Here is a 533,777-nt window from a genome sequence, read left to right as displayed (position 1 = left end):
GAGTTGCTGCCACCTACTGGTAACCAGGCAAATTACAGGAATAGTTACATTTAACATGGTTTTATATGCCCATTTGTGGAGGACATAAGCAAAAAAATCACATCTGATGACAATATAAAGCTCTTAGGAGATAGTAGCGGGGTAGAGGCGTGTAGTAACACAACTCTGGGGTGTTACATATGGATGTTTTTGTTTCAGCATTTGCATTTGCAGCTTTATGTTTACGGAGTGTACGCTTCTCCTGTGCTGATGGATCAGGGAACGCCATGTATAACAATCATGAGCCATGGATTCCCACGAGATTATGTTGATATCCAGGGACTTGAGAGAGGCTTTCAATGTATCTTTGTATGGCTTCTTTTGCCCCCCCATGTAATCGCTTACACTTGGAAATCTCACCATAGAACATCTGTTTAGCGATGCGATGGTCTGGCATCCTTACCACGTGGTCTGCCCAGCCCATCTGGGCTTTCATCAATAAGGTGTAAACTGATGGTAAGCCTGCTCTGGAGAGGACTTCTGTATCTGGCAACTTATCCTGCCACTGGATCCTCATGATTCTACGGAGGCAAGTCATGTGAAAGTGGTTCAGCTATCTAGCATGTCTTCTGTATACTGTCCAGGTCTCACTAGCATACATCAGGGTGGTTAACACTACGGCCTGGTAGACTTTAAGCTTTGTAGCAAGGCTTATTCCACAGCGGTCCCACGCAATGGTCAGCAGTCTACCGAATGCAGAACTTGCCTTTGCAATTCTGCAGTTGACCTCAATGTCAATTGTCACTAGACAGGAGAGGGAACTGCCAAGATACGTATATTGGTCCACTGCATGCAGATTCTGTCCTTTCACTGTGATAGTAGGTTCTTGATATTGGGCATTCGGAGCTGGCTGGTACATCACTTCCGTTTTCTTTGCGTTAATGATGAGGCCAAAGTTGTCACATGCTGCTGCGAATTTGTTCATACTAGCCTGCATTTCCTGCTCTGATTCCGCATTAAGGGAACAATCGTCAGCAAAAAGAAACAAAGCACAGTCTCTTTTACCATAGTGACAGCCTGGAGTCTTCATAAGTTGAACAGTTTCCCATCGGTTCTATACCTCAGATTGATTCCCAGTAAACTGACAGCATTGCTAAAAACAATATGCTGAACAGGCACCCTTGTTTCATTCCATTTGTGACAGGGAAGGCCTCTTAAGATTCACCATTGCTCAGAACCCGAGTTGCCATACCATCATGGAATTGCCGTACCATCAGGATGAATCTGTCTGGGCATCCAAACTTCGACATAATGCGCCATAAGTAGTGTTGATCAAGCACCAAAGTGCTCAGGTGGTCTACCGAGCACCCGAGTATAATGGGAGTCAATGGGAGAACCCAAGCAATCAACCAAGCATCCCCTGCTCTGAAGAGGGGAGGGTGCCTGGTTCATAGGAAAAGGTCAGAAATTGATGGAAACACCACCGAAATGGTTTGGGAACAGCATAGGGAGAATGTCACAATGCATCTTGGACTCCCAGGTCACTGCTGGGAACCATGTTGTCCGTGTAGTATGCCACTTTTACAGACTGACAATAATACGCACAAGACCGAAAAATTGTTCAGAAACATTTTTTCCTGTATATTTACTTGTATATAAAGTGCAAGTGCTGCCAAAAATTACAAGGAAGAGGTACTCTGATACAACCTGTATATCACATAATGGAGGGCCTTATTTACATTGTGGTACAATAGTTCAGGTAGTGGGACTCCTACACTCATAAAGCCTATGTGAAAGGGCTGCCAAAAATTACCGACACATAAAGGAGGGCATCATACACACCCTTGAAAAATTATGATTGATGGCCTGCTGGTGACCCTCAAAAACATTTGGAGCAAGGGCCTGTTGATCTGACCATCTAAAAAATTAGAGGCAAGGGCCTGCTGCCGCATTGGTTACTCTAGATAACCTCTGGGCGATTGCACGTCCCCGTGACGGCGACAATCCATTCAGAGGTCTGTCCTATCAACTTTCAATGTTCTTTTCTGCGCCTACCATGGTGATCACGGGGAATCAGGGTTCGATGCCAGAGAAACGGCTACCACATCCAAGGGAGGACAGTGGCTGAAATCTGATTGGCTGTTGTCTTGCCTCTCTTTTTCCTAATTGTGAGCCACCCAGAGAGGGTGGGTCAAGTTATTAAATTGTGAGCCACCCAGAGAGGGTGGGTCAAGTTATTAAAGCACAAGCATCCAAGAAAGGCAGCAGGCGCGCAGCAATTACCCACTCCCGACTCTGGGAGGTAGTGACGATAAATAACAAGAGGCCCTGTTATTGGAATGAGTACACTTTCCGTTAACGAGGATCTATTGGAGGGCAAGACTGGTGCCAGCAGCCGACTTGCTCCCAGCCCCCACAATGTTCAACCAGTGTGCCATTATGGTGAGGATTGTGTTGACCAGACTCTTGGCTACTGAGACTGGACTTGTAGGTGAGGCCGCTTTGTTGACTCTAGGCGATCGTATGTCCCTGTGACGGCGAAAAAATCATTTAGATGTCTGCCCTATAGACTTTGGAGCAATTTTTCAACAAGGACCTTCTGGTATAGCACAGTTTTTCTTGTCCTCTCCACCAGAGAAATTAGAGATGAGAAGTTCTCTTTGTAGCAGGGGTCGAGAAGGGTGAATAACCAGTAATCCTTGTTGTCTAAAATGCGTATAAGGCTCGGGTTGTGGTAAAAAGGCAGCCTAACATAAAGTCAGCCATGTGTGCCAGAGTACCAACAGGCAAGACTTCTCTGTCGTCATCAGAAGGTGAGCTGACCCTGTAAAAGATTGTAGGTGAGTGCCTACAGGTGAGCTGACCCTATAAAACATTATATGTGAGGGCCTGCAGGTGAGCTGACCCTGTAAAAGATTGTAGGTGAGGGCCTGTAGATGAGCTGACCCTGTAAAAGATTGTAGGTGAGGGTCTGTAGGTAAGCTGACCCTGTAAAACGTTATATGTGAGGGCCTACAGATAAGCTGAACGTGTAAAAAATTTTATGTGAGGGCCTGCAAGTGAGCTGACCCTGTGAAACATTATATGTGAGGGCCTGCAGGTGAGCTGACCCTCTAAAAAATTATATGCGAGGGCCTGCAGGTGAGCTGACCCAGTAAAAAATGATACGCGAGGGTATATATGCAAGGGCATTATATGCGACGAATAAGCATGTTGATATGATGGAAGAGGGGTAGGAGGATGAGAAAAGGAAGATTTAACCATATACCCTTTTTTGTGGTGGAAGGGGTGCATGGGAATACAGTGTATTGAGTACATTAAACAACACATTTAAAGTGCCTTTGTTCATCCGCTTTCTGCTGGTGGAGTTGAGAAGTCAGGGGCAATCCAGTCAACCTGTCAGCATTTTCAGTTGACAGGCGGATACGCTTATCTATTATAATGCCACCAGCAACACCAAATACTCCAAGGCGTAGAGCGCCAGTTTGTGCCACGTGTCCAGGCAGGGGAGTGCAGCCTTAGTCCTGGAGGGCAAATCCAGTCAAGTGGCCTATTTTTAGCCCCACCCATTATTAAAAGCCCCTCCTACATATAATAGGCTACTCACAACAAACACTGTACAGCTGAAATTCTATTGTTGAGGCCTGTCTCTACACATCATACGGAGAGGGGAGGACCTGTCCTGGCTGCACTACCTGCTTCACATTATACAATAAACAGCAGGCTACAGCCAGGAAGCTCCTCCTCTCTCCTCCCTCCCCAGATCCTGCTCAGGGCTTGTGGTTCCCCCCACCATCTGCCACCCGCCGTGGCCTGCTTCCCCCTTTGGCCGTCCTCACCCAGGTCTGAATCCTCCTTCTGCACCCCATACCTCTTACATAGCACCCCATACCTCTTACATCCAGTGATTTCACCTTTGTTGTACAATCGTGGCCAAAAGTTTTGAGAATTACATAAATATTGGAAATTGGAAAAGTTGCTGCTTAAGTTTTTATAATAGCAATTTGCATATACTCCAGAATGTTATGAAGAGTGATCAGATGAATTGCATAGTCTTCTTTGCCATGAAAATTAACTTAATCACAAAAAACCTTTCCACTGCATTTCATTGCTGTCATTAAAGGACCTGCTGAGATCATTTCAGTAATCGTCTTGTTAACTCAGGTGAGAATGTTGACGAGCACAAGGCTGGAGATCATTATGTCAGGCTGATTGGGTTAAAATGGCAGACTTGACCTGTTAAAAGGAGGGTGATGCTTGAAATCATTGTTTTTCCATTGTTAACCATGGTGACCTGCAAAAAACGCGTGCATCCATCATTGCGTAGCATAAATATGGCTTCACAGGCAAGGATATTGTGGCTACTAAGATTGCACCTCAATCAACATTTTATAGGATCATCAAGAACTTCAAGGAAAGCGGTTCAATTCTTGTTAAGGCGGCTTCAGGGCGTCCAAGAAAGTCCAGCAAGCGCCAGGATCGTCTCCTAAAGAGGATTCAGCTGAGGGATCAGAGTGCTACCAGTGCAGAGCTTGCTTAGGAATGGCAGCAGGCAGGTGTGAGCGCATCTGCACGCACAGTGAGGCGAAGACTTTTGGAAGATGGCCTGGTGTCAAGAAGGGCAGCAAAGAAGCCACTTCTCTCCCAAAAAAACATCAGGGCCAGATTGATCTTCTGCAGAAAATATGGTGAATGGACTGCTGAGGACTGGGGCAAAGTCATATTCTCTGATGAAGCCTTTTTCCGATTGTTTCGGGCATCAGGAAAAAGGCTTGTCCGGAGAAGAAAAGGTGAGCGCTACCATCAGTCCTGTGTCATGCCAACAGTAAAGCATCCTGAGACCATTCATGTGTGGGGTTGCTTCTCATCCAAGGGAGTGGGCTCACTCACAATTTTGCCCAAAAACACAGCCATGAAATAAAGAATGGTACCAAAACACCCTCCAACAGCAACTTCTTCCAACAATCCAACAACAGTTTGGTGAAGAACAATGCATTTTTCAGCACGATGGAGCACCGTGCTATAAGGCAAAAGTGATAACTAAGTGGCTCGGGGACCAAAACGTTGACATTTTGGGTCCATGGCCTGGAAACTCCCCAGATCTTAATCCCATTGAGAACTTGTGGTCAATCCTCAAGAGGCGGGTGGACAAACAAAAACCCACTAATTCTGACAAACTCCAAGAAGTGATTATGAAAGAATGAGTTGCTATCAGTCAGGAATTGGCCCAGAAGTTGATTGAGAGCATGCCCAGTCGAATTGCAGAGGTCCTGAAAAAGAAGGGCCAACACTGCAAATACTGACTCTTTGCATAAATGTCATGTCATTGTCGATAAAAGCCTTTGAAACGTATGAAGTGCGTGTAATTATATTTCACTACATCACAGAAACAACTGAAACAAAGATCTAAAAGCAGTTTAGCAGCAAACTTTTTGAAAACAAATATTTGTGTCATTCTCAAAACTTTTGGCCACGACTGTAGATGTTCTCTTTTTTTATCTTCTCCATTCAGTCCAGACCGCCATGATGATTTTTCAGCCATCTCCTGTCTCTGCAGAGATTGGCAAACAGACATCGGTTTCCCACATGTCCATCATCTTCATATCTTCTGAACACCCTTTCCTGCCACCCCAATACTATACTGCAGAAACAGTCCGCTTGGAAATACTACTACTACACAGATAGTGCCCCCTTCAACAATTATTGGCACACAGTGCTCTAAAAAATAACTGTGCCTAATCCAATACAAAAGGCCCCTTTAGAGCCCCCACTTCCCCATAGTGCCCCCAAATAATGCCCCTATAGTGCCAACAGATGCCCCTTTAGAACCCCCAGATGCCCCCATCGTGCTCCTCTCCCCCATGGTGCCCCCCCATAACGTGCCAGTAAGAAATGCAACCATAGTGCCCCCCCTAAAATGGGCAAGAAATAAATGCCCCCAGAATGCCACCCCCAAAAAAATGGGGCTGTAAGAAATGCCAGCTCCCCTCATAGTGCCAGCATCCCCCGCAAAGGAAAAAAGCCAAAACACTAATGCTTACATCCATCAGCAGTGATGCAATGCAGGCCTCTTCCGGCCTGTGTCCCCCGCTGTGTGCTGCCCGGCTCAGGCGGCGCAATGATAATGACGTCATGGCGCCGCCTGAGACTGCCTCTAATACGCTGCTGGCATTGGTGCCTGCGGCCAGTCCTGAGGACAGCGATACAGATGAATATTGAGATGAGCGCTTCCACTACGGAAGCGCTCATCTCCAACTGCCTGCCGCCACCACCGCCACCGCAATTACATCCAGGGCCGCGCCGCCTGTGGTGATCGGCAGTGCGGCCCTGAGAAATAAATAAAAAAATATATATATTTGTTAAAAATACCGTTTTTTGGAGGCGGACTGGGGGGCAATTGCTTGGACACCCGGTAGTTGTAAGGCACTGAAGGATCACTGAGGACGCCGACACCGTCTGCTACGTACTCCTTCACCATCTTCCAAAACTTTTCCCTTCTTGTGAAAAGCGCCATACTGCTGAACACCTAACCCTTTGCAAGGGAGATTTCCGCAAGGGGGTCCTCTGTGGAACAGTTGTGGGACTGTGTGGTGTGGCCCACCTTCTCCCTTTTGCCACCCCACTGCCTCTACCAGCCTTTTGTGGTGCTGCAGATCCCTCCCGCTCTGTACTGCTGTCCTCGCTTGGCTTTCCGCCATCCCAGGTTGGGTCAATGACTTCATCGTCCACCACCTCCTCTTCCTCACTGATCATCCTCTTGATTTGTTGACCTAACCACAACCTCAGTGATTGACAACTGTGTATCATCCTGACACACATGATATTGCACAGATGTCACAAGTCACTGCAGACACCCTTCTATAGGAAAAGTACATAAAAGTACAGGAAAAATATACTAGTTTTCACTTATATTTTTTCTATCTCTGGCCCTATATATTATGTTGCTGCCACCACCAACATTTTTCAACTAAATAGATTGCGATCACACTCCCTACACTATTTGTCCCTTCCTAAGAGCAGCTCTCCCTAACTAATAATGAGCCGAACAAGCGCCATCGGGTGCTATATAGCACCCAATCATGTGTTCCGGCCAGCCAATCACTGTAATGCCAGTAACCAACAAGGCTACGGCATTACAGTGATGGCAGTACTTACGGACGGATTTTCATCTGACGGATTTTCTGTAACTCCTCCTGTGTGCACACAGGAGCGCACATTGTCTCCCTTCCTCCTCCTTTTCCCCAGGATGGCAGAGCAGTGCAGACTGTCAGCTGTAAGGGGCTAACCATGCTTGCACGGTTAATGTCAACCCCCCCTCAGGATGGCCGAGCAGTGTGGCACAAGTCTAGACTCTAGTCACCAAGGGACCGCTGCATGGAGGGGCTATCCATCGGGCCGCTGCTCTGCTGTGGCAGCGGCCGATACTTGAAGGGTAAACTGAGGGAAGGAGCTCCCTCCCCCATCGGGGTGCTAAACTGCTGTGGCAGCATCCCGATGGTTACCATGGCAACCGTACGCCTTCACAGGCATCCGGCTTGCCGTGGTAGCTCCTACTAAAGGCAGGAGCCTGATCAGGCTAGTGTGAATGACAATACACTGCAGTACACTATACCAGGAAAATAGGAAGGAGATCATTATATGTACTGGGCACTACTGGGTAGGAATTGAGAAGCATCATATACTGGCACTTCGGGGAAACATATTTTATATAGTTGCATGAAAAAGTATGTGAACCCTTTGGAATGATATGGATTTCTGCACAAATTGGTCATAAAATGTGATGTGATCTTCATCTAAGTCACAACAATAGACAATCACAGTCTGCCTAAACTAATAACACACACACAATTAAATGTTACCATGTTGTTATTGAACACACCATGTAAACATTCACAGTGCAGGTGGAAAAAGTATGTGAACCCTTGGATTTAATAACTGGTTGAACCTCCTTTGGCAGCAATAACTTCAACCAAACGTTTCCTGTAGTTGCAGATCAGACGTGTACAACGGTCAGGAGTAATTATTCACCATTCCTCTTTACAGAACTGTTTCAGTTCAGCAATATTCTTGGGATGTCTGGTGTGAATCGCTTTCTTGAGGTCATGCCACAGCATCTCAATCGGGTTGAGGTCAGGACTCTGACTGGGCCACTCCAGAAGGCGTATTTTCTTCTGTTTAAGCCATTCTGTTGTTGATTTACTTCTATGCTTTGGGTCATTGTCCTGTTGCAACACCCATCTTCTGTTGAGCTTCAGCTGGTGGACAGATGGCCTTAAGTTCTCCTACAAAATGTCTTGATAAACTTGGGAATTCATTTTTCCTTCGATGATAGCAATCCGCCCAGGCCCTGACGCAGTAAAGCAGCCCCAAACCATGATGCCCCCACCGCCATACTTCACAGTTGGGATGAGGTTTTGATGTTGGTGTGCTGTACCTCTTTTTCTCCACACATAGTGTTGTGTGTTTCTTCCAAACAACTCAACTTTGGTTTCATCTGTCCACAGAATATTTTGCCAGTACTGCTGTGGAACATCCAGGTGCTCTTGTGCAAACTGTAAACGTGCAGCAATGTTTTTTTGGACAGCAGTGGCTTCCTCTGTGGTATCCTCCCATGAAATCCATTCTTGTTTAGTGTTTTACGTATCGTAGATTCGCTATCAGGGATGTTAGCATATGCCAGAGACTTTTGTAAGTCTTTAGCTGACACTCTAGGATTCTTCTTCACCTCATTGAGCAGTCTGCGCTGTGCTCTTGCAGTCATCTTTACAGGGCGGCCACTCCTAGGGAGAGTAGCAGCAGTGCTGAACTTTCTCCATTTATAGACAATTTGACTTACCATGGACTGATGAACAGCAAGGCTTTTGGAGATACTTGTATAACCCTTTCCAGCTTTATGCAAGTCAACAATTCTTAATCGTAGGTCTTCTGAGAGCTCTTTTGTGCGAGGCATCATTCACATCAGGCAATGCTTCTTGTGAAAGGCAAACCCAGAACTGGTGTGTGTTTTTTATAGGGCAGCTGTAACCAACACCTCCAATCTCATCTCATTGATTGGACTCCAGTTGGCTGACACGTCACTCTAATTAGCTCTTGGAGATGTCATTAGTCTAGGGGTTCACATACTTTTTCCACCTGCACTGTGAATGTTTACATGGTGTGTTCAATAAAAACATGATAACATTTAATTCTTTGTGTGTTATTAGTTTAAGCAGACTGTGATTGTCTATTGTTGTGACTTAGATGAAGATCAGATCCCATTTTATGACCAATTTGTGCAGAAATCCATATCATTCATAAGGGTTCACATACTTTTTCTTGCAACTGTATATATACAGGGAGTGCAGAATTATTAGGCAAGTTGTATTTTTGAGGATTAATTTTATTATTGAACAACAACCATGTTCTCAATGAACCCAAAAAACTCATTAATATCAAAGCTGAATATTTTTGGAAGTAGTTTTTAGTTTGTTTTTAGTTTTAGCTTTTTTAGGGGGATATCTGTGTGTGCAGGTGACTATTACTGTACATAATTATTAGGCAACTTAACAAAAAACAAATATATACCCATTTCAATTATTTATTTTTACCAGTGAAACCAATATAACATCTCAACATTCACAAATATACATTTCTGACATTCAAAAACAAAACAAAAACAAATCAGTGACCAATATAGCCACCTTTCTTTGCAAGGACACTCAAAAGCCTGCCATCCATGGATTCTGTCAGTGTTTTGATCTGTTCACCATCAACATTGCGTGCAGCAGCAACCACAGCCTCCCAGACACTGTTCAGAGAGGTGTACTGTTTTCCCTCCTTGTAAATCTCACATTTGATGATGGACCACAGGTTCTCAATGGGGTTCAGATCAGGTGAACAAGGAGGCCATGTCATTAGATTTTCTTCTTTTATACCCTTTCTTGCCAGCCACGTTGTGGAGTACTTGGACGCGTGTGATGGAGCATTGTCCTGCATGAAAATCATGTTTTTCTTACCTTGCAGACTTCTTCCTGTACCACTGCTTGAAGAAGGTGTCTTCCAGAAACTGGCAGTAGGACTGGGAGTTGAGCTTGACTCCATCCTCAACCCAAAAAGGCCCCACAAGCTCATCTTTGATGATACCAGCCCAAACCAGTACTCCACCTCCACCTTGCTGGCATCTGAGTCGGACTGGAGCTCTCTGCCCTTTACCAATACAGCCATCTGGCCCATCGAGACTCACTCTCATTTCATCAGTCCATAAAACCTTAGAAAAATCAGTCTTGAGATATTTCTTGGCCCAGTATTGACTTTTTAGCTTGTGTGTCTTGTTCAGTGGTGGTCGTCTTTCAGCCTTTCTTACCTTGGCCATGTCTCTGAGTATTGCACACCTTGTGCTTTTGGGCACTCCAGTGATGTTGCAGCTCTGAAATATGGCCAAGCTGGTGGCAAGTGGCATCTTGGCAGCTGCACGCTTGACTTTTCTCAGTTCATGGGCAGTTTTTTTGCGCCTTGGTTTTTCCACACGCTTCTTGCGACCCTGTTGACTATTTTGAATGAAACGCTTGATCGTTCGATGATCACGCTTCAGAAGCTTTGCAATTTTAAGAGTGCTGCATCCCTCTGCAAGATATCTCACTATTTTTTGACTTTTCTGAGCCTGTCAAGTCCTTCTTTTGACCCATTTTGCCAAAGGAAAGGAAGTTGCCTAATAATTATGCACACCTGATATAGGGTGTTGATGTCATTAGACCACACCCCTTCTCATTACAGAGATGCACATCACCTAATATGCTTAATTGGTAGTAGGCTTTCGAGCCTATATAGCTTGGAGTAAGACAACATGCATAAAGAGGATGATGTGGTCAAAATACTCATTTGCCTAATAATTCTGCACGTAGTGTATATATATATACTGGCACTATGGGGGGAGCATTATATATTGGGACTAGTGGGGGGCACTACAAGGGGACATTAGAGCCACTGGGAGCATTATGGTTATATTTTTACTACTAGAGTACTGTAGGGGCATTATTATTATTTGACGCAATATTGAGGGCATTGCTAGTATCTTGGGGCCTATCTTCGGAAATATTATCACTATTGGGGCACTATTACTAATGAGGGCAGTGTGGGTGTATGGTATAGTAAGTATATTGTTTGTGGAGCACACCAGACACAGTATTAGCAGTAGCTTCAAGAGGTTCTCCAAGTTCTTTCATGTTGATGACCTCTCCTCGGGATAGGTCATTAATTTCAGATTGGCAGGGGTCCGACACCCCCGACGATCAGCAGTTTGAGGAGATGGCGTTGTCTGTGCACACGTGCCGTCTCCCTTCTCTCTTCCTACTCTGCTGCTGTATGTCTAAGGCCTCATGCACATGACCGTATGTGTTTTGCGGTCCTCAAATTTCAGATCCGAAAAAAATAATAATGATGTTCCGTATGGCATCCGTTTTATTTGCGGATCTATTGTAATAAAGCCTATCCTTGTCCGCAAACTAGAAAAAAATAGGACATGCACAATTTTTTTTGCGGACTATGGAACGGACATACTGATGCGGACAGCACATGGTGTGCTGTCTGCATTTTTTCGGACCCATTGAAATGAGGTGAAGAGTCCCAAGCCGTCATTTCTTAGTGAAAAGGGCAGTACCATCCCTGCACACACATGTAGAACAGAAGGTGGGCCAATCCTTGAGCCTGTCGGTGACTGCCAAAGTGCACAGCAGCGCCAACGTGTGGAGCTGTAACTACGGTCAGGGAGAATACATGTCCTTTATTGCCCACTGGGCGAATGTGGTTTCTGCACAGCCACACCAGCAACTTGGACAGGTCCTGTGACAATGTCCGCCTCTGCCTCCTCATCTTCCACCATGTCCTCAGCTTCCACTGCAGGGACAAGTAACAGTTCCCCTTCAGCATACCACATGTGCAGGGCTCGGCGGTGTCACGCTGTTCTGCACCTGGCTTGCCTTGGCGAACGGAGTCACACAGGGGAGCAACTGCTACATGTGATGCATCAAAAAATCTAATCCTGGCTTTCTCCCCGACAACTCAAAATCGGAACTATGGTGACCGACAACGGGAAGAACATTGTGTTGGCGCTGCATCAAGGAAGGCTGAGCCATGCGCCCTGCATGGCACACATGTTCAATCTGGTTGTCCAGCGGTTCCTGAAGTCTTCCACCCATTCTCAAGACATCCTAAAAATGGGCAGGAAACTTTGCATGCACTTCAGCCACTCATATACCACAAAGCATACCCTCCTTGAGTTGCAGCGGCAGAACGGCATCCCCCAACATAGGCTGATCTGAGACGTTTCCACCCGTTGGAATTCCACCCTCCATATGTTGGACCGACTATATATACAGAGAAAGGCCATCAATGATTTCTTGATGATGTAAGCGGATAGGAGTACTCCCCTGTGTAACTTCGATGTCAGCTACTGGCAGCTCATGCGTGACACCTGCCGTTTGCTCAGCCCCTTTAAGGACGCCACATTATTTGTCAGTCGCCAGGACTACAGGATGAACGTCGTCATTCCACTGCTTCATGTCCTGGAACAGATGGTGGTAACAATGGCTGGTCAGAGGACAGGAGACGTGGCGCCTCGATATCACGGCCACATGACCCTGTGGGGGCTGAACTGGAGGAGGAGGGGGAAAAAGACATTGGACTCCTCCTGCTGCTGCCATCTACACACTATGTCACCTTGCCACTGTCACAACCAGACATCTGAGAAGCTCTGACAGATGCCTTTCAGAACCTCCTCCTTGAGCTTTCTTTGTTTTGGTTTTCAGTTCCTCATCTCGTTAGCCTCTCTCAGCTGTCTTGTAGTTGGACTGATTGCATCCCTTTAAATTCCTCCCCATATTGCATTAGTGTGCGGTTTATACAACTTCCTGGAGTGTGTGTGCATGCTGATCCTATTTCCCAGTCTTCTACAAGATAAGTGTTGTACATTCATTTGTGATTTTATGCTTGCTGGATCCCAGGTGACCCTGACTCCCTCCGTGTCTAGTGTAGGGAGCCGGTGGTCGTGTCCCCTTACTATTGTAGGGTGTTCAGGTGTCATATAGTCGAGGTACGAGGATATGCGATCATCCACCATTGGGGTGTTCGCATAGGCTGAGCAGTCAGGGAGAGTGCCAGGTCTTATGCAGGGGTCTATCTTTTGTTCCTTAGTTTTGGATCCAGTGAGTCATATGTTCATTTTGTATTGTCTTGTTTCCTGTACACCTTCCGTGACAGCCACTCTGTGGTCTCCTCCTGCTGCTGCCATCTCCACACTATGTCACCTTGCCACTCTTTGGGATCCTGCTGCTGCCATCTGCACACTATGTCACCTTGCCACTCGCTGGCCTCCTCATACTGCTTCCATCTCCTCATTGGGACACTCTGTGGTCTCCTCATGCTGTTCCCGCCCTCCCCACTTCATGACTGGTCCACAATTTCGGCCTGGCTGACATCATCATTTATCTGACCTTTCTTCTGATCTGTCATAAGGAAGGAAAAATGAGACGCACAACGGATGCTGTCTGTGTAGCAGCTGTAAGGCCTGTATGGTCCCATTAAAATTGGCTTATGATTTGGTAGCCTGAAGCAGGAGTGGGTACAAAACACAGAAGACATGCAAATATTCCATTCACGTGTCATCTCTGTTTTAGATCCACTCCAGTTTTTTTTCTGGCATTAGCAATACTGATGGATTATTGAGCAAATGCTGACCGTGTGAAGGCGTATGCTCCACAGACAGGATCCGTTTTTAGTGAGTTATTGTTCTGCCGGATCAGGAAGGGCAAATTAATCAGTGACGTCAACACAAACTTACTGCTGACACCCTCTCCACTCTGTTGGGGGGGGGGGAGGCTCTACTTGTATAAGCGTTTAATAGAACATGTTCTGTAGACATCTATGTGGAATCAGCTGATGACGGTGTAAAAAAAGTGCGCTTCTTCTTTACACTAACATCGACCTGTAAGTATTTGTAACACTTGAGTTATTTGGTCAGTTTTGGCCCCGTGACTGTCCAAATAAGTTAAGTGTGCATTGTGATTCTAATAGTGACGCCGCTCATCTGCATGTCAGGCTGACTGACAGTATTATTTCACTACCCCAGCACACTCCCTATGCGTGTTACTGCAAGGCACAGTGTTCTACACCTATATAAAGGCTCTATGCAGCCTGGAAATAGCCTTTTTTTTATTGTGATTCGCTGCAAATATATTTGGATCGAATTGATTTTTTTTAATTCACTTATCTCTGGTACAGATTCTCTACAGCACATGGAGGTAGCAGCAGTTCTAGAGAAGTAGGCTCCACAGTCAGCTCAGTACTGGCGCAAGTACACTGCTTTGCTCCCACCTGTGCTAGTTACTAAAGTTACTAATAACTAAAACCTCAATGAAGGAGATGAGCAGCAAGTCTGTAGGTTGGCAACTGAGTGTGGCACCTATTTCTTTAGTACGCATGCATATACCGTAACTGGCTCTTCCTCCACGTACTCTAAGAGATGGGAATCTGTACACCTCAAAACTACAGACTTACTGGAACTTCATGAGGCATATTTTGGCAGGATAATGGTAAAATTGATTAACGAAACATGTTCGAAATTATTTTTAAAGCATTTGGAAAAGCTTTAAAGCCAGTTATGTGAAAGTTTAGGTACGATTAAATAAAAAAAGTAGTGATTAAACATTAAAGAAATGAAATGTCTGCTGCAGCCATTGTAAAATCAAACAAAAAAGGATACAAAAGGCTAATTTAATTTAGTGAACTAATTTTTTCTCAAATCATATATTTTTCTTATCAGGAAGAAGAATTGAAGATTAAATTGCATTACTTTTTCAGTGGCATTACTTTGAGCAAAGGAATACAGTTTTTCTTCATTTTAATCTGTGACTTTACCAGAAGACTAGAAAGAGAAACGCGTAGCTCAGCTAGTGTTTGTCCACAGTAATTCAGAATTCTCTTTTGAATGAAAGTTGACACCCATCTCTATCTTATCTTTTTTATAGCAGTCCCAAAAAGTGCACCATAATGCATTGCCGTTTAGGCTTACGATACACAGATTGATTCCCAAGCACCACTCCAATTACTCTGTGCCTGACTTGGGATGGCCTTCAATCCATGCAATCCTCAAATAAGGAAAAGTCCAAGGTATCAGAGATTTCCCTTAAAATTTCAGTATTTTATTCATGTCATCTTTGAAAAACAGCAACATTTTGGCCACAAACAACCTTTTAGTGGAAGTTTCCAGTGCTATGGGCTGTACCTTATTCCTTATTACAGTTTCAGCTTGTTTCCTTACCAGTATTTGTCCCTTTTAGCTAGACTGGAAGTGGCTTAGTCACATGACCTCTGTGGCCAATCACTGGCGGCAGCGGTTGCATGTGCTTGAATGGCATGTAACTAGCAGGGACAGCAGTGCTGGAAAGGTGTATCAGCTTATACCTGTGATATGTACCCACTGTGGAGCTAGAAAAAGAAGGTAAAATTGTCCTAAGGCAAGTGCCATGCTGTTTCTTCCAAACGTGGATGTATTGCAGTATCTTCTATTGTGCACTGAGCACCCATGGACATTGTGGAACCATACGTCTCAGGATATTCATTGAGGAGAGCAGTAGTGTCGGCTATAAGTCTTTTTACTGGATTAGTGTTGGAAAGGTGAGCCTGTAGACAGCAAAGTGTTTTTGTGTATTTTTTTTTTTATGTGGCACACTTTTCAACCAGTGGGGTTGTCAACTTCTACAGCAGACAACCCTTTCAAAAGGTAAATTTGTTTATTACTACTTTATGTACACACATGAGAGGCAGTGCTAGAATCTGTCACTCCCTTATGTTGCCCTCAGGGAGGACAGCATAAAGATGGTAACAAACCCACTATAATCTACCATAAAGTATAAAAATAAAATTTTTGGGCATCTGCGACTAGAGGGGCATTGTATGGTTACTGAAAAAGTAGCAATAAATATAGCTGCATCTCCTTACTTCAAAAATTTCTACTGCAACAAAACAGAAAAAAGGCTGGGTTTATATGATTAGGTTGTTGATACAGTGTTTGAAGCCAAAGACAGGAGTTGATTCAGAAAGAGCAGATGGCTCAGTCTTTCCTTTTATACATGTCCTCCATTTATGATATGTTCCTGGATTTGGCTAAAAAACTACATAAAATAAACCTGAATGTGGAAACGTAATCTTAAAGCGAATGTGACAGACATATTTCTGCCAGTTAAAACTAGATAGTGACACATATTTTTTTCTAATCTATTATTTTCTGATTGTAGATTTTTTTTATTTAATTTTCTGAACATGGGAGTCGCCACCTGGCCTGAGCTGTTGTTCTACATGGATGATTTAAAGTGTACCTAATCTTTTGACAAACTTTTCAGTAATCAGTAGTACATAGTATTATTCCTATTGTACACACAATTTCTGGCCATTATAGGACTTGTATCTTACATTTGTTTTAGCAGTTTCCTCCCCTGTATGCTGATTCTTTAGTTTACAGTTCTCCCAGACCTGGTGGCTGGAAACTAGCTCCCATCCACTGCACACAGAAAGTAGAAGAGAACCTCCTTTTTAACCTTCTCTTACACAGAAGCAGCCCCAGGATCACAGAGAACATCATTACAGTGAAGTACTAACTTCTGTTGATGTGAATAAAGCACTTGGGCTGATATAGAAACTTCCTATTTAGCTGCAGCAGTCTTTTTGGTATCTCTCATGTAGTCCTGTCTCACGCTTGCTCACTTCTTTTCCCCTCCCCTCTTTATAGACTTGCATGGGATAATGTAATCTCATCCATCAGTAAACAGACAGCTGCCCTGGTTTCACCAAGTCATTTTAGAGAGGAGCGGGGAGTAGATAACTATAGAACAAGGCATTTCCTCTGATAAGATATATTACAAAGTTTTGAAAGGGTGAAAAGTTAGTGACCATTTATATAATGTTATTTTTTTGATGACACATTCCTTTTAAACTTGAAACTGAAAGTGTCAGGTTTCTGGGCTACTTGCAGGCTGTAGTTATACAAAATATTTCCAAGGTAACCTTGTGTAAAGGAATACTATTTTTCTTCATGTTGATCTGTGTGACTTTACCAAAAGACTGGAAAAGATTAAAACATTCGGGGCCCGGACATTAAGGGAATTACGGTGGGGGGCAGATGTCACAAGTCAGCGGGGTATGCGGATGATGTGCTTATTATAGCCTCCAATCCTGATATCTCACTTTCCTTGTTGTCTGATATGTATGAGGAATTCCATTACTTGTTGAACTTCAAGATAAGTAATGGTCACCTCATTGCATAAAATACCTTGGCTTACAGGTGTCCACAGATCCCAAAAACTGGTTCCATCTAAATTACACACCACTGGTCAGACAGATAAAGAATATAATAGGTTCTTGGAAGATTCCATATATATCGTGGTTAGGTAGGGTAAACTTGTTGAAAATGATGATAATACCAAAACTTTCGTACGTCCTACAGACTCTACCAATTTTCCTACCAAACTCCTTTTTTGCACAAATTCGGAAAATCTTTCTAAAATACATCTGGGCGAAAGGAATGTGTAGAATAGCCTTATCTACCTTGAGCAAACCTAAACACTTCAGGGGAATAGGCTTCCCGGACATAGTAAATATGTATAAAGCAGTACAATTGACGAGGATATTAGATTGGTACAAATCCCCTCCCACCAAACTATACATACGAAAAGAACAAGAAATAGTAGGATATTCACTTACACAGGCACACATATGGGTGAGCCAGGGGAAACGACTTCCACAAGGAACACCTATCTTAACGAAAGCCCCTCTCTCCTTATGGACAGGTTCGCAATTTCCTTCTAATCTTTGGGAACATCCTTCACGGCTTCTCAGTTTGAGTAATCTATTGGGCCTGAGTAGCCCTTTCAAAACCAATGTAACAGGCAACCATAGGATATTAAATAGATGCAAGTTGGGGAACATGTTAGTGGATGGTGCTTTCCCAGAATTAAATTAATTGCAGTCTAAAATTCCACAAATTAAGATAGATCCGCTGACTTATTCTCAGCTTCTATTTAACTTAAAAAATATACCAACAAAAGGTATGACACATATGTTAGAAAGAGCTCATCATGATCTTGAGAAATTGCAACAATACCAAAACTGAATTCCACCATCCTCAAAATACTAACAAAACATCCAGGGAGGCAAATTCCCTCATATATCAATGCATGGGAAAGAAAGTTGTCTAAAGAGAATATTGTAAACATATACAATAACTCATGTTGGCCATCTAGATCAGTATGCAAGAAACTTCATACAGAGTAGTTAGTAGATGGTACAAAACTCCAGTGGTATTGAACGCCATGAACCCGCTCCTGCCCGCGTCATGTTGGAGATGCCAAAGGGAGTCAGGAAACTATTTACATATATGGTGGGATTGCTCTTTGATAAAATCATTCTGGAATAAAGTGAAAATGGTAATTGACAAAGTATGTCCAAGGTCTCCATCCTTGACACCACAACTACTATTTCTAAATCTGTTACCTGATTCTACATCTACTTTAAATATCACTCTTTGGAAACAGATGATTCTAATTGCGAAAAGTATGATACCTCTATACTGGAGACAAACCCAGGCACTTTCCGTGGCACATTAGCTGCAGAAGGTGAGTCAGGTATGAGTCAGGTAGCCAGGCTGGAGGAACTGGGATCAAACACAGGTGCAGGTATGGTCAGATATCATAGGATATGGGACCCATGGCTGAAATTTGCTAGAAGCCAGGATATTCACCAATTCATGTAGGAATGATTCGGAAGTCGATCATTCTACTAGAGTTCAGAGGACCTTTCTCGCCCACTTCCTGATATTTCCTGAGGTTTACTTATGTTTCCTTACATTTATTTTGCTTCCTTAGGTTCTGAGTCTTTTTCTGCATAAATTATTCCGTTCAATTATAATTAACACTGTGATAAGCGGGTAGACTCCTTTGTTTAGTGTCTATTAAAGGATAGTTTCTGTTTCACATGATGAGTTATATAATTTAACCCATATACCCGCTGTTTTCCATGTATGTGAAAATATGCACTTTTTGCCTTTGATGATAAAAGGCAATAAATAAATAATTACAAAAAAAAAAACATTCGGGGCCTGGGCCCCTGATGTTTTGTCCCAGGCCCCGAATGTCCTGCTTGCCAGCTAGATACAACATCCTCAAGAAGGCAATACAATTTAGTCTAATGCCTTGCAAGAGCTGAAGGACCTGTGATGACATCACAGTACATGTGATCAGTTCTTAAAGGGGTATTCCCATCTTGCCATTTCATCCTCACCTGCAGCCAGCTCTGCTGTTCGTTTCCTGCTGCTAAAGCAGGGCGGGCTTAGGCAGTTTGAGTAGAGGCCGGCCACGCCTCTTTATGACTATCACACTGAGAACTCAGTCATTGCGTGCTAGTTCATGTGGATATAATAAGTCATCAGTCTGGCAGCCTACAGTGTCTGTGAAGCCCCTCCCCCTGCTGGGGAATCATCACTGAAAGAGCTATGGTCAGTGACCTCAGTGTACAGTAACAGGTGCCTGTGATGCACAGTTTTACACACATAATCTCAGTCTTATCTTTTACAAAACCATTCTGGGCAGCAAAAACTATAATTCCATATTATACATTAGCCCAAAAGCATGTTAGCTAGTAGACTTATAATCTGTGCTTTTGAATCCTTTAAAACATGACCAACCCCACCCACCAGCACTGATGCAGATTTGTTTCCATTACAGCTGTACTACAATTGTGTATAAACCTTACACTATGTATCTGTATAGATGCATATACAGCTCAGCTACATGTGTCTTCCCCAATCCGCTAACATCAGTTTGGCTGAATGGCTTCCTATACAGCTCTGATACATCTTTATTCCCTTTCCCCACTAGAAATATGTCTGAACAGCTTCAGATACAGCTCTGCTACATCTGTCTATCTCTCAATCGCAACAGCACTGAGGCTTAAACACTGCATATACAGCTCTGCTACATCTGTCTATTTCCTTCTCCCCCAAGCACTGTCGCTAAACCGCCTCATATACAGCTCAGCTACATCTGTCTATTTATCTCTCCCCCCAGGACTGTGACTGAACCGCCTCATATACAGCTCTGCTACATCTGTCTAGTTATCTATCCCCCCAGCACTGTGGCTGAACCACCTCATATACAGCTCTGCTACATCTGTCTATTTATCTCTCCCCCAAGCACTGTGGATGAACTGCTTCAGATAGAGCTCTGCTACATCTGTCTATTTATCTCTCCCCCAAGCACTGTGGATGAACTGCTTCAGATAGAGCTCTGCTACATCTGTCTATTTATCTCTCCCCCAAGCACTGTGGCTTAACCTCCTCATATACAGCTCTGCTACATCTGTCTATTTATCTCTCCCCCCAGGACTGTGACTGAACCGCCTCATATACAGATCTGCTACATCTGTCTATTTATCTCTCCCCCAAGCACTGTGGCTGAACCGACTCATATACAGCTCTGCTACATCTGTCTATTTATCTCTCCCCCAAGCACTGTGGCTGAACCTCCTCATATACAGCTCTGCTACATCTGTCTATTTATCTCTCCCCCAAGCACTGTGGCTTAACCTCCTCATATACAGCTCTGCTACATCTGTCTATTTATCTCTCCCCCCAGGACTGTGACTGAACCGCCTCATATACAGATCTGCTACATCTGTCTAGTTATCTATCCCCCCAGCACTGTGGCTGAACCACCTCATATACAGCTCTGCTACATCTGTCTATTTATCTCTCCCCCAAGCACTGTGGATGAACTGCTTCAGATAGAGCTCTGCTACATCTGTCTATTTATCTCTCCCCCAAGCACTGTGGATGAACTGCTTCAGATAGAGCTCTGCTACATCTGTCTATTTATCTCTCCCCCCAGGACTGTGACTGAACCGCCTCATATACAGATCTGCTACATCTGTCTATTTATCTCTCCCCCCAGGACTGTGACTGAACCTCCTCATATACAGCTCTGCTACATCTGTCTATTTATCTCTCCCCCAAGCACTGTGGCTGAACCTCCTCATATACAGCTCTGCTACATCTGTCTATTTATCTCTCCCCCAAGCACTGTGGCTGAACCTCCTCATATACAGCTCTGCTACATCTGTCTATTTATCTCTCCCCCCAGGACTGTGACTGAACCGCCTCATATACAGATCTGCTACATCTGTCTATTTATCTCTCCCCCCAGCACCGTGGCTGATACGCCTCATATACAGCTCTGCTACATCTGTCTATTTATCTCTCCCCCCAGCACTGTGGCTGAACCGACTCATACACAGCCTTGCTACATCTGTCTTTCCCTCCCCCACAAGCACTGTGGCTAAACAGCTTTCAATACCACTCTGCTACATCTGCCACTAAATAAAATTGTCCTCCATTGTCCCTCCACTCTCCTCCGATCGCTCCAATGCACAACCCATCTATGCCCAGGTCGATACAGAGTCCGCGCTGCATAATTTTTTTTTCAGTATGAGATGACGGTTTGTTTGATTGGTACTATTTTGGGGGGCATATGCCTTTTTGATCACTTGGTATTACACTTTTTGTGATGTAAGGTGACAAAAAATGGCTTTTTTGGCACGTTATTTTTTTTTAATGGTGTTCACTAGGGTTGAGCGAACCCGAACTGCAAAGTTCGGGTTCGTACCGAACTTTAGGATTTTTGGACCCCGGACCCAAACATTTCAGTAAAAGTTCGGGTTCGGTGTTCGGCGCTTTCTTGGCGCTTTTTGAAAGGCTGTCAACAAGCGGTTAACTGTCTGACCTTAGAAGCCATCACAGCCATGCCTACTAATGGCATGGCTGTGACTGGCCAGTTCAGCATGTGACCCAGGCTCTATATAAGCTGGAGTCACATAGCGCTGCACGTCACTCTGCTGTTACAAGTGTAGGGAGAGGATGCTGCTGGACTGGTGACTTCAGGGAGAGAATAGGACAGAATCTAACTCAGCGATCTACAGAGAAATAGTTTTGAAACAACAACCAAGAGAGTATATATAAATCCTTGCAAATAAAATATATATTTATTGATAATTTAAAAGAGTGTACAAAACACTGTCATGATAAATAGTACGAGTATCCAAAGTTTAGGTACTGCATCTATAGCGTCCAATTACTTGTACAATCAATACACATGGGTCATAAATCAATATATAGAGGGAACATAATGTGCGTGACTAACTGAACTATCTGTGTAATACAATATAAAGTGACTAGTGCATGATGATGAACAAAATATGAAGTTTGTAAATACCTGTGTGGTGACGATATGGACGAAGGTACTGCTCCTCTGCGCGTTTCGTCGTAAATGACTTCCTCAGGAGAAATATAAATAGTTGTGTGGGTGCAGGGCACAATCATTTTACCCTGCCCTGAGCCCATTGACCAAAAAACAACAACTTTTATCTGTCTGTTAGTTAGGTGGGCGGCCATTTTATGCAAGCTCAGTGCACCAGCATTGCATCTGAGCTTTTGGGACATTGCAAATCACCATTTATTTGTGGTCAAAAGTTTTGAGAATTACATAAATATTGGAAATTGGAAAAGTTGCTGCTTAAGTTTTTATAATAGCAATTTGCATATACTCCAGAATGTTATGAAGAGTGATCAGATGAATTGCATAGTCCTTCTTTGCCATGAAAATTAACTTAATCCCAAAAAAAACTTTCCACTGCATTTAATTTCTGTCATTAAAGGACCTGCTAAGATCATTTCAGTAATCGTCTTGTTAACTCAGGGGAGAATGTTGACGAGCACAAGGCTGGAGATCATTATGTCAGGGTGATTGGGTTAAAATGGCAGACTTGACCTGTTAAAAGGAGGGTGATGCTTGAAATCATTGTTTTTCCATTGTTAACCATGGTGACCTGCAAAGAAACACGTGCAGCCATCATTGCATTGCATAAAAATGGCTTCACAGGCAAGGATATTGTGGCTACTAAGATTGCACCTCAATCAACAATTTATAGGATCATCAAGAACTTCAAGGAAAGAGGTTTAATTATTGTTAAGAAGGCTTCAGGGCATCCAAGAAAGTCCAGCAAGCGCCAGGATTGTCTCCTAAAGAGTATTCAGCTGCGGGATCGGAGTGCCACCAGTGCAGAGTTTGCTCAGGAATGGCAGCAGGCAGGTGTGAGCGCATCTGCACGCACAGTGAGGCGAAGACTTTTGGAAGATGGCCTGGTGTCAAGAAGGGCAGCAAAGAAGCCACTTCCCCCCTAAAAAAAACAGGGCCAGATTGATCTTCTGCAGAAAATATGGTGAATGGACTGCTGAGGACTGGGGCAAAGTCATATTCTCCGATGAAGCCTCTTCCCGATTGTTTGGAGCATCAGGAAAAAGGCTTGTCCGGAGAAGAAAAGGTGAGCGCTACCATCAGTCCTGTGTCATGCCAACAGTAAAGCATCCTGAGATCATTCATGTGGGGGTACCAAAACACCCTCCAACAGCGACTTATTCCAACAATCCAACAACAGTTTGGTGAAGAACAATGCATTTTCCAGCACAGTGGAGAACCGTGCCATAAGGCAAAAGTGATAACTAAGTGGCTCGGGGACCAAAACGTTGACATTTTGGGTTCATGGCCTGGAAACTCCCCAGATCTTAATCCCATTGAGAACTTGTGGTCAATCCTCAAGAGGCGGGTGGACAAACAAAAACCCACTAATTCTGACAAACCGCAAGAAGTGATTATGAAAGAATGGGTTGCTATCAGTCAGGAATTGGCCCAGAAGTTGATTGAGAGCATGCCCAGTCAAATTGCAGAGGTCCCGAATAAGAAGGGCCAACACTGCAAATACTGACTTTTTGCATAAATGTCATGTAATTGTCGATAAATGCCTTTGAAACATATGAAGTGCATGTAATTATATATTTTACTACATCACAGAAACAACTGAAACAAAGATCTAAAAGCAGTTTAGCAGCAAACTTTGTGAAAACTAATATTTGTGTCATTCTCAAAACTTTTGGCCACGACTGTACAACATCTGGATTAGTCAGTGTGCAATTTAAGCTAGAAATACAGCCATCATTTTCTGGGGTTTTAAAAACACTTTTTTTGCCAAAAAACTGTATTTCCTGATCTGCAAGTGTTAAATATATACAGCTTTCATATTCTGTTACAAAAACCCCCCACTTTTTTGGCAATCTACAACATCTGGATTAGTCAGTGTGCAATTTAAGCTAGAAATACACCCATCATTTTCTGGGGTTTTAAAAACACACTTTTTTGCAAAAAAACCCACTATTTTTAGGCCTTGCAGCATCAGCACGTGTGAAATTACAGGCTTATATACTGCTGTAAAATTCTGTTGTTAAACACTCGTTTGGGCCCAAAAAAATTTGTTGGCAGCCTTTGATGCAGATGTCATTGTGAGATACACCCTTAATACATTTGGGTTAGATTCAGAGATTTGAAATAGTGCATTTGGTGCACCAATATTGAATTCAGGCCTACAGTGGGTCAGGCCATGTGAGATACACCCTGTATATACAGGGCTTATACAAACCGGATTCCAAAAAAGTTGGGACACTATACAAATCGTGAATAAAAACTGAATGCAATGATGTGGAGATGGCAAATGTCAATATTTTATTTGTAATAGAACGTAGATGACAGATCAAACGTTTAATCCGAGTAAATGTATAATTTTAAAGGAAAAATACGTTGTCAACAAATCCCCAAAAAGTTGGGACAAGTAGCAATAAGAGGCTGGAAAAAGTAAATTTGAGCATAACGAAGAGCTGGAAGACCAATTAACACTAATTAGGTCAATTGGCAACATGATATATGAGTATAAAAAGAGCTTCTCAGAGTGGCAGTGTCTCTCAGAAGCTAAGATGGGTAGAGGATCACCAATTCCCACAATGTTGCGCAGAAAGATAGTGGAGCAATATCAGAAAGGTGTTACCCAGTGAAAAATTGCAAAGACTTTGCATCTATCATCATCAACTGTGCATAACATTATCCGAAGATTCCGAGAATCTGGAACAATCTCTGTGCGTAAGGGTCAAGGCCGTAAAACCATACTGGATGCCCGTGATCTCCGGGCCCTTTAACGACACTGCACCAGAAACAGGAATGCTACTGTAAAGGAAATCACAGAATGGGCTCAGGAATACTTCCAGAAACCATTGTCAGTGAACACAATCCACCGTGCCATCCGCCATTGCCAGCTGAAACTCTACAGTGCAAAGAAGAAGCCATTTCTAAGCAAGATCCACAAGCTCAGGCGTTTTCACTGGGCCAGGGATCATTTAAAATGGAGTGTGGCAAAATTGAAGACTGCTCTGTGGTCAGACGAGTCACGATTCGAAGTTCTTTTTGGAAATCTGGGACGCCATGTCATCCGGACCAAAGAGGACAAGGGCAACCCAAGTTGTTATCAACTCTCAGTTCAGAAGCCTGCATCTCTGATGGTATGGGGTTCCATGAGTGCGTGTGGCATGGGCAGCTTGCATGTCTGGAAAGGCACCATCAATGCAGAAAAATATATTCAGGTTCTAGAACAACATATGCTCCCATCCAGACGTCATCTCTTTCAGGGAAGACCCTGCATTTTTCAACAAGATAATGCCAGACCACATTCTGCATCAATCACAACATCATGGCTGCGTAGGAGAAGGATCCGGGTACTGAAATGGCCAGTCTGCAGTCCAGATCTTTCACCTATAGAGAACATTTGGCGCATCATAAAGAGGAAGGTGCAACAAAGAAGGCCCAAGACGATTGAACAGTTAGAGGCCTGTATTAGACAAGAATGGGAGAGCATTCCTATTTCTAAACTTGAGAAACTGGTCTCCTCGGTCCCCAGACGTCTGTTGAGTGTTGTAAGAAGAAGGGGAGATGCCACACAGTGGTGAAAATGGCCTTTTCCCAACTTTTTGGGGATTTGTTGACACCATGAAATTCTGATTCAACATATTTTTCCCTTAAAATGGTACATTTTCTCAGTTTAAACTTTTGTTCCGTGATTTATGTTCTGAATAAAATATTAGAAGTTGGCACCTCCACATCATTGCATTCAGTATTTATTCACGATTTGTATAGTGTCCCAGCTTTTTTGGAATCCGGTTTGTATTATTTCATTAATAAAACACCCCTTTTGGGGCAAAATACACAATATTTCAGGCCTTGCAGCATAAGCACGTTTGAAATTCCTGGGTTATATACTGCTGCCATATTGAGTTATTAAACAAACACCCGTTTGGGAAAAAAAGGTTTATTTGGCAGCCTTTGCTGCATATGTCATTGTGAGATACACCCTTAATACATTTGGGTTAGATTCAGATATTTGAAATACCGCCATTTGGTGCACCAATATTGAATTCAGGCCTACACTGGTTCAGACCGTATGAGATACACCCTCTACATACAGGGGTTTGATTCAGGCATTTGAAATGCAGCCATTTGAAATACCGCCATTTTGGGCAAAGAAATCTATAATTCAGGCCTACACTGGTTCAGGCCGTGTGAGATACACCCTCTACATACATGGGTTTGATTCAGGCATTTGAAATATAGCCATTTTGGGCAAAGAAATCTTTAATTCAGGCCTACACTGATTCAAGCCGTGTGAGATACACCCTCTACATACAGGGTTTTGATTCAGGCATTTGAAATACAGCCATTTTGGGCAAAAAAATCTTTAATTGAGGCCTATTCTGGTTCAGGCCGTGTGAGATACACCCTTTACATACTGTCGTTCTAGTCTACTATTAATTAAACACCCATTTAGGGCAAGATCCTAAATTCCAAAAATATAAGGAGAGCGTCAAATAAGGGACGTGGCCCAGGTCGTGGTGCTGCTGGTGGAGCTCCTGTTGCAGGGAGAGGACGTGGTCGATCTGTGCCAGCTACACGCACGAGTGAGACGCCTTCCTCAGGTGCGAGTAGGCGACAAAACCTGCAGCGGTATTTGGTCAGGCCTAATGCTGCTCTACGAATGGTGAGGCCTGAACAAGTACAGGCGATAGTAGATTGGGTTGCTGACAGTGGATCCAGTTCCTTCACATTGTCTCCCGCCCAGTCTCCTGCTGAAAGACCGCAGTTGGCAGCTGCAGCCGATGTCCATCAGTCTTTCAACTCACCCCCTTGCAAATCAGCCAAACAGTCTGAGCCCCAAGTCATGCAGCAGTCTCTTCTGCTTTTTGATGACTCTTTTAGCAAGGTTTCCCAGGGCCATCCACCTAGCCCTGCCCCAGAGGTGGAAGAGATTGAGTGCACCGATGCCCAACCACTTATCTTTCAAGATGAGTACATGGGAGGACCATCGCAGCACGTCTTGGATGATGACGAAACACAGGTGCCAACTGCTGGGGCTTTCGAAAGTGTGCAGACCGACAAGGAAGGCAGGGGTGAAGACTGGGTGGAAGATGATGTGGAGGTTGATGAGGTCCTCAACCCCACATGGAATCAAGGTCATGCGAGTGACCTATGTAGTTCAGAGGAAGAGACGGTGGTCGCACAGATCCACCAGCACAGCAGAAGAGGGAACAGGGTGCAAAAGCGGAGCGGCTGTCCTCTAGACAGTACACCTGCTACTGCCCACCGCAGCAAGGGACCGAGCACACCAAAGCCAGCTCCAAGGAATTCCCTGGCGTGGCAGTTCTTCAGACAATGTGCTGACGACAAGACACGAGTGATTTGCACGCTGTGCAATCAGAGCCTGAAGCGAGGCATAAACGTTCTCAACCTGAGCAGAACCTGCATGACCAGGCATTTAAGTGCAAAGCATAAGCTGCAGTGGAGTAGACACCTGAAAAACCAAGAAAGGTCTCTGGCTCCTCCTGCTTCCTCTTCTGCTGCAGTCTTGACCTTTTCATCTACCTCTGGAGTGACAGTGCCACCTGCCACCCCGCAAACAGAGGATCTGCCAGCAACACCAACACCTGGGTCACCAAGCATCTCCACAATGTCCCGAGGAAGCGTTCAGCTCTCCATCTCCCAAACGCAGGAAGAGGAAGTACCCACCTACCCACCCTCGATCCCTAGCCCTGAATGCCAGCATTTCTAAATTACTGGCCTTTAAAATGCTGTCATTCCGTCTGGTGGAGATGGATAGTTTTAAAGGCCTTATGGCGGTGGCTGTCCCACAGTATGTCGTGCCCAGCCGCCACTACTTTTCAAGGTGAGCCATCCCTTCCCTGCACAACCAAGTAGGGGACAAAATCAGGTGTGCACTGCGCAACGCCATCTGTGGCAAGGTGCACCTGACTACTGATTTGTGGACCACTAAGCACGGTCAGGGCCGTTATATCTCCATAACAGCACACTGGGTAAATGCAGTGGCGGCTGGGCCTGAAGCGGATAGTAGTTTGGTGCATGTCCTTCCACCACGAGGATTGCAGGGCGCTTCAGTTTGCCTCCTGTTGCTTCCTCCTCCCACTCTGCTTCCTCATCCTCTACCAGCTCCTCATCCTCTACCAGCTCCTCATCCGGTCAGCGTAACACCTTCACCACCAACTTCAGCACAGCCAGTGGTAAACGACAGCAGGCATCTGTTTGGGGGACAAACCCCACACCGGACAGGAGCTGCGGACGGGCCTTGAACAACAGACCGATGACCGGTTTGTGCCAGTCAGTCTCAAGCCCGGACTGGTGGTGTGCAATAATGGGCGAAATCTCGTAGCAGCTCTGGGACTAGCCGGTTTGACACACATCCCTTGCCTGGCGCATGTGCTGAATTTGGTGGTGCAGAAATTCCTTAAAAATTACCCCGATATGTCAGAGCTGCTGAATAAAGTGCGGGCCGTCTGTGCGCGCTTTCGGCGTTCTCACACTGCTGCTGTTCGCCTGTCAGCGCTGCAGCGTAACTTCGACCTTCCTGCTCACCGCCTCATATGCGACGTGCCCACAACGTGGAACTCCACCTTGCACATGCTGGCCAGACTGAGCAAGCAGCAGCAGACGATAGTGGAATTTCAGCTGCAGCACTCACGGGTGAGTCGCTCGGCGGACAGCACCACTTCACCACCAATGACTGGGCCTCCATGCGAGACCTGTGTTCCTTGTTGCACTGTGTCGAGTACTCCACCAACATGGCCAGTGCCGATAACGCCATTCTCAGCATTACTATCCCACTTCTATGCCTCCTTGACAAAAACGCTCCTGGCGATAATGGAAGAGGATGTGACACAGGAGGAGGAGGATGAAGAGGGATCATTTTGTAGGGTTTCCGGCCAGTCATTCCCAAGTGGCTCCGAGGGTGGGTTCCTGCACCCACAAACCCGAGGTACACAATTGTCCAGCCAGGGCACAGTTCTGGAGGATGAGGAGGTGGAGGATGAGGAGGAGGAGATAAAGGAGGCAGAACCATGTTCACAGCAGGGTGGCACCCAGAACAGCTCATGGACATCACTGGTGCGTGGATGGGGGGCTACAGAGGACACAGACGATACACCTCCCACAGAGGACAGCTTTTCGTTGCCTCTGGGCAGCCTAGCACACATGAGCGATTACATGCTGCAGTGTCTCCTCAACGACCGCCGCGTTGCCCACATTCTAACTTGTGCTGATTACTGGGTGGCCACGCTGCTGGATCCCCGTTACAAGGAATGCCGAAATGTGGAAAAGCTTTGTCAGCACACCACAACAACCAGCACCACCAGCTGATATGGAACGTCTTAGCAGGAGGCAGCATTTCACCAACATGGTGGAGCAATATGTGTGCACACGCCTACACGTACTGAATGACGGGTCTGCCCCCTTCAACTTCTGGGTCTCCAAATTAGTCACATGGCCCTAGCTTGCCCTTTACGCCTTGGAGGTGCTGGCCTGCCCTGCAGCCAGTGTATTATCTGAACGTGTGTTTAGCACTGCAGGGGGCGTCGTGACATTAGGTCACCGCCTCCTCAAACTCCTACTCCATATGGAACTCCACCTCATAAATCAAATTTTTTATTTTTATTTCCACATATTTTATTTTATATCATTTCACTACTTTGTCATTTACATTTACAGGTGAAATTCACCAATTTTGGTGTGTATAGTACCACTGCTATACCTAGTAGACCGGTTAAAATAAATAAATAAAAATAAATAAATAAATAAATTGTCAGTTACATTTTCTGGTGAAATTAACAAATTTTTGGGTGTATAGTACCACTGCTATACCTAGTAGGCCGGTTAAAAAAACCTGTCAGCTACAATTTTCTGGTGAAATTAACAAATTTTGGGGTGTATAGTACCACTGCTATACCTAGTAGACAGGTTTTAAAAAAAAAATAGGTCCGTTACATTTTTGGGTGAAATTCACCAATTTTTGGGTGTAATATACCCCTCCTCTACCTAGTTGACAGCTTAATAAATTTCAATAATTTTTCTGTTACATTCTTGGGTTGACATTATACAATTTTAGACGTGAATAAACACCTGCTATGCATAGGTGACAGGGAATAAAATGTAATATATTATTCAGTAATTAATGCGCGTCACATCCTTTCATTCAATGCTTAAACTTTAAAAAGTTGTCACACTTTTACGCTTAAATAATTTCTCCCATATTTCAACTCTATAATTTTAAATGTGAAAAAATGAATCCTCCCTTGGATGTGGTCTCTCTTTCTCACGCTCCCTCTCTGGCCTGGAACCCTGATTCCCCGCCACCCGTGATCACCATGGTAGGCGCATAAAAGAACATCAAAAGTTGATAGAGCAGATATCAAATTGGATCGTGAACATCACGGGGACGTGCGACATGGTGGGTCAGTAAGTGTGCACACGCCTACACGAACTGACTGACAGGGGTCAGCCCCTGCAACTTCTGGGTCTCCAAATTGGGCACATGGCCTGAGTTTGCCCTTTACCCCTTGAACGTGCTGGCCTGCCCTGCAGCCAGTGTATTGTCTGAACGTGTGTTTAGCATGACTGGAGGGGGTTATCACAGGTTATATTTCCCAATGTTTTGGGGTGTACCCTAATTTTAAAAATAAAATTTAAAACCAAAAAGCAGTGTAGGCTACCTCCTCCTCCAGCGGCGCTTTCACCTACACTGCTACATCCACCGCCTCCTCAACTTCCTACTCCATATGGACCTCATTCTCCTAGATCAAGATTATTTTTTATTTTTTTTACCTATTTTATGTTATTTAAAGTCATTTCCCTATGCACATTTGTTTGCAGAGTGCTTGTCATGCTCTTAAACACATTTTGATGCCATTTGCAGCCCTCTAGCCCTTTCCATGACATTTTTTAAGCCATTTTAGTGCTCAAAAGTTGACCTCAATGGGGTTTGAGTTCGGGTCAAGTTCGGGTCCCGAACTCGAACTTTTTTCTGAAATTCTGCCAAACCCGTCGAACCCGAACATCCAGGTGTCCGCTCAACTCTAGTATTCACCTGAGGGATTAGGTCATGTGATATTTTTATAGAGCAGGTCCTTACAGACGCGGTGATACCTAATATGTCTACTTGTTTTAAATTTGTTTCACTTTAGCACAATAATAGCAGTTTTGAAGTAAAAAAATTAAATAAAATTCTTAGCGTCTCTATTGTCTGAGAGTGATAGCTTGTTTATTTTTTGACTGATTGTCTTAGGTAGGGGCTCAGGTTTTCCGGGATGAGATGGCGGTTGGATTGGTACTTATTTCGGGGGCATACGCCTTTTTGATCGCTTGGTATTACACTTTTTGTGATGTAAGGTGACAAAAAATTGCTTTTTTGGCAGTTTTTTTTATGGTGTTCATCTGAGGGGTTAGGTCATGTGATATTTTTTATAGAGCAGGTTCTTACGGACACGGCGATATCTAATATGTATTCTTTTTGTTATTTATTTTACTTTAACACAATAAAAGCATTTTAGAAGAAAAAAAAAGTTTTAGTGTCTCCATAGTCTGAGAGCCAAATTTTATTTTATTTTTTTGCCGATTGTCTCATGTAGGGGCTAATTTTTTTTATTTTTTGAAATTTTAATCCGTGCTAAATGTGCTGCTATAAGAAGAAATTCTTTTTTTTTTTTTAAACTTTTTTTTCACTTTATATATATATTTTTATTTACCCAGACCCATTTGGTTCTTGAAGATCCAGTGGGTCTGATGCCTATATAATACACTACAGTACACTATATAGTGTACTGTAGTGTATTGTGACATTTAGTCAGATCAGACTTCTGCCTTTAGCAAAAGCCTGATCCGGCTAAGCTTTACCATGGCAAGCCAGAAACCTGTGAAGGCGTCTGGTTGCCATGGTAACCATCAGCCGCAGCCACAACAGAGCAGCAGGTGATGGGGGAGGGAGCTCCCTCCCTGTTAACCCCTTCCATACGCGGCTCTGTGGCAGTGAAGAAAGACGATATGCGCATGCGCGGCAGTGTGAGCATACTCGTCTGAATCGCCGGCTGCCTGGATGAGAAGGGAGTGCAGTCTGGGCAAGCGCGGCCCATAGATACGGCTGTGGAGCAGTGGCCGTATCTATAGTTTACCAGATGTAAACAATGGGGTAAGAGGGAAGGGAATATATAAAAATGGCTGCATTTTAAATAATAGAAGCAAATTACAAAAATAATATATGGCACTAGGGTAAACTTTTGACATATGATCTTGCAGATGGGAATACCCCTTTAATGCAGTAGCTGAAAAGGACCTGCAATGATGTCACCATCATGTCACCAGTGTAGGAGAGGACAGCTCAGCAGTGAAGAGAAGTCCTGGGAAGAAGCTGTGGTGAGGTCTGCTACATGAGGAGAGGTAAGTGAAGGGGTATATTACTCAGTGTGAGAGGCAGAGCAATGTTGGGAGTTGTAGTTACTTAACTGGGACTGTATATTATGACTAAAGGGAAGGAAGTCATTTACATGGGACAGTGGGGTGGATTGATGTTATTTACATGGGACTGAAAGTTGAGGGGTGATGTTATTTACATGGGAATGCATGTTGGAGGTGGCTGGGGTACAGTGATGTTATTTACATGGGACTATATGTTGAAGGCGGCTGTGGGAGGGAGTGATATTATTTACGTGGGACTGAATGTTGAGGGGTAATGTTATTTACATGGGACTGCGTGTTGGAGGTGGCTTGGAAGGAGGTGATTTTATTTATATGGGACTGTATGTTGTCTGGGGGAGAGAGTGATGCTATTTACATGGGACAGAATATTAAGGGGGCGATGCGGGGAGGGAGTGATGTTATTTACGTGGGACTGTATATTGGAGGGGCCAGGAGAGGTGGTGTGATGTTATTTACATGGGACTGTATTTTGGAGGGGGCTGTAGATAGAGAGGGATATTATTTACATGGGACTGTATATTGGAGGGGGCTGGAGAGATGGTGTGATGGTATTTACATGGGACTTTATGGCGGAGGGAGGGAAGGAAATAATGTTATTTACATGGGACTGTATGGTGGAGGGGCTGAGGAATGATAATTTCTGAGGACATTAATCTGAGGAATATAAATACTGGGGGCACTTCAGGGCAAGCATTATAACAGTAGGGGACAATATAAATACTGGGGGCACTGCAGGGGCATTATAACAGTATGGGGCTATATAAATACTGGGGCACTTCAGAGTGAACATTATAACAGTAGGGAGCATTATAAATACTGGGGGCACTGGGGGGGGGGGGGCATTTTAAATCCAGGGGACATTAGGCGTTCTTATAACTACTGGGGGCTCTATAGGAGGGACTCATAGATCTGTATTATTTCTACTAAGAGCACTATGGGGGGCTTTATTACTACTGAGGGGTCTGCAAAGAGCTATATTATCACTGGGGGAACAATAGGGGGGACTTATTTCTACTGGAGGCTCTGTAAGGGCATTATTAATACTGGAGGGCTGTTCTACTAATGGAGGCATTCTTGGGGGAGCATTATAACTGTTGTGGGGCACTGTAGGGGGCAGTATTACTAATGGGGCACTATCACTTTTGGGGACACTGTAGGGGGCAATATTACTAATGAAGGCATTCTAGAAGGGAATTACTATTGGTGGGACTATGAGGAGCACTATTACTATGGGGGGCAGTAATGTTTCTTCAGGATAGTATTTGGGGGTACAGAAAAGTGAGGAATCTAAGATGTCTGTGTGTCACACTCTGCAGAGGCGAGGCATGGCTGAGAAAAGTTGTTCCGAACCGAACAGAGGAGACGTCACCTGGGAGGCACTGGATGTTAGAGATATGTATTACTGCTGTGTAGCAAGTACAGTAAAATTTCTTCAGTTTTAGTGTTTGGGAAAGGAGGGGGGGAGGGGTCGGTTGGTCGACTTAGAGAATTGGGCCATATGCATTGGGGCTTGGGCCCCAGATCTTTTGAGACCCTAGCAACACCCCTGCTAACGCCCCTGCTAGAAAGAGAAACAGGTAGCTCAGCCAGTGTTATTCCACGGGAGTTCAGACTCTTTAATGTCTCTTGTGGAGTCCTCTCTCACTTAGCTCTAGCTCACAGGGAACAGCTTCAGTAGCAAATATTGTATTATTTCTGAGTGACTAGCCTGTAAGTTGCAGAAAAATCTTTTTAGACCCTTCATGAGCAGTCCTATAAAAATATTTGAGTTCCTTACTCATTATGCAATGTCTTTTGACATCAAGTAGCCATTATCAGAGGTAAAGACCCAGCTGAGCAGAGACTCGTGCAACTGCAATTTGGGTGCCTGATTGAGGGTACCAGATCACTTACGGACTACTTGATTGTATAGCTACTACTAGTTCACAAACACAAAACAAGAGCAGTTATTTTCCAATTGGAAATGTCCAAATTATTTCAATTGGGTTATTGTTGAGCATTTTGCTTGCTCAGCAACACACAGTACATCGCTGGCTAGTTGCTTCACTGTTCACAGATGGAACCGTATTTCTATGTTAAAGCAGTTTATACAAGAAGCCATGGAAAAAATCAGACATGATAGATGTTTCTTCTTAAATGTAAGTTATCGCACAGACAATGAAATAGAGAACAAACTGTTCTCTAATAAAATAAAACACAAGGGCTCATATTGCAGAAGTTAAGGCTTTAATTAGTGTTCTCATCACAAATGTCCTTGGAAGTGATAAAATTTAGTTTGGGAAATAAATCAAAACTTTGTTGTGTTACTTTCCCAGTATACTTCATGATTATGGCATTAATGAAGTACCTGTCAGAAGAGCAGATGATGTGATTTTGCTAGCAAATGATGTCTACGACCATGTAAAAAAATGACAAATCAAGTAATTTGGTACACTGTTGATTAGTACCAGCTATAAATTTGCCCCTCAGATTACATTACCTGAGTCACACTGTGGCAATAACTTTCGCCTGCTGTTGGGATTACAATGTGGAAACACATTTCCATTTATTTTATTAAAACATTTTGACCGTCATTGTAGTTCCTTTCTTAAGAAAAGAAAGATCACATTCATTGACTGCTGCTGAAATCAGCAAATCCCCACCCTGGTGATGTCATTACTGACCTAAAAGCTTTAAATAAAGGAGTTATGCAATGATTGAGGTAGAAAAATGTCAAATTAGACATAATATAGAACAGGGATCAACAATAGTGATGAGCAAAGCGATCTTCGGATCCTAGATCCAAAGTCGCTTTAGTCAAAACTTCATTTGAATTCTGTACGTAGATTCATCTCCTTACAGTATTCAAATGTATGGGCTCCAGAGAGTTTAAAATTGAAAACCAATTTAAAACAGGAATCCGAAGTCGGTTTTGGTACCAGCTGGTACCTCGGTACCGAAGCTGACATCGGATCCAAGTTTTAAAATGGTTTTCAAGTTGAAAAATCAAATCCCGAAGTTACTCAACAAAGTCCTGCGAGACTTCGGTGATCATGAATTTCCCTTGTCGAAGCTCATACATTTTAATGCTGTACGAAGACGGATCTCCGTACAGCATAAAAACAAAGTTTTGAGCGAAACGAATTCCGATCTAGGATCTGAAGCTCTATTCGCTCATCCCTAATCAACAACCTTCAGCACACCAGCTGCTGAGAAACTACAACTCCCAAAATGCACATTTTCTTGGCTGTTATTGTAACTCTCATAGATTTGAAAGGAGGATTCTGGGAGTTGTAGTTTCAGAACAGCTGGAGTGCCATAGGGTTGCTGATGCCTGATGTAGAACATGACAATCTCTTTCTAAGAAAGGTAGAACCAGCCCTGTACCTCACATGGATCCAGAGATCTCTCCATTCATTGCTCCCATTGCTTTGCTAGGTGTATTTCAAGCTGGCAGTTAGGAGGGTGTGCCCTTTCTCAGAGTATCTTTTCTGCTGCAGCTCTCTTCCTGTAACTGTCACTTCTGACAGTAGATATGGTTGTTGGTTGGTTGCTGCAAAGAAAGAATACTTTCAAAAATAGAAGCATTATTTATTATTTTATTAATTTACAAAATGTGAAGCAAATAAATAAAAAAATATAACTAATCAGTATTTGGTGTGACCTCCCTTTGTTTTTCTCAAAACAGCATCAATTCTTGTAGGTAGACTTGTACACAGTTTTTGAAGTAACTTGGCAGGGAGGTTGTTACAAACATCTTGGAGAACTAACCACAGATCTTCTGTGGATGTAGCCTTGCTCAAATCCTTCTCTCTCTTCATGTAATCCCAGACAGACTTGATGTTGAGATCAGTGCTCTGTTGACGCCATATCTTCACTTCCAAGACTTCTTGTGGGTCGGGGGTCATTGTGCTGCTGCAAATTTAAATTCAAACGATTAACGCTTCTATTTTTGAAAGCATTCTTACTTTGCAGCATCTTTTCCACACCTGCCTAAAACTTTTACACGGTACTGTATTTTAGCTGTGTTTTGGATTTAGAATGCAGAAGCTACTACACTTATAATTTGAAGGCTGTGTGCTTGGCTGACCTAAGAAGCTTATGTACAGTGCTGCCCATAATTATTCATACCCCTGGCAAAATTTGACTTAAAGTTACTTTTAGTCAACCAGCAAGTAATTTTTTGATGGGAAATAACATAGGTGTCTCCCAAAAGATAATAAGACGATGTACAAGAGGCATTATTGTGGAATAATTTGAGCAAAAAATACAAGATGTTCCGCACTGTGGAAAATCTCAGAGGAAGTGGTCGCAAACCAAAAGTGACACCTGTACTGGCCAGGAGGATAGTTAGAAAGGTGAAAAAGAATCCAAGGATCACCACCAAGGCCATCCTGGTGAATCTGGGCTCTGCTGGTGGCAATGTCTCAAGGCAGACAATCCAACGGAGACTGCACACTGCTGGGTTCCACTTCTCCAGATAAGGCACACAAAAGCTCGCTTAGCCTTTGCAAAAGCTCATCTGGACAAAGAAGACTTATGGCCTTCTGTGTTATGGTCAGATGAAACAAAAATTGAATTGTTTGGTCAGAATGATGTTTCCTTCATTTGGCTTAAAAAAGGAGAAGCCTTCAACCCAAAGAACACCATCCCCACTGTCAAACATGGTGGTGGGAACCTAATGCTTTGGGGGTGTTTTTCAGCCAATTGACCAGGGAACCTAATCACAGTAAACGGCACCATGAAAAAAGAGCAATACATGAGGATTCTCAACGACAACATCAGGCCGTCTGCAGAGAAACTTGGCCTTGGGCACCAGTGGACATTTCAGCATGACAATGACCCAAAACACACAGCAAAAGTGATGAAGAAATGTTTAGCAGGCAACAACATTAACGTTTTGGAGTGGCCCAGCCAGATGGCAGACTTGAATCCAATTGGGAATCTGTAGAGGGAGCTAAACATCAGGGTGATGGCAAGAAGACCATCCAACCTGAAAGATTTGGAGCTCATTGCTAAAGATGAATGGGAAAAAATACCTGTGGAGACATGCAAAAAGCTGGTCTGCAATTATAGAAAGCGTTCGATTGCTGTAATAGCCAATATAGGCTTTTCTATTGATTATTGAGAAGGGTATGAATAATTTTGGACTGGACACTTTTTGCTCAAATGTAAATAAAAGCAGAAAAATGTTTTTTCTCCCACAATAATGCCTCTTGTACATCGTCTTATTATCTTTTAGGAGAAACCTATGTCATTTCCCATAAAAAAAATTGCTTGCTGGTTGAATAAAAGTTACTTTAAGTCAAAATTTGCCAGGGGTATGAATAATTATGGGCAGCACTGTAGCTGACAGAAGGCATCTTCTTTTGTAAGAAACTAAACTTTGTAGGGCTACTTTCACACTAGCGTTTTTTGCGGATCTGTCATGGATCTTCGAAAACGCTTCTGTTACAATAATACAACCGCATGCATCAGTCATGAATGGATCCGGTTGTATTATGTCTTATATAGACGTCTTGAACACCATTGAAAGTTAATGGGAAACTGATCCGTTTTCTATTGTGCCAGATTGTGTGAGAAAAAACTGATCTGTCCCCATTGACTTACATTGTGTGCCAGGATGGATCCGTTTGGCTCCGCTTCGTCAGGCGGACAGCAAAACGCTGCAGGCAGCGTTTTGGTGTCTGCCTCCAGAGCAGAATGGTGACTGAATAGAGGCAAACTGATGCATTCTGAGTGGATCCTTATCCATTCAGAATGCATTAGGGCAAAACTGATCCGTTTTGGACCGCTGTTGAGAGCCCATGACTGATCTCACAAATGGAAAGCCAAAACGCTAGTGTGACAGCCTTAGAAAAAAACATATACTGTAAGGTTTCAGGAGCACTATCAAGGGTGTGTTTTAAAGTACAACTTATGAATAAGCATTTTCTGTCTGTGAAGAAGCATCATTTAAAGAAAAAAGACTGAGATTATCACAAAGGTCAACAGAAAGTAGAAACAAACCAATGGTAGTACCATTGAACAACTTTGAACAAACTTTGCATTACAGGGGTTGTCCGGGTTCAGAGTTAAACCCGGACATACCCATAATTTCACCCAGGCAGGTTTCTGATGTTAGCATCGGAGCATTTCATGCCCGATGCTCTTCTTTGCCCTGCACTGGATCGCAGGGCAAGCAATCTTTTATTTACAAAAACACACTGCCGGGTGGAAGGGTTCTGCCCAGCAGTGTGTTTGGTGACGTCACCGGCCCTGATGGGGGGGCTTTAGCGCTGCCCTAGCTGTTTTACAGGCTAGGGCAGCGCTAAAGCCCGCCCATCGTGCCGGTGACATCACCAGGCTCACTGCTGGGTGTAAGCCTCTGCCTGACAGCCCCATGGAAAGCTCGGTATGTCACCGGAACTCCAGAAAATGCCTTTGCCCTGCGCGATTTAGCACAGGGCAAAAGAGAGCATCGGAGCATGAACTGCTCCGATGCTCAAGTCAGGGGGCTGCCTGGGTTAAAATGGGCATATGTCCGGGTTCAGCTCTGAACCTGGACAACCCCTTAAGGGGATATTCTAGTTGTATCAAGTTATCCACTATACACAGGAATGGAAACTGAACGGTGCAGCTGGTTGATCATGCACACTGCAGCCCTATTTATCTCTATGGGAGTTTCAGGTATAGTCCAGTGCTGTAATTGACTATTTCCACAGTTCCCGTAGAGATGAATGAAGTAGCAGTGCACATGCTAACCTGCATTGGCCCCCCCATTCTCGTCATCTGTGGGGCTCCCAGTGGTAGTATCTAATAATTATATCCTATCGTATGGATAGGTGGTAACTTCCTACATCCAGGATATCACTTTAATGTATAATGCAAGTGGATATGAGAAACTTTATAAGAAATTTTGTAATATATCTTATTACAGAAAAATAATTTGCTTTCCACTTATGATTCTCCATTTCTCTCTTCCCCCGGTGTCCAACAACAAGTCACTTAATTAATGGTTCTGTTAAAAATTCTGGACAAAGAGCAGCATGCTATTAGCTGGAGTAGATTTTAGCTATAATTTACCCCAGTTTTCTGGCCTAAATTATGATAGGTTCATTGGGCCTTATGACTTTAGTCTTGTAGACAGTAGTTTGTTTCATGCAGCTGTGGGTCTTTTGTGATAGTTCCTCATGGTTTTCTGAATAACAAAAGTGGCAAACATTGCTTGCGATAAATGAGGTAACGAATAGCAGTGACATTAGAGATTATGCAAAATGTTTGTTGCAGTTTGTTTTAACTTTTTTAGTTTTAACTGGAACAAACCAATGAAATCCTCTTAAAATACAGTTGCATCCCATGAAGGCAATAGTGTTTCATATACTTTATTAGGACGTATGGCTATCAACTGTAGGTACGCCTCTTTGTACTCCACTTTGTTATTCAGTTCAGAGAGCCACAACCGACCACTGGTGGATCTAGCCCAACTGTCTCACAAAGAAATAAATTCAATCAACTCACCGCTTATTTAGGAGAAGCAACTGTAGAAATAAAGTAGCGGGTCCAGCACTTGGATCTTGAATAAAACCATAAATCTTTAATTTTAAAAAATTAAAAAGCCCAAAAATGGCACACAGCAGGACATCTCCCCATTCTAGTCAACGCATTTCGGACTGTGCTCATTCTCTATTGTGGTGACTATTAACTTCACGAGTGACATTTGCGCCAGGTTTGTTAAACATGTTGCACACCCATACTGCAATTTTTTTTTGGGGTGGGTGCCTTCTTTCTAGTGATAGGCAGGGCTATTAGTTACATGGGGTGACTGTAGGGTGAATTTAACTCCTCCCTAGCCCTGTTGGTTCTGTTGTGTTTAAAGTATTTTTAACAATAGGAGACTTTTATTTTAATAGAAGCATAATAAAGGTTACGTTTTATAGTTGGTCATTCTGTGAGAAATCTGACCACTTACATATTGGAATAACTGACTACTGTCTGGTCAGTTCAGTGATTTCTTCCTTTTTCCTTCTATAGGACACAACTTCTACTTTGCCTTTTTTAGCCTTTACATGCAGACATAATAAAGAGAACAGTTATAGCTTTGGTCCAGGTTGCTGCCATTAACTTTATTAGCTGACCTCAGTTTACAAAATACTATTATCTCAAGTGACAAATAAGCCATTGCTTAACTTTAAATGAAAAGTGGTGCAGGCGGGCTGTTTTGTTTCAGTCAATTTGTATTGACAGCAAATGGAATTAAGCAGGATGAAACCGCTAGATCAGCTTCAGAAAAGTTATATAACCTGACTTTTCGCATCTTCACGACATTGCTGAGTATCTTAAGTGGAACCTTCTTGTTGGCAGCACTTTAGGTACCCAGTCATATAACTGAGAACTCATTGTACATTAAAAGGGAAATCCACCCAAAACATTTTCTTCTGGCATGTCATTAAGGCAAGTTAGAAGATTACAGTGCAGGAGTTCAGCCCTCTATCAGAGTTTTCCATCACAAGAAACTGTTACATTAGCCAACATCCTAAATAAAAGTCCATTGAAATCAATTGAGCTTCGCTTAAAATGTTGCTGCAGAAATTTCCAGTAAATTATATCTGTGTACCTACAATATATCTCAAGATAATTTCAGGTTGGATTTCAAATTAAATGTAATGAGCAGGAAGTCACTTTGGTAGCAAGTTGTGACCGTAGGGTGGAATCATGTCCAAGCATATGAACAAATTATTATTTAGGGTCCATTCACATGTCCGTAGAATGGGTCCGCATCCGTTCCGCAAATTGCAGAATGGGTGTGGACCCATTCATTATGGAGGAATGGATGCAGACAGCACACAGTGTGCTGTCCGCATCCGCATTTCCGGAGCGCGCCCCCGATCTCCCGGTCCGCGTCTCCGAAAAAAAATAGAACATGTCCTATTCTTGTCCGCAATTGCGGACAAGAATTGGCAGTTCTATGGGGTTGCCGGCCGGGTGTATTGCGGATCCGCAATACACTACGGACGTGTGAATAGACCCTTACTGCTGACAATGTTTTCTGTAATTATGATAATGAAGCATAATGAATAGGTTGAACATTTATTACACTTTATCCATTAGTGATACATATTTTTGGGGAGCTTTACCTCTATGTCTGATTACCATGATGTAATCAGCCGGTTGTAGATTTATTTCATTGTTTCCAAAGAGCCTAACATAGAAACTTTGTGGTGACAAGATGAAAGATTGTCTGTTACCCACCTTACTATTTATGAATTGACTACAAGAAGGTTGATTTTAGGTCACTAAACCTACCTTAGCTCTACAACCAGATGGAATCTACTATTTGATTACTCAGGAGCAGATTACAGTCTGATAGTACAACATACTACTCCATGTATGCAGCTAAATTCAGCTACCCTACATGAATTTCTATAGTGAAATGGTTTGGTAGACATATGTTTTCAAAAAGCAACCACATTTCTGTTGAAATCCTTTCTATGACAATTTTTTTCCAAGGTACGTGAAGCAACAAAGCACCTATAACTCTTTAATGACTATTTATTGTCCACATTGTGATTGATAATCCATGGCTGTAACTGTACACCAAACTTCACTTTCCACCTTTTAATCCCTTTCCTCTCAGGCGTTGGATCTTATGACTTGAGATCCCAGTACGGAGGGTATCATTTTCCTTGACTTACAAAACAACATGAAATGGAAAGGAGGGCGTCCTGGGAATTGAACATAATAATACAGTAGAAGATAACTACGGTTCCCACCTGCTTCACTGATGTTACTATTGAAATTGAAGACAATTCATCATAGATTAATTGGCTTCCATTTGAATATACATTTTTCCTACTGTGTGTTCCTCAACTGCTGATCCTGAGAGTTAGAGAAGCCAGATGTGATCAGCTGATTGCCACATTGGCTTTCAGTAAAAAAGAAAAAAAAAGGTCTTCTTGAGACCTTGAGACAACCCCTGTATATCAATAAATTGTTATTTTATTTAGTCTACTGCCCCTGTTAGTTTTCTCCCCTTTAAAATGAAGCCTCTGGTCTGCCTGATGTATGTTTGATGAACAAATGAAAATGACCTGACCTGTCTCATATGTTTCTCTCCTCTATTCTATAATTTTTATTTTATTTTAGGGTATATACCTTTATGTTAAAGAGGGTTTCCAAGATTTTTTAACTGATGACCTATCATATGGATAGGTCATTAGTATCTGATTGGTGAGGGTCTGACACCCAGGACCCCCACCGATCAGCTGTTTGAGGAGGCGCTGAGGCCTTCTCGTAGCTTTGCCTAGGCCATGTAACGCCATGTTCATTTATCACATGGACTAGACTTTGCTCAGCCTCATTGAAGTGAATGGGGCTCAGCTGCGTTACCAAACATAGCTCTTGTATAATGTAGCAGTGGATAGGTCATCAGTTAAAAATTCTCAGAAAACCCCTTTAATGTTCGGAGAAGGATATGTATATATTTTTTTTCCTTAAAAAGACATGCATTTTCTATATTTTCATGCTATAGTGTATTTGTTGAACAGCTATAAAATTCTAGTAGCACCAAATAGAATATTAAAAATATACAGAGATCAGGAAAAATGCTCCTTTTTCGTAGATAGCTGTAGATATAGGGTTACGTTTATGAGCCAAGTTGCCCACTGCCCTTTCATACTACTATATTGAATACATTTACAAGATTGCCATTATTGCTATGGCTGTCACCTATTATATTTTACTGACATTCAATGTTTTTCTTGTTTGATCAATTCAAGAACATTTTGTCCTGTGCGCATTACATCAAAAACCCTTGTACAATGAGAGTTGCTATGATGTCTGAGATTGAACAATGTCTTTGACACAAAAACACGGAATAACCAAAGTCACCATACTCTTTAAAAATGTTGATTCATATTCTGCATCTGTAAGTGTATCTTATTACAATAGAAGCATGATTATAAGAAAGTGCATTTCTTCAAGGGCAGCTCAGGAGAAAACATTGCATTGAATTAAAATGAGGTAAAACCTGTCAAGTAGAAAGAAACATGCACAAACAATTTGTCAGAACAGTAGTAATACCCTACCCATATCTCTTCCCCTCATTAACTATATATACAGATACATGAACTATGTATTTGGCAGTGTAATGGATAAATACGGGTTTGGGGGATGCTAGGAGAATACTATCTACCGTGCCTACCGGAAAATTAAGTGGAGGGGGGGATAATTATAAGGGGCCTATGCAGTGGCGTCTCTAGCTTTCAAATTTTGGGGGGGCACACTGGGGGCCAGGACAAAAGTAAGGGGGGCAGCTATAACAACGATACATTTACACAAGTACGCTTAGAAATGCTGCGATACTTTACCCAATACCTAAAACCGCAATAGGGAAGAAAAACCCAATTCATTCAGATTTCAACATGTCCTAGCTGCCTGGGCATGCTGGAATTACTCAAATTTCAGCATCTACTGGCTGTGTCAGAGGCAAGTCCCCTTCTCTTTGATATGTGGATGACACTGCTATTGGGGGGATCTGTGGATGACACTGCTATGGGGGGGATCTGTGGATGACACTTATGGAGGGGGATCTGTGGATGACACTGTTATGGAGGGGGGATCTGTGGATGACACTGTTATGGAGGGGGATCTGTGGATGACACTGTTATGGAGGGGGATCTGTGGATGACACTGTTATGGAGGGGGATCTGTGGATGACACTGCTATGGAGGGGGGATCTGTGGATGACACATACCGTTTATAGCATCTTATGCTATATGTGTCATCCACAGATCCACCCCATAACAGTGTCATCCTGGGATCCACCTCCCTATAAGGCCCCATTCACACGCCCGCAATTTTGTTCCGCATTTTGCGTAACGGAATTGCAGACCCATTCATTTCTATGGGGCAGCATGATGTGCTGCCCGGATACGGAAATGCGGACCCGCACTTCCGGGTCCGCAATTTCGTTCCCGAAAAAAGTAGAACATATAGGCATATTCTATTAGTGCCGGCAATGTGCGGTCCGCAAAATGCAGAACACACATTGCCGCTGTCCGTGTTTTGCGGATCCGCAAAACACGTTACGGACGTCTGATTGGAGCCTAACCCCCATAACAGTGTCATCTACAGAGCGGCACAGATCCCCCCCCATAACAGTGTCATCTACAGATCCTTCCCCCCATAACAGTGTCATCTACAGATCCTTCCCCCCCATAACAGTGTCATCTACAGATCCTTCCCCCCCCCCATTAACAGTGTCATCTACAGATCCTTTCCCCCCCCCATAACAGTGTCATCTACAGAGTGGCACAGATCCCCCCCCCATAACAGTGGCATCTACAGAGTGGCACAGATCCCCCCCCCCCCCCCATAACAGTGTCATCTACAGATCCTTCCCCCCACAACAGTGTCATCTACAGAGTGGCACAGACCCCCCCCCCCCATAACAGTGTCATCTACAGATCCATCCCCCCATAACAGTGTCATCTACAGAGCGGCACAGATCCCCCCCTCCCCCATAGCAGTGTCATCTACAGATCATTTTCCCCCATAACAGTGTCATCTACAGACCCCCCTCCCTATAACACTATAACAGTGTCATCCACAGATTCCCCCCCCCCCCCCATAACAGTGTAATTACATCCACAGACCACAGATCTAAACAGTAAACACTGTAATCATCCAGGCTGCAGATGGTAACTTTAACTTTTAAATCAGGAGGATTCAGCGAATCAGCAGCCGCTCTCCTCTCAGAGTCAGATCTCTCTAGTTAGACAGACTTAGTAACTTAGTACCTTATTAACCACAATAGGTCAGGCTTCAGGCTGCTATCTTCGGTACTCGGTAGGGTTAGGGTAGGGCCACGGTGATGCTTCACTGCCTGGCTTGGCTTTAGGGCTTAGGCTACAAATACTTGAACTACAGGCAGTGCGCGCTCACAGTGACGTCACGCGCCTGGCCCTGAGCCGCCTAGGAGGAGGAGCAGGCACGCCGCCCGCACTGTTACCATACTACTGCGAGCGGCGTGCTGATTTCTCCACAGCAGCACAGCACTGGTCAGGTCCTGGGGACGTGTGGAGAGGTCCGGTCGGATAGAATCGTAGTTTTGAAGTACACTCTGATGACCGGTCCTCCGCCCCTGCCTGCTGCCTGCAGCACAGTACACACCAAAATGAATGGGGGCACATTTTAGTTGGGGGGGCACATGGGGGGGCACAGCTTGATGCAGGGGGGGCCGTGGCCCCCTCTGGCCCCCCCCTGGCGACGCCACTGGGCCTATGTTTCACTGTTTGGGCAGCTTAATTCCAGTGTAGGGTAATGGTAATGCTACAGCAAAGCCATTTTAAACATTTGTATGCATTCAGCAGCCATCCAGATCAGCCTATTATCCTGCATAGTTGATCCAGAGGAAGACAAAAAAAAAAAACATAAGAAGAAGCCAATTTTCCTTATTTTAGGGGGAAATTCCTTCACGACTCCAATCAGGCAATCAGAATAACTCCCTGGATCAACGACCCCTCTCTAGTACCTATAGCCTATAATATTATTAAGCTCCAGAAATACGTCCAGGCCCCTCTTGAATTCCTTTATTGTACTCACCATCACCACCTCCTCAGGCAGAGAGTTCCATAGTCTCACTGCTCTTACCGTAAATAATCCTCTTCTATGTTTGTGAACAAACCTTCTTTCCTCCAGATGCTGAGGATGTCCCCTCGTCACAGTCACAGTCCTGGGGATAAATAGATGATGGGATAGATCTCTGTACTGACCCCTGATATATTTATACATAGTTATTAGATCTTCCTTTAATTGTATTTTTCCTAAACTAAATAATCTTTGATAATCTTTCTGGGTCCTGTAGTCCAACCATTCCAGTTATTACTTTAGTTGCCCTCCTCTGTTTTCTCTCCAGCTCTGCTATGTCTGGCTTGTTCACAGGAGCCCAGAACTGTATACAGTACTCCATGTGTGGTCTGACTAGTGATTTGTAAAGTGGCAGGACTATGTTCTCATCATGTGCAGCAATAATACTAGCCTTGACACCTAGACAATCCACTTGACACTGATTGCTACAGTTAAGGCTAGTTTCACACTAGCATTTCGGAGATCCGACAGGCTGTCCTGGCAGGGAACAACCTGGCAAATCTCTCTGTATCCAGCATTTCCAGAAGCTACTTGAATGCTGTCTGGCCCCATTAGCTATAATGGGGACCAGCGGAGATCTGTCTTCAACCCGGAAAATATGCAGCGAATCGACTGGACAAATACCGCTGCTGCACAGCTGAGGATCTTATAATTGAAACACTATTTTTCTTTAGTTGATATGAGGCTCTATTCCTGACTTATGATACTTATTGTTAATATTCAAATTAGGCAAAGCGCAAATGCAAAGCGGTCACCATTGCTCTTGTTGCACCCAAACTCCACTCATGTCTCTGGCCAGCCCCTCCAATGCTGCTTTAGTTGACAGGGCCAGGCAGTGTTAAAGCAGCAAGGGAGGGGCTTGCCACAGGAATGAATGAAGCTTGGGTGGAGAGCCTTAGATCAACAAAATTAAAACAATATTTTAATCAAGTGAACCACAGCAGTGTCTATGCAAACAGCTGGATAGGGAGGTCACTGGTGACAGATTTCCTTTAAAGGTTTAACACTTTCAGATTTAACCTTTATACTATATTACCAATTTTTGGGTAACAGTTTAGGGATGGTCCCTTTTCTGTTCAAGAAGGACCATGGCCCTGACCTCAAATCCATCCAACACCATTGGTATCAAATGAGATGCTACTTGCTAAAAACACCTTAACAGCTACCATCAGTGCCTCACAGTTTTTTGGCTAAATGGACACAAATTTGTCTACTATCTTTCTGATGCAATATTAATGTCCATGATTTGGGTATGGATAAAGAATCCCAGCAACCCCTGTCTTGCTTGAAAGTAAATTCTTTTTATTCCATATTCATAAATGTCTAGTAGACGCGTTTCGGCATGTAGCCTTTGTCAGTTGATACAAAGGCTACATGCCGAAATGCATCTACTAGACATTTATGAATATGGAATAAAAAGAATTTACTTTCAAGCAAGACAGGGGTTGCTGGGATTCTTTATCTGTTCCACGTGGAGCTTTGCTTCTTCCCGCTGCAACGACGATTCTGGGAGCGAGTGCTGGCTGAATTTTCCCATGATTTTGGTATGTGATGGCCAACAAGCCCATATATAGCAGGTATAATGGTCAGATGTCCCAAAACTTTTGGTTGTATACATAGATACATTTGAAATAATAATTTTATTTCTGTATTTATATAATGCCAACATATTCCGCAGCGCTTTACAATCAGGTGGTTCATGTATAAACAGAGTCATTCCTTACGTAGCAACAAACCAGTCAACAATTAAAACAAGGTATGAGGGCTGGCCCTGCTTGCAAGAGCTTACAATGTATGAGGTCATGACATGGAAGGTAAAAAGTGCTTGTTTTTTACAATGGTCCAGCCATCTTAACACAATAGGGTAGTACATATAAAGCTGAGATAGTCACCAGCCGGTATCTGTAGTGCTTCAGAGTGCATGGGGTGTGGTGAATGGTGTTTGATGGATCAGGTTCAGAAAATGGTGTTGAAAGGGGGAGTGGGGATTAAATAAATTAATGGATGTAGTAGGCCACCTTAAAAAGATGAGTTTTTAGGGAGCGCCTAAAAGTGTGGATGTTGTGAATTAACCTAATTGTTTGGGGTAGGGCATTCCAGAGAACTGGTACAGTTCAGGAGAAGTCTTGGAGACGGGAGTGAGAGGTTCAACTTATGGTGGATGTTAGTTGTAAGTCATTGGCTGATTAAGGTGGTAGAAATAAGGGAGTAGATATAGGGGGATGCAGCACTTTGGAGAGCTTTGTGGGAGAGAATGAGCAGTTTAAATTGGATCCTGTACTGTATGGGCAACCAGGACAATGACTGGCATAGGGCGGAGGCATAGTTAGATGGATAGATAGATGAGCCTGGTTGCTGCATTCACGATAGATTGGAGAAGGCAAAGTTTAGTAAGGGGGAGGCCAACTAGTAATGAGTTACAGTAATTGAGGCAAGAAAGAAATAGGGCAACAATGAAAGTTTTTCTTGTTTCCACACTAAGAAAGGGGCCAATTCTAGAGATGTTTTTGTATTGCAATGACTGGGTGAGATATTGAATATAGGGGTTGAAGAATTGATCGGCATCAAACATAACACAGAGACTGAAGGCGTGCTGCCTAGGCAGTATGGTAGCATAGCATATATATAGACAGTTTATCAACTTCCATGGGAAATAATAGATGTTAGATTGGAGGTGGTTTGACCACTGGGACCCTTCCTGATTACTAGAGTACTAGAACTCAAAGGGACCTATGGTAACAGCCAAGTGCTTTCAGTGGTTGTCCTAGTGGCAAGCTCACTGCTAATCTAAAGTTTATCACTAATCCTAATGGCTTGAATATCCATTTAATAAATTATTTCACTCTTCATGCCTGGAGCTATGGGTTCTTCTAAGCAGCTGAGAAAATGTCTGAAAATAACAATAATTTAATCCCATAAATCTGGGATCTATTCGGTTATTTGGGAATGGTGGTGCGCTGGTCCACTGAGCAGCTTTGCTTGAACAGAGAAGCTATATCTGTTGAATAGCCTTTCTGTAACCACCTCAGTAAATGTGCTCAGGTAGATACACGTGCTCAGTCTTGCTTCTCCCTTTGCTCTGTCGGGTATGCAGAGGGATACTTTGAGTGTTGAGCTGCGAGTGGTAAAAGGGTGAGACCGCCTTACTGCAATTTCATTTGCTCAGCATTTCCTTTAAGAAGCAGAGAAGACGTTGCAGGTTCAGAAGCAGTCAGCTCACCATACCAAGGATTCCTCTGCACAATCTGGTGAAGCAGAGAAAGAAGCAAGACTGAGCATGTGTGTTCAGCTTGACACATTTACTAGAGTGGACACAGAAAGTTCATAAGAAACAGTATGTCGTGCTATTCTAACATTATTCCTGTAATATTTGGAGATATTGTTTTAAGAAAAATAACTGAAATAAAGTGGCCTCAATAGGAGGAAATGCTCAAAAACCCCAAACACTGTGGCGTGTTTATAACTGGGGGAGCAATTTCTCTGCATGTGATCCGTTGCTAACGGCAATCCCCTGCAAAAATGCTTACAATGAAGGATGTCGGCAGCGACCACATGCACCACAATGGCATCCTACACAAGATAGGTGGATGCAAATATAAAAATACATAAATCACTGCGAAAGGTGCACCACAATGTTATGCAACTGACAACACTGGCTAATCTCTCAAGCTGATGTTAAGAAGTGAGACTTTAGCCAATGTATTCCTGTCAGGAACACATCGGAGCCTATTTGCACCACCGTCAAGGTATCTCAGTGTGGCATGGGTTCCAACAACTAGACTACCTATGGCGTGGGAACATGGTTCGAGAGGTGCTAAGATACAACTTGTTACAATTGTTTTAAGTAATAAAATAGTGTATCATTTACACATTTTCTTTTGGCAAGTTGTGTAACGTAACGTGAATTTAAAAGAATTGAGAATGATCAAGCTTACACAGGCTAAGTGAATAAATATATTTACTAAGTGTGATTAAATATAAGATAACACAGTTAATTACATATTAGATAATAAAAAGTAAATAAACATCACTAGCCTAAATATGGGGTAGGGTTCCGTTTGGCCATGCTATAACACATGGCTGTCCACCATGTTATAACACCCCAGGGTGTACAAGAAATAGGGAAAATTAATACTTACATCAATTAATTAAATTTATATCGTGGCTCACCCGTATCTGCCAATATGGTAAAGGTGCACTGTTTTTGGATGAATGACCTGTTCATCCAATATAAGAGACAAATGATAAAATGTATATAAAAACAGGCACTCACCAGCTGGTATGTCTATAGTAGATAGTTTATAATCGTTAAAAATCACATATAAAACATATATAATATAATATATACCATAAAATGTTGGTAAACAATATAAATAAACAATGTATACTGAGGTCCGGGATCCAATTATATAGACAACTACATAGATGGATAGCAATAGATTACATAGAAATCAAACTGTGCAAGAATTAATAGTAAACTTGTACAATGTGGTATCCTGTGACTGTTAAATAAAGAATATATATAAGTGTTCTGTGAAAAGAATAAGATTCTCCTGTAAAAAATCCTCCTGTGAAGAATTTATGAAGAAATTATGAAGAAAACAAACTTGTGATGAAAACTTGTGAAGAAAACTTGCAGTAATTTGATATCTTCTTATGAGGTATTATATAATATAGCGTTGATATAGCAGTAAGTTTTCTTGCATAGGAACTATGTCCAATACCGCTGCTATAACAATGCAAATCCTCCAATTGCACCAGCGTGCAGAGTCCACACTCTCAGTGCTACAAGGTATAAGTTAGTTTGTAACTAGGAATCGGGTTTAGTGAATGGGGCGTCCCCCTATTCATCAACCCTCTTACCTTGCCTTCAGAGTGTAGCTCGCTTGTAAAGTTGCCGTTCCAGCACTTGCTGAGTCCTTTGTATCACTTTATACAAGATCCGATACTTTGTGTGTGCTGTTTAGTGCTCTCTGGTCTCGGCGTTCCACGTGGTATGGTTGCGTATCACCTTCCAGGAAGCACTCAGCTGGAGTTGCGTAGTCTCGCGATAACTTGGGCTAGCTTCTGTTTTGCTAGCGTCCGGACCAGCATAAAGATCTTCTAGTGACCGATAGTCAATGGATCTTAGCTCGGGTTCAGGTGGGTAGTTTATCGCTCTCAGGACCAGCAGTAAAGCGATAAACTACCCACCTGAAACCGAGCTAAGATCCATTGACTATCGGTCACTAGAAGATCTTTATGCTGGTCCGGACGCTAGCAAAACAGAAGCTAGCCCAAGTTATCGCGAGACTACGCGACTCCAGCTGAGTGCTTCCTGGAAGGTCATACGCAACCATACCACGTGGAACGCCGAGACCAGAGAGCACTAAACAGCACACACAATGTATCGGATCTTGTATAAAGTGATACAAAGGACTCAGCAAGTGCTGGAACGGCAACTTTACAAGCGAGCTACACTCTGAAGGCAAGGTAAGAGGGTTGATGAATAGGGGGACGCCCCATTCACTAAACCCGATTCCTAGTTACAAACTAACTTATACCTTGTAGCACTGAGAGTGTGGACTCTGCACGCTGGTGCAATTGGAAGATTTGCATTGTTATAGCAGCGGTATTGGACATAGTTCCTATGCAAGAAAACTTACTGCTATATCAACGCTATATTATATAATACCTCATAAGAAGATATCAAATTACTGCAAGTTTTCTTCACAAGTTTTCATCACAAGTTTGTTTTCTTCATAATTTCTTCATAAATTCTTCACAGGAGGATTTTTTACAGGAGAATCTTATTCTTTTCACAGAACACTTATATATATTCTTTATTTAACAGTCACAGGATACCACATTGTACAAGTTTACTATTAATTCTTGCACAGTTTGATTTCTATGTAATCTATTGCTATCCATCTATGTAGTTGTCTATATAATTGGATCCCGGACCTCAGTATACATTGTTTATTTATATTGTTTACCAACATTTTATGGTATATATTATATTATATATGTTTTATATGTGATTTTTAACGATTATAAACTATCTACTATAGACATACCAGCTGGTGAGTGCCTGTTTTTATATACATAATACTTACATCCACCTAGGATGAAGTTCTAGGTGGAATCCCAATTAATTATTAGTGCAGACCATAATTATTCCCATCCCCTCCTCTAGTGTGCATCACGCATGTCTCTGAGATCACTCAGGAATGTGTTTTTATCAGCACAATGGAGGATGGGTACTACATTTACAAGGCACATCATTACACAGAATGGTAATAATAAAAGGGAACAGAATTAAAGGGAGAGAACCAATCAGTACTTAAAAAATACCCTTACAATACAAGTTGTAAAACCTTTTGTTCTGTATGCCGCACACTTGACTTATCTATGTGTAACTTTTAGTTTGTAGTCTAGTCATGGTTAGCAATAAGATGGAGCAGATGGAAGGGGGTAGCACAAGACTGTAGGATGCCTTCATTTGAGCTGTAGACACAGAACTGAAGAATCATTTTAATCAAGACTATTTTGCTTAACTTTTTTTTTACTTTACTTTTTACACATTAGATCAATAAAAAAAAGTAGTGCAAAGGTGTATAATACAGTTGTTGTGAACATCTACATCATCTTTAAGTCAATGCAATTAACAGCTTTAGGAACACAGATTTATTGCAGCAGCTATAATGTGTAAATAATGTGAGAGAGCTGAGAAGCTGTTGCTTCTACAGGTAGCAGATGTTTTATAGCCTATTTCATGACTGCAATATATCACTGTCCAACTAAAAATAATGAAGTGGAAAAATTGGCAGGTGCCACATTCTCCACCTCTGTTTCTCCTGATGTCAGTTGTTTAGCTCATGCACAGAGGCTAACCGATAAACAGGAAGGGGAGATGTATGTGAAATTGTCATTTGTTTGTGTAATATGACTATAATTCTGGATCCTTTGTAGGACTGTAGACCGCAGAGCCCTCAAATGGAAAAGAATAACTGAGAGCCAAGTAGCATGCTGGTAGCTCTATCTGTGACAGAGAACTTAACTACCTAATGTTTAGAATGTACGGATACCAAACAGGTGCCTACGCCATTAGAATTTGGGGTAGCAGTATGAAAAAAGGAGTATATTCATTTAACCATGTATCCTGTAGAAATGATGTTAATAAGTGGGGGTATTTACAGAGAAATTTGATGTCTGGTCCCCTCTTCTTCAATACCACCTTCAGTGACTTATCAGTGGACCAACCCCACAATTAGTCAGTTAGACAAACACAAAAAATTAAACTGCCAAAAGAGACACACATTTTGGAAGGGATGGAGAAAATGGAAGGCAGTAGAACATGACTGCAGGATGTCTTTCTCATCCTCAGCATGGAATCAGGTCAACAAAAGAAAGAAAAGTGCGACTGAGATTGGTGAGAGAGATGGGGGATTGACCTAACCCAAAAAAATGTGAACTTTGTTTTATTTTTGGCTGTCTAGCACTGGTTTATGTCACTAGCATACACACCTTTTTAGATGGGTAAGTGCAGCGATATGGAGGATGGGAGGAGTGGTGGTGGCTATGATGGTTGTAGTAGTGCTCACCCGGGCTCTCCCTGGATTGTACAGTGAATGGAGGGTGCACCCTTTCTTCCCTCAGGATACATCAGGATGTCTTCCCTTTCAGTAGCATTCTGTTTTGTGACCAGACACAAAAAAACTGCAAGCTGTGGTTTTATGTCCGGTCATAATAATGGATCCGTCCCTGAAAACAATGTAAGTCAGTTTTTTTAGGCGCCATCACCCATTGACTTTAAATGTATTTAGTGACAGATCAGTTTTTTTCTGTTTTGATTTCACACAGCCGCATCCTAACGGAACAGATGCATCCTGATGTTCAAGATCAAAACTGATCCGTTTAATTTCAGTATTAAGATCCTCTGCCGGATCTCGGTAACGGAATTAACAATGCAAGTGTGAAAGTAGCCTAAATAGCAGCTGAAAACTGCATTATAGTGCATAATCAGGAAAACTGGATCCTGTTGATGGTGCTAGTCATGCTGACCTCAAGATATTCAAAATCCAATATGATTTCAGTAAAATATACAAATTATATACTCAGGCGACAAAGCAAAGTATATACCTAAGGTTAAACTCTCCTGGCCAGTCACCCACAATGCAGGGTCTTGAGCACAGCCTCGGTTACATTGATAGACCTGTGTTGCAGATTTCTATAGAAAGAACTAAAGAATTCAACCAGCCATACACTGTGAACAAAAAAATAAAAAAATAAACTATAGAATAAAAAATAATAATTTGCACTGCCATGTTTCAAAAGTCTCAAAATATTAAAATATAAATGTATTTATCTTCTACAGTGAACAACGTAACTGAAAAAAATCCATAAAACTGTGGCAGAATTGCATTTTTTTCCCAATTTCACCTTATTTGGATTTGTTCCAGCTCCCTACTACATTGTATGCAATATTAAATGGTGCCATTAGAATGTGCAACTTTCTAACGAGCCCTCATATGGCAATGTGAACGGAAGACAAAAAAATTTATGGATCTAAGATATCAGCGAATAAAAAATGAAAACACAAAAATGGAAAATCCCGGGGTTGAAAGGGTTAAAATCCCTAAGGACTAATGCATACGAACGTGCAAAAGATGCGGATCGGATGCGGACCAATTTACTACAATGGAGCCCAAAAGATGTGGCCAGCACGCCCAAAAAAATAGGACATGTCTTATTCGTCTCCATTTTACGGACTTCTACAGAGGGCAGGAAGTTCCGTTCCGCAAAATGTGGAACACACATTGCCGGTAAATCTGCAATTTGCCATGTGCATGAGCCCTAAAGATGGTCTAAAAAAACTGAACCAGAAATCAGTGACGAAGTGCATCAACTCTACATGAGAGAAAACAAAACATTTAGAAGTCTAACGTTTCCTCGTCACTTGACAAAAGAAGGGAGGGAAATAGAGAACAAAGTGTTCTGGAGTGTAATTATTCATTTTATGGTTAATAAACTGTAGGAAAACTTCCTGAAAAAATATCTAGGCTCCAGATAATATTATTTCAGGTTCTAAATGTAAACTGATAAATAAGGCTGCTGACAAATGGGCATTCACAGAGCAACATGGGTAGTAAATCCAAAGCACGGACGCAGCACTGGATGTCCCACAGGCATATCACTTGGCAGAACATTTTTCATTTGATCATATTTATACACTTTTGTACAAATCATAGATCCCAGACTTTTTTACCTTGTAAAACTATTTCAAATAAAAAATGTAATATTGAGCCACAGGGGGTTGTCTGAGATAACTGAAAATCTTGGACAAACCCTAAAATGGCTTAAAATAAGAAAATGTTATACTCACCCCCTGTTCTGCTGGTCTGGCTTTCCTGCCACTATTTGTTAACAAACGGCAGCAGTGACATACTGGTATACATCATGTGACTGCTGCAGTCATATACTGTCCACTGCCTCTCCCCCATCCCTCTTTTATTTTTACCTCCCTTGTCTCATATCCCGCCTCCTTTTTTCCCTATTGCATTTATTTACACTCTTTATGCAATGTGTTCTTCAGATTATAACAGTCACTTTATGTCTACAATTTTGTATGGTGTATAATTATTTGATACAAATCTTCAATAAAAAGAGATTTGTTTAAAAAATGTATTTACTGTCCACGGTAGTCTACTGTCATGTCACTGTGCATTACACCGACACTTATGTGCAGTGACATGCTCTACTGCACAATAAACAGTTATTACACCAAAAGTTCCCTAATTGAGGTCGTCCTTTGTGCGCCAAAGAAGTACCCTACTGTAAGCCAGCACACAAACCACCCACCATGCAGGTATATGGAATGTCACCGCTGCAGCCAATCACTGTCCTCAGCAATAGACTTTAAACAATTTGGTTGTAACAGAAGGAAGTTTGTTTGGCTAAGGCTACTTTCACACTAATGTTTTTCCTGGATCCGGCAGGGTTCAGCAAAAATGCTTCTGTTACTGATAATACAACCATCTGCATCTGTTATGACCAAATCCAGTTGTATTATCTTTTACATACCCAAGACAGATCCGTCATAAACTCCATTGCAAGTCAATGGGGGACGAACCAGTTTTCTATTGTGTCAGATTGTGTCAGAGAAAACTGGTCCATCCCCTTTGACTTGCATTGTGGGTCATGGCGGATCCGTCTTGCTCCGCATCCCAGGATGGGAAGCAAACCACAGCATGCTGCGGTTTGCTTTCGGGTATGAGAAAGGAACGGAATGCATTTTGGAGCACTCCGTTCTGTTCAGTTACGTTTTGTCCCCATTGACAATGAATGGGGACAAAACGCAGGCTTTTTCTTTCCGGTATTGAGACCCTATGACGGATCTCAATATCGGAAAATATTAATGCTAGTGTGAAAGTACCCTAAAGGTTGAAGTACAGTAATGGATTTTCAGGCAACAGTGAAGCATGGTGGAGGTTTCTTGCAAATTTGGGGCTGCATTTCACCAAATGGAATTGGGAATTTGGTCAGGATTAATGGTGTCCTCAAAGCTGAGAAACATAGGCAGATACTTATCCATCATGCAATACCATCAGCACAGCATCTGATTGGCTCCAAATTTATTTTGCAGCAGAACGACCCAAAACATACAGCCAGTATCATTAAGAACTATCTTAAGTGATGATATTGTCCCCACAGAGGCCTGTTCTCAACATCATTGAGTATTCCTGGGATTAGATGAAGATACAGAAGGATTTGAGCAAGGGTCCACAGAAAATCTGTGGTTAGTTCTTCAAGATGTTTGGAACAACCTCCCTGCTGAGTTCCTTCAAAAACTGTGTACAAGTCTACCTAGAAGAAATTATGCTATTTTGAAGGCAAACGGTAGTCACACTAAATACTGATTTGATTTTGATTTCTCTTTCGTTCATTCACTTTGCATTTTGGCAATAAACTATTAACGATTCTATTTTTAGTGTACGAGACCGTTTTGGCCGTCTCATAATCCAACCCCAGTGGTGACTTTTGTGCTGTTATAGTAAGGCTGGCTGTATTTATGATACTAATTACACGTATCTTGAATACATTGACTTTTTTTGTACAGATTCTGTGAAGATCTGTAAGGCTACTTTCACACTCGCGTTTGGTGTGGATCTGTCATAGATCTGCACAGATGGATCAGTTCAGATAATACAACCGTCTGCATCCGTTCAGAACGGATCCGTTTGTATTATCTGTAATATAGCCAAGACGGATCCGTCTTGAACACCATTGAAAGTCAATGGGGGAAGGATCCATTTTCTATTGTGCCAGATTTTGTCATAGAAAACAGATCCGTCCCATTGACTTACATTGTGTGTGAGGACGGATCCGTTTGGCTCAGTTTTGTCAGACGGACACCAAAACGCTGCAAGCAGTGTTTTGGTGTTCGCCTCCAAGGCGGAGTGGAGACGGGACGGAGGCAAACTGATGCATTCTGAGCGGATCCTTATCCATTCAGAATGCATTGGGGCAAAACTGATCCGTTTTGAACCAATTGTGAGATCCCTGAACGGATCTCACAAACGGAAAGCCCAAACGCCAGTGTGAAAGTAACATTAGAAAGGGCCTTCAAGGCGTGTACCATCATAACCATATCATGGAGGAGATACTGTGCTCCAAAACCCCTGCTCATGGAGCACCATTTCATAATAATGAGCAATTACAATACATTAGACGTATGGTACACGAAATTCTGTGGTACTAGTAATGATAGTAACCATTTCACACAATTACAGGTCTGGTCTTTTTCTTTGCGACTAAAGCACTACGGTTACCGCACCTAGTAATGAAACAACTAGTCAGCAGATTGCTATTGCAGAGGTAGCAAAGAAGCAAATGGATGAACTGTCCAATATTCATCATCGGCAGTGAAAAGGGTAATTACCCATCCAGTATCAGCAAGAGAGAAAAGGTTAATTATCTCATTACTACTATGAGCGGTGGCAGCAAAGGAGTTTATTTCTCTCACGAAAAGGCCAGTGATGTCTCACTTTCTTCCAAACACAAGACCCAGAGGCTGAAGCCAGAGAGCAGCAGTATCAATACAGCACTTCTCTACACCGGGGACCGCTGCACCGTGTTATCATTTACTTAATGAAAATTAAAATTCAACACTAGTAAATGTGGAATCTCAATGGACCTGTTCACCCAGTACAACTCTTATTTTCCACAGATTTCCTAATGCTGTTATCCCCAGGGGAAGCATATACACATGTACATGTGAACTCAATGGACAGCCTTGTAGTCCCTGGTCACCAGTGCCCTAAATCCAAATAATTGTATATTAATAATAATATATAAGTACAGTATATATGATTTCAATTTTAAATAAAGTTCACATGGTACATTGATATCTACATTATATTGCCACCTTGCTATTCTTTCCGTACCATACTAATACAGTGTTAAACATTTTTTATTTACACAATTATATATTTTTATGGATTTTTTTTTACCATTAGTATTACACAGGATAATGTCATACCATTTGTAAATTAAGAAACCTGGGAGTTACTATGGAGCTCTATGACCACATTAAAGCCCAAGGCTGCAGGACGAGGTGACTTAATACTCTTAATAATTTATGGTGGTGTAATGGATTGATTTTTATGATCGTCAAAGAATGACTAGAAGCATAGCAGAATATAATAGAATAATGAGGTTTCATAAATGAAATGAAATGATACTTAGCTGCAGTTACACATGAGTAGTTTTACCTCAATGAAATGGGGAACCCTGTTGTACACTGCACACTAATATACAACCATCTACTTCAATTATAACCAGTAGGTACTGGAAACTTCTTTCATCTCAGTTAATGATAACTACATAGTCATACACATATATAATGCATCCAGAAAGTCTTCAGACCCTCTCATGTTTATCACATTTTGTTATGTTGGGCCTTGCGCTAACATAAAAAATTTTTTAATTTTTTCCCATATTCTCAATATCCCAAAATGAGAAAGTGCAAACAGAATGTTCCAAATCTTTGCTAATTTATTGACAAGGAAAAGCTAAAATCTTGCATTGACATAAGTATTCAGACCCTTTACTCAGTACTTAGTTGAAGCATCTTTGGAAGTGATTACAGTCTTCAGTCTTCTTGGGTATGATGCCACATGGTTGATCACTCTACCATAAAGCCCAGATTGTTGGAGTGCTGCAGTGATGTCTGACCTTCTGTGAGCTTCTTCCATCTGCACCAGTGGCGTCTCTAGCTTTCAAATTTTGGGGGGGGGCACACTGGGGGCCAGGACAAAAGTAAGGGGGGCAGCTATAACAACGATACATTTACACAAGTACGCTTAGAAATGCTGCGATACTTTACCCAATACCTAAAACCGCAATAGGGAAGAAAAACCCCATTCATTCAGATTTCAACATGTCCTAGCTGCCTGGGCATGCTGGAATTACTCAAATTCCAGCATCTACTGGCTGTGTCAGAGGCAAGTCCCCTTCTCTTTGATCTGTGGATGACACTGCTATTGGGGGGATCTGTGGATGACACTGCTATGGGGGGGATCTGTGGATGACACTTATGGAGGGGGATCTGTGGATGACACTGTTATGGAGGGGGATCTGTGGATGACACTGTTATGGAGGGGGATCTGTGGATGACACTGTTATGGAGGGGGATCTGTGGATGACACTGCTATGGAGGGGGGATCTGTGGATGACACATACCGTTTAAAGCATCTTATGCTATATGTGTCATCCACAGATCCACCCCATAACAGTGTCATCCTGGGATCCACCTCCCTATAAGGCCCCATTCACACGTCCGCAATTTTGTTCCGCATTTTGCGTAATGGAATTGCAGACCCATTCATTTCTATGGGGCAGCATGATGTGCTGCCCGGATACGGAAATGCGGACCCGCACTTCCGGGTCCGCAATTTCGTTCCCGAAAAAAGTAGAACATATAGGCATATTCTATTAGTGCCGGCAATGTGCGGTCCGCAAAATGCAGAACACACATTGCCGCTGTCCGTGTTTTGCGGATCCGCAAAACACGTTACGGACGTCTGATTGGAGCCTAACCCCCATAACAGTGGCATCTACAGATCCTTCCCCCCCCCATAACAGTTTCATCTACAGAGCGGCACAGATCCCCCCCATAACAGTGTCATCTACAGATCCTTCCCCCCATAACAGTGTCATCTACAGATCCTTCCCCCCCATAACAGTGTCATCTACAGATCCTTCCCCCCCATAACAGTGTCATCTACAGATCCTTCCCCCCCATAACAGTGTCATCTACAGAGTGGCACAGATCCCCCCCCCCCCCACAACAGTGTCATCTACAGAGTGGCACAGACCCCCCCCCATAACAGTGTCATCTACAGATCCTTCCCCCCCATAACAGTGTCATCTACAGAGCGGCACAGATCTCCCCCATAACAGTGTCATCTACAGATCCTCCCCCCCATAACAGTGTCATCTACAGATCCTCCCCCCCATAATAGTGTCATCTACAGATCCTCCCCCCCCCCCCCAATAACAGTGTCATCTACAGATCCTTCCCCCCCCCCCCCATAACAGTGTCATCTACAGAGTGGCACAGATCCCCCCCCCCCCCCATAGCAGTGTCATCTACAGACCCCCCTCCCTATAACACTATAACAGTGTCATCCACAGATCCCCCCCCCCCCATAACAGTGTAATTACATCCACAGACCACAGATCTAAACAGTAAACACTGTAATCATCCAGGCTGCAGATGGTAACTTTAACTTTTAAATAAGGAGGATTCAGCGAATCAGCAGCCGCTCTCCTCTCAGAGTCAGATCTCTCTAGTTAGACAGACTTAGTAACTTAGTACCTTATTAACCACAATAGGTCAGGCTTCAGGCTGCTATCTTCGGTACTCGGTAGGGTTAGGGTAGGGCCACGGTGATGCTTCACTGCCTGGCTTGGCTTTAGGGCTTAGGCTACAAATACTTGAACTACAGGCAGTGCGCGCTCACAGTGACGTCACGCGCCTGGCCCGAGCCGCCTAGGAGGAGGAGCAGGCACGCCGCCCGCACTGTTACCATACTACTGCGAGCGGCGTGCTGATTTCTCCACAGCAGCACAGCACTGGTCAGGTCCTGGGGACGTGTGGAGAGGTCTGGTCGGATAGAATCGTAGTTTTGAAGTACACTCTGACGACCGGTCCTCCGGCCCTGCCTGCTGCCTGCAGCACAGTACACACCAAAATGAATGGGGGCACATTTTAGTTGGGGGGGCACATGGGGGGGCACAGCTTGATGCAGGGGGGGCCGTGGCCCCCTCTGGCCCCCCCCTGGCGACGCCACTGATCTGCACACAGAATCTTTGGAGCTTAGCCAGAGTGACCATTGGGTTCTTGGTCACCTCTCTTACCAAGAACCTTCTTCCCAATTATATGCTGTTGTTTGGTGGAGCAGCCAGCTCTAGGAAGAATCCAGGGTGTTCCAAAAGTCTTCCATTTGAGAATTTTGTGTCTTTCCAAATCATGTTCAACTGAATTTATCACAGGTGGACTCCAATCAAGGTGTAAAAATATCTCAAAGATTCTCAAGAGAAATGAAAGGCCCACAGAGCTAAAATTTCAAGTGTCATAGCAAAGGGTCTAAATACTTATGGCAATGCGAAATTTAAGTTTTTCTTTTTTAATACATTTGCAAACATTTCTAAAATTCTGTTTTCACTTTCTCATTATGGGGTATTGAGTGCAGAATGAGGGGGGGGAGAACTTGAATTTTTTTTATTTTATTTTAGCACAAGGCCACAACATAACAAAATATTAAAACAGTGTAAGGGTCTGAAGATATTCTGAACATCCTGTATACCTGTAGTACAATCAGTTAAAGGGAACCTGTCACTTCCCATATGCTGCCTCCATAGTGTAGTAGCAGACCCGCTAACTTTACAACATTAGGCACCTTTTCAGAAGTGACCTGGTAAGCTCTGCAGTGCATGCTAGTGCTAGTAGAGAAATGAGTCTGATGAAGTACACTGCCTCTGCCTTCCCTCTGACCATGACTGATAGTTTTCTTTTCTGTTGTTCATAAGAAAAAAATACTATCATCATCCAGGAGGGCAGATACAAAGGAATCATCTCTATCTCAACACTAGCACGCTGCAAAATTTGCTCGGTCTGCTATGTAAAAGTACTTAAGGTTGACACAGCAGTGACAGACCATTGAAATCAGTGGGTCTGTGACTACACTGTGCTGCGCTCAGTGAGTGCAGCATATAGGAGCTGACAATTTCCCTTTAAGAATAGGTCATTAGATAATGATGTATTGTTTTTTTTTTTTTTTTTTTTTTTTTAATAAACTTTATTTTATTTATAATACAAAGAATAAATATCAATATAGCCTTAATAGTGTTATAAATCCTAAAGTCCGTAAATTTCTAATTTGTAAGCATAATTAGTACCGATTGCATACAAATAACCATACTTATGGAAATAAAACAAATCAAATGGAGATCTCGCTTGCTAAGAGGGGAGCGGGACTCGCAGCCACACAAAGCATCTAACTTAGCATGTTAATATCCAGAAAAAGGCAAAGGTCGGGGACCCACGGTCCGGGCAGCCACCGGGGAGCGAGCACGCGCCCCGCGCGTCCTTTCCCGAATATGGGTAGAGAGAGCGGCGGGATTAACGATCTTAAATCCATTCACCTGATACTCACATTGACCATACATAGCGGGCTTATAGCGATCTTTAATCGCAGACATTTCTTAAAGCAACCTGGGGGGGTCCAGCAGTCTTCTGTCACAGTGGAGAAAAAAAGAAACAGAAAGCCACAGCATATTTTACTGCCTCTTCCCCATATATAGTTAAGATTAAAAATTTGTGCCCAGCTCATCCATACCTCACATACAGTCACACCGGTATCTCAGGTGCGAGGGGGCTCAAACAAGTATCACTCACCGGCATTTAGAGAAAATGTGGGCAGAAACACCACCAAAAACCGGCTCTGTCCCCTAATTGCACCCATACCACATATATCGTATCGCTGCCTACAGTCCAACCATATATCGAAAAGAAAGAGCCGCATTTCAGGGCGCACCCGGTCGGAATAAAAACCCGATAGTCCCAAACCCCGGGTCCCCGCCCATAAACGCGGAGTGCCTTGTTTTAACGAGAACTTTATCCCTTATACAGTGCCTGAGAGTCCCGCCGTCCTCCAGCGTTCTAGAGATGCTCCAATATTCAGATGCGATTTCACATCCTTTCCCAATTGCACTACATAAAGAAAAACCGGACTAATAAGATCATTCCCACCCACCCCACCCCCCCAACTTGCAGGAAAGGGAAAAAAAAAAAAAAAAAAAAAAAAAAAAAAAAAAAAACAAACAATTCCAAATTAATTATTTACCCGTGCCCCAATCTTCCCACAATTTACACCACTTTAGATAGGATCCTCTTTGTTTATACAAAATCCTCTCATAAATCTTCACTTTCTCGACCAGGGCCAACCAGTTGCTGCAATCTGGAGCAGAGGAGCAAAACCATAGTCTAGAGACCAAAAGCCTGGCCAAGAATATAACCTTAATCAGTAGTTGGCGTTTTATGGGCTGGTAATCAACCTCCGATAGGTCTCCCAGGACCCATATCCTGGGGGACAAAGGAACAACAATGTTAAGTTTACGAGCCAAGGTATTTTGGACCGATCTCCAATAGCTACCCACTATCGGGCAGTCCCAAAACAGATGTAGATGGTCTGCCTCGGAGTCGCCACAGCGTGGGCAGTCAGAGGAGACTCTGAGTCCTCTCCTATATAACCACATGGGTGTCACGTATATTTTGTGCAGAATGTTAAATTGTACAACTGTGTGATTGAAATTCTGTGAAACAAGTTTTAAGCTTTCCCCTATGTTTTCCCAATCTACGGGACCCACCTCTGAAAGTGTCAGTGACCAGGATTTCTGTCCTGGAGAGAGAAGACCCTCAAAAATTTTTTTCGTTAAGTGTCTATAACAGTGTGATATTTTACTTTTCATGACAGTTTTCTTAATAATTAAATCATGTAAAAATTCAGGAGTATCTATAAACAGAAGGTGACTATTCAAAGTGCTGGAAAGTGCTGACCTCAATTGAAAATATGCAAACCAAACCACCTCGGCCAAATTTACCCTTTGCCCTAACTCCATCGGGGGCAAAATTTGTCCGCCACTAACCACCTGATGTAGATACTGAACATTCTTAGTCCTCCAGTACTGGCAGCAATTCAAATCCCTTAAATTCAAAAGCTTTGAGTTATGCCATAATGGAGTGCAAATAAGTGATGCCTTAATTCCACACCAACTCCTAATAGTCCGCCAGGTCTTTATAGCCATTCTGCAAAAAGGTGTATACTCAGTCTGTATATTTAATAAATAGTCGGACTCCAATACAGTAAAGAAGTCCGTAAAACCTGAGTCTTTCACTACCCTGTTGCAGAACTGGCTATTTGTAATGATGTATTGTTTAAATCACAGTTTTTATGATAAATATATTTTTTAAGAATTCTTGGTGGTTATTTTTTTTTGTCACTATATAAAAAAAAAGATCTGCAATTTTTGCAGTGGTCACGACCTAATAATTGGTGCCACTTGCTTGTCTGTACAGATGATGTTTCAGCAGTCATCCCCTCATAGAAGTCAATGAGGTCCCATCCTTTCCATTGTGTCTTTGGCCCCATGGTGGCCTTTCCCTGTCTTCACGAATTTATTCAATAAGCAGGAAAGTCACTTCTTTATGCAGTAAATAACCATACAGTCGATGTACTGTACCTAGACTTGATCCTACACTCAGTGCAGTTACACCTCTAGCTGGAGAAACTTCACAAAGCTGTACAAACATAGAACATCTAGGCATTGGTGTAGCTATAGGGGAAGCAGGGGAAGCGGCTGCTTTGGGGCCTGGACTTAGAAGGGGCCCACCCAGGAGGAGGACTAAAAGCTTTTATTGTCAGGGCCCACTCAAATGTATTATAATATGATGGAAACGGGCAGAGTGGCTGCCAAGCCTAGTCTGAGAGAGTGATATTGACTAAGCACAGGAGTTGGGGTTGAACAAAGTCTCTGTGGGGGCGGGGGGGGGGGGGGATATTCATAAATTATTCTGTGGGGCTCAGTCATTTCTAGTTATGCCACTGCATCTAGGCATAATCAGACAAGGGCCTATCCACAACACACAATCATAGGACCGATTGCTTCCTTTGCTCTAACAATTCTTATAAAGCCTTGGAGCTCCAAGCAAAAAGATCTAAACATGAATGTGCATTGTAAAATAAAAGTACTTCATTGTGGACCACAAATAAAGCATAAATAACACGTAAACGCCAACGACTATGGGGGACATTTACTAAGACCTGCGATTTAGACGCCAATCTTAGTCCACATCCGCTGCTGCTTGATGCACCTACGTTATGTAGAGGCATCGGCCTCTACATAACTTAGGCCCTTTACCGGTGGCCATGCGACTTGCTTGAATCTACGCCAGCCCCCTGGTGTATCAGTTTTTGGCATAGATGAATCAAACACGCCTGACAGCCCGCCAACGCAGATGAAATCTGCGACAAAGGTATACCAAAAAGTGGCATACTTCCCATAATCAATGACCCCCTATGTTTTATAGTATTTTGAACATTAAAGTGAATCTTTTGATGATTAGTCAGATCTTTTTATAAGCATTAAAGATGTTGCCATCTTGTAACACATTTCCATAGACATTAATATGCCATATATACCATAGAATGTAGCATTCAGTTATTTTATATACTGAAAAATCATGCATTGATAGAAGACTAGATCCTTATCCTTTATGCCTACAAATAAAGCAAATGTTAGTAACAACTTGGGGGAATATTAGTAGGAGGCATAGCCAGCTTCCATTATTCTCTGACATTGAGGGAATATTAACACAAGGGAAATACATAAAAAAAATTAGCTCATTAAATACCCTGTAAATGTTCTTTAGCTGTAAGCCTATTTAAAGGACATTCGTCACAATAGGATAATAGGAAATGACCTGTCACATAATTAACTATATAATCCAAGCTCAGAGATCAGGAAGATATATCTGGAAGAAATCAGAGATATCAGTGTAAATCACTGCAGCCTGTAAAGTATATTAAACTGAATACTACACTGATCACAGTTACAATATGGGGCAACTTAAAGGGAACCTACAAAACGCATATTAAACCGCCAGCATTACCTTACAGATGTCTTCATCTTGTTTCTAAAGTTGCTTTTGCCTTTGCTGTCTGATGCGCCTAATCTCTGAAAAAATACTTTTATTGACCCACTGGCGGTATGTAAATGAGGGTCTTGAAGTCAAAGGGGCAGCGTCTTTTTTGCTTGAAGTCAAGCTCCCCTTTCCTGCCGTTCTGCATTTCATTGATGGCCCTTCTTGTCATGTTGGATTCCAGCCTACAATATCTCGCGCATGCGCTGTGTCCTCACCACTGTTCCCCGCAGCTGATGCAGACATGGCGTATGCGCAAGATTTCGGGGTGGAATCCAACATCCCAAGAAAACAAAGGGCCATTAGTCAAAGGTTGAGGGGTGAAAAAGGGCGCGTGGCTAGCTTGACTTCAAGTGAGAGAGCCGCAGCCCCCTTGACTTTAGGACCCTCATTTTCATACCCCCCTGCAGGGGAATAAAATTATTTTTTCAGAGATTAGGCACATCAGACAGCAAAGACAAGAGCAACTTTAGAAACAAGATGAAGATGTCTGTAAGGTAATTCTGGCGGTTTCATTTGCGTTTTGTAGGCGACAGGTTCTCTTTGACATTTATACATATGAGTAACATGGTTGTAGCTACTTACACTAGCTCAGTTTCACATTTTTGATCTTCGTCCTGTGTTTACGAGACACATATGCTCTGTCTTCACTGCGCACGCACAGCCACCTCTCCATTCACCACTATGGGACTGCCAGAAGTAGTCCAGCCAGTGCTCGGCTATTTTTGAAACTCCCATAGCTCTGAATGGAGGGTGGCCGCACTTCTGCAGGGCACTCTCCCTCCCGTTCTGGAGAGAGGAGTGGTTCTCAGACGTGGGACCCTCACCATAGCCTAGCGATATGCCATCAGCATCTGAGATGGGGCAGCCCCTTTAATTCATATTGAATTGTCTTAGTATTTTAGTCACATGTAATATTGTTAAGTAATATCCGGTGTCATGAATCTACAATTCTGTAATATCAAAAATGTTAAGTGTTTGATTCTTTGCATGTATCATAGAAATCCAGTTCAGAGCTTTTCTCAGTCTTTTACACATTTTTACAGTATTCTCACATGTGATAGCAGTGCTACACAACACAGACAATATGTCCTTGCCTAAGATTGTACTATTTATAAGAAGATCTGACACATTTTATAGTAAAATGCAGCTGCCATTTTCCACAGTGACAATATTGTAAAGTACAGCGGTGAAAGGGAACAGTGCTGCAGTAACCAGGCACTGCCAGTATACAGTACCTTGTTCCAGTGGTGGGGTGCTAGGAATCGGACCTCCGCTGATATTGATCACATATTCAAGTGATATTCTATTTTCATATACTTCTGATAAATGCCTCTGACCTAAGCCACTGATGTTACAGTGAGTGCTGAGAACTCACAAACTCCACTCTGCTACATATGTATCACATTTACTAAATACCCACAACAACCACTTGAACCAGCAGGAAGAAGCAGCAACAAAACATGGCCACAGTAATGAAAGGTGTCTGCCTGTATGAGACATTGTGCCTCCAAGGGTCAATAGTAATTAGTCGTACTTTCTTCCAATAAGATTGTAGAGGTCTCATAAATATTCATGCAGAATTACTCCCCAGAGACTTACGCTTCCACCTATGACCATAACAAACTAATGACATGAGATTGTTTAACAGACTAATCAATGAATCACTCAGCGGTATAACTCACTCTCTTCTTAAGACCGAAATCAAAATGAACGCAACGGTGAGACAAAGTATATACTTTGGAAAGCAATTAATATGTGTTTTACAAGGTTTGTAATTTACAGACTTCAGTAAACCTAATGGCCTTTTATCTTAGGGTAAGCGCCTGGTTTGTCATATTTGGTTTATTTCGATTACTGTCCTCATAAAGACCTCATAAGTAACTCTTTACTGGTTCATTTAATGTAATGTAAAGTTTTGAAGTTTTGATATGCCATGGAGACATCCAAAGTTTTGATAAGTGGCAGTCTGGGTGCTGAGACCCCACCAATTGCTAGAACAAGGAGAGAGAAATACATACCGCTTTCCCTCTTCTCACTGCAGGAAAGGGAGCAAGACAGACCCAACAGAAAGTCAATGGGACTGTCTCAATCCAGTCTCCTGCAGTGAGGAGAGGGAGTGTGATATGTGTTTCTCTCCCCTAGTTCTAGCAATTGGTGGGAGTCTCAGCACTCAGACCCCACCGAAAAAAGTCAAGTTACCAAAAGTTTTCTGAAAACTCATTGACCCTTTTAAGAAATCACTGGCTATTACTATATAACTTCTGATTTCAGCTCACTACCATACAATTGTAATCTAGCGAGCGCTCCGTACAGTATTTTATTAGAATGTATTGGCTCCGATAAGCCGAAGTTATTACTTCGCAAAGTCTCGTGAGACTTCGCGTAATAAATTCATAAATTGATTTCTACTGTGAAAAAACATTTCCCGAACTCGGGTTGGGTTCCAAGTGGGAATCTCGTGAGACTTCGCAAAGTAATAACTTCGGCTCAACGGAGCCAATACATTCTAATACTGTACGGAGTAGTACAGTATTGAAACAACGTTTTATGCAAATCGACTTTGGATGTTTCATCCAAATTCGATTTGCTCATCCCTAGTGTTTTGTGACATAACGGGCTTTGGGTGCTCTCAGGCATGGGGGTCTGGCTGCAGCTTCTGCTTCAGCACCCCTGTAGTATGATCCTGCTGGCATCTCATCATCCAGACCAGCACAAAACTATTTCATAACCCCTGCCAATTGGAAGAACTTTCCTGCTATATGGATTGCCATTAGCTGGACAACTTCTTAAAATAAATCAGCCTTGTAACCCCAAAAAGCAGCTGTTATAGAGATGAGCGAATTTGAATCAAAAGTCCTCTAATCAGCCTGAAAACTAATGTATGATACTAATGTCCCCTATGAATCAGATTTTTTTTTTGTCTTGCCGTTCTCTTTTTATTTATTTTTTATGAATTTTTTCTCTCCCTCTCTAAGCTTGTTAATGCAATGACAACCAGTGATGACCAGTTCGCAGTGTTCACCAGCGAACACATGCGATCTGCCATTTTAACTGACAAGTCCGGCGAGGCACAGGTAAGTCCTTACCTGTGCCTGTGCGCGAGCCGGTCTGAAATGAAATGCGGTCTCCGGGAGCAGGCAGTCCCGAGAACGGCCCCCGGAGGGGGCAGCGTGACACTGATATATAGGGCAGTGGGTAAACCTATGTTGATGGTGTTATCAGACTGTTTAAAACACACTGCACTGTTGCATTTGTTATGCATTTTACAATGATCTTTTTTTTTTTACAAAAGCTATGCCTTGATGGGGCAGATTCCAGATTCCAGTGGCTTGTTCTGAACAAGCGTCCAAAATTCTACCTTTTTTGGGAGCAGCAACAGTACAGTGTGGATGTGGAAAGGGTAATAGTGCCATGTGGCAGCAATAGTAGCGACAGCAGTAGCAGCACAACATGGAACAGACAAGGCAGTAGATGTGCGGCTCTGTAGGGGTGGCACTGGCAGAAATAGTAACAGCAGCAGCACAGCATGGGACACGCACACAAGCAGTAGAATAGATGTGGGTGCGGCTGTGTAGGGGGAATAATAGGAGTAGAAGTGGTGGCTGGGTAGGGCTAATGGTAGTTGCAGTAGGGAGAGTAGCAGCTACAGTGGTGGTGGCAGCAGCAGCCATACAGTACATAACATGATGGTAGGCAGACAAACAGCAGCAGTGGCATGATGGGGTCGATGATCAATAGTGATGAGCGGCAGGGGTCATATTCGAATTCGCGATATTTCACGAATATTTTGTAGAATATTCGTTGAATATTCGCAAATTCACGATTTTTTTTGTTACTCGAAAAATCGGCAAGGTAATGATTGTGTAATATGCGAATTTTCGTACTTCGAATTCAAATTTTTTACTGCAAATTTTTCAACTTACAACTATTAGACAAAGAAGATTATAGCACTCTATTAGCTAAATTGCTCTATATTCGATTTGTTTCGAATATTCGCTATATATTCTTGTTTTAGAATATTACGAATATTCGAAAAAACTAATATATAGCAATATAGTGAATATTCGAAAAAAACGAATATAGAGCAATTTAGCTAATATAGTGCTATAATCTTCTTTGTCTAATAGTTGTAATTTTTTTCTCATCTGAAGTTCAGTTTGGAAAAAAAATACTACTATAAAAAATAAGATTATAGCACTATATTAGCTAAATTGCTCTATATTCGTTTTTTCGAATATTCGCTATAACTTTGTTTTTTCGAATATTCGGAATATTCTAAAACAAGAATATATAGCAATATAGCGAATATTCGAACAAAACTAATATAGAGCAAAATTCGCAAACACTACTTCTAAAGTCACGTATATTGCAGCCTTCTTATTGGCCCACAAGCTAGAAGCAGGGAGGCATCATGTGTACTAATAAAAAATAAAAAAATCTAATAAATTTTTTTGGGGGAATATTCGAAATTACGAATATATATAACTATATTCGAAATATTTGCGAATTTTCGAAGTACCTATATTCGTGATCAACACTAATGATCAATAGCCATCGTCAGCAATGGCAGTTCTATTCATCGGCCTGAGCAGGAGGTGTGTGAACATCCTGGTTCATTTTGACAAATGTGATGTTTTGTACACTGGTGTAGGACAAGTTTGTCCGTGTGGGTGTGATGACGCCACCTGCCATGCTGAAAACCCTCTCTAAGAAGGAGGCTGGACAAGACAGTACAGCGAGAGCAAACCGCCAATTCTGGCCACTGTTTCAATCTTCCTGCTCAGAAGTCCATGAGGTCAGGGAACATGGTATGTGCTGGGAAAAGGCCAAAGTCATTTAATTAGACCATTTTTAACAATATTTTTGAAAAAAAATGGACACCTGGCCAAATATCCTACTGATGGCATAGAGAAGAATTAAATACTGTGAACTGTGCTATTACAGGCACATGGCAAAAAGTCCGGCTTCAGAAGAACTATGCCTTGGTGAAGGTACAGAGCTGCGCCACTACAGACACCTGGCAAAAACTCCAGCTTCAGAACAATTACATGTTGTTGACAGCACAGAACTACGCCACTATGGACACCTGGACAAAAGTCCGATTTATGGGATAGAGAAAAATAAAATTTTAGCAAACTATTTAATTTTGGTGTCTGCAGGGAAGTGCGCCACAATAAGCACAACTAAATTATACAACAGAAACTGCACCGCCGGCAACTTGACCAGGTACAGTGCCTTGCAAAAATATTCAACCCTCTTGACTTTTTTTGTATTTTGGTGTCTCACAACCTGGAATTAACATGGATTGTTTGAGGATTTGCATCATTAAATTTACAGGACATGCCCACAACTTTGAAGATGTTTTTTATTTATTTATTGTGAAGCAAACAACAAATAGGACAAAATAACAGAAAAATTCAATGTGCATAACTATTCATCCCCCTAAACTCAATACTTTATAGAGCCACCTTTTGCAGCAATCACAGCTCCAAGTCGCTTGGGATAAGTCTCTATGAGCTTGCCAAATCATTCCACTGGGATTTTTGCCCATTCCTCCTTGCAAAACTGCTCCAGCTCCTTCAAGTTGGATGGCTTGCGCTTGTGAACAGCAATCTTTAAGCCTGACCACAGATTTTCTATTGGATTGAGATCTGGGCTTTGACTAGGCCCTTCCAACACATTTACATGTTTCCCCTTAAACCACTCAAGTGTTGCTTTAGCAGTGTGTTTGGGGTCATTGTCCTGCTGGAAGGTGAACCTCCGTCCTAGCGTCAGAGTGGCACAGAGTGGTACAGGTTTTGCTCAAGAATATCCCCGTATTTAGCACCATCCATCTTTCCCTCAACTCTGACCAGTTTCCCAGTTCCAACTTCTGAAAAACATCCCCACAGCATGATGTTGCCACCACCATGTTTCATTGTGGGGAAGGTGTTCTTTGGGTGATGTGTTGGGTTTGCGCCAGACATAGCATTTTCTTTGATGGCCGCAAAGTTCAATTTTGTCTCCCACATGCCTTTTCGCAAACTCACAACGTGCCTTTTTGTTTTTTGCTGAAATTAATGGCTTTCTTCTGGAAACTCTGCCATAAAGCACAACTCTGTGGAGCGTACCGCTTATTGTCATCCTATGTACAGATACTCCAGTCTCTGCTGTGGAACACTGCAGGTCCTCCAGGGTTACCTTAGCTCTCTGTGCTGCCTCTCTTATTAATGCCCTCCTTGCCTGGTCCCTGAGTTTTGGTGGGCAGGCGTCTCTTGGCAGGTTTGCTGTTGTGCCATGTTCTTTCCATTTGGGTATGATAGATTTGATGGTGCTCCTCGCGATCATCAAAGATTTGGATATTTTTTTATAACCTAACCCTGACTTGCACTTCTCAACAACATTGTCCCTTACTTGTTTGGAGAGTTCCTTGGTCTTCGTGGCAGTGTTTGGTTAGTGATGCCTCTTACTTAGGTGTTGCAGCCTCTGGGACCTTTCAGAAAAAAGTGGGTATATGTAATGACAGATCATGTGACACTTAGATTACACACAGGTGGACATCATTTCACTAATTATGTGACTTCTGAAGGTAATTGGTTGCACCAGAGCTTTTTATGGGCTTCCTAACAAAGGGGGTAATTGGCACATGCCAATTTCCTGTTTTCTATTTCAAAACAATAGTTTTATTTATATTTTTTTCTCATTTCACTTCAGCAACTTAGACTATTGTGTTCTGATCCATCACATAAAATTCAGATTAACAAAACATTAAACTTCAGGTTGTAATGTAACAATATACGAAAAAAAGTCAAGGGGGATAAATACTTTTGCAAGGCACTGTAGAAGTTCAGCTTGCTCTCAACCAGATTGCTGAGCGCATAGAGTTGGCTTTTGGCCCCACATTCCATTAACGAAGACTGTCAACAGAGTTGAGGAGGAGGAATCTGAGCGGGAGAACAAGTAACTGATGAGGACAAGGATACTATACAGGTTGTGAATGTGGCCTGGATACCAGGAGGGCAGACTTGTTCTGATTGCTGGCCAGTTCTATTTTCAATTTTCGATCTTGCATAAAAAAAATGCTTTCATTAACACTGGTATATTGATGCATTGAAAATGCATTGCAAATGCAAATTAAGTAAACAGAATTTTTAGGGAAAAAAGGGGTAATTGCTCAGCAGAATGTATGCTATTGCGGTGCTGACAATAAGCCTATGAACTGTTGAAGCGTGAGGTTTTTATAAAAAACACTGTCTGGCTGTTCATACAGGAAAAAAAATGAGTTTCTTGCAGGAGTTTGTCTTGCAGAACTTGCCAGCAAGCTGTATGAACTATGCAAATTAGGCCTCATGCACACGACCGTTGTGTGCATCCGTGGCCGTTGTGCCGTTTTCCGTTTTTTTTCGCGGACCCATTGACTTTCAATGGGTCCGTGGAAAAATCGGAAAATGCACCGTTTTGCAGCCGAGGCCGTGATCCGTGTATCCTGTCCGTCAAAAAAATATGACCTGTCCTATTTTTTTGACGGACAGCGGTTCACGGACCCATTCAAGTCAATGGGTCCGTGAAAGAACACGGATGCACACAAGATTGGCATCCGTGTCCGTGATCCGTGGCCGTAGGTTGCTTTCATACAGACGGATCCGAAGATCCGTCTGCATAAAAGCTTTTTCTGATCTAAGTTTTCACTTCGTGAAAACTCATTTCCGACAGTATATTCTAAGGCCTCATGCACACGACAGTTTTTTTTCTCGGCCCGCAAAACGTGGTTCCGTTGTTCCGTGATCCGTGGCCATTTTTGCTTCCGTTGTGCTTCCGTGTGTCCGTGTTCCCGTTTTTTTTGCGGACCGTCAGAAATCTAGGAATGGTAAAAAAAATGTCATTTTAATATCTCCACCCAGGATACTGGTATAAATCAGGGGCACCTGAGTATGCATTTGTGGCCATTTTCTGTAGTCTTTCCAGAGTACAGAGGTTATTTTGGCTGCTCTCTTTGCTGTATCACCATGTCTGATTCTGAGGACGAGGTCTTGCTGCATTGGCTGGTTTCTCGGCGTTGGGGACAGCGCACTCCTTTGATGAATGAGGAACCGAGGAGAAGGCGACGATTTTGGGTCCATCCGATTGTTTCCCAACGGCACCGGAAAGGACACTTCCATACGCTATACCAAGATCTTCGCCGCCATCCGGAGAAGTTCTTTTCCTTCTGTCGGATGTCAGTGGGTACCTTTGACCGATTGCTGTCGTCTCTACGTACTGTCCTTACCTTTATGGACACCAATATGAGGCGCAGCATTACTCCGGAGGAAAGGCTCATCGTCACGTTGAGGTAAGCAGTATAGTACTTGTTAAGTTTCACCAGAAATGTGCAGTGCTTGTGTTAGGAGTAACATGTGCTCCAAAATGGCTGCTGTGAGACATGTGCTACTGTTTGCTTAAGTAGCATTTCTTTGCCCTTTTTTTCTTTTGGGGGGGGGGGGGAGTTTAATGGTTTGTTTCTTTACACATTAATCCGTGTCACATGACCTAACATTTTTTGTGTATTTTTTACCATTTGGATACAGTTCAAAACTTGTGTTCAGCTATCGTCCTCCAGACACTCCAAAAATACACTGCACTCGCCAGGCGTTTGCTAAAAATGGTGTTTAATACAGTCAGTCCGCCGTGATTCAGCAGCTGTAACCTTCCTTTCAGAGTTATTAATCTGTCAACAATTTTCATCCTATACTGTCGAGTGCCGTGGTTTTTGATAGTGTCTGAATGAAATTGGTCCCTCTGTCAGGATCTCTCTCTGCGTGCACCACCTTGGTCCAAGTCGATGTACCGGTCTGGACCCTATTTGGGATGATTGTGCTGCTGGCAACCCACGAGATTTCCAGCTATCGTCCTCATCATGCATAATGTTCACATAATTGTGCACTTGCACAGCATTTACTGCATTAAAAAGGGTCTAAACATAGTTGTTGTCACTTAGTTGTGGTAGTACTGCCCACACACAGGGCCTTGAGTGCCGACTATGGCACCCGTCCCATAGGTTCCCCACCACTAGACATATGGTGTTTTCAATCGTGGAGTGTATACAGCATTATACTAGAATCCTGAATCTGTTCTTACATGCGATTTGTTGATGACTGTTTTTTTTTTTTTCCCTTTTTCCTACAGATTCCTTGCCACTGGGAACTCTTTTGCATCCCTGCATTTTGAGTTTCTTTTAGGGACCTCAACGATCTCGAGAATTGTACGACACACTTGCCATGTCATCTGGCAGCAACTCCGAGAGACGGTGATGCCACAGCCCAAGGTGGACGATTGGCTTCGGATCGCTGAGGACTTCCAAAATTCTGCGCAGTTCTCAAACTGCATCGGGGCAATGGATGGCAAGCACATCCGTGTGAAGAAGCCGCCACACTCAGGGAGCCGTTTCTTCAATTATAAACAGTTTTTCTCGGTAGTGCTGATGGCTGTTGCTGACAGTCATTACCGGTTTATAATGGTAGATATCGGGTCCTATGGAAGCACTGCGGATGCTCGCATCTTTAGTGCTTCTAGAATGGGTGAGCGGCTTCGTGCCAACCAGCTTGCCCTGCCCGAGTCCAGAAGACTGCCCGGATATGCAGGTCCGCCGGCTCCGTTTGTCATCGTGGCGGATGAAGGGTTTGCATTGACTCCACATGTTATGCGGCCCTTCCCAAAGCGTGGTTTGGATGTCAGGAGGCGTATCTTCAACTACCGGTTGACTCGTGCCCGTCGGTATGTGGAGTGCGCTTTCGGGATACTCTCTAGCAAGTGGAGGGTGTTTCTGTCATCCATACAGATGGATCCGGAGAATGCTACCCTGGTGATTCAAGCTTGTTTTGTTCTACACAACTTCACCAGGATTCACGAGGCTTCCTCTTCTCTTGACATGGAAGATCTTCCTACGTCATCAGATTTGGGTTTGGAAAGGACCCTGCATAGACGACCTGGGACTGCAGGCATTGCAGTTCGGGAACTCTTTGCAGACTACTTTATCAGCCCAGAGGGGTCTTTGCCATGGCAGAGGGACGCTATTCGTGGCAGTTTTTGAAATCTTCTGGGCTCTTTAGTTTTTTTTATTTTCTAGCTAAATTACTAAAAATGATTGTGTTAGTTGAGTGTAGGGACTCGCAAGATAATGAGGACCCTTGACGTGGGCTTGCGGGCTGAGATTTTTTGGACATCACATATTTAAACATACATCAAACTAAATAATAATGATGTTTCTGTCTAAATGGAATTTTTCAGAAACATCTTGATATTTTGCTCTTATGGTCCAAAAAGTTTTCTAATACCTCATCTGCACAGGAACCCTAAATAAAGATCTTTATCGTCCAAATAAAGTGTGGCTTTCTGAGATACAGTGTGTGTAGCTTTGGTTTTAGAATGCATTTTAAAATGTACATGTTGTGTGTAGTGTGCAAATAAAACAATAGTCAAATTTTTTGGGACCCAAACCAAATTTTAGTCAAAATAAGGGGTCACCCAAAACACTGGCAATGCAAATAATCTTACAACACACAAATAACATAAAAATAAAGTTCTTAATATAAAACAACCCTCCCAAATTACAAATCAAGAAGGTCCCGCGTGAATGAGCCCGGTGCAAATGTGGACCGTGGCCTAACCTGGGCCTGTGTTGGGGCACCAGTTGGTAATTGGGGCTGGTAAAGGGGCTGGCCCCCAGGATGACTAGGCCCCTGAGGTGGAAGGTACTGGGGAAGGGGGGGGGGCATAAGAAGGGCCTTGGGTGGGTTGGGGTGGGAATGAATATGGCGCCGGATTTGGCTGCTGGCCTGCATTTTCAACCTGGAGTTTCAATGCATGCAATGGCCCAATGAGGTCTCCATGGTTGGGGCAAGTAAACATTTTTATGACCATGTTTAAGCAAGCCATGCAGTCTGGCTGCTCATTCGCAGGGACCTGCTGCAGTAGCGGCCCCAGTCCCCTCAACATTTTATCCTCCTTGCCATCACTCCTCCTCTGGGCCAGAAAATCGATGACTCGGGCATCAATTACTTCCCGACTCTCTGGCACAGAGGAAGAGGGAGGGACGTGGCGGCGACGTCTGGGCTGGGGGTGAACAATCCGCGGTGGACTGGATAGTGGTTGGGGGGCTTGGCTCTGGGTGGAGTCCTCGGGGTCCTCAGCCGGCGTGGGAGCAGGACTTGTGGCGGGGGAGAAAACCGCAGGGGTCTCACTCCCAGACGTCTCCGAATCAGCCGAGGGATCCAGACTGTCCACAGTTCTGAAATGGAATTACAAAAAAAAAGTACATTACATTTTGGCCTGGATTACATTTATAAATACACAGACTATATTAGTTAGAATCTGGCGTGTGTCTCCAAATTAGATACAGAGTGGTAGCATAGATCAGACATTTGATTTGAATTACTCACTACTAGCTTAGAGGTGAACAGTGCAAAATCGAAAAAAATAGTAATTTGACATGTAACGCTAGCAGAAGTCTTGTAAAGGCATAATGTTACTGAAAATGGCAAACATTGTTGGCCGTTTGGAGCTGTCCAACAACAGAAGAGGATTCAACATTCAAGGGCCGAAACCAGTGCCAACGGCATCTCGTCAGGATGTGACCCGCTACCACCATCCAAAGTATCAAGCGGAAAATAGATTCGAGTATATGATCATTTACTAAGAATGTACATGTACCAGCCCGCAATTGACCATGGTGAGAGTATTACTTTTAATCCTGCTGGTCAACCGTAGTTGGAACATCATTATAATCCATTTTCTATGGATCCGGTTTTTGGACATTTTCATTGTTTTCAGAAAGGAATCAATGTTGGCTTTGGTTCAGTACCATTTAAGCAATATAAATGACAATACCAATACCTAAGGAGTTCCATTTTCAAATACATACCAAAGTAAGGGAATCGGTCTGTATTAAACCAAAGTCGCATTGTCCCAAAACCAAAATATGAAATACATATTCGGCCCTCCTATTCCAAGAGGAGGCTTTTTGCAAGCTAGGGTAAATAGGAAACCAATCCTTGAAATAGGTTCAAACCAATCAATTGGTGTGTGACTTCTTGCGGGCAAACTTGATGATCTACTGTATGAGGAAATAATGCGTGCAGTGTGCACGTGTCATCTGCCTTCTCCTATATCTTGTTCATATTGCAAACATCTATGTCCCTAGACGGACAATAAATGTATTGTACACAAACAAAACAGAGAGGGGAGGCGCAATCTGCACACTACACGTGTCGTTTCATCAAACAGATCATAAGCGGTGGGCCCTGGATTAACCACACCCCAAAAATAATGTAGACAAACAACACCAGGCATGTACAAACTGTTGCCCACCAGCTGATGCACAACTACAACTCCCAACCGGACTGGTAAGTTTACAGCTAGTCAGCTACAGACGTGGACAAAATTGTTGGTACCCTTTGGTCAATGAAAGAAAAAGTCACAATGGTCACAGAAATAACTTTAATCTGACAAAAGTAATAATAAATTAAAATTCTATAAATGTTAACCAATGAAAGTCAGACATTGTTTTTCAACCATGCTTCAACAGAATTATGTAAAAAAATAAACTCATGAAACAGGCATGGACAAAAATGATGGTACCCCTAGAAAACACAGAACATAATGTGACCAAAGGGACATGTTAATTCAAGGTGTGTCCACTAATTAGCATCACAGGTGTCTACAACCTTGTAATCAGCCATTGGGCCTATATATATGGCTCCAGGTAATCACTGTGTTGTTTGGTGATATGGTGTGTACCACACTCGACATGGACCAGAGGAAGCAAAGGAAAGAGCTGTCTCAAGAGATCAGAAAGAAAATTATAGACAAGCATGTTAAAGGTAAAGGCTATAAGACCATCTCCAAGCAACTAGATGTTCCTGTGAGTACAGTTGCACATATTATTCATAAGTTTAAGATCCATGGGACTGTAGCCAACCTCCCTGGACGTGGCCGCAGGAGGAAAATTGATGACAAATCTAAGAGACGGATAATCCGAATGGTAACAAAAGAGCCTAGAAAGACTTCTAAAGAGATTCAAGGTGAACTTCATGCTCAAGGAACATCAGTGTCAGATCGCACCATCCGTCGTTGTTTGAGCCAAAGTGGACTACATGGGAGACGACCAAGGAGGACACCATTGTTGAAAACGAATCATAAAAAAGCAAGACTGGAATATGCCAAACTACATGTTGACAAGCCACAAAGCTTCTGGGAGAATGTCCTGTGGACAGATGAGACAAAAATCGAAGTTTTTGCCAAGGCACATCAGCTGTATGTTCACAGACGAAAAAATGAAGCATATCAAGAAAAGAACACTGTCCCTACTGTGAAACATGGAGGAGGCTCTGTTATGTTCTGGGGCTGCTTTGCTGCGTCTGGCACAGGGTGTCTTGAATCTGTGCAGGGTACAATGAAATCTCAAGACTATCAAGGAATTCTAGAGAGAAATGTACTAGCCAGTGTCAGAAAGCTTGGTCTCAGTCGCAGGTCATGGGTCTTGCAACAGGACAATGACCCAAAACACACCGCTAAAAACACCCAAGAATGGCTAAGAGGAAAAAATTGGACTATTCTAAAGTGGCCTTCTATGAGCCCTGACCTCAATCCTATTGAGCATCTTTGGAAGGAGCTGAAACATGCAGTCTGGAAAAGGCACCCTTCAAACCGGACACAACTGGAGCAGTTTGCTCATGAGGAGTGGGCCAAAATACCTGCTGAGAGGTGCAGATGTCTCATTGACAGTTACAGGAAGCGTTTGATTGCAGTGATTGCCTCAAAAGGTTGCGCAACAAAATATTAAGTTAGGGGTACCATCATTTTTGTCCATGCCTGTTTCATGAGTTTATTTTTTTACATAATTCTGTTGAAGCATGGTTGAAAAACAATGTCTGACTTTCATTGGTTAACATTTATAGAATTTTAATTTATTATTACTTTTGTCAGATTAAAGTTATTTCTGTGACCATTGTGACTTTTTCTTTCATTGACCAAAGGGTACCAACAATTTTGTCCACGTCTGTATGCTGCGAATTTGCGTTGTTATACAGCTGGATGTAGTCAGTTATGACATGGCTGCACTAGAGAAAGTATAGATCAACAATACAAGAACACAACTGGATCCTTTAAATTCTGGTTCAGTTTTACCCGTCTACATACTACCGAAAGTGTGCCCTTTCAATACATTCATAGTAAAAACAGAAAACTACTTACGGCCTCAAATCCATTACTGGCCTTAAGAACTGCAGCTGGGCAGTGTATATGTAGGCCCGTTTTTTGGAGGTTCCCTCCCCACTCCGGCCTTTGTTGGTAACCTCTCGCCGGAATTGGTCCCGGCAACTCGCCCATCTGGTTTTGGTTTGCTTGACTGTTTAAAAATGAAATGAAAGACAATTGTGAGATCTACATTTTTTGGGAAAAACTACATTTTGTCGAAAAAAAAAAAAAAAAAAAAAAAAAAAAAGGGAAAAGGAAAATGCGCAAAAGAAGCAATAATGGAAAAAGCACATGATACAGTCCAGCAGGTGTGTGGATGCAAGCCATTAGGACTAATAAACGTTACAATATGTGAAGGAGGCAACTGTAAGATGCGCAATTTCAAGGTAAAAAATAGCCAGACGTTATTATACATGAGTACTGAATGCTGCCGCAAAGGGCAGGACAGCCATTTAAATATGGAAATGGAATTTAATACACGTCTCTATAATAAGCCAGGTACAGGGCTTTCGGATAAATGAGGCGGTACAACAAAGAAAACACTATGGTGCCCTCTGGAAATTACAAACTACATATTTGGCCCACACAGAGGAAAATGACAGCACAACTACATTGCTAACACTTACCTAATTCAGCACGACCTCGGCTATCCGCTTTGGCCCATTCATGCTTGCGTAGGCTCCGGGCCACTTGTTCCCATGAGGCCTCCTTTTTAACCCGGTCGCAATACGAGTTGGCCCGGATGTCCCAAAGTTCGGGCCTCTCCTGGACCAGGGTAATCAACTTTTCAACGTTCCACCTTGGCATGGTGGCTGCTAAAATCTTGAAAAATGGCTGCCTCACCACACACCAGCTTGTCTGCACAGGAGGCTAGAAATTACCATATCCTGTGACCATATACTTCCTGTATCTATTTTTTTAAGAATTTATTGGCACAAGTTTTGGCAGACAATTTGACCATGTCAGAAGTATGAAATAAAACGGGCGCGGACACGGGCGCGGCCGCGGATGACAAACGGGTGTGCAAACGCGTTTTTCACGGCCCCATTGACTTGAATGGGCCCGTGAACCGTTGGCCGTGAAAAAAATAGGACAGGTCATATTTTTTTCACGGCCTTGAAACACGGGTCACGGGCGCGGTGTAAAAACGGTGCACAAGCCGAGTTTTCAACGGCCCCATTGAAAGTCAATGGAGCCGCAGAAAAAAACGGAAAACGGCACAACGGCCACGGGTGCACACAACGGTCGTGTGCATGAGGCCTAACACAGAAGCGTTCCCATGGTGATGGGGACGCTTCTAGTTAGAATACACTGCAAACTTTGTACAAGACTGCCCCCTGCTGCCTGGCAGCACCCGATCTCTTACAGGGGGATATGATAGCACAATTAACCCCCTCAGGTGCGGCACCTAAAGGGGTTAATTGTACTATCATATTCCCCAGTAAGAGATCAGGGCTGCCAGGCAGCAGGGGGCAGACCCCCCCCCCTCCCCAGTTTGAATATCGTTGGTGGCACAGTGTGCCTCCACCATCGCCCCCCCTCCCTCCCTCTATTGTATTAAATCGTTGGTGGCACAGTGTGCCAACCACCATCGGCCCCCCTCCCTCCCTCTATTGTATTAAATCGTTGGTGGCACAGTGTGCCAACCACCATCGGCCCCCCTCCCTCCCTCTATTGTATTAAATTGTTGGTGGCACAGTGTGCCAACCACCATCGCCCCCCCCCCTCCCTCTATAGCAGTAACATTGGTGGCAGTGTGCGGTCTCAACAGTAGAAGATTCATACTTACCTGCTTGCTGCTGCGATGTCTGTGAACGGCCGGGAGCTCCTCCTACTGGTAAGTGACAGTTCTTTAGCAATGCGCCGCACAGACCTTTCACTTACCAGTAGGAGGAGCTCCCGGCCGGACACAGACATCGCAGCAGCAAGCAGGTAAGTATGAATCTTCTACTGTTGAGACCGCACACTGCCACCAATGTTACTGCTATAGAGGGAGGGGGGGGGGGGCGATGGTGGTTGGCACACTGTGCCACCAACGATTTAATACAATAGAGGGAGGGAGGGGGGCCGATGGTGGTTGGCACACTGTGCCACCAACGATTTAATACAATAGAGGGAGGGGGGCCGGTGGTGGTTGGCACACTGTGCCACCAACGATTTAATACAATAGAGGGAGGGAGGGGGGGGCGATGGTGGGGGCACACTGTGCCACCAACGATATTCAAACTGGGGAGGGGGGGGGGGCAGCCCCCCGCTGCCTGGCAGCCCTGATCTCTTACAGGGGAATATGATAGTACAATTAACCCCTTTAGGTGCCGCACCTGAAGGGGTTAATTGTGCTATCATATCCCCCTGTAAGAGATCGGGTGCTGCCAGGCAGCAGGGGGCAGTCTTGTGCAAAGTTTGTAGTATATTCTAACCTTAAGCGTCCCCATCACCATGGAAACGCCTCTGTGTTAGAATATACTGTCGGATCTGAGGTTCACGAAGTAGCTCATATCCGACAGTATATTCTAACATAGAGGCGTTCCCATGGTGATGGGGACGCTTCAAGTTAAAATATACCATCGGATTGGAGAAAACTCCAATCCGATGGTATAAAAGAACTCCAGACTTTACATTGAAAGTCAATGGGGACGGATCCGTTTGAAATGGCACCATATTGTGTCAACATCAAACGGATCCGTCCCCATTGACTTGCATTGTAATTCAGGACGGATCCGTTTGGCTCCGCACGGCCAGGCGGACACCAAAACGACTTTTTTTTCATGTCCGTGGATCCTCCAAAAATCAAGGAAGACCCACGGACGAAAAAACGGTCACGGATCACGGACCCACGGACCCCGTTTTTGCGGACCGTGAAAAAAAACTGTCGTGTGCATGAGGCCTTACCCAAATAGATCTCCATATTCTCTCTGTCTATAGTGTCCCTAGTACTGCTGGATTACTGGCTTGTGTCTGCCCAGGGGCAGATTGGGAACTTAAAGTGGACTGGAAAAAAATACTAAAAGTGGCCGTTTTGTAGTCGCTCCAAATTGACGGAAGGCCGGGCCAACACAAGTAGGCGGGGCCAGCAATACCATATTATCAGAATAAATCCCAGCAGGCGTATTGATTTTTCTTCAATGCTTTATTGATCCATACACAGATTGATCCATACACAGGATGCGTTTTGGCCTGTCCAGCCTTCCTCAACTGCAGATTTATTCTGATTTTATAGTGGGAGCGATCCCTTCTGTGCAAGCGAATTTACAAGGTGGTGAGCTGTCTTTTTTCTATATCGAGCAATACCATATTGACTGGCCGGCCGTGAGGAGGCATCAGGTGGCCCCCTGGGTATTGGCCCACTGGGAGATTTCACTGTAAGGTAAATGGCCAGTCCACCCCTGTGTCTGCCATTGCTTTTTGGCAGACACAGCTACAACACATGCTATTGCAGCATCGTCCAGCGCACTACAAAAAAATACTAAAAGTGCCCATTTTGTAGTCGGCTCCAAATTGACTGAAGGCCGGGCCAACACAAGTAGGCGGGGCCAGCAATACCATATTGACTGGCCGGCCGTCAGAAGGCATCAGGTGGCCCCCTGGGTATCAGCCCACTGGGAGATTTCACTGTAAGTTAAATGGCCAGTCCACCCCTGTGTCTGCCATTGCTTTTTGGAAGACACAGCTACAACACATGCTTTTGCAGCATCGTCCAGCGCACTACTTGGGGTTTTCTTAAAGTACCGTATTTGTCGTGACACCAGTTGCAGTGAAGCAACAAGGGCACAGGGCCTCTTTTAGTGATATGGTAGTTGATGGTACCCAGGTGTAGGAATGCCAGAGTGGTGTAAGGTGGCCTAAATGTCCCTTAATGGTGTTGTGCGTTTAACGGTGCTCCTACCTGGATATGCTGGAACCCCAGGCTTGGCCTTCTGATACGCAGAAAAAGGGGGTAGTAGTAGGGGATGAAGAACAAATTGAGTCCAGACCTTGTGATGAAGTTGATAACAGCTTTACTTGAATAAACTTTTCTCCAAACGATTCACAGGCTTTATCTTGGTTTCCAGCAGGTTTTGGCATTGACTGTGGCAGGCAAACTCCTCTCTGCTACATCTATCGTTCTCTGGCTCTGCTGTGCTGACAGGCTGGCTATAGAACTCAGCTTCTTCTGGTGCTGCAACTTCTCTCTGTAGTCTGGTCTGCCTCCAGATTTGTTCAGGGAAAACTTCTCCTGGCTTCTGAGGGTTCCAGCGGTGGCCTCCACATGCAGCAGAGCTGAAGGTGCTCTAGATGGCTTTGCAAGGCATGTCCAACAGGGGGGGATTATTATAGAGACGGGAGACATAAGGGGTTGGGTTCTCTCTGTCTGCTGAACTGTGGCCTGGGGCCACCCGGCCACATTTACTAATCTTTGCTCAGGAGGGCCCTCATAAAAAAAAAAGACCCACATGGTGTGGTGTGGACGGGTCATTTTTACTAAGGAATATAGTTTAACCATTTAACCCCTCCATCCCTAATTTTCTTAGCATTGTGTATTAAGAATGATATTATTTTCCCTTATAACCATGTTATAAGGCAAAATATTAAAATCTACAGAATACCTAACCTAAACTTTCTCACGCGCGAGCAAAATGTATTTCACTCGTGCAGAAAAAACTGAATAACGCAACGCAAATCACATACAAAACTCACCCCACTAGCAGGTAAAATCGCACGATTTTCCACGACGCACCCGCATCCTATCCGGCCCTCACATGCGACGCCCGTGTGAAAGAGGCCTAATAGTTCAAATGCTAATGACCGCTTTCATTAAGGAAGCGGTCATTAGAATGTGTGAGGCACAGGGCAGGACTGTACTCACCTTCTCTGGTCTTCATCCGGGTCCCGCTGTGCACTGTGTCCTGATCGCGCACAGCGTCAGGACGTAGTGCATGTACTGTAGGCGTGCACTATGACCTGACGCTGTGTACTGTCAGGTCACAATACACAGTGGGACCCAGACAAAGTGATGGAGCAGTGAGTCCTGGATCCGTTGCACTGTCCGGAGCAAGTGAGGTAGGTTTATTAGTTTATGTAACGTCTGATCTGTTTGGGGGTCTGATCTGAGTCTGAGGAGTCCAATTTGAGTCTGATTCGGACTGGGGGTCCAATCTGAGGCTGATAGGGTCTGATTGGGGGTCTGTTCTGATGGGGGTCTGATTGGGGGCAGATCTGAGGCTGATGGGGGCTGGAGTATCTGATTTGGGGCGTACCTGAGGCTAATGAGGGCAGGGGGTCCCATCTGAGGCTGATTGGGGTCTGATCTGAGGCTGATAGTGTCTGATCTGAGGCTGATGGGGGCTGGGAGGTCTTATCTAAGACCAATTGGGGCTGGGAGGTCTGATCTGAGTCTGATGGTGTCTGGGGGTCTGATCTGAGGCTAATGGAGGCTGTGGGGTCTGATGGGTGTCTGAAACAGTCAGAGATTAGCAATTATTGGTGATTAGGAGTGTCTGCCATGCCAAAGGAAGAAGAAAAGAGGAAGTTAAAGATCTAGGTATGGAAATAAGAAAGAATAAAGTGATTAAAAAACTTATATCCAGAAAATGCAATTTTCTTTCCATACAAAATTACGCATCGGACTATAAGATGTCTCCCCTGGTTTAGACAATAGAAAAATAGAAATAAATATTTTCTACTTTCAACCTTCCCTGGTGGTTTAATGAAGTGGAGGGTCCCTTTATCAGGTGTTAACAACAGTTATAAAAAAAAAACAAAAAAAAACACATGCACAGATATGTATAAAAATGTAATAAAATATTTTAAGGGCAGATAGTATAATTAGTATAAATACTTCATGCTTGTAAAAGTAAAAAAAAAAAAGAATTAGAATAAAGAGCCACCCAGTGTATACCCCATAAGTACCTAGAAATGAGGAAAAACTCTCAGGGGAGGATCGCATTAACCCCTTTCCAACTGGCTTAGGTCATAAACAGCCAAAAATATAGTACATAGAATAGTCACATATACGTTATCACATAAGTGATAAAATTTGTTTATGGAAGTGTCCCTTTAAGAGACAAAGACACAAATGTTCTCCATAGAAGTCTTTGGACAGAGAAGGAAGAATGCTGCCAGAGAGAGAAAAGGGCATTTTTCTCTGATAAGATATATTAAGTGTCTTATATTTACAGTACCTGTACTATTCATTTATTTCTTGAAACAACAGTGACCATTTAAGTCATACACGATTTCAAATATGTTTTTAAGGATGGAGAAATCCCCAGATCTTTGTTCCTGGGTATGTTCTCTTTCCACCATGCACTCAGTTCCTGAAAAGGTGCTTTAAAGGGAACCTGTCACCAGTTTTATGGTGTCCTAACTAAGGGCAACATAAATAAGTGACTGATTCGCTTAGCACAATGCTGGGTCACTTTCTTTAATTGACCCAGTCAATCTGCCAACATCTTGTATTGAAAAGCTCCAGCTGATAATGATGAATCATGAATATTCATGAGCTCCTGACTCTCCCCGCCCACCTGCTGCTGAGTGACAGTTTGTTTCCATATGAATCAGCAGCGGGTGGGCAGGGGAGTGGCTATAGCTCTGAATAAAAAAACAACGCTGGACTCACTGACATCACGCTGGACTCACTGACATCACGCTGGACTCAAATCAGCTCATTAGCATGCGGCATCTTTGTGTGTATATTATGAGGTAACCATCTGTCACACCAGTAAGTGAATACATCTAAGACACCTTTTAGTAGTTAATGATTGTATATAATTAGTTAGATTATAATCAAATATCCACATGACAGGTTCCCTTTAACTTTAACAGACAGTCGCTGAAATTTGTAGAATTGAGCCATCTGGACATCTCCACAATATGATCACCTTCTTATAATAAAGTATTTGTGTCTGAGTTTCATTGGATGTATAACAAACCTATTGTTAATATGTTTCCTCAGAATTCCCACTACACTGTTTTAGCCTCCATGGTGGCAACAGGTTACATGGGTAGCTTATTACAGGCACGTTATTGTGCTTCCTTCATAATTAACACACTTACATATATACTGTGAATCTTACACCAACAAAGGCATTACATTCATTGCATACATTCTTTGGTTTGGTGTGTATTATATCACTATATGTGTTGTCTTTTTGCCTATGATGTCATTGTTTCATGGAGAAGTGATAGGCTGCATTTCTATAAACATTTATGACAGTCAGTGGCGTACATAAAAAGAAGTCCACGAGCCAGGGGCCAGTTTTTCTCCCACTTGCTTGCTAATAATGCATTTGCTTTGGAGAGAGAAGTCCTGCATGGGTTTTTGCCACCTTGCAGCAATAGCAAAGCAGATGGAGCAAATCGGGGCTATGCGCTGTACAAGAGGCCAAAACCAGCCACACAAAGTCTGCCCTACCTTTTCTGCTGTTGACACTCTATATAAACTGAGGTCGGGCTCTGACCCTTCTTTGTAACTTACATACTATGAATGCTTGGATGCATGTTTTTAATTTCATGGCCCAACACTGAAATAAAGATTTGATCATTTGACCTTGGGAGGCATAATCATTCAGCTATAAAATTAATTGGCCACCACTGAACCCCAGTAGCAGACGTCACTTCAGGATCCAGCTAGAACATTTTCCCGCTTGAATACAGAGGGCTTTTGTGCTTGGTCATATAGGACAATAAATCAGATGTTGGTGCTTCCGTCCTCTAACACACTATAACTGTTCTCATCATATCTGGTGAATAGAAAGATTGATCGATGGCTAAATGTTTCAGCTTTCTTCAGACAAAGAGACCGTCGCGCAATGTTGAAAGGATATTTTTAATCTTGTTATGCCTGAGAATGTGCCTCGCATCTGCCACTAAGTTCGTGAGCAAATTTGCAATGTTAGTTTGGGCTCTGATGCTGGATATTTGGTATGATGTAAAACAATAGAGGTGAGGTGATTCAAAGAGTCATAGAGAAAAACATCACAGAACGTGATTTGCATGATATGGCCCCAGACACAGGCAAGCACCGCATGGAAAAGTAATCAATATGTCCTTGCCCTTGTTGGATACAAGTAATTGTAGACAAGAGTATGCCTCATTTTACTGCACTGCTAAGATTACACTTGTTTTTTTGTCTCTAAAGGCGCATTTAGATGCTGTGGGGAGCAGCCGGTTGTCGGGAAGTAAGCGTTCCTTCCCTTTCCGATAATCAGCTGCTCGTTAAGTGGAGGTGAAGCTCTACATTTACATGTGCAATGAGCAGGATACGGGGTATACACGCTGATGCCAAATTATGCAATGACTGGGTCAGGTGTGGATGATAGTCTCCGTTTTGTAGTTGTTTGTGATGCCAACTGCAGCGTGCGCAGGGTACTATCCCAGAGCCCTCCCAAGGTGTTATAACTCACGTCCCAGGCTAGGAATCCCAGAGTGGTGTGATTGCATATAATGTCTCTGTATGGCGATGATAATGGTGTCAACGGTGTCTCCTACCTGGGTAAGGCTGGACTCCTGGCTCACTTGCAATAAATTGAGTGTAGTGATAGTAGGAGTAATAGAGGGATTTTGCAGCAGAAATTGATGTCCAGACCTTTGGTGAAGTTCAAACTTGTCTTTACTGAAGATGACTTTCATCCAAGTAATGTACAGCTTTGGTCTTAGGTCCCAGCAGGCTTTGGCAATGGTTGGCAGGAATGAATCTTCTGCTCTATAAATCTGGAGCTTGCAGGAAAGGACGTCTGCTTGTTAGCTCTGAAACTGTGGCAGTAATTTAGCTTCTGCACTTCTCTATATCTTCTGCTTTATAGGGACTGACTAGCTGAGGAGGAACATGGCTTCTTCTAGGTCTCTGAACTTTACTCACAGATATATGCTCAGGGAATGCTTTCGTCCTGGAACTCTGGAGGTCGTCTGCTGTCTTGTCATCCAGCTGAGGCTGCAGGGCTCAGGCTGGGGGTTGTGATCAATGTCTCAGCAGAGACAAGATCTTGGCTTTGTTCCCTATATCGGGGAGCTCCTAACACACACACCCCTAGCAGGGGGTGGGCTACACTCTGACTAACTTCCTTCTCCACCCAAGTGCAGGATGTGGGAAGAGTCCACACCTCCACAGAGTGGGAGCTAAGCTGGAATGAACCATTCCAGCTTAGATATACAAAACTGAAACTAATTCCTTACCAATCCATTGCTGCCACCTGCTGGTGAACATGGAAAATTACAAGGAAAATTGTATTTAATACAGTGTTTAGATGCACAGTTGTGAAGACATGAGCAAAATCATATCTGATGACAATGTAAAGGCTCTTAACAGATAGTAGCAGGGTAGAGGCGTGTCGTAACACAACTCTGGGGTGTTACACATGCAGTGATCACCTCCACAGTATGAGGACGAGTGATAGCTGCTGCTCATCCCCATAGAAAATCATATTCCTAGGAAGCAGAGTGTTGTTTAGACAGCAAGATCTAATGCACGGGAACAATGAATTAGGTGTCTGTATTTCAGATCTTTTTCCCAATGAAGGACCATATGCAACACCTTCACACAGACTGAGTATTGGAAATGAGTGTTTGTAGGAACATCAGGCCTTGTAAATTCTGCTTTATAAACCTTTTCTATCACAAATACTTCCATACTATAACTATTTGGTCAGCCCCCTTAACAGCCACCCACCATCTTCTGATGTTGATCCTCAGCCTGCAATAATGTTTTTGGCGTCGCTGTAGTAGAGTGGAGTTATCATCTCCCAGGGCATGCCTGCTCTACGGACAGACTGTTACAACTGACTGCTTTGGTTCTCAACATCCACTGTGCATGTACGGTAGATGTTGCTTCTTTAAAGATGGGGCCCACTCAGGAACTGAGTGGTTGCCAGATGCCTGCTGTTTTATGGGGGAAAATTTTGATTCTGGATTTTTAACCATAATCACAAATTCCCCAAGGGGAGTAAGAAGGAAGCTAAAACATAACCTTTATTTACAATAATAATAAAAAAATTAACATAGCACCACAGTCAGTAGACAAGATACATATATATTATTAAAAAAAATGAAATCGGAACAACCTTACCAAATCAGATATACCCCGAAACAGTAGGCCCAACGTGGGTTAGGGCTCAGAATGTCAGGTCAGGTACCTTGGTATAGTCGCTGGGTAATTTGGTGTACAGACACAGTAGGGAGTCAATTTTCCTAGTTATCCCTATGCAAGGGGAAGGGGCATTGCTGATGTAACCCTACCTGTCTATACTGTGTAAGGACGTCTTATTTAGAAGCCAAGTTACCACTGAGGAAGAAGTTAGACAAATAATAAGACTTCAAAACGCGTCTGGGAGGAACTTTGGCTTCATGACACCTGCATTTAGCATGCGCTGGAAGAAATTATACAGAATTATTATAAAATCAGCTGATTTAGTAGTTAGAATGATCAATATACAATTTGAAATCCCCGCTTAGCCGGCAAGCAGGGAAAAAGAGACTCTCAATTGGCCGATTCCCATCACGTGACCGACTGGAGGAGGAGTCGATAACACAAGGGACCCCGAATTCTGACGGAAAATATCGCTCACACAAGAATAAGAGGTGATACCCAACGAAATAAGGTTGGAAGCGGAGGTCAGCAAGAAAGACCCGCACTAAAGACTAAGTGTGGCAATGCTCCTTATACACATACCTTGCAGATACCGACTAAACAGTGAGTACCTCTGGAATATAATCGTGTGATATCGAATATTCGTATACCGCTGGATCGATACGATCCCTAACCGTCTAAAGATTTAATACTATAATTTTGAGAGAAAAAGCAAGATGTTACAATAATCGAAATAATATAACTAAGGAGAACTGTTCTAAAGAACTAATTGTCTTGAACTACCTCATCGACCAATGTTTTTAAGATGTCTTTTAAAAGAAGGCTGGAGACTGCAGATTTAATCGAACTTTAAGCCACAAGGTTCACCTTCAGCATTTTGTAATATTTCCCCATCAGACCTGGAGAAGCAATACTTGGGTTTTATACACCATTATCTTGCTCTAGAAATTATTTTCGGGAGGATGAGAGTATAGCAGATTCTATATAATTTTATTTAGCAACGTCCCACAATTTAAAGTGTAATATGGTTGAGCTTCATACATGTCTGTAAATAGCCTGTTTTAGGAGTACAGAATGGTCTAAATCTACGCCAGCACAGAGAGCTACAATAGATTTAGAAAGGCGGTGGATATTCTGAAGTTTCGTAGAGGCTGGCGCCAGCTAAAGGGGTATTAAGACTGCACCATTTTTCCTGTGCATATGGACACAGCATAGTACTACTTCTCTTGTATGTATGGACACAGCACAGTAACACCTCTCCTGTAAATATGGACACAGCACCACTTCTCCTGTACATATGGACACAGTACCACTTCTCCTATACATATGGACACAGCACAGTACCACTTCTCCTGTACATACACTACTCACAAAAAGTTAAGGATATTTGTCTTGTGGTGAAATTTCTAAATTAACCTAAAATACACTCTAATCTTTACAGGTGAACTTAATTTGACCTTCTCTAAACTTTTGAATGCACATGTCCAACTGTTCAATGTTTTAGTACTTTTTGCACAACTTTCTGTTGTCTAATAAGAAGCTTAACGGCAAAATTCACAACAGGTGTTTGATTCATGAATTTCCCAATAAATTTCCTGGTTCAATTAGAGTTGGTATTTAAACGGTCCTCCTCATCATGCTGTTCAAATTTTTACATAATCAGACCAAGACGACACTTAACAATTGATCAACAGTACCCTGCCATTGCGAGGCTTCAAGCAGGATGTTCTCAGACGGAAGTGGCCACTGAGCTTAGAGTGTCATCAGCAGGTTGCAACAGAGATACAGGAAGAGTCACAGAAAGCCATAGAAGTGACGGTGGCAACCCTTACCAAGAAAGGAGGAGGTGTATCAAGCAGCGCAGTTTTCCACTTTCTTGATATACAGACCAAAAAGTTGCACCTATTATTAAGCATAGTGGCCAGTGCGAACAGCAGAATTTTATGGTTTGTGTTTAAATATGGATATTGACATGGAAAATTAAAAATATCATCAAATTATTTATTTTTTATATGTGAAACGCAAAAAAACGCAATTTAATCCCTTGAGGACACAGCAATTTTTCACCTGAAGGACAGAGCCATTTTTTGCAAATCTGCCGTGTTACTTTATGTGGTAATAACTTTGGAATGCTTTTACTTATCTGAGCGATTCTGAGAAATTTGAGTAGACATATTTCACCTTTATATATAAAAAAATATCCCAAATTTACAAAAAAATGGGAAAAATTAGCAATTTTCAAAATTCCAATTTCTCTGCTTTTAAGGCAGATAGTGATACCTCATAAAATAGTTATTACTTTACATTTCCCATATACAGTATCTAATAAAAGTGAGTACACCCCTCACATTTTTGTAAATATTCCACTGGCAACAAAAGTCAGTACACCCCTAATTGAAAATGGTGAAATTGTGCCCAAAATGTCAATATTTTGTGTGACCACCATTATTTTCCAGCACTGCCCTAACTTGGGCATGGAGTTCACTAGAGCTTCACAGGTTGACACTAATATCCTCTCCCACTCCTCCATGACAACATCACAGAGCTGGTGGGTGTTAGATACCTTGCACTCCTCTACCTTCCGTTTGAGGATGCCCCACAGATGCTCAATAGGTTTTAGGTCTGGAGACACACATAATTTTATTGACATCCATGCTCTGCTTGTTTCTGAGAATGTAATGAAGGGGAGGGGCATATTCATTATCACAAAGTATAATAACGCATGAGCTGTGCAGTGGCGGATCCAGAGCCTGGTCTCGAGAGGGGCACTTCCAGATTATTTTCGGTCCGCTGCCACAAAACAATGGTGCTTATAGAACAGACTACACAGTGTAGCGGTATACTGTATATTGTGTGCCACAGTGTATGCTATATGTGTATAACATAAACATATTTCATATGAAAACTTACAATTACTTGGCCTGGCCCTTGGGGATCTCGGACACCACTTCAACACTTGGCTGGGGGACTCGGTGGAGCTGATGTTGTGTTTCATCCTAATGAGAAAGATTTCATAATAAGGATTTGGAGAAGGGGCACAGGAATAGCAGAGCAGGGAGAGGATGGTGCTGCTACTAGGGGGTCATACCATGTGGGAGTAATAAAGCCCACCATAATGCCCCCCAGTAGAAATAATTCTTCTTATAATGTGACAGTGCAAAAAATACCCCCTTGTAATGCCCCCAGTTGAGCTAATGCCCTTATAGTGCCCCCATAATGTGCTAGTATAAAATACCCCTATATAGTGTCCCCAGTAAATGCCTCCATAGTGCTCCTCTCCCCCCTTCCTCCTAGTGCCCCCCATAATGTACCTGTCACTACCAGACATCTGAGAAGCTCTGACAGATGCCTTTCAGAACCTCCTCCTTGAGCTTCCTTTGTTTTGCTTTCAGTTCCTCATCTCGTTAGCCTCTATCAGCTGTCATGTAGTTGTACTGATTGCATCCCTTTAAATTCCTCCCCATAGTGCATCAGTGTGCGGTTTATATTACTTCCTGGAGTGTGTGTGCATGCTGATCCTACTTCCCAGTCTTCTACAAGATAAGTGTTGTGCATTCATTTGTTTGCTGGATCCCAGGTGACCCGGACTCCCTCCGTATCTAGTGTAGGGAGCCGGTGGTCGTGTCCCCTCACTATTATAGGGTGTTCAGGTGTTATACAGTCGAGGTACGAGGATATGCGATCATCTACCATTGGGATTTTCGCCAGGTCTAATGCAGGGGGTCTCCCTTTTTGTTCCTTAGTTTTGGATCCCGTGTGTCGTATATTCATTTTGTGTTGTCTTGTTTCCTGTACACCTTCCGTGACAGTACCAGTATAAAATGCCCCAGTAGATGCCCTCAGTGTCCCCCATAATTTGGAAGTATAAAATACCCCTTCTTAGTGCCCCCCGTAGATGACCCCATAGTACTCCTCTCCCCCCTTCCTCATAGTACCCACCATAATGTATCCCAGTATAAAATTCTACTGTACAGAGCCCCCCATATAAAACACCTTTTTTGTGGCCTCAGTAGATGCCCCTATAGTAATTACAGCCCCCCCCCATTATGTGCTCCCTCCGCACTTGCCCCCCCCCTTGCGGATGCCCATGATCCTCAGTTTCTTTAGCAAGAAAGTGATCGTCTTGGAGGTGTGTTTGGGGCCATTTTCATGTTGGAATACTGCCCTGCGGCCCAGTTTCCGATGGGAGTGGATCATGCTCTGCTTCAGTATGACACAGTACATGTGAGGGGACACTTTCACCACCATGCTTGACTGTAGGCAAAACACACTTGTCTTTGTACTCCTCACCTGGTTGCTGCGACACATGCTTGACACCATCTGAACCAAATAAGTTTTACTTTTCATCAGATCTCAGGACATAGTTCTAGTAATCCATGTCCTTAGTCTACTTGTTTTCAGCAAACTCTTTGAGGGCTTTCTTCTGCATCATCTTTATAAGAGGCTTTCTTGGCAATGCAGACCAATTAGATGCAGTGTGCGGCGTATGGTCTGAACACTAACAGGCTGATCCCCACCCCTTTAACCACTTCAACCCCGCTAGCTGAAACCCCTTTAATGACCAGGCCACTTTTTACACTTCTGCACTACACTACTTTCACCGTTTATCGCTCGGTCATGCAACTTACCACCCAAATGAATTTTACCTCCTTTTCTTCTCACTAATAGAGCTTTCATTTGGTGGTATTTCATTGCTGCTGACATTTTTACTTTTTTTGTTATTAATCGAAATGTAACGATTTTTTTGCAAAAAAAATGACATTTTTCACTTTCAGCTGTAAAATTTTGCAAAAAAAACGACATCCATATATAAATTTTTTCGCTAAATTTATTGTTCTACATGTCTTTGATAAAAAAAAAATGTTTGGGCAAAAAAAAAATGGTTTGGGTAAAAGTTATAGCGTTTACAAACTATGGTACAAAAATGTGAATTTCCGCTTTTTGAAGCAGCTTTGACTTTCTGAGCACCTGTCATGTTTCCTGAGGTTCTACAATGCCCAAACAGTAGAAAAACCCCACAAATGACCCCATTTCGGAAAGTAGACACCCTAAGGTATTCGCTGATGGGCATAGTGAGTTCATAGAACTTTTTATTTTTTGTCACAAGTTAGCGTAAAATGATGATTTTTTTATTTTTATTCTTTTCTTACAAAGTCTCATATTCCACTAATTTGCGACAAAAAATAAAAAATTCTAGGAACTCGCCATGCCCCTCAGGGAATACCTTGGGGTGTCTTCTTTCCAAAATGGGGTCACTTGTGGCGTAGTTATACTGCCCTGGCAATTTAGGGGCCCATATGTGTGAGAAGTAGTTTGCAATCAAAATCTGTAAAAAATGACCGGTGAAATCCGAAAGGTGCACTTTGGAATATGGGTCCCTTTGCCCACCTAGGCTGCAAAAAAAGTGTCACACATCTGGTATCGCCGTACTCAGGAGAAGTTGGGGAATGTGTTTTGGGGTGTCATTTTACATATACCTATGCTGGGTGAGAGAAATATCTTGGCAAAAGACAACTTTTCCAATTTTTTTTATACGAAGTTGGCATTTGGCAAGATATTTATCTCACCCAGCATGGGTATATGTAAAATGACACCCCAAAACACATTGCCCAACTTCTCCTGAGTACGGCGATACCACATGTGTGACACTTTTTTGCAGCCAAGGTGGGCAAAGGGGCACACATTCCAAAGTGCACCTTTCGGATTTCGCAGGCCATTTTTTACACATTTTGATTGCAAAGTACTTCTCACACATTTGGGCCCCTAAATTGCCAGGGCAGTATAACTACCCCACAAGTGACCCCATTTTGGAAAGAAGACACCCCAAGGTATTCCCTGAGGGGCATGGCGAGTTCCTAGAATTTTTAGTTTTTTGTAACAAGTTAGTGGAATATGAGACTTTGTAAGAAAAAATAAAATAAAAAATAAAATATAAATCATCATTTTCCGCTAACTTGTGACAGAAAACAAAAAATTCTAGGAACTCGCCATGCCCCTCACGGAATACCTTGGGGTGTCTTCTTTCCAAAATGGGGTCACTTGTGGGGTAGTTATACTGCCCTGGCATTCTAGGGGCCCATATGTGTGCGAAGTAGTTTGAAATCAAAATGTGTAAAAAATGACCTGTGAAATCCGAAAGGTGCACTTTGGAATGTGTGCCCCTTTGCCCACCTAGGCGACAAAAAAGTGTCACACATCTGGTATCGCCGTACTCAGGAGAAGTTGGGGAATGTGTTTTGGGGTGTCATTTTACATATACCCATGCTGGGTGAGATAAATATCTTGGCAAAAGACAACTTTTCCCATTTTTTTAAACAAAGTTGGCATTTGACCAAGATATTTATCTCACCCAGCATGGGTATATGTAAAATGACACCCCAAAACACATTCCCCAACTTCTCCTGAGTACGGCGATACCAGATGTGTGACATTTTTTTGCAGCCTAGATGCGCAAAGCGGCCCAAATTCCTTTTAGGAGGGCATTTTTAGACATTTAGATCCCAGACTTCTTCTCACGCTTTCGGGCCCCTAAAAAGCCAGGGCAGTATAAATACCCCACATGTGACCCCATTTTGGAAAGAAGACACCCCAAGGTATTCAATGAGGGGCATGGAGAGTTCATAGAATGTTTTTTTTTTTGGCACAAGTTAGCGGAAATTGATTTTTTTTTTGTATTTTCTCACAAAGTCTCCCTTTCCGCTAACTTGGGACAAAAATTTCAATCTTTCATGGACTCAATATGCCCCTCACGGAATAACTTGGGGTGTCTTCTTTCCGAAATGGGGTCACTTGTGGGGTATTTATACTGCCCTGGCATTTTAGGGGCCCGAAAGCGTGAGAAGTCTGGAATATAAATGTCTAAAAACATTTTACGCATTTGGATTCCGTGAGGGGTATGGTGAGTTCATGTGAGATTTTATTTTTTGACACAAGTTAGTGGAATATGAGACTTAGTAAGAAAAAACAAACAAACAAAAAAAAAAATTCCGCTAACTTGGGCCAAAAAAAATGTCTGAATGGAGCCTTACAGGGGGTGATCAATGACAGGGGGGTGATCAGGGAGTCTATATGGGGTGATCACCCCCCCTGTCATTGATCACCCCCCTGTAAGGCTCCATTCAGACGTCTGTATGATTTTTACGGATCCACGGATACATCGATCGGATCCGCAAAACGCATACCGACGTCTGAATGGAGCCTTACAGGGGGGTGATCAATGACAGGGGGTGATCAGGGAATCTATATGGGTGATCACCCGCCTGTCATTGATCACCCCCCTGTAAGGCTGCATTCAGACGTCCGTATGCGTTTTGCGGATCCGATCCATGTATCCGTAAAAATCATACGGACATCTGAATGGAGCCTTACGGGGGGGGGGGTGATCAATGACAGGGAAGCGATCAGGAAGTCTATATGCGTGATCACCCCCCTGTAAGGCTCCATTCAGACGTCCGTATGTGTTTTGCGGATCCGATCCATGTATCCGTGGATCTGTAAAAATCATACGGACATCTGAATGGAGCCTTACAGGGGGGTGATCAATGACAGGGGGTGATCAGGGAATCCATATGGGTGATCACCCGCCTGTCATTGATCACCCCCCTGTAAGGCTCCATTCAGACGTCCGTATGCGTTTTGCGGATCCGATCCATGTATCCGTAAAAATCATAGGGACGTCTGAACGGAGCCTGACAGGGGGGTGATCAATGACAGGGGGGTGATCAGGGAGTTTATATGGGGTGATCATGGGTTCATAAGGGGTTAATAAGTGATGGGGGGGGGGGGTGTAGTGTGGTGTGACTTTACTGAGCTACCTGTGTCCTCTGGTGGTCGATCCAAACAAAAGGGACCACCAGAGGACCAGGTAGCAGGTATATTAGACGCTGTTATCAAAACAGCGTCTAATATACCCGTTAGGGGTTAAAAAAAATCACATCTCCAGCCTGCCAGCGAGCGATCGCCGCTGGCAGGCTGGAGATCCACTTGCTTACCTTCAGTTCCTGTGAGCGCGCGCGCGTTCACAGGAAATCTCGGCCCTCGCAAGATGACGCGTATATGCGTCACTCTGCGCAGGGCTGCCGCCTTCGGACCGCACATCTGCGTTAGGCGGTCCGGAGGCGGTTAACCTAAGCAGCAATGTTGGCAGCACTTGTATGTATATTTGGAAAAGACAACCTCTAGATATAATGCTGAGCACCAGCATTCCACTTTTTTGGTCGACCATGGAGAGGCCTGTTCTGAGTGGAACCTGTCTTGTTAAACCGCTGTATGGTCTTAGACACTGTGCTGCAGCTCAGTTTCAGGGTGGTGGCATTCGTATAGCCTAGGCCTTCTCTATGTAGAGAAACAATTCTTTTTTTCAGATCTTTTTTGGCAAAGTTTTTATTAATTTGAAAAACTTTACTTTTTTATCATGAAAAACACTTTAGTGACCGTCTAAAGAACGCAACAGAGCCAAATTGATGCATTATGAACGGATCCTTATCCATTCAGAATGCATTGGGACTGAACTGATCCATCTTGGGCTGCTTGCGAGAGCCCAGAAACGCCAGTGTGAAAGTAGCCTTATCTGTTGATGAAAATGATTGTATTATATTCATTTTACACATGAACTAAAAGTCATTTCAATACAGTATGTTCTAGAACAGGGATGGCCAACCCATTTAGCTATCCAGCTGTTGCAAAACTACAACTCTCAGCATGACCAGACTGCCTACAGCAGGGCATGTTGGGAATCGTAGTTTTACAACAGCTTTGAGGGCCGCAGGTTGGCCATCCCTGTTCTGGAACATACAGAACTGAAGTGCAGATTTCAGCTATTTTCCTGTATGGTGTCAGGTCCACAACTAGAAAATAATATGCTCCTCTATAAGCCCCCATTAAGGAACAGCTCTCGTGACTGGACATCTCGCGGACGTTGGTATATATAATTATGCAGGTTTATATTAGTAACCTGCTTCATTCAGTATAGAAATGCTGTGAGTGCATGCTATATCTACAGGAGGATGAAAGAGGACACAGCTAATGCACTTTTCAATAAGGCCTTCAGTCATCAGGAATGTGTTCAGTGCATGGATTTCTACTGATTGAGCTAATTCCTTCTACCTCACAAATATCTAATTTATTTTCAGTTCAGCCATCGCAGGTAAATTGTACTAGCACAAGGATTTTGTAAGAACATAATGATAAAAGACAATGCTGCCATTGCCTAGGCTACACGTATGGCCACAACCTGGAATTAACATGGATTGTTTGAGGATTTGCATAATTAAATTTACAGAACATGCCCACAACTTTGAAGATTTTTTTTTTTTTTTTTATTGTGAAGCAAACAACAAATAGGACAAAATAACAGAAAAAGTCAATGTGCATAACTATTCACCCCCCTAAACTCAATATTTTGTAGAGCCACCTTTTGCAGCAATCACAGCTCTAAGTCGCTTTGGATAAGTCTCTATGAGCTTCCCACATCTTACCACCGGGATATTTGCTCATTCCTCCTTGCAAAACGGCTCCAGCTCCTTCAAGTTGGATGGTTTGCGCTTGTGAACAGCAATCTTTAAGTCTGACCACAGATTTTCTATTGGATTGAGATCTGGGCTTTGACTAGACCATTCCAACACATTTACATCTTTCCCCTTAAACCACTCAAGTGTTGCTTTAGCAGTGTGTTTGGGGTCATTCCCATTTCACTAACTTAGACTATTGTGTTCTGATACATCACATAAAATTCAGATTAACAAAACATTGAACTTGAGGCTGTAATGTACCAAAATACAAAAAAGTCAAAGGGGGGAGGGGGAGGAGAGTTAATACTTTTTCTAGGCACTGTATATGGAGATCACAATTCAAACCATGGGTGTGAATATGGAATTGGTCACTCTTTTGCAGCTATAACAACCTTTACTCTTCTGGAAAGACTGTCCACTAGACTTTGAAGTTTGTAGAAATTTGTGGACATTCAGCCAATAGAGCATTTACGAGTTGGATGAGACGTTCTAGCTTGCAACATTCCAGAGGTGAGTGGGTTGAGATCATGGTTCTTGTGTTAGGCCACTTTACCTCCTTCACATCTCAACTCGTTTATTTGGGTCGAAGTTGTAGCTGTAATAGGGCCCTTTAGGAAAGAAGTCACGCCCTCATCATTCTCTCCTCCATATTTTTTTTTTTTTTTTTTGCGTAGGCGCTATGCATTTTGGAAGGTGGAGTTCTCCTAGCGTTCATCAATTTCTGATAGGTTCATTAGACCACTGCTTGAGAGTCCAGTGGGGTCATACCTGTAGCAATTGTAGCCAATATGTGGCAATGCATTGGGAAATCTTAGGTTCGTATTCAACCATGGATACAGATTTCATGAAGCTCCAAATACACAGTTGTTGTGCTCATATGATTAACAGAAGCAGTCAGGAACCAGAGGCATGCACATAAATCATAGGGCCCCAAATTAACATTTACTATCCTCCTACCTCCCCAAATGAATGTCCGTTAATGGGGCTTAGTTGAATCTGGGCTTTCTGTATAGCGTTTACAAACTATGGTACAAAAATGTGAATTTCCGCATTCTGAGCACCTGTCATGTTTCCTGAGGTTCTACAATGCCCAGACAGTAGAAACACCCCACAAATGACCCCATTTCGGAAAGTAGACACCCTAATCCATCAGTGGTGGCCGTGCATGCACACTATAGGAAAAAGTGCCAGCTTGTGCACACTCCTGAGGTTCGGCCGGTGCCGATTTCTATAGTGTGCAAGTGTGGCCACCACTGCTAGATTGCATTTAAGGCCTCATGCACACGTCCGTATCCAAATCTTATTCATAAAATACGGATACCTTCCTTGTGCATTCCAATTTTTTCTCATTCTCATTAAAGTTTGCGTCCACAAAAGAGACCAGAATAGGAATTGTTCTATGGAATGGGAAAAACAGATTCGCAAAAAATAAGGGTGTGCATTGCCCAGCAGGAATGAATGGGTCCGCCAGCTGTCCGCAAAAAATGCGGCTAGTACACGGATGAAAAATCCGGTCATGTGAATGAGGCCTGAAAGTGAATTTCTATAAATACTGTTTTCCTATTAGTGAACTCATTTTTTATGCAAGGGGAGAAGAAGATCATTAGATCAGGATACGTCTCATAAAAATTCAGGAAGGAGCGCACTGGTGAGACGTCCGTCTGTTCCATAAACCAAGACCATTTGAATTAATACAGGATTTCTCCTTGTACATTTGCTGTAGGGTGAATATGAATAACAGAAATGGCTCTGAAGCAATGTTAAAGAGGTCACTAGAAATGATGCATGCTAACAAAACAGTAAGGGGCAGCCCAGTGCAGCTGACAGGTTACGTCAACCACGGAGAAACTAACAGACGGAAGAAGTTTATCAGGATCCTCTGAAGTGATATATTTTTTTAAATCCCGGGCATATATTGCATGGCAATTGATTTCACGTAATGTATTAAGACAATAATTTTTTGTCAGCCCACGGACTGCTTTAGTAAAACTTGCTTTTCCCATCAAAGTACACTGCTGGGCAGTCTTTTCTTAGAACTGTGTTATGCTGTTCCTCTGGTAATACTCCTGGAAATGTATAACTAAACATAACCATTCCCATTGTCAGTAGGGCGTGTCCTACATAGTCTGACAATGTCCGCTCTCACCGGACAGTGTCAGACTGTAGGCTAACATTCAGTTTTCAATTTATTTATACATTTTCAAAAGGAATAAGATGAACAGCACCAGAGTAATCTACCCAAAGTCTATAACCGTAATAATTTTTTTTTGGTAATATGTACAAAATAAGCTGCTTGTTCTTTACATCTGTTTAGTCCTATAGCCTCATGTACACCTATGGGGGAAATTTTCTTTTATTATTGCATTATACTTATTTTGATCTAAAATAGTGTTTTAAATTGGTCTTCATTAACAATATGGAATCCTCTATTCTGTACAGAGCTGACATGCTCTACTAGCTGCCTGTGGATTTTCTGTCTTTTCCGTCATCTGAGGAGCAGACAGACTCCTTATCTCTGCTCTCTGACCATATAAACACTCATTAAAGCTTAATCATAAGAATGTGGCTTAAATAAGTGTTTATGACCTATCAGTAGTTTACAAATAAGGGTAATTAGACACAAAATGAAAGTGAACGTACTAGTCACACAGTCAGAAAAACTGTTAACCCTTTGTGACTGAACAGCTCAATATTTTTAATAAAGTCCAATTGAAAATATGATTTTTAGCCAAAAATAAGTTAAATGCAATCATAAAATAAAATAAAAATTTGACTCCAAAAAAGGTGTACATAGCCTTTAACCACCTCAGCTCCCCTAGCTTAAACCCCCTTAATGACCAGACCACTTTTTACAATTCTGCACTACACTACATTCACGGTTTATTGCTCGGTCATGCAACTTACCACCCAAATGAATTTTACCTCCTTTTCTTCTCACTAATAGAGCTTTCATTTGGTGGTATTTCATTGCTGCTGACATTTTTACTATTTTTTTTTATATTAATCGAAATTTACCGAAATTTTTGCCAAAAAATGACATTTTTCACTTTCGGTTGTAATTATTTTTTTAAATACATTTCTATATAAATTTTTCTCTAAATTTATTGTTCTACATGTCTTTGATAAAAAAAATGCAATAAGTGTACATTCATTGGTTTGGGTAAAAGTTATAGCGTTTACAAACTATGGTACAAAAATGTGAATTTCCGCATTCTGAGCACCTGTCATGTTTCCTGAGGTTCTACAATGCCCAGACAGTAGAAACACTCCACAAATGACCCCATTTCGGAAAGTAGACACCCTAAGGTATTCGCTGATGGGCATAGTGAGTTCATGGAAGTTTTTATTTTTTGTCACAAGTTAGCGGAAAATGATTTTTTATTTTATATTTTTTTTCTTACAAAGTCTCATATTCCACTAACTTGTGACAAAAAATGTAATTTTACATGAACTCACCATAGCCCTCACGTAATACCTTGGGGTGTCTTCTTTCCAAAATGGGGTCACTTGTGGGGTAGTTATACTGCCCTGGCATTTTAGGGGACCTAAAGCGTGAGAAGTAGGTTGGAATCCAAATGTGTAAAAAATGCCCTGTCAAATCGTAAAGATACTTTTTAGAATTTGGGCCCCTTTGTGCACCTAGGCTGCAAAAAAGTGTCACACATGTGGTATCGCCGTACTCAGAAGAAGTAGGGCAATGTGTTTTGGGGTGTATTTTTACATATACCCATGCTGGGTGAGAGAAATATCTCAGTCAAATGACAACTTTGTATAAAAAAAAAAAAAGGGAAAAGTTGTATTTTAGAGAGATATTTCTCTCACCCAGCATGGGTATATGTAAAAAGACACCTCAAAACACATTGCCCTACTTCTCCTGAGTACGGCGATATCACATGTGTGACACTTTTTTGCAGCCTAGATGCGCAAAGGGGCCCAAATTCCAATGAGTACCTTTTAGGAGGGCATTTTTATTTTTAGGTATTTGGATTCCAGACTTCTTCTTACGCTTTAGGGCCCCTAAAATGCCAGGGCAGTATAAATACCCCACGTGACCCCATTTTGGAAAGAAGACACCCTAAGGTATTCCGTGAGGGGCATGGCGAGTTCCTAGAATATTTTTTTTTTTTTGGCACAAGTTAGCGGAAAATGATTTTGTAAGAGAAAAAAAATAAAATAAAATTCCACTAACTTGTGCAAAAAAATAAATAAAATATATATATATTCTAGGAACTCGCCATGCCCCTCACATAATACCTTGGGGTGTCAACTTTCCAAAATGAGGTCAATTGTGGGGTATTTATACTGCCCTGGCATTTTAGGGGCCCTAAAGCGTGAGAAGTCTGGAATATAAATGTCTAAAATTTTTTACACATTTGGATTCCGTGAGGGGTATGGCGAGTTCATGTGAGATTTAATTTTTTGCCACAAGTTAGTGGAATATGAGACTTTGTAAGAAAAAACTAAAAAAAAAAAAAAAAAAAACAATTTCCGCTAACTTGTGGCACAAAAAAAAAAAATCTTCTATGAACTCGCCATGCCCCTCAAAAGTGATCTTTTGATTTTACGGTGTTTTCGCAGTGATAAGAAATATATACATTTCTGTCACTGCGGTGGGGCGGACTTAACGCAAGTGTGCGCACAAGATCAGGCGAACACTTTTTTGTAGAGCCTATAGAACATGTCCTATTCTTGTCCGCAATTGCGGACAAAAAAAAGGCATTTTCTATATAGTTCTGGCAATGTGTGGATCCGCAAAATGCGGAAAGCACATTGCCGTGTTTTACGGATCTGCGGTGTCCGTGTTTTGTGGATCCGCAAAACACATACGGACGTCTGAATGGAGCCTTACAGGGAGGTGATCAATGACAGGGGGGTGATCAGGGAGTCTATATGGGGTGATAAGGGGTTAATAAGTGACGGCGGTGGTGGTGGGGGGGGGGGGGGGTGTAGTGGTGCTTGGTGCTACTTGTTACAGAGCCTGTGTCCTCTGCTGGTCGATCCAAGCAAAAGGGACCACCAGAGGACCAGGTAGCAGGTATATCAGACGCTGTTAACAAAACAGCGTCTGATATACCTTTGAAGGGTTAAAAAAAAAAAAAAAAAAAAAAAAAAAAAAAAATCGCATTTACAGCCTGCCAGCGAATGAACAAGAAACAGTGTTAGGACTTATTCACACTTCAGTGTTCGGTCCGTGATTTCTATTAGTTATTCTGAGCCAATACCAGATACAGCTCTAAACACAGAACAGGTGTAAATCTTTCCATTATATCTTACAGTATGTCTGTGGAGGCTAACAATCACTAATGAAAATTACTGACCAAACACTGAAGTGTGAATAAGGATTTACCAGCTTTCTGTGAGAACATCCTATTTGCCTGTATAGAGTCATAAGCTTGCAAATTTTAAGAATCTATTGTGAGAAATTCACTTTTCTTAAAAGACAAAAAGGCAGTGCCACAGCCTCTTTATGTTGATAGATGTGAATAAAACATTAAGGCACCCGCAGTGCGTGTCACTGAGAGGTCCCATTATCGCTGTTTTTAAACATATTGCACATGGATGTCATCCTTGTGCTGTCTGTTTTTCTAAAACTCATTTAAATGAATGCATCAGATTTGTTGTAAAAATTGGAACCAGATAGTGCATGCTAGGAATTTCTCTGTGCAGAAAATCGCTCATCTGAACTGGTGTATTGGTCATAATTGGTCAATGTTGTCTGCGTGCTGTCCTGAGTGTAGAACGTTTCAATGAACCCTTATACTTTCAATCAAGACTCTGGAAACTAATCATAGAATAAGTTATGCACGGCTGCCCTCCATTCATTCTTATAGGAATACCGAAAATAGCCAAACTTGCTTGCACGGTGTGCCCTCCCATTTCTTTTCTATTGGAGTCCGAAAATAGAAACTCCAACAGAAATTAATGGAGAGCACGCCGCGCATGCACGGTGCACTCTCGTTCACTTTCAGGGGCCCGTTTTAGAGACGGGTCTCAGAGGTAGGACCAGCACCTATCTGACTTGCATGGTATATCGTGGAGATATGCCATCGAAGTCCCAGGTGAAAAACCCATTTAAAGATTCATGAATTTGCTTTCATTATGTAATACGACTGTCTGCGGTGTATGCTCCTATGTCCCTGATCACAAGCTAACTGCAAATAAGTACTATATTACTCAAACCTACAACCGCAAAACCAGTGATGTGTCATGTCCACCGGGTGACACATTCCAACACAAATTAAAACAATGGATGAATTTCGAATTGAGCAGCAACTGAAGGTAAAACCATGTCCATTTATTTAATGTGCATCAAATGAAACAGACTGTGATAAATTCAGTCTAACAAGAGCATATCTCCAGTTCAAGGGTCTCTTCCGTTGTAGATTAATTCTTTAAAAAAAAACAAAAAAACAAAACATGTACCAGTAATTCACTTAGAAGGTAGCGGTCTGTTTAAAGTTTATTGAAGAATGCAGGAGTTTTTTTTGTAGAAATCAAAAAATGAGAATGAAGGTATGGCCAAAACCTATCAAATTCAGTGAAAATTTGCAGTCTTTAAATAGTTGTAGTAATAAGAATGACCAATATATATTCTTTGTTACAACGCCCTCAATCTATTGGTAAAAAAAACAAAAGAAAAAAACAAAAACAAAAAACATTCAGTAAACATTCTTTCGTAAGGAACATTTCCCTTATTTCAGTGATTTCACCATTTTCCATTTGCTAAACATACCAATCAGTGGTTCTCACAATTGAAAAATAAAAGCACAAAAAAAGTTTACACTCTTTTACAGGTAAAAGATCATCTTGAATTAATCTGTATAACCTTAAGGGCATAGAATAGTCTTAGCTTCATTAACTATTACATAATTAGCTTCTTACATACAAATATGGACATATTTGGCTGTGCTTCAAAGCCTGTGTGTAAAAGTCCATGCCAAAGCTGCTCAGAATTTGAAGTCACCAGGGATGTCTTTACTGCTGCTGGGTTTGACCTGTTCGTGCAGTGAAGCCTCCTCGCAGCTTGCTGTGGCAAGGCATTTTTCTGTAGACTCATCAGCGTCTGGGTCCAAGCCTTCAGGGCACTGGAGCTTTAAGAGCTCTTCTCGGAGCTGAGCCGTATGCCGCTGTACACAAAGCACAAGGAAAAGTATGGTCAGCATGTCATTGTAATAATTTGTCTCCAGAGCCACAAAGCAGGGAAGTCACTGTGAAGGCTAAATTTGCTCTACGGTGCTCCAGGGACCTCCTGGCATCGACAGGTGATAGGACGTGCTGATCATGCAAGTGAAGATTCTAGGAATGACTTAGACAAGTCCTACATGTAAATTCACTTGAACAGCTACAAGTCTGAAGGGTTTTGCATCTGGTTGCTCAATGTAACAGACATTGATACTTACTCCAGTCCGATGGATATCCCCTATACTTCTGACATAGATATCAATGAGCTAGTGCCATTGCTTCAAACAACTTACCTTTAATGCTGCTGCATGGTGGGACATGGTCCTGCCGACACGTTTGTCACTGCTGAACTGCTGAATGTCTACTATCCAGTCTTCACACTGGGCCATGATTTCTGCTCGCTTCAAGTAAAAGTGTTTATGAATCACCTGCAACGTGGAAGAAAATACTATTAGTTCTATCTGATCACACCGTACCAAAACCTGTCAACCGATCCAACATTTCCAGCAAAGACAACGTCAAGACTAGTTATTGTCTTTCTGTAAAGGCCAAAGTCCAGTCCCACCACATGTGGGATCCCCCTAAAAGTCCAGTGCATGCAGTATAAACGGAGGAGCTTCTCACAAATCACTGAGATACATAGGTAAAACAACCATCACTTATTGGGTATACCTGCAGGATAAATGCCATTATCACTACACCTACCAGAAAAATGCCAATCCCTCGCACTCCTGAATGTATAATAAGGAAACCATAGGGACACTATAATTTCCTCTTTAGGAGCTCACAATAAAATGGGAATAGTCTGAGCAGTCGGCAGTCACCTTAGCGTCTCGTTTTGCCACCGGAGTACCAATTAAAGCTGTGGGATACTTGTTTACGGAAAGAACAGACTCTCGGCTCTTCACCCTTGACACAAACTGACGGTTCAAAGGGAAACCATGACACAAATGCTGCTATAATTAATGGCGTGCGGCTTAATTTTACGAGAAGGATAAGGGAAGAGATAAAAATGAAAATCTATTCCACTGGAAAGTGTCTCTGGCAGGAAGGCTGAAGATGGTGTCACAAAAACCATCCCATTAACCTGGGACATTGAAAAACACTGCAACCTCTGCTCCGACACACAACAGGAACATGACTGGAATAGAAAAGCTATTGAGCGAGAGGAAGGGAAACAATCTGCATCCCCAATGGCTGGAGATCATGTGTGCCGTTTCTTCTTCTTGTATTAGGCATGTCACTTCTGCTCAGGAACATATGGAAATGTACTCTCTGTTGTCAGCACCATGCTATGGATGCAGTGCATATATCTCACTACCTCCAGGTGTAAAGGAGGCACTCTTTTCTATCCTTTACGTTTTTGCTAAATCTGGAGTTCTTCCTAAAAGAAATTCCAGGTTCATACAAGTTCTCACGACAAAATGTAGTTATTAAAGGGAACCTGTCATGTTGAATATGGTGTCTAAGCAGCACGTTGTAGAGCTGAGCTGATATATATATATATATATGTACACACACACACACACACATATATATACACACATATTTGTGGGAAAAGATTTAGTAAAACTTGTCATCTATTTCAATTCCTGCTCATTCTGGGCTTTGAAGTCCAGGAAGCGGTCCTATCAGTGACTGACAGCCTTCCCTCTGTCTGTGTATACCGAGAGCTGTCAATCACTGACCGGGCCACCTCCTTGACTTCACAGCCCAGAAGGGGCAGAAAATGAAATCAATGAATTACAAGTTACACTGGATCTTTTCCCACAGAACTATATACCAGCTTTTCCTGCTGCCTACAGATTATTTTGCAATTTCATGGTGACTATTTTACGTAACCAGCTTTTGATATTCCCCGTTAGGGCGTCTGGAAGTAATGTGGTAACCCTTCACTACAAAGAGTGGAGAGCCTTGCAAAGCATAGCTCTCCGTTTTACATATATAGTCCATTGTGTGCAATGCAATGTATTTCCCATGCAGAAATGAAAGAGGAGACAAACAGGATTCCACCAGCTATCTAGATAGCAGAAGATGGGGTTGGGGTTTTGAAATGAAAATAGAATGGAATGGAATGGAATGGTATCCAGTGAGGGGACTAAAGTACACAGCCTAGATCAGGGGTGCTAAAACCTTTTTATGTCCAAGTGCCACAATCAGACTGTACTACTGTCCCAAGGGAGGAAATAAAAGTTACCAGAATATTGCAGTCTGAAACATTTATGGTGTACTGACAGTATATGATATACATTTTTGATAGCTGAGGGATCCAATTCTGGGACTCCTACATCTCAGGATAATGAGGTCCCCTCTGCACTTAAGAAGCGAGGAATAGCCACTGGCTTAGAGTCACTGTACTTTCACACAATTTAATAGAGTGCGGTGTAACTAGCACTTTTCTAAATCACTTCATTTACAAAATCTGCCTGCATCCATCAGAAAAAAAGCTGTATAGTCATGGCCACTAGGGGTCTCACTTCCACCTAATTTGCAGTCCACTAGCAGCAAAGACGGCTCTCAGGAAATGGGGGCATATCAGAACTAGCTGAAATCCTGCTTCTACACTGCTTAGAGGAGCCTCCTGTGTAGCTGTAAGGCCCCATTCACACGTCCACAAAAGGGTCCGCACCCGTTCCGCAATTTTGCAGAATGGGTGCGGACCCATTCATTCTCTATGGGCCCGGACGTAAAACGGAGAGCACATTATGTGCTCTCCGCTTCCGCGGAGCATGGCCCTGAACTTCCGGATTTCGGCCCAGAACTTCCGGTCCGCAGCTCCGCAAAAGATAGAACATGTCCTATTCTTGTCCGCAGCTGCAGACAAGAATAGGCATTTCTATAGGGTGTGCCGGCCGGGTGTGTTGCAAATCCGCAATTTGCGGGTCCGCAACACACCACGGACGTGTGAATGGACCATAAGTGTGATTTCCCCCTCCTAATCTGTTCTTTAAGCGGTGGAGCTGAAAACAAAATATAGTAGGAAGTAAAGGAAAGGACGTGACAGCAGTACAATGCTGGCAGATTTCACATAAGGGATACAACACCAGCCCCCCCCCCCCCCCCAACCCCAGCACTTCTAAGTGAAATGCATCCAGCTGTGCAGCTGAGGATGGGAATAAGTATGGCTGAAAAAGAAATTAGGGAAGCCCAAAAAATGCCCGTTCCCTTACAGTTGTGATTGTACAAAGAAGGACAGCCATTATGCAAATTACTGAAAACTCATATACGCTTTAAGTATTGGGAAGAATTGAGAATTTGGGAAACTGAAAGGTTAAGAGTCCAGTACGCCAATTACCAGCCAGCCTAATTCAGGATGATCCAGCATCCAACTTGTTTCTGGTGTGATCTCCCATGAAGTACACCAGGGGTCATCTCTAGCTGCCACAAAGGACTTAATACTGTTTCAAGTGCTCGTTGTCACTGATCTGACAGACCTGTAAATATCCGAGAAATAAACCTAGACATGTTCTCTCCTTGGCTGTATGTACTAATAAAACAGAAAGGCATGTCTGAATGTAATGCGGAGTAGTGACCCTTATAATTATTCTAGACATAAATCAGCAGAGAGACTACTTATTTTTAGATCCCTGGAATAAATGTGTGCCCTTTTCAAAGTCAGAGCTGACAAGACAAGTAAAATAGAAGGGTTATGTGATTGCGGGAAGCAGGATAAAGGGAATGAGTAAATATCTGTGAGCTCAGCCTCATCTTGTCTGTGGAGAAAGCCATAAGACTTGGCGCACTCTGCGGGGAAGAAAGAATTTACTGCTCATCATGGCCTAAATGGACTGTTGCCTTAGTATTGTGTATTAATGCAGTGCATGCGTACCCTTGAGATGACCAGGCATGTCACAATTCTATATCTGTATTTAGAATATAGATCACAGCAGGAATCTATGTTATGGGAAACGTATGTGATTTGATGTGGTAGAGCAGTGCAGACAGAAATCCGTTTCTAAGGGGATTTCCTATGGGAACAGGAATCTAATTTTCCAATCTCAGGAACAAGTAGACAGATGCTCGACGGGGCCAAATTCATAAGAAGCCAATTCATCATCCTATACTAACACAGGAGAACATGCCCATAAACTTTATACAGATGTTGTCCTTTATATGAAATCCTTGGCGTGTCTCTTAGCACATACATTCCTCCATATAATATGCACTATAGGCCTGCTTGCCTAGATAGTCTACCACATGTCCAAAAAGACATCAGTTATTTACTTTTATTATACAGCAATTAACCCACCTGTAAGAAATATGCCAAGAATCGGCCAGAAGAAAACCGCTGCGCTTGTGGATTTTGGGGTCTCCAATTTTTTGGACTTTTTTCAGGCAGAATTTCTGCAGAGGCCTTAATGTGCTAAAACAGGGGTGGCCAACCTTACATACACAAAGAGCCAAAAAACAACAACATATGACTACCAGGAGCCACAAGCTATACAATTACACACGAGTCACCGTATTTTTCGCCCTACAAGATGCACCTAGTTTTTCACAAAGAAAATCATCCGATCTGAGGTCTGCTAAAATATTTAATTTTTCATTAGAAGAGAAAAATACAATAAATATATTTTCCAGACCTCAGATCAGACTCCTAAATCAGATCCCCAATCCTAATCTGACCTACAATAAGATCCCTAAACCTCATCAGACCTCCAAATCAGACCCCCACTGCTCGGATCAGGCAACACAAATCAGACTGTGTCAGACCCCCAGTGCTCAGATTTCTCCACCGCCCCCCATGCTCAGATCTGACCCCCCATGATCATACCTGACCAACCCATGCTCAAACAAGACCCCCATGCTCAGATCTGCCCCCATGCTCAAATCGGAACCCTCATGCTCCGATCGTCCCACTCATGCTCAGATCAGACCCCATTGTCCAGATCAGGACCCCCCCCCCCCCCCCATGCTCAGATCAGAACCTCCCATGCTAAGATCAGACCCCCATGCTCAGATCAGAACCTCCCATGCTAAGATCAGACCCCCCATGCTCAGTTCTATAATTTAAAAAACATCTCTTCCCTCTCCTGATCAGGCACTGGGCACCTGCTACTCTGCAGGTCTGACACGCTCTCCACTGTGACCCGATGAGCAAGTCAGGTTATAGTGCGTGTCCCCACGTACTACGTTCTCACACTGTGTGCATCAGGATCTACTGGAGAGTGAACCGGAGCTGCAAAGTAGCAACAGTGCCCAATCAGGAAAAGAGATCTGAGCATGGGGTGGAGAGTGAGCCGGCCTGACTGCTTCCCGTCTCCACAGCTGGAGCCTCACTTGAAGAAGCAAAGAGCCGCATGTGGCTCAAGAGCCGCAGGTTGGCCACCCCTGTGCTAAAACATAACACCCCTGGAAACTACATCTTTAAAGGAATTAATATAAAGCTGCAGTGAAGCCTTTTACTGAAACAGCCTACCAGACCCTGCCTCTGGGATCCTATGATCTCATCGCAGAGGGCCCGATGGAGTAGAGAGGGAGCGCTCTTCCTCTGTAAACCCCTTACATGGCTATAGACAACAGCATTTATGGGGTTAAACCGCTGGGATCAACGCTAGAACTCATGGCCGTTGCAGCAGGCAGTCAGTTGTATGTTACAGCCGATACACGCTGCTGATGCAGGCTGCTCAGTTCCCGAACCTCTGCCATGAACGAACAGGATGGTGCAGGAACACAATACTTCCTATGCTGTATTTTTACGGCATGGTGCCATTGTGGAGTTAAAGGGGTTTTCCGGAGCATAAAGACTCCTCCTTGTGCCAACAGGCCTCAAATGATTCTGGGAATTAAGTCATTATAGAGTGGGTTCCATCTAAATGGTGTCACCTTGACATGGTGGATGGGCACAAATTAAAATATAATTGCCAAGTACCTCATATTCATGTATGTAGTGTCTATAGCATTAGAACATTTACAACCTATATATTCAACGTTTTGCAGAGTGCAGATGAATTTTGGTTTTATAGTTCTGAATGGTGACTGCCTAGAAAGAACATCAGCACATGTCCACCTATCACACCGACAGCCCACTGACGTCCCTCCTGTGATGGTGCTGCAGAAAAACCGAACAGCTGCTGCAGCGCTCCCTCCAATAACAAAGCTGGTCAAAGACTGAGGATCAGAGGAGCAAGGCATCCTGTGATCAGCTTAGGGTACTTTCACACTTGCGTCAGGACGGATCCGACAGGCTGTTCACCCTGTCTGATCCGTCCTTCCGCTATTTCGCCGTGCCGCCGCTCCGGCACAGTAAGGCAGTGCACAGCGAAAGGCCGCCGGACTAAAAGTCCTGCATGTCCGACTTTTTAGTCCGGCGGCCTCAGACCACGAACTGCGCCGCCCCGTCCCCATTATAGTCAATGGGGACGGAGCGGCGGTCCGGCAAAATAGCGGAAGGATGGATCCGACAGGGTGGACAGCCTGTCGGATCCGTCCTGCCGCAAGTGTGAAAGTACCCTTAGTCCGGTGGCCTTCCGCCGCGCACTGCCGTACTGCGCCAGAGCGCCGCCCCCGTCCCCATTATAGTCAATGGGGACAGAGCTGCGTGAATAGCCTGTCGGATCCGTCCTGCCCCAAGTATGAAAGTACCCTTAATCCTGGGAGGCCCCTCTACAAAATCGTCCACAGCAAGGAACAGCTTTTAAATTGTGCGCATTTATCAAATAATCCTGAAGTACAATATTAACCCTTTCTACACACAGTATAAAGGAAAAAACAAAAACAAAACAAAAAACACTAAAAAACAAATAAGATCTCTCCATTGGCTGACTTGATAAGGGTAAGATCATATCAATCCTGACCAGTCTCCAGATTCAGGAACACATTGTATTATTTGCTAAGGATCCTCTTCATTAGATTTTATTGGCAGTGATTAGGATGTAATTATGTATCAGGTTCACCCCACTGCTCTGAACTATTTTCCGCTAATTGTTATGCTAGTGATAAGTCATTCTCGCTCCCCATTATAGAGAAATATGCAAGCCACTAATAAGTTCAGCAGAAATTACTCCAATTAGCCAACATTTATGTTGGCGGATTATAAATCAGTCCTCATTCTTTTCCCCCTCTTTGACAAGCGGCGTGAAGTGAGAAAGTTACTACTTTCCCCTGGCTGGTCATACTGTGTCTAACAAGTTTAACGTCCCATTTTATTTTTGAACCAGGGCCGCAATATTTCATATTTCAATTTTCTTGGTCGAGCTCTTTCTTGGAAGAGGGGCAAGAAGTTATCAATTATACCTCAGGGAAGATATAAACCCGGGAATCCTGACACTCATGCACCTTTACACTCAATTAGACATGTGAAATTGCCCTGGAAAATGTATTGCTAGTGTCAAACTAACTTTGGTTGCGGCATAATTACTAACATTTATTATAGGCAGAGCCCATAAATAAAAACACAGCCCCGTTATCTTAATTAGAATCGGGAGCTAAAAGAACATGCCGTACAGCAGCTGGGGTATGCCCCTCACATGCAACAAATCTTATGTTCCCTACCACATTTACATATATTGCGTGAAGCAGCACAGAGCATACTTATTTCTTCATATTAATCTACATTACGGCTAGTCTCACACATGCTCTAAAGAATCCGGGAGAGGAACAGCCTGCCAGAGTTCTCCAGGTACGGCTGTTCACCACCCATTGACTTTAAAGGGAACCAGCAGGGATCTGGTTTCCAGACGAATCCCAGCATGTATGCCGGGGAGCAGCCTGATCCCATTATAGTCTATACCGCAGCGGTCCCCAACCGCCGTCCCGCGGCCCAGGACCTGGAAGATTGTTTGCCGAGCCGCAGAGAGGAGACGCCAGGCGCATGCACGCCCGACACACACAGAGTGGCCAGAGTCAGTGGAGAAAGAGAGGGAATCCCTCCCTCCCATGACGCGGCCGCCGCAGAGCCCAATAAAATGAACAGGCTCTGACGCTGCCCGCACCACTGCCACCAATGAATGTGTGGCTAATATTAAAGTAGGAGGGGGGACGGGGGAGGGTTAACCGCTGCGCTCTCTCAGCTAGAGTGCTTGGCGAACGGCAGCAGCGGCAGCCTCCTCCGCCTGAGTCTTGTGTTCTCCAGTCCCCAGCCATTAGTGCTCTGAAAAGCAGCTGGAGCAGGTACCCGGCCCACACCCTGCAAGATTATTAGCCTGCCTCAAAATAAGGGCAGACAAAAAACATGCATCAGGCAGCCAGCAACACTTGGGGTTAATGTGACTCATTAACCACAATGTTGCCAGTAGCCATAATTTGAGAAGATGGGGTCACCTATTATTAATCTGAGGTAGATGGTGCTATTACATTAGTACCCCCATATACCTCACATTAAAAGTAAGTGGCCCCCAAGCACCTCATCAAATAATAGGCAACATTGGGTTAACCATTAATGTGAGGTACACATGATGAGGTTACTTACTATTAATGTGAGGCACATGCAGGTCCAAAACAATGTGCCTCATTAACAGCAAGTTACTCCAGCATGTACCTGATGCCATTAACCCCATAGTTATATATTTTAATATGCACCTTGTGTTTTGTTATGCGCGTGAATCAGTCAGCTCCGACCAGCACCCCCTTAAGCCCCGCCCACCCGCAGAACCCCTCCACCCCACTCGGTCCCTGGGAAAATTGTCCTGCATGAAACTGGTCCTTGGTGAAATAAAGGTTGGGGACCACTGGTCTATAGAGTCCGGTGGGCACATAGCACTATCTGGCTATGCTGGATCTGGAGGACTCTGGCAGGATGTTGTTTTCCGGATTACTGTGCGCATTATGTGAAATTAGCCTAAACTGGGTTTCCATGCACAGATTTCCGGCCGAGCATATAGACGACAACTTGGTCGGGGCTGGCAGGTTTACACACGCAGGTAGAACCAATTCCCATTTACCCAATCTGTTATGATCGGCTCGTAAATGAAACTGTTCTGCTCCATATAACGGATCCATTTACACACTATAACCTATTGTGATTGGCAAACCACTTTTTACATGTCAGATCAGTTTCCTGGCAGAAGAAACAGATCAAATGGTCATTTTACACACACCAAGTTAGAATATTGGTCTGACTGGAGATAGATATAGGCACCCATAAGCAGGACGAGCACATTAACGTTGGTGCACAACCTGCTGCCTGGGGGCCACATTAGGACCAACGCCATTTTGTGTGACCTGCATCTGGACATAGCAAAGCCTATCGGCCTATCTGGCTGCCCACATGTACGGTAGTTTCCCTGTCAGAGAGATGAGGAGGGCACACACACAAGAGCAGGGATAATCCAATGCTAATAGTCTACCATGCAACTACTCTGGGTCCTCCATACATCAGGAAAATGGGATCTCAGTTGCTGTTTGGTACCCCAGAAAATGAGTATATAATTTAGTGGTGGCTTTCTATGGATCTAGTTCTCTCCACTGTATGGAAGTTGTGAAACTCTAGGCTCTGAGATAACAGGGACAGACAGATGCTTGCATGGCCTCCTCCTTTCCAACTAGTGGTAGTCCTGGAAGTGAAACCTACATATAGGAGATATTTATGTAACATTTTTCATATACCATAAATGTCTGATAATGTGCCTTTAAAGGCTATGGACATTCTGGGGTCTTGGTTTCATAAGAATTTAGCTTAGATGATTGTTTGGGATGTGTCAGGAGTTCAGAAATAAGAGCTACAGATCGAGTTGACAGTAGTTTAGTTGGTGGATTCAGTATGACTCAAGAGAGCCTGCTAGTCTGCAGAACCACTGAAACTGTGCATCTGCGCAAAAATGTTTTTAAGCCCAAAAAGAGTATACAAAAACAAAAAATTAACTCCCAAAATGTGTCCATAGCTTTTTAAACGGTTGTTTCACATTTTCAATTACTCGCCATCTCCGGAAGTCCCATATAGAATTGAGTGCTAGGGCACATGTTCAACCTGCCACTCCATCGGGATGGGGAAACAGGACCCCCGTTTTCAGGATCGGTGGGAGTCCCAACAGTTGGAACCCATACCAATCAATTAGTTATCCCCTATCCTGTGGATAAGGGATAACTTGAAAACTTAGCACAACCCTTAAGTCTTATCGAGGTCCTTAGGATTGGTTCAGAAAAGATTGTGCATACCTGACCTAATGTGTATGTGGCCTCCGGACTCTACCCCAACAACTTGTAAAAGTAGGAATTTCCATTGTACCGGTACTTATACAGTGCCAACAGAGTCTGTAGCGCTATACAAAGATCATCAGTCCATTCACATCATTCCCTGTTCTCAATCCAGCTCGCCAGGGAAATTTTGTTGCACCCAGGTCCTTGCGCCAGAGGGGGACCAAAGGCCCATCTGCCACATAAGACATCAGTATCATAAATTGCATACGGCAGCCTGTCACAGATTTTGAATGGGGTCCAGGAGCTTCAATGTAACGCAGGAGAAAACAAAACCATCTGAAGAAAACACACAACCTTCCTCCAGACATTGCCCTCCGTGGGAATTTCTATTTCTAAATAGCTCATAAGGCAATCCCCTAATACAATACTTAAACAAGCTCCAAACCGGAGGAAAACAATTAGCCTTTGTGATTTACTCTTTATTCGCCATCACATTCCTATAAGCTACGCACGCCTTGACTACAATGCGGTAAAGATTTATATATTGTAATTCAAATAAACTGTATTTCTGGATCTGAATCATCACTCTTCCGTCATTAGGAAAAGTCATTTTGCAGATCATTGTCTTTGACTGCACACCGGTGCATATAAAGATGTCAGCTAAGGAACTCAAGGAGACGATAAAATGTGACTGCATGTAGTAAAAGAGAAAAGAACAGCGTTCCTTTCATTCGGAATATATGAATTTTCACAAAAAAACGACAAATTTATTTGTGAAATAAAATTGTTATCCAACAGTCAAAGAATATTTCCTTTGGGAAATGTAGTGTAATTTAATGTCTGACTCGTGAAGCCTATGGTTCTGCGTTCAGCAAGATGTATTCCCATCAAATCCAGTTCACAGAGGCAGGCAGCTGGAGAGACAAGCACTTTGTAAAAGTCATTATCTGCTCGCAGTGAGCAATTGCCTTACCACCAGGCTATATCCATCTGGATTTATCTCACTCCTCCACCTTTCTAAGGGAGCGGCCGGGTGTCAGCCGCACTTGTACAAGTTATTAAGACAATCGGCAGTACAGATGGCAACAAAACAGACTGACTCGACTGCGCTGGCCTCCTCACTCCTCATTTACATGCTGACAACAGACACAGGGCGGCATTACAAGACACTACTTTGTAATCTTTTCAGCGCATCCACACCTCATTATCCGCTAAGTGCTACTGGCTCCAAATGTTCTCTTGCCGCCTCTACCACCATGAAACTACTCCGGGGAGTCAATTGCGCTGCAGAGGCTTGGGGCTATACGGGATTCGGTTCTGCTAATTCAGTCTTGATTGCGTTAACCTTTAAGGTCACGTAATACTGCAGAAGTCTATTTTTAAAGCACATTACCGCAAAGCCCATTTTATGGGTCCATAATCAGGAATCCAGGCTAAAATGGCAACAGATTTTAAAGAAAGTGTACGCTGCTTCAGGGGCCCACCTGAATGACGTACCCACAGTCCATTCATAGTTTCATATGCTAAAGCTGGCCATACAACATAGATACCCATTTTCCAACGTCCTCTTATGCATGCGTGCTGGGAGTGCTCAATGGGGAGAGGAAAAGCTACATCCACACGCCCTTTAACAATGGACACACTGCTTTTCATGGCGATTTAGCATCCACGCGTGCATCCATTTTCTGGCTGTATCCACTTTTAACGGCCATTAAAAACTGATAAATTTCATTGGCTTTTTTTTTTTTTTTTAAACATCTTAACCCTCACAGTGCCCCCACAGTATACATAATGCTCCCCATAGTGCCCCTGGACATCACATGGACCCCCCCCCATAGCACCCGCCAGTATGAATAATTTCCCCCATAGTGCCCCCTAGAATTATTAATGCCCTCCCGTATAGCAAATGCCCCCACTAGTGGCTCCCAGTACTAATAATGTTCCCATTGTCTCTGGGCAGCAGATCAGAACAGTTTTTAATGCTGAACTGAGCAGGATTGTATGTGAGGGGATCGGAGCGGACAGCTGAAGGCTGAAAGTGTTGGACCATCAGGTATCTCATGTATGGCCAGCCTTAATGACAACTAGGTACATGAGCCATTGGAAAGTTACCTCTTTAAAACATGGTGAAGGATTCCTAATTTGTTCTAGCATGGCCCACTTGACTGTGGCCTGTCGGATATTCCCATCATATTCTCTGGAGCTCTGTGTGCCACTTGGTGTTCCTCTTGATCTCTCATATCCTGGCTCATTAAAATATGGTTCAGATACAAGGATGAGGGACTGGACAGACACCAATACCTGCAAAACAAGGAAAGATCAGCTTTTACTGCAATAGTAGCAGATGGACACATGGAGGACAGTACCATACCAAGAGAATGGGAAAGATACAGACACAGACTTAAAGGGAACCTGTCATGTGGATATTTGATTATAATCTAATTATATACAATCATTAACTACTAAAAAGTGCCTTAGATGTATTCACTTACTGGTGTGACAGATGGTTACCTCACAATATACACACAGAGATGCCACATGCCGCATGCTAATGAGCTGATTTGAGTCCAGCATGATGTCAGTGAGTCCAGCGTTCTTTTAATTCAGAGCTATAGCCACTCCCCTGCCCACCTGCTGCTGATTCATATGGAAAATTATGGTCAATCAGCAGCAGGTAGGCGGGGAGAGTCAGGAGCTCATGAATATTCAGGACTCATCATTATCAGCTGGAGCATTTCAATACAAGATGTTGGCAGATTGACTGGGTCAATTAAAGAAAGTGACCCAGCATTTTGCTAAGAGAATCAGTCACTTATTTATGTTGCCCTTAGTTAGGACACCATAAAACTGGTGACAGATTCCCTTTAACATTTTAAAAATCTTATGTGCATGAATATTTTAGTAATTTTTCATGGGGGATACTTGAAATTATCTACTGTCTCATCCATCACAGCTTACATCAGCTCACCTATGACAGCAATAGGTCTGGGGAAAGGTGGCAGGTCTTCCACTGCTCTCTAGCTGGAAGGGTGTTAAAACATGTGACAATTGCTTTGCCTGACCATTTTAGGCTACTTTTACATCTGCGCTTTCCCTTTACGTTATTGAGATCGGTCACAGCATCTCAATAGAGGGGGAAAACTCTTCAGTTTTGTCCCCATTCATTGTAAGTGAGGACAAAACTGAACAGAACGGAATGCACCCCGTTCTGTTTCATTGCGTTCCCATGATGCGCACACAAGCGCGGCAAGCAGTGTGTTTGAGTGCGTCCTGGGATGCGGAGCAAGACGGATCCATCATGACTCAATGTAAGTCAATAGAGATGAATCCGTCCCCCATTGTCTTACAATGGTTTTAGAGACTGATCTGTCTTGGCTACTTTAGAGATAACGCAACCGGATCCGTTCATAACTGATGCAGGCGGTTGTATTATGACGGTTCTTGCAAAAACGCAGATGTGAAAGTAGCCTTAATAAAGTCCTGGCTCCTGCTGACAGTTCAGATGGAAGACGAGCACTTTGACCATGATGAACGGAGATGTCATTATCGCTATAGCTCAATCCAAATACTATCAAATAATAACAATGGATGCCCCACGAGACTCGTATAGAAGAGGTTTCTCCTTTTCAGACGGCAGATACATTTTGACGAGGCGACAGCAAGAATGTCCCCAACTGCCCGATTTACAGGGGACTAAGCAGACTGAAATTATGAGGTAGCGACTACTTCTCCAGCATGTTACACAAGAGTGTTGTTTCAAGGAAAACTAGAGTTTAGTGGTCCTTTAAACAGCACTGCAGACACCATCGCTGCCTGCTCAGACATGCTGGCAGAAATATGTAAAAAGTATGGGAATGCAATTCTAAGGCTACTTTCACACTCATTTGGTGCGGATCAGTCATGGATCTGCACAGACTGATCCGTTCAGATAATACAACCGTCTGCATCCGCTCAGAACGGATCCGTTTGTAGTATCTGTAATATAGCCAAGACGGATCCGTCTTGAGCACCATTGAAAGTCAATGGAGGATAGATCCGTTTTCAATTGTGCCAGATTGTGTCATAGAAAACTGATCCGTCCCATTGACTTACATTGTGTCAGAACGGATCCGTTTGGCTCAGTTTCATCAGACGGACACCAAAACTCTGCAGGCAGCGTTTTGGTGTCTGCCTCCAGAGTGGAATGGTGACTGAACGGAGCCAAACTGATGCATTCGGATCCTTAGCCATTCAGAATGCATTAGGACAAAACTGATCCGTTTTGGACCACTTGTGAGAGCCCTGAACGGATCTCACAAATGGAAAGCCAAAACGCCAGTGTAAAAGTAGCCTTACTCTGGTTTACCAAAGGATTCCATACTGGAATAAGACAGCTGAAACCATAAGCTCTTAGCCCAGACTGCTTGGGGAAGAGTATAAGTCATCGTTATGAGCAGATTGCTGGATAGACAGCTGTAGGTTCCAGCATGATAGACAAATGCTATTAAGATGAGGGAAGAGCAATGGCTGACAAATTATGCTTTTGGGCCCAATTTCTTCTGCAGCGTAAAGCATTTACACATTATAATTGATCACATTTATACTTTGTGTCCTGTTGGCTTTCACTTAGTCAGTGCATAACTAAAACATGTAAAAAATAAATAAATGTGAGAAATATACAAAAAAGTGTTATTGTGATGCTCTTTTAGAATCCACAGTAACATGGATGCTTACTATATAAGTAAAAATAATGCCTAATATGCTGGAAAAAAGTCCCTACCCCAACGCTTCTGATCCCTCGCGTTTACAGGCTACATGACTATGTGACATCTAGAGATGGCACCAGCCCGGAGGCGATACTGAAGTATGGCTATGTGCATCACCGCAGGTAGTTCTAATGATGTGCTGCTACATGATCGCGATAGCTAATCCCAGCAGCTCAGAGTAGTGTCATGTAGGTGAACCATTGGCTGCCACACTGACACAGCTTGACTTCACATAATCATTTACAGTTTGTAGGGATCAGGGGCACCAAGTAGGAGAGTTACTGAAATCGAAAAAAATAAAAATACCTGCAAAAAACTTGATGTCTGTGGATTCCATTTCTCCTCTGGTCTCCCATGCCAAGTATTAAGTATGCTTAAACAAACCTGAGGGGGGAAAATGTATGAACATTAGTTTAACACAAGCATCAAGAAGCCTGTCTGTTCTCATTTTACACAAGGATCGCCTTTAATTTATATACCGTACTTTTTGCCTTATACGGAGTCAGTGCGTCTTATAGGGTGAATACTAATGAAGCGCTCAATAGTACAGGGGGACTGGGAAGAGGTGAATGCAGCGCTCTGCGGGCACGTATCTGATGTAGGCCACAAATTTGGTGTGAACAGAGCGTAAATTTAATTAGTACACTAAGGGAGCATTCACACAACTATATCCATTTTGTGGTCCACAAACAGCGGATCCACAAAACGTGAATGCTGGCCATGCGCATGCAGCACTTTCTGCGGACCCTATTGTTCAACTGCTTATTCTTTTTTCACAAAAACGTCCAAGAATAGAACATACTGTATACTTTACGGCACGGCCAGCACACACGTGACATCCGTGTGCTGTCTACATTTTTGCAGCCATGTAGAAATCAATGTATCCACCTGCGATCCGCAAAAAATGTGATCGGACACATACCGAAACTACAGTTCTGTGAATGCTCCCTAAGGGTGGGTTTACATATAGGTTTCTGTGGTAGTTTTTTGACCCAGAAGGGAATCCGGCAGGAAGGCGAGATCTTTCCTGTTACCTGACGGGTCTGTTATAGTAGCTACTTTCATTCCCTTGTAATAATTCTTCATCCTTTCTTAGGACTCTTTGCAGTGCCATTCCTCTATTATTTCTAGTAGAAGTTATGAATGAAATGCTAGCAGTCTGCAGTAAAGGTACAGATGGGTGCTACCAGTTAGGGGTGTGGGTCTCTACACAGTCTGACACAGGCAGACTATGCAGGGACATCCCACAAATGGTAACACCCACCTAGGCCTTTATTATAGTAGGAATAATAGATGAATTGCACAACTTACAGTCATAAGAATAGATGCTCCAGAATAATTACCGTACATGGGGAATGCAAGTAGTTACTAAGGCCACATGCATATCCTAGAGGTTACTATTCTTGTCCGCGATATGGATAAGTGTTAGATTAGCAGCTGCAATAGCCTTTCTTAGCGTGCTGGAGCTGACAAAGAATGGATATAATAAACTGCAATAGCAGCAAGATTTCCAAGGAATCTATCCCTGGATAGCTGTCACCTGAACATTAACCGCCTTGCCAGCTCGATTTTTAATTGGTTTGTTAAACACTTGAAGGCCTGCTGTTATGGAGAGGCCTCGGCTACGCCGCTGCTCCCTATGGCTCGGCGCAGTCGAGGCATTTCTAAATATAGCAGAACAACGCATTTACAGTCAAAAGGTTCAACAGAAAGCCTATAGTCAGCAAGTGGGCTGCAGGTGCTATATCTGAACGGCTCAACCTAGATATATGAAGAGAATACGTGGAAAATACCAAGTTACACATCATTTGCCTTGTGCGTGTGAATGGCATGGGGGGGGAGGCTGACGGTGTGCGAAGGGAAGATTTCTGTCAGAAGCAGGAAATCTTCTTATATAACAGAGCAGAGTCACTCTCTGGTCTGCAGTGCAATGACCCTAATGAGGCATGTCACAGTGTTACGGTTTTATTATGTAATAATAGCGCCGCTACACTTCTGCCATAGATGAGCCAACAACATGGATACGGTCCAATGTGCTCATGGAAAGTTATCGAAAGACACTCACTACCATAGTGTCATATAATGTTTTTATAGCACAGGATTACTCTGATTCAATTGCGGCTCAAAGCATTACAGTAAAGATGGCGACTGTATGAATAGTGCACTGATCTCCTCATAAACAAGACCGCCTCTCAAGAGCAACAAATGGATAATAAGACAAGTCCTTTAAAGGAGTCATCGGGCCAAGAAAAAAATAAAAATAAAATAAAAGCAGCAAATGTTACAAAATAACAATACTCACCTATCTAATCCCTCACCGATCCAGCAGAGAACCTCAAGGGATCCGCCCAGTCTTTGTTTATAAGCAGCTGGCACATGACTGCTGAAGCCAATCAATGGTTTCAGTGGACACTTAAGGAGTCATTTATCAAACTAGTGTAAAGTAGTACCGGCTTAGTTGCCCATACCAACCAGATTTCACGTTTCCTTTTCCAAAGGAGCTGCGAAGAATGAAAGGTGGAATCTGATTGGTTGCTATGGGCAACTGAGCCAGTTCTACTTTACAACAGTTTGATAAATAGCCCCATTAATGTGCTACTGGCATCCCTCCCCATTATGTCAGTGGTATGGCACACGACAGCTGAGGCCAGTGACTGGCTGCTTGTAAACTGTGGGGACCTTGGAGCACCTGCGCTGGAGGAACCTGGAAATGGAAGGGTTTATTTTTTTTTCCTTTTTTAACATCATCTGCCTTGGGTTTTTATTTATATTTTTCAAAAGGTCGGATTACCCCATTTAAGGAGGCAATGGAGAACAAATGCCACCTATTTCATGACTCTGCAGCTCCAATAAACCCAATTTTTGGAACAAGTTACTTTGTAATGTAAGACACTCCTAAATCTAACGAGTGAAAGTCTTTATAACACTTTCCAAAATGAAGAGGGCCTTGTACCTTTCCATCATTGTAAAGGTTTGGATTAAACCTAACACTGTGTCCTCCCGTCGTCTCCAAATTCACAAGAGGAGGTGAATTTGGGTAATCTTGAGGAAAGTAGACATCAAATTCAAAACACCCATTTGCATATGGGGTGTCTGCTGGTCCAGTTATTAAAACCTGTGGAAAAGAAACATTACAGGGAATGCATGAGTCAACGCTGCTTTTCACATGCTATATGGATTTCTCACACAGGTTTTTAAAGGCCTTTTTCTGGTGGCTTTTTTTTGCAGTAAAAATAGCCGCTGAAGTAGGTATGGGAAATATGAAATGCAGGAAACACAAGCATTTTGTTGCGACTGATGTTTTTATAAATTAGGTGGCATATTTTTCTGCCTGGCTTCTTTTCTATGCAGCATGCTGGAGCTCTTGGCGTTTTTTCAAGTCTTTTGACATCACTTTCTCTATAGGGGAAAAACACCATGAAGAAAACGCTAGAGCCAAGACGCACAGTTTACAAAAACCACCAGAAAAAAGAGGCGAAGACAGCCGGTGGCCGTTATTCTGGTGCTTTTTTAGTGCTAAACACCGGTGCCAAATACATGTGTGGAGGGACGCATAGGCTGTTGTCCAGAGTTATGCTAAATTGTCATAAGACTGCATTGACATGGCCATGTGCAGTACATGTGACGGCCACATTCCCCAGACTGACCGCGGTGTAGTGATCTATGATGCGGTTGAGTTCCAGCCCAACTGTGGGTCTATTGCTTCATACTCAAATTATACTGTGATTAAAAGGATTGTCTCACTTCAGCAAATGGCATTAATCATGTAGAGAAAGCCGGCCTACGGGCACTTCTGGCCACCAGAGAGGCCGGTGCTTCTTCCTATACTGTGCAAGGCCACCTCTGCTGGATTACAGGATGGTCGTAACCTCTGCTCGTACCGAGCAGTGTATAATGTGATGGGAAATGAACGAAGCCAGCAAAGGAGGCAATATGGACAATCACATTAATAAGTGCCTTGTATTAACTTTCTCTACATGATAAATGCCACTTGCTGAAGTGAGACAACCCCTTTAAAAGGACAGTAGACCCACAGATGGGCTGAAACTCACAGCATCATAGATCAATATGAGCTGTGGCTGGCCAAGGAAACGTGGCCGTCACACTATGAACGCAGACCAATAGGAAAACGTAGGCATCTTTATAATCTACTTTGTGTTTAAATTTCCTTCCTATTAAGAAATCTTTGCGCCCTGTCTTCACACACAACACGGTTATGTTACTGAGAAACTAAATGCCCCAGCATGAGAAGGATCGCTCCAGAGACAAAGGGGGAGCCGTGGAGATACAGTAAGATGCGATGTGTGGCCTTCCATATGTCAGGGAAGGTAATCACCTCCTAAGTGTATGAGACTTCACAAAAGTAGGGGAGAAACACCAGTAGTCTGGTAACCCGACTGGTTTAGAGACTGGCTTACAGAGGCATTTTCACTACAGACACTACAATAGTAAGGGACGCATTTTACTGAATGTAAACCATCAGCACAAAATTTCTACAAAGAGTCGTAAAACTCTTTTCAAGTATCCCCTCTGGCATAGTCTTCCACCCAATCCAGAATTGGCATAGAAAGACAACCACATGGCAGATGGTACCGTTGCCTTGGCATCTGTATGACCTGTAGGACACCCAGTGAGTATCATGTAAGGGTCCTATTCTAAGTATTAGGACGCAAGCAAGGAATTCACTGGAGGAATCATGGTTCCAGGGCAACTGTTCCACCCAGCATGCAGATATGTATCTTCACATCCAATGTTAGACTGGGTGGAAAAGTGTGCTGAGAGGGACACTAACAGGGTCACTGTAATTTCAGGATTCTGAGTGGCCAACCATCGGATGACTAGAAGAAAAAAGCTGAGAGAACAGAAGGGGAACTGGTAAAACATTGCTGCTTCTTTGTCGTAGTGACCTGCGAGGATCAAAAAAGTCTAAGCAGTAAGTTAAAAGGGGTTGTACCATGAAAAATATTCTTCAGTTTTCGAACAAGCACCTGGATCTCAATTCTTTTATAATTGCCTGTAATAAAAATTTGGCATAACCACTGAATTATTCATTAAAATGTTTCTGTATAGCGCCACCTACAGTTTTTTTTTCTTCTTTGTCCTGCTCACTGAGAAGGCCGCACATGCTCAGTTTTATCTTTCACCTGCCTCCTGAGCTGTGATAGGGAGAGCTGAGACACACCCCCTTAGCTGCAGCAGAAAAGACACTCCCCTGAGCAGCCAGCTTGATATAAATCTATCAGAACAATTAATGGGGAGATCTCTGGATCCATGTGAGGTACAGGGCCGGTTCTAGCTTTGTTAGAAAGAGATAGTCATGTACTGTATGGTGTCCGATTTTTATTTTTTACATTAGTCATGGGACAACCCCTCTAACTATGAAGCACAGACGATGCACATTCTGAAAGCACATTTATCTATCTACAATGTCATGGATTTGACTATTACATGTGTCATAGTAGCAAGTTGCACACCGAATGCAAAACAAGGTAACCAGAGGATGTAACATGGCACTGCAGTCGCGATCCTTTGGGATACCAGAAGCATCTAGGTTACAGAATTCATGCTATAACACCCAATTAATTCACGGGGAATACATTACCTTCATGATGTCTAGCCGCTCCTCATCACATCGGACAAAGACGCTGGATGAGGATGACAGGGGTAACGATGTAGAAAGTGTCACTGCCTCCTGGGCCAGGCGTCTGGCTCGTGCTGCACTGTTTGCATCACTCGCGTTTTTCACCTGAGACATGTAGTGGTAATTCACTTTAAACATCAGCTTTCCGTCATCGTCTTCCGACACCATCTCAAAGGTATCTGAAAGAGAACGGACACAAACCGAAAGATGCAATGACCAACCTCTGAAATGTCTAATGGACTGATGAGCTGCCACCTTAAACTGAACAGTGATATAATGCTGTTCAGCTGAATTACCCATGCCCTATATATGTCACACTACATTCATAGCCAGTTATATTAGCTGTTCTCAATGCAGACATCACATAAAGCTTCCAAATAACCATGTATGTTTGTACGAGTATTCAATTCATGCAAACTACAATGATTAGTGACAGAAGTTGCCAAAACAGCGGACTATAATGTGACCTCATTTTGTCCATTAGCGGACATCCTGAAACATCGGCTTTTGAAGTGCAGTGTTAGAAAAGAGCCAGCAAGACGCTGTGTAATTGGGTCACACCACGATGTTCCCTTTGTTAGAGGATCTCCAGAGAAGCCTATGCATTCCCATTGTTGGAGAATCTCTAGGGATGTAGATGGTGGAAAAAAGAGCTATCATTTCTTTGTGAGTTTGATAGATGATAGAAGAGAGGACTAACCAACAACTCGCCTCTAAAATGTATAACTGTTCTATACTATACAAAGAGAACATGAAATGGAAGGCTGCTGTGGCCATATGACTGCTGAAGCCCAAAAAAAAGGACAAAAACCACAAGTGGTATGGAAAAAAACTAAACAAAAACAAACATGGGTAGGTTTCTATGGCTGTTTTAGTGAAAAAACTCCAGAACAAAATCATGTGTGTAGGGACCGTGAATACTGCCTCCTCTGCCTAATGACAATGATGGCTCTCCCAGCAAACAAACCAAGAGGAAATGCTGTCAAAGCTGTGGGTGGGGGCAGCAGGGTGCACAGGCTCAGCCATTAATGAAGAGTGAGGTACATGTATGTTATGTGCATGGGGCTAGCTCTACACCCAGAATCCTCATAGTAGCTCAGCTGTGACCTACAGCATGGCTAAAACCTGCCAGGATGGGAGAAAATGCTGACCATGGAGTTTTAACCCCTTTGTTAGAGAGGGGATTGGTGACTATGGCATCTAAGTGGCCTGATAGCGATGGGGTGCTAGAAACCACAGGCCTAACAAGGGTCTAACGGCCTGACATGCCTGTACAACTATTAGGCATGGTCTAATAGATTGTCTTTTAGTTTTCCATTCATCGTAATCACAATGACCCATGGAAAATGGTAAAACAGAATTTACACTGCACAGTGAACAGCAGAAAACTCAAAAAACTATTGTGAAATTGCATTTTTTCATTCTTAACAAAAATTTATAATAAATTCAATAAGCTGTAAGTACACCAAAAGGGTGCCAATAAAAAACACAGCCCTCATATAACTATGTTGATGGGAAAATAATAAAGTTATTGCTTCTGGAGTGCAACCATGAAATAAAACATTTAAAAGAAAAGTGACTGGTCCTTATGCCCAAAACTTATGCCTTAGATAGGCAGTATAGAGACCTCAAAAGGAACCTATCTCCTATACCAGTGATAGCTGGAGAGCCGCAGTTTGCCTGTCGCAAATCTACAACTCCCACCATGCCCTGCTGGAGGCGGTCTTTGCATGCTGGGAGTTGTAGTTCTGCAACAGCTGGAGAGCCGTAGTTTGCCTATCACTGCCCTATACTATGCTGCCCTCAGGGGTCAATCACTACACTATGCCAACCTCAGAGATGGAAGCAGACACACCAATAACGCCACCAATATGGCCACTTATACAGGTTATCTGTGAGACTAGTCATTTTCTTACCAAACTGAAGTTTTTTCATAACAGCAACATATTTCTCTTCCAAGGACCGTAAGACTGAGAAAGGTTTTGATTTCACACAGACCTTTTTGGAGAATTCGGCCATCTTTTTTTCTGAAGGATACAAAGGAAAATGGATCACATTACTATCCAATAGTATGCAGCAAAGTTCCATGTCTCTGCATTACCATTAGGTTTCATTATTTGCACATACAACTAAGGGTACTTTCACACTCGTGTTGTTGGATTCGGAAATCCGTATGCAAACGGATAGCATTTTTTTCAGGATCCGGCTGCATTGAAACACCGGATCCGACTCTCCGGTGTCATCCGGAAAAACGGATCCGGTATTTATTTTTATCACGTTTCTAAAAAAAAGTCTGCGCGTGCGCAGATCGAGAAACCGATTTTCCGGAACACTTGGTACCGGATCAGGCATTAATACATTTCAATGGAAATGAATGCCGGATCCGGCATTCCAACAAGTGTTCCGGAGTTTTGTCCAGAGAAAATACTGCAGCATGTTGCGGTATTTTCTGTGGCCAAATACCGTAACAGTGACTGAACTGAAGACCTGATGCATACTGAACGGAATGCTTTCCATTCAGAATGCATTAGGATAAAACAAGCTTTTTTTTTTACGGTATTGAGCCCCTGTGACGGAACTCACGACCGGAAAACTTTAATGCAAGTGTGAAAGTACCCTAAATTTAGTGAAAATAACAAAAGGCTAAACCTAGATCTTTGGAATCAAACATTTGACAAGCCTCTGTCCTGTGACCGCTCTTACCTTGATTTGCTTGGCGGAGGCTAGTGGTGGCGGCATACACTATCTCAGCTGTTCTCTGAATGTCTGGCACTAACAATGTTAGTCCTTCTGGCTCAGGATCAGACACATCTGGTTTCACTCCCGCTTTGGCCTTATCTTTCTTGGACCTGTGAGTTTTTGGGTAAAATAGAAAACAACAGATGACATCCCAGCTCTAGTAACACATGGCAGCATTTATGGTGGGAAAGGAGGGCAGCACCAGACCATTAACGAAAGCTAGATTTCCTAATTCACTCTGGAAAACACACTAATCCCACTATCTTACTCTTGCGTAGGCTAAAACTTTGTATCTTTTTTTTTTCCCTAATGGCAGATGATTGAATAATTTGTCAGATGTCAAATATCCACTGACACCACTGCCGCAGTGTGGTACCGTGGAAAAGTATGAAAATTGAAATCAGTGCCTCTGAGCCCACTAACAGCCTCTCGAAGATCTGACCAGAGAGTATGGCAATAACCGGCCACATCTCAAGACCCCCGGGTGGCATTTCAGTGGTTGCAACTACACTCTAGCTTAGATTTGATGTTAAAGGGTCATCAGCGTCATCCCTGTACAGCACATGCCCGCAAGACTTCAGTGCCAGGCGTCAGTACGTCTCCACTGCAGGGCCCCATCAGTCACTGGTGGGGGTGCAGTGTGGTGGGAGCAACATGGTGCAATAGCATCGCCCTAATTGCTCCTAAGGATCATTTGCATATTATAAAACATCCATTTTCTCAATGCAGGCACCAAGGAAGAAGGGACCAAGACCACGATGTTCAAGCGCGCATTGCGACTTAGCTGATGACAGAACCTCTAAAGTGTTGCCACTGGCTGGGGCGATGAGCTGATCCATTTTCCATTGCCATCTCCATATGCAAACAGCTGATTTTGCCAGATATTTAGGTGGCTGAGGTGGAAGCATCACACAGCGGGCTTTCAGAGGAATGGGTGCTCAAAGACAGCTCATAACACTGACATAATGCTGTCGGTGTTATACAAGACATTCCAGAACTCAATAATAAAACAAAATCAATATAATGCTATGCGACCCTGTCAGTAGGACGCGCTTCCGCAGACGCACGCTGCGAGTTCAATGTGTTGAACTTGCTCATGTGAAAGCGGCCCATGTCTGAGCAAATGCGCGTTCAGGTTGAAAGATGCCCGATCATCGTCAGAACATCTCCCAGTGTGATCAGGGATGTGCTACCGATCATCTGTAGAAGAGAATGAGGGAGGAATGACTGCAGTAGCAATTGTTCCTTTCGTTCAAAATTTGCATCGACCCGTGTAAACAGCCTGAAGATTGGGCAGTGTAATATCACCACAATATAGACTCCAATGGTAGTGTGAACAGAGCCGTAGAGTGTTCAGGGACTGCCGACAGTGCCTCTGACGGTAGTGTGACCGCAGCCTTAGATTACACTGGTACAGCTATTTCAGCGACTAAAGTGCCAGAAAAATACAAAGAATGTGAAATGCTGAAATTAAATTGCTGGTTTAGCAAACGCAGAGTTATCATATCTTCAAATCTTTGGGGTAGACGAGGAAGTCACAAATCACATCAGCATTCCGTTTTCAAATCACATAAGCAGATACATTCACTTGCCGTATGATTAGGTGTTGAACCCACGGGGACGACACAGGCAAGGTGTACGGCTGTTTCCGTGCTACCGACAATAAATCAAATTACCCGATTCCTTCGCAATCAGCTTTCCTTGTTTCCCTGCATTCAGCACATTATCGGTTTGCTGATATACGAGACTTTTGAGGCATTTTCTTAGAAATCACTGAAACTAAAACTACTGCACAAGAAGTGCTCTTAGGCAAGGTAGATGGAAGCAAACAATAGTAATGTCAGCTTTACACAAGCTGGGGCTCTTGCTGATCAATAGCACGTGCATGTTAATTGCACTATGTGGTCTTTACGAGCCATAAAAGCAAAATCTGTAGCCTGACATTTCGCTGTCCAATTTGGCATCAGTCATCATGAGGCGGTTTGAGAAAACACGCCGCAGTATATCCTCCCGTGACAAAGGGAACAACTTGGCAAAAGAGCCTTCTGGAGTAGGAATAAAAACAAATCTGATCGGGGATTAGACTAAATGAGTTAATTGGGTAACATGCCACTTTCTGTTGGCACAGCACTTTTCTTTACAAATACGTTGCACAGACTTTCATGCCAGCACGCACTTTTTCCAGCCCCTTTCTTTGTAAGCAGATAGCTGGTGCAGCAGAAAGTAGCTTACATCTGCCTCTCGAGATCAGACAAGAATTATATTTTGCCTTGGGATTTAAAAAAAAATAAACACTTTTTTTTTTTTTTGGTTTACATCTCAAAAAAATAAAATAATTTAAAAAGCCAATTTCTCTGCGCTAAAGCTGCCTCACTTGGCCCAGTGAAAACCGTTCTCTGTATACAGCAGAAAATGTATCATCTTCAAGCCTTTACAATGGGGCTCTGGTGTGATCCTTCACAACAAGCAGCAACCACAGAAAAGATGCATTTTATCTCATTTCCGTTTCCATCTGCAGCGGTATCCAGGCTTCAGTTTACAATCCTCTGCTTTTCAAGTGTTCCTTTACTTTTTGAGTATTGTTTTCCAAGTTCTTTCTAGGACATGCTTACAAACTATTTTAAAAGGCATACTCTCCTACCCAATCCGACACTGAAGGAGGAGAGGTGCAACAGTGAATGTCATGCACAAGTCAAACTAATTAATGGGACCCATGTACAATGCTCATTGGTGTCCAGACTTATTGCAGCAACTGTGCCACCCAGTTGTCTCTGAATGTCCAATGTCAGATCAGGAAGCTATATCTGTTCAACTCTTGTAACATGTACCCTCCAAAACATACCTGAACTTTCAAAAAAGGTTTGCATAAGGAACGTGCTTCATTGTACAATCATAACTGTGAAGGAACAGTTACGTTTGGCCCTCCCTAATGTTTTCTTCAGCCATATTATTCCATGTTGCAGCTGCAGAGCTAGATGCATTTCTCACACAAGCAGGGGCATCTCCCTTCTGCCAGCACTGTACTGCTGTAACAGCCTTTCCCTTACTTCCCACTGTTTGTTGTCAGTTCTAGAGCTCACATAACAGATGAGGAGGGCTAAATCACACAGGAAGCTCCTGTGATGTTCAGAGGCGGTGTATAAGCAGTTGTTTCATCAGGCTCAGGATCTCAGCTTTCTGCATCTTCTGTGTCTGTTACCAGGGACGGATCTTGCCTGACAACAGGCAGTGGACTGCAACTTAGGTGGAAGCGAGACCCCTAGTGGCCATGACTATATGGCTTTTTTCAGTTGGATGCAGGCAGAGTTTTTAGATAAAGTGATTTACAAATCTGCTAGTTACACCATTCTCTATTAAATGCAATTATGTGAAAGTACAGTGACTTTCAGTACTAATCACTAAGCAAACATCATAGCAGGTTTGACTCTTGATCTTCCAGTCCAAGTATGTATGTTCATGTCTCATCATTCTAAAGCTTTTTTCAGGCTAGCATCATCAAAATAGGTTCTCTTTTTCCTTCTGCCCTTTTAAAATACCCCACAAAAAAATATGGAAAGATCATAGCCAAAAGAAAAATCTAACTGATTAAATCAGATGCATATCATCAGTCACACAAAATAACTATTACTTGTAGTGGAATGTGGCCATAAGTGACGGTGAAGTGAAGATTCAACTGATACTTAACCTTTTTGGGTTGTTGTCTAATTAGGTCTAGTCAGTTCTTACCATCACCACTCTTGATCAAAATGGCTTTCACCAATCCCTAACCTATCAGGCTGGTCAATTTCAGTCCAGAGACTGTTACTCGTGAATATTACCCAATTATTCTTTCATTTACTTTTGGATTTCCAAACTTAAAGAGCATCTATTGGCCTGATCAACCTTAGTAAACCGGGTATACTACCTGGTAGTGGCGATCATACTGAGTGCAAAGACCCCTGTCTTGCAGCAATCTGTTGTGTCGTTTTGGAGAAATCAATACTTATTTTTTTATAATGAGGTGTTTGGAGTACCAAGTGGCAGACCTAGCTCCTCCTAGCACCGTTTTACCTCAGTCTTTCTGCCAGGGCCAGGCATCCTCACGGTTCTGATGCCTGCCTTGAAATCTCGTACATCCACTGGTGAGATTTCAATTGCTAGATTTTAAGGCCCGGCAACAGAACAGTGAGGATGCCTGGCCATGTATATCAGTGGGAAAGAATGAGTGGCCAAGGCAGAGGTGAATTGGTGCGCCAAAGGGCTAGGCCGGCCCCTTGGTGCTCAAAACACATTATTAACATAAAAAACAAAGAGTAATGATTTATCCAAAACGATGCAATGGACTGCTGCTAAACAGGGGTCGTTGCATTCAGCATGATCAACCTAGTCCTAGGCAGTATGGTTTACTACTACTAGGGTTGATCATGCTCTCTAAATAAATAACCATAAGCACTTGTATCATGGAGAGAATTACACATGCTTGAATACCAGCAGTCACTATTGGAAACTGTATATGTCTGTATTTTCTCATGATTAAAAAATAAAGTTAAAACCTTCTTACATGTTCTGCAGTCATTGTAATACTACTGCAATGTATCAGGCAGCAGTGAAGGGCCAAGAAGAGGCTAATAATTTAATCTGTTAATTTATCTTGTAGCAAACACCAACATCTGTGCCTCTTACACACAGCTACGTAAATTATAGATGCAGTCCCATAAAAATGAATGTTTGCAACCTACGGTATATATCTAAACCCCCTCAAACTGGAGACCTGTCAGCATAACTATGTGCCTAACATAAGTGCGTTACCTGACAGCACATTTACAGAGAACATTCATTGGCCATATGGTTTCCTAAGGACTACAGGATATGAACATTTCTTTGGAGACAACACAGACTACCATTTTTCATATAAAGTCATCGTCATGAGATACAAGTCTGAATTGCTTTAAAACTCTTTCTCATATTTCTAGAGGACTTTCTTTCCTTTCTGTAAGTGGGCAACAGCTCATTAAGCACCTGCATTTCCCACAATCTGCAGGCAGCATGATACAGAGCAGGAGGAGCTGAGCAGCATTCAATAACACGTGTCATTTATACATCTCTGCTTTTTCTGAGCTTAGTTGTACATGGGGGAGGTGTTATTAGTAATTGATGACATTCTCTGTGTAAATGAATATACAGAGATAACTGCACACAGGTCCGTCTCCGAGGAGGGACATACTGTATATATTAAAAACAGTTAACAGGGATTATCCAGGATTATAATATTGATGACCTACCCTTGATAGGTCATCAGTACCAGATCAGTGTGGGTCTGACCCCCCAGAAAACCCCCCCGCCAATCAACTGGTTAAAGAGAAGGTCGTGCGAGCGAGCGCAGCCTTCCTTTCATTGTTTTGTTTACCTTCTCTCCGTCAACATAGTGGTGGTGAGCAGGTGTAATTACAAGCCGTCCCATTTACTTAAAGGGGTTGTCAGGGTCCAAAGCTGAACATACCCATATTTTCACCTAGGAAGCCCCCCCTGATGTTAGCATCGGAGCATCTCATGCTCCAATGAGCAGGGCACGGGCAATTTTGTTTACAACACCACACTGGAAGACTCCGCCCGGCAGTGTGTTCGGTGACATCACCAGCTCTGATGGGCGTGCTTTAGCGCTTCCCTAGCCATTTTACTGGCTAGGGCAGCGCTAAAGCCTGCCCATCAGTGCCAGTGACATCACCAGGCTTCCTAGCAGCCCCATGGAGACCCTAGTTCGCCACTGGAACTCCTGAAAATGCCTTGGCCCTGCGCGATTTAGCGCAGGGCAAAGGAAAGTATCGGAGCATGAACTGTTCCGATGCTCAAGTCATTGGGGCTGCCTGGGTAAAAAGGAGTGAGCCGTCCCATTGAAGTGAACGGGATGGCTATTAATGGCTAACAGGTAAACAGTGAAGGGAAGGCTGCGCTCGCACAGCCTTCTCTTCAACCAGCAGATTGGTGGGGGATCCACCAATGTTGGAGCCCCCGTGATCCGATACTGATGACTTATTCTGAGGATAGGTCATCAATATTAAAACCCCAGAAAACACCTTTAGCGATAGGAAATGCCATAAGGCCAAGTTCATACACAGCAAAAGTACAAGGTATTTCCTTCCTGTTCCTATGCAACCATATGTCATACATCTGCAACGTATATTCCGTATAAAACATCTCCAAACATGTGATGTAACCCAGAGTAAATTGGAGACCTGGCAATTACAAAGCAAAGTATGCCACTTAAAATTCTTACCTACAAAACATTCACTAGTTTTAAAAGGAGCCATTACCCTCATACCTAGTAGGTGGAGTACCAAAAATGAAGCAAAAGATAAGGGCTCATGCACGCGAACGTATTTTCTTTCTGTCCGTTCCTTTTTTTTTTTTTAACCGACCACATGCGGAATTGATTTTAATTGGTCCGCAAGAAAAAAGGGAAGTTACTCCGTGCGCATTCCGTTTCCGTATGTCCGTTCCGCAAAATCATAGAACATGTCCTATTATTGTCTGCATTACGGGCAAGGATAGGACTGTTCTATTAGGGGCCAGCTGCTCGGTTCTGCAAAATCAGGAATGCACATGGACGACACCCGTTATTTTTGCGGACAGCAAAATACATACGGTCGAGTGATAAGCGGTCGAGACATAAGCCTGTGACAGAAAAACTGTGACAGAAAAAGAGCTGGAGGCTCCATGTACATCACTGGACAGGAGAATTATGGAGTATAATGTCTGATCTTGTAGGAATAAGCCTTTGGAATATCCTAAAACCAGATTAGTTGACTGCAGTGTACAACTGCAAGGAAGCCTTACCTTAATCTGTTAGTATAGGTGTCAACACAGGTCTTCATTTTTGCCAGCAAAGTCCCCACCGATGTTTGTGACTCGGACTGTTCCTCCTCTTCTTCTCCATTAACACCAGGAAGAGGAAGGAGTAAAGGTACCAGTGCAACACATGAAGCAATGGCTCGGAGCAGCTCCAGCAAGGCTCGGTACAGGGGCACATGTCTGGCCATGTCCAACACTGAAAAGAGAATAGATTGAAGATACATTTTAGTAGTAATCTAAAAGATCATAAAACAAAAGAAACAGAAATGAGCTCTGCCTCTACGACTCCTTAGAAAGAGGACTTGACACAGCATTGCTTACAGTTTACATGGGGGCATCTGTAAGACACACTGACTTAAGGGGTCATGGACAAGCAAAAGGTTTATTTTACAAGGAATACAAAACCCTAATATATAAAGTTTATAAGCATAAACATTATTAAAAGGGATTGTCCAAAATGTATCCATTACGTGCAGGCCAGGTGATAGGTGACCCACACTGATCACAACAGGTACATTACGTGTGACCAGAGTGGTGGTCGAGCATGTGCACTTCCGCTCCATTCAAAGTCTAGGGAACTGCTGAAGGTAGTCATTGCGTTGGAATGGAGCAGCAGTGTACATGCTTGATTGCCACTCCATTCAAACAGGGATCCTCGTTCTTGTGATCACTGGGGGTTCCAGCATTCAGGCTCCTGACGATCAGGCACTTGTCACCTATTCTGTGAACACGTGACAAGTTGTCATCCTGAGATATCCCCCTTTAAAAGACCAATTCTGTGTATGTAAACATTTCTGGAGGCTCTCAGGAAGTCCGTGAGAGGTGATCCTGAACTCAGGAACACTACAATCAGCCCATCCCCAGGCTGAAAGGGCAACAAAAAGTGTAATGGACTGCACAACAAATGGACAGAAGACGGACTTTGGCTTTACTGAGACACGGTTCCGAACAGAACTCAGAGTGTGGAGATGCGAAGTTCACAATACTTGAGTCCTACACTGTAGAAAATAGGTTTGGTGCATATTCACACATCCCACAAAAATTGCAACAATTCAACCCATGCTTGACAAAGGATGCCATACGGACGTCATCAGTTTTTTGCAAATGTGCAATTTGCGGACCGCAAGAGACAAACGTTCATGTGCATGTAGGCTTAGGCTATGTTCACACGGTCAGGATTTGAAGAGGATTTAGGAAAACGTAAATAAAACTCACAGGCGGTGAAAAAGTTCTGTGTTGCAGATTTTAGCATTTGCACCGTGCTCATTGTTTAGATTTTGCAGCCGATCGTGATAATGCTTCTCCCGTAATCCAATCCTTAGGGCTCTTTCACACAAATTATACGGATTGGCTCAGGATGCGTTCTGTGAAACTCGCACCATTTCGCAAGCAAGTTCAGTTAGTCTTGTCTGCGATTGCGTTCACTGTTTTCCACGCAGGTGCAATCCACTTGGATGCATTTTTCACGCACGTGAAAAACCTTAAGATCTCCTAGCAACCATCAGTGAAAAACTCATTGAATCCGGGTGCAATGCATTTTTCACTAAGGCCCCATTCACTTCAATGGGGTTAGGGCTGCGTGAAAAACGCTGAATATAGAACATGCTGCGATTCTCACACAATGCGTGAAACGGATGCGTGAAGAACGGATGCGTGAAAAAAATGTGCACAGACCCATTGAAACAAATGGGTCAGGATTCAGTGCGGGTGCTATGTGTTCAAGTCACGCATTGCACCCGCGCGGAAAACTCGCTCGTGTGAAAGAGGCCTTAACCAGTTCAAGACCGGACCATTTACCACCGTACACAGTTAGGCTAGGTCCACACGACTAAATTTAGTTGCACCAATGTTGCGCGACAATTTTTTTTAATGACAGTCTATGGTGTCGCACTGCGACATGTGACATGCTGCGACACGACAGTCCCCAAAAATCCATTTCAAATGGATTTTTCGCCGACTGTCGTGTCATGTCGCAGTGCGACACCATAAACTATCATTATAAATATTGTCGTGCGACATCAATGTCGCGCGACACATGTTGCAGTGTAGTTGTGCCCTATGTGTCGCGCGACAAATGTCGTCGTGTAGACCTAGCCTTAAGGAAGAGCTGTCACACCTCCCAACAGGTCTGTTTTTACTAAATAATTGTATACCCCATAACAATTGTGGAGCATCTTTTCTTGAAACTCTACATTGTACTGTTGCTTTGTTATTCCTCCTAGAAATGTATACATACACTGACAACTGGGAGTTACCAGTAGGGGTCGTGTCCATGCACACTGTATAATTAGAGGTGACATTGCCAAACTGTGCAGGGAAACTCCTTTCAAAAGGGGAATCGTTACAGCCAGTTATCAATAGATCATAAAATATTTCTTGGAGTAATAACAGTGGAACTGCACAACACATTTAACAAAAACAAAGAAAAAGCTTGGGAATTGTTACTGCATGGGGAATACGGATAGTTACTAAGGCTGACATGTCAGGAGAGGTGACAGGCCCTTTAACTATCCAGATAACAGCAGTTCTTCCTGTGACTGCCCTACATGCCAAGAGTAACCCCTGCCATGGTCTTTTGTCAATACCAGTCATTGCTGCCGTCAGTAATGGGGTTGGTAATTGCTAGCAGTTTGAAGTCTCCACCTAGATAGGACCTCGTGTCAGCGGCTTTTTCCATTTGCCTCAAGCTCCACAAATTACAAGTGGATACAGACAGGGAAGTAGCGGTATGCGCAGCGCGCGGTATGATTTTATTACATGCTGTTAAATGGTACACAGGCAATCAATACCACCAACATCGGTTGCTGTCATGGTACTGTAAAGGATATTTAGTTCTCCCCCTGAGAGCTCTCCTCTACGTTCTCATACCAGTACAGAAACATTACATGCATATTGATCTAAATTACTGGATATCAGGTAGACTAAAGATGTACCGTATATATATTACACACAAACTATACAAATGTGCATACATTAAATAAAAACTGTAAAAATCCTAAACGTCACATTAAATTACCACTGGAAATCTATAGCAATGTCTGTTCTTTAATAACACTTTTGGGTTACACCAAAATCGCCAGCTGTCTTGAACATTTTACTATAAAGCATTTCAATAATTTCTGCAGGGCCTCATGCACACAATCGTATGTATTTTGCAGTCAGCAAAGTGCGGATCCGCAAAATACGGGTAACATCCGTGTTGCATCTTTACTTTTTGTGGACCCATTGACTTTTTGTGGCCAAGTATAGGACATGTTCTCTTTGCGGAACGGACATATGAATATGGAAAGCACGCAAGTCTGCATCCGTATTTCGCGGATCTGCGATTTTTGGACCACAAAAAGGATATGGTCGTGTGCATGAGGCCTAATCCCATCAATCCTCAGCCATAAAGAAAACAGATTTTTGAATTCTAAAACTGGATCAGCAACCTTCGGCACTCCAGCTGCTGTGAAACTACAACTCCCAGAATGCAAACATGCTCGGCTGTTCTAACTCCCACAGAAGTGAAAGAAGCATTCTGGGAGTTGTAGTTTCTGCACAGCTGGAGTACCGGAGGTTGCTGGTTCCTGTTCTAAAAGCATTTTTCCCAAGAAATAAAATAAGTACACATTTTAAATAAGGCTACTTTCACACTGGCGTTTTGGCTTTCAGTTTCCGAGATCCGTTCAGGGCTCTCACAAGCGGTCCAAAACGGATCAGTTGGCATTCTAAATGGAAAAAGATCCGCTCAGAATGCATCAGTTTGGCTCCGTTCAGTCTCCATTCCGCTCTGGAGGCAGACACCAAATCGCTGCCTGCAGCGTTTTTCTGTCCGTACAGTGGTGTGGAGCAAGATGGATCCCCATTGACTTACATTGTGTGTCAGGACGGATCCGTTTTCTCTGACAATCTAGAAAACGGATCTGTCCCCTATTGACTTTCAATGGTGTTAAAGACGGATCCATCATGGCTATAGAAGGCATAATACAACTGGATCCGTTCATGACGGATGCATGTGGTTGTATTATGGTAACGGAAGCGTTTTTGCAGATCCATGACGCATACGCAAAAAACGCTAGCGTGAAAGTAGCTTTACCCACTCAACAGAAAGTATAGCTTGCTAAAGCCAAAACCCACTCAATAGTAGGTGGTGATCAAAGTGAATGACTTGCACTGTTTCATCCATTGGTTGATTAGGATGTGCCTCTTTTCTAATACGCAATACTCACCCATCATGACCAACCCACGTCCACCTGCTCAGGTGGACGCACCTGTTCCGTTCTTTCCTTAAACCGCCACCAGCTATATATTCTGTTTGAAGCGGTGACCGTTACATGGAGAGATCTGCGGCTAAAATGAGACACCCCTGGAGCTGCGACAGGGAGAAGAAAGCTGCTGAAGAAAGGGCAGCCTGAAGAGAATCTAGCAGAAGCATTGGAAAAATGAAAGTGGAGATCTCTGGATCCATGTGAGGTACAGGGCTGGTTCTAGCTTTGTTAAAAAGAGACTGTCATGTAGTATATAATGTATGTCTTTTTTTTTGGGGGGCATCTGTTATGGCACCACCCCTTTAACTATAGATGCTGAACTACAAAAATGGCAGCATTTTACGTCTGACCCTTAAAGCCCCTCCTCCTAAAACGGTTTTGGATTTAACAAAAAAAAAAAAAAGCAAACCTAATGGGCTGTTAAATAGATAATATTGAGCGGCACTAACTCCTTTTTTCCAACTCATTTAACAATCTGAATACAGCTTAATTGAATGAGGATGACGATCCGGCTACAAAGGGGAATGCGCAGCACATTGTGCATTAATACTGGTGCTGCTGGGTAAAAGGCACCAGGTATTTTAAAGGGATCAAACCATTTCAGCTTTGTATTCTACATAATGACGACTCCTTGACAACCCAGTCTTCTCTTCCAGCCGCTGGTATCATCCCGGAGTTAAGAAACTCATTAAGATCCCGAGTTGTGTAATAAGGCGGCTCAGCGGGGCCACTTGTGTGAGTAACACAAAGGTATAGCAGCTACAGTAGACTGTAAAACCACAGGCCAGCAGCACAGTACAATACAAAGCCTTCTCATTCCTAATTAAAAGCCTTTTAAACTTTGCACTGTAGCTATAGACACATAAAATGGATCAGGTAGTCCATCTCCTGAAGGGCTCAGCTTTTCCTCCCACCATTGCTGAATAATTCAGCGCTGCAGGCTTTCCCAGCGCTCATCGCTGTACCTTTCCAAACATATGAATGTGGTTGTGCGCGCTTCTGGCCATCATGTCACTTCTACGCGCTTTATGCTCTGCTGCATTTTAAACTCATAAGTCATGACTCGTCGTCACAGGCATTTGCCGAAGTGTGTCTAAACCATCCATGATTGTGGCTCCCAGGGGCTCAGTTAATGTCTAGTGGCAGCCACATAGGGTTTAAAAATTACAGGAGCGCTAACAAAAACACAATGCATCACAGCCCAAAAATAAAACCTGTACCTGAAGACACAGACGCACCTCTGGACATCTACATCTTGTGTTCCAAGGGTAACAAGACGCAGCAAGAGCCAAGGCTAGGGTCACATCTGTGTTCGGTAAATCCGGTAGTCTGTTCTGGCAGAGGGACCACCGGATCCCCTTTCACTAGAATGGGATCAAATCGGGTTTTCGGCTTGCATGGAAACAGGACACATCCCAGTATAGAGAAATGGGATCTGGTAGGTCCCGGTGGTGTCCGGCTATGTCAGATATAGTAATTCCGGTAGTTTGTTCCTCTGTCGGAACAGACAACCAGATTTCCAGAACGTAAAAGCGACTTGGAGAATCTTTCACAGTCTATCAGTGTCTCCTGGCAACAGACTTTGAATGCATTTGAGGTATGGGGGGGATGGGCACCAACCTCAGCTAATGGGCCATACAAACTACAACTCCCAGCATGCCAGATCATTCTTCCAACTCCGGTAGAAGTGACTAGAACATGCTGGGAGCTGTAGTTTCACACTACCTGGAGTGCTTAAGGTTGCTGACCCATCACAAAACTGCTTTTCTCCTACAATGATAATCCATTTATCTGAGGGCAGAGCAGGAACAAGGAACATTGGATACATTTGAAAACTTTTTTCTTTATTATTTCATTGCATGTATTTTTACAAAGATTTACAATTGGGGTTTATTAAAAAATTTCTGTAATTAAGCTTGTAGAGCTGGCATGTATATGCAAAATGCAGACTGCTCAATTCTGTACTTCCAGGAGGAATAACACAGTAATATCACAATGTAGTGTACTAAGATAAGGTGTTCTAGAATTGTTATTTTGCCAGAAGACCAGACTGCTCCTCTTTAATCATCGGCGTAACTAGAGTGCTATGGGCCCCATGGCAAACTTTGGATCGAGGCCCCTCTCCCACAGCCCCTAGTAGTGTTTACCACTGCCCCCAATAATGTCCCCACTAGTGCCCTGCACAGCCCCTAGTAGTGTCCCCCCATAGCCCCTAGTAGTGCCCCGCACAGCCCCTAGTAGTGTCCCCCACAGTAGCACCTGCCACAGTAATGTCCCAAGGAGTTTCCCCCACTGCCCCAGTAATGTCCCCTGTAGTGCCTCCCACAGGCCCTTGCAATGTCCCCGACTGCCCAGAGTCTTCATGTAATGGGGTCCTGCATTTTCACTGTACTTAATCCCAGGCCCCGTCAGAGCGCTCATCTCACCTGCATGATATGCACTTCTCCAGTCTCTAGGCCTCCAGCATAAGGCCCCGGCCCTGCCACACTAAAACTAGTCACAAATTAAGCAGATGGGCGGAGCCTGACTAACCCCCCACTGTGCCCGGTTGCACCCACTGCGACCAGGATAGTTACGCCCCTGTCTAATCCTTATGTGGCACCTCTCTTGTAGATAACCTAAGCTGAAATCAAAAAAAAAAAACTCCAACAAAATGAAGATAGACTTTAATAAAATGTGTCTTTAGCACCATTTGCGGTTTGTTCTTTGGACGAATGCACACGGCCGCGGAATACGGGCGTGAGCGGTCTGTGGTATCCTGGCCTGGCATCCTGCTGAGCACACGGCGTCATTGGTTGCTATACTGCCGTGTGCTTCATGCCGCCGCTGCACTACAGTAATACACTAGTATAGATCATACGAGGGTATTACTGTAGTGCAGCGGCGGCATGAAGCGCACAGGCGTCATAGCAACCAATGACTCCGTGCGTTCCTGCTGACAGCAGGATTTCAGGCCGGGTTACCACGGCGGTGTGCATTAGGCCTTTTCCTTATTTTTTTGGTCAGTCTCACTGCCGTATATCCGGTTAGAAACTGTGGCAGAAAGGGCTCACTCCCTGACCTGCAAGGCTGAAGATAATCTAGCAGAACAATTGGAGCAGTGAATGGGGAGATCTCTGGATCCATGTGAGGTACAGGGCTGGTTCTAGCTTTGTTAGAAAGGTATTTTCATTTACTATATGATGCCTGATGTTCATTTTTTACATCAATCATGGCATATTGGCATAACTCCTTTAACTCCCGTATATAGACCCATAGAAGTCAATGGTGCAATTCACACCTCTGCTTTTCCGCACGGACCTTCAAGAAACTAAGGGCTTGCACTACTTTAGTCTGGATCCGGATGCGTTCAGTAAAACTCGCACCATTTTGTAAGCAAATTCAGTAAGTTTTGTCTGCGATTGTTAAGTGTTTTTCGCGCGGGCACAATGCATTTTGATGCGTTTTTTACGCTCGTGATAAAAAACTGAAGGTTTACAATCATCCTTTCCTAGCAACCATCAGTGAAGAATCATCCGTGTGCTGTGGCCGCAACATGGACGATTTTTAATACAACCAGATATAAGCTCAAAAGTGCTGACAAGGGGGCTGCAGTATAAGCCGTCAGAGAGCTTGTCTGATTGATTTAACACAGAATAGGATCGAGCAGTCTGCATTATATTGTATTACATTCACGCCCTGCCAGCCTAATGATTTAAAAAAAAAAAAAAAAAAAAAAAAAGGTTGAAAGAACCTCCATCACACTTGGGTATAAAGCAGCTTTAAAAAGGATCGACGACTCAGGATCTCATATAGGGTTGGAGGAGGGAACTCCCTTCTATATACAGTCCCTGACTAAACGCTTAGGCTACTTTCACACTTGCGGCAGAGTGATCCGGCAAAACGTATGACAACTGATGGCATTTGTAAGGCCTCATGCACACGACCGTATTTTGCTTCCTTGTCAGTTCTGTGTTTTTTTGCGGATAGTAGCCCCCGCAGAAAAAGATAAAAAAATTGTGCATGTCCTAGTTTTTTCTAGTTTGCGGACAAGGATAGGCATTATTACAATGGATCCGCAAAAAAAAAAAAAAACACATACGGTCGTGTGCATGTAGCTTATCCTGATCAGTCTGAAAAATACATTGAAATGCCGGATCAGTCTTTCCAGTGTCATCTGGAAAAAACGGATCCGGCATTCAGGTATTTTGAATGCCGGATCCAGCATTAATACATTCCCATGGAAAAAAATGCCGGATCAGCATTCAGACAAGTCTTCAGTTTTTTTTGGCCAGAGAGAAAACCGTAGCATGCTGCAGTATTATCTCCTTCCTGATCAGTCAAAAAGACTGAACTGAAGACATCCTGAACGGAATGCTCTCCAGTTTTATACCCATGCATTCTGAATGATCAGTTCTTTTTTGGTATAGAGCCCCTAGGACGGAACTCTATGCCGGAAAAGAAAAACGCAAGTGTGAAAATACTTGCGTTTTTCTTTTCCGGCATAGAGTTCTATCCTAGGGGCTCTATACTGGAAAATAACTAATCCGTTTTATCCCCATGCATTCTCAATAGAGAGCATTCCGTTCAGGATGTCTTCAGTTCAGTCTTTTTGACTGATCAGGAAGGAGATAATACTGCAGCATGCTACGGTTTTATCTTCGGCCCAAAAAACTGAAGACTTGCCTGAATGCCGCATTTTTTTCTATAGCAATGTATTAGTGCCGGATCCGGCATTCAAAATACCAGAATGCTGAATCCGTCCTTCCGGCCTGCGCATGCGCAGACACAAAAAAAGGTGAAAAAAATAAATGCCTGATCAGTTTTGCCGGATGACACCAGAAAGACGGATCCGGCATTTCAATGCATTTTTATGACTGATCAGGCATTTTTAAGACTGATCAGGATCCTGCTCAGTCTTACAAATGCCATCAGTTGGCATACATTTTGCCAGAACTGCTTGCCGGATCTCTCTGCCGCAAGTGTGAAAGTACCCTTACTTTGTCCTAATTTCCTACAGAGCAGTATGATTACCATTTCTTAGGATTACATTTTTTTTTTATTTTGTTTTTGCATGCGCAGCCAAATATCAGTCTTTCCAAAGTTCTCCCTGATAGACTGCAAGGACAATAAGATGAATCATTGTGACAGGTCCAAATAGATTTAATGAACAGAAATAAGTAATATATAGCACAAAGATTTTACAACTGCGACGAACAGTTAGAAGTGTCTGCTGTGATTAGCTCCAATATTATAAATCATGTCACAAAGGAAATTAAACAATTCACACCATTTGCCATGTTCCGAAAGCATCTCAATTAGAAAATCAGGAATCTAGAAAGTATACGTACGCACAATATAATACAGCCCTACAAGCCGAGTTCAGATGGCTGAAAACAGTGGTACGGTATATTGTGGGGAGCTGGCAGAATGGGGGATAGGAAGGGTCCAGGTTTAGGTTGCCTAAACATGCGGCAGATTTTGTTGCAGAAAATTTCCACGGCTGAAAATCCGCTCCACTCATCTGGGGACTTGCAGAAATCCATGTGGTTGCCGCCATATCCACCCCACTCCGATTAATTTTCTGCAATAAAATATGCTGCAAGTGAAGGCCTCCTTACAGTGTAAGGTGGTGTTCACATAAGCGCTAGGGATTTCCAATCTGGTAGCAGAACGATGAAAATAACCGCTGTTCTGGATCTGCCGCATTTTGCAGAACGGAACGTCCGGCCCATAACATCCTTGTCCGTAATTATATTGCCATGGAACAGACAAATGGATGCAGACAGCACAATTGAGGATAACTGAGCCCATCAAATTTTCACTCAGGAGTCCGTCATTTTTATAGGAAATAAACGCACAGCTTTTTTTTTTTATCCCATATTTCTGACAGAATCTGGAGATGGGGCCCCCGAATGGAGCTTCTGAAGCAGACATGAGCATAGCCTTCCACACTGAGATGAAATATTCCAGATATACTTTTCACGTTTTGGACATAGCCCATTTCGCAGCCAGTAATGCGGAATTTGCAGCCCTATTAATGTTATGTTCACACAGCCTCGCTGCAGAAATGACAACCCCATACATCTGAATGGTGTTTGTGAAAATGCACTAACTACAGAGACTACCCTATTCAGAGGTACTACATGGATTTTCAGTTGCAGGTACTTCAGCATCAAATCTGCTGCATGTAAACATACCCCTAAAATCCCCACCCCCGCAAAAAATAAAATAGAAAATAATCTAGTATATGGCACAAAACATTTGACATCCATCGTGGGGGTCTCCTAGAGATAAAGATCTTTCTGCTGCAGAAGATTCCGTAATTTTATTGTTAGATTGATTACGACTAGAGGCGCTTTTACCGCACGCCTATTGAATTAACATGAAGCGCTGTGATATCTGGAATGTGGCTGGCAGAATATTAAGCAGCCTGTCTGCTGATCTCCTTGATAACCATTAATTTCTACTTCTACAGACTGTACAATGTAGACCAGCTTACAAGCACTTGTGATTATCTCTTTAGTTGGCCTTTTATTCTTCCGCTTACCATAAATATAACTTATGTTTTAGACTAATTTATCATCAATAATTACCTAATATAACGTAAATTTCACATATTTACCGTTCAGTAGTTTAGTTCCTCTGCTACCCACTGTGCTTCCTCATAAATGACCATGGCATCGACCTGTAGTTCTGAGCCTTTGTTAGGTCGAGCATGCTCAGTGTGTTCCTATAAATTCTCCAGCTAAACATCTTGTGAAACAAATTGCTGAGAAGAGGGGGCGTGACCGGACTGTATATCAGGCAGCCAATCAGTGAACACCAACACTCACAGCAGGAAAGCTAGGGATTGTGGGGATTGTAGTTTTGTGAGGGAAGATCAGGCACCATGCATGATCACACAGAAGCTAGACAAATGGATTGCAAGGTAAATTGAAGCTCTGGTTATATATATAGGTATGGGTTCTGGTTGGGTTACAGCTTGCAGCCTTAAAGGTGGATTCCCATCACATACAATGGGGGCATATTGCTAGGATATGCTCCCATTGTCGGTTAAGTGCGGGTCCCACCTCTGGGACCCGCACCTACAACGAGAACAGAGCAGGGAGAGCTGTGGCTGGAGGACCCCGGATTTTCCGTGGTCCGTCCACCATCAAGCGCTGCTCCCATAGAAGTGAATGGGAGCGCAGCACGCACGCACGCACGCACATGCGGCCCCTGCTCCCAATCATTTCTTTGGGGAAGAGGGAAATACCCGAGCCAGTGCTTGGCTATTTTTGGTGGTCCCATAGAAATAAATGGAGGGCAGCTGCGCATGCGCCCTCTGTTTATTTCCCCGCTCCGTTCTCATTGTAGGTACCCGCACCTATCAGACAATGGGGGCATATCCTAGCGATAAGCCCCCATTGTCCGAGATGGCAAAACACCTTTAATGTAGTTTCTCAAAAATTAGTCACTTTACCGGAATACCCAGTTAAGAACCAGAGGGTGTTTAAATTTAAACGCTCAGATTTATAAATCTGCCTGCATCTAGGGTTTCTACACTTTTTTTCGACATGCTTGACAAGGGGGTGGCATTTTGTCAGAATTGCAGTGGGCCTAAGAGGCGCCATTTTGGCCCACAATTCTGGCATAAAAATGTGTCTCTAAATAAGCCAACTAATAGTTGGAATACAATCTGAGAAAAATGTCCATCCCAACACCAGATTCACCATACAGCCTGAGCCCCCGTGATAAATCTTGTGCAGGTCTAGACAGCCTGTCTAAGTTTATGTTGTCTACAAGATCAGTAAATCTGGGCCAATGAGTTTAACACCCTAACCGTCCCACTTCCTGCAAGATCCCAGAGCTGAGCACTGCTGCATATACATATTGCTCAGTTTCTATATCCTGCTCTCCCAGTCTGTGCATTTTTCCCACTGTGGCCTAATATATCAGTATGTGACGACAGGCTTCTTCTGCAATGTACAGGGGCCTGGTACATTACACAGGGAAGAGGTAGCCAGTGTATGTCCTAAATGCTGGTATGTTTCCATGCAATGGTCCTCATCTCAGTGGCACGCCACAGGGAGGGATTTTTTGTTTCAATGCATAAGATTTCAAAAAATTAAATAAAAATGTGATTGCAGAAAACACGCTCCCACAATACTTTTTATTTTCTGACCTGAAAAGTACATAATGTAAACTGTAGTGAAGGTAATCTTTTTACCAATGACTGTATTTAAGAGTTATAACCTTCCTTAGGTTCCTCAGCTGTGTCACGTGACCAACACTCTGATCTCCAACTGACACAGGACAGGAAGTCAGCTACTTTTCCGTTCATTTCTATGAGACTGACATTGAGGCTCCTATAGGAATACATAGAGAAATTGGCTTCCTGACTACACACAAGATACTGTGTCAGTTGGAGTCAGAGTGTTGGTCACATGACACAGTGGTGAGAAGCATACCTTCACTACCTTGACATAAAAATGTTTGTGGGAGTTTCTTTAAAGGCTATGTACACCTCTGAGGGCAATTTTTTTAAATTATTGCACTGTACTTATTTTGAGCTAAAAATCATTGTTTTTCAACTGGTCTTTATTAACAAAATGGTGTCCTTTTTTTGTACAGAGCTGAGATGCTGTAGTAACTAGCTGTGGATTTTCAGTATTTTTCGTCATCTGAGGAGCAGACAGACAGACTCCTTATATCTGCTCTCTGACATTATAAACACTCAAAGCTCAATCCTTATCTTACTGATAATAATGGGGCTTAAATAAGTGTTTATGACCTCTTAGTAGTTTAGAGATCGAGGCTGTTAGATGACCAAAGTAAAAGTACCAGTGACAAAATTAGTTAAATGCAATCATGAACAAAAATTGCATCCAAAGGTGTACATAACCTTTAAGTGCCTAGTGACATAATTGGTCAGGTTTAAAGAGGACCCACCACCTCTCCGCACGAGTCTTTGTAAATACATGTATTTCCCAACCGGCTTTTCCTGTAACTATGATGTGCCATTGCTTCATTATTCCTTCTAGAGGTTTATGAATGAATGGCCAACAGTCTGCAACATAGGTCCTGCTGGGTGTTACCAGTTTGGGGGGGGGGGGGGGGTGTCTATGTAGTCTGACACTGACAGCAATGATTAGATAATGTCAGACTGTGCAGGGACAAATCAGTAACACTTAGCTGGACCTTTAATGCAAACGGATGGTAATTCATTCATAAACTTCTCATAGGAATAACAGCAGAATGGCACGACAGTCATAAGAAATGATGCTCAAAAACATTGGTAATGCAAGTAGATACTAAAACAGACATGACAGGTTCTCTTTAAATCAATAGCTCTGAGGAAAGGGATTTAGGGATCATTATTTCAGAAGACTTAAAGGTAGGCAGACAATGTCATAGAGCAGCAGGAAATGCTAGCAGAATGCTTGGGTGTATAGGGAAAGGAATTACCAGTAGAAAGAGGGAGGTACTCATGCCGCTCTACAGGGCACTAGTGAGACCTCATTTGGAGTATTGTGCTCAGTACTGGAGACCATATCTCCAGAAGGATATTGATACTTTGGAGAGAGTTCAGAGAAGAGCTACTAAACTGGTACATGGATTGCAGGATAAAACTTACCAGGAAAGATTAAAGGACCTTAACATGTATAGCTTGGAAGAAAGACGAGACAGAGGGGTTATGATAGAAACTTTTAAATACATAAAGGGAATCAACAAGGTAAAAGTGGAGAGAATATTTAAAAGAAGAAAAACTGCTACAAGAGGACACAGTTTTAAATTAGAGGGGCAAAGGTTTAAAAGTAATATCAGGAAGTATTACTTTACTGAGAGAGTAGTGGATGCATGGACTAGCCTTCCTGCAGAAGTGGTAGCTGCAAATACAGTGAAGGAGTTTAAGCATGCATGGGATAGGCATAATGCCATCCTTCATATAAGATAGGGCCAGGGACTATTCATAGGATTCAGTATATTGGGCAGACTAGATGGGCCAAATAGTTCTTATCTGCGGACACATTCTATGTTTCTATGTTAAACCTCCCCAACTACCACATATTTTAGATGCTATGTTCACGGGCGCTGGTTGGATGGCGCAGATTGCATTTTTTGAAGTTGCCTTCTCAGACTTTTAAAAGGTCTTTTATGTAAAAATGCAGAATCCTGGTATACCACTTTGCTGAGGTTTAATACAATAGAGTAAAATGAATATTCCTGCCTTTCACACAGAATTAGGTTACACATGGTTGACCACTTCCATACTGTGATGAGCACACTTTCACCTTAGCGGACAGTAAATTCAGATATCGTCGACAAGACAAGAAATCCCCTCAATATGAGCATATTTACTGTATACAGCATGTAGGCAATATGTTCTACTGAGGCCCATACTTGGTCAAGGTAATTAAAGAGATCAATGAGGGTGCTGCGAGTTCTCATTAGGCACCTGGAAAGAAGCTGTAAATAACATTTTCTATCCTGTCCCAAAGAAACATCAAAAGGGAAGTTTCCTTCGGATTGATTCCACATAATTTTGATTATTTTGCAGGAATATTAACAAATTGGTTTATAAAAAAAGCACATGTGCGTAAGGTGTAGAAAAAAAAACCCCCTCATTTTTGTTTGTGCTTCTAAAACCTTTATGCTTAATTTCAACTGCTCAAGTGTTGGGCAGATTATCAGGAACAAGTGTGCTCATTGGGTGAAACGGTCTTTGGTGAGTACATTTCAATTATTGTTTCTATGGAGCAGATCTGTTGCCCAGAACAAATTTGTATGAGGACGAGCAATATCAGTAGCCACCGCTTGTACTCAGGAATCCCCTCACAGTGGAGGGGATTGCTGTAAATGCAGCTCTTCACCTCCACTGAACGAGTAGATGATTGTCGGGAAGGAATGCGCCTTTAGACAATTTTTACTAATATCATATGCCAAGACAATAAAGAACTACAGTTAACAGTTTAACCCCTTCCAGACATACCCATGTAAATTTACGTCAGCGGCAAGGCATTTAAAAATGGCACCTGCTCGAGAGCGGAGTGTTTTAAACAGCAGGCACCCAATACTAATGTATGCGATCGGCGACAATGCTGATTGTACACATTTAACCCCTCGGATGCCATGGTAAAATATGACCACAGCAAATGGGAAGTTAGAGACCGGGAGCACGTGCTCCTGACTGTGTACTGGCTCCTCCTGGCAATGATCAGGGGAGCCGGATGTAGTGTGCGGCAACCTCTGTACTCAGGAATAGTACAGGGCCACTGCACATTACATCATATGGAGCCCCAGGCAAAAACGCCTGCAATATTAAAATATTTATACCATACGGCAAAATAGAAAAAGAAAAAAAAGTTTTAAAAAAAAATGTCCCCGTATAAAAATGGAAGAAAAACTATACATATGTGGTATTGCAATCGCACTGACCCAGAGAATAAAATTGGCAGAATGTTTTTTCTTTTTTTTTTTTATAATTCCACCCGATTTGGAATTTTCCTACATTTTATGCAACTGTAAATGGTGCCATTAGAAAGTACATCTTGTCCTGCAATAAAGCAAGTCCTCATACGGCTATGTGAATGAAAAAAAATAGGTTACGGCTTTGGGAGGGCTGGGAGTAAAAATGGAAAATCACCTGGTTTTGAAAGGGATAAGGGAAGAATATATCATAAACAACTAAAAACGGATTATGTACCCATGAATATCAAACCAGATTTCATAATTCTAGTTTGGCACTGCAGAAAGGTACCACTTAGAACCAAAACAGAGTTTGGTAAAAGGTTTTTAACAGTAGAAATTAATTTCTGAAGTAATTACACTAAGTTTTGCAAAGTAATAACTTTGGTTCATAGGAGCCAATACATTCTAATACTGTACGGAGCGCTCGCTCCGTACAGTATTCTAATGAAGTTTTATGCGAATCGACTTCGGATGTTTCATCCAAAGTCGATTCACTCATCCCTAGACACAACCCCAGAGAATGGACACACCCTCTAAGTTATTTTTTGGGAAATCTACTATTTGATGTGATTCTCATGTTCTACATGCATCATGGCATAACTCATTTAATGCTAGATTCTGCTGCTCCTGTGAAAAAAGTCACGCTGGATGGTGTCCCCTTCCTGGCTCACGATGGTTACAGGAAATTACAAGCCAGCTCAGACAGCATCTGATGCTTCCGTAGATGAAGCTGTGGGGAGTGCACAGTACGCTGTATGTCGCGGAGCTGACTTGTACGGACATATCCTGGCATGAGGGACGCTAGTCAACCCAGAGGGGGACTGGCCAGGACAAGTATTCAGAGAAGCAGCACCAGCTCCAGGACTCTTCGAGTATGTTCATACGTGACGGCTATATACGTTTTTAATTTTTTTTTTATATCTGCGTTATGCTGGCAGTAGAATTGAAGATAAAAAAAAAAAATATTGGACTCTTGGCGAAAGGGTATTGCAGGACCAAATATTTCAACATACACAAGCAAGGCCAAGACCATGTAATACGTGAACATTTTAAGGGATTTCTGAGTGCTATACTTTCTGACCGACAAGGCACACACATGTTCCTGGCAGTTTAGCCAATACGGCTTCTCAATCTACAAAAGGTTTAAAGTGATAATGTACTAAACTGACATGGAAAAGAGGCGTAAAGGAGAGGGCAAGTGCATGGGTCTGTGTATGCAGGCTGTGACTAGGTAATAGCGCCAACCACTGAGCCACAGTGCAGCCTGATCCATAGCTTTCAAAAACCATTACAACATGAATATTTATCAGCAAAAGTTTTATTATTTGGGTTGATGGGAAAGAAGGATACAATAACTGTGATAGGCAGACTAGCACACACACAAAGGGTATTTGTAGGGGATTTCTACATAGAGTAATAGAAATCCCCTAGGTAGCCGGCATCTAGGCCACATAACTTTTCAGATCCTGCTCGTATGATATGTCCAAGGATCACAGGTTTATGAATTACTTGAGCCAGCAAGGCAACTTCATTTTAGCAGTTTTGCTCTCCAAGGAGGAAGCAGATGCCATTTTGATGAACAGCCAGAAAAGAGAGAGATCTCTAACAAGAGTACTGCGCTCAACAATCAATCAACCTTCAATGCAACCGAATGAAAAGCATACAGAATGCAAGTTTAAAACAAAATGCTTAAAAAGGGACTAAAATATGAAACAAGTTTTCTGAACACTTCCACAGTGGGAAGTTCCCACCAATTTTTCAGTTATCATTTAGAGAACTTCATTTTCAGCGTTCAATCGTAGCATTTCCAGCCAAGACTTTCACAAACGCACATTCGCCAAGGGACAATCCTGTCCATCTTCACGTGCTCGCAATAATGCATTCTTGTCTTTTGGTTCAACAGTTTCAGTTGTGAAAATGGTAAACCTTCAAGAAGTTTTCTCGCCACTGAACGTGATGGTATAAGATTATACAACCACGTCCTGACTCTCCCCATTTCTCAGAATGAAGGAACCACCTTGATCTAAATGTAGTGACTATTACAAAGCATAGGCACTCCTATCCAGCTGCTGGGCAAGGAACAAGGGTCCAATCGGTCTCAAAATTGATAGGGACTAGCATTCCTTCACAAGATAAGGCACTTAAAAAGGAGCTTTCTGGGACACGACCTATCCTTTGGATCAATATCAACTTGGTGGGGGTGTAACTTCTGGCACCCTCAAGAACAGTTGACTGAAGAGGCCCTGGAGTTCCAGTAAGTGCCATGCCCCATTTGATCACCAGGCACACCTCGGTACATTGTGCAGTGGCTGTGACTGGTACTGTCAGCTCAGTCCCACTCAAGTGAACAGCAATGAGCGGCTATACCAGACACATGAAGAGATCACAACAATCAGCAGACTGGGTACTCACATTGCAGAAAATGTCTGCAATGCATCCCACACTACATGTCTATCTACTAAACTAGAATGCTGAAAATGTGCATAAATATCCCAATGTACACGTATACCACCCAGAAAATATATATAGATAGCTTCAATATGAAAAACAGGATTTATTCTAGGCTAGTCTGCTTTTTGATATTTAGGCGTAAGATCTTGTATTTTCTTTGTTTCTACTATGTTAAAAAAATATATAATATTTCAAGCCGATTGTGCTGCTAGGACAGGCATTATCCAATTACTTATTTAGATGGATACATGTGAGAAATGAAGCCATTTTGTGGAAAGCAAGTCAGCATATCTGTATGACCTCTCTATCGTGGGTCAGCAGTATTGCTCTAGAGTCTCAATCATTAAAGGCTTCTATGTGGCTTTAATAAAACCCAAACGGATATGGTTTCCACTTTGCTGACGGAATATCAAAATCAAAAGGACTGCATAAAAATTTCTCAGACATAAGCTCACACATGCATAAAAGCACATACACCCACTTTCTAATTTGCAGAAGGTTAGTTCAAATAATTGCTTTCCATAAACAGATGCTCGAGGGACATTGCCCTCCAGTCATCAGCATTGGTTACAGCTTGATGACGCACGCACTGTGACCCATCTGATTTGGGTGGTGAGCTTGCGAGGAGTGACTTAAAAACGAGGCAGTGCCTCCCGCTAAAACAATATGCCTGTCGTAACAAGGCATGGAAAAACAACAACAAAAAAGAATGCAAAAAAAAAGGTAGGAGCAGCTTTTCTGCTCCAGTGCTCTAATGTCACCATTTGTCACGCAGCTTTCCTGTAGAGCTTACAGGACTGGGGTTAACACTCACTCCCCTCCCCTGCTGTATGCACAAGCTACTCGCTGGAATGGTTGCAGATTTCAAATGTGCCTGGCCTGACAATGGTGCTGCTGCGCATTGTTATGCAACTCACTGTCTGGGAGGGCAGCTTGTAGCTCCTTCATTCTGCAAGTGCCAGGTGCGTGTTTAGTCAATGTCATGGATGACTACTGTAATGCAACCCAGAGCACGGCCAGTCGTCTCTACTGGGGCTAGCTGCTGAGTTATGCCATGTCCGGGATGATGCCTTGGAATTATCTGCCACTGACGCCTTCTTAGGTGTCCAGCGTGCCTGGTACTGGAAACCTCCATCCACAGCTTACGGTGCACGAACCTTCAGCAAATCCTGCTGGACCTAAAACCATGTCACCAGGAAAAGGAGGCACAAGGGGAATGTCTAACTTACGGTCTCATTATAAGAGAAAATCCTTGAATGGAAATCCATGAAAGACCAAACTACATAAGATAAGTAAAATAAACAACTTGTCAATCAGTAACCAGTGGGGGCTGCGTGCTGAAGAGAGGGGAGAACGCAACTTGGATTTGAACTGAGGACAAGCCTCTTGGAAAGCGGTTCTCACGCTGTGGATCAATACTGAGAGTAGCATCTTTTTCAGTCGCCTGGATTCATTGGATTAATGATAGACTGAGCAGCTCGTTGCCATTCATTATTGAGAAGGGAAAAGGAGAGGGACACTACATGTATACATGTGTGGTGCAGCTCTGCTGGAGGATAAATCCTTGGCTTCCCGTTGTGTGGAGGACACAGAAGCATGCCTGATGCCACTGTACTCCTGATGCAGAGTAGGGTAAGAGGCGATTATCATTTTACATTTATGCATGCCGAGAACAAGAGGATTCCCTCCACTAACTGTCAATGGGAAGGTAGAACAAAGCAAAGGCTTCAGCTTCTATTTAGCACGCTGAGCTACAGTACCCTCAGCAATGGAGACAAAGCCCTGCACACAGCCTACACCTCCCACTAGGAATCGTTATTAATGCTAGCCACTGTTAATTATTCATCATGAAATACAACGGGCATGGTCAGATGCACACAGAAAATAGTTCACAATTGCCTTTTAGGTAGCAATTGCTTCCCCCCCTCCCCCATTAACCCTCTGATGAGGCTGTATGAAATGGAGACTTCTAACATAACAATGGCTGCACATACTAAATCTCTACATGGATGCCGTTAGGAGGTTTCCATACAAAAGTAAAAATGCAGTAAATGATATTGAGGCATTACCCCACTGGATAAAATATGACTTTTTATTTTATTTTTTTGCTAGATAGTACAGTCTTTATGTCCTTTTCAGCCACATTTTAGACAAAGAAGCATTAGAATGTTAAAAGCATGACCGTGCTAACCCAATTGCCTGCAGACACATGACACTGTCAAAAATGATATTACAGAAAATATCACATTAAGCTTGTGAAACCTGTAAACTGAGGGAAAAGAAAAGGGAGGAATGTGTAGCATTATATAATTAATGGTAATTCGATTAGATTAGTAATGACAAATGTAACAATGATATGATGTGGCATCCCTCTTCTTCCTTAGCAAAAGGAACTCTCCAGCATCTTCCTCAAACCGGAGCTCTCCGGCATCTCTGGCAATTCAATTCCAAGTGTACAAATAGATTATAGAGCACTCAATTTATCAGTATGTCAATAGCCACGTCCGCTACACAGGATCTGACCATACATTAAATACAAATACACAATGGATGGCTGGATGCACATGCCTAATTTAAATACCAGGTAAATACTTTCTATGGGACTTCCAATCTGCCATTTGACTGACCTGTTGTGCCCTTATATAGCCTTAGCTCATTAGAGCTAAAATTCAACATCAGTTCTAGTTCCGTCAAAGTACACGATTTATAGAGTATTTGGTGACCACACTCCTAAGAGGGTTGCGACAAAGGTCCAAATTGGACCTTGGTTTGTCCATTACTATCAGAGAAACTTTTCTCCTCAAAACTTGTAGAACACCTGCATGAATGCCAACGGAGACACTGCGCTACAGCTAGAGAAAATAAGAATTCCCTCTCTTTCTCATCCATTTTCTTCTAGATAGTCTTTGGAGGATTGCTGAAGACATTTCTGGGAAACATGGTCACGTCTGCTATCACGGCAGCAGCAGCAGAAGTGAGGAAACAAGAGGAGAAAGAAGAGAAAGAGGAGTCCATATTAGCCATGCTGGGAATTATAGGGACTGTGCTGAACCTCTTTGTCATCGTCTTCGTCTACATTTACACCACCCTCTGATGGACTCTCTCTATGTCAGGTTGCCAGACCAGGGAGGGCGAGTCCTCAGTGATTACATAAGTAATGGCAGGGGCTAAGAAGATTAGAAAAAGAGACTCCTCAGACCAACCAATACATTCCAGTGCTAAGTGCCTAGGTGGAACGTGGACAATGGAGCGCATTTGCCAATGTAGATAGGAGTATGAGACCAAGATGAACAAAAGTCACTCATGTAAAGAGGTGCAACCGTGCATCAACTCCATACAAGCCCATGAGTGCTGTGTTACTGCCATAATCCTCAAGATACAGGAAATCTTTGTACAGTTGTGTCCATCTTATGGCATCACACTCGCTCAACAGGGAAAAACATTTAACGTCTTCTGAAAATCCATGTAAAACGTTTCTAATATATGCTTCCATTTAACCATGGCTGGATTATATATATATATATTTTTTTTTTGCAATTCATTTTCTCCCTGATTATTTTCTATTGCACCTTACTAAATTAGTCATATTCTAACCACTCTGCTTGATTTATTCCCATCAAGAACATGGCAGCCAAAAAACGGAAGAGGTCTCACCAAGCCATCAATGCTGGAGCACACAACGTGAGGCTCTGGTAGACATTGTGTAATCCAGATCATTACAAGAGAATATTCATGAGGAATATAATATATGTTGGCATTGTTGTTGAAAGAAAATGCAAGAATCAGAGGGGTTAAAACTGAACTATGTATGGCATAGAAACCGGAAACTAAGAACCACCAAGGCCTAGCTTTTTGCACATGTGTGTGTATCCGACCTAATTCAGATGCGTCACCAGTTGTGTCACATATAGCTCTGACACTACTGAAGAAATAGTCATTAAAATTATAATCAAGTACTAGTTCTAACAAAGCACCAGTTTCACTAACATGGATCATTGCTTTATATGCTCGGGAAAGAACTCACTAACAGCTGCCAGTTTGTTCTAGGTGTTACTATGCTGTTAACGTATGTGTGTCATATTTTGTACAATACAGAACTTGTAGATGTTACTTCTTGTTCAGCGAAGCTGGTGCTTTCCATGACTCACCTATGGACCACACATGTACACTATTGAAGGTGTCCTGCTAGCTGATCAGTCGAGTGGTCACAATTTCATTGCTCAAGTCAATTTCCAATACAGTGCACTCCATAAGAAAAGCCATGTATAAAATTATTACAATATGACAATGATTAATGTCAGAACAGGTCTACGAATTCAGGTTCTTTTGTGGAAATCTCTTTACAATAGTCATTTCGTACATTCACAAGACATGACCCCATGGGCCGGCCAAGAAGGCCAACAAAACAGAGGTAAAAAAGGTTCTCCATTGGGAAGGGGGAGCTCTTGTAAGAGAACAAGGCAGCCAAGCAAAAAGATGCAGAAGATCTTTTTCTCATGGTTCGTTATTGACCACAGGCTGGGAGAGGTTTAGGGCAACATCCTGACATTTAGCAATTACCAAAAGGTATTTTTAATGCAAAAAGCCAGAGATGCACATCCTATCAAATCGACATGTGCAGTTGATAGCAGCATAAGAGCTAAGCATGAGATGGTTTATCAAGCCACAAGATAAAGAGCTACTTGTACCCCTCAGGTCTAATCATCCTTAAATAGGCGATAAAATGTACCATATATACATTGCTTAGGTTTTTATAATCAAACGTGGATTTGTAAATTTCAATTTTTGATCAAATTAAACCTTAAATATTTTCAAGCAGACACCAAGTGCCCAAGTATACACCTTGCCTAGAAGCAATAACGCGTGACACATAGAAATATGAATTCACGTGACATACTACTGGTTTTTCCTAATAACAGGAGTAATATCCCACTGACAAGTTACGTTTTTGATTAAGCCATGACAATTAAGTATACTTAACCAATGGTGCGCTATGATTTTTTTTTTAGGAGATTTAAAAAGTACTATTTCTGCCTAATGATCTAGGTATGTCAACCAGCCATTTGTCACTGGGTTCATACAGGAATACAAAGTAGAAGTCTTTAAAGGGGTCCTCAAGACATTATAAAAAAAGACACGTGTTCTTCTGACTGGTGGAATAGTTTTGTTAATACTTACAGGCTGTGCGCATCTTTTCCTGTTCAGCTGCTTAGTAGTAAATGGAGCTCAACAGAAAAAGAAGTGAACATATCCGGTCGGAACCCAAGTGGAAGAGCTCACCACCCCTGTGCGCCCAACAGATAAATATTACTCAAACCATGTTTCTTCCATAGATCTAAGGAATGCTTGTATCGTTCATAATGCCCAGAGAACCCCTTATAGTACCTCGCATGAGATCTTGGCTCTATCAACATCCATAGGCATAACTAGACCATATTATGGTAGCACACTTCTTGATCTACAGGGTTTATCCCCACCTGCCATTCATATTATTATGATAAAAGTAAATGTATCAAGTACATGTGTGCTCTGCCTTTTTCACGAGTCTTAAATATGGATTGGTTTTAAGTAAAGGCTCTCCATTGGATACCGGTTGATAAGGTTCATGAGCGCAAACACCGGCTTTAGGATATGACCGCCGCAGAATTGCAGCACAAATCGCTTCCACATCATCTGTAAAAGAAAAACCACACTATGTCCATTTATGCTGCAGATTTCACCCTTTGAAATGCACAGTATCAAGCCTGCATGGAGCTCGTGGGGTTTTTCGGTGGGTTTGTGGCAAATCTCAGCATGTCCCGAGTGGATACACCATTAAGCTCTTACCCCTTTGGTTTTGAGATTTAGGTCTGTGAGCCGTATTGATGGGGTCTCCAAAGATGGTACCGGTCTGAAAGTGGGGAAACTAGTCCACGGTGAACCCAGACAGTAGTTACCTTCTCATGTGACAAAAGCATAGGTTCCATCAAGGATGATGTTCTCACATATCACTGGCAAGTGTAGGGATGTTGGCAATTTGTATAATGGAGGATTACCGTATATAGCCTGGGACACCAGGAGAACACACAGGCATAAAAGAGTGTCAAACACATACTACAAGAAGCTATAAGCATTCCAACAAGAGCCATACCTTCATTTTCTTGCGACCCTAAACAAGTGCTACAGTCCTTACATGACTATTGTCAGGTGCCACGTTTAAAAGGCAGCTTTACTGAAAAACTAACGTAACAAGGCTTCTCAAGCGGAAAAAAGACTTGTATAAAAGCAGCGTTTACACATGTCCAAACAGACAGAATGGGATAACGGAGGTATTCTGACTTACATTAACTCCAGTTAGGTATGAAAACACTCCTACTTTAAAAAAATAAATAAAATTTAAGGTCAATATACTGGCAGTTTTAGTAGTAAGTGTTGGTATAGCGCTGACAACCAGTTTTCTGATGCAGAAATGCATTGAGTAGTTGTCACTTCCCTTTCTACACTTGGCGTTTGACACAATGTACGGAATTAATGGAGGCAATAAGTACAGACCTCCGGGGGTCACTGTGGTGTGCGGTGCATCAAGAGGGGTGACGGGGGTGAAACTGGGAACAAAGACGGATTTAGCACAAAGTACTACTTTTGTGGATTTCTTTTCCATTTCATTGCTACACTAAATCAATAGTGACAGATGAAATCTAACCTCTGACTAATGTGATGACGGAACCAAGGGCAAGAGTGACTATTTCACACGGACCGTACGGAAGGCCACCGTCAGCAGTGCCAATAAAGTATCTTCTTTCTTTTATTATGCTGTCTCTCCTTTAACAAATTGAAATGATCAAAGCCTAAGAAAACGGATGAACAACGTTAAAAAAAATGTACTGTTTATGATCTTAATAAATAAACCATCTTATGTGAACTCTGGTTGGAGTTTCTTTTAGCGGCTCGAAGGAAAGTGGGGGGTTCTAATTTAGTTGGGATGTAATGGGCGCCCATCAGCATTTTACAGCGAGATTCTGCACAAGGTGAAGACTTTTTAATAGGAGGATTTCAGACTGAGGTAGATGGGATTTCATACTGGCTGAGGAGTGGGAGAGAGAACTTTAAAGGCAGTGATCCATTTTATGGATTAATGGTGCGATCTACCACATTAAATCATGGCCTGGCAGGTAGTTATAGGGAATTGAAAAAAGTAAAAAGTCTAATCTATATATCTAATATACACACACACACACACACACACACTATTCTATGGATCTATCAAATAGTCATAAACACCACTTTAAAATGGTTGACCTCCCAGTCATAAACTATGGTGAATGTGAATTGCTGTTACAAAGCAGTGAGAAATAATTTTCAAATTTCTGTAGTGATCAATGGTCAGAGACACAAGTAGCTTACAGAAGACAATAATATTTGATAAGAAAAGGGCTCAGAGGAAGAGAAATAAAAAAAAAATATATATATATATATATAAGAAAAAGAAAGCGACACTGATCTCTCGTCATGATGCTTAGCGCATGCGCACTGGTCTGTCAGGAGATAACCATTCAGCCAGTGATCGACAGACGTATCAGAAATATTGGTGGCAAAGGTGTACATAGGCTTTTTAAATTGGGCTAAGCTACAATACGCGATAATGTCACTGTGCGCTGAGAAAATCTACGTAGAGGCCTTTATTGGCCAGATCACACATGAATAGCCTGTTCTAAGAATAGGCCATCAATGTTCCTTTTTTTCCCACATGATAGTCCATCATTACCTGACTGGCAGGCGTACGGCGGTCCTGCAGTAGCCCCAACGCCGAAACTACACACCTGTCCATTGTGTAGTGGACGGGGCTGGTTACTGCAGTGCTGCTGCCACTCACTTCAATGGGCCCTATGCTGTGGTAATGATCTTTGCCCACTGTACGACATACAGAGTTTTGTGGGTCGTGGGCTTGAGCCAACGCAGAAAAGCTGGTAGGACACTCTCCACCCCAGCCTATCAGATAGTGGTGGCTTAACTTGAGGACAGACCATCATTTGTAAAGGGTTGGACAATCCCTTTCTATCTTAAAAAGAATACCATAAATTTGAATTTGCCATGGTTTTAGGTGTAATTTCTAAATACTTGGCACATCATTTGCGCGAAAAGGGTGACCAACAAGGTTATTTTCAGCAGGACAGAGCATCTGTCCTATAGGGCTACAATAATGGGTGCCACAGACAGCACAACATAAAGAACTTTCTGAATTCAGCAAATAGAGAAGCAGTAGCCCTGACCAGCTTCCTCTCTAGTTCTCTACTGGTCAGTACAGTGGAATATCAAACTAATAAATAGCTGAAATCTCTCCTGCTTTCTTTTTGAAGAGTAAGGGAAAAATTTTGAGAGGAGATTTATCAAAACCGGCGTAAAGAAAAAGTGGCTTAGATGCCCACAGCAACCGATCAGATTCCACCTTTAATTTTCCAAAGGAGCTCTGAAAAATGAAAGGACCAATCTGATTAATTGCTATTGGAAACTACGCCAGCTTTCCTTTACACCAGTTTTGATAAATCTCCCCCATATTTTTTTCTCAGTGTTTTTTTCAGCGTCTAGATTGAAATCTACAATTTCAGTCATTTACATAAAAAAAAAATGAAATCCATGGCTACCAAAAATAATTTACAGCAGCAGTAATCATTGTAAAAAGTACAACCACCTCATATCACCACTTGCATAAAATCTATAGGACAACTGGAAGAAAAAACAAGGCAGATGTCACTGGGATACTTTCAGGTGTAAGACATTAGAAGATCTCACAAAATCAGATTAAAAAGGCTTTTTGGGTGTACAATTAATGGCATATCCTCAAGATAGGTCATAAATATCTGATCGGTTAGGGGTTGAGTCTCAGCTGTTTGAAGAGGCTGGGATACTCCTTTGAGTACTGCAACCTCCACCTAGCATACCAAGCACAGTACCGTACACTGTATAGCGACTGTGCTTGGTAATGCAGCCCAGCCGTATTCTCTCAAAGGGGACTAAGCTGCAAATAGGCCGTGTGAACAACAACCTATGCCTAGGACGAGGCACTCGCCAGAGTAATCAGCACAGAGTTGGATATTCAGATATTAACAACCAATCCTTAGGATGGCTAAACTCACGGATAACCCTTTTAAGGTAATTCCAACATGTCAAACATTGCAGATTTGATGCCACAGATTTATGTGCAGCATTGTACAGTAGCATAAAAAAAGAAATGCTAAAAAGATGTTACCCATGTATTGCGGAGACGGTTCTTCCCAGAATCCGCACATGACACGCAGTGTGGATTTTAAATCTGCATCATGTCAATTTACGTTGCGGGTATCTGGTGTGGATTTCACCACAGGGAGATATCTGTGGCAGATCTCCAGTGGCCCATTGCTAATTCTGCTTGATTTCGTGCAGATGATTTCAATCGGATCTCCCGCCACTGAAAATCTGCAGCAGACTAGCCCCCTGGGGACACAGCCTGACAAAGCTAATGCCAGGTCTGAACACATGGAATCATCTGCCCAGCTGAATATTGTTGCAAAACTACATGAATACGTAAATCCAATCTGCGTCTGCTCAAATGATATGGAAATTGCATCACTAAGGTTTCGATTAACACACGATCACAAGGAAAACTAATAAGGAAACGTACCTGAGTCATTCCGCAAGTATGAGGACATCGCCGGTATTAGACAGGATTGACTTAGTAGCTCCAACAAGACAGATGGAAGTGCATTACTGTTTTGCCCTCGAATCTCGTTGGTTGGCACTTCTCCATTAACTGAACACCCAGATGGATTTATATAGCTAGCAAGAACCTGTAAAAAGAAACCGTAATAGTCACACTTCCAGCACTTATGCCCAGGGAAATCACTATTCTGAAAAATACTATGAAAAAGAATCAAATTCAAGATTCCCATTAAAATTCACTGGAATAGAAAATCAAATGACTAACAAATAGCTGAGAGAGAGAAATAAGATAACGGTTTAGCACAATGGACGCATACGGTACGTGGCTGAACATTTCCAGTAGAGGTGCAAATAAGACGATACAAGCTGAAGTACAGATATCATTTTCAGCCTTCATATTTGACAAGTCTCCAGATATTGTTCATCTCTAGTCTGTACATTGTTTCAGCTAGAATGTCATTCACCCACAAGCACATTGTAAGGGCTCATGCACACGACCCGATTTTCTTTTGTGTCAGTTAATTTTTATACATTTTTTTGCAGCCCGTATGTGGAACCATTCACTTAAATGGGTCCGCAAAAAAGGCTGAAATGACTGTTTCCGTAAGTCCGTTCTGCAAAAAAAATTGAACATGTCTTATTATTGTTCATTTTGTGGACAAAAACAGGCATTGTTTCCAAGGATCCGCAAAAAAATAAAAATATATAAAAAATAAATGCAACACGGACATCACACGATATCATCCGTTTTTTGCAGACCGCAAAATACATACGGTCGTGTGCATGAGCCCTAAGCCAAAGAAAACCAGCCAGAATCCTACTGGACATGGCTTAAAGGGGTTGTCCACTCCTTTTTACATGATAGCTTATCCTCAGGATAGGCCATTACTATCTGATTGGTGGGAGTCCAACACCCCACACTTGTTCTGCAGAGGATTCTGGAACTACACAGCTTCGTCCGCGGTGCAGCGGGTTACTGCAGCATTGTTCCCATTCACTTCAATGGCAGCAGTACCCAGCCACTGCATTATGGATGAATCTGTGCAGTTCTGGTATGGACTTTCAGCGCAGAAGTTACTGCATGTGATCAGCGGTAACATTAAAACCTCATGTCTAACGTTATGCAGGACCTCCTTGTGCTACAAAACAGCTCTGACCTATCAAGGCACTGACTCCAAGACCTCTGAAAGTGTCTGGTGTTACCTTACTGACATCCAGATAGTAGCAGCAGTCTGTTGGGACCTCCATGGATCAGAATGGTTTATCCAGCACATCCCACAGACGCTTGATCAACTGAGATCTGAAGAATCTGGAGGCCAACTTAACACCCTGAGCTCTTTGTCAGGTTCCACACACCATTCATGAACACTTTATGTAGTGTGGAAATATGCAAAATCCTGCTGAACGAGGCCACTGCTATTAGAGGGTACTATTGCCATGATGAGGTTGCAAAAATGTTTAGGCTGGTTGTACGCCTCAAAGTAACATTCATAACCGTGCCAGGAGCCAAATTTCCCCTGCAAAACATTGCTCATAGCATCACACCGGCTCTGCTGGCTTGCCTTTCCTCCCACAGTGCATCCTAGGGTCATCTCCTCTCCGGGTTAGCAAAGCACATCTAACCGGGCATTAACCTAATGTAAAAAGAAATGTGATTCATCAGTCAGGGACACCTTTTTCCACTGCACCATGGTCCTGTTCAGATGCTACGTGCCCATTATAACCCTTTTAGCGGTGGTAAGGTGTTAGAATGATCACAGGGCAGTCTGCAGCAAGCTGTGATGCAATGTGTTCTGACACCTTTATATCATCTCCAACAGCAACTTTTTTCAACAGTTTCAGCTACAGTAGCTAGTATGTGGGTTCAGATAAGATAGGCTAGCCTGTTCTCCCCACATTAATCAGGTTGCCCTTCCTTGGACTACCTTTAGTAGGTACCAACCGCTACATACCAAGAACAACCAATAACACCTGTTGTTCTGGAAATACTCTGACCCCATCAAGTAATCAATTAGCTCCTTGTCCAAGTTAGGGTCCATTCACACGTCCGCAATTGCAGACCTATTTATTTCTATGGGGCAGCACGATGTGCTGGCCGGATCCGGAATTGCGGATCTGCACTTCAGGGTCCGCAATTCCGATCCCGAAAAAAATAGAACATGTCCTATTCTTGTCCGCAAATACATTTATAATGAAGCAATATTTAAAGAGTAACTAAACCTTTATATAAACTTTTGATATGTTGTTCCTAATAAAAAAAAACTCTCTAAAATACTTTAATCAATTTTCTGTTTTTACTACAGTTTTCCCTGCCTAAAATGCTCCAGTTACTGGGCGCTTAACTCACTGACAGCTCAGCGGTGTACAGAGTACAGAGTGTATAAATGGGCCACAGCACCGCAGGGAGTACTGGCAGGAGTGCATATTGCTGTTCCTGCCCGTGCTCCCTGGAGGATTACTAACTCCTGGCATAGCACATGGATACTCTGTACCCATGTACTATGCCAGGATTAGCCGAGCGGAGCGGGCTCCTTCTGGCGCCGCAAAGCCTAAGAGCCAACATGCAGTTCTTTTAGCTTAGTGGAGTAGGTAGAAGCAGGAGCCCGCTCCGCTCGGCTAATCCTGGCATAGTACATGGGTACAGCGTATCCATGTGCTATGCCAGGAGTTAGTAATCCTCCAGGGAGCACGGGCAGGAACAGTAATATGCGCTCCTGCCAGTACTCCATGCACTGCTGCGGCCAATTTATAAAATGTGTACACTGCCGAGCTGTCAGTGAGTTTTAAGCGCACAGTGAATGGTGGGCTTTAGGCAGGGAAAAGTATTAAAAATAGAAAATTGATTAATAAAGTATATTAGAGATGGTTTTATTAGGGCATCAGGGACAACATATTAAAAGTTTATATAAAGGTTTAGTTACTCTAAGTATTTTCATTTTTTTATTCCCAGAGAACCCTTTTAATATATCCCTCCATCTCAAAAGTTGCACTGTCACATGATTATACATGTTATTTACTGTACATTAACATTATGGCTTATTTTAATTTTTCTGGTACACTGTGCCATTTGTACATAATCCTGAAGAAGATCCTGTCCTGAACATATAGTGATTCGGCAGCTTATCTTTCTGATTTTTACAGCTAATGACATATCACGGCATCGAAAACAATTACTATTTTTTCAAAGTTACTAGTCTTGGAAGTAGGTAAAAGGAATCTGTCAGCAGTTTTCACAAGCTAAACGGCTGACAGCAATAGAAGGGGCAGCGGACAGCAGCAAACACACCTTCTGTAGAGGATTCACACGAGTATAAAGTTTTATTCTGCCAGGCTCTCCTCTTGCAAGTGCACTGGATAGATGCAGAGCATCTTTGAGAAATGCTCACTTAAAGGGGTTGTCTCATCTCAGACCATGGGGGCATTTTGCTAGGATACGCGCCCATTGTCTTATAGGTGCGGGTCTCACCGCTGGGACCCGCGCCTATAGCACAAATGGAGCCGCGCAAACTGGTGGCTGGGGGACTCTGGTCCGGCCACCACCAAGTGGTCTCCCCATAGAAGTGAATGGGAGCGCACTGCGCTTGACCGGCCTTCACTCCCATTCACTTCTATGAGCCTGACGGAAATAGCTTAGCCAGCACTCGGTTATTTGCGTCAGCCCCAAAGAAAATGAATGTAGGGTGGCAGCGCATGTGCCCTTCACCACTTTCTGGGGCTCCGTTCTCGATACAGGTGTGAGGACAGGCACCTATAAGACAGACAATGGGGGCATAGCCTAGCGATATTCCCCCGTTGTCCGAGATGAGACATTGAGCTGCTTCACAACCCTTCTTCTCTGAGTGATAGCTACAGTATCCAACAAGTAGACTACTACAGCCATCACTCAGCAGAGGGGAGGGGCTGTGATGCAGCTCAATGCAGAGAGCAGGGGCGTACATAGAAATCACTGGGCCCCATAGCAAGAATCTAAATTGGGCCCCCATTCCCTTTTATAGCCTCTCCCTTTGTTCCATGAACTATTCTTGCTGCTGCGTTTTATAATTTATACCATCAGAGCCGGATTAGGTATAATAGATGCAGTGTGTCCAGATGTATAGTATATACATCAGTGTACTGTTATGTTGGGTACGAGGTATAATACATGCAGTGTGCACAGGTATATAGTATATTCCGTAGTGTACTGATATGTGAGGTACAGGGTATATGCAGTGTGTACAGGTATATAGTATGTACAGAAGTGTACTGATAAGTGAGGTACGGGTTAGAATATATGCAGTGTGTACAGGTCTATAGTATATATACAGTAGTGTAATATGTGAGGTACAAGGTATAATGGATGCAGTGTGTACAGATATATTGTATATACACATGTGAGGTACTGTATAATAGATGCAGTGTGTACAGGTATATAGTAAATACAGCAGTGTATTGACAAGCTCGTGTGAAATAGAAAAAACAATTCCGGCACCTATTTTTCTTCCCATAAAATCTTCCTCTTTATTCAATCACATCATATGCGGGACAGTATCACAAACAAACAGTTTGTGATACTGTCCCGCATATGATGTGATTGAATAAAGAGGAAGATTTTATGGGAAGAAAAATAGGTGCCGGAATTGTTTTTTCCATTTCACTTTGTCTACGCCCAGGAACTTGCTGGCTTGACTCCGTGCACACAGGATATTACACACAGAGCAGGTGAGCTGGATAACATTACCTATATTGACAAGCTTGTACCTCATATGTCAGTACACTGCTGTATATAAAATATATCTGTACACACTTCATCTATTATACCTCGTACCAGTACACTGCTGTATATACTATATATCTGTACATATTGCATCTATAATAATATATATATATATATATATATATATATATATATATATATATATATATATATATATATATATATATATATCAAAAGGGAATTCGGCGGCACCAGTACGCTGGCTCAGGTGCTATGTCCAAGGGAATGAGCTTCACCCTTAATATATATGCGGAAATGGGACAGCACTCCAAGACTTGAAAAGAATAAATATCTTTATTCACCCATGTGAAAAAATAGCAGCAACGTTTCAGCTCACAACTGATCCTTTCTCAAGCTTGATTTGTGAGCTGAAACGTTGCTGCTATTTTTTCACATGGGTGAATACAGATATTTATTCTTTTCAAGTCTTGGAGTGCTGTCCCATTTCCGCATATATATTAAGGGTGAAGCTCATTCCCTTGGACATAGCACCTGAGCCAGCGTACTGGTGCCGCCGAATTCCCTTTTGATATATATAGATATATATATATATATATATATATATATATATATATATATATATATATATATATATATATATATATATATATATATCAAAAGGGAATTCGGCGGCACCAGTACGCTGGCTCAGGTGCTATGTCCAAGGGAATGAGCTTCACCCTTAATATATATGCGGAAATGGGACAGCACTCCAAGACTTGAAAAGAATAAATATCTGTATTCACCCATGTGAAAAAATAGCAGCAACGTTTCAGCTCACAAATCAAGCTTGAGAAAGGATCAGTTGTGAGCTGAAACGTTGCTGCTATTTTTTCACATGGGTGAATAAAGATATTTATTCTTTTCAAGTCTTGGAGTGCTGTCCCATTTCCGCATATATATATATATATATATATATATATATATATATATATATATATATATATATATATATATATATATATATATATATATATATATATATATCTGTATATAGCACCGCAGCACATATGTTGGTGAAAATAGTGGATCTTTATTCACCCAGTGAATAAAAGATCCACTATTTTCACCAACGGATGTGCTGCGGTGCTTTCTATTTTTGTATTATACACCTTGGTCAGGTGATTTCATCGCTGGCACCCAATCCTCCATTACCAGGAGTGCTGCCTTGAATTATCGTTATATATATATATATATATATATATATATATATATATATATATATATATATATATATATATATATACAGACGTGGACAAAATTGTTGGTACCCTTTGGTCAATGAAAGAAAAAGTCACAATGGTCACAGAAATAACTTTAATCTGACAAAAGTAATAATAAATTAAAATTCTATAAATGTTAACCAATGAAAGTCAGACATTGTTTTTCAACCATGCTTCAACAGAATTATGTAAAAAAATAAACTCATGAAACAGGCATGGACAAAAATGATGGTACCCCTAACTTAATATTTTGTTGCGCAACCTTTTGAGGCAATCACTGCAATCAAACGCTTCCTGTAACTGTCAATGAGACATCTGCACCTCTCAGCAGGTATTTTAGGCCCACTCCTCATGAGCAAACTGCTCCAGTTGTGTCCGGTTTGAAGGGTGCCTTTTCCAGACTGCATGTTTCAGCTCCTTCCAAAGATGCTCAATAGGATTGAGGTCAGGGCTCATAGAAGGCCACTTTAGAATAGTCCAATTTTTTCCTCTTAGCCATTCTTGGGTGTTTTTAGCGGTGTGTTTTGGGTCATTGTCCTGTTGCAAGACCCATGACCTGCGACTGAGACCAAGCTTTCTGACACTGGCTAGTACATTTCTCTCTAGAATTCCTTGATAGTCTTGAGATTTCATTGTACCCTGCACAGATTCAAGACACCCTGTGCCAGACGCAGCAAAGCAGCCCCAGAACATAACAGAGCCTCCTCCATGTTTCACAGTAGGGACAGTGTTCTTTTCTTGATATGCTTCATTTTTTCGTCTGTGAACATACAGCTGATGTGCCTTGGCAAAAACTTCGATTTTTGTCTCATCTGTCCACAGGACATTCTCCCAGAAGCTTTGTGGCTTGTCAACATGTAGTTTGGCATATTCCAGTCTTGCTTTTTTATGATTCGTTTTCAACAATGGTGTCCTCCTTGGTCGTCTCCCATGTAGTCCACTTTGGCTCAAACAACGACGGATGGTGCGATCTGACACTGATGTTCCTTGAGCATGAAGTTCACCTTGAATCTCTTTAGAAGTCTTTCTAGGCTCTTTTGTTACCATTCGGATTATCCGTCTCTTAGATTTGTCATCAATTTTCCTCCTGCGGCCACGTCCAGGGAGGTTGGCTACAGTCCCATGGATCTTAAACTTATGAATAATATGTGCAACTGTACTCACAGGAACATCTAGTTGCTTGGAGATGGTCTTATAGCCTTTACCTTTAACATGCTTGTCTATAATTTTCTTTCTGATCTCTTGAGACAGCTCTTTCCTTTGCTTCCTCTGGTCCATGTCGAGTGTGGTACACACCATATCACCAAACAACACAGTGATTACCTGGAGCCATATATATAGGCCCAATGGCTGATTACAAGGTTGTAGACACCTGTGATGCTAATTAGTGGACACACCTTGAATTAACATGTCCCTTTGGTCACATTATGTTCTGTGTTTTCTAGGGGTACCATCATTTTTGTCCATGCCTGTTTCATGAGTTTATTTTTTTACATAATTCTGTTGAAGCATGGTTGAAAAACAATGTCTGACTTTCATTGGTTAACATTTATAGAATTTTAATTTATTATTACTTTTGTCAGATTAAAGTTATTTCTGTGACCATTGTGACTTTTTCTTTCATTGACCAAAGGGTACCAACAATTTTGTCCACGTCTGTATATATGTGTGTGTGTGTGTCATGCTTCACCCAGATTTCTCACCTGGGTGAAGTGTAATCCAGGGAGTGCTGTGGATGGCACTGTTATGGGGTGGGTGGGGGTCTGTGGATGGCACTGTTATGAGGTGGGGGGTCTGTGGATGGCACTGTTATGGGGTGGGTGGGGGTCTGTGGATGGCACTGTTATGGGGTGGGTGGGGGTCTGTGGATGGCACTGTTATGAGGTGGGGGGGTCTGTGGATGGCACTGTTATGAGGTGGGGGGGTCTGTGGATGGCACTGTTATGGGGTGGGGGGTCTTTTAAAAGTATTTGGGCAAAACGGCAGTTTCGGTTTCGGTCAAGGGGTATCCTGAAGTTTCGGTTTCGGACCAGAATTTTCATTTCGGTGCACCCCTAGTTACTGCTATACTCAAAATCCTGGGTTCCACTAAAAAGCATGTGATGTAAACTTCCTAAATAAAAAGTGATGTGAACTTTATATCTTCTGTGCCTACGTGAATGAACAGAACAGTTACCTTATGTTCTCTCACCAGTCTACCAAAGATGGAGCTAACCCGTCTCGGCGTGTCGCTCTCCCTACTGCGCATGCGCTGCGCGTCATGAACCCGAACCATCAGGGCGGGCTCATGTCATCACAAATTAATATGACGAGAAGTGGAGGACCTCCTGTTACCACTCCATTCCAGTACACTCTGTATGGATCAATGCGGAGCTGATTGTGAACTTCTAATACTTGCTGTTAGGGGTTGAAGGACCTTTGATGATGTCATCACAGGTCCTGGCAGATGTACCTTTCAAACCTAGCAACTACACATTTTTGGTGCAGTTCCTTTGCTAGATTCTGCAGGACCTGTGATGTTGAAGATGATGTCTTGACAGGTCCTGGCAGATGCACTGTTCTAACCTGGGAACTACACTTTACATTGTGCAGTTCCCTTACAGGACCTGTGATGACATCAAAGGTCTTTAGCTTTAGTAAGATAGACCGGAGCAATTAGGGGGCTGGGCCTCTCCTCCACTTCCGGCCCCTCTTCCTCACGGGCCCCATAGCAGCTGCGTGGTCTGCCTATATGGTAGGTATGCCACTGGCAGAGAGCAGTTCACAGTGAAGCTTTGCCTTCAGGGTGCTTGCAGTAGCAGAATAAAACTTCATATTCTTCCTATTCCTGGTGAGAAAAGCTCCACAAAAGGTATGTTTTTCCTGCCATCCCTAACCCCTACTTACTCCTGTCAGCTTTTAAGCATGGTCAGAACTGCTCAAAGACTCTCTTTAAAATGGTAACTTGAGAGCACGCTATAGTGCACAGAAACTGAGGTTGTTTTAAACCTCTATTAAAGTTTCAAATTCAGTTTGGATCAATCCATAACATCTGTCTTTAACCCCTTAAGGACCTGGGTAACTTTTGCTGGTGTTTTTTTTTTCCTCCCCACTTTCCAAGACCCATATCTTTTTTTTTTCCTTTTCCGTTCACACGGCCTCATGAGAGGTTATCTTTGTGGGACAAGTTGTATTTTTTAATGCCGCCATTTAATTCAATACATCTTGTAATGAAAAAAAAATTCCATCAGGTGAAATTTAAAAAAAATTCACGCCATGGTCTTCACATTTTGATTTTATAGCATTCACTATACCCCGAAAAAGCCATGGTAATCTTATTCTGTTGGCCTGTACAGTTTCGGCAATAGCAAATATATATAGTTTTAGGTTTAAATTTTTTATATTTTTTTGGGATCGTCATATTTAGACACCCATAACTTTTTTTCCAAGTTTTTTGTCCACAGTGAGGTCTCTAGTTTTTACTGGTATTTTTTGATCGCCTTTATTCAGTTTTTGGGGAGGGAAACAGTGACCAAAAAATGTTGAATCGCTCATTTTTGTTTTCCATTACGGCATTTACAGTGCAGGAAAATATTTTTAGATTTTAATACTTTCATGCTTTTTTTTATTGTTAAATAAAAAATTGGCAAAGGAGGGTATTTGAATATTTGTGTTTTATGTTTTTAGCCGCCATAGGAAACTTTAACATGCGATCTTCTGATAACTTATACCATACACCACAATAGAATACTACTGTATTTTAGAGGCTGCCTGTCAAGCCATGCCTCGGCTATAGCTCTGCAGGCAGCTCAGTTCTATAGGCTTGGGAGCCTTCAAAGTCACAGGAACTAATTGCAGTCTCGCGATTTCGCCTCCTCCCTAAAAGTTCAGATGCTGCGGTAGCTACTGACAATGGCATCTAAGGGGTGTTAAATGACCAGGATATGAGTTAACGCTTATCCTAGCCATTACAGCCAGATGTACTATACAGTTGGAACCTGCTGTATTTGGAGCAGGATCAGCTGATGACTCCACTCCACACACCGCTCATGCCCCACTGATTCACTACTACGTCAGGATTAGCTAAGAGTTTAAGGTCTTTGAAAAGCTTTGCCCATAATATTTTATATAGAAACAATCGCCCTCAATGGCCACTATGTAATAACCTATTTCCCATGAATTTGCAATAATAGCTGATCTCCAAGGGCTGTCGTCCTTCCATATTACTCTGTCCTAGGTGGGACAAATATACAAAGTCCTATGAAACTCTGGAAACCGCATATAACACAAGAAGAAAGCTCTGCTGCCCGACAATACGCTCAAGAATGTTTCTCAAGTTAAGACTTAAAATGCAAACAGGTCTCATATCAAAAGGAATAAAGCTCTGCGTTAACATGCATGCCAGAAACCAGAGAGAAATGGCTACACCATGAGATTAATCTCTTTAACTCAATTATATAGATCTGGATGGAAAGCAATCCAATTTCGCAATCCTTTCCCAAATCCCGCATACTGTATTTTAAAGAGATTAAAAGAATTTGTCAAGCATGAAGTTTATTGAATCTGCTTTTCCACAGACCACTGCTTTCCTTGGCTGCAGGATTGTCGGATGCTGCTACACAATATAGTTCAGCAATGAAAAGGAAAAACTCAAGTATCTCAATGCATTTTTTTCTTGCACACTTCAATAGTCCTCCTTGAGCCCCTTAGGGTTCATGCACACCAGCGTGTGTGCCCGATGTTGTGGTCGGCAAATAGTTCACAATGCACTGGTACCGGTCGAGTGCATGCTGTTTGCGGATGCGGACCCATTCACTTGAATGGGACTGTGATCCGCAAGCTACGTTCCGCACTGCAAAGAAAATAGAACATGCTCTATTTTTTTGCGGTGCGGAGGTATAGACTGAAATCCCATTGTAGTGCTTCCAATACGTGCCTCTGCTCCGTATCTTGCAGATTGCTGACCCATTCAAGTCAAGGGGTTTGCGGTCCACAATAGGGGGACGGAACATACATGCTCGTGTGCATGAGCCCTTACTATAATAATTAGAGTGAGAAACCAGAGCACTGGGACACACAACTTGGAAGTTTAAGAGCAAATAAGGCTCTCCCCCTATTTGCAGCCTAAATGGTGTATGAAGGTTTGAAAATTTTAACGTGTATATTCACACGTCTGTGGTTTTCCACGGACCATGGTGTAATGGATCTCCTTGCACCCCGACTGGGTACCTCCGTTGATGGAAGCTCCTAGTGCATCCCAAGGGCTCCAAGCACACCACGTGACAGAGCAAGCACTGCCGACCCCACAAACCGCCGCAGCTTGGTTGGGATCTCGCCCTCTTCTACCCACCCTGGACCTACGACAAAGCTTCCAGATTCCAGTGGGTGAACCTCTCTTCCTTCAGAGACAGATGCAGGAACAAGCTCTTAAAAGAGCTCAGGGATTACAGCCAGGGGAGTATACAGCATATTTATGCAGGTCTTCCAGCAACAGACACTCCCCTGGGGACCTTGTGGAAGACAGACAGTTTTTACATTAGCCAATCACATGCATTTACAGTGAGGAGTGCTATACGCTGTATACTCCCCCGGCTATAATCCCTGAGCTCTTTTAAGAGCTTGTTCCTGCATCGCTCTCTGAAGGAAGACAGGTTCACCCACTAGAACCTGGAAGCCTTGTCGCAGGTCCAGGGTCGGTAGAAGACAGCGAGATCCCAACCAAGCTACGGCGGTTCGTGGGGTCGGCAGTGCTTACGGTGTCAAGTGGAGTGCTTGGAGCCCTCGGGAAGCACTGGGAGCATCCATCGACGGAGTTATCCAGTTGGGGTGCCAGGAGATCCGTTACACATGGGTTCATGATGACACTGCAAAAGCATGCCCTATTTTTGTCCTTGAATATGGATTCTTCAGGCTCGTTATAGTTATGGGTCTGTGAAAATCACGGATGCAACATGTATGCCATCCTCGTTAAGTCTGTGGTTTTCATGGATCGTTGCTAGAATATGCTCCGAAAATTAATTTGGATTATATGGAGTGCATAAAAGGCATACATGGACCAAACATGGATTGGTCATTATTAAAGAGGACCTTTCACTTGTATAAACTATGTGAACCGAGTATGCTGCCATATAGAGCGGCGCCCGGGGAGCTCACTGCACTTACTATTATCCCCGGGCGCCGCTCCGTTCTCCCGTTATAGGCTCCGGTACCTTTGCTCCTTAAGTTATAGTAGGCGGGTCTTCCCTTGTCCTGTGGGCGTCTCCTTCTCCTAGGCTGCAGCACTGGCCAATCGCAGCGCACAGCTCACAGCCTGGGAGGTTTTGCTGCATGTGAATGGGGATATGCAATGCCCCATTCATGTGCTCTGGATGAGGTATGTCAATAGATTGGACTGCACCTAAACCCTGAATGTGTGAATACAGCCATTAGCCAGCCAAATATCTGTTCTTTCTCAAGGTTCATCCCCGAACTGCATGACTCCAAGGTTTCCCTCATTATAGAAACAGTGTCTGTATATTCAACAGTGAATTCAATTACCTGCCTGGAGAAAAATCAGAGGCGATATTTACCAGTAACAAGCAGGTCACATGCTCTTCTTCCAGCCTCTGTTTTGTCAGGGCCTGCTCAACGTCCCAGCCCGAGGCGGTAGATCCGGTGCCAAATCCAGTCCCCTTAGCCCAGTAAAGTTGCTGCTCCTCACAAGTGCCACTGTTATGTGTGCTGGAAACCTGTGACTTAAAAGAAGAAAATGAACAGTGGAACTTATGGCAAAGCATCAAAATGAAAATAAAAAGTTCAAAACCTTAAATAGGTACTATGGAACAGTCACACACGTGTGTGACATGCAGATTTAGCTGTAGATTCCGGGGCAATTCAATGCCTGGACTAATGCCAATAACAAAAAAGGCCCCAGTCCTCGCCTGAGCTATACAGCAACTCCAAACAGCTGACTGACATGGGTGCAGAGAGTCAAACTTCCACCATGGCCATATATGTGATTGAAAATGCAAGAAACTATGTGAAAACCTAAAACAATACAATGTGCATAAGCACAATCATTTCATGTCTACATACATAATCTTAAAATCCTTCCTGGAATTTGAAAAGCTGAGTACTGAATCCTATGAGTAAAGCCGGCCAAACTAAGACTGATTGGGAAGATATCCTGCCTGGCACTTAGACCAAATCTTCTCGTTTATTTCAAAGCCCAGATGGTTTTTAAAGGGATTGTTGGGGGATTGCCGTGGCTTTGCCTAATCTCACAACCGTATCATGCCAATTACCAGTTACTGAGCTGTAAGAACCCGTGGTTTAACGCATTTTAAGCTATAACTCTCACATAGTAAAAAAATAAATAAAATAAATTAACATTTACAAGTACAAATAAAAAAAACTGGCAATGAATCTGAAAGACACAGATGGGATAGCTGTGCATGGCCTTTTTCTATCCAGACAGCGGATGTGCTACTTTCTTAAGCGCGTTACTTAGTTCATTTTACGTTACTTTGTCCGTCACGGCAGGGCTTAAGGGTTTCATTCGATTTTATTAACAAACATTAATACGATTGTAATAGACAATTAGTGGAAGACTTTTCTACGTTTACAGCGCATACATCTAGAAACTTGGCCGCTACCCTCGCTGATTCTTCTTTTTGGCCTGCTTCACAAAACCAGGACGTAAAGCTAGCTCTATCAAATTGGAAATAGCTGCCAAAAATGTGTGGATGAGCCAAGTTTGAATCAACTATGTATAACCTATTCTGCTTCAGAAAATAAAGCAACTTGCTGGTGCGAGAATCCTTTGGCTTCAAGTACAATAGTTTGTGTAGATCAGAGTCAATTAAACGCCTGTGAACAGAAGCCGTACATTAGAGCCGTGTTAGGTGCAGTGAGGAAAAGAGCCTCATTTATAAATGTGCTATACAATCCTGGGCAACCCCTTTAAGGTGGCCATACACTCTTCTTCATGACTCTCCCATACCCATGCATGCTTAGCTAAGAGTGTATGTGTTGTCAATCACAGCTGAGAACACAAAAATGTGTCATGATGAAATCCAACTGCCCGAACCTTCTTTCCCCTGACATCTGCTGAAGAGTCAGGACGCACCTGTGTGCATTAAATGCTCAACCGATCTCATTGAAATAGGTGGTTCAGCAGGCCTCATGCACACGACTACGCAGATCCAAAAAAATGCGGATACCGGACGTGTGCATCCCACAATTTCTGCGGGCCCCATTGTCAAAACGACAATTCTTGTCCTCAAAATGGATTCTATTTTCTTTTTGCGGACATAAAGACATGGACAGCACACGGCGTAATGTCTACATTTTTTGCGGCACTACTGAAATAAATGAATGTAAAAAATAAATAAAATCTTGTTACAGAATAGAAAGGAGTTGTAATGTTTTATATAAATAAAGCTTAAAGGGTTTCTACCACTTGCATATCACATATTTGGTGATCAGACACTAGCGATCCGCTAGTGTCTGATGTAGCTTACAAGCTAATTATTACCTTGATCCGTTCGGCCCATACCTCAAAAAAAGCACTTATATCTTTATGCAAATGAGCCTCTAGGTGCTATGCAGGCGTTTTTCCAGCACCTAGAGGCTCCGTCTACCTTGCAGTTTGCCGCCCATCGCCTCGCTCCAGCACGCCCATCTCTTACCGTATTCGATCCTCCCCCTGCTTCAGCCTTCAGAAATCCCGCGCCTGCGCCGTTCGTCGCGGCATTCGGAGGCATTCGGCGCAGGCGCAGTCAATGTCTGACCGCTCCGTGCTCAGACATTTCCACTGCGCCTGCGCCGATGTCATCGGCGCAGGCGCAGTGGAAATGTCTGAGCACGGAGCGGTCAGACATTGACTGCGCCTGCGCCGAATGCCGCGACGAACGGCGCAGGCGCGAGATTTCGGAAGGCAGAAGCAGGGGGAGGATCGAATAGAGTTGAAGATGGGCGTGCTGGAGCGAGGCGCTGGGCGGCAAACTGCAAGGTAGACGGAGCCTCTAGGTGCTGGAAAAACGCCTGCATAGCACCTAGAGGCTCATTTGCATAAAGATATAAGTGCTTTTTTTGAGGTATGGGCCGAACAGATTAAGGTAATAATTAGCTTGTAAGCTACATCAGACACTAGCGGATCGCTAGTGTCTGATCACCAAATATGTGATATGCAAGTGGTAGAAACCCTTTAAAGTGGTAAAAGTTTATAAGTATATAAATTTTGCCAACGTTTATTGCAGAATTTAAAAATGCAAACCAGAAGAAAGAAAAAAGGGCTCTGCATCATACTCCTGTTTATAAGAGATCCTTTCTCATACTGGAACCAAATATACAGCCTCAGGAACATGAATCATGATCCTGTCTTCACAGGTGTTCTGTCCTTAGGAAAAGTTTTAATATATTACACATTCCTGGCCATAAACAAGTCACCTTTTGTAGGTACACCTACCTCTGTTTGATTGGAACTCGAATTGGGTATCCTGGGAGCATGGTGACTCAGAGCAGACAAGCAGGCAAGAATGAGATGTATAGCTCCGATTTCTAGTGCCATACGCCTCAGAAGCACGCCATCATCTGTGGTGAGGGGCATTGTGCTGAACAAGGTGCGCAAAACATGAAAAGGAAGAGTTGGTAGGACATTTGCAGATGGAGACTGTAAAATATGACCTAAAGGGGGAAAAAAAAAAAAAGAGAGTAATGACATGAAAAAAATAATTAGCTTCAAATGTATCTGCTGGCCATATTGACTATATTGGACAACAAGGGAATGACGGTAAATGGGTTGTCCCATAAAGGACATTCATATGGGTTGTCCCATAAAGGACATTCACACAGTGTTCTGCCTCGGATGACTGATGTGGTTCCGGCGAGACAAACTATATATAAAAAGTTCCTCCTTTCTCATCTGAACGGAAAGATTTTTACTTTATAGTGGAAAAAAACAAAAGCTTATAACAGGAATATCCTCCTTCCGAAATCATAAACCTACAGCGACAAAGAATATAACGGCACATTCACAGTGCTGTTCTACGTAAGAGTCATGAAAGCAGAGGTTAGATGAGCTGCGCACATTGTTCATAAGCGATACTTTAGAAATGCTATATTGCACATTAAAGAAATAATCAAATAGAGCGATTTTAAACAGATTTTGCCTCTGGGTTTAATAACCTCAAACTAAAGCAGGTCACCGGAAGGCGATGTGTAATTTGGAAACCATTGAAACCCCATGGTGCTTATATTAGCATAGAGAATTGTTCAGATATTAAATCATGAATGGATTAACTTGTGTCATTAACAGCCAGCATCCAAACACTGGTACTTACTTCCTTCCCCATCATCGGTAACTCCCAGCACCAGACGAAGTAGGCACTGTGCATGCTTCCTCTCCTTCAGCAGAACTTCAGCGTACCCCGGGAGACGGAGAAAGAGTCCAAATGCGGCAAGAGAGTGTGCAGGGATGGGAGACATGGTCTGCACGGCAGACTTGATGGGAGGGGGCTCTGCAGCAATGGTTTCTGGGGCTTCATAGACCAGCTCTCCCGATTGTTCAATGGTAACCCATTCAAACTGATCACTATCCTTTGGTTTTTCTTGCGTTGTTGAGGTAACCACAGGAGCACTGACCTTCGGAGCAAAATGATAAGTATTTTTACTATGTTACTGTATGGCCAAATCAGAGTCAACAAACTTCCACCTCACACACCATGGAGGGAATTTATTACGCCCTGCTCTTAAGAATTCTGGTTGAAAAAAAAGGGGAGACTTTTGGACTTAATTGCGCAAGCGTTTGTGACATTTTGCATTTTTATGCCATTCCCTCCAATTTTGAAAGGTGGGTGTGATTAGCTATGTTATTTAGTTCTGCTCCATATTTACCGTATCTTAAAAAGCCTCACCTTCACTCCAGGAAGGGAGTGGCGCAGAAAAAAAAAAAAAAAAAAAAAGCGGATTAGCGTTTCTAGACAAAACTGATCAGTTTGGAGCGCCGCAAGCCAATGTACAACTAAGGCTACTTTAACACTAGCAGTTTTTGTGGATCCGTCATGGATCTGCAAAAAGATTTCTGTTACAATAATACAACTGCATGCATCAGTCAAACGGATCCGGTTGTATTATGTCTTCTATAGCCATGACGGATCCGTCTTGAACTCCATTGAAAGTCAATGGGGACAGATCTGTTTTCTATTGTTCCAGATTGTGTCAGAAAACTGATCCATCCCTTTTTGCGGCTCGGGTGTGGACCCGTTCACTTCAATGGGCCCGCAAAAGATGCGGACAGAACTCTGTGTGCTGTCTGCATCCGTTGCACCGTTCCGTGGCCCCGCAAAAAAAGAAAAATAATATAGCATGTCCTATTCTTGTCCGTTTCGCGGCCAAAAATAGAAAAATAGGCATTTCTACAATGGGCCGCCCGTCCCGTAAATTGCGGAAGGCACACGGGCGGCTTCCGTTTTTTTGAGGATCCACGGTTTGCAGACCGCAAAAAAAAAATAAAAAAAATGGCACGGTCGTGTGCATGAGGCCTAACATTGTGTGTCAGGTTGGATCCATTTGGCTCTGCTTCATCAGGCGGCAGACAAGACTGCTACACAGCTGCATATATTGGAGCTATAAGTTTGGTGTGTACATCTGGAGATTTTGATGGTAGCCTACAGTGTGGTGAATTTGAATGAATTGACAGTACTATTATCTTACCTGCTGAATAACATCCGGATAAAGCATGGGAAGACGCTCAGCAATGAGGGCCAGTCCACCCATTCCTGCAAACACCTGTAATGGTGACTGGATTGGACAGGTTTCTAGGAAAGATTCATCCAAAAGAGATTCCATGCACTCATCTCCTGGGCTCAGCACTTCATCTTCTGGGCAGGCTCCAAGCAGATCGCCATGTTCTATAGTAAAACAGACAAATTATTGATAAAACTGCAAAATTCATTTGAAATAAATCAGAAAACAAATCATCAAGAGAAGTAACATTAAAAGATATATACAAGCACAAATGAATGATGGGATTAACTACTGTGCAATCGGAGGGGCCCAAGAGAAGCTAGCCAATAATGCAACCAAGGATGACCACAGCTTGTAAAACTAAGACAGTCAAATTATCAGAGTGTAACTGACCTTTTGTTTAAAGGGGTTGTCTCACTTCAGCAAAACTTCATAAAAAGCACTTACTAATGTATTGTGATATTGCCTCCTTTACTGGCTAAATTCAATTTTCCATCACATAAATACACTGCTCATTTCCAGGGGGTTACGACCACCCTGCAATCCAGCAGTGGTGGTCGTGTTTGCACACTATAGGAAAAGGGGCCAGCCTCTCTGGTGGCCAGGACCTTTACATAGGCACCTTGTATCTGCGCTGCAGCGGTCGCCGTCACCCCTGGAAACAAGCAGTGCATGATGCGATGGAAAAACTTCCCTGAAGACACTCCTTTTAAGTTTTCCAATGAGATTTTATTAATGCTGCTCATCAGAATTGATCAGTAAACGATAAAAAGCACCGAAGAAGCTGGTCACCTTTACCCCACCACTGAAAGCTACTTGAAAGATAAGGGGGAAGATTTATAAAAATTGGCATTTCTAAGACCAGTCTTGATCTAGTGCACAGCTTGAGATGCACCAAACTTATTTAAAGATGGCACAGATGTCAGACATTACATTCACCGGAAAACTGGTATTAGTGATGCTAACTCTATTAGGCTGCATGAGCACCTCCTCCTCTTGCCCACTTTTACACAAGTGGCAAGCATGGAGGAAAAAGGTGAAAAATTGTGAATTATATTTCACAAACTGGGGCTTATGCAACTTTTCTGTGCCACAATTCAGCGCAGGGGGCTTAATAAAACATCCCCAATTGTTTTTGGAAGCCAAAATTGACTGCTTCTGGTCACGTTCAATCCACAACACAAAAAGCTATACATTTGAGATGTTATTAGAAATGTATCAAGTTTGATGTGATGACAATACATGTAACTGTGGCGTTACATGACTATCATGGACGTGTCACCCATCACACAAACCACTGGCCTGAATGAGGTCACAGTGCAGCTCGCAAGGCGCCACGACTGCGAAGCCAGAATCGCAAAAAATCCAGTTGTGTTACAAGTTGCCACAACTCCAGAATTGCAAAGAATGTGAGTTGCAATGTGACCGCACTTTGGTCGTGCGACTGGTGTCAAGTCCAAGATCGCCATGTAGCTTCAAACTAAAAAAAAATAAAAAATAGGCTGCATGGCACTGTACACATCTACTGCTGTAGACAACAATTTCCAAAACATAGTATTAAAAATGCATATAAAATGTATAAATTGACCAAATCTGTCTGTATATGCCTAAATAAAAAAGGGCAAATACAACAATAACTTGCATTACAGCCTCTGATTGCAGCTGTAATTCCCCGTTACTACCATAACAAGCTGATCATGAACAGACAGCCCCAAGCAAAAAAGATAATAACATTTTGCAATTAAACTTTCCATATTTAAAACTACGAGGACACAGATGAGTAAATTTATGTATTTTTTTACAATAAATTCTTTGGGCCCTTTCACTCGGCCCTACTTGGTGCGGTTTCAAACCACAGGTATGTTAACTGAAGAGCTGCCTGACATTGAAAACAATGGGAGCCAGACACCACTGCACCGGAATTTTGGTGCAGGGTCTGTGCCAAATTCCGCCATGTGAATGGGCCCTTACTGAAGAGGATTTCATATAAATTGGGCAACTTCTTATAAAGAGGGTCAGGGACATAAGATTGGGTCAGCTTCATATTAAAGAGAACCTTTGCTTCCATTATCTCATTTACGGTCATCTAATAGTCATTAGATACGCAGTCAGGACAGTGCAGCGAGGCGCCCGGAGCGGTAAGTACAGCACTACAGTCATCTGCCCCCGCATGTTCATCATACTCTCGAGCAATTTCATAATGAAAGCGCTCCCTAGAATTTGCTTTGTAAGACTCACTGCAATTTCCCCCCACCTTTTGGAGGAAAACAGTCTATCTTAGGCCCCTTGTGGACGAGCGTGAGCGGATTAGGTCCGGTTGCGTTCAGTGAAAAATGCGCGATTTCGCAAGCAAGTTCATTCAGTTTTGTATGAGATCGCGTTTCAGTTGTTCCGTTTTTTTCCACGCAGGTACAATGCGATTTCAAGCGTTTTACACGCGCGGGAGAAAAAACCTGAAGGTTTACAAACAACATCTCTTAGCAACCATCCGTGAAAAACTCATTGTATCCGCACTTGCTTGCGGATGCGATGTGATTTTCACACAGCCACATTCACTTCTATGGGGCCAGAAAAACGCAGAATAGAGAACATGCTGTGATTTTCACGCAACGCACAAGTGATGCGTGAAAAAGGAGATTTTTGTATAACTTACCAGTAAAATCTCTTTCTCGCTCTTCATTGGGGGACACAGAGACCTTGGGTATAGCTATGTCCTCTAGGAGGCGTTGACACTAGATAAAGCTGTTAGCTCCTCCCCTGGTAGCTATACCCCCTCCAGCCTGGAGAGAGAGCTTCAGTTTGTGAGAAGCAGTAGGAGAAGCAAGCTGAGAAAAAACACAGAACACCAACCATGGCAAGGACCCAACAGGCTCAAACCATCAACTGCCACAACTGTGACCAAACAACAATACTGGGTGGGTGCTGTGTCCCCCAATGAAGAGCGAGAAAGAGATTTTACTGGTAAGTTATACAAAAATCTCCTTTTCTCGCCCATATTCATTGGGGGACACAGAGACCTTGGGACGTCCAAGAGCAGTCCACAAGGGGGGGGGGAAGAAAACACAGACCCATGGAGCCATCGCCCCTGCAGGCAACAGAAAACTGCTGCCTGCAAGACCAAGCTTCCAGAGGCGGTGCCCGCCGATGCATAAGTATGCACTTGGCAAATATTTGTGAATGAGCGGAGGAGGGCAGTAGCCGCCCCGCACAACTGCGGCTGAACCTTGAACCATCCGAGCCCAAGAGCGCTAACCCCTCTGGTGAAAGGAGCCGCAACACTGAAGGGTGGAACCCTGCCCCGGGGACAGAAGTTCAAACAAATGCAGACGTGCAATTGACACCCTGGAGGCCGCCAATGTTATGCGAGGACCCTCCGGAAAGACAAAACCAAGGCGAGCACGTACGCCGGAAGGAACTGGAGGCTGACAAATAAACAGTCAGAGCCCTGACAACGGCCAAACGACCCAACACCTGTTCCTGAGGGTGTGAAGGGGAGGTACGCAGTGATAGAAGGCCAGATTCTTCATTGAGATGAAAATCAGAGATCACCGTCGGGAGAAAGGAAGAACGGCCCCAGGGAAGCTCCTACCCCTGGCAAAACCAGGACAGGTTCAAGGGGAGAATTCCGGAGTGCTAAAAAGACCAAGGTCTGATCCCAAGGCGGTAAAAGGAGGACGGCATGGAGGAACCGTACGGCTATTCCCAGTAGGAAGGAATTGAGGACCCTGGGTGGGTCAGAGGACGCTGGAAGGCCACACAGTGCCGAACCTACCAAGCTAAGAACCAAAGCCCAAGCAAAAAACCCCGGATCCACCCCTGCTAAGGGGAAGCGCTCCACGGAAACGGAAGTGGTCCACCAATGTCCCCCCGAGCCGACCAGGTGTGACGGGAGACTGAGAAGCTGCCTGAATGAGGCATGCCCAACCGCAAGCCAGGAATCAACACATTGGATAGTCAAAGGTAGTGACGATATGAGAATCATTGACGGAAGAACTCCGTTAGCGACCGTGTATCGACGGTGTAGCAAAACCGCTTGACGGAAGCAAACAACCAAACCAAGATTAGAGAAAAACTTCTGCCTTAAGGAGGAAGAAGAGAAGGGGTGTCCCGTTCCAGGAACAAAACTCCATCAACAGACGCGACAGCACCCCCGCACATCCTGGCGTGGGGAGTCTCATAGTCTAGTCACGGAATGCGTAGCGAAAAGGCATGACTACATCGGACAGACATGCCGACACCAGTCAAGTATCGAGAGGTAGAGGTACACACCGGTAGCGCGCCCAGGACCAACGGTAGGAGTCACCTGTAGAAGGAGGAATACAGGAATACAGGAACGCCACAGGCCAACAGTCGGTCCGGAACGAGACCGAAAGAAAGAAAAAAACCACAGAACCAAAAACCCTGCATCACATAGATGAGGGGGAGTAGCAACAGAGGAACCACCAAGGTTTGCGGAATGGCCGTGAACCCCGAGCCAGAGAAGGAAGAACGGAAAGAGAAGGGGGAAGGACGAAGTCCGTTCCCCATCCGAGACTAGCAGTATACAGAAGTAGCCACCGGATGAAGCAGGGATGCCATACCCCGCCAAGGAGGAGCCTATGCAGCGTACGCCACCGAATACGGAGACAGAAGAATCCGTCAACTGACGAAGGAGCCGTACAGGAGGAGCCAGATTACGCAATGGCTACTACAGGACCCCCATACCGTAGAGGAATCCGGTAGAAGCCACGGTACCATACCGCCCCAGGGAAGGAGAGCTAACTTTAAACGCTCCACCCGGGAAGGGCGCTGAACAGGAACAACTGCCCAGCAAGCGTCAGGGTAGAACCCCTACCTGATAGAATGCCCCACTGTAGCGACTGCGAACGCTAGTACCCGCACAGGCTGAATAGGCTGCAAAGCTAAACCAGAGTGCCAACCCAAACACTTCCCACATCAGGAATGGTGGAAGAGAGTAAGGAGTCAGTGTAACACTTGGCCCGTCGGCACGCAAACCAGATATGTGCAATGGTGTACGCACCACTACTGATGCGGACAACACCGTTCCCGATTGGGACAATGGAAACCCATAGAGATGGGAGCCCCTAGGACACAAGTGGGTTTGGGCAGGAGTTATAATCCTGCCCAAAACCAGCTCCAAGGAACACAATGAGGAATAGCCACGTATGCACTGGCGGAACTCATATAGTACTAGAGTAAGTGTACCGAGCACCGTCAAGTACCGACTGTCGCCACGCCCCCAATGAAATAAGCGCAGGCACCTAGAGCCGTGGAATTGCAGAATCTGAAGATGTACAGATACTCCCCCTCTAGTGATCACTAGCGAAAGAGGGTAAGGCAAGTAGTAAGAACAATGACGCGCAACACTCCGCCTAAGGAAGGATAGTGCGACAGTCGGACCGTATCCAAACTGGTGCCACAGGCAGACACCCCACCAGAAGGGGGGTTAATATCCACGGTGAAAACTAGTGCATATGGCAATCCTGTACCCTATGGGAGAGCAATTAGCACCCGAGACAGGAGGTAATGGATACAGTACCCCTTGTGACCAGTGAGAATGGAATCGCTCCACCAATGGAAGGAGCTAATGAACACGGCAGGTACAGAACCCAGTGGAGGTACAATTCCGCCACCTACAGAAGGGGGAATGCACTGAAAATAGTGTTATTGTACCTAGTCCACCCATGGCAGGGGACAAAGTATAAAGGTGAACACCGTATCGTAGTGGTGCAACTATACCGCCTAAGGAAGGGGGTAATGCCCACGACAAGTGCCACTGGCCACCGTAGACGCAACCTAAGGAGATTGATTCGGATTCACGTCAAGGCCCGAATCAGTGATTCTCCTCACCCCCCACTTCGGGCGGACCCACTCCCGTGAGAGAGGGTGCACCCGAGCGTGACCCTGGGAGGAAGGGAGGGGGTGTGGAGATATCGAGGAGAAGTCGACCTGCTGTGGTCCGCTTGCGCGCAGGTATATGCATTAGAAAATCGCCCCTAGCAGTCGCGGACTGCGCAGTTGGGGCTTATCAACCAAACTACCTGGGGGTGGATTGGGAACAGAGGTCCCGTATACAAAAGGAACCCGCGGAAAATGATCAACCCAACAACCCTAGAGGGTGGATTGGGAATTTCCAGTCTTTTCCCCCCCACTGGAATCGCGCAGGTGGGGAATTATCAACCAAACGACCCCATGGGGTGGATTGGGAATTCCAGAGGTTCTCCACAGTATGGCTCAGGTAGAGAATATCGACCAAACGGCACCGGAGGATGGATTGGGATCCCGCAGAGATCCTTAACTGAATTGCGCAGGTGGAGAATTACGGGAATACTTCAGCTGTCCTCCTGTGAGTTGCGAAGGTGGAGAGTTATCAACCAAACGACCCCAGAGGGTGGAATGGGAATTCCAGAGGTTTTCCGCTGTATTGAGCAGGCGGAGAATTATCAACCAAACAACCCCGGAGGGTGGATTAGGAATTGTGGAGGCTCTCCGCTGTATCGAACAGGTGGAGAACTACCAACCAAACGACCCCGGAGGGTGGAATGGGAATTCCAGAGGTTCTCCACTGTATTGAGCCGGTGGGGAATTATCAACCAAACGACCCCGGAGGATGAATTGGGAATTGCGGAGGCTCTCCACTGTATTGAACAGGTGGAGAATTATCAACCAAACTACCCCGGAGGGTGGAATGGGAGTTCCAGAGGCTCTCCGCTGTATTGAGCAGGTGGAGAATCATGACCAATGACCCCGGAGGGTGGATTGGTAACTGCAGCGGTCCTCAACTGCATTGCACCGGTGGAAAGAATCAACCAAGCTTCCCCTGAGGGTGGGTTGGGAACTGTCAGAGGTCCTCCACTGGACTACGCAGGTGGAGGATTATCAACCAAACGGCCCAGAGGGCGGAGTGGGAAACTACGGTAAGAGAGGTCGTCACATGTCCGGGGCAGGACACGGGCCCATTTTTGTGCCGCACAGTCAGAGTGGACATGACTGAGGGGAGTAGGGCCTGAATGGAGGTAGACATTTATTTCCAGCTTCATTTAACCTCTTTTTTTTTTTTTTTTTTTTTTTTTTTTTTTTTAAAACTGGTCTGCCTAGCCTCAAGTGGATAAGAGGCAGGAAGGGGTTAACAGTGCAATAAGCAATTTTATTTTTCCCAGGCCATCCAACCCCTGATAATCCGGAGCTGGCCCAACAGAAGTGGCTGGCCGGAAAGGGTTAACCAATAACGACATTAGGTCCAGGGGCGGTGCTGATGGGGGCGGGGCAGCGGCAGCTAGGCGGGAAGAATTCGCGCCAGCCCGCCACCCTCCCCCTCTGAGTCGCGGCCTAGCAGGTCGCGAAACCAGGGCCTAAAGTACCGATGCACAGCCACCCCGGACCCTCCCCCTCTGTACTGAAGTCAGCCGGAGGGTGGAGGGACCCGGAGCGGAGCGCGACACACATCCCGCCTGAGAAGCCGCACCGCGGCCGGGATGACAACAGGGGAAGGAAGCCTATAGGCCCCAAGAGAAGCCGGGGCCTAAATTTGCAGCGGCGCCCGGAGGACCGGGATGTTCACCCCGCGGCCGGAATCGTGACAGCTGGAGGTCCATGTTAAGTAAGTGCCCCTCGGCGCGAGACTACCGCAAGGGGTCAGATGTCCGCGAACAGCCAGGGGCGTTAACCCTTTCGGAGCTGCGTGCGTGACGCCTGCTCCCGAAAGAGTAAATTAAAGGATACTGCAGCCAGTGGAGACGGACTGCGCCCAGTCTTTCGCCGGAGGTGCCCGGGGAGAAGATACATTAACCCTCTAAGAGCCGGAAACAGTCGGCCTAGAGGGCAAGTGAAAGGGGGACCGCGTGTCGCATGGCGCCCGCCGGATTAACCCCTTCTCTTTTAGGGGTCTTGTCATAGTTGATTAAAGCCCCCTGGCCGTTAACCATAGGGCGACCCAGACTGTCAAAGATGGAGGGAGGGGGAAGAGGTCTTCATACTCACCTAGTCCCATGTACTCACCTCTCTCATCCTCTTCTCTTCACCCTCCCGAAGTGGACCCTCAAGGTCACCTTTTCCAGCAGGGTCACCTCCTCAGCAGCTGGCACCGGAGTGGCAGGCGTCTGGTATGGCAGGAGGGTCTTCTCTTTGGCGGACCTAGGTGACCCCTTGGCTGGCGGGATGCAGGGGAGCGAGGCTGCCCTGGTCCACTTTGTCTTCTGTGGGGGAGGCAGCAGTGCGGAATCGGCACTGGCGCAACTCGACCCCGGGAGAACAGGGAGGCGAGGCGACCACTGTTGTCCCATCTGAAAAGGAAGGAAAAAAATAAAATCTTCAGGAGATCCCTGCAGAGCAGGGAGGTCTTGCCTCCTATTGACACTAGAGAAAACTGAAGCTCTCTCTCCAGGCTGGAGGGGGTATAGCTACCAGGGGAGGAGCTAACAGCTTTATCTAGTGTCAACGCCTCCTAGAGGACATAGCTATACCCAAGGTCTCTGTGTCCCCCAATGAATATGGGCGAGAAAACAACGTTCATGCACACAGACCCATTGAAATGAATGGGTCCGGATTCAGTACTCGCTCGTCTGCAAGGGACCTTATAAAAGCAACAAATATGGTAGTTCTTGAAAGGGCGCTTGGCAGCAGAAGGCATCTGTTTTGGTCCCATGTTCATATTTGCCCGCATTACTGAGAAAAATGAGTGTTTTAATATATGCAAATGAGCCTCTAGGAGCAACAGAGGGGTGGCTGTTACACCTAGAGGCTGTGCTCTCTCTGCAACTGATTGACTTCAGGAGAAGTCAGGGCAAGGCATCAGGTTTACACCGTCAGAGAGTGCAGCAGTTGCAGAGAGTAATGGCAACACCCCTGTTGCTACTGGAGGCTCATTTGCGTAAATTAAAACTTCATTTTTCTCAGTAATGAGGGCACATATGAACATGGGACCAACACAGTCACCTTGAGCTGCCAAGCGAACATACACCAGGCAGTTTCATAGGTACAAATCTGTTGACAGGTGCCCTTTAAATGCGTACCGTTGCCCAGGCATCTTCAGACGGGTCTCTATGACACATTAGAAAGCAAAAATCCATGCACAGAGGTGCACATTGACTTCGATACGCCCCAATAAACAGACTTTAAATGCTTATGGTCTGTGATGTTACACTGGAACAAACAAGTAGGGCCTGAATGTCGGTCTTTGTTTCTATTCTCAGCACAGAACAGCTATAAAATGCAGTAGTGCCGTCACTGTATTTGCTAAATTATCCTCCCCTCATAACGAAAATAATTTCTGAACTAGAGAGATGGCATTCACTCCCCTTATCTCTGCTGGGGAGGTGCCAGCTCATCAAGATGATGAGTTTTTCTAAGCTGCTCTACCCTCTCCAGACGCTTCCGATCCTACTGAAACATACAGATGTCAATGCACTAAATAAGGCTTTTACCAAGTTCTTGTGGTCTGGCAGGCGCCCTCGTATCTCTCTTTCGAAGCTTATGCTATGGAAACCAGAGGGAGGAGTAAAATTCCCGAATATAAGGGGATACAATCTAGCATGTCTCATGCGTCACGTGTCCGACTGGGTACACGACACGGATCTTTTCTCTAATAGGGAGGTGGAACAAAACCTGGTTGCCCCATGGAACTTGGTGTCGTGCCTTCACTCTAATCTGTCTGCATTGCCTGGGGATATTAAATCTTCGCTTTTATTGAGAGATACGATAGCAACCTGGAAGGCGGTTAGGAAGACTTTTAACTTGCCTCATGCAATCTCCAAATGGATGCCGTTATGGGGTCATCCGGAGTTCCCTTCCGGAACTAGTTTGAGACCTCCTGAGCTGTGGATATCTAGGGGTTTGGCTAGGGCGGAACATCTGATGCATCTGGGAGACAAACGCTGGCTGACTCCAAAAGAATTGAAGGAAAAATACGCTCTGCCGGATTCCCATTTCCTGCAAATAATGCAGATTGTGGGTTTCTGTTCACATAGATTGCGTGATTTGTCGAGGGAAGCGTCCAAAAATTCCTTCGATGAAGTCCTCGGTTTCTCCCCCCAAACGGTTTCACTCTCTAGGCTGTATAGGGCCTTCTCAGGAAATTTCACGAAGGTCAAGGCTTCCACACTTTTTAAGAAATGGGAACACATCACCATGGATGATGAGATTGGGGTTAAGATCCTGGAAGGTTGGAGTAAGGTACGCCAGTGCGTGGTAGGCGAGACTTGGCGTGAAACCTTTTTCAGGATGATGCACCGGGCAATCTATGGTTTTAACTTTCCGGCCTCTCCCCAGTTTCCGGATCGTATCACACATTGTCCCAATTGTAAGTTGGCGGCTACGGATTTCTGGCATGGCATTTGGACGTGTCCTGAGGTAGTCAAATTCTGGGCCGCTGTGATAGATTATATTAAGAAGAACTGGTCGGTGGAATTGTCTATGGAACCCCAGGCCCTGGTCTTTCATTATATCCGCCCGGTGAACCAGACTCTGATCCCGATTTTGTTGCACTCAGTCTTATTAGTAGCCAAAAGAGTCTTGCTCCAAAGATGGCTTACAGATGCCATGCCAGACATTCCTGATGTGGTCTCTGAATTGAAAGTTCTTTTGGGATTTGAAAGGATTGAAGCGTCTAGGCACAAAGAAGGTTCAGCTTCCAAATTCTTTAATAAATGGCGTACTTTTATTGCCGCGCACTTTAGTCTGCCAGAGACTAGGGAATTGGTGAAGCCCTTTCAGTATACCTCGTGGTATCTTAAAGCTTCTCTGGGTAATACCCTGGGACCCCTGGCAGTATAGTCCTGCCTCCCCCCCCCCTCCTCCCCCCTATTTCTGTCCCTCCCCCCTCTTTCCTTTCTTTTCTTTATTTCTTTCTGGTTTTTATTTGCTTTTACTTCTTTCAGAAAAATTGGAAAATGCAGTCAGATTCATGTATATTATACTCATGTTCCTCATGTAACTGTTTGTGCCCCCTGGTTTTCTCTGGAACCCATGCGGGGAAAGTGTGTGTAATGGTTGATATGTGGGTACATGACCCGTGCCTTGTTTCTTTTTGATGAATCTGCTTCAAATAAACAGAATTTAATAAAATGCAGTAGTGCCTAGTATTTAAATATATAAAAACAAAATTGCTCTATTTTATAGGGAAATTAACATGTGAACATTTGCGGGATACAGGATCCATAACTCAGCAGTCATTTTATTTGTTTTGCAGTTAAATATTTAAAAGCCTCAATGCATCAGAGAATCCCGAAGAAATAATAAGGAGCTGATCTAATAGTAATGCACTATCCACACACAATAGAGCGTAAATATCCATTTAAATCAACCACCCAGCAGGACTTTCTGCTGAGGCATTTCAGCTGTCACATACAGGAATATTACCATCTATACATATAAATATAACACTTATATACAGATCTAGCTGCATACAGTATATGTACAGTTAGGGCCATATATATTTGGACACTGACAAATTAAGTTTTTTTTATTACAGTACCTGTTTACTAAAACATTCAAGTTATAGTTATATAATGGACATGGACATAAAGTCCATTCTTTTAGCTTTCATTTGAGGGTATCCACATTAAAATTGGATGAAGGGTTTAAGGGCACTTACACACGAGCAGATGCCGTGCGGGTAATCCACTGCGTGAGAGTGCCAAGCCCTGTTTCGGACAGCGGAGACACGGAGCATTAACATGATTGATAATGCTCTTTGCCTCTGTGATCTTTTTACTACAAAATCAGTGACAACTTTATCTCACTGTGGTTTTGTAGTAAAAAGGTCACAGAGAGGCACAAAGCATTATCAATCATGTTAATACTCTGTGTCTCTGCTGTCCTGAACAGGGCTTGGCTCTCTTTCACGCAGGTGATTACCCGCACGGCATCCGCTCATGTGAAAGAGCCCTAAGAGTTTCAGTACCCTTACATGGGGCACCCTGTTTTTAAAGGGACCAAAAGTAATTGGAGAATTGCCTCAAAGGCTGTTACATTGGCAAGTGTGGGCAATTCCTTCATTATTTAGTTCTCAATTAAGCACATAAAAGGCCTGGAGTTGATTTGAGGTGTGGTGCTTGCATTTTGAAGATTTTGCTGAGAAGTAAACATGCGGTCAAAGGAGCTCTTCATGCAGGTGAAACAAGCCACCCTTCATCTGCGGAAACAGAAAAAAACCATCCGAGAAATTGCTACACTATTAGGAGTGGCAAAATCTATAGTTTGGTACATCCTGAGAAAAAAAGAAAGCACTGGTGACCTCAACCATGAAAAAAGACCTGGACGCCCATGGAAGACAACAGTGGTGGATGATGGCAGAACAGCCAACCAAGTGAACACTCTCCAGGATATAGGCATATCAATATCCAAATCTACCATATAGAGAAGACTGCATGAAAGTAAATACAGATGGTTTACTGCATGGAGCAAGCCACTCATAAGCCTCAAGAATAAGGCTAGGTTGGACTTTGCTAAAAAAAAAAAAAAAAAAAAAAAACATCTTAAAAAAACCAGCACACTTCTGGAAGAACATTCTTTGGACAGATGAAACCAAGATCAACCTCTACCAGAATAATGGAAAGAAAAAAGTATGGTGAAGGCATGGTACAGCTCATGATCCAAAGCATACCACATCATCTGTAAAACACGGCGGGGGCAGTGTGATGGCATGGGCATGCATGGCTGCCAGTGGCACTGGGTCTCTAGTGTTTATTGATGATGTGACACAGGACAGAAGCAGCCGTATGAATTCTGGGGTTTTCAGAGACATACTGCGTGCTCAAATTCAGCCAAACTGATTGTCCATCTGTATTCTGAAACGCCGACCAATGACCCAAAACATAAAGCCAAAGCAACCCAGGAGTTTATTAAAGCAAAGAAGTGGAATATTCTAGAATGGCCAAGTCAGTCACCTGTTCTGAACCCAATAGAGCATGCATTTCACCTGTTAACCCCTTAGTGACCACTAGTATGCCTTTCTACTGATGTAAACAAAGGGGGGTTTAACTAAAAAAAAAAACTTTCAGGACCCAGCCATTTTTCACTTTTCTGCCCAGGCCATTTTTAGCCAATATTTTTTGGGCAATTGTCTTTGGTAAGGGCTCATTTTTTGCGGGATGAGGCGATGGTTAGATTGGTACTATTTTGGGGGGGGGGCATACGCCTTTTTGAACGCTTGGTGTTGCACTTTTAGCACAGTTTTTATGTATTTTTGACGGTGTTCACCTGAGGGATTAGGTCATGTGATATTGTTATAGAGCCGGGTGATACCCAATAGGTCTACTTTAATTTTTTCCCTATTTATTTTTACATTTATTTTGGGAAAAGGACGCTGGATCGGCTATCAGTGACTTCTGGACCACTGCTCGATCAGCGCACCTTACATGTACATCACTGGACGTTAATTACATTACAATGGTGCATTAAAAACTATAACTTGCCCTGCAAAAAATAAGACATTGATGAAAAAACAAAAAAGTTATAGCTCTTGGAATGCAATTTTTAAAATATGTGTGTGGTCACTAAGGTGTTAAAGACTAAACTTCAGACAGAAAGGCCGACAAACAAACAGCAACAAAAAAACGCTGCAGTAAAGGCCTGGCACAGCATTACAAAGGAGGAAACGCAGCATCTGGTGATGTCCATGAGTTCAAGACTTCAGGCAGTCATTTCCAACCAAGTATTAGAAATGAATATTTTATGTACAATTATTTAATTTGTCCAATTACTTTTGAGCCCCTGAAATGAGGGGATTGCGTTTAAAAAATGCTTTAGATCCTCACATTTTTTATGCAATCATTTTATTCAACCCACTGAATTAAAGCTGAAAGTCTGAACTTCAACTGCATCTGAATTGTTAATGTACACAACAAAAATTAGAAAAATGTCGAGGGTCGCTATTCCACATTTTTTGGGATTGCCATGTCATCTTTCCTTTTTGGAGAGAGGTCCAGCAACTCCTATTGCAAACTACTAATATAAATTTCTCACTGGATCCGTACATGTTCTTACTGAACATGCCCCCAGTAGTACTAAAGAAGCACGTGTTGTGCTTGGTGTTACACATATTGTCGGCTACTAGACGCCTTATAGCTAAATATTGGAAGAGACGTGACATACCGACTAGGTTGGATCTGTTCTCCGGTATTATGGAGGTTAGACGTATGGAGTATTTATCTGCACTTATCAATGATTCTATGGATAATTTTCATAAGATATGGCAATCTTGGGACATGCTCACAGAGACAGCTGAATAGTATCCTTCCTACCACCCCTCCCAACCTTCTGTCTACCCTCTTGTGTCTTGTCCTGTCCTATGTTCATCATACTGATACTGTTTTTTTTATATTACGACTGCTTAGAAGCAGGCATTTATGGCTCAGTTTTGTACGACTTGTAATTGCTGAAACTGGAATTATTTGTTCTGTATTTCTATGGCTTATTGGAATCGTTAAAGCCTGTATATTTACCATTCGCTTGCTGTCTGGCGGATTCCATACGAAAATTTGTATGTTTCTCATATATACTTTAATAAAAATACAATTGTTAAAAAAATATAAAAAATTAGAAAAAATGTTATCTGTCCAAATATATTGAACTAACTGTGTATTTTCAGTGGACACCATAGTCATTGTTATATTAAGCTAGTGGATACTACATTGTTTTTTTGAGTATGCCGAGCGTAAAAAACAATCTTTTTTGCCATAACGGGTTGCCCCACAAAAAATATGTTCAAACCAGCATCTGGAAATGCATGTAAATAAAAATGATTCAATAACATGTATCTGTACAGCCCCAACTGCTGTCTTTTTTTTCCTCATTTCCTTGTCCGACTCACTCAGATGGCCGCACATGCTCAGTTTCATACTCCTAAGCTGTGATAGGGCGAGAGCTGCAGCAGAATGGGCGTGCCCCCCCCCCCCCCCCCGAGCTGCAGCCGAATAGGCGCCCCCCCCCCCCCGAGCTGCAGCCGAATAGGCGCGCCCCCCCCCCCCCCCCCTGAGCTGCAGCCGAATAGGCGCGCCCCCCCCCCCCCCCTGAGCTGCAGCCGAATAGGCACGCCCCCCCCCCCCTGAGCTGCAGCCGAATAGGCGCCCCCCCCCCCCCGAGCTGCAGCCGAATAGGCGCCCCCCCCTCCCCCGAGCTGCAGCCGAATAGGCGCGCCCCCCCCCCCCCCTGAGCTGCAGCCGAATAGGCACGCCCCCCCCCCCCCCCCCCCTGAGCTGCAGCAGAATAGGCACGCCCTCCTGAGCTGCAGCAGAATAGGCACTTCCTTTGAGCTGCCAGTTTGATATAACTAGCAGAGCAATGAATAGAGATCTCTCGATACATGTAAGGTACAGGTCTGGTTCTAGGTTTGTTAGAAAGATTGGCTATGTACCATACTTTTTCCATTAGTCATGGGGTAACCCTTTTAAGCAATTGACAAGACAAAAGGAAAAAAAAAAAACTAAAAAAAAAAACAACTTATGACTACAACTCTTAAGTTAAACCTTAAAAAAAGATGAGCCAACTGTTGCTTGTACATACCGTAAGCTGAAAGCATACCTTTTTCAGTATGAAGTCTCTTAAAGGAATCAGTTTTTGACAAGCTTGGATCAGAGATCACCTTGGAACCAAGTTTGACTGTTAGGTCTACCGACTGAAAACCTTGAGGGAGCTTTCTTTCATACAAGAGGGTGAGGAGCTGTGCAAGGGTCATTTCAGGGGGTAAGGGCTGACCTTAAAAAAAAAAAAAAAAAAAAGAAAAAATAATTAAAATTTAAAATGCAATTTCAACTTGTCTAACCTTCAAATACCTAAAATCCCATTAAATGATGTAAAGTAACTCTACCTGGCAGCAATTTATGGTAAAGGTGGAACACGGGGATGCTGATGGTCTTGCTTGAAGAGTCCACTCCTGAGGAAGAGCCACCTACTTTATCAGTCATTACTCTTCCTCGTCTAGATGGTGGACGTGGTGGTGTAGAGGAGACAGCCCGTTTCGACTGTGATTTTAATCCTTTGGAAGAAAAAAATAATACCAAGACATAAAACAAATATAAGATCATATCTGGGAGAACAGTGCCATTTTATTATTATGTAGTTGACTGGTAATAAACGCCTTACAAAAATAAAATAAAAAATGTGGTCTACTTATGTATAGTAGCTGTTGACAGAACCACATTTTTTGCATGAAATAAAGCATACAAAAATAGTCACACTTTTAACCGGCTTCATAAAACACAGATTTATCAAAACTGCTGCAACAACCTTTCAGAACTCAGAGATCCAAAGATCTAATCTCAGATTTCTTGTTTAAACTAGACTTGCAGCAGTCCAAGTACTAAAGGGGATATTCAGCCGTTAATATTGATGACCTATCATCAGGATAGTAGGTCATCAATATCTGATCGGTGGGGGTCCGACACCCAGCAGCCACACCGATCAGCTGTTGGCAGATGTGACATCTGCCATTCACATTATATCAGCAGTCAATGAGGATTAAATTAGAAGATCCCACTGATGTTTATTAACTATGTATGGCCATCTTAAAGGGGATGTTCACTTTTATTTTTACATTTTTTAGCACGTTAAATCAGCATTTTGAAAATCAGCATTTTGAAAGCAAAATAGGTAGTGGTCTGTCAACTGGGACCTTAACGGCCCTTATTCCCCGTTCTTAGGCCTCTTGCACACGACTGTGGTTAGGTTCCGCATCCGAGCCGTATTTTTTGCGGCTCAGGTTTGGACCTATTCACTTCAATGGGTCTGCAAAAGAGCACATCCGTTGCTCCATTCTGTGGCCCCGCAACAATTATAGACCATGTCCTATTCTTGTCCGTTTTGCGGACAAAAATAGGCATTTCTATAATGAGCCGTATGTTCCGTTCCGCAAATTGTGGAAGGCAGACGGGCGGCATCCGTGTTTTGCGTATGTGCAAGAGGCCTTAGTTGGAGAGCAGGACAAGTATGCATTACTTTTAAAGACATTAATATCCCTACACGTTCATTCATTTGGTTCTGAAGATGTTAAATGTAAAAACGACTAAGAAGAAAGATCGAACAAGGTTGAGAACAATAGCTAAACTGCGCAAGTTGCTCAAAACGAACATGCCTCATCATAAATCATGCGCATCATCCAGTAGTCCGTGCGCCTAAACAGAAATCTATGGCAGCTCGGAGCTACCAAAGATTTCTGGCTTCATTGGCGCCAGAAAACTGGTGTAAATAAAAGATACATTTGTTGTGGTTTCTGGTGATGGCAGTGGAAAAAAGTGAGTGTCGACAATTTTTAAAATGTCGCAAACATAGTTTGCAAATTTTTAACCCCTTTTTTCAGACATAATAGATGATAAATGTCCCCCATAGATATTTACCTGAAGCAACGACAACGCTGTAATTATCCTGGAATCCATTTTCCGCTTTCACCTTCTCTTTCTCCTCATGGTTTTTCTTTTCCTTGTCATCTTTCTGCTCACTAATCAACTTTGCAGTGATGCTTGGCGTGTCTAGGAAGAGAGGGAGAAAAACAAAGTCACGTTATACATCCCAGTCACAGGAAAGTAGGATGGAAGTGGATGCTAGTTAGCGACAGAGCCAATGTGCCGACGGTTTTCCTTTTTCTTCAATTACTCAATGCAGATGCTTAATTATTTTTTAATAAGTCATACAAAGAGCAGGGAGACTGTCTTATACTCCAATATCATTACACAAGGTTGTCACGTCCCTCACGTTACCTTTTCATGATAAAGTCTGAAACCCACAGGCCCAAGACTTAAAGGTTTTTTTTTTCTGTGTAAAATGTTTAAAAAAGTGGTGCAAATCTGCCATGGATGTGCTATGCAGAGCTTTGAGCAGAGAAGGCTCAGGCAGGAGCAGGAATGTGCCGTGCAGAGCTCCTGCCAGATCCCACTCCGCTAAAGCCTGACACTACACACTGGTGTACTGATGTACTATGGCAGGCTTTTAATGGGACAAGGACAGGCGGCAGCAGCAGGGTGCTCCAGGCCTGTGCTCACTGCGACACACACTGTAGAAATCAGTCTGTGCACCACCCAAACTAATTCTGAATGATTCAAACGTCGGGCACCTGTTTTAATAGGAAGAGAATAAAATCAATGAAAAATATATAACAATTTTTTTTTGGGGGGGGGGGGATTTGTAATGGCCATAAAGAAAATAGCTTGAAGGTTTAGGTACACCTTAAATGATGGAATAAAGAAGAATCTTTTATTGGACTTCATCACTGTATTGGATCTTTTTCTTTGGCTTAAGGCTATGCACACCTTTGGGGGCTTTTTTTATTTTATTAATATTGCATTGTACTCATTTTGATCTAAAAATATTTTTTAATTTGTCTTTATTTAAAAAAACTGGCTTCCTTTTTTCTGTAGAGCTGACATTCTGTACTAGCTTCCTTTGGATTTTGTCTTTTTAGTCATTTGGGGAGAGGATGGACTCCTTATCTCTGACATTATAAACACTCATTAAAGCTCAGTCCTTATCTTACTGATAGGAATGTGGCTTAAAGGGGTTGTCATACGGATATACCTCCATTTTCACCCCGGCAGCCCCCCTGACATGAGCATCGGAGGAGTTCATGCTCCGATGCTCACTCTCCATGGGGCTGCCAGGAACCCTGGTGACGTCACCGGCACTGATGGGCGGGATTTAGCGATGCCCTAGCAAGTAAAACGAATAGGGCAGCGCTAAAGCCCACCCATCAGAGTCAGTGACGTCACCGAGCACACTGCAGGGTGGAAGGGGGGCTGCCTGGGTGAAAATAAGGGTATGTCCAGCTTCAGCTCTGAACCCGGACAACCCCTTTAAATAAGTGTTTATGATCTCTTAGTAGTTTAGATATAAGGGTTACTAGATGACCGACACAAAGTGAAAGTACCAGTCACACAGCTAGAAAAACTGTTACCGCAACAGTTTGTGACAGAAGAGCGCAATATTTTTAATAAAAAATTTAAATTGGAAAAATGATATTTAGCCAAAAATAAGTAACATGAAATCATAAAAAATACCTCTGAAGGTGTACACAGCCTTTAAAGTGTTGTCTCACTTCAGCAAATGGCATTTGTCATGTAGAAAAAGTTATACAAGGCACTTAACTAATGTATTGCGATCGTCCATATTGCTTCCTTTGCTGGCTCCATTCATTTTTCCATCACATTTATACACTGCTCATTTCCATGGTTCTGACCACCCTACAATATAAGGAAAAAGCCAGCCTCTCTGGTGGCTGGGGAGTGCTTATAGTCTAGCACTTTTTCTATAGTGTCAAGTACGACCACCCCTGGTGGATTGGTGGTCATAAACAAGCAGTGTATAATGTGATGGAAAAATAAATCTAGCCAATAAAGGAAGCAATATGGACAAATCACAATACATTAGCAAGTGCCTTGTATTAACTTTCTCTACATGATAAATGCCATTGATGAAGCGAGACAACCTCTTTAAAATGTGCCAAATTCTGGAGCAAAACAAGTTAAAGGGGTCGCCGACATTTTTTAAAATGCCCGCCAGCAATTTGAGTACTGTATGCGCAGAACTGGTTTGCTCCAATTGAAGAGCTACCTATAAGGGGTGAGACCCAGGCCTCAATGCACTCTGGCACTGGCCCCGATTATCCTGTTCACAGTCGAGGACAAGTTGCTGGTGGCTCATTCGTGAAGAACTCCTTAAACCAATAGATGGTGTAACGTTAGACCAAATTTATCATACAGCATGAGCCATTTACATTTAAAATGCCTGTCAATAAGGCTATGGTCACATCTCCATCAGAGATGATCCAACTGCTTTATGTGGAGGTATATGAACGGCCAAAATCTGACATTTATGCCGGAAAGTGGACTCATCATCTCCAGACCTCATTACAGGCAATTCTCTGCTGCAACAGCCTGCTGGGAACATTTACCAAAGATGTGAATGTGGACTATAGCACGGCTTGTTATAGCATTTGAAAACAGAATGAATATGCTGTGATGTACCGTAGTTAAAGGGGTTGTCGCCCATATTCTACAGTTTTACAACCAGCTCCTGCATCTGAACAATTTTGTAATGGCATGTAATTAAAAATGTAGCATAGCCACTGAGGTATTCACTGAAATCTATCTGTATAGTGCCACCTGCTGTTTTTTTTAATTTTTATTATTTCTTTGTCCAGCTCATTGAAATGGACGCACATGCTCAGTTTCATCCATCAACTGCCTCCTGAGCTGTGATAAGGAGAGAGCTGCAGCAGAAAGGACACACTCTTGAGAAAGAACATGCCCCGAAAGCTGACAGCTTGATATAAATCTAGCACAGCAACTGGAGAAATGAATGGAGAGATCTACGGATCCATGTGAGGTACAGGACTTGTTCTGACTATGTACCATATGGTGTCTGATTTTCTTTTTTTTTTTTTTTTTTTTACAATAGTCATGGGATAACCCTTTAACGTATATATGCTACAAACTATGCAAAAAGCAGTACATAAAAGAAGTGTCAGATTTTACCAGAACAGGTACTATATGCGATCAGGTATATGACCACCAGGTTCATCTGATCTCACATGTCCCAATTACTTTATATCAGAAACTAGGAAAGATTTTGCTTTCAAAGCCAATCCTCACGTTATCCCCGAGGCCAGCCATCAAAGAGTACATCAGCAATATCTAAAATCTACACCTATGAGATAAAACTCAGCAAATGTGAGCCTAGGGGACCACTTCCAATATCTTCTGTAACTAGTGTACATGTGACGGCATCACGGACGAAGAGACAGGAGGACAGTAAGCACGCCCCTGCATGAGCAGCATGTCCGATAATCGACGCAGCAACAAGATTCAGTTATTCAAGGTTTTAAAAAGGAGAAAGCGTCATCAATGCAAGAATCATTGCTTGTAATATCTGTGCACCTAGCGGATGCTAAATCCACCGCTTACACATGGAGTCCGCGTCTATGAACACTCTGTCCTTGACTTTGCAAACGTTTTAGGAATTCAGATATTTTGGGCCAATAATCATGCTTTTCTGAACGGACTTTCCCTCACTAAGCAGCAGCAACATTGTATCGGAGAAATTTCCATGGACATGAGTGAAGGTACCTTTACACAAGCCAATTATCGTGTAAACCAGGGGTGGACAACATTTTCTAGGTGAGGGCCACATTGTCAGACTGAACCAACGTCAAGGGCAGAAAATAAAAATTAAAGAGGTATTAAAAACTGAAAGACTGTATTTTTGGCATATTGAAAACACAGTATATACCATTACTGTCTAGTTACACTTCCAGGACTCCCATCTAATGGGGGAATACATGTGAGCAGCCACAAGACATAGACATACATGTCTGTTAGCAGATGGTTGGGGGCCGCACAGAATGGTATCAAGGGCCGCAGGTTGTGCACCTCGGGTGTAAACGATCGTTAAATCAATTGTCGAGCAATAAAAGAGCAATGAATGCTAGAGCGACAACAGGCCTATTTCTCGTTGGTTCACTTGTGTTGGACGTTATCGATTTCCTACGTGTAACCAGGAATCGTTCACTGCACGCCACTACAATTCCGCTTTGTGTAAATGCAACGGGCTGCTTTACAAACAAGGGAATATGCAACCAAAATTCTGATTTTGTGAATGATAAATCGGCACATCTAAAGGGTCATTGTCGGACACTTTCACCACACCAAAAAACCATGGCCTCGTGTAAAGGTACCTGTACAGGGCAGATACAGCCATTGCTGATCGTATCACCACTCTTTGTGGAATGAAAGTCACCGTCTGAAGTAAATGGCCACCTTTAAACACTATACTCGTCTTTGCTGATGAATTTCCCAATATACCTTTATTGGGTTTAGGGTGCCATTTCCCGATACATAGCTAATTCTCCTGCGTAGCCATATAAATGATACCATTCTGGCTGTCTGAGGGGCTCATTGCATTAGGATTTATACAACTTCAACTGATCTCAAGAAACCTATACACAGCAAGTTCCCAAATTCTACGTAAAGAGGACCTGTCACCACAAAATGCAGTCCAATCTGAAAGCACCATGTTAAAGAGCAGGAGGAGCTGAGCAGATTGATATATTTTTGTGGGAAAAGATCCAGTAAAAGTGGTTCCCTTTAAGCAAAGAGCTAGAATCATATCCTGATAAAGTAAGGAGATAAAAACGGGAAGTGACGTGGACTACATAGCTGACCATAGATGTGAGAAAAATGTTGGCCGAAAAGGTGACCGACTACTTTGGATGACTTTCTTTTAGAACTCACATACACAATAACTGTGCACTGAGGGAACACAGCGCACTGGCAAGTGACAGTGGGCGTTTCGCACTACACACCTTTCCATAAAGCTTTCTAAATCAAGGTGTCAGCAAAATATATACATTCTTTAGTCATTGGCATAGTAACAAGACACGCACAATAACACAGCACAACACTTACACGAATTACAAGACTACACTATTATTATTGTCATGGTGTTTCTCCAAATGATCTATTACCGAGAGAACACAGCGCACAGGCAAGCAACAATGGTCATTTCGCACTACACACCTTTCCTCAAGGTTTCTACATGATGGTGCCGGCATGCACAAGTATATACACACTAAGTGTCATAGTAATATATGCACAATACAGGAATACACCAATATTCTTATGGCATTCATCCAAATGATCCATTAAGGGTACTTTCACACTAGCGTTATTCTTTTCTGGTATTGAAATCTGGTGTAGGGTCTCAATACCGGAAAAAAAAGCTTCAGTTTTCTCACAATGCATTCATTCTGAATGGAAAGTAATCCGTTCAGTATGCATCAGGAGGTTTTCCATTCCGTCCCTTGTACGGTATGTGACTGGACAACAATTCCGGAAGACTACCGCACTTGCCAGATCAGGCATTAATTTCCATTGAAATGTATTAATGCCAGATCTGGTACCAAGTGTTCCAGAAATTGCCACATTCATGGATCCGGTATTCCGGTCTGCGCATTCGCAGGTTTTTCTAGCTTTGAAAAAATTAAATACCGGATCAGTTATTCCGGATGATACCAGAAAGACGTATCTGGTATTTCAATTAATAAATCTAACGGACCCGTATCCGGGAAAAAAAAAAATCTGTTTGCATACGGATTTCCGAATCCGGCAGGCAGTTCAGGCTCGGGTTGGGCGATATCAAAAATATTCCCACGATAACTATATTAGGAAATTTATCGCGATAAATGCCCATTTAGAAGAAAAAAAAACACTTGGGGCCACACGGAGACATTCTACTGTATGGGGCAGCCACAAGAAGATGTTAATTGTTATACTTTTATATTTCATATTTTTAACCATTTCGGGTGTCTAACTAGTCAATTGACTTCTAGTAACACTTTCGGGGGCCAATGGAAAAACCAAAACAATTCCAACATTGATTTTTGTGTTTTATATTTTGTGCTATTCAGCATGTGACATAACTAAGGGTACTTTCACACTTGCGGCAGGACGGATCCGACAGGCTGTTCACCCTGTCGGATCCGTCCTTCCGCTATTTGGCAGTGCCACCGCTCCGTCCCCATTGACTATAAGTCCTGCATGTCCGACTTTTTAGTCCGGCGGCCTCTGACCGCGAACTGCCGTACATCATAGTCAATGGGGACGGGGCGGCAGTCCGGCGGCACGGCGAAATAGCGGAAGGACGGATCCGACAGGGTGAACAGCCTGTCGGATCCGTCCTGCCGCAAGTGTGAAAGTACCCTAAGGTATTATGGGGCTGAACGATCACATCAATACCAATAGGTATATGTTATTTATTTATTTATTTTTTACTACCTTTGTATCACATGTGTTTTTATGTCGCCCTTGATGGAGCCTTATGTGACCTTGCAACATAACAACCAATCATAGCGTTGTTTTCAATGTTTCCTCTGCTGAGATACAAATGTGAAACTGCCTGTGATTGGCTACTGCCATCAGTGCCAGGTTCACAAGCTGCTATGTACCATTACAGGGTTAATTCTGTACCAGAACGAGTGGTTTATAGTAATCTCATGTGGCGTCTCCTACTAGAAGGTGTATTGCAGGCTGTAAGCAGGAGCGTTGATGGCGCTCCTGTCCTGTCCTGCGCATCTGATTCAGATGTCTGTGGGCGGAGACTGCATTATGGGAGCCTGCGTGGAGGAGCTGGGGTAGCCGCTGCAGGCAGCAATTGGTATGGAATCATGCTGGGGTGGGTGGACGCAGGACACAGATTTTGAAGCGGTCAGCGCACATGACCGCTTCTATGACGTCACAAAATACTGCAGTAATTAGGAAACAGCGATATCGCCATATCGCTGTCTCCTAATACCGCGGTATACCGCCAACACCGGTATATTGCCCAACCCTAGTTCAGGCAACGAAACTGCCTGCCGGATTCTAACAGTGCTAGTGTCAAAGTACCCTTAGCCTGCCTTTACAGCAATAATTTATGTCAATCACTCAATTATGTTCAATACCGTTGAACCTCAGGACATCTGGATCGCTACTGTCCACCCTTTTCTATATGCTCAATGAGACGAGATGAACAATTACTTGAAGAAATAGACTTAAAATGTTCCCTAAATCAATCATAAATGCATCTAATTGTTTGTAATGTGTGTACTGGGTGCATATATTTGAGCGCACAGGAGCTATGACGTTGAATACATTAGGAAGCGCATTTAGCGTGAAACGTTTGTTGCTGCCTGCCTGTGCACTGCGCTCTCGGAAGCCTGGTTTTATGTGAACTTCAATAAAGGTATATATTGAGGATGTTCATTACTGGACTATGCAAGCTGAGCACCGTTGTAGATATCACTGGCCCAAACACGCCTCTCTGATGTGACTACGGACCCGTAGAGCACTGCTCACTATTGATGCTTCTGTTTTTTGACATTTGAAACTTAAAGGAAACGTGTCATCGACAAATTTAGTGATACATTTTTTCCTAACTGCAGATTTTATTCTGTTTCCTGACCATGATTATGGGGGCGGCCATCTAGCCTGAGCTGTTAACAGCAATTAGTAAGAAAATTGCTCGACAGCAACCCCAAGGGCCGTAGACACAATGGTCAGGAGGGGACCTCATTGAGTTCTATGGGAGTGTTTTCTGTACAGAGGCCCATTGCACAGGAAAAGAATAGATAATTTGACAATCACATATTGTGAATGGTGGATCCTATGTTATCTATACACAGAGGTGATACCGTTACAGGCAGGATTAGAATGACAGATAAGCAGATAACTGCAAGAAGTTGCTCCTATATTAGGCTTAGTGGCAAGAGCGAAAACTGAAGGATTTTTTTTTTTTGTTTAAATATAGATAGACATGGAAAATGTAAATAATCAAAAATCTTTTTTGCAAGCCCAATCTTTTATCTTACATTTTCTTTTTTTATAGTCCCTCTCTGATGTACATCGGTGGTCTGATCGTTCATACCAACGATCCAATGGACAAATGATCGGCTGCACGCCAGTCGATACTTCTTTTATGCAGATGCCCTGTGGCCATAGGCACCAGTAGTGAAATGCAGGCACTGTGCTGACAGGGATCGCCCCAGCCACCCAAGGAAAACTGGCTGAGTTTCCCAGAGCAACCAATCAGATTCCATTCTTAATTTTTCAGAGCTCCTTTGGAAAATGAAAGGTGAGATTTGATTGGTTGCTATGGGCCACTAAGCCAGTTTTTCCTTAAACCAGTTTGACAACTCTCCCTCAATACATTTTTGGGTAGGTAAATTTACAATAAAGGTCTTTCTACACCCGTCTATATCTATGTGCCTCTCTCTCCAGGTATACTGTATATGCACACATATACATACACTTTATAATACACATGGTTCTCCTCCTGACTGATGTATAGAATTAGCTCTATCCAAAGAACAGATCATAAAACTGAATGAGGATAAAATCTAAAGCAATAAACCCATTCATAACTGTAGGAAGCCCCGAGCAGCAGATACGTCTAGGGCACTTAAGAAGAGCCTTTACTGCTTTGTTAAAGCTCAACCGGAATTTAATGGCGGATACGTATTTAATATGGGGTAAAGGGTGGGTCACATGGTTCAGCCTTACAAAATGTGCTGGATGTCTGACACTGTGGGGCAGAGACCAAGCTTCACTTCCACATGATTAACTTTTATGAACGGTAATTGCTCCCGGGCAGTTACTTTACCACTGGCCTCGACATTTACATTGAAAATTCATGCCGCCTTAATAGGATTTGGTCAGTTCCGGACTTGGTACGGCAACCGAAAGCAGAGGGAATGTGCCGCTGACGTCATTATCCGAAAGAGCAAGGCAGAAATCACACGGCACTCGAAAATATGCAGAGTACAATTGGGACAGAACGGGATAGTCGCACCAGACGGATGTGCTTCAGAAATTTCTGGGACCATACGTTCCATACATCTAAATGGGGTTGTTTCTGCACACGGTACATCGATTTCTGGAACAAATCTGCTGCTGGATTGTGGCAGAGGGGTTCTCCCATTAGAAAAACCCTTGTGCACAAGCCAAATCGGGACATATGAATGGTATATAGAGGAGGATCTCTTCCCCCCCCCCCCTTACCACTCCCCTTCTATGAGCAAGGTCGGAGTGGCTCCTACCTTTGCAAGTTCTACACACACAGTATGACCAATTTTTAAGTAGTCATATTGATATTTTGAGCATGTATTAAATATCTGTAGATCTGTTCAGTACTGATGTATTTAAACTGGTGGCACCCACTACACAAGTTAGTCCCAACAAACCCCGACATGGGCTGCTAGATGGCCGCTAGCACATCCACAATATCCAGTGCTTTTATTGTAAAAACGATTTTATAGATCTGGAAATGAACCTTAGATGAGTTCTATCTCCTCCATGCTTGAGAGATGAGTCCAGCGTTCTGACTCTGAGCCCAGCACCGCCCGCATCCTCCCAATCTCCTCCTTGCTCCCTGACATTACAAAGCTAGAGTGTCGTAACCTTGCGATGCGCAAGCTAGCGCATGTGCAGTTCGTTCCTGGAGCCTGATGCCAGCACAGGGAAGGAACACTATGCCGACACTGCACATGCGCTAGCTCACGCATCGCGAGCCCTAGCTTTGCAATGTCAGGGAGCAAGGAGGAGATTTGGAGTATGCGAGGCAGTGCTGGGCTCCTTCACAATGGGCATGGCTGGGCTCAGGAAACATTTGTAACAGCACCTTGGGCTTCTTTCTTGCCTCATTTACATATCTATAAAAAAGTTTTCTTGACACAATAAAAGCACAGAGAGCTATGGGGACTGGGTATTACGGATGTGCTAGCGGCCATCTAGCAGCCCATGTACTCAGCTCTATACACAAATTCCAGGTTCCCTTTAAAGACATGTGGCCGCGATGGGATCATATTCCAATGTCAGAGCTAATTCTATAACTCCAACACACGGCCATGATAAGGCTGTGTGAATAATGCTTTATGGAAATGTGTGTGTAAAGAGCAAACTTTATATGTAAGGCTACTTTCACACTTGCGCTTGATCGGATCCGTTCTGAACGGATCCGATCATATTAATGCAGACGGAGGCTCCGTTCAGTACGGATCAGTCTGCATTAATAACTTAGAAAAATTTCTAAGTGCGCAAGATGCCTGAGCGGATCCGTTCAGACTTTCAATGTAAAGTCAATGGGGGACGGATCCGCTTGAAGATTGAGCCATATGGTGTCATCTTCAAGCAGATCCGTTCCCATTGACTTACATTGTAAGTCTGAACGGATCCGCTCGCCTCCGCACAGCCAGGCGGACAGCTGAACGCTGCTAGCAGCGTTCAGCTGTCCGCCTGGCGGCGAGCGGAGCGGAGGCTGAACGCCGCCAGACTGATGCAGTCTGAGCGGATCCGCTCCATTCAGACTGCATCAGGGCTGGACGGAGGCGTTCGGGTCCGCTCGTGAGCTCCTTCAAACGGAGCTCACGAGCGGACCGACGAACGCTAGTGTGAAAGTAGCCTACATTAAAACATTTAAAAAACAACAACATTTGTGCAATATGTGCAACTCAGGGCTCATGCAGATCAGATATGGACCAAATCACCTGTGTGCTGTCGGCATCCATAGGTCTGTTCCGCAGGATAAGGGAAATTAGTATGTCCTTGATTTTATCATCTTGGTACAAACTACCAAAAATGTTTTTTCAGCTGGTTAAAACCAAATAGCGACGCATATCCTTTTTCTCTAATCTGTTTTTATTTTCTGATGGCAGATTTTTTATTTTTTTTTTTGAAACATGATTATGGGGGCTGCCATCTTGTCTGAGCATTTGTTTTACAGCATTTAGAAAATTGCTTTACAGCAGCCACATGGACCATAAACACAATGGACATGCGGAGACATCTTGACTTTTATGGAAGAGTTTTCTAGGCATGCTCTGTGATCTGTGCAGAGAACAATGGTGGATCCTGTGTTATGTGTGTATATAGGTGTGTTATTCCAATCCTGCCTGTAATGATAAGCAGATAACTGCAGTAAAGTGATCTGTACAGACCAAGAAGTGGTGCCTTAATGGCTAGTGTGAAAACTGCATATATATATATATATATATATATATATATATATATATATATATATATATATATATATATATATATACACACACACACATATACACACACGCCGCAGCAAAAAAAAAAAATACTCAACTTGCTGTTGTAGTCACTGTCTGCCTATCACTAAACCGAAAACAAAAGAAGATGCTAAAAACACACACTAAAAAAAAAAAAAAAAAAAAAAAAAAAAAAAAATCAATAATCTTCCCCCCTTACCAGAGACCCGGTCAAGCAGCTCTGCCAGTGTGGTAGAAATAGGCAGGTGGAGGGTGCGGAACTTGTGTCCTGCTCCGTACATGGGATGTTGGATGATGTGACTTGTAGCATTGATTCTTCCCTTGTACAACTGGAAGGAAAAGAGGAGTTCCATTACTTACTACAACCAATAGACCGGTGCAGATTTTTATGGAAATAAACTGAATGAAAACTTGCATATAAATTCAAGGTCTAAATACTTCATTTGTACGTGAATGCTACCTGAATTACTGAAAAGCGATTATTGTATTCTTCCTTTGTACTGAATAAATCAGTCTTAACATGTGAAGATATAGAGAGTATCTGGTATTGGTATCTACTGCAATTCACTCACCGGCAAAGTTTTTAGGTTTAATTCTTAAGTGTACACTGCCATCTGCTGTACAGTATAGTACTAGACAGTGGGTGCGAGTTACACTAGGAGCACTTACATAAATGTCATTGTAAACTGTATGAGCACAAAGCTTGAGTTAAAATCGATTGGTCCATTTCACATATTAAACTACATCCATCTGTACGTTATGTTAACCTTTTAACAACCCATCATTTTTGCTTTATTAGCCTAACGCACCTAAAACGTGAGATGATAGAACTTTCAAGTAGGTGATAACATTTCCAGCCGTTTTGCTTCTACAGCTCCTACACAGCCTCCATGTGTCACCATGGTAACATACAATAAACAGGCCCTGTGCAGTCTGATCTTGCAGTTATATTCCCTTTTGTTTGTCCTTTGCAAAGTAGGGGACAAAAAGGAAGGAAAACTGACTGCAGGCTAAGACTACACAGGGTTTGTTTGCGGTCTGTTACCATAGGAGCTGTAGACACCAAGGGGCTCATTTATTATCCAGAAATCCATCTATATTAGGCATATTTCTGGTGCAGACTGCGGCTCAAAGGTTATTTGCGCCGCAATCAGCGACTTTACCCTGCTCACACCAGGTCTAAAAAAGTGGGTGGGGCTTGGTTGAGGAAGTGGGTGGGCCAGCAAGCCCATCTTCATCATTTTCTACACCTATTTTAGGCGTAGAAAAACGAGATTTTTGTACTACTTACTAGTAAAATCTCTTTCTCGCTCTTCATTGGGGGACAGAGAGACCATGGGTATAGCTATGTCCTCTAGGGGGCGTTGCCACTAGTAAAACCTGTTAGCTCCTCCCCTGGCAGCTATACCCCCTCCAGCCTGGAGAGAGAGTTTCAGTTTGTGAGAAGCAGTAGGAGAAGCAAGTAAACCAACGAAAAAACGTGGAACAGCAACAATGCCGAGAACCAAACCAGGTTCTAACAAGCAACAGCCACAACTGTGGCCGAACAACAATACTGGGTGGGTGTTGTGTCCCCCAATGAAGAGTGAGAAAAAGATTTTACTGGTAAGTTATACAAAAATCTCCTTTTCTCGCCCATATTCATTGGGGGACACAGAGACCATGGGATGTCTGAGAGCAGTCCACAAGGAGGGAAAACCACAGACACATGGAGCAAGCGCCCCTGCAGGCAACTAAGAACTGCCGCCTGCAAGACCATGCGGGCCAAGGCTGCGCTCGCCGACGCATAAGTATGCACCTGGCAAATTTTTTTGAATGTGTGTAAGGAGGTCAGTAGCCGCCTTGCACAACTGCGCGGCCGAAACTTGAATCCTCCGAGCCGAAGAGCGCCCACCGCTCTGGTGGAGCGAGCCGTGACACCAAAGAGCAGAACCCTACCCCGGGTGCAGTCTGCTTCAGCAATTTCAGACGTGCAATTTCCACCCTGGAAGCCACCAAAGCCTTGCGAGGACCCTCCGGAATGACAAAAAAAGAGGAGCCCGTACGCCAGAAGGAACTGGAGGCTGGCAAATAAATCGTCACAGCCCTGACAATGTCCAAATGGTGTAACTCCAGTCCCCTAGTGAAGGGGAGGGACACGGTGATGGAAGGACAATTTCTTCATTGAAATGGAAATCAGAGACCACCATCGAGAGAAGGAATGAACGGGCCGGAGGACCGCTTATCCCTGTGAAGAACCAGGAAGGTTCTCTGCGAGAGAGCACCCCAACCCGGACACCTGTCTGATGGATGTGATAGCCACAAGAAAAGAACTACATTCCAGGACCGGAGTCGGAGAGACATATCCCACAAGGGTTTAAGGGGGAATTACAGAAACCGTAACTAGTCCACCGAAGTCCCTCGAGCCAAAAAGGCTTGTGGGGAGACTGAGAAGCCGGCTGATAAACTACTAAGAAAAAAACGCCTGAATGAGGCATGTCCAACAGTAAGCCAAGGCAATACATTGGATAGGTAGAAGTAGAGACGATCTAAGAATCACCGGCGGTGAGGAGTTCCGTCAGCGACCGTGTATTGACGGTGTAGCAACGCTGCTCGACGGAAATTTCTACCAGACCAAGATGAGAGGAAAAAAAAAAAAACTCCTGCCTTGAGGAGGAAGAATAGAAGGGGTGTTCTGTTCCAGGAACGAAACTCCAGCAACGGTGGCGAGTTGTGACAGCATCCCCGCTCCGCCTGGCATGGTGAGTCTCGTAGTCTAGCCACGGAATGTGCAGTGAAAAGGCATGACTACCATCGGACTGACGTGGCAGTCAGTAGTCAAGTCTTGAGACGTAGTTGTAGATACGGGTAGGACACCCAGGACCAACGGGTAGGATTCACCTGTAGAAGGAGAATATGGAAAACGTCAGTCGGTCTGGAACGAGACTGGAAGAAAAAACCACAGAACCAATACCCTGCATCAACGTAGATGAGGGGAAGTAGTAACTTAGGCGCTAACAAGGTTTGTGGAGTGACCGTGAACCCTGAGCCAGAGAAGAAAAAAAACGGAGCAGGGCGAAACCCATTCCCCATCTGAGACTGGCACTACACAGAAGTAGCCACCGGATGAGAGTGGCGGCACCATACTCCGCCTAAGGAGGAGGCCATGCAGCGTATGCCACCGAATTCAGCGTTAGAAGAATCCGTCACCTGACGAAGGAGCTGTGCAGGAGGAGCCAGAGTATGTAATGGCTACTCCAGGACCCCCCAAACCGTAGGAGCTGCAGCGTGCCCCGCCAGCACAAACTGAGGGGGCAGACTAGAGAAATCTGATAGAAGCCATGGTACCATACGGTCTCAGGGAAGGAGAGCTAACCTTAAAACACGCCACCTGGGAAAGGCGTCGAACAGGAACAACCGCCAAGCCAGCGTCCGGGTGGAACCCCTACCTGAGGGGAATGCCCCACTGCAGCGTCTGCGAATGCTAGTACCAGCGTAAAAAACGCACTAGCGGAGAACACGCTGCAAGCCAAACCAGAGTGCCAGCACAACCACTTCCCACATCAGGAATGGTGGATAACATATTGGAACAGTGGAGGACCATGGATATAGGGGACGCTATGACACATGAGTGACGCTGGGCAACCCCCTGATGAGAGAGGTTGTCATATTCCTGCCCCAAACCGGCACCGAAGGAAAAGGACACAACGTGGAAACAGCCACAGTATCCACTGGCGGCACTGAAATACCATTAGAAGAAGAGTACAGGGCACCAGTGTGTAACGATACTCGCTACGCCCCACTTGTAGAAGAAGCTAAGGCATCTATAGTCGTGGCGTAGTTGAAGTGCAACATCCAAGATGTGTACTCATTCCCCACGGTAGTGGATCACTTGTGGAAGGGGCAATGTTGCAATTATCCCACCAAAGAAAGGGGGTAATGCTTGCGGCAAGCACTGCACTCAGTGGTAGTGCAAGTACGCCACCATGAAGGGTGGCAATGCAGTAATGCATCTAGCAGGAACCGAATCCAAGTAGAGAGAGTATGCCTCTTTCGGAAAGGGCAAGGCATATAGAGAGTCCCATATGAATACCCCACCTACGTAAGGGGGTAAGACATACAGTAAACACTGAACCAGGGATAATGCCATAGCACCACCTATGGAAGAGGCTAATGCATACAGTAAGTACTGACCCCAGTGGGAATGCAGTTCCGCCACCTACCAAAAGGGGGAACGCCTACTGCCGACACTGAAAAAGTTCTAGTGCGGTTAGACCCCAAAGGAGGGAGGTAATATCCAAGGGAGTACTGCATCCAGTAGCAGTGCAAATACTCCGCCTAAGGAAGGGGGTAATGCATACAAGTACTGCTGTCTACCTTGGACGCCATCTTGGAAGATCGCACCGGAATCACGGCAGAGACCGAACCACTGATCACCCCCCTTCGGACCAAACCTCTCCAGGGAGAGGAGGGTGCGACTGAGCGTGACCCTAGGGAGGAAGGGTGGGGGTGTGGAGGTGCCGAGGAGGAAAATATCCTGCTCTGGCCCGTTGTGTGCAGTCTTAACGCTCAGAATCTTGTCTATGGCAGTCGCAGGCTTGCCGGTGGGAGTTATCAACCAAACTACCCGGGGGTGGAATGGGAACTTCTAAAGGTTCACTCACCGGATTGCGCAGGCGGTGCTTTACCAACCAAACGACCCCGGAGGGAGATTGGGAAGTCCAGGGATCCACCATTGTAGTGCGCAGGTAGTGCATATGAACCAAACTACCCCAGAGGGAGATTGGGAAGTCAGGAGATCCACCATTGGAGTACGCAGGCGGTACTTATCAACCAAACGACCCGGGAGGGTGATTGGGAAGATCTAGAGGTCGACAGGTGGAGGATTATCAACCAGACGACCCCGGAGGATGTAATGGGAACTTCCAGAGGGTCTGTGCTGGATAGCGCAGGCAGATTTTATCAACCAGACGACCCCAGAGGGTGGAATGGGAATTTTCAGACGTTCTGCACCGGATCGCGCTGGTGGCAAATTATCAACCAAACAGCCCCGGAGGACGGATTGGGAATCCAGAGGTCCTGTACTGGAGAATTATCAACCAAACGGCCCCGGAGGACGGATTGGGAATCCAGAGGTCCTGTACTGGAGAATTATCAACCAAACAGCCCCGGAGAACGGATTGGGAATCCAGAGGTCCTGTACTGGAGTGCGCTGGAGAACTATTAACCACACGACCCAGAGGGTGGGGATTGGGAATACTTCAGCTGTCCTCCCTGGATTTGCGCAGGTGGAGGAATATCAACCAACGACCCAGGAGGGGGATTGGGAACTATGAGATGTCCTCCTTTGTCTGCTATAGGACACGGGCCCAGCCTGGTACCACACAGACAGGGTGGTCTTGCGGTGATGAGGCTGAGGAGGGCCCGTATGAATGCGCATATTTCTTCTTCTCTTTTTTTTTTTTTTTTTTTTTTAAACTTGGATGCCCAACATCAAGTGGGCAGAGACAGGAAGGGGTTAACTATATAACTTGGAGGCACCTGTACAGAGATAGACTCCTCAGAATAATCTGGTGGCTGGCCAGAAAGGGTTAAGATGTCCTGGAGAGGGCAGGGGTGGCGGGAAGGATTCGCGCCAGAGCGCACCCCCCACTCCTGTCAGGGAAGTAATTAACCCCCTAAGAGCCCTGACAACAGCGGATCACAGATAGGGGAGAGCCTCCTTCGCTCCCTTTCCTGTGTGTCCGCCGGTGCATGTTCTCGGTCTGCAGCGGGGGAGGTCGGGTCTATGCATTAGCGCATGGCGGACCGATGCTGTTGGCGCAAGAGCTCTCCTGCCGCTGAAAATATAATTTGTCACCGATTCCTCGTGGTAGCCCTGCATCGGCCGGCCACATGAACAGAGAAGCAGGCGAATGCGCCCGCCAACGGACGGGGGTTGCACCCCGCGGCCGGGAGGATGCCAGTGCGGGCCAGGCAAAGAATATCGCGGCCGTAGCACCGATGCGGTGCCGGCCGAACGTATGCTGTTAATCCCCATACGGAGCGGGTGGCAATGAGGTAGGTGCCGCAATACTGGACGGCGCCGGCCCTTATTAATCCAACGACTCCAGAGGGTGGAGGGGAGCAGGAGCCTCCTGTGCTTCCCTCTCTGCGTGTGTGCTCCGGACGGCGTATTATCCCCATGTGCCGATGTCCCTTCTTGGACAACAAGAGGAGTGAAGGGAATGACAAGAGGGGTGCTGATGGCTTGAGGGGTCCTGGAAATGGCTTCAGGACATAAGTATGCATCTGGTTGCTGAATACTATTACGACCAGGAGGGTTAACATACTCACCTAGTCCCGTGTACTCACCTCTCTTCTCTTTCCTGCCACCATCTTCACCCCTCCTCTGGTCCAGCAGGGTCACCCCTTCAGCTACTGGCACTGTAGTGGCAGGACGCTGGAAAAGGGGGGCTTGGATGGGTGACCTTGCCTGGCGGGATGCAGAGGAGCGAGGCTGCCCTGGTCCACCTTGTCTTCTGTGGGGGAGGCAGCAGTGCGGGTGACCGTCACTGGCGCAACTCAACCCCGGGAGAACAGGGAGGCGGGGCGTCCATTGTTTTCCCATATGAAAAAGGAAAAAAATAAACTAAAATAAAAAATCTTCAGGAGATCCCTGGGGAGGCCTTGCCTCCTATTGACACTAGAAAAAACTGAAGCTCTCTCTCCAGGCTGGAGGGGGTATAGCTGCCAGGGGAGGAGCTAACAGCTTTTACTAGTGTCAACACCTCCTAGAGGACATAGCTATACCCATGGTCTCTGTGTCCCCCAATGAATATGGGCAAGAAATGGTCTAAATGTAAGCCAGCAGGGAGGCTGGCTTACATTTAGAATGGCGCTTGATGCGCCAAAGTTAAGCAGAGGCCAGGGCCTCTTCACAACTTCGGCGGATCAACCGCCAGATATAGGGGGTTATTAAGACCAGCGTCTAAAACCTAAACTATGCTTGGTTGTAGAAGGCTGATTTTTATACAGCTTCTATTCAAGTCAGAGGGGGCTGAATGCGATTCTGTACAGAGAGGACCCCCTAGTAATGGCCACAGGCAGCCGAGATCTGTGGAGTGTTGGAAAGCAGAATATCCGTAAGCCGTATATTGAGGAAAGGAGAACTAGCTTTATAAAATATATTGGGAATATAATTCAAGACATTTATGCAAGGAGTTTGAATAGGAAAGCAAATGTGAAAAGGTAGGAACACCTTTGGACCATAATCACACATGCAATTTTTGTTGCAGTTTTATGAGCCAAAGCCAGAAATCTATCAGATAGGAATGGGACATACAGAAGGCTACTTCTTACAGGATTTGGCTATAAAAAAAATAAAAAAAAGCTGCAAAAACTGTATGTATGACTCCCGCCCTATTGATTTTAAATAACATAAGATAAAAGCAACTAATCTTAAAAGGGATCATTCAGAAATTTAGTGTTGATGACCTTAAGCTAGGCCATCAATGTCTGATTGCCAGGGACCTGACATGCCGCCAATCAGCTGATTCCGAGTAGCTCCAGTGCCAGAACTACACAGATCCGTCCGTTGTGCAGTGGATGCACTGGTTACTACAGTGCTACTCCGACTGAAGTAAATGGGAGCAGCGTGGCAGTAACCAGCTCAGACCACTACACAATGGACGGATCTGTGTAGTTCTGGTGTCAGAGCTACCCTGAAAGAGCTGATCAGAGGGCATGAACGGAGTCGGACCCACAATGATTAGATATTGATGGCCTAACCTGAGGATAGGAAATCAATGATAAAATCTTGGACAACCCCTTTAAGGCAAGACCGAATACACAACATGGTCTAGACAGACCCATTAAAATATCACTTTGGGTGGTTCTATGGGAAAAAATAATAATTGAGCTGGCAGACAAGTAAGGCTACTTTCACACTGGCGTTTTGGCTTTCCGGTTGAGATCCGTTCAGGGCTCTCACAAGCGGTCCAAAACGGATCAGTTTTGCCCTTAATGCATTCTGAATAGATAAGGATCCGCTCAAAATGCATCAGTTTGGCTCCGTTCCGCCTTCATTTCGCTTTGGAGGCGGACAACAAAACGCTGCCTGCAGCGTTTTGGTGTCCGTCTGACGGGACTGAGCCAAACGGATCTGTCCTGGCACACAATGTAAGTCAATGGGGACAGATCTGTTTTCACTGACAATAGAAAACGGATCCGTCCCCCATTGACTTTAAATGGTGTTCAAGACGGATCCGTTTTGACTATCTTAAAGATAATACAAATGGATCAGTTCTGAACAGATGCATGCGGTTGTATTATCTGAACGGATGCGTCTGTGCAGATCCATGACGGACCTGCACCAAACACGAGTGTGAAAGTAGCCTTAGGGGAAACACGTATAAGAATACCAAAACATAGAAAACCCAGAAAATATCAGTGACCTCCCTGGTACCTACAGTGAAGACACTACTGCCAGGACTACCTACCGGGCAGGGAGACTGAAGGAACATGGTAACTTTTTCATCTTCCAACATCAATTGCAGGAAGAGTCTTCTAATGAAGCCAGAGATGTTTCCAGACGCTGGGAGATTCCCACGCTGTGGAGAAGATTGGAAAAGCTCGCAGAGAACCTGAAAACACAAGCGGAGAGGGATCACTGGAGTGCTACTGATCTAACAGTGCTGTACGGTTTTTCACAGTAAGAAAACTTAAAGGGAACCTGTCACCGGGATTTTGGGTATAGAGCTGAGAACATGGGTTGCTAGATGGCCGCTAGCACATCCGCAATACCCAGACCCAATAGCTCTGTGTGCTTTTATTGTGTAAAAAACCCGATTTGATACAAATGCTAATTAACATAAAAGAGTCATATCTTACTTGTGTGACCAGAGAAGAGTCATATTTTCAAGCTCTGACTCATCTCAGGTTAATTTGCATATGTTACAAATCGTTTTTTCCATACACAATAAAAGCACACAGAGCTATGGGGACTGGGTATTGTGCATGTGCTAGTGGCACACTCATATGGCAGCCCCTAGGAGAAACTTTCTAGAGCTGTGTCTAAAGGGGCTACTATACTAAGAAGAAAACAAGGGCCATCAAATGCTCGCCAAGAACAAGTGTAGAGCACTGAGATGAGGCCTCTACCAAACTCTGCAGGCACGGTAGCCCATGCTTCTCGGACTAGTAAGCACGAAAAAAATCAACGTAATGCAAGTTAGGAGGTACTGTACAGTTACAAATCACTGCAAAAAAATGCACCAAAATGATACGCAACTGACAATACTAGCTAATTCCTTTTGGTAACATTTTGCACCTGGTAGCTTCTGTGTCACATGGTCGGTTGTGGGTGCAGGGTCACAGCTTTATCCTACCTCACAATGCACTGGTGATACCACTATGGAGGCATGTGAGAGCCTGGCTGTGAGCTGGTTTCTAGCATTGTTCAGACCCTGTTCACATACCACGGGCAGTTTAGTGGTAGGACCCCATGCTTGCTGAGACACCGTGACGTGGTGCATGAGGGGCTCCGATATGTTCCTGACTGGAAGATATTGGCAAAGTTCTCAGCTTTTAACATCGGCCTGAGGAATTAGCTAGTATTGTCCGTTGCGTATTATTTTGGTGCATTTTTTGCTGTAATTTGTGTATGTTTATTTTTTCATCTGCACAATATATCATTTTGTGTAAGATGTCCTTGTGGTGCATGCGGTCCACTCCGGCATCCTCCATTGCACGCATTTTTTTACTGGGGATTGCCGTTGTCTGCGGACCGCATGCGGAGGAATTGCTCCCCCGGTTATAGACACGCTACAGTGTCTGGGTTTGGAGCATTTCCACCCTTTTAGGCCACTTTTTTCAGTAAGTTTAGGTACTGTACAGTACACACAAATATAATATGGGCACATATTTAAATGCTTTGTCTGGACCATGGGTAAAACATAAGGCCCCATTCACACGACCGTATTTTTGGTCCATATTTCAATCTGCATTTTTTTCAATTGGATGCGAACCCATTCATTTTACTGGGGCCGAAAAAAATGCCTGCATCCATATTTCAATTCCGCAGCCCTGCAAAAAAGATAGAACATGTCATATTCTTGTCCGTTTTGCGGTCAAGAATAGGAATTTTTACAATGGGGTCTGCAAAAAGTGCTGAATGCACACCGGACCGCATATGTATTCTGTGGATCCGCAATTTGTGGACCGCAAAATGGATACAGTTGTGAAAAAAATGTCCCCTAAGGGTACTTGCACAAGTTGCGGATTATAAATGTTTTTTCCAGATGGATTCCCGTGTGGTAAAACTGCAGCGTAATACAGTACCAGCAAAGTGTATGGGAATAGACAATTGTCACGTAAATTCGGTTTATGGATTACACCCTTTTCTGAAACTGGGAGGGAGAATACATTTTTTTTACCCTAAGGCTATGTTCATATTCTGGCAGAAGAACACTATCGGAGTTAACCATATTGGCATAGCCGGATACTGCCTCACACCGCCGCATCCCTATTGACTATAATAGGATCCAGCAACTTTCTGGCATAAATGGTGGCTTCTGCCCTGACAAATACAGCTGCTTGCATCGGAAAACTGCTAAAACCTATTATAGTCAATGGGGATCCGGTGATAGGAGGCAGTATCCGGCTATGCCAACATGGTGAAAGCCGCTTCTCTGTTCCTCTGCTGTAACAGACTGCTGCTGTTTGCACCAAAGGTGTGAACATTTCCTAAATAAGATATCATACAGTTGAGCCCTTGAGTTTTGCATTAAACTCCAGTTACTTGACATTCAACATTAAAATACAGGGATGCATTAACAGAATTTGCAGTGAGCGTTTTGGCATATGCGCCAGAACATATACGTGTGTAATGTACACATACACCTACATTTACCTGATTGGTGAATCAGGCCACTATATGTCATAGTTGACTGCGGCATACTTTGCCTAAACACAGGAGGTTATGGGTTGTGTTAGTCACCGTATGTGTCTACAGTGGCAAACGTCATGAGCATCTGATGACACATACCTCCATCGTACACTGCAAACACAGTATGAATGCACCCAAATAATAACACAGAACAGAGAGAGAGAGAGAGAGAGAGAGAAACCTTTGGACCATGTTCTCATACCTGTGCCATTAAACGCTGGTTATTTGGATGACAAGATATGCACTGCAAGAAAAAGGCCACGGTTGCATTTTCCACAGCGGTTCTTTGCTGAGTGGTGAGACCATTTCCTGCAGCGGAGTTCAGTAAAGTGCACCTGGAATTGGTCTGCTGGGAACCATTTACATGACCCGTCGAGCTGGCACCAGAATGACAAAGTAGAAACAAAAGTGCTGTCCAAAGAGGGTTAACTTCCGATCCTCCGAGCCAGTCCTTCATAACATGGCTATTGCCAACTTCAGTCAGAAACCTGAGAATAGGTGCCACCAAGTCTGCCGTCACCGGCATCCTACTAAAGTGCTGAGATGAGTGCTGCCGTCGGAGTCTCTCCTGCGTGGCATCCGCAGAGGCTGCAGCAAAGTCTGAATTAGATATGTGACTGAAGCAAAAATTAACTAGGCTCCTAACAAGGAGAGAGGGTAAACCAGAGTCCAGCAGTTGCTTGATGGCTTCTGGCGACTGTGACGAAGCAGCAAGCGTGGCCAGGTGAGACTCTGTCAGTGCAAGAGGTGCTTGTGCATTTTTAGAGTCGTCTGTCAGAGCAGCATTAAGGTCTTGCTTTTTGCTATCATCTGTAATGGACAGTCTGTGCTGGCTTTGTATTGGAGGAGGGGTGATTCCCATCCAACCCATGAGCAAAGAAAAGTAACTCGGGTGGATGTGACACATTGAGCAAAGCAGTCCATCAACGGCCTTTTTTAAGACCATGTTGCAAGGTAAAGACATGGACCATTTATACAGGGACCTGAAAAGAAATGACATTATTCGATAGCGTATCTCATAAGTGATTAAGAAATCTAAAGTCCAACTAAAGCTACCATGAAAATTCAAAGTAAATGCAAAGTCAGAGAAAAGTGTCTATCCCTGCACCAGACTGATCATTCAACTGTGAGAAGTCTGATGCAGGTCTGGACAGCATGACTAAGCTTACGCCATCTTTAGGATTAGTAAATCTTCTAGCCAACTGCATGTAATTATACCTTTCGTTTAGCAATCTGGTTTCACACTGGAGAAAATGTATGCTTAATCCATATGCAAATGAGCAGTTAAGTGCACTGAGGGCAGGCCAAAACTTGCTCCACCTGCTTCCTTTGCCAGCACCTCCCTTCTCCCTCATTGACAGAGCCAGGTTCTTGCATAGCCGTGTGATAAAAACATACTTTTATTAGAACAGATCCCCAATTTATCAGGATAATAGCCTTGATGATGGGGACTTCTAAACCGCAGGATCAGAAAGGGAAGTACTTACTCAAATAGATCTCTGTTGAGCAAACCAGGCAGGTCATATTCCACAGGAAGCTCATAACTATGCCACAAAATGGCCGCCACACAGTGCAAATGAGAAGGAGATGGCATCAGAAGACCAAACTCTCTTGGTGAATTGTTTGAAGGATTGAAAGTGCTACGCCCATTTCTTTTCAATGAAGCCACCCTCGCAGAATCACTCACCCACTTCAACAGAGCTTGTATTCTAAAGTCATAAAAAGTAAAAAAAAATATATAATTATTTCAGAAAATGCAAACCACTATCATTCTCCAATCAAAAATTAAATACTTATTCTCTGTAAAATATTTCTGATGATGGTGTCTCACAATGTATGTATGTATGTATGTATACATACACACAAATTGGAACCCCCCCCCCCAGAAAGCTTGACATAACCAGGAGTACTCCATACCTATCCTTGGTTCCAGGGTCCTGGGTAGTCCCTAACTGGTAGAGAATATCTATCGTGGAATCCGAGGACAAACCATTAAGCCTTCCAAATAGCAGAGGGCTATTTAAGTCTGTGAAATAAAAAATAAATAAATAAAGGAATCATTTTTATTTCTTAGAACATTTCTTAAAGCATTGTGGATTGGGCAGGAACATACCTGCAGGGTCACTGCCAGATGCAGCACAATTGCGCAGAAGGATGTCAATGAGGCGAAGCCCTATCCTGGTAGACTGAAGTCCGATCTTAACCAGGACTGCCTCAATGTTGGGAGAATGCATGCCACAGTACGGAGACATCAGTAAGGCAGCGCATGTCTGTAACAGATTGGCTGTGGGCGCTGCTGCGCTTGCCATCATTGCTTCCAGTTCACTGATATGAGTGAGGCAATGATGTAGAAGTCTTAACCAGCCAATACTACAAGAGAAAAAAAAAAATCATGTTTATTAAATCTTGTTTTGGTCACTAAGCCTGATAATCAAAATAATAATACAAGACTTCCTGTTCTGTACATACAACTTTCCAGCAGTCATCTCATAATGATTAGAGGCAGAATAACAAAGACAAATATCACTTTTGTATAGATAACACAGAATCCACCATTCATAATAGGCGATATCAGAACTCATCTACTCCCACCTGACCTCTGAACAGGTCACAGAGCATGCCTAGAAAAATAACCCATAAAAGTCAATTCCCTACTGTCCACTGTGCCTATGTGGCTGCTCTCATAGAGCAAAGTCTTGAGATATTTGAGGTCTGGTTACCAATGTGAAAACTGCAGAATTTTAGGATTTTTTTTATTTATATAGAGACAGTAGTGCCATGGCCTTCTCTCAGCTTTCCCTAAACCATGTGACGTCACGTTCATTGGTCACATGGCCTAGGTGCAGCTCAGTCCCATTGAAGTGAATGGGGCTGGGCTGTGATACCAAGCACAGCTGCTATACAATGTACGGTGCTGTACTTGGTTTGCAGAGAGAAGGCCGTGGCGCTACTGTGCCTTCTCAAACAGCTGATCTGCCGGGTGTCGGACCCCATGAATAAGATACTGGTAACCTATCCAGAGGACAGGTCATCAGTATAAAATTCCTGGAAAAAACAATCAATAGGGTTATAATAAGTACATTTTTTATGTGATTGTGAAAATCTAGGAAAATGTGCAAGATCTCTCAAAAGGGTACATGGTAAAATTTGATGCAATTAGACCCCTTTTTTTTCTAACCCCACCTTATCACTGGGGTACTTTTAAGTATGTATTTTGGACTAAACAGAGCGTCTAAAACACAAGTACCTTTTTAGGCACCGTTTCTGAAAGTATTCTGATCCATTCTGCTTAATAAATCTCCAACATTTTTAATTATTTTCTTTGTTGAACTGCAATGTTGGCAGAACATAAAATATACTAGGAAAAAAAAAAAGGGCCAAATTGCTCCAGCTACTCCATAATACAATACTGGGCTTCATTACTTTAAAAACATACAGTAAAATTTACATTGAAGCCATTTTATATTATTGTGTCTTTTACTGCTGTATAGCAAGGCATTTTGGTGGTCCTTTAATTCCTTGTAATCTAGTTGGTTAGTGATGCCTGATACCTGCCATTCCTGAAGTATAAAGTAACTGGATATGTGTGATGACCTTCAGGTGGTCTAGGAGGGGACAGGAGACAAGAAAACTTCTAGCTATGAAACAAAGAGCTCAGCTCCATTGAAGATATCCATGTGTGTTGCCATCATCACCTCCCTTTGTATCATATGGGCGTCAGACGGGAGCCATGTTGGGCACAAGTTGATGGTTTACCATAGTTTAGTAAACTTTTATGCACAAGTCTATTTTTCCACAAAATCTCAGAATTCACGATAATACAACAGCCACGTTACCTTGTTTTAGACACTTGATCCTCAGAAGGAAGGAACGGGTTGTTAACAGTTGCTGATGAAGTGTTTCCAAAAGCAGTCAGGCCCAGCAGTTTAATTTGCGATAGTCCAAGAGTGCTGGCATCTCGAGGGCGGTGGAGGCGAAGGCAGACAGCAGACGCTACCTCTGCTTTCACAAGCTGAATTTTGATGTATGTCAGTCCACTAGTCATGAGCGGTGTGGACAGTGGCAGCATGTTGACTCCATCAGCACTTATTTCCACAGAGACGGAAGATGGGCAAGCTAACATGACAAAATCAAGCATAAAATTGTCAAAAGATTTATTTTTGCTTTAACTTTGAATATTATATCGCAATTACACAGCTACTTACTGGCAAGGGATGCAAGGTGAGGCTGAATATGGATCTCCTTCAAAAGCACAGCTGCTGGCAGGTGAATAGTGAGATCACACCAAGCTTCCTCTGGCAAAAAGATATAAGACCAGGCAGCAGACCGTGCCCTCCGGTGTGGGGGGGTGGCTTGTAAAAGAACTTCTGCAGGCTGGGCAGTTGGACTACTTGATGTGATTGTACCTGCCAGAACATACATTGAGAAATCATTGAACCAATAAGGTTAGTATTCAGAAGCATAAAGGGTATGGGAGGGGAGATTTATCAAACTGGCTTAGTTGCCCAAAACAATCAATCAGATGGATCCTTTTTTTTTCCTAAAGAGCTCTGAAAAATGATAGGTAGAATCTTGTTGGTTGATAACACATCCACTGGCACCCGTTTACACAGGCTGATGTCCACTGAACGTAGGAGGAACAATTGCTACCTCAGTTGTTTCTCCTTGAAATTCCAAGAAGGCTTTGGAATAGACGCGCATCTTTAATTTAATTTACTCAGCAAATTAGCATTTTCAAAAAATTTATAAACAGGCTTTCTGTGCCTAAAATTGTACTTTAAATAAAAACACAGAAAGAAAAGTGGCACAACTACATACCAAGAGGAGCGAAGTTGTGGATTCCCTCTGCATTATCAGGCTCGGAAGCGAGCACCCTCGCTTTCAAACTGCTGTCTGAGGTTTTGCTGGGGCCAGAGTCAAGAAACTTCATGATTGTAGACACCATGCTTCTGGCAGTGTTAACAATTGCTCTTGTGCTTGTCACCATGTTATTGCAGATGAGTTGAACACCCCCTAAGAAGAGCACACAGATATGATAGTAAGCACATTTACCTTTAGGGTCCATTCACACGTCCTGTTTTTTTTTTCATCCTGAAAAACGGTCCGTTTTTTGCGGATCCGTTGTTCCTGAAAATGTTTCCGTATGTCATCCGTTTTTTGCGGATCCGCAAAAAACGGGAACATGTATACATTTCAATAATCAAATAAAGTTGTTTGGATTTCTTTGAAAAAAAATTGAAAAAAATAAAAATAAAAATTTGTTATGTGTTTCCAGGAACGGAATCCGCAAAAAACGGATGACATACGGAATGACATCCGAATGTCATCCGTTTTTTGCGGATCCATTGACTTTGTATTGTACCAGGATCCGATTTTTCAGGACAAGAATAGGACATGTTTTATATTTAAACGGACATGCGGAACGGAACAACGGAAACGGACAGCACACATTGTGCTGTCCGATTTTTTCCAGGACCCATTGAAAATGAATGGGTCCAGATCTGGTCCTGATCTGTTCCTGAAAAAACGGAACAGATCAGGAAAGAAAAAACGGACGTGTGAATGGACCCTTACTGTCCTCACACAAGATACAAAAACACAACATGGCCAGAAAAGCCACTCTACATAAGCAAAGACTTAGGACATTAGCCCCACTGTTCTCTGGATAGATGAGCGGTTCTGAGGGGCTGGACCTCCACTGTTCATAAAGATAAGCCTTAACATTACCAGATGAAAATGCTTTACATACTAACAACGACTACTCACATCTGCGTCTATTTTATAGAGGCAAATACCTGATTGTGTTGCATCCAAGTTCAGGCCAAGTCTCCTTATTTATTAATTACACAATTGGTTTAGCTCACAGGATCCTCTAAAACTGAGTCCCCTTGTTTATTCTCTGTGCTCAAATTATTTTTTATGTCCACAAAAAAGGGCAACTTTTTATTTTTGTTATTTAAAAAAAAAAATGTTATGCAACGGTTTGGTAGAACGCAGTTGTCATCCCTGTTCTGTCTATGGTTTTTTAGAGATCCACTATTGTGCTGAGCCAGTCTTATGTATAGTGGGATGCGAAAGTTTGGGCAACCTTGTTAATCGTCATGATTTTCCTGTATAAATCGTTGGTTGTTACGATAAAAAAATGTCAGTTAAATATATCATATAGGAGACACACAGTGATATTTGAGAAGTGAAATGAAGTGTATTGGATTTACAGAAAGTGTGCTATAATTGTTTAAACAACATTAGGCAGGTGCATAAATTTGGGCACCACAAAAAAGAAATGAAATCAATATTTAGTAGATCCTCCTTCTGCAGAAATTCCAGCCTCTAAACGTTTCCTGTAGGTTCCAATGAGAGTCTGGATTCTGGTTGAAGGTATTTTGGACCATTCCTCTTTACAAAACATCTTTAGTTCATTCAGGTTTGATGGCTTCCGAGCATGGACAGCTCTCTTTAAGTCACACCACAGCTTTTCAATAATATTCAGGTCTGTGGACTGAGATGGCCATTCCAGAACGTTGTATTTGCTCCTCTGCATAAATACCTTAGTGGATTTTGAGCAGTGTTTATGGTCGTTGTCTTGTTGAAAGATCCAGCCCCGGCGCAGCTTTGGCTTTGTCACTGATTCCTGGACATTGGTCTCCAGAATCTGCTGATACTGAGTGGAATCCATGCGTCCCTCAACTTTGAGAAGATTCCCAGTCCCTGCACTGGCCCTACAGCCTCACAGCATGATGGAACCACCATATTTTACTGTAGGTAGCAGGTGTTTTTCTTGGAATGCTGTGTTCTTTTTCCTCCATGCATAATGCCCCCTTGTTATGGCCAAATAACTCAATTTTAGTTTCATCAGTCCACAGCACCTTATTCCAAAATGAAGCTGGCTAGTCCAAATGTGCTTTAGCCCACCTCAAGCGGCACTTTTTGTGCTGTGGGCGGAGAAAACGAGATTTTTGTGAACTCACCTGTAAAATCTCTCTCGCGTAGTTCATTGGGGGACACAGACCGTGGGTATAGCTGCTTGCTGCCACTAGGAGGAGACACTAGGCTAAGAAGTGATAACTCCTCCCCTGCAAGCTATACCCCCTCCAGCCTGGACAGAGCATATCAGTTTGTGCCCAAGCAATAGGAGTAGGAGAAAAAAAAAAAAAAACAATAAGGAAAATACAGTAAACAACCAATAACTGACAAACATCAGTCGGAATGAACCAGAACTGAGGACCATACTGGCCCACCAACCGCCAATATGTGCGACAAACAGAACACTGGGTGGGAGCTGTGTCCCACAATGAACTACGCGAGAAAGATTTTACAGGTGAGTTCACAAAAATCTCGTTTTTTCGCTCGTATCATTGGGGGACACAGACCGTGGGACGTCCTAAAGCAGTCCACGGGGAGGGAAACAAATCACACGCCCATGGAGAAAAAACGCCCTCGAGGATGCGTCATCCGCTGCCGCCTGCAAGATCTTGCTGCCTGGAGCAGCAACAGTTGATGTCTAGAAAAGCCCCCGAAAAACTCAGTGAACTTGCTGGAAGACCAAGACGCTGCCCTCTAGAAGCGATGCCTGGAGTAGATGAACCCGAGAAATGACGACCGCTGGTCGGCCAGGCCATCACTCCGCTAGGAAGCAACCGTCAGGCAGACATCACAGGAAAAAAACATCCCGTTGGAAGACGCCAGCTATGACAAGGACCTCCAAGAAAATCAGGCAAAAAACCCATACAGCGGAACGCGCCAGATATGGACCAGCAAATCTCTGAGACCAAAATAGATGGCTGATGGAGAGCCCGCCCTTAAAAATACGAGGGAGAAAGAAGATCAAACCATTTCTGAGATGACCCGGAAAGCAGCGACCTTCCGCCAGAAAGAAAATTCTGGGCGGAGCACTGCCTGATGCAAATGACAAAGGACAAATGGACGTACAAGAAGAAGCCCCAGAGGGGGAGCTTGTTTGTCCCCGAAACGCCTCCAGCGATCTACAGATCGTTGGGGCGAAGCCGGTTGTTGGCCACAACTGTGGAAGCGGAACAAAAATCCAGGTTCGCAGGATCCTCCTCTGGGTAAAAGAAACCGGTAATGGAAAACCCCATAAGTGACATATATTGACTTCCGGGCAGAGACCAAGATAAGAGAATACTCTCCGTGGAAAAAAATAGATCCCGGATTCCATAGCTATACAACCCATTGCTGCCGGTCGAGTAGACCGAAGGGAAAGATGGTCAGCAATCCAGCTAGAGGAAGGACAGGAAAGAAAAAAGGGGTGTTCCGTTCCAGGAACGAAATCCCTACCAGTGGTGGCAAGGTGTGACAGACACCCACTCAGCCTGGCGTGGGGGGACCGTAGTCCACCCCCGGAAGGAGCAGTGAGAAAGGAATGACCACCATCGCTTGATGTGACACAGAAGTAATCATATCTGAAGGAAGGTATCACTGTAGTGGTAGACGAGTACCACAGGGACTAAGCTACCCAGTCGAGTGCACCCAAAGTAAGGTGCTGATAGCTATGGCATTTACGCCAATGCAAAACCCGAGTTGACGACACAAGAACAATAGTTGTCAGAGCAACGGACAATTAACAGTAATGAAGACCATTACGAGGTCAGGGCAAAAGCCCATTGCCATCAGAGACTGGCACTTTACAGAATCTCTTGGTAATGTAATACACCCCTGAGGAGGAGCCCATACAAAGGAAGCCACCAGAGTAACGCAAAGGCCACACTCCAGCTGAGGAGGAGGCCACACCGTACAGGATACCAATCCCAGAGTCAGAAGAAACCGCCGTCTGACGAAGGAACTGTGCAATAGGAATGTGCAGTAGGAACCCTAGCATGTAGTGGAGATGCAAATACCCCTTGTACAGTAAGAGCTACAGCCTGCTCCTCCCAGCGTAAAACTGAGGGAGAGGCCTAAGGACACCCAGAAGTAGCATGGAACCATGCTATCTCAGTCAACCAGAACCATCCTGAGGCATTCAGTCTAAAAAAGGGGCAAAACAAGAGCAACGCCGAAGCAGTGCCAGGGTAGAACCCCTATCTGAGGGGCCTGACCCACTGCCGCGAGTTCGATCTCCGGCCCTTGTGAAAATTATCCCTGCTTTTTGTCAGAAGTGGGATCTGAACCCACGCCTCCATTTGGAGACCCGAACACCCCGTACACGGAAGAGATTAACTCTTGAGTCTGGCACCTTAGACCACTCGGCCATCCTGACTTAGAGAACACGCCGTAGGAGCCAATGCAGAATGCCAGCAAAACACCCTCACCTAATAAGGAAGAGTGGTGGCCCAGAATACAGAGTCAGTGCAACCTGGGCTCGCTGGATCGTAATCCCAACATTTGTATAATGGCGTGCACACCACACGTTGTAGAGGACCAATTTCTGACCGACCGGAACGGTGGAGGCCCATGGGGATGGGAATCTCTAGGGCACCTGAAGTGTTGCTGAGCGACCCCCCTAAGAGAACAAAGGACGACATATCTGCGCCAACAACCAGTACCAGAAGAGACGGGAGGATACAATATGGGAGCAGCCCCAGTATCCATATACCACTAGATGAAGAGTACCAGGCACCAATGGTAACGACTGTTGCCGCGGCCCACCTGTGAAGGAAGCCAAGGTATCTAGTGTTGTGGCTTAGTTGAATGAAAGCATGCATAGATGCTCAGTGATTTCCTGTTAGATGTAGAAGGGGGTAATGCCACGACTGTTGAATAGTATTCAGTGGTAGCGCAATCCTCCGTCAAGGAAGGGAGGTAGGGAGATAATCAGAACCGTATCCAACGGTAGTGTAATAACCCCCTCCATGGAGGGGGTAACACGTATTGTAAGCACTACACTCAATGGAAGTGCAACTACTCCACCTATGAAGGGGAGAAAAATATATAGGAAGTACTGTATCCTGAGTTAGCGCAAGTACCTAACCTACGGCAGGAGGTAATGCACCCAGCAGGAATTGACCCCAATGGTAGAGAATTACACCCCTATGGAAGAGGATAATGCATATGAATAGTCCCGTACCCGGTGGGTAGAGAAATTCCTCCACCTATGTAAGGTGGTAATACTTACAGGAAACACTGCCACCCGTGATAAAGCCATAACGCCTCGTATGAGAGAGGCTAATGCATAACGCCAGTACTGTACCCAGTGGAACAGCAAATCCGTCAACAACCGAAAGGGGGGACGCAAATGGCTGGCACTGACCAGTGCAAGTGCAGTCAGTCCACCTGTGGAAGGAGGGATACAAAGGGTAAGTACTGTATCCAGTAGTAATGCAAATGCCGCCTAAGGAAGGGGGCAATGCATACAATCAGTACTGCTGGTAATATGGATGCAGTCTAGAAGATTCATATCAGAGTCCGCAGAACTGTCCCCTGTTCCCTCAGAACCAACCCCTGTCAGAAGGGAGGGTTCTGAATATCACCCTAATGAGGAAGGGTGGAGGTGCGGAGGAGACCGAGGAGGAAAGTGTCCTGCTCGTGCGCAGCTCTACCTCTCAGCATCTAGCCATGGCAGTTGCAGGCTGTGTCGGCAGTGATATAATCATCAAACCACCCAGGAGGTGGAATCGGCATCCCTACATGACCGCTCACTGGATTGTGTGGGCGGCACTCAATCAACCCACGACCCAGGAGGGTGGATTGGGAACTGCCAGAGTTCCTCCGTTGGATTGCGCATGTGGATTAACAACCAAATGACCCAAGAGGGTGGATTGGGAATCCATCAGCTGTGCTCCCCTGGCTTTGTGCAGGTGGAGCATTATCAACCAAATGGCCCCTTAGGGCGGGATTGGGAATCCTTCAGATGTGCTCCCCCGAATCCGTGCAGGTGGAGTATTATCAACCAAACGGCCTTAGCGGGCGGATTGGGAATCCTTCTGATGTGCTACCCTGGATTTGTGCAGGTGGAGCATTATCAACCAAACAGCCCTGTAGGGCGGATTGGGAATCCTTCAGATGTGCTCCCCTGTATTTGTGCAGGTGGAGTATTATCAACCAAACGGCCTAGCGGGCGGATTGGGAATTCTTCAGATGTGCTCCCCTGTATTTGTGCAGGTGGAGCATTATCAACCAAACGGCCCGTATGGCGGATTGGGAATCCCTCAGATGTGCTCCCCTGGATTTCACAGGTGGGTTCCCCTCATTTTCAGGTGACACCTTGGCTGGCGGGAAGCTGGGCTGCCCTGGTCCACTTTCGTTTCTTGGGGAGGGCGAGCGGTGAGGGATTCCAACACCGGCCTTGCTCCCGGGGTAGACAGAGTGGCTAGGCGACTCTGTTTCCCCAAACCTAAAAAAAGGAAAAAGATAAAATAATAAAAGTAAGCTGCCCTGCAAAAGCAGGGAGGTCTGCCTCCTACGACACTAAGCTAAAAACTGATATGCTCTCTCCAGGCTGGAGGGGGTATAGCCTGCAGGGGAGGAGTTATCACTTCTTAGCCTAGTGTCGCCTCCTAGTGGCAGCAAGCAGCTATACCCACGGTCTGTGTCCCCCAATGATACGAGCGAGAAAAGGCTTCCTCTGCATCACTCTCGCATACAGCATCTTCTTGTGTAAAGTGCCCCGAATGGTTGAACGATGCACAGTGACCCCATCTGCAGCAAGATGATGTTGTAGGTCTTTGGTGCTGGTCTTCGGGTTGACTCTGATTGTTCTCACCATTCGTCGCTTCTGTCTAGCCGAGATTTTTCTTAGTCTGCCACTTCGAGCCTTAACTTGAACTGAGCCTGTGGTCTTCCATTTCCTCAATATGTTGCTAACTGTGGAAACAGACAGCGGAAATCTCTGAGACCGCTTTCTGTATCCTTCCCCTAAACCATAATGGTGAACAATCTTTGTCTTCAGGTCATTTGAGAGTTGTTTTGAGACCCCCATGTTGCTACTCTTCAGAGAAAATTAAAAAAGAGGAGGGAAACTTACAATTGACCCCCTTAAATACTCTTCCTCATAATTGTATTCACCTGTGTATGTAGGTCAGGGGTCACTGAGCTTACCAAGCCAATTTGAGTTCCAATAATTAATTCTAAAGGTTTTGGAATCAATACAATGACAACAGTGCCCACATTTATGCACCTGCCTAACTTTGTTTAAACAATTATAGCACACTTTCTGTAAATCCAATAAACTTCATTTCACTTCTCAAATATCACTGTGTATGTCTCCTATATGATATATTTAACTGACATTTTTTATCGTAACAACCAAGGATTTATACAGGAAAATCATGACGATTAACAAGGTTGCCCAAACTTTCGCATCCCACTGTATATGGTAATAGAGACCCCCTAGGCTCCACTAGGTCTGGTAGATTTCGTGGTTATATAAACGTTCAGATTCTCCTTTGTGATCCAATTGGCATCTGCTGCCAACACAGTTGGTGGTACAACTGCACTACTTTTTGAACTGTTCAATTAGGCAAGCACAGTTCCTCAAACACCAAAATTACTCTGTCCCATTGAAATTCATTAAGCCTCCAAACACAACAGTGGACCTAGAGACATGTACAGATGTAGCTAAGCTAAAATGGACTCTGATAACACATCACAGTTTTATATCGTGCCATCTTGTGAAAAAAGCCATTGAAATCCATTGAAAGGAGTTAAACCTTTTTTTTTTTTTTTGCCGTTTTTTTACTAACCAAGTTTAGCTTGGCTGCATCTGTATGTCAGAGTACTTTCACACTTGCGGCAGAGGATTCTGGCAGGCAGTTCTGTCGCTGGAACTGCCTGCCAGATCCGTCAAAACGGATGTAAACTGATGGCATTTGTCAGACTGATCAGAATCCTGATCCGCATGACAAATGCATTAAAATGCCGGATCCCTCTTTCCAGTGTCATCTGGAAAAATGGATCCGGCATTTTTTTTTTCCCAACATTTTTTTGCGGTCTGAGCATGTGCAGACCGCAATGCTGGATCAGTTTTGCCGGAACACTTAGGGTCGGATCTGGCATTGATGCATTTCAATGGGGAAAAAAATGCCGGATCCGGCATTCCAGCAAGTGTTCTAGAATTTTGTCCGGAGATAAAACCGTAGCATGCTGCGGTATCATCTCAATCCTGAAAAGTCAAAAAGACTGAACTGAAGACATCCTGAACGGATTGCACTCCATTCAGAATGCATGGGGATAAAACTGATCAGTTCTTTTCCGGTATAGAGCCCCTAAGACGGAACTCAATGCCGGAAAAGAATAACGCTAATGTGAAAGTATCCTAACTATATATAACTATAATTAATTTCTGTCAGGACCTGTGTATTAATACTTTTCATAATTTCATAAGGATCCTATCTTCTGCAGACACTACATGTCTCTTATTTAGTGCCTGTATTGGTTACTCCTTCTATACACGCTTGTATTCATGTTTTTGTTCATATTTCATATCTGCCAGTTGGATGGGGTAACTAACTCCATGACAGCAAGGACTTTTAGCAAGCAAAGCAATAAGTGTTAGACTGTCTATTTGTCGCCTTTCTATTTCATTACTGTCTTGCAAATGTGATAGAGATATGGATATCATTCTTCATTACAGCTCACCCAAGATGGCCCCCATATCCTCCTGTAATGGACAACGCCTTATTTACTCAAGAAACAAAGTCCACTGCATTCTGCTAGTCCCCCCCCCACCTACAGGGATTATCAAAGATAGGATCAGACATCTGACTTCCCTATGTCAAATCCAGTGTCATGGGAGGTTATTCACAAGGAATAGGTTGTCATGGAAGCTGGTGAAGAGGGGAGTCGAGAAAGAGGACAGATGTGTTAGGGAAAATATTAGCTCAAAGGGGGGACTGATAGAGATGTGGATATCATTCTTCATTATAGCTCACCCAAGAGGGACCCCATATCCTCCTGTAGAGGACAACGCCTTATTTACTCAAGTTGGGAACAAAGCACGAAGCTTCCGTCTATCCAAGAGGATCCTCATTCTTTTGGTGTCATATGACGTATGCTGTACTGGTGTTAGTGAGAAGCCATTACAAGATGTTGTTAGCATACAGATGTTTACATTAGTTCCCATACCAAAGTTTGTAAGATAGTGCACAGATGCCAAGCATTATCTATTTTCTTCTTATCTCCTTTTCCTTCTTAGCCAATGAAATAATGGCATGAGCCTCAGAGGGGGACGGTAAAGAAAATAGCTGTGTGTACTTGGGAAAATTCATTGCTCTGCATTTTTTTTTTAATATTTGTCAGCATGATCAAGATTTGATTAGCATAGTAAGCACTGCACAGATATGTCAAGACAAAACAGAAGTACATACCCATATCATGGAACGCTTTCAAGGCCTCACTTGTATCCAAAACTCTTAGGATGAACCAGAGCAAAGGCTCTGACAGCTGGCAAGTGGAAAGAGACCCCTGAACAAAACAGACCACACAAGCTCATGAGATCACTTGCATAAGTAGACAGCAGAAACTTGAGGCCCCCCCCCCCCCATTTTAGTGCACTTCTATAAATAACTGTATAATATAAAAAAGTTCAACTTGCCTGTCTGCCCATATATCCACACGCCATGTAAGTTAAAATAGGCTGCAGCATAACTTGAACACTGGTGGCCTTCTTGCTGAGAGTGGTGAGTATGGTGAACAGGCCGTCACCAACCGATATAGCATCCAATCCTCCATGAAAGTTTTCATGTTTAGTTAAATGTAAACCACTTGCACCTAAAAGGGAACAAAGTAGTTACATGACCAAAATCTAGTTTTGCATTTTCTGACTTTTATTAGGTGGTGAAAAGTAAAGACAAATTTAAAATAATCTGATCGCATTTAACAGAATAATAACTGCAATAAACTTGTAACTCAATCCTGAAGGTACAGAACGGGGCCACAGTTTTCTATGTGCGATATAAATCCTCCATATAGCCATGTGCATGAAGCTGGTTTTTAAAGCATGTTTAATGTATATGTATATGTTTTTTGCGGCACAGAATAGCATGGTATAATACGCTATTCTGTCCAAAAAATAAAATAAAAAAATGATACGTAAACAGTGGCCATCGAAGTCAATCAGGACACCCTGCTTGTTATATTATGCAGTGCACGTGGATATAGGACATAAGGATATACACATGGTATGTGACTACAACAACAGCACTTTATATCATCAGTTGCTGTTGGGATCTCATATCTATGTGCAATATCTGATGTGTATTCATGGTTTCCAACTGGTGTGTGTGTGGGGGTGCTCTTTTTCATTTGTTACTTTAATATATGCCCAATTTGTTGTTATAGAATGCTAATAAACCAAATATGCTAATAAAGGTTACCAAGCTACATATGGAGATACCAACACACTTCCAAATGTACTAACTAGACACTTACCAATAATCATGGCCATTGCACTGCTGTTGCACTGGCCAAGGGCAGAGAGAATTTGGCTCATAATCTGCTGATTAGCTAGCACCAAATCTGCCACGTATGCAGTGGAACTTTGTGTAGCTGAAGAATTGCTGTTGGCATCCTTTCCACCGTAGACTTTCTCTTCGTCAGAAACACTGTCTGTAGTGCTGCTGACAACAGGTGGCCGGGCACTAAACTCTTTGTTACTTGACAGCGGCAACTGAACCAGGATGTTCACCAACTTTAACAAATCAAACATCAGCTGGTCACGAGTCATTTCTCCACATACTGCTTTGGCATCACCAGGTCGAATAATATTTGCAAACAAGCCTCCAAAGCAAGCCCGTGCGCCAACAGAGCTGTCAGATCCACTGCGGGATACCACTTTGTCAGAGCAGGTAATATAGTGATGAACCAGAAATGTAACGGACTCTATTACAGAAGAAATGGTGCTGACCGAGACAACTTCGAAATTTTGTTCCAGAGTGAATTCTAAGAGTTTCACCTGAGCATCAAGGGGCCCTTGTCCTGTCTGAAAAGGACCTCTGTAAGAGAATAAAAGTGGGAGCAGATTTCATAGGTTATCGGCCATGTAATAATCATACTTAAAATAATAAATTACTGAATTGTTTCATAGTAACATCTTGAAAGTTTTGATTGGTGGGGTCCGGGTCCTGAGATGAGGAGGCAGCACCGCACCTATGACAAGTACGCTTTAAAGTCTCAGTTCACACTGGTGTCACAGATTCTGAATCCACCACACACTGGCGGCAAATAGTAACAAATGGGCTCACATTATCTCAGAATAGGGTCTGTTTGGTTTCTGACATTTTTCACTGCAGCTAACCCCATCCCATTTTACAATCTCATACATTCAAGAGTCCAGGTAGAGAAAGGGATAGTTGCAATAAGATATTCCTATAACTGTAACATCAAGGGAACACAGCTGTCACAAGTGACTTCTAGTGTCTATATCCACAGGTAGATCTGACTACAATACATAGCTTTTATAAATGTCTAGAATACAAAAGAATCTGTATAATTAGCAAGTTAAGGGACAGCGCAGCTCTGATCTCCAACTGGATCGGGTGTGGAAAGGTGCTGCTGCGCGCCGCGCAGGACAGTTGGAGAGGCAACCGTCTAAAGTTCAACAAAATTTGTGCATGTGTTATATTAACGAGAACCTGTCACTGCACAATGCAGTACAATCTGCAGGCAGCATGTTATAGAGCAGGAGGAGTTGAGCAGATTGATCTATAGTTTTGTGGGAAAAGATTCAGTAAAACTTTATACATTTAAACCTATTTCTGACTTCAGTTGTGCACGGGGGACATGTTATCAGCAATTGATAGCAAAGTGTGTATATACAGACCGCTTTAAGTCGCTTGCTGTACATGAAGGTGGTGTGGGGGTACAACCACATGGCATATGAGCCACGGCAGGCTCTAATTAAACTAATGAATCCTGCACTGTTCAGTGGGTCTGTACTGTTAATGGCCGTGCGACATTAAAAGTGCCGTGTGGCCATTAACAATACAGATCAATTGAACAGTGTGGTCTTCATTAGTTTAACTAGATCATGCTGTGGCCTGTACAGCTTCATGGCACTTGAACGTAGCGCGGCTGCATTGCAAGCGCCACATGACCATGACATGTGGTTGTGCTCTTAAGTTCAGAAAAAAAAATGTGGTGACACTAGCAAAATGGGGACTTGTACATAATAGTTGCTGGGCAGAAGACGGTTATTAAAGTAACCGCTAAGACAAGTTCAGTAAGGGGAAGCCTGCAAGAAATACTACAAAACCAGTACACCAAAGTCGGCACTGCTTACCTCTCTGTGGAGAGTATGTGTATAAGCTTCAGTAAAAATTCACTGAACATCTGAGGGCTGGTAGAAGAAAGATGGACTTGTAGCCGCGTCAGGAACTCCTGCATTGCCTGAGTAGCAGTGGGCCCAACCTGGGTATAAATAATCACGGTATTAAAGAACGGTTAACTGGAACATATTACAGAATATCTAGAATATTAAGTCTTTTCAACGTAAGAAATTGTGTACAATAATGAATGGGTTAGTTATGTGCTTGTGGGCACTCGTGATGCCTTGATCTGATTGATACCTGATATTTATCTAGATAAACTGTAATCACCGGCAAAAGGCCCACCCACACTAGACTATATATTTTGTATATTTCTTAATAAAATAAAAAAAAACAAATTTTTAACTAGAAGTAACTTTACCTGGGGACTGTGCTGGTTGGTCCCATGAGGGTTTGTTCCTGAGAGAAATTTCACAAGGACGTGAAGGAGGTTTGAGTCTGAAACTAATAGTTGGGCAGTGTTTTCCTGAGCTCCAATAGTGCTGCTGGGTCCAGCTATAAAAGAAGAGAAAGTCTTCAGATTCAATTGCTTACACAGAAATGTGCTAAGAAAGCAAAGCATTGGCCCTAAACACACAAAACCAATAAGAAGAGTAACGAGAAATAGTGACAACATTGGAACACATGTCTGTAATAAATCAGTGCAGGGCATATATTTCATAGGCATCCTACAAGATAAAAAAAAAATAAAAAATAATTTAGAATTTCAAGGCAATACCAGACTACATTGGTAGTAAAAGTGCTGCAAATCTGAGGCAGACATCTCAAGGGAGCTGATTTTCAGCCATATGTGATATATTAAATTAAAGGGGTTGCCCCACCATAGAATAGGGGATCAAAATATCTGATCATTGGGGATCCAAACCTAGGACCCCCACCGATAACAAGAATGAGATGACAGAGTCCTAAAAGTAGTGATCACGTATATAAGTGCGGCCCTAAGCTTCTCTTTGGCAGATCCATAGTGCTTAATGGAGAAAGAGTGTGCATGTGTGACCGACACTTTAGGGACTCTGGGACCTCATTCTTGTGATCAGTAGGGGTTCCAGTGGTTAGCCCTTGACCAATCAGACAGTTACCTTCCCAACCGTACTGATAGCCTCTTATGGTGGAACAACCCATAATCCAGAGGGGGGAAAAATAATAATCAGGCAGCGGTCATTCCCATTCATGCTGAAATAATGACATTTTTACTGAAATCTGTCTAAATATGAAAAGAAAAAGGACTTACAGTTCAGTTGCATGTTAGTCATAAGAGTGAGGCTATGAAGCACAAGGCACCACGTCCGGAGTAAAGTATTTGGATGCCAGGACAGGACTGTTAAAAAGCTTGTTATAGAAGCTGGAAGGAAAACAAAATGCCATTGGATCATTAACTTACTAGAAGACCTTCCCTTTAAATCCCACCTAATACAATGTCTACCTAAATGGCTGCAAATTACAGGAAGCGCTCAACACTCCCCTGCTAACCATACCGTCTATACATCTTTACAGCCGACCTGCTTGTACTAACCCCATTTATCATCTGCTTTGGTGGCAAGTCCATTAACTTATAAGGCATGTTCTCTACCATAACTGGAGAAAAAAAAATACAGTATCTACTCTGTTTTAGGCCAAAGAGAAATCAAAATCAATAATTTAGACACCAGCGGCTGCTAATATGTCTGTAGGGGCGGGGGTTGAAAATCATTAAATGACTGATGAATCTAATCAAATGCAATTCTCTACTAGAACACTAGAGGGAGCCATGGGGAACATTTCAGGCTACTTTCACACTAGCGTTCGGGGCTCCGCTTGTGAGTTCCGTTTGAAGGCTCTCACAAGCGGCCCCGAACGGATCCGTACAGCCCCAATGCATTCTGAGTGGATGCAGATCCGCTCAGAATGCATCAGTTTGGCACCGTTTGGCCTCCGCTCCGCTCAGCAGGCGGACACCTGAACGCTGCTTGCAGCGTTTTCGTGTCCGCCTGGCCGTGCGGAGCCAAACGGATCCGTCCAGACTTACAATGCAAGTCAATGGGGACGAATCCGTTTGACGTTGACACAATATGGTGCAATTTCAAACGGATCCGTCCCCCATTGACTTTCAATGCAAAGTCAGGAGTCCCCATCAGATCGGAGTTTTCTCCGATCCGATGGTATATTTTAACTTGAAGCGTCCCCATCACCATGGGAACGCCTCTATGTTAGAATATACCATCGGATTTGAGTTACATCGTAAACCTCAGATCCGACAGTATATTCTAACACAGAGGCGTTCCCATGGTGATGGGGACGCTTCATGTTAGAATATACTGAGAACTGTGTACATGACTGCCCCCTGCTGCCTGGCAGATGCTGCCAGGCAGCAGGGGGCAGACCCCCCCACCCCCCCCCCCCCCCCCTCCTCCTGTAATTAACTTATTGGTGGCCAGTGCGGGCCCCCCTCACTCCCCAGTATTAAATATTACCAGTGCGGCGGCCTCCCCCTCCCTCCCTCCCCAGTATTAAATATGACCAGTGCGGCCTCCCCCTCCCTCCCCAGTATTAAATATTACCAGTGCGGCGGCCTCCCCCTCCCTCCCCAGTATTAAATATTACCAGTGCGGCCCCCTCCCTCTATATTTATTGGTGGCCGGGCCAGTGCGGATTCCAAGTATTGTGAGCAGTGCGGCCTCCCCTCTCCCCCCCTAATTAAAATCCCCCCCCCCCCCCCCCCCATCATTGGTGGCAGCGGAGAGTACCGATCGGAGTCCCAGTTTAAATCGCTGGGGCTCCGATCGGTTACCATGGCAACCAAGACGCTATTGCAGTCTTGGCTGCCATGGTTACTTGGCAATAAATACAAGCATTATACTTACCTGAAGAGCTGCGATGTCTGACCGGCCGGGCGCTCCTCCTACTGGTAAGTGACAGGTCTTTAGCAATGCGCCGCACAGACCTTTCACTTACCAGTAGGAGGAGCTCCCGGCCGGGGGGGGGGGGGGGGGGGGGGTGATTTTAATTAGGGGGGGGAGAGGGGAGGCCGCACTGCTCACAATACTTGGAATCCGCACTGGCCCGGCCACCAATAAATATAGAGGGAGGGGGCCGCACTGGTCATATTTAATACTGGGGAGGGAGGGAGGGGGAGGCCGCCGCACTGGTCATATTTAATACTGGGGAGGGAGGGGGGGCCGCACTGGCCACGAATAAGTTAAATACAGGAGGGGTGGGGGGGGGGTGGGGGGGGTCTGCCCCCTGCTGCCTGGCAGCATCTGCCAGGCAGCAGGGGGCAGTCGTGTACACAGTTCTCAGTATATTCTAACATGAAGCGTCCCCATCACCATGGGAACGCTTCTGTGTTTAGAATATACTGTCGGATCTGAGTTTTCCGAAGTGAAAAATCAGATCTGAAATAAACAGTTATGCAAACGGATCCGTTCTGAACGGATGCAAGCGTTTGCATTATAGGAGCGGATCCGTCTGTGCAGACACCAGACGGATCCGCTCCTAACGCAAGTGTGAAAGTAGCCTCAACTGCATAAGAGCCAAATCCAAGGCAAGTGCTGCATTCTACCAACTTGGCCAGTGTACAACTATAGCAGCCACAATCTTTAGCCCAGAAACATGTAGTAATAGCTTGATGTTTGATGAGGACGACCAATCTATTTAACAATGATCAAACGCTGATCACAATATGCTAGTAATGTTCAGAGGTATGAGAGATATTCTTAAAATAACAAACTGAAAGGTGAAGAACCTATAGGCAGGGGAGGGGTCTAGGTACCACCCATGAGCGAAAATCTCTACTTCCCAAGAGCTCACAATCATATTAATAAACTATCCAGGTACATTACGTCTGTGAGATGCCAAGGTCTCCTGAGAGGAGTCACCTGCCTAGAAAAATGTATAGGACAACCTGGCAAGAGGTGCCCTGCCGTCTATAATGAAAGTATGAATGTGTCACATGGTCTATAGAGTACATCTCCTTTAATCCAGTATTGGCATAATCCAGAGGAAATACAGATAAAATAAATGAAGCCCCCCCTTTCAGCTTTTTTGAATTTCGCTAACACAATTACCTTGATTTACAGAGATGACCGGCACTCTATTAGCATGGTATAAGAACAGGTCGCTCCCATTTTCCTTGCCCCCATTGGAGCTAGAATTTAGGCTCAATGTGAGCCATAACTGCAGAAGAGACTCGAGCTGTGGGAAAATAAAATTAGAGTGAGGAACAACATGGTTCTCTGAAAAACAAGACATCGACTAGAGCAAGATTTGACTAACTACTTCCAATGGCTGAGGTAGGAAGTGAGGCATATGCGGCAGCCACACGCTGCTAGGGTTATGGAGACCGCTGCGCAGGCTGTCCTACATTGTTTCCTTAGGGCTTATGAACACGACCGTATTTAAAAAAAAAAAAAAAAAAGTACAGATAACGTCCGCGTGCATTACATATTTTGTGGAATGGAACAGCTGGCCCCTGATATAACAGTACTATCCTTGTCCGTAATGCGGACAATAATAGGGCATGTTCTATTTGTTCGCAAAACGCACACGGAAACTAAAAGCAGACGGAATAACTTACGTTTTTGTTTTATGCGGACCCATTGAAATGAATGGTAACACATAAGGTCCGCAAAAAAAAAAAAATGGAACAGACATGGAAATAAAATGTTTGTGTGCATGAGCCCTTCAAGTGTACCTAAACTTATAAAGTTTATTAAAACCTACTGTAAATACCCTAAAATGATTCTTTCTAATATAATTTTTTTTTTTTTTTCATTATCCATGAGATATAGGCACCGGAAGTTGAGGTGCCTATAGCGTTGTGAAATACACTGTTCTGCAGGTGAGTACGAGTTCTCCTGCGGCTGCACTGAGCGCTGTAAAGGCAGGAGCTCCATAGCACAGCGCTGCTCCTGTAAGTACCAGCGCTGCTCTCCTAAAGCCTGGAATACATGTGCAAAGTTGCCGCATGTGACATTTGCAAATTTTTAATTTATTTTTTAACTAAATTGACGCCAAAAACTGAAGTAAGAGCTCTTTCACACTTGCGTTCTTTTCTTCCGGCATAGAGTTCCATCGTCGGGGCTCTATGCCGGAAGAATCCTGATCAGGATTATCCCCATGCATTCTGAATGGAGAGAAATCCGTTCAGGATGCATCAGGATGTCTTCAGTTCAGGACCGGAACGTTTTTTGGCTGGAGAAAATACCGCAGCATGCTGCACTTTTTGCTCCGGCCAAAAATCCTGAACACTTGCCGCAAGGCCGGATCCAGAATTAATGCCCATTGAAAGGCATTAATCCGGATGCGGCCTTAAGCTAAACGTCGTTTCGGCGCATTGCCGGATCCGACGTTTAGCTTTTTCTGAATGGTTACCATGGCTGCCAAGACGCTAAAGTCCTGGCAGCCATGGTAAAGTGTAGTGGGGAGCGGGGGAGCAGTATACTTACCATCCGTGCGGCTCCCCGGGCGCTCCAGAGTGACGTCAGGGCGCCCCACGCGCATGGATGGCGTGATCGCATGGCGCGTCATCCATGCGCATGGGGCGCTCTGACGTCATTCTGGAGCGCCCTGGGAGCCGCACGGACTGTAAGTATACTGCTCCCCCGCTCCCTACTACTATGGCAACCAGGACTTTAATAGCGTCCTGGCTGCCATAGTAACACTGAATGCATTTTGAAGACGGATCAGTCTTCAAATGCTTTCAGTTCACTTGCGTTTTTCCGGATCCGGCGTGTAATTCCGGCAAATGGAGTACACGCCGGATCCGGACAACGCAAGTGTGAAAGAGCCCTAAAATGATTAATACATATGGGTCATTGTTACTCAAAACCAACCTGAACATGATGCACTTGCAACATTGAAAAGAGCTTGTTGAAGCAGGCACTCAGCATTGGAATGGAAGACGACTGAACAATTAGCTGGTTCGCCTGACTCGACGCATGAAGCCCTCGTAATAAAGAGTCGTCCGTCCCACCAGAAGGCTGTGATACTGTGAAGAAAGTGTGAATTCAATACATGGGTCACAATACGCCATTAAAACGGCATAAACTAGATTTCCAGTTGTATTCAGCTTCTCATACTGGAATGTGTCACCAGAATTTTTCTCTGCCAGACAGTGACACATATCCTTTTTATTCTAATAGTTTTTATTTTACTTTGTAGATTTTTTTAATTCTATTTCCTGAACATGTTCATGGGGCTGCCATTTTGCCCGAGCGGTTCTTATATGCTTTACAGTAACCACTATGGACGCCATGGACAGGTTCTGACCTCACCGATTTCTACAGGATAGTTTTCTACTTATGCTCTGTGACCTGTGCAGAGGTCAGGAGGGAGTAGATAAGCTGTGTTATTACGTACTGTGAATGGTGGCCACTTCTCTATATATATAGAAGATATATCATTCTAATCCTGCTTGTGATAAGCAGATAATTGGAGTAAAGTGATCTGTACAGACCAAGAAATGGCGCCTATTAGGATTAGTGGCCAGCGTGAAAACTGCTATATTTTTTATATAGATAATGACATGGAATTAAGAGTTAGTGGAACATCACAGAAATTCTTGAAAAATATGTTTAACATAAAAACAGGATTTAATTTTTGATAGATCATTTCACAGCACTTTTCAGTAATAAAAATGAATTGAACACTTCATTTTCCATACTTTATAAGCTATAGGAAGCCTCTCTGTACCTTTATCAAACTAGTCTTAGATTTTGGGGGTCTACATAGACCATAAACAGAATTAATTTTTTTTCCACTTACTAGTTGGTGATGAATTGGTCAGCGCTTGTAGAATGGAATCCGCCTCAAGAGTGGACATCATTTTCAACATTAATTCTGCTTGCTGTTCAAGACCAACCTCCAAACGGGCATCTAGTGCTAGAGGTAATAAAGCAAGGGCAAAAAGAATGCCAAGGCAAACCATAAAAAAAAAAAAAAAAAAAAAAAAAAAAAGTTCTTTAGACTCAATCAGCAATAAAAAATAATACAGAGAACGGAGTGCACCAGAATGCATTCAGTTCTTGTTCCTTTGACAGATAATACAACTGGATCCGTTCTGAACGGATGCAGACGGTTGTATTATGGACTGGATGCGTTTTTGCTATCCCCTGCTGGATCCAGCAAAAACGCAGATGTGAAAGTAGCCTTATCAATCTTACAGAAAAATAGAAAGAAGAAGTCACAGAGGGACATTTATCACCCTATTTATGTCACAGTTACGCCACTATTATGGCATAAAAGAAAAAAAATAAGGGTGCACGCTGTGTGTGCGCAATACTTTGCGACTTTTTAAGCTTTTCAACACTTTTCTGAAGTGGTGAAAAAGGGTGAGGCTTCATAGGGCATGCTGGATTTACTATATCTTATACCAGAAACTGGCGCCGGCCCTTTGTTGGTGTAGACTTCAGTTTTTGGAGCATGGAGTGCCAGAGACGTGCCTAATTTATTAAGGGGCATCTGCATTAGGCGCATCTCACTTCTGCGCAGAGGGATCAAGATTGGTATATGGGAACGCCAGTCTTGACAAAATCCCCTCACAGTGTTCCTTATAATCTGAATGCTACTGTATTGCAGCGTGGACACTGGATGATTTGTGGAGAATTTGGACAAGTCTATCGCTGCTACTTCACTTAGTAAGACAAATTGTGATAGATTATAAGTACAGTAGATACACAGACACACCACTAAATTCTCACCTTGAGACACAGATACGGTCACAGTTTGGGTACCATTTTTTTCTGTCGTGGCTGCTGGTTTTGCTACAGGAAGCCCAACACCTCCAATGTGGTAAGGATTGTAATTGTAAGTGCCATAATCTGCACCCCAATAATCATACCATGTGCTGCTGATCGGCTTTTGGTGGAGGAAAAAAAAAAAACATCTGAATGTCTTTCAATGAAAATACTAAAAATATACACGATACACAGACTGCTACTGTGTGCATTTTTTTTTCTTTTTTAAATCATTCACTAGTCTAATTTGATGGACCAGAATAACACATCCATGGAGTTTCTCAATTCAGAAACATGGAGAGAGCACTTCAGTGAAGCACTGCCTCCTGGACACTTGCAGGACCAGCATTGGGCAGAATTCTCACTACTCCTAATAATAAAAGTTCCAGCAAATATATATTTATACACTTCTCCCGATCCCCTGCCTAAGGCTGGGAGCGGTTTGGCATGGTCAAAACTGCTGCCAGATTCCCTTTAATTTGATGGGTCCGTGTGATGCCCTGGTGCAGTCAGGACAGTGCATGCATGGATTTTCCTGCCGTCTGAATCAAGTCTTACAGACATTTACCTAAAGCCACGTTCACACTTGCAAACTGTGGTCAGGATATTGCATTAGTATGTGTAAATCCAAACCAGGAGTGGAACACAAAGTATTAAAAAAAAAAAAGTGTAAAAGGTGGCTTCAAAAATGTTTTTGTGGTATTTTTGCAGTATTCATGGCATTTTGTGGAAATATGGAATGCAGACCGCATAGGCATGTTGTTGCTGCTTGAGTTTTTGCTAATAAGGTGGCTTCTGGTGTCGGTGTAAAGGCACACCATGTCAAGAGAAAAAAATATTTATTTAAAAAAAAAAAGCCATAAAAACAGCATGCAGTATGGAAAAATATGCACATGGTCCCCTATGACTTTTTGGTGGAAAGATTTGCCCCTCTTCTGTGTTTCTTTTCTGGATCCACTCCTGATATTGGCTTACAAATACTGATGCAAGATATTGGCCACAAGTGTGAATGAGACCTAAAGCTAAGCTTACCAGCTCTAACAGATTTTAAAAACTTCTGCTCTATGTGCAAAATCACCACTGCTATTGCATAACTGACAATGACACCACCGAGGTTGTGTATCGGTAAAAGCAAGTTCCGTTGGTATGGTGAATGCGGAGGAGCAATTCTTTGCTTGGGCTAGGTACACAGTGTGACTAGAGTGGACACATACTATTGAGGCAAGCGGACACCGTTTTAGTGCACTTGAAGGCTTCAACCAGATTATGTAGACAATCTACTGTAATATGTATTGGGGCAGAAAATAACCCTCAGCCAGTGGTGTCTACAATAAAATTAACATGCTGATACCAGCAGCTGCAGCTCAAACATTATGCATAACCAGCATATGTAGGTTACCCATACAAATCAGACAGCTGCACGCGCTTGGCCAACAGCTTCCCTTCCGACCTCACAACCCCATACACATGCATGCTCAGCTGAGTGTGCATGTATTTTGGAAGGGTAGAGAGGAGTAAGCCACTGTCAGACACCTCTGGTAGCTTATCTCCTGTGGGAACAAAGGATTGGGCATGCTGAAATCCAAAATACCCAACTATACACACCCCCCCATATCTGCTCTTGTGCAAGATTCAGGAGGCACACCCATACACATTAAAGGGTGAGTCAATCCTGCCGACATGAAGGGTTCTGCTGAAAATAATCTGAAGTGTAAACTGCTTTCGTTTTTATATGGATCAATAACCTACTCAAGTACTGATCTGTTCTTTGGTATTCACAAATCATAATACCCATCATCAGCAAGTAACAAGTCAAACAATTCCAAATAAGCCAAAGAAAATAAATACATTTCAAGACCATAAAGTCGAGATGATCAAAGGTGAAGCTTCAAGAACTAATCAGGTAGAAAATAAACACTATAAACTTCCTAAATAGCATCTAAGGACATCTGTCAGCAGTTTAGTACCCATGACACTGGCTGACCTGTTACATGTGTGCTTGGCAGCTGAAGGCATCTGTGTTGGTCCCATGTTCATATGTGCCCGCATTGCTGAGAAAAAATATATTTTAATATATGCAAATAAGCCTCTAGGAGCAACGAGGGTGTTGCCGTTACACCTAGAGATGCCCCTCTCTCTGAAACTGCCATGCCCTCAGCTTCCAAGCACACATGCAACAGATTAGTCAGTTTCATAGGTAGAAATCTGCTGACAGATGCCTTTTAATTATCCAATTCTGAAACGAAATAAAAACTAAATAAAAATATCTTTGTAAACATTTTTTAGTAATAGTTTATGCTCCATCCTTGAAAATTATTGGCTATATGATAAACAATATACTAAAGTTAACAGGTGGCACACCTTCAATTTTTATTAAAAAATGCAATAAAAAAAATTAAAAATACAAATAAAAATCACTAAAAAGCAATGTATCTAGTACAAGGAACAAAAAGCCAAAAGTTCAACTTACCTTGAAGACTTTGGCTGCAAGAGGATCTTTTTCCAAATCAATATCTAAAGGATCAATATCAACTTCCATCAGGTCTTGCAGTAATTCAAGGTCAATGTCTTTATCTTTATCCAAAGATGATAGAGGAGGAGCACCTTTGGGTGATTAAAACAGCTTTAATACTGCCAAGTAGTGAGGCCTGCCACCTACATACATGGACCATGGGGACGATTACTGGGCAATTTTAAGGCTGTACTTTCATACTTTGTATACATTCAACTAAACAATCACATGATAATGATAAATCAAAAGTCTTAATACTGTGCAGCGACTTAGTATTTTACAGCGGCAATTTGCACTGCCCCAAACAGTATAGAAATCCTTACAAACATCAAACAGTATATAAGATACAACTATTTGTCATATTTTATACTGCACTGAAACAAAGTTACTAGCTACTTATTTAGCAGTACCCGTACTCTAACCCTATTTTTTACCCTCCCCTAAACAAGATTAAAATGCATACACTATACAACATGGTAAACCTGCTATATGGTTTGGGACCACACTAAGTTTCAGCAGAATTTCGCCCTTTCTTTTCTGTCGTGGTCTCTTACAATTACCTGTGATGTCAGGAGTTAAAGGCTCATCCACCGTTTCCACTAATGGTATGACAGAGGACTGCGGCAATGAATCATCGGAGTCACCAGCTGCAGCTGCTGCCTCGTCTCCCATGGCAGACTCATCCAGGGCTTCAGCAGCTATAGGTGCCAACAGCTCCCCTGTAAATAAAGGTCACAAGACACGTTTACATTTATTTTCACAATTGCAGGTCACTCTGCCCGTGATCACTCCAGGTACGTCTTCTTTTACACATGCAGCAAAACCATCTGGCAACAGCCTGCCAGAGGTCTCCAGATAGTGCCATGTACCCGCCAGGCCCCATAGACTATAACGGGATCCGGCCTCTCCCCAGCATTTATGTCAGGATTCGATCGGACAAATATCGCCAAGAGCAGTTTTTGTCTGGTCGAAATCCGGCATAATTGCCGAGGAGTGGCGGGATCTCTGCCAGTTCCCATTATAGCCAATGGGCCCCAGCGCTGAATGGCAATAACTTGCTAGGCCGGTGAACTCTGGCAGAACAGCCTGCCAGATTGTTCTGCCTCCTATGTGAAACCAGTCTTACGCCATAAAAGTGTGCATGGTCAGGAAAAAAAAAAAGAAAAAAGGATCCTTCTCCGACAGCAAACTGCAATACTGAAAACCGTGAGGAGCTGTATATGTTGAAACCTCTCCGAAAGACCAGACTCATTCAGAGCAGATTTCCTGAAAACAGATTTTTAGTTCCATCATATTATGCATACTGACCATCTTCTTTGAGAAGACTACTTTTACAGAAATGTTGGGTGGTTGTCTCACTGTATTAGAAAGTCACTCCATTACACAATTAAAGGGGTTTTCCGAGATTTTTATACTGATGACCTATTCTCAGCATCCCTGCCAATCAGCTGTTTGGGAATGCACCAGGGTTCCTGTAAGTGCCACAGCCTTCTCTCAGCTTTTCTTAGGCCGAGTGACAACACGTTCATGTGTCACGTGGCCTTGGCGCAGCTCAGCTCCAATTTAAGTGAATGGGGCTGAGAGCGCTACCAAGCACAGCCCCTATACACAGCGCTCTGCTTGCTAAGCTGAGAGAAGGCAGCCGTTCTCACAGGAGTGCTGGTGCCTTCTCAAAACAGCTGATTGGCAGGGGTCCCGGGTGTCAGACCCCCACGATCAGTATAAAAAAACCTCAAACCCTTTTAAGCTTGTAAAAAACAAAAACAAAAAAAACTACATTCTCTGTGCTATCAGATGCCCTGTCCCACAAAGGGTCTGTTGCTTTGAAGATCAGCAGAAGTCACAGATCACACAGTGCTGTCCCTTCTGCTCCGTTTTGAAAGAGCACATTCATTGAGAGTCAAAAAAAGATTGCCGTGTGTGATCTCGGAAGACTTAAATGCTTAAGCACTTGAATGGGACAGAGATGCACATATGCCATGTGACTAATGAAAGTGAAGTCTCTGGCCTAGGAAGAGATGCACAGGCTCTTTAAACAGCTGCGGGTTCGGGCCCCTATCTATCAGATATTGATGACTTAATTTGCAGGACAGGCCATCGATATTAAAACGTCAGAAAAGCCCTTTAAAGCATGAGAAACATGATATTCATCGCTCCTTACCTGCTAAAATGTCTTGAAGCATGCACGTCAAAGAATATTGTGCCCAGGCACCACCCCAAGAAATGTCTCCTCGGTTAAAGTCTGTGCCAACCAACAGCAGCAGAAGTCTTTCCAGTTGCTGTTCATTCACAACCTCACACAAATGTATAGTCGGACGGGTGGCATTTGCTATTCTGGCAAGCACCTGATAACGTAAAAGAAATATAAGTACAAAAGGATCACACTATAAAGAAGAAATATAGTTATAAGTTTAGAATTGTGCATGATGGGAGGAACCCACATTGGTCTCACCTTCCCAGCTATACATACACATTCAAGAAGGGGTTATATGTAGCAAGCAGTCACTTTACTGTCACAACACCATAATAAAGAATTCATTTTCAGAACAAGAAAAATTAACTTCTGTTACTTATATCAAAGCAGAATGATTCCCATTGGAAAGTTATTTCTACATCAGGAAACTGTCCAGCTGGACACCAGAGGTGACCATACAGTGCAAGCGTCCTTCCTTGCAAAGCTGTAAACTAGAAATAGTGGTACAAAGCCTGGGACCCCCCCATGCTGTTGTGTGCGACTCCCAGCCATCCTTAGGGACTAGTTTCTGTTTGGCACCTTAGAGATGACAAGAGGTGAAGAGGTGGCTGCAAAATGTATTATTAACAACTACAAACCCTTCCCCTCTGGGAGTGTCGAACAAGGGAGTAAGACTCCTACTCTCAACTTCCATGCAAATTCCAGTAGGTCCTACTGAATGAAGACAGAAGGTCGTATCTTCATTCAGCAGGACCTCCGCTGACGTCACCGCGCTCACCAAATGGTAAGCTCGATGACGTCAGCAAAGGTCCTTTTGCAGGTCCTTCAAGAAAAAAAACAAAGAAAAGGATACCGGCTTGCGCAAATCAAGTGGATGAGGTGAGTAATGTTTTTATAATTTTTTAACCCTAAATTGACATTATACTTAGCATTCTGTATTAAAGAATGCTATTATTTCCCATTATAACCATGATAGAATGGAAAATAATAAAGTAAATGGGGTCCCGGGTCGCTCATCCCTGGGCTCCTTAGCAACCATTGCGTGAAAAATCGCACTGAATCCGCACTCGCTTGCAGATGTGATGCAATTTTCACGCAGGCCCCATTCTATTTCTATAGTTGCGTGAAATACGCAGAATATAGAACATTCTGTGATTTTCATGCAAACGCACAAGTGATGCGTGAAGAACATCACTCATGTACACAACCCCATTGAAATGAATGGGTTCGGATTCAGTGCGGGTGCAATGCATTCACCTCACACATTGCACCTGTGCGGAATACTCGCCCCATGTGTGAGGGGGTGGTAGAATCTTTTGACCACACACTGTTGGGTACCTTAACCAGGGCTTCGGAGTTTTGGGTCGAACCGTAGAAATGTACAGACTCAAGCTTAGTGGCGATAGATAATCAGCTCTCACTTCTCCTGTGCTCTCTCCTATCCATATACTATAAACAGTGATAAACAGAGTGTTCTAGTGGTGATGATAAGTTCTCAATTCTCGTGTGTTCTTTGTCCCTTATACTAGGTATTTTCATGCTCCAACACCCTTTGATACAATGCTTATAACTGTGCTGCACATGCTCAGTAGTGAGTTCCTCCTCTAAAGACCAGATAAGGAAGTTCACTACTGGGCATGCCTGCAGTCATCTCAGAACTGCTAGACAGAACCGGAAGACAGCATTAAAGGGGCTGTCTGAGAATAAGTAACCTTTCACAGGTAAGAAAAGAACCATACCTACTCCCCGCTGTCTAGCCCTGCGTGACGGCTCCCATGTGTCTATTTTCCAGGCCGCAGCTTATTTAATTAGTCCCCGGCACAGGCATGATCCTCTGTTCCACTGCAGCCAAAAACTGGCTTCAGCAATGACATGTCTCTTGTGGATACCTGACTGCTGAATCCAATCATTGGCTGCAGAGGAGCAGATGATCATGCCGATGCCGGAGATGAATTCAACAAGCAGAGGACTGGAAGATAAACACATGGGAGCCAGTGCACAGTACCAGAGCTGCAGATATCAGGTAAGTAGGAATCTTTTCATAGCGGTATGTTGCGGGCACTTGTGAGAAGTTATTTATTCCTGGACCCTTTTAAGCACTGAATATAGCAGCTGCACTTTTTACATGTTTTATTAAATGAATAATACATTTTACAGGAATTTAGAAAATTACATGAATATCAAACTGTATTCCAATAAATATGGTTTTATCTAAGTAGCCTGATTACTTACAGGATGGTGAGAAATCCAGATATTACCATTTTACTACAGTAAATGTGTTATCACTAAATTACTGGCCATTTATGAAAGTCTGAGCTGTCAGAATCAGAGCTTTGTATTACCGACTCCACAGCCTGAACCTTAACAGTGTAGGCCAATCCTCAGACACTACTTTATAGTTTGCACTTAGAAATAATGTACATAAAATATTGAATAACTTCATAAATATATCTAGCACTCGACCTGACCAAAAAAAAAAAAATGCCTTGTGGAGTCAATGCCTGCATGTAGCTTATTCTGCCCCACTGAGCAGCTTCTCAATGGGTCATAGCTAGGATCTCCTTCACCTAGAGCAGTGATGGCTAACCTCCGGCACTCCAGCTGTGGTGAAACTACGACTCCCAGCATGCTCCATTTATTTCAGTGGAATTCTGAGAACACCCAAGCAACTGTGCATCTTAGTAGTCGTAGTTTCACCACATCACATATCTAGGGTAAGGGTGTTAACTGCCCTGAATAAAATAACCTGGCCTGAGTAGAGAGGCTTGTCGGCAGCTGTCCCAACCCTGTCAGATGCAGTCCTAAAACCAGGAAAGATTTGCCGCGCCTGCGCACTTCATTCCCCATTGTTGGTAGAGGCACAAGGGCAGCTAGATGTACGGGCCGACACATGTGCACTAAACGCCCTTGTGCCTCTGCCCATAATAGGGAATGAAGTGCGCAGGCGCGGCAAATCTTGGGAACAGCGCTGGCGCTCAATTTCTGAAGAACCTAATGCGGGACAAAGGGGTGAAAGGGGAGGGGTTTCATATGAAAAACAACAAGGGGGCTGGGCACCGGCCGCTTGAACGCCGCCCCTGGACACCTTCAGAACCTAATTAACATTTTGAATACAAGTGTTTTTTAGCAAAAATAAGCAACGGACAGCTATACGGTAAGTAGCATTCGAATATGGGGACTATAATGCAGATCATGTTGGTGTTCTATAATGGTCAGTTTAGGTGAAAGACTCCCTTTAAAGGGGTTGGCCACTATATAGTGGGAGGTAGGGTAAAAAAGAGTTCCCTAATATACTTTATAAAAAAAAATCCAAATGGTAATGTTTTTATAATGAGCCTCGCCCCCTCAGCAAATTCATCCATGGCTGCACGCGACATGAAGGAGCTTTAGAGAAAGCTCGCCCATGGCTTTATTCTAACTGCACATGCGCTGCTTTTCCTAATAAGAGCAGTGCAAGCCCAGTCTGCCCCTGGCACGCTCACTGCTCCGACTGTCTCTACAACCAGCTTATTCCTGTCAGAGTTCAGAGCGGGAAGAAAAGTAAGACTGCGTCGGGGATCATATAATACCCAAATACATCTTTTTATATTTCCATAATAAAAGGGAAAAAATTTAAATTGTGTGGTTCTCCAAAGAGGAAGAGTATGCGACTTAGTATCAGACGTTTCGGTCCGTCCCGGACCTTTCTCAACGAGTCGCTAAAAATAAAAGCATACGTATTAGAGGAAGAAACAGATAACACATTAACCGCGGTTTGGCAGGATACCCACAAGTATAACCATGGTATCAAAAAAGTAATAGATATCTAACACGGACATTAGTCACCTAGGTAGAGTATCACAGAGCGGAGGTACTAATATTCAAAGTATAGCTAGTAACAATGTAGTAGACAATTGAAGCACAAGCGGCTGACTATCTGATTACATATAATCATAGGGTAAGTGAAATAATATCTTCCACAGGTGGTAGTATTGACATTGAAAGGGGTATGGCAACAGAGTCCAAGAAGAGGTTGATAATACACTAGGGTGAAAAAAGTAAGAGAAAGGGCTACGGAACAGACATACAGTATAAAAATATAAATATATATAGGTCCACACCCAATATGCAAAAAATGTGGATCGTATGCAGACCAAAAATACATGTCATGTGCATGAGGTGAGGCCTAATGTAGATTTTTATATGTAAACAGGTGTTCAAAATCAGAAAAGCTGTTTAGAATCTTTCTTTTAACAAGTTTCTATATGCCTATTATGGCATCATAACAGCAGTTCTACTTCCAACAGCCCGAGTCACATTTTATCAGGACAATAATAGCAGAACAGATTTTGAATAGTAATAGAAGGAAGAATGTATACTTTAGCAGCACTGGTACCTTGCATACAAACAGGAGGAGATCAGCATGACAAGTGAAGTCCATAGACAAAAGAAAAAGAGCTAGCTTCTGCACGACAGAAATACAACGCTCATGTGCCAAGGTGAAAGGCAGAGGCTCAATTTCTGGGCTCTCTTTGGTTGCAGATACTTCTGTGTCTTGAGCAGACCGAGGCCACTCAGCAGTGCGGCGAAGGCGTATTAAATCTTTAAAGTGCTGTGGAGGGGAAAAAAAAATTATATCTGGATTAATTTTATGCACCCATCCGAGTCTAATGACATATACACCAGGAAACGATCAAAAGATCCATGGGCCAAAGAAAAAAAAAAAAAGAAAAAAGGTATAACATGCAGTATATGTTAAGAATTTACTTTACATGTCTCTGTCCCTCAGAAGTAGGTCAGGAAACCTTTCCAATACAAAGAGCGAATGCAGAGTGCACCGACCCTTCGTTATATCGTCTTCTATTTCTGATGTTTTAAAGAGTAACTAAACTTTTACACTAACTTTTAATATGCTGTCCCCAACCACCTAAAAAAAAAAAAAAAATCTTTTTCTAATATACTTTACTTATTAATTCTCCATTTTTACTATACTTTCATCCCTAAAGCGCACCATTCACTGGTACGCTAAAACTCAGATCTCTGTACACCGCTGAGCTGTCAGCTGTGTAAGGAGTACTCATTTTATGAATGGGGCCGCAGCAGCGCAGGGAGTACAGACAGGAGGGATCACTGCTGCTCCTGCACGTGCTCACTGAACTATTACTTTCTGCTGGCATAGTACATGGGTACCCTGTACCCATCTACTATGCCAGGATTAGCTGAGTGGAGCAGGCAGAAGCCCGCTCAGCGAGTCCTGGCATAGTAGATGGGTAAAGGGTACCCATGTGCTATGCCAGCAGTTAGTAGTAGTCCAGGGAGCACGTGCAGGAGCAGCAATGAGCACTCCTGCCCGTACTCCCTGCGCTGCTGCAGTCCCATTCATAAAATAAGTACTCCGCTGACAGCTCAGCGGTGTACAGAGATCTGAGTTTTAGCGCACCACTGGTGCGCTTTAGGGATGAAAAAGTACAGTAAAAATTGAAAATTAATGAAGTATACAGGTCCTTCTCAAAAAATTAGCATATTGTGATAAAGTTCATTATTTTCTGTAATGTACTGATAAACATTAGACTTTCATATATTTTAGATTCATTACACACCAACTGAAGTAGTTCAAGCCTTTTATTGTTTTAATATTGATGATTTTGGCATACAGCTCATGAAAACCCCAAATTCCTATCTAAAAAAATTAGCATATCATGAAAAGGTTCTCTAAATGAGCTATTAACTTAATCATCTGAATCAACTAATTAACTCTAAACACCTGCAAAAGATTCCTGAGGCTTTTAAAAACTCCCAGCCTGGTTCATTACTCAAAACCGCAATCATGGGTAAGACTGCCGACCTGACTGCTGTCCAGAAGGCCATCATTGACACCCTCAAGCAAGAGGGTAAGACACAGAAAGAAATTTCTGAACTAATAGGCTGTTCCCAGAGTGCTGTATCAAGGCACCTCAGTGGGAAGTCTGTGGGATGGAAAAAGTGTGGCAGAAAACGCTGCACAACGAGAAGAGGTGACCGGACCCTGAGGAAGATTGTGGAGAAGGACCGATTCCAGACCTTGGGGGACCTGCGGAAGCAGTGGACTGAGTCTGGAGTAGAAACATCCAGAGCCACTGTGTACAGGCGTGTGTAGGAAATGGGCTACAGGTGCCGCATTCCCCAGGTCAAGCCACTTTTGAACCAGAAACAGCGGCAGAAGCGCCTGACCTGGGCTACAGAGAAGCAGCACTGGACTGTTGCATGTCATTCGGAAATCAAGGTGCCAGAGTCTGGAGGAAGACTGGGGAGAGGGAAAAGCTAAAAAATGCCTGAAGTCCAGTGTCAAGTACCCACAGTCAGTGATGGTCTGGGGTGCCATGTCAGCTGCTGGTGTTGGTCCACTGTGTTTTATCAAGGGCAGGGTCAATGCAGCTAGCTATCAGGAGATTTTGGAGCACTTCATGCTTCCATCTGCTGAAAAGCTTTATGGAGATGAAGATTTCATTTTTCAGCACGACCTGGCACCTGCTCACAGTGCCAAAACCACAGGTAAATGGTTTACTGACCATGGTATTACTGTGCTCAATTGGCCTGCCAACTCTCCTGACCTGAACCCCATAGAGAATCTGTGGGATATTGGGAAGAGAAAGTTGAGAGACGCAAGACCCAACACTCTGGATGAGCTTAAGGCCGCTATCGAAGCATCCTGGGCCTCCATAACACCTCAGCAGTGCCACAGGCTGATTGCCTCCATGCCACGCCGCATTGAAGCAGTCATTTCTGCAAAAGGATTCCCGACCAAGTATTGAGTGCATAACTGAACATAATTATTTGAAGGTTGACTTTTTTTGTATTAAAAACACTTTTCTTTTATTGGTCGGATGAAATATGCTAATTTTTTGAGATAGGAAATTTGGGTTTTCATGAGCTGTATGCCAAAATCATCAATATTAAAACAATAAAAGGCTTGAACTACTTCAGTTGTGTGTAATGAATCTAAAATATATGAAAGTCTAATGTTTATCAGTACATTACAGAAAATAATGAACTTTATCACAATATGCTAATTTTTTGAGAAGGACCTGTATTAGAAAAAGATTTTTTAGGGGGTTAGGGACAAACATATAAAAAGTTAGTGTTAAAAGTTTAGTTACTCTTTAAGCCCCTGACAGGAAAGTGAAGGTGCTATAAAGACTGTTCAAGCTGATGTTCCAGCTTCAATTACCTTAGGCTTATCATTCACTTACAGTCAGGTCCATAAATATTGGGACATTGACACAATTCTAGCATTTTGGGCTCTTTACACCACCACAATGGATTTCAAATGAAACGAACAAGATGTGCTTTAACTGCAGACTGTCAGCTTTCATTTGAGGGTATTTACATCCAAATCAGGTGAACGTTGTAGGAATTACAAGTTTGCATATGTGCCTCCCACTTGTTAAGGGACCAAAAGTAATGGGACAATTGGCTTCTCAGCTGTTCCATGGCCAGGTGTGTGTTATTCCCTCATTATCTCAATTACAATGAGCAGATAAAAGATCCAGAGTTCATTTCAAGTGTGCTATTTGCATTTGGAATCTGTTGCTGTCAACTCTCAAGATAGATCCAAAGAGCTGTCACTATCAGTGAAGCAAGCCATCATTAGGCTGAAAAAACAAAACAAACCCATCGGAGAGATAGCAAAAACATTAGGCGTGGCCAAAACAACTGTTTGGAACATTCTTAAAAAGAAGGAACGCACCGGTGAGCTCAGCCACACCAAAAGACCCGGAAGACCACGGAAAACAACTGTGGTGGATGACCGAAGAATTCTTTCCCTGGTGAAAATAAAACACCCGTAACAGTTGGCCAGATCAAGAACACTCTCCAGGAGGTAGGTGTATGTGTGTCAAAGTCAACAATCAAGAGAAGACTTCACCAGAGTGAATACAGAGGGTTTACCCACAAGATGTAAACCAGTGGTGAGCCTCAAAACACAGGAAGGCCAGATTAGAGTTTGCCAAACGACATCTAAAAAAGCCTTCACAGTTCTGGAACAACATCCTAAGGACAGATGAGACCAAGATCAACTTGTACCAGAGTGATCGGAAGAGAAGAGTATGGAGAAGGAAAGGAATTGCTCATGATCCTAAGCATACCACCTCATCAGTGAAGCATGGTGGTGGTAGTGTCATGGCGTGGGCATGTATGGTTGCCCATGGAACTGGTTGTCTTGTATTTATTGATGATGTGACTGCTGACAAAAGCAGCTGGATGAATTCTAAAGTGTTTTGAGCAATATTATCTGCTCATATTCAGCCCAATGCTTCAGAACTCATTGGAAGGCGCTTCACAGTGCAGATGGACAATGACCCAAAGCATGCTGCAAAAGCAACCAAAAGAGTTTAAGTGAAAGAAGAGGAATGTTATGGAATGGCCAAGTCAATAACCTGGCCTGAATCCGATTGAGCATGCATTTCACTTGCTGAAGACAAAACTGAAGGGAAAATGCCCCAAGAACAAGCAGGAACTGAAGACAGTTGCAGTACAGGCCTGGCAGAGCATCACCAGGGATGAAACCCAGCGTCTGGTGATGTCTATGCGTTCCAGACTTCAGGTTGTAATTGACTGCAAAGGATTTGCAACCAAGTATTAAAAAGTGAAAGTTTGATTTATGATTATTCTGTCCCATTACTTTTGGTCCCTTAAGTGGGAGGCACATATGCAAACTGTAGTAATTCCTACACCAGTCACTTGATTTGGATGTAAATACCCTCAAATTAAAGCTGACAGTCTGCAGTTACAGGACATCTTGTTTGTTTCATTTCAAATCCTTTGTGGTGGTGTATGGAGCCAAAAATGTTAGAATTGTGTCAATGTCCCAATATTTATGGACCTGATTATGTATAAGGTAGAAGAATCTAACCGTATAAAAGGTTATTGACAACCCTTCATCAAGCAGAAGGTAAAAGCTGGAATAGCTTCTCACCTTAGAAGTGGCTTGTTTGAGCTTTGCTTGTTCCACCAGCAGCTTGTAAGAGGATCCCTTGTTGCTCTGTATTTTCTCTTTTTCAATTTGCTCTACTAAAGCCTTCTGTTTTGCCTTTAGTAGGTTAAGTTGCTAGAAGGAAAGTTAATTTATTAAATGATATAAAAAACTTGTATCAGTTAACACTAGTGATCCAAGTATGATCTAAACGCCACAAATTGATCCAAAAAGGAGAAATCTTAGAATGTAGAAGGCCTTCCACAAATATTCAACACCATACAGATTACCTGTTTGTGGTGAACGAGCTGTTTTCTGATCTTCCTGGAATACAGCCTATCCAAGCTGCTGCTTCCTTTGGTTGACCTATTCAGGCTGTGTGTGTGCAGGCTATTATTTATAAAACTCCATTGATTCCCTGTAAAAAGGATGAGATATGATTCAATGGTGAGTATATTAGCAAGTGCATCCAAATTTTTCTTCTAGTCTTCGAAGGACCTTAACGTTTTTTTTTTTTACTGTTATGAGGGCTTGTTTTCTGCAGGATGTGCTGCATGTTTAATGGCACAATACAATGTACTGTAAAACCATAAAAAATAATTGTAGGCTTAAACACCCCAATTACACCATTGTTTTGGTTTCTTTTTTTCCTGCATTCATTGCATGCAAAAAAAAAATGGCATGACACTCATTCTATGGCTCTTACATATTTTTATTATGTTTTACCCCTTAAAAAAATAAAAATATAACTAGAGTATTTGCATTGTGTCACCCATGACTTTTTTTTTTTTTTTTTTTGGACACTCACCGTGTACAATAAACATTTTAATATTTCAGACATTTTCAGATGTGGTAATACCAATTATGTATTATTTTTTATATGAGAAAACTAGATTTTTGTACGTACCGTAAAATCTGTTTCTCTTCTGTTCATTGGGGGACACAGGCCTGACCTTGGGTATAGCTATTGCCATTATAAGGCAGACACTAAGCACAAAAGTGTGAGCTCCTCCCTTCAGCTATACCCTTCCCACAGCTAAAACAGTTAGTGCAAAAGCAGTAGAAGCCAAAAACAGGGAAGCCAAATTAAGTACAAACCCAGCACCACGCAGGCAAGAAAAGGCCTGTAAAAGAACAGGTGGGAGCTGTGTTCCCCAATGAAAGGAAGAGAAACAGATTTTACAGTAAGTAAAAAAAAATAATAATAATCTAGTTTTCTCATCCTTATCATTGGGGGGGGGGGGGCACAGGCTTGACCATGGGACGTTACAGAACAGTCCTAAAAGGTGGGCCTAAACAGGAACCCTCTGGCAAATCAGAGAACCGCCGTCTGCAAAACTCTACGCCCCAAAGAAGCGTCAGAAGATGCAAAAGATGTGTACTCTGTAAAGTTTGGAAAAGGTGTGCAAAGACAACCAGATAATCGCCTTGCATACCTGAAGGGCTGAAGCCCCATTATGCACTGCCCAAGAGGCCCCCACTGCCCGAGCAGAATGAGCAGTAACCGGGAAGTGTGGGGCCCGGTCACTGACACAGTACACTTCCACAATGGCCAAAAGAAATGGAAGATTTAGACACAGCCAGCCCTCGTCTCGGCCCCTCTGGAATGATGAACAGGGAATCTGTCCGCCGGAAAAATGACGTCTGGGACAGATAGATGAGAACGGCTTACACCAAATCAGGAGTGTGGAGAGACTGCTAATGAGTATGAGACGGGGCAGGACAAAATGAAGGGAGAATGATCTCTTCATTGAGATGGAATGCCGACACAACCTTCAGAAGGAAGGACTGAACAGGGAGAAGGACTACTTTGTCCTGATGGAGGATTATGAAAGGCGACAGTCAGGAAAGAGCCGCGAGTTCCGACACCCTACGGATGGAAGTGATTGCCATTACAAAGGCCACCTTGTAGGATAGGAAACAAAGCAACGCCTGCTGCAAAGGCTCAAACTGTGAAGACTGGAGCGCTGAGCACCAGATTAAGATCCCAAGGATTCAATGGAGAATAGAAAGGAGGCGCAGCGTGTGCGACCCCCTGCAGAAAGGTCCGAACTGCAGAAAGCGAAGCACATTTCCGCTGAAAAAGAATGGAAAGAGCAGAAACTTGCCCTTTGGGGGAGTCGAGAGCCAGCCCCAAGTCCATGTCCAACTGCAGGAAAGAGAAGAGTCAAGGCAAGAAGAAACAAATGGGAGACAGCTATTGACGCCTGCACCAACTAAAGTAGGACTTCCAGGTCCGGTGGTAGATTCGAGAAGATGATGGCTTTCTGGCACGAATTATGGTCTGGACAACAGCATCTGAGAAACCCCGAGCCCTTAGTACGATGGCTTTAAAAGCTATGCCGTTAAATATAGCGACCTGAAATTCGTGTGGAAGATCGATCCCTGTGACAGGAGGTCCTCCAAAAGAGGAAGATGCCAGGGTTTGTCGGCAAGGAGTGTGACTAGAGATGCATGCCACATCCGGGGTGGCCAATTGGGGGCCATGAGAATGAATGACAGACCTTCAGACCTGATCTTCAGGAGGAGACGCGGAATGAGAGGAAGAGGAGGGAACACGTAAGGAAACGTTAACTGGCTCCACAAAATCACCAGGGAGTCGCACGCCAGGGCTATAGGATCCCTGGACCACGCAACGAACCAAACAACCCCGGAGATGGTCGGTCCAATGCAGCAGAGACAAATCGCTCTCAATACCAGAATGTTGATTGGGAGGGATCACTCCTCACGTGACCACACGCCTTGAACAGATAGATTTCCCAACACTCTTTCTTTATTTGTTGTCAGCACCATTCAACAGAGAGGTAGGAAAGAGCTGCCCGACGTCCGCATCGGGGAAACCAACCACCACTTGAGGGCCTGAGGGGTCGTAACAAAGACGCATGGGCCGATACAGGGAGGCTGGGGAATGGTCCCAAATAGTTAGAATGGCTCGCTGAAGAGTCCTGGTATGGAACTGAGCATAGGGAACTGCTTCGAAGGCAGAGACCATGAGATCGCATGCAGCGACGAATGGGAAGAGGACAGGGCCACAACAAGTGGATAATCTGAGGATGGAGATTGGATAGCTTCTCTGGGGGCAAGAGTACCTTGGCCTGAAAGGTGTCGAGTAACATGCCCAGAAAGGTTAGCCGCTGAGATGGATAAAGACATAACTTCTGCCGGTTCAGGATCCATCCAAAGCGTTCCAGGGTATCCAGGACTATGCATAGGCTGTCCGCCGTTGCCCGGAACGTGGGACCCTTTATCAGGATATCATCCAAGTAAGGGATCGCCACTATACCCCCCCCCCCCTGACATGGAGTAGGGCCATGACCACCGCCAGAACCTTCGTAAAGACTCTGGGAGCTGTGGCCAGGCCGAATGGGAGGGCCACAAACTGGTAGTGAAAGGGACCCACTACAAACCGAAGAAATTTCTTATGAATGACGCAGATGGGAACATGAAGCTAAGCGTCCTTGATGTCTATCGAGGACAGATACTCCCCCAGTTCCATGGACACAAAGACCGATCTCAGGGACTCCATTCGGAAGCGGCTGAGAGCCTTGAGGTCAAGATCGGGACGGAACGTCGCCTCCTTTTTGGGGACCACAAAGAGATTGGAGTAGAACCCGCAGAAACAGTCTTGTGCAGGAACCGGAACAATCACTCCCTGCCGCAGAAGTGTGTGAATAGCCTGAAAAAAAAAAAAGGAATTTGCGGCCGAGGGAGAGGTCAGAGTAGACTAGCAAAAAAAAAAAATCGATCGGAGGGCGCTGGAAGCTGTACGTCATGCAGAGGAGGTCTTTGTGGTATAGGACTTTGAGCCCTAGGGGATGCTAGGAAGGGCGAGGCTTGGGGGCAGGCTTGCGCTTCTGATCCGGGGCAGACATGCCGGATGGCCGCTTGAGGCTGGAAAAACGCCGAAAGGTGCACAAAAGAGGTTTATGCTTTTTTGACTTGCCAAAACGAACCCTGCTCTGTGGTAAATGAGTGCTCTTACCACCTGTAGCATCAGAAATGATTTCATCCAGATGTTTTCCAAAAAGTCAGCTGCCGGTAAAGGGAAGGGCTGCCAGGGTCCGCTTGGAAGCATTATCTGCCGTCCAGCAGGAGAGCCAAAGAGTACGGCGCATAGCCACCAAAACGGCTGACGAGCGGGCCATAAGCCTGGCCGCGTCTAGAGAGGCTTCACAAATATACGCACTGGCATGGGAGAGCTGCAGTGCAATATCGGAAAGTTCCCCCGACGCTGAGGTAAATTATTTGCCCACTCACCCATAGCTTTACTCACCCATGTAGAGGCAAAGACCGGTCGCAGTGCTGTGCCCACTGCTTCAAAGAAGGATTTTGCAAAAGATTCTAATTTTTATTTCTGATATCAGAGAAAGAAGCCCCATCCGCAATCGGCAAAGTGGTATGTTTTGCCAAGCGGTATACTGGCAGGTCAACTATAGGTGAGGACGACTACTTCTAAGACAAATCCTCCTGAAATGGATAAAGGACGTCTAAGCGCTTTAGCAAGGCAAAATGTCTATCAGGAAAATCCCACTCCTTGGAAAGAGAGAAATCAAAATCATGGTGGTTGGGGAAACATTTGGACGGGAAACATTTGGGCGAGCGACGGGACCTCCTAAAGGAAAAACCCAAGCCGGCCAATAAGGGTGCGGAGTCCTCAATCTGTAAGGTCTCTATAACGGCTGTAAAGAGATTGTCCACCATAGAGGACAGCTTTGACGACTGACCCTCAGGAGAGTCAAAATACTCATCCGAAAACCTCTCCTTGAAACATGACTCTTACACTGAAGACACGGAGTGAGACTCTCTGGGATGAGGTGGAGAGGCAGAGGAAATGGGAGACACAGACACCCTTGTGGGGGAGGATGGTATGGCCTGTTTAGCGGGACAGCCGCGATGGGAATGAGCCCCTGGATCCCCAGAGTCGGAATGGTTAAAGGACGGCCTCGCGGACAAACACCCCAGTATATCCGCAATGGTCTTGTTGGTATGGGAGACGTCCTGTACCATCCTCGACAGGGAAGAAAAATGAGCAGACCTGCAAAGCAGGGAGGTCTGCCTCCTACAGACACTAAGCAAAAACTGATTTAGCAGGGAGGAGCTCACACTTTTGTTCTTAGTGTCCGCCTCCTAGTGCCAATAGCTATACCATGGTCAAACCTGTGTCCCCCCAATGACAATGATACGGATGAGAAATTTAATTTTGTTTCCTATTTTTGTTTTCTTTAAATATTTTTAAAAATGTATTTCAACATCCTTTTTTTTTTAGTCCCCTCAGAGTAGGGATAAGCAACCTTTGGCACTCCAGCTGCTGTGAAACTACAACGCCCAGTATGCACACTTACTCGGCTGTTCTTTTGACAATTTGCTGCACAATTACTGTAATATATTAGTATCATTACACAACTTATTCTAAACTTAAATCAAGAATAAAGACTACTCGTGCTCCTTCACACAAGTGTCCACAAGTATTTATATATAACCCACAGAACCATCCAAATAAAGAGATGGTATATACAGTACGTCACACTCATTCAGGTGCATCCATGTCCACTCCCAACTCAAGGAACTCGATACACTTCATAGATCAGTAATTTACTCAGCAGTGACATCCATCTACAACCAACGAGTATGATAGGACTAGTACCATAGCAGGCCTTCAGTTACAGCAACCCGCGAACGTGTTTCAGGGGTGCTGATCAGAGGATAAAGGGAACGCTGTCCCTCTCTCTAACATGCTATGGCTCTTACTGATTTAACAGCCAGGATCAGAGTCATCTCCAATCCCGGCTGCTGCGGGAAGGCATCAGCCATGTGAAGGCACAGTCACAGAACCTACTCCACACACTCCTTAACAGGTCGTGTATAAGAGATTATGCCCAGGTATGCAAGGGGGCTAAAAGAAAAAATCTTCCTCATAACAAGCAGGAATGAAAAAAGTTTATCCTTATTTTATTCTCAATATATAAAATAAGTGAAGCAGAAAAGGGAAGAAAGGTTCAAAATCTAATACAATTTCAATGCTTATATAATTAGAAGTAATTTTGGAAGCTGTTTTTAATGACAATTACCTGTGAGGAACCTCTCCCGTTCTTTGCCATTTAAAGGTTTTTTCGAGGCCGCAGCTTCATCTTCTACAGTGGCAACATAATCCAGTAGGCGAGAAACCAGCATGACCACCCAGCTTATCAACGGAATGTCTAGGACACCTATAAAAAGATCAACAAACACTATAACTGAATTAAGCAAATGGATTGCAACACTGTTATAGTAAAAGTGTAATACTAATCATTACTTTGTAGACTGTGAGCACATTATATACAAATATTCTATTACCATCCCTTTTTCTCGTTAATGGCATTGGGGGACACATTACCATGGCTATATGCCCAGCTACCACTAGGACACTAGGAGGCACTAGATTTTAAAAAAGGTTGGCTCTGCCCAGGTGGGCTATACCCTCTCCACAGCACTAGGCTATTCAGTTTTAGTCTAGTGTCTGTAGGAGGCAGACCTGACCTGCTTTTTTCCTGCAGGTCTTGCTATTTATTTAATTTTTTCATCTTAATTTTTTTCTCTCTTCTGCAGGTTTTCACCTGCTGCAGGCGGGTGGTCCATCATAGCTGCACCCCCTGCGGGCACGTACTCTGGTACCTCGACGGTCATCCAGTCCCCATTTACTGCATCCGCAGTGGAATGCCGGCATTCCCACGGTCCCCGTGTTGAGTCGATGGGGTGACCCTGCGGCGCCCAAAGACATCGGACAGTGAGTATTCCCCCTGCGTCCCCGAGTTAGTGGGTGTCCTGGGTTAGGTCCCCTGTCGTGGCCGGGGATGGCATCCACTTAAATCGGGGGGGCCCCCAGTCTCAACAGAGCCGGAGAACGGAAAAGAGAAACGGTGATGTGAAAGGTGCCTAAGAGTGTTTCTATAACTAATACAAAGAGTAAGGGGGGGGGGGGGGAGGGGGCAGCCCTGGCGAGTGCCATTTGTTATATTAAACATTGGAGAGAGTGCCATTCACCAAGATACGCGCTGTAGGTGTGTGATACATTGCCATAACCCCAGCTATAAAGGTATTTGGAATACTAAATTTTGCCAGTGCTTGTGACATAGCATCCATACTGAGGATAGCTAATGGTGTTTTAGTCTTAATCGCCAATTGTATAAGGTTTATGATCCTAACCATGCTGTTTTTCCCTTCTCTTCCAGGTATAAAACCTACTTGCTCTGCTGAAATAAGTTCAGGTAAGTGTTGTCTTAATGCAAAAATGCTCGCCAATAGACTAAGTTTCAGATTGTTATTGAGGAGAGAGATTGGTCTATAGTTCGAACAGAGTGAATGGTCCTTATTTGGTTTAGGCATGATAGAGATTTGCGCAGGTAACATATCTCTGGTGAATGGCTTCCCATCTCTTGCTTCATTACATGCTGCTAACAGTCGGGGTAAGTAGGATCTCCTTAAACAAAGAGTAGTAGAAGACAGGTAGACCATCCGGGCCTGGGCTTTTGTTTACTGGGGATTCTTTTAAGGCAGTTTGGAGTAAAAGGGAGCATAGTTTCTGAGCTTGCGCCTTAGACAAAGAGGGAAGATGTGGTGTATCTAGCCAATTCTGTATCTGTTGTTTTTTTACACTAGTTTGTGGCGGGGTTAGTTTGTCCTGCAAATTATATAAATTGACTATAGTAAGTACAGAACTGTTCTGCAATTAAATCTGTTTTATGGACTACTTGCGAGTTTGGGGTTTTTATGTGGGCGATATAGGATGCTGCTTTTCTCTTAATTTGGGATAGTAATACTTTAATGGCCTTGTTGCCGTGAGCGTGGTACTTGTATTGGGTGGATAAAAACTGTTTAGCCGTGTTAGAATTTAATATATTTTTTTTAATTCTGATCTTAAGGTGTCCAGACGTGCCAAAGTGTCTATATTCAGTGTTCTCCTGTGCTGCGACTCCAACCTAGAGATTGTTGAGGTAAGTTCCTCTAGTTTCTTTTGCTTTTTAACATAGGAGCCTAGGGCAATTAGGTGGCCTCTTATGACCGGTTTGTGGGCATCCCAAAGTGTCGCCTGAGATGTGTCTTCTGATTCATTTAGACGGAAATATTACTATATCATCCATATGTAGTACCGGGTTAGGTATGGCTGGCAGTAATGAGGGGGAGGGAGAGGGTTAGGGTTGGAGGGAAGGGACCAAATAAAGAACAGAAAAAAAGAACAGTAGTAACAAATAATTATAACACAATAGTTAACATAAAATCTCTCAATGAGGGACATATGAACTTGGGGAAGGTGTCTATATTGGATGACCAGTGGCCCCAATGAGCCAGCTATTATGGGGTACAATAATGCTCAGATCTAAAGGGTAGTAGAGGGCAAAAAGAGTACGAAAAATGAAAGAAGAAAGGTGGAAAATTGGAAAGATAGGCAAGTAATGGAATAATGCCACAGGGTGGCATTATTCCATTTGATCTCAATTTGATTCAGCAATATACAAACAGAACATAATATATGTAAATCTACCTTGTCGTTTTAGGAGGGGAAAAAGTATAAGCTAAGGTAAAGAGAAATGACAATATCAGAACAAGAGGGGGAAGAGAATGAAACGGTTATAGCGCAAAAACCTCAGGAGGTAAGGCATATATAACGGACCAGAAATATCTACTGATAGGTAGTAAGTAGTATGCATGGTCCTCTCACTAATAGTTCAGATGGATTGTTAAGTGATGTCGGCAATCCGGTCTCCCCGATTATTGCCTGGTTCTTCAGGAAGGTAATTGACCCGGGGTCTTCTTGGAAGATGGTCGCTTGGAGGATCTTTCTTGCCAGGTGTTTCGTATAGGCAAATGAGGTAAGGATGCCAGGTTCTGTGCAGGACACCAATCTGGGATATCAAGATCTTGAATATCCAGTACCTCATATACCCTCTGTAAATCCGCGTGCGCCTGGATAACTTGTTTCCCGAGCGGTGTGTTAATTAGCAGACTGAATGGGTGAAGGCACCAGTATGCCAGTTTCTTTTGCTGCAAAATATCCAGGAGTGTTTTCAGATGTCGCCTCTTCTTCAGGGTCATGGGCGACAAATCTTGGTATAGTGCTATGATAGAGCCTTCAATGTCTGCCGTCTTGTTGCTACGAGCCGCCGACAGGAGTTGCTCTTTTATCGAGAATCTGGACATGCTGCAAATAACATCCCTAGGGGGGTCCTATGGCTTTGGCATTGGTCGCAGAGCTCTATGGATTCTATCCATCTCAAGCAGTTCAAGAGGACAGTCTGGCACCTTCAAGAGGACAGTCTGAAACCTCTGGTTTCAGGGACTCCTGTGTAACAGATTCAAGGACCCCCTTCAGCCTTATGTTATTTCTGCATTCCCTGTTATCCTGATCTTCTGTTAGGGCATACAAATAGTTAATATGAGCCTGTGCATTGTCCATATTAGTTGACACTTGTTCCCCAAATTCTATTATGGTGTGCTGCGTAGCTTCCAGTGCATCTGTTCTGGCACTCAGTTGGCGCGCATATTTTTTTAATTATTTTTTTTTTTTCAGATAGATACCGACGAATAGGCTCCAAGGCATAGTTCAGGAGGTCTCTCAAAGACTCTGGATAGAGGCAAGTCATCTTGATCTCCGGTCTCCTCCGGATCGCTTTCTCCCTTCCCCTCCGATTCAGCCTCCTTACTTTCCTTTAAAGCAGCTAGGTGTGTGGTCGCCATCTTGGATTCAGAGCGAGCATCAGATTTCCTTATGAATCTGTCTAAATCACTTTGGTTGGAAGTGGGTTTCAGCTTCCCTGGGGTGTCTTTGGGTCTCTCTCTGCTGATTTTCCCAATTTTTCGCTTTGCAAATATCTTTAATATGCTCAGAGGGGCACGGTCTGTAGCGGAGCTATTCACACAGCCTGCATCGAGCTTGCCAGCTAGACTCTGCCCCCATGACAGGCTCCCTCTAAATGTAAATTAGAGCCCTTTTAGACTGAACGATATTTGAGACAATTATTTGAAGCAAGCGTTCAAAGGAATGCTCGTTTCCGATAACTGGATCATATAATCGTGCAGCCGATAAACAAGCAAATGTTCACTGGTTGGATGACTGGCATCTCATCAGGATGAAAGATGTAGGATTATCTGCACCACATCTCCGCGTCATCAAGAATGTGCTGCAGATAATCAATATAACTGAAGTGACCGCAGTAATTCCGACATTCACTTTGCACCTGTGTATTAGGCCAATGCAAATTTAAGTTGATGAATGCATTTATTATCCACAAGCGCTCGCCCTGCCTAAACATTGGGCAGTGTAATAGGACCTTAGGTCATACCACAAACAATCACTCAAGGCTGGTATTCCCCTTTGACACATTCTACAATGTTTATTTAATATAAACGGAAATATAAGAAAATGCTATTACCTTCAACACGTCGGTACACAGGAAGATGTGGTTGTAGAGGTGATAACAGACTGTCTAGAAGATTTAATAAACTTTCAAGGACTCCACTGTTACTAAGTGATCTTTGGCCTATGCAAGAAAGCAGCATAAAGACTCTGGGGGAAAAGAAAAGTAATAAAATAAGCAAAGCTAAACATATACCCTTAATGACTTTCTGCTCTAAAATTCTTCTACAAATGTATTTTCTATTGGGATTAAATATAGTAAAATTGTCCCAGAGGTTAATAGTGAGATGGGTTGATTATGCTAAACGGGATTAAGAGTCACTTTTACATTCCTCCATATGCTGCAAAGAGTGTCCGCACCAGAATCTGCACAGAATGACATGAAGCTAGGATTTTAATTTTGCAGCAAGTCAATTTATGTTGCAATAAGCAAAATGTGTGTGAGCTGTGAAAAATCTGCAGTGGACTGGCTATACTTCATTACTATATCTGCTATGAATAAAATTAACAAAAAATACTAGCTGTAATAATAATGTATAAGTGCAATAAGCAGATAAAGTCATACCGATCTTGAGGGAAGATCAGAAGCTGCTCCGAGTTGTAAAGTTCCTGCAGTACATTGGAAAGAAATTGACCCCACCACCTCTCTGCACCGCAAAGCTGCACCAGAAGAAGGCCAGTGTGCAACCGAATCTTTGGGGTTCCACTTATACACAAGTGCTTGAAGAGCTCTTCACACGCCTGAGCATGGAAAGTGTTCTGGAGCACCGCTGGCACAGAATGTCCTGCAAGGAAATGGAAAGATTCGTCCAATAAAAGAGACCAGGTTTGTCTATGAGCAGAAATTTTCACTTTAATGAACAATGCCGTAGATGGATTGCCAAAGAGCCAGAGAAAAACTCAAGAGACACTCAAGATTATAAAATACAAGAGAAAATTGTTTTACGGCATGAAACAGGGTGAGGACCAACAGCTCATGGAATATGAACCCAGTGCAAGATCTTCAGCTCTAAAATTTTAATACTTTGATATCATTTTTGGACAGAGTTAACATATACACTACTCTACACAGTAAGAATAAAGTGTTCTTATGAAAGGCGTCAAAGGGATACAGGCACTAACCATTTGAAGAGTGAAGGAGGCTAAGCAAAGTGTCCAGAAGGTAACGGATGATTGTGCGAAGCTGCTCAGTTGAAGATGTGTGAATGAGCTCTCTACAGTCGAATTGTTCTATCAAGGTTTTCCTGCTCACGCCGAGAGCAACTTTAAGCCTCTGAACTGCATGATGAGCCAGGTTCAGCTGGAGTTGAAGCTGGATGCAGTCTTGATAAGCAGAAAACACTCTGCTGTCCTCCTCAACAGCTTTGTCTGGCTTTCTTAGAAAATATTGTGCGTTGTTGGCACTGTTCAGAGGGGGGAGGTCAATACTTTGTAGCAGAGTCTCTAATCGATGGCAGGCCAAATTATACCTATGGAATAATGAGAAAAGCAGACAGTTTAATGTATTAATCCTATCGAAAAATTTAGAAAGGAATAGCAGAGCACTATGAAAGCACTGGAAGAACTAACCTGCACTGGATATCTTCCTGAAGAGCCACCATCATGGTGAGATGCTGGTCAATCTCTGGCTGACTTGATGACTCACTTTCACCTCTGAGTGGGTCATGCATTAGTTTCAGTTCACTTTCCCAAGGTAAAATATAGGTATGGCCATAATAAAAGCCCAGTGGGATCTTTGCCCGGGCATTCGTACTTCCATATCGTCCAATGACTGTAATCTAGAAGAATATGAAGTGTGGTAAATAACTACACTACTGTGGGTTGTCATACACTGAAATATTAGGCTATTTTCACACCTGCAGGCAGACAACGCTAGGAATCGGCCAGACTAAAACCACTGCACGCCGAGTAGTGGCCGGATCTCTGCTGGACCCCATTATAGTCAATGGGGTCCTGCAGGAAGATTCTAATATCCGTTAATGCAAAATCCAAAGAACTCCGCCAGGGTGTTATCTACCGGAACAGCCTGCCAGAGTTCCCTGCCACAGGTGTGAAACTAGCCTTAGACTACTCCGTGGTGAATCAGCAGCACAATCCACAAAAAACAGAAGATGACTGACCCAGCACGGACTAAGCACACACAGGAAATGTCAACTACAATAAATCAAGGCTTAAATCTTTACCTTCATGAACCTGCAAACCGGTGGAGGTAACAAATCATGTAATATGAGTGAATGTGTGCTGATGTCAGTTGCAACGACTAATCTTCTACCATCAACTTCTTCGCCTAAGCTCCAAATGTCAATTGATAAAGAGGCCAAATCACCACAGGTGGGAATAAGAATATCTGTAAGGAGCACAGGCCTGCCAAAATCTAAAGTCACAAATCTTCGAGCACCTGAGGACACAAAAACGAAAATTTGCACAAGTTACATTACAATGCATCACGTTCTTCAGATTCAAGGCTGAACATACTCTTCTAGATAGCTGTCATGCTTCCAATCTTCCCATAAACATATACGCTTGACTCAGCTGAGTGTGCATGAGTCCTCAATAGAGAGGAGTAAAGGTGGATTTAGGCACCAATAATCGTCCAGATTATCGTATCAAGTGATCCTGTCGTTCATGCAGACGCCACCGATCATGGCTTCTAAGCAGATCTTGTAGTCTAATCAGCGACCTGCTGCTCAGAAGCCATGATTCTGTATGAGGGATCGCTATAGCGTTCTCCCGTCCTCATACAGTGAAGGAGATCGCTGCATGTAAATGAGCGGTCGCCTTCACTAGACGAGCAGCCAACTGTCGGGAAGGAACACATCCTTCCTGAAAACCAGCCACTCAGTGTAAATCCACTGTAAGCTGCAGCCAGACAACAGCTTATCTTACTTCAAAACAAAGGATCAGGCATGTGGAAATTCAAAATTCGGTTCCTCGACATCTGCATTGGTGGGAGAGTCAGGACACCACAATGCACATCAGATGGTTGGCTGGCCCAACAGAAAAATGTTCAGTTAACAATCATCTAACGTGAATTACCACCTTTAGGACACACTGGAGTTTTTCTTTTCTCTCTTAAACCAAACAGTCCTAAGTATTACCATGCTGCTCTTACCAGAATGCATTCTTTCAATAATAATGGACTGATGAGGCGGTGGCTGCAGGAAATGAGAAGCGTGAGAGATGGCCAGAGCAAGACCTGAGCCCAGTTGGGTCTGAAATAGAACAAGTTAAAAAAAATTGATTTCCTAGCAGCATACACACAGAACACAGAGCAAAACAAACAAACAGTTGTCAACCAATTGAAACATTATGAAAATAATGTGAATAAAAGATATTAAATTTTAGTTAAAATAAATTACTGTATTGAAAGGGGTTATCTGGGATTATTAGAACTGCAGGGGCAGACACTAGTGTGTTAAAAATTTGAACAGAACACCTTTTAAAAAGCCCTCCACTCCAGCACCTTGGTCTCTGCCCCCAAGTGCGCAAGAACAGCACATCACTGCTAGTGAATGGCTGTAGCAGTCTTGGGGCCAAGAAGGGGTCCTTCTCATTTCTGGTGCAGAAGGACCACCAGGAGCAGTCGTGTTGGACAGAGGGGAGGGGGTGTTAAAAGCTGAGCAAGGTTTTTTTTCCTTTGTATTTTTAAAATACACCGATGCCCACCCCTGGAGTTTTAATTACCCGGGAGAACCACTTTAAAATGCTTAGTACAATTAAACAGTTGAACTAAAAATATGATAAACAGTTATTTACCCCTCTAGATTTGCTAGCGTTTTTGCCATGTCCTGCAAGAATGGCAGGAGGAGAATCAATAACTGCGCCAGGGAACAACTGCGCAAGTTCAGCATTGATGGCGGCTGATACGGCCTCATTAGGTGGTGTGAGTGGCGGCGTCATGAAGAGAGGAGTCGTTTTTGGGGTGGGAGGGATGACATCAGATGGATGGATAAAGAATCCTGGTGCAGCCACAGGGTTGGAAGGCACAGAGTTGTGAACTGGGCCCACCGCAGAGGCAGCTGCGGCAGCGGCTGCTGTGGTCTGATGCAATTTGGCCTCCAGTTTCGCCTTCTGGAAAGAATAAATAGTTATAATAAATCATTACATTTAAACTTCAGCAAACACAAATGCACCATGCATTTAACATGTACATTTATTTTTGCAAAATAAATGCTCCAAAAACGATACACATTTTAATATTACTGCGGGTCAAGCTGCTTCATACATGCAAAAATACATTATATTAAAAAAAAAAAACTGAAAAAAGGTAAGAACAAGAGAAAAGTAGGGGCAAAATGAATACAAAATCCCATGCCACAAAACAAAGAGCTAAAATATTTAGAAGCCTTTTAGTTGCAATAAAATATATCTGCAAATTAAGACTAAATGTTTCAGCGTGCATATTTTAATGCCTAGAAACAAAGTGAGGTTAGTTTGCACACAAACTTTAATCAGACAACAATAAGGTGCATGATTACTTAAAGGGAGTCTTTCACCTAATCTGAGCGTTTTAGACCGCTAAGATCAGGTTATAGACTCTTTAACCCTCATTACGATCATACCTTTCTCTTGTGTCCCTCGCCCAGATAATGAAAATAACACTTTTTAAACTTATGCAAATTACCTTCTGAAGGTGCCCAGGGGCGGCGTTACTGGGCGATGTGCCCAGAAAAACACACCTCCAGCCGGCGGACGTCACGAGCGGCACCAGAGGACGGCGGGCTGGGAACTGGCCCGCACCTGCGCACTGCTCTGCCCATTATGGGCAGATGAACAGCTTTTCATATTGCGCATGCGCCGGCCAACTAAAGACAGCCGGCCGGCGCATGCGCAATATGAAAGGATGTTCCTCTGCCCATAATGGGCAGAGCAGTGCGCAGGTGCGGGCCAGTTCCCAGCCCGCCGTCCTCTGGTGCCGCTCGTGACGTCCGCCGGCTGGAGGTGTGTTTTTCTGGGCACATCGCCCAGTAACGCCGCCCCTGGGCACCTTCAGAAGGTAATTTGCATAAGTTTAAAAAGTGTTATTTTCATTATCTGGGCGAGGGACACAAGAGAAAGGTATGATCGTAATGAGGGTTAAAGAGTCTATAACCTGATCTGAGCGGTCTAAAACGCTCAGATTAGGTGAAAGACTCCCTTTAATATCTAAAAGGGGTTGCCCAGGCCTGAGGGTGGTATAAAAAACTAAAAACCATACTCCTCAATCTACGCACCACTGCTCCAATTCTTTGGTCTCAGCTTACCGGTCCAATCTTGACATGTAGCAAATACCTGCACAGCCAAGGACTGGAGTCAGTGATTGGACAGGCATTTTCTGCATGTCCTGAGAGGGCCAGGAGGCAGAAACCAGCATAGACCTGTAAGCACTAGTGAACTAAGGCCCCTGCCAAAATGTGTTATCCCCCTTAGCAAACAATTTAATACATCACTGGCAACCAACAACAAAAGAGGGGAAGAAAGGGAAGCGGAACCAAATTTTTAAAAATAAAAATTCTTATCTGTGAAACTGATATTTAAAAGGGGGTCTGCACTTTGTTTAAACTGATTATCTATCTTCTGGATAGATCATCAGCTTCTGATCGGCGGGGGTCTGATCCCTGGGACCCCCGCAGATCAGCTGTTTGAGAAGGCAGCGCTGCTGCCTTCTCGCTGTTTATCGCAGGCCCAGTGACGTCACGACTATTATCACAGGCCTGGGCGCGGCTAAGCTCTGTTCCCTTGAATGGAGCTTAGCCCCGCCCAGGCCAGTTGAAACAAGCCGTGACGTCACTCGGCCAGCGGTAAACAGTGAGAAGGCCGCAGGCGCTGCTGGAGTGCCGCTGCCTTCTCAAACAGCTGATCGGCGGGGTCCCGGGTGTCGGACCCCCGCTGATCAGAAGCTGATGATCTATCCAGAGGATAGATCATCAGTTTAAACAAAGTGCAGAACCCCTTTAATGTAGTGTAATGCATCTTGGCATTACTGGACCTTAGGTGTCTGCATACAACTGGTAAAGTGCACCTGACATTTTATAAAATGTTTGCCCTGTCAAACTGAAAGTCTACGACCCTGTACACCCCAAGCAGAGCCAGTCAGAAATAAAGGGGGCACAATGCTTACCTGAGAGCTTCTGCCTCATCAAATCTAATCTGTGGTGGCCTCGGCACCCATCACTATGACATGTGAAAGGTTTTATAGAATAACAGGTACCGTATGCTTAAATGACACCTTCCCTGTCCAGTCTCAATATGTATTATTATTAGACATGGTTTTAGGAAACAGACAAGCCCAGCAGATCCCTTCAGATTTCAGCATTGCAGAGACCCAAAGTTAGCTATAAACAATAAGGCCGTTTTCACACAGTGTTTGATCACTGATTTCCTTAAGGGATTGTGAGCCAAAACCAGGTGCAGGTAAAAAAAAACAAGTGCAGATCTTTCCCTTAGACCTCGTCTCTGTGTAGCCTCCACTCCTGATTTTGGATCAGTCACTGGCCAAATACTGACTGAGTGAAAAGCAGCCTAAATCCGGATGGACCTCGCTGACTAGATCATGTGTATGGCACAGTTTGATTGGCGTCTGACAAGATTCAGGTAACATATGAGCATCATACGTCCTGTAAAGCTCAAAGATTTTAATAGTACAAGACATTGACATCCAGATCCCACTCTTTCCTCTTCTGAGTAAGAAAGTGAGACGGCCACTGTGCAAAGATCACTGCTTGTATAGGCGCTACATGCATTGGGCTAAACAGTATCTTGGGTGTCAGCATCTCACATTACACAGAAGTTGATTTCAGAGACCTCTAGTAAATCTGAGTGAGCAGATGAGATGAAGGAACCCCACACACCATGCTCACCAAGTTCTCACCGTTTAAAGAGAATGTGTCACTTCCTCACAGAAGTTCAACAGGCTGCATAACATTGCAGATGAATTATCGCTGACTCCAGGACTGTGTCTTTCACTTCTATCTTCTCCCGTTCTTCCACTACCAGTTCCCGATAGCAGAGCATTGTCAGACAGGCAGTCTCCAGTGTCAATGGCCTGCTGACAATTTACTGCTACCAGGTGGTGAAACCAACAGCACCAATAGTGGAGAAATGGGAGCAGACAGAGTTGAAGACCACCACAAGAGAAAGGAATAACTTCGCTGCCGAGATATGCAGGCTGTGGCATGTTGAACATCTGTGAGGTCCTCTTTAAGAGCTTGATTTTAAAATACTCTTTGGGAAATTTAGTGAAATGGAAACCTCCAGAAAACATTTCACGTAAAGACATGACCATCTTTTGGCATGAACAAGGTTCTCAGCATGTGGTGTTCAAAGTGAACGTGGGGAAACGTCCTCCCACCTGTTGCTGAAGCTTCAGAAGCTGTTGTTGTTTCTCTTGCAGTACCTGGAGCTGCTGTTCGGCTGAGGCCATTGCATGAGAGAGCGATTGTAGAGCGACCTGAGCTGCAGAGCTCAGAGCGGTTGAGGCTTCTCCCACTGTACCAGCAGACAAGCCGCCCACTGCTGGGGTCACGCCAAACGTACTCACTAGCATAGGGCGAAAGAAAACACAACTATATAAATAAATGTAATCATGTGCAGAAAGCTTAATAATCATATAGGTTAGTTTTACCGACATTCCCTAAAACATACACACACACACATTAAAGGGTTGTCGAAAAAGACGTAGCTCCTTTTTTACAATGGGAGTAACAGAAACAGCGAAGTGCTGACGGGGTGGGCCCTTAGTCCCATCTGACTGTTGAAACTCATTTAAGTTTTTGTTTACAGGGGGAAGATTTGTTACAGAAAACTTTAACGACTGGAAAATCTGTTCCACAAATCTGAATGGATGGTTTGTGTAGCACATTGCCGATCAGTTGTTAGGAGAGGCCGGGAGCTCTGAGCGCCACGGCCTCTTTCTAGGCCAAGTGACATCACTGTACAGTCGTGGCCAAAAGTTTTGAGAATTACATGAATATTGGAAATTGGAAAAGTTGCTTAAGTTTTTATAACAGCAATTTGAATATACTCCAGAATGTTATGAAGAGTGATCAGATGAATTGCATATTCCTTCTTGGCCATGAAAATTAACTTAATCCCCAAAAAAAACTTTTCACTGCATTTCATTGCTGTCATTAAAGGACCTGCTGAGATCATTTCAGTAATCGTCTTGTTAACTCAGGTGAGAATGTTGACGAGCACAAGGCTGGAGATCATTATGTCAGGCTGATTGGGTTAAAATAGCAGACTTGACCTGTTAAAAGGAGGGTGATGCTTGATATCATTGTTCTTCTATTGTTAACCATGGTGACCTGCAAAGAAACGCGTGCAGCCATCATTGCGTTGCATAAAAATGGCTTCACAGGCAAGGACATTGTGGCTACTAAGATTGCACCTCAATCAACAATTTATAGGATCATCAAGAACTTCAAGGAAAGAGGTTCAATTCTTGTTAAGAAGGCTTTAGGGTGTCCAAGAAAGTCCAGCAAGCGCCAGGATAGTCTCCTAAAGAGGATTCAGCTGCGGGATCGGAGTGCCACCAGTGCAGAGCTTGCTCAGGAATGGCAGCAGGCAGGTGTAAGCGCATCTGCACGCACAGTGAGGCAAAGACTGTTGGAAGATGGCCTGGTGTCAAGAAGGGCAGCAAAGAAGCCACTTCTCTCCAAAAAAAAACACATCAGGGACTAGGGCTGCAGCTAACGATTATTTGAATAATCGATTAGTTGCCGATTAATTTCTACGATTAATCGATTAATCGGGAAAAACGACCAAATTACAAAACCGAGAGGTTTATATGATCTTACTTGAAAAATTATGTTCAAAGGCCATATTAAAACAAATTGCGGACGACACTATTATGGGGGATCTGTGGGCGGCGCAGTTATGGAGAGGGGGGTCTGTGGGCGGCGCAGTTATGGAGAGGGGGATCTGTGGGCGGCGCAGTTATGGAGAGGGGGATCTGTGGGCGGCGCAGTTATGGAGAGGGGGATCTGTGGGCGGCGCAGTTATGGAGAGGGGGATCTGTGGGCGGCGCAGTTATGGAGAGGGGGATCTGTGGGCGGCGCAGTTATGGAGAGGGGGATCTGTGGGCGGCGCAGTTATGGAGAGGGGGATCTGTGGGCGGCGCAGTTATGGAGAGGGGGATCTGTGGGTGGCGCAGTTATGGAGAGGGGGATCTGTGGGTGGCGCTGTTATGGAGAGGGGGATATGTGCACTGTTATGGGCATAACAGTGCACAGATCCCTTTCCTCATAACAGTGCACAGATCCCCCTTCCCATAGCAGTGCCATACACAGACCCCCCCTCCTCCTCATAGCAGTGCTATACACAGACCCCCCCTCCCCATAGCAGTGCTATACACAGACCCCCCTCCCCATAGCAGTGCCATAGACAGATCCTCCTCCCACCCCATAACAGCCCCGGCCCCGATGCTTATAAGTCGGACTAATCACTGCATCTTTATTTTACCTTTTTACAATGACGCTCCTGTAACAGCCAGGCAGAGCGGACGGCGGCGTAACGTCACTCAATCACGTGACGCACCTGTTCCGCCAACTTCATGAATGAAGGAGGCGGAGCAGGCGTGTCACGTGAGTGAGTGACGTTACGCCGCCGTCCGCTCTGCCTGGCTGTTACAGGAGCGTCATTGTAAAAAGGTAAAATAAAGATGCAGCGACCGCCCGCCCGCATCGGCGATTATTCGATAACTGTATTCGTCGACAACGAATACAGTTATCGAATATAATAGATTACATCGATTAATCGTTGCAGCCCTATCAGGGACAGATTGATCTTCTGCAGAAAATATGGTGAATAGACTACTGAGGACTGGGGCAAAGTCATATTCTCCGATGAAGCATATTTCCGATTGTTTGGGGCATCAGGAAAAAGGCTTGTCCGGAGAAGAAAAGGTGAGTGCTACCATCAGTCCTGTGTCATGTCAACAGTAAAGCATCCTGAGACCATTCATGTGTGGGGTTGCTTCTCATCCAAGAGAGTGGGCTCACTCATAATGTTGCCCAAAAACACAGCCATGATTAAAGAATGGTACCAAAACACCGTCCAACAGCAACTTCTTCCAACAATCCAACAACAGTTTGGTGAAGAACAATGCATTTTCCAGCATGATGGAGCACCCTGCCATAAGGCAAAAGTGATAACTAAGTGGCTCGGGGACCAAAACGTTGACATTTTGGGTCCATGGCCTGGAAACTCCCCAGATCCTAATCCCACTGAGAACTTGTGGTCAAGCCTCAAGAGGCGGGTGGACAAACAAAAACCCACTAATTCTGGCAAACTCCAAGAAGTGATTATGAAAGGAATGGGTTGCTATCAGTCAGGAATTGGCCCAGAAGTTGATTGAGAGCATGCCCAGTCAACTTGCAGAGGTCCTGAAAAAGAAGGGCCAACACTGCAAATACTGACTCTTTGCATAAATGTCATGTAATTGTCGATAAAAGCCTTTAAAACGTATGAAGTGCGTGTAATTATATTTTACTACATCACAGAAACAACTGAAACAAAGATCTAGAAGCAGCTTAGCTGCAAACTTTGTGAAAACTAATATTTGTGTCATTCTCAAAACTTCCGGTCACATGGCCTTGTTGCAGCTCAGCCCGTATACTATATACAGAGCTGTGCCTGGTGAGCTGCCCGAAGCTGGCCGTGGTCACCAGAGCTCCGGTCCGTGCGGTGGATCCATAGAAAAGCATATCGGCATGCAAAAAAAAAAAAAAAAAAAATATATATATCTATCTCTCTCTCTCTCTCTCTCTCAGAAAACCCCTTTAAGGTCCAGGATATAGTGCCAATACAACATGGTCAGAATACATTGGAGAGAGTTGAAAAAGAAAAAAAGAAAAATATAATAAATGTATGTACCTGTAAATGTACTTGCATCGTCCCTCTCAATTCTGGTGCCATCACTTGTGGAAACGCAAGTAAAGTGCAAAGGCTCAACTTCTAACAGCCCAGTCAGAGACGTGAAACTGCCCTCGGCAGCTGTGCTGCTGTTCACTTTACCGCTACCTGTGAAGACAACGGGCAGATGTATGGGTTTACAGCCAGTTCAACAGTTAAAACTCCATGAAGATATAATTTTTCTACTGTGAATGCCGATGGGCAGCAATTGTTAATACTGTTCCGTCCAATGTTTGCATTGCATGTCTGAAATGGTATTGCAGATTGTCCCTCATGATTCCTCTGTGTGACACTGGTGTGCACACCAAAGAAAACATATGGATCCATAGATAGGAGCAGATGAGCATGAAACGATAAAGGTCCATGTCAGCTGATTTATAGAGCCGACATAAAACAGCAATGGCAAGTCACTAAAGCCATGTCCAATTCACCACATCTATAATATAGAAAATCTGACTATAGTCACATTAAAGCATATGGACTCGTTCGGGGCAAATTTTTTATGACTGCATTTTACTTTTTTCATTTTTTCATTTGAATTTTATTAAAAATGTTCAGCTATTTCCAAGATACAGGGGTTACAAATCAGTCTGTTTTCTCAGATTCCCATTTGTAGCTCTTATCTCTTGACCTCATCACCACTAATAGCTCCATTCTTAGCAAACTGATAAGAATATGGCTCATAAAGTGATTATCAGAGATAAGAGCTACAAATGGGATTCAAAGAAAACTAAGTGACTGCTTGCAAACAGACTGATTTTTAACTCCTGTATCTCAGAAACCGCTATTTAAAATGTATTATTTCATTTTTTATTTTTTTGAAAAATAAAATAAAATAAAAAATTTAGCCCAAAATAAGTAAAATACGATCATGAACAAAATGCCCCCAGAAGTGTACAGTCGTTAAAGGGAACCGGTCACGTTGAACATGGTGCTTGAACTGCAGGCACCACGTTATAGAGCAGGAGGAGATGAGCAGACTGATATATAGTTTTGTGGGAAAAGATTCACTATAAAGAGTGTTTCGTTGGTTTAATTTCTTGCTTATTCTGGGTTTGGAAGACAAGGAGGTGGCCCCATCAGTGACAGCCTTCCCTTTATTACCGTGTCTACAGATAGCTGTCAATCACTGATAGGACCGCCTCCTGGACTTCAAAGCCCAGAATGACCAGGAATATAAATGCATAAATTGCAAGTTTTACTGAATCTTTTCCCATAAAACTATACATCGATCTGATCAGCTCCTCCTGCTCTATAACATGCTGCCTGTAGCTCAAAGACGATGTACACTTTTGGGGGCATTTTTATTTTTTTTTTTTTATTACTGCTTCATATGAAGCAATTCTAATACGAAGTCCGTTTTTCACATGGCAGCCAATCCCTGGATGCCATCTCAGACACTTTCTTATAATTGTTTTGAGTAATGAGGTCTACTGCATGGAACTGAATCGGATGTACACCCCCGGTGATCATATACACATAAGTGATACTATTCAGTTAGAATAAGAGCACTGAAAACTCTTGATATACATTAGCCTGTGTTCTTACCACATATGGGTGAACACGTTCAGTGTATGTTTAAGGTAAAGTACAGACACAGACCAAAAGTAACCACAGACCCCATTTACTTTATTTTTTCTTCTTTTAACTGAGGTATACAGTATACTATACAGTAGACACATGTGGAGGTCCACAGAGGAATACCCTTATGCATAGAACAAATGCAATAATAGGATACTGCCACTGCACACGTTTCTTTCTTGTTTTGTTGGCTTGTAAAAAAAAAAAAAAAAAAAAAAAAAAAAAAACCCATAAAATGTGTGTGTTTTGGGAAATTTGAGTTTTAATTATCATTTTTTTCCTAGAGAGAATTCTATGGGAAAATGCCAGAAAAAACGCCACACCCCGAGCATGCTGTGACTGGAAGAGAAAAGGAACACCATGTGACAAAAACATACATAATCAATCATAAAATGCCACACAAAAAAGCAAGGTTAAATTTTACTAATGGGCAACATGTAACATCTAGATGCACTATTTCTCCCACTGCAAAAAAAATAAATAATGAAAAATAGTGCAAAAATGCTGCAAAAAATGTGCTATTTTGGGGGAAAACTGGTGTGAAACCACCCTTAACTTGTCCACGCCCCACTTTTTTTTTTTTTTTTTTCAATATAAATCATGACAAAATAAGAAGTACGGTAGTTACTGAACTTTTCAGATGTGCTGTTTAAAGCGTCAATGACTTCACAAAAAAATGTTGATATGTCAGAGACATATTAAAACTTTAGATCAGTGGGGTCTGAGTGCTGAGACCCCCACCGACCTCTTAAACAAGGGAAGAGAATGAGTGCGAACACATCCCGCACTCCATCCTTGCCACAGGAGATGGGTTCCCTTAAAGGTCTATGGTCCCGCCTCAATTCTGTCCTCAGCAGCGAGGAGAGCGTGCGTGACATATGTGCCACTCTCCCTTCATGCTAGAGACCGTGGGGGTCTCTGCAATCAGCCCCAACATGATCTAAACTTTTGACGTCTCTATAGGACACTTCAAAACAAAAAAAAAAAAAGGTAGTGACTCTTTAATGTTGTTACCAAAACAAGGGTCTATATTCTACAAACATTTGCTACTGCATTACTTACCTAAAAGAACATCTGAAAGGTCAATTTCATCTGACTGGATTCCAGAGCTACTATTGTATATGTTTTTACATGAGGATCCGCTGACTTCCAAATCAAACAGTACTGGATCAAAAGGAGAACTGTACAGTCCATATCTACAATACAAATGAATGGAATTTTAATTCACATTATGTAAAATCTAAAAAATAAAAACCAAAAAACTCAGCTGATAGCAGCAACTCACATTGATGCTTGCAATAAACAAAAGTGCAAAAATCTATTACGACACATGATATCCATTTTAGATTTTCTCTAAACAGTTTGTTACCTAGTCTGAAGTAGTGCCTCCATAGGTGTAAGCCGGTCCTGCAGCTGTCTGGACACGGCTGTAAGCAGAGAGGCACAGGCAGTGCTACAACCAGCCAGATCTTCATCCTTCACGTAATTTAACAAGACAAAGTACCAGTAGACTGCTCCTGCAGTAATAAAGAAACATATGAATGTGGAGCGTAGACTCTTCAGCCAACAGCTATTCGGTATAATACAACTTAGGTTACTTTCACACTAGCGTTTTAATTTTCCGGTATTGAGATCAGTCATAGGGGTTCAGTACTGGAAAAAAAAACGCTTCAGTTTTGTCCCCATTTATTGTCAATGGGGACAAAACTGAACTGAACTGAACTGAACAGAACGGTCCAAAATGCATTCAGTTCTGTTTACCATACCGGAGAGTAAACCACATGTTGTAGTTTGCTTTCCGTCCTGGGAAGCGGAGCAAGACGGTATGACCCCCAATGCAAGTCAATGGGAACGGATCAATTTTCTCAGACACAATAGAAAATGGATCCATCATGAATTCTATTGAAAGTCAATGGGGGACAGATGCGTCTTGGCAATGTTAATGTACAACTGGATCCATTCAAAACGCTAGTGTGAAAGTAGCATTAACTGTCCTTTTTTGCATTTCTTCATATTGTGTTTACACCAAACACTTGTCCACTAAAATCTGAGTTGCGGGGAGTATGCAGTTCCTCAGTGTCAGACCTGCAGCATTGTTTTCACACAGCTACAAAAAAATGAGAGTACATGTGGAGTTCACACCCAAATTATGTTGGTACTTTTTCACTTGTAGTATACCTCCTGGGGTTGTGTCACAAGACATAATCTACATTTTTTCAAACCAGCACCTACATAGGAACACTTTCCTGCATGTAATTAATAATGTAGTATAGCTAGTGAGTTAATTAATAAGATGTATCTGTGTAGCGCCTCCTGCCGTTTGTTCTTTTCCCTTTTTTTTGTCCCTTCTCACTGAGCTGGTCGTACATGCTCAGATTAAATCTTCAACTGCCACCAGCCATATGTTCTGTTAGAAGCTGTGGCAGTTACAGGGAGAGACGTGCAGCAGAAAGGACATGCCCCCTGAGCTTCCAGGTTGAAGATAATCTAGCAGAGCAACTGGGGCAGTGAATGTGGAGACCATTGGACCATGGACCATTGTGCGGTACAGGGATGGTTCTAGTTTTGTAAGAAAGGTACTCCCATGTACTATATGATGTCTGACTTTAATTTTTGACATCATGGCATAACCCCTTTAAGGAGACTAGGTGTAAATGGTGTCAAAAGCACTGCTCATTGGAAAATAATATGCAGAGAAAGAAAAACATCCTGTTACTGCCACCTATTGGAAAGGGGCTCCCTATGACAAAGCACAAGAAAAACTGCAAATACCTCCAGTTGCTGCAGAGGGAAGATAAGTCATGTTTTCCAGCAAAGCTTTCAAAAGGACAAAGCCAAAGCCTTGTTGATTCGGATCACATTTTCCATTGCTTCAAAAGGGAAATAAAGGAAAAATAAGATCACAAGAAATAATCCATTTCATGTTCATGAGCGACAATATTTAAAGGGGATATCTGGATTACAGATATTGATGACCTAGTCTCAGGATAGCTCACCAGTTTCAGATTAGGAGGGGTTCGACTCAAGGCACCCAAGCCGATCAGCCGCTTGAAGAGACCATGGCTCTTGTGCAAGTGCAGCATCCTCTTCAGTGCTCACCTGCACGCAGTCTTCCTTTCTTGATCGATGGTGGTGCCAGGATTTGGACCCCTACCAATCTGATATTGATGACATATCCTTAGGCTAGGTCATCAATATCTGTAGCACAGACAATCTTTTTAAAGGGATACTCTAGTCTCTGTTAACTCAAACTCAAGTCCCATTCACATGTCCATGCTTAAATCTGAGAAAAGGTGGTCAGTGATGCCTCTGAAGAAGTCCTTGATGGATCCATGTTGGGGAAGGGTGTCTTTTTTTGCTGTCCGTGTGAGACACTGAACAGCTGAAAAATAATTTTAAAAGCATTTCTTCCTAATGATGGTTTTCACGGAATCATACTATAAAGGGCTTGAAGGCTCTGAGAACACGGGCAAAATAAAGCATGCATCCGTGCTAAAAAAAAAAAAAAAATGGACCGTGCTAAAACACTAATGTGTGAATACTCACATCAAAATGAATGGGGCCCGATGCTGTCTGTGGCAAACAAGCGCAGCACACATTTGTGGAACACGGACAGGTGAATGAGGCTTAAACTGCTCTACAAGTTTTATTTCCCGGAAAAAAAAACTTGTGTGTGCAAAAAAAGCCACCAGAAAAAACTGAACATTCTGGTGCTCCCTCGCCATAAATGTTAAGATATAGTAGGTAGATCAAGCAAGGGGCAGAGATGGTTATAGGATTTGATGCAGTGAAGCAAGCAGTCAGGAGAAAAGGTGGACTATACATCAGTAACATCGCTGACATGGCATTGGAAATTACTGGATATGCCTTTAGCAATCATTATTACCAATCCACAATGGAGCCTCTATGGTGAAGACAACTAGTTCAACTGAATATGAAAGACCACTGGCAAGACTACTCACATATGAAATATATTACAGACTTTTACTTGTCTGACTATACAAACCTTATGCAGAGTGCTAAGAAGCGGGCACATTTATGAGCTATACTTCGTCCTGCTTCAAAAAAACATGTGCGCACAATATCGGAAAGACATCGTCTTGTTTTAGACAACAAGCTCTCTTTTCCTTCTCGTAAGCTGGAAAATAAAGGAAACTGATTACAGAAAAGCGCACCTTGGGTTTGGATCTCAGCCAGTTGTTCGGTCACAGCACCTTGCATGTTGCAACATAACCACACCTACCATATTTATCATTAATGGCAGTCTTATGTTGCAGCACTACAGGTTGCCATGTGACCCTGGACTTATAGTAATGGAGCACACAGATAACAACAAAACCACCCAAAAAAATATCTGATTAAACGCAGCAGGTGACTAGGAGCACTGTTGATTATTTTTTGCATGTGAGTGGCACAAGTGCTTACGCTAAAGAACAAGTCAATATTCCCCTTTAAAAATGCAACTTCCCAAAAATTATAGTGTCAACATCATTACAGTAACTACGTTGTTAAATGGGCCCAGTCACTTACTGATTCGGAGTCTGAGTAATTGCCCTTTGAACTATACAAGTCACCTTTTCTCTCTTCTTTAGGGCTCTTTCACACGAGCGGATGCTGTGCTTGGAATCCGCTGCGTGAAAGAGAGCCAAGCCCCGTTCCTGACAGCAGACACACGGAGCAGTAACATGATTGATAATGCTTTGTGCCTTTGTGACCTTTTTACTACAAAATCAGTGAGATAAAGTGGTCACCGTGATGTTGTAGTAAAAAGGTCAGAGAGAGGCAAAGAGCATTATCAATCATGTTACTGCTCCGTGTCTCTGCTGTCCAGAACGGGGCTTGGCACTCTTTTACGCAGCGTGTCAGTGAGATCTTCTCGCTCTTCTTGACAGGATCGCAGAGCATTATAGTGATTTATAATGCTGTGTAAGGGCTCATGCACACAAACGTATTTTCTCTCCGTGTCCGTTCTGTTTATTTGCTGACCGTATGTGGAAGTTATTTCATGTTTCCGTGTGTCCGTTCCGCAAAGGGATAGAACATGTCCTATTATTGTCCGCATTACAGACAGACAAGGATAGGACTGTTCAATTAGGGGCCAGCTGTTCCACTCCTCAAAATACGGAATGCACACGGACGTCATCCATATTTTTGGAGGACCGCAAAATACATACGGTCGTGTGTATAAACCCTAGTCCTGATATCTACTTTATTACACTGACGTAATGCAGTCAGTTCACTACCAAATATTCAAGAACTCTACACGACTGTATAGCTTTTTCTGTATTTTGCAGTCCGTATTAAACTGATCTTTTTTTTTTTGTTTTGTTTCAGTAGTGTTTCCGCTTCAGTTACGTTTGTGATCCGTTTTTTGCGGATTGCAAACGGAAACATACAATAATGTTTAAACAGTAAGTACATTAAAAAAATTGGGCTGGGCATAACATTTTCAATAGATGGTTCCGCAAAAACGGAACAGATACGGAAGATATACAGATACACTCCGCAAGCATTCCGTTTTTTTTTTTTTTTTTTGCAGAACAATTGACTTGAATGGATCCACGGAACGTGATTTGCGGGCAATAATAGGACATGTTCAATCTTTGAACGGAAAGGAAATATACAGAAACCAGAATGCATAAGGAGTACCTTCCATAGTTTTTGTGGACCCATTAAAGTGAACGGTTCCGCATACGGACTGCAAACAGAACATAAAAAAAAAAAAAAAAAACGTTTGTGTGAAAGAGGCCTAAGGGTTACACAGCATTATAAATCAGTATAATGTTGTGCAATTCTGTCAAGAGGAGCAAGGCGTTTATTGCATTGAACTCGCTCATGTGTCTCTGGCTTCAGACTCAAACCCTCTGCTAGACTCTTAAAAGGGGTTCTCTAGGATGATTTAAAATGACCACAAAAAACCTGTCCTAGAATGTGAGCAGCACTGGTTATCGCCCTCACCTCCCTAGGCAGCTCTGCAAATGGTGGCGACCAGTCCTACTCAAATCCTAGGACAGGTTGCTGGCAGCCATTTTAAATAATTCCCGAATAACCCATTCATAAGAAGAGAAAGGAATAGCTTGAAGTTTAGATGGGTACTGTCAGAGGTCACCATACCTGCCCGGTCCATTAGAATGTACACCAGCCAGCCAACAAAGAATATCTAGAACCAAACTCTGAGCATGCTCTGTCGCCAGTCCATCAGCTGTCTTTTTACAGAGTGTGTGCAGAAGCTTCTCATGAAAGTCAGAGAACTGCAGCATGGCGCATCGCTGGACCCTAAAGTGGAAATATTGAACAAAAAATACAGTTAAAGGGGTATTCTGTTGTTAGAATTTATTCCCTATACACAAGATAAGGGATAACTATTAGATCAGTGGGGGTCCTACATTCATTTCTAAGGGAGTTCCGGAGACAGCCGAGTACAGTGCTCAGCTATCTCTGGAATTCCCATAGAATTGGATGGAGAGGCCACATACATGCCGGACCGGTTGCTCCTTTCAAAAATAGGACTTCATTGTGAAGAGGGAAAGAAACACTAAACATAGAAAATACCGCAAAAAAGGGGAAAAAAAAACAAAACAAAGAACAATTCCTCCCTTGGTCATTTCATTTCCTTTGATCCTATTCTGTTATATTGAAATGGAAATTATCCCAGGGGATAAGGCTACGTAAAAATCTGTGTTTTAAATTCCGCTATCGAGTTCCGTCATAGGATCTCCATAGTGGAAGAAAACATTTCAGTTCTGTCCCCATTCATTGTCAATAGGGACAAAAGTGAACGAACCAAAATGCATTCCGTCCAGTTTGGTTGCGTCCCCATCGCGGACAGAATAACTCTGCAAGCAGCGTTTTTCTGTCCGCGATGTGGTGCGGAGCAAGACGGATGCGTCCTGACACACAATGTAAGTCAATGGGACGGATCCGTTTTCTCTGACAGAATAGAAAACAGACCCATCCCCCGCTAACTTTCAATGGTGTTCATGACTGATCCGTCATGGCTATATAAGACATAATACAGCGAATCCGTTCGTGACAGATGTATGCGGTTGTATAATTGTAACGGAAGCGTTTTTTCGAAGATCTATTATGGATCAGCAAAAAAACACTAGTGTGAAAGTAGCCTAAGCCATTTCCCCTTCGATCACAACCTTGTTTGTGGATGCATGATAACTTGCTAGCAAAACAGGAGATGGATCCAGCGAGTAAAATTCAAATATACTTTATATCTTCCTTTAAAAAGATAAATCATACAACACAAGTCTCCATAGCTGTTATCTTCTGACACATTTCGACCAGTTAAGTCTTAGTCATAAAATAAGGTGCAATGGGGTTCAAGGCTGATTTATATGGGCCATGTAATTAAAAAAAGAAGGCTGGTCTTATCGATGATCACACTTGTGAGAAAATCAGATAAGTGCTTCCTGAGGATAGGTTATCAGTATAAAAATCTCAGAAAACCCCTTTAATGCAACAAAGGACAGCACGGCGAGAGACAGCCGGACTAAAACTACGACATGCAGAACTTTTAGTCCAGCTGCCTCTCTCCGTGCGCTGCCGCCGGAACTCTGCCCCGCCCCCATTATAGTCAATAGGGACAGAGCGGCAGTCCGGGGGCACACGTGAAGTGGCAGGATGGATCAGACAGGCTGTCCACCCGCCGGAACAATCTGCCGGACTCCCCTGCTGCTAGTGTGAAACTAGCCTTATTATTACTGAAAACCTGATCCACAGTGCTCTGGACCTCTGAGTGGGCCGAAGGCTCACCTTGCAACAAGACAATGACCCTAAACACACAGCAAAGCCAACACAGGAGTGGCTTAGAGACAAGTCTGTGAATATCCTTGGGTGGTCCAATCAAATATAACGGGAGACACCTAAAAATGGTCCCTAAACAACCTGACAAAGCTTGAGAGGATCTGCATAGAAGAATGGCAAAAAAAATCTTCAACTCCAGGTGTGCAAACTTTGTGACATCATACCCAAGACGACTGGAGGCTGTAAGCGCTGCCAAAGGTCCTCACCCAAGTACTGAGTAAAGGGTCTGAATACTTATGTCAATGCTACATTTTAGTTTTTCCTTTTCAATAAATTAGCAATATCATTTTGAACATTCTTTTATCACTTTGTCATTATGGGGTACTGAGTGCAGAAACTTGAATTATTTTTTTATTTTAGCACAGGGCAGCAACATAACAAAATGTGAAAAAAGTAAAAGGGTCTAAAAGCAGGGGTTCACAACCTGTGGCCTGCATGCGGCCCCCAGAGCCATGATTTGTGGCCCCTGTCCTGCTGGGCAGAAACACAGCTGATCCTGCGATCAGCTGTGTTTCTTCCTGGAGCGCCGCACGACGATGGATGACTGCTCCTGCTCTCTAGGAGCAGGTCGGGTCTCGACTAAATGTGACAGCGGGGGAGCCCAGGAGAAGGCAGAAGCCTTCTCCTCAGATAGGTGTGTGACGCGCTGTGCAGTGTGGACCCGGCTTAGGGCAGAGGAGCGCAGAGCTGCAGGGTCAGTAGACACTGATCAGTTCTGCCTTGTACAAAGCCCCCACAGCAAGCTGGTTTCCCCTGTAAGTACCCCTGTTACAGTGGAAATAGTGCAAAAACAAAAGTCTAATTGTCTCCCAAAGGTAAAAAAATAAAAAATATAATACAAATAACAGGAAAAAAGAAAAATGTGGCAAAAAATTGAAAATTATGAAAAAATATATACAAATAAAAGAAAAAAAAAAAAGAAAAAAAAAAAGAAAAAGAAAAACGTGTTAAATAAGTGTTCATTGTCTCCCAACAGTCTTTTTATGACCTCTTGGGGGACATCTGTAGCAAAAATATATAAAAAAAAATAAAAAAAAGTAATAAACTAAAATTTTTAAAAATTACAATATTAATAAAATACATATAAAAGCAAATTAAAAAAAAAAAAGGGTCCTCCAAAAGTATTTTTAGGACCTCTTGGAGGACATTATGTAGCAGAAATACATAAAAATGAAGTTAAAAAAAAAAAGATTAAAACAAATAAAATACATACAAGAAAAAACACACCAACCAAAACTGTCACCATTATCGCTCCATTCACATGAAACTATACATATTATATTACAAAACGACCAACACAAAATTATAATAATTTATTTTGATGTCTATTTACATATTTAAAAAACAAGGGGCTATAGTTTAGATTTAAAAAAACGCTTTGCACAGTTTCCAGCAAATAAAACAAAAAAAAAAATAAGTTATAAAGGCCTACTATGTGTCATGTAAAAAATTGTTGCAAAAATGCTTTTGGTAGTCCAACAAATAAAACCGTTTGAACCACCACGTGCGCTAAATCACAAAAAAGCGTCTGGTCATTAAGGGCTTTTTAGGCCTGGTCATTAAAGTGTTAATAATGAGCGCTCGCTCCGCTAGTACGAAAAAGTGCTTACTGTTTATTACATGGCACCTATTGGATTGGTAGGTGGTGGTAATAACCAGTGACCGCCATGCTCTGCAAAACACCGATTTGTGAATAAGAGGCAGGATGGAAGCAAATGTGGCCACTTTTCCGGTAAAAATGATTTTTCTTACAAGTACCTGCAGCATGGTTCTTGAAACAGAAGATTCATACTTACCTGCTCCGTGCTGCTCTGGTCCTCTGCGCCGCCCCTATCTTCCGGTTCCTGCGCTGTTTACACCTGGCTGTACATGGACATGGTCACATACACCGCTCTAGTCAATAACTGGCTTCAGCAGTGACATGCTGCTTGTGGCCACATCACTGCTGAGTCATTGGCTGGAGAGGTGCATGTGACCATGGTCATGTACAGCCAGGTGTAAACAGCATGGGGATCAGAAGATGGAGGCAGTGCGGAGGACTAGAGCAGCAGGGAGCAGGTAAGTATAACTCTGGTTTCAGGGGCCATACTGCAGCACGATATTTGGGACAATTACTGGGAACAAGTCTTCATAGCTACGCTCATTCCTGATATGTGACCTGTATAATCGTGCTGCCGATCAGCTGATATACTAGGAATCACTTGCTGGCTGATTTGCATATTTTATCAGGATGACAGACATACAATTATCGGCAGCAGGTATCCCTGTGTAATCAGGAATGGGCTACCAATAATTCATCTAAATAAATGAAGGAATAGCTCCAGCATAACGTAAACCGCACGGATCCGTTATGCAGGCCATAGACTTCTATTATGGCCAGTCAGTCATGGAATTGCGTTATGGTCAGTGGTAAAGGAATCCATAACGCAATTTAGTAAATACCACAACACGAACTTCAAAATATTAAATTCGCTAATCCCCAATTGTGTGCAATGATTGTGTGACCATTTCAATCAACAGCTTTAGAGCGACAGCTTTGTTTGCTACACATTAACTAAACCTGAACACAACAAACCTTTCTTTTGGAATACAGGTTTTTTTGAAGCGTCGTATTGTTACAGACACTTCCTGGAGGAGGTCACACCCCCTGAGGTTATCGACTTTCCGGGACGAGGTGCTGTTATCAAGTTTTGATGTAGATTTGTCCTTCAGGAGGAGGTGAAAAACAAAGAATTTCCAATTAAGACATTTTCTAGTTACCCAAAATGGAAAAAATAAAAATGCAACTGCGTGTTAAGGTTTCATACCTTGCCTGGTACCACCTTAGCCAACAATGAAGCAAGAGAGTGCCCCTTTACACTCTGTGGTTTTAAAGAGGGCATCCTTACAACTGGTCTGGCTCCACCATTGCAAAGGTCTTCTGATCCTCTATCATTCACAGCCTTCACATGAATTAAAAAGGACCGATACTTGCCTCCGGCCATGCCTGCATATAAAATATAGTTTAAATGTTTAAACTGAAGTAAAAACCAGAAGATTAGAGAGAAGATTAATAAATTCATGGTTGTTCAATAATGAGGTTTGACAAGCCTTGCTGCTTCGTATATTTGGGTGAGGTCATTTTAGACCTACCTTTTACAAGCTTAGGACTTGTCAAGGTCAGCATTCCCGCATGACCCGATAGATCAAGACCACTTGCCAGCCACACTGGACCACATAAGATATCCTCTTTGTGTTCTTCCAAAAATGGGCACAACCGTGGGCCTGAACAAGGAAAAAGACATTTTACTGGAAATAGACAATCTACTATGTACATGCAGAAATACCAAAATAGTAGCAGAAGATGCGCAAAAATAATATTCTGTCTGACGCTAAAAAAACATTTCAACATGCTTAGCCCAGAAAATGAAGTAAAGTAATACTCAACATTAAAAGAGCTGGTGACCAAATACCAGCAAGGGTAATAGCCACATTCTTTGGTCAAACAAGACCAAACACAATGAAACCACTTTTAAATTACTTATTTTATTAATTATAACTTTTTTTTTGGGGGGGGGGGGGATTTTAGCAGGGGCTGTAAATGATTTAGGAATTTTGGGTTTACAGACTACATTTAATACTTACACAGAGAATCCTCCACTTCCATGTTCTGCATGTCCTCATTTAGATCCACCAGAGTAGGCTTTCCATTTCTCTGCACTTCAACATTGAAGGCTGGGGACAGAGGAAAGGATATGTGTCTATCCACTGGTGTCTCTAGAATGGGAAACAAACCCTGTGTTAGGACACACAACAGGTTCACACAGATTTAAAGGGAATCTTTCACCAAGACAGATTCCTTTAACCAAGGCCATCTAACAAATGTCTTAAGCACAACAAGCCTCAGAATGCCCCCCAAGAAGCAGCAGCCTCTATGCAAATTGAGCATTTTTCTTCTTGGCTTACTGGCCAAGAAGGACCAAATGGCCATGTGATCCACTTTTATATATTTTCTAAGTGAAAAATTGGTGTGACTTTATCTGGGAATACAGGCTGCAGTGTCCCTCTTTGAGATACAGCGCAAATAGAGAGCTACTCAGACCTACCATAGTAAAGAAGATCACTATGAGAGCCTAACTAGTAGGTAGAATTATACTCAGCAAACTGCCTCAAACATGCCCAATGATCTGAGGACTGGGCAATGATCAGACGATTAGGGCAGCCTGACATTGGATGTCTGCAGGTAAGAGAATGATCCAGCACGCGCCACTGGAACAAAAGTGCTGCCCATGGATTATTTCCTGATCTTTAAAGGGAGATACTCATCTCCAAAATCGGTTTAAAAAAGGAAGCAGCATACTGCCACGTACGAGTAGGTGCCCAGAAACCTAACCATACTTTTCTTGTGGAGATCCGGTCCTTTAAAAGGGGTTTAAAGGACCAGGAGAGGTCATCTTTATCTGACCAGTGGAGATCCAACACCCAGGACCCCGCGGATCCGCTGTTTGAGAAGGCAGTGGCGCTCCTGTGAGTGTATAGACCTTCTCGTTGCTTACCAAGCAGAGCGTCATACATTGTACAGAGGCTATGCTTGAAGTGAATAGGGGTGAGCGCGATACCAAGCACAGCCACTATACAAGGTAAGGTGCTGTGCTTGGTAAGCTGTGAGAAGGCCGCAGCACTCTCAAGAACGCCATTGCCTTTTCAAACAGCTGAGCGGCAGGGGTCCCAGGTGTTGAACCCCCACCAATCAGATACTGATGACCCATCCTGATGATAGGTCATCAGTATCAAAGTCTCAGAAAAACTAAAACCCCTTTAATACTAAGAAATGTTTCTTATTACCTTTATACAAATAAGGTTTTTGCAGACCCACCCATGTGATCATTATGCAGCTCTTCTGGAAATATATAACATGCTCTACACCTGCCCTAAAAATAGGACATTTCTAAAAGGGAAAAAAATTGCATGCACACTGGGGGTGTGGTTGTGTGCATGAGACCTTATAAAAACTGGTGTTTCACCACACAGAAAATACATGAAAGTGCTCTCCAACACCTCGAATTTCATCAGTGAGGGAAGGTCAGATTAGGACAGGGAGATTAGAAAGGGGAAGCTCTTACCATTAACTTTGGCTAATCCCGGTGCCTTGTTTTTGAGCAATGTCACTTGGATTTGTGGAATGTTAGTGATGTTTGAATTCAGTAAAAACTTGAAGTCTACGTGCCCAACCATACAGGCTTTTGGTAACACCAGTTCAAAGACGTGTTCATCCCAGCTGGTGCTAAGGACAAATAAAACATGTCAGTCAAGATACAATAGAACTGATAAAATAACTGGAATATCACAAAAAGGAAACAAGTGAACACAACAGATTTTAGAACTGAAGTAAACCAATGACCATACTACCTATGTGTAAGATTAAAGTCAGTAATTCCACCGTTGTCACATCCACTTCTCTTCTGGTTTCCAGTTGGAGTGCGTCACCACCAAGGGCAGTGCAGGTGTTCTCTATAGAGGGTCCAGTCATAAGCAGCAGAAGGATTCTGGGAATGACTACTGACCGCCCAGAAGAGAAGTGGACGTGACATCAGTGGAAGGAACGTCTTATTAGTTAGACGGGGTCAAAAACCACTGAACATAAGTTAAAGGGTTTCTACCACTTCGGTTTCACATATTTAGCTATCAGACACTAGCGATCCACTAGTGTCTGCTCTGCCCAACCATCCTAATATAATTGCTTTTAGGGCAGCCGTTTTGCAAAAAAAAAAAAAAAAGAACTTTTATTAATATGCTAATGAGCCTCTAGGTGCTATGGGGGCGTCATTAGCACCTAGAGGCTCCGTCTACCTTCAGAAACTGCCGCCGCCCAGCGCGTCCCTCCAGCCCGCCCATCTCCTCCTGAATGCGATCCTCCTTGTGAGCGCCTGTATTCGGCGCATGCGCAGTGAATGTCTGACAGCTTCCCTGCTCAGACATCTCCACTGCGCCTGTTCCTTGGAGCACTATGGCGTCATCGCGCAGGCGCAGTGGAGATGTCTGAGCAAGGAAGCGGTCAGACATTCACTGCGCATGCACAGAATACATACGCTCACAAGGAGGATCGCATTCAGGAGGAGATGGGCGGGCTGGAGGGACGCGCTGGGCGGCGGCAGTTTCTAAAGGTAGACGGAGCCTCTAGGTGCTAATGACTCCCCCATAGCACCTAGAGGCTCATTAGCATATTAATAAAAGTTCTTTTTTTAGCAAAACGGCTGCCCCAAAAGCAATTATATTAGGATGGTTGGGCAGAGCGGATCGCTAGTGTCTGACAGCTAAATATGTGAAACCGAAGTGGTAGAAACCCTTTAATATATAGAATATCTGTCTTTTTTCCTTATTACCACATATGCAGCAAGTTACCCAGGGTGCTGAGGCACAGGCTGGCTGTCATGATAACAAGGGTCAGTCTCGACTATTGCATGGGATCAAATAAACATAAGGTTAAAACGCCTGTATCGGAGTATCTTCTGATCCCTATCGTTACACAAGATGTTAAGCTGTACTCACAGCTTCTGGTCATGCTGGCAAAAGGGCCATTAAGGTGAACCGATGGTTTAAACTAAGGCAAAAATGTAAATTTCTTAGACATCTACTTTAAAAGGGTATTCCCATCAAATACAATGGGGGCATATTGCTAGGATAGGCCCCCATTGTCTGATAGGTGCAGGTCCCACCTCTGGGACCCTCACCTACAAGGAGAACGGAGTGGGGAGAGTTGTGGCTCCCCCCTGCTCCCATTAATTTCTATGCGGCAGACAGAAATAGCCAAGCCAGCACTTGTCTATTTTCGGCGGCCCCATTGAAATGAATGGAGGGCGGCTGCACATGCCCAATGTGCCCTCCGTTCATTTCCCCGCTCAATTCTCGTTGTATAAGACAATGGGGGCATATCCTAGCGATATGCCCCCATTGCATGTGATGGCAAAACCCCTTTAGAACTGAACAAGCCACATTGCAGGGATTATACATTTTTTTTTTTTTTTTTCTCTCCAGATAAAAGGTAAATCACAAATAGAATTATTACACTCAGAACTATTTTACATGACTGACTTAGAGCAGGAGAATACCTGTCATTCTGCAGTTTCCAAGTACGAGTGTGCTGGGCAGCATCGCCATGGTGCTGCTGGTGCAAATGTTGGGGATGGCGTCTTTGTTGTTGTTCCTGCTGAACTTCCACCCAGCATGGTGGCACAGTTGCAGAAAACCTTGGTATCAGAGTCTCAAAACGGGTTAGTTCTACTAAGCAGGTCAACATTTCCAGGGAGAATTGCTGCTCCACTAAAAGGTCCACACCTGAGGAGAAAATCCAAAAATCTATTAAAATAGCATACATAAAAATATTCAGCAGAAGAAATCCCATTTCAGCAAGCAAAACAAATCCAGACCGATGCCACAGATTCCTCAAAGTGTAACTTCCATTTTCTTTCTACTGTGTAGGGCCAGTGACAGGGAATGTTTTTGTATTATACATTATTTAGTGAATTTGTACACTTCTATGAGAAAAAACGCTCTGAAGTTAACCCTTGGCAGCGCGCTAAATATTAGTACTGAACTGTGAAGACACTGCAGTTCACTCCTGCGCCCTCACAGTCCCCCTCCTATACAGGCCTAAAACTGACCAAATATATATAAATATTGCTGTGTTCTGCCATCTCTACACTGTCCGTTGCGAGTACTGACAGTGTATGTAGCCTCTGTATCACCGGGATGCTAACTATGTAACCAGCCGCCAGGAAAGGCATGAGAGCAGGCAGTCGGCGATCTCTACTCCAGCTTCTCCTGGTCTCTCTGCCTTCTCAATAGTAAGTGCTGACTGCCCGCTCTGATGCATCTACTGGCTGCTGCCGGGAATACACAAAGAATATTCAGTGTAATGATGGCAGGAACACAGGGCACCATCTATACATACATCGATAAATAATCATACTTTTGTCCCCAAAAAGTGAAGTGGCAATGCGTCTTTAGTCCCAATGCTAATGACCGCTTCCATTATAGAAGCGGTCATCAGCATGTGGGAGGCGCGGGGAGTGGCGACGGAAGTGTTTCGCTGGCTCTACTCACCGTCTCTGGTATTCTTCCGAGCCGCAGGCTGGAAGACCAGGGAGCGTTAAGCAAGTGACAGCACCTTCCAGAACAAGCGAGGTACTTTTTTTTTATTTTTATGGCTGTTAAGGGTTCTGATCAGAGGACAATGAGGGTCTCATCCCAGGCTGATGGAGCTTGGAGTTCTGATTTTCCTCCTCCAAGCCCTAGGTGCATCTTATAGTCCTAACAATACAGTATATAGTATATTTGGTCAGTTTTCGGCCTATATAGGAGGGAGGCAATGAGGGCAGGAACTGAACTGCAGCGTCTTCACTGTTCAGTACTGCACTGTGTCTGAACTGGGAAGATAGATAATCCTTAGTAATGCTCATTTTAGGCTGAGTTCACATCAGCGTTCAGCCTTTCCGTTCTCCTGTTCCGTTATAGGAGTAGGAGAACGGAAAGGACGGATTCGGCACATGAGCCGAACGGAGCCTAAGCATAGACTATAATGGGGTCCATTAGGTTTACGCTCAGAAGAAGATTTTGTAGCAGAGACAAAAGTTGTGCGCGCAGGACTTTTGTCTCCGCTCCAAAATCATCTTCTGAGCGTAAACCTAACGAACCCCATTATAGTCTAGGGCAGTGATGGTGAACCTCTTAGAGACCGAGTGCCCAAACTGCAACCCAAAACCCACTTCATCGCAAAGTGCCAACACAGCAATTTAACCTGAACACCAATATCATATATCTTCATGTACTTTATCATTTAGCTATAATAACCAGCCTACATTCAATGTGATGCCTGTGCTGTTCATAGCATGTCCTGCACTATTGAATGGCAGGCAAATTCTAAGGCACACTGGTACACCATAGACTTTCTCCAGTGTGTGGGTGCCCACAGAGAGGGCTCTGAGTGCCGCCTCTGGCACCCGTGCCATAGGTTCGCCACCACTGGTCTAGGGGGTCTTTAGGCTCCGTTTGGCTCAGTTATGTGCCGAATCAGTCCTTTCCGTTCTCCTGCTCCTATACCGGAACAGGAGAATGGAAAGGCTGAACGGTGATGTGAACTCAGCCTTAGAAAGCACTGCTAAGGGGCAACTTTAGAGTGATTTTTCTCATAGAAATGTCCAAAATCACTAAATAAATTACTGTATATTACAAAAAAACATTCCGTATAACTGTAAACATTAGAAAAGATAAATGACACTTACACTTTAAGACAAATGGGCAGAATAAGTTGTGGTGCTTTTGCACACATGTACATACTTGTGATACCAGGACTTGAAGGGTTTGACAACGGCTTGATGCCTTCCGATAGCTGCTCTACCCCCTTTGTCAATGACCCATCAACAAGGATATCAGTTTCATCAAGATCATCACATGTTCCTCCAATTTGAAGAAAATGAAGTTCTCCACCTGAAAGAAAAGGGGAAGAAGGTGTCACAAACGAATTGTCAGTTCTGGCATAAGGCTAGGGCTACACGACGACATGTGTCGCACCAATGTTGCGCGTAAATTTTTATAATGATAGTCTATCGTGTAGCACTGCGACATGCGGCGACTGCTACACCATGGTAGCAAAAAATCCATCTAAGATGGATTTTTCTGCGACTGTCGCCTCACCAGTGCGACACCATAGACTATTATAAAAATTGTTGCGCGACACTGGTGCGACAAGATGTAGAGTGACATGTTGCAGTGTAGCCCTAGTCTAAAGCTGACAGAAGAAAATTGCACACATTTTAACCTCCTAACAGTCCTGTTAAAATTGGTAAAAAAAATAAAAAATAAAATAAACACTCCCAAAATATCACTTTTTTTATTGTAGATCTTTAATGCGTGTCTGCAATAAATCTTGGCGCACAACTCAGGGGACACTATTGCATTTTTAATCCTTTAGTGACTATTCATTTTAGCCTTCAGGAACAATGATATTTTCCCCCGTTTGTGTTAAAAAAAAAAATCCATATTTTTTTGAGGGGGGTTAGTTGTAGGTTTTATTAGGAACCATTTTGGGGTATATATAGTGTATTAAAGAACTTATTTTATTTATGGAGGAAAAGATTAAAAACAGCAATTTTTTACACTATTTTGTGGATTTTTTTTATGTTTAGTACATATATCTTATATAGTGGGCACTCAATATCTGGTACTACACATCAGGTACACTGTATTATAGATACAACACATTTATTCAAAATCATTTAGACAATGCAATTCAATGGGACATAATAAATTATATAAAACAATCACATAGTACATTTGATCACACTATATTCATTACACTGTAGTCAATCTATAATTCTTAAATTCATAGATCGAGAATATTACATGCATTACTAAATAGACCCCCTTAGTACATATCTCTCCCTTAGAAATAGGGATGCAGTGAATGCAACTGAAAGTAAAAGCAGGTTTCACCCACTCAAATTCTTACAGCGATTTCTCCTCTGTTTCTTTTAATAATGCTGTCACAATGCCATTCAAGTGCAGTGGCTGTGCTGGGTTACTCATGGTAAGGCAAGCTGTAGTAACCTGGCAGGGCCACTACTTTGAATTGAGCTGTGCTTGTCCCAGCATGCATGTTCAATATCAGGAAACTGGAAAACCCCTTTAGGGTCCATTCACACATCCGTGTGTGTGTTTTGCGGATCCGCAAAACACAAACATCGGCAATGTGCGTTCCGCATTTTGCGGACTGCACATCTCCAGCACTTAATGGAAAACGCCTAATCTTGTCCGCAATTGCGGACAAGAATAGGACATGCTCTATTTTTTGGGGGAACGCAATTGCGGGTCCGCATTTCCGGATCCAGGCAGCACACCGTGCAGCCCCATAGAAATAAATAGGTCCACAATTCCGTTCCGCAAAATGCAGAACAGAATTGCAGACGTGTGAATGAAGCCTAAATGGTGGTTTTCCAGGTTCCTGATATTGAACGTGCATGCTCAATATCAGGAACCTGGAAAAACCCTTTCATGGTGGTTTTCTAGAACTGAAACATGATGGTCTATCCCTAAACTTAGCCAGTGCTGCAATCCCTTTAATTAAACCGATTGGTGATGTGCTATGGTCAGATCCAACAATGAACCCCCCACCCCATTGCCTTTTAACCAGATATTGATGGCTTACTCAAAAGGATAGGTCAGTTATGGCTAACCTCCGACATCCAGCTGTGGTGAAACCGACTCCCAGCATGCTCCATTCATTTCTTTGGAGTTCTGAGAAAAGCTAAGCAAGTGTGCATTTTGGGAGTTGTAGTTTTACCACATCTGGAGTGCCGGAGGTGAGCAATCACAGAGATAGGTCATCAATATTACAGTCCGGGAAAATAAATGATGGCAGTCGTTATCACAGCTGCCATCACTGTGTACATAGGACTATTTTTTTAAATGGACCACATCCACATGTTGTCTGTTATTACTGCAGACCTATTCACTTGAATTGGTTGAGTCATGCGTGAAAAACCGGACCTAAACGGTGCACGCTGCACTTTAAAATTGACCCACTAACAATAACGGGCCAGTGTTCAATCCACATGCTGTCAGATTTACACTCTAGCACCAACCACATGGACATCCCTGAATGCACCCTAGTATCTTAGATGAACTCCTATTATGTTTAGTTTTTTTCTACATCAGAGAGTAGGAAAGAAACTAAATGTGCTCCCGGGGTCACTAACATGGCAATTGGTAGAAATTCCTATGACATAATTATGTAGCTACTAAATAGAGGACAAGCTGAAATGCAAGAAAGACCGGAATTAGACTTACCGGTAATTCTGTTTCCATGAGATCATCACGACGGCATACAAGGAGATTGACCCCTGACCTCTGTAGGGGCAGGAACAGAGAAAGATTAAATACCCTCCTCCCACCACCAACACCAGTGTTTCCAAAATCACACAGAGCAACCCGGTGGTGGAGAACAGTAAAAACAAGAAAAAAGGTATTACTCCATACCTTCTAGAGACCTGGGTAGGTCAAATAATTTGAATCAAGGGAGGGAATAACGTGCCGTCGTGATGATCTCATGGAAACAGAATTACCGGTAAGTCTAATTCCGGTCTTTCCATAGCATCATCACGACGGCATACAAGGAGATATAAAAAAATATATCAGTCAAGGGGGGGCTACAGCCTGGAGGACTTTCCGCCCAAAGGACAGATCAGATGATCTGGAAAGATCCAGGCGATAGTGCTTTATAAAGGTATGAATGCTGGACCAAGTGGCAGCACGACAGATTTCCTCCAGGGAAGCCCCAGCTCTCTCAGCCTGAGAGGAGGACATGGCCCGGGTGGAATGGGCCCTAATGTGGACTGGACATGTAAGATTTTGTAATTGATAACAAAAACTAATAGTTTCTTTGAGCCATCTGGCTATAGATGACCGGGAGGCTTTCTGGCCCTTAAGTCTTCCTCCGAAGAGAACTAGTAGGCTGTCCGACTTCCTAAACTTTTCCGTCACAGTGATATAGTTTAAGACTGCCCGTCTAACATCCAGAGAGTGAAATGTGGCTTCTTTGTCATTAGCAGGGTGTTGACAGAAGGAAGGTAGGGTAACTTCCTGGCTCCGATGAAAATTTGATACCACTTTGGGGAGAAAACCAGGATCCAGACGGAGAATTAATCTATCATCTAGAATACGGAGGTAGGGTTCCCTGATCGATAGGGCTTGCAATTCTCCTACTCTGCGGGCCGAAGTTATCGCAATCAAGAAGGCAGTTTTCAAGGACCATAATTTTATAGGACAGTCAGACATGGGTTCAAAGGGCGGTAAGGTAAGGCCTGTAAGAACGATGTTCAGATCCCAGGAAGGGACGCGAGCGGTGATCGTTGGGCGGAGCCTCGTCGCTGCCTTGATGAATCTTTTGATCCAACGATGACCGGCTATATCTTGGTCAAAAAAACAAGCCAGGGCTGAGATCTGGACCTTCAAGGTAGAGGGCCTAAGTCCCAGATCTAGACCTCGCTGTAGGAAGTCCAGTATTCTTTGGATGTTAGGTTTATGTAAATGTGGCGATTCATCCCCACTCCAAGAACAAAAACGTCTCCAGATCTTAAGGTAGATTGCTGACGTTACCTTCTTCCTGGAAGCTTTCAGAGTAGCAATAACTTCGTTTGATAGTCCCTGAAGTTTCAGGGTTTGGGACTCAGGATCCAAGCTGCTAATTTCAGAAACTGCGGGTTTGGGTGCAGAACTGGGCCCTGCTGGAGTAGGTCCTCCCGTACCGGAAGGGGCCATGGATCCTGTAGAGAGTCTCTGGAGAGATGAGAACCAACTTCTCTTTGGCCACAGGGGAGCGATCACAATCACCGTGGCCTTGTCCTGGAGAACTTTCTGCACCACCTTCGGGATTAGAGGAAGTGGAGGGAAGGCATAGCATAGATTCCAATGCCAACGGATGGCGAAGGCGTCTAATGTATGAGGCCTGTCCCTGGGGTTTAGGGAACAGAATGTTTCCACTTTTGAGTTGGCCCTGGTGGCGAACAGATCTACGTCGGGCAACCCCCATTTCCTTACCACTAACCTGAAGACTTCTGGACTTAGAGACCACTCTGTGTGATCGATCCTGTGGCGGCTGAGAAAATCTGCTTCTTGATTTAGTATCCCCCTCAGGTGAACTGCCGATACAGAGGCCACCTTCTGTTCTGCCCAGGCAAAGATCTTTGTTGCCAGCGCCTGAAGGGTTACGGACCGGGTTCCCCCCTGATGGGAGAGGTAGGCAATGGCTGTAGTGTTGTCCGATAGCACCTTTATATGATGATGACACAACATCTCCTCTGCCGCCCTCAATGCTTCCCAGACTGCTCTCAGCTCCCTGAAATTCGATGATTGGGATCTGATCGAATCTGGCCAAGTGCCCTGAAATATACGGTCCCCGACCTTTGCGCCCCAGCCGGACAGACTTGCGTCTGTTATTACCTGCAACTGGGGAGTCTTCTGCCAGGGATTTCCCCGGGATAGGTTCTCGTGGTTTTTCCACCAATTTAGGGACTGCAGAATCCGAGATGGAGGATTTACTTGGCGATCTAGAGAGGATTGGCACCTGTTCCAGACACTCAGTATCCAGGACTGAAGGGGTCTGAAGTGTATTTGACACCAGGGGACTGCCGGAATACAAGATGTCAGCAGACCCAGCATGCTCATCGCCTCTCTGATAGAGCAAGATCTTCTCTTTTGAAAGGACCTGACCTTTTGTTGGAGAACTGATATTTTGTCCCGAGGTAGGAACACTGCTTGCTTTCGGGAGTCCAGGATCATACCTAAGAAACGAACTTCCCTTGAGGGGGTGAGGACGGACTTTTCCTCGTTTACGATCCACCCCAGGTCGTCTAGGATGGAGAGAAAGACCTTCAGATTTGAATTGGTTTTGTTGCGACTTTCGCTGACCAGAAGGAAATCGTCCAAATAGGGGATTATCATGAGTCCCTGTCTTCGGGCGAAGGCAACCATCTCTACCACCACTTTGGTAAATATTCTCGGGGCAGACGAAATCCCGAAGGGAAGGGCTCTGAACTGGTAGTGATGGACGTTTCCTGATATATCCTGGATTGCAAACCGGAGAAAACACTGGGAGCTGGCGTGAATGGGAATATGGTAATAAGCGTCTCGCAGGTCTATAGTGCACATGAAGACGTCTTTGCTTAATAGAGGGATTGTAGATGTTAGGGTCTCCATCCTGAATTTCTGATAACGGATGAACTTGTTTAGAGGTTTCGGGTTTATGATCGTCCGAAAGGTACCTTCTTTTTTTCTGATTAAAAATAAAGTTGAATAAAACCCCTTGCCTCTTTCTAGAGGTGGGACCGGAGAGATTACATTCATCTGAAGAAGTTTCTGGACTCCTTGCCAAAGGTTCGTTTGGAACCGTGTCAGAGAAAATTTGTTTGGGGGTCTTGAAGACCACTCTATCTGATAGCCTGTACCGACTACCTTGGAAATCCAGGGGTTCTGGGAGATGGATTCCCATGATCCCAGGAATCTTGAGAGTCTTCCCCCCACTCCGGCGTCATTGCTTATCTGAAGGTTTCTGCTGGGAGAAGGACTGACCTCTCTTCCTCCTTTTGGGTAACTCCAACGCCCTGATTTCCCTTTTCCCCTGTAGCTCCTTTCTTGACCCGAGGGGGGGCGAAAAGGATACCGACGTTTGGAAGGGCGATCTTCCGGAAACCCCTTCTTCTTATCCGCGGCCTTCTCTAGGATCTTATCTAGCACCGGGCCAAACACGTATTCTCCGGAAAAGGGGATGGAGCAAAGCTTTAACTTAGATGTCTTATCCCCCGACCAACACTTCATCCAGAGGGCTCTCCTAGCTGCATTGGAGAGTGCTGCATCTCTGGCGGAGAACCGAACTGATTCGGCAGAGGCATCCGCCAGGAAAGCCGTGGCCGACTTTAAAAGGGGGAGAGACTCCAGAATCTGCTCCCTAGACGCTCTGTCTTTAATATGAGTTTCCAACTCTCCCAACCAAAGATACATGGACCGGGCGACTGAAGTAGCCGCAATATTGGTTTTAACGTTAAACATGGCCGCCTCCCAGGATTTCCTGAGGAGACTGTCCGCCTTACGATCCATTGAATCTTTGAGTTGGGAGGCATCCTCGAATGGAAGGGACGTCTTTTTGTTCACTTTGGCCACCTGTACATCAATCTTGGGAATTTCATTGAAAATTTTAGATTCCTCCGGATCAAATAGCAACCTATTTTTGAACGTTGCCGGGACTCCCAGTCGTTTTTCTGGGTCTGTCCACTCATCAAGGATCATATCCCTAATGCTTTCATTGATGGGAAACACACAGGTCTTCTTAACCCTCAGGCCCCCAAACATCTCCTCTTGTACCGAATGGGTACGTTGTACCTCCTCCACACCCATGGTCGACCTTACAGCCTTCAGAAGGTCGGACATTTCTTCCGTAGAAAAATAATATCTACGTCCATCGTCTTCTGAGTCAGAGACTCTCTCCCCCTCCTCCCAAGACTTAACAGAGTGGGCACTTTCCTCCGCAACGACTTCTATATCAGAGGGGGATGGGGATCTAGCCCGCTTCTTCTTTGGTTGCGGCAAATCGGGGGGATTAGCGGACAGGTGGGCCAGGGATGAACGGATCTCCTCCTGAATCATAGTTTTTAACTCCTCTTTTAGGGAGGGTGCCTCATCCCGTACGATATTTGAGATACAAGGCTTGCACAGTTTTTTGGGGTAGCCGTCAGGGAGTCTACTAGAGCAGGAGACACATTTGAGTGACTTCCCCATCTTTTTCGGGGTTTCTTTTGCCTAAAAGAGATGAAACGGCAAGTATAAGGGATATGGCCCACCAAGAGGAGGGTGGGGGGAGGGGGGGGGGCGGGGTGGATGTAGGAGCCTGCGCCCTGCCGTAGCTGCACTGAGCATGTAGCAAGAGCCCGCTCCTCCTCCCCCCCCCCTAATATCATCGTGGGAGAGGGGGATCAACAGACTCCCTGACCCATTCATAAATACCCCCGAAGGGGACTCACAGTTAGAAGTGCTGGCGGCGGCTCAGCTCTGGGGGACCGCTCCGGTACCGACATGGTCGCCTCTTCCGAAAGGTAAGGGTTCCGCACAGTGGGGGACCGATCCTGGGAGCGTTTGTCCGGAGCAGGCCTCGGTTTTTAAATTAAGCTCCACGCTGCCGCCACTGACGTCACTTCCGGGTCGCCGGCCGTGACGTCAAACATATGCGCCGGCGCGCACCCAGCTGCCGCGATGATGCCGGAAGGGAGACTGCGCCAGGGAACAGGCCCCGAAAATCGGGACGAGGTAGAGCCCCACACCCCTGCCCAGCGTTAGTACTGGACCGCGGGAGGGCAGGGGGACGCCATGCAGGATGCCGGCGATTTCTTAAGGTATCCACGCTGAATTCCAAGCTTCATCTCCCTGCATACAGGGAGACCTTTCTCTGCCCTGTCCTCTGTAGGGACAGGAAACACTGGTGTTGGCGGTGGGAGGAGGGTATTTAACCTTTCTCTGTTCCTGCCCCTACAGAGGTCAGGGGTCAATCTCCTTGTATGCCGTCGTGATGATGCTATGGAAAGGACAGTTAAGGCTACTTTCACGTTAGCATTTTTACTGCATCCGGCAGGGTTCAGCAAAAACGCTTCAGTTACTGATAATACAACTGTCTGCATCAGTTATGAACGGATCCGGTTGTATTCTCTTTAAAGGAGTTCTGCAGTTTGTTTAAACTGATGATCTATCTTCTGGATAGATCATCAGCATCTAATCGGCGGGGGTCTGACACCTGGGACGCCCGCCGATCAGCTGTTTAAGAAGGCAGCGGCGCTCCAGCAGCGCCACGGCCTTCGAACTGTTTACCGCAGGGCCAGTGATACTAGAACCCCTTTAACATAGCCAGGACGTCCATCATGAACTCCCCTGAAAGTCAATGGGGGACGGATCCGTTTTCTATTGTGTCAGAAAACGGATCAGTCCCATTGATCTGCATTGTGGGTCATGACGGATCCATCTTGCTCGGTATCCCAGGACAGAAAGCAAACCGCAGCATGCTGCTGTTTTCTCTCCGGTATGAGAACGGAAGGGAATGCATTTCGGAGCACTCCATTCTGTTCAGTTACGTTTTGTCCCCATTGACAATGAATGGGGACAAAATGGACGATGTGCTGCCCGTATACGGAATTGCGGACCTGCACTTCCGGGTCCGAAATTCCGTTCCTGAAAAAAAATAGAACATGTCCTATTCTTGTCCGCAATTGCAGACAAGAATAGGCATATTCTATTAGTGCCGGCGATATGCGGTCCACAAAATGCGGAACGCACATTGCCGGTGTCCATGTTTTGCGGATCCGCAAAACCGCTACGGACGTGCGATTGGAGCCTTATTTACATGTACAGTGGGGAAAAAAAGAAAAGTCACTCAATCGTCCGTTCATAGAGTGACTTGGACGTGCCTGCAGTTTACCAAAAAAGCAGCGGGATGCCCAAAAAAAGGTGAATGAGTTTGTACTACAAATCCAAACCTTTACATGAAAACCCCACAATTTGACACCACTTAATCACAAGCACTTGGCGCTTCACGTCCATTCTTACCTTTAGTACAGGCACATAATCTGTCTGTGCCCGAACAGTAGACAACTGATACAAATGGGTCAGCATCATCTGTTGCTTCCTTTTTCGGTGGATCCACTTTAGCCATGACTTCAAATGTTGAAAGATCTAAAATTTTCACAAATCCACCTTGCGTTGTTACCACTAAATGTCCTAGGCTATGCAGTTCCAATTTCTTCTCTTTACCACACAGATCTTTAAGAGTCAGTGGGGCGTCTTCTGAAGACTCCTCACAGTCGTCCTCTCTGTTATCTAAAATATCAGGTTGTAATAAAATAAGTGAGGTAATAGCATCCTGAGGGTCTTTAATATGCAAGATTTTTACCGGTTGCTCTTCCAGAGTCACTATTCTGGTTGTATAATTCATTTTGTAAATCAACAAGTATCCACCACTCACACTTCTCTGGACTGGTTGAATAATTAAAGGGTCGTGAACATCGGCTGAAGACTCACAGGGGATAACATTGATACTTGTTCCATTCACACTGCTGAGACAGTGCTCAGCTTCTCCTTTCCTTCTACTGCAAAGAGCTGAATTCAATTTGTTTAAATTATTCAAGGCCTCTACTTGATTTATTGCACTCAAGGACTCGGCAGGACATTTCTGTAAACCTATTAAGAGATGGACGCCATCAGCGCAAGGTATAATGGAATCTACACAGAGGTTCTCCTCCTCTGCAAACTTAGGCAGCCGCATGCACTGCACTAGAGTCCCAGGCTTAGGAACCATAGAAGTCCACTTGTCTGTGTCAGGGGACGTCAGACTGGCTGTGGCCTCAGCAAACTGCTGGATGTAAGTGACTGGGGGGTCTTGAAGAAGCAACTGCTCCTGGTTATCAAGCTCCATCTCAATGATTTGTGGGACAGTAAATCCATCATCGTGTAGACTTTTGCTCATAATATTGTTCATATGAGAAAAAAGTTTCCCTGCTTTTTCGTCAGACTCTTTAATGCTGTAAAGCAGTAAAACAGGTAGCGTCCTTTTCACCATAGGAGAGTTAAGATCAGAGTTCGTGCCAGATTCATTATCAGTGGAGCCCTGCTCTGAGGAGCTCTCACCAGGAGTCCTGCTTAAAGCATCGAGCGACCTGCGAGAATTGCTACTTGTGGGGGAGGAGACGGGGGACTTGTAGGTCAATAAACCACCAGTCAGTAAGCAAGAAAAGGGAATGTTGTGCTGTTCTAAGTGTTTTTCCTTGGTCTTTTCATTTTTACAACCAACTAAAGCAGGATTTGCTCCAAGTTCTTCTAAGTCCTTTACAGTATCTTCAAGAACATTAGCCACAATCTCCCACTGTAGCTTCTCTGGCTGCTGCAGTATACTAAGAGCAGTTATATCCAAGCCCATCTCCAGAGTTTCCTTCTGAGAAGTGTGTCCTGTGCAAGACAAACAATTGTGAGAACAAGGGAAAGACACAGAACACGCCTGAAATACTGGATTCATGAAACACTAAAATCAAACTAAAACAATCACTGTATAATGAAGTGTTTCTAAAATCAGCATGGGCACTTCATTCCTCGTCATTGTCAAACTCCTTGATGTCCATTTATGGCAACAATCAGGTTTACACGCAGAAGCGGAAAACTATCCCTATCTAGATAAATTAGAGAATCCTTACACAATTAAAGGGAACCTGTCACCAGTGTTATGGTGTCCTAAGGGCAACATAAATAAGTGACTTCGCTTAGCACAATGCTGGGTCACTTTCTTCAATTGACCCAGTCAATCTGCCAACATCTTGCATTGAAAAGCTCCAGCTGATAATGGATTAGTCCTGAATATTCATGAGCTCCTGACTCTCCCCGCCCACCTGCTGCTGAATGACAGTTTTTTTCCATATGAATCAGAAGCAGGTGGGCCGGGGAGTGGCTATAGCTCTGAATTAAATATACGCTGGACTCAAATCAGCTCATTAGCATGCGGCATCTTTGTGTGTATATTATGAGATAACCATCTGTCACACCAGTAAGTGAATACATCTAAGGCACTTTTTAGTAGTTAATGATTGTATATAATTAGTTACATTATAATCAAATATCCACATGACAGGTTCCCTTTAAGTCTACTTTCACACTCGCATTTTGGCTTTCCGGTTTTGAGATCCGTTCAGGGCTCTCACAAGCCGTCCAAAACGGATCAGTTTTCATTCTAATGCATTCTGAATGGAAAAGGATCCACTCAGTTTGCATCAGTTCAGCCTCCATTCCGCTCTGGAGGTGGACACCAAAATGCTGCTTGCAAACTGAGCCAAACGAAAGTCAATGGGGACGATCAGTTTTTACTGACACAATCTGGCACAACAGAAAACTGATCCGTCCTCCATCGACTTTCAATGGTGTTCAAGACTGATCCGTCATAGCTATGTTAAAGATGATACAAACTGATCCGTTCTGAACAGATGCAGTTGTATTATCTGAATGACGGATCCGCACAAAACGTGAGTGTGAAAGTGGCCTAAGAAGTGAACCGCGACGGCTGGAGGTTTAATTCACTTGGCTGGACATCAGGAGTAAAGTACAGAGAATCAGTCTTAAATGATAGTCTGTGTTTATTACCTGTTACTGAGTCAGATCTTGATCGCTCCTCACTATCTGAATCATCGAGCAAGTCATCACTAAAATAAAAACAAATTTATATCAAAATGTGAAGGAAAAAAAGAAAAAAGTTAACCTTTTCAGTACTGGAGGTTTTTTCGGTTTTATTTTTCTTCCCTAAATTACTTGAGCAATAACTATTTTATATATCTGTTCACATTGCTGTAGGAGGGCTTATTTTTTGCGGGACAAGTTGTATGGAACACAATGTAGTGGGAAGAAGTAAAAACTGTTTTACAGGTTTTGTTCACGGAGTTTCTCTTGAGGCAGAACTGACCCACGCCCTTCATTCCCTGGGTAAGTACGATTACAATGATACCCCATATGTATAGTTTATTATGTATTTATATTTTATATCTAAATAGTGTCAAAATAAATGTAACCTTTGAGGGAAAAAAAAAAAAAAAAAAGCTGAATCCCATAACTTTTTTTTAAAGTTGTATCTACTGAGCAGACAATCTGTAGTTTTTATAGATACCATTTTGGAGTCTGTGCGATTTTGATCACGTTTTCTGAAATTTTCTATTGTCTATATTGTCTATATTCAAATTGTCTATTTTGACCTTTTTTCCGGTTACGTCATTCGCCGTATTGGAAAAATATTTGTATATATTAATAGTACGGGCGCTTTTGGTCATGGTGATACCATATTTTTTTGTGTTTTTTAATACGGAAAGGGGGTGATTTATATTTTAACTTTCATATTTATAACTTGTATTTTTTCTATATTTCAATTTTTTTTTATTGTTTGTAATGATTTTGAAGCTCACATATGAGCCTATAAAATCTGTTTCTTGATTTTGAACAATCCTGTATTTAAAAATGCGTTTATTACCGTCTACTGCTCATTTACACCTTTATTTACCGCGGTCGGCATTATTGCTCATCGCGGTAATTAGCCGCAGGTCTCTGCTGTTTGAAACAAGTTTTCATATGTAAACACTTTGGGGCAAGAAAGATCAAAACTGGAGTAAGGTAGAACTGGCGTAGCTGCCCAAAGCAACACATCAGACTCCACCTTTCATTTTCAAACAAAGCTCTGAAAAATGATAGGTGGTGTCTGATTGCCATGGGCAATTAAGCCAGTTTTCCTCTAAATGTCCCCCTCTGAGCCCACACATTTCAGATTTGCAGGTAGGGATTTGAAAACCACATCCATATTAAAAAAAAAAAAATAATGCTAATTTTCAAAACAGCATGTCAATTTTGTTGAGGATTTATAACAGATTTTATCCCTTTAATACACTAGAGCAAAATTTACAACAAAAAATCCTCTGCGGATTTCTCCTAACTGCATTATACATTTCTTCTTCATTGCACTGATGCAACCTGTCAGATTATAAAACACACATATAATAGTCGTACCTGTCTCCCTCTAATTTTGGAATATCTGAACAACTGGATGAATCTTCTAACCAAGCAAGTGTTGGTCTTCGAGTTTCCACCGCGGTAGTGCTCGAGTCACCAGCAAGAGCTAGGAGCTGAACTATTGCAGGGTCATATGCGTTTACCTCAAATTTTAAGTGCACCTTAAATAAAAAGAAAGAAGATGAAACACAGCATTAAACACTAAGCAGTACGCCGTTACTGATTAAAACACGGAATTGTAGAGTCAATACCTTCATAAGTTTAGATACATCCCACACACAAATTTTTCCTCTTTTTGTTGCAGCAGCTAGAAAGTGTGGACAGTTCCCCACCCCAAAACAGGAGATTCTATCTGTGCCATCTGTGCAGGGAAACTGGGCAGGACATGTTGCAAGAGTAACCGAGAGGGGTACATTCTGAGTATGTTCACCTTTCACAAAAGGACAGTTTGGGGAATGTCTCTCGTGTTCAGACCTTGAGGGGGAAAAACAAAAATTATTTAAAATGATCTTAATAAGCATTACCTCCCGTGTGTCCACTTTCATACATAACCAATAGTAAAAAAAAAAAAAAAAAATACAGAAGGAATACTAACCCTATAAATAAAGAATTGAATGACAAAAAATAAATAAAAAAAAATAAATAAAAAAATAGACAGGAGATACAGTGGCTCGGCTCCTACAGTTTTGGTCAGTCTGCAGGATTTCATGAATGCTCCTAGAAATCCTGAAGACAACACAATGGGTTTATCTCCTGTTGATCTCTTCTATATTGGCTGGAGATCAACTGAAGGGGTAGGGCTGCAAAATGGGCGAGGGGTCAGTGACTCCTGCTACAGCCAGACACAGACCAGTGAGGAGGAAAAGGGAAGAACATGGCTGACCTTATGAGACAAAGAAGATTTCTTTATATAGTTTTAATTGTAATATTCAACAAAATAGGATCAAAAGAAACTGGGAAATTAGGGAGGAATTTGAGAATTTTTTTAAAATTATGTACGTTTAGCGTTCCTTTAAAGGAAAGGTCTCACTGTAATTTTTTGTCCCCTCGAAACTAGATAGCAACACATACTGTTTTTCCTATCTGTTTCTATTTTCTGTTGCAATTTTTTTAATTTGATTTTTGGAACAGGATTATGGGGGTGGCCAACAGCATTGTTAGAGGATTGCTTTGCAGCAGCCACATGGGCCATAACCACAATAGATTGGAGGGACTCATTAACTTCTATGGGAGAGTTTTCTAGGCAGCTCCAGAGGACAGGAGGGAGCTGATAAGCTTTGACAACCACTTGCTGTGAATGGTGGATCCTATGTTATGCGTATATAGGCGTGTTATTCCAATACTGCCTGTAATGAGCAGATTACTGCAGTAAAGTGATCTGTACAGACCAAGAAGTGGCGCCTATTATGAGGCTTAGTAGCCATTGCAAAAAGTGTAGAATTATATAGGTTGTGATATATATATATATATATATATATATATATAGATAGATATATCTATCTATCTATCTATCTATCTATCTATCTATATCTATATCTATATCTATATCTATCTATATATAGATATTGACAGGAAAATTAAAAATAACCACCAAGAATTCTTTAACATAAAAATGTGATACGTCATTTTCTGATGACACATTCCCTTTAAGTGCTTGAAGTAGGTACATCCTATTCACTTTAGTTTAAGTTCACACTATCGATTTAAGTGATAATTCTGATTATTGAGTCTCTGTATATCATTTAAGGCTACTTTCACACTAGCGTTTCTTTCCGTCATGGGATGCGGAGCAATTTATATTTCCAATTCACTTAGCAGAGAGCTGTACGATTTTGCAGAAAGTGTATGGAATTTGTATGAATCCATACACCGCTTACTCGGAAAGCAAAGCAGAGCCGAACAGAGAAAAAGAGTGGAGCTAAATGTGTATGGAATCATGGACCTTCTACAAATCCATACTCCACTTTATAAAGGTAGCAGAGGAGAAATGAACACAAATGAGGGGGAAAACGGTTGGACAGTTAGATCTCACGCTTTGTGAGAATCTCAACACCTGGACCCCCACCGATTAAAACATTATTTAATCTTTTTTTCCCCCCGATTTCCTACTTGGTAATTACAAGCTAGGTAGGCTAGAAAAGACTTGATACAGAATAATATTTCTTAAGTAGCATAGAGGTGCCTACATGCAGCAATAGTGTTAGGGGATTGTACGGTACTGCCAAGAGAAGATCACCATAACTCTAACTGGTAATAGGGATGACTAACGGAATGAGACATCCCTCTTACAGAACCGTTTAATAAAGAAATCGGACATCTGTTCTTTTGAGGATGGGGTATATATATTCACTTACCATGGTTCATCTGTAGGTTCCCAGCAAACTAAACATACGCTACAAGTGAAGCACATGGCTCTATCATCTCCTGAGGAAGCTGGCTGTAAAAAAAATATATATAAATACTTATCAACACATACATAAAGGCACTACATGGACAGTGAATGAAACATTGAGCTGGCAAATCTCACCTGATGGTAAAAACCTGCTTGAGCCATAGGGTCGGGCTGAGCCCACCTGTAGCCAACATGTGGCCAAGAAGTGAAGGTCTCCCGTCTGTTTGCTTCACTATACATCAAGGACCTAGCAAAGAATTAAACGAGGAGAGAGAGCTCAGCTCAAGGACAACTGCTGCTTTATTTGACTCTTAGCATTTAACACAAATTACCAGGAATTGCTTCAAACAATTGAGCAGATTTTGGATCACCTAAAAACCCGCTCATTTTGCAAATGCACGGATAAAGAGAGTGTGTGTCTGGCCTTAATTAACTGCTAGCCAGAGTCACAATAAGGCCTCATTCAACCATACATGGATTTTCACGGACCACGATCATACGAGTGTATTACTGTACAGCGGCAGCACGAAGCGCGCAGCGTCATAGCAACCAATGATGCTCAGGGCCGTCTTTAATATTGATTGGACCCTGGGCAAAAATTTACTTAGGCCCCCTGGATCCCACCTTCCCACACCTTAGCATACAATCACGCCCTCCACCACAACACACACACAAAAAATCCACACATCTGGTAGAGTCCAGTGAATGACTGTAAATACTTCCAGTTCTGAAGACTCCAGCGGCTCAGGATCAGTGCTCTGGGCTGGAAGTGGGCACCGCTCTGCAGGAAGGTGACCAGGGCTCGGCTCACCCTAGTGTTACAGTGCACCCCAGCACCCCACAGTATGCAGTATAGCACCCTATAGTATACAGCACCACACAGTATGCAGTTTAGCACCCCGCACTATACAGTACCCCACAGTATATAGTAGAGCAGTATAGCACCCCACAGTATACAGCACCTCACGATATACAACACCTCACTGTATACAGCACCCCAAACTATACACGATACAGCCCCCCACACTATACAGTACAGCACTCCACACTATACCGCACCCACAGTATACAGTCCCCCACACTATACAGTACAGCAGTATAGCACTCCCCCCCCACACACAGTATACAGCCCACCACACAGTATACAGCGCCCCACTATACAGTAGTTTACAGTATATTAACATAACAGCCCCTGTCACCTTTTTCTGATGTAATCTTTCACAGTTAACTTCTGCAACACTCAGTAGGACCTGTGATGACCTCATAGCCATGTGACCAGTAATTGCTAGGTTACTGGTCACATGGTAATGATGTCATTAAGGTCCTAGAGCAAAACTCATTAAGGTCCTAGAATTAAGATCATTAACACAGTACGATCATGATGCCTGTGTAGCCGACAGCCTGACACCTGGGGCAGTAGCTAGCAGGGCTCAAGAGGCAGCTGCCTTGGGCCCCCCCAAGAGCAACTGGGCCCAGGGCAGCTGCCCTTTTTGCCCCTTGGTAAAGACGGCCCTGATGACGCTGTGCACTCAGCAGGGCGGGTTTTCACGGACTGTGGTCCATGAAAATCCATGCATGTGTGAATCAGGCCTAAACAGGTATTTCCATATCCCTTCAAAGTCAAGCCTGCACAGCAACACCCCAAGGCAGGTAAAAACATTCACCCATTCCCAAGATCAATGGGCGTCCCGGAGTTTGAGACCCCACTGATAATAAAGTGATGTTATATCAATAAGATATACTATCGCTCATGCAATGGGAATCTCTCTTTAACAGCCACCTTTACGGCAGAGGTTTGTGGAAATGGTTTGCTTATATGAGGCTAATGCAGCAGAAACTGTAGCAGTTAGGTCACTAATATGGACAAATGACAAGTTTCTAGTCCTCTGACCTATATACTTTAATTCATTTAGTCCTCTTTAAAAGGTTTAGGAGGTACTCCTATTGCACAAGGCCCCTCTGCCAAAAGCCTAAGGTAGGGGGTCATGCATTATTTGCAAAAACATTTAAATGTTGGACAAATGTTTCCTCAACAAGCTACCCCAATACATGGAATTTAGTACAGCAGTGGGTAGATCCATGTTAGTATGACTGCAAATCTTCAACCATACCGATCCACAGATCGCCCTGGTCCCACGCCAAGCTCAGGTCTTGCACTAGGTAACAGGTAGGACAGTCTGTCCATTATAGAAGATGCTACAGGCAGCGCCGCAACGTTTTGATTTATTTTCTTCAGCTCGTTCACAATGGCACCGGTTACTGACTTTAACACATGATGAGGAAGATGAAATGTGACTGTTGCCCACTGAAAAAGAAAATGACAAACTTAATTATATAGTACCAGATTGTGGAGATCAGTTAACAAGGTTATTTCACAATAAAATATTCCATCTCTCAAACAGATTCAATTAGAAACCTTTATTTAAAAAAATAAAATAAAAAAAAGGGGCCCCTTTCTGCATTTTTGATTCCCTCTCATGTTTACCTAATGTGTCCAGTGCGGAAAGACAAGCTGCTTCTCTTGTGTTGATTTTTAAAGGATGTCCAACATAGTAATGGAAATCATTCTGCTGAGCATGTGTGGCCAGACACTACATACATTAGGTGGACCTTCTGAGACGGAATCAAAAGTACATCTGGAGGCTCCATAACACATATGTATTAGCATACCTAGACTAGAATATTTTTTTTTAAATGACTCCAAAACTATTATGTTTTGCATTACCATAACGTACAAAAAAAAAAAAAAATGTATATTGACTTGTGGGGCAACCCCTTTAACAAGTTGACACAGTACCTCCTAAGTTTAGATATTGCAATGTGGACTGACCCATGAATAACTGAAGTAGGAAAAGACATGGAAAAGGGGCAGGTAAACAGATTTACTATAAATGACATAATACACTGGCAAACAATGTCAAAAATCCTGGTTTATGGTTGAATAAAAATGTTAAGGGATTTGAAAGTCAACACAAAAATAAATTATTTTTAAATTTACTGTAAGTGTTTTGATGGTGCAAAAAGAACACAAAAAGGAGATTTTTGTATAACTTACCAGTTAAATCTCTTTCTCGCTCTTCCTTGGGGGACACAGACCTTGGGTATAGCTCAGCTCCCTAGGAGGCGTGACACTAAGTAAAACTGTTAAGCCCCTCCTCCATCAGCTATACCCTCAGCCTGGAGATAGAGGCTACCAGTTGCGTGTCCAAGTAGTGAAAGGATAACAACCAACAATGGAAACAACCAGCCAGCAACCCAACGGGGCGCCAGACCATAACCCCGTAACCAAACACAGAAGGGTGGGTGCTGTGTCCCCCAAGGAAGAGCGAGAAAGAGATTTAACTGGTAAGTTATACAAAAATCTCCTTTTCTCGCCCATTTTCCTTGGGGGACACAGACCTTGGGACGTTCAAGAGCAGTCCAAGAAGGGAGGGACCACAAACCCAAGGCGGACCACCACCGGAGCATCAGGAAACCGCTGCCTGCAAAACCAGGCGGCCCAAAGCAGCATCCGCTGATGCATGCGTATGCACTCTATAGAACCTTGTGAAAGTGTGCAGAGAGGACCAAGTGGCTGCTTTGCACAACTGTTCAGCCGAGGCCCGATGCCTCTGCGCCCAGGAAGCCCCGACTGCTCTGGTGGAATGAGCAGTGACGCTGAAAGGCGGAGCTCTACCCTTGGCTCGATAAGCCTCAGACACCGCCAGTTTAATGAAACGGGCAATAGCCACCTTGGAGACCGCCAAACCCTTGCGCGAACCCTCCGGAACCACAAACAGGGAGTCCGTGCGCCGAAAGGATCCGGTGACCTCCAGGTAAATCTTCAACGCCCTGACCACATCCAGACGGTGCAGTTCCCGTTCTCTGGGGTGGGAAGGAGAGGGACAGAGCGACGGAAGGACGATGTCCTCATTGATGTGAAAGGCGGAGACCACCTTTGGCAGGAAGGACGGGACAGGCCGAAGCACAACCTTATCCTGGTGGAAGATCAGGAAAGGTTCGGAGCAAGAAAGAGCCGCTAACTCCGACACCCGTCGGAGAGATGTGATGGCCACAAGAAAGATGACCTTGCAGGACAGAAGGCGAGGGGAGACCTCCCGTAAAGGCTCGAAGGGGGCTGATTGGAGCGCCGAGAGCACCACATTCAGGTCCCAGGATGGAACTGGAGGGCGGTACGGCGGTACAGAGTGAGCCACCCCTTGTAAGAAGGTCTTAATTGGCCCCAGAGGGGCCAGGGGACGCTGGAGAAGAATAGACAGCGCCGAAATCTGTCCCTTCAGAGAACTGAGGCTCAGCCCCAGGTCCAGACCCGACTGGAGGAAGGACAGGATCGTGGGAAGAGAAAACCGGAGAGGTGGGATGCTCCGGGACTCACAGAACCCCAGATAGGACCTCCAAACCCGATAGTAGATCCTAGAGGACACGGGCTTACGAGCACGGATCATGGTGCGGACTACGTCCGCGGAGAAACCCCGTCGCGTTAAGACGGCGGTCTCAATAGCCACGCCGTCAAACGTAGCGAGCCTAAATGCTCGTGGAAGATCGGTCCCTGAGAGAGAAGGTCTTCCCTGGAGGGCAGTGGCCACGGTGCGTCTGCCAACAGCAACATTAGGTCGGCGTACCAAGACCGGCGGGGCCAATCCGGGGCGATCAGAATCGCGGGAACGCCCTCTGCCGCGATCCTCCGAAGAACCCGTGGCAGGAGGGGGAAAGGAGGAAAGACGTACAGAAGGGAGAATTCGCGCCACGGAAGGACGAGCGCGTCGGCGCCGTACGCCTTCGGGTCCCGTGCCCTGGCCAGGTATCGGGGGACCTTGTGGTTGAATTTGGAAGCCATGAGGTCCACGTCGGGGCGACCCCAGCGAAGACAAAGGGCTTCGAACACCTCTGGGTGCAGGGACCATTCTCCCGGGTCGATGGTGGACCGGCTCAGGAAATCCGCCGCCCAGTTGTCCACCCCCGGGATGTAAATCGCGGATAAGGCCGGCACGTGCGCCTCCGCCCAGAGGAGAATGAGGGCCACCTCTTGCATCGCAGCAGCGCTGCGAGTGCCTCCCTGATGGTTTATGTATGCCACAGCCGTGGCATTGTCCGATTGGATCCGAACAGGGTGGCCCCTCAGTAGATGGGTCCAGTGTCTGAGGGACAGAAGAATCGCCCTCAGTTCCAGAATATTGATTGGAAGTCTGGACTCCGATAGAGACCAAACGCCCTGGACGGACCGGGGAGGGAAAACCCCCCCCCCACCCCCGTAAGCTGGCATCGGTGGTAATCACCAGCCAGTTCAGTGGGAGGAAGGACCTCCCCCGTAAAGGGATATGCAACCACCAGCTGAGGGAAGCCCGAGCCAGGGGAGGCAGAAGAAAGGTCCTGTCCAGACTCCTCGGTGATTTGTCCCAGGCCGACAGAATTGCCCTCTGAAAGGTGCGGGATCGGAATTGTGCGAACGGCACCGCTTCGAAACAGGCAACCATCTTCCCCAACAACCGCATGCTGGATCTGAGGGAAGGGCGGTGATGACGGAGGAGACTGCGAACAAACCCGCAAAGGGCCAGACGCTTGTCCGACGGGAGGCGGACCTCCGCCAACTCCGTATCCAGGAGCATCCCCAGGAAGATCAGCCGTCTGGAGGGGGTAAGGGAAGACTTGGGGTGGTTGATGATCCAACCGAACCGCGTCAGGGTCTCCAGAGTGAGTCCCACACTGCCGGATGCCTGAGAGAAGGAGGGTGCCTTGACCAAGATGTCGTCCAAGTAAGGGAGAAGAAAAACACTTCTTGAACGCAGAAGGGCCAAGACAGGGGCCAGGACCTTGGTGAATACTCGAGGAGCCGTCGCCAGACCAAAGGGAAGGGCGACGAATTGGAAGTGATCGTCCCCCACTGCGAAGCGCAGGAAGCGGTGATGACATGGAGCAACCGGAACGTGGAGATATGCATCTTGAACGTCGATTGAGGCCATGAAATCCCCTCTTTCCAGGGAGGCCACCGCGGACCTGAGAGACTCCATCCGGAATCTCTGCAGTCGGAGAAAACGGTTCAGGCGCTTTAGGTCCAAGATCGGTCGCACTGAGCCTTCCTTCTTGGGAACCACAAAGAGGTTCGAGTAGAACCCCCTGAACCTTTCCGTCGGAGGCACGGGGGCGACGACACCCTTGTCCGTTAGAGAGCGAATGGCCGTGAAGAAGGCGGCCGCTCGTACAGGATCCCGCGGAGGACGGGACCGGAAGAAACGGTCTGGCGGAATGGACGCAAATTCGATCTTGTATCCGCAAGATACAACCTCGAGCGCCCATGCGTCTGAGATGTGGGCCCGCCATACGTTCCTGAACAGTAGAAGGCGGCCCCCCACCCGGGTGGGTGGGGGCGCACCTTCAGGCAGAGGGCTGCTGGCCTGTGGGAGCCCGTGTGGGCTGGGGCTTGCGCCAGGTAGATTGCGTCCGAAAAAACGGCTTCTTGCGTCTATCCTGGGCTGGGCCAGAGGAAGAAGAACCGGCCGCGGGTCTAGACCCGGTGGGCTTGCGAAAGGACCGAAAACGGGACGAACCAGCGCGACCACGGGGGGCGCCCCTCGGCCTGGACTGGGGGAGGTGAGTACTCTTCCCACCCGTGGCCTCAGATATAAGTTCGTCCAGACGGGTTCCGAACAAGCGGGAACCCGTGAATGGTAGGCCAGCCAAAGAGCGTTTGGAAGCGGCGTCCGCCGCCCAAACCTTCAGCCAGAGTTCCCTCCTGACAGAAACTGCCAGGGCAGAGGAACGGGCAATGAGGGCACCCGCATCAAGAGAGGCCTCACAGACAAATTTTCCGGCCTGGACAATTAGTTGGGCTAAGGAACGGAGGTCCTGTAGAGGGACGTCCGACCCTAACTCCCGTTCCAGTTGCAAACCCCATTCAGAGACCGCTTTACCAGCCCAGGCGGAGGCAAAGACCGGTCTAAGGGCCGAACCAGAGGCAGTAAATATGGCCTTGGAGAGGGATTCCGTACGACGGTCCTCAGCAGACTGGAGGGAAGATCCGTCTTGTACAGGAATAGTAGTGCTTTTGGACAGGCGAGCCACGGGAGGATCAACCTTAGGCGGGGACGTCCACGTGGTCACAGAATCCGCTGGAAAGGGATAACAAATGTCCAGCTTTTTGGGTGTAACAAAGCGGACGTTAGGCCGGGTCCAAGCCTTGGACACCACAGAAGAAAAATCAGCGTGGATGGGAAAGACCTTGGAGGCCTGTCTGGGGCGAAGAAAGGACACGCCGGCCTGTTCAGAGCTGGGGGGGTCATCGTGTATGTGAAAGGTATCACGGATGCTAGTGATAAGATGCCCCACCGCGGACGCCAATTTGGACGGAAGCTCTGAGTCCATGTCCACGTCCGAATCCGCCAGTTCTCCCTCAGAAGGCGTATCCCTTTGAGAGGATAGACTTGACTGAGCTCGCACGCATGGCGGAGAGAGCGAAGCATCTGGAGAAGATGTGCGCTCAACCCTTGAACGTTTCTGAATATGCCGGGCCCTGGAAGATTCGCTGGGAGGCAGGGAATCAGTGGGGGCGGCAGAAACGGTAGTCCCAGCGGGTGCGACAGGGATTGTGGCAGCCTGCGGGAGAGGCGGTCTATCCACGAGACGGCCCACTACGTGTGTAAGGCTTTCCACCGCCTGAGACAGAGACCTAGCCCAGTCAGGGGGTTCAGAGGCACCGGGGGGCGCAGCGGAAAGCGGGCCCTGCACCGGGGCCTGACATGCAAGGCAATGCGGCTCAGATTGCCCACGCGGAAAAAGTTCCTTGCAGGCGGTACAGGCATGGTACCAGGGTTTGGGGGCACCCGTGGGATCTGACATGTTGAAAAAGTGGTCGTACCCTGATACAGAGACCACAAGGGGTTGCAGCAGCTATGACCAGGAGGGTTAGGAGAGGGTTAACTGTCCTACCAGTGTCAGAAGAACGTCAGGAGTGAAGTCCAGATCAACAGCTGCAGAAAGGCAGCAACAGCAGAGAGCGTGCGTCCCAGAAACGCAATCTATGCACCAGGAGTCTCCCACGTGGCTCAGCTTCCAGAACGGAGTGAGGAAGCGCGGCAAAAAACCTCAGCAGAGGCGCGGGAAGAAGCTCCGCCCCCTACACGTTTGAATGTCTCCTGTGAAGGAGAACGTAACTCCGCCCCCAATGACGCGCGCGCGCGCGAAAAAAGAGCACGCCCCCTGCTGCCGTGACTCTCAGGTTATGCAGGAGCGTGAGAAACGAAAACCTTTGTCCGTAGAACAAGGCCCGCAGGCCCAAGTGCGCGGCGATATGCAGGTGGGTGACCTCACCGAGCCTCCTCTGCCACAATGTCCCCCGCCGAGCCCGAACCGCCGATGTCGGGCCTAAGCCCCGCCCCCCGATCACGCACGGAGCGGCGGCGGCGGGGAGGGAGAAGGATGTCAGGAGAGTAATCCGGGCCCTATAAACAGCGTGGGGAATCAGCCATTGGGGAGCGGAAGCAGCCGCAGATGGGGAGATCTACAGAGCGCTCAAATGACGACCACGGGTGCCCCCCCAAACCCAGTGCAAATAGGGACAGGGTATGGGCTGGAAAAGCCATCTTACCTGTCTTCACCCTCAGTTCCTTCCAGCAGGGTCGCCCCTTCAGCTACTGGCACCGCAGTGGCAGGAAGCTGGGAGAGGGGCTTTGCGTGCGGGCGACCCCCTAGCTGGCGGGATGTAGGGGAGCCATTGCTGCCCAGATCCCCTATTGCTTCTGTGGGGGAGGCAGCAGTGCAGATAGTTGGCACTGGCGCAGCTCACCCCGGGAGAGCAGAGAGGCCCAATGCGTCTCTGGTATCCCTAGGAAAAAACAAAATAAAATAACAAATTAGAGAAAAAATTACAACAAGGAGAAAACAGCCCTGCAGTAGCAGGGAGTGTCTTGCCTCCTTGGACACTAAGCTAAAACTGGTAGCCTCTATCTCCAGGCTGAGGGTATAGCTGATGGAGGAGGGGCTTAACAGTTTTACTTAGTGTCACGCCTCCTAGGGAGCTGAGCTATACCCAAGGTCTGTGTCCCCCAAGGAAAATGGGCGAGAAATAAACACTATTTATTTTTGATATCTTCAGAATCCTACTTGCCCACAAAATAAAGTTATGATGACACTTATATTTCGTTGCCCCCATAAGCCACAAATACAATAAAAAGTTATACATTAAACGTAACTAAAACTGTGGCATTTAAAATTACAACTTGTCGGGCAAAACACAACCCTTCATACCTCTTAACCCCCAGGTCAAGAGAAAAATAAAAAGCTATGGCTTTTGAAATATAGATCTATAAAATAAAATAAAATGGTGATATGCTGAAGTCCAAAAAAGAATGCATCTTTAGGTGGTTAAACTCCAGGACAACTCGATATATAAAAGGCAGGTGCTCTTTTAGTAATAACATAGTACTGGCACAAAGAAGTGACCATATGGCCAAATAAAGGCCGCAGTGCCAGAGAATTTATTAGAAAAGGACTTGGAATGCAGCCTTGCCCCAACAAGCATTTGCTAACACTAGTCGCACTAGTATAAGAAAATAACAGTTCTTCCGGTCTTCTAGGCGCCTTATAGACCTATTTCTAGACCTAGACATGGAGATTTTGGACATTTGTTTGCCTACAAGTGTAAAACATCATCTGTCCATAAGAATGTAGATATTGTCTGCTCATCCCACTAAAGAATGTAAGAATAGGTAATGAGTTATGAGGAAACCTCTACATGGTCATTAATCCACTCGCATCCTCACATGCAGAATCCGACCAAGATCATAAACTAAATGTTCTTACCTTGGCAACCTTATGATTTGCTGCTGTTTCGTGTGAGGTATTTTTAAAGCCATCCTTGAGCTGCATAATAAATAAATCATAGCCTTCTGCACTGGACACATCGATCTTCTCTAGGCAAGCGGATAACAACTGCTGCACCTGGAAGGAATTCAACCATGAAAAAAAGTCACCCCATTAAGTTTCTGAGAAGTCATAAAAATTAGAAAATGACCCCAAAATTATGATGAAAAGAAGATATCCACTAAATTAAAATGAGAGGAAAAAACCATTAAAGGAAAGGGGAAAAACTGAAGACTGCAAAAGACAACTTTTATGGGGCTTCCACCACAAATGGGTGGTCTCTTATGGAGGTGAACAAATGGATGGAGACTTTCAGACTCAATCTGACTTCATTGAGTGGCCAAAAGAAATTCCATAAGCATCAATAGAAATCCATCTAAAAATTTTGGTGGTGCTAGTACAGTTCTTGGCATCTTGGCTTCTGAGCCTATTATATTACAGAATTAATGTAGGGCTGAAACTCTACTTTAAAAAAAAAAAAAAAAAAAAAAAAAACTTCGATACAAATTTATTTGCATTGATGATTCGTTTGCGCCATGTGACCATGGAGTGCGAGTGAAGAGCTTGCTATTATTCACTCTCCGTGGTCTCCCGCCTGCCCGCGCAGTGCTGCACTGGATCCTGACACACACACATTGTCAGGACAGGACATTTTAGTTCACAGGCATTGCGGCTGGGCACTGATGGCTGGGGGGGGGGGGGGAACTGATGGCAGTAGGAGGGGAAGCAACTTATGACATGGGGAAGCTGGTGGCACTGCTGGAGGAACTAATTGCAGTGGAGGGGGAACTGGAGGGGAGCAACTGATGGCACAAGGGAGGGGGAGCTGATGGCACTGGGTGGAGGGGGGGGGGCGTCGACTGATGGCAGGGGGATGATGATTTTTATAGAAAACTTTCTTTCAATTAGTTTTTTCTTATTGGAGTACACGATTCAACGTTTGTTTTAGTAATTTAAATCCATCGATAGCTGCAGTCCTACATTTTAGACATCATTAGAAGGGCCCCCCGCTCAGCACACCCTATATAAGCCAGAAGCGAGAACTCTGCATGTGGGTCCTGTTCTGATGGACTCTAGCCATCCTTTTTTAAACAGACATCGATTCATGTGAAAGGCCACCATGTCCTACTACATTTCTGCCACATCAACTGCTGCTTGCAAAAATAGGCTGTCTGCAGGTGGTGACACAAGTAGCCCATGAATTTTATAGGGTTTGTCCAAGGAGAGACAATCTCCTTCAATTAAATATTTAAAAAAAAAAAAAAAAAAAAAAAAGTCTACCAGTCAGATCTTTTTAAAAATAAATTTATCTAAAAAAAAAATGTTCAATGACTACATAACAGGAAGATTTTAAAGGTTAAGGGCTCTTTCACACTTGTGTTGTCCGGATCCGTCGTGTACTCCACTTGCCGGAATTACACGCCGGATCCGGAAAAACGCAAGTGAACTGAAAGCATTTGGAGACGGATCAGTCTTCAAAATGCGTTCAGTGTTACTATGGCAGCCAGGACGCTATTAAAGTCCTGGTTGCCATAGTAGTAGTGGGGAGCAGTATACTTACCGTCCGTGCGGCTCCCGGGGCGCTCCAGAATGACGTCAGAGCGCCCCATGCGCATGGATGACGTGCCATGCGATCACGTCATCCATGCGCATGGGGCGCCCCGACGTCACTCTGGAGCGCCCCGGGAGCCGCACAGACGGTAAGTATACTGCTCCCCCGCTCCCCACTACACTTTACCATGGCTGCCAGGACTTTAGCGTCCCGGCAGCCATGGTAACCATTCAGAAAAGGCTAAACATCGGATCCGGCAATGCGCCGAAACGACGTTTAGCTTTCAATGGGCATTAATTTCGGATATGGCCTTGCGGCAAGTCTTCAGGATTTTGGGCCGGAGCAAAAAGCGCAGCATGCTGCGGTATTTTCTCCGGCCAAAAAAACGTTCCGGTCCGGAACTGAAGACATCCTGATGCATCCTGAACGGATTTCTCTCCATTCAGAATGCATTAGGATAATCCTGATCAGTATTCTTCCGGCATAGAGCCCCGACGACGGAACTCTATGCCGAAGAAAAGAACGCAAGTGTGAAAGAGCCCCAAGCACAATACAGTAAAACATGCTTCTTCCGGCTCAGTTTTCTTCTCAGATGGTCGATGTGGTGCATTCACATATGTTTGGGGGGGTCAGACGTGTTTGTGCCGTCCACAACTGCTATTGTATACTGATTTAACAAGTCCGATCTGAGGACTTAAAGCTATACGCTGCTCCTATCTATTGGAGATAGTTCTCAATACCTCGACTCTGAACTAACTGATTTGAGTCATTTCAAACAGTTATTTTAAACTGACACAATCTATTGCTGACTCTTACTGTTTAAATTCCATCGCTATTTGAAAGAATTGTTGCCATTATCATCATCACTGCTGTTACCACTGAAACATGCTGCTACAATGAACTTATTCATATGATATTGATTATATTGCCAAGTGGAAATTTATTCATGAACTATATTGTTATAATTACCAATTTATTCTACACACATTTTTACTGCTTAATTGATGCTACTTTTTATTATATTTATATCAGTTGGTGTGGTGGGCTGTGTTGTAAATAGGATTTAGTGGAAACAGATATATTGCTGCGATTTATAGTGGTGACAGTCACAGGAGGTTCCATACTTTTACTACTACCTTGTTAGATTGCCTTCTGTAACAGTCACCAATACTGTGTCGGATATATTTTATTATACTTAACCATGTATTACTAGTGTACTTAATAAAGTAAGTGACTCAATATCTTAGTTGTGCCGTCCTATATATAAATTTTGGGTCTGTGTTCCAGCAGTGGGGTGACACTGCGGGACTGTTGGCACCCTGGTTGGTGGACCAGCTCTCCTGTGCATTCCACCACTACAAAAAATATAAATAAATAAAAATAAAAAAATAAATATATATATATATATTTTATATTTATATTTATACAGGCAGATCCTCTGCCCAGAAACAGTTATTCCTGGTGCCGGTCAAAAGACATTACCACACGAGGAACGAGCGTTTGCTCATTCATCAGGCGACCACTGATACTTTTACACCAGGCAATCAGAAAAACGTTTCTACAAACGCTGAGTACTAATTGGCCCAAAGACCGGCCCCAGTAAGGCCTAGTCCACACTTCTGTGTTTTGGTCAGCAATTTCCCTCAGTGATTCTAAGCCAAACCTAGGTGTGGGTCAAAAACTCAGAACAAGTGTGAATTCTTCCATTATACCTTATATCTGTGCAGGCTTAACTCACGGTTTTGGCTCACAATGACAGATGCAAATCACTGCCCAAAACACTGAAGTGTGAACTAGGCCTAAAAGGAACTTTAGATCCTCTTGCAATTCTTGAAACAAATCCTGGACTACAAAACATTTTTGGGTTATCATAAGACAGATTAGAGGAACATCAATATAGCATGACATACAATGGGAAGATTTTGTGGGCTACAGCAGTACTTACCTCAGTAACTGGCAATTCAAGCTGGACTACATCATCTGATTTAGAGACTGGCGTCTGAAGTGCGGTGTCTAATAATAAAATGCCATTTAGATCCTTCCGACAACCCACTGCATAGTCATCCACAAAGATAACTTTATCCACAGTTGGAAAATACTGACACTTCACCCGACCACCAGGCTTTGCTGTTGAACAATAAAAAAGAAAATCATTTTTGGATATTTAGGACAAAGGTAGTAATATTAATGAGAACAAAAAATGAACAAGTAAAAGGACCAATTCAAATATTTCCAATATTGGATCCCGCAACAGGTGACAATACTAGATACCCATAACGGTGTGGGGATCTGGAGTCACTTTCTTGGAGCCAACGTTCTGGTATTATGTATTAGTACATGCTAGTAAAACTAAAAATTTCAGTTTTATTAATGATTATGATTGATTATTTTTTTTCTTGCTAAATTAACTATAAAACATGTCCAAGTAAATAAATTAACTGTTTTTCTATAAATAACATATATTAATATATTTTATACAACTTCACAGGTTTTCTATGAGCAACACAGTTTTTCTTTTCGGCAGTTTCATAAATCTCCCCATCTCTACGTCTGCACTTGCATCTTGGCAATCAGATTTATGGCCCTTTAAGGTGCTGCACCTATACCTACAAACAGCAGGCAGCTAAGATGCTGCCATGCTCCCCCCCTCTGATGTCTTGCTGGGAAAGGTGGCACAGCACACACCCAATACACATCCCCGAAGTCAAAAGAATGTTGGTCAGAGCAGAAATCTTTTGACCTGACAGTCCCCACAGAAGGTGCTCCAACGGGTCTATCATGAAGGCGGTCCCGGACGAGGACCTACTCCAGGGGATGCAGCTTAGACCTGCTAGAAGCATTCTTTCAACCTTCAAAAAGTCTGGTATTGGGTCTCCCAAGCTCCAGGGACCGCTTGAGGAGGCAGAACAGAGGCCTAGACCAAGGATTCTGCTAATTGGGCAGTTGATTTATTTCCTGGCTTCAGGTTTAAACGTAGGATGATATTTTGAAAGTTGACCAGTCCTAACAATATTGGTCTTAAAATGTGTAGGAGGGGTCCACTAGGCAAGGATATGTACTTGTTTGTTGGGTGTTCTGGTGAGAAAGAGGATTACCTCAGATTTTGCAGGCACAAGGTAAGAAGCAGCTTAATGCTGCTACTTCATAGCATCGCGGCCAAACCCCACCCCCAATGACTCCCGCAATGTGGGCGGGAGGAACAGGCAGAGCTAATATGTGGTATTGTCCTATCCCGAGTGGGTGGGCATGATGGTGGGCATCATTGTAACTAGCTGTATTTGGGGATTATGCAAATACAGTGGTCCCTCAAGTTACAATACAATAACTGGACTACCACTGTATGTTGAAACCATTGTAACTTGAGTTCATAATTCTATGGAAAACCAGTAAATGGTTCCAAAGCCCCAAAATGTCATCCCATTATAAGAGAAAATGAAAACCTAAGAAAAATAAGCAGACAACTACAACAAGACCTTACATATAGCTGCTGGAAGATGTAAATCACTTTCTAAGGAGGAAGACACAAGCTTCTTCAGGGTCCTGTATAGTATACAGAGTACAGGAAAAAGAAAATGGAGCTGCCTTCACCTGGTGCCAAAAGGAGCAGCTCATCCTGGCACAGGGAGAGGGCAGTACAGGACATGTAGTACCGCACTGTACTGTAAATAGCTGCTACTAGACAGACAATACAGGTGTTTTATCAGGGTAATGGCCATGATGATTGGCTGGATCGGAGGCATTGTATGCATGTCTAGTTTTAACTTATGATTGCCCAGGAAAGACCATTGTTAGTTGAAAATATTGTATCTTGAGGCCCTTGGATATTCAGGGACCACTGTACTGACATCGCCAGCTACAAAATGGGCAAATTAATCTAATTATTTCAATTAATGGCCCAGCCCTAGTACCACATGCCATAAAAAAAATCCATAGCCAAGTCCCTGCCATGACTTGGGTTATCCCGTCACCTAACTCATCATTTCTGGGCAGCAATTTGTGCTGTCTAAACAGAGATCTGCTGCCCAGAAACAATGCAGCTGTTGAGCAGCCAACTGTCAGGAAGGAGGGTTTCTTCCCAACCACTGGCTGTATCGGCGCGTGTAAATGTGCCTCTACTCATTTATATAGGAGTTTTTTTCTCTCTGGTGAACAATATATTGTATTGTTTTGTATTGTAAAGTACTGCTGAAATGAAAAACAAACCAAAATGCTTTAAAAAAAATAGAGTATATATATATATATATATATATATATATATATATATATATATATATATATATATACACACACACATATACATATACATATATACATACATACATACACACATAAATATATATATATATATATATATATATATATATATATATATATATACACACCCACCCCTTTCTCAAAGAAGTTTAAACTTTTGAACAAACCCTTTAATATCTTGCTCAGCAATGAATAAATCCTAGAATCTGGTAGGTATTGTACCTTCAACTTACTGTTGGCATTGGTTTAGAGCAATTTATTGGTGCAGCAACATTCCTAATGTTTATCCCAGGAATAAAATGTACATCTTACCCAAACATGTAATTTTTGGCTCTAAAAGGACATTTAGATTTCAAGTGCCTATGAACTATGTAAAATACAGTGCCCAAAAAGCTTGCAAGATTATATACAGTGTGATCATAAAAGAAACTGTATAAAAATTACTTCTGAGCACCACGCTTGGCACAGTCTAAAGATCTCTGCAGGAGGCACCTGTTCTGTGCAGATTATGTGCATTTCCATGTCAGCAAACTGTGATTCACATTATGGCGGTGACATTAAGAGGATAAACAACGCTTTCCCGTAGAGATCCTACAATAGCAGACCATAGGCAGTAAATTCTACAAGCCGCACTTGTTTGACACAAGCCCGAAATTTCTTACTCAAAATGATTAACTCGCCCGTCTTAAAAACCTGCTCTAGCTTTTAGTATATACAAAGTGTGCCAAGCCAATACGTTTGGAAGTGATACAACATATATTCATTATGTACAGTCAATTAGATAGAAACTAGCATTGAATCTCCTTAGAGAGACTTATCTCACACATCGAGGTTCCTTAAAAGGAGCTGTCCAGAAGGTACAAAAGCATCAAAATAGCTTAAGAATTAAAAATAAATCCTATTCGACTCTTCGATTCCTCACCACTCCTGGGTCCTCCTCAACATGGAAATGTGACAGAGCCAATTACTGGGCACAGAGATCCATCAGTGATTGATGGAGTTTAGACAGGGACACATGTTGACAGGGACCAAGATGTATAGGAATGGCAGCAGTGGGGGATGAGTGAGAAAAGTATGACCGCTTTTCTTTTTGAAAGGGTCAGAATGGCATAAAAAATATTACCAAACATACAACACCTCCTTAACGCATGTAGATGTAATGAAGTCTGAGGTGCGCAAGGAGTGTATGAAGCGGGCTCATGAGCTGAGCCCCCCTCCACACACAGCGGGAACCAGCTGTCTTACAAAGATGCACATGCGCATTGCGGGCCGGCAAAAGTTAAAGCAGCATTTCGTCAGCAACCTGCCAGCCAATGATCGCGGCTGGCAGGTTGCCGATTTTTAAAAAATCCAATCAGAAGCCATATAGCAGATCATATTAGTAAATATGATCTGTTATATGTCTGCCTGCTCCTCTGCTGGTCCTTTTCATCGGTTGGATCCAGCAGAGGAGCAGGCTTCACAGTGAGTACACCACACACTAGCCCCAGATCACCCCCTGCACCCCAATTAACCCTTTGATCACACCTTTGATCGCCCCTGTCAATCACTAGTGAAAGGAAAAAAGTGATCAGTGTAAATGCACATCAGCTGCAGCACTGATGTGCATTCTGACAGAAGCATTGCGCTGCTGTCAGATTACACGCAAGTCGGTGTATGCGGCGCTGCAAGACGAGATTTCTACTCTGCAGTTAAAGATACGTTTGCCAAGGCATACGAGCTGAGGAGGAGGCGGCGTTCCTATGCTTTGGCAAACACTTTGTATATATTAAAAAAAAATACAAAATCCCAGCAATGATTTATTCATCCACATCGATTGATGTGAATGGAGAAATCTGGTTTGCCAGGGCATACGAGCTAAGTGGGTATGGATGTTGGGTGGAGCTCCTATGTCCTGGCAGACGCCTTTCCCCTCCTTTTTTTTTTTTTTTGGCAGAGATTTTTTCATCCACATTGATCGATGCGAATGAAAAAATCTGTGCCGTTCATTTTTTTTCTTTCAGCCCAGAGGCTAAACGGAAAAAAAAAAAAATCTCATTACCTGTATGCTCAATATAAGGAGAATAGCAGAAACTCCTAATGCTGGCCATACATGTAATGATTGCAGAGACCCTCAAATGCCAGGGCAGTACAAACACCCCACAAATGATCCCATTTTGGAAAGCAGACACCCCAAGGTATTCACTTAGGGGCCCTAAAGCGTGAGACGAAGTCTGGGCTCCAAATGTCTAAAAATGCCCTCCTAAAAGGAATTTGGGCACCTTTGCGCATCTAGGCTGCAAAAAAGTGTCACACATCTGGTATCGCCGTACTCAGGAGAAGTTGGGGAATGTGTTTTGTGGTGTCATTTTACATATACCCATGCTGGGCGAGATAAATATCTTGGTCAATTGCCAACTTTGTATAAAAAAAAAAGGGGGGGGGGAAAGTTGTCTTTTGCCAAGATATTTCTCTCACCCAGCATGGGTATATGTAAAATGACACCCCAAAACACATTCCCCAACTTCTCCCGAGTACGGCGATACCACATGTGTGACACTTTATTGCAGCCTAGGTGGGCAAAGGGGCACACATTCCAAAGAGCACCTTTCGGATTTCGCAGGCCATTTTTTACACATTTTGATCGCAAAGTACTTCTCGCACATTAGGGCCCCTAGAATGCCAGGGCAGTATAACTGCACCACAAATGACCCCATTTTGGAAAGAAGACACCCCAAGGTATTTTGTGATGGGCATAGTGAGCTCATGGAAGTTTTTATTTTTTGTCACAAGTTAGTGGAATACTAACTTGTGACAAAAAATAAAAAGTTCTATGAACTCACTATGCCCATCAGCGAATACCTTAGGGTGTCTACTTTCCGAAATGGGGTCATTTGTGGGGGTTTTCTACTGTCTGGGCATTGTAGAACCTCAGGAAACACGACAGGTGGTCAGAAAGTCAGAGCTGCTTCAAAAAGCGGAAATTCACAATTTTGTACCATAGTTTGCAAACGCTATAACTTTTACCCAAACCATTTTATTTTTTTTGCCCAAACATTTTTTTTTTTAATCAAAGACATGTAGAACAATAAATTTAGCGAAAAATTTATATATTTATTTATATATGAAAAATGTCATTTTTTGCAAAAAAATCATTACATTTTGATTAATAACAAAAAAAAGTAAAAATGTCAGCAGCAATGAAATACCACCAAATGAAAGCTCTATTAGTAAGAAGAAAAGGAGGTAAAATTCATTTGGGTGGTAAGTTGCATGACCGAGCAATAAACGGTGAAAGTAGTGTAGTGCAGAAGTGCAAAAAGTGGCCTGGTCATTAAGGGGGTTTCAGCTAGCGGGGTTGAAGTGGTTAAAGGAGCACTCCCACAAAAATATGCATTCTCTGACCTGTTAGAAAGATGCATGATGTAATCTATAGTGAAGGTAATCTTCTTACCAGTGACTGTATTTGTGAGTTATAACCTCCCTTCTGATTCTCAGCTGTGTCATGTGACCAGCACTCTGATCTCTAACTGACAGGAAGTCAGTTGCTTCTCTATTCCAACCCATGAGAATGACATTTAGGATCCCATGGGAAAACTGGCTTCCTGTCCACCCAAGATACTGTGTCAGTTGGAGAGTCAGTGTTAGGCTACATGCACATGACCATATGTGTTTTGTGGTCCGCAAATTGTGAATCGCAAAAAAAAAAAAAAAAAAAAAAAAAAAAAAAAAAGGGGATGCCTTCCGTTTTTTCTTGTGGATCCATTGTAACAATGCCTAAAACGCACAAGAATATGAGATGTTTTATTTATTTTTTTGCGGGGCTACGGAACGGACATACTGATGCGGACAGCACACTGTGTGCTGTCCGCACTTTTTGCTGACCCATTGAAATGAATGGGTCCACACCCTATCTGCAAAAAACAAACAAAAAAAAAACGGAACGGACACAGAAACAAACAACGTTCGTGTGCATGTAGCCTTAGTCACATGATACAGCTGAGGATCAGAAAGGAGGGGATAACTCACAAATACAGTAAATGGTAAAAAGATTGCCTTCACTACAGTTTACATCTGGTACCTTTCTAACAGGTCAGATGATAAAATGTTTTGGAGTGGGTCAAGGAATTTTAAAAGGGGTTGTCCGGGTTCAGAGCTGGACCCGGACACACCCAGGAAGCACCCCTGATGTTAGCAGGATCGCGCAGGGCAAGGGTTCTTTCATTTACCATAACACAGTGTCGGGCGGAGGCTTCCAGCCAGCAGTGTGTTCGGGGACGTCACTGGTTACCCTAGCCGTTTTACAGGCTAAGGCAATGCTAAAGCCCACCCATCAGTGCCAGTGACGTCACCGGGCTAACTGCTGGTCGGAAGCCTCTGCCTGACAGCCCTATGGAGAGCCTGGTTCGTCACTGGAACTCCAGAAGATGCCTTTTCCCTGCGCGATTCAGCGCAGGGCAAAGGAGAGCATCGGAGCATGAACCCAGACAGCCCCTTTAAGATGCATGTACAGGGCTTTGGTGTTCTCCACATCACCACTTCCACAGCCCTTCTGAAAAGATTGTGAGGGCAATACTTTAGTAGGCATCATCCAGTCATAACCATTTATGTCTACCCGATGCCCATGTTTAGCGCACCACCCTCAGACAGTAGTATTTTAATAGAACATGTTTTTCCTTTCGCTTTAGTACCAAAATATCCCAGCACTAAACATATTGCACAACATCTATGCAGCCTCCCACTCAGCCTATGAATACCACCTGAAATCAGGTGTGAGTCAGAGGGCAGCGATAAAAACAGCATGAAAAATACACCGACACTCAAACATGAAATCTGCATCGACCAAAGAGAATACAAGATTTGTTTGTCCAGGCCAGTGTTAGCAAACTACTATTTCATCCAACAGTTTTTTTTGTCCCCATTGACTATGATGGGAGCGGGGGGCGGCGTTACGGTGGCAGCGCACGCCGAGAGGCAGCCGGACTAAAATTACCGCATGCAGAACTTTTAGTCCGGCTGCCTCTTGGCGTGCGCTGCCGTGATGCCGCCGTAACTGCGGCCCCATTATAGTCAATGGGGACGGAGCAGCAGTGCAGGGGCACACATGAACAAGCGGCAAGACTGATCCGACAGGCTGTTCACCCACCAGAAAAGGCTGCCGGAGTCTCCTGCCACTAGTGTAAAAGTACCCTAATACAACCATATGCATCCGTTATGAACGGATCCGGTTGCATTATCTTTAACATTGCCAAGACTGATACGTCATGAACTACATTGAAAGTCAATGGGGGATGGATCAGTTTTCTATTGTGGCAGAGAAAATGGATCCATCCCTATTGACTTGCATTAGGGGTTATGCCAGATCCGTCTTGCTCCGCATCCCAGGACGGAAAGCAAAATACAACATGTTGCGGTTTGCTCTCCGGTATGGGAGCATTCTGTTCTATTCAGTTTTGTCTCCATTGACAATGAATGGGGACAAAACTGAAGAGTTTTTTTTCCCAGTACTGAGCCCTTATGATGGATCTCAATACCGGAAAACCAAAACGCTAGTGTGAAAGTAACCTAAAGCTGTCAATTGATCCTTAGCAACAGAGTGCAATCTGCTGCTTTATGACAAAGTGACAGACAATATTAGGCTGGTTGGGGGGGGGGGACTGAACTTTAATGAATGTTTGAGAGCAGAGATAAGGCGTGTCTGCTCCCCAGATGACGGAAAAGACAGAAAATCCACAGGCAGCTACTAGAGAATGTCAGCTATGTATACAAAAAATGATTCCATATTGTTAATAAAGACCAATTGAAAGAATATTTTTTAGCTCAACATACGTACAATGCGATAAAGAAAAATTGCCCTAAAAAGGTGTACATAGCCTTTAAGGTGTTTTCCAGATCCCGCAAGCTGCCTCCACTATTGAAAGATTCATACGTCCCTGCACTCTGGCCTCCCATGTGTCTATCTTCCTGTACCTGGCTTGTATACTTCCTCCCTGAAATAGGCATGGTCACCTGCTCCGCTGCAGCCAACCACTAGATGTCACTCCTAAAATCAGCCACTGGCTACAGCAGAGCAGGTGACTATGCCCATGCCCAACCATAAACAAGCCAGGGACAGGAAGATGGACACACGGGAGCCAGTGCGCAGGACCAGAGTGGCGGGGAGAAGGTAAGTATGGATCTTTCAATAAGGAAGGCATCAATTAAAACAAAGCCAACAATACAAGTTCTTCTGAAGTTCCTGAACCGAGGTGGAGGTTACAAGATGGCATTAGTTGAATACATAATCTCAAACCACCAAAAACAAAACATCAAGAACTTGGGAGGTTGTCAGAAGATCACACCAGTTTGGAATTTTCCTTTAAATAACACAAGATTGATCTCATCACAGTACAAGCGGCTGTAAGCAGCCAAAATCTATTCCACTCATCTGAGGGGTTGTATTGGTGGCAAAGAATTTTAGCAAGCCTCAATCAGAAGGATGAGACTATTGTAGACATTTCTGGAATACTGCTACCACTTGTGAATTCACCACTCATATCTATGAAAACTAATGCCTTATGCCATAGCATTTTAACAGTATTTTGCATTTTTGTGCTGTATGACTGACCTGTGAATACACCTTATATCTGTCATTACTGGGTGTCAGATGTGACCATCACTTGCACATTATGGTAGGTTGACAGACTAGCCCACAAACCTTCAGAAGTGCATCTTATTATGGCCACTAACACACACACACCCAATTACTGCAGCCATTGGACATCCCAGCATAGATACCAGGAGTGTGACGTCTACAGAGAGTAGTATCTTGCAGTTCCTCAGGTGATTTCAGATCACCAGACTCATCATCACTCGGGTTTCCATACAGGCAAAGCTAAGATCCTATGAAGTGACAAGCGTAGACTAGGCTGGGTTCACAATACGTTTCTGTCATACTTTTAATGTATACAAAAAAAGTATACGTTACTGGATGCCTCAGGCAGGTGCATGCCATACTGTGGCATCCGTCACCATAGAGTTCCATGGTAAAAAAAAACTGGCAAAAAAATATATATTTGTTAACGTACACTTTTTTTTTTTACAATGGATCTCTATGGTCAGAACTCTGGCAACTGAAATTTAATGTGGATAAGTGCAAGATAATGCACCTGGGGCGTAAAAACCCAAGGGCAGAATATAGAATATTTGACACAGTCCTGACCTCAGTATCTGAGGAAAGGGATTTAGGAGTAATTATTTCAGAAGACTTAAAGGTGGGAAGACAATGTAATAGAGCAGCACGAAATGCCAGCAGAATGCTTGGATGTATAGGGAGAGGTATAAGCAGTAGAAAGAGTGAAGTGCTTATGCCGCTGTACAGATCACTGGTGAGACCTCACTTGGAGTATTGTGCGCAGTACTGGAGGCCATATCTCCAGAAGGATATAGATACTCTAGAGAGAGTTCAGAGAAGAGCTACTAAACTAGTACATGGATTGCAGGATAAAACTTACCAGGAAAGGTTAAAGGACCTTAATATGTATAGCTTGGAAGAAAGAAGAGACCGAGGGTATATGATAGAAACTTTTAAATACATAAAGGGAATCAACTCGGTAACGGAGGAGAGCATATTTAAAAGAAGAAAAACTACCACAAGAGGACACAGTTTTAAATTAGAGGGGCAAAGGTTTAAAAGTAATATAAGGAAGTATTACTTTACTGAGAGAGTAGTGGATGCATGAAATAGCCTTCCTGCAGAAGTGGCAGCTGCAAATACAGTGAAGGAGTGTAAGCATGCATGGGATAGGCATAAGGCTATCCTTCATATAAGATAGGGCCAAGGACTATTCATAGGATTCAGTATATTGGGCAGACTAGATGGGCCAAATGGTTCTTATCTGCCGACACATTCTATGTTTCTATGGTGAGGGATGCCACTGTATGGCCTCCATCAACTTATGTTTTTTTTTTTGTGTACTTTAAACTTACAACAAAAACATGATGTGTACCCAATTTTACCGCACTGAAGGTAGGTTGGCAACATTTTTAACGTCGGGAGGCCATTTCTGTAGCATTTGTTACAGATGAAAAGATTACTATGAGGGCAGACAGTAGTCCTTGTCCTCACAAGCAGTGCACAGTTCTTAACTGGGGATCATCAGATACACTATTTACTATCAATATCACCCCAACTTTCCTGAGGATCTGTCATCAATATTGTACTTCCAAAAAACACCATTATTGTGTCGGTCTACTGACTGATCCTTGACTGCCTACTGATGGGAGATTCTTCCCACTTCCAAAGGTTTTCTGCAGCAGCCTATTATCCACTCTCCGCGCCATGTATACAGAACTACGCTGGGACTGACTGTATGTATGGTCTTTACACTACGTTTAGGACACCCAGTAAGAACACATACAGTGGAAATAAAAAGTCTACACACCATGGCCCATTTTAATTTGCCCACTCTTCTTTGCAAAAACACTCCAAATCTGTCAGATTGCGAGGGCATCTCCTGTGCACAGCCCTCTTCAGATCACCCCACAGATTTTCAATCGGATTCAGGTCTGGGCCATTCCAAAACTTTAATCTCCTTCTGGTGAAGGCATTGCTTTGTTGATTTGGATATATGCTTTGGGTCGTTCATGCTGAAAGATGAAGATCCTCTTCATGTTCAGCTTTCTAGCAGAAGCCTGAAGGTTTTGTGCCAATATTGACTGGTATTTGGAACAGTTCATAATTCCCTCTAGCTTAGCTAAGGCCCCAGTTCCAGCTGAAGAAAAACAGCTCCAAAGCTGGTGGATGCAGCCACCACCATGCTTCGCTGTGGGTATGGTGTTCTTTTGGTAATGTGCAGTATTGTTTTTATGCCAAACATATCTTTTGGAATTATGGACAAAAAGTTCAACCTTGGTTTCATCAGACCAAAACACCTTTTCCCACATGCTTTTGGGAGACTTCAGATGTGTTTTTGCAAAATGTAGCCTGGCTTGGATAATTTTTTTTTGTAAGAAAAGGCCTTTGTCTTTCCACTCTACCCCATAGCCCAGACCTATTAAGAACACGGGAGATTGTTGTCACATGTACCCCACAGCCAGATATTCCTGCAGCTCCTTTAATGTTGCTGTAAGCCTCTTGGTAGCCTCTCCGGCCAGTTTTCTTCTCGTCTTTTCATCAATTTTGGAGAGATGTCCAGTTCTTGGTAATGTCACTGTTGTGCCATATTTTCTCCACTTGATGATGACTGTCTTCACTGTGTTCCATGGTATATCTAATGCCTTGGAAATTCTTTTGTACCCTTCTCCTGACTGATACCTTTTAACAATGAGATCCCTCTGATGCTTTAGAAGCTCTCCGTGGATCATGGCTTTTGCTGTGGGATGTGACTAAGAAAATTTCAGGAAAGACCAACTAGAGCGGCTGAACTTTATGTGGGGTTAATCAGAGGCACTTTAAATGATGGCAGATGTATACTGACTCCTATTTAACATTTTGAATGTGATTGCTTAATTCTGAACACAGCTACATCCCCAGTTATAAGTTTTCTTCCCTCCACCTAAAAGTTTTCAGTTTGTTTTCCAATTGAGTGGTACAGTTTATAGGTCACATTAAAAAGGTGGAAAAAGTTCTGAAATGATTTATCTTTATCTCATTTTTTTACATTACAGAAACCTGACATTTTAACAGGGGTGTGTAGACTTTTTATATCCACTGTACTTATAACAGGACACTTAGACTTTGATGGATATTTAATCCAGAATCCCCCAATGGCAAAAGTACATACAATGGTTACATCTTATTTGCAAAATCAGACAATCACACAGCAAATTGCGGATCCGCAAAACATGGACACCGGCAATGTGCGTTCCACATTTTGCGGACCGCACATCGTCAGCACTCTCATAGAAAATGCCTTTTCTTGTCCAGGGACAAGAATGGGACAAGTTAATTTTTTTTTGTGGAACGGAAGTGCAAATCCGTGAATGCGGACAGCACATCCCGGCCCCATTGAAAATGAATTGGACCGCACCAGTTCCGCAAAATTGCGGAACGGATGCGGACCCATTTTGCAGACGTGTTAATGGACCCTTTATTTGTGAAGAAAGTCGTGCTAAAAAATAAAGACAAACTGAGAACAAAAGTCGCATATTTCAAGCCCATGTTTACTTGGCACTTTCTGCCAAAACCTGTACAACAAATACTTTTTACTTAGCAATGCAAAAACTTCTGCAGCTCTGCGGAGAATTAACTCGCTATTAACAGATCAAGGAGGAGGAAGCAGAGATGATCTTAAAGTAAATGGGGGTGGGAATAAATCAAAACCAGGGAACTATATTTGGCTTTCCTGTTGGACGGAAACAGATGTACTGTAGGCAGGAGGCACGTGCAGCCAGCCGCCCCAAAATCTAACAAATCGCCAAATTGATCAGTTTTCTATTGTGCCAGATTGTGTCCACTGTAACTGGAGTATCCAAAGGAGCCCCAGTTACAGGCAAACCAGCCTGCTGTGGAGGCTTTGTACCAGGGCAGCGCTCCTATGTCACCGAGACACCCAGAGATCACGTGATCGCTGGGTCTACACTGCAGAGCGCTCATAGAGAAGGCAGAAGTGCTAATAAAGCGCTTCTGTCTTCTCCTCGGCTTCCTTCTCTCACTAATAGAAGAGTCATGGTTATTCCTGGATTCCTTCTCTCCCTGCCCACCTGCTGATGACTGGCAGTCTTCTACCTAGTTTTCTCCCTTTCTCTCTAGGAGAGAACTGCCAGTCATCAGCAGGTGGGTGAGAGAGCAGGAGATTATGAATAACCATGACTCTTCTCAGGTAGATTTGACTCTTTTCAAGGCCTGGGCTGCAATGGTTATGATGCCGGTTCTCGGCAACCACTTACTCTTAGCTCATCAGTGACACACCGCTGACATCAGTATTTAATCTGACTGGCGAGGGAAAGAGGATTGGGCATGTGGCTAAATCTGACTGGCGAGGGAAAGAGGATTGGGCATGTGGCTAAATCTGACTGGCGATGGAAAGAGGATTGGGCATGTGGCTAAATCTGACTGGCGAGGGAAAGAGGATTGGGCATGTGGCTATTTCTTGCAGATATACAAATCAATTGGTGATTGTTTAAAGTGCCTTTCACACTGGTCAATGCAAAATGAACAAGGGACAAATGATTGTTATTACGATTGTTCATCCCAACTCTGTTCACATTCTGTCATCAGCACATCCCTATTTACCCAGGGCAATATTCTGCTGACAAATTATGAATTTACCTTCCGCAAGATAGATGTGGTAAGCAGCAAACAATCATCTGCTTGTCCGGTGATCGGCAGCATCTTCTTCTATAAGGGAACAGATGTTCTTGATAATGCCCCGATCCTCAGCCCGTGTAGAAGGGCCCTAAGCTGAACCCGCTTGTTTCTACTGGATTTGGCTAACACAGTTGTCAGCTGAAGAACTATTTCATGGCTACAACTGTATGAAACCCGGGTTCCTAAGATGGTCTTAATGGCTCCTGAGCTCTTTCCTTGAAGTTACACTAATCACAGCTCCAGACATCTGTCAGAATGATTTCGCAACCGACAATCATAGCAAATGTTACATAACAAATGAATGCGGCTCATTTATTAGGTGGCACTGGCCATTTGTACTGAGCACTTATAATCTTCAAAAGCTCCTGATAACTCCCAAAACAGGACCTGGCTATTCAAAAGGAACCCATCAGCAGTGTTAGGCCCCCAGCACGCCAATATGTAGGTTGACAATATCATCAAAAATGAAGAAAAAAAAAAAAAATACATTTTGAAACACATTGAGTTATATATTTAAATGTCCTGTAAGCAGTCTCAGGGATAAGAAGATTTACACTGGCCACCTCACGTTAAGCCCAGTATGTGTCTGACTAGCCCTTCTGCAGTTACGTTTAGGGCCGATTCACCTAGCGGTTTATGGAGCTGCCTCTCATTGTTTTCAATAGGAGACATTGCTGCAGTTCGCGTGCCCAGCGGTTTAAAGCAGGAAAAAAAGGCTTTTCAATGAGAAAAAATGCAAAAATAAAATACACGCCATATATTTGATATCACCGCTTCCACAACAAGCCGCATTATAAATTTATCATGTAATATATCCTGCACGGTGAACGTAAAAAACTAAATAGTCTGAATTGCAGATTTTTTTATTTTTTTTATTTACTTATTCAACCAAAAAAATTGAATAAACTGTGGTCAATAAGTGTACATGTATACACACACATTGCTGTAATAAATTGTGTTGTTTTTTTTTTTACCAGTAAGCCACGTGTAGTCCTAAGCGGTGAAATAAAAAACTACAACTTGTTTCGTAAAAAAACAAGCCCTTATAAGCTCTTGGAATGCAATGGTGAAGAAAAAAAAATGCTTGGTCCCTAAGGCCCAAAATACATACAGGAAGAAGGGGTTAATTTTAGATTGATTTCAGTTTACGGCTCCTATGCAGACCTATGTGTCTCCATGTTAGCATACCACAAGCAAACCCTGAGTGTAACCGGATTCGACGGTCATAATCCTTTCTGTAAGGGGCTGAGAGAAGGGAGCAGGACCACATGACTACTCAGGGCTTGTTTGTAGTCACAGAAAGCTAGGAATAAAACTTAACTTTTCATCACCACATTAATATTAAATCACTTCATATTCCTCTAAAATCTAACAAGCATTGCTCATAATGGACCAAAAACACTAACACATACAAATCTACACAGAGGGAGGGCGGGTATAATACGCTAGGGAGAGATGTCCCTAACTAATACATCAACCCATAGGAACACCCTGATGGTGGGTGGCCTGTGGTCCCGGGCCTGCCCCATCTCACCCTCTCATTGCCCTAAATACTTCCAACACGGTTCACCAATTATTGGTTCATCAGGGGGAAAAATATGGGGCAGAAAGTAGAAAATAATAAACAACTGCTCCAGAAGAACTACACGGGTATTAACTGGTAACGGAAGTGCAAAAAAGCTGGAGATACAAATACCTCTGACTGTTAGCATATGAGAACCTGAAACATTTGTTTATCAGCACTCCCATCAATCGATACACGTGATCAAACCTGAAAAAGTGGTTGTAACAGTTCCCAGTCCAATAGACAGTCATCAATATGTGTGTAATCAACCAGTGTAGATGTTAGAGCACATACATGAGACAGCCCGATATAAGCTTAAGGCCTCATGCACACGACCGTTTTTTATTTTTTTTTAAGGTCCGCAAAAACGGGGTCCGTAGGTCCGTGACCGTTTTTTTCGGCCGTGGTTCTTCCATGATTTTTGGAGGATCCACGGACATGAAAAATGAAAAAAAGTCAAGTTTGCCATTGAAATGATAGGAAAAAACGGACATGGATCATGGACACGGACGACAATCTTGTGTGCATCCGTGATTTTTCATGGACCCATTGACTTGAATGGGTCCGTGAACCGTTGGCCATGAAAAAAAATAGGACAGGTCCTATTTTTTTTTCACGGCCAGGAAACACGGATCACGGATGCGGCTGCCAAACGGTGCATTTTCCGATTTTTCCACGGGCCCATTGAAAGTCAATGGGTCCGCGAAAAAAGCCGGAACGCCCACGGATGCACACAACGGTCGTGTGCATGAGGCCTAACACATATAATTGATAGCTGGCCCAGAAAAGATAGAAAAAACGTCAGGTTAATGTTTATACAATACTAAGTAACCTGCGGTATAGTCAAAAAGCCGCAATCAAGCCCAGTACATCACTAAGCTGGATACATATATTTGATTGCTAGCTTGGGACAAATAAAGTATAGAGGTATAATCAAAAAGCCCGGTACATATAAAAGCTCTATACATCAACTCAATTGCTGGCTTTAAACAGATAGAATCCCCCCTCCGGCCAATGTCCATGTATCACAAGGTTACCGGAGGTCTGATTAGACAATCGACATATTCCCCCTAATATTTTTTCTCTTTTCATCTTACTTTTTCCAAACTCTAAAAAGCTATTTAGGAAATGTATTTAGTGGAATAGCAATTTATAAACCCTTCTATTAAAGACAAATACAATCTTAAAGCCATGTAACAAACAATCCACATCAGTGAACCGGAGCCTACCAGACCAGAGCTACACCCCCTATATGAGGTATGGCCTACGTCCTTTGTACCAGACCAGGGCTACACCCCCTATACGAGGTAGGGGCTACGTCTTTTGTACCAGACCAGAGCTACACCACCTATACGAGGTATGGCCTACGTCCTTTGTACCAGAGGTACACCCCCTATATGAGGTATGGCCTACGTCCTTTGTACCAGACTAGAGCTACACCCCCTATATGAGGTATGGCCTACGTCTTTTGTACCACACCAGGGCTACACCCCTTATATGAGGTAAGGCCTACGTCCAGACCAGGGCTACACCCCCTATATGAGGTATGGCCTACGTCCAGACCAGGGCTACACCCCCTATATGAGTTATGGCCTACATCCTTTGTACCAGACCAGGGCTACACCCCCTATATGGAGGTATGGCCTACGTCTTTTGTACCAGACCAGGGCTACACCCCCTATATGGAGGTATGGCCTACGTCTTTTGTACCAGACCAGGGCTACACCCCTTATATGAGGTATGGCCTACGTCCAGACCAGGGCTACACCCCCTATATGAGGTATGGCCTACGTCCTTTGTACCAGACCTACACCCCCTATATGAGGTATGGCCTACGCCTTTTGTACCAGACCAGGGCTACACCCCCTTATATGAGGTATGGCCTACGTTCTTTGTACCAGACCAGGGCTACACTCCCTATAGGAGGCATGGCCTACATCCTTTGTACCAGACCAGGGCTACACCCCCTATATGAGGTATGGCCTACGTCCAGAATGGAGCTACACCCCCTATATGAGGCATGGCCTACATCCTTTGTACCAGACCAGGGCTACACCCCTTATATGAGGTATGGCCTATGTCCAGACCAGGGCTACACCCCCTATATGAGGTACGGCCTACGTCCTTTGTACCAGACCAGGGCTACACCCCCTATATGAGGTATGGCCTACGTCCTTTGTACCAGACCAGGGCTACACCCCCTATATGAGGTATGGCCTACGTCCTTTGTACCAGAACTGAGCTCAAACCCAAACTGGAGGAGAAGTGAAAAGCCTGGTTAACACACAATGTAGATCTGTAGATTTTTGGAACAATTGTAAAGACAAACAAAGAACACGAAACAACCCAAAAATGAAAAATAATAATAATAAATAATATAAAAATGCCAGATTTAGCCAACATCCGCACAAAAAAAAAAAAAAAGCTAGTCACAAAACGGCCCATTTTTAACAGTAGGTTTTTCACGAATGCCTTTCTGACATTAAAAACACCCACCCACACACATAGTAGTGTAGTCGGTCCGTGACAATGGACAAAATATCAGATTTTTTTTAAGGCCATTATTTAAAAAAACTGCCATTTGTCACTGTTGTATGAATGTACCATAGGGGGCATTCACATGACTAAGTATTTTGCGGTCCACAAAAAATATGGATGATTTCTGTGTTGCATCCTTTTTTTTTTGCAGACCCATTGTACCAATTAGGTTTAAACAAATCGCGCTTCGGATCATAGATCAAAAATATATTTGTCCAAAAAAAAACTTTGTTTCTAATGCTGTTTCTGTACCACAATAAAATGTATTGGATCCGTGTAGGCAAAGTTTGGATAGCCCAAGACTTTTGTAAGTTACTTCGGTATTCCTATCTGCGTCTTTAAAAACAGTTTAAAATATGAATCTGAAGTTGGCTTTGGTACCGAGGTACCTGCCAGTACCGAAACACTCTTCAGGTTCCTATTAGGGTTGTTTCAATACCAAAAGTACCACAAAAAATTATTGCGATACTCGATACCATGAAAAAAGAAACCCGCGTGCATTCCGCATTTTATGGAAAGTCCGGCCCATAATCAAACAGTCCTATCCTATTTTTTGAGGGGACAAGGTGACTAAAAATAAAAAAAAAATGGAATTGCGCAGTTTCTTTTTTTTTCTTTTACGGCGTTCACCGCATAGGAGCTATATTTTAATATTTTGGACTTTTCGGATGTGGCGATATGTAATATTTTATTTATTTATTGTTTATATTTTTTATATGTAAAATTGGGAAAGGGGGTGATTTATACTATTTTGGGTTTTTTTTAACTTATTTTTACAGTTTATTTAATAACTATTTACCGTGATAGATCTCTATTGGGGTGAATAGGATCTTACACTGTCCCTGCTGCCCTGTGCACAAAGCAGCAGGGAGGTTACCATGGCAGCAAGGGCTTCAGTAGCGTCTTGGCTGCATTGGTAACCGATCGGAGCCCCAGGATTACACTGCTGGGGCTCCGATCAGAAGCTGCCACCAATGAAAGGAGGTGAGGGGACTCTACTGCCACCAATGATTTTAATACTGGGAAGGGGGGGGGGGGCACACTGTGCCACCAATGTTTTTAATACTGGGAAGGGGGGGGGGGGGGCACACTGTGCCACCAATGTTTTTAATACTGTGGAGGGGGGTGGGGAGGGCGCACTTCGCCACCAATGATAATTAACGTTTAATATACAAATACAGCCGGCGGCAGAAACACATTGCCGGAACCCGAACTCTTGACAGGGCACTGCGATCAGCGGCAGTTGACCCCTCAGGTGCCGCCCTGGAGGGGTTAATTGCCACGGATCGCAGCGCCCTGTCAGAGGCAGTGTGGCAGCAATGTGTTTCTGCCGCCGCCTGCATTTGTAATGTATTAAACGTTAGTCATCATTGGTGGTGCAGTGGCCACAGCCCCTCCCCTCCTCCTCCGCCCCTCAGCGGTAGCACAGGGGGAGGGAGAGACTGCTTCCTTCTTCCCTGTGCTGCGGAGGGAATAAGGCCGTGCTGAGAGCAGCGCGATCCATATTCTCTGATACTAGGCTGTGCAGTAGTACAGCCTAGTATCGTATCGATACCGGGACAAAAGTATTGATTGGGTATCAAAAGTTCGATACCCGAAACAACCCTAGTTTCTATTTTAAACTATTTTTAAAGACGTACATAGGAATACCGAAGTAATTTACCAAAGTCTTGCGCGACTTCGGGCAATATGACGTGTGACTACGTGGAGCTAATACATTTTAACGCTGTACAGAAAACAGCATTAAAAATGAATCTGGTTCGGATCTATGATAGCCAATGCCTATCCTTGTCTGCAAAACGGACAATAGTACATGTTCTATCTTTTTTGCAGGCCTGCGGAACAGACATACGGATGTGGACAGCACACAGTGAGTTGTCCGCATTTTTGCGGCGCCGCTGAAATTAATGGTTCCACATCCAATCCGCAAAAACTGGAGATTGGGTATAGAGCAAAAATATGGTCATGTGAATGGGGCCTTATTCACACGTCAGTGTTTTGATCAGTGATTTTCATCAGTGATTGTGAGCAAAAACCAGGATTGGAGCCTCCACAGGCATAAGGTATAAGGGAAAGACTGGCACCTGTTCTGTGTTTAGAGCCGCACCTGGTTTTGGCTCACAACCACTGACTGTGTGAATAAGGCCTTACACTTATTGAATCCAAGCAACATATTACGGCTCCTGCTTAGAGGTTAGAATAATCACATTAGCTGAGAAAGAAAAAACAGGCAACCACCAGTAATAAGTGAATATGAACAGCCCAGTACAACCAGTCCACCCATACATGGCAGACATACTACATCGGACTCCGCACAGCAAATTGCACTGACATCAGGTTCAGTACAAATTCTAATTGGGGATCAACCACAAGAAGCAATAGTGCCCCCATCAGGAAACTAGAATGTCGTTCAATCCACGTATACAATAGGAACAACAAATCAATCCCAGACGTTGAAAGGGTTCTGACCATGTGGGGGAAAGATAGTTTCGGCAGTACTTACCCGTTCGTCAGGTCGCTAATGCCGCTACTGCTGGCTGTGGGGATCTTCCACTTGAGTCCTGATTGGATGTGTTCCTGAATCTGCCTGTTCAGCTGCATATACAGTATGTTGGGAACTAAGCAGAAGACCCCACGGCCAGTCAGTGAGCAGCAGAGACAGCGCCATTGCTAGACCTGAGGAAGAAAGCACTAACAAGACCAGCTTTCCTCCACAGGGTCACAACACTCCAGGTTCTTCTGCGAAGCCCAGAGAAGCCAGTTAGGCCTCGTTCACACCAGCGATACGGGTTGTGACAGGGTCTGGTCAGGAAAAACTGATGGGTTTGCACAGAGGTTTAAGCCTCCTGCACACGACCAAATCTTTATTCCGTTTGCGTTCCGTTTTTGGTCCGTATGCGGAACCATTCACTTCAACGGGTCTTCAAAAACAACGGAAGGCACTCCATATGCATTCCGCTTCCGTTCAGATAGAACATGTGCTATTATTGCCCGCAAATAACGTTCCGTGGCTCCATTCAAGTCAATGGTTCCGCAAAAAATACTGAATGCATCCGTATGTCTTCCGTATCCATCCCGTTTTTGCGGAACCATCTGTTAAAAATTTTATGCCCAGCCCAATTTTTACAGGGGAAGTGGTGTCAGATTGCTGCATTCAAGTTTCAGTGAGAGACAGCAGGTTAAGAGAATTTGTAAGAAAGAAGTTGTGGAACGTAGGATAGTTACTGTTTAAACATTATTGTATGCTTCCGTTTCCGATCCGTAAAAATAGGATCAAAAACAGAAACCAAACGGACAAAACCGAATAGCAAAACAGAACGGAAGCAGAACGGAAAGACTACTGAAACAAAAAACCGGAAAAATGGATTAAAAAGGACCACAAAACCATACGTTCGTGTGCAGAAGGCCTTAGAAGACTACTCGAAAAAATCATCGATGCAAATTTCTTGCATCGAGGATTCGTTTGTGTCATGTGACCACGGAGCGGGAGTGAAGCGCTTGCTATTACTTACTGCTCCGTGGTCACCCGCTGACCCGCACTGTATCCCGACACATCGCCAGGTCATAGTGCACGTAAGCGCGCACTATGACCCGACGCTGTGTGACGTCAGGATCCAGTGAAGCGCGCAGAGAAGAAGTGGAAGGAGCTGTGGAGCAGCACCCCTAAAGGAAAGGTATTTTATTTCACTGGCGCTGGGAACATGACACTGAAGGGGAACATGGCAATGGATGACATGGAGGGGCTGATGGCAGTGGGGGACATTTAGAGGCCGATTGCTCTGGGGTGGGGGGGAACAAAGGGTGTTGGGGACTGATGGCAGGGGGTCTGATGAGTTTTTATAAAGTTAAACAGTCTATTAATTCTTTTTTTCTTATTACATTACTCGATTAATCGTAAAAAAACAATCAATACAATACTCGATTACTAAAATAATCGTTTACTGCAGCCCTAGTCAGTTTTGCATTGAAAAGGATGAAATCCGCACCCCAAAAAATAAAAATAAAATTATCACAGAAATAATTGTCATATCGTGACAGGTCAATTGCCGCACAGGCAACAAAAAAAAATAAAAGAACCGTACATTAGATTTGTCTAATCTCACTCACTTCGCTGGCACTGTATAACCCCACGGGTTTTCCGCACGAAAATCCTCAACATGTGCAGGTACCCCAAGAGGGCTGCACTCTCCCACCCAACCTGACATTCAATATGGAGAGATGCAGCAGCTAACGGGGTGGGACAGTGCCAGGGCAATCATCCAGAGCCCACAGAGCATTGTATAGGGTGCCATAAACTAGAATAGGACTCGTCTATGATTCTCGTGGGCATCAGTACGGTTGTTTTTGTTGAGCAAAGTGTGCAAAACACCGGCCGAGTGCATGCCGCCATTTTTTTTTTTTTTTTACTCCTGCAGAAATGTTATATCCTTTGTCCACAAAAAAGACAAGAGTAGAAGAAGTTATTTTTTTGCTGGGCCGCAGAGAACGTATTAACCCCTTCCTGCCCAGGCCATTTTTTGCAAATCTGACATGTGTCACCTTATGTGGTGATAACTTTAAAACGCTTTTAATTATCCAGGCCGTTCTGAGATTGTTTTCTCGTCACATATTGTACTTCATGACAGTGGTAAAAATAAGTTAAAAAAAAAATAAAAAATTTACCAAAAATGTTGAAAAATGTACAAATTAGCAAATTTCAATTTCTCTACTTTTATAATAGATAGTAATACATTCACAAATAGTAATTACTTTACATTTCCCATATGTCTACTTCATGTTTGGATCATTTTGAAAATGACATTTTATTTTTTGGGGACATTAGAAGGCTTAGGCTGAGTTCACACGGGCAAGATTTCCACGCGGGTGCAATGCGGGAGGTGAACGCATTGCACCCGCACTGAATCTGGACCCATTCATTTCTATGGGGCTGTGCACATGAGCTGTGATTTTCACGCATCACTTATGCGTTACGTGCAGCATGCTCTATATTGTGCGTTTATCACGCAAGCCCCATAGAAGTGAATGGGGCTGAGTGAAAATCGCAAGCATCCGCAAGCAAGGGCGGATGCGGTGCAATTTTCACGCATGGTTGCTAGGCGACAGTCTATTCACTGTATTATTTTCCCTTATAACATGGTTATAAGGGAAAATAATAGCATTCTAAATACAGAATGCTTAGTAGGTGGTAAATTGAGGGTTAATTTTTTTTTTTTTTTTTTTTTTTTAATTAACTCACCTTCTCCTCTTGGTGGCGTAGTTCCCGGTCTCTTCTTTACTTCTTTAATGATGAACTACCGGCTAAAGGACCTGTGGTGAAGTCAGATCACATGCTCCATCACCGTGGTGATGGACCATGTGATTGGAGCATGTGATCTGACGTCACCACAGGTCCTAGCCGTTAGTTCATCATTAAAGTAGTAAATAAGAGACCGGGAACTACGCGAGAAGGTGAGTTAATCTTTAAAAAAAAATGTAACCCTCAATTGATCACCTACTAAGCATTCTGTATTCAGAATGCTATTATTTTCCCTTATAACCATGTTAACTTATAAGGGAAAATAATTACATCTACACAACCCAGAACCTAAACTTCTGTGAAGAAGTTCGGGTCTGGGTACCACAGTCGGTTTTTTTATCACGCGCGTGCAAAACACATTGCACCCGCGCGATAAAAACTGAACATCGGAACGCAATCGCAGTCAAAACTGACTGCAATTGAGTACCTAATCGCGCGGGTTTGCCGCAATACACCGGGACGCATCCGGACACGCCCGTGTGAACCCAGCCTTTTAAAAGTATGGAAGCAAATCTTGAAATTTTTCAGAAAATTTCCAAAACCCACTTTTTAAGGACTAGTTCAGGTCTGAAGTCACTTTGTGAGGCTTACATAATAGAAACCACCCAAAAGTGACCTCATTTTAGAAACTACACCCCTCAAGGTATACAAAACTGATTTTACAAACTTTATTAACCCTTTAGGTGTTCCACAAGAATTGATGGAAAATGGAGATGAAATTTCAGAATTTCACTTTTTTGGCAGATTTTACATTTTAGTCCATTTTTTCCAGTAGCAAAGCAAGGGTTAACAGCCAAATAAAATTCTATATTTATTACCCCGATTCTGAAGTTTACAGAAACACCCCACATGTGATCGTAAACTGTTGTACAAGCACACGGCAGGGCGCAGAAGGAAAGGAATGCCATGCGGTTTTTGGAAGGCAGATTTTGCTGGACTGGTTTTTAGATGCCATGTCTCATTTGAAGCCCCTCTGATGCACTCCTACAGTAGAAACTCAAAAAAGTGACCACATTTTGGAAACTACGGGATAAGGTGCCAGTTTTGTTGGTACTATTTTGGGGTACATATGATTTTTTTATTGCCCTATATTAAGTTTTTTGTGAGGCAAGGTTATTTTTACAGTGTTTAGGGCTCTTTCACACTTGCGTTGTTCTTTTCCGGCATAGAGTTCCGTCGTCGGGGCTCTATGCCGGAAAAATCCTGATCAGGATTTATCCCCATGCATTTTGACGGATCCGTCTTCAAATGCTTTCAGTTCACTTGCGTTTTTTTCCGGATCCGGCGTGTAATTCCGGCAAATGGAGTACACGACGGGACCAGACAACGCAAGTGTGAAAGAGCCCTTAACCGAGGGATTAGGTCATTTGACTTTTTTATAGAGCAGATTGTTACACACGTGGCAATACCTAATATGAATACTTTTTATTTTATTTTTCACTTTAGCACAATAATAGCAGTTTTGAAGCAAAAAATAATCATATTTTAGTGTCTCAGTCTAAGAGCCATAGCTTTTTATTTTTTGACCGATTCTCTTAGGTAGGGTCTCATTTTTTGCGGGATGAGGTGACGGTCTGATTGGTACTATTTTGGGGGGCACACGCCTTTTGGATCACTTGCTGTTGCAATTTTTGTGATGTAACGTGACAAAAATTGCATTTTTTTACGGTGTTCACCTAAGTGGTTAGGTCATGTGATATTTTTGTAAAGCTGTTTGTTACGGACATGGCGATACCCAATATGTATATATTTTTTTACTTTAGCACAATAATAGCAGTTTTGACAAAAAAAAATAAAAATGATGTTTTAGTGTCTCCATGTTGAGAGCTATAGTTTTTTTTATTTTTTGGGGCGATTGTCTTAGGTAGGGGCTCATTTTTTGTGGGATGAGGTGACGTTTGATTGATACCATTTTGGGGGGCATACGCCTTTTTGATCGCTTGGTGTTGCACTTTTTGTGATGTAAGGTGACAAAAATAGCTTTTTTTTTTTTTTACACTGTTTTTATTTTAATGGTGTTTATTGGACAGGGTGGATCATGTGATAGATTTATATAGCCGGTCATTACGGACGCAGCAATACATAATATGTGTGGGTTTGGGGGGGTTCAGTTTTTTATTATAAAATAAGGGGAAAGGGGCGTTTTTTTTTCTTTATTAATTTTATTACTTTATTAATTTTATTAAAACACTTTTTTTTTTACTTTACTTTATTTATGACATTCACTTTTGGGGGTCTGATCCCCTCTGCAATGCATTACAATACATCTGTTTTGTAATGCATTGCCTGTTAGTGTATGACACTGAGTCATACATTAACAGGCTGCCTAGGATTCCCAGCCTGAGGCTGGATCTCCTCGGCACCCGTAGAAGGCAGTTCCCGATGCCGTGCAAGGCATTTGGCAGCCTTGTGTCGCATTGGGCCCCCGCCCCGCTGTATTTTTTTTATAACTATTTACCCCCTTAGGGGCTAGAACCTGGGGTCTTTTCATCCCTTGATCTCTATCAGGGTGAATAGGACTTTACACTCTACCTGCTGCCCTGTTTTTGTATTCAGGCATAATCTATATTCATTGGTTGTGCAGTGGCCATAGCCCCTCCTCCCTGCTATCAGCCCATTGGTGGCAGCGGTAAAGGGGGAGGGACCGCCTCCTTCTCCCCTGTGCTGTTGAGAAGAACATGGCACGCACTGACAGCAGTGCATCCCATGTCAGTTCCTCGTGTGTGTGTGAGGCAGAGCAGCGGAGGGTCTAGGCGCAAATGGCGACAAGACTACAAAGTCTTGTCGCCATTTAGCAATTCTAAGTCGCATTGGCGACCATTTTGGTAACCATCTGGAGCACTGCACTGCTGGATTGCAGGGTGGTCTGTAACCATGGAAACAAGCATAATGTGATGGAAAAATGAATCCAGCAAGCAAACGAAGCAATATGGATAATAACAATACATTAGTAAGTGCCTTGTATTAACTTTCTGTACATGATAAATCCGACTTACTGAAGTGAGACAACCCTTTAAGATCCTCTGCCAGATCTCAATACTGGAAAACAGGGCAAGTGTGAAAGGAGTCTAACTGGTGGCATTTTTGTCTAGCTGTTTTTTTTAGCATGTTGCAGCTTTTGGCCTGAACAATAACCACTAGTCACACGTTCATTTAGCAAAAAATGCCACTAAAATCCACCATAGAAACCGAATGAAAAAATGCAAGCAGCATCTATGGCTCTTTTTCTTTTAATGGTGAAAAAACATATGTAGGCGCCTTTTCAGACAAGCGTGGATGGTCCAGGAAACACGCTCTGTGCAATGGCTGCAATTCCCGGACTGACCGCGGCTCCACTGTCCCAAACTCACAGCTTCTTAATGGTTTATGACGCCGTCTGTCGGTCTGCGGTGCAGTCCTTATATAACGCTGTGAGCACAGTAGACACGCCGTCGGTCGGCGGTGCAGTCCTTATATAACGCTGTGAGCACAGTAGACACGCCGTCGGTCGGTCGGTCTGCGGTGCAGTCCTTATATAACGCTGTGAGGCTGAGCACAGTAGACACGCCGCCTGTCGGTCTGCGGTGCAGTCCTTATATAACACTGTGAGCACAGTAGACACGCCGTCGGTCGGTCTGCGGTGCAGTCCTTATATAACACTGTGAGCACAGTAGACACGCCGTCTGTCGGTCTGCAGTGCAGTCCTTATATAACACTGTGAGCACAGTAGACACGCCGTCGGTCGGTCTGCGGTGCAGTCCTTATATAACACTGTGAGCACAGTAGACACGCCGTCGGTCGGTCTGCGGTGCAGTCCTTATATAACACTGTGAGCACAGTAGACACGCCGTCGGTCGGTCTGCGGTGCAGTCCTTATATAACACTGTGAGCACAGTAGACACGCCGCATGTCGGTCTGCGGTGCAGTCCTTATATAACACTGTGAGCACAGTAGACACGCCGCATGTCGGTCTGCGGTGCAGTCCTTATATAACGCTGTGAGCACAGTAGACACGCCGGTCGGTCTGCGGTGCAGTCCTTATATAACGCTGTGAGCACAGTAGACACGCCGCATGTCGGTCTGCGGTGCAGTCCTTATATAACGCTGTGAGCACAGTAGACACGCCGCATGTCGGTCTGCGGTGCAGTCCTTATATAACGCTGTGAGCACAGTAGACACGCCGGTCGGTCTGCGGTGCAGTCCTTATATAACGCTGTGAGCACAGTAGACACGCCGGTCGGTCTGCGGTGCAGTCCTTATATAACGCTGTGAGCACAGTAGACACGCCGTCCGTCGGTCTGTGGTGCAGTCCTTATATAACGCTGTAGACACGCCATCAGGCAGTATCTGAAAGCATCAAGTCATTGTGGTGTTGTGCGTTTGGGTCAGAGGAACAGTGTTCAATCCGGGAAATGCAGGCAACACGCCATTAGCGTTTCCCGGACCGAACACGCTGGTGTGAAGGAGGTCGTAGGCGGGGTCGACCCCTAATGACAGGAGTCCGGAGCTGTAAACTGACTTGTATGCAGTCTTGTTCCTGACGGACGGCACATGGACCCACAGCTTTTAATGTGTTTGTTCACATATCAGCGATTTTCGCAAAGACTGTGGGTCAGTGGAAAACTATGGACATGTGTACTACTTTGGTCCATGATGCAGACCACACACCAATTCAAGCCTATGGGCCCACGAAAAAAACACTGACCCCGGCTAGGAGATGCCCTGAAAACCAGCAGTGTACATGGATTACGGATGATAATCAGAGGGGGGGAAAAAAAACGAACCAAACACTGATCCTTCACGGATCAAACACTAACCACCTTGTCACGGATGTCATCATCGCAGACACTGAAATGTGAACAAGGCCTTGCCCACTGGCCCACGCAAACAGGGATCCACTCCTACCTGAATATTAATACTGCCAGGGATCCATACTGACCTGCCTAATGCTGACTGGATCCTCTTCTACCCGTTTTATTATAGTTGACAGGATTGACCACTGACCTGTCACTGCCACCATATTATACATAGTGTGTACAGAAGAGTAGGGCTTAGTATTTATACCTGGTAGGTACACTGCAGCTGTATACCTCTTACCACGTGACGTCACACCTCTCCATCCTGACTTCTACCATGTTAAAGGGGTTGTCAGGGTTCAGAGCTGAACCCGGACATATGCCCATTTTCACCCAGGCAGCCCCCCTGGCTTGAGCATCGGAGCAGTTCATGCTCCGATGCCCTCCTTTGCCCTGTATCGTGCAGGGCAAAGGCTCTTTTGTTTACAATAACACTGCCAGGAGGAGGCTTCTGCCCGGCAGTGTGTTCGGTGACATCACCGTCTCTGATGGGCGGGCTTTAGCACTGCCCTAGCTGTTTTACTGGCCAGAGCAGCGCTAATGCCCGCCCATCAGTGACGGTGACGTCATCGGGCTCCCTGAAAAGCCGGAAGAAGAGGCTTCAGCAAGAGAACCGGTACGTCACCGAGTCTAAGAAAAGTCACTTCCGGCTAAGAATTTCCTACATGAAATCAGGGCTTCAAAAATATGTGGCAAAGGTCAGACATGCATGTATGTAATATGTACGTCACTCTAGTACTATTACACCAATGTCCCCAATCCCGGGCAACCCCTTTAACAGCTTTCCTCAGGGACGCACGCCGACCCCCCGGCCGTAGGGACGCACGCCGACCCCCCGGCCGTAGGGACGCACGCTGCACCCTCTGTAGAGGTCAGTAAATAACGTGAGGTAAGTGCCCCCATACAGAGATGATGACAGGTAGAGGGGCGGCCCCCGGCCGTAGGGATGCACGCCGAACCCCGGCATCTGTAGGGACCCATCTTGCCCCCTGTGTAGAGGTCAGTAAATAACGTGAGGTAAGTGCCCCCATACAGACATGATGACAGGTAGAGGGGGCGGCCCCCGGTGTCTGTAGGGACCCATCTTGCCCCCTCAGTAGAGGTCAGTAAATAACGTGAGGTAAGTGCCCCCGTACAGACACGTGATGACAGGTAGAGGGCGGCCCCCGGCGCTGCACTCACCGTGTATGGCCGACGCCTGCAGAATGGCCCCGGACGTGCCGTCGATGACTTTGATGCTGCCCCGGGTGGTGACGGCCAGGATGGCGTTCAGCGCCGGATGATAGGATAAACTGCTGACACCGTGCTCATCACAGCGCAGACATCCATCTCTAAGCACCAACCACTCCAAGGATCCCGCTGCAGCCCCCGCCGCCATCTTCGGCAGCCGGGCTCCCTCCGGGCGGGACACCGGGGCGGGGAGGCCGGGGGAAGAGCGAGGACTAAAGGTTGACGAGCTAGAACTCCGGGGGCAGGAGGAAGAGGTTTCCGACACGGGAGCGGGGTGAGGAGGAGGAGGAAGAGGGCCGCCGGCCGCTGCGTCAGGTGACAGGAGAGCAGCAGCCGCAGCAGCTCCGCTACCGCTATACACCATCCGGGGCAGCAGCCAGGAAGCCGCACGGACAGGAGGAGACACTGGAAGTGACGACACCCGCCTGACGCCCGTGCTCCTACGTGTGCGTGCTACGGACACCACAAGCCACACTGCGCTGCTTTTTTTTTTTTTTTTTTTTTTTTCGTAACAAACTTTATTGAAAACAGCAGCGCACCATGACTCAGACCGTATCGCCGGGTAACCGCACTGTCACTCCGGTCGTCATGTAGGATGTCCTCAGCTGCCCCCCCGCCCCTAGAGTAAATGCGGTATCGGTTATTAGAACAGCCAACAGTTCTGAGGCGACTGATATTCAGCTTTCCCACCGATTTCCTAAAAACACAAGTAATTGAGCTAGGAGGTATACAGGAGATGGGGGGCCCCAGAGATGAGGGGCCCCAGCTGTCTGCTGTCCTCTCATATGTACAATGTTATGCACAACTGAACCGTTTTGCAGCCCATAGACTTCTATTATAACGGAATGCCTCTAAAGGCATTACATCATAGAACTGCGTTATGGTCCGTGGTAACGGAATCCATAACGCAATTCTGCTTTCACCAGTAAACAAATCGCAAACAAATTTAAAAATATGAAATTCTCTCCTCTAGTTACAACCTTTCTGAAAAAAATATTGGCCAAGTGAAGCCACTTTTGGGGTGTGGCTATGTGGGCGTGGCTTAACATGGGTCGTTAAAAGAGCACCTTTCACCAGTTTTTACTTTATAAGGGTCCATTCACACGTCCGTAAGTGTTCTGCGGATCCGGAAAACGGACACTGGCAATGTGTATTCCACAATTTGCGGACCGCACGTCGCCGGCACTATAATAGAAAATGCCTATTCTTGTCCGCAATTGCGGAAACGGAAGCACGGATGCGGAAGTGCGGATGCGGACAGTACATTCCGGCCCCATTGAAAATGACTGGGTCTGCACCCGTTCCGCAAAATTGCGGACGTGTGAATGGACCCTTAAAGCGATACCTCACACTGTAGCCCATGTTTCCTAGATGTCATATCGCTAATTTTCTTCATGATATGCTCCTCCGTTGCGCCGCTGTGCCCCTCGTTCTGTTTAGGCGCCCTGTATGCTAATTAATAGTATCGGAACAGGGAGGAGGAGACATCAGCTTTTCTCAGTGGGCGTGTCTTCTATCTGGCTGTGGCACTGTCCAATCACAGCGGAGCACGTCACAGCCAGGGAGAAGGTGAGCTGTTTTTTCTCAATGGCTGTGACGCGCTCTGCTGTAATTGAACAGTGCCACAGCCAGATAGAAGACACGCCCACTGAGAAAAGCTGATGTCTCCTCCTCCCTGTTCCAATGCTATTAATTAGCATACAGGGCGCCTAAACAGAATGAGGGGCACAGCCGAGCAACGGAGGAGCATATCATTAAAAAAAATTGCGATATGACATCTAGAGAACATGGGCTACAGTGTGAGGTATCGCTTTGATATAGTCAAAACTGGTGAAAGATACTCTTTAAGTGGCTGTGAAACTGTGGCTCCCCAGTAATATTTGTTCTGGCCAGCTGAGTTTGAGAATTATTACAGATCACGTCTGCCTCCGTTTTGGTATTTCTGTAGTGATTAGTGTGGTTATAGCACCATCTAGCAGTGTTAAGTTGTATTACACTATGTTTTTCCTGTTACGAAGACTGGTGCATTGTGGGTGGTGCAAAGCATCCTGGGAAACAGAAGTCTCCAGTCACCAGGACACATCAGCAGAGCTGTCTTTCTGCATATCTCCATCTCAAACTCCAGCATCCTTGTAAAAGCATGTCTCGTGAGAGATGTAACTTTGTTTCAGGGATATTATGTTATGCAGAGCTGTTCAGTCAGTTGTAATTGTTACTCAGGGAAGTTGTTACTACTGTTAGCTAGACATGTAATCCTATGTATAGGCAGCCATTTTACCATTTGCTTCAGTGTTAATGCAAATGAAATAGTACATGCTATCTATACTTATACTTGCTATTTGTATTCTTGTAGTTTTACCAAACAATCCTATTTTGCCAATAAACAAGTTAGACTACAAAGAACAGTCCTCTAATTTGGAAGACAGGGATGGTTTATGCTGAATGCCAGACTGCACACTGTGTGAACGTGTATGAAGACACAATATTAATGCCGCCATTAGCACCCCACAGAATTAACAATGCCCCCGGTAATAGTAATGCCCCCATTAGTGCCCTCATTAATATTAATGCCCCCATAAGTGTCCCCCAGAATTAAGACTGCTCCTATTGGTGCCCTGCAGTAATAGTAATGTGTCCCATTATTGCCCCACGATAATATTAATGCCCCCAGTAATAGTAATACCCCTATTAGTGTGCCCTATAATTAATAATGCCCCCATTAGTGCCCCCAGTAAGAATAATGCCCTCATTAGTGCCCCCCAATAAGAATAGTGCCCCCCAGTAAGGATAATTCCTTCATTAGTACCCCCTTCTCTGCATTTTATCGCACCTCAGTGAACACTTGCTGCTCACTGGAAGCTCAGGACAGGACCTGTGCTCCATCGTGTTGACGTTTCGCAGGTCTTGTCTTTCAGTCAGCAGTGAGTGTTCACAACGGCACTATCAAATGGATGAGGTGATTATATATTTTTTTCTTAACACAAGGGAGGTAAAGGCAGTACTATTGAGTGCTCCACTATAGAAGCGCTCATTAGTAACAGTCCATATAGGAAAATACTGGCAATGTTACCGGTAGAAAATAATTACTGACAATGGCAGGGCCATTAAAGATGGTGAGATACCGGCCAGGTGGCAACCCTAACTGTACAGCGTAACTGGTTAGAAACCGCGGTCAACATTGGCAGTGGCATCTAAGAGGTTAAACTGCTGGGATTGGCGTCATCTCTGGTACCAGTTGTATAATACCAGTGATGGAGCAGGTGCAGCTCCTAAGACTGTTCCATCACAGTATTTATTACGTCACTAAGTCTTAAAGGGAGTCTGTCACCACATTTGAGCCTATTAGACAGATCCAATAGCGTTATATGTGCCACCCAGAAGTTTAAAACGGTACCTTTGTTGCATATACCAGAGTCTTGTTTCAGCCAAAAATGAACTTTGTAGATTCTGTAAATGCGCCCTGTCAAGTGACCAGGCCGGCGTCTCAATCTTCCGAGCCCAAGACTGGACCTCCCCAATGGCTCATAACCCCGCTCTCCGTGTGCCTCTGCCAGCCCGTTTACGCTCCTCCTCTCTCCTTTTCCACTGCGCCGCAGTATATGCAACAAAGGTACCGTTTTAAACTTCTGGGTGACACATATAACGCTATTGGATCTGTCTAATAGGCTCAAATGTGGTGACAGACTCCCTTTAAAGGGTATGGACACCTTTGCAGCAATTTTTTTTTTTTATGATTGCATTTTACTCATTTCAGGCTAAAAATAATTTTGTTAATTGTTCATTATTAAAAATGTTTAAGGGTTAAAAAAAACAAAAAAGGGTTTTCCGAAATCTTAATACTGATGACCTATCCTGAGCATATGTATCTGATCAGTGGGGGTCCGACACCTGGTACCCCCGCTTATCAGCTGTTTGAGAAGGCACCGGTGCTCCTGGGAAAGCTAAGAGAAGGCCGCAGCGCTCACAGGAGAGCCTTCTCAAACAGCTATTTTGGGCGAAATTTATGGAAAACTTAAAAGTTCACTCCTAGTGATATTATATCATGAAAGTAGGGCATAGGGGTTGTTCGGATTTAGAGCTGAACCCGGACATATGCCCTTCTTATCCCACTCAGCCCCTCTGACATGAACATCGGAGCATTTCAGCATGCCGGGTCTCTGCTAGGTGGAGGCTTCCCCCAAGACTTGTCTGGTGACAACAGTGGTTGATGCATAGCACTCTTCTTGAAGTCTCCAACATCATTGGTGGTCATCATTTCTGCTTAGCGAGAATTGACTTTCATCAGTGAACAGCAATGACGTGACACTTGGGTGACTCTCACCTCTCTTAAATGTGTCGGCAGTTGTGTGGCATTCATCATCCGGTTCCGCAGGGCATTGTTCACAATGAAGCGGTCATCAGTGTGGGATGTGGCCAAAGGACGTCCACTTCTATGCCTTTCTGTGACTCTTCCAGTCTCTCTGTATCTCTGTTGCAACCTGCTGATGACACTCTAAGCTCAGTGGCCACTTCCGTCTGAGAACATCCTGCTTGAAGCCTCACAATGGCGGGGTACTGATGATTAATTGTCAGGTGTTGTCTTGTTCTCATGATGTCAAAATGTGAACAGCATGATGACCAATTCTAATTAAACCAGGACATTTTTTTGGGCGCTTCATGGATGAAAACACCTGTTGTGAATTTTGCTATTAAGCTTCTTGTTAGAGAACAGAAAGTTGTGCAAAAAGTACTGAAACATTGAACAGTTGGACATTCAAAAGTTTAGAGGTTACATAAAGTTCACCTGTAAAGAGAGTGCATTTTAGGTTCATCCTGAAATTTTGCCCATAAGACAAATATCCCTAACTTTTTGTAAAGCTATAAATCAATCTGCTCAGCTCCTCCTGCTCTATAACATGCAGACTGTTGCTTACATTGCATTTTCATAGTAACATGTTTACTTTAAGTCATATTCTTATCAGTTTTAGCTATAATGCTTTTTTATTTTTTTTATTTTAGCTTCTCTCGGGTATATTTAATCTATTTCATTTAATGTTTGTGTGTGTTGTTAAAAGATATAAACACTATCCACTATAACAGTGACATCTACAGCCCCCCACCCCTTAACACTGCCCCCCCCCCCCCCACAGTGCCCCGTCCCTTAAAATTGGACCTCCACAGCAGCCCACCCCTTTAACTTTGATCTTTACAGCAGACTTCCCCTTTAACAGTGACTTTCACAGCATACCACCCCCTTGACAGTGACCTCCACAGGGGCCCGCCCCCTTAACAGTGGCCTTTACTGGATTGGGGGCGTGTCCTTTTGAACAGCTCACTCTAGGACAGCAGCACTGTGCTGTCTGAGTGTGAGCTACAGGGAGAAAGTCACCCTCCCTCCCACCTCTGCAGGTGATAGAAGTTGATTTTTACCTTCATTTTTTTTCAATCCCCATCGGCTGAGGAGTGGAGGGGCCTAACCAGATTGTGGCGTGGCTTAGCGGGACCTAGAAGTTGATTTTTAACTTCATTTTTTCAATCTCAGTGGGCTGAGGAGTGGGAGGGGGCGTGGCCTAACCGGATCGGGGGCATGTCCTTTTGAACAGCTCACTCTAATGCCCCTTTCACACGGGCGAGTTTTCCACACCTGTGCAATGCGTGAGTTGAACGCATTGCACCTGCACTGAATCAGGACCCATTCATTTCCCCGGAAGTGCGGATCTGCATTTCTGGACCTGGACAGCACATCGTGTGGCCCCATAGAAATGAATGGATCCGCAATTCCGTTCCGCAAAATGTGGAACAGAATTGCGGACATGTGAATGGAGCCTTAGGTAGAGGAAAATAATACAAGGCACTTACTAATGTATTGTAATTATCCATATGGCCTAATTTGCTGGCTCGATTAATTTTTCCATCAAATTATACACTGCTCATTTCCATGGTTACGACCATGCTTGCACACTATAGAGGAAAAAGCACTAGCTTATGTAAGCTCCCATGGTCACGGCCATCAAATAGGCCTTGTATTAACTTTTTCTACATAATAAATGCTATTGTTATTTGAAGTGAGGCAACCCCTTTAGGGTTCAAATGGCTTGTCCTATTACAAGAACAAAATGGAGGATCAGCAGAGGGGGTTTGACTGCCGGGGTCTGCGTACCCCTATTTTAACAGAGAAAGAGACACGTGTTTACCGCTCCATTCAACTCTATGGGAATAACAGAGAAAATGTCCCTGCATCTTATGGGGTGAATAATAATGAGCGCTTCTATTATGGAAGAGCTCATTAGTACCGGAGGACCAGAAAGCGGTGAAGGCTCTGTACTCACCGCTTCTGGTCCTCGGCTGTCGGCTGTGTTGTGGCTGCGCACAACGTGAGGCACTGTGATCTCACGATGTGTATGTCGGGTCACAGGACAGCGGATGGAGGAGGAGAAGTATCGTTTTTATTTTATATTCTCTGTGGCTGGGGGCTGACATGAGAGGCATTGGGGCTGATAAGACGCATTGGGGCTGATAAGAGAAGCATGGGGGCTGATAAGAGACCCATTGGGCTGGTAAGAGAAGCATTGGGGCTGATAAGAGATGCATTGGGGCTGATAAGAGAGGCATTGGGGCTAATAAGAGAAGCATTGGGGCTGATAAGACACGCATTGGGGCTGATAAGAGACGCATTGGGGCTGATAAGAAAGGCATTGGGGCTGATAAGAAAGGCATTGGGGCTAATAAGAGACGCATTGGGGCTGGTAAGAGAAGCATTGGGGCTGGTAAGAGAAGCATTGGGGCTGATAGACGCATTGGGGCTGATAAGAGACGCATTGGGGCTGATAAGAGACGCATTGGGGCTGATAAGAGACGCATTGGGGCTAATAAGAGACGCATTGGGGCTGATAAGAGACGCATTGGGGCTGATAAGAGACGCATTGGGGCTGATAAGAGACGCATTGGGGCTGATAAGAGACGCATTGGGGCTGATAAGAGAAGCTTGGGGGCTGATAAGAGAGGCATCGGGAGCTGAAATTAGATGCATATGGGGGCTGATGAGAGGCAGTTGGGGCTGGTGAGAGGCATGAGACTCTTATCTGAGGCCTGATTGGGGTCTGAGATGAGGTCTAATTGGGGGTCTGATCTGAGGTCTTATTGGGGTCTTATTAACATTAGGGATCTGATTGGAGCTGTCAACTAAGGTCTGATTGGTGGTCTGACCTCAGGTTTAATGAAAAATATTTTTTTCTTATTGTCCTCCTCTAAAACCCGTCTTATAGGCCGGTGTGTCTTATAGGGCGAAAAATACAGTAACTATCTTCTGAAGCCACATAGAGTTTAATGGAGCCGCAATATGTATGCATGTCTGAGGCTGCATTCAAGTAGGGGAACACAAGACCCTGTTCTTGTGATCGGTGGGGGCCCCAGTGGTGGACCCATGTCTTTCAGACATATCCCCTAATCTATACATAGGGGATACATTCTTGTAATGGGACAACCCCTTTGACGAGTCGGTTAGCTTGTTTTGTCATCTTAAGCATCTGTCAGCAGATTTGTACCTATGACACTGGCTGACCTGTTACATGTGCGCTTGGGAGCTGAAAGCATCTGTGTTGGTCTCATGTTCATATGTGTCCACATTGCTGAAAAAAATGTAGTTTTAATATATGCAAATGAGCCTCTAGGAGCAAAGGGGCATTGCCTTTACACCTAGAGGCTCAGCTCTCTCTGAAACTGCCGCACCCTCTGTACTTCGATTGATAGGGCCAGGAAGTGCAAACATCTTCACCCAGCCTTATCAAAGTGGAGAGGGTGCAGCAGTTACAGAGAGAACGGAGCTCAGGTCCCCCACTGTCAACATCCAGTTTGACAGCACTGTAGCCAATGACTGGCTGCAGCAGTGACCAGTCCCCCTTGTGTCTCATCACCAATTGAAGTGACACAAGGGGGGCAGGACACCAGTTTTGCCAGTGATTGGCTGAAGCAGCGGCAAACCAAATGTTGACAGTGGGGGGTCCCGAGTGCTGTAGTGGCGGTGAGGCTGTGAAGGAGTTGTTACCCAGTGGTGGGGAGCAGGTAAGTATGTTTCCTTTCGCAGGTCCAGCCACAATGAAGGGGGGGAGGGGGTGCTGTAAGACTCCCCTCCAGAAGATAACCCCTTTAAACTTGTCGATTGGCAAGGCCAAGCATCTGTATAATGCTCACCCCTGGCCACAAAATCTTGCATTTTGAGGCATGCTCAGTTCTGTTTCTGGCTTCTGCCCAGGAGAAAAAACCTGTACTGCATATGCACTGAAATTCTGTCTCAGGCACAAGATTACAGGGTCAGGCAAGAGGCCTGGCCTTGTCAATCAACAAGAGAAAGGGGGGGCTTACTGAGAAGAGGAACGTAACTGTGGCGTAATGAGGCCCTAGGGCCCGCCCTCAGTGCACTGAACATCTCATGTGTGTATTTTTAAAAAGTGATATTTTTTCCACTAAATGTTAAAATCACTGAAAAAAATCACTATGTAATAAATGAATATGCGGATGTGGCTTGGTGCTAAATGAATATGCGGATGGCTACATTTCTAAAGAAAAAATAACGGAAAATAATGCATTAACACAACAGATGCAAGCATTATATTTCGACACTAAGCCCTCACTCTGATATGATAAAATCTGAGACTCTCAGCCAATATATTTTGATCAGAACAGATCTGTGCCCGCCTACCAGTGCCAAGGTGGTCTCAGGCAGGCAGGTCCTACTCTAAACCTATCTATGCTGTTGGGCATCTACACTCAGGAGTGCAAACCCTGCACATTTAGTGTGCTGCTCCTATTTACCGCTATATGCATCAAGCAACCAATGAAAGGAGGCGCTAGCACAGCTATATGTACTACCTTAATCAAGGTCACCTATGAGAAAGGTGGGTCAAAAGTGCACCAAAATGCTACTCCCCTGATAATATAAGCGCATTCACACTCGAAGGTGCCACTCCTTTAAATATATACTACTATCCCATTCAACTAAACTAAGCAAAAAAATCACAGAAAAAACATCCTGCATGATGTGATAAATAAATATGCGGATGTACATGGCTACATTTATAAAAGAAAAAGCACTGACAATAATGTACTAACACAATAGATGCAAGTATAATATATGGACTTAGCCCTCATTCTGATATGATAAAATCTGCTAAATGTAGCCACAGATTTCAAAAGCAAAGGTATAGTTGCTATGGGCAAATAAGCCTGTTTTCCTGTGCACTGTTTTTGATAAATCTCCCGCTATATGTGTGAATGTACTGATGATATATGTAAGTGATAATAGAATGAAAGGGTGTTTATTGGGAAAACCTGAAATGAGGCTCTAGTACTCTGTTGGGTCGCCTCTAGCCTGGATACAAGATGAAATACGGTTGATCCTTATGGTATCCTGCAGGACATTTAGCCCCAGATGTTACAGCCAACACTTTATCGGGCAGGCCAACAATGTGTTGCAATCTGGCAGAGACACTCCTGGGACACCTTTGGTGTGTGTGGGCGAGCAATCTTCTGCTAATAAATGCCAGTTGGAAGCCTAACTATTAGAGGCAACACAGGATGTCCTGCATATCACTGACCTTTTAGTGTCCCTCGTATGACTACTAGAGGTGACCAACTGTCATATGGCTCCCCAGATAATGATCACATCAGCAGTTGGGGCAGTCTGCCACTCCACAGCAAAGGCAGGATTGAAACACTTAAGACGAGGCTTCCATACTTTTTTTTAATAGTGTTTATTTATAGTAAACATTTTAAGATTTCCAAACTACACCAAATTCCAAGGGGATACAGAAACAAAGACAGCAGACAACAAGTCCGCAATCCGGTACTCATACAAGGATCCCTAACCAGGATATACATCAGAATAAATCAATGACAATATATTGCTAGACAAGTAGGCAGTCCCGTGTTACAACATGGCATATTTACGAGTCCAGGACGAGACACCCATTCACACACACATACTGTACATCCTGGAGTCCCAGAGCCCTGCACCTACAATCAGATAGTACCCTGCCCACTTAACCACAAGCCCCAAATCTGATCGAACCTATCAGGAGTCCCCCTTGCTGCATAAGTGAGTTTGTACAACTGTAGGTCAGCGTTTATTAGTTGGATCCAGGAACCAAGGGTGGGGTTCTTTGGTGGTTTCCAATTCAAAAGGATTGTTTTCCTCCCATAGAACATAAGTAAACGGAGCAACTTCCTTCCATATTTGGTAGGAGCTATTTTGGTCACCAAACCCAACAAACAGACAGTGGGAGAGAGTATCCCTGGGAGCCCCAGCTTTGAGGAGATAAAACCACAAATTTCACTCCAGTACCCCCGCATGACAGGACAAGTCCATATCATATGATACAAAGAACCTCTCGGCTCTCCACACCTGGTACAAGAAGGGTCTGGGAGCTTACGCATATGATGCAGACACACTGGAGTGAGATAAACCCTGTGTACCCACTTAAGTTGAATGAGCTGGTCACGAGAGTTTATTACCGTGTTCTTCCAAACAGAGCTCAGTTCCTCCAGGTGAGACGCCTCCAGATCTGGGATATCAACCCTTCAACGCTCAAAGGAGCGACAGAGCGGAGAGTCCTGCATTTTCATAATTTCAACATAGAATGATAAAATAAGTTTGTATAGTTGTTTCAACCGAGCCACAGACTCAATGGGGCCACACTTTAAACACAGAGATAAAGCTTTAAATTGGGCCTCACAGGCGTGCCTTAGCTGGAAGTACCGATAGAAACATGTACAGGGTAAATTGTATTCCCTGCGAAGACTCTCAAACGTACCCATCTACATACAATTGGGTAAGGTACTTCACACCCTTTTGGGGCCAAAATTCATAGTCCGGTAAGTGAAACAGTTCCTGCAACTGCTTATTGCGCCACAATGGTATATACGGGGACCAAGCATCACTCCCCTCACTCTCCATGTTGCCACAAACTGCTTCCAAGCCATCACCACTGCCGCCATTGCTTCAGTGTAATGGAAGGCTGAGGTCACCCCCCGATATACCAAGTTAGCCAATGCCTCATCATAAGAGCCCACCAGAGCCGCCTCTAATACCACTGGAGGATTATTAGCATCTGCCCTAATCCACCAGGAGGCATACACTAACTGGGCAGCAATATAGTACAAATACATGTCTGGTAGTCTTAAACCTTCCTGTATAGGGCTTTCAGAGATTTCCTAGCAATGCGAGGGGACTGGTGTTTCCACAGAAAAGGGGACAAAATCTTATCCAGGGAATCGAAATGGGTATGGGGGATCTTTGTAGGAGCTGCTCTGTTTAGATATAGAAGTTTCAGCAACAAAAACATTTTTAGCATATTTGTTCTACCTATTAATGTCAGTGGCAAATTTTCCCAAGCCTCCAGTTTACGAGTAATATACTCCATAGTGGGGACTACATTGAGCCGATAGACCTGTTTGGGATCTCTGTGCACCTTGATTCCCAAATAGACAAAACATTCAACTACCTTCAAACGTGACAGGGGCGTTATATCTGCGGGATCCATCTCATCTATTAAACAGACTCTGAGGCCTGAGTATTTCCCAAAGCCATCCATGGTATCCAAAAGAGCCTCCAGGGAGGGACCTGCATCAGCTAGATACACTAGCCGGTCATCAGCGTAAAAGCAAAATCTTTTCCTGTATTTCAGCTATAGACCATCCCTCAATCAAACCCGATCTATTGACTAATTGGGTAAGGGGTTCCATAACTAGGGCAAATAACATAGGTGATAAGGGACACCCCTGTCTAGTACCTCTATGAAGGGCAAAGGGACGCAACAGGTATCCATTTACCCTAACCCTTGCCATGGGCGCTTGGTATAGTAATTGTACCCACCTTATGATGGATTGGGTGAAGCCCAGACAACGTAATGTCTCCAACATAAAATTCCATTCAACCGAGTTGAATGCCTTGTCATTATCGAGGGACGCAATCACTCGGGAACCCGCGTTATCATGTGAGACCTGTAAGTTGGTAAATAATCTTCTAAGATTAATGTCAGTGGTCTTACCCGGCATGGAACCAGATTGATCAGGATCAATCACTGACAAAATTACATCTCTGAGGCGTCTAGTGAGAAGTTTAGCTAGGATTTTTCGCATCTACGTTTAAAAGGGAGATTGGTCTATAGGAGCTGCACTGGTCCGGAGGTTTCCCTGATTTGTGGATTACCACAATAGTCGCCACCATGAATGTTGGGGGCAATCTATTGCACTCAAAGGTGTAGTTAAAGAGTTTTAACAACCACACACTTTGTTTGTCTATATCCGTCTTATACCATTCTAACGGCAAACCATGGACCAGGAGATTTCCCCACCATCATGCTTTCTATTGCTGCCCTATACTCCCCAACCTCAATGGGAGCATCCAGAAAAGATCTGTCCGAGTGCGAAAGTGGCGTCAGCTGGACGTTCTTCAGAAACCCCTGAATATCACTAGCTGCATAGGGCGTTTTAGAGGTATATAAGTCAGAATAAAAAACATGCAAATTGAGTACAAATATCCCCTGGTTGGGAAAACTGGGTTCATTCCGCATTAGCAATAAGGAAGACCACTGTCTGAGGATTTTCTGTTTTTGCTAAATAGGCCAAAGCCCTCCCGTTTTTGTCCCCTTCTGAGAACACTACTTGTTTCTGATACAATAGCTTCTTCTGAGTATATTCTAACAGATGAAGATGATATCTCCTCTGGGCCTCTTCCCACTCACCTCTGGTCTCTGGGCTAGGACTCTGAATGTACTCATGGTCAGAGATACCCTGCGGAAGGTATTCCACCTTAGACAGCCACGGCAATAACTCCCTGTTCACAAACACCAAATCTATACGGGACAAGGTATCAAAAGAAGACGAGTGACAGGAATATTGACGATCATTTGGGTGAAGAAACCTCCATCCCTCCAACAGAGCGTGTGCATCAGCCCAGTTGGCAAGAGACCTATTATGCGAGGCCTGAGGGCGGAGTCTATCTGCAATTGGATCCAGAACCGCATTATAGTCACCCATCATGATTAGAGGATCAGTCGGCAAAGTCGATACCTTCCCCATAATATGATCTACTCCTCTCTGAAAGGGGGGGGGGGGATGTATAGGCCCACCATATTGTAGTCTCTTCCCCGCATAGCAGCGTGTATAATAACATACCGCCCAGACAAATCGGTCTGCACCGAGTGGAGTTTAAAAGGTATTGATTTAGATACCAGGATAGAGACTCCCCTGGCATAATTACTGTATATAGCATGGAATGATTAACCCACCCATGGGCACTTCAATGCTAACAACTTTTGGCCTCTCAAGTGAGTCTCCTGGAGTAGTACCATATCTGGGGAAAAATGAATTAAATAATTAAACACAAGAGATCTTTTCACTTTGTCGTTGAGTCCCCTGATGTTCCAGGAGATAAAGTTACAGCACGCCATCATGTAATAGGGCCAACCACATAAGTCACAAAACTCCCAGGACATCCAGGCCATTCACTCACCCACACACACCACAAGACAAAAGACAAACATGCATAACATTTAGTAACCCATAACAGTAGCAATGTTAGGCATGATGCCCCACCCTGCCCAGACCACCCAAACCTATCTGAGCCTATCATCCCAAACTTAAGGCTAGCAATTCTTTGCTAAATCGGAGAGTCCCAGTAAGCGTAGACTAAACAGTCCCCAATTTAACCTGAGAACATGTAAATTTACAGTAAGTGAAGATGTTCAAACTATCTTCAGCTCCCACAGATAATTTGGAGATCCGTGAAGTGCACCATGGTATTGAAGCCTAGGAAGTCCTGGAAGCTTAGCCTCTCTCGTCAAGCCAGTCCGAGGCCTCCTCTGGAGCAGTGAAGAATATAACAGAGTCTCCATCTTGGATCCTTAAGCGCGCAGGATACAACATAGCATAACGGAAGCCCTTTTCCCTCAGGCGAGCTCTCACTGCAGAGAATTGGCATTGAAATTTTGGACCCCAAAGGAAAAGTATGGGTAGAACGAGATCCTGGAGTTTTCAAATCTAATATCTTGTATCTGATGGGCCGCCGCCAGGATTGTATCACGGTCCCGATAATTCAGCAAGGGTTTGGTAGGTATTCTGTGCGCTCTCTCAACAACAAAAGTGGTGTAAAGATCTATGGGATCCAGACATTTTTTGATGAGTTGCTCTGCAAAGATCTCCGGCGACTGGCCCTCAGCCCTCTCCGGTAGGCCCATAATACGTACGTTATTTCGCCTATTACGGTTCTCGGCGTCATCCACTTTAGCTTGCAAGGCCTTCACTTGCTGCTGTAGGGCTCTGACGTGATTCTCTCCCGAATGGGCAACATCCTCAACTTCACCCAATCGCCGTTCCACTTCAGTGGTTCTGTCCCGGATTTTAGTAATATCATGCCTAAGGCAGGTGAGGTCAGATTGTAGGTGATCTATTTAACTGTGAGAGTGGACTGACACTGTGTGATAGCTGACATTATTTTACTGAAATCAATCGCCTCTTGGTCAGACGGGCTTTCAAACCCCTTGTCTTTCTTTTGACTCATGACATCCACCATTAATTTAGGAGGAAGGGGTCCACCAGAAACTCTCGGCTTGCGGCCCATGCGGCTTGAGATAGGGAGGCTGAAGAGGGCTGTCACCCGGGGACCCAGGTAGAGCAAACGGTCTTTAGGTCAGACAGACCAATCTCCCCACAGAGAGCAGTGTACAGTGTAAAAGGGACCCTGTCGATCCCAAGGGCTTGAGCAGTAAGAAATAGCACAGTCTATGAGATGCAGAGAGCCCACAATCTTTCCCAGTACCTGCTAAGGATATGTTGACAGTCTTTTCTTCACATACTGGTGTCGCCAGACAAAGATGTGTAGGCAGATCAAAGTAAATTCGGGTAGGGACCGAAGATATTAATAATAGAGCAGCCCCACCGATCACCAGCGCGGCCGCGATCACCCGCAGGCTGCAGATTCGAGTCTCGGGGGCACCACAGGGAGAGGGCCGGGGCAACCAACCTACCCCCTCACCAGCAGTCAGAGGTCTGCAGGCACCGGGCAGGAGACAAGCGCTGACAGCCCGCGTCGCCGGAATCCAAGATGGCGCCAGAACATGTGGGTCGGAGGCAGGTAGTAGGCCTTACAGGGTCAATAGACCTCGGAGGATAGGGATATGGCCCCCAGGCAGCTCCATTTCACTTGTTTAGCTGAGTTCTCGTGCTTCAAAGCAAAAATCAGCACGGATGGCCAGGATATACATCGGATGCTGGAGGAGCTCATGCCAGAAGCGTCCTCACTCCATGACAGTTAGGCCACGTCCCGAGGCTTCCATACTTGAACAAAACCGTCATCGGATCCCAAACAGAACCTGGATTCGTCACTAAAGACAATACAGATCCAGTCCGTAGCCGTCCTAGTTTCTCATTCATAACACCACTGAAAACGAAGGCAACTGTGGCTGGCTATCAATGGCAGGACATGGAATGGGTGCCATCACACCTAATTTCCTTCTGCTAAGTGCCTGGAAATGGTCTGGCCAGAGACAGGGGTGTGTAAGAAAGGTGCTGCCTGTTTCTGGATGGTGAACAACTAAACTGTGGGAGGTGCTTTTCTGTGGATCAAACGGTCCTCTCTACTGGTCTGTCTGGGTCGCCCGGAGCCTGTTTGCCATATGTGTGTCCCCTTACAAAATCACTGCTCCAAACACCTAACAGCTAAGGCTAATTTCACACTGGCGTTTTGGCTTTCTGTTTGTGAGATCCGTTCAGGGCTCTCACAATTGGTCCAAAACAGATCGGTTTTGCCCTAATGCATTCTGAATGGAAAAGGATCCGCTCAGAATGCATCAGCTTGCCTCAGTTTGCCTGCGTTCCGTCTCCATTCCGCTTTGGAGACGGACACCAAAACGCTGCTTGCAGCGTTTTAATGTCCATCTGACGAAACTGAGCCAAACGGATCCGTTCTGACACACAATGTAAGTCAATGGGAACGGATCCGTTTTCTATCACACAATCTGGCACAATAGAAAACGGATCCGTCCTCCATTGACTTTCAATGGTATTCATGACGGATCCGTCTTGGCTATGTTAAAGATAATACAAACGGATCCGTTCTGAACGGATGCAGATGGTTGTATTATCTGAACGGATCCTTCTGTGCAGATCCATGACGGATCCGCATCAAACGCTAGTGTGAAAGTAGTCAGAATGGACTACATGGCTTGTAATTCATTAAAACAACTATTATTTATATCTGAGTCCAATGTGTGCTTCTTAGTAAGGACGAATGCACACGGCCATGTTTCATGGCCGTGAGCGGTCCGTGGTTTGCCGGGCTGGATTCCTGTTCAGAGCAAGAGCGCACGGCGTCATTGGTTGCTATGACACCGTGCGCTTCATGCCGCCGCTGGACTACAGTAATACACTCGTATAGTGTGAATGGAGCCTAAATCACATGATCATGTGAACAATATGTATGATAGCTGTATGCTTTGTGCCAAAAACAGGATGAAATCCTGTCAGAACTAAGCAACAATGCCTCCAAATACTTTAACGCCTTAAGGACACAGCCTTATTTCACCTTAAAGACCAGGCCATTTTTTGCTAATCTGACCAGAGTCACTTTAAGTGGTGATAACTTTAAAAAGCTTTGACTTATCCAAGCCATTCTGAGATTTTTTTTCCCCCGTCATATATTGTACCTAATGACACTGGTAAGTGTAAATGGAGTAAAAAATTATAATTTTTATTTATAAAAAAATACCAAATTTGCCAAAAATTTTGAAAAATTAGCAAATTTCCAAGTTTCAGTTTCTCTACTTCTATCATACATAGTAATACCTACAAAAATAGTTATTACTTTACATTCCCCATATGTCTCCTTCATGTTAGGATCACTTTGGGAATGACATTTTATTTTTGGGGGACGTTACAAGGCTTAGAAGTTTAGAAGTAAATCTTGAAATTTCTCAGAAATTTTCAAAAACCAGCTTTTTAAGGACCAGTTTAGGTTTGAAGTCACTTTGTGAGGCTTAAATAATAGAAGCCACCCAAAAATGACCCCATTCTAGAAACTACATCCCTCAAGGTATTAAAAACTGATTTTACAAACGTTGTTAACCCTTTAGGTGTTCCACAAGAAATAATGGAAAATAGAGATACAATTTCAAAATTTCACTTTTTTGGCAGATTTTCCATTTTATTTTATTTTTTCCAGTTATAAAGCAAGAGATAACAGCCAAATAAAACTCAATATTTATGGCCCTGATTCTGTAGTTTACATAAACACTCCATTTGTGGTCGTAAACTGCTGTACGGGCACACAGCAGTGCGCAGAAGGAAAGAGAATGCCATGCGGTTTTTGGAAGGCAGATTTTGCTGGACTGTTTTTTTTTTTACACCATGTCCCATTTGAAGCCCCCCCCCTGAAGCACCCCTAGTGTAGAAACTCCATAAAAGTGACCCCATCTAAGAAACTACATCCCTCAAGGTATTCAAAACAGATTTTACAAACATATTTAACCCTTTAGGTGTTCCACAAGAGTTATTGGCAAATAGAGAAATTTCTATTTTTTGGCAAATTTTCCAGTTTAATCCATTTTTTCCAGTTACAAAGCAAGGGTTAACAGCCAAACAAAACTCAATATTTATTTTTTGTGGGATGAGTTGACGGTTCGATTGGCACTATTTTGGGGTACATATTGTAACGGATCACCTAGCACCCCAACCGGGTACCTCCGTCGATAGATGCTCCTAGTGCTTCCAGAGGACTCCAAGCACTCCACTTGACACTGTCAGCACTGCAGACCCCACGAACCGCCGAAGCTTGGTGGAGGTCTCGCCGTCTCCTACCCACCCTGGACCTACGACAAGGCTCCAGGCTCCAGTGGGTGAACCTCTCTTAAATGCAGAGACAGGAACCAGGAACAAGCTCTTACAAGAGCTTATACTCAGGGGAGTATTGTGATCTAGCAATCCCCAAGAGTGTAGTTATCGCATTCCCCAAACATGAGCCAAAAACTTCATGAAGGTATAAAAGCAGCCTCTGACTGTACCTGCACGTACAGCCTCTTTTATTCACAATCCACAAACATAGTACTGCCCACAGGGTTTTGAAATACAACCAATCAATATATTACAACACATACAATGTAAGTACAGCAACCAATCAGACACAGGACAGATATGTAGCAATTCAGGATACAGACACCACACATCCCCACAATGCATCATGGTTTCCTCCTCTCTGCCCTGGAGACACCCGAGGAGCAATCCAATTATCTCTCAGGACAAAGGAAAATCGCCAATACACATGTGGAGACAACAGGACAGAAATCACCATTTAAACACACAATGGGGCAATGGCACAATGGGACAATAGAAACACACCCAGCTTATTCCTCCCCTCTGTCTAGGAGATAATTGAGTACATTTCTGTATCTACTCAGCTATCTCCTACGCTGAAAAGTTACACTTCTTATAAATTGTTACAACTTTGTGAGTTTACATTGTACATACATATAACGTATATCAATTTAACCAGTATAACTTGGGGACAAACCTATCCAAAATTCACTTGAATAGGTTCAGGGGTTTAAAAGTTAGTAAAAGTATCTCAAAGGGCCATAATCCTGAGGCAAGAGGCTGGTAAACAGGCCTCTCCAAAACCCAGTGGCGAGGTTGGTTTCACCACACATCTCCCCCTCCCAGGGAAGAGTAACCAGATACCTGACCTCACGGTCAGTACCTGAGTTAGTCTGGCAGTCCAACCACAACCCAATACTGGACCTGTTGAATCTTGGGGCCTGGCTCTGTCCTGTATGTCCCCAGCTGTTGAGTGGGCATCTGCTACTCCTTGCTTCCTTGTGGTTCTCCAGCTTGGAGCTGTAGGTACTTGGTGGGCAGAGGCCGACTGCGCTCTGCCCAGATGCCAGCTCTTCCACTGGGGATGCCTGTGGGAAGTCCGGCTCTGGAGAAGAGGATAGGGGAGGGCAGAGGCCGACTGCGTTCTGCCCAGATGCCAGCTCTTCTGCTGGGGTGAGGGGGGTGCAAGCCAGCCCTCGAGCAGGGGCTAGTGGCGCCCTGCCCGGATGCCAGCTCTTCCGCTGGGAAGGGATCAGTGGGTATCGCAGGCTCATCCCCTGCCCCCAGAACTCGGTTGGGAAGTAGCTGGGAAGGGGAGGGCTCGCTTACCTCCTCCTCCTGGTATCCCTGCGGAGATGGATGGGTATCTGGACCGACCGTACAGCATCCCTGTAGGACTGGCACCGAGCCCGCAGTCTCATCTGCGCCTGTGCAGAGGGGCTGTGTTCCCCTTTTCCCGGTATCTCCGGCTGCTGGTGGAAGGTGAGGCCGGGTGCCTCTCCTCCCCAGGACTCTGGTCGCTGTAGGGCAGAGGGATCCCGCATCTCCTCCCCCTGGAACTCAGGTTGCCGCTGGGGTGAGAGACCGGTTGTCTCCTCTCCCTGTGATATGCACTGCCGTTGGAGATCTGGGCAGGCGGCCCAGCGTCCCTGTAGGGCCGGTAGAGAGACCTCGGTCCCATCTTCACCTGCCATCTGTGGGTCCTCCCAGGACCAGTCTGTGAGGTCCCTCAACATTTGCGAGTAAGGACCACCTGCGTCCACACCTGGCAACTCCGGCTGATGCTGAGGGTCTGGGCCAGCTGCCCAGCATCACGGTGGAGAGCCCTCGGTCCCGTCTCCACCTGCCTGTTGTGGTTCCTCACAGGACCAGTCTATGAGGACCCCTACTTTGGGTTCCTCTGGCCGCCTCAGGGGGAGACTGCTAACCTCCTCGGATGCAGCCTCTGCTCGGCTGCTGTAACACTCCTTCCGCTGGGCAATTTCTCTCTCTTTCGGCAGTCGGAATTCTCATTCCATCCTTGCGTGTCGCTTGGCTGTGACCTGGTTCCAGATGGCCTGGCATATATCCATGGACACATTATCTCCATACTGGGCCACTCGCTGCTTCACCTCGGCCAGCCAGTCATCTTCAGAGCCTTCCATACTTGTCTGCTCCAAGTCGCTGGATATCTCTGCTCCCAGGGGCGCTGCACGAGTGCTAGCGTTGCCCTCAATTTGTAACTCCACACGTTACCGGTGTCTCTGAGCTGCTTCTCCTCGCACTAGGACGCCATCCCACTGCTTGCCACCAATGTGGTGGCAAGCAGCACCCCGACCGGGTACCTCTGTCGATAGATGCTCCTAGTGCTTCCAGAGGACTCCAAGCACTCCACTTGACACCGTCAGTGCTGCAGACCCCACGAACCGCCAAAGCTTCGTGGAGGTCTCGTCGTCTCCTACCCACCCTGGACCTACAGCAAGGCTCCAGGCTCCAGTGGGTGAACCTCTCCTAAATGCAGAGACAGGAACCAGGAGCAAGCTCTTACAAGAGCTTATACTCAGGGGAGTATTGTGATATAGCAATCCCCAAGAGTGTAGTTATCGCATTCCCCAAACAGGAGTCAAAAACTTTATGAAGGTATAAAAGCAGCCTCTGACTGTACCTGCACGTACAGCCTCTTTTATTCACAATCCACAAACATAGTACTGCCCACAGGGTTTTGAAATACAACCAATCAATATATTACAACACATACAATGTAAGTACAGAAACCAATCGGACATAGGACAGATATGTAGCAATTCAGGATACAGACACCACACATCCCCACAATGCATCATGGTTTCCTCCTCTCTGCCCTGGAGACACCCGAGGAGCAATCCAATTATCTCTCAGGACAAAGGGAAATCGCCAATACTTATGTGGAGACAACAGGACAGAAATCACCATTTAAACACACAATGGGGCAATGGCACAATGGGACAATAGGAACACACCAAGCATATTCCTCCCCTCTGTCTAGGAGATAATTGAGTCAATTTCTGTATCTACTCAGCTCATCTCCTACGCTGAAAAGTTACACTTCTTATAAATTGTTACAACTTTGTGAGTTTCCATTGTACATACATATAACTTATATCAATTTAACCAGTATAACTTGGGGACAAACCTATCCAAAATTCACTTGAATAGGTTCAGGGGTTTAAAAGTTAGTAAAAGTATCTTAAAGGGCCATAATCCTGAGGCAAGAGGCTGGTTAACAGGCCTCTCCAAAACCCAGTGGCGAGGTTGGTTTCGCCACACATATGACTTTTTGATCGCTTGCTTGCTTTTTTTTACGGTGTTTACCTGAGGGGTTAGGTCATGTGATATTTCTATAGAGCCGGTGGATACGGATGCGGCGATACCTAATATGTATAGTTTTTATTTTATTTACCTAAGTTTTAGTGTCTCCATATTCTGAGCCATAGTTTTTTTTATTTTTTGGGCGATTGTTTTAAGTAGGGGCTCATTTTTTGCAGGATGAGGTGATGGTTAGATTTGTACTGTTTTGGTGGGCATACGCCTTTTTGATCGCTTACTATTGTACTTTTTGTGATGTAAGGTGACAAAGAAAAAAATGGTTCATTTAGGACAGTTTTTATTTTTTACGGTGTTCATCTGAGGGTTAGGTCATGTGATATGTTTATAGAGCCGGTCGATACGGACGCGGCGATACCTAATATGTAAACTTTTTTTAGTTTTTCACCAATTTATTTTAACTTTATTTGGGGAAAATGAAGTTTTTGTTTATTTTACTTGAAACTTTAAATTTTTTGGGGGGGAAAACTTTTTTGTCCCACTTTGGGACTTCAACTTTTGGGGGTCTAATCCCTTTTACAATGCATTCCAATACTTCTGTATTGGAATGCATTGGCTGTATGAGTAATACAGTGTGTATTACTCATACAGCTTCCGGTGTCACCGCCAGTTCTGTGAGAAGGTCTGGCAGACGTTCTTCTCTACCTCTTGCATGACGTTCTTTGTTTTGGTTTCACTTTGTCATCTCCTTTCCTTCTCCCAGGTGTCACCTATTTAGACTAATTGTCTCCCTTTATATTCCCTCCAATACTGCCTCACTTTGCGGTTTATACTACTTCCTGGATGAGGTGTTCACTGCTAGAGGCTGCTGCTGTTTCCTCAGATAAGTCTTTTTCCTTTATTTGTGTTTCCTTGCTGGCTTGACTCCGTCCGTATTAAGTGCAGGGAGTCGGTGGTCGTGTCCCCTCACTATTATAGGGTTTTCAGGTGTGACACAGTATAAGGTACGTGGGCAAGCAATCGTCTACCATAGAGACACTTGCATGAGCATAGCAGTCAGGGAGAGCTCTAGGGGTTTTATAGGGCTGCCCCATATGCTCCTTAGTTTGGGATCAAGCCAGTCGGATGTTTATTTATAAGTTCCAGCTTTCTGCAACATCATCTATGACTTTATAAACCGCCATAACCGTCTTAAGCATGGATCTGGTTTCAGCCTTGATTGACCGCATGCAAGGTCTTTCGCTGGAGGTAGCAGATCTCCGTAAAACGGTGTCTCAGTTTCAGGTGACCGGTTCTGCTGGTGTTCATGGAGTTTGTTCCGAGCCTAAGATCTCGCTTCCGGATACTACGTTCTCCAGGGGTAGTGAGGATTTTATTTGCTTTAGAGAGGCTTGCAAACTCCATTTTCGCCTACTTCCCCATTCCTCTGGTAATGAGGAGCAGAAGGAGGGGATCATCATTCTGCTGCTCAGGGATAACGCTCAGACTTGGGCCTTTTCGCTGCCGGTGGGGGCACGGCCTCTCCGATTGGTGGATAAATTTTTTGTAGCCCTGGGGCAGATATATGATGACCCGGATCGTATTGCTCTGGCTGAATTTAAACGGCGTCTTTTATGCCAGGGTAAACAGTCCGCAGAGATATATTGTTCTGAATTTCGGAGATGGGCAGCTGATACTGGTTGGAATGATGCTGCATTCCGAAGTCAATTTTGCCATGGTCTTTCGGAAAGATTGAAAGATGCATTTGCTTTTAATGAGAGACCAGCCTCGTTAGAGTCTGCCATGTCTCTAGCTGTTCGTATTGACAGGCGTCTTAGAGAGAGAGAGGAGATTACTCCTTCCTGTCATATTTAGCCCAAGGACAATGAGCTGTCGCATTCAGTGCGCAGGGGTCTCAGTCTCTCTCAATCCCCTCTGAGGAGGAGGCCATGCAGCTGGGTTTGCTTGCCTCTGATAGTAGAAGATTCAGCTCTCAGAGGAGGGTTTGTTTCTGTTGTGGGGATATTAATTATTTGGCTAATGTTTGCCCCTCTAGGCGATTCATGGAGTTTTCTGAGGGTAATAAAAGAAAAACAAAAAGAAAAAAACCCTCTAAAAACTTTCCATTTGCTACTATTGGCAAGGTTGATGCGTAACTTGAAGGTTTGCCGTTTAGTTGTAGTTCCCTTTTTCTCCTACCTGCCATGATGGCATTAGAAAGAAAGAACATTGTTTGTGAGATTTTTGTAGACAGTGGAGCAGCTGTCAATCTCATTGATAATCAATTTGCAATAACGTATGGTTTCCAGGTATGCACTTTGGAAAAGGATATACCTGTTTTTGCTATCGATTCCGCTCCACTTTCTCAAAGATCGTTAAAGGGCATAGTTCAAAATATCCGTTTGACTGTGGGTGACGCTCATGTTGAGGATATGTCGTGTTTCGTCCTAAGTGGATTACCTACTCCTCTAGTATTGGGGCTACCCTGGCTCACTAAACATAACCCCACCATTGATTGGCAAGTAAGACAAATAAATGGTTGGAGTGAGTTTTGCAGAGAGAATTGCCTCACGGCGTCTCTTTCAGAGGTTTCTACTAAGACTGTACCATCTTTTCTCTCAGAATTTTCGGCTGTGTTTTCTGAGAGTGGTGTCCAGGAGTTGCCCCCTCACCGGGAGTACGACTGCCCTATTAATCTCATCCCAGGCGCCAAGCTGCCAAAATCACATTTATACAATCTCTCCAAACCTGAAAGAGTCGCTATGCGTACTTATATCTCTGAGAGCCTGAGAAAGGGACACATCCGACCCTTGCAGTCACCTGTTGATGCTGTTTTTTGTTAAGAAAAAAGATGGTTCTTTAAGACCTTGTCTGGATTTCAGTGAGCTGAACCGTATCATAATTCGTGACCCATATCCGCTTCCTCTGATCCGGGACCTGTTTAACCAGATTGTTGGTGCAAAAGTTTTTTCTAAGTTGGATTTAAGAGGGGCATACAACCTAGTCAGAGTCAGCGAAGGGGACGAATGGAAGACCGCCTTCAATAACCCTGAGGGTCATTTCGAAAATTTGGTTATGCCCTTTGGTTTGATGAATGCTCCGGCCGTCTTCCAACATTTTGTGAACAGCATTTTATATAATTTAAAGGGGAAATTTGTACTGGTGTATCTAGATGACATTTAGATTTTTTCTCCTGATTTCAAGACTCATCGAGACCACCTACGTCAGGTCTTGCTGATTCTGCGGGATAATAAATTGTATGCTAAACTGGAAAAATGTATGTTTGCAGTTCTGGAGATTCAATTTCTTGGTTTTCTTCTCTCCACTTCTGGTTTTCGCATGGACCCTGAGAAGTTCTGCGCTGTGCTTGATTGGGAGCTTCCTGAGAATCAGAAGGCGCTGATGCAGATTTTGGGTTTTGCCAATTATTACAGAAAGTTCATTTTGAATTATTCCTCTGTTGTTAAGCCACTCACTGAAATGACTAAAAAGGGGGTAGATTTTTCCTCGTGGTCGGCAGATGCGCTTAAAGCCTTTTCTAGTATCAAGGAGAGTTTTGCTTCCGCTCCCATTTTGGTACAACCTGATGTCTCTCTACCTTTTATTGTTGGGGTAGACGCTTCTGAGGTGGGTGTGGGTGCGGTCTTATCTCAGGGTCCCTCTCCTGCCAAATAGCGACCGTGTCCCTTTTTCTCAATGACGACTCATTTTGTCGTCACATTCCGCCCTGGGGTTAAAAATGTGAAGGCGGATGCCCTGTCACGTTGTTTTCCGCGAGGGGGGAACTTTGAAGACCCGGGTCCCATTTTGGCTGAAGGGGTGGTCGTCTCTGCTCTTTATCCTGAATTGGAGGCAGAGGTTCAGGCAGCCCAGACAGAGGCTCCTGATCTTTGTCCTCCTGGGAGGTTATTTATGCCTCTCGCTTTACGACACAAGGTTTTTAAGGAGCACCACAATACGGTCCTTGCCGGGCACCCGGGGAGTAGAGCCACAGGGGATCTCATTGCTCGGAGATTCTGGTGGCCGGCTCTTCGTAAGACGGTTAAGGGTTTTGTGGCAGCCTGCGAGACCTGCGCTCGTGCCAAGGTCCCTCATTCACGGCCATCGGGTTCTCTCCTCCCGTTACCCATTCCTTCCCGTCCTTGAACGCATTTGTCTATGGACTTCATTACAGACCTGCCTCGTTCCTCGGAAGTGATTTTGGTGGTAGTGGACCGTTTTAGCAAAATGGCGCATTTCATTCCCTTTCCTGGGTTACCCAATGCTAAGACGTTGGCGCAAGCGTTTGTTGATCACATTGTTAAATTGCATGGCATTCCTTCAGACATCATTTCTGATAGGGGCACGCAATTTGTTTCCAGATTCTGGAAGGCCTTCTGTTCTCGCTTGGGGATTCGGTTGTCGTTCTCTTCTGCTTTTCACCCACAGTCGAATGGTCAGACCGAACAAGTCAATCAGAATCCGTAGACATATCTGCGCTGTTTTGTGGCGGAGAATCAGGAGGATTGGTATTATTTTTTGTCCCTTGCTGAGTTTGCTTTAAATAACCGTCGCCAGGAGTCCTCTGATAAGTCACAATTTTTTGGTGCATATGGGTTTCATCCACAGTTTGGGACATTCTCTGGAGAGGGGTCTTCTGATTTACCTGATGAGGAGAGATTTTCCTTGTCTTTGTAATTTATTTAGCAAAAGATTCAGAGTAATCTGAAGAGGATGAGTGAGAGATATAAGCGTGTGGCGGATAAGAGACGTGTGCCTGGTCCGGACCTGAATGTGGGTGATCTGGTGTGGTTGTCTACAAAGAATATCAAACTGAAGGTTCCCTCCTGGAAGTTGGGTCCTAAGTTTATTGGGCCTTACAAGATCTTGTCCGTCATCAATCCCGTTGCCTTCCGTCTTGATCTTCCTCAGACTTGGAAGATCCATAATGTTTTTCACAGGTCCCTATTAAAACCTTATGTCCAACCCACTGTACCCTCCTCTTTGCCTCCTCCTCCGATTGTTGTTGATGGTAATCTTGAATTTCAGGTCTCTAGGATTCTGGATTCTCGCATTATCCGCGGTTCTCTCCAGTACCTCGTTCATTGGGAGGGTTATGGTCCTGAGGAGAGGATGTGGGTCCCAGTGGCGGACATTTAGGCCACTTGTCTCATCAGGGCTTTCCATAGGTCTCATCCTGAGAAGGTGGGGTCTGAGTGTCCGGAGTCCACCCGTAGAGGGAGGGGTACTGTCACCACCAGTTCTGTGAGAAGGTCTGGCAGACGTTCTTCTCTACCTCTTGCATGACGTTCTTTGTTTTGGTTTCACTTTGTCATCTCCTTTCCTTCTCCCAGGTGTCACCTATTTAGACTAATTGTCTCCCTTTATATTCCCTCCTATACTGCCTCACCTTGCGGTTTATACTACTTCCTAGGATGAGGTGTTCACTGCTGGAGGCTGCTGCTGCTGTTTCCTCAGATAAGTCTTTTTCCTTTATTTGTGTTTCCTTGCTGGCTTGATTCTAGGTGACCCTGACTCCGTCCATATTAAGTTCAGGGAGCCGGTGGTCGTGTCCCCTCACTATTATAGGGTTTTTAGGTGTCACACAGTATTAGGTACATGGGCATGCAATCATCTACCATAGAGTCCCTTGCATGGGTATAGCAGTCAGGGAGAGCTCTAGGGGTTTTATAGGGCTCACCCATATGCTCCTTAGTTTAGGATCAAGCCAGTCGGATGTTTATAACTTCCAGCTTTCTGCAACCTCATCCGTGACATCCGGCCTGTGAGATCCAGGGGGCTGCCTATCAGAGGAAGTGAAAGGGACAGTCCTCTCCTTCCCCTGCCTCAGCACAGTCATCTGTATCGCTGTCCTGAGGACGGTGATACAGATGACTATGGAGATGAATGCTTCCACAATGGAAGCGTTCATCTCCCTCTGCCCCGCCGCCGACCCCCCCACTTCTGAGCAGATCGGGGGGGGGGGGCAATTGCCCCGTTGCTCTCCCCTGGATCCGCCAGTGCTGCTGGCCCCAGGGGGGGGGACACTTGCCCCTCCCTGCAGACGCTCATGTGTACAGTGATTGCAATATACATGCAATAAAAATATTGTAATGTTTTCTATGTACATTACGTTTTTCTCTCCGGTAGTGCCCCCTGTTTCTCATGTGGCCACAATTCTGGTCCATTTTCTTCTGCATTCAATGATGAACTAACATGCTCAGCAGATTCTCTGCTCCCTTCTTTTCCTGTTTCTGCTGGAGTGGTCATCTCAAAGTGAAGATGCCATTCGTTCTACATCGATGAGACAGAAAGTGATGCTTTGTCAGTTGAAATCCATCATGCCTGATTCTTATCTCAGCCTACATCTGCCTTTGGGGAAGAGTCAATAGTCCATGGCCACTGGCAGCTCCCCTCTCCCAAGGAAGCATGGCTGCTGAAATACTCACCGTCCCTGCTGCTTCATAATGTGTGCTTCTTCAGGCCACTGCTGCTAGCTCCCTTAGGCACATGCTTTTCCCTAAGGAAAGGTGGTTGAGCTATAGATTGCTAGTTTGTCTAGTCCTACAACAGTGCACTATAATGTGGTTCTGACCTCCTGTGCCGAACCTCTGCCTATTTACCAGATTGACCTTATGCCCCCTGCCCTGATCTATTACCTGACTACTATACTGCACAAACTTCTTCTCTCCTGACCTTGGCTTGTCCACGGACCATACTCTTGCCTGTCCATTTGGTGCCACGTACTAATGAGCCCCGTAGGTCATTTGTCACTGAACTGACAAATCCATTCAGTGACACAATGTGAGAGATTTATCAAAGGAGCTTTGGAAAATGGAAGATGGGATCTGATTGTTTGATAGGGGCAACAAAGTCAGTTTTCCTTTGGTCCTCAGTTTTGGTAAATCTCCCCAAGTGAGCTCACACCCACAGCATTGCAGTCAGGAAGCTCACATACTGTTAAGATCTCCAGTGGTGAGGTGGATCCATGAAGCTACTTGTCCAGAAGAGCAGATATTTAGCAACATGAACAGGTAGCAGGAAAGGAAGAAGACTGATGTAACATAGTCGCTGTAGCAGAGCCGTAGACATGATGCAGCAGAGCTGGACAAAAGACTGATGTAGCAGAATTGAAGTAACAAAATTGACTTAAGACTGGTGAAGAGGAGTATCTTGAAGACCAGTGTAATGGAACTGTAACAGAGTTAATGGGAGACTAAGTTGAGTGATGCAGCCGAGTTTTATCAGTGTGCTGGAGACTGGTATATATCCAGATGACAGGTCCTCAATATTGAACTCCTGGGAATCTCTTTAAAGGGGTATTACAGTTGTTAGAAGTTATCCTCTATCCATATGATAGGGGATACTTATCAGATTGGTGGGGTCCTACTGCTGGGTCCACCACTAACGGAGACCCCGTGCCCCCTGAAATGAATTGGCGGCCGGTTGAGCATGTGTGCTCCATCCATTTCTATGGGAGTTCCGGTGACAGCCTTTGCTTGGTATTTTTCAGGTTGCTTTTGCAGCAATTAGAGCCTTAGGTTTTTTAGGGGGATTTCTGTAATTCTTCTTTATATACAGTATCTTCTCAAGATCAGCCAATTTGATGGGTAAAGCAATGCACACCCATTTCTTGGTCGGTCCAGAGATACAGTGGCATGCAAAAGTTTGGGCGCTCCTGGTCAAAATTAAGGTTACTGTGAACAGTTAAGCAAACTGAAGATGAAATGATCTCTAAAAGGCATAAAGCTAAAGATGACACATTTCCTTAGTATTTTAGGCAAAAACTATTTTTTTATTTTCATTTTTTACATTTTCAAAATAAAAGGAAAAGAGCCTGAAGCTAAAGTTTAGGCATCCTGCATGGTTAGTACCTAGTAGCCATTTTGGCAAGTATTACAGCTTGTAAACGCTTTTTGTAGTCAGCCAAGAGTCTTCCAACTCTTGTTTGAGGGATTTTCATCCATTCTTCTATTCAAAAGTCTTCAAGTTCTGTGAGATTCCTGGGCCGTCTTGCATGCACTGCTCTTTTGAGAGCTATCTACAGATTTCGAATGGTGTTCAGATAAGGGGAATGAATCGCAGTAGCCATGCCACGCAACTTTGGATGGTCAGAAGGGGACACTTTACTGCTCATTGTGTGAAAGATCCGATTACTAGCTGAGATGGAGCATAGCTGCAGTCAGTGATTGGCTAAGAAGCATTCACATCACTTCCTGCCATGTTGAGACTGTAGTAGGAAGTGCAGTTCAGCAGGAACCCGGCCTGCCAGAACTGCCGCAGCAGAGGATTGGTAAGGTGGGTATAAGTTCTGTCATTTTTTACAGCACGTGCAGCCCCGGGATGGCTTTCTTCCTTGAGCAGGAATACCCCTTTAACATACTTATCAACACCGCAGTTGGTAAATCCAGGGCATGTAAGCCCCATCCCCAGGAATGCCTCCAAGCCTACTGGGACTGGCCAAGGACATCCTAAATTTGCTGGGACTGTCTGAAATTTGAGAACAGTACCTGCAAATTCAGAACTGTTGGCAACTATGCTTTATATTAGGAGAAAAATCATATGATCATAAGACATTTTAAGGTCCAAATTACACCAAATAATATTGAAAAAATACACGGGCTAAGGTCTAATATAGAGTTAGGAACAATACAGATAGTATGAAGAAGTAACTTTATTAAAGGGGTTTTCTAAGATTTTGATACTGATGACCTATCCTCAGCTGTTTGAGAAGGCACCAGCGCTCCTGTGAACACAGTGGCCCTCTCACAGCTTACCAAGAACAGTGCCGTACGTTGTATAGCGGGTGTGCTTGGTATCGCGCTCAGCCCCTGTGAATTGAAATGTATGGCGCTGTGCTAGATAAGCTACGAGAAGGCCGCTGGTGCCTTCTTAGACAGCTGATAAGCAAGGGACCAGGGTTTTAGACCCCCACTGATCATATACTGATGACCTATCCTGAGGATAGGTCATTAGTATCAAAATCTCGGAAAACCCCTTAAATGCATATTTATTTCCAAGGTCAAAAACAGGGATGCTAGGGGACAAAAATTGCCCACTGTGTCTAATGGCCACACAGTCCTAGGCTCCTGCTAAGCATAGAACTTTTTAACAGGCCATCACACTCTTACAGAGCTCTATCTATGTAACCGCCACTGTGGAGGACTCTCAGATGTCAGTTGACCTTATAGCAAAGCGCAAATGGAAGTCAGTCACCCCAAAAAAGCTTACAGACTTCTTCAGTCAGAGCATCGAGACAATGCAATATGGTGCTGAGTCATGTGGCTGCCCCCTAAATGCAGCATAGACTTCTGGCACAGCGATATCCCCTCAGTCCGCCAGTCATCACTCAGACAGATCTTCTCCATTCACACTTGCTTTATGTGCTGTCACGGCAAGTGGGGATAAGAGGAACACCAAGTAAACAAAAAACAACAGGTAAACAGACCAGGCCCCAAAGCTAGGGAGAAGGGAATGGTAACCTCCTTACAATCCCTGAGCCTCTCCCTGACTGCTGAGAGTATGAGCAAGTCCTGATGGTGAACAAACTCATACGCAGGAACCTAAGCCCTGCTGACACTGTAGAAAACCCTAACTTAGGGAGAGGGAGTGAGACAGCCGGTACCTTCCACCTCCTCCTCCTCTGATCCCGAGGTTTACTGGTGAGTTCAGAATGTCACCTTCTAATGACCTGACATATTTTCTGTCGGCCCCTCTCTCCTGTCTGCGCTGCAATAAATGACAAGGGCTGCTTGTTGGCAGACATAACCTGATAGGTAAAGCTGGATAGTCCAGACCCTGGATTAACATGAGCGAAGATAGCCTGCAGAGAATATACAGAACCTGTCCACTACAAACCCCCCATCCCCCAACTGTAGCAATTTTTTATTCTTAACGATTCACTGCCTGGAACACAGTTGTCTAACTGTAATGTAATATTGATAACGTATCTAATGCTTGTCTATCTCACAAACATCTTTATTTCTGCATCCACTATCTACCCATATATCTTTATCTTCTGTATTTCTCATATCTATCTATTTATCTATATCAGATCGATCTATCTATCTATCTATAAAAGAAAATTCCACGCTGCTCCCAAAAGTTGTTCAATGCAACGTTTTAGTCCTCTTATAAGAATTCTGCTTGAGAAAAGTCTTGGTTAGGCTGAGTTCACACGAGCGTGTCCGGATGAGCTGCCGGCTAAAGGACCTGTGGTGACGTCATATCACATGGTCCAATCACATGATATGACGTCACCACAGGTCCTTTAGCCGGCAGCTCATGATTAAAGAAGTAAGAAGAGACCGGCAGCTACACGATCAAGAGGAGAAGGTGAGTTAATTATTTTTTATTTTTTAACCCTCAATTGACCACCTACTAAGCATTCTATATTAAAGAATGCTATTATTTTCCCTTATAACCATGTTATAAGGGAAAATAATACAGTGAATAGACTGTCATCTTAGCAACCATGCGTGAAAATCGCACCGCATCCGCACTTGATTGCGGATGCTTGCGATTTTAACTCAGCCCCATTCACTTCTATGGGGCCTGCTTTGCATGATAAACACACAATATAGAGCATGCTGCGATTTTCACGCAACGCATAAGTGATGCGTGAAAATCACAGCTCATGTGCACAGCCCCATACAAATGAATGGGTCCAGATTCAGTGCGGGTGCAATGCGTTCACCTCCCGCATTGCACCCGAGCGGAAATCTCGCCCGTGTGAACTCAGCCTATGAAGATTGAAACGTTGCATTGAACAACTTTTGGGAGCAGTGTGGAATTTTCTTTTCTATTTACTTGGATGCTGGATCACTTCCACAGCTGCTGGCCCAGTGTCATTCACATTGCTCCTGCTGTGCCGCTTGTTTTTTTTTTTTGGGGGGGATATGTCATATCTATCTATCTATCTATCTAATGTCTGTCTATCTATCTAAAATTAAAGAAACGCAGCATTCTGACTTCAGTGAAACAAGTGGATTCCTTTATTCACCCAACACTCAATGCCATTGAGCGTTTGGGTGAATAAAGAAATCCACTTTTTTCATTTTTACTTGCATTTTTCAATTTTCTTTCTATTTGTTATTTACTTTTTTTTTTTACTTTGAATGCAGAGAACACATTATCTCCATGTCCCTGCTGTCTCTATATACAGAGCACTGGTAACAGTGACTATTTTCAGTTGTTTTCTGATTATTTAAGACAGTTAAGCAGGTCTTCTGGCAAACTTAGGGCTTATGCACACAAACGTGCGCCGACCATTCCGTGCGTTGGGGCCGCAATATGCGGTCCCCAATGCACGGGCACCATCCTTGCGGTTGCCGCAGATGGATCCAGACCCACTCAATTTGAATGGGTTTGTGATCCGAACATGTTTTATATTTTTGTGGTGCGGAGGCATGGAAAGGAACCCCACGGAAGTACTTCATGGTGCTTCCATGGGGTTCCATGCCTTCGTTCCACACTGCTGCTTCAGGATTGCGGACCCATATATTGCATACGAGCAACGGCCGTCTGCATGAGCCCTTCTGAGTTCACACTTCAGTTATTTCCATCAATTATTGAGAGCCAAAACCAGATGCAGGTCAAAAACACAGAACAGGAGGAAATCTTTCCCTTACACCTTATCTCTGAGTAGTCTTCATTACTGGTTTTGGCTTACAATAATTTATGGAAATAATTGAAGTATAAACTGGGCCTTACCTGCTTTCTGACACTGGCTCTCGGCTCCAGTGCTTTCCGACCTCTGCTCAGGTCCCTCGATGTCAGCATCCATTTTAGGAAACTTGAAAATGAAGAAAAAAGTCCAGCTTCCAAAAAAGATGACGTTCTTTATTCCAATACACACAAGAACATTATAAATCCAACATAGCAAACAGTTGTACGCTTTTCGGATCCTCTAATACTGATCCTTACTCATGACAAGTTTATTGCTAACTGGCTAGGATTTTAAATACCTGAAATCCTGCTGATCACAGGTGACTGCGATCAGCAGGAAAGAGCACACAAACCACGCCCCCTGTTCAGGTGTCAATTACAAATAAAAAGTTGGACGCACTGAAAATACATATTAATTCTAAAATGCTTTATAGAAAGGAATCAGTAATGCAGGATTAAATCGTGTTTATGATTCAATCCTGCTGGAACATGGGAACCCATGCATAAAAATCTAATAGGATTCCCTGTTCAAAAGTTTCCGCTTATAATCACCTCCTCTAGTGGGAGGATTAACCCTCTCCAAGGCTTGAACCTGAAATTCTGCGGTATTGTCCTGATGTAAAACCGCAAAGTGAAGACTGACCGCTGAGACATTTCTAACTTTTGTATGTGGAATGTCAGAAAGGTGTCTACATATTCTCACTTTTAAACTCTTAGTACAGCCAACATATTGGAGGCTGCATATAGAACAAGTAACGCAGTACACCACATGACTGGTGTTGCAATTGACATATTGTTTCAGATCAAAAGTGTTGTGTGTGGCCGTAGAATATATCGAGGAGCCCATTTGTATAAAATTGCAACATGTACAAATGCGATGACCGCATTTAAAAGTACCCTTATGTCTCAACCAGGTAAACTTGTTATTAGTATTTTTGTTGCTGTCAGAAAAAAGACTGGGACTAATCTTTTGTGCTATGGTTGGCGCACGGCGAGCAATGCATTTGACACCACCATAGGTGATGTCAGACCATTGCTCGTCATAATTAAGGACAGATAATGCGACAAATCTGTGGAAATTCAATACCGTAATTGGTGACAAACAAAGGAATACATTGTGCAGTCTTATGATAACACTTGTTCTGATGTATTTCATTGTCGGATTGCGTGGCCTCCGGAAAAAACAGACTTTTTCTATACTTAGTAAATGCATTTGCCTTTGCATGGTTAAGGGTCCAAGGGGGATATTTTCGTTCTGTAAGGCTATTGGCCACAACCTGTCATGGTCTTACCTTCTTGCTGTTCTCCTTCGTTTGACATGTGCTGGCGGCCATCTTGGTTTCTGGGTTTCTTGTAGCCTCCCACCCTGCGGCTTCTCCTTCCCACTGGGAGGAGCTGGATGCCTAGCTCATATATATAGGAGGTCTGTGGCTTCAGTTCCTTGCTTGGTCCTCCTGTGTTCACATGCTTCTAAGACTGCTGCTGCTTCTGGTTCCTGATCCTGGCTTCATCTGACTACCCTGCTGGTTCCTGATCCAGGCTTCGTCTGACTACCCTGCTGGTTCCTGATCCAGGCTTCGTCTGACTACCCTTCTGGTTCCTGACCTCTGGCTTCGCAAGACCCTGCTTCGGTTTAGCCATCCGTTTGGACTTTTGCCTTACAGCTTGATTTTCAATAAAGTCTTCTTATTTCCACTTATCTCTTGTTGTACGTCTGGTTCATGGCTCCATGACATTAGGACCAAGCCATGAATTCTGACGGTACAGGGCCATCCTCGCTACCTACGCTGGTTGCCAGACTTGATCAGCAGGATCACCTGTTGGGTCGGTTCGCTGTGGCGTTGCAAACCCTGCTTGAACGCACGGCTCATTTAGCTTCCGTTGCCGATGGGTCGGTTGTCGCTCCTGGGCCCGCTCCTACTGCCGCTCCGGTTGTTGCGCCAGAGTCTACCCCGACACCTGTTGCTGCGCCTGCGGTGTTTCGGGGTATGACCGGTTCTGCCCCCCTTCCACAGCGCTTTGGGGGAGAGCCAACTCAGTGCCGAGGTTTCCTTAACCAGGTGGGCATTTATTTCGAGTTGCTGCCACATGCCTTTCCTACTGAGAGATCAAAGGTGGGCTTCTTGATCTTGCTGCTCTCGGACAAGGCCTTGGCCTGGGCCAGCCCTTTATGGGAGAACAACAATCCGGTGGTTGCCGAGTTTTCCGGTTTTGTTGCTCCTCTTCGGAAGGTATTCGATGTGCCGGCTCGTGCTGCCTCTGCTGCGAAGCTCCTTATGTCCATCAGACAGGGTTCACGATCCGTAGCTGAATACGCCATTGAGTTTCGTACCCTGGCAGCAGAGGTGGGCTGGAATAATGAGGCTCTGGTCGCTGCTTTCTCTCATGGTCTCTCGGATGCCTTGAAGGATGAGGTTGCAGCTAAGGACCTACCAGTGGAGCTCGAGTCTCTTATTTCTTTCCTGATTTTGATTGACACCAGACTCAGGGAGAGACCTTCCTTTAAGGAGAGCCTGCGGAGGCCTTCTAACAGATTGGCGCCTACGTTTGCTGTCCCACCCGTGCCTCCCTCTCCTCCCACGCCTCCTGGGGATGACTTGTCTGGGGGTGAACCCATGCAGCTGGGGTTTGCTCGCCTGTCCGAGGGGGAGAGGGCACTCCGGAGACGCGAGGGCCGATGCATGTACTGTGGTCTCGGTGGGCATTTTCGGTTGGCATGCCCGAACCGTCCGGGAAACGCTCGCACCTGAGATCCTGTCGGGGGCAGATCTTGGGTGGAGTCTCCTCGTCCCCGGTTTCCCGTGTTGACAAACTACTGATTACTGTTGTCCTCTCCTGGGTCGGGGGCTCGGTGACGACCCAGGCGTTGGTGGACTCTGGTGCTGGTGGTTTGTTCATTGATAGTGTGTTCGCTGCCGCCAATTCCATTCCTCTGCAGCCTCGAGGTTCCCCACTGGCTCTTGAGGCGATAGACGGCAGACCCCTTCTGCCGCCACACGTGACTCAGGAGACCCTTCCAGTGGGGATGGCCATTGGTGCCGTTCACAGAGAGTCGGTCTGTCTCCAGGTTATTTCGTCTCCACACTACTCGGTGGTCTTGGGGTACCCCTGGCTCCAGAAGCATAATCCGACTTTCGATAGGAGATCGGCCGAGATCCTCTCGTGGTCACCGCAGTGTGGGGCTAGTTGCATCCATGGGCCTGTCAAGTTGCTGTGTACTTCCTCGGACTCTCTGTTGCCTCCTGAATACGAGGAGTACCGGGATGTATTCGATAAGGTGCGTGCGGTTGCCCTACCTCCGCACCGCCCATACGATTGTGCCATAGAGTTACAATCTGGTGCCGTTCCTCCTCGTGGCAAAGTCTATCCACTGTCGGTAGCGGAGAATGAGGCCATGGAGGAGTACGTGAGGGAGGCGCTTTCACGCGGACACATTCGCAAATCCTCGTCCCCGGCAGGGGCTGGATTTTTCTTTGTGAAAAAGAAGGGCGGTGAGTTGAGGCCTTGCATCGATTACAGGGGTCTCAATCGCATCACGATCAAGAACGCTTACCCGATACCCTTGATTTCCGAGCTGTTCGATCGCCTCAAAGGGGCCACGGTCTTTACCAAACTCGACCTGAGGGCGGCATATAACCTGGTAAGGATTAAGGCGGGCGATGAGTGGAAGACCGCGTTTAACACCAGGACCGGTCATTATGAATCCTTGGTTATGCCCTTTGGGTTGTGCAATGCGCCCGCAGTCTTTCAGGAATTCATCAACGATGTTTTCCGTGACCTGTTACAGCAGTGTGTGGTGGTCTATTTGGATGACATCTTGGTATATTCTGAATCCATGGAGGCCCACATTCTGGATGTCAGACGAGTGTTGCAACGGTTACGAGAGAACAAGCTGTTCGGTAAGCTTGAGAAATGCGAATTTCACCGATCCCAGGTAACCTTCTTAGGTTACATCATTTCCGCTGAGGGGTCCTCCATGGATCCTGAGAAGGTTTCGGCTGTCTTACAGTGGCCCCAGCCCAGTGGTCTTCGTGCCCTGCAGCGCTTTTTGGGCTTCGCCAATTATTATCGGAAGTTCATCAGGGACTTTTCCATGCTAGCCAAGCCTCTCACGGATCTGACCAGGAAGGGCAGTAATCCCCAGGTCTGGCCGCTCGAGGCCATCCGAGCTTTTGAGGCTCTAAAGTCCGCCTTTGTGTCGGCTCCGATTCTGTCGCATCCCAACCCTGGGTTGCCTTTTGTCCTCGAGGTGGACGCGTCTGAGACGGGAGTAGGCGCCCTTCTGTCTCAGCGTAGAACACCAGAGGGTCCTCTGCTTCCTTGTGGGTTTTACTCCCGGAAACTGTCTTCCGCAGAGTGCAACTATCAGATTGGTGACAGGGAGTTATTGGCCATCGTGCAGGCCCTTAAAGAATGGAGGCACTTGCTCGAGGGCTCGGTGGTTCCGGTTCTCATCCTGACGGACCACAAGAATCTGACCTACCTCTCTGAGGCCAAGAGATTGACACCACGACAGGCCAGATGGGCTCTGTTCTTGTCACGTTTTAATTACGTGGTCTCCTACCTACCCGGTTCCAAGAACATCAGAGCGGATGCCTTATCACGGCAGTACTCCGAGCTGTCCGGGGAGGAGTCGATTCCGACTTCGGTCATACCTTCGAATCAGATCCTGGCCGCCATTTGCACCAGCCTGACCTCTCCCCTGGGTGAGCAGATTTTGGCGGCTCAATCTGGTGCTCCCTCTGGGAGACCCAACGGCAGATGTTTTGTGCCTGAGGAGTTGCGCACTCGGTTGTTGCGAACCTACCATAACTCCAAGGCCGCGGGGCATCCTGGAAAGAATCAGCTGTCCTGGGCTGTTTCACGTCTGTTCTGGTGGCCTTCTCTACGTTCCGACATCGCCGCATATGTAGCGGCATGCTCCGTTTGTGCCCAGAGTAAGTCCCCTCGGCACCGTCCGTTGGGCCTTTTGCAACCCATAGCCACCGGGGAGCGTCCATGGTCACACCTGGGGATGAATTTCATTGTGGACCTCCCTGCATCCCGAGGCCATACGGTCATTCTCATGATTGTGGATCGGTTTTCCAAAATGTGCCACTGTGTTCCTCTCAAGAAGTTACCCTCTGCACAAGAGTTGGCCACGATTTTTGCCAGGGAGGTCTTCCGGTTGCACGGTTTGCCCAAGGAGATTGTGTCGGATCGGGGGAGTCAGTTTGTGTCCAGGTTCTGGCGCTCCTTTTGCTCCCAGTTGGGGATTCATCTCTCTTTCTCCTCGGCCTACCACCCTCAGTCCAATGGGGCCGCAGAACGATCCAATCAGGCCTTGGAGCAATTCCTTCGTTGCTATGTCTCCGATCACCAAGACAATTGGGTTGACCTCCTGCCTTGGGCTGAGTTTGCCAGGAACACGGCGGTGAACTCTTCCTCTGGGACGTCTCCCTTCATGGCCAATTATGGGTTCCAACCTGCCGTGTTACCGGAGGTATTCTCTCCCCAGGATATTCCGGCTGTGGAGGATCACCTTTCCATCCTACGTGCTTCTTGGGTACAGATCCAGAGGTCCCTTGAGGTCTCTGCGCAGCGCCAGAGACTCCAGGCTGATCGCAGACGAGCGCCCGCTCCTTCCTACCAGGTCGGAGACCGCGTATGGTTGTCCACCCGCAACCTCAACCTTCGAGTGCCCACTCCCAAGCTGGCGCCTCGCTTTGTTGGTCCCTTCCGAGTGCTTCGCAGGGTAAACCCGGTAGCCTATGCCCTTGCGCTTCCTCCTGGCATGCGGATCTCCAACGTGTTTCATGTCTCCCTGTTGAAGCCACTGGTGTGTAATCGTTTCACTTCCTCGGTTCCTCGGCCTTGTCCGGTCCAAGTGGGCAATCGTGAGGAGTATGAGGTGAGCAATATCCTGGACTCACGCCTGGTCCGCGGTCGGGTGCAGTTTTTGGTCCATTGGCATGGTTATGGTCCAGAGGAGCGTTCCTGGGTTCCCTCCGCAGATGTCCATGCTCCTGCCTTGCTCCGAGCCTTCCACGCACGCTTCCCTCAGAAACCGTTCTTTACTCCGCGGAGTAGGGGCCCTTGAGGGGGAGGTACTGTCATGGTCTTACCTTCTTGCTGTTCTCCTTCGTTTGACATGTGCTGGCGGCCATCTTGGTTTCTGGGTTTCTTGTAGCCTCCCACCCTGCGGCTTCTCCTTCCCACTGGGAGGAGCTGGATGCCTAGCTCATATATATAGGAGGTCTGTGGCTTCAGTTCCTTGCTTGGTCCTCCTGTGTTCACATGCTTCTAAGACTGCTGCTGCTTCTGGTTCCTGATCCTGGCTTCATCTGACTACCCTGCTGATTCCTGATCCAGGCTTCGTCTGACTACCCTGCTGGTTCCTGATCCAGGCTTCGTCTGACTACCCTTCTGGTTCCTGACCTCTGGCTTCGCAAGACCCTGCTTCGGTTTAGCCATCCGTTTGGACTTTTGCCTTACAGCTTGATTTTCAATAAAGCCTTCTTATTTCCACTTATCTCTTGTTGTACGTCTGGTTCATGGTTCCATGACACAACCTCCATCTCCTTTTTAAATGTATCATCTTTAGAGCAGTTTCGTTTGGCCCAAATAAACTCTCCCTTAGGGACATTATGCACTACATGCGGGGATGGCAAGATGTGGCCATGAGAGTGGTATTACTAGCCGTATCCTTACGGAACATGCTGGAAAAAACCTGCTGTGTGACAAAAGTCACCTTGGAGGGACAAATCAACAAAGGCACTGGTTATTATTGAGAAAACTTCCAAAAGAGGGCACGGCCGCACAATCGCCCGACTATACAAACAGCAAGTCATCAATGTAACGGCCGTACCATCTCAGGGAGCCACTCAAATATAATAAAATGGTGAAAATAATGAATGACACTCCCACCACGCCATGTAGATATTTGCCATGGAGGGTGGAAATTTCGCCCCCATGGAAGCCCCTGTCAGTTGCAGAAAATAACACTGGGCAAACATGGAAACATTGTGTATGTTTTAGCGGAAACCACACGACCCGACAAATATAATCCTGAAAAGCTGGAGAAAAATCAGAATAGATATTCAAAAACTATTTGAGGGAAACAATAGCTAAATTGTGAGGAATCACAGTGTATAACATCTGCTGTAATCCAAGAAAAATGCTGTTCCCATTTGAAATAAAAAAACGCTTGTAATACCGCTCGAGTATCCTGCAAATAACCAGGTATAGATTGAACTAAAGGCTGCAGGATGCTGTCTACCCAAGCGTAGGGGAAGAAAAAAAGGAAAAAAAAAAAGAGGGAGGAAGAGGGGTTTAAACAGATTCTTTTGGTTAGAAGATGTGAAACCCCAGAGGCGCCATCAGTGACGGATTTTACAAAATGGTGGTGAGAATACTAATAGTCATATAAGGTACATTTTTTCTTTTTAGACAAGAGAGGAGGACAAGAGAGGAGGAAGGCAGCTGAAAAATAGCGTTAGAAGATACTATACGCTTATATAATGAGGATTGATCAAAAAAGGAGGATATGTATGTCTACATATATATGTAATCGGACCAATGTCACTGCTGGATTCCAAAATTCATCTAACAGTAAATAGTGCCACACCCCAAATAAAGTAATAAGTATATGAGTGTATAAAATGATCATTTGTCCAATTGAATGGCTATTTAGGCAGATAGTAAAGGTTGATCACATCAGTTATAAGAAAACAGCATTATATTGTGATAGAATATGGCTGTAGAGAAACAGATAAAAATAATAGTATAGTGTTACAGTCTGTAACAACAAAATAAATGTTCCACTCACTTCACTGGGGGGTTGTCCATACGGTAAACTCAAGACGCCCGTGACAATATCGCCCGGCCAGGATCGCTTAACCCCTTAAGGACTCAGCCCTATTTCACCTTAAGGACTTGGACATTTTTTGCAAATCTGACCAGTGTCACTTTAAGTGGTGATAACTTCAAAACACTTTGACTTATCCAGGCCATTCTGAGATAGTTTTTTCGTCACATATTGTACTTCATGACACTGGTAAAATGAAGTAAAAAAATATTATTATTTTTTGCATAAAAAATACCTAATTTACCAAACATTTGGAAAAATTAGCAAATTTCAAAGTTTCAGTTTCTCTACTTCTCTAATACATAGTAATACACCCAAAAATTGTGATGACTTTACATTTCTTTACATTTACATGTCTACTTCATGTTTGAATTATTTTGGGAATGATATTTTATTTTTTGGGGATGTTACAAGGCTTAGAAGTTCAGAAGCAAATCTTGAAATTTTTCATAAATTTACAAAAAAAACAATTTTTTGGGACCACTACAGGTCTGAAGTCACTTTGCGAGGCTTACATAATAGAAACCGCCCAAAAATGAACCCATTCTATAAACTACACCCCTCAAGGTATTCAAAACTGATTTTACAAACTTTGTTAACCCTTTAGGTGTTGCACAATAGTTATTGGCAAATGGGATGAAATTTGAGAATTTTATTTTTTTGCCTAATTTTCCATTTTAACCCATTTTTTCCACTAACAAAGCAAGGGTTAACAGCCAAACAAGACTGTATCTTTATTGCCCTGACTCTGCTGTTTACAGAAACACCCCATATGTGGCCGTAAACTACTGTATGGGCACACAGTAGGGCATAGAGGGAAAGGAGCGCCGTATGGTTTTTGGAAGCCAGATTTTGCTGGACTGGTTTTTTGACACCATGTCCCATTTGAAGCCCCCCTGATGCACCCCTAGAGTAGAAACTCCAAAAAAGTGACCCCATCTAAGAAACTGCACCCCTCAAGGTATTCAAAACTGATTTTACAAACTTTGTTAACCCTTTGTTAACATATTTAATGGAAAATAGAGATACAATTTCAAAATTTCACTTTTTGGGCAGATTTTCCATTTTAATATTTTTTTTCCAGTTACAAAGCAAGGGTTAACAGCCAACCAAAACTCATTATTTATGGCCCTAATTCTATAGTTTACAGAAATTACCCCATATGTGGTCGTAAACTGCTGTACGGGCACAGGGCAGGGCGCAAAAGGAAAGGAATGCCATACGGTTTTTGGACGGCAGATTTTGCTGGACTGTTTTTTTTTGACACCATGTCCCATTTGAAGCCCCCCTGATGCACCCCTAGAGTAGAAACTCCAAAAAAGTGATCCCATTTTAGAAACTACGAGATAAGGTGTCAGTTTTGTTGGTACTAGTTTAGGGTACATATGATTTTCGGTTGCTCTATATTACACTTTTTGTGCGGCAAGGTAACATAGCTTTTTTGGCACATTTTTTTTTTTTTTTGTTATTTACAACATTCATCTGACAGGTTAGATCATGTGTATAATTTTATAGCGCAGGTTGTCACGGACGCGGTGATACCTAATATGTACACAATTTTTTAAATTTATGCAAGTTTTATACAATGACTTCATTTTTAAAACCCAAAAAATGTTTTAGTGTCTCCATAGTCTAAGAGCCATAGTTTTTTCAGTTTTTGGGCGATTATCTTAAGTAGGGTCTAATTTTTTGCAGGATGAGATGACGGTTTGATTGGCACTATTTTGGAGTGCATATGACTTTTTGATCGCTTGCTATTACACTTTTTGTGACGTAAGATGACAAAAAATGGCTTTTTTTACACCGTTTTTATTTTTATTTTTTTACGGTGGTCACCTGAGGGGTTAAGTCATGTGATATTTTTATAGAGCCGGTCGATAGGGACACGGCGATACCTAATATGTATACTTTATTTTTATTTATGTAAGTTTTACACAATGATTTCATAAAAAATAAAATAAAAATCATGTTTAAGTATCATAGTACATAAGGCCGAAAAAAGACATTTGTCCATCCAGTTCGGCCTGTCATCCTGCAAGTTGATCCAGAGGAAGGCAAAAAAAACCTGTGAGGTAAAAGCCAATTTTCCTCACTTTAGGGGAATAAAAATTCCTTCCCGACTCCAATCAGGCAATCAGAATAAATCCCTGGATCAACGATCCCTCTCAAGTAGCTATAGCCTGTAATATTATTACGCTCCAGAAATACATCCAGGCCCCTCTTGAATTCCTTTATTGTACTCACCATCACCACCTCCTCAGGCAGAGAGTTCCATAGTCTCACTGCTCTTACAGTAAAGAATCCTCTTCTATGTTTGTGTACAAACCTTCTTTCCTCCAGAAGCAGAGGATGGGATAGATCTCTGTACTGACCCCTGATATATTTATACATAGTAATTAGATCTCCTCTCAGTCGTCTTTTTTCTAAAGTGAATAACCCTAATTTTGATAATCTTTCAGGGTACTGTAGTTGCCCCATTCCAGTTATTACTTTAGTTGCCCTCCTCTGGACCCTCTCCAGCTCTGCTATGTCTGTCTTGTTTACAGGAGCCCAGAACTGTACACAGTACTCCATGTGTGGTCTGACTAGCGATTTGTAAAGTGGTAGGACTATGTTCTCATCACGGGCATCTATGCCCCTTTTGATTCAACCCATTATCTTATTGGCCTTGGCAGCAGCTGCCTGACACTGTTTTTTGCAGCTTAGTTTGCTGTTTATTAAAATTCCTAGATCTTTTTCCATGTCAGTGTTACTGAGTGTTTTACCATTTAATAAGTACGGGTGACTTGCATTATTCCTTCCCATGTGCATAACTTTACATTTGTCAGTGTTAAACCTCATCTGCCACTTATCTGCCCAAGCCTCCAATCTATCCAGATCGCTCTGTAGTAGTATACTGTCCTCATCAGTGTTAATTACTTTACACAGTTTAGTGTCACCTGCGAAAATAGATATTTTACTATGCAAGCCTTCTACAAGATCATTAATAAATATATTGAAGAGAATAGGGCCCAATACTGACCCCTGAGGTACTCCACTAGTGACAGTGACCCAATCTGAGTATGTACCATTAATAACCACCCTCTGTTTTCTATCATTGAGCCAGTTACTTACCCACTTACAGACGTTTTCTCCCAGTCCGAGCATTCTCATTTTATATACTAAACTTTTATGCGGTACAGTGTCAAATGCTTTGGAGAAGTCCAGATACACGACATCCATTGATTCGCCGCTGTCAAGTCTAGAACTTACCTCCTCATAGAAACTGATTAAATTTGTTTGACATGATCGATCCCTCACAAAGCCATGCTGATATGGCGTTATTTGCTTATTTCCGTTAAGATGCTCTAACAAAGCATCTCTCAGAAAACCTTCAAACAGTTTACCCACAACAGATGTTAAACTTACCAGCCTATAGTTTCCAGGCTCTGTTTTTGGACCCTTTTTGAATATTGGCACCACATTTGCCATGCGCCAGTCCTGTGGGACATTCCCTGTCAATATAGAATCTGCAAATTTCAGAAATAAGGGTCTGGCTATGACATTACTTAATTCCCTTAGGATACGGGGGTGTATGCCATCCGGTCCTGGCGATTTGTCTATTTTAATCTTTTTAAGTCGCTGTTGTACTTCTTCCTGGGTCAGACAGGACACTTTTAATGGGGAATTTATTTCAACATTCGGCATGTCATCTGACAGTTTATTTTCCTCAGTGAAAACATTGGAGAAAAAAATATTTAACAGCTTTGCTTTCTCCTCGTCGCTCTCTGCGACTCCCCCCTCGTTACTCTTTAACGGGCCGACACCTTCAAATTTATACTTTTTAGCATTTATATAATTGAAGAACATTTTAGGGTTAGTTTTACTCTCTTTGGCAATTAATCTCTCGGTCTCTAGTTTGGCCGCTTTTATTAGTTTTTTTACATGTTCTATTTCTTTCTTTTTGTCATTTATTGCTTTCTTTACAGTTCTGTTTATCCACATTGGTTTCTTTTTGTTCCTTAACCTTTTATTCCCATACGGTATGTACCTCTCACACTGAGATTTTAGGATGCTTTTAAAGATATCCCATTTTGTGGCTGTATTTTTATTTGTGAGGACTTTATCCCATTTAGTTAGGCCTATGGCTTCTCTTAGTTGGCTAAATTTAGCTTTTTTGAAGTTTGGTATTTTTGTTCCTCCCTGTAGAAACGCTCTTTTGAATGATAATGATAATTGGAAGGTTATTACTTTGTGGTCACTATTTCCCAGGTGTCCCCCAACCTGCACGTCTGTTGTTCTGTCAGGCCTATTGGTTAATACTAAGTCCAGTATGGCCGTCCCTCTAGTCGGGTCCTGACCCAGTTGGGAGAGGTAATTGTCTTTGGTTATTGCCAAGAACCTGTTTCCTTTATGAGATATACAAGTTTCAGTTTCCCAGTCTATATCTGGGTAGTTGAAGTCCCCCATAATAACCACCTCATTATGATTTGCCGCCTTGTCTATCTCGTTTAGTAGTAGTGTTTCCATAGTCTAAGAGCCATAGTTTTTTCAGTTTTTTGGCGATTATCTTAGGTAGGGTATGATTTTTGCGGGATGAGATGACGGTTTGATTGGTACTATTTTGGCATACATGCGACTTTTTTTGATCACTTTTATTACCCTTTTTGGGAAGTAAGATGGGCAAAATTTCAATGTTCTCATAGTTTATATATATTTTTTTTATGGCATTCACCGTGCGGGGAAAGTAACATAACCGTTTTATAGATCAGGTCGTTACGGACGCGGCGATACCTAATATGTGTAGTGTATTTTATTTTTTAATTTTTATTCAGTGATAAATGTGTGCTTTTTTATTTTAACTTTTTTCACTTTTTTTCACTTTTTTTTGACCCAGACCCACTTGGTTCTTGAAGATCCAGTGGGTCTGATGTCTGTATAATACAGTACAGTACTCTATATAGGGTACTGTACTGTATTTTACTTTACACTTTGTCTGAACAGATCTATGTCTTTAGCATAGATCTGTTCAGCACCATGGATAGCAGGACACCTGAGAAGGCGTCCTGTTGCCATGGGAACCTTCCCCGTCTGCCACAACTTCGCAGACGGGGAAGGGTGAGGACGGGTCTGGCGGGGGTCTCTCTCCCTCTCCATCGGGGGCTGCAAAGGCACAGCAGCACCCCGATGGGAGAGGGAGGGAGCTCCCTGACCCTGACAGTTAACCTTTTCCATACAGCGGTTCGTACAGACCGCGGTATGGAAAGGGTTAAACGGCTGACATCTGCACAGATGTCAGCCGTTTATACCAGGGTGTCAGCAATGTGCTGACACCCTGGTATAACCACTAGACGCCAACGAATTTTCAAGGGGAGGCGGGCGGGGGATTAAATCATGCAGGGGTGCAGGGGGGTGCAAAATCAGCATTTTGGGCATTTTAAAGTTTCTGATTCCCGCGGTCATCAGACTGCAGAAAGCGCAGCAAACCGCAGGTCTGAATTGACCTGCGGTTTGCGGCGATAGCCAATGCGGGGGGGGGGGGTCACATGACCCCCCTGGCGTTGTGACAGGATGCCGGCTGAATGATTTCAGCCGGCATCCCATTGCGATTATCCCCCGCGGCGCCGGAATATCTATTTAAAGTTAGGACGTACCGGTACACCCTGAGTCCTTAAGGACTCTGGAAATAGGGCGTACCGGTATGCCTTACGTCCTTAAGGGGTTAATAGATGTAAGAGGTTGCAGTCAGCAGGTAAACCAGAGCTTCAGTTCAATCTCTTTATTGGTGATACAGGCTCAACGCGTTTTGGGATTCAAGTATAGGTGACCCCTTCTTCAGGAGAAGATAACAATACAGTACATAAAAACACTCACATATTTATGGTGATTCGTGTGGGAGTTCCAGTTGCTGGAAGTAACGTCAACTTGTGGTCAACTTGAGAAGGTGGTCCTCTCCATCCTGAAGCCCGACACTCTGGACCGGCTTGACCCTCTGCAATTCGCCTACAGGGCAAACAGATCCACTGATGATGCGATTAACATGTGTCTAGAATTCGTCACTGAACACCTCGACAAACCCAACACATACGCAAGAATCCTCCTTCTAGACCTCAGCTCAGCTTTTAATACTATCTCCCCCAGTATCCTGCAGAGGAAACTCACGGCGCTTGATGTCCACCCAACACTACGACATTGGATCATGGACTTTCTCACCAATAGGTCCAAGGTCGTCAGATTAGGCAATCTGACCTCCAAACCGAGGGTCACCAACACGGCGCCCCTCAGGGATGTGTACTATCGCCGTTCCTGTTCTCTCCATACACAAACGAGTGCAGATCGGAGGAGGCCTCAGTTAAAGTCATCAAGTTCGCAGGTGACACCACACTCGTGGGCCTGATTAGCAACAGCGATGGGCAGGCCTACCGTAAGGAAATCGACAGGGTCTGCAACTGGTGTGGCGCGCACAATCTGGTTCTAAACACCACAAAGACGGTCGAGCTGGTCATCGACTTCAGGAAGAGAAGGGTTGTTCCCCCCCCAACCTACATTGACGGATCTGAAGTCGCAAGGATACCCAGTGCCCGCCTCCTAGGCACGACTATCTCTGAGGACCTATCCTGGCGTCCCAACATCTCGTCCATCATAAAGAAGGTGTCATGCCCTGCTCGGACGGTGTACGGAGGTCTGTCAGATTGGCAGCACGTGTCTAACCTTTTGTTTGTTTTGGAATCATGCTGGATCCGCCTTCCTTCAGGTGCTCTGGGTGGGGTCATTGGCTTAAATTGCCTTCAATCCCAGAGGGCCGTGCGGGTTATAGAATTCTGTCTGGCCTTGGATTCAAGGAAGGAAGGATTGTGAGTTCCAGCTCAGATAAGTTTGGTTTCTGTTTGTGTTGTTTGCGATCTAGGCTATTTGTGTGTCTTCTGCCCCTTCTCCCCTTTCACCATCTCAGGGATTCTAGGGTGTTTGCAGTCTAGGCACGAGGACACTTCATTCCTACCATCTAGGTCTGAATGTGGGCTTAGCAGCATAGGGAGAGAAGTCAGGGATGTGCTAGGAGGTGACCTGTCCCCAGCATCTAGCCTAGACACTTGTGTATTTGGTTGTCTGTGTATCTGAGATCCTGTCCGCCGTGACAGAAGGCTCACCAGCGGCTCTACTTCCTTCGACAACTGAGGAAGTTCGGCATGGCACAGGACCTACTGAAGTCCTTCTACTCCTGTACCATCTAGTCGGTACTGTGCTCGTCTCTTCTGGTGTGGTATGCCGGCTCATCAGCCAGTGACAAGCGCAAACTACAAAAGGTCATCAGCTCGGCGGAGAGAACTACCCGACTGCCACTACCATCCCTTGACTATCTTCTCCAACAGACTGCGCTCCAGGGCTATGAAAATATCCAATGACCACTCCCATCCAGGCCATCATCTCTTCAGACGTCTAAATTCCGGCCGCAGGTATCAGGCCATCCCTGCAAGGACATCGAGGAGGCTGAACACTTTCTTCCTAACCGCTGTCAGACTGCTGAACTCACCACGCCCCATCTCATAATCCCTCGTCCCCTGATGTGCCCATTGCATAACCCTACCCCCCCCCCCCCCAGTACTATGCTTATACCTGTGCCTAACCCAATTCCGATCACGATCGACTGGGTCGTGTTTGGCGAATAAAGCTGATTCTGATTGTGGTGACTTCCGGTCTCTGCGAGCCGCATGAAGTCCAACTCCATGCGCCGCATGAGGTCGGCGCCGGAAGTAAGCTGGTGACGACTTCCGGTCGCCATGGAACGCATAGAGCCCGGCGTCATGCGCCGCAGCATGGAGCGCATGAGACCGCCCCCACCACTAATGCCGGGAGGGGAAGTGTATGCGTTCCAACGTGGAGCTCATATCTGAACTTGCAGAGTTCTAAGATGTAGTGCCAGTGTCATAGGGACCCGTAGCTACATCCCGCCCACACTTTCCAATTCATGGAATATATAGACAAACATCAACAAGCTCAAAAAACTATCTGGTTAAAAAAGTCAGGTTAAAGGACATATATAATATAAGTATATGCATAAAAGATACCATATTCATTCATCAATCAGATTTGAGGACTAGGAAAGGGGAATAGGAAAATTCTGTACTAACATTAGATATCTTGATATAGTGATTTAGCAGAGTTTCTTCCATATTGTGTAATAGATCAAATTCTCATAAAAAATCTAAAGGCTGACATAATAAGATGATTATAAAAATGTCTAAAATAAATGTTCAATAAATAATAATAGTAAATTATATAAATATAGTTTCGTTGATCTATTTACATTATTAAAATTCTAAAAGAATTATCATAATAAATAGTATAAAAACTAGCAAGTAAATCCTAAACTCAATATCTTGGATAAAAAATGTAATATTAAATATTGAATAATATTAAGAGTAACTACGAGGAGTTATTAGATGGACACGCGGCGGGCGGTGATCAGAACAGAGTGCCTGCTGAAATCATTAAGCAGGCACTCTGTGACAATGCCGAGAGGGGTCCTGTGACCTCCCCGTATCGGCGATCGCAGCAAACCGCAGGTCAATTCAGACTTGAAGTTTGCTGCATTTCCGGGTCATTTGGGTCTCCGATGACCCGACAACCCGGAATAGGATGGTGATCGGTGGTGTGATAATACACCACCAATCACCAACCTTAGATTCTGAGAGGTGGCGGTGACCTCACCTCTCAGGATCACATCCTATTGGCTGGACGGGCGGGTTTTAACTTCCCCCAGCTCTTCTCTCTTCCTCCACACTGCTGCCATGGAGCCAGGAGAGAGGGGAGCCGTCCGTCCACCTCTGAGCCCAGAACCCCCACGTGAGCCACCATAGTGCCATCTGGCACTTAAAAGTTCGCAGGGACAGGTTTAGGGAAAGGTTAGATTAGGCAGGGAGACTGAGGGATAGTTTTAGGGGAAAAAAATGTTTTTTTGGGGGGGCTTCACCTTGATCGGGTGTCTGGGGTCCACAGCACTCTCAGCTGTGCGACCCTAGACCCCCCAGGGGTGCTGTAGCTTGCCCCCCCCACACATTTTTTGTGCGTGCGCTGACTGTGGACGGCACTCTTAGCATCTGGCCATTGTTAGCGCATCGCCCACCCCACTGCTGATCAGCTTCGGACCGCTGATCAGCGAATTAGAATGGTTTCTTTTTTTTTTTCTAATTTTTGGGGCTTTCATTTTTTTTCTTTTAGGTTTATAAGTGAATGTGAACACCCATTCCCCCACACACATGCACACTAAATAAGGTTTTACACACACGCACACACACATACTCCCCTATGGCCTGCCAGACGTTCTTGCCCGAGGAGGCATACGCCCTGCTTGTCTCCGACTCCGAGAGCCCCAGTGAGGAGGAGGATGACCCCACTTTCCTCTTGTCATCCGCATCCTCCTCATCATCTAGTGATGATTAGCCCCCAGGCGGAGCCAGGGGACCCCCATGCCAGGGACCCTGTGGCCCACACTAGTAGGATCAGCCCTGGGGCTCGTACTAGTTTTCCGGCCCACCAGATAAGTCCACCTGAGCCCACTACCGGTGAACTTGTCTGGTGTACCCCAGAGGATTTTGAGCCCGTGATTCCTGACTTTGTTGGCCAACCAGGAATCCAGATTCGCACAGTGGGCTTCACTGAATAAGACTTTTTTCAGTGACCACTTTGTAAATCTGATGGTGGAGCAAATGAACTTGTTCACCCAGCAGTTCATTCCTCAACACCCGGGCTCCTTTTTGGCTAGGTCCCGTGACTGGACTATAGTCACTTCAGCCGAGATGAGGACGTTTTGGGGCCTCGTGCTGCACATGGGCCTAGTAAAAAAAAAAAAACAGTGTCAGGCAGTACTGGAGTGGGGACATCCTCTACCAGACTCCACTGTACTGTATTGCCATGACACGTTCCCGTTTTGAGGCCATTCGGAAATGCCTGCATTATGCAGATAATGCAGCATGTCCCCCCCGAGGTGATCCTGCCTATGAACGTCTGTACAAAATCAGGCCGGTCATCGATCACTTTAGGGCCAAATTTTTGGAGGCCTATGTACCTGGAAGGGAGGTCGCTGTTGTCACGAGGGTGTCAAGAGCCACGCCTGACTCCGTTGTACCCGGGGTCAGGAGGTCGCAGCGGTTGGCTGCACGCTCTATGTCAGATAGGGAAGTTTCCTTATTGTAGCTTTCTGGGTTTGCTTTACAAACCCTTTTGGCTCACTCAGGGATCCGTAGCTCCTTCTCTCAGCTGTTCCTTGTCCAGCACTCCCAATCCTCCTTATATTCCCCTCTCACACTTCTCTGGTTGCCAGATATAGAGCTTCCTGCCTGGACATCTATTCTGACCCACTGGAGCGGTGTTGCTGCGTTCTCTGAGTGTTGCCTTAGAACGCTACCCTCCGGATCCCTGTTGGACCTTTGTGGACAATTGTTGCCGTCCACCTGGGTGTTTGTGTTTGTCCGTGTTTGTCTGTCCTCTCACTGGTGTTTCCCTCTTAGTGCAGTGGTGAGGACTAGCGATCCCACCGGCCCGTTCATTATCTAGGGCTCATTTCAGGGAAAGCCAGGGTTTAGGCACGTGATCGCCGCACGGGTGAGGAACCCGTCTAGGGACGTCAGGGCAGGCAGGTGCCAGCTGCAAGGTGAGTTAGGGGTCACCACCTTTCCCTCTCCCTTGGGCAGGGCTTTCACTGTTTTCCTCCCTGTGCGTGTTGCCGGTCATTACATTATATCTGGCCCTTATTTTTGTGTAGGTAAAAAAAAAAACTTAGAATCCAGTATGGATCCAATTGCTGCTCTGTCCGAACAATTTCATGGCCTGTCTTTGGAGGTGGCAGGATTGAAGGCGTCGGTCCTCCAGCAACAGCAGCAATTACAACAGACCGCAAGCCCAGCGGTTGCTACTGGTAACCAGGTTGTTGCGGAACCCAAGGTCCCTCTCCCTGACAGATTTTCTGGGGGAAGGGACAAGTTTTTGACGTTCCGTGAGGCCTGTAAACTATACTTTAAACTGCGTCCTTACTCCTCTGGTAATGAAGAACAGCGGGTGGGTGTTGTTATTTCCCTGCTGCAGGGGGACCCGCAGTCCTGGGCGTTCTCTTTACCTACTGATTCCCAGGCTCTTCGGTCAGTGGATGAGTTTTTCGGGGCCTTGGGTCTCATATATGACGACCCTGACCGAGTCGCACTGGCTGAATCAAAATTACGGAGACTCCTACAAGGAGAGCGGCCGGTAGAGGAGTATTGCTCTGACTTCCGTAGGTGGGCTACGGATACCCAATGGAACGACCCGGCTCTCAGGAGTCAGTTCTGCTCTGGGTTATCCGAAAGGGTTAAGGATGCGCTTGCATTGTATGAGACCCCCTTTTCCCTTGATGCAGTTATGTCCCTTTCTATCCGTATAGATAGACGCCTTAGGGACAGGTTGAAAAAAACGGAGCCATTGGTAACCCCTCCCAAGCAGCTGTTAGTCTGTACGGACATAGACGAGCCTATGCAGCTAGGAGGAACTACTCGTCAGGTCCGTCCTCCTGAGGTTCGCCGTAGGCGTGGGGGTTGTTTTTTTTTGTGGGGAGAGGGGTCATTTCATTAACGTCTGTCCTTCTTTCCTCAGAAACAAAAAAACCGTCGGAAAACTACTAACCCCAGGCTGTGTGGAGGATGTCAGCCGGGGGGTATACGTTTCCTCCATACGTACATCGCAATTTGTGTTGCCAGCGGTTATTGTTTTTGGTGATAAGACAGAGACTGTTTCTTTCTTTCTAGACAGTGGAGCAGGGGTAAATTTGATAGATGCCCATTTTGCCCGCACTATGGGTTTGTCTCTCTGTACGTTACAGAGACCTATTCCCATATTTGCTATAGATTCTGCTCCTCTGTCTCAGAGAAACCTCACCCACATCGTTCATAACTTACACCTTCGGGTAGGGGACCACCATAACGAGATGCTCTCATGTTATGTTCTGGAGGGGCTTCCAATTCCGGTGGTGCTGGGCCTTCCCTGGTTGGTAGCGCACAATCCAGTGGTGGATTGGCAGGCCAGGGAGATATTGGAGTGGAGTGAGCCGTGCAGAGAAAATTGCTTAAATAGCAATTGCTTAGTCACCTCCATAACTACCCTACCTACATTTGTTTCGGACTTTGAGGACGTTTTTTCTGAAAAGGGTTGTCAGAAGTTACCACCTCATCGTCCTTATGATTGCCCGGTTAACCTTATTCCTGGCGCAAAATTACCCAAGACCAGGTTATATAATCTTTCAGGTCCAGAGAGACAAGCCATGAAGGATTATATCTCCGAGAGTTTGGCTAAGGGACACATCAGACCCTCTTCTTCATCCGTGGCTGCAGGGTTTTTCTTTGTTAAAAAGAAAGATGGGGGCCTGCGTCCTTGCCTAGATTTTCGTGAAATTAAATCGGATAACCATCCGAGACCCATACCCTCTTCCTCTCATTCCTGACCTGTTTAACCAGATTGCGGGTGCTAGGTGGTTCTCCAAACTCGATCTTAGGGGGGCCTACAATCTGATTCGTATTAAAGAGGGGGATGAGTGGAAAACAGCTTTTAACACCCCTGAGGGGCATTATGAAAATCTAGTTATGCCTTTCGGCCTGACCAATGCTCCTGCCGTCTTTCAACATTTCGTTAATGACATTTTTAGTCATCTAATCGGCAGGTTTGTGGTAATATACCTAGATGATATCTTAATTTATTCGTCTGATCTGAAAACACATGAGGAGCATGTCAGACAAGTACTACAGGTCCTACGGACGAATGAATTATATGCTAAAATTGAAAAATGTGTTTTTGCCGTTCAGGAGATACAATTCCTAGGTTATTATTTATCTGCGTCAGGTTTCCGTATGGATCCTAGGAAGGTCCAGGCAATTTTGGATTGGGATCTTCCTGAGAACCTCAAAGCACTACAACGGTTCTTGGGCTTCGCGAATTTCTATAGGAAATTCATTAAAAATTATTCGGTGATCGTAAAACCCCTTACTGACATGACTAGGAAGGGGACTGATTTTTCTAAATGGTCTGACGCCGCTAAAGTTGCTTTTTCCTCTCTAAAAGAGAGGTTTACCTCAGCACCTGTACTAGTCCAACCTGATGTCTCTCAGCCTTTTATTGTGGAAGTCGATGCATCAGAGGTGGGAGTGGGGGCTGTACTGTCTCAGGGTCCGTCTCCTGGCAAATGGCGTCCTTGTGCTTTCTTTTCTAAAAAACTATCTGCAGCAGAACAGAACTACGATATTGGCAATAGGGAACTGTTAGCTATTAAACTTGCGTTTGAGGAGTGGCGTCACTTTTTAGAGGGGGCAGTCCACCTCGTCACTGTGTTGACGGACCACAAAAATCTGCTGTACCTCGAATCAGCTAAGCGTCTCACCCCTAGATAGGCTAGGTGGTTGCTATTTTTTACCAGGTTTAACTTTGTGATTACCTATCGTCCTGGGGTAAAGAATACCAAGGCTGATGCACTATCTCGTTGTTTCCCTGGAGGGGGTAATGTGAGTGATCCGGTACCCATTCTACAAAGAGGAGTAGTTGTCTCTGCGGTACACTCTGCTTTGGAGGGGAGGGTGTTAGAGGCCCAGGGGGACGCCCCGGTCTCTTGCCCCTCAGAGAAATTGTTTGTACCGTTGAACCTACGTCTCGAATTATTAAAGGAACATCATAATTCGGCACTTGCTGGGCACCCGGGTAGTAAAGCAACCTTAGAGCTATTGTCTCGTCGTTTTTGATGGCCAAGGTTGCGTCAGGATGTATTGGATTTTGTGTCTTTTTGTTCTACCTGTGCGCGCGCAAAGGTTTCACATACACGTCCTGCAGGGTCTCTATTACCACTCGTCATTCCCAATAGACCATGGACACATCTGTCTATGGATTTTATCACTAACTTACCTTTGTCTGCGGGTAAAACAGTGATTTTGGTAGTAGTGGACAGGTTTAGCAAAATGGCACACTTTATTGCGTTACCCGCACTACCTAATGCTAAAACTCTTGCTCAGGTATTCGTCAGTGAGATCGTGAAGCTTCACGGGGTCCCCTCCGATGTTGTTTCGGATCGGGGAACCCAGTTTATTTCTAAATTTTGGAAAGCTTTTTGTTCCCGTTTGGGGGTTCACTTGTCCTTTTCCTCAGCTTTCCATCCTCAGTCGAATGGACAGACTGAGCGTACCAACCAAAACCTGGAGACATATCTAAGATGTTTTGTGTCTGAAAACCAAGAGTTGTGGTCGTCATATTTACCGTTAGCTGAGTTTGCCATAAATAATCGCCGTCAGGAATCCACTGGCAAGTCACCTTTTCTTGGTGCATATGGTTTTCATCCCCAATTCTGTACTTTCAAAGAGGGGGGGTCTTCTGGGGTTCCCGAAGAGGAACGGTTTTCGTCATCTCTTTCATCAGTATGGCAGAAGGTGCAAGCTAACTTGAAAAATATGGGAGGTAAATACAAATGCATGGCTGATAAGAGACGGTCGCCAGGTCCGGACCTAGGAGTGAATGACTATGTGTGGTTGTCTACTAGGAATATCAAGTTGAAGGTTCCCTCTTGGAAACTGGGTCCTAGGTTTATTGGTCCTTACAAGATTGTAGCCATCATCAACCCCGTGGCTTTTCGCCTGGAGTTACCTCAGACTTTTAAAATCCATAATGTCTTTCATAAGTCGTTACTCAAAAAATATGTTCCACCTCTAGAACCGTCACCGCTGCCACCCCCTCCTGTTGTCGTGGATGGTAGTTTGGAATTTCAGATATCCAAAATTGTTAATTCTCGTCGGGTCCGCCGCTCTCTCCAATATCTGGTGCACTGGAGAGGTTACGGTCCCGAGGAAAGAATGTGGGTTCCTGCGTCTGAGGTAAACGCCGACAGGCTAGTCCGGATTTTTCATGCCTCTCATCCTGAGAGACCTGGTCCTGAGTGTCCGGAGGCCCCTCGTAGAGAGGGGGGTACTGTCACGAGGGTGTCAAGAGCCACGCCTGACTCCGTTGTACCCGGGGTCAGGAGGTCGCAGCGGTTGGCTGCACGCTCTATGTCAGATAGGGAAGTTTCCTTATTGTAGCTTTCTGGGTTTGCTTTACAAACCCTTTTGGCTCACTCAGGGATCCGTAGCTCCTTCTCTCAGCTGTTCGTTGTCCAGCACTCCCAATCCTCCTTATATTCCCCTCTCACACTTCTCTGGTTGCCAGATATAGAGCTTCCTGCCTGGACATCTATTCTGACCCACTGGAGCTGTGTTGCTGCGTTCTCTGAGTGTTGCCTTAGAACGCTACCCTCCGGATCCCTGTTGGACCTTTGTGGACAATTGTTGCCGTCCACCTGGGTGTTTGTGTTTGTCCGTGTTTGTCTGTCCTCTCACTGGTGTTTCCCTCTTAGTGCAGTGGTGAGGACTAGCGATCCCACCGGCCCGTTCATTATCTAGGGCTCATTTCAGGGAAAGCCAGGGTTTAGGCAAGTAATCGCCGCACGGGTGAGGAACCCGTCTAGGGACGTCAGGGCAGGCAGGTGCCAGCTGCAAGGTGAGTTAGGGGTCACCACCTTTCCCTCTCCCTTGGGCAGGGCTTTTCCTGTTTTCCTCCCTGTGCGTGTTGCCGGTCATTACAGCTGTTGATGAGTCTCTCATTGCTTTCAAGGGGAGACTCATTTTCCGCCAGTATTTTCCCTCTAAGCAGGTGAGGTATGGCGTGATCTGTACAAACTTTGTAAGAGTACCCCAAGATACACTTACAAGTTCTGTGTGTACGAGGGGCGAGATTCCAGTATTGAACCCACAGAATGTCCCCCCACTCTGGGTGTTAGCGGGAAACTTATGTGGGACCTTATGCACCCACTGCTAGATAAGGGTTACCACCTGTACGTGGATAACTTTTATGCTATTTTCCCGCCAGATCCACATCCGCTTGTGGGACCGTGCGGAAAAATCAAGGCGGCCTCAATACCTACCCCCTCCAGGTACCTATCCCCAGGGGTGAGACCCGTGCCCTTACCAGTGGAAACCTGTTGGTGGTCAGATATAAGAACAAGAGGGATGTCCTTGTACTGTCCACAATTCACAGTAACGGCATCACCTCTGTCCCTGTGTGAGGTACCGCGGCAACGGTCCTCAAGCCCGATTGTATCGTAGACTATAATCGGTAAATGGGAGGAGTTGATCTCTCTGATCAAGTCCTCAAGCCATATAACACCATGCGCAAAATCCGGGCATTGTACAAAAAAGTGCTATGAGGCAGTCCTCAAGGCCCTGATCTTTTCTGACCGGGAAAGAGCAGGCCGGAGTACCTCGGGAACTTGAGGCGCCCAGATCGACCCCGGCCAACACTTTCCAGGTGTGGTTTCCCCATACTGGAATGAAGGTACCAAAAAAAGGTGCAGAGTGTGTTGCAGGAGGGGGATACGGAAAGACACCACCACTCAGTGTGAGACGTGCCCCAATCATCCAGCCCTCTGCATTGACGATTGCTTCAGGGATTACCACACTTCCATGGAGTTTTAAATTTATAATCCCCTACCTCAATTTTAATTCTATTTGGCACCAGACAATTGCCCATTGTCTGTGGCCAAAAATGATATTATTTTGTAAAACTAAAATAAATTAAATAAAGTATACATATTAGGTATCAATAATTATTTCCAAAAGACCCACTGGACCCAGGAGGTCAATAATTTTAATCCAATAGTCATAAGACTAATAATTCCTGTTTCTGGTCTATTATTAAAACATAACTTTTATTATTTATTCACATACATAACACACAAAAAAGAAAAAAAGACTCTGTTAAGAGTGCTTTAAAAATATATATGGAGGGGAATAGAATACAAGAGGTAGATTTATGTGACTCAGTGTCACTATGTACTAGCTATATGAGAGTTGCATCCTTTTATGAATGATGTTTATTCAATTTGATATAATATATCTTCTAAAACTTGCCACTTGCATAAAGTTTCACTTTAGATTATCAGCTGGTGTTATCTCTCACCAGACTGTAAACTATCATTCACACGATATGTTGGCTGATCAGCTTTTGCGCTATGTAAGTCGATATTTTAATAAATAATCCTACTGGAATAGTTTAGCATTCTATTCACTATCAGCTCAGCCAACTATATCTATACTACCCTTGTAATATGATCTGATGCACACTGCGTCTGCAGATCACAGTGCTACAGATCAACTATCCCTAACATATTCTTAAAATGTAATACGACGCAGCTCCCCCGACATGTTTCACTGCATACGGCGGCGTCTTCAGGGGAATGGAGCTACAGGCAACACAAGTGTTTGCTGTGCGATATGCTTTATAATCCTGGGGCGGTCATCAGACCATCTTACCCAATCAGGATCTCAACACTCGTGTTGTCAGCGTCACTCGGGCAAATCACCGCTCCGTCTCTCCATTATGATGTCACCTCGTCGAGGTCAATCCCAAGGGGTCCCTATGCGCCTGCGCTTTTACTTAGACGTCGGCTTGTCTGGTTCCCGATTACCACTGGGCATGCGCCAGAACTTTAAAAGTCGAGCTCAAGGACGCTCTTTGCGCATGCGTCGGGACCTATATTATTTATTTAGTACTGTTACAGGTATAATACATTAAACTTGGATTCAGGATGTCCGCTCAATACTGATATACGCTTGGGCGCATTTATACCCCCTCCTAGATCGAGTACACAGGAGGTCCTGAGCCCACAGTAGATCTTTACTCCTTTGAGGGTTTAGATAGATATTTAAGGACTGATTTAACTGGCAGATATTTTACATAAGATTATAGATATCCCATACTACTAGTCCTGTTTTCAGTCCAACCCAGACTGCAAAAGAAGACTTTGTATAATTTGGCCATTGTCCTATATACTACTGAAATAACCCTCATAACTTAAAATTCCTGTAATTAATACATGTCAATATTCCTATGTCATTGCTGCATAGGTTTTATGACCCAATTGGGATTGTCTGTATTATACATCTATCATATATTCACGGATATTTCTGCCCTATTAGTTCTCAACTTCTATATTTTTATTTTAATGTGTTAATTACCTATTATTATTCAAATATATATTATTTATTACTGAAAAAGGAGAGCTAAATAATTTCATCTAATTTTAGTACGTTCATATATTGCTACAATTTGCATATTTGCAGCATTGAGGATGGTGTATTTCCAACTCTATTCATATAAATGCTGTGAAGGTATCGCCACATCCGTAAGAACCTGAACTATAAAAATACCACATGACCTAACCCCTCAGATGAACACAGTCAAAAAAATAAACTAAAAACAGTGTAAAAAAAGCAACTTTTTCATCACCTTACATCACAAAAAAGTAATAGCAAGCGATCAAAAAGTCATATGCACCCCAAAATAGTGACAATAAAACCGTCCTCTCATCGCACAAAAAATGAGCCCCTACTCAAGACAATCGGCTAAAAAAAAAAAAAAAAAAACTGACTCTCAGACTATGGAGATACTAAAATGTTTTTTTTTGTTTAAAAAAAGGATATTATAGTGTAAAACCTAAATACATTTAAAAAAGTAGACATATAAAGCATTTCTATGTCCGTAACTGCTCTATAAAAATCAAGACAATCGGCTAAAAGAAAATAAAATAAAACTGACTCTCAGACTATGGAGATACTAAAATGTTTATTTTTTTTCAAAAAGAGGATATTATTGTGTTAAAAGTATTTCCGTATCCGTATATGCTCTATAAAAATAACACATGACCTAACCCCTCAAATGAACACAGTAAAAAAAACAAAAATAAAAACTGTGCCAAAACAGCTATTTTTTGTAAAATTTTACATTTTAATCAATTTTTTTCCATTAAGAAAGCAAGGGTTAACAGTAAAAAAACCTCTATATTTATTTCCCTGATTCTGTAGTTTACAGAAACACCCCATATGTGGTCGTAAAATGCTGTATGGCCAAACGGCAGGGTGCACAAGGAAAGGAACGCCATACGGTTTTTGGAAGGAAGATTTTGCTGGACTGTTTTTTTGACACCATGTCCCATTTGAAGCCCCCCTGATGCACCCCTAGAGTAGAAACTCCATAAAAGGGAAACTTTGTTAACCCTTTAGGTGTTCCACAAGAGTTATTGCCAAATGGAGATTAAATTTCAGAATTCAAATTTTTGGGCAAATTTTCCAATTTCATCCATTTTTTCCAGTAACAAAGCAAGGGTTAACAGCCAAACAAAACTCAATAATTATTGCCCTGATTCTGTAGTTTATAGAAAAACCCCATTTGTGGTCGTAAACTACTGTACGGAAACACGGCAGGCCGCAGAAGGAAAGGAACACCATATGGTTTCTGAAAGGCAGATTTTGCTAGACTGGTTTATTTACACCATGTCCCATTTGAAGCCCCCTTGATGCACCCCTAGAGTAGAAACTCGAAAAAGTGACCCCATTTGGAAAACTATAGCCCTCAAGGTATTCAAAACTGATTTTACAAACTTTGTTAACCATTTAAGTGTTCCACAAGAGTTATTGGCAAATTGAGATGAAATTTCAGAATTTCAATTATTTGGCAGATTTTCAATTTTAATCCATTTTTTCCCAGTAACAAAGCAAGGGTTAACAGTTAAACAAAATGCAATATTTATTGCCCTGATTCTGTAGTTTATAGAAACACGCCATACGTGGTCGTAAACTACTGTACGGGCATGCGGCAGGGCGCAGAAGGAAAGGAAAACCATATGGTTTCTTGATGGCAGATTTTGCTGGATTGGTTTATTTACACCATGTCCCATTTGAAGCCCCCCTGATGCACCCCTAGAGTAGAAACTCCCAAAAAGTTACCCCATTTTGGAAACTATAGGTATTCAAATATGATTTTACCAACTTTGTTAACCCTTTAGGTGTTCCACAAGAGTTATTGGCAAATGGAGATGACATTTCAGAATTTAAATTTTTGGGCAAATTTTCCATTTTAATCTATTTTTTCCAGTAACAAATCAAGGGTTAACAGCCAAACAAAACTCAATATTATTGCCCTGATTCTGTAGCTTATGGAAACACCCCATATGTGGTCGTAAACTACTGTACGGGCACACGGCAGGGCGCAGAATGAAAAGAACACCATATGGTTTCTGGAAGTCAGATTTTGCTGGACTGGTTTATTTACACCATGTCCCATTTGAAGCCCTCCGATGCACCCCTAGAGTAGAAACTCCAAAAAAGTGACCCCATTTTGGAAACTACTCCCCTCAAGGTATTCAAAACTGATTTTACAAACTTTGTTAACCCTTTGGGTGTTCCACAAGCATTATTGGCAAATGGAGATGACATTTCAGAATTTAAATTGTAACGGACCGTTTCAGCAGACAAGGGGTTAAAATCCGTTTAGGCGATATGCCCCTTTCTGAGAGACAGGCACAGCTACTGCAGAACACCAACCTCCCGAACTGGATACAAAATAGCACTCCAAACTGGAACCTCGCAAATAGCTGTCAGTCAGACGAACAGGAAAAGCGTACAGTCAGCTTACACTCCTGGCAATCAGTCTCCAACAGCATACAGGGAATCCCCCCAATAACGAGACAAGGCTCCGTGTTGAGGGTCAAGCAGTGCTCTGACGTGCTGGCACACCCAGCCTGGTTTTTATTAGTTGTTGCAAATACAGGACAGATACAACATATCCCCACAATGCATCATGGTTTCCTCCCCTCTGTCCCGGAGACGACCGAAGACAATCCAATTATCTCTCAGGACAAAAGGGAGATCACCAATACACATGTGGAGACAACAGGGCAGACATCACCATTTAAACACACAATGGCACACCCCCACAGCAAACACAGACATTTAACATATCAGCCAGATAGCTCAAGTCTGAGTGCATATCATTAGGTGAATGGCACTCAGTATACACGAATACAATAATATTAGCTATCTGGGTGCCCTCACATAACATACAATTTAACCGAACGCATAATAACATAAAATACAATTCTACAGACAGATTTAAGCTGTGCGGCCGGTCTGTTTTCTCCTTTAAAGTTACTATGGGCCATAATCCTGAGGCAAGAGGCTTTTAAACAGCCCTCTCCAAAACCCAGTGGCGAGGTTGGTTTCGCCACATAAATTTTTGGGAGAATTTTCTATTTTAATCTATTTTTTTCCAGTAACAAAGCAAGGGTTGACAGCCAAACAAAACTCCTTCTGCATAGAGGTCCCTTGTTTGACAAACCGTCTTTCCTATGAATGTGTTCTCTGTTTGGGCAACCTACTCCCCTTTATAAGATATTTAAGATATACATGATGAAATAAGACTGCTAAAACTGTCAAAATCTCTGGAGATTGCCTAGAAGATCAGCTGGAAACTTTAGAGGTCTTTAGAAAATGTATTTCCAAAAAACCATCTGAGAGATATCTCAATAGAACCTTTTGAGGAAATGTTTCAAAGGAGTTTTTCCAGAGAGATTTTTTAAGGGGATTCTCGAAGTAATTTTTGGGGAAAAACTTTGAGAGGTCTCGAAAGAAAACTTTGAGAAGTCTTGAAAGAAATTTTGAATAAGTTCCCTAGGACCCTCTCTTGGAGAGAATTGATTGTGTTATCTCTCCAAGACTACCTTGAAGGGTAACTTAGGGTAGTTTAGAATGATAATATAGAGTCTACATAAATTAGCCAAATAACGCATATGCGTTTTAGATGTGTTTTTACGCGATTTTGTGTTATTTCTGATTCCAATCCTAATCTTAATTGATATGGAAACTCTCTGTCTAACACTCCATAATTTTTTCCCATAATGTGGTGGTGATGAGTAAAACGTTTTAAGATACATCCCTTTTGAGGAATGATTCGAAAGAAACTTTCATATACATAATTTTTCTATATATAATTTTCTTATATAATTTTTCTTGAACATTAGATTGTATTGGAATAACCAATCCCCGCTATATTATATACTAGGAAACTATTTGAATGTTCCCCCATAAATATGTTATGTCTATAACAATGGAATATAGGTGGTATATGAATCGCATAGATATTGCATCTACACTTTTTGATGCACCATATACCTTTGTTGTAACATTTTGAACGTTATTTTAATTTAACACTTGTGTTTTAAATGTTGACTGATGAGACAAGAAGATCCACACTTTGGAACAGGTGAAACCACTCCTCAGAGTTAAATTATGACCAATAACTGATTCAACTTCACCTCCTTAAAATTGTATAAAATATGGACTGCTATATACAGAGATTCATAACAGCCACTGAAGAAGAGGTTTGCAACCTTGAAACGCGTATGGAAAATTAACAAAATAAATCATAAATGAAAAACAGCTCTGTAACTTTGAAATAGGTGACGTATCAAAAATCACGTGGGACGCCACGTGAGACGCCGCCAGACACGTGAGCAATATTCGGAAGTTTTGACTCAGTTCTGATTTCAGCGCTAATAGAGCGTGGATCATCGCTGCTTGCACAGCAAAAGAAACCTTTGCCGATCAGGCGTACGGTCTGTCCAGTCAAATAAGCATCGGGAGGTGGTGAAGATACGATAAAAAGAGATTACTTTTCTTCTTAATTATATATGCCTGCTCACCTCTTGCCTATATGATTGCCTACTACACTAGAGTCTCATATATAAGAATCTTGTATGGTAATTCTATCAAGCTAACAGTGGTCATATATTTTACTAACAAGTGTTCAAGTGACTTTATACACCACTATTACGACTATGATCTAGAGGACTTTATACATTTATGTGGCTTCTGATGACTTTTTTCATTGATTTTTCCACCATCTTATTTGATTTATCATCTATTCGATTTTCCTACCACTTATTCGATCTCTTGTTTGATACATTAAGCATCTGATCTTTTTTGCTTGATATAGCAGTCATCTGATTCTTTGTGATTCTTTGTGATCCTATATGAAAAGTTTTGTTTTTAAAGTTACAATATGGTATGTTTTGATGTGAAGGTTTTATGTTTATTAAATTTACCAATTTGATGCAACTCTCTATGTTCTGAGTGCCCGTTTGTAAAGGGGGGAATATTAATCACCAATATTATGCGAATATCGATAATTAATATTCATAAATAGGAAGAACAGTCTAGTGATGACTCCGCCTATTTATACCTTTATATAATAATAACACAATACTTTCACTATGCTTTACACTAATCACTATGCTAGCTGCATGCGCCTTACTGAACTAACTATCGCCAATAACTACACGTTACACAGATAGTTACAAGTAACACAGTATTTATTACTTACAATACACTACGCACGCAATACACTAACAATACAGCACTAAATATATACAATCCTAAACTACACTACACGTTCCCAAATTCCACCCATAAACTAACTAGACAATTCACACATACAAGTAATATTAACAATAACCCACCCGTCTGCACTGTCCCTACGGAGTACAGTGAGGGTTAACGGTGGTCTTACAGGGGGGTAAGCCGACCACAAACACAAAGGATTAACAATGGGGTGGTGATATCAGAACTGTACAGCAATGCAGGGGATAAATACCCTGCAAGTGTACAGTGAGGGTGTGTGGGGGTGTGGCAGGGTTTAAGCAGGGGTTACCACCAGGGGTTAATCAGGGTATATCAGGGGTTTCAGGGGTGGGGGTCAGATCATGGGCCAGGGTGCACAGTAGGCACACAGGGACCAGGGTCAGCGGTAGCAGAGATCAGGCATTGCTTATAATTATATATATCTATATCAATAGAATAGATATATATATTTATAGCAGCACACTACAATAATAAGGGGGTAGATCAGGGGTTATAGGTTTGATACTTAATCCTTCCAGAGGCCTTTCCAGGTGCTCATCATGTAGCTGCTCTCTCCCATCTCTCTGATTCTAGTCTGGTTACAAGAGACCCTCTTCCTGGTTTCAGGCTCCTATATTAGCCTCAGAAACCCCCACCTCCCCCCTTCTCAGGGGTGTGACATCATAGTGTGACTGTGACGTATGCATGCCAGTTGGCCCCCTGAGGCTAGCAGCACCACACGCCCAGCCATGTCACAAACACAAAGTGGGGCCGCATAATAAATAGGCTGATAAACTTAACAAAGTGCCTCAAAACAATTGATCCCTTAGCCTTTGAAGTCACCAGCCACCTGGAGACATATCCACCCCCTGCAGGAACTCGCTGAACGCCGGGGAAATTTAAGTATATATATATGTATATAGATACTTGGGGCGCATCTATATACATATATACTTATTATAAACCTGGGGGCATAAATGGGCAGTTATAGGCCCATATATATATATATATATATATATATATATATATACACACCTGGGGGAGAGCCATGGCAGATACACATATATGTCCTCCTGATAACATATATACACATATACAAGGGGCATAATGTATATTATATATATATATATATATATATATGTTATAAGGGGCCACAGCCATATATATATTATAAGGGGCACGGTCTAAAGGAGGCACATATTTCCCACAGGGGCCACCATGAGCCCCTGGGGATCACCATGGGCAGTTGTGCGCAGATGCTGGGCACATCTGTGCACATCGTCCCATGATGCTGTGGTTAATGTATGCACATATATACCATACATGTCTGCACGTGTTTGCAGGCATGCATGGATATATATGCATACGTCTCAACTCTTCCTCAACAATCCCCCTGTTGTCGGACTATATAATACGACAATATATTGGGGGAACGGGTTGAGATATATTTGCCCCCCCCCCTCAACCCCATCCATGGTGGAAGTTCAGGAAGAACTGTAGTGCCCACTGATTTTTAGGTACTTAAACAGCCCTCATCCAGCTTCCTCCGACCTGCCCTTTACTGTAACCTACTCCTCCGTCTACAGGATACACCGTCTTCTTCTCGCAGGAACTTCCTTGACATCTTTAGGATACCACACACCCAGTCTCTCGGGAGTTGCCGATCTTCAGGTGTTGTCCCCCCCCCCCCCCAAATTTGGAGCGGGTTCACTCTCGCAGTCTTTAACTGGCCTTTCTTTAACAGTCTCTTGGTGTCGGCCGCCCCCACTTTGGAGTGACCACACCCCCACAGTCTCTCGGTAGTTCTGCCGATCTTCAGGTATGGCCCGCCTCCAAGGCATCTGGAGCGGGTTCACCCTCACAGTCTCAGTCCCAACTTTCTTCTATCCAACGTCTGTTTCCATCTTGCGGTTCGCCCGTGGACAGATTAATAGGTCTTTACAAGGCAGGTCAGACTCTTAAGCGGAGATGTCACAGTACCTAAATTCTACTGCGGAGAACACCTCCGCCATACTACACCTCCAGCCCTTCCCTTAAGAACCTCACCGTTTCAGGGTTCAAGGTGGCAAATGAATGATGCCTGTCCCTATCGTGACCTAACCTTATCCCCATTCACACAAAATACATGTCATATCCCTCCCAACACCAAATTCCATTATATGTGTGTACCCATAGAGACTCATGCAACCTGGCATATCTCTCTACACCTCCAAAGACACTGGTAGGTCGCAGACCCCCGTGTCAATGAGAAACGACTATAGAATGCAAATGCGTACAGTCAAATATAGGCTGTCACACATTTGCACCTAGAGTGTCCATGGGTACACAATCAACCGACAAACAAAATCAATAAATACAATGTGCTATGGGGTTTCAGGGTAGTACAGGTTATATGTCCCGAACCCTCATAGAAAACAATGTGTGTCCATACAATTTTGGCTACAGGAACAATGTTTGGTTATGTCCTGAGCCTCCTCCTCCGGATAGTTCTGTAAAGTTCTGTCTGGTTCTGGTGTATTTTGGTCAATAAGTCCCTTGACCCTCCGACTGTAGATGACGATCACCAGAACCAGAAGAATTTTCACTGGGTGAAACAAGTGATATGCTCTTCCACCTGAATGTCTTCAAATCTTCCTCCAGAGCCTTAAATAATGCTCCCGCTGGATTGTGGCACAGTCTTCCATCTCTAGAACACCTCTAGGCAGAGTTCGCTTGGTTGCCAAAATCCAGTGGGATCCTCTGGAGCCTCCCAAGAGTGTCAGGGGGAATAGCTGGCCTCTTCCGTGGCCTCTCCTGGGTTTTTCTTCCACTCCATATAAAACCTATGGCAGAAGAAAATACCAGGCGCTCCCAGGGGAATTTCTCCCCTAACGGTGCAGTTAAATGTACAAGAATTCCCAGCACCAATACCTTTGACCCATGGGTAGAGAAAGGTATTGGGCTGCCCTTTGTCTCACAGGACTCCTCATTATCCCAACACTGGTGTCTGAACACCCTACCTTCAGAGGATCGCGTCCTCTGCTACACATCTCTCTGCACCAACAGATAAGGATGGCCACCCTACTAGGTTAGGATAACTGGAGTTCTGTGGACAAAGCACCATCTTGTTATTGATGGCACCGCATCTCTGTCCACTCATGTGTACCCAGGCTGACTTCCCCCTGTGATCCCATCTTGTGGAGGCCCGCAGAACCAACGGCATAGGCATGCCCTGGCTCCCCAGGACCCCACAACACAAGAACACAGTCCACACTCTGCTGCCAAACACTCTGCGTCCAATCCCTATCAGAGCTGTGCTACCTGCTCGGACTAGAATTAAGTGCGCAGCACAACATTACACCAATGTTGTCTGTCCACCCCAGTCCCCAGCGCAACACAGCCCTACCGAAAACCTTGAGCACAACAGTGTTATCTGTATCGATCCGAGACCCTGGTTGCCCAGAATAATATCACATCATCCTTTGTGTGCTGCATGAAGAAGGTCCTTATGCCTTCTCCCGACCAGCAGGATTTCCCGCGTGATATTATCTGCTCGTGAACCTATACGCTCTCGATCCACAATATAACACTGCTCCACTCCAAGGGGACACAGAATGAAACAAGACAGCAGATGGGACTTACAACACTACATAAATCAGCCTGGTGGAACACACTCATAGACAAGGACCACCATCAACACCAAGAAGAACATTACAACAGACAACAAAAACACACAACATGGACATGTATAGGGAACAAACGGTGTAACAAATAGTACAGGGGGTGTCAAATGTTGCCTAGCCTAGCTTGGCCACTTTGGCCCCTCAGCAGCTGATGATGCTGCCGAGAGGTAACCCCTTTATGGCCAAACTGACTAGACCCTGCTGCACGATTTGTTACCTGAATCCCATCACTGGACACATTGCAATTACTTGCACAAGGGCAATTCCTTGCAATGTGTCCTTTGTTCCCACACATTGAAGCACCTGATTGGGCTTTCTGTCCTGTGTGTTTTGCAGTGCTTCGCTATATGACCCAAGCCACCACAAGCAAAGCGTTTGATGTTTGCCCGGTGTGGCTTAGGTCCGTCCACACTGCAACTGCACTCCCTGAATTGTTTCATCTTCAGGGAGGCACTTTTCACGATGTTTCTTTTCCCCAAAGTCAGGGAAAAATCTCTGTTAGTCTGGACAGGCTTGGTCTGGTGATTTGACCTGTCACAGACTACTCTCCCCCCTTTTTGCCCTGCATAGGGCAAAGTTTTGGGATATTCCGACCCTGACTTTATGGGAAAAGAAAGGGCCGGCACCAACTTGGTGATGACCTGTTGCATGCCAGTCATTATCTGGGAGCTTACAGCAACCTGAGCCTTCAATTTGGCTACCATCACATTAGTAGAGGCAGTCTGCTCCTTGAAGGCCTTGACCTCAGTATAAGACTGGGTCAACTTAGCCTCAATTTCCTCCTTCTGCTTCTGCAGCTCTACTAACTGTGACTGTATCCTAGCCACCTGCGCATCTCGGTGAACCGTAGACTGCACATTCTCCGCCAGCTGTGTCCGTAATGCTGAAACCTGGTCCGAATTACTGGCACAGCACTGGCAGTGAACGGCTGGAGGAATTGTCCCTGTTGACTGAGACACCAGCGCCACTTCCTTTAGCTTACAGATGCTAGCCTCAAACGTATGAACGAGTTTGGCTAGCATCTGAAGCCGTTTAGTGGCCTTGTTCAACACCATGCCGTTTGTTCACACAAAGCTTGTCATAACTACAAGCCTGTGCCAACAAATCGGACCACAGCATTTCTGCTGACTTGTATGTGGTGGGGAGGATGGGATTGAATGTGCTGTGTCTGCTCAAGTGTTGCAGTGTGGGGAAGTCCATACTCACCGTTTGATGAGCGTCCATCTTCTCCTTGGGGCCGTACCTCTTTGTCCTCGCAGCTGCTTGGAAGAAGCCCATTTTCCCGGATCGCCTCTTCCCGACCAGCTGGACTTGTACTCCGCTCCAATGAAGATGGATCTCCTTCAGTGACGTGTCCTCTTCTCCCTCGCAATCACTTGAGCGATGCAGTGACCGTGTAAAGCAAATAGCAAAATATTAATTCACAGAACAATTATAGATTCTCTGCTAAAGATTTTGATCTGCGCTTGGTGCTGTGAGGAAGAGTCGCGTTTCCTGTCCGAATTATCAGGTCCTAGACGCTCAGACCGCTGACCACGTCTCTCCTAGACGTTCAGACCGCTGACCACGTCTCTCTTGCCTGACAATTCACAGGACAACCGACCTCTAGCCTCAAAACCAAACACAGATTTCAAAATCTAAGCAGTGGGCCTGACTCGCCAATGTAAAGGGGGGAATATTAATTACCAATATTATGCGAATATCGATAATTAATATTCATAAATAGGAAGAACCGTCTAGTGATGACTCCGCCTATTTATACCTTTATATAATAATAACACAATACTTTCGCTATGCTTTACACTAAACACTATGCTAGCTGCATGCGCCTTACTGAACTAACTATCGCCAATAACTACACGTTACACACAGGCCCGTCGCTACCAGACAGGCAAAACAAGCATTTGCTTGGGGCCCCGAGCTGATTGGGGCCCCGAGCTGGCCCGCCTGGAGCCAAGCAGAGTAACTCTGAAGATCCATTCTAACCCCCAGGCGTTCCTGGGGGTTAGAATATACCATCGGATCTGAGTTTTATGAGCTCAGTGAGATCGTAAAACCTCAAATCCGATGGTATATTCTAACCCCCAGGCGTTCCCATGGTGACAGGGACGCTTGCCTGTGGGTTAGAATATACAGGGCTGCTCACGCCGCTCACACAGCATATTTTTAAACTAATCAGTAACTACTTTAACTTGTCTTTATAATCATTGCTCATTGCTGACTGAGCTCTTTACTTTGATTTGGCTATCTCTCTCTCTCTTACTTTGTCTTAGGCTCTTAGCTCCGGACTCCGGTAACAACAGCAGGCAGTGCGGGGGGCGGCGCTCACTCACTGTTACTGACGTCACGCGCCTGCTCCTCCCACTAGGCGGCGCAGGCGCATGACGTCAGTGAGTGAGCGCCGCCTGCACTCACTGCCTGCTGTTGTTAGTGTTACTGGAACTAAGCCTAAGACACAGTAAGAAGAGTCAGATACTAGTAGACAGAGTCGGATATTTAATCCAAGTAAAGAGCTCAGCAATGAGCCTTGATTAAAGTTTAAGTAGTTACTGATTAGTTTATAAATATTATATACTGGAATACTGCCTGTGAGCATCGGGGAGGGGGATCTGTGGATGGCACTGTAGGGGGATCTGTGGATGGCAGTGCCATCCACAGATCCCCCTACAGTGCCATCCACAGATCCCCCTCCCCTAAACAGTGCCATCCACACAGATCTCCCCCTAAACAGTGCCATCCACAGATCCCCCCTCCCCTAAACAGCAGTGCCATCCACAGATCTCCCTACAGTGCCATCCACAGATCCCCCTCCCCTAAACAGTGCCATCCACAGATCTCCCCCCTAAACAGTGCCATCCACAGATCCCCCTTCCCCTAAACAGTGCCATCCACCACAGATCTCCCCCTAAACAGTGCCATCCACAGATCCCCCCTAAACAGTGCCATCCACTGGATGATCATGGCACTGTTTAGGGGAGGGGGGATCTGTGGATGCCACTGTTTTGGGGGGATCTGGGGATTTGTTAAGGGGCTCCTCTCTCAGCAGCCAGCCAAGATCCCCCTACAGTGCCATCCACAGATCCTCCCTCCCCTAAACAGTGCCATCCACACAGATCTCCCTACAGTGCCATCCACAGATCCCCCTTCCCTAAACAGTGCCATCCACAGATCTCCCTACAGTGCCATCCACAGATCCCCCTTCCCCTAAACAGTGCCATCCACAGATCCCCCTTCCCCTAAACAGTGCCATCCACACAGATCTCCCTACAGTGCCATCCACAGATCCCCCCTCCCCTAAACAGTGCCATCCACAGATCTCCCCCCTAAACAGTGCCATCCACAGATCCCCCCCCTAAACAGTGCCATCCACTGGATCCCCCTAAACAGTGCCATCCACAGATCCCCCCTCCCCCAAACAGTGCCATCATGATGATCATGGCACTGTTTAGGGGAGGGGGGATCAGTGGATGGCACTGTTTAGGGGGATCAGTGGATGGCATTGTTTAGGGGGAGATCTGTGGATGGCACTGTTTAGGGGGGAGATCTGTGGATGGCACTGTTTAGGGGGGAGATCTGCGGATGGCACTGTTTAGGGGGAGATCTGTGGATGGCACTGTTTAGGGGGAGATCTGTGGATGGCACTGTTTAGGGGGGAGATCTGTGGATGGCACACAGGGAAGGGGGGTGAGGAGAACACAGAGAGGGGCCGGTGCAGAGCTCTAAGGGACGAAAGAGAGAGCTCTATAGGAAAGGGGGCAGGACAGGGAGCTCTTTCACACTACGCCGCCGCGCACACACACACATAATGCATCAGTAAAGTGACACTTTTATCCCTCCTCAAGGGGGCTCCTCTCTCAGCAGCCAGCCAACCACGTGATCTCGGCTGCCGGCAAAAAAAAAAACCTCCTCGGAGTCGACAGTCATCATGAAGCGGAATTATGCTTCAGGAAGCCAGAAAAGAAAGAAGAGAAAGGAAGAGGAGGATAAGAAAAAACAAGATAGTGATAAGTGATAAATTACCATTCACCATCTATTAAATTCACCATCTATTAATGATTTTTATTATAAAGTGTTACCATCTTTTCTTTCTCCCTCAAGGTGCTTTGCTTAAATTTCTCAGCCCTCAGGCTCTTCCTAAGGATACCTCCACTGATGAAGGTAGAGTGAATTTCTCTCACTGAGCTTAGCTGTTAATGCTTTCAATATGCTAACAGAAATGGTAAAACGTACCAATTTCTGATTTTTTTTCCAATTATTTTCCCAGCTACACCATCAACGTCATCCTCAACATCAACAGATGCATCACTTCTCAGTGCTGATGTCTCCTCTATAGCACAAGGTCAGAATTTGTAATATACAGTTTAATATACAGTACTGCCTGTCAAATTTCTAGGTGTCCGACACAACTTGTACAGAATGCATCACTGAGTGTCTGACACCTAGAAATTTATGTTTTTATTAATATAATTCATCTGTTGTACAGTACAACAGATGAATTATATTAATAAAAACATTATTTTTCCCCAGCTACACCGTCAATAGCATCTCACACAGTGGAAGCCACTGCATCCAGAACAGAAATTGAGTCTGCACCACTTCCCAACACTGAGGTTACCTCTACAGCTCAAGATACCACAAGCAATGTAATTATAGCTGATGACCCTGCGCAGTGGCCAGCAGTCCTGACTGATAGTGTGCGCTGTCAAATTGTTAAAAAAAGGACCAGTGCAAGTCAAAAACATTGTATTCCCCCAAAATTCTGAGAGTCCACCTCGAAGATTCACAAATGAGAATTACATGAGAAGCATGAAAAATGGGGAGAAAATTCTTAGATCGTGGATGTTATATTCCATAAGCACAGACTCAGTGTTCTGTTTTGCCTGCACTGTTTTTGGGAAGCGTGATAATGCCTTAAGCAACTGTGGCTTCCGTACATGGAGGAACCTAACTCATCATTTAAAATTACACGAATATTCAAAGGGTCGTTGTGACAATATGACAAACTGGCATGAGCTGCAGAGGAGACTGCAAACCAATACGACCATAGATCGAAGACAACAAAGCTTGATGCAGATAGAGATTGAGCATTGGAAATGTGTCATAAGGAGAGTGATTGCTATAATTTGTCACTTAGCAGAACGCAACCAGGCTTTAAGAGGGACCACAAGTGAATTGTATGACCCGCACAATGGGAATTTTCTGGCAAAAGTTGAACTGATGGCACAGTTCGATTCAGTTATGACTGAACACATAAGAAGGATACAAAACCAAGAGACAAGAGTGCATTACTTGAGTGGAACTATTCAAAATGAAATAATTGCACTAATTGGAAAAAAGGTACTGGAAGAGATTGTGAGAAGAGTACACAGAGTAAAGTATTACTCTGTTATTATGGATTGCACTCCTGATGTCAGTCATAAGGAACAGCTTTCCATTGTTCTGAGAATTGTTAATTGCGAACCATCTGTGTCCATTGTAGAACATTTCTTTGGATTTTTAGATGTTGAAGAAACAACTGGTAAGGGCCTGACTGAAGTCCTACTTGACCACCTGCAGAAACACAGCCTGAGTCTTTCTGACTGCCGTGGTCAGTCTTATGACAATGGCAGCAATATGATGGGCCATAAACAGGGTGTTCAGGCAAGAATTTTGCAATTGAACAGCAAAGCATTTTGCATTCCATGCAGCAGTCATACTCTTAACCTGGTTGTGGCAGATGCTGCCAAGTCCTCAGTGCTGTCCATCTCCATCTTTGGTGTGTTGCAAAGACTCTATAACTTATTCAGTTCCTCTGTGCAATGCTGGGCAGTTCTAAAGGAACATGTAAAGCAGCTCACTTTAAAACCTTTGTCAACAACAAGATGGGAAGCTCGAATTGACTGCGTGAAGGTGGTGCGATACCAGTTACCAGAGATCCTGGATGCATTGTCTGCACTCCAGATGTTTGCTATAGAGAAGGGGGACTCAGAGACCATGTCCAGTGCTAAAAGCTTACATGGTGAGATGAAGACCTGGTCTTTTCTGCTTTGCACAATGACCTGGTACAATGTTTTGTACCAGATCAATCATGTCAGCAAGCTGCTACAAAGTCCAAATGTTTCAATGGAAACACTTAGATCAGAAACAGAAGGAGTAAAATACTACCTTGAAAACTTCAGGGAAAAAGGGATTGCCTCCTGTCAAACTGATGCAAAGGAGATTGCAGAAAATCTGGATATGGAAATGACCCTTCCTGAGAAAAGGCAGCGTAAAAAGAAAAGACAGTCTCTATATGAAGGTACAGAGGACACTCAGTCTACTCCAGATGAGACTTTCAGAAGAGACTTCTTTCTGCCCATGGTTGACACAGCCCTCAGAAGCCTAAGTGACAGGTTTTCAAGATTAAAGGGTGTTTATGACCTTTATGACTTTCTGTTCTCAAAGGACAACATGAAGCAGACAATAAAGAATGGAAAGCTTCATGAACGATGCAAAAAATTGGAACAAACCCTCCATGACATTGATGCTGATGACTTGGCACTTGAGATCAATTCATCTCTCTACACATTTCCAGACCATGTAGCCACTTCCCCATTTGACATGCTTAATTACATATACAGTGAGAAGCTACTGGATTTGTACAGTAATTTAAGCATTGCTTTGCGTCTACTCCTGACTCTCCCTGTGTCAGTGGCCTCTGGTGAGAGGAGCTTTTCAGCTTTGAAGCTGATAAAAAATTACATGAGGTCCACCATGGGCCAAGAAAGGCTCACAGGACTGGCACTTACATCAATTGAGCGTGATGTTCGCCAGTCTTTGGACATGGAGGACATTGTGATTGCCTTTGCAGAAAACAAGGTTCGCAAACAGCAGTTTTAGATGATTTGCACATGTTTCTAAGAACTGAAAAATGTTAATGTGTGTGTTTTAAGTATGTTGGATTTAGTTATTGTGCACTTTTTTAATGTATATTGGATTGTATGGTACAGTGGTGTTTTTTGCAAATGTTCATTTGTTGAAAATGTTCAAATTTCATGCACATTAAATGCAACAGCAGTATTTGCACTGTAAACCTCCTTTTTTATTTATATAAAGTGTGGGTGAACTTAAACTGTATGGCTATACTGTGGTTCCTGTAGGCTTTGCGTGCGTAAGGTGGGGAGGGTGTGGAGGGGGGGCCTCCATGTCTATTTTGCTTGGGGGCCCCCAAATTCCTTCAAACGGCCCTGGTTACACAGATAGTTACAAGTAACACAGTATTTATTACTTACAATACACTATGCACGCAATACACTAATAATACAGCACTAAATATATACAATCCTAAACTACACTACACGTTTCCAAATTCCACCCATGAACTAACTAGACAATTCACACATACAAGTAATATTAACAATAACCCACCCGTCTGCACTGTCCCTACGGAGAACAACGAGGGTTAACGGTGGTCTTACAGGGGTGTAAGCCGACCACAAACACAAAGGATTAACAATGGGGTGGTGATATCAGAACTGTACAGCAATGCAGGGGATAAATACCCTGCAAGTGTACAGTGAGGGGGGGGGGGGGGGGTGGCAGGGTTTAAGCAGGGGTTACCACCAGGAGTTAATCAGGGTAGGGAAAGGGTATATCAGAGGTTTCAGGGGTGGGGGTCAGATCATGGGCCAGGGTGCACAGTAGGCACACAGGGACCAGGGTCAGCGGTAGCAGGGATCAGGCATTGCTTATAATTATATATATCTATATCAATAGAATAGATATATATATTTATAGCAGCACACTACAATAATAAGGGGGTAGATCAGGGGTTATAGGTTTGATACTTAATCCTTCCAGAGGCCTTTCCAGGTGCTCATCATGTAGCTGCTCTCTCCCATCTCTCTGATTCTAGTCTGGTTGCAAGAGACCCACTTCCTGGTTTCAGGCTCCTATATCAGCCTCAGAAACCCCCACCTCCCCCCTTCTCAGGGGTGTGACATCATAGTGTGACTGTGACGTATGCATGCCAGTTGGCCCCCTGAGGCTAGCAGCACCACACGCCCAGCCATGTCACAAACACAAAGTGGGGCCGCATAGTAAATAGGCTGATAAACTTAACAAAGTGCCTCAAATCAATTGATCCCTTAGCCTTTGAAGTCACCAGCCACCTGGAGACATATCCACCCCCTGCAGGAACTCGCTGAACGCCGGGGAAATTTAAGTATATATATATATATATATATATACACACACTCATATACACACCTGGGGGAGAGCCATGGCAGATACACATATATGTCCTCCTGATAACATATATACACATATACAAGGGGCATAATGTATATTATAGATATATATATATATGTTATAAGGGGCCACAGCCATATATATATTATAAGGGGCACGGTCTAAAGGAGGCACATATTTCCCACAGGGGCCATCATGAGCCCCTGGGGATCACCATGGGCAGACGTGCGCAGATGCTGGGCACATCTGCGCACATCGTCCCATGATGCTGTGGTTAATGTATGCACATATATACCATACATGTCCGCACGTGTTTGCAGGCATGCATGGATATATATGCATACGTCTCAACCCTTCCTCAACACCGTTATATATACTTATATACCGTATTTTTCGCCCCATAAGACACACTCTTTTCTCCCCAAAAGTGGGGGGAAAGTGCCCCTGCATCTTATGGGGTGAATGCTGGCAATTTACATCGCAGACTGCGATATATTAGTGAGGAGGGAGGAGGGACTGTAGTAGGCGGGGAGAGCGGCGGGGCCGTACAGGCACTGTACTCTGGCCCCGCAGCTCAGTATGTACTGTATTACACATAGTGTTATTTATCAGATCTAAACTAAATAATAATGATGCGCTCCCCCTTCTCCCCATGTGCTTACCGGTACACACATGTCACGCTCCTGTAGTAAGCACTAGCAGGCAGGCCGGGCGGCCGTAACTCACGGAGGTCACGTGCCTGCTCCGCCTACTTTATGAATGAAGTAGGCGGAGCAGGCACGTGACCTCAGTGAGTTACGGCCGCCCGGCCTGCCTGCTAGCTGCTAGTGCTTACTACAGGAGCGTGACATGTACCGGTAAGCTCATGTGGAGCAGGGGGAGCGCATCATTATTATTTAGTTTAGATCTGATGATTAACACTACGTATAAAACAGTATATACTGAGCTGCGGGGCCAGAGTACAGTGCCTATACGGCCCCGCCGCTCTCCCCGCCTACTACAGTGCCTCCCTAGGAATCTGTTAATGGGATAATGATGGGGGGGGTCTGTGTATGGCATTATGATGGTGGGGGGATCTGTGGATGGCATTATGATGGGGGTTCTGTGGATGGGACTGTTATGGGGGGGATCTGTGGATGACACATATAGCAGTGTCATCCACAGATCCACCACCCCATAACAGTGCCATCCACAGATACCCCATCATAATGCCATCCACAGATCCCCCCCACCATCATCATGCCATCCACAGACCCCCCCCACCATCATAATGCCATCCACAGACCCCCCGATCATAATGCCATTCACAGCTCCCCCCATAACAGTGCCATCCACAGATCCCCCATATAACAATGCCTTCCACAGACCACCCCACCATCATAATGACATTCACAGATCCCCCCACCATCATAATGCCATCCACAGACCCCCATCATAATGCCATCCACAGCTCCCCCATAACAGTGCATTACCCACAGATCCCCCATAATAGTGTCGTGCACATATTTTTAACACCTTTAGGTTAAAAATATTTTTTTCTTATTTTCCTCCTCAAAAACCTGCGTCTTATAAGGCGAAAAATATGGTACTCTGCACTGTTTATAGGGGTAAACTTATACATGAGCACCTGATTCCATCAGGACTAGAGGTGAGCCACCAGTTCATTTTTAAGTTTCATTTTTCATTTTTGTCAAGTATATAAGCAAATGCTCTATATAAAAATAAAAAAAACGGATCAAAAGAAAAATTATATGAATGATATTGATCTGCCTCCAAGAGTTCGATCGAGAACCTAATTATTTTGTGCAATCAGTAAAACAGGGTACAAGCGTCTATGCAAAAATATAAATGATTTATTATATAATAATTTTAAATACAATCAATAACAATGAGTATAAAACCAATGATAAAAGAAAACTGTAGTACCCAAAATCTGCCACTAGTTGGCACCAACAGAACACAAATTTAAGGCCAGTGTCTCACAATCTATTATTCAACCAGTACAAGAATGCAATGCTGCTTAAAGTTATGAGATATATATCAGTTGATTATACACAGAAACTCGTTAATGAAAATGAGAGATACAAGCCCTTGCTCTGCCCAAAACGATGACCAATCTCAGATTGTATAAGTAGTATTGCAATGAAACTTATAAATTATCAGCTTGATATCAAACTAGGGAATATAAAGATTCCCAACAGAGAAGCTCTCTTGTTACCAATATCAGATCTTGTATTCAGTGATATGCATCTTCACTGAATCTGCTAATACTGATGTGGTACTAACACTATCCATCCGCAATAAGCGGGGTTTGACTGAGTATCAAGCCAATTAATCTATACCAATAGTACATGAAACAAAATATACATTACCCAAGGGTCAAGTGATGTGCAGAGTCTCGGCGAAGTTTTCCCAATAATCCAGAGTTTTTCCAAAAATCTCCCTTTCTTTCTTTGTTCTTTTTTTTTTCTCCCTTTTTTTTTTCCCTATGTGGTTTCTTAACCAAAAACTTATCAGATGAACACACCTTCCCAGTTTGGAACTTTTCAATCACTATTGGATGGGCGTGTACATTGATAAGGGGGTGACGTTATAACACTACCCAGAATGCACTTTTGCTACTGGTGTAGTGTTACCGACTCATACCTAGGTGACACTGTTGTAATTCACACGCTTCATGCCCCAAAGAGTTAACTATGTAAATCTGACTATATTTTCACTATTCACACCTGGTATTTGGAAGCCTAAATCAAAGCTAACTGATAAATTTTAACACTTCTTACCAATTAGAGACAGACTCTTAGACACCTTTTGAATGTTTCCCACATTGTTGACTTATAAGACTGATAATAATATGAATAAACATTGCTTTCTCCGTGCCTCCTCTTCTACACCAACGGTACCACATCTTCACAGATACTCATTAACAAAGCCCATACTTAAGCTGTTTTGAATACATTATAGGAATATATACGTCCCTAAAACATATATGATAACAGATACATAACTGTCCTTAAGACGTAACAATATAACCCAATACATATATCTTATTAATTGTCTTATGCAAAACTAAGGTTGATTATAAGTGTTCATAGACATCACAGACTTTCTGCTCATTAGCAAATGCCAAACTATGGATGTAATTAGCACTTGCTGCGTCCATGGAGTCCTTATCTCAGAGCTAAGAGACAAACTTTAATACATGATACATATTTTGAAGAACATCTAGACAATTCTCACACGGTGGAATTTATATTCAGATAGCAAAGATAGTGAAGCCTTTACTTCTGTGTGATGTTTATTTCAACTGCATAAATATATAATTAATTGTTACAATAACATTAGTTCTTTTGAACAACACAAAAATCTTCCCGTGGACTTACTTCGGCCTACATTAAAAATTCATGCAAAATAGTGAATATAAGCCAACATTGCTCTTAAAGGCGATGAATATCTATCATGACTAAAATAAGTAAATATAATTGGTTACACTTCTGAAAAGGCATCACCTTTTTAAATTTTATTTGTCAAATATTGAGTTTTGTTTGGCTTGCTTTGTTACTGGAAAAAATGGATGAAAATGAAAAATTTGCCCAAAAATTGAAATTCTGAAATTTCATCTCCATTTGCCAATAACTCTTATGGAACACCTAAAGGGTAAACAAAGTTTGTAAAATCAGTTTTGAATAACTTGAGGGGTGTAGTTTCCAAAATGGTGTAACTTTTTTGGAGTTTCTACTCTAGGGGTGCATCAGGGGGGATTCAAATGGGACATGGTGTAAATAAACTAGTCCAGCAAAATCTGCCTTCCAGAAACCATATGGTGTTCCTTTTCTTCTGCGCCCTGGCGTGTGCCCGTACAGTAGTTTACGACCACATATTGGGTGTTTCTATAAACTACAGAATCAGGGCAATAAATATTGAGTTCTGTTTGGCTGTTATCCCTTGCTTTGTTAGCGGAAAAAATTGATAAAATTGAAAATTTGCCCAAAATTGAAATTCTGAAATTTCATCTCCATTTGCCAATAACTCTTGTGGAACACCTAAAGGGTTAACAAAGTCTGTAAAATCAGTTTTTAATACATTGAGGGGTGTAGTTTCCAAAATAGGGTCACTATTTTTGATTTTCTACTCTAGGGGTGCATCAGAGGGGTTTCAAATGGGACATGGTGTAAATAAACCAAACCAGCAAAATCTGCCTTCCAGAAACCATATGGTGTTCCTTTCCTTCTGCGCCTTGCCGTGTGCCCGTACAGCGGTTTACGACCACATATGGGGTGTTTCTATAAACTACAGAATCATGGCAATAAATATTGCATTTTGGTTGGCTGTTAACTCTTGCTTAGTTTCTGGAAAAAATGGATTAAAATGGAAAATTTGCCCAAAAAAATTCATTCTGAAATGTCATCTCCATTTGCCAGTAACTCTTGTGGAACACCTAAAGGGTTAACAAAGTTTGTAAATCAGTTTTGAATACCTTGAGGGGTGTACTTTCCAAAATAGGGTCACTATTTTTGAGTTTCTACTCTAGGGGTGCATCAGGGGGGCTTCAAATGGGACATGGTGTAAATAAACCAGTCTAGCAAAATTTGCCATCCAGAAACCAAATAGTGTTCCTTTCCTTCTGCGCCCTGCTGTGTGCCCGTACAGTAGTTTACAACCACATATGGAGTGTTTCTATAAACTACAGAATCACGGCAATAAATATTGAGTTTTGTTTGGCTGTTAACCCTTGCTTTGTTAGCGGAAAACTTGAATAAAAATGGAAAATTTGCCCAAAAATTTTAATTCAGAAATTTAATCTCCATTTGCCAATAACTCTTGTGGAACACCTAAAGGGTTAACAAAGTTAGTAAAAATCAGTTTTGAATACCTTCAGGGGTGTAGTTTGCAAAATGGGATAAATTTTTGGGAGTTTCTACTCTAGTGGTGCATCAGAGGGGCTTCAAATGGGACATGGTGTAAATAAACCAGTCCAGCAAAATCTGCCTTCCAGAATCCATATGGTGTACTTTTCCTTCTGCGCCCTGCTGTGTGCCCGTACAGTAGTTTATGACCACATATGGGGTGTTTCTATAAACTACAGAATCAGGGCAATAATTATTGAGTTTTGTTTGGCTGTTAACCCTTGCTTTGTTACGGGAAAAAATGGATAAAAATTGAAATTTTGCCCAAAAATTGAAATTCTGAAATTTCATCTCCATTTGCCAATAACTCTTGTGGAACACCTAAAGGGTTAACAAAGTTTGTAAAATCAGTTTTGAATACCTTGAGGGGTGTAGTTTCCAAAATGGGGTCACTTTTTGGGAGTTTCTACTCTAGGGGTGTATCAGGGGGGATTCAAATGGGACAGGACATGGTGTAAATAAACCAGTCCAGCAAAATCTGCCTTCCAGAAACCATATGGTGTTCCTTTCCTTCTGCGCCCTGCCGTGTGCCCGTACAGTAGTTTACAACCACATATGGGGTGTTTCTATAAACTACAGAATCAGGGCAATAAATATTGAGTTTTGTTTAACTGTTAACCCTTGCTTTGTTACTGGAAAAAATGGATCAGTTTTGAATACCTTGAGGGGTGTAGTTTCTAAAATGGTATAATTTTTGTTGTTTTTTTTATATAATCCTCACAAAGTGACTTCAGACCTGTACTAGTTCTTAAAAAGTGGGTTTTGGAAAATTTCAAGATTTGCTTCTAAACTTCTAAGCCTTGTAACGTCCCTAAAAAAAAAAATATAGGATTCCCAAAATGATCTAAACATGAAGTAGACATATGGGGAATGTAAATTAATAACTATTTTGGAGGTATTACTATGTATTATAGAAGTAAAGAAATTGAAACTTGGAAATTTGCTAATTTTTCTAAATTTTTGGTACATTTTTTTTATAGAAATAAAAACGATATTTTTTTTACTCCATTTTACCAGTGTCATGAAGTACAATATGTAACGAAAAATCTATTTCAGAATGGCCTGGATAAGTATAGGCATTTTAAAGTTATTCACACATAAAGTGACACTGGTCAGATTTGCAAAAAATGGCCTGGTCCTTAAGGTGAAAATGAGCCCGGTCCTTAAGGGGTTAATGGTCTAACATAAAGTCATCTTATGTATTTATTCCAGGTCCTCCAAACTGTGCATTTCCACCTTTTGCAACTTATAACATGTAATATGCCTGGTTCACTAGCAGGTGGCAGCAAACCCGGCAGAGCTGTAATTATGTAGAATGGAACTTTCCATTCCATTCTAACCCCCCCTCTGGAGAGAGGTGGGTGAGTCCTACTTCCTGCAAGAAGGGTGGGGACCAGTTAGTTAGTCTAGTTTACACCTAGCTAGGGGAAGGGTGTGCAGGGGCACGTCTCTGCTGGACGTGCCCACGCCAGCCAGAGCACCTTAAGCTCTGCTGGCCATGGAGGCCAAAGCTTGAAGCCTCAAGAACCAGGAGGAAAGTTCCCTGGCATAACCTAGAGTAAGACTACAAAGTGAAGTGCAGAATACAGAAGAAGCTGAGTTATACAGCCAGCCTGTCAGTACAGCAGAGTTAGAGAGAAACAGATATAGCAGAGTAGAGTTTGCCTGCCAGTTTCATGCTATAGCCTGCTGTAACCAAGACAAAGCCTGTATACCGTTTTGGAGAAACTTTTTTTCAAGTAAAGCTGCCATTGAACTTCATCTCAAGGCCTGGATTTAAGTTATTCTTTTATTCCTCAATTATTCCCCCTATTTTTTTTTAACTGTCTTTATTATCTGAAATGGGAATACAACATCATCATACACTTGTGTTATCAAATACAAAGTATACTTGGAAGGTCCAAGACCTTTATGGTCCAAATTGCATGATACATGAAGCAGAGTAATAATAATAATACAGTAACTGTTTTAACCAGGGGCGTACATAGAAATCACTGGGCCCCATAGCAAGAATTTGAATTGGACCCCCTAACTCTGCCCACTACTCCCTGGCCCATCCGACCTCCTGTTCTGGCTCCTCCCCCACCACACCCCCATTTGCCAATAAAGAAATGTATACATAGGTTCGTACGTATTCGTACTGACCCAGAGAATGAAGGGCACAGGTCAGTTTTGCGGCAAAGGAAATGCCGTAGGAACAAAGCCCTGTGGTATCTGAACCTGTGTGACTCCTGTGGATATTCCATAAAAGTTTTATCTGCAGTCCTATGTAACATTACAAATAACACAGTGATAACTCTCAGAGTACAGATAATGTAGTAGATGTCACCTGTAGTCCTATGTAACACCACAGATAACACAGTGATGGCTCTCTGATTACGAAAAATGTAGTGGTGTTACCTGCAGTCCTATGTAAAACCACAGATAGCACTAGTGCTGATAATGTGGCAGTTTTACCTGCAGTCCTATGTAAAACCACAGATAACACTAGTGTAGACCATGTGGTAGTGTTATCTGTGTCCTTAGTGTCCCTCCCTGTGCCTCTCCCATGGACTCCATGCTGGCGTCTCTGCCTCCTCTTCCTTCTTCTTTCTCTTGCCCAGCACAGAACGTCCTGATGCAGCTGCGTCAAGACATAGGAACACTGTGGGCATGGTAATGGTGACACAAATACAGACACAGGGACAGACACACACACATACATACAATAAATATGATCACGTCACTGCTCCTGCCTGTCTGCTATGGTAAAGCCGGGCATAGATGGGCTGTGTCAGGCATAGGACACTGGACACAGGGCACGATATGTATGCAAGCACAGCTGAACCAGTGCAGGGCATACACATCGCTCCTCCTGCCTGTGTCCACTGTGCTAAAGCCAGACGTAGGCCATCCCCCACATCTTATCCCCTTTGCTACCAGCGCCTTTTGTCATCACTTCTCTTACCCCAAACGGTTGCAGTATGCCACTGCCCAAACCCCTTTAACTCCTTGCTGCTGATGCTGAGTGTGCACATAGCCACCTATTCCCCCCCCCCCCCCCCAGTTGAGAAGAACACACAAGAGCTGCTGCGCCGCATATTAACTCATTAACTAAGTGACTGTGCAGAGCAAATGTAGGGGGCAAACTTCCGTGCGCTCCGGGCCCCCCTGTGCCGCGGGCCCGATAGCAACGGCGTGGTCTGCCTCTATTGGTGGTACGCCACTGGTTTTAACGATGCATCTAACCAGCCAATGCAATGTTACCCACTCTTTGTTTTGGCATTCAAAAAATTATGATTTTGATGCTTACAGGTTTCCCCCTACACCCACTGAGCCATGCCTCCTTGAGCTGTTGATATTACTTGTGATAGTCTCGAGGTCGAATACATAGTTTGTGCTGTTCCACACCAAAGGCCCCACACTTTGTCTAATTTTTGTGGTTTGTTGCGATGTTTATATACTAGTACTATGTAGGGTAGGATCAGATTTTTTTTTATTTCTACATGGTCAGGGTCGTTGTGTTGGACTGTACCATCTCAGTGCTATATATATACGTGCCATAAACAGGGATTCCCTTAGTAATATTGTCGTATGGTGATCCCAATTATCATCACTCATTATAACTAACAGGCAGATCTCGGGAGTACAAGGTACCTGAACTGGCAATAGTGAGGAGAGAAGATCCGTCACCTCCCTCCAGAATGTGGCCACCAGGTTGCAGCTCTAGATCATGTTCCAGAAGTCTGCCTCCTGTTCCCCACACCTCGGACATGCTGTAGATGCCACCCTACCCATTCTATACATCCTAGTTGGTGTTAGATATGATTGATGAATGATATAAAGTTGAATTATTTTATTATTTATTGCGGGTGATTGTAAATGCGATTCCAATAAATCCGTTATAGATTAATTTGTAGGTGTAGGTATCCTTCTTTTCCATTTGTCAATTGCAGGAGGGGTTCTGCACTAATCTTCGCTTGAACTAAATGCAAATAAATTGCCGATACTAACCCTTTGGTGCCCTCGGTTTTGACAACTCCTATAAGTGGATATTTGGATACTCTGGTGCTGTTGTGTGGAAATTTGTTCTGTACTGCAGCCCTAAGTTGTAGGTATGAGAAGAAGTGGGCACGTGGTATATCATATTTTAGAGTCAAGACCTCAAATGTCATCATGATTCCTTGATCATAGATATCGCCTAGGGTCGTAGATCCCGCTGATTTCCATTTGTCTGCTCCCATTATTCCCTGCATAGTTGGTATGGCTTGGTTATCCAAAAAAGGTATGTCCGAGACTACCTCAGTAAATATGACTAGCAATTTAGCCTCTTTCCAAACCGTCTGAGCTAATCTGTGTAGTGGCAGCATTGGCTTTTGGAATTCAGCTGACCCCTCTAATACTGCCCATAAGGTATTGCATGTAAGGTAGGTTTTTAGGAAATATTCTGATATGGGAAGATCCTCTGTTGTGAACCAGGTATTAACGAGCCGAATCTGGCCAGATAAGTAATATATAAAATAACCTGGTAAGGCCATACCTCCCTCTACTTTTGAACACTTTAACGTATCCAGAGTTTAGCTCGGGAACTGCCCCATATAAATATCCTAGATATGGTATCTAATTCTTTAATTTGGGTATATGCATCTCAGAGTGCTGAGCAGCATACAGCACTTTTGGGAGTATAATCATTTTCCCTAGGATAATACGTCCTGCCACCGAGGTAATTGTTTCCAGTTTTTAAATTTTTACCGGATATGTTCGATTATTGGAAGTATATTGAGTGACAGTGCCCGGGAGTGTCGCTTGGTGATATGGACACCTAGCTATTTGAAGGAGTTCACCACTTTCAACTGAGAAACTTGAGAGGGTCTCATCCATTCTGACCTGCACAGCGGCATGTACACCGATTTCCCCAAATTAATTCTCAATCCTGAGTAATTTCCAAATTAGTCTATCAGGTTCACCGCATTATTGAGAGACAAGTCAGGTGATGACAGGTATAGAATCATGTCATCAGCATATAATCCTATACAAACTCCCTCTCCCCCATGGTTACTCCGGTTATATTATTACCGCTCCTCATCCTAATGGCCAAGATTTCAATTGCCAGGGCGAATAAGAGTGGCCATAAGGGGCAGCCCGTCTTGTCCCTCTATGAAGGGGAAAGCTGTATGACAGTTCTCCGTTGACCAATAGCTTACTTATCAGGTTGTTGTACAGGATGCTAACCCATCTGAGGAACTGAGGTCCAAATCCAAAGCCTCTCAATCATTCTATGGAATTGAACGCTTTGGCTGCATCCAGCGAGGCTAGTGCCGAGTCTGCGTTCATAGAACGTCCCAGCTGTGTCACCACTTGTACCCTTCTTATGTTCTCTGTGGTGGATTTCCCTGGCATGAAGCCTGTCTGGTCCTTGTGAACCAATGAGAGGAGTACTCGGTTACTCTGGTTAGGATTTTATAATCCACATTTAGCAGTACAATATAGCAATAAGACAGCACTACTCACTGGGCTTCCAGCTGATCCAATCTGTGGTGGTGCCTGTAGCGTCGGGTCCCGGCCTCTTGGTCCCCACAAACGTCAAGTGATAGTATAAAGCCACAGCACTCCAATATTTCTTTATCTTCTCTAATTTATTGCACCAAAAACAGCAACGTTTCAACCTGTCTGGTCTTTATCAAGCTCACAATACAATACCACCACAGTGAACATTTAAATACTTCCACAATGTCTCTCATTTGTTACACATTTCCCCACCAACATTAACCCCTCCTACTTCTCAATCGACAGTTTATACAATTATTCATCACATTCACATACCATGCCACATGCTGCGGGAACATTTCCCTGGATCCTCATTTTCACATTTCCCACCGACAAGTATTAAATGACTGGCGTCCTTCAATCCCCACTGCGCATGCATCCTGAAGTCATCCCGCACTTCCGCCCCAGAGCGGACACTTCATAGTTCTCATCCCCTGGGTTCTGTCATCTCGCGATCATACAGGTAAACTTTCGGTCACCTGACCCAATCATCTGACCCTGCATCACTATGACGCTGCGTCTCACGTGTACCTAACTATCTAAGACTTTCCTTGTGTCCCTATTGGAAATTGTGCTGAATTGTAATTATTTTCTATTCGAGGACGTGTTTTATGAGCAGTGTCGGGGGACCACGATGGGCTCCAACGTGGCCCTGACATATGCTAATATATACATGTCGAATCTGGAGGAGTTATGTATATACCCGTCTACCCACTACGCATTTGTGAGGGGGTGGATGAGGTATATAGATTAATTTTTTTTTATTTGGAGGGGTTCTGTAACTGATTTACATGCCTTCCATGAGTATATCAATCAGTTGCATGGCCAGTTAAAATTTACTAAGGTTTTTTCTATGGAATCCCTACAGTTCCTAGATACATTGGTCTATGTTAAGGATGGGAAATTGGAGACCGATCTGTTTATAAAACCTACGTATCAGAACAATATGTTGTGTTTTGATAGCGCGCACCTTAGGAAAACACTGGAATCCCTACCATATAGTCAATTTTTGCGAGCCAGAAGGATGGTGTCAGAGGAAGGCCTGATAGATGATAGATTACAAAAGATGAGTCAAAGATTTAGGAATAGGAAATATCCCAAAAATCTAGTGGACCGGCATCTAAAGAGGGCCAGACACAGTGAGCGGCAACAACTACTGCTAACAACAGGGAAAACAAAGGAGCAGAAAGTAAGCAGAATTCCATTTGTGTCAACGTACACGAGGATGAGTAACAAGATATCAGATATATGGAGACACAACTGGTATATTCCGGCTCAATCTTTCCCAGGGGTAGAGGAGTTTCAGTCTCCTCTACTGATGTCATATAAAATACCAAAGAATCTGAGTGATAGCTTCACACGTGCAGATATAAAGGTGAAGAATAAACAGGAAAAGAGGAGGGGGTGTTACCCCCGCTTGGTCTGTTACAATTGCAGCAGCCTAATCAGGGGTGACTCCTTCTGTCATCCGAGAACTGGAAAAAAGTACGAAATTATTGATTACTACACCTGCAATTCGGATTTTGTAATATACAGCTTGCAATGTCCGTGTGGCATCCTATATATTGGGGAGACCATGCAGCCTTGCAAGAATAGAATTAATCAGCAAAGATACACAATCCGAAAGCTATTAGCTAAGAGACAGAATCAACAGAATGAGGATAATGGGGATGAAGTAGAATTACCTGTACCAGGACATTTTTGGAGATATCGGCATAATATTTCAGAATTGTGATACAGGATTATAGATGGTGTTCCCCCACTTAAGAAAGGAGAAGATAGGGAAAAATTGTTGAAAGGGAAGGAATTAATATGGATCTTTGAACTAGATACCATGGAATCAAAATGTCTGAATAGGGAATTTAAGGTGGGCTCTCTTTTCTGAACCCCTAAGAGATGTGTGTTTTATTAATTTAAGTAAAGGTACCCGGCTATGAGCCATGTTTTTAACTGGAATTAACCCCTTTCTATCTCCATTTTAGGAGGAACTATGCACATGCTGTGGGAAGATTGAACATGGATTATGCAGTATAGAACTTGGACCCCTTGTGAGGGATTTTGGAGGAATGCATTTACCAATACGGAAATTGGGAGTAAAAATGCAATAACTTTTTCTGGGATACATGCAGGCACTGTGATATGCCCTCTGGGGACAGAGGTACAGATAATAAATAATATGAAATTTTTCGAATATGAGGATATTCATTGGGTGGTACACCTTAAGGATGAACAAAGTAAAATAAGTATATCTATAAAACGGGGATGTTGTGGCAGAATGGCTGGATGGAAAAGATACAGGTATGTCCGCAAAGGTTATGAGGGATAGCTGAGGGAGTAGACTCTTCCCCAATATTTGGGTTGGAGCCATCCATCGGCTATAGATCCCCCAGGTATGAATGTGATAGTAAGATTGTATGACTCCAGGATTTGGGGGGTGATCCACCAGCTCATGGGGTCTATTCACCAGTCTAGCAGTGGATGGTGGGCTACCTGATGTACAGCCAAATATACGCCCTGGATGACCCGTTTTGGTAAACGGATGGGAAAGAGTTCCTGGAGGTGTCCCCAACGAAATCCTACTATAAGTGGATGTGATTATATATGGAATGCCAAATTGGTAAACTAAACCTTGACCGCAAGGGCTACCTAGTGTCCTCATTGTTTTCCCTATTTAGAATAAGTTTGCCTGTACGATCGCAAGATGACGGAACCCAGGGGATGAGAACTATGAAGTGTCCGCTCTGGGGCAGAAGTGCGGGATGATGTCATGGCGCATGTGCAGTTGGGATTGAAGGGCGCCAGTCATTTAATACTTGTCGGTGGGAAATTTGAAAATGAGGATCCAGGGAGATGTTCCCGTAGCATGTGGCATGATATGTGAATGTGATAAATAATTGTATAACTTTCGATTGAGAAGTAGGAGGAGTTAATGTAGGTGGGGACATGTGTAACCAGTGAGAGACATTGTGGAAGTATTTTAATGTTCACTGTGGTGGCATGGTATTATGAGCTTGATAAAGACCGGACAGGTCGAAATGTTGCCACATTTAGCAGTGCTATGGGTCTATAGGATCTGCAGTCCAGAGGATCTTTGTCGGGTTTCAGTAGAAGTACTACTGTGGCTTCCCTAAATGATTCCGGTAGGTGTCCTGTCTCCAAAGCCGAGTGAAAAGTGGTCAGCAGTTGCGAAGTATAACAATCCTGGGGAGTATAACAATCCCTCCTCCCATTGCTAGCATGGTAGATGCTGGAGTTAACTGGTGAGTTATCTGTGAGTCAGACCGCACACTCCTGTAATTCGCCCACTGGCCTATGGTATTGCCCATACGGCTCAGGTAGTTGAGTGTTAGGACCCGAGCTACTTGAGAAACCTTGGCGCGGTGCTCGGGCTCAGACATGTCCTCCTAGTTGGACATGTCAGCTAATCTCTCAATTTTAACATCAGTTTGAGGGCTTAGGAAGAGAGCAGAGTGCACCTGCCCTTGTTATTAGGTTGTTATATTGCCTATCACATACACATTATTGCTATCCTGTGTAGGATGTCTATTGTGGTACTTGTGGTCCACTGCGGGCATCCTCCACTGTATGCATTTTTGCTGGGGATTGTCATTAGCAAAGGGCCACAAGTGCAGGATTTGCTCCCCTGTATATATGTGCACAACTGTATATAGGTTTGAGCACTTCCTGCCTGTTTAACACCATGCTATTCTTGTTAGTCAGCAGTTGGGGAGCTAACACCTCCGAATACCTAGCATAAACTTATTTATGGAGCCCATCTGGGCCTGGAGATTTCCCATTGTTGAGATCTGCTATAGCTTACAGTACCTCCTGCAAGTATATAGGTTGATCTAATTGGGTGCTTTGAGATGTAGTGAGTTTGGGAAAGGAAATATCTTCTAAATATATGGCTATCTCCGTTTCGGAAACTGTTATATTGGGTCTGTATAAGTCACGATAGAAGTATGTGAAGGCAGGAAGAATGGTTTCTTGGGTTCTAAGTTCTTGTCTTGTGTCGTCTCTAATTGCTAAAATCGCTGTAGATGGCGAATTATGTCAGATCAACTGGGCTAGTAGCTTAGCTGATTGATTACCCAGAAGGCAGTTTGTTGTATAAAGAACAGTTTCCTGTCTGCTTTATCTTTAAGTATTGTTAGGTATTGTCGTCCCGTCTATAGCCATTCATTTCTGTTGGTGTCAGTCGGGCAACTAATATATTGTTGTTCCAGTGTGGGGCACCGGGACTCCAGCTCTGATCTTTTAGTATCTCTTTTAATGTGGGAAATATTCGAATGAAGTGCCCCACGTAGAAATGCTTTTAGAGTGTCCCACACCATTCCACACTTTCCACACTTTCGTGCATTTCAAGGAACTCCTGTATATGATATGATATCCTATCTGATGAGCCCATGAGGCTCAGCCAGAATGGGTGTATGTTCAGTCTATACATGACTAAGGGGACACTGCAAATTAGTGTGCCAAGTATTGGCGAGTGATCCGAGATTCGCTGGGGCAAGTATATTATGGACCTCAAGCTTAACAGTGCTGATTCATTACTGTCATGGTAGGTAAGATAAGGGAAGGAAACAGAACACGGCAAAGCAAACAAAACAACTGACTAGGCCCCAAAAGCTAGTGAACAAAAGGGTCACCTCCTAGCAATCCCTAAAAGACTTCCCCTACGCTGCTATGCCCATGTGCATATCTCGATGGTAGATATGCACATGCCCACGTACCTAAAGCTGTAACACACTGGACCAAACCCTCAGCTATAGGGAAGAGGGAAAGAGACAACCAGCTCCTTCAACAACTGAAGGAGCTAGCATCACTCTAGGGGCCCTGTAAAAACAGACACAGAAGGAAAAAGGGAAAAGGACTTATCTATAGATGAGTTGGAGCAGAAGATCCACCAAAACTTCCAGAGCTCAAACAAGGAAGAACTAAAACCAGTAAAGGCTATAGGGAGAGGAGGGAAAAAATAGCCTCACCAATAACCAAATGAACCACACCTGATAGGAGGTGGGATTCTGTTCAAACCCACAACAGAACAAACTGTTAGATCTCCTCAGAACACCCACAAGGCAGGGCATGACAATTACCTAGTATATAGTCTATCCTGGTTAGGGAGTTGTGACTGATACTGTGACATGAGTATACTCTAGACATGGGATATCTAGACCTCCAGAGATCGAACCACCTAAACACCGTTACGAATCTGCTGAGCTGTGAGGAGTTCCCTGTATTGGGTAGGCTTGCAACAACATTAAAGCTATCCAGCGAGGAATCTAACATCATATTTAAATCTCCCATGCAAATAATTTTGGTGTGTGGATAAGCAGCTGCAAAGGTGACCGCTAGATGTAAAATCTGCATGGATCCGGGGGGAAGGATTATAGTTTAGTTTTAAAATTGTTTTCATTGGTTTTTCCCAAGGTTTAACAGAAAAACAAATAAGCGGATAGGATACTTTGGTAACAAAATAAATATACGATAAGCTAATACAAAATAGTTTAAAGTATCATACTAATATTATATAATATTAGAAGAAATAATAGATCCGGCTTATATGTAAGAAGAGGTCGGGATGACTCATGGCTGTGTGAAATTGAGATCTTATATAATTTTGCATCTGTGAGAGAATCGTCATACAGATATAAACAAGTTAAGAAAGAAAAGAATGAGAGAGAGCGATAGAGAGAGGAGGGGGGGAAGAGAGTCAGGAACAGTTTTGAAGAGGTGGGGACGTGAATCCTGCAAATCTCCGATAAAGTCTTGCAAAACTTTTGCCAATAAGGAGTTATCTTACGGCAGGCGCACCAAATTTGGCCATGAATGCCTGTTTCAGATCTACATCTCCAACACTCAGGGCTATAGTCTGGAAACATATGGTTGAGGCGTTGAGATGTATAATACCATTGCATTAATACCTTGTAGCTATTTTCTTGCAGCTTAACACACCTGGACACATTGGAAGGGGCTATCAGAGCATATTGCAGTTCTTTTGGGGAGAATTTAATGTTTAATTCTGACTCCCAGTGCGTAATATAAGGGTATGAATCAGGACGTAATAGGGCAATTAAAAGGTTGTATAATTTGGTTATTTTTCCTTTTGGTTCTTTGGTTTGGAGGGCTAATTTTTCGAATGTTGAGTGCTCCTGTGGATCCGAGAAATTCGTTAAACTTTTTTTATACAATTAATAAAGTGCATTATGTGGAAGGTGGATAGACTAACCATCGAAGGATGTCTTCGCAGATCAACGTAGGAAGGGATGTCTTTGTCCGGGCATAAAGCTAGAACAGGGGTCGAGAGTGTTTTCACCCATTCAGGTAAAGTCTCTCGGAAGTGGCTATCAGAGTTAAAAAACACATCTCTGACTTGTAACAGTGTGGGATAGTTTGGAGTTAAATGAGCTAACCATTTAGAGTCTATCCACGTGCTCCATGTATATGTAGTAATAGAGCTATGTGCGTGCAATATTTTACTTGTTTGGGAGTGATCTAAAAAAAAAGCAGAGAAAGCAATGGGAGACCAGACATGCTTTCTTCAGCAAGTAGGTCAAGACGTCCCATATACGGTCTCAGCCATTCAAGACATCTCGAGCATATTACTGCTTTGTGATAAGTGTAAAGATCTGGAACACAGAGACTTCCTTTAGTAGGATGTTGTATAATATGTTTGTGCGGTAGCCTGGCTCCCCCCCCCCCCCCCCCAGAGAAATTATATGAAGATGCTTTGTAGTTTTTTTAAATAAGATTTGGGGATTGGTATAGGCAAGGCTTGGATATGATAAAGGATGGTGGGTAGAAGTATTGTCTTGAGAAGCGTCCTACGCCCAAACCATGATACAAAGGGGATGTCCCAGGAAGCTATTAAATCTTCTATACGCTTTGTTAATGTTTGGAAATTTTAACGGAATAGATGAGAAAATTCAGGGGTGAGTTTCACGCCTAGAAACGTCACAGAATGGCTAGTCGATTGAAAGGAAGTGGTCTTCTGTAGTGCCTCCATATCTTTTACAGGTTGGGACACATTCAGGACTAAGGAAATTAGATAAGGTGTGGAATATCTGAAGCGTTGACACAATTGCTGGAAAAGCGGACTTCGGGTTAGTAATAAGAAGAAATACATCATCTGCGAATGCTGCTGATTGATGAATTGTGTTTCCGACCGTCATTCCAGCAATTTCCATATTCTGTCTGAATGACTGTAGAAGTGTTTCTATGACTAGCACAAAGAGCAACGGGGAGCCTTGACGCGCGCCGTTCGATATTGTGAACGATGTGGATAAAGTACCGCTCACCAGGATACGCTCAGTGGGTGCCTGGTACATTGCCATGACACCATCTATGAACGTGTCTGGTATGCCGAATTTGGCCATTGGTTGCAACATAAATAACCAGTCTACTCTGTCGAAGGCTTTTTCGGCGTCCATACTAAGAATAACTAGTGGAGTTTTTGTTTTGTTAGCCAATTGCATAAGATGAATGATTCTGACTATGTTGCTTTTCCCTTCTCTCCCAGGTATAAAGCCTACTTGTTCTGCTGAAACGAGATCAGGTAAGTACTTTTTCAATCTGTTCAGGGGGAGGATTATAAACGCCTAGCAAAACATAATGTACATTGTCGATAAGAGCGCGTACAAAGAAATATCTGCCTTCCGTATCAATAGATAGTTCTTTTGCCTCCAATTTTAGCTTATGTACTAATAGGGACACCCTCCTTGAGGAGGAGGAGTGATAGGAGTGTGCGGACCACTGTACCCATGGTTTCTTTAGCCCCAGAGATGTATTAGATGTAAGGTGTGTCTCTTGAAGACACAGTATATGTGGGCTGGCATTTCTGATAAAAGTATGCACCATTGACCTATTTTGTGGAGTGCCTAGTCCCCTGACATTCCATGAGAGAATTTTCAACTCAGCCATGGAATCCTGGGCCTGTAAGTAATCTCAGGAGTTGAGCATACTGCAATGGCTATGGTAATTCTGAGCAGGTTTGTTTGGTTAACCATAAACATGCTAACAGTAGCAACTAGGCAAAGAAAAATGTAAGTTTTAACAACGTAATATTTGTAGTTTAGGTGTTATGTCTGCTGTAGCTGCCCACATTCCAGACTCTGGGCCTGTGATGCCTCTGTCTATGGTGATGGTTTGACAGAGGCATGCCGGCTACAGCAACTGCCATAAATTTCTAACTAAGCACAGAATTATAGTGAATGTGGCCCTAAATACTTAAATGAAACCTATATAGGCCTAGACCAGAAGCTATACATAAAGAATGTTTGACGCATATCAACTTAGCCTAGCCAGTCCACTGGTGTCATCTGGTGGCCCTTCTGTAGATGGTTTCAGGAACTTCATTGTCTTGGTAATCTTCTCCGTAGGGCTAGCCAGTCATTGTCTTCTCCAGGAGAGGTAAAGAAGACCGCTCAATCCCTGTCAATTATTCTTAGTTTCGCTGGGTAGCCCATGGATTAGGGTATGTTGGCCTCTCTCAGCCACCGCTTTACGTCCATGAAGGTGGCACGCTGTTTCTGCAGTTCCATGGAAAAATTTGGGAAGATGGAAACTTTGGAGAAGTCGTATTTGATTTCCTGTCGTCTTCTGGCTAGAGCCAAAATCTTATCTCTATCTTTGCAATTAAGAAACCTTGTGAGCATGGGTCGAGGTAGAGCTCCAGGTGGTGGCTGTCTTGCCGGTACTTTATGAGCTCTTTCCACCGCAAAGGACACAGAAAAGTTTGCATCCGGGAAAAGTTATTTTATCTAGTTCTCTATGAACTCGTCCAGTGTACGACCCTCTGCTTTTTCGAGTAAACCGATAATTCTTATGTTGTTTCTATGGAGCCTATTTTCCAAGTCGTCTGCTTCTTGTCTCCAGAGTTCTGCTTTAGTGTTGAGCTCAGACAAGGACCTGGGAACATTGACTGTGGCATCCTCTATTCGGGATATATGTTCTTTGGTGTGTTGGAGTCTGTCCCACAGGTTATGCATATCTTGTCGCAAGAGGCCTAGGTCGATTTTGACTTCATCTAGTTTTCCAGTTAGAGACGTCTTGCAGGCAGTGATGGCTTCCAGGACCTGTGCGGTCACTTGTTTAAGAGTAGGTTCATCCAGAGCCTCCCCAGATGCCGTGGCAGAGAATAAAAATTTTAGTGGGAGTGCTTCTTTAATAAATGTCAACCATTGTGTTGTATATGCTACAAATGGATGTGACAGCTGCTGAAAGCCTGAAATCTTTGACAGGCATATACATCTGGTTATCTGTATCTTTTCTTTAGACATTAGAGGACATGATTGGATCACTTCTATAAAGCCCTAAGTGATCGATACTGCAATTCTTGTCCCTACATATATTCATTGTTTGCTGGCAGGACAATCTGAGCTCAGGAAACAATTTTATATGGTACATAAAAATATGTCATCCCAGACAAACAAGCATTTTGCTCATTTGTCAAGTGTCAGTGGCATATTTAGATGGGGCAAATATCAGAGATGAGCAGGCAATACGTGGCCTATGTGCAAGTGCCTGAAAAGGGTCCTCCAGGCTTTTGGTAAAATCCTCCTGTATGCTGACCTGTCTGCTCGGTAAGTACCTCTCTGTCGTGCCTTTCATCCCACCATCTCTGCTTCGCTCACGTGACCACCAGGACCGGATGTGGGCTCTTCTACTTAGGTCTCATCATGATGCGTTCCTGAGTCCTCCTGTTCTGTTGAATTCACAGTATGTAGCAGAACAGGATAACTATGGTACACCTTTGGTCAGGGTGGCAGTGTGTCTGGCAGAGAGCACCTTTAGGTAGAATGGAACTTACCATTCCATTCTCCCCCTTTTGAACAGCAGTGGGCTAGTCCCGCTTCCTGCCAAGGGAAGGGTCGCACGAAGCTTGAGAGAGAGTTGAGACTTGGAGCGAGAAAGTGAAGCAGCATGGTGTGCTGAGGGAGTGTTTTCCCCTCACTGCTGTGGGAGCTTTAGCAAAGTAGCTCAGAGAGCAGCCCACTCCTGCCACAGGTTACCTCATTCTCATAAGAAACAGTAACTGGAGCTGATATTAACCAGACTAAAGCCAGAGATTAGCACAGCAGCAGAGAGATAAAGCAAAGTATTCAAGTTTACCTGCCAGTTTACCCTTAGCCCGCTAGAGCCAAGAGAAAGAACAAGTATTATCTGGATGACACAAGTTTATTGCAAGTTTATTCAAGTAAAAACGATTAAACTTCACCAAGTCTGAGGTACTGTAGGTTACTGAGGTACTGTAGGTCACCAATGCAGCCAGTTATTGGCCGAGCATGCATTTCCTGCATGTCCAGAGATAACAGGAAGCAGAGTCCAGGAAGGTGACCTGAAACAGCAGTAGTGACTCTTTATTTATTTTTTAAACCATTCTACCCCTTTTTAAAAAAAAAAAAATAATTCTGCCGGACAACTCCTTTAAAATATACTGCTAAACAGAAAAGACTTTTCAAACAATCTGGGCATTCAGATTGCTCAGAGAGAAATTTACTGAACTCCTTAAATAAAGTAGCGGTGGCAAGATTGTTTTACCATATTTCCCTCACTATAAGGCCTCAAAATGATACATGAACCCCTAAAAGGTGTAAAACCTGCCCCTATGTTGCTACTGGCAGCAAAGTGGTTGCCACTAGCAATGGTACAATTAAAACCGACCTGACCTAATTTAGTAATCTTTACAGTTGTTGCAGATAATTGACCATTTAAAAAAAATATATATTATGGGTGTTTATTATCTACTATGCAAGGTCCCTCACTTCCCCGCTGTGACTTACACACTTAATATAAGAAGGAGGGTCTTGTGGTTTTAGCTTATGCCAAGACTAACTTCATTTGAAACAAGTAGACACTTGGAACATGTAGACATTTTTATGCTTTTAAACTAACAATTTCCATGAATTAAATTGAAGAATTTTGTATTTTAATAGCTACTTGATAAACCTACCCTTATATTTCTAATTTATAATTACTGTGCTAAAGTATAGAACCTAAATGAATAGTTTAGCAATATCCACTTCAATTGTACTATACAAAGTGAGGAATCTGTATGGTATAGGGCAAGTATCTTGGCTAAACCCAGCAGATCAAGCATGCATATAACACACTATACAATACTGTGTGGACAGGTCAATGACCTGGAATAGAAATACTCATAACAACAGTATATGGTCATACTAGTAAAAGCAGGTCAAATATCTTTGCAAAATAGCTCTAGCCTTCCTTCCTAGTGGTCTCCTATATGTTAACTATTACTGTACATAGAACCACACAACCATCTAGTGGTCAATTGCAAATTTGCTGCATGAAGTGAATTTGAAGGGGTTATGTTAGGCTTCTTTCACCTATAAGGTTCAGCCTTCCATCAGGATGTTCCGGCATAGGATGCTGGGAATTTGCTGGACAAAAACTGTTGTGTAGAGCGTTTTTTTTTTCAGCCAGGTCTCCGGCAATGCCAGATCCAGAGAACAGCCTGCCAGAATTCTGTGCCGTGAAACTAGCCTTATCTGAGACATTGGTGGCATATTGCTAGGATAGGTGCGGGTCTCAGAGGTGGGAATGGGCTCTTTCAAGAACAGAGCCCCCAAAGCGAAGGAGTGCGCACCGCATATATGTGGCCTGCTCTCCATTCACTTTTATGAGAGTTCCAAAGATAGTTGAGTGAGCGTTCTTAGCAATTTCCGGAACTCTTATCGAAGTGTATGGAGAGCGCACCACTGGAATTAGTGATGTGTGAGGAGGACTATGACATAGTGGGAATAACTGAGACATGGCTGGATGATAGCTATGACTGGGCAGTTAATGTACAGGGTTACAGCCTGTTTAGAAAGGATCGTCAAAACCGGAGAGGGGGAGGGGTCTGCCTTTATGTAAAGTCCTGTCTAAAGACCACACTCCGGGAAGATATAAGTGAGGGACATGAACATTTGGAGTCATTGTGGGTAGAGATACATGGAGCTAAAAACAATAATAAATTACTAATAGGAGTTTACTATAAACCACCTAATATACCAGAGTCCACAGAAAATCTACTACTAAATGAGATAGATGAGGCGGCAAATCATAATGAGGTGGTTATTATGGGGGACTTCAACTACCCAGATATAGACTGGGAAACTGAAACTTGTATATCTCATAAAGGAAACAGGTTCTTGGCAATAACCAAAGACAATTACCTCTCCCAACTGGTTCAGGACCCGACTAGAGACACGGCCATACTGGACTTAGTATTAACCAATAGGCCTGACAGAACAACAGACGTGCAGGTTGGGGGACACCTGGGAAATAGTGACCACAAAGTAATAACCTTCCAATTATCATTCAAAAGAGCGTTTCTACAGGGAGGAACAAAAATACCAAACTTCAAAAAAGCTAAATGTAGCCAACTAAGAGAGGCCATAGGCCTAACTAAATGGGATAAAGTCCTCACAAATAAAAATACAGCCACAAAATGGGATATCTTTAAAAGCATCCTAAAATCTCATTGTGAGAGGTACATACCGTATAGGAATAAAAGGTTAAGGAACAAAAAGAAACCAATGTGGATAAACAGAACTGTAAAGAAAGCAATAAATGACAAAAAGAAAGCATATAAAGCACTAAAACAGGAAGGTAGCACGGAAGCACTGAAAAACTATAAGGAAAAAAATAGAACATGTAAAAAACTAATAAAAGCGGCCAAACTAGAGACCGAGAGATTAATTGCCAAAGAGAGTAAAACTAACCCTAAAATGTTCTTCAATTATATAAATGCTAAAAAGTATAAATCTGAAGGTGTCGGCCCGTTAAAGAGTAATGAGGGGGGAGTCGCAGAGAGCGACGAGGAGAAAGCAAAGCTGTTAAATATTTTTTTCTCCAATGTATTCACTGAGGAAAATAATCTGTCAGATGACATGCCGAATGTTGAAATAAATTCCCCATTAAAAGTATCCTGTCTGACCCAGGAAGAAGTGCAACAGCGACTTAAAAAGATTAAAATAGACAAATCGCCATGACCGGATGGCATACACAACCGTATCCTAAGGGAATTAAGTAATGTCATAGCCAGACCCTTATTTCTGATATTTGCAGATTCTATGTTGACAGGGAATGTCCCACAGGATTGGCGCATGGCAAATGTTGTGCCAATATTCAAAAAGGGTCCAAAAACAGAGCCTGGAAACTATAGGCCGGTAAGTTTAACATCTGTTGTAGGTAAACTGTTTGAAGGTTTTCTGAGAGATGCTATGTTAGAGCATCTTAACGGAAATAAGCAAATAACGCCATATCAGCATGGCTTCGTGAGGGATCGATCATGTCAAACAAATTTAATCAGTTTCTATGAGGAGGTAAGTTCTAGACTTGACAGCGGCGAATCAATGGATGTCGTGTATCTGGACTTCTCCAAAGCATTTGACACTGTACCACATAAAAGGTTAGTATATAAAATGAGAATGCTCGGACTGGGAGAAAACGTCTGTAAGTGGGTAAGTAACTGGCTCAATGATAGAAAACAGAGGGTGGTTATTAATGGTACATACTCAGATTGGGTCACTGTCACTAGTGGGGTACCTCAGGGGTCAGTATTGGGCCCTATTCTCTTCAATATATTTATTAATGATCTTGTAGAAGGCTTGCATAGTAAAATATCAATTTTCGCAGATGACACTAAACTGTGTAAAGTAATTAACACTGATGAGGACAGTATAATACTACAGAGTGATCTGGATAGATTGGAGGCTTGGGCAGATAAGTGGCAGATGAGGTTTAACACTGACAAATGTAAAGTTATGCACATGGGAAGGAATAATGCAAGTCACCCGTACTTATTAAATAGGAAAACACTCGGTAACACTGACATGGAAAAAGATCTAGGAATTTTAATAAATAGCCAACTAAGCTGCAAAAACCAGTGTCAGGCAGCTGCTGCCAAGGCCAATAAGATAATGGGTTGCATCAAAAGGGGCATAGATGCCCGTGATGAGAACATAGTCCTACCACTTTACAAATCATTAGTTAGACCACACATGGAGTACTGTGTACAGTTCTGGGCTCCTGTAAACAAGGCAGACATAGCAGAGCTGGAGAGGGTCCAGAGGAGGGCAACTAAAGTAATAACTGGAATGGGGCAACTACAGTACCCTGAAAGATTATCAAAATTAGGGTTATTCACTTTAGAAAAAAGACGACTGAGAGGAGATCTAATTAATATGTATAAATATATCAGGGGTCAGTACAGAGATCTATCCCATCATCTATTCGTTCCCAGGACGGTGACTGTGACGAGGGGACATCCTCTGCGTCTGGAGGAAAAAAGGTTTGTACACAAACATAGAAGAGGATTATTTACGGTAAGAGCAGTGAGACTATGGAACCCTCTGCCTGAGGAGGTGGTGATGGTGAGTACAATAAAGGAATTCAAGAGGGGCCTGGATGTATTTCTGGAGTGTAATAATATTATAGGATATAGCTGCTAGAGAGGGATCGTTGATCCAGGGATTTATTCTGATTGCCTGATTGGAGTCAGGAAGGAATTTTTATTCCTCTAAAGTGAGGAAAATTGGCTTCTACCTCACAGGTTTTTTTTGCCTTCCTCTGGATCAACTTGCAGGATGACAGACCGAACTGGATGGACAAATGTCTTTTTTCGGCCTTATGTACTATGTTACTATGTTACCACCACGCATGCAGTGACACCTCTCCATTGACCTCTATGGGACTGCTGGAAATAGCCCAGCCGTCCCTCGGCTATTTCCCGAACTCCCATAGAAGTGAAGGGAGAGCAGGCCACATATGTGCATTGCTCTCTTCTTCACTTGGGGGGGGGGGGGGGGCCCATTATTTAGAGGGGCCCCATTCCCACCTCTGCTGGGCTTGCATGGTGTGCCCTTATTTACTCTGGGAGCTCCGTTCTAGAGATAGGTATAGGTCCCAGAGGTAGGACCTGTACCAATCTGACATTCGTAGGATATCCTAGTGATATGCCACCAATGTCTTAGATAAGAATTGAAAAGTCACAATAATCCTATAGACAGTGTACACTTAGGCTTCTTAAGCACAAATTCATCACAGTGGCTCAGGCTGGATGATAAGTGTGGTGCAGGGATAGACACTTTTGTCTAATTTTATAATTATGGTTGGCTTGGTTTGAGACAGCAGAATAGTGGCACAATTTTGATGCAAAACGTTGCATATTAAAGGGGTTGTCTGGCTTCAGAACTGAACCCAGACATACAGTATCTCATAAAAGTGAGTACACCCCTAACATTTTTGTAAACATTTTTCTTATACATTTTAATAGGACAACACTGAAGATATGTCACTTTGATACAATGTAAAGTAGTCAGTGTACAGCTTGTATAACAGTGTAAATTTGGTGTGCCCTCAAAATAACTCAACACACAGCCATTAATGTCTAAACCGCTGGCAACAAAAGTGTGTGCACCCCTAAGTGAAAATGGCCAAATTATGACCAATTAGCCATTTTCTCTGCCCAGTGTCATGTGACTCATTAGTGTTATAAGGTCTCAGGTGTGAATGGGGAGCAGGTGTGTTAAATTTAATGTTATCTCTTTTACACTCTCTCACACTGGTCACTGGAAGTTCAACATGGCACCTCATGGCCAAGAACTCTGAGGATCTGAAAAAAATAATTGTTGCTCTATACCCTGAAACTGAGCTTCAGCATGGTGGCCAAGACCATACAGCGGTTTAATAAGACAGGTTCCACTCAGAACAGGCCTTGCCATGGTCGACCAAAGTAGTTGAGTGCACGTGCTCAGTGTCATATCCAGAGGCTATCTTTTCAAAATATGAGTGCTGCCAACATTGCTGCAGAGGTTAAAGGTGTGGGGGTCAGCCTGTCAGTGAACAGACCATACGCTGCACACTGCATCAAATTGGTCTGCAGGGATGTCATCCCAGAAGGAAGCCTCTTCTAAAGATGATGCACAAGAAAGCCCACAAACTGTTTGCTGAAGACAAGCAGACTAAGGACATGAATTACTAGAACCACGTCCTGTGGTCTGATGAGACCAAGATAAACTTAATTGGTTCAGAAGGCGTCAAGGGTGTTTGGCGACAACCAGGTGAGGAGTACAAAGACAAGTGTGTCTTTCCTACAGTCAAGCATGGTGGTGGGAATGTCATGGTTTGGGGATGCATGAGTGCTGCCGGCTGTGGGGAGCTACAGCTCATTGAGGGAACCATGAATGCCAAAATGTACTGTAACATAGTGAAGCAGAGCATGATCCCCTCCCTCCAGAAACTGGGCCGCAGGACAGTATTCCAACATGATAACGACCCCAAACATACCTCCAAGATGACCACTGCCTTGCTAAAGAAACTGAGGATAAAGGTGCTGGACTGGCCAAACATGTCTCCAGACCAAAACCCTATTGAGCATCTTTGGGGTATCCTTGAACGGAAGGTGGAGAAGCGCAAGTTCTCTAACATTCACCAGCTCTGTGAACATGCAAAGCTCTAGTGAACTCCATGCCCAAGAGAGTTAAAGGGAACCTGTCATCAACTTGTTGATTTCAGCGGTCTGTCATTTATAAGTTAAAAGTAAGTGGTTGCCAAGAACCAACATCACAATCCTTGCAGACAAAGCCTGGAAAAGAGTCACAGCCACCTGAGAAGAGTCATGGTTATTCCTGGATTCCTTCTCTCCCTGCCCACCTGCTGATGACTGGCAGTCTTCTACCTAGTTTTCTCTCTTTCTGTCTAGGAGAGAACTGTCAATCATCAGCATATGAGTGGGAGAGCAGGAGATGATAAATAATCATGACTCTTCTCAGGTAGATTTGACTCTTTTCAAGGCCTGGGCTGCTAAGATTATGATGCTGGTTCTCAGCAACCACTTACTTTTAGCTCATGAGTGACACAGTGAGGTCAGCATAAAGTTGATGACAGGTTTCCTTTTAAGGCAGTGCTGGAAAATAATGGTGGCCACACAAAGTATTGACACTTTGGGCACAGTTTGGCCATTTTCACTTAGGGGTGTACTCATTTTTGTTGCCAGCGGTTTAGACATTAATGGCTGCGTGTTGAGTTATTTTGAGGGCACACCAAATTTACACTGTTATATAAGCTGTACACTGACTGCTTTACATTGTATCAAAGTGACATATCTTCAGTGTTGTCCCATGAAAATATATAATAAAATATTTGCAAAAATGCGAGGGTGTACTCACTTTTGTGACATACTGTATCCCCATTTTCACCCAGGCAACCCCTCTGATATGAGCAGCGGAGTATTTTATGCTCCGATTCTCTCGTTTGCCTGGCGCAGAGAAAAGGATTTTTCGGTGGATCCGGTAAGGGATCTCTCCATGGGTAAGCTAGGTGGAGGCTTCTGCCTAGCAGTGAGCCCGGTGACGTCACTGGCCCTAATGGGCGGGCTTTAGCGCTGTCCTTGCCTGTAAAACGGCTAGGGCAGTGCTAAAGCCAACTCATCAGTGCTGGTGATGTCACCGGCAACACTGATTGGCAGAAGCCTCCGCCTAGCATCCGATTCTCATATCAGAAGGCCTGCCTGGATAACTCCTTTAAGCCACACCTCCTCTTTTGTTTTTTGTTTTTGTAAATTCTTTATTTAATTTTGCAATAAAACAATGTAAAAGGCAATGATATTTTAAAATGGGCAAAGATCTGAGGGGAAAGAAGGAGAAGAATAAGGAAAGCAGAAGGGAGGAAGGAGAAAAAAAAACGTGTGCAGTAGTCTATATTCCTGGGATATATCTGTAAAGAATAAATCAAGGCAACTGGACGTACTGTAGATTTCTGGAAAACGTTTCACTCGTTCTTCCAACGAGCTTTCTCAATTCTGAGTGATTGTACAAAAAATTCTGGGAATAAATATGTAACTGAATCCACATCTGGTAATTATACCCAGCATGGGGTCAGAGGTGTTGATTCCATTATCCTAATTGGAGTCAGTAGGTGATAAAGACTTCCCAGAAAAAGGTGTCAAGACAGCATTATACGTGGCAGACAATAGATGTCTAACCCCCCCACCTCTATTCAAGCTTGGCTTCTCCATTTTTACGTAGATTGCCTCCTTCACGCCTTGTTTGTACCAATCGGCCTCCTTATCCAAAACACGTACTTGACTGTCTTCAAAGGTGTGACCTGTTCCTTTTAGATGTAAGTACACGGCTGAATCTTGACCAGAGGTTTTGGTTATTCTATGCTGGGCCATACGCTGATGTAGTTGTTGTTTTGTTTCGGCGATATACAGTTCTGAGCATTCCTCATTGCACTGGACTGCGTACACAATTTCGTCCATCTTGTGTTTAGGCGTTGGGTCTTTGGGGTGAACCAGTTGTTGCCTCAGTGTGTTGCTGGGTTTAAAGCAAACAGGAATGTGATGTTTATTAAAAATCCTTTTGAGTTTCTCAGACACCCCAGCTATATATGGGATAACCATATTCTTGCGTCTGTCATGCTTCTCGCCCTTACTGGTAGTCTTGGTGGTCTTTCTTCTCCTTCCTTCTGTTTTGACAAAGGCCCAAACTGGATACCCACAAGTTTTAAGTGCCCCTCTGAGGTGTTTGAGTTCCTTCGCCTTGGCCTCTGTGCTAGTGGGGATTTTCTCTGCCCGGTGGTGTAGAGTCTGGATGAATCCCAGTTTGTGGTCTAGAGGATGGTAGGAATCAAACAGCAGGTACTGGTCTGTGTGTTTTGGTTTTCGATAGACCTCTATTCCCAGCTTCCTTCCCTCTTCCACTGTTATAAGACAGTCCAGAAACGCCAGTTTGTTGTTCTGCATATCTTCCCGCGTGAAATTGATGTTATGATCCACTGAGTTGATGTGGTCGGTGAAAGCCTGTAATTCTTGTTTATGAATTTTAACCCAAGTGTCATTCACATATCTGAACCAATGACTCTGTGTAATTCCCTTGAAAGTGGTCAGGGCTTTCCTTTCAACTTCCTCCATATACAGGTTCGCTACAATAGGCGAGACTGGCGATCCCGTAGCATAGCCATGTTTTTGCTTGTAGAACTTGTCCTTATACTTGAAGTAGGTGGTACTCAGACAAAGGTCCAGTAAGGCACACACTTGGTCTGGGCTAAGTTCTGTTCTGCATCCTAAGGTGTTGTCTAATAGCAACTGTTTCCTGACTGTTTCAATTGCCTCTGTAGTGGGTATGCAGGTGAAGAGGGATGTAACATCATAGGAGACCATTGTTTCTTCTGTGCCCAATACCAAGTTCTGGATTTTGGTGGTGAAATCTTGAGAGTTCTGCATGTGATGTTGTGTGTTTCCAACCAAGGGCGCTAGGATTCTGGCTAAGTATTTGGCCACATTGTAGGTCACAGAGTTGATGCTGCTGAGAATTGGCCTGAGAGGAGTCCCGTCCTTATGTATCTTAGGAAGTCCATAAATACATGGAGGGGCTTCCCCAGGGTAGAGGCGATGATACATGGCCCGATCAATGATTTTGTCCTTTTCTAGTTGTTGTAGTAGTTCTATAACCTTCTTCTTGTAGCCACTGGTTGGGTCTCGTCTTAGGGTCTCATATGTGTTGTTATCATCCAGGAGTGTGGTCACCTTGGCACAGTGGCGTAGTGTGTGTCGTCAGCACCCGGGGCGAACCTAGTATGGCGCCCCCTAACTTTTGTGCATGCGCCTTTTTATAGAATGACGCCCCACAGGCATACCAAGACCAATATTACCACTAATACTATAAAAGAGACATATACCGCAATTTATTGCAGGATCTCATAAAATACAGGGTTCCATATGGCTTTACATACCATACATAATGGACACTGATCCAGTTTCATCTTGATCTGTTCCCATAAGTCCAGAACACAGCTCTACACAATCCCTGATCCATAGAAAGCCTTGTGCTTAGATTCCTACTGCCAGTTACTGTCATGGCACTGCTGTACTGTGCAACATCCTGATAACAGATAAACTATGATCTGCCGCTGAATAGGTTTGTAGCAAAACAAGAAGCAGGCCAGAACCTACAAAAAAACAAAAGCATACTTGAAATCTAGTAGACAACATTATAGCTAATGTTCAGTCAATTCTAAATCCAAGTAAATCCACTTACCTCATGGCACTGCTGTACTGTGCAACATCCTGATAACAGATAAACTCTGATCTGACACTGGATTGGTTTGTAGCAAAACAAGAAGCAGGCCAGAACCTACAAAAAAACAAAAGCATACTTGAAATCTAGTAGACAACATTATAGCTAATGTTCAGTCAATTCTAAATCCAAGTAAATCCACTTACCTCATGGCACTGCTGTACTGTGCAACATCCTGATAACAGATAAACTCTGATCTGACACTGGATTGGTTTGTAGCAAAACAAGAAGCAGGCCAGAACCTACAAAAAAACAAAAGCATACTTGAAATCTAGTAGACAACATTATAGCTAATGTTCAGTCAATTCTAAATCCAAGTAAATCCACTTACCTCATGGCACTGCTGTACTGTGCAACATCCTGATAACAGATAAACTCTTAACTGCCGCTGAATTTCTTTGTAGTAAAACAAGAAGTAAAACAAGAAGCAGGCCAGAACCTACAAAAAAACAAAAGCATACTTGAAATCTGGTAGACAACATTATAGCTAATGTTCAGTCAATTCAAAATCCACTTACCTCATGGCACTGCTGTACCGTGCAACATCCTGATAACAGATAAACTCTTAACTGCCGCTGAATTGCTTTGTAGTAAAACAAGAAGTAAAACAAGAAGCAGGCCAGAACCTACAAAAAACAAAAGCATACTTGAAATCTAGTAGACAACATTATAGCTAATGTTCAGTCAATTCTAAATCTAAGTAGATCCACTTACCTCAATTTAAAATAAATTGTAGAGGTTAATATAAGACACTTACTAATGTATTGTTATTAGCCATATTGCTTCCTTTGCTGCTTGATGCCTCTACTACCTACAATACTCAGGCCACGAACAAGGTCTTGGATAAGACCGAAACGTTGGGCAGTATACTATTATGAATTGAATTTATTTCCGGATGGATATATATACATAGAAAAAAATTAAATTGAAAACAAAATAAGAAAATAAATAAGATATTTATGCAACATTCTCTCTTGAGTGCCGTGGTCTTCCTATCGACATTGGTATTATACTTATCACTGAGCACCGTACATACTAAATGAGGAGTGCCGTTCAACTCTTGCCTTCAATCCCCTTCAATAAAGACATCGCCCGCTGGCTTGCATGGGCTTATGACCTGTAGCCGGCCGCTCCCCTCCCCACCTATGGGTAGGGTCCACTCCTCCTTCTCTGGTGCTGGCAGAAAATGACCCATAAAACCCTTTAGGGCTCATAGCCCAGACCAGAATGTCGCAGGAAGATGGTTCCGGGCCCAATTGATCCTTCTGGGTTTTGGCTACAACTAGAGTCTAAGCATGGTACCGTTATTTGGTTTCTGTGGGGAGATTTGTATATCTCCCCTCCTGGGCATCCTAGCATCAATCCAGGACCACGTGGATGTATGGCTTTGCCCCAGGATTGCAAAAAGATAACCGAATTATTCCTGGGATGGACAGACGATTCATAATTACTTATGAAATGTAGGTGCCAACATGTCTGGGAGGTATCATTGATCCTGGGCAAGAGCTGAGACCTCCTGCTGGGGGTTTTCCTGCAGGATTAGCTTGCCTCCAAACTGGCTGGTTGAGGTGTGACTTTATCCACCTGGGGCCTCCTTGAAGCCTGGACCCCTGGGGGCTTTCTTTTGAAAAAATCATGGCTGCCAGTAAATGATCATCCATATTCTTCACACCTCCCCCTTTAGAGGGCGCTAGGGGAAGCACATTTCTGTGTTTCCCCGTACGCCCATCTGCACCCTCTCTGGTGGTGAATGGCAACGTGGTACGGCTGGAGCACCAGGCTTCCTCGTACCCACCTCCCATTGATTCTTGGCCAATAGAGTCACCCAAAATGAGCATGACACCGAGGCCAAAAATACTGGCGTCAGTTTGTACTATAAACGGCTGTCTCGCAGTCAGTTGTACAATCAACTGCGGAGGGCAGCATCTTCCTGGTGTGGTCCGTCAGGGGCCTCGCTTACCACCACCTCCCTTACTCCTCGACTGGCGCCCCAGTCCAAATAGACATTGGCGATGGGCAGAGCAGGTTCTACTCCTCCAATCTCGGAGACAGTAAGGGATCTCCCGGGCAGTAAATCATGGGGTGCCACCAGTTCAGGCCGTACTAGTGTCATCTCAGCGCCGGTGTATCTAAGTCCCATGGCCACGGCCTAGCCACAGTGACTGGTTGAACATTATCAAGGGACCTCCCACCACCCCCACCAACACACAACACAGTGGACGGTTTCCTGGTCGATGACTGGGACGGGTCCCTCGGGCGCTGGGGACACGTGACCTTGAAGTGTCCTGGCTATTTACACAGGTGTCAAAGTCGGTGTTCCCCCACCGACGTGGAAATTGAAGCCGGGGCCGGTGCCCACTTGGGCCTAGGGGCAGCAGGGACAGAGTGTGTCTTACCCCCTCTCTAGCCGACAGGTTTCCGGGCCTCTGAAGTCCTGTTGTTGGTGTATTCATCGCCCAGGGCTGCTGTTGCGGAGGCCCCTTTTGGCTTCCGGTCGCGGAGGTACTGCTGTAAGTCCTCCGGGCAATTCCACAAGAGCTGTTCTGTGGCGATGAGCTCCTTCAGCTGCTGGACGGTGGTGAGCTCCAATCCTGTGGTCCACTGGTCGACCGCTCTCAGCAAGGTCCGCATGTGATCGGCCCAGCTCTGGGTAGAACCCTGCTGAAAATTCGTGAGCTTTTTCCGGTACAACTCAGGTGTTAAGTTATACTGTCTGACCAGAGACTGTTTGATGTCCTCATAGCTCAGGATGGTCTCGCTGGGCAGGTACCCGAAGATTTCAAGGGCTTTTTCCCTGAGCCGTGGCATGAGGAATCTGACACACTGGTCCTCTTGCAGCTGCTTCTGCTTCTGATTGCAGACCATCTCAAATGCCAACAAAAAGGTGTCCAGGTCCCCATCTTTGTCCAGTAGGGGAAAATCCTCCGCCCTCAGTTTGGGAACCTGGACCCCTGGCGACTCACATCGGGCTGGAGAGGGCTTCTGGAGTTGGAGCTGGAGCACTTTTAGCTGGTGCTCACACTCGGCCTGCTTGCGATGTTCTGAAGCCTGCTCACGTCATTCTGCAGCCTCTGCTTTCTCCCGATGCTCTTCAGCCATTATGAGGAGCTCAGAGGCTGCCTGGTCTCCGGCCTGGAGACGCTCCAGGGCAGCTTGTAGGAGAGCAGCTGAGCTGGCTTGGCCTGGGGGATGGGCAGGTGGAGTGAGGCCCACCGTGGACCTCACCTCAGGCAACTGGCTCCTTGGGGAGCTTTGGCTGTGCTCCTCCTCGCCTTGAAGAAAGTTGCTTTCCACCTCCTCTGGGCCCATTATATAGACTGCGCCCTCCCCACCACCATTCAAAGCATCGGCCACCTCCTTAGCTTTGCGCCTTGTGATACTGGCCATCATTGCAACTGATGGTCACTGACACAACCTGCAGCCTGATACACACACACCTTATTGTATTTGCATTTAGACTGTCTAGTGTTGAGCTGATCTTAAGACTCCAGCAGCAAAAGCTACTGCTGGCAGTCCTTAGTGTCTGGGAGTATGGGTCCCACACTCACACACACTAGTATCTCGATCCCAAATTATCAACCTAACCCCTTACCAACAGCTTGACACTTAAATATATATTGCTAAACATTACATACAGCGCTACAAAACATACAGATTAATACAGCACCACATACCTCTTACATCCAGTGATGTAAGCGGGTCTCTTTCCTCATATTCTCCATTTGAACCAGACAGCCATGATGATTAATTTCAGTCATCTCTTGTCTCTGCATGGTTTGACAAACAGACATCTTAGTTTGCTACTCTTCCATCATCTCCCCACCTTCTGAACACCTAATCCTGCCACCCTCAACACTGTGCTCCCCAATACCATACTGAACGGACAGATAATCACCCTGAAAATACTAGTACCACAAAGATAGTGCCCCTTCAATAATTATTTCCAATTTATTTATTTATTTTATGTACTTATATAGTGCTACTATATTCCACAGTGCTTCACAGACATTAGCATCCAACTGTCCCCAATGGGGCTCACAATCCAGGTTCCCTATCAGTATGTCTTTGTAGAGTGGAAGGGAACCGGAGGACCTGGAGGAAACCCACACAAACCCATACAAACTCCATGCAGATTGTTGTCCTTGGTTGGATTCGAACCTAGGACCCCAACGCTGCAAGGCACCAGATTCAAAAATAAACTCCGCCCAGCAAATAGTGCCCTTGACACTGAATATATTGTCTCCCCAAAATAATTGTGCTAAGCTGATCCTATGCCAGGGTACCCCCACAGTAATAGTGCTCCCAAAAGTACCAACAAGAGTAGTACTTTTTTGCCAGCGTGCAGTTAGTGTTCACAGTGCCCCAATAGTAATAATGTCCCTTATTGTGCCCCAGAAGTAATAATTCCTCCATATAGCCCACACTAGTAATCATGTCCACCATAGTCTCCCAGTAGTAATAAAGCACACCAAAATGCCCCAGTAGTAATAATTCCCCGAATAACATGTGCCAGTAGAAAAAGTACCCCCTAAATTGTGCCAGTACAAAAATGCCCACTTCTAATGTCTACTACTATCTCACTTGGACATGGTCAGCATGAGAGAGCGTCTGACGTAGGACGCTAGGGCTCCGCCTCCTCCTCCTCCCCTGCCTCTGCCCCGCCGCCGCTCGCTGGCCGCCTGCAGCCCGCACTACCGAACAGCTGATGGGCCGAGAGTCGGAGACACCATTATGCTGAGCCTGCCCTGCTTTCCCTGCTCTCCCCTGCTTCCGCTGCTACCGTTCCGCCCCTGCTCGCTGGATTGTGGAACTGCCGAACAGCTGAACAGTTGAACAGCTGACGGGCTGAAAGTCCGAGACGCCGCAATGCCGAGGTTGCCCTCACCTTATTGCCGGAGTTTACATACTGACCTCCGTTTCACTCTGCAAGGCAAGGGGATATCGGGTGGTGAGTTGTTGTGTCGGCTGTCTTGTGAGTTGTTGTGGAGGAGCTGGGATGTTGGAGAAATGAAGGGTGCATAAAGGGCTTCACAGGACGCTACAGTTTCTTTGAAGTGGATTCCTGCTGCCCCAGTTGCCTTTGTGGGAGAGGCGGACCCGGTTAACCTGGACTGCACTGTCCGACGATATCGTTGAATGACAGGTCCTCTTAACTTTAATATATGACCGCCAGGAGTGACTAACTTGGGGGGTACAGTTTGTACTGCCTCCCACCGCAACCTATACTTAGCCTTTGCCCTTAGGTCTGCCTCTACCGTGAAGGTATACTGTGAAGGTATACAAGTAGTGGGGGCGATATCCCCGGTGATGGCAGCTGATAGAGGGCTGGTTTCCCACGGTGATTATGGTTGCACGGATGGATATGCGGTTTGAAGATACTGTCGACTGAAGGGAGGAAAAGGAAAAAAAAAAGGAAAGGAAAAGGGGAAAAAAAAAAATATATATATATAAAAGAAAAGGATATATGACCCCGCTCCCACCCTGGTTGTATAATTAATGACATTGTTCTTTCCGGATTTAACGAACTAACTAACTTTTTGCACCTTCCGATACGCCGGATGCTAATGCGTGTGTTATAACTTTGCAAGAAATCCACCTCTCCCGGTCAAAGCTTTAATTAACAGTACTAATATTACTAATGTTTTCTCCTTCTGAAATGATTTTTCCTGTATTGGACGGATATTGAATCGATCTCCTTTATTATTGTTTGAAAAAGATTTATTGTTTACATTTTGATTGTGATTAATTTAGAAGGGGGGGTTATATTTGCAGTTGTTCCTTCGGGCTCATAAACCGTGTTGGTATTGAGAGAGGGAGGGAGAGGGAAAAAGGGAGGGAAAAGGAAGGGAGGAGGGAAGGAAAAAATAAAAAATAAAAAAAAAAGAAAGGCAAAAAAAAAAAATGATGAGAACTGAAATGCCGTCCAAGAAAAGGGAGGAACCGCGTGCCCCCGCGGGAAACACCGCTAGGAGATCAGCTGCAGGTTTGGAAAGTGGGTCTAAACAATCGGGCCTAAACAAATATCTGGTTCCGAATTCACCGGGGATAAGATCCCCACAAAAAGAAAAAATTGTAGACTTGAGACCGCAGGGCTTAACGCACGAGACATCAGTCGAAGGGGGAGAGGCAGAGAGGGGACCCCCAGTGACATATACAGAAACGGATGTAAAAATGGTGCAGGATATACTCTGTACTGTCTCACGGATGGAAAATTTAATGGGCAATCTAGTAACCCAGCTTGGGGCAGTACAGACAGATGTTATGGTTATACGAACGGAGATGGAAAAAGTTAGACAGCGGTTGCAGGAGATGGAAAAAAAGATCCCCCCCCTTGAGAAATCTGTTCAGAAATTAGAGAAGGAAGTGATTGCTTTAAAACAGACAAACGCTAAGATGGAAAAAAAACTGGTAGACCAGGAGGATAGATCAAGAAGGTCAAATATAAGATGTGTGGGGATTCCAGAGCGAGCGGAGGGAGATAACTGTACCGATTTTATGGAGGGATGGTTAAGGGAAAACAGTAGAGAAGGTACTCTCTCTCCCCTGTTCTCCATCGAAAGAGCACATAGGATCCCCACAAAAAATAGGGTACCAGGAGATTTTCCTAGACCGATATTAGTGAAATGTCTACTATCTAAGGACCGAGATGGAATATTAGCCGACGCTAGAACCTCGGAAAGATATCACATACAGGGGGTAAAGATTAAATTTTTTCCAGATTACTCATTCAGTACTAATGCACAAAGAAGAGAGTTTATATCGGTAAAAAAAAGATTAAGGGAAGCAGGTAAAAAGTATAGCCTTTTTTTTCCAGCAAAATTAAGGGTGGAACACAATGGCAAGTTTATTTTTTTTCAGACTCCGGAGGAAGCTAGCGAGTGGGCAGACGGGGAGGGTCTCTGAGGTTGGGGGGGAGGAGGCGATAGGCGCTAATATGCTAAGATATGGAGTCGCCCGGACTGCCGACCAGCAGAAGGGGGGACTATTATGGAGGGGTTGGGGGGGTGGGGCGTGGAGAGAAGCAATATTATTTTTAATGTTTTTTTTTTTTTTTTTTTTCTCTGTCTATCTGGATAGATGGTTAGGGTTCTTTCATTGAATGTGAGAGGGCTCCGCGAGAGGGTTTAAAGGTTTGCTATCCTTGAGTGGATCAAGAGGTTCCTGCCAGCCGTCATCTGCCTCCAGGAGACACATTTAGACAAAGAATCAGTCAGGTGGTTGGAGAGGAGATGGATGGTGGCGGGATATCATTCGGTATATACTACCTACTCTAGAGGGGTCTCGATTTTGATACATAATAAAATTAAGTTTGAGGCCCTGGCATGTGAGGCTGATGATCACGGCAGGTACCTCTTTCTATATTGCTATGTAGAGGGGAAAAAAACTGTACTTGCAAATATATATATTCCACCACCTTATAAATCAGATGTTTTGTACCAACTGTATAGATTTATGTTGAATAAACAGGAATGTATGCTGATTGCGGTCGGAGATTATAATGCGGTTATGGATCCACTCAAGGATAGGATGTCTAGTGGAAGGGGAGGAGCACAAAATGTAGAGTTACGCAAACTAGTGTACGAATTTAATTGGGTAGATGTCTGGCGGGTGCAGAACCCGGATGAAATTAATTATTCTTGCTACTCAAAAACACACCAAACCTGGTCGAGAATAGATATGATTCTGGGAAATAAAAATTTAATATCTCAAAATAGGATTAGGATAAAGTATATACCCATGGCTTTATCGGACCATAGTGCAATGGTAATGGAGCTAGATCTGAATAAAAATAATATTTTGCCGTTGTTTAAGTTCAATCCCCATTGGTTATTACTAATCTCAGATAAAGAGAGTATAATAGAAGAGTTGAAACTCTTTTTTATGGAAAATAATGGTTCTGCCGGTAGACTTGTGGTTTGGGACACCTTTAAGGCTTTTTTGAGGGGAATATTGTTTAAAAAAGGAAACTATTGGAAAAAAAATACTAGAGAGAATGGGAAGGCATTGGAAAAAAAATTACAAGAGGCTGGAATGGTATGTATGAGACACCCTACTGTACTTAATAAGAGAGTTTGGGAGGAAGAACAAGAAAAGTTGAGGCTATATCAATTAGAAAAAAGTAGGAAAGAATTGCTCCTTCAGGGGATTAAGTTGGCCTCGGAGGGTGAAAAAGTCGGAAAAATATTAGCAAATATAGTCAGAAACCAAAAAGGGAAATCATGGATTGGAGTGATTAAAGATAAAATGGGAAAATTACTCACGGTACCTGAAGATATAAAAAAAGTATTTGGGGACTACTTCCAAGAGTTATATAAGTCCAGGGTACAATACTCAAAACAAGAGTTAGATTCCTATTTAGATAAGATTGCTTTTAATAGGATTTCTGAGGTTCAAAAAGAATTTCTGGAAAAAGAAATAACTGTGGCAGATATAAATTCAGTTCTGGACAAGGTTAAATCCGAGAAAGCACCAGGTGGAGATGGATTGCCCTTTGAAATATATAAAACCTTTGCACAGGTATTAGTTCCAGAATTAAAAACAACATTGGATGAGGCCCGAAAATTAAGTGATCTACCGAGCTCTATGAAGGAAGCAATTATTACATTAATTCTAAAAAAGGGGAAGGAACAAACAGACCCTGGCTCATATAGGCCTATATCCCTCTTGAATACAGATGCAAAAATTTTGGCAAAAGTTCTAGCAGATAGGCTCTCTAAGGTTATTAAAGAAATAATAAACAAAGATCAAACAGGTTTTATACCGGGAAGAACAATATACTCCAATATAAGAAGACTATTCCTTAATATTGAAGCTAATAGATCAGATGCAGGGGAAAAAGCGATACTCTCATTGGATGCTCAAAAGGCGTTTGATTGCATCGAATGGGAGTATCTATGGGCAGTATTAAGGAGATTTGGCATAGGGGAAGGATTTATAGGCTGGATTCAGCTAATTTATTGTAACCCCAGGGCTAGAGTGGTTGTGGATGGGAGCCTATCCCCTTCGTTTGCCCTATCACGTGGTACAAGGCAGGGATGCCCTCTCTCCCCATTGCTATTTGCAATTGCAATTGAACCCCTGGCAAATATAATAAGAAATGACAGGGAGATTAAAAGTTTTACATATGTGGGTGGAGAAGAAAAATTGTTGATGTATGCAGATGATATTTTACTTTTTTTGCAAAACACTGGGGAACAGTTCAATAAAATAGTAGAGATAATAGATAAGTTTGGGTTCTACTCCGGTTTAAATATTAATTGGGGTAAATCACACATGTTATTATTAGGAGAGGGGCAATTACAGAGAGACACACGGGTGCAGGTTTTAAAAAGACATGAAAATTTCAAATATCTCGGTATACAAATCTCCGGGAACATAGAAGAATATGAAAAATTAAATTTTCTCCCTCTAATAAAAGAATTAAGAACTAAAATACACATATGGAAAAGATTACCACTGTCAATGCAGGGCAGGGTAAATTTAATAAAAATGGTCTTCCTCCCAAAGATACTTTATGCATTGCAAAACGCCCCAGTAAGAATATCACAGAATATTTTTAAACTACTTGATAGATTAATGGGGGATTTTATGTGGAAGGGTGCGATCCCTCGGATAAAGAAGGAAGTCCTTCAGCTCCCAGTGAAAGAAGGAGGATTAGCGCTTCCTAATCTATTTTTCTACTATTTAATAACACAATACGGGAATATAAAGGATAGCTTAGATAGTGAGGTGGGTAGACAAGAAATAAATAGATGGGGGTGGAAAGAAAAATTTAATCACTTAGAGGTGTTGGAGTCAGGTTTTTTTGGGAAAAAAAATACTAGTAATAGGATATTCAACCACTTAGAATATGTATGGGGGGAAATTAAGAGACTATTGGAGATTAAAGGGTTTTTGAAATATACACCGATATGGAAAAATCTTAATTTAAAGGAATTGGAAACAATAAGGGATTATATAGATTGGGAAAAAAAAGGAGTGAAATACCTAGAACAGAGATAAGCTGAAGGACTTTAATATAATGGTGTCGGAATTTGGGATCCCCCATAGGGACTTGTATAAATATTTCCAGCTTAGGAATGCATTGCGGATAGCGGTACAGGGGGATAGATACCGAAGGGAAACATCAGATACGTTAGATAAGTTTATTGCAGCAGGGGAAGGAGCTGGAATAACTGCAAGAAGATATAAGATCTTGATGGAGGAAAAAAGAAAAACAATTACAATGCTTGCCGCGAAGAAATGGCAGAAAGACTTAGTATCCTTCACAGAGGAAAAATGGAGCGATGCCCTTAGAAATTACGCGACAATTTCGGATAGGGGTTCGCATAAGATCTCACAATTTTTTATAATACACAGACTGCATCGGTCTCCATGGATGTTAAAAAGAATGGGGGTGAGACCAACAGACAAATGTTTAAAATGTCGGGAAGAGAGAGCTGATTTGATACACTGTTTTTGGAGGTGTCCCAGGCTTCATAGATACTGGACAGAAATTATGGAAACTGTGTTTTTGTTACTGAAGGTCCGAGTACCAAATGACCCAGTAATTTGTATTTTAGGGGCAACTGAACACTTGAAATTAAATAAAAATATACGATTGGTTTTAAATAAAGTATTATTCCAGGCTAGAATCCTGATACTTAGAAAATGGATAAAGGTAGATCCACCGACGGTGGAACAGTGGAGGAAAACAATAGACAAGTTAATTAAAGAAGAACGTGGGATGAAGAATTATATTAAAAAGTTTTCAAATCTCGACCAGGTCTGGAAAAATTGGGTACTCTAGGTTTTTTTTCTTTTTTTTTTTTTTTTTCTCTCCACGCGGGGGGTAATGGGAGGGTGGGTGCCGGGAGGTGGTTGGGAATGGGGTGAAAGAAAGAAAAAGAATAGAAATGAAAGATGAACAGTAACCACCATTTGTTAATAACTTTTTCATATGTATTGTTGGGATAATGTTGTGTTACGGAAGTATTTATTGTACGAAATGGAAATAAAAAGATTTAAATAAAAAAAAAAAAAAATGTCTACTACTATAAAAATGCCCTCTTATAATGTGGGCCATGACAAACAATATGATGTCTACCAGTACAAAAAATGCCTCATTACATGTGCAAGTATAAAAAATACCCCTTATGTGTGCCAGTATGAAAATGTCCCTTTTTAGTGCCCCCAGTAAAGGACAGCGATACAGTTGAGTATACAGAGATGAGTGCTTCCACAATGGAAGTGCTCACTGCCCATAGTCTTGTAAGAAACAGTCATGTAATGTCTCTAAGTTTCATTATCCTGGCAAACTGTGTTAAAATGTAATTTATAATGCTGTTTCAGTAATACAGATAAATGTAAAATGCCTGCAGTATTCGTTTGGTCAGTAGATGGCAATATAGGACCAATTTGCATTGGAGTTTACCATAGAGAGAGTGTATTACTGTGATACTAGTTCTTTAAGGCAGCAGCTAAGTGTTGCAGTGACACACCCCTTATGATGTCAGCCTGCCTCAGCAGCTGCCGCCATATTGGCCAGATAGAAAACAAGTTCTGTGCTGTGTAAGACGTGTGTGGAGATACTAAAGGGCTTCCCTGTGCAGCCAAGCTGTGTGAACTTCGGTCTAGAGACGGATGGAGTACAAAGAAACCGTGCATTTAGTGAAGCCAAGTTAAAAAGGACTGTGTGCAGCAACTAACCTGTAGAGCCGACATTGGGCTGAGTGGATCGCCCCAAACAGTAAAGAGACTCACAGTGCTGTCGAGGTACCAGACAGTAACTGTAAAATTCTGGATTATATTCAACTGGTTTTCCGGCCTGCTGAGGAGGACTTCTTTGTTGCGGATCCTGCGTTGGTTAAAGGAAAAGGACCACATCGGGCCCCACCGTGCACTTCCACAAACTGTAAGAGGTCCACTTTGACCACCAAGATAAGGGGGGGGGGCGCACCCGCTTGAAAGTTAGGGTCAGTTAGGGACAGTTTCTGGGACTATTATTTCTTAGTGTCCGCACTGCGAATACGGACACAGCAAAGGTGAAAATTGTTGCAGTATTTGACTTTTAGTTTATACTGTTTTGAATATTTTGCTTATCTTTACTTCTGTAACTTCACTGTTAACCTGCTTTTATTAATTTATAGTAAATGCAATTTTCTTAATCTCGACTTCTGCGTATGCACTCTTTTCTGGTGGCGGAGTCAAATCACCTGCCTTGTTCTCGGTTCACAGTCTTGCCCCACCCACACTTTTCATTAGGGGTGTTGCCGGAGGCAATCGCCTTACATCGGCTCGTTGACACTTTCACAAAATCTATGTATAGAGAGATTACTGATGGTCTTTTGGTTGCTTTAATTTAATTTATTTTCAGTTGCACAGCATTACCATCACTCAGATCTGTCCCTGCTCCTAATATGACTCACAATCTACTTTTTCTATCTCAGTCGCACACACTAAAGGCACTTTCATAGGAATCATATTAACCATTGTTGTTGGAGTTGGAAGGAGACCCATTGGCTATAGACCTTACAGGGAAACCGGTGGGCCGATGCCCAGAGCGCCGCCTGGGCCCTCCTCACGGCCAGCCAGTGGAAGTTTTTGGAGATGTATTTTGTGCTGCTGGAGCAGTATTTTGTGATGGACTGTGATATTTGGCACTGTTGGGGTGGTATAATCTGCCACAATATGGTATTGCTGGCCCTGCCTTCCATCAATTTGGACCCGACTACAAAACGGGGCCAGTTTTAGTATTTTTTACAGGGTCACTAAGTTCCCAGTCCGCCCCTTATACTAACTCTATATAGAGTTTGCCCTTGAATAGAAAGGTTGCATTTACTTTACAAATAACCTAGGAGCAAGAGCAGTGTCGGACTGGGGTATCTAGCGCCCACCAGTAAAATTTATTTTCGGGGCCTACCGTACAGATACATTGAATTATTACCTGCTCACACAGCAGCAAGATGCTAACAGATAATTGAATATGGGGGTCCCTCCAGCAACTTTGAGAAAGTAGGTCCTGGGAAAGAGGATACCGGCAGCTTTCCACAATTCCTAGAAGTCATCTCAGCTATCTGATCATCATGTCTATAACAATAAACTGGGGAGTTTCTTTATAATAATATATCAAATTTTTTATATGAGCATAAGCTGCTTGAGGTGCTGTACGGTGAATATACAGTCGTGGCCAAAAGTTTTGAGAATGACACAAATATTAGTTTTCACAAAGTTTGCTGCTAAACTGCTTTTAGATCTTTGTTTCAGTTGTTTCTGTGATGTAGTGAAATATAATTACACGCACTTCATACATTTCAAAGGCTTTTATCGACAATTACATGACATTTATGCAAAGAGTCAGTATTTGCAGTGTTGGCCCTTCTTTTTCAGGACCTCTGCAATTCGATTGGGCATGCTCTCAATCAACTTCTGGGCCAATTCCTGACTGATAGCAACCCATTCTTTCATAATCACTTCTTGGAGTTTGTCAGAATTAGTGGGTTTTTGTTTGTCCACCCACCTCTTGAGGATTGACCACAAGTTCTCAATGGGATTAAGATCTGGGGTGTTTCCAGGCCATGGACCCAAAATGTCAACGTTTTGGTCCCCGAGCCACTTAGTTATCATTTTTGCCTTATGGCATGGTGCTCCATCGTGCTGGGAAATGCATTGTTCTTCACCAAACTGTTGTTGGATTGTTGGAAGAAGTTGCTGTTGGAGGGTGTTTTGGTACCATTCTTTATTCATGGCTGTGTTTTTGGGCAAAATTGTGAGTGAGCCCACTCCCTTGGATGAGAAGCAACCCCACACATGAATGGTCTCAGGATGCTTTACTGTTGGCATGACACATCACTGATGGTAGCGCTCACCTTTTCTTCTCCGGACAAGCCTTTTTCCTGATGCCGCAAACAATCGGAAAGAGGCTTCATCTGAGAATATGACTTTGCCCCAGTCCTCAGCAGTCCATTAACCATATTTTCTGCAGAAGATCAATCTGTCCCTGATGTTTTTTTTGGAGAGAAGTGGCTTCTTTGCTGCCCTTCTTGACACCAGGCCATTTTCCAAAAGTCTTCACCTCACTGTGCATGCAGATGCGCTCACACCTGCCTGCTGCCATTCCTGAGCAAGCTCTGCACTGGTGGCACTCCGATCCCGCAGCTGAATCCTCTTTAGGAGACGATCCTGGTGCTTGCTGGACTTTCTTGGACGCCCTGAAGCCTTCTTAACAAGAATTGAACCTCTTTCCTTGAAGTTCTTGATGATCCTATAAATTGTTGATTGAGGTGCAATCTTAGTAGCCACAATATCCTTGCCTGTGAAGCCATTTTTATGCAACGCAATGATGGCTGCACGCGTTCCTTTGCAGGTCACCATGGTTAACAATGGAAGAACAATGATTTGAAGCATCACCCTCCTTTTAACAGGTCAATTCTGCCATTTTAACCCAGTCAGCCTGACATAATGATCTCCAGCCTTGTGCTCGTCAACATTCTCACCTGAGTTAACAAGACGATTACTGAAATGATCTCAGCAGGTCCTGACAGCAATGAAATGCAGTGGAAAGGTTTTGGGGGGATTAAGTTAATTTTCATGGCAAAGAAGGACTATGCAATTCATCTGATCACTCTTCATAACATTCTGGAGTATATGCAAATTGCTATTATAAAAACTTAAGCAGCAACTTTTCCAATTTCTAATATTTATGTAATTCTCAAAACTTTTGGCCACGACTGTATGTATGTAGTGCAGTAAGTCTACTGTGTTATGTGCCACTTGTGCAGGGGCTGGAGACTAGGGGCTCACCTTGCTCAAGAGCCCACAGGAGGATTCACCTGTATACCTGGGGCCCAGTTCGAGCCTCAGCAGGAATAACATGGGCTTTTGCTTATAACTTTCCCTACTTAGGGTTCATTCACACATCTGTGTGTGTTTTGCAGATCTGCGGATGTCACGAGGGTATCGAGAACCACGCCTGACTCTGTTATACCCGGGGTCAGGAAGTTGCAGCGGTTGGCTGCACGCTCTATTTAAGATAGGGCTGTATTCCTTATGGTAGCTTTCTGGGTTTGCTTTGCAAACCCTTTTGGCTCACTCAGGGATCCGTAGCTCCTTCTCCTCAGCTGTTCCTTGTCCAGCACTCCCAAACCTCCTTATATTCCTCTCTCACACTTCTCTGGTTGCCAGAGATAGAGCTTCCTGCCTGGACATCTATTCTGACCCACTGGAGCTGTGTTGCTGCGTTCTCGGATGGTTGTTTCAGAACGTTACCCTCTGGATCCCTGTATGACCTTTGTGGACTGCTGTGGTCGCCCACCTGGGTGTTTGTGTTTGTTTGTATTTGTCTGTCCTCTCCCTGGTGTTTCCCTCTTAGTGCAGTGGTGCGGACTAGTGATCCCATCGGCCCGTTCACTATCTAGGGCTCATTTCAGGGAAAGCCAGGGCTTAGGCACGTGATCGCCGCACGGGTGAGGAACCCGTCTAGGGACGTCAGGGCAGTCAGGTGAGTTAGGGGTCACCAACTTTCCCTCTCCCTTGGGCAGGGCTTTCCCTGTTTTCCTCCCTGTGTGTGACGCCGGTCATTACATTATCTCTGGCCCTTATTTTGTGTAGGTAAAAAAATAAAATAAAAAAATAAAATAAAAAAAGATTTTTTTTTTTTTTTTTACCTACTTAAAATCCAGTATGGATCAAATTGCTGCTCTGTCCAAACAATTTCATGGCCTGTCTTTGGAGGTGGTAGGATTGAAGGCGTCGGTCCTCCAGCAACAGCAGCAATTACAACTGACCGCAAGCCCAGCGGTTGCTACTGGTAACCAGGTTGTTGCGGAACCCAAGGTCCCTCTCCCTGACAGATTTTCTGGGGGAAGGGACAAGTTTTTGACGTTCCGTGAGGCCTGTAAGTTATACTTTAAACTGCGCCCTTACTCCTCTGGTAATGAAGATCAGCGGGTGGGGGTTGTTATTTCCCTGCTGCAGGGGGACCCGCAGTCCTGGGCGTTCTCTTTACCTACTGATTCCCAGGCTCTTCGGTCAGTGGATGAGTTTTTCGGGGCCTTGGGTCTCATATATGACGACCCTGACCGAGTAGCACTGGCGGAATCAAGATTACGGAGACTCTTGCAAGGAGAGCGGCCGGTAGAGGATTATTGCTCTGAATTCCGTAGGTGGGCTACGGATACCCAATGGAACGACCCGGCTCTCAGGAGTCAGTTCTGCTCTGGGTTATCCGAAAGGGTTAAGGATGCGCTTGCATTATATGAGACCCCCGTTTCCCTTGATGCGGTTATGTCCCTTTCTATCCGTATAGAGAGACGCCTTAGGGACAGGTTGAAAGAACCGGAGAAATTGGTAACCCCTCCCAAGCAGCAATTAGTCTGTACGGACTTAGGCGAGCCTATGCAGCTAGGAGGAACTACTCGTCAGGTCCGTCCTCCTGAGGCTCGCCGTAGGCATGGGGTTTGTTTTTTTTGTGGGGAGAGGGGTCATTTCATTAGTGTCTGTCCTTCTTTCCTCAGAAACAAAAGACCGTCGGAAAAACTACTAACCCCAGGCTGTGTGGAGTATGTCAGCCAGGGGGTATACGTCTCCTCCATACGTACATCGCAATTTGTGTTGCCAGCGGTTATTATTTTTGGTGATAAGACGGAGACTATTTCTTTCTTTCTAGACAGTGGAGCAGGGGTAAATTTGATAGATGCCAATTTTGCCCGCTCTTTGGGTTTGTCTCTCTGTACGTTACAGAGACCCATTCCCATATTCGCTATTGATTCTGCTCCCCTGTCTCAGAGAAACCTCACCCACATCGTTCATAATTTACACCTTCGGGTAGGGGACCACCATAATGAGATGCTTTCAGGTTATGTTCTGGAGGGGCTTCCCACTCCGGTGGTGCTGGGCCTTCCCTGGTTGGTAGCGCACAATCCAGTGGTGGATTGGCAGGCCAGGGAGATATTGGAGTGGAGTGAGCAGTGCAGAGAAAATTGCTTAAATAGCAATTGCTTAGTCGCCTCCATAACTACCCTACCTACATTTATTTCGGATTTTGAGGATGTTTTTTCTGAAAAAGGTTGTCAGAAGTTACCACCTCATCGTCCTTATGATTGCCCGGTTAACCTTATTCCCGGCGCAAAATTACCCAAGACCAGGTTATATAATCTTTCGGGTCCAGAGAGACAAGCCATGAAAGATTATATCTCCGAGAGCTTGGCTAAGGGACACATCAGACCCTCTTCACCCGTGGCTGCAGGGTTTTTCTTCGTTAAAAAGAAAGATGGGGGCCTGCGTCCTTGCTTAGATTTTCGCGAATTAAATCAGATAACCATCCAAGACCCATACCCTCTTCCTCTCATTCCTGACCTGTTTAATCAGATTGCGGGTGCTAGGTGGTTCTCCAAACTTGATCTTAGGGGGGCCTACAATCTGATTCGTATTAAGGAGGGGGATGAGTGGAAGACAGCGTTTAACACCCGTGAGGGGCATTATGAAAATCTAGTTATGCCTTTCGGTCTGACCAATGCTCCTGCCGTCTTTCAACATTTCGTTAATGACATTTTTAGTCATCTAATCGGCAGGTTTGTGGTAATATACCTAGATGATATTTTAATTTATTCGTCTGATCTGAAAACACATGAGGTGCATGTCAGACAAGTACTGCAGGTCCTACGGACGAATGAATTATATGCTAAGATTTAAAAATGTGTCTTCGCCGTTCAGGAGATACAATTCCTGGGTTATTTTTTATCTGCGTCAGGTTTCCGTATGGATCCTAGGAAGGTCCAGGCAATTTTAGATTGGGATCTTCCTGAGAACCTCAAAGCACTACAACGGTTCTTGGGCTTCGCGAATTTCTATAGGAAATTCATTAAAGATTATTCACTTATTGTAAAACCGCTTACTGACATGACTAGGAAGGGGGCTGATTTTTCTAAATGGTCTGACGCCGCTAAAGTTGCTTTTTCCTCTCTAAAAGAGAGGTTTACCTCAGCACCTGTACTAGTCCAACCTGATGTCTCTCAGCCTTTTATTGTTGAAGTCGATGCGTCAGAGGTGGGAGTGGGGGCTGTGCTGTCTCAGGGTCCGTCTCCTGGCAAATGGCGTCCTTGTGCTTTCTTTTCTAAAAAACTATCTGCAGCAGAAAAGAACTACGATATTGGCAATAGGGAACTATTAGCTATTAAACTTGCGTTTGAGGAGTGGCGTCACTTCTTAGAGGGGGCAGTCCACCCAGTCACTGTGATTACGGACCACAAAAATCTCCTGTACCTTGAATCAGCTAAGCGTCTCACCCCTAGACAGGCTAGGTGGTCGCTATTTTTTTTACCAGGTTTAACTTTGTGATTACCTATCGTCCTGGGGCAAAGAACACCAAGGCTGATGCACTATCTCGTTGTTTCCCTGGAGGGGGTACTGTGAGTGATCCGGTGCCCATTCTACAAAGAGGAGTGGTTGTCTCTGCGGTACACTCTGTTTTGGAGGGGAAGGTGCTAGAGGCCCAAGGGGACGCCCCGGTCTCTTGCCCCTCAGAGAAATTGTTTGTACCGTTGAACCTACGTTTCAAATTATTAAAGGAACATCATAATTCGGCACTTGCGGGGCACCCGGGTAGTAAAGCAACCTTGGAGCTATTGTCTCGTCGTTTTTGGTGGCCAAGGTTGCGTCAGGATGTATTAGATTTTGTGTCTTCTTGTTCTACCTGTGCGCTCGCAAAAGTTTCACATACACGTCCTGCAGGGTCTCTATTACCACTCGTCATTCCCAATAGACCGTGGACACATCTGTCAATGGATTTTATCACTGACTTCCCTTTGTCTGCGGGTAAAACAGTTATTTTGGTAGTAGTGGACAGGTTTAGCAAAATGGTACACTTCATTGCGTTACCCGCACTACCTAATGCTAAGACTCTTGCTCAGGTATTCGTCAGTGAAATCGTGAAGCTTCACTGGGTCCCCTCCGATGTTGTTTCGGATCGGGGTACCCAGTTTATTTCTAAATTTTGGAGAGCGTTTTGTTCCCGTTTGGGGGTACACTTGTCGTTTTCCTCAGCTTTCCATCCTCAGTCGAATGGACAGACTGAGCGTACCAACCAAAACCTTGAGACATATCTAAGATGTTTTGTGTCTGAAAACCAAGAGTTGTGGTCATCATATTTACCGTTAGCTGAGTTTGCCATAAATAATCGTCGTCAGGAATCCACTGGCAAGTCACCATTTCTTGGTGCATATGGTTTTCATCCCCAATTCTGTACTTTCAAAGAGGGGGGGTCTTCTGGGGTTCCCGAAGAGGAACGTTTTTCGTCATCTCTTTCATCGGTATGGCAGAAGGTGCAAGCTAACTTGAAAAATATGGGAGGTAAATACAAATGCATGGCTGATAAGAGACGGTCGCCAGGTCCGCACCTAGGAGTGAATGACTATGTGTGGTTGTCTACTAGGAATATTAAATTGAAGGTTCCCTCTTGGAAACTGGGTCCTAGGTTTATTGGCCCTTACAAAATTGTAGCCATCATCAACCCCGTGGCTTTTCGCCTGGAGTTACCTCAGACTTTTAAAATTCATAATGTTTTTCATAAGTCGTTACTCAAAAAATATGTTCCACCTCTAGAACCATCACCGCTGCCACCGCCTCCTGTTGTCGTGGATGGTAATCTAGAATTTCAGATATCCAAAATTGTTAATTCTCGTCGGGTCAGCCGCTCTCTTCAATATCTGGTGCATTGGAGAGGTTACGGTCCCGAGGAAAGAATGTGGGTTCCTGCGTCTGAGGTAAACGCCGACAGGTTAGTTCGGGTTTTTCATGCCTCTCATCCTGAGAGACCTGGTCCTGAGTGTCCGGAGGCCCCTCGTAGAGAGGGGGGTACTGTCACGAGGGTATCGAGAACCACGCCTGACTCCGTTATACCCGGGGTCAGGAAGTCGCAGCGGTTGGCTGCACGCTCTATTTAACCCCTTAAGGACCGAGGACGTACCGGTACGCCCTATTTCCCGAGTCCTTAAGGACCGAGGACGTACCGGTACGTCCTGACTTAAAATCTGCATTCCGGCGCCGCAGGGGTTAATCGGAACGGGACGCCGGCTGAAATCATTCAGCCGGCATCCCGTAACAACGCAGGGGGGGGTCATTGGACCCCCCCGTATCGGCGATCGCAGAAAACCGCAGGTCAATTCAGACCTGCGGTTTTCTGCGTTTCCGGTCCATTCGGGTGTCCTGTGACCCGATGAACCGGAAAAAGACTGCGATCGGTGGCGTAATTTTACACCACCAATCGCAGTCCGAGGATTTGCAGAGGCGGAGCTGGCCCTGGTGCTGAACGCCGCTGTCCAGGGTGCTGATTGGTGCAGGGGAGAGAGGCGCGAGATTCAAACTTCCTGCGCTCCTCTCTCCCCTCCTCTTCCTGTCCAGCACCCTGACCGTGCAGCATCGTCCAGCACCAGCTCCTGTGTCCCCCTAAATCGGCATCCATCACCCTCCTGCACCCATCGCCACCCAGGTAGGTTAGGGTCAGTGAGGGAGAGGCACCGTTAGGCAGGGAAAGAAGGGAAAAGTTAGAAAAAAAAAAAAAAAAAAAAAACACATTTATTCCAAACTTTTTTTTTTTACAACTTTCAGACCCCAGACCCCACGCCACTTGCCCCCCCCCGCATCCCCCCCACCACCAGCCCCCCCCCCCCACCCACCAACCCCCTCCCCCCACCACCAGACCCTTCCCCCACCACCACATTTTTTTTTTTCTGCGTGCGCTGACTGGCCGGCACTTTTTAGCGTCCGTCCACTGTTAGCGCATCGCCCGCCCCACCACCCCACCGACCGCTGATCAGCGTTGAACCGCAGATCAGCAAGTTTGAACTTTTTTTTTTTTTTTTTTTTCCTAACACATTTTTTTTGCCTGGACTTTTTAGTACGTGAACACCCGTGCCCCCACACACACGCACATAGAATAAAGGTTTACACGCACGCACATACACACGCACACACACACACCCATGGCCCGCCGGGTGTTCTCAGCCGAGGAGGCATATGCCCAGATTGCCTCCGACTCTGAGAGCCCCAGTGAGGATGAGGATGACCCCACGTTCCTTTTGTCATCCGCATCCTCCTCATCATCATCGGATGACGATGAGCCACCAAGGCAGCGGAGACGCCGCCAGGCGGAGCCAGGGGCCACACATGCTAGGGATCCTGTGGCCCACCCTAGTACGAGCCGCCCTGGGGTTCGTACTGGTTTCCCGGCCCACCAAATAAGTTCACCGGAGCCCCCTGCCGATGAACTTAGCTGGTGTCCCCCAGTGGACTTTGAGCCTGAGATTCCGGATTTCGCTGGCAATCCTGGAATCCAGATTCCCACAGTGGGGTTTACTGAAATAGACTTTTTTAGTTTTTTTTTCAGTAACCCACTGGTGAATTTGATGGTGGAGCAGACGAATCTGTACGCCCAACAGTTCGTCGCTCAAAACCCAGGCTCAGTTTTGGCTAGACCCGGTGGCTGGACGCCGGTCAGTGCAGCCGAGATGAGGACATTTTGGGGCCTCGTGCTGCATATGGGTCTAGTCCAAAAACCCAGTGTCAGGCAATACTGGAGTGGGGACGTCCTATACCAGACCCCACTGTACAGTATGGTCATGACACGTCACCGGTTTGAGGCCATCCGGAAATGTCTGCATTATTCCGATAATGCAGCATGTCCCCCCCGAGGTGATCCTGCCTATGACCGGCTGTACAAGATACGGCCGGTCATCGATCACTTTGGGGCCACATTTCAGCAGGCCTACGTACCTGGAAGGGAGGTCGCGGTTGATGAGTCTCTCGTTGCGTTCAAGGGGAGACTCAGTTTCCGCCAATACATTCCCACAAAGCGGGCGAGGTATGGCGTGAAGCTATACAAAATTTGTGAGAGTACCTCAGGGTACACTTACAAATTTCGTGTGTACGAGGGGCGAGATTCCCGGATTCAACCACCAGAATGTCCCCCCACTCTGGGTGTTACCGGGAAACTCGTGTGGGACCTTATGTACCCACTGCTGGATAAGGGTTACCACTTGTACGTGGACAACTTTTATACCAGCATTCCCTTGTTCAGGTCCCTTGCCGCCAGATCCACGTTCGCTTGTGGGACCGTGCGGAAAAATCAACGCGGCCTCCCTGCCTACCCCCTCCAGGTACCTATCCCCAGGGGTGAGACCCGTGCACTTACCAGTGGAAACCTGTTGCTGGTCAGGTATAAGGACAAGAGGGATGTCCTTATGCTGTCCACAATCCACGGTAACAGCACCACCCCAGTCCCTGTGCGAGGTACCGCGGCAACGGTCCTCAAGCCCGATTGTATCGTCGACTACAATCGGTATATGGGAGGAGTTGATCTCTCTGATCAAGTCCTCACGCCATATAACGCCATGCGCAAAACCCGGGCATGGTACAAAAAAGTTGCGGTCTACATGGTGCAGGTTGCCATGTACAACTCTTTTGTACTATCCCGAAGCGCTGGCAGCACAGGGACATTCCTCCAATTCTATGAGGCAGTCCTCAAAGACCTGATCTTTTCGGACCGGGAAAGAGCAGGCCGGAGTACCTCGGGAACTGGAGGCGCCCGGATCGTCCCTGGCCAACACTTTCCAGGTGTGGTCCCCCATACTGGAAAGAAGGGACGAACCCAAAAAAAGTGCAGAGTGTGTCACAAGAGGGGGATACGGAAGGACACCACAACTCAATGTGACACGTGCCCCGATCATCCGGGCCTCTGCATTATCGATTGCTTCAGGGAGTATCACACTTCCATGGAGTACTAAATTTTTATAATCCCCAACAGTTCACTAGAGAACATAAAACACTATGGCTCTCAGACTTTGGAGACACGAAAACAATTTTTCTTTCCCCAAAAAATATTAGTTTTAGTGCAGGCATCCTCAAACTGCGGCCCTCCAGATGTTGTAAAACTATAACTCCCAGCATGCCCAGACAACCTACAGCCATCATCAGGGCATGGTGGGAATTGTAGTTTTACAACATCTGGAGGGCCGCAGTTTTAGGATGCCTGCTTAGTGTCTCCAAAGTCTGAGAGCCATACATATTGGGCATCGTCGCGTGCGTAAAAGTCGTCGCTATAAAAATAACTTTTTACCAAACGCCTCGGATGAACGGTGTTAAAAATATAAAATAAAAACGGTGCCAAAACACCTATTTTTGGGCAAAATTTAAATTTAAATCCATTTTGCCGGTAATAAAGCAAGGGTTAACAGCCAAACAAAACTAAACATTTATTGCCCCAATTCTGTAGTTTGCAGAAACACCCCATATGTGGTCGTAAATGGCTATATAGCCGCACGGCAGGGCATAGAACGAAGGGAACTCCATACGGTTTCTGGAAGGCAGATTTTGATGGACAGTTTTTTTTTTTTACACCATGTCCCATTAGAAGCCCCCCCTGATGTAGCCTAGACTAGAAACTCCAAAAAAGTGACCCCATCTAAGAAACTACACCCCTCAAGGTATTCAAAAATTACTTTACAAACTATGTTAACCCTTTAGGTGTTCCACAAAACTAAATAGCGAATGTAGAAACAATTTTAGTATTACATTTTTTTGTTACATTGCCTCAAAAAAGAGTAATATAGAGCAACCAAAAATCTAATTTACCCCAAAAATTGTCCCAAAACAACAACCACCTTATCCCGTAGTTTCCTAGATGGGGTCACTTTTATGGAGTTTCTACTCTAGGGGTGCATCAGGGGGCTTGAAAGGGTACATGGTGTAAATAAACCAGTCCAGCAAAATCTGCCTTCCAAAAACCGTATGGCGTTCCCCTTCTTCTATGTCCTGCCGTTTAGCCAAACAGTAGTTTACGACCACATATGGGGTGTTTTTGCAAACTACAGAATCAGGGCAACCCATTTTGAGTGTTGTTTGGCAGTTAACCCTTGTTTTACTCCTGGAAAAAATTGATTATATTGGAAAATTTTCCAAAAAATAGAAATTTCTAAATTGTTTCTCCATCTGCCATTAACTCTTGTGGAACACCTAAAGGGTTAACAAAGTTTGTAAACCCAGTTTTGAATACCTTGAGGGGTGTACTTTCTTAGATGGAGTCACTTTTTTGAAATTTCTATTCTAGGGGTGCAACAGGGGGCTTCAAATGGGACATGGTATAAACAAAACCAGTCCTGCAAAATCTGCCTTCCAAAACCCATATGGTGTTCCCCTCCTTCTATGTGCTACCGTTCGGCCAAACAGTAGTTTACGACCACATATGGGGTGTTTTTGCAAACTACAGAATCAGGGCAACCCATTTTGAGTGTTGTTTGGCAGTTAACCCTTGTTTTACTCCTGGAAAAAATTGATTATATTGGAAAATTTTCCAAAAAATAGAAATTTCAAAATTGTTTCTCCATCTGCCATTAACTCTTGTGGAACACCTAAAGGGTTAACAAAGTTTGTAAACCCAGTTTTGAATACCTTGAGGGGTGTACTTTCTTAGATGGAGTCACTTTTTTGAAATTTCTATTCTAGGGGTGCAACAGGGGGCTTCAAATGGGACATGGTATAAACAAAACCAGTCCTGCAAAATCTGCCTTCCAAAACCCATATGGTGTTCCCCTCCTTCTATGTGCTACCGTTCGGCCAAACAGTAGTTTACGACCACATATGGGGTGTTTCTGCAAACTACAGATTCAGGGCAACCCATTTTGAGTGTTGTTTGGCAGTTAACCCTTGTTTTACTCCTGGAAAAAATTGATTATATTGGAAAATTTTCCAAAAAATAGAAATTTCAAAATTGTTTCTCCATCTGCCATTAACTCTTGTGGAACACCTAAAGGGTTAACAAAGTTTGTAAACCCAGTTTTGAATACCTTGAGGGGTGTACTTTCTTAGATGGAGTCACTTTTTTGAAATTTCTATTCTAGGGGTGCAACAGGGGGCTTCAAATGGGACATGGTATAAACAAAACCAGTCCTGCAAAATCTGCCTTCCAAAACCCATATGGTGTTCCCCTCCTTCTATGTGCTACCGTTCGGCCAAACAGTAGTTTACGACCACATATGGGGTGTTTCTGCAAACTACAGAATCAGGGCAACCCATTTTGAGTGTTGTTTGGCAGTTAACCCTTGTTTTACTCCTGGAAAAAATTGATTATATTGGAAAATTTTCCAAAAAATAGAAATTTCAAAATTGTTTCTCCATCTGCCATTAACTCTTGTGGAACACCTAAAGGGTTAACAAAGTTTGTAAACCCAGTTTTGAATACCTTGAGGGGTGTACTTTCTTAGATGGAGTCACTTTTTTGAAATTTCTATTCTAGGGGTGCAACAGGGGGCTTCAAATGGGACATGGTATAAACAAAACCAGTCCTGCAAAATCTGCCTTCCAAAACCCATATGGTGTTCCCCTCCTTCTATGTGCTACCGTTCGGCCAAACAGTAGTTTACGACCACATATGGGGTGTTTCTGCAAACTACAGAATCAGGGCAACCCATTTTGAGTGTTGTTTGGCAGTTAACCCTTGTTTTACTCCTGGAAAAAATTGATTATATTGGAAAATTTTCCAAAAAATAGAAATTTCAAAATTGTTTCTCCATCTGCCATCAACTCTTGTGGAAGACCTAAAGGGTTAATAAAGTTTGAAAAAACAGTTTTGAATACCTTGAGGGGTGTAGTTTCTAGAATGGGGTCATTTTTGGGAGGTTTCTATTATCTAAGCCTCACAATATGACTGCAAACCTGAACTGGTCCATAAAAAGTGGGATTTTGAAGATTTCTCAAAAATTTCAAATTTTGCTTCTAAACTTCTAAGCATTGTAACATCCCCAAAAAATAAAATATCATTCCCAAAACAATTCAAACATGAAGTAGACATATGGGGAATGTAAAGTCATCACAATTTTTGGGGGTATTACTATGTATTACAGAAGTAGAGAAACTGAAACTTTGAAATTTGCTAATTTTTCAAAATTTTTGGTAAAAAATGTATTTTTTTATGCAAAAAAATTAACTTTTTTGACCCAATTTTAGCAGTGTCATGAAGTACAATATGTGACGAAAAAACAATCTCAGAACGGCCTGGGTAAGTCGAAGCGTTTTAAAGTTATGAGCACTTAAAGTGACACTGGTCAGATTTGCAAAAAATGGCCTGGTCCTTAAGGTGAAAATGAGCCTGGTCCTTAAGGGGTTAAGATAGGGCTGTATTCCTTATGGTAGCTTTCTGGGTTTGCTTTGCAAACCCTTTTGGCTCACTCAGGGATCCGTAGCTCCTTCTCCTCAGCTGTTCCTTGTCCAGCACTCCCAAACCTCCTTATATTCCTCTCTCACACTTCTCTGGTTGCCAGAGATAGAGCTTCCTGCCTGGACATCTATTCTGACCCACTGGAGCTGTGTTGCTGCGTTCTCGGATGGTTGTTTCAGAACGTTACCCTCCGGATCCCTGTTGGACCTTTGTGGACTGCTGTGGTCGCCCACCTGGGTGTTTGTGTTTGTTTGTATTTGTCTGTCCTCTCCCTGGTGTTACCCTCTTAGTGCAGTGGTGCGGACTAGTGATCCCACCGGCCCGTTTACTATCTAGGGCTCATTTCAGGGAAAGCCAGGGTTTAGGCACGTGATCGCCGCACGGGTGAGGAACCCGTCTAGGGCAGTCAGGTGCCAGCCGCAAGGTGAGTTAGGGGTCACCACCTTTCCCTCTCCCTTGGGCAGGGCTTTCCCTGTTTTCCTCCCTGTGTGTGACGCCGGTCATTACAGCGGATTTGCGGATCCGCAAAACACTGAAACCGGCAATGTGCGTTCCGCATTTTGCGGACCGCTTATCGCCGGCACTAATAGAATATGCCTATTCTTGTCCGCTATTGTGGACAAGAATAGGACATGTTCGATTTTTTTAGGATCGGAATTGCGGACCTGGAAGTGCGGGTCCGCAATTCCGGATCCGGGCCGAACATCGTGCGGCCCCATAGAAATGAATGGGTTCGCAATTCCGCAAAATGCGGAACGGAATTGCGGATGTGTGAATGGAGCCTTAATCTGAGAATATTCTAGCTCTCTGATTGTTACTGTACATAAAAGGTCTTCTAGAAAAGAAGTGAGAGGATGAGCACTTGGTTATCTAATGGCCGTCCTGCACCTAATTAAGTTGTTTATTCATGCCACAACCCAAATGCTCACCATCGCCTGGGCTTCAGCATCCCTAAATAACACAAAACGCACTACAAGTACACAACCGAATAAAGTTTAAGTATCCTGTTTCCAATAAAGCACCTGTATTATTCCCAATGTATTTTTTTAACTAGGCTTACAGTTTGTACAGTGAATGGAAAATTTTATTTATAATTTCCAATATCTGCATGAAAAAGTTGACTGGTACATTCCTGCATTTTTTTGCATTTCTTTTACAAATGCAGCAGAAAATGTAATTACAGTTGCAAGAAAAAGTATGTGAACCCTTTGGAAGTATATGGATTTCTGCACAAATTGGTCATAAAATGTGATCTGATCTTCAGCTAAGTCACAGCAATAGACAATCACAGTCTGCTTAAACTAATAACACACAAAGAATTAAATGTTACCATGTTTTTATTGAGCACACCATGTAAACATTCACAGTGCAGGTGGAAAAAGTATGTGAACCCTTGGATTTAATAACTGGTTGAACCTCCTTTGGCAGCAATAACTTCAACCAAACATTTCCTGTAGTTGCAGATCAGACGTGCACAACGGTCAGGAGTAATTCTTGACCATTCCTCTTTACAGAACTGTTTCAGTTCAGCAATATTCTTGGGATGTCTGGTGTGAATCGCTTTCTTGAGGTCATGCCACAGCATCTCAATCGGGTTGAGGTCAGGACTCTGACTGGGCCACTCCAGAAGGTGTATTTTCTTCTGTTTAAGCCATTCTGTTGTTGATTTATGCTTTGGGTTGTAGTCCTGTTGCAACACCCATCTTCTGTTGAGCTTCTGCTGGTGGACAGATGGCCTTAAGTTCTCCTGCAAAATGTCTTGATAAACTTGGGAATTCATTTTTCCTTCCATGATAGCAATCTGTCCAGGCCCTGACACAGCAAAGCAGCCCCAAACCATGATGCCCCCACCACCACACTTCACAGTTGGGATGAGGTTTTGATGTTGGTGTGCTGTGCCTCTTTTTCTCCACACATAGTGTTGTGTGTTTCTTCCAAACAACTCAACTTTGGTTTCATCTGTCCACAGAATATTTTGCCACTACTGCTGTGGAACATCCAGGTGCTCTTGTGCAAACTGTAAACGTGCAGCAGTTTTTTTTGGGATAGCAGTGGCTTTCTCTGTAGTATCCTCCCATGAAATCCATTCTTGTTTAGTGTTTTACGTATCGTAGATTCGCTAACAGGGATGTTAGCATATGCCAGAGACTTTTGTAAGTCTTTAGTTGACACTCTAGGATTCTTCTTCACCTCATTGAGCAGTCTGCGCTGTGCTCTTGCAATCATCCTTACAGGATGGTTACTCCTAGGGAGAATAGCAGCAGTGCTGTACTTTCTCCATTAATAGACAATTTGTCTTACCGTGATCTAATGGACAGCAAGGCTTTTGGAGATACTTGTATAACCCTCTCCAGCTTTATGCAAGTCAACAATTCTTAATCGTAGATCTTCTGAGAGCTCTTTTGTGCGAGGCATCATTCACATCAGGCAATGCTTCTTGTGAAAAGCAAACCCAGAACTGGTGTGTGTTTTTTATAGGGCAGGGCAGCTGTAACCAACACCTCCAATCTCATATCATTGATTGGACTCCAGTTGGCTGACACCTCACTTCAATCAGCTCTTGGATATGTCATTAGTCTAGGGGTTCATATACTTTTTCCACCTGCACTGTGAATGTTTACATGGTGTGTTCAATAAAAACATGATAACATTTAATTCTTTGTGTGTTATTAGTTTTAGCAGACTATGATTGTCTATTGTGACTTAGATGAAGATCAGATCACATTTTATGACCAATTTGTACAGAAATCCATATCATTCCAAAAGGGTTCACATACTTTTTCTTGCAACTATAGTGTATGAATGGGAAACGCTGAAGGATGGTGAGGTACAAAGAGATTCACAAGAGGGCCAGGTCTCTGAAGCTAAGGGAAGAGAGGGTTTGTAACAGGAGAGAATGGTCGATAGTACCAAAGGCAGAGGACAGGTCAAGGTGACGGACGGGGGTAGGGAAGCGTGCACCCCTGACCCCTGACCACCCACGCCTCTGCCCCTACCTACTTGCACAATCCATCCTAGGTAACGGGGCGCAACTGGACGGCAGTCTCTAACTTAAGTAAGTGCAGGGGAAAACAAAAGACAGAACACCAGAACACAAAGCAAGTCAAACTAGCCAAAGTCAAATACCAGTAAGTCAAACCAGTACAAGGGAGCAACAAGTCCAAACACAAGCCGGAAGTCAGTACCAGGAGAACACGATAAGCAACAGGGGATGAGCAGAAGCGAGGTCAAACTAGCAGAGCCGAGGCCGAGCGTATAAGACCTTAATCACAGGCAACCTGTGGCCAGCAGGCTGCCTGTCTAAACAAGCCTGGCTGTGAGTCACATGATATGGCCAACGTCACGTGACTCACAGCAGCCAAACTCAGCCGAGCACCGATCATCATTATCGGCGCTTGGCTCCCCTGATGCTCACCTGCTGCCATGGAGACGAGGATGCAGGCTATATCCCTGCACCTCTCCTAGCGCAGGTTGCAAGCAGTGCTGCAAAGGAAGCAAGCACCGCCTGCCCCTCGATACAATACATCTGTATACTAAAAAAATATCCTGTTCAGTGCCACTATAATGAAAATATGGCTCTGTATGAATTTGGAGGAACATTGAGGTACAGTATGATGTAACAGATTTTTGGAAGTCCAACATTTTATTGACTCCTGACTTCAGGCCTTTACAGCAATGTAAAGCTGGGCCACGAATACCTACTCAACATTCCCACAAAGTGGGGTGGAGCCTAACTGAGCGCCAACACGGACGCCTGAGCTGTAGCTCCCGTCATAAAGACCAGCTCCCATCTATCTATTAAGCTTCAAAACCCATCAAAATAAGTGAAGATCGGCAGAGACCGACACAGAGATTACTCGGATCCCAGTGGGGTTAAGAAGACCCAGGTAGAGATGGCGCAGTTCCTAAAAAAGAAACCGCTGATTCCTGCACCGCCTGAAGCCAGGATGGCGCTGAGTCCTAAGTGGGCAGTTGGGACGGCAGCAGAGGCATTTGAATCGGATAGCGCTGATGAAACCAATGATGAAGGAGCATGAACAGACACAGCTACTTTCTGAAAGAGGTACCTTAAAAAGACTCTTGAGGGGGCTCTCGCCCCTGTCATGAAAGAGCTGGCAGACATAAAAGCTGAAATGCGACATATTGGCCACAGAGTCAAACTGCTGGAAGAAAACCAGTTCCTACATGTGGCTCACAGCACAGCTTTGGAGGAAAACATTGCGGCCCATAACGCTGCTTTAGACACTGCTTTCGGTTTAATAGAAGACCAAGAGAATAGAAGCCGCCGTAAGAATGTAAGGATAAAAAGCTTACCTGAGGCGGTCCCTCACGATGACCTACCAGCGGCCATGTCTAACCTGTTCAGCAGCATACTGGGGGAGGAGAGGGCCCAATCCATTACCATTGAGAGGGTTCACAGATCCCTGAGGCCACCACCCAAAGATGGAGAACCGCCAAGGGACAAGGCGTGTGGACTTCTGAGCTATCTGGATACCGCAACCATCCTGAAGGGAGCCAGGGACCTCCCTGACTTGTCCCACAAAAGCCATCCTGTCTCCTTCTTCCAAGACATCGCGCCATCCACACTACAGAAAAGGCGGATTCTTAAGCCCTTATGTGATCACCTCAGGTCGCTGAAAACGTCATACCGCTGGCTGTTCCCTTTTGGCCTACAAGCGACCAGCTGATCTCGACAGAATATGGCCAATGCTCAATATGGAACCATTGGACATTCCATCATGGCTACCTCAAGCACTTCAACTATCTCAACCGCCTCCTCTGCCTAAAACGACCGCTTGGTCAAAAGTCAGGAGATTCAAGCAACATGGACAGAGGAAACCATTAGGTTGATCTCCAGACCTTACCTGGTGGAATTACCTGCATCCATCTCACTGGAATTTTGGTCCACAACTTTCAAACTTGGTCACTAAAAAGCCGCAATACCCTTAAGTTAAAATTTGTTGTTCTCTATGTTTTGGTCATTGTGATTGCCATTATCAGCCTCCAGATAAGTATCAGTTTTATTATCTGCCCCTATCTGCCCCAGCGACGCCATGATATAGTCCTGTGGTCTATTTGGGGTTTGTTAGTATAAACTGGTTTTCTATCTATAACCTGTTACGTATGGGGGCTGGTCTGTGGATCCAGGTTAGGAATGACTTGTTCAAGTCCTCCTGCTCCCACTTTCTCTCCCCCTGACACTGACAGCCGGGGAGAATTATTAATGTTCACGTTTACAACTGTATTTCACATGTTTATTGTGTGTTTTCATTGGTTTGGGTCACTTCATGTAGATACAGTCAGACATCAGAGATCTTTAGACGCAATGAGACTAGATACACAGTTTGTCTATGGCTGCCATCACGTTCACTTCATTCAATGTAAAGGGAATGAGCACCCCCCCAGAAAAGAGCACAAATCCTCACTATGCTAAAGAAAGCAAGAGCGGACATATGCTTCCTGCAGGAAACACACTTGCGGGGAGACAGAGTCCCTAGATTCCCCCAGCGGCAATATAAACAATGGTTCCATAGCACCTATATATCCTCCTCCAGGGGAGTAAGTATTGGCATAGGCAAAAACATCCTATTTTACGCCTACAATTGCTATACCTGATGCGGAGGGGAGATACCCATTTGTTAAGGGTACGCTGGGAAACCTTAAACTCACCCTAGCCTGCCTTTACGCCCCTAATAAAGGTCAAGCTAAGTGGATTACAAACACCCTTAACAAGCTTAAACAACTAGCAGAAGGTTCGTCCTGGTGGGAGGCGACCTAAACATTGCCCTCAATCCTCTCTTGGATTCATCCACGGGTATCTCAGTTCACTCTCAGAAATCCCTGAGCAACATTCACAAGTCTCTTAGTGACATGTGCTTGATAGACTCTTGGGAGACTCCACAACCCATCCTCAAAGGACTACTCATTCCAGTCTCTAGCCCACTCCTCGTTCCAAAAACATCTTCTTAACATCATAACATATATTTTATGACCACAAGGGTGGCCCTCACTGGATAGATGGCATATGAGACCAGGAGGATGACTCCAGCATAAAGCATGGCTGGAGTACTCCTCAGCTACAGGCATCCAGCAGGAGCTAAATAGCCCAAGCAGCCACACCCACACACACATACTAGGAAAGGAGTTAACCCTTCCAACACCAGACAAGGTAAGTGTCACTTAAAGGGAACCTGTCACCGGGATTTTGTGTATAGAGCTGAGGACATGGGTTGCTAGATGGCCGCTAGCACATCTGCAATATCCAGTCCCCATAGCTCTGTGTGCTTTTATTGTGTAAAAAAAACGATTTGATACATATGCAAATTAACCTGAGATGAGTCCTGTATGTGAGATGAGTCAGGGACAGGACTCATCTCAGGTTAATTTGCATATGTATCAAATCGTTTTTTTTACACAATAAAAGCACACAGAGCTATGGGGACTGGATATTGCGGATGTGCTAGCGGCCATCTAGCAACCCATGTCCTCAGCTCTATACCCAAAATCCCGGTGACAGGTTCCCTTTAAAGGGGAAATGCACACACAACTAAATCCCGTGCAAACCAAACATGGAAAGTGAACACATACAAACACACGTTGCCAGATGCAACTGCATGCCTTGACAGCGAGCCGCCTGGCAACCAGCTCAGGCTGCTACACTGCCAAAACATCATGTTGCCAGCGGCAACCACACGTGAGACAACATACTAACTGCCCTCACCTGCGGTAGACAACAAGCAGACCGCTGACAACTGCATGCGACACAAAGAGTCACGACCAAACACATAGTCGTGACACCAACTTGCCCACTCTTCTTGTGCAAGCTGCTCGTTTGCTTATCCCTCTCAACTGGCTCAGTACAGTTATTCCTTCTAAAGAGCAATGGCTTCACAAAGTTAACCAAATATATAGGCTAGAGGAGTTGGTTGGTTGGGCAGCTAGGAAACATGACCTCTTTCTCAAACTGTGGTTACCCTGGAAACAATATCTGGAAGCCCAGAAGGACAAAAATTGAAATTGGAAAATTTACGACTATGCCACTCATTTCCTGTCCACGCTGCCTCACCCTAGTGGGGCTGTGTGGATGGAGACTGGGTGGTCTTCCTTGCCAAGTGTCAACCCAAGGGTTAGCAGACTTCCCTATCACATTGTCATACATTTGCTGATTTTGGGTACGAGAAATAGACCTTTATTTTGTTTTTTATTGCAGTCCCCAGGATTGGACTCTTATATCCTTATGCGAAATGCAGTCTGTTTAAGTGATTGTATCTTTTGAATTATCTGTCTCTACCTCATTGTAAAATCTGACTATCTAAGGAATTGAATGTTTGAAGATGTACCCTCTGTTCATCCTGACAAAACTTTAAATAAAAAGATTTATTCAAAAAACATTCCCACAAAGCAACTTCTGTGGACCAATCTGCTCAATAGACAATGGGCACTGCCATCTAATTTGAGAGATCAAGAGTCCCCATGCCTGGGAGACAATATATGGCCTTGCCCCCTGAGGAGCACACCTAGGCTTGAGTCTATCTCTTATGTTAGTTTCACCTTTTAAGTTGCATTACTGAAATAAATGAACTTTGCACGATATTCAAATTTTTTGAGTTTCACCTGTATTTGACCTTTAGAGGAAGGACAGCCCTGGATTCAAGGATGCCACCAACAGGAAACTGCAAATGGACATAGATGATTGGCAGTACCATCGAGGTGTTCCATAGATGGGCAATGTATGGGCTATGTGTGTGTGTGTGTATGTAGTGCCCTGGAGCATGAGTACTTTGGACTATGGACATATAGTAACCTAGGGTGAAAAAAGACATCTGTCCATCCAGTTCAGCCTGTTATCCTGCAAGTTGATTAAGAGGAAGGCAAAAAAAAAACCTGTGAGGTAAAAGCCAATTTTCCTAATTTTAAGGGAAAACAATGATTTCCCGATTCCAATCAGACAATCAGAATAACTCCCTGGATCAACGACCCCTCTCTAGTAGCTATAGCCTGTAATATTATTACGCTCCAGAAATACATCCAGGCCCCTCTTGAACTCCTTTATTGTACTCACCATCACCACCTCCTCAGGCAGAGAGTTCCACAGTCTCACTGCTCTTACCGTAAAGAATCCTCTTCTATGTTTGTGTACAAACCTTCTTTCCTCCAGACGCCAAGGATGTCCCCCTGTCACAGTCCTGGGGTTAAATAAATGATGGGAGAGATCTCTGTACTGACCCCTAATATATTTAAACATAGTTATTAGATCTCCCCTTAGTTGTCTTTTTTCTAAACTTTTTTATAATTTTGATAATCTTTCAGGGTATTGTAGTCCCCCCATTCCAGTTATTGCTTTAGTTGACCTCCTCTGGACCTTCTCCAGCTCCTTCTTCAGGAGCCCAGAACTGTACACAGTAATCCATTAGTGGTCTGACTAGTGATTTGTAAAGTGGCAGGACTATGTTCTCATCACGGGCATCTATGCTCCATTACCTTATTTGCCTTGGCAGCAGCTGCCTGGCACTGGTTTCTACAGTTTATTTTGCTCTTCTCTATAATTCCTAGGTCATTTTACATTTCAGTGTTACCCAGTGTTTTACCATTTAGTCTGTACGGGTAACCTTGCATTATTCCTTTCCATGTGCATAACATTACATTTGTCAGTGTTAGGCTACTTTCACACTTGCGTTGTTAATTCCGGTATTGATATCCGGCAGAGGATGCATCTTTCACAGATGCTGGGTTATCAGCCCTGTGTTTGGTCGTATCAGTCTTATTCAAACTTATACATGAGATATAAATGATACTGTAGTCTCCCACTCCAGGTAGATGGGAACACTCCAAATTGCTATATGTCATTTCATGTCATCTTGCACTATTTATTGTATTTTCCTTTGTCAATGCTGTTAAATTCCCATTTCAGGCTGGTTCACTGCACTACACATATTCACCTTTAGGTGTCACATTAACACTATTTATATAGGTCAGACACAGGAAGTTAGGGAGATGAGATTAGAAGTGAGGAGTTAAGAGAGGGGAGGAGACAGGCTTGTCTCTGTCCTCCTGGGCCTAGCCCAGGGAGTGAAGCTACTTCAACCTTTGTAGTCCAAGACTAGGACTTATTGATCCTTTAATTTAATACACCTTCCAGGGACCCTTCTGGGGTTTAAGAGCATAATTGCTGTATCTTGTGCAACCTATTCAAAGAATGGAGCAGAGAGTTTGCTTGCCATGAGGGAGAGGGTCATTGGGTTGCTGAGTTACTGAATTACTGAAGCACTGAATGCTGCTGAATTGCTAAGTGCAGAATGGAACTTACAGAGGATCCAAACTATTATTGAAAGGCTGAGTAACCATATCAAGATCAGGAATCAAGTACAAATAAGATCATCATTCCTACACAGTTCAGCTGGAACCTACATACACCACCTCACTGAGCCTGTTATTGAGATTTACAGCTTATACTACTATACTGCTATATTACTATCATCAGCAAAATACATTTTTAACATGATACTAGTTTAAATATGACCGATCACCACTCCTGACATGTGTTCTTCATTTACTAATGTATTCCACATGTAATAACATTTCAGGAACATCTATCTATTGTTATGGCTCAATGTGTGCCATTCCTTTATTATTAGTAAAATAGAAGTTATGAATGAATTGCTATTAGACTTTCGTTTTAAAGTGTACCAAGGGGTAGTTAACAAGTTTGGGGGGGGGGTAGGGGGGTGGTGTATCTGCACACCTAAACATGGCTGCACTGATTGAATAGAATGAGTGAGTGAAGGTACAACTCCCCAACTTGTTAACAACCCTTTGTACCCTTATAGAAGTCTAATATCAATTCAATGATAACTTCTAGCAGGAATAATAAAGCAACGCAACTACATAAGAGTCATAAGAATAGATGCTCCAGAATTGTTATTACATGGGGAATGCATTAAGCTATTTAAAAAGCCATGTCAGGAGTGGTGACAAGTAATGTTTAAACGAACCAACATATTACATATGTGGTCATGTAGCTACATTATGGAAATTAGAAGTGGCATAGCTGGCCTTTGCAAATAATCCTATTCCACTTGTAATATTTGTCACCTATTTATGCAAATTCAAAGAGGAATCGCATTGGTTGTTATCGTCAACTATGACATTTTTTTATTTACACATTGGTACAAATTACATTAGCCACATAGTAAACATACAGTGTGTATTGAAATACATGTAGTCGTCATTGTTTGTAATTTACTTAAGGACGAAGCTCTATTAATAGTCGCAGGAACATAAGTTGTTCCTTGAAGAGATAGGGCCTTTTTTCTAGAGGTCCTGGACCCACTGCGCCCTTGCTGCTGGATCTCCTTCTGGAACTGATCCCAACAGCTCCTCCAGCGTTTTTTTACTTCATCAACTTGGAATAAAAGTAAAAAAATAAAAACATTTAACCAAACAATACAATCTTAATAACAGAAGACATCTTATGCCATGTGCTATGCTAGGGAGGACATCTTATGCCATGTGCTATGCTAGGGAGGACAGATTTGACATGTGGTATGCTAGGATCAAACACGTATAGATTGTCCACTTTACTTACCCAACCTCTGCCGACTCTGGCCTTGACTATTCTCCCAGATGGTACTGAAAAAATGGGGCGATTTCAAGCCATGCAGCATCCTTCTTGTACCGGTTGTGGTACTCCCCCAACCTGCTGTCTCTCCTCGACCAGGACGATCATCCTTTTAACATCAATGGACTTTTTGGCCTTTTGCATGTATTAATTCACTCCGCAAGGGCAAGAGAACAAAAACAAGACTCTTTCCCATGCAGTGCCTGCAGCCAGACGCTGAGAACTGAACTTCCTGTCTTAAATCCCTTCACTGTTGCTAAGTTACTTGCGTTTTAAATGCAACGCAACACAGTGCATCCGGATGCAATGCGTTTTTCACGCAGCCCCATTCAGTTCACTGGGGCCTGCGCTGCGTAAAAAACGCAGAATATATAACATTCTGTGATCTTCATGCAACGCAGAAGTGATGCATGAAAAACAATGCTCATGTACACAGCCTCGGATTCGGTGCGGGTCTGGATTCGGTGCGGGTGCAATGCGTTCACGTCACACATTGCACCCGCGCGGAAAACTCGTGTGAAAGGGGCCTTAGTTGCCCATAGCAACCAATCAGGACTTTTCTTATTAGGGGCCAGCTGTCCCTTCAGGGTCCATTCACATGTCCATAGTCATTGCAGGTCCGCAAATTGCGGACAAGACTAGGATATTTTTCCGGAGCCGCGGACCGGAATATCAGCGGCACGCTCCAGAAATGCGAATGTGGAGAACACATAATGTGCTCTTCGCATCCATTCCATCCCCCTAGAGAATGAATGGGTCCACACCCGTTCCGCAATTTGCTGGGAGGTCAGGACAGGAGCTGCCGCATATTCATTCTGCGAGACCAATGGGAGAAAGGGGCCTTAAGTTTCTCTATTTTGGATCAATCTCCAAACTTGCCTTAACACCTTAAGAGGACCTTTCACCACTCCTGACATGCCTGTTTTAATAGCTTCATGCATTCCCCATGTAATAACATAATTCTGGAGCAGCTATTCTTATGGCTGTATGTTGTGCCATTCCTTTATTATTTGTACTAGAACTTATTAATACATTGCTATTAGCCTTCAGTAAGGGTACAGAGGGGAGGTACCGTATTTTTCACTCTATAAGACGCACCGGCCCATAAGACACACCCAGGTTTTTGGGGAGGAAAATAAGAAAAAACATTTTTTTACCAAAAAGTGTGCTTTTGGTCGGTTTGGAACTAAAGGTGGTCTGTGGATGGCACTATTACTGGGGATCTGTGGATGGCACTGTTATTGGGGGATCTGTGAAGGACACTGTTATGAGGGGATCTGTGGATGACACACTGTTATGGGGGGATCTGTGGATGATGCACTGTTATGGGGGATCTGTGGATGATGCACTGTTATGGGGGGGGATCGGTGGATGACGCACTGTTATGGGGGGGGATCTGTGGATGAGGCACTGTTATGGGGGGATCTGTGGATGACGCACTGTTATGGGGGGATCTGTGGATGACGCACTGTTATGGGGGGATCTGTGGATGACGCACTGTTATGGGGGGATCTGTGGATGACGCACTGTTATGGGGGGATCTGTGGATGACGCACTGTTATGGGGGGATCTGTGGATGACGCACTGTTATGGGGGGGATCTGTGGATGACAGACACTGTTACGGGGGGATCTGTGGATGACAGACACTGTTACGGGGGGATCTGTGGATGACACTGTTACAGGGGGATCTGTGGCTGACACTGTTACAGCGGGGATCTGTGGCTGACACTGTTACAGCGGGGATCTGTGGCTGACACTGTTACAGCGGGGATCTGTGGCTGACACTGTTACAGCGGGGATCTGTGGCTGACACTGTTACAGCGGGGATCTGTGGCTGACACTGTTACAGCGGGGATCTGTGGCTGACACTGTTACAGCGGGGATCTGTGGCTGACACTGTTACAGCGGGGATCTGTGGCTGACACTGTTACAGCGGGGATCTGTGGCTGGCACTGTTACAGCGGGGATCTGTGGCTGGCACTGTTACAGCGGGGATCTGTGGCTGGCACTGTTACAGCGGGGATCTGTGGCTGGCACTGTTACAGGGGGGATCTGTGGCTGGCACTGTTACAGGGGGATCTGTGGATGGCACTGTTACAGGGGGATCTGTGGGTGGCACTGTGATGGGGGATCTGTGGGTGGCACTGTTATATACAGTACAGACCAAAAGTTTGGAGACACCTTCTCATTCAAAGAGTTTTCTTTATTTTCATGACTATGAAAATTGTAGATTCACACTGAAGGCATCAAAACTATGAATTAACACATGTGGAATTATATACATAACAAAAAAGTGGGAAACAACTGAAAATATGTCATATTCTAGGTTCTTCAAAGTAGCCACCTTTTGCTTTGATTACTGCTTTGCACACTCTTGGCATTCTCTTGATGAGCTTCAAGAGGTAGTCACCTGAAATGGTTTTCAATTCACAGGTGTGCCTTGTCAGGTTTAATAAGTGGGATTTCTTGCCTTATAAATGGGGTTGGGACCATCAGTTGCGTTGTGGAGAAGTCAGGTGGATACACAGCTGATAGTCCTACTGAATAGACTGTTAGAATTTGTATTATGGCAAGAAAAAAACAGCTAAGTAAAGAAAAACGAGTGGCCATCATTACTTTAAGAAATGAAGGTCAGTCAGTCCGAAAAATTGGGAAAACTTTGAAAGTGTCCCCAAGTGCAGTCACAAAAACCATCAAGCACTACAAAGAAACTGGCTCACATGCGGACCACCCCAGGAAAGAAAGACCAAGAGTCACCTCTGCTGCGGAGGATAAGTTCATCCGAGTCACCAGCCTCAGAAATCGCAGGTTAACAGCAGCTCAGATTAGAGACCAGGTCAATGCCATACAGAGTTCTAGCAGCAGACACATCTCTAGAACAACTGTTAAGAGGAGACTGTGTGAATTAGGCCTTCATGGTAGAATATCTGCTAGGACAGGGTTTCCCAACCAGTGTGCCTCCAGCTGTTGCCAAACTACAACTCCCAGCATGCCTGGACAGCCTTTGGCTGTGCGGGCATGCTGGGAGTTGTAGTTTTGCAACAGCTGGAGGCACACTGGTTGGGAAACACTGTGCTAGGAAACCACTGCTAAGGACAGGCAACAAGCAGAAGAGACTTGTTTGGGCTAAAGAACACAAGGAATGGACATTAGACCAGTGGAAATCTGTGCTTTGGTCTGATGAGTCCAAATTTGAGATCTTTGGTTCCAACCACCGTGTCTTTGTGTGATGCAGAAAAGGTGAACGGATGGACTCTACATGCCTGGTTCCCACCGTGAAGCATGGAGGAGGAGGTGTGATGGTGTGGGGGTGCTTTGCTGGTGACACTGTTGGGGATTTATTCAAAATTGAAGGCATACTGAACCAGCATGGCTACCACAGCATCTTGCAGCAGCATACTATTCCATCCGGTTTGCGTTTAGTTGGACCATCATTTATTTTTCAACAGGACAATGACTCCAAACACACCTCCAGGCTGTGTAAGGGCTATTTGACCATGAAGGAGAGTGATGGGATGCTGCGCCAGATGACCTGGCCTCCACAGTCACCGGACCTGAACCCAATCAAAATGGTTTGGGGTGAGCTGGACCACAGAGTGAAGGAAAAAAGGGCCAACAAGTGCTAAGCATCTCTGGGAACTCCAATTGGCACTAAGGGGCCTAAAGTGTGCCCAGAAAACTCCTGTTGGAAGACCATTTCAGGTGACTACCTCTTGAAGCTCATCAAGAGAATGCCAAGAGTGTGCAAAGCAGTAATCAAAGCAAAAGGTGGCTACTTTGAAGAACCTAGAATATGACATATTTTCAGTTGTTTCCCACTTTTTTGTTATGTATATAATTCCACATGTGTTAATTCATAGTTTTGATGCCTTCAGTGTGAATCTACAATTTTCATAGTCATGAAAATAAAGAAAATTCTTTGAATGAGAAGGTGTGTCCAAACTTTTGGTCTGTATTGTATATATATAAAATCTATGAATATACATACACATATGTATATATACATATATTTACACACATGTGTATGTGTGTATACATTGCAATGCATGGGCGCCGACAGTGTGTCCACTGTCTGCAGACATGAACCCATTCATTTAAAGGGAACCTGTCACCAGGATTTTGTGCATAGAGCTGGGGACATGGGCTGCTAGATGGCCGCTAGCACATCTGCAATACCCAGTCCCCATAGCTCTCTGTGCTTTTATTGTGTTAAAAAACCGTTTTGATCGATATGCAAATTAACCTGATATGTGTCCTGTGTCCGGAGATGAGTCCTTGCTGGCTGACGTCACAGAGCTGGAGCGCCGAAATCTCGCGATGCGCGAGCTAGCGCATGCGTAGTTTGTTCCCTGTGCTGATGCCAGCACAGGGAATGAACATGATGCCGACACTGCGCATGCGCTAGCTCGCGCATCGCGAGATTTCGGCGCTCCAGCTCTGTGAAGTCAGCCAGCAAGGAGGAGATTCGGAGGACGCGGGGCGGTGCTGGGCTCCTTTCCGCTGGACTCATCTCTGGAAACAGGACACATATCAGGTTCATTTGCATATCGATCAAAACTTTTTTTAACACAATAAAAGCACAGATAGCTATGGGGACTGGGTATTGCAGATGCGCTAGCGGCCATCTAGCAGCCCATGTTCCCAGCTCTATGTACAAACTCCTGGTGACAGGTTTCCTTTAAATGGGGTCTGTAATCTGCATCAGACAGTACTTTTTCGCAGTGCGGAGGCATAGACAGAAAACCCATGGATGCACTCCATAGGTTTCCGATCTGTGCTTCAATTTCAGACCACACCGTATCTTTTGGATTTCAGACCCATCACTTGATACGGTGCGCACACGGCTGGGGCCTGTATATTGTAGACCCCCTGTTCGCTGGCCACAATACAGGCACAGGCAGGCTATGGTCATGTGCATGAGGCCTAAAGCCATACCTCCTTCCAGTATTCGTCAGGACAGTCCCGGATTTCAGTGGCGGTCCTGGTACGGGGGAGGTATTTTGAAAATGGATCAGTTTTGCCCTAATGCATTCTGAATGGAAAAGGATCCACTCAGAATACATCAGTGCCTCCGATCAGTCACCATTCCGCTTTGGAGGTGGACACCAAAACGCTGTCCGTCTGATGAAACTGAGCCAAAACGGATCCGTCCTGGCACACAATGTAAGTCAATGGGGACGGATCAGTTTTCTCTGGCACAATAGAAAACGGATCCGTCCCCCATTCACTTTCAATGGTGTTCAAGATGGATCCATTATGGTTATAGAAGACCTAATACAAATGGATCCGTTTATGACGGATGCATGCGGTTATATTATGGTAACAGAATCGTTTTTGCAGATCCATGACGGATCCGCAAAAAACACAAGTGTGAAAGTAGCCTTGGGCACATAGTGTCCCTCTTCCTTCTATTCTAAAGTTGGGAGGTATGCTAAAGCACTGATGAAATGACACCTAATGTGCTGTTGTCACTATGGCATCACAAGTAGGCAGAGATGTCATGTGACTGCTCCCCTGGAGACGCTTTGCTGCGATGCATGCTGGGATTTTTACTTTCACTTTGCAGCTGCTCCGCCCACACAGCCTCTTATTAATGGGAGCATGCTATGCCGAATGCAGTAGAAAAATGATATATACACAGTATATCTGTCATGATACAAATTCCTCTTGGCTTTAGTTATTGTCTGGGGCACTTTATTGCTTTTTATACTTATGGTGGCCAACCCCTTTAAAAGTTGTAATGTTCATCTTCAGTACCACAGTGCCATCTGGAAGCAGATGGACGATGTTATATTATTTCATTATTTGTTCTATGCCATATTAGGAGTTAACATGACATCATGGTGTTATTAGCATGCGAATACACCCACATTACCTGATTGGGAATCCCTAATCTAAAGGGGATGATTCTTAGATAAGGGGGGGAATAATTACTCGTGTACAGAGAATTAGAGGAGAGCCCTATATCCATAGATCCATTGATCCATCCATCCATTCAATCAAAATGAAAACTTTACCAGAAGAAACTTGGATTATTTTTTTGTTTTACTAGGAAACTTCTTGAGAACTGGTCCCATCTGAACTCTGTCTACCTTTGACCCAGTAAAGTAGATTTTGTTTACTACTCGTGATATTAATAAGATATTTCTCTCGGTATGTGGGAATATACACTCACCTAAAGAATTATTAGGAACACCATACTAATACGGTGTTGGACCCCCTTTTGCCTTCAGAACTGCCTTAATTCTACGTGGCATTGATTCAACAAGGTGCTGATAGCATTCTTTAGAAATGTTGGCCCATATTGATAGGATAGCATCTTGCAGTTGGAGATTTGAGGGATGCACATCCAGGGCACGAAGCTCCCGTTTCACCACATCCCAAAGATGCTCTATTGGGTTGAGATCTGGTGACTGTGGGGGCCATTTTAGTACAGTAAACTCATTGTCATGTTCAAGAAACCAATTTGAAATGATTCGAGCTTTGTGACATGGTGCATTATCCTGCTGGAAGTAGCCATCAGAGGATGGGTACATGGTGGTCATGAAGTGATGGACATGGTCAGAAACAATGCTCAGGTAGCCCGTGGCATTTAAACGATGGCCAATTGGCACTAAGGGGCCTAAAGTGTGCCCAGAAAACATCCCCCACACCATTACATCACCACCACCAGCCTGCACAGTGGTAACAAGGCATGATGGATACATGTTCTCATTCTGTTTACGCCAAATTCGGACTCTACCATTTGAATGTCTCAACAGAAATCGAGACTCATCAGACCAGGCAACATTTTCCAGTCTTCAACAGTCCAATTTTGGTGAGCTCGTGCAAATTGTAGCCCTTTTTTTCCTATTAGTAGTGGAGATGAGTGGTACCCGGTGGGGTCTTCTGCTGTTGTGCGTGTTGTGACTCAAGGTTGTGCGTGTTGTGACTTCACAAATGCTTTGCTGCATACCTCGGTTGTAACGAGTGGTTATTTCAGTCAACGTTGCTCTTCTATCAGCTTGAATCAGTCGGCCCATTCTCTTCTGACCTCTAGCATCAACAAGGCATTTTCGCCCACAGGACTGCGGCATACCGAATGTTTTTCCCTTTTCACACCATTCTTTGTAAACCATGCCACGCTCAAAATTGCTTAAATCAATTTTCTTTCCCATTCTGACATTCAGTTTGGAGTTCAGGAGATTGTCTTGACCAGGACCACAACCCTACATGCATTGAAGCAACTGCCATGTGATTGGTTGACTAGATAATTGCATTAATGAGAAATAGAACAGGTGTTGCTAATAATTCTTTAGGTGAGTGTATAGTGTTAGGTGCCTCCATAATGCTGATTATTCTCTTAGCAAAGATGCATATTGTTAATGGAAGATCTGACATTATTTGAAAAGAGGACAAAACCCTTGGAACGTTATTTTCCATAGTCTGATTGCCGAATATTGCTGAATATTTTATCATGTTAATATCATATTTTTGATTGGTCATAGGAAAACAGAGTCAAGGGATAAGTTATTTTCCTGTATATCCGTGTTTTATTGTTATAGCCTGTTTGATAAACAGAAGATCCTAAGTTTCTCTTGGTATATGAGTCTGTTTCTTAAAAGTATGACACTGGTCGTCATAAATCACTAAGTCACACTGTGCTGATCAGAAAGGGGTGTGTTAACCCCACCGTGTGGTACATTTTGGGTATTATTTTGTAACTTCATCATTTGTTTTGCAATTGTATAGATTTTTATAATAAACGATTATATATTTTTGCATATACAATTGTCCCTTTGTTTCACGGCTTGCACAAATCAAATTAAGATACTTGATAAATAGAACTTAGAGGCGTGTTTATGTCCGCCCGAAGGATAATAATTTTTTTTTTTATATACTTTTTTTTTATCCTCTCTTTTATATGAAGATTCTTTTATATAGAAGATATATGTCAACATGAACATATTTTCTTTCCGTGTCCATTCCTTTTTTTTGCGGACCGTATTCATAACCATTAATTTCAATGGGTCCGCAAAAATTCAGTTTCCGCATGTCCGTATTTCTGTTCCGCAAAAAAATAGAACATGTCCTATTATTGTCCGCATTACGGACAAGGATAGCACTGTTCTATTAGGGGCCAGCTGTTCTGTTCCGCAAAATATGGAATGCACACGGACGTCATCCGTATTTTTTGTGGATCCATTTTTTGTGCGGACCACGAAATACATGCGGTCGTGTGTATGAGGCCTAAGAGAGTTAATACCTTACATTATCCATAAGTCCACTTTCATGTTTGCATCATTTAGTAAATGTAATTTTATTTTTTTTAATTTTATAACGCTTAGAATTTTAGAAGCAAATTTTTTAAAAAATTTCCTAAACCCATTTTTTTGAGAACCACTTCAAATATGAAGTCACTTTGTGGGGGCTTACATAGTGGAAACCACCCATAAATGACCCCATCAGAGAAACTACACCCCTCAAGTTATTCAAAACTGATTTTACAAACTTTTTTAACCCTTTAGGTGTTCCACAAGAATTAAAGGAAAAAGGAGATGATATTTTTAAATGTTACTTTTTTGGCAGATTCTCCATTTTAATTCATTTTTTCCTGTAACACATCAAGGGTTAACAGCCAAATAAAACTCAATATTTATTACCCTGATTCTGCAGTTTACAGAAACACCCCACATGTAAACTGCTGTATGGGCACACTGCAGGACACACAAGGAAAGGAAATCCATATGGATTTTGTAAGGCAGATTTTACTGGGATAATTTTAAGTTGCCCTATGACATTTAAAGACCTGCTGATGCACCCCTAGGGTACAAACTCCCAAAAAGTGACCCCATTTTGGAAATTATAGGATAAGGTGACACTTTTATTGGTACTATATAAAGCTGTGCTATTCTGACACAGTTTTTATTTTTTGTTTTTTACGGTGTTCACCTGACAGGTAAGATCATGTGCCATTTTTTATAGAGCATGTTGTTATTTAGGTGACGATATCAGATATGTCTACTTTTATTTTTATTTTGTTTCAGCTTTACATAATAAAGCATTTTTGAAAAGAAATCATGTTTTTGTGTCTCCTTTTTCGGAAAGCCATATTATTTTTATTTTTGGGAGATTATCTTATGTAGGGGCTCAGTTTTTGCGGCATGAAGTGGCGGTTTGATTGGTACTATTTTGGGGTACATACTACTTTTTGGTCGTTTGGTATTACACTTTTTGTGATGTATGGTGACAAGAAAATGTATTTATTTTTTGCACTGTTTTTATAAAAAATGTTATGGTGTTCATCAGACAGGTTAGCTCATGTGTTATTTTTATAGAGCAGGTTGTTATGGATGCGGTGATACCTAATATGTGTGATTTATATTTTTTTCTATTTTTTACAATTTTATATGTCTCTTTTTATGGGAAAGGGGCTTTTTTTTAAATTGAAACTTCAATTTGTTTTTATTGTGGGGTTTTGCTCTGGTAGACAGTTTGGCGGATGCAGTATAGAGGCAATCACAAAGTCTTTAATTTAAACAGTTCAGTGTTTATTCACACATAAGGAAACACAAAATGACCGTTCACAGTCTTGGTGTTTGTTCACACCATGCAATGTCCATAGAACAAAATCTTTACCTGGTTAGCAGTCTTTCCCCCAGCCATCCACAGCAGGCTTTAGGTGCCTGTTTTCCAGCATGCGGCTTTCAAGCCTTTAGCACGGCACCAATTCACAGATCTCAAAACAGAGTCTCCACAGCTTCTCTGTCAGATGGAGGATCATCCACACCCAGCTGAAACTGCTGGCTGTGTTTTATATAGGCCAATAAAGACCCGGCCTGGAGCGTGGGGAGAAGCCATCCACCCAGCACTTTGGCTACTCCCAGTAAGAGCTGGCCCGGATCGGCTTTACAGCCATAATAACAACAAACAGTGTTAATCAGCACTAGCCTACTGTCTCTTACCTCACCGAGGCCAGGAACCTCAGCAACACATACCTTCAATCAATGACGGCCCCTTGCGCCTTCCTACAATTGTTAAAAACACTTTTATTTCACTTGTATTATTTTTTATTTTGGTCCCACTATGTATACTGTATTGAACTGTCAGTGCCTTACACTGTGAGATGCTGACTGTTGCCTAGCAGACCCAGCTGGATCTTCTGGGCTTCGGTATCTGGCAGTCAGGGTTGATCCGGTGGCATCAGCGTTTTTACCGATGCTGGTGGATATAGCAGGGGCTATATATGTTTGGGCCTTTGCTTAGCACAAAGTATGTAGCTTGCCAGTGACAAGGCCAAATCTCTGTGTATGTATTGGGACCCATCATTATCACTGTGGGGGTCCTTGGTGGAAAGTGTACTCACAGGGACACTCCCATTCATTCTTGGCAGGAGTCCTGGAAGAGTTGGCAAATCTTCTGGGTACGACACGGAGGGATGCTTTCTCTCAGAAAGTAGCCATCTGTGTATTTTAATTGTATGCTGCACTGGGATTATATATCATTAGACCAAGTCCTGGTGCCCAAAGTGCTTCGATGGTGTGACGTGCTGTAAGGCCTCATGCACACGACCGTTGTGTGCATCCGTGGCCGTTGTTCCGTTTTCAGTTTTTTTCACGGACCCATTGACTTTCAATGGGTCAGTGGAAAAATCGGAAAATGCACCGTTTGGCAGCCGCTTCCGTGATCCGTGTTTCCTGGCCGTGAAAAAAATATGACCTGTCCTATTTTTTTCACGGCCAACGGTTCACGGGCCCATTCAAGTCAATGGGTCCGTGAAAAATAACGGATGCACACAAGATTGTCATCCGTGTCCGTGATCCTTGTCCGTGATCCGTGTCCGTTTTTTCCTATCATTTCAATGGCAAACTTGACTTAGATTTTTTTTTTCATTTTTCATGTCCGTGGATCCTCCAAAAAACAAGGAAGACCCACGGACGAAAAAACGGTAACGGATCACGGACCTACGGACCCCGTTTTTGCGGACCTTAAAAAAAAACCGGTTGTGTGCATGAGGCCTAAAAGACACAGTAGTCATACCTCTCAACTTTTGAAAAGAAGGAAGAGGGACACTATGTGTAGCGCACAAAGCGGCAAATTTTTTCAGCACTAGGCCATGCCTCTAATTCCGCCCAAAACAAAACTATACACTTCATCCCAACCAGTTCCTTAAATTGCCCTCACATAGTAATTTTTCCTCCTGTATGCAATCACACAATATTTATGCCAACATTCTGCTTTTACAGATTATGCCCTGATATGTTACTCCTTCACTATAGTCATGGCCAAATATGTGCCCCCTTCACAGTAGTTATAGCCAGATATGTGCCCCTTTCACAGTATTATGCCTAGATATGTGCCCCCTCACAGTAGTTATGCACAGATATGTGCCCCCTTACAGTAGTCACTCCCAGATATGTGCACCCTCACAGTAGTTACATCCAGATATGTGCCCCTTTTATAGTATTATGCCCAGATATGTGCCCCTTCACAATAGTTATGCCTACATAAGTGCCCCTCACAGTAGTTATGCCTATATATGTTCCCCCTTACATTAGAGATGCCCAGATATGTGCCCCTTCACAGTAGTTATGCCCTGATATGTGCCCACTCACAGTAGTGATGCAAAGATATGTGCCTCCTCACAGTAATGTGCCCAATTATGTGCCCCCTCACAGTAATATGCCCAGATATAAGAGGACAGTATACTACTACAGAGGGATCTGGATAGATTGGAGGCTTGGGCAGATAAGTGGCAGGTGAGGTTTACCACTGACAAATGTAAAGTTATGCACATGGGAAGGAATAATGCAAGTCACCCGTACTTATTAAATGGTAAAACACTCAGTAACACTGACATGGAAAAGGATCTAGGAATTTTAATAAACAGCAAACTAAGCTGCAAAAACAGTGTCAAGCAGCTGCTGCCAAGGCCAATAAGATAATGGGCTGCATCAAAAGGGGCATAGATGCCCGTGATGAGAACATAGTCCTACCACTTTACAAATCGCTAGTCAGACCACACATGGAGTACTGTGTACAGTTCTGGGCTCCAGTGAACAAAGCAGACATAGCAGAGCTGGAGAGGGTCCAGAGGAGGGCAACTAAAGTAATAACTGGAATGGGACAACTACAGTACCCTGAAAGATCAAAATTAGGGTTATTCACTTTAGAAAAAAGATGACTGAGAGGAGATCTAATTAATATGTATAAATATATCAGGGGTCAGTACAGAGATCTATCCCATCATCTATTTATCCCCAGGACTGTGACTGTGACGAGGGGACATCCTCTGCGTCTGGAGGAAAGAAGGTTTGTACACAAACATAGAAGAGGATTCTTTACGGTAAGAGCAGTGAGACTCTGGAACTCTCTGCCTGAGGAGGTGGTGATGGTGAGTACAATAAAGGAATTCAAGAGGGGCCTGGACGTATTTCTGGAGTGCAATAATATTACAGGCTATAGCTACTAGAGAGAGATCGTTGATCCAGGGATTTATTCTGATTGCCTGATTGGAGTCGGGAAGGAATTTTTATTCCCCTAAAGTGAGGAAAATTGGCTTCTACCACACAGTTTTTTTTGGCCTCCCTCTGGATCAACTTGCAGGATGACAGGCCGAACTGGACGGACAAATGTCTTTTTTCGGCCTTATGTACTATGTTACTAGATATGTGCCCTCACAGTAATATGCCCAGATATATGACCCCTCACAGTACGTATGCCCTGATATGTGCTCCCTTACAGTAGTTATGCAAAGATATATGTCCCTCACAGTAATATGCCTAGATATGTCCCCCTCACAGTAATATGCCCAGTTATGTTTCCCCTCACAGTATTATGACCAAGTATATGCCCCCTTCACAGGAAATAAAAAAAATCTCTACATACTCACTTGGGTCCTCCGATGATCTCCTCAGCAGCAGCAGAATACACACAGAGACGCTGGTCTGTGTAGGAGGAAGAGGAGCACAGCTAACTCCTGGATGGACCCGCCCCCTGCACAGACCAGCAGTTTGGAGCACTGACAGGGGAAAGAATGATAAAGCAGGGAGCAGACGGCTCTCTGCTTCATCATTACAGGCAACTGTCTCTGCGTCTTATGGATGCAGAGACAGCTACCTGAAAGTGGGACATACCTCCCCCGTTCTGGGACTGAGGGACAGCCACTGAAATCTGGTACTGTCCCGCTGGATCCGGGGCGGTTGGGAGGTATGAGTAGTTATGCCCCCTTAGTGGTCCACACAGTAATTATGCTCCCTTAATGCCCCTAAACAGAAGAATGCCCCTTTACAACAGCAAAGCCCCTGTAGTGTTAATATAATAAAAGCCTCATCTAACTCGATGACCTCCGGCGTGTGCGCTCTCCTGCTCAGCTCACGATGACGTCATTGCATTGTTCTGGCTTTCTAGGGAGAGCACAGACCAGAGCATGGTGTAGCAACATGCTGATAGCTCCTTGCTTCACCACTGCATTTAAAGGAGACGTCCCATGAAAAATATTCTACAGTTTTCAAACCAGCACATGGATCGGAATACTTTTGTAATTGCATGTAATTAAACATTTTGCATAGCCAGTGAGTTTTTCAATAAAATGTATCTATATGGTACCTCCTGCTGTTAGTTTTTTTCTTATTTCTTTGTCCTGCTCACTGAAAAGGCCGCACATGCTCAGTTTCAACAACAAACGTAGAAATGATATTCAGGTGGCACTCAACATTCAGTGCAACAAGCTTTTTAAATAGCCTCCTTAAAAAAGCTTGTTGCATCAAATGGTGAGTCCCGCCTGAATATCATTTCTACATTTGTTGTTATTATACCGCTGTGGGCAGAACACCATCAGGTAGCACATTAGCACATCCAGTGCGTTAATAGTGATGTTTTTTCAGCACTGAAAGGAGAAAGTCAGTAGTGCCACTCAAAACTGTTTTCTAAATAATTGACATAGACATGCTCAGTTTCATCCTTCAACTGCCTCCTGAGCTGTGATAGGGAGAGCTGAGACACGCCCCTGAGCTGTGATAGGTAGATCTGAGACACGCCCCCTGAGCTGCAGAAGAAAAGACACTCCCTTGAGCTGCCAGCTTGATATAGACCTAGCAGAGCAATGAATGGGAAGATCTCTGGATTCATATGAGCTACATGGCTGGGTCTAGCTTTCTTAGGGTACTTTTACACTAGCATTTTTCTTTTCCGGCATAGAGTTCCATCACAGGGGGTCTGTACCGGAGAAGAACTGATCAGGCATATCCCCATGCATTCTGAATGGAGAGTAATCAGTTCAGGATGCATCAGGATGTCTTCAGTTCAGTCATTTTGACTGAGCAGGCAAAAGATAAAACCATAGCATGCTACGGGTTTTATCTCTGGTGAAAAAAACTGAAGACTTGCCGGAATGACGGAGCCGCCATTTATTCCCATAGGAATGTATTAGTGCCGGATCCAGCATTCAAAATACCGCATGTGCAGATCGGTAAAAATTTGAAAAAAGATATAAGACGGATCCGTCTGTCAGCATGACAAGCGGAGAGACGGATCCGTTCTTGCAATGCATTTGTGAGACGGATCCGCATCCGGATGTGTCTCACAAATGCTTTCAGTCACATTCAGATCGGTGGATCCGGCACTGCCCACCGGATCACACTGCCGCAAGTGTGAAAATAGCCTCAGAAGGAGATTGTCAAGTACTATATGATGTCCTATTATAATTTTTTTTACATTCAACATGGGATAATTCCTTTAACCACTTCAACCCCGCTAGCTGAAACCCTCTTAATGACCAGGCAACTTTTTACACTTCTGCACTACACTACTTTCACCGTTTATTGCTCGGTCATGCAACTTACCACCCAAATGAATTTTACCTCCTTTTGTTCTCACTAATAGAGCTTTCATTTGGTGGTATTTCATTGCTGCTGACATTTTTACTTTTTTTGTTATTAATCGAAATTTAACGATTTTTTTGCAAAAAAATTACATTTTTCACTTTCAGCTGTAAAATTTTGCAAAAAAAAACCGACATCCATATATAAATTTTTCGCTAAATTTATTGTTCTACATGTCTTTGATAAAAAAACAAATGTTTGGGCAAAAAAAAAAAAATGGGTTGGGTAAAAGTTATAGCGTTTACAAACTATGGTACAAAAATGTGAATTTCCGCTTTTTGAAGCAGCTCTGACTTTCTGAGCACCTGTCATGTTTCCTGAGGTTCTACAATGCCCAGACAGTAGAAACCCCCCACAAATGACCCAATTTCGGAAAGTAGACACCCTAAGGTATTCGCTGATGGGCATAGTGAGTTCATAGAACTTTTTATTTTTTGTCACAAGTTAGCGGAAAATGATGACTTATTTTTTCTTTTTATTTTTTCTGACAAAGTCTCATATTCCACTAACTTGTGACAAAAAATAAAAACTTTCTTGAACTCACTATGCCCATCACAAAATACCTTGGGGTGTCTTCTTTCCCAAATGGGGTCACTTGTGGGGTAGTTATACTGCGTTGGCATTTTAGGGGCCCATATGCGTGAGAAGTAGTTTGCAATCAAAATCTGTAAAAAATGACCGGTGAAATCCGAAAGGTGCACTTTGGAATGTGGGTCTCTTTGCCCGCCTAGGCTGCAAAAAAGTGTCACACATCTGGTATCGCCGTACTCAGGAGACGTTGGGGAATATGTTTTGGGGTGTCATTTTACATATACCCATGCTGGGTGAGAGAAATATCTTGGCAAAAGACAACTTTTCCCATTTTATTATACAAAGTTGGCATTTGACCAAGATATCCGGAATGACGGAGCCGCCATTTATTCCCATAGGAATGTATTAGTGCCGGATCCAGCATTCAAAATACCGCATGTGCAGATCGGTAAAAATTTGAAAAAAGATATAAGACGGATCCGTCTGTCAGCATGACAAGCGGAGAGACGGATTCGTTCTTGCAATGCATTTGTGAGACGGATCCGCATCCGGATGTGTCTCACAAATGCTTTCAGTCACATTCAGATCGGTGGATCCGGCACTGCCCACCGGATCACACTGCCGCAAGTGTGAAAATAGCCTCAGAAGGAGATTGTCAAGTACTATATGATGTCCTATTATAATTTTTTTTACATTCAACATGGGATAATTCCTTTAACCACTTCAACCCCGCTAGCTGAAACCCCCTTAATGACCAGGCCACTTTTTACACTTCTGCACTACACTACTTTTACCGTTTATTGCTCGGTCATGCAACTTACCACCCAAATGGATTTTACCTCCTTTTGTTCTCACTAATAGAGCTTTCATTTGGTGGTATTTCATTGCTGCTGACATTTTTACTTTTTTTGTTATTAATCAAAATTTAACGATTTTTTTGCAAAAAAATTACATTTTTCACTTTCAGCTGTAAAATTTTACCAAAAAAACGACATCCATATATAAATTTTTCGCTAAATTTATTGTTCTACATGTCTTTGATAAAAAACAAATGTTTGGGCAAAAAAAAAAAAAAATGGGTTGGGTAAAAGTTATAGCGTTTACAAACTATGGTACAAAAATGTGAATTTCCGCTTTTTGAAGCAGCTCTGACTTTCTGAGCACCTGTCATGTTTCCTGAGGTTCTACAATGCCCAGACAGTAGAAACCCCCCACAAATGACCCAATTTCGGAAAGTAGACACCCTAAGGTATTCGCTGATGGGCATAGTGAGTTCATAGAACTTTTTATTTTTTGTCACAAGTTAGCGGAAAATGATGACTTATTTTTTCTTTTTCTTTTTTCTGACAAAGTCTCATATTCCACTAACTTGTGACAAAAAATAAAAACTTTCTTGAACTCACTATGCCCATCACAAAATACCTTGGGGTGTCTTCTTTCCCAAATGGGGTCACTTGTGGGGTAGTTATACTGCGTTGGCATTTTAGGGGCCCATATGCGTGAGAAGTAGTTTGCAATCAAAATCTGTAAAAGATGACCGGTGAAATCCGAAAGGTGCACTTTGGAATGTGGGTCCCTTTGCCCGCCTAGGCTGCAAAAAAGTGTCACACATCTGGTATCGCCGTACTCAGGAGACGTTGGGGAATATGTTTTGGGGTGTCATTATACATATACCCATGCTGGGTGAGAGAAATATCTTGGCAAAAGACAACTTTTCCCATTTTATTATACAAAGGTGGCATTTGACCAAGATATTTATCTCACCCAGCATGGGTATATGTAAAATGACACCCCAAAACACATTCCCCAACTTCTCCTGAGTACGGCAATACCACATGTGTGACACTTTTTTGCAGCCAAGGTGGGCAAAGGGGCACACATTCCAAAGAGCACCTTTCGGATTTCACAGGCCATTTTTTACACATTTTGATTGCAAACTACTTCTCATACATATGGGCCCCTAAAATGCCAGGGCAGTATAACTACCCCACAAGTGACCCCATTTTGGAAAGAAGACACCCCAAGGTATTCCGTGAGGGGCATGGCAAGTTCCTAGAATTTTTTATTTTTTATCGCAAGTTAGTGGAATATGAGACTTTGTAAGGAAAAAAAACAAAACATCATTTTCCGCTAACTTGTGACAAAAAAAAATAAAAATTCTAGGAATTCGCCATGCCCCTCACGGAATACCTTGGGGTGTCTTCTTTCCAAAATGGGGTCACTTGTGGGGTAGTTATACTGCCCTGGCATTTTAGGGGCCCATATGCGTGAGAAGTAGTTTGCAATCAAAATCTGTAAAAAATGACCGGTGAAATCCGAAAGGTGCTCTTTGGATGTGTGCCCCTTTGCCCACCTAGGCTGCAATAAAGTGTCACACATCTGGTATCGCCGTACTCAGGAGAAGTTGGGGAATGTGTTTTGGGGTGTCATTTTACATATACCCCTGCTGGGTGAGAGAAATATCTTGGCAAAAGACAACTTTTCCCATTTTTTTATACAAAGTTGGCATTTGACCAAGATATTTATTTCACCCAGCATGGGTATATGTAAAATGACACCACAAAACACATTCCCCAACTTCTCCTGAGTACGGCGATACCAGATGTGTGACACTTTTTTTGCAGCCTAGATGCGCAAAGGTGCCCAAATTCCTTTTAGGAGGGCATTTTTAGACATTTGGATCCCAGACTTCTTCTCACGCTTTCGGGCCCCCTAAAAATCCAGGGCAGTATAAATACCCCACATGTGACCCCACTTTGGAAATAAGACACCCCAATGTATTCAATGAGGGGTCTGGCGAGTTCATAGAATTTTTTTTTTTGGGCATAAGTTAGCGTACATTTTTTTTTGGTTAGTTTTTTCTCACAAAGTCTCACTTTCCGCTAACTTGGGACAAAAATTTCAATCTTTCATGGACTCAATATGCCCCTCAGCGAATACCTTGGGGTGTCTTCTTTCCAAAATGGGGTCAGTTGTGGGGTGTTTGTACTGCCCTGGCATTTGAGGGTCTCCGCAATCATTACATGTATGGCCAGCATTAGGAGTTTCTGCTATTCTCCTTATATTGAGCATACAGGTAATGAGATTTTTTTTTTCCGTTCAGCCTCTGGGCTGAAAGAAAAAAATGAACGACACAGATTTCTTCATTCACATCGAACAATGTGGATGAAAAAATCTCTGCCAAAAAAAAAAAAAGGGAGGGGATAGGCGTCTGCCAGGACATAGGAGCTCCGCCCAACATCCATACCCACTTAGCTCGTATGCCCTGGCAAACCAGATTTCTCCATTCACATCAATCGATGTGGATGAATAAATCATTGGCGGGATTTTATTTAATTTTTTATATACAAAGTGTTTGCCAAAGCATAGGAACACCGCCTCCTCCTCAGCTCATATGCCTCGGCAAACGTATCTTTTACTGCAGAGGAGAAATCTCGTCTTGCAGCGCCGCATACACCGACTTGTGTGTAATCTGACAGCAGCGCACTGCTTCTGTCAGAATGCACATCAGTGCTGCAGCTAGTCGATCGGTTGGTCCACCTGGAAGGTAAAAAAAAAAAAAATGAAAAAACCAGGCCGCAACGCAATAATTCTATTAACTTTGGAACAGAACATATAAACTTTAACTTTTTGAACTAAACATTAACCTTTTTGCTTACTGGTGATTTATTTTAATTTTTTTACCTTTATAGGACAAACCTGTCCTTCCCCATGGGTCAATGTGCAAAGCGCAAATCGCCCAAAGATGTAGCGAAGTGCGTTATGCACTTTGTCCCAGGTGAAAGGAGACGTTTGCAGCAGCTCTGTGTGAATGGGCCCTAATAGCCCTGTGTGCCTGTCCTGGTGAGATGTGATCCCTATGCTAGGTGTACCTGTGTGTGGTACTTCCGGAAACACTCCCCTAAGCATAGGGCAGGGTGGTCAGGGCAGTCAGGACAGAAATAGCGGGTGTCACGCCTTATTCCACTCCTGCTACAGACACAACATCTTTTTCGGGGTGACGGTTAGGTTGAGGTACCGGCAATGACATTGGGCAAATGTCGCTCGTGTAGACGGCTAACTACACTGGTGGATGGGGCCACGGAACCTCCTGGGTACAGGAGGTTCTTGATGATCTCTTCCTGAAATTTGAGGAAGGATCCTGTTCTCCCAGCCTTACTGTAGAGAACAAAATTGAATCAAATATACAGACACCTTCTTATACCAGTGTCTGGTTCTGCGGGAAACTAAATACGGAGACAACATCTGGTCATTGAAGTCCACCCCTCCCATGTGAAGGTTATAGTCGTGGACTGAGAGGGGCTTTTCAATGACACGGGTTGCTCGCTCAATTTGTATTGTCGTGTCTGCGTGAATGGAGGAGAGCATGTAAACGTCACGCTTGTCTTTCCATTTCACCGCGAGCAGTTCTTCGTTACACAAGGCAGCCCTCTCCCCCCTTGCAAGACGGGTGGTAACGAGCCATTGGGGGAAGCCCACGCGACTAGTTCGCGCGGTGCCACAGCAGCCAATCTGTTCTAGAAACAAATGCCTGAAGAGGGCCACACTTGTGTAGAAATTGTCCACATAAAGTTGGTACCCCTTGCCGAATAAGGGTGACACCAAGTCCCAGACTGTCTTCCCACTGCTCCCCAGGTAGTCAGGGCAACCGACCGGCTCCAGGGTCTGATCTTTTCCCTCATAGACACGAAATTTGTGGGTATAGTCTGTGGCCCTTTCACAGAGCTTATCCAATTTGACCCCATACCGGGCGCGCTTGCTTGGGATGTATTGTTTGAAGCCAAGGCGCCCGGTAAAATGTATTAGGGACTCATCTACGCAGATGTTTTGCTCTGGGGTATACAAATCTGCAAATTTCTGGTTGAAATGGTCTATGAGGGGCCGAATTTTGTGGAGCCGGTCAAAAGCTGGGTGGCCTCTGGGACGGGAGGTGGTGTTGTCGCTAAAGTGCAGGAAACGCAGGATGGCCTCAAAACGTGCCGTGGACATAGCAGCAGAGAACATGGGCATGTGATGAATTGGGTTCGTGGACCAATATGACCGCAATTCATGCTTTTTGATTAGACCCATGTTGAAGAGAAGGCCCAGAAAAGTTTTAATTTCGGAAACTTGGACTGGTTTCCACCGGAAAGGCTGGGCATAATAGCTTCCCGGGTTGGCGGTTATAAATTGTGTGGCATACCGGTTTGTTTCGGCCACGACTATGTCCAAGAGCTCCGCAGTCAAGAACAGCTCAAAAAATCACAGGGCCGAACCGATCTGAGCTGTCTCAACCCGAACTCAGGACTGGGCAGTGAAAGGGGGAACTACAGGTGCGGCTGAAGTTGGGGACTGCCAATCAGGGTTTGCCAGCACCTCAGGGATTCTAGGGGGTCTACGGGCCCATCTTTGCGGTGGCTGCGACGGGGTAACTAATGCACGTGCCACCGTACCAGCTTCAACTGCCCTTCTGGTGCTCGCCACTTCACCAGGTTGTACAGCAGTGCTGGTACTAGGTCCAGGGAGGGCTGCGCTGCTGGTGTATGCCTCACCACGTAATCCTAAAGCGCCAGCCCCACTCTGCTGCCCTTGAAGCGGATCCTGCGCAAGGCTAGCGAAGTACCGGAGGCCGCTGCGGTTGATAAAAAATATCAAATCTGAATTTTTTATCGCCGCAGCGCGTGTAAAGTGAATGTGCAGTGATAAAAAAAAAAAAAAATTGTCACTGCGGTGGGGTGGGTGTGGGCGAACGCACGTGTGGGCGACTGATCAGGCCTGATCGGGCAAACACTGCGTTTTGGGTGGAGGGCGAACTAAAGTGACACTAATACTATTATAGATCTGACTGTAATCAGTTTTGATCACTTCCAGATACTATAAAAGTACAAATGCTGATTAGCGATACGCTAATCAGTGAATAAGGGACTGCGGTGCGGTGGGCTGGGCGCTAACTGATCCCTAAACTACCTAACCAAGGGGCCTAAACTATCCTAAAACCTAACGGTCAATACCAGTGAAAAAAAAAGTGACAGTTTACACTGATCACTTTTTTCCTTTCACTAGTGATTGACAGGGGCGATCAAAGGGGTGATCAAAGGGTTAATTGGGGTGCAGGGGGTGATCTGGGGCTAGTGTGTGGTGTTTGGTGTACTCACTGTGAAGCCTGCTCCTCTGCTGGATCCAACCGACCAAAAGGACCAGCAGAGGAGCAGGGCAGCCATATAACAGATCATATTATATATATTACTAATATGATCTGTTATCTGGCCTTTGATTGGATTTTTTAAAAATCATCAGCTTGCCAGCCACGATCATTGGCTGGCAAGCTGATGACGCGACCCCCCTTGAAGAAATGCCGGCCCGCATTGCGCATGCGCGGGCCGGCTAAGCGCGTCATCTCGCGAGATGACGTGTATATGCGTCAGTCTGCTTGCAGCTGCCGCCTCCGGACCGCGGATCTGCGTTAGGCGGTCCGGAGGCGGTTAAAGGGGTTCTCCGGGAATTAAGAAAATGAAAATACTTAAATATTACTTTAGTATAAATATATTCCCAAATACTTTTCATTAGCTATAATGGTTCATTTTGTGTAGGGAGCAATCATTAGGAGAAATAAAATGGCCGCCATCCTATTGCTACACAGAAAACATGCCCTAATCACACAGGAGGACAAGTTACTTCACAACACTGAGGTAAAGAGCTGCCTCGTCCTCCTCTCTGCTCTACTTGTCAAAGATTATGATCCTGAATACAACTGATAAGATCTTTAGCTGAATTTCTGTAGGAATTGAGTTCATGGGGAGACATGAAGTACAGTGAGGATGGACAGGACAGACTGTGGTAATGGAGACTGCATACAAGTGCTGCTGCTCAGTATCTACATCCCCAATATCCTCTCTGTACTTCATGTCTCCTATTGAACTCCATTCCTACAGAGATTAATCTGTATCTGTAAACTGTATTCAGGATCATAATCCCTGACAAGTAAGAGAGGAAGATGGCGCAGCTCTTTAACCACTTCAGCCCCGCTAGGTGAAACCCCCTTCATGACCAGGCCACTTTTTACACTTCGGCACTACACTCCTTTCACCGTTTATCGCTCGGTCATGCAACTTACCACCCAAATGAATTTTACCTCCTTTTCTTCTCACTAATGGAGCTTTCATTTGGTGGTATTTTATTGCTGCTGACATTTTTACTTTTTTTGTTATTAATCAAAATATAACGATTTTTTTGCAAAAAAATGACATTTTTCACTTTCAGCTGTGAAATTTTGCAAAAAAAACGACATCCATATATAAATTTTTCGCTAAATTTATAGTTCTACATGTCTTTGATAAAAAAAAATGTTTGGGCAAAAAAAAAATGGTTTGGGTAAAAGTTATAGCATTTACAAACTATGGTACAAAAATGTGAATTTCCGCTTTTTGAAACGGCTCTGATTTTCTGAGCACCTGTCATGTTTCCTGAGGTTCTACAATGCCCAAACAGTATAACTACCCCACAAATGACCCCATTTCGGAAAGTAGACACCCTAAGGTATTCGCTGATGGGCATAGTGAGTTCATAGAACTTTTTATTTTTTGTCACAAGTTAGCGGAAAATGATGATGATTTTTTTTTTCTTTTTTTTTCTTACAAAGTCTCATATTCCACTAACTTGCGACAAAAAATAAAAAATTCTAGGAACTCACCATGCCCCTCACAGAATACCTTGGGGTGTCTTATTTCCAAAATGGGGTCACTTGTGGGGTAGTTATACTGCCCTGGCAATTTAGGGGCCCAAATGTGTGAGAAGAACTTTGCAATCAAAATGTGTAAGAAATGACCGGTGAAATCCGAAAGGTGCACTTTGGAATATGCGCCCCTTTGCCCACCTTGGCAGCAAAAAAGTGTCACACATGTGGTATCGCCGTACTCAGGAGAAGTTGGGGAATGTGTTTTGGGGTGTCATTTTACATATACCCATGCTGGGTGAGAGAAATATCTTGGCAAAAGACAACTTTTCCCATTTTTTTATACAAAGTTGGCATTTGACCAAGATATTTTTCTCACCCAGCATGGGTATATGTAAAATGACACCCCAAAACACATTCCCCAACTTCTCCTGAGTACGGTGATACCAGATGTGTCACACTTTTTTGCTGCCAAGGTGGGCAAAGGGGCACATATTCCAAAGTGCACCTTTCGGATTTTGCAGGGCATTTTTTACACATTTTGATTGCAAGGTACTTCTCACACATTTGGGCCCCTAAATTGCCAGGGCAGTATAACTACGCCACAAGTGACCCCATTTTGGAAAGAAGACACCCTAAGGTATTCCGTGAGGGGCATGGCGAGTTCCTAGAATTTTTTATTTTTTGTCACAAGTTAGCGGAAAATGATGATTTTTTTTTTTTCTCTTTTTTCCTTACAAAGTCTCATATTCCACTAACTTGCGACAAAAAATAAAAAATTCTAGGAACTCGCCATGCCCCTCACGGAATACCTTGGGGTGTCTTCTTTCCAAAATGGGGTCACTTGTGGCGTAGTTATACTGCCCTGGCAATTTAGGGGCCCATATGTGTGAGAAGTACTTTGCAATCAAAATCTGTAAAAAATGACCGGTGAAATACGAAAGGTGCACTTTGGAATATGCGCCCCTTTGCCCACCTTGGCATCAAAAAAGTGTCACACATCTGGTATCGCCGTACTCAGGAGAAGTTGGGGAATGTGTTTTGGGGTGTCATTTTACATATACCCATGCTGGGTGAGAGAAATATCTTGGCAAACGACAACTTTTCCCATTTTTTTATACAAAGTTGGCATTTGACAAAGATATTTTTCTCACCCAGCATGGGTATATGTAAAATGACACCCCAAAACACATTCCCCAACTTCTCCTGAGTACGGCGATACCAGATGTGTCACACTTTTTTGCTGCCAAGGTGGGCAAAGGGGCACATATTCCAAAGTGCACCTTTCGGATTTTGCAGGGCATTTTTTACACATTTTGATTGCAAGGTACTTCTCACACATTTGGGCCCCTAAATTGCCAGGGCAGTATAACTACGCCACAAGTGACCCCATTTTGGAAAGAAGACACCCTAAGGTATTCCGTGAGGGGCACTGCGAGTTCCTAGAATTTTTTTTTTTTTGTCACAAGTTAGCGGAAAATGATGATGTTTTTTTTTTTTTTTTTTTTCTTACAAAGTCTCATATTCCACTAACTTGCGACAAAAAATAAAAAATTCTAGGAACTCACCATGCCCCTCACAGAACACCTTGGGGTGTCTTCTTTCCAAAATGGGGTCACTTGTGGGGTAGTTATACTGCCCTGGCAATTTAGGGGCCCATATGTGTGAGAAGTACTTTGCAATCAAAATGTGTAAAAAATGGCCTGCAAAATCCGAAAGGTGCACTTTGGAATATGTGCCCCTTTGCCCACCTTGGCAGCAAAAAAGTGTGACACATCTGGTATCGCCGTACTCAGGAGAAGTTGGGGAATGTGTTTTGGGGTGCCATTTTACATATACCCATGCTGGGTGAGAGAAATATCTTGGCAAACGACAACTTTTCCCATTTTTTTATACAAAGTTGGCATTTGACCAAGATATTTTTCTCACCCAGCATGGGTATATGTAAAATGACACCCCAAAACACATTCCCCAACTTCTTCTGAGTACGGCGATACCAGATGTGTCACACTTTTTTGCAGCCTAGATGCGCAAAGGGGCCCAAATTCCTTTTAGGAGGGCATTTTTAGACATTTGGATCCCAGACTTCTTCTCACGCTTTAGGGCCCCTAAAAAGCCAGGGCAGTATAAATACCCCACATGTGACCCCACTTTGGAAAGAAGACACCCCAAGGTATCCAATGAGGGGCCTGGCAAGTTCATAGAATTTTTTTTTTTTTCGCATAAGTTAGCGGAAATTGATTTTTTTTAGTTTTTTCTCACAAAGTCTCACTTTCCGCTAACTTAGGACAAAAATTTCAATCTTTTATGGACTCAATATGCCCCTCAGCAAATACCTTGGGGTGTCTTCTTTCCAAAATGGGGTCAGTTGTGGGGTGTTTGTACTGCCCTGGCATTTGAGGGTCTCCGCAATCATTACATGTATGGCCAGCATTAGGAGTTTCTGCTATTCTCCTTATGTTGAGCATACAGGTAATGAGATTTTTTTTTCCGTTCAGCCTCTGGGCTGAAAGAAAAAAATGAACGGCACAGATTTCTTCATTCGCATCGATCAATGTGGATGAAAAAATCTCTGCCAAAAAAAAAAATGGAGGGGAAAGGCGTCTGCCAGGACATAGGAGCTCCGCCCTACATCCATACCCACTTAGCTCGTATGCCCTGGCAAACCAGATTTCTCCATTCGCATCAATCGATGTGGATGAATAAATCATTGCCGGGATTTTTTTTTTTATATATATATATATATACAAAGTGCTTGCCAAAGCATAGGAACGCCGCCTCCTCCTCAGCTCGTATGCCTCGGCAAACGTATCTGCCACTGCAGAGGAGAAAATCCCGTCTTGCAGCGCCGCATACACCGACTTGCGTGTAATCTGACAGCAGCGCAATGCTTCTGTCAGAATGCACATCGGTGCTGCAGCTAGTAGATCGGTTGGTCCACCTGGAAGGTAAAAAGACAAAAAATAAAATAAAATGAAAAAACCAGGCCACAACGCAATAATTTTATTAACTTTGGAACAGAACATGTAACTTTAACTTTTGGAACTAAACATTAACCTGTTTGCTTACCTGTTTTTTTTTTGTGTTTTTTTTTGTGTTTTTTTTACCTTTATAGAACAAACCTCTCCTTCCCCATGGGTCAATGTGCAAAGCGCAAATCGCCCAAAGATGTGGCGAAGTGCGTTATGCACTTTGTCCCATGTGAAAGGAGACGTTTGCAGCAGCTGTGAGTGAATGGGCCCTAATAGCCCTGTGTGCCTATCCTGGTGAGATGTGATCCCTATGCTAGGTGTACCTGTGTGTGGTACTTTCGGAAACACTCCCCTAAGCATAGGGCAGGGTGGTCGGGACAGTCAGGACAGAAATAGCGGGTGTCACGCCTTATTCCACTCCTGCTACAGACACGACATTTTTTTCGGGGTGGCGGTCGGTTTGAGGTACCAGCAACGACACTGGGGAAGTGTCGCTCGTGTAGACGGCTAACTACACTGGTGGATGGGGCCACGGAACCTCCTGGATACAGGAGGTTCGCGATGATCTCTTCCTGAAATTTGAGGAAGGATCCAGTTCTCCCAGCCTTACTGTAGAGAACAAAACTATTGTACAGAGCCAATTGAATTAAATATACAGACACCTTCTTATACCAGCGTCTGGTGCATCGGGAAACTAAATACGGAGCCAACATCTGGTCATTGAAGTCGACCCCTCCCATGTGGAGGTTATAGTCGTGGACTGAGAGGGGCTTTTCAATGACACGGGTTGCTCGCTCAATTTGTATTGTCGTGTCTGCGTGAATGGAGGAGAGCATGTAAACGTCACGCTTGTCTCTCCATTTCACCGCGAGCAGTTCTTCGTTACACAGTGCGGCCCTCTGCCCCCTTGCAAGACGGGTGCTAACGAGCCGTTGGGGGAAGCCCGCGCGACTAGTTCGCGCGGTACCACAGGCGCCAATCCGTTCTAGAAACAAATGCCTAAAGAGGGCCACACTTGTGTAGAAATTGTCCACATAAAGATGGTACCCCTTGCCGAATAAGGGTGACACCAAGTCCCAAACTGTCTTCCCACTGCTCCCCAGGTAGTCAGGGCAACCGACCGGCTCCAGGGTCTGATCTTTTCCCTCATAGACCCGAAATTTGTGGGTATAGCCTGTGGCCCTTTCACAGAGCTTATACAATTTGACCCCATACCGGGCGCGCTTGCTTGGGATGTATTGTTTGAAGCCAAGGCGCCCGATAAAATGTATTAGGGACTCGTCTATGCAGATGTTTTGCTCAGGGGTATACAAATCTGCAAATTTCTGGTTGAAATGGTCTATGAGGGGCCGAATTTTGTGGAGCCGGTCAAAAGCAGGGTGGCCCCTGGGACGGGAGGCGGTGTTGTCGCTAAAGTGCAGGAAACGCAGGATGACCTCAAATCGTGTCCTGGACATAGCAGCAGAGAACATGGGCATGTGATGAATCGGGTTCGTGGACCAATATGACCTCAATTCATGCTTTTTTGTCAGGCCCATGTTGAGGAGGAGGCCCAGAAAAGTTTTAAATTCGGAAACTTGGACTGGTTTCCACCGGAAAGGCTGGGCATAAAAGCTTTCCGGGTTAGCGGTGATAAATTGTGTGGCATACCTGTTTGTCTCTGCCACGACTAAGTCTAAAAGCTCCGCAGTCAAGAACAGCTCAAAAAATCCCAGGGCCGAATCGATCTGAGCTGTCTCAACCCGAACTCCAGACTGGGCGGTGAAAGGGAAAACTACGGGTGCGGCTGAAGTTGGGGACTGCCAATCAGGGTTTGCCAGCACCTCTGGGATTCTAGGGGCTCTACGGGCACGTCTTTGCGGTGGCTGCGACGGGGTCACTACTGCACGTGCCACCGTACCAGCTTCAACTGCCCTTCTGGTGCTCGCTACTTCACCAGGTTGTACGGCAGTGCTGGTACTAGGTCCAGGGAGGGCTGGGCTGCTGGTGTATGCCTCACCACGTAATCCGACAGCACCAGCCCCACTCTGCTGCTCTTGAAGCGGATCCTGCGCAACCTGCGGTCTAGCGACACGGGGCCGGGTACGCCTGGTGCTATCAGGGACCTCAGCCTCCTCGTCCGAACTTTGGGTCAGAGAGCCACTGCTTTCTACAGGTTCGTATTCTGACCCGCTGGATTCATCAGATGAGGGTTCCCACTCCTCATCCGACTGGGTCAGAAGCCTGTAGGCCTCTTCAGAAGAATACCCCCTGTTAGACATGTGGGCAACTAAATTTCGGGGTATTCCCTGAGACTACCCAAGAAAAAAAAAGCAAGCCTGTCTTACAAATGGGAGGCTAGCGAAGTACCGGAGGCTGCTGCGGTTGATAAAAAATATCAAAACGGATTTTTTTATCGCCGCAGTGCGTGTAAAGTGAATGTGCAGTGATCAAAAAAAAAAAATTTTTTTGTCACTGCGGTGGGGCGGGTGTGGGCGAACGCACGTGTGGGCGACCGATCAGGCCTGATCGGGCAAACACTGCGTTTTGGGTGGAGGGCGAACTAAAGTGACACTAGTACTATTATAGATCTGACCGTGATCAGTTTTGATCACTTTCAGATACTATAAAAGTACAAATGCTGATTAGCGATACGCTAATCAGCGAATAACGGACTGCGGTGCGGTGGGCTGGGCGCTAACTGATCGCTAACTACCTAACCAAGGGACCTAAACTATACCTAAAACCTAACGGTCAATAACAGTGAAAAAAAAAAGTGACAGTTTGCACTGATCACTTTTTTCCTTTCACTAGTGATTGACAGGGGGGATAAAAGGGGTGATCAAAGGGTTAATTGGGGTGATCTGGGGGCTAAATGTGGTGTGGTGGGTACTCACAGTAATGATGTGCTCCTCTGCTCCTCTGCTGGAACCAACCGACCAAAAGAAGGAGCAGAGGAGCACAGCAGCCATATAACCCCATCATATTTACTAATATGTGGGGTTATATGGCTGCTGATTGGTTTTTTTAAAAATCAGCAGCCTGCCAGCCAATGATCGTGGCCGGCAGGCTGCTGACGAAATACTCTTCTGCGAAATGCCGGCCCGCGATGCGCATGCGCGGGCCGGCCGTGACGTAATCTCGCGTCTCGCGAGAGGACGCGCCGATGCGTCCAGGAGGAACTAAACAACCACCTCCCGGACAGCATCGGTGCGTACAGCGGTCGGGAGGTGGTTAACTTGTACGCCTGTGTTACATAGTTACATAGTTGATACGGTTAAAAAAATAGACATAAGCCCACCAAGTTCAACCAAGGGATAGGTGGGGACAGTGTTAGAATGGGGTACCTAGGGCCCACCAGTAAAATGTATTTTGGGGGCCCACCGTACGGATACATTCGAATATAATAAATATTTTACCAAGTTTTTTATATGAACATAGGTTGGTTGAGGTGTTGTACATTGAATATATGTATGTAGTGCAGAACATATAATGTGTTATGTGCCACTTGTGCAGGGGGTGGGAGACTAGGGGCCTATCTTGCTCAGGGGCCCACCAGGAGATTCCCCTGTACCCCTGTGGGCCAGTCTGAGTCTGGGAGGGAACGCGAATCCCAGAAGGAAGTGAGACTCAGATTTCTGCACATTTTCATAGCATTAATGTCATTTATTTTAAGAATTTATCTAAGCCCTTTTAAAAACTGTCCACTGTTCCTGCTGTGACCACGTCCTGAGGAAGTCTATTCCACAGATTCACAGTTCTTACAGTAAAGAAGCTTTGAAGCTTCCGTAGACTGAACTTTTTCTTCTTCAGTCGGAGGCGGTGCCCCCTTATCTGTTGAGGGCATTTTATATGGAACAGTTTTTTACCATATTTTTTGTATGGCCCATTTATATATTTGTATAGGTTAATCAAGTCCCACCTTAGACGTCTCTTCTCAAGACGAAATAAATTCAATTATTTTTATCTTTCTTCATAACTAAGACACTCCATGCCCTTTATCGGTTTAGTCGCTCTCCTCTGTACTTTTTCCAGCTGCAGTGCGTCCTTTCTATGGACTGGTCCCCAGAACTGAACTGCATATTCCAGATGAGGCCGCACCAGCGCTTTGTAAAGTGGTAGTATTACATCCCTGCCCCGCGAGTCCATGCCTCGTTTAATGTATGACAATATCCTGGTGGCCTTAGAAGCAGCTGATTGACATTGTATGCTGTAATTTAATCTACCATCCACAAGGACACCCAAATCCTTCTCTACAAGTGACTCTCCCAGTATTACATCACCTAGGACATCTAAAGCACAGAGATTATTACTACCAAGATGCATAACTTTACATGTATCCACATTGAACCTCATTTGCCAAGTTGATGCCCAATCACTCAGAGTGTTCCAGTCAGCATGTAGTATATGGATATCTTCTATAGACTGTACAGTACTATACAGCTTAGTGCCATCTGCAAAAATAGAAATGGTGCTATTAATCCTGTCCTCAATATCATTAATGAATAAATTAAATAATAGAGGGCCCAGGACTGAACCTTGGGGTACACCACTTATAACCCCGGACCATTCTGAATAGGAATCATTGACCACAACTCTCTGGACACGGTCCTTCAGCCAGTATTCAATCCAATTACAAACTATACTTTCCAAGCCTATAGACCTTACTTTACCTATTAAATGTCTATGAGGGGCAGTATCAAAAGCCTTTGCAAAATCCAGAAACACTACATCCACAGCCGCCCCTCTGTCCAGGCTGCTACTCACCTCCTCATAAAAACTAATCAGGTTAAGGCTACTTTCACACCTACGTTAGGTGCAGATCCGTCTGGTATCTGCACAGACGAATCCGCACCTATAATGAAAACGCTTGTATCCGTTCAGAATGGATCCTTTTGCATTATTCTTTTTTTTTAAGTCTAAGTCAAAACTGGTCCTGACTTACATTGAAAGTCAATGGGGGACGGATCCGTTTTCAACTGCACCATATTGTGTCAGTGAAAACGGATCCGTCCCCATTGACTTACATTGTAAGTTAGGACGGATCCGTTTGGCTCTGCATCGCCAGGCGGACACCAAACGCTGCAAGCTGCATTTTGGTGTCCGCATCCAGAGTGGAATGGAGGCGTAATGGAGCCAAAATGATGCATTCTGAACGGATCCTTATCCATTCAGAATGCATTGGGGCTGAACTGATCCGTTTTGAACCGTTTGTGAGATCCCTGAAATGGATCTCACAAACGGAATTTAAAACGCCAGTGTGAAAGTAGCCTTAGGCCTCATGCACACAACCGTTTTTTTTGGCAGTCCGCAAAAACGGGTTCCGTGATCCGTTTTTTTCTTCCGTGGGTCATCCCGGATTTTTTGAGGATCCACGGACATGAACGAAAAAGTCGTTTTGGTGTCCGCCTGGCCATGCGGAGCCAAACGGATCCGTCCAGACTTACAATGCAAGTCAATGGGGACGGATCCGTTTGAAGTTGACACAATATGGTGCAATTGCAAACGGTTCCGTCCCCCATTGACTTTCAATGTAAAGTCAGGGTATATTTTAGCTTTAAGCGTCCCCATCACCATGGGAACGCCTCTATGTTAGAATATACCATCGGATTTGAATTAGATCGTGATAACTCAGATCCAACAGTATATTCTAACACAGAGGCGTTCCCATGGTGATGGGGACGCTTCAAGTTAGAATATACTAAGAACTGTGTACATGACTGCCCCCTGCTGCCTGGCAGCACCCGATCTCTTACAGGGGGTTGTGATCCGCACAATTAACCCCTCATGTGTGGCACCTGAGGGGTTAATTGTGCATATCATAGCCCCATGTAAGAGATCAGGGGCTGCCAGGCAGCAGACCCCCTCCCTCCCCTGTATTACATTCATTGGTGGCCAGTGCGGCCCCCCCTCCCTTCCTCTACTGGATTAATTTCATTGTTGGCCAGTGCAGCCCCCCGGCCCCCCTCCCTCCCTCTACTGTATTAATTTAATTGGTGGCCAGAGCGGCCCCCCCCCCCCGGCCCCCCTCCCCTGTATTAATTTCATTGGTGGCCAGTGTGGCCCCCCCCATCATTGGTGGCAGTGGAGAGTTCCGATCGGAGTCCCAGTTTAAT

The 533,777-nt window shown here is 44.0% G+C and overlaps 1 protein-coding gene and 1 long non-coding RNA gene across 9 annotated transcripts; one reads left to right on the top strand and one right to left on the bottom strand.

The window, feature by feature from the left end:
* Nucleotides 1-106,648: 106,648 nt before the first annotated feature.
* BIRC6 (baculoviral IAP repeat containing 6) lies at nucleotides 106,649-359,068 on the bottom strand. Of its 8 annotated transcripts, none has more exons than XM_044289277.1 (74): nucleotides 358,589-359,068; nucleotides 329,596-329,777; nucleotides 326,039-326,176; nucleotides 318,355-318,548; nucleotides 316,379-316,490; nucleotides 316,206-316,288; nucleotides 314,103-314,325; nucleotides 313,849-314,012; nucleotides 312,445-312,503; nucleotides 309,871-311,265; nucleotides 301,069-301,218; nucleotides 298,842-299,067; nucleotides 296,856-297,016; nucleotides 295,378-295,509; nucleotides 294,886-295,017; nucleotides 294,561-294,739; nucleotides 294,329-294,459; nucleotides 290,053-290,214; nucleotides 287,945-288,076; nucleotides 286,711-286,808; nucleotides 285,308-285,455; nucleotides 285,001-285,134; nucleotides 282,319-282,465; nucleotides 278,795-278,982; nucleotides 275,221-275,535; nucleotides 274,577-274,676; nucleotides 273,648-273,862; nucleotides 273,034-273,242; nucleotides 272,587-272,933; nucleotides 272,030-272,249; nucleotides 271,481-271,614; nucleotides 267,143-267,280; nucleotides 261,365-261,492; nucleotides 261,078-261,209; nucleotides 256,521-256,736; nucleotides 252,113-252,296; nucleotides 250,512-250,670; nucleotides 249,910-250,043; nucleotides 247,404-247,560; nucleotides 246,469-246,585; nucleotides 245,538-245,692; nucleotides 243,771-243,897; nucleotides 240,959-241,069; nucleotides 240,089-240,222; nucleotides 239,682-239,809; nucleotides 237,833-238,395; nucleotides 236,997-237,172; nucleotides 236,770-236,866; nucleotides 227,330-227,524; nucleotides 226,717-226,917; nucleotides 226,348-226,627; nucleotides 224,625-224,881; nucleotides 224,429-224,537; nucleotides 223,999-224,220; nucleotides 222,714-223,494; nucleotides 220,065-220,208; nucleotides 211,805-211,934; nucleotides 200,408-200,539; nucleotides 198,883-199,050; nucleotides 198,597-198,770; nucleotides 183,045-183,241; nucleotides 181,673-181,973; nucleotides 180,799-181,016; nucleotides 177,920-178,084; nucleotides 165,358-165,523; nucleotides 137,572-137,782; nucleotides 130,723-130,868; nucleotides 129,936-130,046; nucleotides 127,981-128,198; nucleotides 125,332-125,493; nucleotides 122,685-122,762; nucleotides 119,746-119,934; nucleotides 107,850-107,984; nucleotides 106,649-107,501 (listed from the first exon to the last, which is right to left on the bottom strand). In XM_044289277.1, exons 1-74 carry the CDS (start codon nucleotides 358,998-359,000, stop codon nucleotides 107,322-107,324), a joined length of 14,748 nt encoding a protein of 4,915 aa, XP_044145212.1. In that variant the 5' UTR covers nucleotides 359,001-359,068; the 3' UTR covers nucleotides 106,649-107,321. The 8 variants fall into 8 exon arrangements, with proteins under 8 accessions (XP_044145212.1, XP_044145214.1, XP_044145215.1 ...); XM_044289279.1 differs by having other exon boundaries at nucleotides 177,920-178,078; XM_044289280.1 differs by having other exon boundaries at nucleotides 261,078-261,191.
* A 71,165-nt stretch (nucleotides 359,069-430,233) lies between these two features.
* LOC122935131 lies at nucleotides 430,234-430,756 on the top strand. The gene is made up of 3 exons (XR_006388782.1): nucleotides 430,234-430,293; nucleotides 430,400-430,474; nucleotides 430,663-430,756. It is a non-coding gene; the product is annotated as an uncharacterized LOC122935131 (long non-coding RNA).
* The last annotated feature ends 103,021 nt before the right edge of the window (nucleotides 430,757-533,777 follow it).

Source organism: Bufo gargarizans, chromosome 4 (genome assembly GCF_014858855.1).
Source record: "Bufo gargarizans isolate SCDJY-AF-19 chromosome 4, ASM1485885v1, whole genome shotgun sequence".
NCBI lineage: Eukaryota > Metazoa > Chordata > Amphibia > Anura > Bufonidae > Bufo > Bufo gargarizans.
This window is presented reverse-complemented; position numbering and strand designations above follow the sequence as displayed.

Excerpts from the sequence above, each read along its gene's own strand:
- BIRC6 (XM_044289277.1), bottom strand. The coding sequence starts at position 359,000 with ATGGTGTATAGCGGTAGCGGAGCTGCTGCGGCTGCTGCTCTCCTGTCA. Across the intron at positions 294,740-294,885 it reads AAGTCCTAAGCTTGTAAAAG|GCATGGCCGGAGGCAAGTAT; the intron begins GTAGGTCTAAAA and ends TTTTATATGCAG. Across the intron at positions 119,935-122,684 it reads AGACATCAAGTTTTTTGCAG|GTATTGGTGTCTGTCCAGTC; the intron begins GTATTTTTATTT and ends CTTGTTTTGCAG.